Source organism: Zootoca vivipara, chromosome 6 (assembly GCF_963506605.1).
Source record: "Zootoca vivipara chromosome 6, rZooViv1.1, whole genome shotgun sequence".
NCBI classification, from domain to species: domain Eukaryota; kingdom Metazoa; phylum Chordata; class Lepidosauria; order Squamata; family Lacertidae; genus Zootoca; species Zootoca vivipara.
This window is the reverse complement of record NC_083281.1, coordinates 9,706,447-10,262,361: the sequence shown is the minus strand read 5'-3', so window position 1 is coordinate 10,262,361 and position 555,915 is coordinate 9,706,447. Positions and strand designations below refer to the sequence as shown.

The 555,915-nt window shown below is 47.8% G+C and overlaps 15 protein-coding genes, 2 long non-coding RNA genes and 2 other non-coding genes across 34 annotated transcripts; 9 read left to right on the top strand and 10 right to left on the bottom strand.

Annotated features, from left to right (window-relative positions):
- The first annotated feature begins 20,804 nt into the window (after positions 1 to 20,804).
- On the top strand, positions 20,805 to 47,953 carry NR2F6 (nuclear receptor subfamily 2 group F member 6). The gene is made up of 4 exons (XM_035120605.2): positions 20,805 to 21,886; positions 34,690 to 34,784; positions 39,890 to 40,414; positions 42,205 to 47,953. Exons 1-4 carry the CDS (start codon positions 21,612 to 21,614, stop codon positions 42,477 to 42,479), a joined length of 1,170 nt encoding a protein of 389 aa, XP_034976496.1. The 5' UTR covers positions 20,805 to 21,611; the 3' UTR covers positions 42,480 to 47,953.
- On the bottom strand, positions 46,880 to 71,106 carry LOC118087287 (occludin-like). Of its 3 annotated transcripts, none has more exons than XM_060275405.1 (8): positions 71,084 to 71,106; positions 63,208 to 63,962; positions 59,714 to 59,872; positions 54,845 to 54,996; positions 52,870 to 53,079; positions 50,495 to 50,666; positions 49,395 to 49,436; positions 46,880 to 48,717 (listed from the first exon to the last, which is right to left on the bottom strand). In XM_060275405.1, the coding sequence occupies exons 2-8, from the start codon at positions 63,886 to 63,888 to the stop codon at positions 48,616 to 48,618; spliced, it is 1,518 nt and encodes a 505-aa protein (XP_060131388.1). In that variant the 5' UTR covers positions 63,889 to 63,962; positions 71,084 to 71,106; the 3' UTR covers positions 46,880 to 48,615. The 3 variants fall into 3 exon arrangements, with proteins under 3 accessions (XP_060131388.1, XP_034975702.2, XP_034975701.2); XM_035119811.2 differs by lacking the exon at positions 71,084 to 71,106 and adding an exon at positions 65,680 to 66,978; XM_035119810.2 differs by lacking the exon at positions 71,084 to 71,106 and adding an exon at positions 70,884 to 71,010 and having other exon boundaries at positions 46,881 to 48,717.
- On the top strand, positions 56,368 to 56,441 carry TRNAS-GGA (transfer RNA serine (anticodon GGA)). The gene has a single exon. It is a non-coding gene; the product is annotated as a tRNA-Ser (tRNA).
- A 1,947-nt stretch (positions 71,107 to 73,053) lies between the features above and the next one.
- On the bottom strand, positions 73,054 to 83,505 carry OCEL1 (occludin/ELL domain containing 1). Its single transcript, XM_035119323.2, has 6 exons — positions 83,238 to 83,505; positions 80,969 to 82,209; positions 79,259 to 79,497; positions 78,135 to 78,306; positions 77,597 to 77,647; positions 73,054 to 76,019 (listed from the first exon to the last, which is right to left on the bottom strand). Exons 2-6 carry the CDS (start codon positions 82,076 to 82,078, stop codon positions 75,900 to 75,902), a joined length of 1,692 nt encoding a protein of 563 aa, XP_034975214.1. The 5' UTR covers positions 82,079 to 82,209; positions 83,238 to 83,505; the 3' UTR covers positions 73,054 to 75,899.
- Positions 83,506 to 89,483: 5,978 nt separating this feature from the next.
- Positions 89,484 to 158,237, bottom strand: KCNN1 (potassium calcium-activated channel subfamily N member 1). 2 transcript variants are annotated; one of them, XM_035120689.2, is made up of 9 exons: positions 158,045 to 158,237; positions 125,564 to 126,013; positions 124,727 to 124,822; positions 120,957 to 121,375; positions 107,317 to 107,458; positions 105,513 to 105,623; positions 104,449 to 104,576; positions 96,488 to 96,557; positions 89,484 to 94,431 (listed from the first exon to the last, which is right to left on the bottom strand). In XM_035120689.2, exons 2-9 carry the CDS (start codon positions 125,930 to 125,932, stop codon positions 94,159 to 94,161), a joined length of 1,608 nt encoding a protein of 535 aa, XP_034976580.1. In that variant the 5' UTR covers positions 125,933 to 126,013; positions 158,045 to 158,237; the 3' UTR covers positions 89,484 to 94,158. The 2 variants fall into 2 exon arrangements, 1 of the variants encoding a protein (XP_034976580.1); XR_004692861.2 differs by lacking the exon at positions 158,045 to 158,237 and having other exon boundaries at positions 94,413 to 94,431; positions 104,474 to 104,576; positions 125,564 to 126,366.
- An 11,406-nt stretch (positions 158,238 to 169,643) lies between these two features.
- On the bottom strand, positions 169,644 to 184,665 carry CCDC124 (coiled-coil domain containing 124). The gene is made up of 5 exons (XM_035120521.2): positions 184,589 to 184,665; positions 181,142 to 181,318; positions 173,634 to 173,817; positions 172,791 to 172,905; positions 169,644 to 170,967 (listed from the first exon to the last, which is right to left on the bottom strand). Exons 2-5 carry the CDS (start codon positions 181,298 to 181,300, stop codon positions 170,763 to 170,765), a joined length of 663 nt encoding a protein of 220 aa, XP_034976412.1. The 5' UTR covers positions 181,301 to 181,318; positions 184,589 to 184,665; the 3' UTR covers positions 169,644 to 170,762.
- A 29,071-nt stretch (positions 184,666 to 213,736) lies between these two features.
- LOC132592270 (uncharacterized) lies at positions 213,737 to 214,342 on the top strand. Its single transcript, XR_009557717.1, has 3 exons — positions 213,737 to 213,831; positions 213,949 to 214,075; positions 214,230 to 214,342. It is a non-coding gene; the product is annotated as an uncharacterized LOC132592270 (long non-coding RNA).
- Positions 214,343 to 221,487: 7,145 nt separating this feature from the next.
- Positions 221,488 to 225,887, bottom strand: NDUFA7 (NADH:ubiquinone oxidoreductase subunit A7). Its single transcript, XM_035121065.2, has 4 exons — positions 225,729 to 225,887; positions 224,236 to 224,285; positions 223,079 to 223,228; positions 221,488 to 221,720 (listed from the first exon to the last, which is right to left on the bottom strand). The coding sequence occupies exons 1-4, from the start codon at positions 225,777 to 225,779 to the stop codon at positions 221,624 to 221,626; spliced, it is 348 nt and encodes a 115-aa protein (XP_034976956.1). The 5' UTR covers positions 225,780 to 225,887; the 3' UTR covers positions 221,488 to 221,623.
- Positions 225,888 to 226,482: 595 nt separating this feature from the next.
- Positions 226,483 to 230,476, top strand: RPS28 (ribosomal protein S28). Its single transcript, XM_035119489.2, has 3 exons — positions 226,483 to 226,612; positions 227,828 to 227,961; positions 230,379 to 230,476. The coding sequence occupies exons 1-2, from the start codon at positions 226,526 to 226,528 to the stop codon at positions 227,948 to 227,950; spliced, it is 210 nt and encodes a 69-aa protein (XP_034975380.1). The 5' UTR covers positions 226,483 to 226,525; the 3' UTR covers positions 227,951 to 227,961; positions 230,379 to 230,476.
- A 1,901-nt stretch (positions 230,477 to 232,377) lies between these two features.
- On the bottom strand, positions 232,378 to 261,195 carry KANK3 (KN motif and ankyrin repeat domains 3). Of its 6 annotated transcripts, none has more exons than XM_060275393.1 (11): positions 261,078 to 261,195; positions 249,720 to 249,803; positions 245,800 to 247,617; positions 244,696 to 244,795; positions 241,947 to 242,216; positions 239,618 to 239,708; positions 238,142 to 238,361; positions 236,474 to 236,616; positions 235,810 to 236,010; positions 233,825 to 233,924; positions 232,378 to 233,645 (listed from the first exon to the last, which is right to left on the bottom strand). In XM_060275393.1, exons 2-11 carry the CDS (start codon positions 249,754 to 249,756, stop codon positions 233,641 to 233,643), a joined length of 2,985 nt encoding a protein of 994 aa, XP_060131376.1. In that variant the 5' UTR covers positions 249,757 to 249,803; positions 261,078 to 261,195; the 3' UTR covers positions 232,378 to 233,640. The 6 variants fall into 6 exon arrangements, with proteins under 6 accessions (XP_060131376.1, XP_060131371.1, XP_060131375.1 ...); XM_060275388.1 differs by having other exon boundaries at positions 232,378 to 233,616; XM_060275392.1 differs by having other exon boundaries at positions 232,378 to 233,616; positions 245,806 to 247,617.
- Positions 261,196 to 274,430: 13,235 nt separating this feature from the next.
- On the top strand, positions 274,431 to 304,111 carry NCLN (nicalin). 5 transcript variants are annotated; one of them, XM_035119607.2, is made up of 15 exons: positions 274,431 to 274,792; positions 281,399 to 281,589; positions 281,835 to 281,979; positions 283,149 to 283,243; positions 286,273 to 286,353; positions 287,511 to 287,614; positions 287,711 to 287,799; positions 288,126 to 288,265; positions 289,305 to 289,495; positions 291,552 to 291,639; positions 298,670 to 298,708; positions 298,835 to 298,995; positions 301,579 to 301,632; positions 302,483 to 302,561; positions 303,514 to 304,111. In XM_035119607.2, exons 1-15 carry the CDS (start codon positions 274,606 to 274,608, stop codon positions 303,571 to 303,573), a joined length of 1,704 nt encoding a protein of 567 aa, XP_034975498.1. In that variant the 5' UTR covers positions 274,431 to 274,605; the 3' UTR covers positions 303,574 to 304,111. The 5 variants fall into 5 exon arrangements, with proteins under 5 accessions (XP_034975498.1, XP_034975500.1, XP_034975497.1 ...); XM_035119609.2 differs by having other exon boundaries at positions 274,432 to 274,792; positions 289,305 to 289,483; XM_035119606.2 differs by having other exon boundaries at positions 274,435 to 274,792; positions 298,832 to 298,995.
- A 3,603-nt stretch (positions 304,112 to 307,714) lies between these two features.
- Positions 307,715 to 383,339, top strand: CELF5 (CUGBP Elav-like family member 5). Its single transcript, XM_035119376.2, has 11 exons — positions 307,715 to 307,859; positions 327,769 to 327,851; positions 355,107 to 355,155; positions 368,147 to 368,275; positions 370,166 to 370,245; positions 371,965 to 372,111; positions 375,096 to 375,221; positions 377,162 to 377,240; positions 379,185 to 379,274; positions 381,597 to 381,740; positions 383,212 to 383,339. The coding sequence occupies exons 1-11, from the start codon at positions 307,715 to 307,717 to the stop codon at positions 383,337 to 383,339; spliced, it is 1,200 nt and encodes a 399-aa protein (XP_034975267.1).
- LOC118087074 (uncharacterized) lies at positions 319,989 to 328,983 on the bottom strand. The gene is made up of 3 exons (XR_004692797.2): positions 328,719 to 328,983; positions 327,726 to 327,961; positions 319,989 to 322,580 (listed from the first exon to the last, which is right to left on the bottom strand). It is a non-coding gene; the product is annotated as an uncharacterized LOC118087074 (long non-coding RNA).
- A 15,809-nt stretch (positions 383,340 to 399,148) lies between the features above and the next one.
- On the top strand, positions 399,149 to 406,792 carry MICOS13 (mitochondrial contact site and cristae organizing system subunit 13). Its single transcript, XM_035120393.2, has 4 exons — positions 399,149 to 399,264; positions 400,789 to 400,945; positions 403,382 to 403,433; positions 406,640 to 406,792. Exons 1-4 carry the CDS (start codon positions 399,236 to 399,238, stop codon positions 406,735 to 406,737), a joined length of 336 nt encoding a protein of 111 aa, XP_034976284.1. The 5' UTR covers positions 399,149 to 399,235; the 3' UTR covers positions 406,738 to 406,792.
- LOC118086073 (disintegrin and metalloproteinase domain-containing protein 10-like) lies at positions 406,650 to 448,717 on the bottom strand. 2 transcript variants are annotated; one of them, XM_060275399.1, is made up of 16 exons: positions 445,151 to 448,717; positions 441,896 to 442,040; positions 440,806 to 440,927; positions 440,062 to 440,220; positions 438,264 to 438,355; positions 435,960 to 436,088; positions 435,010 to 435,102; positions 430,883 to 431,042; positions 426,178 to 426,338; positions 425,512 to 425,683; positions 423,429 to 423,573; positions 420,764 to 420,947; positions 420,529 to 420,628; positions 412,767 to 412,987; positions 411,150 to 411,246; positions 406,650 to 410,724 (listed from the first exon to the last, which is right to left on the bottom strand). In XM_060275399.1, the coding sequence occupies exons 1-16, from the start codon at positions 445,215 to 445,217 to the stop codon at positions 410,588 to 410,590; spliced, it is 2,184 nt and encodes a 727-aa protein (XP_060131382.1). In that variant the 5' UTR covers positions 445,218 to 448,717; the 3' UTR covers positions 406,650 to 410,587. The 2 variants fall into 2 exon arrangements, with proteins under 2 accessions (XP_060131382.1, XP_060131383.1); XM_060275400.1 differs by lacking the exon at positions 435,010 to 435,102.
- Positions 412,657 to 412,736, bottom strand: TRNAQ-CUG (transfer RNA glutamine (anticodon CUG)). The gene has a single exon. It is a non-coding gene; the product is annotated as a tRNA-Gln (tRNA).
- Positions 448,718 to 448,850: 133 nt separating the features above from the next.
- On the bottom strand, positions 448,851 to 479,992 carry LOC118086526 (scaffold attachment factor B1). Its single transcript, XM_035118242.2, has 21 exons — positions 479,549 to 479,992; positions 476,026 to 476,113; positions 474,170 to 474,234; positions 473,868 to 474,065; positions 473,412 to 473,474; positions 470,645 to 470,672; positions 469,218 to 469,734; positions 468,695 to 468,741; positions 465,728 to 465,828; positions 464,471 to 464,620; positions 464,285 to 464,364; positions 463,003 to 463,133; positions 462,784 to 462,875; positions 460,807 to 460,910; positions 454,742 to 455,029; positions 453,020 to 453,157; positions 452,067 to 452,109; positions 451,849 to 451,961; positions 451,140 to 451,240; positions 450,374 to 450,425; positions 448,851 to 449,328 (listed from the first exon to the last, which is right to left on the bottom strand). Exons 1-21 carry the CDS (start codon positions 479,804 to 479,806, stop codon positions 449,199 to 449,201), a joined length of 2,787 nt encoding a protein of 928 aa, XP_034974133.1. The 5' UTR covers positions 479,807 to 479,992; the 3' UTR covers positions 448,851 to 449,198.
- Positions 479,993 to 488,756: 8,764 nt separating this feature from the next.
- Positions 488,757 to 518,877, top strand: LOC118086459 (scaffold attachment factor B1). Of its 2 annotated transcripts, XM_035118077.2 has the most exons (21): positions 488,757 to 489,105; positions 492,251 to 492,338; positions 493,427 to 493,491; positions 493,580 to 493,852; positions 495,938 to 496,000; positions 496,500 to 496,527; positions 497,506 to 498,022; positions 498,503 to 498,549; positions 498,849 to 498,949; positions 500,558 to 500,707; positions 501,387 to 501,490; positions 502,634 to 502,782; positions 504,613 to 504,704; positions 505,373 to 505,509; positions 510,141 to 510,434; positions 511,856 to 511,993; positions 513,291 to 513,330; positions 514,825 to 514,937; positions 516,188 to 516,300; positions 517,945 to 518,011; positions 518,505 to 518,877. In XM_035118077.2, exons 1-21 carry the CDS (start codon positions 488,920 to 488,922, stop codon positions 518,629 to 518,631), a joined length of 2,892 nt encoding a protein of 963 aa, XP_034973968.2. In that variant the 5' UTR covers positions 488,757 to 488,919; the 3' UTR covers positions 518,632 to 518,877. The 2 variants fall into 2 exon arrangements, with proteins under 2 accessions (XP_034973968.2, XP_034973970.2); XM_035118079.2 differs by lacking the exon at positions 493,580 to 493,852.
- A 17,995-nt stretch (positions 518,878 to 536,872) lies between these two features.
- On the top strand, positions 536,873 to 553,401 carry TINCR (TINCR ubiquitin domain containing). Of its 2 annotated transcripts, XM_060275386.1 has the most exons (4): positions 536,873 to 537,213; positions 541,894 to 541,970; positions 549,298 to 549,428; positions 550,688 to 553,401. In XM_060275386.1, the coding sequence occupies exons 1-2, from the start codon at positions 536,903 to 536,905 to the stop codon at positions 541,916 to 541,918; spliced, it is 336 nt and encodes a 111-aa protein (XP_060131369.1). In that variant the 5' UTR covers positions 536,873 to 536,902; the 3' UTR covers positions 541,919 to 541,970; positions 549,298 to 549,428; positions 550,688 to 553,401. The 2 variants fall into 2 exon arrangements, with proteins under 2 accessions (XP_060131369.1, XP_060131370.1); XM_060275387.1 differs by lacking the exons at positions 549,298 to 549,428; positions 550,688 to 553,401 and adding an exon at positions 542,825 to 546,715.
- Positions 553,402 to 555,915: the final 2,514 nt, after the last annotated feature.

The window sequence follows — 555,915 nt, the reverse complement described above, 5'->3', positions numbered from 1 at the left end:
AGCCGCCCAGAGTGGCTGGGGAAACCCAGCCAGATGGGCGGGGTATAAATAAATTATTATTATTATTATTATTATTATTATTATTATTATTAACAATAACATATACTTCTTCTTTATTGCAATCTAATTTTAGGGTGTTCCAGTGGCCTACAGGGGTGTCCCTATTTTCTAGGGATAGTCCCGGATTTATAAAAGCCATTCCGGTTCCTGATTTGATCCCGGAATGTCCTGCTTTCCCTTAGGTAGGATGTCCCTAATTTCATCAGAGAAATGTTGGAGGGTCTGGAGCAGGCACCCCCAAACTCAGCCCTCCAGATGTTTTGGGACTACAACTCCCACCATGCCTAGCTAACAGTACCAGTGGTCAGGGATGATGGGAATTGTAGTCACAAAATATCTGGAGGGCCGAGTTTGGGGGTGCCTGGTCTGGAGTTATGCAATCCCCAAGCCAAGGAGATGAGTAACTAGACAACCTTTAGAAGACATCTGAAGACAGGCCTGTATAGAGACATTTTTTAATATTTAGTGTTTTATTTTATTTATATATGTTGGAAGCTGCCCAGAGTGGCTGGGGAAACCCAGTTAGATGGGTGGGGTATTACTATTACTATTATTATTATTATTATTATTATTATTATTATTATTATTATTATATGTTGATGACACAGCTCCCCTTGCCCTGCCTTTCCACCCTCCACATTTCCGCAATTGCAAAACTGTTTCTAGGATTCTGCTTTAATATTAATGCCACGTTTTAAAGGGTTGAAACCTTCCCCCCCCCCCCAGACCTCTGGGTGAAGGGCGGGTGATTATTTTAAATGACGATAAATAATCAATAATGATCAGCAATAATAAAAGTATTGATTATAAAATAAAATTAACCACTTCTTTAAGGAAATGTAAAATTCAACACTCTTTCCCCCGGCTGCTGACGTTAGGAAAAGCTTGATGAGAAATTCTTGGCTGTTGGGCATCACAAATGCTTCGTTTCTGTGCTGTTTTGTCTATGATTTTTTCCAAGGCGTCGCACAATGACATCGGCAAAACTCGTGTGTCTCTCTGGGACATTTCTGTAGGCCGTGAAATACCCTCTCCTCCTTTTTTTTGCATTTGCACATCCTCATTTATTAATCAAAACCAAACAAAGAAAACAAAAAATTAGTTGGCCTTTTCCGCATTCCCATGGCAGTTGCAAACTTTTGCATCGCCTGGGAAGGTAGAATGGTTAGGCAGCTTTTGGGAAAGGAATGCATGAGGAGGAGGAGGAGGAGGAGGAAGAGAAAGGGGGGGAGGGAATTATACATGGATGAACTCTGCATACAGGGAGGAATTGCACACAGACCATCATCCCTGCATGTCAGGATGGAATCTGGCTGCCGGTCATGTTTTCTTGATACTCCCTCTGCTTGGCTAGGGGGCTAGAGAAATCCATCTTCGAGGATAGAAGGGGGGACAGGACAAAAAAAGCTATTAATTTTCCTTCCTGCAAACATTCTTTGAAGCTTTTCATTGTCGCCAGCCAGGGTCCAAGTGTCAAAGGGCAGCTGATTCGAGGATCGCGTGGCTTTCAGATGGAAATGTGGGCAGGGAAGCGTGTGTGTGTGTGTGTGTGTGTGTGTGTGTGTGAGAGAGAGAGAGAGAGAGAGAGAGAGAGAGAGAGAGAGAGAGAGAGAGAGAGATGATTGTGTGGTGAAACACACACACACACACACACCCTATCTTGATGGTCTGCAGAGAGTAGGGCAGTGGGTTAAATTTCGTTTCTGAGGGAAGGTGCAAAAATGCCAGCGAGGCTTAACTTTGCCAGTGCGCGAGAGCGGCAAAGAGCACCGGTTCTCCCTCTTCTCTTGGCTCAGGAGAAGCTCAGCTGCAGGGCCTGTATTGGGAACAGCTGCCTGGATCATATCCTTGCAGGCTAAACTGGTTCCAGCGACTTGCAACTGTAACTTAAAGGTAAAGGGGCCCCTGACCATCAGGTCCAGTCGTGTCCGACTCTGGGGTTGCGGCGCTCATCTCGCTCTATAGGCCGAGGGAGCCGGCGTTTGTCCGCAGACAGCTTCCGGGTCATGTGGCCAGCATGACAAAGCTGCTTCTGGCGAACCAGAGTAGTGCACGGAAACGCCGTTTACCTTCCCGCCGGAGCGGTCCCTATTTATCTACTTGCACTTTGATGTGCTTTCGAACTGCTAGGGGGGGAGGAGCTGGGACCGAACAACGGTAGCTCACCCCGTTGCAGGGATTCGAACCGCCGACCTTCTGATCAGCAAGCCCTAGACTCTGTGGTTTAACCCACAGCGCCACCTGGGTCCCTGCAGCGGACTTGCAACTGTAACTTAAAAGCACTTAAACTTGTGTTCCAAGCAGTTATGTGCAGCGCTGCAATCCCGCAGCAACAAGGCACTGCAGGTCCATTATCACTGTTAGGAAATATTATGGGGGGGGGTCACCCAAACGAGGCTTCATTTGGGAATCAAGATTGGCACAAATGCCCTCAAGGGGACCCCGTCTGATCCTACAACACCACTCTAGTATCGCACCAACACAAACCCCTCAAGATCAAGCCCTGTGTAATAAAGGCTCCCTTTCCTACCCTTTCTCTGTTGCCTGAGACTCTCTGTAACCATATTTCTTTATGAATGAATACCGTGTATCTGTATTTCTAAATGAAACCCCCTTTTGCGACTCTGGCCAAGGACTGATCTCATTTTTTGACAGAATTGCAAGCCTGGTAGATGAAGGGAATGCTGTGGATGTAGCCTATCTTGATTTCAGCAAGGCCTTTGACAAGGTGTCCCATGATATTCTTGTAAAGAAGCTGGTAAAATGCGGGCTAGACAATGCTACCATTCAGTGGATTTTTAACTGGCTGACTGACCGAACCCAAAGGGTGCTCGTCAATGGCTCCTTCTCATCCTGGAGAGTAGTGACTAGTGGGGTGCCACAGGGTTCTGTCTTGGGCCCAACCTTATTCAACATCTTTATCAATGACTTGGATGATGAGCTTGAGGGCATCCTGAGCAAGTTTGCAGATGACACCAAATTGGGAGGGGTGGCTAATACCCCAGAGGACAGGATCACACTTCAAAATGACCTTAACAGATTAGACAACTGGGCCAAAGCAAACAAGATGAATTTTAACAAGGAGAAATGTAAAGTACTACACTTGGGCAAAAAAAAATGAAAGGCACGAATACAGGATGGGTGACACCTGGCTTGAGAGCAGTACATGTGAAAAGGATCTAGGAGTCTTGGTAGACCACAAACTTGACATGAGTCAGCAGTGTGATGCAGCAGCTAAAAAATTCAATGCAATTCTGGGCTGCATCAATAGGAGTATAGCATCTAGATCAAGGGAAGTACCGGTAATAGTACCACTGTATTCTGCTCTGGTCAGACCTCACCTGGAGTACTGTGTCCAGTTCTGGGCACCACAGTTCAAGAAGGATACTGACAAGCTGGAACGTGTCCAGAAGAGGGCAACCAAAATGGTCAAAGGCCTGGAAACGATGCCTTATGAGGAACGGCTTAGGAAGCTGGGGAGAAGAGAAGGTTAAGGGGTGATATGATAGCCATGTTCAAATACATAAAAGGATGTCATATAGAGGAGGGAGAAAGGTTGTTTTCTGCTGCTCCAGAGAAGTGGACACGGAGCAATGGATTCAAACTTCAAGAAAAAAGATTCCACCTAAACATTAGGAAGAACTTCCTGACAGTAAGAGCTGTTCGGCAGTGGAATTTGCTACCAAGGAGTGTGGTGGAATCTCCTTCTTTGGAGGTCTTTAAGCAGAGGCTTGACAGGCATATGTCAAGAATGCTTTGATGGTGTTTCCTGCTTGGCAGGGGGTTGGACTGGATGGCCCTTGTGGTCTCTTCCAACTCTATGATTCTATGATTTTATGATTCTATGACTCTCAGGGATGCAGGGAACAGCCATAATCCTTTAAGCAAGAGGTCACGTAGCCAGGATGGTGCTCCTCTGCATATCCATAATGCATTCAGGTACCATCTCCTGCCATTCCCGACCCTCCAAAGCCAGAGGCAATACACACACCTGGACCCATTGTTCCCCCCCCCCCCCGCCAGGTACTCAAGGATCCCCTCCCAGATACTTACTGGTACTTGCTTATCAATGTCCTGGGACATCGTGCATTGTTACCTTATGTTAATCCTGTTTACCTCCTGTTTACCTGTATGCTAATGCCCCTTGCACCTTCCCCTTTTCTGACGTTTTACCGTCACAAGTGATGTATGTATGATGCTTTCGATGTGCATTATGGGATGGTGGTGGGAACTTTTAAAAGTTCTTGCAGCCCTGTTCACGGTGTTGAGTCTAGTTACAGGTAAGTAGCCGTGTTTGTCTGAGTCGAAGCAAAATAAAAAAATTCCTTCAGTAGCACCTTAAAGACCAACTAAGTTTTTATTTTGGTATGAGCTTTCGTGTGCATGCACACTTCTTCAGAGGTGTTGAGTCTGGCATTGAACCTGCTGCAGAGTAATAAACCTTGCTGTTTGCTCCGGATCGTGGCTGGACTCCTTCCTTTTATACTCCGCAACGACCACAGGCCCTTGCCTGCTGAGCTGGGTGGCTGAGCATTCTCGCACCCAGAATTTTGCCCTAACAATCCCCGTACTGCAGGTCGGAAGACCGAGGCTGGGAGAGGGAACCTCAGAGCCTGGGGATTGGTGGTGGGACGACGATGAGTAGGCAGAGGGAGGAGACTGGGAAGAGGAGGTGGCAGAAGCTGTGGAGGTAACAGGGCTTAGTGAGTAGGGAGGGTCTGTGGCAGAGAGAAGTCCAGAATCGGAGGCAGAAGCTGAATCAAGAGAGGCCAGGAGGCAGAGAGGAAGTCCGTCTGGTGAAGAGTCATGGATTTCCTCCCCTCCTGCTGCAACCAACTCCCTTCCCGGCTGGTCTCCCAGAACCAGTAGAGACATAAAAAGGGCGGAGGAGAGGTTGGCTGCAGGTAGGCATAGTCTCTGATTGCTTGGGAGGAAACCCCTGGAAAGCAGGGGACTTAGATGGATGTGGGGAGGCGGAGAATTTCATCCTCGGCAACTGATCCATGGGGATGAGCTGCTCTGCGTCTGTGCAGATCGTACTTGCAAGGCGTGATTTACTTCTGGCTGGCTCCTGGCAGGGAGTTCCTGCCACACTGAACTTGAGCTCCTTGAAAACCCCGCCCCCAAACCCTAAATAAATACAAATATATTTTTTTGAGCTATTTTTATTGAAATTCGCCAAAATCAACACTTACGACATGGGTTGCCATACATCCGGATTTTCCGGGACATTTCAGCGATTTCTGCTGGGACACTGTTTCCGACGGTCGAATCCCGGCTATGTCTGGGGAATTCCGGGCATATGGCAACCCTCTTTAGCCCCCACAACAACCCTGTGAGGTAGGTTAGTCTGAAAGGCAGTGACTGGCCCAAGGTGAGATGGCCCATGTCCGAATGGGGGATTCGAACCCTCATCTCCAGGACCTAGCCTGAGGCTCTAACCATGACGCCTTAATCATGGCTCTCTTAGCTATGCTCACGATCCAGCATGGTGCTGTGACCAGAGAGTTGGATTGAGGGTCACTTGCCAGAAGTCATGGAACAGGAGAGGGCTCTTGTGTTCGAATCCTGCTTGCTGTTTTCCTGCAGATATCTCTTTGGGCACTGGGAGAAGAGTTTGCTGGCGATGTCTAGCCTGGGAAAGAGGAGACTGAGAGGAGATATGAGAGCCATCTTCAAATATCTCAAGGGCTGTCATGTAGAAGCGGGAACCAGCTTGTTTTCTCCTGCTCTGGAGGGTAGGACTCGAACCTGCGACAAGGAAGGAGATTCCGACTAAACATTCGGAAGAACTTTCTGGCGGCAAGGGCTGTTTGACAGTGGAACAGTCCTCCTCATAAAGTTGTGGACCCTCCTTCCTTGGAGGTTTTAAAGCAGATGTTGGATGGCCATCTGCCATGGATGCTTGAGCTGAGATTCCTGCATTGCAGGGGGTTGGACTGGATGACCCTCGGGGGTCCCTTCCAACTCTACCATTCTGTGACTAGGTGGGCCATTGGCCTGATCCAACAGCCATGCTTATCGTATGTCTTCCTCTATCTCTTTGGGGGTCTCCGGTCTCTGCCTCCTTCCTTCATGCATTCCCAGCCCCCTCCATTCCCCAGATATCTGCCCCTCCTCTTATTCGCACAGCACTCCTTTGTCTCCTTTCCTCCCCTAGACATCAGCCACATGGGCACACATCGATTGATCCCTGCCCCAAAGGCTATCTGTCTGTCTGTCCCAAACCCCAGTGATCCCTCATTCCACCCCCTCTGCAGAAGCCAGTCTCCCTGCGGACTCCCCAGCTCAGACACCACAGCCACCAATCCTTGAGAGATTGTTGCATCCTGACCCATCCCCATTCGCCACATCCTGGCTTTTGCGGGGGACGGAAGGAGGCGGGGGAGGTCAGTTCCCCATTGCCCTTCCTCCCCCCCAGTTCCCTTTGAGTTGCTTTCTTCCCCCCCTCCCCAAACAACACCCCCCTCTCCACAGTAGGTTTCCCAGGGGAACGTGGCCTGGCTCTCCCCCCCCTGCCCCATCCTGACAGCCGGGATGGAGGGTTTGACCCCCAGGTTGAAGGTCACTGCTCTCTGCTCCAGCTCCCTTTTCTGATTCAAATTGGGGGCAAGAGCTTTGTGTGGGGAGGTCAAGCTTGAGCAAGGAGGGGGGGCGCTGATGAAAAGGGGTTTGCGGTGGAAAAGGGGGAGGGGGACCAGTCCCCCCCCCAGCTTCTGCTCTTTCGTTCAGGCACTTCCCTCGCAAAGGTGGAGGAACCCACAAAATGGCCCCCAGTCCTTGTGTGGGGTGCCCTTTAATTGTGTCCCCCCCAAAAAAAATACAAGCAGCGATGGGTCACCTTGAAGTGCATGGATTTCTCTCTGGTAGGACTGGGAATGCCTCCAACATTTGTCCCAATGAAAATACAGTGGAACCTCGGTTTACGAATTTTCGGTTTATGAACGCCGCGGACCCATCTGGAACGGATTAATTCACTTTCCGTTACTTTCAATGGGAAAGTTCGCTTCAGTTTATGAACGCTTCAGTTTATGAACAGACTTCCGGAACCAATTGTGTTCATAAACCGAGGTACCACTGTAGTACTACTACTACTAATATTTTTATTTATTTATACCCTGCTCATCTGACTGGGTTGCTGCAGCCACTTTGGGCAGCTTCCAACAAATAAAAAAGAAAGAAAAGAAAACATGAAGCATGAAAAAACTTCCCTGTCCAGGGCTGCCTTCAGATGTCTTCTAAAGCAGTGTTTCTCAACTGGTGTTCCGGTTTTAAAAAATGAACAAACATGCAGACAGGCACTCCGATTAGTGGCACCTTCGGAGATTCTGAATCCAACTTTCAAGACATAAGATAAAGTCGGGGGAGAATGGATGTTCTGCTTTGAGCAATAGTCACAGCCGAGCAAAGGTTCTTGGGCCCAAGTTAAGAGCTCAGATCTGGGCAAGCAGATGGTGGCAAGGGAAAATTAGGGGAAAGTCTGCGTTAGAGCAATGAGCGGCAAGGTCTGGGTTGAGGCAAGTCAGCGGCTGAGGTGAAGCAAAGGTTTTCAGGTCCAGTGGTACCTTGGACAGCTCTGTAGAGCGGAGCAGAGCTCAGGTGTTGTTTCAGCACCAGCCAGTCTCAGGCTGAACCTTAAATAGGAGTTGTGGCTCCGCCTTCTGTGGGAGGGGTCTCTTCATTTTAAGAGTCCCACCCTTCTCCATGGACCCCCTCCACAGGAAGGTGGCAACACGAGAACAGGGTCTTTTCATTGGTGGCATCTCCCGCTTGCAGAATGCTCGCTCCAAGGAAGCTGGCCTGGTGCCATCGTTACATATCTTCGGGTGCCAGGCAAAAAGATTTATTTGCAGCCGGGAATATGGTTTTTAATCATCTGCGGCCTCCTTCAGTGGGCAGGATGTTTTCTTCCTGCTTTTAAAAAATAGGTGTGGAGGGCTCCCTGGTCCTGAATAGGGTAACTATGCCCCTGAATAATAATAATAATAATAATAATAATAATAATAATAATAATAATAATATTTACACCCCGCCGGGTCTCCCCCGCCACTCTGGGTGGCTTCCAACACACATGAAAATACATTAAAATATCACAGACTAAAAACTTCCCTAATCAGGACTGCCTTTAGGTATTTTCTAAATGTCAGGTACAGTGGTACCTCGGTTTAAATGCACAATTGGTTCTGGAAGTCTGTACTTAACCTGAAGCGAACTTTCCCATTGAAAGTAATGGAAAGTGGATTAATCCGTTCCAGACAGGTCCGTGGAGTACTTAAACTGAAAGTACTCAAACCGAGGCGTACTTAAACCGAGGTATGACTGTATCTCTCTGACCTCTGATGGGAGGACGTTCCACAGGGCGGGTGCCACTACCGAGAAGGCCCTCTGCCTGGTTCCCTGTAGCTTTGCTTCTCACAGTGATGGAACTGCCAGAAGGCCCTCGGCGCTGGATCTCAGTGTCCGGGCTGAACGATGGGGGTGGAGACTAGGCGTGCAGTCTGGGGGTCTCGCAGCTGTCCATGGAGGTGCAGGTCAGTTCTGCCTCCAGGGCAGATGTCTACCAGCTCCATCTGGTACACTGGCTGAGACCCTATCTGCCCACGGACTGTCTCGCCAGTGTGGCGCATGCTCTAGTTATCTCCCGCTTGGACTACTGCCATTGCGCTCTCCATGGGGCTACCTTTGAAGGTGCCTCAGAAACAACAACTAATCCAGAATGCGGCAGCTAGACTGGGGACTGCAAGAGGCTAAAGGATCTTCATTGGCTCCCAGTATGGTTCCGAGCACCATCCAAAGTGTTGGTGCTGACCTTTAAAGACCTAAACGGCCTCGGCCCTGAGGTCCAGCTCTGAGGGTCTTCTGCTGGTTCCCTCACTGCAAGAAGTGAGGCTACAGGGAACCAGGCAGAGGGCCTTCTCGGTGGTGGCACCTGCCCTGTGGAATGCCCTCCCGTCAGATGTCGAGGAGATGAACAACTATATGACTTTCAGAAGACATCTCAAGGCAGCCCTGTATAGGGAACTTTTTAATGGTTGATATCTTATTGTGTTTTTAATATTTCGTTGGGACCTGCCCCCAGTGGCTGGGGCAACCCAGTCAGATGGGCGGCATATAAATATTATAATCAGTGCTATTTTTCTAGAAAAATAGGTGCTGGAACTCACCATGAACACCTCCCTCATTCTCTTTTAATGGCAATGGCGCCCACCTGAGAGATGCAGGAACCAAGTTCTGGCTGAAAAAAGTTGTTGTTGTTGTTGTTGTTATGATTATCTCTTTTAATACGCATTATAAAATGAAACGGGAAATCTCACCACCCCACCTACACACTCCCTCTCATCCGTCACATTCAGGGGACCCCACAGCACACTCGTCCCCCCCCCCGCCCCCCAGGCAAGGGAAAAAATCATTTCTGTAGCAAAGCAGAGGATTCAGTCACTCGTGGCTTCCCAGGACGCAAGAATATTTCAGATGCTTGGAGGAGCTGGGAGGAGAGAAAGAAAGAGACTCTCATTCCAGCGGCAATTCCAAAGTTTGAAACACCCCCCCCCCACTCGCCTCTTTCTCCATCGCATGTGGCGACCTCTGCCCTCTTGCCTTGCAAGCAGAGTTAGCGTTTGACCTTCCTGGACTCTGGAACGCAGGCGAAGGAAGCGGGTGAGAGGCACCCAACAAAGGGAGGGGGCACCCACCCACCGGACTGGGCAGTTGTTGAGAAACATCTGTTTGGATATTGCCAAGCAGGGGGAAGTTGCTTGGGGGGGTGGGGGTGGACGGACACACCAGGCACTAGGACGAGGAATGGCAAGGAGCCGCCAGCAACCCTCTGCAGAACGAGGCCTGCCAATGCTCAGGTTTCGTTTTGCAAAATGGGCTCTTGGGGAGCAGAAAGAGAGAGTCAAAAGCCCTCTCTGCACGACCAGGCCGCTTTTGACAGCCGTGGCTTCCCCCAAGGAACCACAGGAATTGTAGGGTTCTTAGGAGACCGCTAGTGCCCTCCGACAGCTACAGTTCCCAGAGTGGTTTAATAACTGGATTTGAAGATTGAAAAAATACTGGTTTGCAGAAGATGGAATGGTTGGCTTTTCATACTATATTTAGTATAGTAAATATATAGGGAACCGGACAGGGAACCGGAAATATTTCTCTCTTTTTCTCCTTCTCTTTCACTTCTATGTTTCTTCCTTCTGCTCACATTCCTTTTTAGACTAAGTAGCTGTTTTATTTCAGTGTGATGTTATTATTAGAGACTCTCCTGGTGTCCCCATTTTCCAGGGGCAGTCCCAGATTCACTGAAGCCATCCTGATTTGATCCAGGAATGTCCCTCTTTCCTTTGTTGTTGTTTAGTCGTTTAGTCGTGTCCGACTCTTCGTGACCCCATGAACCAAAGCACGCCAGGCACTGCCTCCCGCACTTTGGTCAGACTCATGTTGGTGGCTTTGAGTACACTGTCCAGCCATCTCGTCCTCTGTCGTCCCCTTCTAATTGTGCCCTCCTTCCTTAGGATGTCCCTATTTTCATTGGGAAAATGTTGGCGGGGCTGGAGTTAGGCGACCCCCCCCCAAGCCAAGGAGATAAGTCACTATATGACCTTTAGAACAGTGTTTCTCAACCTTTTTTGGGCCACGGCACACTTGTTCTATGAAAAAAAAATCCCGCGGCACACCAACTCTGTGCCGCCCTATATTTAGTTTAGTTTGGAGGGGAGACGTAAAGCATGCCACTGAAGAACTGCTGCGCGGTAGCCAGGCGGACCCACCAGGCGCTCTCACCTGGGTTGGGGGGTGGCGAGGGGCCCTCTCCTCCCTATCTTTCCCTTTTTCCCTCACCTGGGGGGGGGGCCTCCCTCCTTTTCCCCTTCTCCTGGGGCGGCTGGGGTGGCGACGGCTGCGGCGACGAGGCAGGGCCGTCGCGTGGTGGGAGGTCCTGGGCTTCGGAGCTCTTCCCGGCCGCAGGCGGGCTTGCTGGGGGGCTTTAGCGGCTCCCCTCTTGATCCGCCAGGCGATTCCGACGCCCACGCGGCTGCCGCGGAGCCCAGGGGTCCGTCGATCCTCCAGCCGGGCGCTTTCGGTGTCGCTCCGGTGGGGTCGCGGGGGGGGGGCCCTCCAGCGGCTCCCCGGTCGATCCGCCGGGCTCACTTGGCGCCCGCGTACCGGCGGCGGTGGTTCCGGCGGTCCGGAGGCTAGGCTGGCGGCACGGGCACGCTGGTCGCTCTCAGGAGCTTCGCACTGCCGTGCCGCGCGCCATCTTGCCTCGCCGGAAGTCCGTCAGCAATGCAAAGCGCCCTTTTCCTCGCCGCACGTCGCAGCACACAAGCCGGTGTCTCGCGGCACAGTAGTTGAACTGGCAGACATGAGGTAGTTCAGAACAGCCAATTTCCCTTTCAGTGGTTTGAGGTGGGAGAAGATTTATCTGAGCCACAACAGGACATAAACAAACAAACTGGTAGCAGCTAAGCTTTCATTCTCTGTGAAGATCCCAGGAAGTGGGAGGCAGGAGGTGGCCCACTAGGGCCAGTTTTCCTTAGAGTTGGTGCTAGAAGTGGGATGAAATTTATTGGGGCAACACTGAGACATAAAAGATAACCTGGTTTTCTGTCTGCAATGAGCCTTGAATTCCCAGTGAGAGTCCCAGGAAGTGACAGGCACAAGGTGGTCTGACAAAACCGGATTCCTTTAAATTTGGTGTCAGAAGTGGGATTTACTGGGGCCACACTGAGTCTTAAAAACGACCTGGCTCCCCACCTCTTGCTTTTTGGGATTCCAAAGCAGAAAATAGGCAGGGGCCTGAAGGAGACCCATGAAATCATGTCCTTCCATGCATGAAATGACGAAAGACTGGAGATTGAAGGGACTGGGGTGGGGGTGGGGAGTGAGAGAATGCAGACCTGTTTGAAAGCCAAAATAACAACAAGGACGGAGAGTTGGGGGGGGGGAGGGAGAAGGCAGAGGCCTCTTTTGTATTTCTGAATCCAGCCAAGCAGGCCAGGGCAGAAGAGCCCCCAAATTCCTTCAGAGATCAAACGCCCTTCGCCAGCTGGATAAGAGATGTCAAAACAAATAGGGCGTCTGGCCAGAGAGGAGGAGAGTCTTGGGGTGGGGTGGGGTAACTGGGCTCACAGTGGACAGATCCGATATCCCTCCTTTGTGGCGCAGCTTCTGCGATGATGGGAAAGGAGTAGGAAGGAGAGGGAGAGAGTCATAAATCAGATGCTGGCAATGCTGCGAGGAGAACAGCCAGATGCTGGGGTGGGTGGGGCGGTGGGGTGGGGTGCCCCCAGCCCCCCTTTGCTATGCTCTTCCAGCAGAATTCTCCAGAAAGAAGTGGCCATGGCATTACTGCTGTTGAACCGAATCTCCCCGAGGCTCCTTCAGGAAATATCTGTGGTCACTGTCTTTGGGTGTCCCCCCCCCCCCAGTGTCTTTCTCCCTCTGTGCATTTTATAGAATTGTAGAATCATATGGGGACCCTGGGGATAATATTATAATAATTTATTATTTATACCCCGCCCATCTGGCCGGGTTCCCCCAGCCACTCTGGGCGGCTTCCAACAAAACATCAAAACACAGAAATCCATCAAACATTAAAAGCTTCCCTAAACAGGGCTGCCTTAAGATGTCTTCTAAAGGTCTGGTAATTGTTGTTCTCTTTGACATCTGGTGGGAGGGCGTTCCACAGGGCGGGCGCCACTACCGAGAAGGCCCTCTGCCTGGTTCCCTGTAACTTAGCTTCTCGTAGCGAGTGAACCGCCAGAAGGCCCTCGGCACTGGACCTCAGTGTCCAGGCAGAACGATAGGGGTGGAGACGCTCATAGAATCATAGAGTTGGAAGAGACCACAAGGGCCATCCAGTCCAACCCCCTGCCAAGCAGGATACACCATCAAAGCATTCTTGACATATGCCTGTCAAGCCTCTGCTTAAAGACCTCCAAAGGAGGAGACTCCACCATACTCCTTGGTAGCAAATTCCACTGCCGAACAGCTCTTACTGTCAGGAAGTTCTTCCTAATGTTTAGGTGGAATCTTCTTTCTTGAAGTTTGAATCCATTGCTCCGTGTCCGCTTCTCTGGAGCAGCAGAAAACAATCTTTCTCCCTCCTCTATATGACATCGTTTCATATATTTGAACATGGCTATCATATCACCCCTTAACCTTCTCTTCTCCAGGCTAAACATACCCAGCTCCCTAAGCCGTTCCTCATAAGGCATCGTTTCTAGGCCTTTGACCATTTTGGTTGCCCTCTTCTGGACACGTTCCAGCTTGTCAGTATTCTTCTTGAGCTCCTTCAGGTATACTGGACCGAGGCCGTTTAGGGCTTTAAATGTCAGCACCAACACTTTGGATTGTGCTCGGAAACGTACTAGGAGTCAATGTAGGTCTTTCAGGACCGGTGTTATGTGGTCTCGGCGGATCATCTAGTCCAACCCTCTGCCATGCAGGAATATGCCGCTGTCCCGTATGGGGATTGAACCTGCAACCTTGGCATTATCAGCACCATGCACTAACCGATGGAGCTGAAATTAATAATTATGAATTATTCTTAATTAAATTTGCTTATTCTCTGTGAAATTTGCTTATTAATTCAATTTGTACGTTGCCCAATACCCACAGGTATTAGAGCATAAAACCGCAATAGAAAAGAAACACAAATTCCATAATAAAAATATTACGCATGCAGATTATTATTTGCAAGCACAATGTTATCAGGGTGGTTAAACACCATCCTGCTTCCATTTCTGAGCTAGATGGGACTTGGTGGAAGACAGTCCCCTCCATCCCTTCCAACACAGATGCGCAGGATTTCTGCCCGCAGAGGATGGCTGCTGAAACACTCAACTCCCCCCTGAAGGCTGTGCACTGATGGAGACAGGATACGTTGGTCCACTGCAACAGAGCTATCTTAGAAGTATTTTGTAGCATGTTCTCTATATTGTAGAGAGTAATAGTCCTGCTCTGTTCTTCCTTGGTCTAACCCCACCTAGAGTCCTGTGTCCATTTCTAGGCGCCACAATCTAAGAAGGATGTTGACAAGGTGGAACATGTGCAGAGGGGAGCGACCGAGATGATCAACCAAGAAAGATGATAAAGAGTCTGGAAACCAGCCTTATGAGGAACGGTTGAGGGAGTTGGGTAGGTTTCGCCAGGAGGAGTGATGAGAGCCATCATCAAATATCTCAATGTCTGTCACATGGGTGATGGAGCAAGCTTGTTTTCTCCTGTTTTGGAAGGTGGGACTTGAACCCATGGCTTCAAGTTACAAGAAAGAAGATTTAATATACGGAAAACATTTCTGACAGTAAGAGCTGTTCAGCAGTGGAACGGTCTCCCTCAGAAGGTTGTGTGGACTGCCTTTCCTTTGAGGTTTTTAAGCAGTGGTTGGATGGCCATCTGTCATGGATGCTGTAGCTGAGATTCCTGCATTGCAGGGGGTTGGACTAGATGACCCCCGGGGGTCTCTTCCAACTCCAGGATTCTATGTTTCTATTATTCCTTTTAGCCTCTTAAGAGTGGGTCAAGCAACTGGCAGGGCCATCATGGGTAGGACCATAAAATCAATACAATGTTAACAGCAAGTGGTGGCGAGATTCCTCTCCAGCAATGCGCAAGAATTTGGGAGTTGGTGTGAAAGTCCACAAAAGTATGTGTCATTTTTCTGACTCATCTATACAGCACACACACAGAGAGGGGGGGAGGAGAGGAGTAGGAGTAGGAGGAATAATTTTGCAGACTTGTGTCCAAATTATTGTTTTAAAGGTGGCACACCAACTCCCAAACTCTGCCAGGTGGGAGCAAGATTCCAAGGGGTTCAAGATGCTTGTGTTTTCGTTGAGAATCAAGACACGGCAGAAACTGTAGTGACTTTAAGATATATGTTTTGTTCGTCAGACCAGGACCTGAGAGAGCCCATGGTTCAAATCCTCCTACTCAGCCATGAAGCTCACTTGGTGTGACTTTGGGCCGGCCAGCCACTCACTCTCAGCCTGGCCAACCTCACAGGGTTGTTAAGAAGATAGAATGGGAAGAGCGATGTATGTATGCCCCCTTTCCTTGGAGGAAAGACAGGATATGCAATCAGTCAAGGGTGAATATCTATGAATCATGAAGGCCTCATTGTGCAGGGCCCTAGAGAAACCACCAACCCACAGGCCTCACCTTTACCTACATTCATAGAATCATAGAATCGTGAGGGTCCCCATTGTCCTCTTTTCCAGGCTAAACATATTTCAGCTCCTTCAACCGTTCCTCATCAGGCTTCCTTTCCAGACCCTTGATCATCTTGGTCGCCCTCCTCTGCACACCTTCCAGCTTGTCAACATCCTTCTTAAATTGTGGTGCCCTGTACTGGACACGGGGCTCCAGGTGTGGTCTGACAGAGTGGGACTAGGACTTCCCTTGATCTGGTCACTCAATGCAGTCTAGAATAGCATTAGCCCCCCCCCCCCTTGTTTCCATCCCAGGTCATTAGGAACTTTTTACATGCAAAGTGTGAGCTCTGCAGCCAAGCTCCGGCTATCCCCCTAAAGGCAGAGTAAGATTCTGGTCTTCATGGATCTGCAATAAATAGTTGCTTTAAGTAAGACCTGGATTATGGAGAAAGCTAGAGAGTTCCAGAAAAACGTCTACTTCTGCTTCATTGACTATGCAAAAGCCTTTGACTGTGTCGACCACAGCAAACTATGGCAAGTTCTTAAAGAAATGGGAGTGCCTGATCACCTCATCTGTCTCCTGAGAAATCTCTATGTGGGACAAGAAGCTACAGTTAGAACTGGATATGGAACAACTGATTGGTTCAAAATTGGGAAAGGAGTACGACAAGGTTGTATATTGTCTCCCTGCTTATTTAACTTATATGCAGAATTCATCATGCGAAAGGCTGGACTAGATGAATCCCAAGCCGGAATTAAGATTGCCGGAAGAAATATCAACAACCTCAGATATGCAGATGACACAACCTTGATGGCAGAAAGTGAGGAGGAATTAAAGAACCTTTTAATGAGGGTGAAAGAGGAGAGCGCAAAATATGGTCTGAAGCTCAACATCAAAAAAACCAAGATCATGGCCACTGGTTCCATCACCTCCTGGCAAATAGAAGGGGAGGAAATGGAGGCAGTGAGAGATTTTACTTTCTTGGGCTCCTTGATCACTGCAGATGGTGACAGCAGTCACGAAATTAAAAGACGCCTGCTTCTTGGGAGAAAAGCAATCACAAACCTAGACAGCATCTTAAAAAGCAGAGACATCACCTTGCCGACAAAGGTCCGTATAGTTAAAGCTATGGTTTTCCCAGTAGTGATGTATGGAAGTGAGAGCTGGACCATAAAGAAGGCTGATCGCCAAAGAATTGATGCTTTTGAATTATGGTGCTGGAGGAGACTCTTGAGAGTCCCATGGACTGCAAGAAGATCAAACCTATCCATTCTTAAGGAAATCAGCCCTGAGTGCTCCCTGGAAGGACAGATCGTGAAGCTGAGGCTCCAATACTTTGGCCACCTCATGAGAAGAGAAGAATCCTTGGAAAAGACCCTGATGTTGGGAAAGATTGAGGGCACTAGGAGAAGGGGACGACAGAGGACAAGATGGTTGGACAGTGTTCTCGAAGCTACGAACGTGAGTTTGACCAAATTGCGGGAGGCAGTGCAAGACAGGAGTGCCTGGCGTGCTATGGTCCATGGGGTCACGAAGAGTCGGACACGACTAAACAACAACAAAGTAAGACCTCATCTGGAGTACTGTGTCCAGTTCTGGGCACCACAGTTCAAGAAGGATACTGACAAGCTGGAACGTGTCCAGAAGAGGGCAACCAAAATGGTCAAAGGCCTGGAAATGATGCTTTATGAGGAACGGCTTAGGGAGCTGGGTATGTTTAGCCTGGAGAAGAGAAGGTTAAGGGGTGACATGATAGCCATGTTCAAATATATGAAAGGATGTCATATAGAGGAGGGAGAAAGGTTGTTTTCTGCTGCTCCAGAGAAGCGGACACGGAGCAATGGATTCAAACTTCAAGAAAGAAGATTCCACCTAAACATTAGGAAGAACTTCCTGACAGTAAGAGCTGTTCGGCAGTGGAATTTGCTCCCAAGGAGTGTGGTGGAGTCTCCTTCTTTGGAGGTCTTTAAGCAGAGGCTTGACAGGCATATGTCAAGAATGCTTTGATGGCGTTTCCTGCTTGGCAGGGGGTTGGACTGGATGGCCCTTGTGGTCTCTTCCAACTCTATGATTCTAAGAATTCAGGGCACTCCTTTATTCAGAGACCGAACTTTGTTCAATCTAGCTATGCAATGTCTGTAAGAACGTGCCTATAGGAATTTTCTGCCCTCTTTAACTGGAAGCATCAAGGGGTGTCCCCAAGGGCAGGGGGGGGGTGTCAATGTCATTTTGCCATGATGCACACACCCTAGAAAAAGTCTGGCCTTTCCTCAAAGGCTACCTTTATATGACCACCTTAAAGTCTTAAGAGACTTCAGGGCTGCCCACATCTCCCTCCAGAATCTGAAGCCAGCACCAAGGTCACTCCCCCTCCTCCCTCTGCAGAAGCAGAGGCTTCTGGGTTGAGCTGACAGGGAATCTACAAAATTTATGTTCTGGAGGCGTTGGGTGCACGGTTGGCCCGGCCCTCCTTTTGTCTGGGCTGCCCACGCCTCCAGATTTATTTATTTTCCCCCTGACTCAGCAGGCTGTTGACCTCGTCTGTTTCCCAGCCGCGGATTTTTCCTCCGAGAGGCGGATGATCAAATACTTATATATGCCAGGGGGGAAGAAATATAGAGTCCAGGAAGTGGCTCAGATGTTTTTGTGGGAAATGGGTGAGCTCAGAAGGAAAAGTGCTTGGGAAAGCAAGGAACACATTCTTGAGTGCACCCAGAGCATGGGGCAAACTGGTTAGGTGCACTCCCCACCCTGAAAACCACCCCTTATTGTCTAGTATGGCTAATTCCATCTTCCTTATACACTTCATATGTGTCTCCAGATTTTGTTGGGGGTATATCGCAAGAGCGCCTCAACTGCGCAATAATATCGGGGAAGCATTGGGGAAGAAGGATGAATCAAGCAGAATTATATGCGGATGGTCCAGAATAAATCTGCCGCTAATGCACTATGGTTGGGTGGAATCATAGAATTGTAGTTGCAAGGGACCCCTGTGGGTCATCTAGTCCAACCCCCTGCAACGCAGGAATCTCAGCTAAAGCATCCGTGACAGATGGCCAACCAACCTCGGCTTAAAATCCTCCAAGGAAGGAGAGTCCTTCACCACCTGAGGAAAACCGTTCCACTGTCAAACAGCTCTTACCGTCGGGAAATCCTTCCTGATGTTGAGTCAGAATCTCCTTTTTTGTGTGACTTGAAGTCACTGATTCTCCATAGCAGGAGAAGACCAGCTTGTTCCTTCTTCCACATGACACCCCTTGAGATAGTTGAAGATGGCTCTCCTATCTCCTCTCAGACTCTTCTTTTCCAGGCTAAACATACTCAGCTCCTTCAACCGTTCTTCATAAGGCTTGGTCTCCAGACCCCTGATCATCTTGGTTGCCCTCCTCTGCACACCTTCCACCTTGTCAACATCCTTCCTAAATTATGGCACCCAGAACTGGACACAGATGTGGTCTGACCAAGGCAGAGTGGTACTATTACTTCCCTTGATGTGGACACTAGACTTCTGTTGATGCAGCCTAGAATAGCATTCGCTTTTTATGCTGCTGCATCACACGGTTGGCTCATGTTCAGCTTGTGGTCCACCAAGACCCCTAGATCCTTTTCATATGTACTGCTAGTAAGCCAGGTGTCCCCCCATCTTATATTTGTGCTGCTGAGTCACAGTTCTCATCGGATTATTAATCAATAAGGTGCAACTCTGTACGTTTGTGTATCGGGAAGAGCAGCAGAGTTCTACGGGGGCCTTGTCACCAGGTGGTGGGATGACAGGCCTCTTCCTGCAACCCCACCCTGAGTCCCCAGGTATGCATTTGGCTCGTCTGGCCTTGTCTGGCCTCCTGGAAGGGGGAGACACCTCCAGGCCAATCAATGCAGGCCCTGATTGATCGCCGCAAGAATGGCTGCCGGGAGACAGAGCAATTATACGCACACACTCACAGACGGGGAACCCTTTTTCATCCATGCCAAACGGTGGCCTGGGTGACCTTGTCCAACATCCGTTCTGGCTGCCGGATCTCGCCCCACCTGCCCAGGTGCTTTGTTCCACCTAAGAACATCCTTCCATACCCTCCAATGCCCTCCCGACAGATGTCAAGGAAGTAAATAACTATCTGGCTTTTAGAAGACCTATGCTGGACCGTTCTTAAGGACCCCTTCGGCAAATGAGACCTGAGGCAGGCCTCCCAAACGACGCTCTTAATCTCAGGGCCGTGGGTTTGAGCCCCACGTTGTGCAAAAGGTTTCCTGCACTGCAGGGGGTTGGATTAGATGACCCTCGGGGTCCCTTCCAACACTATGATTCTTTGATTCTAGGTAGGCACTAAAAATGTGCATGCTTGCTCTACGCTAGAAAACATTAAACCTGTGTTTGAAAACATCTGTGGTTGCGGTCCCATTTGTGCTTGCAGGCGTTTTAGAGGCATACAGGGTTGTCTGTGGACTGTCCGTAATGCGGTGTGTGCCAGGTAATGTGTGAAGAGGGGGACAGGCCGTGGCTCAGTGTCGGAGCGTCAACTGGATGCGTGCAGAAGATCCTTGGTTTAATCTCTGGCTTCCCCAGCAAAGACTTGCAGCCCGAAACTTCAGAGGGCCTTGATTTCTTGCTGAGGCTCAGCGGTACAGCCCCTGCTTTGTCTGGTGCTGGGTTCAAGTCTCCCCATCTCCAGGTGAGACTGGGGAGCTATTTTCTATTAAAGAAAGAAACAAACAAAAACATAGAAAGACAGCTTGCATTTTGGTTATACTTTCTTCCAGGCAATCACCAGCGACTATGGGATCATTATTTCCCGTTTCAGATGGGTGGGTGTTGTCTGTGTCCAAAGGTCTTTTTACCAGATTCTCCGGCCTCAGCACTTTCTGCTGAATCACCCAAGCAAGGAAGCAACCAGTTGACCCTTAAAAACCACACAGCTGTGTGAGGGGGAGTAAAGAGCAGAGCTAATTTTTCTGGCCCTCCATTTCAGGAGTGATTTTTCTTTGGGTTTAATTTTTTAGAATTATAGAAATGACACACTTTTCAGACTCTCCGCTTGAGCTTGACACCCTAGAGACCCCGCAGCCGGCTGCAGGCAGTCCTGAGCTCCAGCAACATTTTTAAAAAATGTTGTACATCGCCCTGGGATCTTTTGATAAATTGTAAATAAATTGTAATACAGTAATAATGATGATGATGATGATGATGATGATGATAATGATGCAGCGCAATAACTCCAATTCTGTCGAAGGCAGCTCCTCCAGGCTCTGCCCATCCGTCCTGGCAGGGTTGTTGTTGTTGTTGCGAGGCTGGGAACCGGGAGAGCTAAAAGCCCTCGGCGCGCCCTGTCCGCTGGGTGGCGACGCGGCCCTCTGCGCGCGCTCAGAGACTCTCTGGCGCGCCTCGGGGCTGGGCAGGAAGCGGCGGGCGAGAGGGAGGCGGCCTCGGCAGGCGGGCCGGCCGGCGGAAGGGGAGGGCCGGCGAGGGAGGAGCGAGCCAGCAGCCAGGCACGGAGCGAGCGAGCGCCGCCGCGCCAGCCGCTCCAAGTCCTTCCTCGCCGGGGCCTGAACTTTGCGCGCTGCCGCGATGCGCTAAGGCATTTTTGCGCACGGCGGGCGCCCCCCGGCTCTTCGCAGGAAACCAGCCCCCCACCTGGAGCTCCCGAGAAGCCCTCGCACCTCTTCGCGTCGCGCCCGCCCGCCATGGCCGACGGGGAGCCCCGGAGCGCCCCCAACCCTCTCCGGAGCGCGCCAGGCAGGGCCCCCCAACCCTCTCCGCACGGGCGACCCTCCTGAAATCCCGCCCCGGAAAAACTTGCCTGGCTTTTTATTCCCTTTCCCTTTCCTCCCTTCTCCCCTCCTGCGGGAGTTTCTTTCCAGGACCCCCTTTTTAACAAAACCTTTCCAAAACTTGGATACCCCCAACCCCTCTCCAACACTTTTCCCCCCTCGATCTGCAAAACAACTTTGGGGAGGGTGTATTTTTTCAGGGTCCCAGTTCTCCCTCTCCTAAGACTCTCCCCAAACGCCATCCCCTTCTTGCCCCCCCCCATTTTAAGGAATATTTTTTACCAGCCCGAAGTGACCTGGATTTAACTTTTTTATCTCTCCCCCCCCCGCTTTCCACCTTGAGCCCCCTAACCTGGGGGCCAGGCTGGTGACCGCTGACTCCCTCCTCGCACGAAATTGCCCTCCTGAAATTCCGCTCTGGGAGAAGCCAAGGCTTAATAAAAACAATAATCATAATGCTGTTGGTGATCTATTAAGGAGACATTTTTGTGCCTGACTTCAACGCCGCCGTCTGGAAGGAGAGAGCGCCCCCAACCCGCGGCTGGCGGCCGGAGCCGTGCTTGGCCCCCCCACCTCACCCCTCCGGCCCCCCACCACGGACACCCCCACCGCACCCCTCTCCCCCCCTGCGGGGCGCTATGGCCATGGTGACCGGGGAATGGGGCGACCCTAACGGAGGCGAGGCCAACGGCTTGGAGAAGGGCTACCCACGGCACTCCGAGGACGACTCGGCCTCCCCCCAGGGGGGCACCAGCGACCAGGAACCCCTCGACGACGACAAGCCGGGCATCCAAGTGGACTGCGTGGTGTGCGGGGACAAATCCAGCGGGAAGCACTACGGCGTCTTCACCTGCGAGGGCTGCAAGAGTTTCTTCAAGCGCAGCATCCGCAGAAACCTCAGCTATACTTGCAGGTGGGCCTGGATTATTACTATTTTTAAAATATCTTTTGGGGGTGGGGTGGCGGGGGGGGGGGGAAAGGGAGCACACCTGTGCATCACCTCCATTCATCCATTTATTTAACACCGCATTTCTCTCTGAATTGCCCCCAAACCACCCCTTTTTCTCTCCGGCCTGGCCTTCCCTGAGAATTCGAGAAGTAGGGGTGCTCTGCCATGCATCAGACTGGGAGAAGGGGGTGCCCTTTCTGTTTGTGAGAAGGGGGTGCTGTGCCAGTTTGTGAGAAGGGGTTGCTCTCTCTATGGGTGAGGAAGGGAGCTGTGTCTTCCTGTTTATGAGAAGGGCATCCTCTGTCCATTTGCGGGGAGAGGGCGCTGTGCTCTCTGAGAAGGGGTGCTGGCTGACCCCCCGGGCCTCCTCTGGGGAGTCTGGGCCTTCTCTGGCTTTCCAGCCTTGAAGCCGCCTCAAAATCCAGGCCGCCTTTGGGGTCTGTTCCTCTGCCTGCTCCTTCTTGGATTGGGGCTTCTTGCTTTGAGACGGAGTCAGGGACACCTTTCGATTCCCATTGTTGGCATCCCTGGAGAGGTGGGTGCCAGGAAATGTGCCCCCCCATCTCCTGTTCCCAGTGCAGCGCTAGAACCCCCCCCCACCGCCAACACACACTCCAAATTATTTCGGATTCCCTTTCCCAAGTCTGTATCCTATATCATTTCCTTTGTATGTATCCACTCCTTTTCCTTCAAGGAACTTGATTCCCTCCCTCCCTCTGCAGTCCTCACAACAACCTTACAAGGTTGGGAGATGGCGGGCGCATGGTGGAATTTGAACCTTGGTCTCCCAAGCCCTAGCCTAGCCCGACACTCAAGGCTCTGGTGAACCTGTGTAGTAGTCAGTCCCTGGTGAAAATTGGCCTTCCGCCTTGAGAGCGCAGCTTGGCTCGCTGACTCGAGCAACTTGCTGTCTGGTTTTGCAGTGCCCTGAGGTGTTTTGCTGGTCCAGGCGAGGTGGCCGGGGGGTGGCCCGCTCAAGTGCCACCCCTGCCTCCTTGACACCCCTAAATGCATCATTGCTTCTGGTGGATGTGGCCTTTGCTGGAGCATATAAACGCTTAAGCAGGCGCGTGGTTCAGAGTTGAGGGGGCTCTGTTATACTTTGGGTGTCCCCTTTTGAGAGGAGAGGTGACGAAAAGAACATTTTAACAATGCACGGCGCTTGTGTGTATGCAGGAGACCAAATACGGTTCCTTCTGATGTTATGTAGCAATCATAGAATCGTTGAGTTGGGACCCAAAGGTCATCTAGTCCAACCCCCTGCAGTCATTCCTGTGCTTTATGTTTCTGCAGGCGGATTGGGTTTTATGCAGCAGTCTTGCATTTTAAGGGTCATTGAATCGTAGAATTTTAGAGTTGGAAGGGTTATATAGTATCGTATCCTGGTCATTCTTATTTTTTAAAAATTGATTTTCCATGTGCTCTCACCCAGTGTTAGCAACTCAGATATATAAGCTAGGGGCCAAGTTGCTCCTTAAACCAAAAGTCTTATTTTCCAAAATGATGCACTGGCTGATGGAGGACAACCTTGGGCCTGGTTAAGAGCTTTGAGAATTTAAAAGAAGGAAAGTCATTTGATCCAAAGACAGTCCACACATCTATTGGCCTATTCCGACCCCTTTTTCTTAATGGTGACACGGACCATTCATAACGTAACCGTGAAAAGTGCAGTGGGGGAGAAGTGCAAAGACAAGCAACAACCAATCACTATAACGCTCTTCACTGCTCCTGCTCAGGCTGCACAGAAAAAGCGTTTTGGTTCCCGAAACTTAATTCCGATTGTGCAGATAAAATATAACAGATAGAATTCTACAGGATGGGGTATTAGTGTGCGAAAAGAGTTCAGATCCAAGGATCTCCAGATGGAGGCTTTGCTCTCAGGCATCTTCGCTTGGTCAAAAGTGGTCGAAAGCCAGGTGCAAAATGCGCCTGGCTAATTTCTAACACTGGCTGGGGTGTGTCGAATCCCTTGCTTTACCCAAAGAGAGGTTGTGTGTGCGCACGTTTGCGTGTGTAGAAATCAGCAACTTTTTTTGTGGCTTGAGTGCTGTCTCAACAAAGTGAGAGCCCCTTCTGTTGCCCCACTCACTTTTTGCCTCTGGCCCTGCCCACCACGATCCCCCCCCCTCCAGGAGGTCCCCCCACACCTTCCCTCGGCCCCGGGTGTCAGTGAAACCGGCCAGCCGCAGGTTCCCTCTGTCCTCCTTAAGAGATTAAGCTTTGAAATTAAGCCTGGGAATGAGAGCCAGCCGTGGGATAGTGGTTAGAGTGTTTGGACCAATACTTACATGGGAGACCAGGGTTCAAATCTTGCTGCCCACAGCCCATGAAGCTCACTGGGTGACCTCAGGACAGTCACTGCCAAGGACTCTCCTTCCTAGCAGCGGTTGAATGGCCGTCTGTTAGGGATTCTTTACCTGCCATTCCTGCATTGCAGGGGGTTGGACTAGATGACCCTCAGGGGTCTCTTCCAACTCTACAATGCTAGGATTCTGCAATAATGCTAATGGTCTGCCTTGCAGGGCTGTTGTTGCAAAGATTTCAGCAGTCCTTGGAGTGCTGAGGAAGTGTTCGGAATCATAAACAGCATTTATTCTTTTCTCAGCTCCGCTTTCCAGGAATCCTTGGAATGAGATTTATTGCAAGAACTCTGGGACTAATCCTGAACGGTGTGTGTGTGTGTGCCTCGTCATCCCCTTTGTGACATCCATGAGTGGTAGTCAAGTCGGGGCTTGCGTGAATCGCCCATGTTGGGGCCTGTGGCGCTGTTGCGATAACCTTGGATTTTGCTCCATTAAAAACAAACGCTCAAGTTACAAGCCCTCAAGGCGGTTCAGAGTTGGCCGCCGCCACCCGCACTCAGTACTCTGCCCTTCCCCGTGAGTGGGAAAAAGCAGCCGATTTCACTCATGCCGTAGCCAAATCCTTGCCAAATTTCGCTGCAGCCCTCAGGGAAGAGGGTTTGGGTGTGAAATATTGCCTGCCTCCTTTAACACCTGGCCAGCTTTCTGATTTGGGAGTTGGGTTTTTAATCCTGCGGTTTAGGGCTTTCGCGTGTATGTATAAATTCTCCTTTGGGTGTGGACTTCCTGTGATCCGGAGCAGGTGATTCGAATCCAGTACCAGAGATTGACAGGTGCTTTCCCTTAGTTTGTGGCAGCCCATGTGCCCTCAAAAATCTGAATTTGGACTAGATGTCCCTGGGGGTTCCTTCCAACTCTCTACTTCGATGATTCTGTGATTCGGATCTAACATTTCTCTAGCAGTTGCAAATATGCTGCCAGACAGTGTTAGAAACTCAGATATATAATAAGCATGGGGCCAAATGGCTCCTTAAACTAAGGTTGCTGTTGCCAAAACGGAAAGCCTAGTTGCCCTTTTTGGGCCCTAAAGTCTCATTTTCCAAATGATGGACTGAATGTGATGGATTCTCAGTTAAACATCAGGCTAGTTCAGAGGACAACCTTGAGCCAGGTTAAGAACTTTGAGAACTTAAAGAAGAAAAGTCCCTTCATCCAGGGACAGTCCACAAATATTGGCTTATTCCAGCCTCTTTTTTTATCAATGGACCATTTTTTTATCATGGACCATTCATAACGTAGGAATATTCTTCCCAACGCTGAGCAGGGCAGTGGGGGAACAGAAGGCAAGTGACAACAGTTCACTCTAATGCTGTTCCCTGCCGCTGCTCAGACTGCACTGAAAAACCGTTTTGGTTGCTGAAATTCATTCCGATTGTGCCGATAAAATATGGCAGGATGGGGCCTTGGTGTGTGAAAACAGTCCAGATCCAAGGATCCGATCCCCCAGACGGGGGAGACGTCAGGCATCATCCTGGCAGCCAGGCATCTTCACTTGGTTGCAGGTGGCCGATAGCCAGGTGCAAAATGTGCCTGGCACCTGGCAAATTGGAGTCATAAAGAGTCATAGAATTGTAGAGTTGGAAGGGGCCCTGAGGGTCCTCTAGTCCAACCCCCTGCAATGCAAGGTTCTTGCATTAATCCACAAAGCCCAAAGTAACTCTGGCTCACCTTACAATCATACCTCGGTTTACGTATGCTTCGGTTTGAGTATTTTCAGTTTAAGTACTCCGCGGACCCGTCTGGAACGGATTAATCCACTTTCCATTACTTTCAATGGGAAAGTTCGCTTCAGGTTAAGTACGCTTCAGGTTAGGTACAGACTTCCGGAACCAATTGTGAACTTAAACCGAGGTACCACTGTATTTCTTCTGGCCCCCTTTTACAGGCATCTGAGCCTTGTGCCCTGTGTAACTCGCTGCCACTGGAGGCGGGGAAGGAATTGTGCCTGCCTTTTTTTTTTTGTTTTTTTTTAATCTCCTAAAACGGGGTAGGCAACCTAAGGCCCGAGGGCCGGATGCGGCCCAATCACCGGCTCAATCCGGCCCACGGACGGTCTGGGAATCAGCGTGTTTTTACAGGAGTAGAATGTGTTGTTTTATTTAAAATGCATCTCTGGGTTATTTGTGGGGCATAGGAATTCGTTCACCCCCCCCAATATATATATATATATATATATATATATATATATATATATATATATATATATATATATATTCCAGGTGGCGCTGTGCGTTAAACCACAGAGCCTAGGGCTTGCTGATCAGAAGGTCGGCGGTTTGAATCCCTGCGACGGGGTGAGCTCCCATTGCTCAGTCCCAGCTCCTGCCAACCTAGCAGTTCGAAAGCACGTCAAAGTGCAAGTAGATAAATAGGGACCAGTACAGCGGGAAGGTAAACGGCGTTTCCATGTGCTGCTCTGGTTCGCCAGAAGCGGCTTTGTCATGCTGGCCACATGACCTGGAAGCTATACGCCGGCTCCCTCGGCCAATAACGGAAGATGAGCGCCGCAACCCCAGAGTCGGTCACAATTGGACCTAATGGTCAGGGGTCCCTTTACCTTTACCTTATAATCCAGCCCCCCACAAGGTCTGAGGGACGGTGGACCGGCCCCCTGCTGAAAAAGTTTGCTGACCCCTGTAAAAAGCTGTGTGAGTGAGATGGGCCTCCTCACTGTGGATTTTTTTTCTTGCTAACATTTATTTATTTATTTATTGGGGGGGTGGACTTATTTAAGCAAACATATACAGTCGGAATTCGAACAGCTTAGTCCTCGAATGTTTTCACTCCCGAACATCACAAACCCGTAAGTGAGTTCCGTGACTTCCAATTGGTTGCAGAAGCTTCCTGCAGCCAATCAGAAGCCACGCTTTGGTTTTCGAATGTTTCGTAAGTCGAACGGATTTCCGGAACAGATTCCGTTCGACTTCCAAGGTACGACTGCATACACTTGTAACAAAACCTCTTACGTATTGATTTTTTTTGGGGGGGGGAACTATAAGCAGAAAGAGTTAAAAGTTAGTATTTTTAAAAATCAAAAAAACAGTTGAAAAATGACAATATATATTAATAATGTTGCTGTTGTTGAAATTTGTATACCACCCTAAACTTGCATGTCTCAGGGCAGTTCACAGGATAAAAAAGCGATCTAAAAACACGGAAAAACAAATTATAAACAAAAAGAAACCAAATAACTCATGGAAAGGTTAAGATTAGCGACAAAAAAGCAGTTTCAAACAGGTACTTAAAAAAGCATTCAGGAGGAGGTATTTAAAAATCGACAGTGTATTTATTTAAAGAACAAAATATCAACATAAAGCAGTTAAAACCTGTATTTTTTTATTTGATCAGATGATAATTACAATTGACCGTGTCTTATTTAGCAAAATTCTAAGCCCTTCACTGATGTTTTTATTGATCTGATTGCGGTTTTATTTGCTGTGCGCTGCATATACCACGCCACAGCCAATCACCGCCACCATCTCATTTTTTGGTTTTTTTTAAGCGCCTAGTCTTTCCATTGTGATGGCCGTAACCCAGGCTTAAGGTTGCCATTTGGCAATTCGCTTATATGCCTGAGTTTCTAACACTGCCTTGGAGAATTCCATCAAGGTCTGACCTTCTGCACTCAAAGCAGATGACCTAACCCCGTGGTTTCCCTAGCTTTCTTTCGGGCCAAGCCACCACCACCTCACCTCCATAAATGTCCTCCCCTACAAAAAGCAATTGTTCCGCTCAGGAAGATAATAACAGTGCGAAGAAAGTGCCGAGCGGCAGCAATTAATTGCGCGCTTATTCCAAATCCAATTAAAACCCCTTCGTTCAATTAATGTAACAAGGCGTAGGGACTCGCACCCGGTCCCCGGCAGCAAGGGCCTTTGTGTGACATTAGGAGGACTCGCGACTGCCTCTCGGGCCTCTCTCTTTGTGGCCGGAGTAATTGAACCCGTAATTTATTTATTTCCCTTGTATAAAACGGGGTGTGTTTGTGTCCCTGCCGTCTCCACAAGGGAGCCTTTCATGCCTTTTTTTCTCCCAACAGTTGGACGGCGCCCAAAGCCGGCCTTATTTGCCTATTTAACGCACGCTCCACTTTGGTGGCAAATGATCTGGCCCCCTAATGACATCATTAGTGGGACCATCGGCCTTGACAAAGCTTGGCCCATCAGAGTTCGTTCACATGGATATTGGTATCCGTACTCAGAAGCTGATTTCTCTGATTTGCAGATTTCTCTGATTTGCTGAAGGTTGAGAGATTCAGGGCAGATTTTTTCTATAATAATAATAATAATAATAATAATAATAATAATAATAATAATAATAATAAACCTCCTCTTCATTCGGCACATGGTTAAACTGTGGAACTCCCTCCCACTGGACCACGATGGCTACCCAAGTCCTCAGTTCATTGGCTTCAAATGACAAGGAAGGAAAGTTCCATAGTGAAACGGACTTCCTTGGAAGGTGGCGGAGTCTCCTTCCTTGGAGTTTTTAAAGCAGAGTTCGGATGGCCATTCTTGTCAGGGAACCTTTAGCATTGCAGGGGGGGGGGTTGGATTAGATGAGCCTTAGGGGTCCCTTCCAGCTCCACATTTCTGTGAAAGAAAAGGGGAAAGTGCAGAAGGAAGGGTGGGAGAGGCCTTGCTTAAGGCGCATCTGCGTTGCCAAACTCGAATCTTCAGATTGTACAGCTCTTTTGCCTTTTGCAGGTTTGAGGAGCGCAGCCCATCTTGTATCCATTTTAATTTGTATTGAAGGAATAATGCCAGTTCTTTACTTAATAATAGCAAGGCTCACCTCCTCTACGAACACCCCAACTACTGCTATACTGCCAATTTTACTCCTAGTGCTATCCGCCTGAGAAGCTAGTACAGGCCTTGCCCTTTTAGTCTCCACCTCCCGAACTCATGGAACTGATCACATAAAAACCCTAAACTTACTAAAATGCTAAAAATTATCCGTGGGGCGGGGTGGTTTTGCACCTTCACCTTTGCTCTGCCCCTTCTGTTGCATAGACTTTGGACCCGGCTGTTTACATCCCCCCCCCGCCCCACTTTGTTCCAACGTGTGTAAAGGAGCCCTCTCCTGCCTCCCTGGTCTTTTTCTGCATATAAAATATATTTCTGTTTTTGCATATTTTTTAAAAAAATACCGTATATTTTTATTGAGAATTTTTTTATAAAGAAAAAGAAAAACAATAACATATCTTACCATGTTCAAACATTCAAGACATGCACACAAGAAAAAAGAAAACAAAAAATATTTACAAATCAAAATAATCTTTGATTCTAACTTAATTTCCCTCATGGACTTCCTCGTGCCCCCTATTTAGCGATTCATTGCATATCCTTTCGCGCAGGTTCTATTCATATTTTATATCCATAATTACCATTATCTCCTTTTCTTTAAACTTTAACATCCATTATATAATTCTATTCTATATTTTAAAAATATCTCCCTTAATTCTCAACCTGCAACATTCTCAACATGCACAATTGCTTATATTTCTCTTCATATATCAATTTTACAATATTTTTTATAATATACCGTATTCCAAATTTCTTCCATTCTTCTTCCGTCTTCTCCTCTCCCCGTTTCTGTCATTTATAGGCATCAAGGGTTCTTGTTTTTGCCCTTCTCTGCAAACCCGGAGTTTGCAGAAGTTTCTTGCTTGTAAGCAAATAAGTAAAAAATAAAGACATGGCATGTGAGGGAAAAGGGAGGGCAAAAGACACTGGAGGTGTTGCTGCTGACCTTGAAAGCCCTAAATGGCCTCGCCAAGGATACCCAAAGCAGCGTCTCCACCCCCATTGTTCAGCCCAGACACAGAGAGCCAGCGCCAAAGGCCTTCTGGCGGTTCCTTCATCGTGAGAAGTGAGGTTACAGGGAACCAGGCAGAGGGTCTTCTTGGTGGTGGCGCCCACCCTGTTGAACGCCCTCCCATCAGATGTCAAGGAAATAAACAACTATCTGGCTTTTAGAAGACACCTGAAGGCAGCCCTGTTTAGGGAGGTTTTTAATGTTTGATGTTTTATTGTGCTTTTAATTGGGAGCCACCCAGAGTAGCTGGGGAAACCCAACCAGATGGGTGGGGTATAAATAATCAATTATTACTACTACTACAGTGGTACCTTGGTTTGCATACATTTTGGGTTGCAAACACGTCAAACCCGGAAGTGTGTGTCCAGGTTTGCAACCTTTTTTGGGATTACAACCCATTTTTTATTTTTTTTATTACGGACAAATTTTTTTTTGGAGGCCCCATTGGCGAAAGCGCACCTTGGGTTACAACCTGTTTTGGTTTACAAACGGACCTCCGGAATTGATTATGCTTGTAAAACAAGGTACCTCTGTACTACTATGGAGGAACAGAATAACCCACATGTAAAATGTGGGTTATTTAAAGAAATTTACGTCCTCTGTCTTTAAAAGAAATTTAAAGAACCTTTTAATGAGGGTGAAAGAGGAGAGCGCAAAATATGGTCTGAAGCTCAACATCAAAAAAACAAAGTTTGTGGCCACTGGTCTCATCACCTCCTGGCAAATAGAAGGGGAAGAAAATGGAGGCAGTGAGAGATTTTACTTTCTTGGGCTCCTTGATCACTGCAGATGGTGACAGCAGTCACGAAATTAAAAGACGCCTGCTTCTTGGGAGAAAAGCAATGACAAACCTAGACAGCATCTTAAAAAGCAGAGACATCACCTTGCCGACAAAGGTCCGGATAGTTAAAGCTATGGTTTTCCCAGGAGTGATGTATGGAAGTGAGAGCTGGACCATAAAGAAGGCTGATCGCTGAAGAATTGATGCTTTTGAATTATGGTGCTGGAGGAGACACTTGAGAAGATCAAACCTATCCATTCTGAAGGAAATCAGCCCTGAGTGCTCACTGGAAGGACAGATCGTGAAGCTGAGGCTCCAATACTTTGGCCACCTCATGAGAAGAGAAGACTCCCTGGAAAAGACCCTGATGTTGGGAAAGATGGAGGGCACAAGGAGAAGGGGACGACAGAGGACAAGATGGTTGGACAGTGTTCTCGAAGCTACGAACATGAGTTTGACCGAACTGCGGGAGGCAGTGGAAGACAGGAGTGCCTGGCGTGCTCTGGTCCATGGGGTCACTAAGAGGCGGACACAACTAAACAACAACAACAGCAACAACAACATAGAATAGTAGAGTCGGAAGGGGCCCCTGAGGGTCATCCAGTCCAACCCCCTGCAATGCAGGAATCTCAGCTCAAGCATCCTTGACAGATGGTCCTCCAACCTCTGCTTAAAAGTCTCCAAGGAAGGAGAGTCCATAGCCTCCTGAGGGAGACTGTTCCCCAGCTCTCAATGTCAGGAAGTTGTTGGCCACCACCCTCCTCTGCACGTGTTCATGTGTACCAGTTTAAAATCATGAGGACTAGATCCCTGCTCCATTTCTAAATGAAAGGACCCTAGCTTAAGGGCTCAGTCCCCAATGGCATGTCCCCAATGCTGTGCCCAGGGTCCTGAAACCTTGGAGAGTCGCTGCCAGTCAGTGCAGGCAGTCTTAAGCTTCAGTGGACCAGCGTTGTGATGCGGTCTAAAGCGTCTTTCCGATGATAGGCCTCTTCCTCTGAGGCGAGGCAGTCTCGCCTGCCTTCCTGCTTTATCCCTCCTGCCCTGGCAACCCTCTCCCCAGAGCCCCTTGTCCGGGGCGGAGGGAATTTTTGGGATTCCTGACTCCTTTGCCTGCTCATGCGCATTGACCTGATGGGCCCCCGAAAGAGAGAAGTTGTCTGTGTGTGCATTTGGAGAAGAGAGAGGGTTGCGATTCTTTGCTAGTTATGGCCTACTTGAAATGAGGCTGCACTTTAAATTTTAATACTGTATTTTAATCTGTATTTTAATTAATTGTTTTTATGTTTTATTGTGGTTCTGTTGGTGTCAGCCGCCCTGAGCCCGGTTTTTGACTGGGGAGGGCCGGGTATAAATAAAAATTATATTATTATTATTATTATTATTATTATTATTATTATTATTATTATTATTATTATTATAGTACAGAAGGCAAGTGTCCAAATGGGATTGGGAGGGGGGCAGGAATTGGCAGGGGTTCATCACAACCAATGCGGAGTCCAGAATTCTCTTCTCCCCGTGGTTAGAAACTCGGATATATAGGCCAATCGCCAAGTGGCACCTTAAACCCAGGTTATAGTTGCCACAATAGAATGGCTAGGCACAATCCCCCCCCCCCCCCCGAAAAAAAGTGGGACGATGATGATGATGATTTCTATATCACTTTATATTTTAAAGAAAAAAAACATCTCAAAGTTGTTTACAACACATTAAAATATCCAATCAAACAATCCAGAATAAAACAAATTCAGGCTTCCAGGAAAATATTTCTGATTCTTCTCTAAGTGACATTTTGCTTCCAATTTATTTACTTATTTATTTACCTACCAGTGAGAGCTGGACCATAAAGAAGGCTGATCGCCGAAGAATGGATGCTTTTGAATCATGGTGCTGGAGGAGACTCTTGAGAGTCCCATGGACTGCAAGAAGATCAAACCTCTCCATTCTTCAGGAAATCAGCCCTGAGTGCTCACTGGAAGGACAGATCCTGAAGCTGAGGCTCCAAGACTTTGGCCACCTCATGAGAAGAGAAGACTCCCTGGAAAAGACCCTGATGTTGGGAAAGATTGAGGGCACAAGGAGAAGGGGACGACAGAGGACGAGATGGTTGGACAGTGTTCTCGAAGCTACGAACATGAGTCTGACCAAATGCAGGAGGCAGTGGAAGACAGGAGTGCCTGGCGTGCTCTGATCCATGGGGTCACGAAGAGTCCGACACGACTAAACGACTAAACAACAACAACAACCTACCTACTTAATATACAGGCATACCTCTATTACGTCTGCTTCAGCTTGCGTACTTTCAGGTTAAGTACGCAGCAGACCAGGAAGTGTTTACTTCCGGGTTCCGCCACGCGTGCTTGCGCAGAAGCATTATGCGCGCTTCGTGCACATGCGCTATCGCCACTCTGGATACATACTTTTCGGGGTGCTAATGGCACCCCGGAACGGATCAGGTACGTTTCCAGAGGTACCACTGTATACAGTAGAGCCTCCCCCTAGCAGAAGTGCTCTAGGAAGGCAGGGTGGTGTAGTGGTGAGAATGGCAGACTGGGACCCAGGAGACCAGGGTTCACATCCCCACTCAGTGATGGGGCTCACTGGGCGACCTTGGAGTCAGTCGCAGCCTCTTAGCCTACCTCTCAGGGTCGTGGTAGGGATTAACTGAGGGGGGGGGTGAACCATGTACTCCTTGGAGAAAAAGGTGGGAGATAAATGCAATAAATTAGCTCTTCTGCTTATCTGTTTAAGAAAGCTGGAGGGGCCAAGCAGGTGGAGATGTCAGTCGCCAGCCTGGCACCCATGTGGTTGCGATGGGACCCGCGCCAGTTGCAAAACGCGCCTGGCACCTGGCTAATTAATTTGACCATTTAGGTTGCCCTCTTCTGGACACGTTCCAGCTTGTCAGTATCCTTCTTGAACTGTGGTGTCCAGTTCTGGGCACCACAGTTCAAGAAGGATACTGACAAGCTGGAACGTGTCCAGAGGAGGGCAACCAAAATGGTCAAAGGCCTGGAAACGATGCCTTATGAGGAACGGCTTAGGGAGCTGGGTATGTTTAGCCTGGAGAAGAGAAGGTTAAGGGGTGATACGATAGCCATGTTCAAATATATGAAAGGATGTCATATGGAGGAGGGAGAAAGATTGTTTTCTGCTGCTCCAGAGAAGCGGACACGGAGCAATGGATTCAAACTTCAAGAAAGAAGATTCCACCTAAACATTAGGAAGAACTTCCTGACAGTAAGAGCTGTTCGACAGTGGAACTTGCTGCCAAGGAGTGTGGTGAAGTCTCCTTCTTTGGAGGTCTTTAAGCGGAGGCTTGACAGCCATCTGTCAGGAATGCTTTGATGGTGTTTCCTGCTCGGCAGGGGGTTGGACTGGATGGTCCTTGTGGTCTCTTCCAACTCTATGATTCTATGATTCTAATTTCTGATACTGTACCAAGGTAGTAATAGGAGATATTCCCCAAGTCCAAAACCCTGGAGATCCACTTCCACTCAGGGTTTATTTTTCTGTGGCTATTTGGCTAATGTTGTTTTATAGATTATAAATGCTGTATTGATGTGTCAATCATATAACACGACTTTTGCTTGAATGGTAGCACTTAGCTTGTGGTTTTTTTGTAAGCTGCTGCTTTGTTAACAGTTGCAAAATGCGCCTGGGGAATTTCTAGCACTGGGTGCCTTACAGGAGAGGTTTATCTTACTTTTATTTTTTATTTTTTAACAATATGTGCATTTCCTTAAAGGTACAGGACGGCTGTGTGTGTAAAGGCAGCTTATCTGATGATTTTTGTTTCAACCTAGGTCGAACCGCGACTGCCAGATCGACCAGCACCACCGCAATCAATGCCAGTATTGCCGCCTGAAAAAGTGTTTCCGCGTTGGGATGAGGAAAGAAGGTACTCTCCAGTTTTGGGGTGTGTGTGTGTGATATTTGGAGAGATACAAACTCCAAAGAGGAAGGCAGATATGTCTGTTAACCTTGTCGCTTGCAGGACCTTGAAAGCTGCTGAATTTATTTCGCGCTGCATCACACAACTCATGTCATCAGATGTATCACTTATTTTGGGGTTTATTTTCATCCTCATGTTTCTGCATCCCACCTTTCCTCCCAAGAGCTCTAAGTAGCACCCGTTGTTTTCCCCTTCTCCCCGTTTTTATCTTTACTACAACCCTGCGAGGTAGGTTAGGCTGAGAGGCAGCTGCTAGCCCCCAAGGAGAAAGCAAGAGAAAAGGAAAAGAAGGGGAAAAACTGAAGAAAGATAGAGTAGAGTAAAACGACTCCTGGCTCTCTGCAGCTCATACCTATGACAAACTTGTTGTTGTTGTTTAGTTGTTTAGTTGTGTCCGACTCTTCGTGACCCCATGGACCAGAGCACGCCAGGCACTCCTGTCTTCCACTGCCTCCCGCAGTTTGGTCAGACTCATGTTGGTGGCTTCGAGAACACTGTCCAACCATCTCGTCCTCTGTCGTCCCCTTCTCCTTGTGCCCTCTATCTTTCCCAACATCAGGGTCTTTTCCAGGGAGTCTTCTCTTCTCATGAGGTGGCCAAAGTATTGGAGCCTCAGCTTCACGATCTGTCCTTTCAGTGAGCACTCAGGGCTGATTTCCTTCAGATTGGACAGGTTTGATCTTCTTGCAGTCCATGGGACTCTCAAGAGTCTCCTCCAGCACCATAATTCAAAAGCATCCATTCTTCAGCCTTCTTTATGGTCAAGCTCTCACTTCCATACATCACCACTGGGAACAGAAACTTAGTTGGTCTCTAACTTAGTTGGTCTCTAACTTAGTTGGTCTCAAACTTAGTTGACCTCTAAGGTGCTACTAGAAGGATTTTTTTTTTATTTTTTGTTTCCACTACATCAGACCAACACGGCTACCTACCTGTAACATGCAGCTACATATGATATTCATTCTTTAAGTTCCAATCACTCTGTCTTCTGCAAACATGTATTTTGTCATAGAATCATAGAGTTGGAAGAGACCACAAGGGCCATCCAGTCCAACCCCCTGCCAAGCAGGAAACACCATCAAAGCATTCCTGACAGATGGCTGTCAAGCCTCTGCTTAAAGACCTCCAAAGAAGGAGACTCCACCACACTCCTTGGTAGCAAATTCCAGCAGAACAAAATTTAATTTAATTTTGTTCTGCTGAGCGCCTGGCGCAGCTCGCACCCAGTACCCTCTGGATGGCAGAAGGTGACTCCACTGGCAGGACTCTATAGCAGACGCTCTGACCTTTGGTGAAGTCAGCCAGCCACACCAAGACCCGACCTAAAAGAGAGTTGTGTCAGGGAATCGATGCTTAGGAGCTGCCTTACGCCAACAACGCAAAGAGGTCAAAAGCCTGGCACTGGCACGGATAACCCAGGGTCAAAGTGCCTGGCACCACAGGCCCCAGCTGGAACGCAGCAGAACCAGGGTTCAAAATTAGCCAGGAGCCACTTGCAACTGAGTGGAGATGCCCGGGAGCCAGGTTGCATAATCAGAATGAATTCCAGGAACCAAAATGCTTTTTTTCTGTGCAGCAGGAGCACCAAACAGCGTTACAGTGAGTTGTTGTCGCTTGCCTTCGCTTCCCCCACTGCCTTGCTCAGAGTTGTGAAGGATGTTCCTACCTTATGAATGGTCCGTGTCACCATTAAGAAAAAGAGGTCGGAGTAAGCCAATAGTTATGTCGATTGTCCCTGGACCAGGTGACTTTCCTTTTTTAAGCCCTCGAAGTTCTTAACCTGGCTCAAGGTTGTCCTCTGAACTAGGCAGATGCTTAACTGAGAATCCATCACAGTCAGTCCATCATTTGGAAAATGAGACTTGTCCCAAAACGCCAACTAGAAATTCCGTTTTGGCGACTGTAGCCTCAGTTTAAAGAGACATTGGCTTACGTATCCGAGTTTCTCTTTTTAAAAGACATGGTACATTTTACTTTTAATTTTATTTTTCAAATATATATTTCCACAAATTTCACACACACAGGTGAAACTCGGAAAATTAGAATATTGTTGAAAAGTGCATTTATTTCAGTAATGCAACTTATTATTTATTATTTTTATTTTTACAAATGCTTTCTTTTGGAAATTCCACAGTAATAAAACAAATAATTACAAAAATAAACATTGCTGTTATATTTCATTAATTCCATTCCATTTATAATTGACCCGCCTAACGACAAATAATTACAATTACAACAAATAAAGGCTTGACATATCTTGCTTTGCATGTCATGCATCTATCTCATATATTGGTTCCACCTTTTAAGTTGCATTACTAAAATAAATGCACTTTTCGACGATATTCTAATTTTCCGAGTTTCACCTGTATTGGCGACGGAAACCTTGGTTTTAGGAGCCATTTGGTGCCTAGCTCATATATAGTATCTTGTGTTTCTAAAACTGCTTGCGTCCTAGAAAGCCACATCAGTCTGTTTAGGTCAGAGCCAATGGGGGAGGTTGAGGACTAGCAGCGTGAGATGGCTGGGGAGGCAGGTAACCAGGTCCATACCAGTGGGACATGGTGTGGAGTCAAGAGGCCCTAGCTTTTACGGAGTGAGCTGCTTGCCTTCAAGGCTGCCGGAGGGCCCAGCGGGTCGCTGTCAAACCGGTAAAACAGGTGGTGTTTGTTTGGAGAGCGCAGGATTTACAGGCGGGTGAGGAAAGGAGCCTGCAGGCTGGCAGGTCATATGACTCAGTAGCAGTAAAGGTCACAGCTGGAGAGCCAAATACCATCTTGAGAGCGAGCGAGCAAGCACCAAATTATTCCTTTGTTTGGATTTTTGGCCCCGTTTCCACAGGTCTCATGATCGTGCCCCTCGCTCGCCACCCCCTCGGGTTTCTAAGGTCTCTGGGGGAGATCCTGCTTACGAGCTCCTCCCTTCATTGGGAACGGGACAGAGTCATAGAATTGCAGCTTTGGAGGGGCCCCCCCACGGGCCATCTAGTCCAACCCCCCTGCGATGCATTTGGAGAACCTTTAGCTGCCTTTGCTGGATCAGACCCCAGAAAGTTCCCTTTGGCCCAGAGGATCATGCTGAGCCAAAGATTCTGGCATTTGCAGGGGGGTGGGCAAGAAGCCCGTCAAGGTCCCTTCCAACTTTACAATGCTGTGATTCTGTGATTCCTGGGAAGGGAAGCTACTGCTTCAGCAGACAGCTTGTCAACATCCTCCTTCATTTGTGGCGCCCAGAATTGGACACAGTATTCCAGGTGTGGTCTGACCAGGGCAGAAAAGAGTGGGACTATTATTTCCCTTGATCCGGACACTAGACTTCTGCTGATGCAGCCTAGAATAGTGTTAGCTTTTTTTGCTGCTGCATCACCCTCTTGGCTCCTGTTCAGCTTGTGGCCCACCAAGACCCCTAGATCCTTTCCACAGGTACTGCTAGTAAGCCATGTGTCCCCCATCCTATATTTCTGCATCTGGTTCTGCCTGCCTAAGTGCAGAATCGGACATTTGTCCCTATTGAAATTCATTTTGTTAGCTTGCGCCCAGTTCTCCAACCCGCTAAGGTCATTTTGAATCTCATAGAATCATAGAATCATAGAGTTGGAAGAGACCACAAGGGCCATCCAGTCCAACCCCCTGCCAAGCAGGAAACACCATCAAAGCATTCTTGACATATGCCTGTCAAGCATCTGCTTAAAGACCTCCAAAGAAGGAGACTCCACCACACTCCTTGGTAGCAAATTCCACTGCCGAACAGCTCTTACTGTCAGGAAGTTCTTCCTAATGTTTAGGTGGAATCTTCTTTCTTGAAGTTTGAATCCATTGCTCCGTGTCCGCTTCTCTGGAGCAGCAGAAAACAATCTTTCTCCCTCCTCCATATGACATCCTTTCATATATTTGAACATGGCTATCATATCACCCCTTAACCTTCTCTTCTCCAGGCTAAACATACCCAGCTCCCTAAGCCGTTCCTCATAAGGCATCGTTTCCAGGCCTTTGACCATTTTGCTTGCCCTCTTCTGGACACGTTCCAGCTTGTCAGTATCCTTCTTGAACTGTGGTGCCCAGAACTGGACACAGTACTCCAGGTGAGGTCTGACCAGAGCAGAATACAGAGGTACTATTATTACTTCCCTAGATCTAGATGCTATACTCCTATTGATACAGCCCAGAATTGCATTGGCTTTTTTAGCTGCTGCATCACACTGCTGACTCATGTCAAGTTTGTGGTTTACCAAGACTCCTAGATCCTTTTCACATGTACTGCTCTCAAGCCAGGTGTCACCCATCCTGTATTTGTGCCTTTCATTTTTTTTGCCCAAGTGTAGTACCTTACATTTCTCCTTGTTAAAATTCATCTATTTGTGCATCTGGTTCTTCCTGCCTAAGTACAGAACTTGACATTTGTCCCTATTGAAATTCATTTCGTTAGCTTGCGCCCAGTTCTGCAACCCATTAAGGTCATTTTGAATCCCGATTCTGCCTTCTGCGGCATTAGCTACCCTCCCAGTTTGGTGTCATCTGCAAATGGGATGAGCATCACCTCAATTCCTTCATCCAAGTTGTTTATAAAGACGTTGAACAATAGCGGGCACAGGACAGAATCCTGCAGCACCCAACTGGTCACTTTCCCCCAGAATGGCAGGGAACCATTCATGAGTACTCTCTTTTCGGTCCGTCAACCAGCTACAAATCCACCTAACAGTTCCCTCGTTCAATCCACATTTCACCAGCTTCCTCACGAGAATATCACGGGGAACCTCATCAAAAGCCTTGCTGAAATCAAGATACGCTATGTCCGCAGCATTCCCTCGATCCACTAAGCTTGCAACCCCATCAAAAAAAGAAAGAAATGGGATTTGCCTGGCATGACTCTTTTTGATAAACCCATGCTGGGTCTTCGCAGCTTCCGTTCCTAAGTGCTCGCAGACCGACTGTTGAATTACCTGTCCTTTCCTTTTACCGGTCGGCAGGGGCACGTGGCATAGGGCCACCCTGTTGGCGAGCAAAGAACGCCCCCTCTGCCCGCCTTAACCAACTCTCCCTGCTTGCTTCCCGCAGCCGTCCAGAGGGGCCGGATCCCTCCCACCCACTCCAGCGCCAGCCCCAACGCCCTGCCCAGCGGCGAGTACTACAACGGCCAGCCCGTCTCGGAGCTGATTTCGCAGCTCCTCCGTGCCGAGCCCTACCCCACCGCACGCTTCAGCTCCCAGTATGCCCAGCAAGGTAGCGTGATGGGCATTGATAACATCTGTGAGCTGGCGGCGCGGCTCCTCTTCAGCACGGTGGAGTGGGCGCGAAACATCCCCTTCTTCCCTGACCTGCCCGTCTCGGACCAGGTGGCGCTGCTGCGGCTCAGCTGGAGCGAGCTCTTCGTCCTCAACGCCGCGCAGTCTGCCCTGCCGCTGCACATGGCGCCACTGCTGGCCGCCGCCGGCTTCCACGCGGCCCCCATGTCGGCCGACCGCGTGGTCTCCTTCATGGACCAGATCCGCATCTTCCAGGACCAGGTGGAGAAGCTCAACCGGCTGCAGGTGGACCTGGCGGAGTACAGCTGCCTCAAAGCCATCGCCCTCTTCACCCCAGGTGAGCACACCGGCCATTCCCGGCTGTATTGAGGCGGCTCGAGCGAGTGAGCCAAGCTGCATTTTTGGCTCTTGCCAAATTGCTGCTGTTTCTTCCTGGATTTGGAGGTTTTTCCTCTCTCTGAACGGAAATACTTTGTTGAAGTAAATCAAAATGCCATAAAATCACAGTAGTACTAAGAAGTAGAGCAGTAACAGCAACAACAATTTTATTGTATACCATTATTATTATATAATAATTATTATCATATACCATGTCTCATAGGATGGGCGTTGCGACTACTCTAGAGTAACGACTCTGCACGTTCTGGCCTTTTCATGCTTTTATTAAGTGCAGTCTATTTACAGTGATAGAGCTGTACAGGATACATCCTTCTGGTCCGAACCAGAACCCTGGAATAGCGCGCTCCGCGTCTTCTTCCAGCATAAGAGTCTGGGCACGCCAAATCGCCTTCCGCGTTTCCTCCTGCGTAATTCCGAAACCGGAGGGGAAAAGGGCCTCCTTTCCCTGTTTTCCTTCTCCCCCTTTTCCCCCTCCCTCTCTTCCTCTCCCACGTGGAGCAAGGGCTCTCCTATGCTGCCAGAGCCCCGTCCCCTCCCTTCTCTTTCCTCACTTGACTCTTCCCCCTCCCCGCTGGCACTACTGCTGGTGGGGGAGATGCTCCTCAGGATGGGAGGGGGCTCTCTGTACTCTTTGCCCCTTACACCATGTATAAGACAACCCCTATTTTTGGGTAATCCAATTTAAGAAAATGGGGGGAGATGGCCCATAGTTGTTGAGCTTTTTGGAGGGGGGGGGCAATGCTGAAAACCACTCGCCAGACTGACAAACTCTGCCAACCCCAGGCGTCACAAAAGCCAGAGCATCTGCCCGATTGCCACCAGCAGCCGGCAAGCGCATGCATGCACTATTGGCGCAGCAACAGCCAACCCCCAAAGCAGCCCTTGCCGCAGCCACAAATCACCCACCCAGTTGCCTCTGACAACCTCCTGCTTGTGGCAGAAACCAGTCGCGTCCCCCCCCCCGCACTATCCGTGTATAAGACGAGCCCCGATTTAGAACATTATTTTAGAGTAAAAAAAAACAAAAACCCTCGTCTCACACACAGAAAAGTACGGTAATTATTCTCATAATTGTGCAATTATAATTATTTGGTAATAATTATATAATATTATAGGGACGCGGGTGGCGCTGTGGGCTCCCTCTTCACCATTTCTCATCATGCATGGAGGCAGCGCCACCTTGTGGCGAGACAGAGTGCAAGCCTGCATGCCCAATGGCAGTCTATCTGGGTTCCTAAGGGTAATTGTACAGTGTGCAAAAAGGATGCTGGATTAGATGGGCCGCTCTCTTCGGCTTGATCCGGCAGCCAGCCTCTTCTGGTATCTTTGTGGAACCTCCATGTCCAGAGGCAGTCTATCTCGGTTCCTAGTTTCTCAGGGTTATTTAGCCACTGTGAGGACAGGATCGTGGAATTGTAGTGTTGGAAGCGGCTTGAGGGTCATCTAGCCCAGCCCCCGGCAATGCAGGAATCTTTTGCCCAACGTAGGGCTCAAACCCACCACCATGAGAGAGTCTCTACTGTCAGAGCCTATCAGGAGTAGAGGTGTATCTCTATCCCCCCCCCCTGCAACACACACTTTGGCTTGATCCAGCAGCCAGGCCTGTCTTTGTGGAACCTCCAGGTCTAGAGGCAGTCTATCTGCATTCTTAGGTTCTGAGGGTTATTTGGGAACAGGAGGGGGGCCGGCCCAGGCTCTCACGAACGCTAACCATCTCCTCTGTTTCAGACGCCTGCGGCCTCTCGGACCCTGCGCACGTGGAGAGCCTGCAGGAGAAAGCGCAGGTGGCGCTCACGGAGTACGTCCGCTCGCAGTACCCCTCGCAGCCGCAGCGCTTCGGCAGACTCTTGCTTCGCCTCCCCGCGCTGCGGGCCGTCCCCGCCTCGCTCATCTCGCAGCTCTTCTTCATGAGACTGGTGGGCAAGACGCCCATTGAGACGCTCATCAGGGACATGCTACTCTCGGGAAGCACCTTCAACTGGCCCTACGGGACGGGGCAGTGAGGAGACGACGAGTGCGCGGAGTTGTCGGGAACCTGCTTTCCCGCCCCGCCCCCCCATCTGCCCTGCTGGTTCTTGCGGCCGCCACACCGACAGCCTGGATGTCCTCTGGCACCACCCGATTCCCCCGGATCGAGGCAGCGAACTCTGTGCAATTTTTCCCCGTTTCAGGGGGTGGGCTGGGGGGACCACCCCATCGGCTGTGACTGCCTCTACCCCCAACCCCAGTGCCAAGAGAGGGCCAGGGCGGGTGTCCATTGGGAATTTCTCCATTTCCGTTCCATTGCGGGCGCAGGAAATGTAGCGCCCTTGGTTTTGTTTTCCTGGTTTCGTTTCGTTTATCCACTCCGGCTTCAAGGAGACAGATGGTTCCCCCGGAGGCTTTGCTGGGGGGCTTCTGCCCCCCAACTTCCTTGATTCTTGGGCCTCAGAGAGGGGGGAGCCTGACCCCTCTCCTCTCACCCCCATTTCTCTTGATTCGCCTTCTGCTGCCTGATGCCCCTCCCCAGATGTTGTGGGGCACCCCCCAAGCCAGTGTGTCCAAGGAGTCTGGGGTGATGGGGAGCCCCAAAGCAGCGGTGGACCGTGACTGAGGTGGATTGGGCCCCCAGGGCGAATTTGCAAGCTGTTTAGCCTGGAAGTAAGCCAGATTTTCGCAATCGAAACAGGGAGGTGTTTTGAGAGAAAACCTTTTGTTGCAATGGGGTGAGGTGGGGGGGGGCTGTTACTTTGGGATTCACCTAATGTGCAAATTTCCCAGATGTCTGGGTGCAACCCTGCGTGGAACCAAGGCAGATAGGAGAATTTCCTTTCCCACAAGCAGAGAGCGGCTCTAGGCGCGTGCAGAAGGCCCCAGATCCAGCCTCTGGCATGTTCAGCTTAAAGGACCTGGGGGGGGGGCAGAAGACCCAAGCAGTTGCTCCCCTAGGTTACGTGGACTCAGTATAACTTTCTGTGCTCCTGTTTAGATCTGCCTGCAATTCAGACGCATGAGGACTAGAGTCTTGATTCACTGCCAGTAACACTAGGACTAGAATCTTGCATTACTGTCGGGGTACTGCCAGCCTTCCAGGGTGAGGGCACAGCTCAGTGATGGGACACCCCCTCTGCACCCTGAATAATAACAATAATTTATTACTTATACCCCGCCCATCTGGCCGGGCCTCCCCAGCCACTCTGGGCGGCTTCTAACAGGATATTAAAAACACAATAAAACATCAAACATTTAAAAACTTCCCTAAACAGGGCTGCCTTCAGATGTCTTCTAAAAGTCAGGTAGTTGCTGTTGACATCTGGTGGGAGGGCGTTCCACAGGGAGGGTGCCAGTACTGAGAAGCCCCTTTGCCTGGTTCCCTGTAACTTCACTTCTTGCAGTGAGGGAACCGCCAGAAAGCGCCCAGAGCTGGACCTCAGTGTCCAGGCAGAATGATGGGAGTAGAGACTGTCCTTCAGGTATACTGGACCGAGGCCATTTAGGGCTTTCAAGGTCAGCACCAACACTTTGAATTGTGCTCGGAAATTTACTGGGAGCCAATCTAGGTCTTTCAGGACCGGTGTTATGTGGTCTTGGCGGCCGCTCCCAGTCACCAGTCTAGCTGCCGCATTCTGGATTAGTTGTAGTTTCCGGGTCACCTTCAAAAGGAGCCCCGCATAGAGCGCATTGCAGTGGTCCAAGTGTGAGATAACCAGAGCATGGAGCACTCTGGCGAGACAATGTGCAGGCAGGAAGGGTCTCATCCTCCGTACCAGATGGAGTTGGTAGACAGCTTCCCTGGACACAGAACTGACCTGCGCCTCCATGGACAGCTGTGAGTCCAAAATGACTCCCAGGCTGCGCACCTGGCCCTTCAGGGGCACAGGTATCCCATTCAGGACCAGGGAGTCCTCCACACCTGCCCGCCTCCTGTCCCCCCAAAACAGTACTTCTTGTCAGGATTCAACCTCAATCTGTTAGCCGCCATCCATCCTCCAACTGCCTCCAGGCACTCACACAGTGCTTGGCGTGCCTGAAGGGCCCCAATAGCTCCTCCAGGTCGTAAACGACCCCTTTGCCCCCGAACCCTGGAGAGAAGCTGCCAGCCAGTGTAAGGCAACATAGAGCTGGGTGTGGCTCGGACAAAGACACCTCCAATTGCTCCTGCTTTTATAAATCGGCTCTTGAATTAGACTCCATGAGGACTAGAATTTTACATTAGGGGCAAGGACCAAAACTCAGAAAGACCCAGGGGTCTCAAATGGGGTTATGCTGTGAGATGCCTCTTCCGGGGTCTCAGGGGCTCCTGGTCAGAGCGTAAAACACTGGGCTGGATAAACAAGCTACTTGGACAACAAGTGTCCTTGGTCGCTGGCAGGTTCCCGTCCGCCACAAAGACGAGCCACATTTTGACATGCTCAGCACCGTTGCCCCCTTACTTGTGATGGAAGCTGCCTGCCCCACTTCCTCCGTCCGCAGTGGGGGAAGTCCGCCTCGCCTGGGTGGCGCTCCCTCCATGTTTGTTGAAGATGCTATGCAAAATAGTTTTGAGCTGCATGCAATTTGAAATATACTGACGACTTTTAAAACACAGCGATCTTCCTCTTTTCGCAACGGGATTCCGGCTTCCTTTGCTGGTCGGATCAGTTTTGACTGAGACACTAAAAAACGAAAACAACCCCCCTGCTGCTGTTTTTCTCATGGATCATTCTCTTTCCTCCAGCCTGCAGACCTGCTCTAAGGATCTCCGCTTGGCCTGTGTGTCCTCTCAGTGACGCCAGTATGAATTGCCCTCAAACCCATTTTCCGGATGGGAAAAACTGAGACCAGAGGACTATTTCCCCCTGAATTATACATGTCCATGGGAGTGATGTGCCTCTAACTCAGGTCTCCCAGATCCAAAGTACCGGTTGTAATCTATGCAAGCTATCCCCACCCCGCCTACAAATTCTGCATCAAGGAAATTCAGATTCTGCGCTTAGAATAAAATTATGTTTTTGTTTTTTTAAAAAATGGTGAAAATCAGATGTGTTTTTTTTAAAATCCCAGTTGTATGATGTGAGGTTCCTGAAGAACATCCCGGGTCAGGAAGGGCACAGGTGAAGGGTAATAGAATTGTAGGGTTGGCAGGGGACCAAAGGGTCATCTAGTCCAACCCCCTGCAATGCAAGAATCACAGCTAACCCGAGCAGAGCCGGCCTGGCTGGGTGTGTTGAATCTGCCACCTGACCCACACTGGCCAATCCCATACCCCCGAGCATCAGAGGTAGACTGCGCTTCAAACTGGAGGCTCCATTGAACTACCATGGCTTAGAGCCGCTGCTACATTGCCCCTCTTATTCTTCAAGCCCCCCCCCCTGTAAGCAAAGTTCTTAAGAGGAAGTTTTCCCAGGGTCTCCATGCAGAAATGGCCTGGTCCGATCTCCGAAGAGGCTGGACAGAGAACCACTGCCTGCCTGTGTTCAGTTGTGAGCACCTTCCTATATTCATGTCTGTAGCAGCCCTTAGCTCAGAACCATGAGTATAGCAGGAGGTCGTCGTCCCCCGTTCCATTTAATCCCAGGTTTATTCTCTGTCCGAAACTCACGGGCAGTAATGACCTAAGTGGACCCAATTTAAAACTAAAAACTATGCACTTTGAGGTCTCTCTGATTTCCACGGGAGTTTGGGTACCGCTCTTAATTAAAAGCCATAGAGAGAGAAATGTCCCCCAAAAGTTTCGATTCAGTGGGGCCCTTGGATAAAAATCCTACTCATTAATTCCCCCCCCCCCCGGTTCGTGGAAACCGGATTTGGGTGTCCGGATGGAAGGAGAGGGTGACTTGTGCCAACCAAAATGTCGAAAAGAGGGGAAGGAACGGCTGTCGGGTTTGATTTCGTTGCGGATGCCTCCTTTTCTGATTTGATGCACAGCCAATGAAACAATAAATATTGTTTTTTCTTAGGAAAAAAAAGGCAGGCAGTGGTTGGTTTGTGTTTCTTGGAGGGGAAAGGGTTTGGAGGGGGTGGGGAGAAGTGGCGTCACTGTTTTAAGACGATTCAGCACAGGTAAACTTTGCAGCACAAAGTTAAACTGTGGAACTCCCTCCCACAGGAGGCAGGCCAGGTGGCTTTAAAAGAGGATTGGACAAATTCACGGAGGACAAAGCTATTTGGAGACAGTGATGCTTCTGAACAACCAGCACTCCCACTTGCTAATTTTAATCCAAAGAAAGCCAACATCTTTTGGGGATCCTCTAGCTGTAATTGCAGGGTGGGGGGTTGGTCTGGATGACCCCTGGGGGACCCTTCCAGCTCTGCAAGTTGATCTCAAACGGCTACAAAACACACCTGGATCTCCACAGCCAGCATTCCCCACTTTTATTAAAGGAACTATTAAAAACGCACACATACACACAACTGTTTACCCCCCTCCCCAACCCCTCCGAAACCCCCAGCTTCCCCACACTCAAATGGATAAATCCCCAAACATGCATAAATGGGGGTTGTATATTTACAATGCTGAATGAGTCAGTAGATGGATCACTGGACGGTTCGCTTTGAACCTGCATCAATGGGAGTGAATATTCGGGAGTCTGCCGTCTGATTGCTGGGGGTGTCTCTCTGTTTTGGAATGGGACGCCCCCCCTACCCCCTATTCACACTTTGACTTCGTATTTTTAGTCTTGTGTGTGTCAATCAATTCCCCCAGGTCTGAGAGTTTTTCTCGCCGTTCGCTGCCGTGCCTTGCCAAATTCCCCCACTGAGTTGAAGCTTGGCTAAGCAAAACCTTTCTCTGGATTTTCTGTGCATGTGAAATCGCAATGCCACCCTGCTTTTTCGGACATGTGTCAAGAATGTTCCGTCCCCCCCCCAAAAAAAGTTTTATCAGCAGGTGCATTGGTGTGCGGAGATATGATGAAACTCCCAAGATGCTGGGGAACATTTGGAATTTCCTAAGGAAGGCCGCTGATGGGTTTCTCAGTACACCAGCTTCACTTGGGAAGGGAGAACCAGCTCTTTGAAAACCCGGCAGAAATGCTGGCAAAAGATTTCAGAATTATTCTTGGGTGCTGTTTAACTCCTTGCCGCTCAGGGAAGTGCGAAACACACAATGGCATGAAATCCTATCGTTTGGGGTGGGTGAGAGCTGATTCAAGATTCGCCTAATCATAGGGTTGTTGAGGTGGAAGCCACCCCTAAGGTCATCGAGTCCAACCCCCAGCAATGCAAGGATCTTTTGCCCAACATAGGGCTCGAACCCACGCTCTTATCAATTGATAATCCAGGCATGGGAGATCGGTGAGCCTCCATCTTCATCCCTGGGCTGCGTTCTGCACAAGCAATTCCTCGATGGCTAATTTTGTACAGTGCTTTTTAAAGAGCACAAGTTCAGGGTTGCAACCAACTATGCCTCCTTCGCGAAAGGGATGGGAATGGCCGACGTAGGACCATTGACTTCAGTGGGTCTACTCTGAATACATGGGCGATGGGAAAGGGTTGCGGCTCAAAGTCGGAGCACATGCTTTTCATGCAAAAATGTTTCTCAGCAGGCCTGGAGTAAGACCCCTGGCTGAGATGCTGCAGCATCGCTGCTGCCAGTCGGTGTAGGCTACACTAAACTAGATGGGCTGTAGTGGCTTTGCTCATGTTAAGGTGGCTCCCCCGAGAGCTTAAGTTACAGAGCACCCATTTTGCATGCGGAGGGTCCGGGTTCAATTCCTGGCATCCCCAGGCACCTGCCTAAACCCCTGGAGAGCTGCTGCCAGTCAAAATAGGCAATACTAAACTACATGTACTTCCATGGCCTGTCTTGGGAGTGGGGGGAAGGCAGTGCCCGGTGTTCCTTGGGCTTAGCTGGGAACAACCCACGGTTTTTAAAAAATCTTTGGCACCCAAAATAAGAAAGTGCTCTATCTAAATGAGGATTTGTAAGTTCTTTCTCTTCTTCCTGGCTTCTTTTTGCTATGCATGTTCAGAGTTCCAGGATCCCAAGAAAATGGAGTTGCTTTTTTAAAAAATGGTTTTGCAAAATTGGCACGGGAATGGATCAAAGAGGTCATCTTGACATATGTACAGCTCGAAAGAAAGCATCCCTGCTTGTCTTGTTTTGGGGTTCAAATTCTGCAGAAAACGGGAGCGTTGACCGCGCCCCCTGCAGCCGCCTGCCTCGCTCCCCTCTCCAAGTTACGCCCGACTCTTGTCGTAGTCGCTGACCATCCGCTTGATGTGGAAGAGCTTGTTCCGCAGAGACTTGCTGTCCATTTTCTTGCTCTGGTAGTCGGGAGTCTGCAAGGCGTGAATTTGCAAGGAAAACGCGTTAGAAAACAGAACACAATTCACGGTATTCTCGCTCGGGCCGCAGATTCAAATATATTTCTCAACCCAGCTTTTCACAGGATGGTAGAGTTGGAAGAGACCTTCCAAGTGTCATAGAATTGTAGAGTTGGGAGGGACCCCTGAGGGTCATCTAGTCCAGCCCCCTGCAATGCAGGAATCTCAGCTAAAGCATCTGTAGAACCAAATTCCAGGAGGCCACCAACTTGGGTGGATTCAGTTTCTTAGGAGTATTTGGCCACTGTGGGCGCTGGCCTATTGTGGGTGCTGAATCCAGCAGCCAGCTTTTCTGACGTTCTAATGGAGCCTCCAGGTCCAGATGCAGTCTATCTGGATTCCTAGGTTCTGAGGGGTATTTGGCCACTGTGAGGACAAAAACAAAGGCTCTCTTCTCTCCCCCACATCCTCCTTTAGTGCACAAGGGGCCTGTGGGTGTTTAGGGGCAACACACAAATCTGGATTTGGCCCTAAGAAGCGTAGATCAGGAGTGGTGAACCCACTGTCCTCCTGGCATTGCTGGCCTCCACCTCCACCATTCGCTGACCATTGGGCATGCTGGCCGCTCCAACATCCAGAGAGCCACAGCTCTTTCCCTGGCCCCTTTCGGGAGACAGAAAAACGTCACTTACGCGCTTCAGGTCCTTCAGGCGGTTGTATTCTTCAGCCACCCCCTGCGGGAGAAAGATGTCAAAGTCAGGAGAGTCTTGTATATGGAACCTCCCTGTTCATGAGCAGTTTATCTCAGGGTATTCCTGAGAATGCACTCTCGGTCCCTCTCTGTTTTCACTGTCCTGAGTTCAGCTCTCCACATTTCCACACCAGTCTGCAATCATTATTATTCTTAAGCAGGCATAGGTAAACTCGGCCCTCCAGATGTTTTGAGACTACAATTCCCATCATCCCTGACCACTGGTCCTGTTAGCTAGGGATAATGGGAGTTGTAGTCCCAAAACATCTGGAGTTTGCCTATGCCTGTTCTAAAGGGAGCCCCGGTGGGAAGGTGTCCGGTCCCAGTATCCCTGGTAGAGCACAAGACGGTTCAAGCCCCACGTTGGGCATTACAATTCTTGCATTGCAGGGGGTTAGACTGGATGACCCTTGGGGTCACTTCCAGCTCTACGATTCCTCCCGCTCCACACATTTCCGCAAAGCAATTTCACCCAACAGACCCTGTTTCGCAGGGCATCCTCCCCCTGCATAATCCACCTTTGCCGTTTTCACAAATATACAGGTGAAACCTGGAACATTAGAATATCGTTGAAAAGTGCATTTATTTCAGTAAAGCAACTTATTATTATTTATTTTTCTTTTAATTTTTACAAAGGCTTTCTTTTGGAAATTCCACAGTAATAAAACAAATAGTGACAATAATACAAAAATAAACATCGCTATTAACATTTCATTAATTACATTGCATTTATAATTGACCCGCCTAACAACAAATAATTACAATTACAACAAATAAAGGCTTGACATATCTTACTTTTGCATGCCATGCATCTATCTCATATATTGGTTCCACCTTTTAAGTTGCATTACTGAAATAAATGCACTTTTCGACGATATTCTAATTTTCTGAGTTTCACCTGTACGAATTTAGTCATTGTCTGCATTTATATCCCTACCTTTTCTGTCTCCGCAGAGCTGAGTGCTGCCCATATTGCCTTCCTTCCTTATTTCTACCCACAATCCTTTGCTCCGGGTGCAGTGGGGGGGGGACACAACCCACCTGGTACTGCAGGCTGTCTTCCGGCAGATGGTCCAGCTGTTTGCTCAGCTGGTTGATCTGGTCATTGATGGCGTCCATCTCGGCACACAGCACCTTGTACCGCTTGAGGTCGGCGTCAAACTCTTGCTTGTAGTCCTGGCGGACGCTGTCTGACGTGATTGGGGGATACAGGCTATGGGGAACGGAAGAAAAACCCACACGGTGTGGGAATGGTAAGGAATGCCTTGCTTTTAAAATATACCCTTGGCCATATTGTGGTGTGACGACTAGGGTGACGACTTTTTTACAACCTCATTTCCCTGTATCATAATTTGATGAGCTTTCATTAAAGATTAGATAAAATCTTACTCTCAAAGAGATTTGATAAAAAAAAAACTCACGCACAAAATGATTTTAAAATTTTTTTATCAGTTTTTTGACCATTTTTGAAGTCACTGTAAGCAGATATAAAATTGAACCCAAGCTTTAGAGTCACATATATACAACATTATATAGGGTCATCAAACACACAAGGAAGCTTTTTTTAGCTGCAGTAACAGTATAGACGCCGCTAGAGGACGATGTTTTGCTACCTCTCCTGTAGGTTCTTTTCCCAGCATGCCCGGCAGGGTCTGCTGGCTGAGTTTTGAGGTCCCAAAAGGGGGCTTTTACCTTGCGCAGGTGTGACATTTCTATACCCTATGTTGCTAAGAACACTCCCCATTGCGGAATGTGGTGTTGTGTCCAAATTTGATACGAAATATATATAGAATTGTTAATACAATTTTATGAAATGGTAAAACAACATACAAAAATTTTAAAAATGGTTTGTGCGTGACCTTTTTAAATATTTCAATGGAATATACCTCATTTTAGGCATTAATAGGCAAAATTTCATCCATTTGTGCTACAGGAAATAATTTTTGAGGAAATAAAATGAAAAAGTCATCACCCTAGTGGCGACCCTTTTGAGGACAGCAAAGTGTTTGCCAGCACTGAGGAAAACTTTCAATTTAGTTCCTTCCTTCCCTTGAAGGGGACACACTACTACTAATTTTATTATTTGTAGCCCACCCACCTGACTGGGTTGCCCCAGCCACTCTGGGCACCTTCCAACACATATAAAAACATCAAGAATCCAGCTTTATAAGCTTCTCCAGAAGGCCTCAGGGGTAGGGCTGGGAGAGATGCCCCTGTCCATGAAATCCAGGGCAGCTGCTTCCAGTTAGCATAGACCAGGCATCTCCAAACTTCGGCCCTCCAGATGTTTTGGACTACAATTCCCATCTTCCCTGACCACTGGTCCTGTTAGTTAGGGATCATGGGAGTTGTAGGCCAAAACATCTGGAGGGCCGAAGTTTGGGGATGCCTGTGAGAGACAATATTGAGCTGGTTGGACCTGTGCTCCAACAGCTTCCTATGTACATACCCTCCAACTCCCGGTAAGAAAAAGACGGGATCAGCAGCGGCGCGGCACCGGAAGTCACTTCTACGCATGTCTGGAAGTGACTTCTACGCATGTCTGTTCCGGTGCCGCTCTGCCTGATTTCCGGTGCCCAGACATGGGTGGAGCGGCACCCGAAATCGGTTCTGCGCATGTTCTGAGCCTCCCTGGCAGATAGGAAATCTGGGGGATTTACGGGATTTTTCTCTATTCGGGATAACAGCGGGAAACGGGTTTAAATACGGGGGTTTCCCGCGAAAAAACGGGAGACTTGGCAGCTATGCCCATGTTCATCTGAAGAGCAGACGGAGCTCAGCACATCATGGCTAGTACCTGTAACATCACCAGCTCAACCTTCTCTCACCCACCTTGACCTCCAGAGCAATTTTGTCACTGGTGGAAAAGGGGGTTGAAGGTGTGCAATGAACGACTGTTCATATAACCAGTGATAATAATAATAATATTTATACCCCGCCCATCTCCAGGCGGCATACAGCATAATATAAAAACATAAGGAAAACAGCAAGCATAAAAAACCTCCTGATACAGGGCTGCCTTCAGAAGTCTTCTAAAGGTTGTGTAGTTACTCATCTCCTTGACATCTGACGGGAGGGTGTTCCACAGGGAGGGCGCCACCACCGAGAAGGCCCTCTGTCTGGTTCCCTGTAGCTTCACTTCTGCCAGTGAAGGAACCGCCAGAAGGCCCTCAGAGACGGACCCTGGTGTCCGGGGTGGAGACGCTCCTTCAGGTATACAGGGCCGAAGCTGTTTAGGGTTTTAAAAGTCAGCACCAACACTTCGAATTGTGCCTGAGAATGTACTGGGCGCCGGAAACATCACTGGAAGGAGCCTCAACGATGACTTGGAATGGAAGCCCAGTGGCAGGTTAATTTTGGCGTCGTGCTGGGTGCTGCTGAAATTCGAAACCCCCAAATAAGATATTGCGGCTCACCTCTTCCAGTCATCCTGGTCCCGCTCGTCTCCGGACTCCACGGCCGTGGTGTAGTCGGTCTCGTACTGCGATTCCTCGAGTTCGGGGTTCCTCCTCCGCCTACGCCCTTTGCGGCCGGAGGGCTTGCTGGCGCTCTCCCGCGCGTTCTCTTCCAGCGTGCTGGAGCTGAAAGTCCAGGCGGGGTTGGCTGTCTGCGCGTAGGAAGGCGGGCTGGAGAGGAGACCCCCCATGGTTACACGTGGGTAAAGCTGGAGTCAGCTGGGAAACGGCAGCTGCCCTTTGGGGACTCATAGGGCAGAAGGAAGGGAGCTTGACAGCAGGGGGCGCCAGCGCTTACGACAGGCTTGTTAGCAATTTAACTCCTCCGAGGCTGCATTTTGTGATGAGTGGAAATCACATGGTCTGTCTGAGAGGAAGCGTGAGAACTGGATATAGTCCTATCTGTATGTATTATGTGATGTACTTTCAATTTTGCCTGTTCTCTCTCAGAGCTGGATGAGAGAGAGCACCATGATTCTGTGTCTGTGTAATATAGTGTAAATAAATAGTTTAGAAACGGTGGCTGCCTTTGGGGACTCATAGGGCAGAAGGAAGGGAGCTCGACAGCAGGGGGCGCCAGAGCTTACAGAGGCAAAGCCAATTTAACTCTGCTTTCGTTCCCATCCCATACCCTCCAAGTGTCCTGATTTTCCAGGCACTGTAGCAGAATTACAGAAGCTGTTCTGGTATGCGATTTGATCCAGGAATGTCCCGGTTTTCCTTGCTCGTCCCCTCCACATCTCGGAAAGCAATTTAAAGTGGGGGAGAGATCAGATCGCCCCCTCCTGTCCTTTTTGGAAACATGAGTATTTGTGTGTGTGTGTGTGTGTGTGTGTGTGTGTGTGTGTGTTTGTGCAGGTGCAGAAACAGAGTCCTATTTATAATGATAATATAATAATAATATAATAATAATTTATTATTTATACCCCACCCATCTGGCTGGGTTTCCCCAGCCACTCTGGGCGGCTTCCAACCAAATATTAAAAACAGTACAGCATCAAACATTGAAAACTTCCCTAAACAGGGCCGCCTTCAGTTGTCTTCCAAAAGTAAAATAATTGAATATATTCAATTGAAAATAATGAAGTTCCTGCACCAAATGAAGGAAATCTTGAAGCTGGCATACGAAGTCCTTCCTATAATTTTGAAGGGACACTGTAACAAATCCACGACACATTTCATTGCAATGCTTCCGCAGCCAGCCAATTATTAGGAAACATGTGGAGTGTTGATCCCTTTATTGTAAATGGAGCCTCACACTGCCTACTCGGAAATAAGTCCCACTGTATTCAATGGAGCTTACTCCCAGGTAACTGGGTAAAGACTGTGCTGCACCCCAAAGCATTTTTACTCAGAACTAAGTCCCACTGAGTTCAAGAGGATTTACTCTCAGGTATGGACATGATCATTTTCACAGTTTCCGTTGTTCTTTGATATCGTAGAATCGTAGAGCCAGAAGGGACCATGAGGGTCATCTATCCCAACCCCCTGCAATGCAGGATTCTTTTGCCCAACGAGAGACTCAAACCCACGACCCTGAGATTAAGAGTCTCGTGCTCTACCCACTGAGCTACCCAGCTAATAATGATAACAAATCCTACAAGTGTTTTTTAAGCGCAGAGTTAAACTGCAAGCGGGACCTGAACCCAAGACCTGAACGCACTCCCTTCCTGTGCCTGCGATTCAGAAGCATCGCAGCTGTGACGGCACAGCCCTCGATAGCCCCCTCCTCCCCCATGACTTTGTCCGATCCTCTTTTACAGCCATCACGATCGGTGGCCGGTTGCTGCCTCCTGCGGCAGAGAGTTCCACAGTTTAACACTGCGTGTTTAAGCCCGTTACTCCGCCACAAATCAAGCATTATGCAAGAGGGAGAAAAACAAATCTCTAATCTTCACAATGCACCACTCAAAGCAACTCCATTTTCTCTGCTCACCTGCTCTGGCTTTCACCTGGGTAGTAGCCATTCCCGGAGACCTTGTAGTTGTAGGGGCTGGCTGGAGCATGTGTGGGGCTCATCGGCTTTTCGGAGTAGTTCAGGGTCGCTGTCTCATCATGGGTGCTGGTCCCGTCGGTGACATTCTTCACCTGCGAAAGGAACGAAAAGCGTTGTTTTGGTGCCAGCTGAAACCTTCCCCTGGACCGGGGACCTTCTGGGACGTGGTTTTGCCTCTTGGGTAAGCACGGGCGAATAATTCCAAATTTCCACATTTCTCTGCCACAACCTGGTTAGAGCGTTGGACTAAGGAGCTGGCAAACCAGGGTTTGAATCCCCACTCGGCCAGGTCTCCCTGGGTGACCTGGGTGGGAGCAGGCCCTGACTCTCATCCTAACCTACCTCACAGGGTTGTTGTGGGGATCAAATGAGGAAGGGGGAAACCATGATATAAAATAAAATTATACTTGCTGCTTCTGGTTTGTTTTTTTAATAAAAAGTTGTCATGAAAATTCACCGCAATTTTGGTGCAGATTCCTCTGTATCCAGACACTTGTTTTTGCAAAGCAAGTTCCCTAATACAATGCATTTTTTAAAAAATTGTTTAAAAATGCACTCTTAGACACACTTCCCCTTCTGTACAGGTTACTTGGCTGTGGAACCGCATGACAAAATCTGGAGAGGTGTGGATTTGCCCCTTGTAATTCTCAACAACCCTGCAAGGTGGGTTAAAGGTGACAGGGACTAGTCTGCATGGTCAAACTCTGTCAGGGATTCTTTAGCTGCAACGCCCGCACTGCAGGGGGTTGGACTGGATGACCCTTGAGGGTCCCCTCCAACTCCACAACCCTGCTTTTTCTTCCTGCTTTTTAGCTGCTTCTTCCGTGCCAGGGTCTGATTGCTCAGCAATGACTTCAACTGGGGGGGAAGAGGGTGCAGCTGCTTCTCCCCGTCCGTCCCCCCCGCCCCTTTTCCTCCTTTCCTTCCGGGCTTTTTTACAGAGCGACGACCCCCTGGGGCTCCAGAGGCTTCAAAGGATCTCCTGCCAGTCTAAGGAAGCCGTCTGTCAAAGCGGAATCATGTTGCAGAGAAGACCCAGTGGGACCAAGGGACATTATTCAGGCCCCATCTGCCCTATTGCATTTAAAGAAGCATTGTGCCACTTTAAACATGGCTCCCCCCCCCACCGCAAACAATCTTGGGAACTGTAGTTTCCTTAAAGGGTGCTAGAAGACTCCTCTTCTGCCTCCCAGAGCTACAGTTTTTAGAGCGGTTCAACCACTGCTTTTTTTCTTTAACAATATATTTAGGGGTTACTCTCATTTTGACTCAAGAAAACCACCATTTTATAGTTCAATTTGGGATAAATTCAGTAAATGGACAAAAGTACAAAGGTTCACCAAAAGTTTTGGGGTCTGCATACTCCTGTGTCCCCCTCCCCCCCCAAGAACAAAAGCCCTCGGTTCAACCGCCAACCCCTCTCCTTAGGGAGCTCTGGGAATTGTCACTCTGTCAGGTGAAGAGGCCCGATAGCTCAGTCGGTCAGAGTGTGGTGCTGGAAACGCCAAGGTTGCAGGTTCGATCCCCGTATGGGACAGCTGCATATTCCTGCCTTGCAGGGGGCTGGACTAGATGTCCCGCAGGGTCCCTTCCAGCTCCACCGTTCTGGGCGAAACCAAGCCAGAGGTACATTTTCAAAGGCCGCAGATCGCCAGATCTTCCAGCAAAGAGCGTGAAAACGAACGACATGTGAAGTCTGTTCTGCCTGCCTGCCCTTGAGTTCTGAAACATCTTTGACACATGCGACCCCTTTCCTTGCATCCCTGACTCCCTGCTTATCTCTGCCCCTGTTGTACAAGGAGTCACAGGATGTCTCGATGCATTCTTTATCTGTTCCTTGTCCCCGTGGGCATCCTTGAACTCCCTTTGCCAGGGAGGAAAGAGTTAACAGGCTCCTTGCCCACTGGACTCTGGGACTGAGGCCCTTCCCCAGAAAATGAGGTGGAATGATCTTAAGGAAGTCCAGGGGACCTGGAACGAAATATCTCAACAACAGTTGCTTTCAATTTCTTTCTTTTGACCCCCAAGTGCTCAGTAGAAGCTGTCAAAATCGGCAGTCATTTGAAAACTAGGAAATTAAATTTAAAAAATCAACATCAGGGAGTACCTTTCATGCGGTTAATGAGTCTATTTTGCAAAATTACAAAGAACGAACCTTTTGCATTTTTTTAAAAAAAATCTAAACTAAAGCAAGTTTTCTTGAAAACTTTTTCAGCACTTCCTTCTCAAATTCCTCCTTTGCCCCCCCCCCATGCACACTCAGTAAGGATAGCCCATCGAGGTCTTTACTCTCTGCAATGTACTGAATGACCGCTCTACGGTACAAGCAGTGCATGGCTGAGAAAGTATTCTGATTATTTCTACTGAGCCTGTGGTAAATTGCAGTCAAACATAGCTATACACAAGCACTAGTTAGTGCATGAAGGGGTTAAGACCACAGAGGTAGACTTCCTAGACTCAGCTTCCTATCCAATGAGGGACGAAGTGAAGCCTTCTCTTCCTGTTCCCCATCTCTCACCGAACTGACCAAGGCAGATGTGCCTAAGCGAGCTCCAAGCTTTGAGCATCCGTTTGAAGCTCTCCTTCTGTATCTTCTACCCAGGAGTATTCTGCCTGTGTTCTCCTTGCTGCTGCTTGGATGAACGCGCAAATCTGACGTTTTTGTAAGTAAAGTGTTTTAAATTTACTTAACTGTTGTGGTCTGTTCATTGCAAGAGGGGTAGAAAGAGAGGAGCGCTGTTTGCATGTATCCAAACATGATATGAAAAGGGTTTAGTATTCCCATGCTATACAGCTTTTGTGAGTTTAAACACTGCTCCTGCTGGTGAGTAAATTGAGCCCTGCGTTATGAATCCAGGCACCTAACTAATCCTTTTGTCATTTACCCCCCCCCCACTTGTTTCACAAGGATTCACTATTTTCTTCCCCTAGAGCCATTGCGGCCGCTAACCATCAATACCCCTCTCCTCCTCCGATCCTCTTAAAAGCCATCTAGCTTGGTGGCCATTTCAGCCTCCTGTGGCAGGGAGTTCCGCAGTTTAACTATGACCTGCGAGGTTTATTATTGTGCTGTGAACAGTGGGGACAAGGAGGCTTTCCCACCCCTCCATCATGAGGGCCACATTCACTTGAGGAAATCTTTCTGGGGGGGCCACTCAGCAACTCACTGCCTGGAATTATTTCCAAAGGAGATCCCTGGGGGAGAGCAAACTTGTGGCACTCTGCATGCGAGGCGGGGGCTGTACCATTCGAGAGCTATGGTACAGGCCTCTCTGCTTTGGTTTGGCTGATCTACACGCTCAAATCCTGACTCAGTACTCTTGAGGCTGCAGAAGTTTGAGGTCCACCTTGTCCAGCAATTTGCTGCAAGGATCTCAGCAACCCGGGGGGGGGGTGTGTCTTCCGTCTCCCCACCCCTCCTGAAATTGGGCAGAGGTTTCTCATACTTGCTCTTTGCTTTGGGGGGGGGGGTACCCCAAACTGCAGGGTGTTTGGCAGACTCGAATTCTCAGAGCATGAAATTGTGTGTCAAATGTGCATCGGGGGCCTGGTTAATCATTGACGCAACCGAAACCAGCGGGTATCGCAAGCAAATAGCGCACAGCGAGAGTCTCTTTCAAACACATACAGATTTCCCTCCCTGTTGAACGTCGCAGGCCAAAATCTCACCTGTTGATGCCTTTGCAAAACAATTTAACAAGAGGTGGTGATGTCCAGCGATTTGCATGGTTTTTTTAAAAAAAGGACTGGCTTTCAAAGAGGGCGTCTCTCCCAGCCCTGCTTGGGGGTTGAACATGGGACCTTGTGCATGATTGACTGTGGAGCTGTAACCCTACCTTAAAATAACATAAGCTTCTAGTCCTCATGTGAGATTTAATAGGAACACAAAAAGCTGCCTTCTGCCAACCCACCCACTGGATCTATCTGGCTCAGCCTCGCTGATGAAAGCTGTTGAATTAGCTTTCCAGCGGTCACATGCCACTGGTGGGTGGGGACAGAAGGGAAAGTGGGCGGAGCAACGAAGCTAAATACAGTAATACCTCGGGTTACGAACGCGATCCGTTCCGGATCGCAGTTCGTAACCCGAATAGTTCGCAAACCGAGCGCGATGGGCGCCGCCATTTTGCGCATGCGCAAAGCGCGCTTTTCGCGCTTTTCGCATGCGCAAATCGCGCGTGGGGCGAAAACACTTCCGGGTTTGCGCAGTTCGTAACCCGAACTGTTCGCAAACCGAGGTGGTCGTAACCCGAGGTACGACTGTATCGCCTTTGGTTTCTGCAAACACACAACTCTCTCTCTCTCTCCTCCATCCAGGCCAGCAAGCGGAAAGATCAAAGTTCAAGGATGCATTTCTAGCCTGGGAAAGAAAGTCAAGAGGGCTGGGGAGGGGTGTGGCCTGAGGAGAGGGGGTATGGCTGGAGGAGGTTTCTGAGGGCCAGATGGAGAGATCAGGAGGGCCACATTTTAAAGAGCAAAAGAGCCGCCCTCCTAACAATGCTGCTGTGGCGGAATGGGTCAGTGTGTCTTGCTGCTGACCAGAAGGTTGGTGGTTTGAGGCCACCCAGGAACGGCTGTGGGTAGGATTCCTGCATTGCAGAGGGTTGGACTAAATGACCCTTGTGGGTCCCTTCCTCCAAATATACAATTCTCTGGTTCTCTGGTTCCGTTCCAGCTTTTCAGTTCTATGATTCCTGGAGGCCCCCTCAGCAACAGGCCTTGAATTCTCCACTGTCCTTTGGAAGAGGAAGGAGAGAGAGAGAAGGGGGTTGTGGAAGAGCTCCTCGGCCCGGACAACAGCCCCACACTCACCCATTCCTCCACGTTGGGTCCTTCCTGGAACGCCAAGGGCTTGTCCCAGTAAATGTTGGGCTTCCCGTACTGCCAGATCTTCTGACGCGTCTTGTGGGCGAAGAAGCAGATGACGCAGAGGAGGATCACAAGGACAAACCCACAGACGATGGCGATCGCCTGGTTTTTTGCGTGGGGGGGGGGGAGAAGCCAGGGAAAAGAGTGTTTATAGCATCAAACACCAAGGTTTTCAGGCCTGGGAGATATAACAGCACACTGGTCTCTGAGCATGTGCAGAGCGCATTTCACTCCCCCCCCATATTTGGGATGCACATAAGTTTTTGGAGACGTGACTATTCTTCTACTTGCTAAAATGTATACCCCACTTGATTGTGAAAAAACAAAGCAAATCTCAAAGCAGCGCACAAAAAAGATGCAATTAAAACAATAATAATAATAATAATAATAATAATGACCTAAGACTTTCAGGGAGTTAAGATGACAATAAACTAAAAACAGATTAGAATTCACATCAGCTTCTCTGAATATATGGGCAGGCTTTTCTAAGCAAGAATGTTTTCAGGCACCGAAAGGAGCACAGCAAAGAAGCTTGCCTGAAATCAATCGGCAGGGAGTTTCAAAGTTAGGCTGCTGCCGTACTCAATGGCAGAGTACTGTACTTACAAAGGTATTTTATATGGTACCAGTAATAAGGTTGGTTCCGCACAATGAAGTGGCCAAGGGGGCAAATATGGGGCGAGGTGACCTCACAGGTAAACAAAACGAGGTGATGACTCATTGGAATGTGAGAAGCTCTGATTGGACCAGAGTGTAGCTGGTCCCCACTACGATTGGGAGGATGGAAGGCAAAGGAGCCCAACACTAGGCGGAGCCAGTCAATGAAAGGCAGAGCCAGAGCCTGCGGAGGGCGGAGCCAAATGACACTCATTTTCTCCCACTCTCTCCCAAGTCCTTCCAGGCCGAAGAGGAGGGAGCGGATTGGCTGAGAGCAGACTCGTGGGACACAGCCCCATTCGACCTAATGGTTCAGCTCCACCTGGACTGTGCGTAACGACTGGGCGACTCACGAGTCCCCCATGGCCATTCGCCCTGCATTGGGTGAGGATCGCACCCAGGCGCTCTTATCTTATCTGCCCCGCTGGGCAGTTTCTGGGTGTGCCCAATTTAATGGACCGATTGTTTTGCTGCCCGGCCCCGAAACCGACCTCTCCGATTTGTCCTTTTGCTTTGAAACAAAATAGGTTCCTGGTGTTTGCTTTTAAACCAGCCTGCCTCTTTTTCCTGGGGCAGCACCTCTGAGCAATACAGAAAAGCAACAGAGCAGAGGCAGCTGGGGCAGAAGTTACCACATACCCAACTCGCCCCCATCCTTTCTCCCTGGGAATCTTCCTCCAGGCAGAAAAGTGGGCTTCTGAAATCCTACAGGTGCCATCCAAGCGGTCATGAGGTCTAGCAACCTGCCTGAATCAAGACGAGCACCAAAAGACTGAGGAGAATGAATGGAGGGGGAACCAGCAGCCCCAGCCAGCTGTCCCCAGTGGTCAGGCATGATGGAAGAAGACCAGGCATATCTGGAGGGCATCAGGGTCAGGGAAGTTTGCTTAGAGCAGGGATAGAGGCTCTCCCAACGTCTCTGGACTACAACTCCCAGAAACCCCTGGGTCCAGCATGGCTTGTAATCCTGGATGAGTTAATCTTCCATGGGCCACATTGGATCCCCTCTCTGTCTTTTGCTCACACCAGCTAATAATAATAATAATAATAATAATAATAATAATAATAATAATATATTATTTATACCCCGCCCATCTGGCTGGGTTCCCCCAGCCACCCTGGGCGGCTTCCAACAAAACATTAAAATACAGTAATTTATTAAAGATTACAGGTAGGTAGCCGTGTTGGTCTGGATCGAAGTAAAATAAAAAAATTCCTTCAGTAGCACCTTAAAGACCAACTAAGTTTTTATTTTGGTATGAGCTTTCGTGTGCATGCACACTTCTTCAGATGCATCTGAAGAAGTGTGCATGCACACGAAAGCTCATACCAAAATAAAAACTTAGTTGGTCTTTAAGGTGCTACTGAAGGAATTTTTTTATTTTATTAAAGATTAAAAGCTTCCCTAAACAGGGCTGCCTTAAGATGCCTTCTAAAGGTCTGGTAATTGTTGTTCTCTTTGACCTCTGGTGGGAGGGCGTTCCACAGGGTGGGTGCCACTACCGAGAAGGCCCTCTGCCTGGTTCCCTGTAGCTTTGCTTCTCGCAGTGAGGGAACCGCCAGAAGGCCCTCGGAGCTGGACCTCAGTGTCTGGGCAGAACGATGGGGATGGAGACTCTCCTTCAGGTATACTGGACCGAGGCTGTTTAGGGCTTTAAAGGTCATTCTGCGAGGAACTATAATTACTATTATTAGCTAATTTTATTGGTTGCTGCTTCTGCTTCTTTTTTTGCCGTGGCGACTCACAGAACGACTTACAAAAAACAACACACACACACCTTAAAAGCGGGGTCGGGGGGGGGGGAATACATCAAAACAGCCCACCCACTCTAAAGGGCCATGTAGATAGCTAAAAGCCCAAGGCCTGTGTGAAATGGAAGGATTTTGTTAGGTCCTTGAAGATACAGTGGTACCTCGGTTTAAGTACACAATTGGTTCCGGAAGTCTGTACTTAACCTGAAGCGAACTTTCCCATTGAAAGTAATGGAAAGTGGATTAATCCGTTCCAGACGGGTCCGTGGAGTACTTAAACTGAAAGTACTCAAACCGAAGCGTACTTAAACCGAGGTATGACTGTATCTAGCATTGTGTCAGGGACTGGCTGGATCCAGAGGAGGGGTGGGGAACCACCAGCTGGGGAACCCCCAAGGGAACCCCCAGGGGAAGAAGGCTCAGAAGCCAGGGGATTTGTGGTGGGACAACGACAAGTGGTCGGAGGGAGAAGCCACAGGGAGAGGAGGTGTCAGAAGCTGAAAGGGGAACAGGGTTTCGTGAGCAGGGAGGTTTGGTAGCAGAGAGACGTCCAGAACCAGAAGCAGGTTGGAGAGGACAGGTGCCAAGTGTCAGAGATGAGACAAGCTGTCAAAGAAGTCTGGGGTCTCCCCCTCCTGCTGCAACCAGCTCCCCTCCCCTCTGCTCTCCCAGAACCAGAAGAGGTGTGAAAAGAGCGGAGGAGAGATAAACAAGGGGAAGAAGTCTCAAGATTGCTTCAGAAAGATCCAGGAGAGGAGGAGATGACTTAAGACAGTGGTGGGAAGAACCTTCAGTTCTTGCAACTGACCTCCAGGTGGTAGACCTGCTGTGATCACTAGGCCTGCACCGTTTTGGTTTCTTTGAATGAAAGAGTTCACTGAGAGTGGTGTTTTTTAAATTGCTGGCCTGACTCTGGCTGTTGACGGGATGGCGCCAGGCAAGCCACTCTGGGGAGAGTGTCCCACAAGTGGGGAACCTCCACAGGAAAGGCCCTGTTTCCATGTTGCCGCCCTCGGGACCTCCCTTACCTCCTGAGGGTCCACTATGCAGTAGTGGTAGAGGTATTGGTTGGTGTAGAGCCCCGTGGTGTAGACCGAGTTGCACATGGCCAGCATGGGGTTGACGTAGTAGTTGCTGGACATCTGAGCCCGCGGGTTGACCCCCACGACGTAGACGATAGAGGCAATCAGCATGACGAACGCCATGACAACACACAACACCAACACCACCAGGTAGAACCTCCGGGAGCGAGAGCCGCTGGACTTGGTGAGGCTGGTGATGGCGAGCGCCAGCAGGGCGATGAAGCAGAGGATCGACATGGCGAGCATGAAGCCGTTGGCCGAGCGCGGGTTGGCCATGCCTCCGTAGTACCCCATGCCCATCCCGCTGTAGGTGCCCCCGCCGTAGACTCCCATGCCTCCGCCGTAGTAGCCACCCATCGAGCCCCCGTAGAGATTGCCATAGCCGTAGCCGTACTCCCAGGCCAGGGTGGAGGCCACGCAGCCAAAGATGGTGACACAGAGGAGGGCCCCCACGCCCTCCAGGATCCTCACGATCCCGGGGGGAGAGTTCCACTTGTAGAAGTGCTGTGGGACGTCCTCGATGTAGTAGGAGCCCGGCGGAGGGGAGTGGATGTCGTAGCCGTAGTCCTCACCGGGGGGCCCATAACCGGTGGGCGGGCTGTTGTAGGGCTTCTTGGTGCTATACATGCTTCGGGGTGGGGTGGGGGCTGGCAGCCAGAGCGTCACGGACCCCTGGGAAGGACCTTCGAGGAGGAGGAGACCTGGAGAGGAACGCAAAGGGATATGCTGAGCATCTCTCAGAGCTTTTCATTTGGGCAAGTGAAGGCGATTACCAAGGCATATTTGAATACATAATAATAATAATAATAATAATAATAATAATAATAATAATGACAATTGATTACAAAAGTGTATTTGAATACACACCCTAAATAATAATAATAATAATAATAATAATAATAATAATAATAATAATAATATAATAGATTATTTTCCAGCAGGAACTCGCTGGAACTCAGGTGGGTGCCATTGCCCTTATAAGAGAAGGAGGCATTCATGGTGAGTTCCAGCACCTCTAGAAAATAATAACTAATAATTATAATTATAATAAATACTGTAATAAATAATAATAATAATAATAATAATAACAACAACAACAACAACAACAACAACAACAACCCATCTGACATGGTTGCCCCAGCCACTCTGGGAGGCTCCCAATGAAATATATATATATGTATGTATTAAAAGGTGGTGGATTGATTATTTATTATTTGTTCCCTGGTGCAGTGAGGTCAACAAGGTTGGTGGTTTGAGCCCACCCAGGGCAGGATTCCTGCATTGAAGCGGGTTGAGCGAGATGATCCTCTGGAAAAAAACCACGAACCGATGTGGAAACGTGGGCAGCTGAACTTTCATGAGGGAGAAACGCCCTTATGGAAATTCATCCGTGTTTTAGCATATGCAAACACGTTTTCTTTCTGCAAAGCAGTTCCCTGCTACTCTAATTCAGGCACGTCCAACAAGTAGATCGTGATCTACCGGTAGATCACTGGACGTCTGTGGTAGATCACTGGTAGATCACTGGCTCCCCCCAAAGAAGCTCAACAACTTTGGCTCCCCTAAAAATCTCAAAATTTTAGCCCTTCACCCCCAAAACAGGGCTTTCTTCCCGCCTCAGAAAAGCTCAACTCTGACCTGAACCCCTAAAAAATGGGCCTTCCTCCTTCCTAAAAAATCTCAACAACTTTGACCTGAACCCCTAAAAAACAGGGCTTTCCTCCTCCCTAAACAACTTTGACCTGAACACCCCAAAAGGGGGTAGATCACTGCCAGTTTTTAACTGTGAGTAGATCGCAGTCTCTTCGGAGTTGGCCATTCCTGCGTCAAATTCATCTTTCGGTTTCCACACAAATACGATGCATTTTTGTACACCTCACTTTGCTGCAAATTTGGAGAGGAGCAACTTCTCAACGACGGTGGTGTTGCTGTTCACGTATTGTTTCAAAAACGAGGTGAGCTGGTGGCCCTTTGAATGCAAACTGAATCAAGACCCTCCTCTCATCCCCCAATCCCTGCTTGGAGATGCCAGAGATCAAACTTGGGACCCTTTCCTCCCCCGAGGAGGCCATTGCCTCCCCCCACCCCACAGCATAGAAGCCAGGGTTCAAATCCTTCCGCTTGGCCATGAAGCTCACTGCCCCACAGCTGCAGTGCCTCTCACAGCCTAGCCTATCTCACAGGGTTGTTGTGGGGATTAAACGAGGAGAGGGAGAAAACCACGCCCAGGCCAGCCCAACTTCTTGCAGAGAGAGAAAAAGGTGGGAATACACATGCAACAAATAAACGAACGAAAATCCTGATCGCTGAGCCTGATTGTTGCAAGAAGGGGGTCAATTATCCCCCCTCCTCCTCCTTTCCCTGCAGCAGCTCAGAGCTCCCCAGCCTCACAAAAGAATTGTTTGCAGTTTCTCTTACCCCTGCCAGCCGTCCCGCTGGTGACCTCAGGCCCAGAGCACCAGTCGGGCCACCCCCTCGGGGTCCCTTTCCTTCCTCTCTCTCCAGCACCTGGATCTCAAAGCCGTTCCTTGCGAACACAAAGCGAGACACTGAAGCCCAGCTCTCGCCTTTCACCTGCTAAATAAATGATCCACTTGCTCTTGTTTGCGTGCCCTGCTGTCGTCCGCCCAGCGCATGGCAGGACAGGAGTAGTCTCTGAATGGGACAAGACTTCCTCCCTAGGGACTAGCAGCCGGCGACACCTCCCAGCATTCAGAAGTTCCTTCCTCTCTCTCTCTCTCTCTCTCTCCTCCAACCCTCCACCAATGGAAGGAGGCACAAAAGACTGAATCCTCGAATTCGGCCTCCGGGCAATTTGGTTTTTGTCAAGCGAAGCTGTGCAATTAAAGGCCGTTTGCAAAATTGTAGCCAAGGCCTTAAGGCTGGTTGTGGCAGCATCCTGTCCAACATTTAAGCAGAGGCTTGACAGCCATATGTCAAGAATGCTTTGATGGTGTTTCCTGCTTGGCAGGGGGTTGGACTGGATGGCCCTTGTGGTCTCTTCCAACTCTATGATTCTATGATTTCTCTGATGGAAATACAGTGGTACCTTGGTTCTCAAATGCCTTGGTACTCAAACAACTTGGAACCCAAACACTGCACTGCAAACCTGTAAGTAAATGTTCCGGTTTGCGAACTTTTTCCAGAAGCCGAACATGCTCTGTTTGGAGTGTTAACACTTCCGTTTTGAGTGTTACGCTTGAGGTCTGTCTGTTTTTGCTATTTATTTTGCATTTTTGTTTTTGAGGCTTTTTTTGTGAATGTGTGGAACCCAGTTTAGCTACTGATTGATGGATTGATTGATTGGAGTACATTGATTATTGCTTTCATTTTATGAATCAATGGTCTAGTTAGATAGTAAAATTCATGTTAAATTGCTGTTTTAGGGGTTGTTTTTAAAAGCCTGGAACGGATTAATCCATTTTGCATTACTTTCTATGGGAAAGCGCACCATGGTTTTAGAACGGACTTCTGGAATGGATTAAGTTTGAGAACCGAGGTACCACTGTAGGGATGTCCTATCTACACCAGGAAGCTCCTCCTGGGTTTGATGTCCTGGCGCACATGGATGTCATCTACACATCAGCCTCGGTCAAGTTGAGCCAATGGCAACCTCTCCACCTCACCTACCTCGCAGGGTTGTTGTAAAGAAAAAAATAACGTGCGAGGGAAGGGATCGTGTGCAACACCTCCCACAGATAAACAGAATTGAAATAAATTTTTAGCAGTAAGCTGGCTTGAGTCCCCATCAAGGAAAAAGGTGGGATATAATAATAATAATAATAATAATAATAATAATAATAATAATGGTGGAAATTATGGGGATGGTCAGGGAAAGAGAGCAGACATGAGGGGTGTGCGTGTCCCACTTTGCCTGCCCGAAATGTTAGAGGGTATGTGAATTTGTCTAAAGGTAAAGGGACCCCTGACCATTAGGTCCAGTCGTGACCGACTCTGGGGTTGTGGCGCTCATCTCGCGTTATTGGCCGAGGGAGCCGGCGTATAGCTTCCAGGTCATGTGGCCAGCATGACAAAGCTGCTTCTGGCAAACCAGAGCAGCACACGGAAACGCCGTTTACCTTCCCGCCGGAGTGGTACCTATTTATCTACTTGCGCTTTGACATGCTTTCAAACTGCTAGGTTGGCAGGAGCTGGGACCGGGCAACGGGAGCTCACCCCATCGTGGGGATTCGAATTGCCGACCTTCTGATCGGCAAGCCATAGGCTCAGTGGTTTCACCCACAGCGCCACCCACACCCGTGTGAATTTGTCTACTCCTCTTTTAATATCGCCCAGGTTGTTGGCCATCACTGCCTCCTGTGGGAGGGAGTTCCACAGTTTAACCGTGCTCTTCATGCACTTTCTTTTACCTAAATAAAAAAATTCCTTCAGTAGCACCTTAAAGACCAACTAAGTTTATATTTTGGTATGAGCTTTCGTGTGCATGCACACTTCTTCAGATACACTAGAAACAGAAGTGTCAGACCCTGCCTTTTACCTGCCTTCATTCTTCCAACATTGGATGCCCACCAGCTCTGGTCTCCTTACTATTCGCTTTCTCCAGGCCCCACACAATTTTGCATACTTCTATCATGTTCCCACTCACCTTTTGTCTAAAACTAAAACACTGCCAACTTTCTTCATAGGGGAGTCTCTCCATTGCTGCCTAAGAACAAGCCCCACTGAATTAAATATGATTTACTCCTGAGTAGACGTGGTTAGGGCTAAGGATGGATCTGTTGCTTTCGGTCCCGGTCCCCCCCGTTCCAAAGGCTACATTTCTCTCCCTGCCTTGAGGCTTCCAATTGACTGGCGTCTGGGATTTTTCAATTTGAGAGAGAGAGCACCGAACATATCCTCCACGAATGCAAACTGGCGATAAGGAATGTTTCTTTTCAGACCTTGCAAGCTGGGCTCTCCCCGACCGCCTGGCCGAGACCAGAGTTCCCAAAAGGCAACAATAATTTATCAGAGAAGGGAGCGATTTGCCAAACAATGGGTGCATTTCTGGGAGCTTGAGATACGCTCCCTGAGCTTGTTTGCAGGCTGCATTCCTTGCTGTTGCACGCTTTACCTTGCGTATGTGCATACATGGGTTTTCTAATTTAACTATTTTTAAAAGATGCCCCCCGTTCTGCTTTGCGGCCCTTGGATTTCTGAGCTGCTTGCAAGCTTTGTGGTTCAGCATCAAGTTTGGCAAAAGCAAACGAGAAAAGGATAAATCAAAACTCCCCACTTTAAAAAGTCGCTCAGAGCGAAGAAGGGGCAAAATCGGATTTTGGGCGGCTGCAACTCAAGAGCGTGGGTGCTCTGTTTAGGGATTGTATAAAGCACTTTCCCTGATTACTTTCAAGCTGGAGTCTCTCCCACTGATCTAGGGTCTTTCGCCCTAAAGAGAAATCAAGATTCTAGTCCTCACTGAGTTTAACTAGGGCTCTTTGCCCTCCTACACTGACTGGCAGCAGCTTTCCAGCATTTCAACTCAGTTTGTGATATATTTTTATAAGTCATTGTGAAAACTCAGTGGCATTTTTTTAAAGCACGAATTGTTCCTAATATACATATTTTGGATGCAATTTCTGCCCCATAGACACATTCCCTTAATTAAGGGAAATGAATTCCCTTAAATACTGTAAGGGAAAGGAATTCCCTTAAATAAGGGAAAGGAATTCCCTTAATACAGGCATCCCCAAACTGCGGCCCTCCAGATGTTTTGGCCTACAACTCCCATGATCCCTAGCTAAGAGGACCAGTGGTCAGGGATGATGGAAATTGTGGTCCAAAACATCTAGAGGGCCGAAGGTTGGGGATGCCTGCCTTAATAGAATGAATTCTAATGCTTTTTTTAAAAAATAAAAAAAATCTTTGGTACATTTTGCCCTCATCATATACACATTTTTACATGCATTAGTCAGCTGGAGAAGGAAAACTCTGGTCCTCAGCCTCTGATGCCTTGCAGGATCACTTCAGAAAAATAAAAGGCAAAGGAGTATACCACCACAAATCCAGAGTGGAGTCCCTAAAGTGTTTAGATGGTGCCAAGGTGGTGCCAAACATCTTGCTCTGCTTTCCTTTGGACCCCATCAGTGAAGCCAAGAGGGGGGTCTTCTCACTGGGGCAGCCCAGGACCTCCAGACACATGGCCCAGACTTGCACCCCAGGGACATCACTTGGGTGGTTTGAATTCACCCCCAGAGGTGCACTCCATTGTCTCTCAGATGCCAACAACAGCAACAATTCAGCTGGAGAAGTGCATTGCAAAATTTGGAGGTGTGAATTTTTCCCCCAAAGCAATTAACCCATATTAATTGCCTTCACATTCGCACAAAATTTTACTCATGTATAACATTCCCTTCATTACTTTCAATGGGTCACAGGAACGTGGGTCCTTGGGCCCATCAACCTCAGTATTGCCTGCCACTGACTGGCAGCAGCTCTCCAGGGTTTCAGACAGAAAGTCTCCCCCAGCCCTATCTGGGGATTTGAACTCCGGACCATGCGAAACAGGTGTTCTGCTTAGTTCCCTCGGATGCCCCCCCGAATTCAGATCAAATCAAATTTATTAAACGGTCACAGACCAGCTTCTGCCCCCCGAATTGTAGCATTATGAGAGGGGCAGGAAACACATCACTCTGACCACTAGGGATCGGTGAGGAATCTCAGTTTGTATTTAAACAGGAACCTACTGAAATTTCGCTTTTTTAAAAAAACGCCTGAACCGAATCACAGCTGCCCTTCAAAATTAAAAACCTATCCAAATTTTGCAATGCGGCTCTCCGGCCAAGGAATGCCCCCCCGCCCCCTGCCCCCCCCGCCCCAAAGTCACATAGGAGCTTATACATCTACATTCATATATTAGTGAAAGCAATATACCCAAATGCCATTGTCTATGGGTGCCATTTGAATTATGCCATTTGAATTATGGTGCTGGAGGAGACTCTTGAGAGTCCCATGGACTGCAAGAAGATCAAACCTCTCCATTCTTAAGGAAATCAGCCCTGAGTGCTCACTGGAAGGACAGATCCTGAAGCTGAGGCTCCAATACTTTGGCCACCTCATGAGAAGAGAAGAATCCTTGGAAAAGACCCTGATGTTGGGAAAGATGGAGGGCACTAGGAGAAGGGGACGACAGAGGACGAGATGGTTGGACAGTGTTCTCGAAGCTACGAACATGAGTTTGACCAAACTGCGGGAGGCAGTGCAAGACAGGAGTGCCTGGCGTGGCGTGTTCTGGTCCATGGGGTCACCAAGAGTCGGACACGACTAAACAACAACAACAACAACATGTTGGGTGCTCTACCACTGGGTCGATTTCCCTAAAAAATAAAGCAAGGTCCTAGTCCTCACTGTTCTAAGCAAAGGGCTGGTTTGAACAGGAACCTAGGAAGCCTCCTTTTGCTGAGACAGACCCATCTAACCCAGCATTGTCCACACTGACTAAGCTACACCCTTATTGGAAAGCGTCTACTCTTGAGTAGGGCTTAATGGCACGCCCCCTCCGTGCACCAGGACCCGCAAAGTTTTAGCTGCAAAAAGCAAACCCTCCCTTTCTGGATCCTTGCGTCAAGGGTGGGGAGGGCAGGAGGGGCACCCACGAAACAAGTTATTTCTCTTTCTCTTACCTGGATTTTCCTCCCTCCTGGATCCCTGGCCGGCGCCTATTCCCTTGCCTCCGGGAAGCTCATGATTGCAAAGGTTACCTTAATCACCACAACTTCCTGTTACCTTTGGAGCAGTGAGTCATGTGACCCTCTCCCCCCCCCCAGAAGGTGTTGGCTGCAGAGGTGCCCCCACCCTGCCCGCAGCTCCCCAAAGCACACACCTTTCTATTTATTTTCTAACCCCTTTCTTCGCTCCGGATTAATCATTGCCAGCTCCGTGCAGTTGTTAATCTGTTCCAGTGTGTGTACAACACCCCCCCCCACCCCTTCCCCCTCCCCAGAAACACTCCTTGCCTGCTTTCTCAAGCTCCGAGCCAACTTTTCAGACTCCCGAGTCGTGCTTGGTACAAGACGGGACGCAGGAAGGCCTGCTGCCAAAGGAGAAGGGATTTAAATCTCCACTCCCTCGCCAGACTGTTTTCCAGGGCCCGGTGCCAATTCCAGACCTCACTGGGTTCTGCTTCACCCGCTTAAGGTGACCCTGGCGACCCAATTCCACCTTTCTGTCTCTGCAAATCGGTCATGGCAAAGGTCTGCTATGTTGCCAAACCACTGCCCAGTTGTTATTCTTCCTCCCCCCCCCCAAAAAAATGTGTTGTCGAATAATGCGACTGGATTCCAGGCTTCTTAATCCCCTGAATGCTTGTTCCTTGCAAGGCGTCAGCACCACGACAGGCCGGTGGGGTCCCGGAAACCTGCGTCAACGGGAGCAATTTGTGCGCTTAACGTTTAAGTGCCCAAAATAATACAATAATTTATTACGGTCAAAGACCAGAAATGCCCCCAAAATGCACCCTAGGATTCGGGAGCCTCCCCGGGTGCAATAAGCACTCTCAGGATTGGATCGGATTTGTTTTCTTTTGTGGTACATTGTTTGTTTGCTTGCTTTTTTAAAAAGTGGTTTACCAAAAGGGATACAGTGGTACCTCGGTTTATGAACACAATTGGTTCTGGAAGTCTGTTCATAAACTGAAGCGTTCATAAACTGAAGCGAACTTTCCCATTGAAAGTAATAGAAAGTGGATTAATCTGTTCCAGACGGTCTGCGGAGTACTTAAACTGAAGCGTTCATAAACTGAAGCGAACTTTCCCATTGAAAGTAATGGAAAGTGGATTAATCCGTTCCACAGAGTACTCAACCTGAAGCGTACTCAACCCGAAGCATGGGTGTAATTGGTTCCGGAAGTCTGTTCATAAACTGAAGCGAACTTTCCCATTGAAAGTAATGGAAAGTGGACTCATGACCTCCGGCTGCCGCGGCCATCGTAAAGAAGCACGGGATAGCCTCTCGGGGGAAAAGTGAATTAATCCGTTCCAGATGGGTCCACGGCGTTCGTAAACCGAAAATTCGTAAACCGAGGTGTTCATAAACCGAGGTTCCACTGTAAAACTATAAAACTATCACAATAATTTAAAACGAACAATAAAATTTTCATGGCATTTGAAAAGTTACAAAAACCCTTTGCTTTGATCAGCGGAAACGGCACTTTAATGTTAATACACACAACTGCATCAGTAAGAACTCAATAGTTTGGTTTAGCAGCAATGTAGAGCATGAGATCTCGGGGTCATGGGTTCGAGCCCCACGGTGGGGAAAGATTCCTGCATTGCAGGGGTTGGACTAAATGACCCCCAGGGTCCCTTCCAACTCTGCAATTCTATAATTCTGTGACACCAGGCAAGCACCTTCCCTATATTACTTTCGGCGCCTGCTGAAGACGTTTTTATATAGACAAGCCTTCCCAGATGTTTAGAAAGTTTGTCAGAGTTTTAATTTGTTATCTTGTTGCGATTTTAAATTAAGATGGTAGATATATATTTTTTGGTAATTTTCTGTGAGCTGCTTTGAGGTTTCCCCACCCCACAAGCAAGTGGTATATAATTTTTATGAAATAAACAGGATCATAGAATTGTTGAGTTGGAAGGGACCTCAGAGGTCATCCAGTCCAACCCCCTGCAATGCATGAATACGTAAAACAAAATAGCAACAGACTAAAAACAATTTCAGACTCAAATCAACTTCCTAAGCTTCTGTACAGGCCTGTCTTAACAAACATGGCTTTTTTTAAAAAGCAGGCACCAAAAGGAGTACAGGGAATGTGTCTGCCTGATATCAACAGGCAGGGAGTTCCAAAGTGTTATTAATATTATGAAGAATTAAGTACAATCCGGTGTGAGTGTCTGTGACAGCAGATGCTCTGCAAGGAGTCCACACAGAAAGCAAACCGTGCCCATCACCTTTTGTATTTTTTTGTATTTGTTTTAATTTTTTTTTCAAATGTATTGATTAATTAAAATTTAATACAGTCTCTGCAAGAAAAACCACAATAATATACATAGCATTGAATTCATAGCATCATTTTAAGGTAAAGGTGAAGGGACCCCTGACCATTAAGTCCAGTCGTGGACAACTCTGGGGTTGCGGCGCTCATCTTGCTTTACTGGCCGAGAGAGCCGCTGTTTGTCCGCAGACAGTTTCCAGGTCATGTGGCCAGCAGGACTAAGCCGCTTCTGGCGCAACAAGACACCGTGACGGAAACCGGAGCACACAGAAACGCCGTTTACCTTCCCGCCGGAGCGATACCTATTTATCTACTTGCACTTTGACGTGCTTTCAAACTGCTAGGTTGGCAGGAGCTGGGACTGACTGAGCAACGGGAGCTCACCCCGTCGCGGGGATTCGAACCGCCAACCTTCTGATCAGCAAGTCCAAGGCTCAGTGGTTTAGACCACAGCGCCACCCGCGTCCCTTAGCATCCTTTTACACAATCTTAAAACGTAGGTTCTCTACAGACACGTTTGCGAAATCGGTTGGAGAAATTTGCCTTATACTTCCCTTAAATAAAAAAAGAAAAGGGGGGGGGGAACCAGGTTTCATGAAAGGTGTCTCTCTTTATAACACCTTTCGTGACCCTTCTAAGCCCAGTTAGTCACTCTGAAATAGCCACGTCCCAGATATTGTTGTGCTCAGCCTCAACGCCTTTTGCATGAGAACACGAGCTAAGCTTCGTCTGGGAACCTGGTTTCTACTGAGTCAGAGGCTCAGAGCTGCCCACACTGACTGGAAGCAGATCTCCAGGGTTCTGAGCTCAGGGGTCTCTCCTGGAGATGTTGGTGGGCAGAGGACTGGGGAGGGGGGCACGCAACATCTCGAGGAGCCAAGGAGCAGAGCTGAATGCCCCCCCAAAATGGAGGGAGCCCGGCCACCTCAAAATAGAATCATAGAACTGTAGAGTCGGAAGGGACCCCCAAGGGTCATCTATCCCAACCCCTGGCCATGTGGGAATCCCAGCTAAAAAACAAGAGATATAGAATCCTTCTGAATGGTGCAGGTTGGCAGCTTCCAATACATTAAAGCAGGGGTAGGCAAACTAAGGCCCCGGGGGCCGGATGCGGCCCAATTGCCTTCTCAATCCAGCCTGCAGATGGTCTGGGAATCAGTGTGTTTTTACATGAGTAGAATGTGTCCTTTTATTTAATAAGCATCTCTGGGTTATTTGTGGGGCATAGGAATTTGTTCACACACCCCCCCAAAATATAGTCCGGGCCCCCACAAGGTCTGGGTGGACCAGCCCACGGCTGAAAAAGGTTTCTGACCCCTGCATTAAAGTGTAATGAAATAATAATAATAACAACAACAACAACAACAATAATAATAATAAATTCAGAGGTCTGAAACTGCAGCGGATTCCCCCCTCCTAATAATGGCGGCTTCACAGCCAACATGGGAACAGGGCTCCACCGACTGAGGCCCCTTGCTCAGGAAGGAGGCCCCCCAGGCCCTTTGCCAAGATCATTCCCTCCCCCCCCCAAGCTCTGTGACTTCAAGGCTGGAATGTGCCTTCTCTGTGGGGCACCAGCTTTGAAGACGGAGAGAGAATTTTGGCAGGGGAGGAATGGCCCCTGCCAGGGCTCTCTGCCAAGGAAGGTGGCAGCATTCTGTTTTCCAAAGGCTGGAAAGGTAGCTTTCAGCTTTGAGCTTTTAGCCCTTCCCACGATTCCTGAGACAGCCTCTTTCCTGAACATAACAAATGCCAGCCAAACCTTCCCTTCAAAACTAAGCCCCTACAAATAAAGATGCTAGTCCTCTTACTTCTTAATCACATACTGCGCCCAGTTCTGAGCGCCATGATTTAAGAAGGATATTGGCAAGCTGGGAGGTGTGCAGAGGAGGCAACCATGCATGATGAGGAATAGTTGAAGTTGCTGGGGATGTTTAGCTTGGAAGAGAGGAGACTGCGAGGAGATATGAAAGCCACATGGAAGAGGGAGCAAGCTTGTTTTCTCCTGCTCCGGAGGGTAGGACTCGAACCCATGGCTTCAAATTACAAGAATTGAGATTCCCACTAAACATCAGGAAGAACTTTCTGACAGTAAGAGCTGTCTGACAATGGACCAGACTCCCTCAGGAATGGACTCTCTTGTGGAGTCTCCAGTAGCGGTTTAGTCCCGCTAGTTATATGACCCGGAAAGCTTTCTGTGGACAAACGCCGGCTCCCTTTGCCTGAAAAGCAAGATGAGCACCTCACCCCATAGTCACCTTTGACTGGACTTAACCATCCAGGGGTCCTGTACCTTTTACCTTACCTTCCTTGAAGGTTTTTAAGCAGAGCTACGATGGCCATCTGTCATGGATGCTTCGGCGGAGATCCTTGCATTGCAGCGGGTTGGACTGGATGACCCTTGGGGTACCTTCCAAATTCTATGATCCCCAGAAATCGTCATCCTATTTGGAAAACCTCAGAGCAGGTGTTCACTTTTTTATTTTTGAGCAAAAGCTTAGGAACGCTAACCAGTTCAGCCCCCATTCCTCCTTGTGGGATGTCCAGGGGTTTTGCAAGAGACCAAGGAGGAGACCTTGACCACCCCTGTAAACAAAAAACGAAACAATAAACCAGCACCCAAGGGATGCTATCATTTCCTTGCAGCAGAAACTCCAAGTCAAAGATGCAACTAGGAGGCATTTTCACACACTCTTTAGAAGTATACAGAGCCCTCGCTGGTCTTCTGGTCGTAGGCTTGTATCTGTGCCTTGAGGTGGGTGAGCTTCCTCTTGAGATATTTGCAGCGCTCCTGCTTCTCCAGGAAAGCCGGTTCCTCAAATTTGCAGGGTGGGCAGAGAGATGGGGAAAACAGAAATGCGTCAACATGCATTTGCAATGTGAATCAAATACCCACCCAATTTTCCAGGGACAGTGCCCGAGTTAAGAAAGCCATCCTGGCTCCAGGTTTGATCCCAGAATGTCCCTATTTCCCCCAGCAGTGCCAGGCTTGGGGAGGAGGATGAGACAGCTACGGCTGCGAGGGGGCACCCCCTTGCCTCTCCGTAGCCACTCCTGCCAGCTCTTACTCATGCTTTCCCCCAAAGAATCCTGGGAACTGTAAAGCTAAAGGTAAAGGGACCCCTGACCATTAGGTCCAGTCGTGACCAACTCTGGGGTTGCGCGCTCATCTCGCGTTATTGGCCGAGGGAGCCGGGGTACAACTTCCAGGTCATGTGGCCAGCATGACAAAGCCGCTTCTGGCAAACCAGAGCAGCGCACGGAAATGCCGTTTTCCTTCCCGCTGTAGCGGTACCTATTTATCTACTTGCACTTGGACGTGCTTTCGAACTGCTAGGTGGGCAGGAGCTGGGACCGGGCAATGTGAGCTCACCCCATCGCGGGGATTTGAACCTCCGACCTTCTGATCGGCAAGCCCTAGGCTCTGTGGTTTAACCCACAGCGCCACCCGCTTTCCCCCCAAAAGAACTGTGGTTAGGTCAGAGTCCTCTCGCAGAGCTACATTCCCAGCGTTGCCTGGGAAAGTGGGATTGACTGTTAAACCACTATGGGAATCGTAGCTCTGGGAGGAGAAATGAGGGGTCTCCAAGCAAATCTCAGCATCCTTAACAAACTACAGTTCCCACCAGGGCTGCTGGCAGGGAGGAACAGGGAGTACGCATGTACTGGGCCCCATTCCAGCAGGGCCCCCAAACTGATAGCCCCCTACCCCACATTTGGCAAAAGATTCCTGCATTGTAGGGGGTTGGACTTGATGACCCTTGGGGTCCCTTCCAGTTCTACAGTTCTATGATTATTTATCTTTCAATCAAATACCTGAAGGGCTGTCACATGGAAGATGGAACAAGCTTGCTTTCTCTTGCCCTGGAGGGGAGGACCTGAACCAGTGGGTTCAAGTTACAAGAAAGGAGGTTCTGAATAAAAATTTGGAAGAACTTTCTGGTGGTATGAGCTGTTCGGCAATGGAACCGTTTCCCTCAGAAGGTGGCAGACTCTCCCTTCCTTGGAGGTTTTTAAGCAAAGGTTGGATGGTCATCTGTCAGGGATGATTAAGATGAGATTCCTGCATTGCAGGGGGTTGGGCTAGATGACCCTTGGGGTCCCTTCCAACTCTACAATTTTATGGCTCTATTAATTAGACATTTCTAAAGAAAGTTATAAAACAAAAGGTGGAGAAAACACTAATGCTTTGGCACTTGGCGGGCAGCACCAATTGGCATACGGTGTGCCGGGCTCAGGAAATCCTGCTGCCACAATTGGTCATCAGGATTCTTTGAGGGAAGCCATTGCTGTTTAAAATGGTGTGAGACGGCTTTAAATAGGAGTTAGGAATCCATTTGCAGCCTTAGGGAAATCTTGAAACTACTACGCTCACTTCTGACTTTTATTTACCTCCTTCTTGCTTTGGTAATCTCTCCACACAGTGGAAACCCGGCTTTCCTCCTGCAGAGAGAAGAGAAGCATTAAAAACCCCTCACTGAAACAAGCCAGCAAATCTCAGAATCATTGCTCCAAGCTAAGGAGGGACGGGTCTCTCAATTTGGTTTTTCTTCCCCTCCACAAACTTAAATTCAGCTTTCCTCATTTGCAACAACAAGCTGCATTATATTTATTTTTTTAAAGACTTCATGAAGCTTCACCATCATGTCAGTGCGAATTTTGCATGCAATTTCACCTCCTATGCAATTTTCCACCAATACAACACATTTGCAGTATGCTATTTTCATTAATAAATTCATGCTTGTGGACACTTTGCTCCAGTAGATACACTTCTGTCCTCATTATTTGTCTGGAGAACTGCATTGCAAAATTCAAATGGGGGTTGCTGTTCAATGTATTTTGCTCTTTGCAGTTGCAAACTTAAGGCCTGGTTAAGGCTTGTTGTTTATATATATATATTAAAAATGCATCAATGTGTATTAAGAACTACCTCCTTGTTCTGATAGCGGCAAGGAAGCTTGGAGAGCATCGCCTCCAGTTCCTTGAATTTTCCCAGCGCTGTGCGGACTTCATCGTACAGCTCCTTGTATTCTGCATACTGGTCATTGAAGACGGCTTTGTATTTTTCACGCTCATCCCTGCTTCCGATGGCTGGGTACTTTCTACGCCATGCAGCGAAAAGTCAAGAAGGAGAAAAGAAATGGGGAGGAGAGTCAAAGCCAAACTCAGAGTAGACCCACTGAAATGAATGAACACAATTCTCTTTGGCTTGGTTGAAGAGTAACGTTTTTGCCTGGGACATAAAAATATATAATGAAGGCGCCACATGAACCTCCCTGGGGAGAGCATTCCACAAGCGAGGAGCCACTGCAGGAAAGGCCCTGTTACCGTGTTGCTGCCCTCTAGACCTTTTGTGGGACAGGCACACAAAGAAGGGTCTTGGAGGATCTCAGAGTCTGGGTACGTTCATATGGAGAGAGGCACGGGCAGACGAAGACTTTCCACGGTCCGGGGTGGCACCGTGGGCATGCACCCGGGGGGGGCGTCGACCCATGCAGCTCGCGTGCACAGGAAGCGCACGACGCATGCGCAGGAAGCATGCGCTGAATGCAGCGGCTCCACTGGGGATGTTTGCCGGTGGCTCCGCTCCGCTGCGTAGCGGGGCCTCTCTGCGATGGCAGTCGTGCCGCGGCAGCGGCGGCTGTCATCGGTGGAGGTGAGGAGGGGGCGCTGCCCCCCCAGAGTGGAGCTCGGGGCGCCCCACCTCTATCGCCCCTCCCTTGCTACGCCCCTGGAGAGAGGTGATGCTTGAGGAATTGCAGTCCTGAGCTGTTTAAGGCCTTATAGGTCAAAAGCAGCACTTTGAATTGGGCCTGGAAACTCATTGGGAGCCAGTGCAGTCAGACCAGGATCAAACCGTCTTGGCCAGGTGATCATCCTGGCCACCAAATTCTGCACCAACCGAAGCTTCTGAACCGACTTCAGAGACAGCCCTGTGTTGTAATCTAACCCAGAGGTTCCTAGAACATAGACAACAGAAGTTAAGATATCCCTGTCCAAATAGGGGTGCAGAAAAACCTTCTGTGGATTCCTGGACCATTGCTGCTTACTTACGACACATAGTCCGGGACGATGTGAGGTTTGGGGTGGTGGCCTGTCGGAATGGCGAAGTTGAACACCTCTGGGTCCTCGCCCTTCTCCGAGAACTCAACATGTCTTGCAACTTTCTCCGTGGGATTAACTTCATCCTGGTCTATAACTTGCTGAGGCACACCTCGTAAGAGGATGGGCTTTCGCTGAGACGAAGGGAAGGAGACAAGGCGAGAGGGAGACTCGTAGTTCATTTGCCCAACCTTCAAAGGGGAAAGAGAGTGTTGTGGACATCATTATCGTTGAGGGACTCAACATGTCATGAGCACAAGAAACTGCCTTTTATTAAATCCAGTGATTGGTCCAAGTATCCCAGCAGTCCCCAACCTGATGCCCTCTGGGTGTTGCAGGACTACAACTCCCACCAGCCCTAGCCAATGAATGAGAAAAATAATCTAGAAGAGGCTGGGTACATCCTTCCTTTTCTTTGATGGGGTTCCCACTTCATGCTAGCAGTTTGAACAGCAGCAAGGTGGTTTGCATTTCTAATTTTAAAACAAACAAACAAGCCCCAAAGTTTGCATTCCAGCTTGCCAAAGATATTTTGTGAAAGCTCAGCAGGCTGTAAGTCACACTCACAGTAGACCCATTGAAATCAATGGACTTAAGTCTACTTTGAGTTTGACATAGCCAGAGACAGCCCACTGGGTAGAGTTCAACATCACACTATGGCAAAACATTTCGCTTGCACGAGCATTTCAGCTGGTCAGGTGCAACGATTCCTCTCTCCTCCCCCAGGGTGCTGTATAGGGAGGTTCTCTTTTGTCCCATTAGCCAATTTTCAGTGGGGGGATGCATGGGGAGGAAGGGGAAAGTTCCACTGTGCAAATGTCCTTGCACAGATACTCTGTTGATAGGGCTTGTTCAGTGCATACCTGCCAAGTCTCCCTCTGAAAAATGCGGGATCAGCAGCGGTGCGGCACCGGAAGTTGCGTAGAAGCAACTTTCGGGGCCGCTCTGACCATGTGTGGGCACCGGAAATAGGGCAGAGCGGCACCGGAAGTCGCTTCTATGCATGCTGGGTGGCCATCTTGGTGACGGCCACATGGCGGCAGCCATCTTGGTGACGGCCGCCGCCGGGCATGCGTAGAAGCGACTTCCGGTGCCGCTCTGCCCTATTTCCGGTGCCCACACATGGGCAAAGCAGCACCCAAAATGGAGGCTCCCTGGCAGGTAGGATATCCAGGGGATTTCTGGGTTTTTCTCCATTCGGGAGAAAAGCGGGAAACGGTTTCCTGCGAAAAAACGGGGTACTTGGCAGCTAAGGTTCAGTGAGTCCTGCCCATTGTGTTTTGCAATACACATACATACATACTTACATACATACTGTACATACGCAGCTGGAGCATAGAACCATAGAATTGTAGAGTTGGAAGGCAACCCAAGGGATATCTAGTCCAACCCCTTGCAATTCAGGATCAACACAAGCATAGGAGCCAACTCCTAGGAGCCGAGTTCCCTTTGCCTCCCCCCCAAAAAATATTTGAGGGGGCAGGACCCCCCAAATTTGATGTGGGTGTGCCGTGTCATGTGATGCATTATGTGGGGTGGGACTTACCTGCCCCCCAATATTTTATTCAGCACAGCTGCCTTTTTTGACTCTCTCGTGGGCCATGACTATCATAAGGAGCCTCTGCACGCCAACGTTGCCTTCTCCCAATGGTGGGGTCTTACCAGAGCTCTTGCGTTCTTCCGGACAACTTGATGCTTCCACATCCTGAGACAGACGAGGGAGCCGACCAGATAGAGCAGCGTGGTGAGGAAGAGGAAGGCGACGGCAGCCACTTGCCCCCCTTCGACTCGGCACAAGGCAACAATGAGCGGGTTGTTGGCAAACACAGAGTAGCAGAGTCCGCCCCGGTTGACGTCATGGACGTAGGCGATTGCAGCAGCCATGTACAGGAGGGACATGACGAGGTTGAGGCCAAACTCTGCCAGAGGCCACCAGTGGGAATCAAGAAGGATCGTCCTGTAGTACATGGTGACCCCGAGGCCTAGCAAGATCACCGTCACCAGCCACACCAGGCTGACCACCACCAGCACAAATGGGGTCATCGGGCCATAGTAATTGTATCCATACCCTCCGCCCAAGACACCGTTGTAGGGTAGAGAGTTGCCACCATAAAGCGCCGACCACTGGTAGTCCTTCTGGATGTAAGCGGCTGTGCAGGCAAAGACCATCCCTCCCAAGATCAGCTCCAGGCCTGCCATCAGCCTCAGGAGGCCAGGCCACGACTTCATGTAGGAATATTTGTGGTCGTAGGCCTCCAACTTCTCCTTATAGCTGGGTGGACCACTCGACAAAGCACCCTGGCTCACAGCAGTCAGCGTCTTCCCAGGTGCCAAGGGGGTGGCAGAAACTGAGAGGGGTTCCTTACAATCGTTCCCATTGACAGTGGAGCTCCCCTCACCATCGAAGGTGGCTCTTTGAGGGTGCTCGGAAAACTGGGTGTGCTTGAAGTCTTCTGGAGTGCAGGTCAAGAGAGAAGTCTCAGCCCAGGGCTGTCTCTGCCAGCGGTGGAAGAAGTTCTTCCAAGATGGAGGAATGAAACGTCTAACGGGCTTCAAGGAAGATGGCTCTTGGTCCTGAGGTGAGCCAATGAAAGCCGGTTTGGCTGATGGAGATGAGCAGAAGCCATCTGAAGACCTAGAACCCGATGACTTCCCAGAATCCTCTGACCAGGTTCCCACTGGATGAAGCTGCCTGGAGGTGTTTAGAAGTTCCTCCCCTCCATCCATCTCAACAGGCCTCTTCTCTCTGGCTGGTGTCTCCTCAGAGCTCATGTCCTCCAATGGCCGGCAGAGAAAATCTTATCTGCAGCCTCTTATGGGCACCTCTAGTGTGGGTGGTTGAGGGGCGTCCCCCATTCTCCTCTGTGCCGTTTTGCCAAGTCTGGTGGTTGAAAGTTTGGGAACTGAAGGTGGAAGAGAATCAAGTGTTTCAGAATAAACGGGGTCCTTTTTTTTTTTAATAGAGAAAATCGACAGCAGTTTAGTTTTTACAGCAATGTAAGGCGGTGAGAGGAGAGGTCCACAGGACTTCAGGAAGGAACTATACCACGTCAATGAGATCTTTTATGCCCCTCCCACCTTAAGACTCTAACCCAACAGTGCAGAAACTAATCTGTACAAGAAGTGATGTCACCTTCAAGAAATGTTTTGAACAGGTTATTTCCTTCAATGTAACTTAAGAGCTTAACATGGCGGGTACCCCCCCCGAATGGTTTGAGGTGGTACAGTCCCTCCCTGAAATGACCACACTCCGTTTTTCCAGCTTCCCTTGATCCTGTCGATTGATGCATAGTTTTCAGACCCACCTCATTCCTGTAGTTCTGAGTTGTTTTAAACTGTCTTTTAACATTGTGTTTTGATTGTTGTAACCCACCCTGGGAATATGGGGTGAAGGGTGGATAACAACAACAACAACAACAACAACAACAACAACAACAACAGCTATTTTTCTAGATAAAAGAGGAGCTGGAACTCACCACGAACCCTTATAAATGGCAATGGTGCCCACCTGAAAGGAGCTGGAACAGAAATCCAGTGAATTCTGGCTGGAAAAAAGCTAGAAGAAGGAGGAGAAGGAGAAGGAGAAGGAGAAGGAGAAGGAGAAGGAGAAGGAGAAGGAGAAGGAGAAGGAGAAGAAGTCTCTCCAGTGGTGAGACTCCATTAGCCAACAAGGGTCATTCTTGTCCATCTCAGGCATTCTCAACTCCCAAATCCTGCTTCCGCAAGCAGTCATCTGGTGCCTGGAAAGGTCACCTACTGAATCCCCCAAACCCTTGCATTGTTTTTTTTGCCACCCCATCTTTTCATCTCCCTTGCGCTTGCTTCCCAACAAACCCCGCACACCCAAGGCGTTGGCCCTTGTCCACAATCTGGATGGAAGTTCTCGATCGTCACACATCTCCCCCCCCCCCACAGATGCTTTGCACTGTACCTTCAATGGCCACGAAGTCTGCAGCATAGGCTGCCTTCCAGAGAGGGGAATCTGGCTCGGCTGGGTTCAAAGCCTCCGTCAGAGGATGCAGGTCATTTCCTCCGGCTGGGCCCAGCGTGGCCTCCAAAAGATGTGGGGAATGGATCTCGGTCGGCCTCTGCTGGGAAGTTACAAATGACCACGGGTGGGTGGGGGAATTGCTCTGCGGCGTACAGAAAGCTCTAGGCTACGAACCCAGCACGATATCAGCCCCTGGCACGGTTAAATATTAACTGTGGAGCGGGCAGGAGGAGAGAAATCTCACACACAGATTGAGTTATTAGTAAGGCTAGATACCCAGCCGGCTGTCTGTCTTGCGACAGATGTCCAATGGCTCGAGCTACAGGGTCGCCTGGAATAATGGCCGCTGATATCTATCACGTGGAAAATGCAGGAATCTTTTGCCCAGCGTGGGGCTCGAACCCATGACCCTGAGATTAAGAGTCTCATGCTCTACTGACTGAGCTGTCCCAGCTGCAAGAGGCAGGCCAGGCAAATGAAGGGCCACCCTCTCCTGCACCACTTCTCTGCCAGAACCAGAAGGGGACTGAAAAGGGCGGAGCAGAGGGAGCTGCCATGGGGGCACAGTCCCCAGTGTGCAGCCCGTGGGAGGGGAGGTACATAAATTGGTGGAGGGAGAGTGGTCCCCAGTTGGTGCAACTGCTCCCCAGAACATGGACCTGGGAACAGCTGCCTAGACACTAGATTGGTGTGCTGTAGAAGTGACTGTATATGTTATTTTAGGTAAAAAAAATAAATCTTAACTATCTGCCGTGTGCATTCCGTTGGCTGGGAAGTTCCCTTGAATTCTAATGATGGGAGGGCTTTTTCAGAATATTTAAAGAAATATGGTCTGGTGAATTCCTGAGCAGGATCTGAACTATCAGCAACAGAAGGAATTAGAGGTTATTGTATGGTGGTTATGATATAAGAGACAGAAAACTGGGTGCAGCAAGGGAGAAAAATTAAAAACGCCACGGAGAACAGGAGGGGAAGTCGGAAAAAACAAAAGGAAAATTTATTATGTTTTGGTGTGTATGTGAGATTTTTTGGGGGGGGGATTTCATAAAATATAATAACGAAATGAATTCTGATGATGCCTTCTGCTTGTGAAGATGCAGGATTACAGGTGTGTTGAGTAGAAGCCAGTTCACTGTACAAAAGTGAAATTCACCTGTGGTGTCCCGCCCACTTTTTCCTCAGGCCCCACCCACCTCTGACATGTGCCCCCCCAGGCTTCCCATGTGACTCCCCTCTTACGCTTCCCCCACTGGTCAGAGTTAAAGGACACATCCTGGCAAGGCGGCTGCAAGAGGCCAGGCGAAAAGGCTCTGAGGGCCGCATTCTGACCCCCAACCCTTGCCTAAGGCTCGCCATCTCTCGGTCTAGAATGGTGTTTCCCAAAGTGGGTGATACCACCCTGTGGTACTGGTGTGTGTGTGTGTGTGCTGGAACCATCCAGGGGGCCGGTAGTCACCTCGGGTGCAATTCGCGGGCGTTGAATAGAAATAATGGGGTGGTGGAAGCATAAAAAAGAGAAGAGAATTTTGAAAAACCGTTCGTACATGTTTCATCTGTTGTGTAACGCTTACCGATGTAATGTAGAGTTAAAGTCGCAGTAATTCTTTTCCAAAATAAGTTGATGGCTGCACAGCAGGTTCATAATCCTTCTCTTTAGGATTATTTTTAAGGTTATTCATAATGTTCATTTTAAAATGATCCTTTGCTGTCCTAATTTTCGCATGTAATGTGAATGTTGTCAGGGTTGATTTTAATAAATAATTTGATAATTTCGAACTTCAAGGTCTTTCTTTACTGTGTTTTAGGACGTGGGTAGAAAAATAGATGCATAGAAGAACGCAAATTTGTCACTGCATCTTTCTGCTTGCTCTCATAAAGAAGGTAGATTTCGGGGGGCGGGCGCTGAGTACCAGTAATTCTTTTTTCCTGAAAAGGGGGCTTTGGGAACCTCTCGTCTACAGAAAAAGGCTGTTCTGATATGGTTAGACCACAAGATGGCAGAAAAGAGGCAGGGAAAAGCCTTTCCAACATACTGTACCAGCCTCAATGAAGATCCGGAGGATTAAATTCTACAGCATCCTTTCCCTGGTCTCCCCTCTCTGTGAGTTTGGAGGAATTCCCACTCTTACCACAATAGGCCACAAGGGTGGGGAGAATGTCTGGAGAGACCTCTAAGGTCCCATTCATCAAAATGGCCACCAATTTGGCTTAACCATGTCTGGAAGTAGAGCAAAGTGTTACACATTGCCATCTGTATAGCAGCCTGCATCAGGCTGGTGCCCTCCAGGTGTGGCTGGGCTTAGGAATGGCGGAGTCTTGGAATAACAGACTCATAGAAGTTGGAAGGACCCCAAGGATCATAGAATTTTACAGAGTCGGAAGGGAACACGAGGGTCACAAAACTGAGAAGATCTATAATTGAGAAGATCCATTGGGGGCTCACCAAATTTTGGGCTAGCACGGGGTGCCATATTTTGAAAGACTGGCAAAGTCCGCCCTTGCCCTGAGTTTTGCTGAAACTCGCCTAAACTAAAAGCGAGACCGGGGAACACTCTACGAGCAAATAAGAGAAATGAATGGAAAGTTTGCAGCCTAAATAAATGACCAACCCTACTTTTCCATTTATCTTTCAAACGTTTTATTTAATTGTCTGCCTAATACAAAAGTATTCATATCCCCACAGCCGAGCCCTTAAAAAGGGGTCCCCAAAATGGCTTACATGAAATATAAAAGACAGAAACAACCCCCCCCCCCAAGACACACACAATGACAATGACAACGAAAGTGCTCCATCACACATGTTCTCTTGTTCTAATCATTACAACGGTCCTGCAAGGTAGGCTGGTGCTATCATTCCCATATTATGCTCAGGGGAAACAGAGGCTGAGAGCGCGGCTTGCCGATGTGGCTCCTTTCCAGGTGTTGTAGATCATAGCTCGCATCATCCCCTGCCCAGGCGCCAGGGATGATGGGAATTGTAGTTCAAAGCCTCTGGAAGGGGTAGCAGATCAGACAGCCACCCTAAGCCCCGTTTACCTGGATGTTAGGTAAAGGTAAAGGGACCCCTGACCATTAGGTCCAGTCATGACCGACTCTGGGGTTGCGCGCTCATCTCGCATTATTGGCCGAGGGAGCTGGCGTACAGCTTCCAGGTCATGTGGTCAGCATGACAAAGCCGCTTCTGGCAAACCAGAGCAGCACATGGAAATGCCGTTTACCTTCCGGCTGTAGCGGTTCCTATTTATCTACTTGCATTTTGATGTGCTTTCGAACTGCTAGGTTGGCAGGAGCTGGGACTGAGCAACGGGAGCTCACCCCGTCACAGGGATTTGAACCGCCGACCTTCTGATCAGCAAGCCCTAGGCTCAGTGGTTTAGCCCACAGCGCCACCTGGGTCCTACCTGGATGTTAGCCCCACCAAATTCAGTAGGACGCGCTTCTGACTGAGTCGGCACGGCTAAGATTCAACCGTGAGGCTTTTCTGATCTCTGGCTCATCTAGGGACGCTCCCTTGACATTTGCCTCAGATTTTGGCGTCCCAGATGATCTGGCCCCGTTTCTAAAGTGGAACAGGCCTGGTACTTCCTTTCTTCGCTGTTTCCAGAGTTTCTGTGTGTGCCTTGCTTCCAACCACGTCCGGTAATTTCCTGTCCGGTTCATCCCTCCCTTCTCCATGCACACTGACCGTGAAACACTAACAATAAAGCAATCTTGATGCAATTGTGCGCTGCTCTTTTTTTGGGGGGGGGTTGATTCTCCTTTTACTGACACGCAGGTGCAGTCTGAGCACACTAGAAAACCGCTGCCCCGAAAACCGTCTCAGTGCAACGGCACTCGCGCCTCCTCTGCATTGCCTCGGTGGAAGGGGTGCAGATAAACTGGGGGTGAGCTCAAAGACGCACTGATCCCACTTTTGATTCGCTGCATTTCTGAATTGTGGAGGCGCTGAATGCATAGCAGGGCAAACTCTCAAGAACAGCAAAGGGACAAAACAGGCAACTGATTCCCCGCCCCCAATGCTACATCCAGTTTTCAAAATACAGCAACTATTTTGTGACACAGTTTGCAGGAAAGAATAAAAATGTGAAGGAAAATCTCCTTGACGTATCTAAGAATAGCCCTATGAACTAAACCACAGTGTTAAATGCTAAATTCTGTAAAACTCTGGATGGGGCGTCATTTCATAGAATTTTTTTTATTATGTATTTTGTGTTTTTATATTATGGATTTCTGTTGTAACCGGCCTGAGACCTGTAGGTATAGGACAGTATACAAGTATAATAATAATAATAATAATAATAATAATAATAATAATCAGTGCTTCTTTCTAAAAAAAAAGTTTAGGGGTACTCTCATTTTCCTACTCATATTGAAATACTGCCCTTCAATGAGGCCAAACCTAGATTCACAAAATGTTTAGGGGTATGCGCACCCCTGCGTATCCCCAGAAAAAAAGCACTGAGGAGAAGAGGAAGAGGAAGAGGAAGAGGAGGAAGAGGAAGAGGAAGAGGAAGAGGAAGAGGAAGAAGAAGAAGAAGAAGAAGAAGAAGAAGAAGAAGAAGAAGAAGAGGAGGAGGAGGAGGAGGAGGAGGAAGAAGAAGTTGGTAGCCCTTAATCGCCAAAACAGCTTTTCACGATGTCTCTCTCTCTCTCTCTCTCTCTCTCTCTCTCTCTCTCCCTCTCCCTCTCCCTCTCCCTCTCCCTCTCTCCCTCTCTCTCACACACGCAGCCAAGCAAGCATACAGGTCCAAACAGAATTCTTCCTCTAAGAATCATATCCAAATTCTTCCCAGTTCTTTTTAGAGGACCCTGGTCAGTTATGACTATTTTTTTTGGAACATCAGTTTATCTGCAGAGCTGGCAAACTCTGAGATGCCAAACGAGTGCAGGGATCGCCAATATGGCGTCTTCCCAAAATGGTTCGACTACAACTCCCATCAAATGGCTTTAAAAGAGGATTAGATGGCAAATCCACAGAGGAGGAGGAGGAGGAGAGGCCCAAAGAAGGCTCCTGGCCATGATGGCTGTGCTCTGCAATGCTTCTGAAGACCAGTCGCTCTCCACCGCGCGAGGGGAGAGTTGCTCCTGTGGTCGGATCCTGCTTGCGGGTTTCCTACAGGCATCTGTTTGGCCACTCTGAGAAGAGGATGCTCACCTAGTTCAAAGTGGTGGTTCCCTAGAAACCCGAGGCCTTTCTGTTAGGTATAATTGGACCACAGCTTCCGAAGGAATTGTTTCATTTGTTTATGTATTCCGTGGCGGCGGCAAGAATAGTCTGTGCAGAAAAATAGAAAGAACAGGAAGCCCAACGAAAGAAGAATGGCTTATGAAGATGACGGGATACGCTGAGATGGTTAGACGAAGTGTGAGAATTAAAGAACAGAGCGAAGAAAACAGTTCTTGAAGAACGGCAATGTTTTGTGGAATATTTGGGGAGGGAAATCACGGTTATGTTAAAGCGTATGCTTGATGGTTGGATGGGAAGTCAACGGAGATATGTATTCTGATGGTTGTGTAAAAGAATTTGTAAAATTTGAAAAGTTAATTAATTTTTTTTTTTTAATATAGACGGGCCCTTGGCCTGATCCAACAGGCTCTACTCATGTTCTTACGGACTGCACTGATGTGTCTACTCCGGACAAAATTTGTGCACCTTCAGCCTTGGCAAAAAGCTGTGGATCATTCAGGGCTTCTGTTCTCAATGGTGTTCTTGTGCTTTTGGAACCTCGGAAACTGGCTTATTCAGAGATGCCCTTGTTGCATCCACTTCAAGCACCGCCTGCCCTGTCTGAGTGGCCACAGTTTCGGACAAGAGCGTCTCCCAGCCCCAGTGGCGCTCAAGCTCCTTGCACGGAGGGCAACAGGCGGGCTTTGCTGTGCCTCTGCGGCAGTCGCTCCTAATGGAGGTCCACCTGCTGGTTGCCGCATTCTCCCTCTCAGCCCAGCGAGCGCTTCATTATTAGCCTGGCGCAGGGCCTTCTTGGTAGTGGCATCCTCCCTGTGGAATGCCCTCCCTTCAGATGCCAAGGAGATAAAAGAGCTACACAACTTTTAGAAGACACCTGAAGGCAGCCCTGTATCAGGAGGTTTCTAGTGCTTGATGTTTTTATTATGTTTTCAGATGCTGCAGGCCGCCCAGAGTGGCTGGAGAAACCCAGCCAGATGGGCGGGGTATAATAATAATAATAATAATAATAATAATAATAATAATAATAATAACAACCATCACCAGTTATATTAATGGTTGTTCATTGCACACCTTCACCCCCTTTTCCACCAGTGGCAAAATTGCTCTGGAGATCAATGGTGGGTGAGAGAAGGTGGGTTGGTGATGTTACAGGTACTAGACATGATGTGCTGAGCTCTGCCTGCTCTTCAAATGAACACAGGAAGCTGTTAGAGCACAGGTCCAACTAGCTCAATATTGTCTCTCCCACCCCTGTTTGTTTAGTCGTTTAGTCGTGTCCGACTCTTCGTGACCCCATGGACCATAGCACGCCAGGCACTCCTGTCTTGCACTGCCTCCCGCAGTTTGGTCAAACTCATGTTCGTAGCTTCGAGAACACTGTCCAACCATCTCGTCCTCTGTCGTCCCCTTCTCCTAGTGCCCTCCATCTTTCCCAACATCAGGGTCTTTTCCAGGGAGTCTTCTCTTCTCATGAGGTGGCCAAAGTATTGGAGCCTCAGCTTCAGGATCTGCCCTTCCAGTGAGCACTCAGGGCTGATTTCCTTCAGAATGGATAGGTTTGATCTTTTTGCAGTCCATGGGACTCTCAAGAGTCTCCTCCAGCACCATAATTCAAAAGCATCCATTCTTCGGCGATCAGCCTTCTTTATGGTCCAGCTCTCACTTCCATACATCACTATTGGGAAAACCATAGCTTTAACTATACAGACCTTTGTAGGCAAGGTGATGTCTCTGCTTTTTAAGATGCTGTCTAGGTTTGTCATTGCTTTTCTCCCAAGAAGCAGGCGTCTTTTAATTTCTCCCACCCCTACCACTGGGTATTTGAGCCTGAGACCTTCTGCATGCCAAGTGGATGATTTGCCACTGAGCTACGAACCTTTCCCTGATAGGAGAAGCCTATACTGTAAAGCTGGATCGTTCTTTTCTGGGACTCGCACTGGGGCAGAAAATGGTCCATGTGGTGGTGGGGGGTTTGTTTAGGTTGGCAAAAGCTCTTTTCAAGGATACTTAAAAACATGGAAATCTCCAGATCTCCAGTCTTCCTTTCCAAGTGGGTCACTGTGTTAGCCCATGACAAAGAATAACAGGGGCTGCTGCAACTATGATGTAGAATAAAAGGCGAGAGGTATGTATGTGTGTGTGGGGGAGCCCCCTGAACCTTGGTGTCACATGGGGCACAACTGAAATTTGAGACCCCAAGTCAGCCACTACTCCCTGTTTATAAGTAGTCTACCACTGAGGCTGGAATGAGTTGAGGACAACAGGAAGGATGGGCAACTGCCTTCATTTCCCCTGAGGCCACTTTGGAAGACAGGATTCTAGAAGCCAAGCCTGATGAGGAACGGTTGAAGGAGCTGGAAAAGAGAAGGCTGAGAGGAGACATGAGAGCCATCTTCAAATATCTTAAAAGGGCTGTCACATGGAAGAGGGAACAAGCTGGATTCTCCTGCTCCAGGGGGTAGGACTTGAACCCATGGCTTCAATAAACAAAGAAAAGAGATTCTGACTGGATGAACTTTCTGACAAGTAAGAGCTGTTTGACAGTGGATTGGACTCCCTTGGGAACATACTCCCTTGTGGACTCTGCTTAGTTGAAGGTTTTAAATCAGATGTTGGATGGCCATCTGTCATGGATGCTTTGGTTGAGAATCCTGCATTGCCAGGGGTTGGAATAGATGACCCTTGGGGTCTCTTCCAACTCTACCATTCTGTGATTCTATGATTCCGGAGCAAATGGCCCTTTGGTCTGATCCTGCAGGACTCGTCTTTCCAAAAAAAGGGAGTGGGCAATATCACAGAGCAGGAAAGGTCTTGCAGTGGTTGCCAGCTGTTCCAGCTGAGTGGAGCCTCTGCATCCAGAGAGAGTCTACCTTGAGATAAAAGGGGAGGTCTATCACCTTTGTGAGCCTCCCCAAACCCCACCGGGGGCCTTAAGAAGACTGATGTGGGTGTGCCTTGCCCCACGCCAGGAAGTCTTGCCGTATGTTCTCTAGGTAGCTCAGCAGCAGACTCTTAATCTCAGGGTTGTGGGTTCGAGCCCCATTTTGGGCCGGTTTCCTGAATTGCAGGGGGTTGGACTAGATGACCCTCGTGGTCCCTTCCAGCTCTGTGATTTCCCTATGATTCTATGTTCTTAAAGCTATCCTTAAAAACCGACCCCAATTTGAAATCAAGAGAACCTTTAATAGAAAAAAAACAAAACAAAACATCATCCTCCGCGCTTTTCTAATTCTTATAAAATAGGTTGGGTTGCAATCCTCCCCCCACCAAATTTCGGCCTCTCCCCACCCTCCCCGCAAAACACACATACACTCACTCGTGATCGATCGATCGATCGATTCAAGAGCTAGAGAAAAAGCACAGTGTTTTAAGAAATCGAAACGGAAGTCTTCGAAACGGAAGCAGGAGGAATGTGTTTGTGTGCGTATGAGAGAAGGGGAGGAAACAGGGCGGTTAAGATTACAAAAAGAGGAGGAGAACCCATGTTTGGAAGACCCCAGAAACATTTTGTGCGTCCACTGAGTCACAAAGGCAGAAGGACACCAGAGCCCCACACCCACCGCTTTCTGCCCAATGACCTTGTATTGGAGACAGGACACATGAGACTCCCCCAGTTCAGATCGGATGGGCTGATTTCCAATGTAACATCGCTTCAACTGCCCACGTGCAAAGTGCTTCTGTCATTCCCCCTTTATATTACATTTGGAATTGCATCAGCGAAAGCTCCCTTTGGTGTGTTGGTACCACAGATTTTATAGGACCTTATAGGAGACAGTGAGCTTGCTTGTGGTGAGTTAAGGAGAGGCCTGTAGCCTTGTTATTTCATTTTACAGCTTTTTCAAACCCAGAAGCTGTTCACTCTATTGCCGGGGGAAAGTGGAATGTTCTGTCTCTCTCCGACATTAGATTCCACCACCACCCCTCTCTTTTCACTGTCTGTCACCTTACTTTTTAAAGAAAGATTTAAGTAATATCAAAAGAACCCTTTAAAAGCTGTTAACAGATCTGCTATTGTGCGGTTGTGAGGATCCGGTTAGGAATTGTGTGCCACTATTGATGACACAGGCACTAGCCAATAGGTGCCTGGTAGGTCACCTCCGTGGTGCAGTGGCAGTTGCCGGTGCCCAGTGCCTGGGGCACATGCAACTGCAACCCCACCCCCGAGCAAACGGGGTCACACTGAGCCGCCTGCCCGCCCATGCAGCGGGGAGCCCAGCCAGCTGACGCAACCCTTGGTAGGCACAGAGGAGTCCCGGGCCAGGCCACACTGGGGTTGCCTGCGTGGGGGTGCCTTGTTTGTGCCCCCTCAAAAATTGTGCGCCTGGGGCAAATGCACCCCTGGCACCCCCACGCTACACCCCTGGGTTGGCTCCCACTAAGTTCTAGACCTCTTGAAACGAATGGGCTTGCTCCTTAATTTCAGTGCGTTTACTCTGAGCCGGATTAACATTAGATACAGCCCACAATATTTATTTCTTTATAACAGGGGTGGAGAATCTCTGGTCCAGGGGATGGATGTGGCCCTCCAGGCCTCTCCATTTGGCCCCTGGAACTCTCCCCTCATTGACCCTCGTTCTGCACCTTGCTTGGGTGTGTTTTTTCTGCCTAGGATGCATCCTGATGTCTTGGTGACAGGTGGAGTGTGCGTAGAAACCAGACAATTGCATAAAAGTAAACTTTGCACCAATTGCTCTATCCACTCCAACCCCCCCCCCCGGCCTCACCCAACAGTGGCATGTGGCCCCTGGAAGCCATCCCAGCAGCAAATGGGGCCCTCAGGATGAAGTCTCTGCTCCTACTTTAAAACAGGTCTTAGTCTTTCTTCCAGGAGACAGAATGGGGTTTGGAAGGAGAGCAGGGGGGGGGGAAGAGGAAGCACACATGTGCCACTCAGACCCCCTTGCACTTATGTATGGCTCCAAAACATGTTAAATCCATATATATAGTTTTATGAGAAATGGGCATTTGCCAGCATTTCTCTCCAGTTTGGGAAGAGAAAAGGCAAACGAGCAAGTGGAGTGGGAGACTGTCGCCTGTGAGGTCCCCATTTGGAATCAAAGGACGATAGAACCGTACAGTTGGAAGGGAACCAAAGGCCCATCTAGTCTCACCCCTTGCCAGGCTGAATGTTGAGACCGTGGCGCAAGATGGCTCCCGTGGAGGGCATGGTTAGGGACCAAACAGCTGACGTTGGAAGGGAGGGAAGGGATTCTATTTTTCTTTCTTTTTTAAGAGATTGTTGTGAATTTGCACAATTTCTACATGGGATTCCCCTCCCACCCAGTGCTATTTTTCAAGAAAAAGAGGTGCCGGAACTCACCATGAACGCCTCCCTTGTTCTTTTAGAATGGCAACGGCGTCCGCCTGAGAGGTGCCGGAACTGAGTTCCAGCAAATTCCGGCTGGGGGAGGGGAAAAAAAGCCCTGCTCCCACCCTCTCCTTATACAAACAAACAAAAGAAACATCCCCAGCTTTGCATAATGTTACACTGGAACCGGGTTCGGAATCCGTTTTCTGTACCCGACAAGTCTTCCGCGGCACGGGCCCATCTCAGCGGACTTGGGGAGGTCTGTGTACAGGGCTTTCCAGAAAAAAGCTCAGAGGGGAATCGGCCACACAATGGCCATATATGAGTCCATGGGTGCCCCCGGTGCGCGAGCCCGCCCCCCTGAATCACCCGCTGTCCGAGGATGTGTGAGGGGCAGTGGAGGGAGACTTCCGCCGGCGGGTAGGAGTCCAGCAGGAGCGTTCGGAGCTGTTGGAGGTGCCGCAGGTGCGGGGCAGAGCCCGCTGCTGCTGGCGTATGGCTTGGCTGACGAGGCTGGGGAGCGCGTGCAGAGTCAGGCCCAGCATGTCAATCTTCCCCTCCAGGGCACTGATGCGCTTCTCGAGGTCCTCGTTGCGCTCCTGCAGCTCTGACACCATGTCGTACATGACGTTCTGCGTCTGGCGGGAAGGGAGAGGAAAGGGGGAAAGGGTTGGCGGTCGCTGCACCGGAAGAGAGTGGGGCAGCTCCAAACTTCCTCCTTGCCACCACCACCCGGCCCCACTTATTTATAGTAACACAATAGAATAATTTATTATGATGATTATTTATACCCTGCCCATCTGACTGGGTTGCTCCAGCCACTTACAGTATTTCTCTGCACATTCTGGGAGACCAGGGGGAGGGGAGCTGGTCACAGCAGAAGGGGGAGACCACCAGGACTCTTCATCAGCCTGAATCATCTCTGCCTCTTGGCCTCCCTCCTCTCCAGCCTCTGCTTCTGCCTCTGATTCTGGACTTCTCTCTGCCACAGACTCTCCCCGCTCACCAAGCCCTGTTACCTCTTCTGCTTTTAACACCTCCTCTTCCTGCTCCTTCTCCATCTGACCACTCATTGTTGTCCTACCACCAGCCCCCTGGCTGGCTCTGAGCCTTCTTCCCCTGAGGGTTCCCTAGGGCGTTCGCCAGCTGGTGCCTCTCATCCAACCAGTCCACGACCCTCCCTCCCTCCCTCCCTCCCTCCCTCCCTCCCTCCCTCCCTCCCTTCCTTGTTCTGTCCACTTTGGGAACCAATGATCCAGCTCAATAATATTTCCACTGACAGCAGGTAACAGCTCTCCAGGGTTTCAAACAGGGGGACATTCCCAGACCCTTCCAATATCAGGGATTAAACCTGAGAGCTTTTCCCTGTAGAACAGACTCTGCAACTTCCCCTTATAAATAAAGCAAGAGCCTAGTAGTCATGATTCTGAATAAAGGGCTGGCTACCTTTGAAATGGATTGCATTGAGCAGGGGTCGGCAACCTATGGCCCATGGGCCACAAGCAGCGCACGGGGGTCGTTTAACCGGCCCACGAGCCACCCCCGAACTGAGCCACCCGCTTGGCAAGTATAATAATAGTAATAATTTATTATTTATACCCCGCCCATCTGGCTGAGTCTCCCCAGCCACTCTGGGCAGCTCCCAATTGAATATTAATACAGCATTAAATATTAAAAGCTTCCCTAAACAGGGCTGCCTTCAGATGTCTTTTAAAATTAAGATAGTGGCTTATTTCCTTGACATCTGATGGAAGGGTGTTCCACAGGGCGGGTGCTGCTACCGAGAAGGCCCTCTGTCTGGTTCCCTGTAACCTCACTTCTCACAATGAGGGAACCGTCAGAAGGCCCTCGGCGCTGCTCTAAACTGGACATTTCTGCAGCGCCAGAAATTGCGTCTGTGCATGTGCAGACGCCAAAAAACGTGTCTACAATGCGCTCTACGTGGGGCTACCTTTGAAGGTGACTCGGAAACTACAACTAATCCAGAATGCGGCAGCTAGACTGGTGACTGGGCGCGGCCGCCGAGACCACATAACACTGGTCTTGAAAGATCTACATTGGCTCCCAGTACGTTTCCGAGCACAATTCAAAGTGTTGGTGCTGACCTTTAAAACCCTAAATGGCCTCGGTCCAGTATACCTGAAGGAGCGTCTCCACCTCCATCATTCTGCCCGGACACTGAGGTCCAGCACCGAGGGCCTTCTGGCGGTTCCCTCGTTACGAGAAGCCAAGTTGCAGGGAACTAGGCAGAGGGCCTTCTCAGTGGTGGCGCCTGCCCTGTGGAACGCCCTCCCAACAGATGTCAAAAAGGAAAACAACTACCAGACTTTTAGAAGACATCTGAAGGCAGCCCTGTTCAGGGAGGCTTTTAATGTTTACTAGATTATTGTGTTTTATTCTTCTGATGGAAGCCGCCCAGAGTGGCTGGGGAGACCCGGCCAGATGGGCGGGGTATAAATATATTATTATTATTATTATTATTATTATTATTATTATTATTATTATTATTATTATTATTATGCAGACGCTGGACATCGCGGAAATCACAGAGTGAACTGGCCCAGGCGAGGTAAACCTTGCCGACCCCTGGCATTGAGCATCTACCGCAAACCTTGGGTTATAACACCCAAGGTTATTACTTCAAGCAGAGACCCAAACATTGCTTGATGTTTCCATCACCCAGACGTGGCTCACCTTTGACAAATCCACGAGGGTGTTTGCCTGGTCGTTGAGCTTCCTCTGTTCCATTTTCACGCTCCTCAACCTGGAAAGCAAAAACGATAACGGGAATTAAAGATGAGGGGAGGCGGGCACGACGTTGGGGTTGCACGAAGCAGCGGTCTGCAGGTGGAACAGACAGGAGATGAGAGAAAGAGATTCCACCACCACCGTAGACAGACATGCACACAATTCCAGATCCCGCCTTGCTGGATCCAAACACACGCACACCCACCACGCATGCAGGGAGCCAATGACACAAGACCATTGGCTTGGGTGGAGACAGCTTAGAGAAGAGCCCTCTTTCAGCATGGAGTGACCCTCCACCTCTAGGTTTTCGGGGGACTGGCCAAGACCTTCCTGTCTTAGCTGAGCCTTGGAGGTCAGCCACTCAGCTTCTGAGAAACCCTGTTGGGTTTTCATCCCACTAGAAAATTTAGAGACCCCCCTTACCACTTCCAGGGAATTGATGCTGCTTTTAAATATTAGTCTGATTCACCTTGAGAGCTGTCTTCTGGGCTCGCATATTGGTTTGGGGGCATGGATCAGGTCATTAAAATGCAAAGTGGATGGATGTCTCTTCTAAAGCATCTGGAAGGATTCAGGGCAGGGCAGGTTCTGCAACCACATCTCCTCCCCGCTTGTCTCCCAGAACCAGGAGAGGCATGAAAAGGGTGGAGAAGAGGTTGGCTGATGACAGGAGCAGTCTCTGATTGCTTGGGGGTGGAAGCCCTGGAGAGGAGGGGGTGGGAACTTTCAGTCTTGGCAGCTGAATTTTATGGAGGAGGACCACCGGAGATGAGCTGCTCTCCTCATCAGGCCTGGAACTCAGCCAGGTCTGTGGAGATGGTGTTTTTGCTAATTGAGGTGTTTGGGGATAACATCCATAAAGAATTGCAGAAACTACTAAAAATCTCTTTTAATAAAAAACCAGAAGCTTATCTTCTGGGGATTACAGGTCTGGATTTTACTCAAGAAACGAAGGATATCTTCTTATACAGGTGAAACTCGAAAAAATTAGAATATCGTCGAAAAGTGCATTTATTTCAATAATGCAACTTAAAAGGTGAAACCAATATATGAGATAGATGTATGACATGCAAAGCAAGATATGTCAAGCCTTGATTTGTTGTAACGGTAATTATTTGTCATTAGGCGGGTCAATTATAAATGGAATGTAATTAATGAAATGTAATAGCGGTGTTTATTTTTGTTTATCTTTGTATTATTGTAACTATTTGTTTTATTTCTGTGGAATTTCCAAAAGAAAGCATTTGTGAAAATTAAAAGAAAAATAAAAAATAGTAAGTTGCATTACTGAAATAAATGCACTTTTCGACGATATTCTAATTTTCCCGAGTTTCACCTGTAAATCCACCTTTGAACTGTGTGGTTACTGACCGGCACATTCCTGTGACAGTCTGAAGGATGGATTCAATGGACCTTTCCCAGCCTGGCTTATCAGGAAATTGGGAAGGCAAGGGTGGGGCGGGAGAGAGAATCATCTCACATTTTCCCTGAGTCATTTGAAGATGCTCACGCTAGTGTTTACAGTCCTTAAACGACTCAGGTCCCAAATATTTGAGAGACTGCGGACTCTCATGTGTTAAGAACATAGTAAGAGGCCATAGGGGACCATAGAGACCAACCAAATGCCCATTATGGGAGACTCTCAACCAGGACTCAAACACAGAACCAACTTTCCCTTCTCGTGGGTTTCCAGTATTACTGTCTAGTATTACTGTCTAGGCCAGTGGTTCCCAACAGGGGGTCCGTGAGCTATGCCAGAGGGGTCCGCCAGATGCTATTAGAATAAAAAATATATTAAATATATTTCGTATGATAACAGATTTTTTGTTTGGGCCGCTTCCTGCATGAGCAGAGTCTAGCGCAAAACTAGAATTAGATAGAGGCAGTAGTTCTGCTGTATGCCGTTAGGTGGCGCTTTACAAACACTACTGTTTTGCAAAGAGGCAGCGCACACATTCTACTAACGCTCACCTCCCCAAGATGCTTTGTGCACGTCGGCTTCATTTGTGCGCTACTGCGCAGGCACCCTGTCTTCTCCATTCCCCTCCCTCCTCCCTGGACTCTTATAAAAAGACTCTTAATTTGGCTCTCACTTTTTAATTTTAGGATTAGGAATTAATGGGGGTCCTTGTCACAATAGCGGCTCGATGAGGGGTCCTCGAGAAAATTTTGTTGGGAACCCCTGGTCTAGGCAGTGCATAGCCATTGATGCTAGTGGAAAACACAGCAGAGGTTGCCCTTTGGCCTGCAGAAGTTTTTTTTTTTGGAGGGGGTGGCAGTTTGGGGAGGAAGATTGCCTTCTCTGTGGCGGCCCCTACACTGCGTAGCTCCCTCCCCACAGAGATCTACAAGGCACCTTCATTGCCCAGCTTTTGTCACATGCGGAAAATGTGCTGCGTTATCCAGGCACCCCAGTTGCAGTTTTGATTGGGTTTTTTAATGTCGCGTTTACATGGTTGTGGCCTGCGGAAGGGAGGGCTACAATAATAATAATAATACTAATAGCAATAGCTAAAGGTAAAGGACCCCTGGGTGGTTAAGTCCAGTCAAATTCGACTATGGGGTTCGACGCTCATCTCCGCTTTCAGGCCGAGGGAACTGGCGTTTGCCCACAGATAGTTTTTCCAGGTCATGTGGCGAGCAGGATTAAACTGCTTCCGGCGCAACGGGACACTGTGTCAAGTGCCAGGGCGCACGGAAATGCTGTTTACCTTCAGAATAATAATAATAATTCAGATGGGATCTGCCAGGCTGTGATGGGCAGAGCAACGATGACATTGGATGGAGCAGTTTAATAATAATAACAATAATTTTATTATTTAGACCCTGCCAAGCTGGCTGGGTTCCCCCAGCCGCTCTGGGCTGCTTACAGCACTTATGGAAACATAGTAAAACGTCAAACATTAAAAACTTCCCGATACAGGCAGGAGGGTCCATGTGGGTGCTGTGAGATGGAGACATAATGACGCTCCCACTTATGGATGGGTCCAGAAAGCCCTCCCGTTGCTTGGACTCTAAATCAGAGCAACGTCGCGAGACACAGGCAAGATGGAAACAGCTTGTGCTGAGAGATGGGAGGGAAGAGAAACACAGCATTTGCAAGTTGGCAGAGGATTGGCATGCTACGAACCCCCAAATTTCTGACTCTCACTCTCTCTCTCTCTCTCTCCTCTCTCTCTCTCTGTCCACATTTCAAAACGGAGAGAAATTTGGGTTAGCCGAGGGCTGGCCGGAGTGAAGCGAGGTTGGGATGTGCACCTTTGCGTGCGTAACTTGGGCATGCGTGTGTGTCTGAATGGGGCCGACGTTGTGGCCTACCGGAGGAGTGGAGACAAAGACGGGCAAACCATGCATTCAAACAAAAGTTTTGGCGGAACAGTAACTTACTTCTGGGCTCTGCAAGGGCGGGGCGGGGTGGAGGAGGGGGGAGGGAACAGAGACAAAACAACAGCACAGGTTTAAATAAACATGAGAGAGAGGAAAGCGGGGGGGGGGGGTTTCACACCGCCAGACAGATACCGCCGTCTCTGCTCCCCAGAACCCACAGATACCCACCCCGGAGTGGTCAAATTGTGGGTCGAAGTTATGAAGATAGCCAAAAGCCCAGCACACACCTGGCATATACAAATGGGGGGGCATTGCCAGCGACTCCCTGTTATGCACAGGAACATAGGAATTCATCTTATACAGAGCCAGACCCGCTTCCCCAGTCCATCTAGTTCAATATTGCCTGCACTGACTGGCAGCAGCAGTGGCTCGCCAGAGATTTCCATCTCTTACATGAAGACAGCATGCAGACCCTCCAAGTGTCCCTGTTTTCCAAGGACAGTCCTGGGTTTACAGAAGCCGTCCCGGTTTCTGATTTGACCCTGGAACATAGCTGTCAAGTTTTCCCTTTACTCGCGAGGAAGCCTATTCAGCAGAAGGGAATTTCCCTTAAAAAGGGGGAGAACTTGACAGTTAGGCCCTGGAATGTCCCGCTTTTCCTTAGGACGCCCCTGTTTTCATCGGGGAAGTGTTGGAAGGCATGAGATTGAACTTGCATCCTACTGTATGGAAGACTGCTGAGCTGGGGGAACAAGTAAGATTCGGGTCCTTTGTTCACAAAGGAAGTTGCCTTCCACCGAGCCGTCTAGGTCAGTATCATCGGCACTGGGTGGCTGAGCTGGGGAAAGCGCCGAACTCTTGAGAGCGCCACCAATCCCACTTCTTTCAGTTTGGTGACACCTCTCTCTCTCTCCCTCACCCACCCACCCAATGTGGTCCGACATTACTGATAACACACTGCATGTAAAACACTGTAAAAGAAATTCAGGGACCCACAATTTTGTCGCCTCAAGTTAATTTTGACGGCACAACCCCCTGCAAGTTCACACACTCTGGTTGGCTGGCTGACAAACCATCTCGTCGTAGATCGCCTTCGACGCAAGGGGAGGCGAGGGAACCTCGACGTGCAAGGAGTATTTTGGTGCAATTGTGCGTGCCGTCACACCAGAACATCTCCCTCTCCTCCCCATGTTGCATCGATGCACACAAGCAGATGGTTAACACGGATATGGGAGGGGGATTTGAAAAACACAAATGATTTGAAACACATGGAAGTCTGTTTGGCCAAGGCGGCAGCTGTCCTGACCGAAAATCTGGCAAAGGTGCTGTCCAGGGTCTTGGAAGGTAAACAGAAGAAGATGCACTTCTAGACTTGGGTTGTTAGGAAATCTAGATATGGGGCATGTTTTTTTTTATCAGATCCACTGACCATGATGCAGAGGAAGCTTGCAATCCTTGTCTAATGTCACTCAACCACCAGCAATATTGCCTTACCCCAGATACAGCTATACTTTTCCAAACCAAGTCTGAAGTCTCCTATGTATATTTTGCTCTGAGAGGCTTTGTTTGGCCAGAATCGAGTACAGTATATACCTCCAAAGTTAACACTAAATACCAGACCCTCCAAGTCCCCCTGTTTTCCAGGGACAGTCCCAGATTTACAGAAGCCATCCCGGTTTCTGATTTGATCCCGGAATGCCCCGCTTTCCCTTAGGACGTCCCTATTTTCACGGGAGAAATGTTTGGAGCGTGTGAAATGCATAACTTCTGGTAAATGAGCCACCATAACCACTAGAGAGCCGTGAAAAATTGTGTCCCGGATTTTTTAGATTCGTCTTCTCGTGTACTATCTGTGGGATGTAAAACTAGGTGCAGTCAAGTCACAATATTTCCTAGAGTGACCACATGGAGGGACACCTGACCTTCCTGCCTGACTTCCTGCCACTGATCTGGGACGGACTTCCTCTGCATGTAATAGAGATGGGCGTTACCTGTCCAGGTAAAATATAAGGACAGGGCAGCGGCCATGTTCTCTCTCTTCTGACTACACACTCAAGCTGACCACATCTTAGTGAGAGATTCTCTCTTGGCTTCCAGCCAAGAGAGGATAAAATGGAGTCTCAATCCATATGATTGGACTCCACATGTATATATATTACTTTTCTAAGCAATCCTGCCTTTTGAGATTGTGCTGTTAACTCAGGATGTCTAATGAGTAAACTATTTCATACTTTTAAAGAGCACTGTGTTGTGTCTTTTCTTTTAAGAGGGATTCAAGGGAAAAGTACCAGGAATATATATATATTATTCTAGAGGCTTTAGCAAGCCTGAGCAACCGTTTCTGCTGTGTCTCAAAGGGGAATGTAACTCTGCTAAGTTTGAAGCTTGCTAACGCAAGCTAGGATAGGATATATTAAACAATATCTCCTCATCCACATCCCTGAAGATTCCCACACTATCTGAAACCAAAGGGACACATCGCTTACCCTGATGTGATTTTACTTTTTTAAAACTCTCCCACCCCACTATTAGTGGTTCATGCAAACCGCTCTTCTGCTTTTTGTATGGTAGAGGTAGGGGGCCCTGGGGGTGCATTTGTGGAAGCAAGTAGGTGAGCCCCCCCCCCCAAAAAAAGTTTGGGAACCGTTGCTCTACATTGTTATATTTGGATGAACCTAACATTTCCCAATTCCCATGACAGTTATGGTTTCTCGAGTCTTCTCCAAGGGAGCGATAGGAATACCTAGATGTGGACAAGGCCAGTATGTGGCTCCAAATCAAAGTGGCGCAGACTGTGGGGTGTAAAATCACAGAAAGCAGTCAAATACAACACTTCCTGTTTGCCCAGAGTGGACACACAGGGAGATGTTGCTCCAACCAGGAGGACTTCCTGTGACACCTGGTCTGGAGCCTCCCCCCCCGTGTGTGACCAGGTAGATGGGTGTGACCCTAAAAAGGTAAAGGACCCCGGACAGTTAAATCCAGTTGCAGATGACTCTGGGGTTGCACTCATCTTGCTTTACAAGCCAAGGGAGCCGGCATTTGTCCGCAGAGTTTTTTCCAGCAGGACTAAGCTGCTTCTGGCGCAATGGAACACTGAAACCAGAGCAGCGCACAGAAACGTTTACCTTCCCGCCGGAGCGGTACCTATTTATCTACTTGCACTTTTTGACGTACTTTCGAACTGCTAGGTTGGCAGGAACCGGGGACCAAGCAATGGGAGCTCACCCCGTCACAGGGATTCGAACCGCCGACCTTGTGATCGACAAGCCCAAGACGCTCAGTGGTTTAGACCACAGTGCCACCCGCATCCTAGGTCCTAGGTATGACCCTAGGAGACCCCATAAAAGGGCTGGTCACGCAGCCATCTTCCTTCTCTAGCTTCTCTTGCTGCTGTTCTCGTGATGTATTTTTGCTGTCTGCTGGCTCTCAGCCAGCAGCACGTGGGCTCAAACCCCATATGAGATAAACTCACACTCTCTTTTGTAACTACAAGCTAAAGCCTGCCTTCAGGATCATACTGTGAACTGAATGTAAGTAAACATCTTATCATTACAGTCATACCTCGGTTTAAGTACAGCTCGGTTTGAGTATTTTCAGTTTAAGTACTCCGTGGACCCGTCTAGAATGGATTAATCCACTTTCCATTACTTTCAATGGGAAAGCTCGCTTCAGGTTAAGTACGCTTCAGGTTAAGTACGGACTTCCGGAACCAATTACTGTACACTCATACCTCGGGTTAAGTACGCTTCAGGTTGAGTACTCCGCGGACCTGTCTGGAACGGATTAATCCTCTTTCCATTACTTTCAATGGGAAAGTTCGCTTCAGGTTAAGTATGCTTCAGTTTACGTACTCCACGGACCATCTGGAACGGATTAATCCACTTTCCATTACTTTCAATGGCAAAGTTTGCTTCAGGTTAAGTACGCTTCAGTTTACATACTCCACGGACCATCTGGAACAGATTAATCCACTTTCCATTACTTTCAATGGGAAAGTTCACTTCAGGTTAAGTACGCTTCAGGTTAAGTACAGACTTCCGGAACCAATTGTGTTTGTAAACCGAGGTACCACTGTACTTTTAAAAGAAGTCTGTTGTGTCCTTATTGTTTTAAGAGCGAATAAAGGGGAATTTACCAGGATCAAACCCAATCTGGACAAGCCAGATTGGACTGCTTAAGTAAAGAGATTCGAAGGAATCTACCAGCTAGTTTCCTGCCGTATACCGGGGAATGTACTCTGCTACTGACTCACTAGCGTGAGTGAGGAAGGGAATTATTTAATCAATATATCCTCTCCTACTATCCACAACATTCCCACACAGACCTCCGATATGGGTAGGTATCTTATAACAACCCAATGCCTCTCCCTTCTTGCCACCCCCAGCTAGCAGCAAATTTCTGCAACGATTGAACAGTGCATCGTATTTAGTGGGGCAGATTCTCCTCCTTTCGGGCAGGGACCCCCAAGTCAGGGAGAGACCTGGACAACGGAACAGGGGGATGGAGGGTGGGTGGGTGGGAGCAGGAAGCAGCAGGCACAGGGGGGGGATTGAAGCAGGTAAACATGTTTGACTTACTGATGGATGGCTTGGAGGAACTTACGCTGGTGTTTCCGTACTTTGGCATGGTCAATCTTCCTCACCAGCTTGGTGTGCTTGTAGATCAGCCACGTTTCCCTGAGTACGTTGGCGGCAGAATTCTTCACCTGGGGGGTTGAGGAGGGAAGGGGTTAAGGGGGAAAGAAGAGGAGATGGGCATCAGACAGGCGGGAGAAGCCTGAGGGGTGAGCGGCGCTCTTCCAAAGAATAGGCTCTTTGGAGTTCGTGACGTCACAGTCTCTTACCAATCCTACCTTGCTCCCATTGTGATAGCTCTCAATTATCACCAACCAATCCAAGTTTGACCCCATGGAGGTTTGTTTGTGATGATGCTAAGTTGCACCCCTGTCTTAAGAAAGCTTAACTATTCGGTCTTTTAGTGTGGCAGCATCTACACTTTGGAACTCCCTGCCTTTGGATATCCCTGTACCCATTTTGGAGCCTGCTAAAGAGATTTTTGCCATCCAGATATTTAGAAAGGTGGTGCAAGTTTTAATCTGTTTTTACTTTATTTATAACTTTTTGAAAGTCTTAAATCATTGCTATTGATTTTCCTTATCGGACGTGTGTGTGTGTGTGTGTGTGTGTGTGTGTGTGTGTGTGTGTGTAAAAACCACTGTGAAGTTTTTTTAAAAAAACAATTAAGCGGTGCATGCATATTATGAAATAAATAATATTACTGTTTTCACAGTAATTCTTGATTCTCTGAATGGCCGCTACAAGGAATTACCTTTGGAACAGCAATCCTGTGAGTTTTATAAAACGGCGGTAGTGGAGGTTGTTCCTTGCATTATCCTCTAAGTAAAGATCTTCCGTGTAGAGACCCATTGAAATTCATGGTCCTCAGGTTCTCATGCCCATTGAATTCAATGGGTCTACTCTGAGTATGACCAGCGTTGGAGATGACCCGCGGAAAATGGATTGGCCCAAGTTATTCCTGTCCATGTCCTTCGATGGGTTTACTCTTGAGCAGGACAAGGGTTGACTACCACCCACACTCCGCCTATGTTGAGGATCGGGGCTGAGGGTGCTGCACTTCTTACCCGCTTTGATAGCTGTGTATCCATCATGAAGTTGTGGACGTGCTTTTCCGCTTTGGTCAGTTCGAGCTTCCGGGCGACGACGGCAACCACGAGAGCTGTACAGCCCGCCCCCTGCAAGACGAGGAAGAGGGTGGGTTAGAATAGGGACAGCCAAACCGGTTGGATGCCTGCCTGTCAAAGGAGAAGGGAGAAGTGAGCCATATCCAAGGACACTGCAGTGTGCTCCATATTTTCATTTAAGTTAGTAACACGCCACTCAATTACCAAAATCTCTAAGGGGTGGACTTTTATTTCTAAGCAGTGGTTCATAGTCTGGGAACAATTCTGGCTTCTAGCAGAGGAGGAGGCCCAAGAGGCAGCAATGAGTTCGGCTGCTGAAGAATCCAGGGGGTCTCCCCCTCCTGCTGCAACTAGCTCTCCTTCCCCCGGTCTCCCAGGGCACTCCGTAAAATGAACGGAGCGCGTTAGAGCTCAGATGTACACCAGATCCAGGGCAGATCTACATACATGGTTTTTAATGTTAAGGAAGCGTTATGGAATGGTTTTGATACCTATATGGAGACATGACGTCCTACTTTTAACATTCATAGGGCGTTATTAAAATGTGACACTAGAGGGTGTTGGAGAGCAAACAGCAATGGCATTTGGGAAACAGCATTTTGACGGAAGGAAGGAAGGAAGGAAGGAAGGAAGGAAGGAAGGAAGGAAGGAAGGAAGGAAGGAAGGAAGGAAGGAAGGAAGGAAGGTTTTAAAAAAATAATCCAATTTACAAGTATGCCCTGTGATGTTATTTATGCATGCCACTACTGCTGCCCATGTTTTGTTAGCCCAAAAATGGAAAACGAGCGAGGTCCCAACCAAAGAATAAGAATGGCAACTTAAACTGATGGAATATGCGCAGCTTGCGGACCTAACGTATAGAAAAAGAGAACAAGAAGAACATTCATTTAAAGAAGATTGGAAAATGTTTATTGAATATATGGGGGAAAATTGTGTACACTTGAAGACGCTGGCAGCATTAAGAGAAATCCAGCAGTGTTTTGATGGAAGTAATAATGGAATACTGAATGGTTTAGTTTATATAACATATGCAGGGATTTATGCTATGCAAAATGAACCATGGAAAGAGAAGAAGGGAAGTCATTGGTATTTTAAGGTTGTTTAAATGAATATTCTAAATTGTAAAACAGAAAATTTAATAAAAATTATTTAAACAAAAACAATCCATTTTACAAGTATGCCCTGTGACGTTTTAGAACGGTATATCTAATGACACGTCAGTGTCAATCCAGCCTCAGTTTGCAACTGCTTGAGAAAAACCCTGGAGAGGGTTTAGATCAGGCATCCCCAAACTTCGGCCCTCCAGATGTTTTGGACTACAATTCCCATCATCCCTGACTACTGGTCCGGTTAGCTAGGGATCATGGGAGTTGTAGGCCAAAACATCTGGAGGGCCGCAGGTTGGGGTGCCTGGTTTAGATGGTTGTGGGAAGGTGGGGGCCTTCATTTCTTGCAACTGCCCCATTGGGGCAAGACCTACTGGGGAGAGCTGCTTGGATCATCAAGCCTGCACTTTTTTGAATAAAGAGTTAACTTCACAGACACCATGTTGTTGTTCTTTAAATCGCTGGCCTACACCTGAAATTAAAGCAAGGCAGTCTCTGAAAGGCAATCTGAAAGGCATGGCATGAAAGGAAAGAGGTATAGGGAGGGAAGAGGAAAAAAGAAGACTTACAAGCCGAAAGGCAGAACACACAGGGAAGGAAGAGCAGGGAAAGATACAGGTGGCAGAGTTGTACCTTACCATAATCCCAGTGAGCAGGCAGACTCCTTTCCCGCAGTAAGTGTGCGGGACCATGTCCCCGTAGCCGATGGAGAGGAAGGTGATGGAGATCAGCCACATGGCCCCCAGGAAATTGCTGGTCACGTCTTGCTTGTCATGGTATCTGGGCCGAAAAAGAGTAAAAGGAGAGGGGGGGGGGAAGTCTCCATCAAAACCTTCTTGGCTTCTTCCCTTCCGCCCTTGGCTTGCCCCACACATAACCGGAGTGGGTGAGCGTGGGGCTACAGTAGGATCCCCCCCCTTACACAAGTGCCCAATCTCTGCCCACTGCAGGCTGCCACAGAGGATGGAAGAGTTTTGCATTGGACTGGGTGTATTTCAGTTGTAATTGGATGGGAACTTGTTGATTTTGGTTTCTCATTTTAAATTGAGTTCTCCTCATCTGCCCAGCGATATATGTATATCCTCATGAAAGCTGGCCAGCATTTCTGTTGCAAACTTCTCCTAATAATATACAAATGTTTGCATGGGGTTGACTAACAGACACGTTTTCTTGCAAAGCAACGTTTTGTAATATGATCGGACCTCAGGTTATTTTCACCCAAAGCACACACTGCCCTAATTTTTCTGCACAGAATATTCAGTCGGACAACTGCATTGCAAAATCAGATAAGTGTGCAATTCCTGCCCCGTCCCCCTTTGACGGAGAGCTGTTATTTCACATTGCGTATTTGCTCCAGGACTGTGAATGAAGCGTTGGTCTTAGCCAACAGTGGTTTGGAAGTTCAGTTTTGCAGACCCGGGGAACCCCCCCTCCCCGCCTTCCCGCCCATATTTTGCATTGATTCTAAATATGGCTTCTCATTCCATCCCTGTGGCAGCCTCGGAGCATTAGCAGCAGAATTCAAAGTGTCCATTCCTGCATTCTCAAAGCTGTGGTTGCGAGATAGCTCTCTGGGTTTCCAAGCAGAGAACTCCATTGGATGAACACCCGCTAACTTCTTCTTTTTTTGCAGCTCAAAGACTGAAGGGTTTTGTTTGTTTCGTAAAAAAAAAATAAGTCAAGATTCCTCTTTGGGTACAACACTGCTTCCCCCCCCCAATCAGTATGTTTGATTCTTTTACTTCCACTCTCTTTGAAGCTGGATCCTAGGCAAGTTTACTCGAAAGAAAGTCCTACTGTTCCTTCTCCTCCTCCTCAAATTACTGTTTCAATCTGGGTCATCATACGCAAGGGAATATTCCATAAGAAACGTTTCAGCTAGGAATAATAATAATAATAGGTAAAGGTAAAGGGACCCCTGACCATTAGGTCCAGTCATGACCGACGCTGGGGTTGCGCGCTCATCTCGCATTATTGGCCAAGGGAGCCGGCGTATAGCTTCCAGGTCATGTGGCCAGCATGACAAAGCCGCTTCTGGCAAACCAGAGCAGCACACGGAAATGCTGTTTACCTTCCCGCTATAGCGGTTCCTATTTATCTACTTGCATTTTGATGTGCTTTTGAACTGCTAGGTTGGCAGGAGCTGGGACCAAGCAACGGGATCTCACCCCGTCACAGCGATTCGAACCGCTGACCTTCTGATCAGCAAGCCCTAGGCTCAGTGGTTTAGCCCACAGCGCCACCTGGGTCCAATAATAATAATAATAATAATAATAATAATAATAATAATAATAGCCTGTTGGATCAGGCCAGTGGCCCAACAGCATCTTGTTCTCACAGTGGCCAACCAGATGCCCCAATGAGAAGCCTGCAAGCAGGATCCGAGCACCAGATCTGTCTCCCCTCCTGCAGTTTCCAGCAATTGGCATTCAGAAGCATTGCTGCCTGCAGAGCGGTCCTGGCTAGTACAGCCCTCAATAGCCCCCCCTCCTCCATGAATCTGTCCAATATTCTTTTAAAGCCATCCAAGTTGATGGCCGTCACCGCCTCCTGTGGCAGGGAGTTCCACAGGTTAACTGCACTGCGTGAATAAGTTCTCCATCGTTCCTGTCCTGGATCTCCTGACATTCAGCTCCGTCGCATCCCCACAAGGTCAAGTGACCTTTACAGATGCCGTCTCATATATTGTCATCACAATCAAGCCAGGATTGCTGGTGGGGTTGTGAGCTTTGAGGAACATTCTCCCCATCTTTAGCGGAAATTCCCTCAAGTCTCATTATTCTGCCCCCCACAAAATACCAAGAAATCTCTAAAGCCATCAGACCACCTGCTCAGGCTTTCCCTCAACTGAACATGTCACAGAACAGCGGAATCATAGAGATGGAAGGAAGCGCGAGGGTCAACGGCCGGCAATGCAGGAATCTTTTTGCCCAATGTGGGGCTCGAACTCATGACCCGAGATAAAGGTGGCATGAACGCTTGTCACTTTGAAGAGGTTTTGACACTGCTGCAGCTAGGATTTTAGGAGCCCGGCAATGGAAAACCTCGAAAAATCGGCATTCGGCTGTGTGGTAAATAAGAACTTATGGGCTTTAGCTAGGGGGGGGGAGAGGAATACATGCAAACTGTGTGTTTCTTTTGGAAGATCCAGAATGTTTTTAGGTCAAGCTGGAAGGTGTGCAAAGGAGGGTAACCAAGGGTCTGGAAACCATACCTTATGAGGAACGGTTGAAGGAGCTGGGGATGTTTAGCCTGGAAAAGAGGAGACTGAGAGGAGATAGGAGAGCCATCTTCAAATATCTGAAGGGCTGTCACATGGATGATGGAGCAGGCTTGTTTTCTCCTGCTCCAGAGGGTAGGACTCGAACCCATGGCTTCAAGTTACAAGAAAGGAGATTCTGACTAAACATCAGGGAGAACTTTCCGGCAGTAAGAGCCATTTTACAGCGGAATGGTCTCCCTCGGGAGGTAATGGGGTCCCCTTCCTTGGAGGTTTTTAAGCAGAGTTTGGATGGCCATCTGTCAGGGATGATTAAGCTGAGATTCCTGCATTGCAGGGGGTTGGCCTAGATGACCCTCGGGGGTCCCTTCCAACATTACAATTTTAAGATTCTGTGATGTAACACTTCTGGGTTGTTAAGAAAGGCTGCTTTGTTTTGTTTCAACCAGCGGCTGTTGAGTGCCAATCCCGAGCAAACAGACCTACAAGCCAGAAAGGAAAATGGAGAGGGGAAAAAACCCCTGTGAATATTTGTAGGGTCCTGGGGGAGCAGGGAAATGTCAACAACGCTTTGCAAAAAAAAAGAAATAGAAAGAAAAGGGCCTTGCAATTTAACGCTCGACTCAAACGCACACAGCAAATTAGCGCTAATGTGAGATGAGTGGAGTGATACTCGCCAAGGGATTTATTCTGCCGAGCTGAGCGTCACTCCTCTCCGGAGACTGGAGAAAAGCAAAGGAGCGTTTAAAGCTGCGCAGAATAGTTTTGAAGCGCTATGGGGGGATGGGGGAAAGTGTGACTTAATTGCTCGTGGTGCTAATTAGGATTGCTATTGATTCGCTTGAAGGTGGCAACCCTATCAGGGCAGGAGCCCAGGGCTCCTCTCACCAGAGTGGGCAAAGAATGCACCGGCCTTGCAATGTTGCAGAAATGGGGTTGGCATCTGAAACCCTCCCGGCCTCCTCCGTGTCTTGCCAGAGTGTCCCATGCTCTGGTTGTCTCCTGCTTGGACTACTGCAATGCAATCTCTGTGGGGCTACCTTTGAAGGTGACTCGGAAACTACAACTAATCCAGAATGCGACAGCTAGACTGGTGACTGGGAGTGGCCGCCAGGACCATATAACACGGGTCCTAAAGGATCTTCACTGGCTCCCAGCACGTTTCTGAGCACAATTCAAAGTGTTGGTGCTGACCTTTAAAGCCCTGAACAGCCTTGGCCCTGTAAATCTGAAGGAGCATATCCACCCCCATCGTCCAGCCCAGACACGGAGGTCCAGTACCGAGGGTCGTCTGGTGGTTTCCTCACTGCAAGAAGTGATGCTACAGGGAACCAGGCAGAGGGCCTTCTCAGTAATGGCACCCGCCCTGTGGAACGCCCTCCCATCAGATGTCAAGGAAATAAACAACTATCTGACTTTTAGAAGTAGTTACAGGTAGGTAGCCGTGTTGGTCTGACGCAGTCAAAACAAAATAAAAAAAAACCTTCCAGTAGCACCTTAGAGACCAACTAAGTTTGTCATAGGTATGAGCTTTCGTGTGCATGCACACTTCTTCAGATACACTGAAACAGAAGTCACCAGACCCTTATGTATAGTCAGAGGGTGGGGAGGGGTATTACTCGGAAGGGCAGTGGGAATGGGTGATTGGCTGATAGGAGTGGTAAACCTGTTGATGACTGTTAACGACTGCATTTGGTCTTGCAGGAAAAAGCAAGGGCTGAGGTGCTAAAGAAAGCTTGATCATGTATAATGAGATAAGAATCCAGTGTCCTTATTCAGACCAGGTCTCTCCATGGTTTTAAGCTTGGTAATGAGTTGCAATTCAGCAACTTCTCTTTCCAGTCTGTTTCTGAAAATTTCCTGTAAAAAACAGCTACTTTGAGATCTTTTATAGAATGTCCTGGGAGATTGAAGTGTTCTCCTACTAGTTTCTCTGTCTTGTGGTTCCTGATGTCAGATTTATGTCCATTTATCCTTTGGTGTAGGGTTTGGCCTGTTTGTCCAATATAGAGAGCTGAAAGGCACCGTTGGCATTTGATGGCATACACAATGTTAGAAGATGAGCAATTAAATAGTCCTGAGATGGTATGTTTGATGTTGTTGGGGCCAGTGATGGTGTGGTCCGGATGTATGTGGAAGCAAAGTTGGCATCTGGGTTTATTGCAGGCTCTGGTACCAGTGTCCATGTTAAGTCTGGTGGTGGAAAGAGAAGTTGCTGAATTGCAACTCATTATCAGCCCTGAGTGCTCACTAGAAGGACAGATCCTGACACTGAGGCTCCAATACTTTGGCCACCTCATGAGAAGAGAAGACTCCCTGGAAAAGACCCTGATGTTGGGAAAGATTGAGGGCACAAGGAGAAGGGGACGACAGAGGACGAGATAGTTGGACAGTGTTCTCGAAGCTACGAACATGAGTTTGACCAAACTGTGGGAGGCAGTGGAAGACAGGAGTGCCTGGCGTGCTATGGTCCATGGGGTCACGAAGAGTCGGACACTACTAAACGACTAAACAAAAACAAAAAACCAAGCTTAAAACCATGGAGAGACCTGGTCTGAATAAGGACACTGGATTCTTATCTCATTATGTATAAAGCTTTATTTAGCACCTCAGCCCTTGCTTTTTCCTGCAAGACCAATTGCAGTCGTTAACGGTTGTTAACAGTCATCAACAGATTTACCACTCCTATCAGCCAATCACCCATTCCCACCACCCTTCTGAGTAATACCCCTCCCCACCCTCTGACTATACATAAGGGTCTGGTGACTTCTGTTTCAGTGTATCTGAAGAAGTGTGCATGCACATGAAAGCTCATACCTATGACAAACTTAGTTGGTCTCTAAGGTGCTGCTGGAAGGAATTTTTTATTTTGTTTTGACTTTTAGAAGACATCAGAAGGCAGCCCTCTATTGGGAAGTTTTAAATGTTTGAACTGCCTTGGCCCCATATGCCTGAAGGAGCGTCTCCACCCACATTTTTGATGACTATCCTATCTGCTCTCAGTCTCGTCTTTTCCAGGCTAAACATACCCAGCTCCTTCAACTGTTCCTCACAAGGCTTAATTTCTGCACTCCTGATCATCTTGGTTGCCCTCCTCTGTACACCTTCCTGCTCAAACACACACTGAATTTTTTGGGGTGTGTGGAAGCCATGAATGTTTAAAGTGGTGCTTTAAAAGGATTGTATGAATGTGGCCTAAATTAGAAAGGTTCATTCAGTTCAATGAGTGTGACGAGTCTTTAATACAAGGGATCCCTGCTGGATCCAACCACCTGGCAATCCAATATTGTAAATAACTTTTGTTACCCTTGAGGGGGGGACTGAGCTTGCATGCGAGACCTGCTTGTTCCAGCAATTACTATTTGGAGATAGACTGTTCCTGAACAAGGAGGTTCTATTTAGACACCATGGCTACTAGCAGTTGACTCCTCCTCTTCAAAAGTCTACCAATTTCCACTATAATAAGGCCCACAACTATGCTCTCTGAGTTTTGAATTGTTAAATTGTACGGATTTTCCGAAGAGATCGATTCAGCTTGGCAAAATTTTATCCGATCACTTGTGTCTGTAATCAATGCACAAATTGCAGTGTCCCCTGCAAATACCTATCTGCCTGCTGCCCGCCCCAGCACTTCTATAGCTGACTAAAACGGTGGCCACCGCCACACCTTGTGGCACTGAGTTCCGCAGGTGAACTGTGTGGCCTGAGTAAAGAAAGTTCACGGTTTTCAGCAAAACCCTTCAGTGCAAATCTCTGCAGGCAAAAAAGGAAGGGGGTGGGGAGAGAAGGAAAGGAAAAGAAAGAGAATAACCTCCTCCCCGACCTTGGAAAAGAGCTGGCATGGAGCATGGTGGATTTCAGAAGATGCACTGGAAGTTAGCGGATAAGAGAGTGCTCTGGAGTGGCATGCAGGGAGTAAAACTGGGATAGAGGAATGCGAAAATTTGCCCCCGGAAGGGAAAAAAAACTAAAGGAACAGAGAGACCCAGACAAGCCTGACTACGCCAAGCAATGTTAAGAGGAGGAATTTAGGATTGCTGCTTTTTCTTTCTTTCTTTCTTTCTATGCACCCTGCACAGCTCGAGCTAGTGGACCCCCAACCCTTCTCCCTCCCCAGCTCTGCCCCGTAGGTGTATCCAGCTCTCCTTGCCCAGGGAAGGGTAGCGGCGGTTGTGAACCCTTGAACATTTTGCTTGGAACATTGGGAAAGGATGCGAGGGGGTGGCGGGGGAATCTGTAGAGTTGGAAGGGGGACCCCCAGAGGCATCTAGTCCAACCCCCCAACTGCAATGCAGAATGTGCATTGTGGGAAAGCTGGCTGCTTCCCAGGAAAGGACTTTCAACGGCGCTATGTTGCTTTCACTAGATCGCTTTTGCTAGCTTGCAAAGATTCAGTTTAATATCGTTCTCAGTTCCATTATAGTTTAATTGCTTTTTTTCCCCCAACTGCTATCTTCGATAGATATTTAGCTCTCTGCATTTTCTCTGTGTTGGTTTTAATTTCCGTGCGCTAACTAGAGTCCCGGTCCCAGGGGAAAAGGTGGGCTATAAATAATGATGATGCTGCTTTAGTTGCGATTCCTGCATTGCAGGCGGTTGGACTAGATTACCATTGGGGGTCCCCCTTCCAATTCTATGATTTGATGATGATGATGATGATAAACAGGGGTGGCATGATTTAATTCCTGCATTTCCGGGGGTTGGACTAGATGACCCTTGGGGGTACCCCTTCCAATTCTATGATTTGATGATGATGATGATGATGATGATGATAAACAGGGGTGGCATGATTTAATTCCTGCATTGCCGGGGGTTGGACTAGATGACCCTTGGGGATCCCCCTTCCAATTCTATGATTCGATGATGATGATGATGATGATGATGATGATAAACAGGAGTGCCAAGATTTAGCCGCCTGGCAGTTCTGTCTCTCCCCCCAACCCCCGAAATCTGTGATTCCTGCATGGCAGGGGTTGGACTAGATGACTCTAAGGGTCCCTTCCGACCCTGCAGCTCTATGATTCTGTGAAAAGCGGGCATCACTGGGCCAGGAAGGGATCGAAGTCTCCTCTGGCTCTCCTCTGGCAGTGGGTGTGCATGTGTGCTTGAATCACGCAGCCTTCTCGGTTCCCTTCACGGGTGAGTGTGGCCTGACTCACTGCTTCCTCGTGCAGAGAAAACCAGCAGCCCCGAAAAAAATCCATGGCACGGCTGAGCTCCTGAAGCCCAGGGGCGCTTCTCCATCTTGGCATCTAAGGGGGTTCTTCCTCAGCCACCAGCCACCCATCCTGCTGCACCAAGAAGAGAACGAGGGTGCAGGAGACAGGCTCCCCCCCCCCTCGCTCCCCTCTCAAGGTTGAACGCCGGCCTGGCAGTGTGATAAATTTCCAGGAAATGACATCGACGCCTCGGGACAGCTTAAAGGCTGAGGATTTATGGGGGCACCAGCTTCTGTGGACGAAAGGCCACTTTGTCGGAGGTGGGATGGGTTTGGAGGAGGTGGGCAGGAAGGGGAAACTGGGTTTTAGCCAATGTTTGCCATGCTCAGAGTAGGCCCATTGAAATTGAGGGACGTGACTACTCTTCCCCTCCTGCAGTTTCCAGCATCTGGTATTCAGGGCTCAGACGCTGGGCATAGCATTGCCATCATGGCAAGGAGCCAGCAATTGCCATCTCCTGCTCTGTGATTCCCCCCCCCTAATCCTCTTTTCATAGACTCGTAGAGTTGGAAAGGATCCCAAGGGCCTTCTAGTCCAGGCATCCCCAAACTTCGGCCCTCCAGATGTTTTGGACTACAATTCCCATCATCCCTGACCGCCGAGACCACATAACACTGGTCCTGAAAGACCTACATTGGCTCCCAGTACGTTTCCGAGCACAATTCAAAGTGTTGGTGCTGACCTTTAAAGCCCTAAATGGCCTCGGTCCAGTATACCTGAAGGAGCGTCTCCACCCCCCATTGTTGTGCCTGGACACTGAGGTCCAGCACCGAGGGCCTTCTGGCGGTTCCCTCACTGCGAGAAGCAAAGCTACAGGGAACCAGGCAGAGGGCCTTCTCGGTAGTGGCGCCCGCCCTGTGGAATGCCCTCCCACCAGAGGTCAAAGAGAACAACAATTACCAGACCTTTAGAAGGCATCTCAAGGCAGCCTTGTTTGGGGAAGCTTTTAATCATAGAATCATATAATCATAGAGTTGGAAGAGACCACAAGGGCCATCCAGTCCAACCCCCTGCCGAGCAGGAAACAGCATCAAAGCATTCTTGACATATGCCTGTCAAGCCTCTGCTTAAAGACCTCCAAAGAAGGAGACTCCACCACACTCCTTGGTAGCAAATTCCACTGCCGAACAGCTCTTACTGTCAGGAAGTTCTTTCTAATGTTTAGGTGGAATGTTTAGGTGGAATGTTTGATGGATTTCTGTATTTTAATATTTTGTTGGAAGCCGCCCAAAGTGGCTGGGGGAACCCGGCCAGATGGGCGGGTTATAAATAATAAATTATTATTATTATTATTATTATTATTATTATTATTAGTCCTCTTAGCTAGGGATCATGGGAGTTGTAGGCCAAAACATCTGGAGGGCCGCAGTTTGGGGATGCCTGTTCTAGTCCAACCCCCTTGCAATGCTGGAATCTCAGCAAAAAGCATCCGCGACAGATGGCCGTCCCACCTCTGCCTATAAACCTTCAAAGGAGGAGAGCCGAACACCTCCCAATGGCAACCGTTCCACTGTTGTACAGCCCTTGCAGTCAGAAAGTTCTCCCTGATGTTTAGCTGGAATGTCTTTTCTTGTAACACGAATCCCTTGCTTTGGTCCTGCCCTCCAGAGCAGGGGAAAAGAAGCTTGCTCCCTCTTCCATGTAACAGCCCTGCAGATATTTGAAGATGGCCATTGTATCTCCTCCCAGCCTCCTCTTTATTGGGCTACCTTGGGTATCATTCCCTCAACCGTTCCTCATAAGGCTTGGTCTCCAGACCCTTGATCATCTTAGAATCATAGAATCATAGAGTTGGAAGAGACCACAAGGGCCATCCAGTCCAACCCCCTGCCAAGCAGGAAACACCATCAAAGCATTCCTGACATATGGCTGTCAAGCCTCTGCTTAAAGACCTCCAAAGGAGGAGACTCCACCACACTCCTTGGCAGCAAATTCCACTGCCGAACAGCTCTTACTGTCAGGAAGTTCTTCCTAAAGTTTAGGTGGAATCTTCTTTCTTGAAGTTTGAATCCATTGCTCCGTGTCCGCTTCTCTGGAGCAGCAGCCACCCTCCTCTGCACACCTACCAGTTTGCCAACATCCTTCTTAAATGGTGGCACCCAAAATTGCACCCAGGATTCTAGGTGTGGTCTGACCAAGGCAGAATAGAGCAGTACTGTTTCTTTCCTTGATCTGGAGACTTGACTTCTCGTTATACAGCCCAGAATAGCATTCACTTTTTTTGCTGCTGCATCACACTGTTCACTCATATTCAGCTTGTGGCCCACTAAGACCCCAGATCCTTTTCACAGGTACAGCCAGGAATCCCCCATCCTGTATTTGTGCACCTGGTTCTTCCAGATGGATAAGACCGAAGAAATATATCCTCTCTTAGCTTCTATACACATCCCTACAGCCAGCCAGGCAAGAACACCGGAGGGAGGGAGCGAAGCAGTGGTGAGTGATTAGAGCGGTCCGAGGAGAGGAGGATGTGGCCTGGAGGGAGTCCTGAGGGTCAGACAGAGAGGCACTTGTCCCCCAGGCCTAAGGTTCGCTGCCCTTGCAGTAAGGTTTCCTAAGCTGATGGAAATCTATCATTATCTAGTGTTCTGAAAGGTTTCATCATGATGCAGTTTTGAAGGGAGAGGGTCTGGGACAGATCCTTCAATGCACACTTGCACACATCACAAATGAGGGAGATGGGGCCGTGCAAAATTTAGACGCGAAGGCCAACAAGGGCAAGATCTTGCATGCATGCGTTGTTTCCTCTTGAGAAAGAAAGACAGGTCTTCTAGGAATGCAAACATCGTAAGATGGGAGGGGGTGGCCGGTGAGAATTTTGGAAGATATAAAGCTTTGGGGAGGAGTAGATTCTCTGGACGGGAAGGTTGAGGTGGTGAAATGAAGAGGAAGGAAGGAAGGAAGGAAGGAAGGAAGGAAGGAAGGAAGGAAGGAAGGAAGGAAGGACATATGGATGGATGGATGGATGAATGAATGAATGGATAGATCAGGCATCCCCAAACTGCGGCCTTCCAGATTTTTGGCCTACAACTCCCATGATCCCTAGCTAACAGGACCAGTGGTCAGGGAAGATGGGAATTGTAGTCCAAAACATCTGGAGGGCCAAAGTTTGGGGGTGCCTGGGATAGATGGACGAAGCGTCCTTCCGAAAGCTAGATTAGCTTTGGGATTCTGTTCAAAGTTCGCAACCACCAGCAGCACCCAGGGTTTCCTCTTCCCCTGACCCCCCCCCCCCACAGCCGACACCCCCAAACTGCCAATCCCGCAAGCTGCAGCTAATCTTAAATTCTGAGCAAGTCTAGGCCTCCGTGCAAGGGTTGCATCTACCCGGCTGCTAGCCAATCGGAACTCACAGTTTGTCCCTACGAGAAGCGCACAGCGGTTTCGAGAGGAGGGAAAACAACAACAACAACAATAGCACGTTATTGAGCAGTTTCCAGGCCGGAGGAAAAAACAGGGCAAAAGGTCCAGAAAGCAAACAACACACACGAATGGCACAGAGACGAACGCGGGGGGGGGGGGGCTGCTGGAAAGTGTGGGGTGCCCCCCTGGGTCCGACACAGCCGAGGGAAAAGCCCAGATCTGGCACAACGAGGGAGGGATGAATCTGTTTCTGTTTTCCCTCGATTTCTCCCAAGTCTTAAGCTCAGTTCTCCAAGCATTTGATGCCTGAGTTGCGTGCTTCCAGGACCTTATTCCTGTGACCATAATCAGATTCAACTGTTTTTAATCAGATGTCAAACAGATAAACAATAGATGACTTTTGGAAGACATCTGAAGACAGCCCTGCACAGGGAAGATTTTAATGTTTGAGCTTTTATTGTGTTTCTAATATTTTGTTGGGAGCTGCCCAGAGTGGCTGGAGAAACCCAGTCAGATGGGTGGCTAATAATAATAATAATAATAATAATAATAATAATAAATTTCTGAATATTGAATGGCTGGCACCTGCCCTGGAACCTGCTGGTGAAGGGCAGGAAAATAAATAAATACTACTAATATACTGCTAGTAGTAATAGTTTTTTTAAATCTTGTTTTTAATGCCCCCATGGCAATTTGCCAATACCCTAGGGCAAATTTCTCCTCATACACATTTTCTTAAATGAAATTTTTGCCTGATCCAGAAACGTTTTTGAGAGGACTTTCCTGCAATATTAATGCATCTTATTTATTATTTTCATTAACTTTTTCTTCCCCCCCCCTTTTGCAGGCATTACTTGGCTGGAGAGCTTTGCTGCAAAACTGCGATAAGTGCAAATTTTGAAGGATAGTTCTGTGCTCATGTTTGCTTACTGTTTCCAAAAGGGTGAATTAGATATAGGCTTGCATTAAAAGCCTAACAGCACCAAAATTCCCTCCCCTGACCCGCTCTGCAACATGGGCTGGCTGTTACTGTATTCAATTGAAAATAGGCTGAATATACTGTATTGAAATGTGCCAAAATCACCTCAGCTTCCATCTGACAGCTTTGCCTGCTATTTTTGAACAGCGTCAAAAAATTTAATCTATGGGACAAACTTTTTTTGAGAGGGGGGGGGGTCCTTTCCTGTAATTGCATTGCTTTAAACTGTTTTTTAATATTGCATTTTAATATTACTGTTGTGTGTTAATTGTTATAACCTGCCCTGGGACCTTCGGGAGAAGGGTGGTAATAAATTGATATATGATGAAATAATAATAAAAAGTTTGATTATACCAAAACAACAACAACTCTGAAGCTTTTTTTCCCCTAGGGATTATGGGGACAGAACTCCCCCCCCCAAAAAAAGAAGATTGTTGATTTTTTAATGTATGTAACTACAGCAGCTAGGATTCTTTCTGCATAGAAATGGAAAGAGGGAGAAGTTCCCACCGTAGAAAAATGGATAAAATAAGTGATCGACTGTGCTGAACCCAAAAAGCCAACAGCTAAAATAAGAGAACTTAATGGCGACTGCTTTATGGAATTATGGAAGCATTTTTTCCAGGATATTCAAAGAAATATTATAATTCAATGAATTCGCAAGCAGGATTTTAACTAGGAGCAACAGAAATAATTAGACATTATTGTATTGCGGTTATGATATAAAAGATGCAGCAATGAGATAGAATGAAAAACCCCTACAGAAAATGGAATGCAATGTTGATAAAACAAAAGAAGAAATTAATATGCATTGGAACTTTACGTGAAATTTGTGGACATTTAATTTTATTGCAGGCATCCCCAAACTGTGGCCCTCCAGATGTTTTGGCCTACAACTTCCATGATCCCTAGCTAACAGGACCAGTGGTCAGGGATGATGGGAATTGTAGTCCAAAACATCTGGAGGGCCAAAGTTTGGGGATGCCTGGATTAGATAGATAGATAGATAGATAGATAGATAGATAGATAGATAGATAGATATACTGCGTCTACTCCTACTACTAATGATAGTGGTATTATTATTATATTTTGCTTGTGAAAATGCAGGTCTTTGAGCGAATTAATGCCTTATTATCCCTTTGCAGCCACGCTGCATCTTTGTACTTCCAGGCTGTGATACTTTGTGGTTTGCATTTTTTACTCTTCATTATTCCACACGGCCTTTTTTCTTTTTCGTTATGCTTGCATTTGGATTTTGGGGTTAACAAATCAGTAAAAAGCAAAAGGAAGCGGTGGGGGGGGATGATGGGATTTCTCCATCCTGGAAAAAGCGGAGAGACTCGAACTCAGCACCAAGGAAACCCAACGAGCTCAATGGGTGCAGGAACCTGGTTTTTCCCTCGGCTGCGGCAGGGGGCACCAAAGACCCCCCTTGGCGAGTGCCATCCTTTCCCCTGCTCTGCCCTCCTCGGCGGGAGTAGAAGAACCGGGACTTACCTCTCGCACACACGGACGGTCCAAGCGGCGATGATCCAGGAGGAGATGCTGAAGACCAGGAGGACCGTCCCGGGGCAGATGGTCATGAGGGTCTTCATGACGAAGCGGGTGTTGAAGTTGATCTTGTTGAGGGCCCCGATGCTCCGCGAAGAGGCGTCGGTGAAGAGCTTGCTGTGGAGGAGCATGACCCGCCCGATCAGGTAGAGGCGGAGGAACATGGGGATGGAGAGGATGATGTCCACGTCGGTGTTGGCCTCCGAGGTGGCGTACGTGAACGCCAGGCGAGTCGTCCACGTGAAGAAGTATTGGCCCGGGATGGGGTGGATGGCGCAGACGAGGAGTTCCAACGTGATGAAGAAGATGCGCTCGTAGGTCATGGCGATGCGCCAGTCGTCCGCTCCGTTGTCCACCATGAACAGCTGCGAAAAGGGAGTGACGGCGTTCAGGCCAGGTTTGCGGGGTACACCCGTCATGGTCCAAAACAAGGAAGGTGGGCACTTGGCAAGAGCCCTTCCCAGCCAAAGAAATGCACATGGCAGGTAGCCAATTCTGGATCTTACTTAATGGTGGCTCTTGAGTCTTTTATACCTTTTATGTGTTTAATATAGATATTGATTAGCAAAGTTTTATGGATGATTGCTTCCCCCTCTTATGGTTCTATTGTCTAAAAAAAGAAAAAAGAAAAGGACCCCTGGACGGTTAAGTCCAAAGGCGACTATGGGGTTGCAGTGCTCATCTCGCTTTCAGGCCAAGGGAACCGGCGTTTGTCCACAGACAGCTTTCCGGGTCATGTGTACAGCAGGACTAAACAGCTTCTGGCGCAATGGGACACCGTGATGGAAACCAGAGCACACGGGAATGCTGTTTATCTTCCCACCGGAGCGGTACCTATTTATCTACTTGCACTGACGTGCTTTTGAACTGCTAGGTTGGCAGGAGCTGGGACCGGGCAACGGGAGCTCACCCCGTTGCGGGGATTCAAACTGCCAACCTTCCGATCAGCAAGCCCAAGAGGTTCAGTAGTTTAGACCACACCACCACCCACGTCTAAATTTTCTAAATTGTCTAAATTATGCCAATAAAGGCTGAATTAACAAACAACAACAACAACAACAACAACAACAGATGATTGATAGGTGTTAAATAGATATCCCCCCCACCAAGAGTGACACTTACAATTTTGTGATTCAGATTGAGGGGCATTGGCATTCCTCAACCTTTACCTGCTACTCCCCCCAAATAATAATAACTGCAAGACACCATGCTCTTCTTTCTATGTGTTTGAGACGCTCGCATTCATCACAATCCCATTGATTCATTTGCTAAGGGCAGAATCCTTCCACCACTCACCCGGGAGTGAGACCCATTGAATTCCGAGGGATGTACAACTAAACAGGTGTGGAAAGGATGGAGCCGTAAATCAGGGTGGGACCAGGAAGGGATGGATGATCAGCTCATTAAAAAAAAAACCTTTAACAGGTCTGGTCGTGCAAATTTTGGGCACACACAAGCATGAAACTCAAGGGATCTTAAGAACACAGAAACTGGGATGGAATAATATTGTTTAGTGTAATGTGGTTTTCAAGGTCTGCTTGGCACCTAAGAATGTTGAGTTTCGTCGAGTGCAGAGTTGTGCTCTCTCCATCTATCAGTGAAGGGCAGAGCAAGGTCAAAGACCCTCTCAGCCCTTGAGCCAGGATCTGTTCGTTTCAGGGCCCACCTGCTTCCCCTTGAAAATGTCCTCCTCTTCCGCCTCACCTCTGCGGGGCTGAGGGCCAGTTCCTCCGTCCTCTGACGCAGCCCATAAAAACATTTTAATGGGAAAACTCTCCCTGCTGTTCAACGGCGGGTGCTAGATGCCTGTGAGGTGTCGCGAGCGGGCGCCTCTCTGTTCGGCGACGGCACTGGCGCCAGCTGGGGCTGCTCGACTGAGTAATGGCTCCAGGCTCCAGCAGCCCCAAAGTCAGGCCTGCCCCATCTGTTCCTCGTTCAGAGGAAACAGCGGCGGCACCCAAAGCAAACCCTCCCAGATTGCTCCCACTACCTATAGATGAGCAAATCCGTCTATGCTACAACTTCTCAGTTTCTCCCATTCAAGACCCTCCCAGTGTCCCTATTTTCTAGGGACAGTCCTGGATTTTCAGAAGCCATCCCGGTTTCTGATTTGATCCCGGAAAGTCCCAGTGATGTCCCTATTTTTATTGGAGAAATGTGGGAGGGTATACTGTTTTGCTCGCTCCATTTTAGCATCCTTGAAAACCACCGCCACCTTTCTCCTAATACAGGCAGGTTCCTGTTGCCATTTTGCTTAGTATATTGTTTCATAGAACTATAGAGCTGGAAGGGTCCCCAGAGGGTCATCTAGCTCAACCCCCTGCAATGAAGGAAAGACAGAGATTGTTGTTGTTGTTGCAAATGACTGTCGCAGACAGCTTTCCTCCATCATGTTACTAGAGTTCTACGGTGTTGTCCAAGGAAGAGCTGGGTGTTGGACAATTCAGGGTAGGAGGAAGAAAATGCTTCTTCACACAGACACAGGGCATAGTTAAACTGTGGAACTCCTTCCTGCAGGAGGCAGTGATGGCTGCCAACCTGGATTGTTTTAAAAGAGGATTAGAGAAATTCACAGAGGAGAAGACTACCAATGGCAAGCCATGATGTTTGCTGTGTTGCTGTCTCCATTACGTTGGGCAAAAGATTTCTGCATTGCAGAGTGTTGGACTAGATGACCCCCGTGGTCCCTTCTAACTCTGCAATTTAAGAACCCTGGGTTATACATATTCAATGCCAACCATACTCATGGTAGACCCGTTGAAATGTCTAACAATTGGGTGAGGCCACCAGGCATCAACTCCAGCTAAGTTTTCCTGTGATTTCATGATTCTCCCAAGCGTGGCATACATAAAGGTAAAGGTAAAGGGATCCCCGACTATTAGGTCCAGTCGCAGACGACTCTGGGGTTGCGGCGCTCATCTCGCTTTATTGGCCGGGGGAGCCAGCATACACCTTCCGGGTCATGTGGCCAGCATGACTAAGCCGCTTCTGGCGAACCAGAGCAGCACATGGAAACGCCGTTTACCTTCCCGCTTGGAGTGGTACCTATTTATCTACTTGCACTTTGACGTGCTTTCGAACTGCTAGGTTGACAGGAGCAGGGACCGAGCAACAGGAGCTCACCCCGTCTCGGGGATTCGAACCGCCGACCTGATTTCATGATTCTCCCAAGCGAGGTATACATACAAAACCCTAAATGTCTCAGGCCCCTTCCTGGCAGATCAGCAGAGGAGGCCCTCTTGGAAGTTCCTCCGCCCTCAGAGGTTTGGGGGGTGGCAGCCCAAGAGAGGGCCTTCTTTGTGGCGGCCCTAAGGTGTGGGACTCCCCATCCCACCCCTGGTGTTTCTGGTGTCTACATTGCACAGCTTCCAAAGAATCCTGAAGACACACCTCTTTAACCCTGGCTTTTGACATTTGAGGCTCAATCAGCAGAGCATGGCACTCCTGATCTCAGGGTTGTGGGTTCGAGCCCCATGTTGGGCAAAGGATTCCTGCATTTCACGGGGTTGCACTAGATGACCCTTGTGGTCCTTTCCAACTCTACAGTTTGTGATTCTGTTTTTAGGACCCATCTTATTCCTGGGATAGCAAGTTGTTTCGATCCATTTTTAACATCGCGTTTCAATTGCTCTTGGACTACAGGGAGGAGGGCAAGTAAACAACAATAAGATATTTTCAGCCTTCGTACAAAACCTGCTCGGCGGTTGGATTCTCACCTGGATCTCTCTCGCATGATACATGATGATGAGCCCCAGGAGGATCATCGTGGACAGGCTGATGAGGCATTTGAGGGCGAATGAATATGAAGACTCCTAGAGGAGCGAACGGAGAAGAGACATGGTGCATTGTTAAACTGTGGAACTCACTGACACAGGATGTGGGGATAGCCACCAACTTGGATGGCTTTAGAAGATGATGCAGGGCGGCAGGGGAGGGGGAATCTACAAGGGAGAGGGCTATCAACAGCAGCTATGTTCCACCCCCTACATTGGAATAATACCAGTTTCTGGGAATCACATGTGAAGAGAGTTGTGCTAATTTTGTGGCTTCCCTCCTAGGCTAGGCCAGATGAGCCATTTTGAATTCTGATTCTGCCTTCTGCAGCATTAGCTACTCCTCCCGGACTGGTGTCATCTGCAAACTGGATAACCAACCCTCCTCATCAAATTTTAATTAAATCTTTTAATTATGTATATTAAATCATATTATAAATATATTGCAAACACTTTAATTCATGATGTGAAATTTTAATTCAGAGGCATGGACCAACGGGTTCTGTGTTGGAAGTTCACCTGCAGACCACTCGGTATGAAAAGTTGGACTACCCTGGACTAGAATTCCAGCTTGTCGATATCTACATTAAAGTGGGGTGCCCAGAACCGAAGATGTGTCTCTTTATCCTTTGACACCTGGTATGCATATCATTAGGATCTACCTGGTTTCTGTAAGTTGTTTTGAATTGCTTTATTGTTGCAGCCTGCCCTGGGACATTAGGCCAGGTTGCAAGTTGTAAGAATAATAATTCACAATAATAGGAATCTGGAGCCCCTTACCTTGGTGTAGACCCCCCACGATAGCTCCGTCTCTGTCACCATGACCACGATCCCAAACATCCCAAAGATCAGGGCGTAGTCGCTCAGCCGCTTCCTCTTCTCGAACAGCGCCCTCCGGTGGCCCAGCCGGTAGCCGATGTTCTGGTTCTTCTTGTGGCTGCGTGGCCTCTCCTCGGCCTCGGGGTCGTCGTCCAGGTGGGGGTCCGACCCCTTGCTGCGCTCGGACTTGGAGACCACCACCTCCAGGCCGGAGTCGTGGAAGGTCTGCAGGGGCTGGGTCTCGGCGTCTAGGTCGTGGAGGTTGTGGCGGGAGGAACTCAGGCTGCTGAGGGGCCGAATGACGCCGCCGTTGTATTTGCAGCTGTTCATGGCTATCTCGGCGAAAGGGCTGGGCTCGCTGACCGTGCTCCTGGACCCAGCATGGCTCAGAATTTGGGAATCAGCATTCACCTGGAGAGAGGAGGTGCCAGCAGTGAATCGCACTGTGCAAGTTGGAGTCAATCCTTTACTGGCAAAAACACAATCTGCAGAGGGGCGTCAGGCCTAATGAGCCCAGCAACCCGTCTCTGGTAGGTCTTAGCTCTATGAAGCAGTTGCTGAGAGTGAAGGTCCCTGTCTCCCCTCAGCTGCCTAAGCCCCCTCTTCTCCAGGGCTTTCCCCAAGCAATCGGGGACTGTGCCTGCATGCAGCCAACCTCTCCTCCGCTCTTTTCATGCCTCTCCTGGTTCTGGGAGACAATGGGTGAGGGGAGCTGGTTGCAGCAGGAGGGGGAGAAATCCATGACTTTTCCCCAGCCAGATCCATCTCTGCCTCTTGGCCTGCCTCCTCTCCTGCTTCAGGTTCCACCACCACTCCCTGGGCTCCGAGCCTTCTTTCCTTGGAGTTCCCCCAGTTGGTTCCCCCCCCCATTCCTCTGGCTCCAACCAGCCCGTGGCATTGGGGTTACTGGTTCCTATTAACCTTATGAAACCTGGAGACCTGATAATATATAGGAGAATTTCCCCCGAGCAATTGGAGCCTGTGCCTGTTTGCAGACCATAGCCATTGTGATCAGCAGCCATCGATAGTCCTCTCCTCCATCATGAATTTGTCCAATCCTCTTCTAAAGCCATCCAAGTTGGCGGATGTCACTGCCTCCTTTCCCCCCAATTCCATTTTATTAAGTTTCAACATTTTTAACACAGACATTCAAAACACAGTTTCGCCTCTTCTCTTATTTTTGTCCCCTTCCCTGTTTTCCACTGAGTTGTTGTTGTTTCTCCCCTTCTGCTGCTTATATCTATCAAATCAGACCCACAATATTATACTCGAATCACTTTGGCTGCTCATAGCTCAAATCCTGCTTGTGAGTTCATCATACTATCATACTACAAAATTTCTTTAAGTAGTCCAAGAGAGAGAGAGAGAGAGAATGAGAGAGAGAGGCACCAGTTCTTCCATAAAACACTCATCATTAGCTTCTCTTAATTTTGTTGTTGGTTTTGCCAGTTCTGCAGGTGGCTGCCGCTGCCTCCTGTGGCAGGGAGTTCCACATCTCAACTCTGTGCTCTGTGAAGAAGCTCTTCCTTTTATCTGCCCCAAATTTTCCAATGCTCACCTTCGTTGGATGTCCTTGAGTTCTAGAGTTATGACAGAGGAAGCAAAAACGGTCCTCTACAAATATTCTGCCTTCCATGTGTTATTTCCTCTATCCAGCGTGCGCGATGTAGCTGGTTCAGTCAATGCACTGGCCCAATGGACTGACTCAGTGTACTACCTTCTTGTGCTCGCTTGACAGGCCCCCAATTTACCCATCCGTGGACGCCCTTACCCAACCCCTTCCCCCAGTCGTGAGCATTTAGCGGCTATGGGAGGGTCCAGTGTGCCAATCAGACATCGCACCCGCTCTGCCAGGCTGCAATTGTACCTGCTGCGTCCTGCTTTTGTGATGGCCCCCCTCTCCCCTGAGATGGCGGCTTTGTTCCCCTGCCAAGAGGTTCCTTACAGCCTCGGCGCAATGTTCCCGGTGTGGCTAATTACACCCTGCGGGGCTCAAAAGCTTTGGCACCAATATTTTCCCGTCCTGACGCCCTCCGAGATGTTCCCAGGACTGGCAGGCTAATTGCAAGGCAAGGTGACTCAGTGGCTCCCAAGGAAGGGAAGAGAGGGAAGGAATAAGTGTGTGATCTGAGAGATGGAGCCGGCTTGTTTCCCTCCTGCTCTGGAGGGTAGGACTCGAACCAATGGCTTCAAGTTGCAAGAATGCAGATTCCAACTAAGGACCAGGGAGAACCTTCTGACAGTAAGAGCTGTTCAACAGTGGAACAGGACTCCCTCGGGAGGTGGTGGACTCTCCTTCCTTGGAGGTTTTTAAGCAGAGGTTGGATGGCCATCTGTCAAGACTGGGGCCTTACAAGAAATGACCAACTCATTCCTGAGTTATGACTAGAGGTGGAAGGATCAGAATGAAAGAACACCATTATTACTTATTCCTTTTTTATATATGCCCTTCTCCTCCAAGGAGTTCAAGGTGCTGTAGATGTTTCTCCCCTGCCTGCTTTGCAAAGCGTTGCTGCCGTGGTCGCCTCGCCTCAAAAAGGAGATGGTAGCATCGGAAAAGGTTCAAGAAAGGACAACCCAAATGATTGAGGGGATGGTGGAGTTTAGATAGTACATGATAGAGGATTACAAAATCATACGTCACATGGGGAAAGCAGATAGAGAGGTTCTCTTTCTCTCTCTCTCTCTCTCTCTCTCTCTCTTGTGTAACTTTAGAACTCATGGCCATACAATGAAGCTGAATGTTGGAGGATTTGGGGCAGATAAAAGAAATCACTTCTTCACGCAGTGCATAGTTAAACTATGGAACTCAGTCCTGCATCAGGCAATGATGAGCAGCAACTTTAATTATTATTATTATTATTATTATTATTATTATTATTATTATTATTATTCTACCCCACCCATTTGACTGGGTTGACCCAGCCACTCTAGGTGGCTTCCAACATATATACAAACATAATAAAACCTTTAAAAGTTTCCCTATACAAGGCTGCCTTTGTATGTCTTCTAAAGGTTATATAGCTCCTTGACATCTGATGGGAGGGCATTCCACAGGGAGGGTGCCACCACCGAGAAGGCCCTCTGCCTGGTTCCTTGTAACCTCACTCCTCGCAGTGAGGGAACCACTAGAAGACCCTCGGAGCTGGAACTCAGTGTCTGGGCTGGAAGATGAAGGTGGAGACGCTCCTTCGGGTATACAAGACAGAGGCTGTTTATAGTGCTTTAAAGGTCAGCACCAACACTTTGAATTGTGCTCAGAAATGTACTGGGAGCCAAAGTAGGTCTTTCAGGGCTGGTGTTATATGGTCCCGGTGGCTGCTCCCAGTCACCAGACTGGCAGCCACATTCTGGATTAGTTGCAGTTTCCGAATCACCTTCAAAGGTAGCCCCATGTAGAGAGCATGGCAGTAGTCCAAGTAGGAGATAACCAGGGCATGCACCACTCTGGTGAGACAGGGAGCAGGCAGGGAGAGTCACTACCACCGTTCCAGATGGAGCAGGATCCTCGTAGAGCAAGAAAATGGTAGGCACATTGACTACCATGCTTGCAAAGTTCTCCCCCCCCCCCTGATGCATCTTTCACAGGCTGGTTTGGAAGTTGCTTCATCTACTTCAGTATTGTCTACTGACTGGCAGACATTGAATGTGGCTTATTCTGCATGCAAGGCAAATGCTTTGCTGCTGAGTTATGACCCTTCCCTCAAAGAAAGATGCTAGTCCTCAATGTTTGGGGGTGGGGCAGACCTATATTTTGGGGGGCCCTGAAGCTCAAACTTCTCATCGGGGCCTCTCCTCAACCGGCAATGAAATCTGGGCAATCACTGAAACCGTCTTCTTCAAGGGGGTTGTTCCATAACAGATCACCACAGCTTTACAACATCTAGGCTACTGACGCCAAACTGTTGAAATATATGCAGCAAAAAAAAAAATCAATACATTTGACTCAAACCAACGCGGCTCTAGTTGGGTCTATGAGGCCCCCCAAATTAAGCGATGTAGGGTCCCTCTACCTTGTGGGGGGCGAGCCCCATGTTGGGACTCCTGCAGTGCAGGGGGTTGAGCTAGATGGCCTTTGTAGTCCCTTCCCAACTCTACAGTTCTATGATCCTACGGCCCTGAGCTCCCCAGAAATACTGCAGAACTTTCATCCTTCCTAGACTTAATTCCTTCCATCATTTCTAGACTAATTCCTTCCTTAATTCTCAGCTTGTAGGTGCCAAGCTAAATCCATCTGGCTCAGGGGTGTTTCTGAATCCTTCTGATTTATCAATAGATCTTCTTCTTCTTCTTCTTCTTCTTCTTCTTCTTCTTCTTCTTCTTCTTCTTCTTCTTCTTCTTCTTCATTGTTAAAACAGAAGATCACAGAATTGTGGAGTTGGAAGGGATCCCTGAGGGTCATCTAGTTCAACCCCCTGCAATGCAGGAATTTTCCCCCCAAGGTGGGGCTTGAAACCACGATCCTGAGATTAATAGTCTCACACTCCTGCCGACATAGCTGTCCTAAATGTTAGGCCCATTGAAATTAAAAGACAGAAGTCAAACCTGCTGGATCAGGCCAATAGCCCATGTGGCCCAACATCCTATTCTAACAGTGGTTAACCAGTTGCCCCCATGGGAAACCCAACAAGCAGGACCTGAACCCAAGACCTGCTCTTTCTCCCCTCCTGTGGCTTCTAGCAGCTGCTATTCAGAAGCATTACTCTCCTCTGGCCGTGGAGACAGAGCAGAACCATTGTGGCTGGTAGCTATCAAAAGCCTTCTCCTCTTCTACAAATTTCTCCAATGCTCTTTTAAAGCCATCCAGTTTGGCGGCCGTCCTTGGCCCCTGCAGGAGTGAGTTCCATAGTTTAACCTTGCCTAATTGATCACAAGACACAGCACATGCATGTGGTGTAGCCAGGATTTATGTTAGGGGGCAGGCCTTATTTTGGGGGGGCAGAACCTCAGTTAAGTATTTTTAATGATTTACTTGATTTAGGGGGGCAGTTGCCACCTTCCCTCCTTGACTACGCCCATGGGAACACGCACATCATTTGAATGGCAATGGCCATCAATTTGGAGGGCCCTGACCCCTCAAATATTTTATTGGAGGGGGCGTTGACCTTGGCCCCTAGGAGTTGGTTCCTACCAGAGGCAGAGAGCCTCCTGTCTCCTCTCCTCTCCTCACGTAGAGACTGGGGGCTGCAACAGAAGACTCTCCTGCTCCCCATCTCCCAGGGAGAACAAGAGGAGAGAAGGAACCTTTCCAAGAGAACTCTCTGCTCTGAAATCCTCTCCTTGGCCTCACCCCCTTCTTCCGTATCAATGAAATCATCTACGGATCCCTGGTAGGCAAAGTTCTGGTCTGAATGGGATGGATTACGTGCGCGCGCACAGAGTGCCTGGGGGTCGTTTTCCCCACCCCACAAATTGCGGGTTTCTCGCAGGTGTTGGGACTCGGTGGGTGGGTCATTGGCCTGGTTCCTTCTGAGCTTCTTAAATAACAGGACCCCTGTCGCAGCACTCCTTCCAAGGAACGGAGCCTTGCTATGCATACTTTTTAAAATAATACTAAAGCAATGGCACCCGACTATTAAGGCTGATAGGGTTTCTAGAGTGGAAAGGACTCTGCAGTTACTAAACAAAATGAGGTGGGTGGTGGTATGAAACCCAAATATGCCGCCCGCCCCCCCTCTCTCCGCACACGCACACACGGAGGCAGAACTTGGACATCAATGAGATTGCAGCGAAAGGAATCGCTGAGGTGAGATCCTCCTTTTCTCAACCCCCTCCTCAAATTCTGCAGCAGTCTCCACACAGGTGCCAGAGACACCGAGATGGTGTTGTATGTTGTGTTGCGTGTGTGTGTTTTTAAAAAACACAAATAGTACCCCCCCTTTAAAAACACAAATTGGCTGACCTTCCACCGATGGATGGATTATTATTATTTTTTGTGATGTTGGTGATGTTGGTGTTTGGGGGTTGGATGATGCCTTGGTTTATTTATTTCTCTCATGGCTATCGATCCACTTTCCTAGGATGCTACAACACCGCACGAGGACGGAGGGAGTCGGTCCCCTATCCCCACCCCACAGATATACAGTATGTAGGTGCCCAGAAAATGGATAAAGGCAATTTAAAAAGAAAAAACGCATCAGAGGAAGCAATGAAACCGAACGCGCCATCTGCAAAGGAACGATTCATTAAAATATGGACATGTTGGACTATATATATATATATATATATATATATATATATATATATATATATATGGGCAATTGCAAATTATTGCTTAGGAGCCGGTGAGGTCGGGTCTTGAAGTTGGGATTCTGACCAGCTACAAAGGGAGAATTCAATAGTGTCTGTACCTATGCATATATCGAAGGCGAGCATCAGATGAGGCAGAACGATTAAACAGAATAAATACGCATGGAGAGAGAGAGAGAGACAGAGAGAGACAGAGAGACAGAGAAAGATCATGCATATTAATTGGTTAGGAGCAAATGGGATTGGGTCTTGAAGTTGTGCACCAGGTTACAGAGAACACACAGGCTGCAAGGGGACAATTGAACAGCATAAACATGCATTCGGGGAGAGAGAGAATGAATGCATTTTAATGTCTAGGGGTAAATGAGTCTTGGAGCTTGGCTACGGTCTTATGCGGGGGGGGCGGGCGGGCGGGCAGGGGTGCTCAGCTACTTATAACGATGGGGACTCACTTACTGGGGGGGGGAGCTGCCCATCCCTCCTCACAGCCTGCAGCCGTGACTCTTGGATGCGTGGCTAAGAACGTAGATCCCCCCCCCCAAAAAAACTGCCACCTTCTTCCATACCACCAACACCAAAGGAGGGGTTTCTTTTTCGGGGGAGGGCTGGTTTTACCTTCTGCGAGCCGAGGGTTCCTGGCGGCTGCTTCCCGGAGCGGCTGTGGCCAAGGCTGCCTCCAGGAGCCAACTTTCCCTGCAGAGGCGAGCGCCCAGGCAGAGCCCGCTCCTCGCCCGTCGGCGGGCACCAGCGGCACCCGGGCGCGCTCCGGCGCTGCCCTGCGTTTCCCGGCGCTGCGGACGAGCACGGATGGCGGGGGGGAGGCGGCGGCGGCGGCAGTAGCCGGGGGGCTGCCCAGTGCCCGGGCCCCGATCCGGGCCCCGATCCGGGCCAAGCGCCGCCCTCCTCGTGGGGGCAGGGGGAGTGCCAGCCGGAGGACACGCGGCCGGGGTCCCGGGCCCTCTGGAGCAAGGGGTAGAGCGAGAGGAAGACCAGCTGGCTGGGCGAGGGCCGCCCGGGGGCCAGAAGACGCGGGTCCGGGGCCGCGCCGGGCCGTACAGCGCCAAGGGAGCTGTCCGGGTGCTGAAACGAGGGAGCAGCAGCCCGGACCGCAGAGCGGCCGCCGCCTCTGCCGCTAGCGCGCTGCTGCGGCGGCGGCGGGTGGTGCTGAAGGACAGCTCCGGGCGCCTGCCAAGGCATCTCCCGGGCGCCGAGTCAAGCCCCTCTCGCCCGCCTTCCGCGCCACCCGCGGCTCCCCTCGCCCGGCTCTCCGGCGGAATCCGGGAAAGGGACCCTCTCCTCCCATTGGTGGGCTCCCTCCCCCAGCCCCTCCCCACCCTTCGCGGCGCAGACCACCCGCCTCCCCTCCACTGCGCCGCCCCTTCGACTCCTCGCCCTCCCTCCCTCCCTCCCCCTCCTCTTTCTTTCTCTCTCTTTCTAGGTTCATACACGCCGGTAATCCGGGGTAATTACTCTTGGCGCAGGACGGCGGCTTTCTCCGCTCAGCACGGAGGGAGAAGGATTCGTCTGCCGTCGTCCCTTTCTAGACTTCCAATGGGGAGGTTTTAGGCCCCAAGGGGGCAGAGCGCCTTATCCCTCAGGGTCGTGAGGACTGGGTTTGTCCTCTGTTTTTAAGGGGAGGTTCCCCGACTCGCCGGTACAGGCAGTGGCGTGGCGTAGCAGAAGGTTCCAGGTTCAATAATAGGAATCCTAGAATTGTAGGGTTGGGAGGGACCTCGAGGGTCATCCAGTCCAACCCTCTGCAATGCAGGAATCTCAGCTCAAGCATCCATGACAGATAATGCCATCCAACCTCTTCTCAAAAGCCTCCAAGGAAGGAGAGTCCACTATCTTTTGAGAGAGTCCGTTCCACTGTTGAAAAGCTCTCACTGTCAGAATGCCTGATGTCTAGTCAGAGTCTCCTTTCTCGCAATTTGAAGCAATGAGTTTCCAGTCTTACCGTCCAGAGCAGGAGAAAATAAGCTTTCTCCATCTTCCATGTGGCAGCCCTTGAGATATTTGAAGGTGGTATCTTCTCTCAGTCTCAGGCTAAACATACCCAGCTTCGTCAACCGTTCCTCATAAGACTTGGTTTCCAGACCCTTGATCATCTTGATCTCCCTCTTCTGCACACCTTCCAGCTTATTCAACACCCTTCTTAAATTGTGGTGCCCAGAACTGGACGCAGTATTTGAGGTGCTAGATTTGAGGCAATCTCAAAGGTTACACTTGCTCAGTGTATGGAAAATGAAAGAGTCTGGGTTCACAAACACAAACGCACAAGCCTAGTTCTTTCTTCATGGAACCTGTGGCTGGGGGTTTGCCGTATTTTCCTGGATGTGACTGAGTACACCTCCAAACCACACACACACACACACACACACACACACCCCTTTAGAAATGTAGCATGTCAAGGAAAAAAAGTTTCCAGTTGGCTTTTTCTGGGTGAGGAATATATAGTTAAATACAGGAGCGTTCAAATTCTCTGCCCGCATGCAGACAGACCTAGCATGCCGGGGAAAAGAGGTCTTACCTATTCATCACCTCCCTGACATGCTAGCTTTCTATGTTGCAAGGGTTATACATGGACAAGCATGCAGACTCTCTGGCAGGTGTCAAGCAGGTGGGTTATAGTCTAGCTTTCCAAAGAATGTTGGAACGAAAAAAGAACTCTTGGTGAGGCATTTTGCTACTGCACGCCAAAGCCAACGTTTGTTTGTTTTTTGGTGGGTGGGGGCATCAATGTGTCAAAACAAAGCAAAGAGAGTGTTGTGTCAGAAGAAGGGAACATATTCCTGCTTCTCTGGGTAGATTTTTGTGGGGTTTGGTGGTGCTGATGGAAAACCAACGTGACATTCTGTATCCAACGCTTTCCATTAAACACCAGAACATCAGAAGAGCTTGGCTGCAGGATCAGGCCATTGGCCCATCTTGTCTAGCATCCTCACAGTGACCAGCCAGATTCCCAGTGGGAAACCTGCCAGCGGCACCAGAGCACAACAACAAACACAGGACACGCTGCCACCAAGACCGGGATCAGTTAATTAAACTAATGGGATACTGCTAATCTTCCTAGGCTTGTTTTGAGTTTTCAGGAAGCAAGCTCTCTGTAGGCTCTTCAACCTGCCAATTTGTTGGTAAATGCTTACCTCGAACACATTACATTCATAGGTGTAGCCAGGGTTAATTTTTACAGTGGGTGGGGCAGGCATTATGTGGGGGGAGGGTGCAGAATCAAGTTATCTGCAACGCAATTGGTCAGTTAGTTAAGTATTTCTAGTTACAGGTAGGTAGCCGTGTTGGTCTGAGTCGAAGCAAAATAAAAAAATTCCTTTAGTAGCACCTTAAAGACCAACTAAGTTTTTATTTTGGTATGAGCTTTCGTGTGCATGCACACGAAGTTCTGAAGAAGTGAGCATGCACACAAAAGCTCATACCAAAATAAAAACTTAGTTGGTCTTTAAGGTGCTACTGAAGGAATTTTTTCATTAAGTATTTCTATTTATTGATTTGATTTGGGGGGGGGCAGCTGCCCCTCCTGCCTCCCTGGCTACGCCTTCCATGGTTACATTGAGGGGGGGGAGGACCCCAAATACAAAAAATTCAGGTGGAATTTGAGGGGGGTGCATTTTTCTGGCTCTGGATTTCCTTTTGTGGGGGGAAAGGATGTTGCAAATGGCTTAAGATTAGAGAGCATGGTGTACTGTCAGGAAGGTGACAACATGGAGAAAAAGGATGTCAGCGACGGATAGCCACAAAGGATATCCACCAGAGGCAAGGAATGCAGCAAGAAGAAGAGGAATGAACAGTCACAGCTAAGCTGACATGCATTTGGGGGACCCCAGCCTCAACTGAAACCTAGTGGACAATATAGGAATCTATATACACACGTATATATATGTGGGGTTGTATGGGGTGTTAGGGGAGGTGCAGGACCACTGCTAAGGGACATGCCGATGCTCCTTCTGGGGTCGTTTGTCCACCTTGGGTCCCCCACCTGCCCTCAGCTCCCACCTGTGGCTCCTGGAAGCTGCCAGCAGGCTAACTTTCACTAACTAAGGAAAGTTAGTGGAATTTATGAATTTGGCTAAAATGACAGCAGCGATTAGGAATATCCCAAAGCAAAAATGTAAGGCAGAATGGAAATATGTAGAAGATTATTTAATTAAAGAAAATATAAATACAAATTTGGTGATATGCTTTGATTGAAACAAATACAGAAAATATTTATATTTAAATTTTTCTTTTTTTTTTCAAATTTTCAATGAACGGATTATGGATAAACAAGGTAGACAAAACTACCTATATTAGATACTCATGTTAGAAAGTTATGTTAAAGTAATCAAGATCAGATAAAGCAGGATAAGATAAAATCTAAAAAAGGAAAGCGATGTTTAAACAATAGGAAGTCAATTTTTAAAAATTTTCTTTTTGCGTTTTTTCCTTTCCTTTTTGTATTTTTGATATATTTGCACCTTATTCTTTCTTTGTATTTGATTTCCTTTGTAATTTTGTATTTTTAGTTTCCTTTGCATTCCTTTCTTAGTATTATTTCTGGACTTGTTTTGTAATTTTTAAAGTATGCAAATAAAGACTTACATTTAAAAGAAGAAGAAGAAGAAGAAGAAGAAGAAGAAGAAGAAGAAGAAGAAGAAGAAGAAGAAGAAGAAGAAGAAGAAGAAGAAGAAGAAGAAGAAGAAGAAGAAGCAGCTGTGGTGGAGTCTCCTTCTTTGGAGGTCTTTAAGCAGATGCTTGACAGGCATATGTCAAGAATGCTTTGATGGTGTTTCCTGCTTAGCAGGGGGTTGGACTGGATGGCCCTTGTGGTCTCTTCCAATTCTATGATTCTATTATTCCATGATTCTAAGCTGCCAGCAGGTGACAGCAGCCACAATCCTGGAAACGGTTTTGCCTCGCCAGTTAAAGCAGGTGAGGGGAGCCGAAGGGTCTGAACCCCTCGGTGAGTTAGGGGCTTCCCTGTGTTCGAAGACAGGCTGTGGCAGAAAAGAGCAGACAAGGCCAAGAGTGGCCCATTGGTCAAGAAGGTGGTTTCTGCCCTTGCTGTAGAGAGGAGTGAGGGGCAGGTGGGGCTCATCCACCTGGGAAGGGAGCCCACCTAGGCATAGCTGTCAACCCTCCCTTTTTTTTTGCAGGAAACTCCCTTATTCCAAGCCACAGCTGTCAACCTTCCCTTTTTTTTGCTGGAAATTCCCTTATTGCAGTGCCGTTTCCCACTGCTATCCTGGATTGTTTGATATACCATAGACTGTCCCCAGGACAGGTGAGGCTGCTGATCCCTTATTTTCAAATCCGAAAGTTGACAGCTATGCACCTAGGAGAAGGAAAACTCTGGCCCTAAACCTCCGCTGTCCTGTGGGATCTCTTCAGGGAAGCAAAGGCTCAGGAATAAACAAGTCCGGAGCGGAGTCCCTAAGGCGGTTGGACCGCGTCTTGTATGCATCCTTCTGGCAACTCCTGCAGACAAGCTGGTGCCAAACGTCTTGTTCTGCTTTCCTTTGGGCCAAGAGGGGGGGTCTTGTCATTTGGGCAACCCAGGACCTCCATGCACACTGCCCGGGCTTGCGCCCTGGGGAGGTCACTTCCATGCTGCTAATGCAGCCAGAGGCGCACTCCATCATCTCTCAAGGTAGACAGATGCCACCTGAATATTGCATGCTCATGACTGGCAGGCAAGCTGGGATGGCATTTGTGGACTTTGCAAATCTCCTTTCGGATCTGTCTAGCCACTGGTGTTCTGAAGACAACTCATGCTATAGGAGTATAGCATCTAGATCAAGGGAAGTAATAGTACCACTGTATTCTGCTCTGGTCAGACCTCACCTGGAGTACTGTGTCCAGTTCTGGGCACCGCAGTTCAAGAAGGATACTGACAAGCTGGAATGTGTCCAGAAGAGGGCAACGAAAATGGTCAAAGGCCTGGAGAAGATGCCTTATGAGGAACGGCTTAGGGAGCTGGGTATGTTTAGCCTGGAGAAGAGAAGGCTAAGGGGTGATATGATAGCCATGTTCAAATATATGAAAGGATGTCATATGGAGGAGGGAGAAAGGTTGTTTTCTGCTGCTCCAGAGAAGCGGACATGGAGCAATGGATGCAAACTACAAGAAAGAAGATTCCACCTAAACATTAGGAAGAACTTCCTGACAGTAAGAGCTGTTTGGCAGTGGAATTTGCTACCAAGGAGTGTGGTGGAGTCTCCTTCTTTGGAGGTCTTTAAGCAGAGGCTTGGCAGGCATATTCCAGGAATGCTTTGATGGTGTTTCCTGCTTGGCAGGGGGTTGGACTGGATGGCCCTTGTGGTCTCTTCCAACTCTAGGGTTCTATGATTCAGCCTTCTTGAGGATATAACAGAAGGCTGCTCATGACACAGTCTGCCCAATTCCAAATCTGGAAACTGAAGTGTGCCACCCTTAGGCCAGTGGCTGCCTCCCTTGCTCTGCCAATACGTGTGGGTTTCTTCTTCTTCTCCCATGCAAAAAGAAACAATGGACTTTTGGGGGGTGGGAGGGGGCATGGAAAGTCTGTGGCCTAGAGATAAGAAACCTTAAAGTCCGTCCAGCAAGTGCAAAGTCAGAACGCGTTATTAGGACCGAAGCACCTGGAAATGCAGGGTGGGTTTTTGACAAGGGGAGGGGGGAGTTCCTGGAAAAATTGTGCACACAACAAAACACCCTGCTTTGTGGGCAATAAAACAAGGAAGGAAGGAAACCGCCCATTCTCCCTTGTGGGTTTGATGATAATATCTGGCTGACCTTACTTCTATGGGTCACACCAGGTTCCTGGACTAGAAGGATGTTGACAAGCTGGAAGGTGTGCAGAGGAGGGAGACCAAGATGATCAAGGGTCTGGAAACCAAGCCCTATGAGGAACGGTTGAAGGAGCTGGGTATGTTTAGCCTGGAAAAGAGGAGACTGAGAGGAGATATGAGAGCCACCTTCAAATATCTCAAGGGCTGCCGCATGAAAGAGGAAGCAAGTTTGTTTTCTCCTGCTCTGGAGGGTAGGACTTGAACCCATGGCTCCGAGTTACCGGTACAAGAAATGAGATTCCGACTAAACATCAGGAAGAACTTTCCAGCAGTAAGAGCCATTTGACAGTCTCCCTTGGGAGGAGGTGGACTCTCCTTCCTGGGAGGTTTTTAAGCAGGGGGTTAGACGGTCACCTGTCATGGATGCTTCAGCTTAGATTCCTGCATTGCAGGGGGTTGGACTAGATGGGCCTTGAGGTCCCTTCCAGCTTTAAAATTCTATGATATAACTCTCTGCTACTGCTTCTGGGTTTCCTTTCGGGGCATCTGTGACAACAACGTCCATGAGCCCTCTACGGCCTGATCCTGTGGCCAAGCTCTGACAGTCTTGTATGGAGCCTTCAGCTGCAGAGGCAGTCTACCTCGATCCCTGCATTGTTGTTGTTTTGTTGCGCTTCAATCCTGTGAGAACAGGACCACTGGGCTGATCCAGCCAAGCTTTCCTTACTAAAAACAATCAACCAAATGCAAAGACAGCTGGTCAACAACAACAAAAGCATTCATGAGCAGCAGCAGCAGTTTCAAAAGCTGGTTTTTTTGTGTTGTTGTTTCAATAACGTGTTCGATTGCCAGCAGAATGCAAATAAAGAGGGAGCCGAACTCTTGCCGCAGTGAGTTCCACAGGCTGGGTGCCACCTCAGAGAAAGCCCTCTCTCGCTCATTGCCACCAACTGTACAGTTGACCAGAGCTCAGGCCAACAGCTAGGACCAACTTGGGGTGAGCTGTCCCTGAAGGTCTCCACAAAACACATATCCCTGTCTCCTCTCGGGGTCTGCCCCAATATCCAAAACCCATCCTTTGACATTCAGCAAGGTACGGTTTCAGTTTCGGGGCAGCTGGCATGGGACAGCATTGGGGAGCTGGAGCAGCGTGACAGACGGCAAATTTCTGGGCTCCGCCTTTCACCCCAAAATAAATTAGCAAATAGGCAGCAAACTGCCAGTGCAGAGAGAAAAAGTCCACCTCACTAGGCCAAAATCCTGGTTTTCTGCCTGCAGTCAACCCATTTCCCCCAGGAAGCCAACAAGCCCTTCTTAGCTCTTCCCCCTTGCCATTCCTTCCCTAGCACCTGCTGTTCTCTGACAGACTCCCATCGCAGTGGGAGAAAAACTCCAGAGTTCTTTAAACCTATGCACTGCGTGTGTGAGGAAATATTTCCCCTTCGCTGGGTGATCCCTGAAGAAGAAGAAGAAAACCACTTTCTCTGATCACTGCTTTGTCCTCCTAACTTGCCTTTTTTCTTTCCTTCTGCAAACAAAAAAAGCCCTCATCTCCTCACAGGGAGTTTGTTTCCAACGCCTTTGAGCATTTTCACCTGCCCTTTCCTGAACCGACTCTGTGGCTCTGCAATATCAGATCAGGACTGCAGAACATAGCATTATGAGCGCAGTGAGACCACAGATTTATAGAAATGCTTTGCAATATTGGCTGTTCGGTTGTTCGGCCTCTTTCCTAGCAAACCCTAACATGGAACTGGCTTCTCTCCCCCCCCCCATCCTTAAATTTGGAAATCTCCCCCCCCATTCCATTTTTATGATTTGCTAAATACCCATAAAAAGCATTAATAATGTTACATCAGGTTGAAAGCAGCATAAGGTTGAACATTAGCAGTAAAGGTACGGTTCCAAAAGCATTGCAAAACAAAACAAAACCCACTTCCCCAGAAACCTGTTAGGTTTATTTATGTGCATTATTGTGTAATAGGTTTACTGTACTTAATCATTGTTCCCATAGACCAGTGATGGGCAACCTTTTGAGCTTGGTGTGTCAAAATTCGCCAAAAAACTGAGCATAATTCGGGTGGTGTGTCACTTGGAGGAAAAAAACCATAATTTCACGATATTTATAGTTTAAATAACAAAGATGTATAATTGTAATACAGAACTGTATTTAATAAACCAAAAACTAATTACTTAACCAAACCAAACCAAAAAAAACCTTATTTATCACAAAGTGCCCAGAGTTGTTGAGCTATTGGGGGGAGCTGCTGACCAAAGTTTTGGAGGGTTTTTTTGGGGGATGCAAAAGTTGCTTTGCTTTTGGGGGGGGGGAAAGAGAACAGAAATAAATGACGAATAATACCTTCGCTGGAACTAACAAGCAGCACCGACATAGTCTGCCAAAGGGCCAAAAAACCCAGCACAGAACAGGTTAAAAAACGAACGCTGTTACACCCAATCGTCGTCTGCCAAAGCGCCAGAAAAAACAGCACAGAAAGGGTTAAAAAACCAATCTCTGGCTACCAGCAACAACAACAACAAAAGGATCCAGGTTTTAACAGCGGAGACAAGCTGTAGCGTGAGGAGGAGGGGGAGAACAAATGGGGGAAAACAACAACAACAACAACAACAACAACAACAACAACAACAACAACAGCGCAAATGGGCCGATGGGGCGCGTGCCAGCAGTGAGGGCTCTGCGTGTCACGTCTGACACACGTGTCATAGGTTCTCAATCACTGCCATAGACCATATCCCACCCCACCCCCAAACCCATTAGCATACAGATATACTCTGCACACATCCTCCCAATTGTTACTTATCTGGGATGGCTCAGTTCGTAAAGCATGAGAATTAATCCCAGGGTATTAATCTCAGGGTTGTGGGTCTGAGCTCCACGTTGGGCAGAAGATTCCTGCATTACAGGGGGTTGGACTAGATGAGCCTTGGAATCCCTTCCAAATCTGAATCTAACCAAGGCCTTTGGCTAACCAAGTAAGTTAAACAAAAGATCAACAAAGCCAGACTGATACCCAGAGAGAACTTGCTGCAAGACAGACCCAAAAGAGAAAATAACAGAACACCACTAGTAGTCACATACAGCTCCCAAGTTAAAACAGTTCAATGCATCATCAGAGATTACAACCTCTCCTAGACAACAACAGTTCTCTTTCTCAAGCTCTGGGAGGAAGACCTTTCATTGCCTACAGACAGCCGCCCAATCTTAAACAACTCCTCACCCACAATAATACCACCACCAGACTTAACATAAACACTGTTACCAGAGCCTGCAATAAACTCAGATGCCAACTTTGTTGCCATATACCCCCATACAACACCATCACTGGACCCAACAACATCAAACATAGCATCTCAGGCCTATTTAATTGCTCATCTTCTAACATTGTGTATGCCATCAAATGCCAACAGTGCCCTTCAGCTCTCTGTATTGGACAAACAGGACAAACTCTACGCCAAAAGGATAAATGGACATAAATCTGACATCAGGAATCACAAGACAGAGAAGCCAGTAGGAGAACACTTCAATCTCCCAGGATCTCAAAGCAGCTGTCTTATTACAAAAGAATATCAGAAATAGACTTGAAAGAGAAGTTGCTGAATTACAACTTATTGCTAAACTGAAAACTATGGAGAGACCTGGTCTGAATAGAGATATTGGATTATGCATACTATCCCATGCTTTTTCCTGTAGGACTAATTGAGTCAATCACCCATCTCCTAATACCCTTCTGAGAACCTGGAAGGAAAACAAGCGAGGGGGAGAGCGGATATTAGGGTTCCTCAAGGGTATGCGATATCCCAACACATCAGAAATAGTAGCCTAGAGAGATTTCCAAAGTATTTGTACCCCCGAGCAGTTGCAATGATTCTCAGCACTCTGAAAGAACTACACATCCCAGGATTCTTTGGGGGGAAGCCATCGCTAGGATACTTATTCAGATGCAGAGTGCAGACGAGGCCTCAGTTTTCCCCCTTGTAGAGCAGGAGTATGGGCACAAACCTACAATGGGTTGGCTCCTCCTGTCAATGGTTCTGGCACCCCTGCCATCTAAGAATGCCTTGGCTAGTAGCTCAGCTGGTTAGCGCGTGGTGCCGATAACACCAAAGCTGCAGGTTTGATCCAGCTGCATATTCCTGCATTGCAGGGGGTTGGACTAGAGGACCCTCAGGGACCCTTCCAGCTCTACCGTACATTTCTATGGTTCTTGCCCTGAAATGTCTGACAGGGCACAAGCCAACCTGGAGCAAAATTATAGGATTATAAGATTCTGCATCCACAAATGGAGAGAGCCAGGTGGTCATTTGTGCCCCCACCCCACCTTGCTTTCTCGTTTCCTCTCTGCTGTGATGCTTAATTACTTTTCCTTAATTTATTGTTACGGCGGCACAGGCTTGAATATTTCATGGGGTCGCTTCCCTGCTCTCCCGGCTGCTGCACCGCTGGATAAATTACTCTTATTAGCCTGATTAATCTGCTTGTCCCTGGGGAACGAAAAGGGTTAAGGCCGCTAAAGGAACTCTGGTTCCTTTCCATTCCACTCGTAGGAACAAAGGAGAGCCTGCTGGTTCAGGCCAATGGCCCGTCTAGTCCAGCATCCTATTCTCTCAGTGGCTAACGGAAACCCACAAGCAGGATTCGAACACAAGAGCAGCTCTCCCCTCCTGTGGTTTCCAGCAACTGGGATTCACTGACTGTGATGGCAGAGCAGAGCCATCTGGGCTGGTAGCCATCGATAGCCCTCTCCTCCCCCACAAATTAGCCCAACCCCCTTCCAAAGCCATCAAGATCGGTGGCCGTCGCTGCCTCCTGTGGCAGTGAGTTCCACAGTTTAACGATGCACTGCATGAAGAAGGACTTCTCTTTACCCGGTGGCAGACCTACATTTGGGGGGACCCCTTCGCAACAAGCAACAAGGTCTGGGTAACCACCGTTACTTTCTTAATGGGGTTGTTCCATGACAGACTGCCATGTACTACTAGTAGTAATATCCTGTTTCTCCTAAAATAAGACATACCCATAAAATAAGCCATAGCAGGATTTCTAAGCATTTGTGCAATATAAGCCATACCCAGAAAATAAGACATAGTGGTAGGCGCAGTTCTGGAGGGCCCCAAGGAAGAGGCGAGGCCGGACGCGTAATAAAAAATAAGACATTCTCTGAAAATAAGCCACTGTGGGGGTTTTTAAGGAAAAATAAATATAAGACTGTGTCTTATTTTCGGAGAAACACGGGTAGTAGTAATCTACAGTGGTGCCTCGGTTTAAGTACACAATTGGTTCCGGAAGTCTGTACTTAACTTGAAGTGTCCTTAACCTGAAGCGAACTTTCCCATTGAAAGTAATGGAAAGTGGATTAATCCGTTCCAGACAGGTCCGCAGAGTACTTAAAGTGAAAATACTCAAACCGAGGCAGACTTAAACCGAGGTATGACTGTACATCATTTCAGATTTTGATTTAAATTGCTGCACTGGGTTATCTCACATGTCAAGGTGTTAATGAAAAAATTCTTATGCCTTATATTTTTCAAGTTATTGGGGGGGTGGGGTGGATGAAAATCAGGGGAAATGCACTTTTTAAAGTAAAATTTTAAAGCCCTGAAGCTTAAATTACATTCTTTTCATAGCAGATCCACCCCTGATTTTACCTGTCCTGAATCTTCCAACATTCAGCTTGCCCACGAATTCTGGAGCTATGAGAGATGGGGGGGGGGGGACACTTTTCCCTGTCTGCTTTCTCCTTGCCGTGCGAGTTGGAAGTTGACCCAGCAGGCTTTCTCGCGTTCTTACGGCCTCTCAGCACTCTCAGCAAACTACAACTCCCAGGATCCTGGTGGGGTAGGGGAGCCATGCCTGCTTCAAGCAACGCCAAAGCACTTGAAATGGAAGTTGTGGATCTGGTCGAAGTTTCAGCCTCATAGGATTGCAGATGTTGCTCATTTTGCTGGGCAAAAGATTCCTACATGGCAGGGGGGGTTGGACTAGATGACCCTTGGGGGGTCTCTCCCAACTCTATGATTCTGTGGCTGTATAACCCAAGAGCATGGAAAAGGGGTCAGCAAGGCCTTTCTGGTGGGGCTGCTTTGGCCCATGGCCCCCACACACTCCAGAAACCAGGTCACCCCAACCTCGGCTGGTTCCCTCTCTGCTCTGTGACTAGGTAAATATTTCATTCACCAGCACTTAAGGAGTCGTTCCCCCTAATAGGTTATATTGATGCCAACACAAAAGGAGGTGCCTTAAATCTTTTGCTCTCTCTGGGAACGCCAATAAACATATCTGTCTCTCCGGGAGAATTTACGCCCGCCCCCTGGGCAATGGAGGGCGATTAAGGGGAGAAGGTATAGGTGCCAGGGAGACTCAGAGCCTGAGTTTCATCAGACGAAAACGGGGACCTCCTTGTAACACCCAACACCGTTGCTCGAGAATCCTGGACCAACATTCAGATTTGCTGGATGCCCAGCAGTTCTAGTGTTAGGGGACACCCAGGGTGTGGATGGCGCTGTGGTCTAAACCACTGAGCCTCTTGGGCTTGCCGATCAGAAGGTCGGCGGTTTGAATCCCGTTGATGGGGTGAACTCCCTTTGCTCTGTCCCAGCTCCTGCCAACCTAGCAGTTCGAAAGCACGCCAGTGCAAGTAGATAAATAGGTACCGCTGCGGCGGGAAGGTCAGTGGTGTTTCTGTGCATTCTGGCACTCGCCACAGTGTCCCGTTGCGCCAGAAGTGGTTTAGTCATGCTGGCTACGTGACCCGGAAAACTGCCTGTGGACAAACGCTGGCTCCCTCGGCCTGAAGCAAGATGAGCGCTGCACTCTATCAGGGCCGGCTCTAAGGCAAGGCTGGGTGGCGCAATGCGCCAGGGCGCCGGGCCGCCAGGGGGCGCTGCGCTGCTGTGCCCGCCAGACAGCCACGCTGGGAAACGGGGGGGCGCCGGAGGGATCTTCGCGCCACAGCGCCAGATATGCTTAAGACGGCCCTGCACCTCATAGTCACCTTTGACCGTCCAGGGGTCCTTTACCTTTACCTTTACCTAGTGTTAGAGGAGAGAGGGGAGAGGTCTGTGTCCTCTCTCTGTGTCCACAGACACACAGCTGCACAACCTTTGTGGCAGTCACAACTAGCACACACCCTCCAACATTTCTCCAATGAAAATAGGGAGGTCTTATTCAATATAATAATGATAATAGTAGTATCAACAACAAACAACAACAACAACAAGTTTTATTTATACCCAACCCCTCTGACTTGGTTTGCCCAGCCACTCCGGGTGGCTTCCAACATACAGTGGTGCCTCGCTTAACGAATGCCCTGCTTAACGAAATTTTCGCTTAACGAAAGGTTTTTTCTAGCAGAGGTTGCCTCGCTAGACGAATTCGTTTTCATAGGAATGCATTGAAATTCAATTAATACGTTCCTATGGGCAAAAAAAATTCAAAAAAATTTCAATGCATTCCTATGGGATTCGCTAGACGAATTTTTTCGTTATAAGAAAAGACCCATGGAACGAATTAAATTCGTCTAGCGAGGCACCACTGTATATAAAAACATAAACATGAAACAGGGCTGTCTTCAGATATCTTCTAAAAAGGTTGTCTAGTTACATATCTCCTTGGCTCAGAGGTCGGATAACTCCAGACCCTCCCACATTTCTCTGAGGAAAACAGGGACATCTTAAGGAAAAGCAGGACGTTCCAGGATCAAATCAGAAACTGGGACGGCCTCTGAGAATCTGGGACTGTCCCTGGAAAATAGGGACACTTGGAGAGTTTGCCAGGGGTTGCCAGGTCAGGAACATACCAGACGCTCAGATTACAGGACCTAAACAGGAGCATTTAAAATTCTGAATTTTTAAACGCTTGCAACCCTCCCTGGGACCCGCTCGCGAAGGGCATGTAAAAGATTTAACAAGGGGGGTGAGGATAAAATGCTAAAATATGTTTTTTAAAATGCAATTTGGAAATGCATGTGATATTGGGCAGAAAATGAGGGTGGGTAGGGAAGCAGTGGGGCAGGGAGTCGGCTTTTAAATTTGATGTCAATGTGGTAATTTTTTTTTTAAGTAATAAAAATATAATTGGCCAAACAACAACAACAACCAAGAAGAACAAGAAACAAAACAGTTTAATAATAATCGGACTTTCCCTGATGCCACCTGCCCCCAGGAGGAAATACTTGTTTTTCAAGAGACACACACATCGCAATCTGCCGTGTGCTGCAACACTTTGGGACAGCTTTCCCTCTGCAACCCTCCTTCCCAGGGTATGCACAGAAAGGTCAAATGTTCTTTAAATAGGAACTCAGAACAGGATGAGCTTCACCAGAGTATGGCTGACTAAGAAGGAATTAATTCCACATGGGGTCCTCGATCCTCCCCTCCGGGAATGGCCAGGCCAGACAGAGAAAAGACACCATGCAAGACGCAACGGCAAGCCAGAGTCTGCCTGGCCTGGCCTTGTGCTCAAAGGAGGTGGTAGAGTCCTGAACCAGGAAGGAGGACTCTACCACTTTTTTTAAAAAAAAATGTTTCATTTCTCATCTTGAGGCATTGCACTGTTTTGTTTTGTGATGTCGGCGGGCTCAAGGTCACACCTGGTGAGCTTGAGGGCAGAGTGGGGGGATTTGAACCCTGGTCTCTCCCAGGTTCTAGATTGACACACTAACCACTACACCACTACTGGAGAAGTCCAGAAATAAGCGGCAGAAGCTGAAGCATGAGAGGAGGGAGGCCAAGAGGCAGAGATGAGTCCACCTGGTGAAGAGCCACGGGTGTCTCCCCCTCCTGCTGCGACCAGCTCCCTTCCCATCTTGTCCCCCAGAACCAGGAGAGGCATGAAAAAGGCGGAGTAAAGGATGGCTGCATGCAGGCACAGTCTCTGGTGGATTGGGAAAGACGTGGGAGAAGTGGAGACAGGCAGTTGTCATGGACTGGCTGGATGCAGAAGATTGGTGGGAGGCAGCAGCTGGGGAACCCCCAAGGGAACCCCCAGGTGAAGAAGGCTCGGAGCCAGGGGACTGGTGGTGGGATGACAATGAGTAGTCAGAGGCATAGCTGCCAAGTTTTCCCTTTTCTTGCGAGGTAGCCTATTCAGCATAATGGAATTTCCCTTTAAAAAGGGGATAACTTGGCAGCTATGGTCAGAGGGAGAAGACTGGGAGGAGGAGGTGTTGAAAGCTGAAACGTAACAGAGTTTAGGGAGCAGGGAGAGTCTGTGGCAGAGATTCAGAGGTGGGGGGGGGGCAAGAAGCAGAGATGAGGCAGGCTGCTGCAGAAGCCGGGGGTCTCCCCCTCCTCCTGTTTCCTGCTCTCTCCCCCCCCCCCCCGGTCTCCCAGAACCAGAAGAGGTGTGAAGAGGTGTGAGGAGCAAAGGCAGATGCGACGGCAAAGTCTCAGATTGCTTGGAAAGGAGGAAAATTGAGGAGCTGTGGGAAGGCAGGGACGGACCTCCAGTCCTTGCAACTGCCCCATTGGGGCAAGATCTACCAAGAAGAGTTGCTGGGCCCACTAGGCCTGGCCTCCAGAACTGTTTTATTTCTGGGAATAAAGAGAGTTAACTGGCGCTGTGTGAGTTATTGCTGACATGCTCTGACACCGAACCTGACTGTTTCGTGGGGGAGCATACCTCGAAATAGGCAGGGGTAAGGGGGGAGGAATAGTGGGACAGGTGACGGGGTGGTCACTTTTCGGCCTTCCTGTTGTCACTTTTGTCACTCCTGATGTCACTTTTCGGCCTTCCTGTTGGAGCAGCTGATTGGCTGCGTCTCAAAACAGGATGCTGGGCTCAAGGGCTGGAGGAGCTGATCCCAGAGGGCTCTGCCAATGCCCTGGTAAAAATAGTTCGCCGAGGTACCACCATCCAAAGTCACCTGTTTGACAGCCTCAAGCTTCTCTCCTGTTGAGCCTGCCAGACGTATGACTCCGGGCTGCGTTTATCGAGTCATAGAGCTGGACGGGACCCCCCAGGGTCATCTAGTCCAGCCCCCTCAAATGCAGGAATCGAGGCCAAAGAATCCCTGACAGGTGGCCTTTAAAAAAAAACAAAGGTTGGAAGGGACCCCAAGGATCATCTCTAGCCCATTCATTAACTCCCACCAACACTGGCAAAGCATGTCTTTATAATGACCCTGGGACTGTTGGGAGTTGTAGCACAAAACCTCTAGCTGGCGCCCAGTTTGGAAGCCTCCTTTGGGAGTCTGGCCTTCCCGTTCATTTTAACCAGATTTACATGCTGCCTGATTGCGACTAAAGCTCAAAGCAGTTTGCAAGAAACACTCGAAATTAGTAACAAAAACCTGTAATTAAAACAATTAGAATCAGCTAAGGATAGCAAGACAGGTTGAGTTTGGGAGTTTGTGTTATGAGTTATCACGGATTGTGGCCAGCTACATTTTACGCAGAGTAAGCCCACTGAAATTAATGGATCTAAGCGAGTCAAGAATGTTAAAAAAAAAAAAACCAACAGGTTAAGAGCAGACAGAGACTGAAAGAAAATGAAACTGCACACAAGTTGGAAAGAAGAATGAAAGATTTAAATTACTATAACCTCACTTGCTGTCATTTGATATAATTTTGTTTCATCTATTTGCAGGAGTTCGTAAAGGGACAGCCGAAGGACGAGGAATTTGCTTTTAAAAACAAAAGACTGTCAATTGGAGATAAATCTGTAAAAGAAGCAGCACGTAGAGAGGGATAAATTGGAACACATCTGAGAGAGTGAGAAACCAGTTTTGAACGAATTGTACTAAATTAATTTTAATTTGGTTTCGACGTGTTATAAATTTGAAAATGAATAAAAAAATTATTGGCAGGGGAAAAGGGGCCTGAGTTCACTGCTTTCCTCTTCCCTCCCTGTCCATTTTTCTTGTGTGTTGCGTCAGTTTTAGATTGTACGCCTGTGGGGGCAGGGACTTCCTTGTTCTAATTGATTGCATGTGAGCTGTTCTGGGAGCCTTTCTTGATGAAAGAGGGTAAAAATGCTCCAAATATAAATAGTAATAGCCTGCGTGGGTGTAGCACAACCAGGTCTGGTCTGGCCCCACCAGATAAACCCACAGACAAAGGTCACCTTTCTCGGGGCGGGGGGGGGGGCAGGCGGAGATTGCTGCCCAACACTCCCACCCCAATGCCAGGAGTGGGTCCCGGCTGGGAGTTCCCGTCCCCGTCAGCTTTCCAGAGCCTCTGCCAAATCCTGCATGGCTCTGATCTAAACCATCTGCCAGCCATTCATTCCCAAAACAAAGGAGCGCGCTATTAATAAACCCCTCCGAGGAACGTATTGTAGGGCACAAACCCTAGGAAAACACACCCAGCCTGCATTAAGTTTTTTCTTTGCAAATGCATTTCTGTTGTTGTTGTGGTGGTGGTGGTGGTGGTGGTGTTTTTAAAAATCTTGTACGCTTTCAATATACAGTAGCAGGGCAGCAAGTACAGTAGCTGTTTCTCAACTCAACACCAGGTTTGAATCTCCTCCTTCAAGCATTCGCTGGGGTTTTTGTTTGTTTGCTTCTCAAGCTGGCCAGGGAACGGAAGCTCTGAGGCATGTACAAAGTGCTTTCCGTCTCTTATGACCATTGGCTGCTGCTCCATACTGAGTCACAACTGTTTTGACCATCAGGATAATCTACAGTTCATAGAATCACAGAATCCTAGAATTGGAAGGGACCCCCATGGTCATCCGGTCCAGCTCCCTGCAATGCAGTCCGTCCGTCCGTCCCCCCCATGTGGGGCTCAAACCCATGACCCTGAGATTACGAGTCGCATGCTCTACCGAGTTCACATCCAAAAAGGCCCTTGAAGCCAGCTTCCCAGGAACTTCCACCTTATAACTGAGTCAGACTAATGAGTCTATCGAGCCCAATATTGCCTACTCTGACTAGCAGCATCTCTCCAGGGTTTCAGGCAAGGGGTATTCACAGTTTTACCTGGAGAGAGTGCAGGGCATTGAACCTGAGGTTGCCCTACCACTGGGCTACAGCTCTTCCCTTAGAAAGTAACATTCTAGTCCTCATTGTTAAACAGGAAGCTGCCTCAGGGTGAGTCAGACTGTTGGTCTGCCCAGATCAGCACTCTTTACATCGACTGTGGTTGGAAGCCTAGCTGGACAGCTCAGTCCGTGGATCGTGAGGCTCTTAAACTCAGGGTTGTGGGTTCAAGCCCCACATTGGGTAAAAACATACCTGCATTGCAAGGGGCTGGACTAGATGGCCCTCGTGTTTCCTTCCAACTCTACGATTCTCTGCAGGTTTTTAGGCAAGGGAGTCCTTTCTCATCCCAGGCTGGAGATGCCACCCAACCGATGTGCAAAGCAGGTGCTCCGTCACTGAGATATTAAGCTTCCCCTAAAAAACTAGAGTAAGTTTCTAGTCCTCATTGTTGTGAACTATATATGGGAATGCAGGAAATGGGCCTACACCACAGCCAGACTTCCTGGCCTACCTAGCTGAGGAGCGTCCACACTTTCAGACTCAGAGGCCACTCCCAGCACAAGCTGGAGACACCGGGAACCAAACCCTGGGCTTTTTGCATGCTAAGTGCTCCGTCCCTGAGCTACAGCTCAGAAGCTTCCCTGTGAATTTGGACCTCGGCAACCTCACATTCCGGTGCTAAAAGACCCCAGCCGTGTCCCGAGCGAAAAGACCACAAAAGCAGGCGGCAACAAGCACCCCAGGGCCCACCCTCCAAATCTGCTGTTTGCAAGAGGCGCGTTGCCACCCACAAGCCTTGAATTCCTACTCCCCACCCCCCCACCCCCCGCAGAAGAATCCTGCTCCTCAACTTAGGACTATCACGTTTCTCGACTTGCTCAAATGCCTTATGCATTTGGATATAGGGTTCCCTTGCCCTTTGGTGAGGCCGGATGACAGAGTAGTTTCTCCAAAATAAATAAATGTCACCCGATTAGTATGTGTTCGTGTGAAATGAAATGGGGGAGGGGGGGAGGGGGAGGAAAGCCACAAGGCAAATCCCCCCCCCCCGATAGTCCCTCTTGCCAAACCTGCAAGCTCTGGCACGCTTGGGAGGTGCGGAGGTGGGAGTCTGGGTCCCCGCAGAAAGAAGAGCATTGTCAGGTGACGCTTCCTCTGTCCTTAGATGGAGAGAGAGAATTCATGCCAAAATGCCATCTTTTGGCAGGGTGGCCCAGGCATGGCAATGGCCCAGGCCTCTCCAGCCCAACACTGGCCTCCTATCTTCAGGGAAGAGGTGCAGTGCCGTCGCCAGGATCGGGGCCAGTGGGGGGGGGCAACAAGCCTCCCAGATAACACTGATTTGCCCCACGTAGGACCTCTGGCTTTCAAGCTTGCAGAAGGCCACAGAATTGCAGGTGTCAAGAAGGTTGCTAAAATTATCAAACTTAGCTGAGATGGCAAGGCTGGCGTTTTTAATCAGAGTAATAATAGTAATAATTTTATCATTTGCACCCCACCCATCTGCCCGGTTTGCCCCAGCCACTCTGGGCAGCTTCCAACATATATAAAAACACCATTACACATCACACCTTTAAAAGCTTCCCTATGCAGTAAAATCACTGTCAAATGTTTACTAAAGATTGGGAACTCCTTATAGACTTCTTGCGTGAAAAGGAAAAGGAATTTACAGTGCCTAGGCTTGCGGATTGAAGAAAATATTGGTTTATAGAAAGTGGAATTGTTGGAGTGGATGTTTTGAATACTTTTCTATACATAGCTGACAGACAAAGAATCAGAAGTTCATTATCTTTTTTTATTATCTCTTTCTTCTTCTTTCCCGCTCCCCTTTTCCTCTTTTGGTTTGATCAGTGTTTTAACTTGGATTTCTTAAGAAATGGATATTTGTTATATAAACCTTTGTATGTTTTCTTTCAAACTTTAGTAAAATTGGTTGGTGGGAGAATGTAGATGGACTCCCAAGTTGGAAGGGAGTTGGAAGGGACCCTGAGGGTCATTTAGTCCAACCCCCTGAAATTTAGGAATCTTTCACCCAACGTGGGATTTGAACCAATTACCTTGAGAATAGGAAAGGTGGAAAGAAGAAACAGCTCAAACAAAAAAGGATTGGCAATTAAAATTGATGGAATATGCAGGAATGGCGAAACTTACTGGAAGAATAAGAAATCAAAAAGAGAGTCTTTTTTATGACCGAGTGGAGAAAATATATTGACTATTTGAATATATAAAACGTTAGCAGGGTTGACACAAACTGGTGCAGCTAGAGATAAATAAAAAGAATAATAATGAGATATTAGTATTTGGATATAAATTTGATATGCAGTAGAGGAAAGATATAAAATATGTAATGGGGAAGGAAGCTGAAAGAAATGTAGATTGTTTTCGTATACATTTGCTTTTCTTTGTTAAAACGTACATAAAATGAGAGACTGAGAAAGAAAATTTTTAAAAAAGAGAGAGAGAATAAGATCTCATGCTCTACCAACCGAGCTATCCATTGTTTCCAAGAGAGCTGAGATGACCCTGGGTAGAAACTAATTGTTGGAGTATATAACATCTCCCTAATTTTCACCCTCTACACAATTTTCATCCCTACTCATACCCCGTGCTTGAACCGACAGCCCTGAGATTAAGAGTCTCGAGCTCTACCGACTGAGCTATGAGTATTATGCCCCTTGCCTGAAGCCCTAGAAATCCACAGCTACCTGTCAGGGTAAACAACAGTGAGCTAGATAGGCCCGTGGGACCCAGGTGGCGCTGTGGTTAAACCACTGAGCCTAGGGCTTGCTGATCAGAAGGTCGGCGGTTCGAATCCCTGTGACGGGGTGAGCTCCCGTTGCTCAGTCCCAGCTCCTGCCAACCTAGCAGTTCGAAAGCACATCAAAATGCAAGTAGATAAATAGGAACCGCTACAGCGGGAAGGTAAACGGCGTTTCCGTGTGCTGCTCTGGTTCGCCAGAAGTGGCTTTGTCATGCTGGCCACATGACCTGGAAGCTATACGCCGGCTCCCTCGGCCAATAATGCGAGATGAGCGCGCAACCCCAGAGTCGGTCACGACTGGACCTAATGGTCAGGGGCCCCTTTACCTTTTTAGATAGGCCCACAATCTGACTCGGGGTAGGGAAACGCTCCTGTTTAAACAAGCCCTGTTTGGGAATAATGAGGACTGGAACTTTATTTTCAGTGGGCTGTAACTCAACAACAGAGCTGCTGCAATCTACGAACTGCCCTACAGATGAAGGATGACATACAAATTTAACAAATAATAATGATTATATCAACAACCTCAGATATGCTGATGACACAACCTTGATGGCAGAAAGTGAGGAGGAATTAAAGAACCTTTTTAATGAGGGTGAAAGAGGAGAGCGCAAAATATGGTCTGAAGCTCAACATAAAAAAAAAAAAAAAACTAAGATCCTGGCCACTGGTCCCGTCACCTCCTGGCAAATAGAAGGGGAAGAAATGGAGGCAGTGAGAGATTTTACTTTCTTGGGCTCCATGATCACTGCAGATGGTGACAGCAGTCACAAAATTAAAAGACGCCTGCTTCTTGGGAGAAAAGCAATGACAAACCTAGACAGCATCTTAAAAAGCAGAGACATCACCTTGCCAACAAAGGTCCGTATAGTTAAAGCTATGGTTTTCCCAGTAGTGATGTATGGAAGTGAGAGCTGGACCATAAAGAAGGCTGATCGCCGAAGAATTGATGCTTTTGAATTATGGTGCTGGAGGAGACTCTTGAGAGTCCCATGGACTGCAAGAAGATCAAACCTCTCCATTCTGAAGGAAATCAGCCCTGAGTGCTCACTGGAAGGACAGATCGTGAAGCTGAGGCTTCAATACTTTGGCCACCTCATGAGAAGAGAAGACTCCCTGGAAAAGACCCTGATGTTGGGAAAGATGGAGGGCACAAGGAGAAGGGGACGACAGAGGACGAGATGGTTGGACAGTGTTCTCAAAGCTACCAACATGAGCCTGACCAAACTGCAGGAGGCAGTGCAAGACAAGGAGTGCCTGGCGTGCTCTGGTCCATGGGGTCACGAAGAGTCGGGTACGACTAAACGACTAAACAACAACAACAATGATTATGATGGTACATGCAGAACATCCCAGCTTCCATCTCCACGTAGGACTGGCTGGGTGGGCTTGTCCATGTATCAACAAATGGTCTGATTCAGCATAATAAAGCTATTCCTATTTTCCTACGTTTCACTGGGACTACAGAGAAACTTAGCCATCCCAGATGCGTTCAGGTGCCAGGCCATACCTTTAAATGGTGCATCAACAGAATACTTTAGCATTGCCAATGTGTGTGTGTGTGTGTGTATACACATAGTCAAAATAGATGGTCTTCTTATATATGATCTTGGCAGCTCACATAGTAATTGCAATTCAGGGGAAGACAGCCCCAAATCTTACACTGAGGTCTTGGGAATTTGCACTACTCTGAATTTTGCAACCCAGTTCTCCAGCCAAGTAGTGTGTTCAGAAATGATGCTTTTGTCTATACAGAGAAATTCACACTAAAAGGCTGGCGAATTTTCACAGGGAGTTTTTAAAATAATAATGGTAATGTGAAAATGAGGAGAACCAAGACTGGGGGAAATGAGAAACTGAGAGTTACTGATATCAACGTTCTCTTTAAAAACAATCATTTTGGAGTGGGCTCCCCCTCCCCAATATCCTATCAGTTTAGGGAGCTGTAAAACTCACACTGAGGGCTGACAGCTTTTTTGGAGAGAGCGATAAAATGCTTTTGATGGTTCTGAAGACGTCATGGAAGACGCTTTCCATTTGCCTTTGCAGGGTCTGTGTGTGACGTGGAAATAATGATTATTTATAATGATTTTATTGTTTATACCCTGCCCAAATGTGACCACCCAAACTCCTGCCACTAAGGTTGGCTGGTGCGACACCTATCTTGCACAATCCACTCTTGTGTTTTAGGGAAGCGTCTAGATAGAAATTTATAAAAAGCAAGAGCCGCTCGACCTTGGGCTCTCTGCAGAGAGCTTTTTCTGCCTGTGTGAGTCAGGGTGGGGCCACCCAGGAGGCCCAAGAATGGTTGCCTGCGACGCCATGGGGCAGCCTTGCACCCCAGGGTGCCAATGACATCAAGAAGCAGCCATGCCTCTCCGCAGAGCAGTTTTCCAACTTAAATATCTGTTGTTGCTTTCTTTTTTAAAAAAATAAATAAATAGGTGCTGTATTGACTGAATAAGAGAGGGCTTGGATAATCTTACACATGGTGCCGGGGAAAACAGACAGGAAAAAGAGACAGAGAACTCCTCAGATGTATTGGGGGGCAAGTAATTATTAGACAAAGAAATCAAGACTTGGTGCGTGCAGCAGCGGTTGGATGCCCCAACAGAGCTAAAATGGACCAATTTTCTGCATCTAAGCATCTAACCCTTTAACCTTACAGTGCAAGAAGGAAGATCTTGCAATAGTTAAGGCGTTTCTAATGTATGTGAACTGATCCTGGTAAAGGAAAACATGTTCAAGGACAGACGCCTGCTAACCGAACCAGGCCCACTGCAGAGTTGGAAGGGACCCTGAGGGTCATCTAGTCCAACCCCCTACAATGCAAGAATCTGCAGCTGTCCCATACAGGGATCGAACCTGCAACCTTGGCATTATGAGCACCACACTCTAACCAACTGAACTCTGTCCAGGGCAGAGCCAAAGCAGATTAAACAGCTGCGTAAAATTCAGCTTGGGGAGGTGGGAGAGAGGCAGTCAGGCAGACCGCAGGCAGCAGGGCCAGCTCCCCTGCCTTTAAAGGGATGCATGTGACCTGGCAGCCGTTCCTGAACCAAAGGAGGCCTGGGAAGTGGTCCATTGGCCAGAGGCGCAGGCATCCAGCCCCCTCCAATTCTAACTCTCCCACCAATTTTTCCTCCTTCGCACTGCATCCTGAACTCTCTCTCCCCACACTACTTCACAAGCCCCCAAAGCAGCTTCTCCCCTTCATATCAGGTGCAGAAACAGAGACGGCCTGGAGATCTGAGGTGCCTGCGTGGAATGAGAATACGGGTCTTGGCTAGGCAAGGAGATGGGGGATGGGCTTTGGGGCCGAGGTGACAATATTTTCCCAGGTATTTGCCCAAGCCTTCCAGGGAACCACGTGCCTGAGTGGCAGGACACCCGCTCTGCATGCAGAAGGTCATAGGTTTGCTCTCCACTGGAACCTCTCCAGGCAGGAAAGAGCTTTTCCCCCTGAAACCCTGGAGAGCTTCTGCCAGTCAGTGCCAGCAACATGGAGCTAGGCCAATGCGTCTGACTTGGGCCAAGCCTGCGTCTTACATTCCTTGGAATCGGGACCATCCGATTCCAAGGCCACTGAGCCACGGGCCCTTCCTCCAAAACCAATACGGCAGGAACACAGGAAGCTGCAAAAATATTGGGTCTGTCTGTTATTGTCGTCACCGGCTGGCCAGGTTTCAGATGCGGGTTTTCTCCCACTGGGAACTCAACCTGAGACCTTCTTCAAGCAAAGCAGGGGCTCTACCTGCTGAGCCACAGCCCCATTTCCTCCTTAAACTTACTGTTATATTCAGATCGATGAGGACTAGACCTTCTGATTTGTGATTTGGATACACACCACACCATATCTCCTGTGGCAGAGAACACACATTGCATGCACAAGTCCTGGGAATCTTCAAACAGCAACCCACCCACCCCCTCCTTAAATCAGCCTTGTATTCAAATTCATGAGGACTAGCTCCTTTTTTTCTGTGCTTGGGAAATGAAACTGCGGCTCAGTGGCAGAGCAAGTGCGATGCACACAGATGGTTCATAGAATCACAGAATGATGGAGTTGGAAGGGAACCCCAAGGGTCCTCTAGCCCAGCCCCCTGCAATGCAGGAATCTCGACTGAAGCCTCAGTGACAGATGGCCATCCAAAACCTCTGCTTAGAAACCTCCAAGGAAGGAGAGCAGGCAACATCCTGAGGGAGGGAGACCTTTGCGCTCCAGGGTTCAAGGAGATGGGTAACTATATAACCCCAGATGTCAAGGAGACAAGAAGATATCTGAAGTCAGCCCTGTATAAGAAAGCTTCTTAAGGTTGAAGAAGAAGAAGAAGAAGAAGAAGAAGAAGAAGAAGAAGAAGAAGAAGAAGAAGAAGAAGAAGAAGAAGAAGAAGAGATCTCCAAAAAGGGCGAGGTGCCCATCCCCTCCTTAAGCCAGCCTTATCTTCGGACCCCATAAGGACTACAACCTTAGGAAACGGACCCTCGAGCCATGCCACTTCTGCGCGCAGGAGACCCAGTCCTGGACATCTTCAAGCAAAGACGCAAACACACCACCTAAAACACGCCACCTGAGCTGGAGGGAGCCACGGCAGACCTCCCCGGTTTGCTAAGCCAGAACTACTGGACTTTTCGGAGACGTCCAGGCTGCCACACACCGAGGCTTCCCCATCCCTGCAGGGAGGGCGCAACTGCCACACCGGAGGGGGGAATAGAGGCGCGCACTTACCCGGAGGAGGAGAAGGGAAGGCGAGCTGCTCCATCTCTCTTCGTGTCCTTTTTGGAAGGAGAGACCGAGGCGCACCTGCCTCGGCGCCTGGTTCCTGAATAACTGCACCTCTCTCCTCCTCCTCCCTCTGGGTCCAAAAAGAGCCCTTCTATAAATACACAGACAATATAGCTGCTGGAAGGGTGGACTGGGGTGGGGGTGGGGGGGGTGTCCGCCTGACACCGCCCTGCCTGGCGCTCCCTTCGCCAGCGAAGGACAAAAGCTGCCAGCCCGCCTCTCTCTCTTAATTGGAGCAGCGCGGCTCCCTGGCAGAGAGGGGGATCCCTAGATGATGGAAGAGGAAGGGAATCCGCTCCTGGAAGACGGGGAGAGGCGCGGAGTGTGGGGGGGAGAGAACCAGGCGGAGCTGCTGGTGCGGCTGTCTCCCCCTCCCCCCCCCCAACACACTCCAGTCACCTTCCCAAACGGAGACACCCGAAGCTGGGTGGATTTTATGTTTTAATTTCGGGGAAGGAAAGACACCGCGGGCGCCTTCGCTCGCCAACCCCCCAAAAAACCAAAGCGATAGCAACTCTTTGCAACATGTTTGAGGTCTCTTTGTTTGCTGTCTGCCCCCAATAAAATATTTGAGGGGGGCAGACCCTGTGCAATGCCCTCCCGTGTCGGATGTCAAAGAGATGAGTAACTATACAACCTTTAGAAGACATCTGAAAGCAGCCCCGTCTAGGGACTCCTTTTTAATGTGTAATGTTTTGTTATGTTTTTATACATGTTGGAAGCAGCCCAGAGTGGCTGGGGCAACACTTTGGGAGGGGTACAAATTCTAAAATTACTACTACTACTACCATCAAATAGGCAGAGTTTATTAAAATTGTTGGTTTGTAAAATAAAAAAATGTATTGGGAGATGATTTGTGAGCACACACACACACACGCCGAGATTTCTGTTTCCCTCCCCCTGCTGCACCCAGTCTTCTATCTCTTAAACCTTAACAAAGCTGCTGTAATCTTTACTCCCTTTATGTTGCTCATGGTTCGAATCCTGCTTGCGGGTTCATGGTATAATAACACTTCTTTGAATTTTCCGGAAAGGGTTTCCATTCTTCCACAAAGCCTTGGTCATTAGGTTCTCTTATGTTAGCTGTTGTTAACTGTGTCAGTTCTGCAAAACCCATCACCTTGCTTATCCATTCTTCTTCAGTGGGCGTTTCTGCTTCTTTCCATATCGTTGCGCGTAGAGAATCCTAGCTGCAGATGTAACATACATAAACAACCATCTTTTGGGGGGACTTCTTTTTTGGAAGAACATTCTCTTCCTATCAGTGCTGGATTAAACCCTGTGGAGGCCCCTGGGCAGTCGAGGTCTGGGGAGGGGGGGACATCGCAAATTATCTCCTAATGCGTTTTTTTTATTTTACCAACCAATAATTTTAATAAGTACATTTGATGACACATTATTATTTTGATGCGTTTTCGCAGGGCCCCGAAAAGGCATGGGGCCAATAGGCCGGTACCTCCTGTGCCTATCTGGTAACCTGGCATTGTTCCTTATACTCTTAATTTTCTCCCTGTGGCCTGGCACGGTGGGTTGGTTCGAGGCCGACGGGCGGCTGTGCCAGGACGCGCTCACAAAGCCGATCACATTACAGCCACTTGCAAGCGCCTTGTGACAAAGGACGGTTTCTCAAATTTAAGCCCTGGTGAATGGCTTTTTGGGGGACGCCCTTTGATGCCCCCCTTCTCCCTCCCCTTGCAAGCCACTGACCGCTTTGGAGAGAAAAACAGGAGCCACCCTCACCACGGCGCGCTGTGCCAACGTGGCACCAGTCCTTTTCCGATGCCCCGCAGTGCCAAGGTCTCCAAAGGTCGGGAAACATATCACAGGGCGTTTGATGGCAAGGCGACGAGACATGTTTGTGTATGTGTGTGCGTGTCTGTTGAAAGAAGGAACATCCGTTCTGCTCGACGGGGATAAAATGTTCCAGATTCAAAAAAAGGGCAACCCTGTCAACAGACGGAAGTCCCTGGGAATAAAAGAATGACATCGCCACCCTCTAGTTTCTGGGAACTGGGGGGGGGGGGTGAGGGAGAGAAAAGGCAAATCTTAGGTGCTTGCAATCTAACCAGGGGTTTTTTGGGGGGCAGGCAGTTGAAGAACGTCGCAAGGGGATCTGCACAAATTCATGCCCAAGTCCAAAAACAATAAACATAAGAATATCCTTCCTTCCTTCTTTTTTGGTTGAGGAAACTGCATCACAAGATCCGGAGAAGCGTGAATTTCAAAGGACAGGTGCATGAATTATCGTCTCTTGCGTATTGGGGTAGAACCACGCTAAAACGCGACTGGAGCCGAAACAGGGCCGCCAACTTGAATAAAATATAGATGAGGGCAGGTAAGCCTCACCCTGCACAATCGATCACAGGATCACATGTACATCATTGGAATGGCAACGCTCATCAACTTTGGGGGCGCCCGGCACCCTCAAATATTTCATTGGGGGAGCTGAAGGGACCTCGGCGGCTAGTGAGTTGGCTCCTATGGAGCCGAAGACGCGTCCACAATCCTATGATGGGAATAAGTGTCACCAGAGATAGGAAAGGCAAGGAAAGAAACCTAGAAAAAAACGGTGGAGGGGGGGAGAAGAGCAAAGATGCAAAAATCACACCTAAAGTATCTATCTTGCGCTTTGCACGCTTCTCGTTCGCTGGAAATGTTGCATTCAGCAGAAGAGGCTGTCTGGAGAGCTGTTGGCAGGTCTGGCTGCGTGAGGCATGGATCAACGAGTGCCGCCCGCCCCCCAGCCTTCCTCAAAACCAAACCTTCCCTCTTTCCTTTCCTTCTGCAATTCGTTTTGGATGTTGAGAACAAAGCCAACCTTCGGCACTGCGGTTCTGTCCCTTCACACGCGCGCGCACACACCCCACCCCAACCCCCCCAAAATAATTGCCTCGCTTAGCATAGAAGCCATTGGAAAACACCTGAAGTGGAACGGAAACAGCTGCCGGGGGTTTGGGGGGGGGAATAGGAGGAGGAGAGAGAAAGGCAGATTTTTCAAGGCCAGCTCCCCCCCTCCCCCACGCTGGTGACCTCCAGATATCTGGGGCTATAACTCCCACAGCTCTTGCGGGTGTGTGTGTAGGGGGGGGGGGCGCCACCCAACAAAAGACCAGCTCATGGAGGAAAGGCCTAGCTGTGCAATTCTGCTTCATTTTGCTTTGACACATGAGATCATAGCACCGTGGAGTCTCAAGGGAACACAAGGATAATCAAGTCCAACCCCCTGCAATGCGGGAAATCTTTTGCCCTACGTGGGACTCGAACCCGTGACCCTGAGATTGAGAGTCTCATGCTCTAACCAACTGAGCTATCCCAGCTGTTGCTTTAAACCAGGCATTCCCAAACTGCGGCCCTCCAGATGTTTTGGCCTACAACTCCCATGACCCCTAGCTAACAGGACCAGTGGTCAGGGAAGATGGGAATTGTAGTCCAAAACATCTGGAGGGCCGAAGTTTGGGGATGCCTGCTTTAAACCCAGCTTGCTGGAAACCCCAGGAAGGGAAAGTGCTGCCACAAATATCAGTGGCTTCTTGTTGTTGTTGTTGCTGTTGCTGAAATAAACTTTATTTTCACATTTAAGTTTCCCCCATTTCCACTTTTGACCACCACTGCTATGCATTATTAAAACATCCCCTTCATATTAGAAATTAAAAGGGTGGGGGTTCTGGTCTTTAAAAACTGAACAGGCATTTTAAGACAACTCATGGGGGCGGCTATTGAAGATTATTATCCCAAAAAGGGATGTGGACATAGGTGTAGCCAGGATTTATGTTGGGGGGGGCACCTGTCATCAGATTCGGAATAAAATGTCTAAAAACAGTTGTTTTCAATTGCTTTTTTTTTTAAATCCCAAGTGCTCAGAAAAAACTGTCCAGATATTCAGTCATATGAAAACTAGAAAGTTAAATGGAAAATTAACATCAGGGAGTACCTTTCATGTGGTTAACGATTTGCAAAATCACAAAGAGCACTCCACATTTGTCAGCAGTTCCTTCTTAACCCCCCCCCCCCCAATGCAGCTTTCCTGTGCAAACACAGTAAGCAGAGCCCATTGAGGCAACCGGTCATGGATGCTTTAGCTGAGATTCCTTCATTGCAGGGGGTTGGACTAGATGACCCTTGGGTTCCCTTCCAACTCTGCGATTCTTTGATTTTATGAGATGCTTCCCTGCCATCGTCGACCTTTGCCAGGTCTTTACTCTATGCAAAGTACAGTACTGAATGACTAGTCCACGGTGCAAGTTAGACCCACGGCTGCAGCATCTTAAATTCTGATGTTCTGCACAGAATGCCTCGCACATTTCAATAAAGGATGAAATTATATGCTACATGCAGAAGCGTAAAAAAAAAAAGCAGGCACTGACTGATATGCTAGCCAGAGAGGAAGATTGTGTATCTCAGCGAGCATTCCCGTTTCAAATATTCAGATTATATCTACTTTTAGCTCTTTTATTTACTTGATTTGAGTGAGGGGCAGCTCCCCCTCCCCCTATGGCCCTAGGGATCCATCGCCCTTGAGCTCTAGGGGGTGCGGTCCTCTGCCTGCCGCGACTTTTCTCCACCCCACCCCCCAAAAGCCACCCTGTTCTAACAAACCCAGAACCCTTTTCCTGATAATTCTGCCCATCTGCTTAGCCTCCTGCCGAACATTTTTCAGGGGTGTCCCCGGGAACGCCGGCGTGAACACTCCCCCCCCCCGGGCGGGAGAAAAAAGAGGTGTTGAAAGATGGCCTCTCTCCTCCTCTTTTGTGCCTTCCTTCCTTCTTTTCCTTCTCCTCCCCACCCCTTCCTCAGTTTAGCACTTCCTCTCGCCTGCGTTTCAGGAACGCCTGAGCTCAGCCCAGCCAGCAAACGCCCCCGCAGCAAATGGTTCGGGGGAAGCCCGGCTAAGCGGAGGATTCCTCGTAGGCAGAGAGCCTCGTGACTCGAATCCCTAACACGGATTCCCCCCCCCTCTCTCCCTTTGCTCTTTTCTCTCTCTCTCTCTTTCTCTTCCCACCCCTCTCCTCCCGGCCCACGCTTCATCTCCTGCGCCCCCCTCGCTCCAGGGGCTCTGCAGAGAGATGCCCCGTCGCCATGGCAACGAGGCAGGCCTGGACCACGACGTCCCCCTCTCCCCTCCTTGGATGATTGCAAAAAAATAAAATAAAATATATATCTAAAAAGAGGCAGCATCAGCAACAAACAACAGCCCAGATGCAGCGAATCTATAATTCATTGGCAATGCCTCCTGCCTTTTCCTCCCCTCCCTTTGGTGCATAGGGAGGAGGAGGGAATCCCCTGCTCCAAAAATAACCTGCATTAGCTCGGGGGAGGGAGGGAAACCCCTCCCTCTGCACACATATACATGTATATATAGCCGCAGATGTACAGATAAAATGAGAGGGCATGGTTTTTGCATGCAAAGCGCGCCGTGCGCCCACCCCGGGAGAAGCGCACCCAGGCTGGGGGGGGGGGTGTCAAGAGGGTTTCCCCGCCCCCGCCAGCGCCTGCCCGCCCCCACACAGCTCCCTGCATGCTTGACTGCATCTGGGGGAGGGTGGGGAGGGAGGGAGCGCCGCAGGGCGTCTGGAGGAAGCGCAGGTGGAGAGGAGCTGCGCTATGAATAGCCTGGCGCACGTGCGGGGACTCCGTAATGGGGTCTCCCCCTAGCCAAAGGGCACCGAGGCGGCTCGGGAGGCAGGATCCAGCCGTGGAAGAGCCGCTGCGCTGGAGAAATGAAATGAAGGGGGAAGAAGGAGGCAGCCCAGGAAGAACCACTATGAAACAGATTAAGCGACTGCAGTCCACACTGCTTTAAAAATGGGTCTAGTTGAGTGTCACGCATGGGCATGGCGGGAGGCAGGGGGAGCTGCCCCCCCCCCCCCAAATCAAGTAAATAAGTAGAAATACAAAAAGTAGAAATAATCAGAATATTTGAAATTGATATGCTCGCTGAGATACCAGTCTCCGTCCCCAGCGAGCATTTCCCTAGAAAGTCAGTGCCTGCTTTTTTTGAGCTGATACATGTAGGAAATAATTTCATCCCTCATCGAAATGTGTGAGCCAGTCTCTGCAGAACACCAGAATTTAGGATCCTACAGCAGAGAGTCTAACTAGCCATCTCTCTTACTCAATCAGGCACCACTTAATAAATAATAATAATAATAATAATAATAATTTTATTCTTTGTACCCACCCATCTGACTTGGTCGCCCCAGCCCTTCTGGGCAGCTTCCAACAGATATAAAAACATAATAAAACACCAAGCATCAACACAGTTCTGCAGCCAGGTGAGGTGAGCAAAATGCATATAGTAGGGGGAGGCATGCGTATAAATGCAGACTTTTTTGGGTGGGGTTGCTCTGCAAATAAAAGTGAAATTGAAATACCCCAAAACAATGTGTACGTTAAGGAGAAATTTGCGCTAAGAGGCTGGCGAATTTCCTTGGCGACTTACAGAAATAAAAATCAGAGGCGGATGTGAACAGCAGAACTCAGGATGCAAAAAATAAGAAAAATAGACGGATCAGCCCCTCCCTGGTAGCCAAGCCCAACCCAAACAAAAGATATCCACCCATCCTTTTGTCCTTCTCAGCTCTCTTGCAAGGACTCCCAAATATAAATTCTCCTGTAGTCTTCCAATGCCAGCTTTTAACTATGTAGCCTCACATGGCGGCAAATGGTTTGCCGTGGGGCAGCGTGATATTCAAAATCGCCTAAATGTGTGACACCAAGGAAAGAAGGAGTGTGCGCTTGTGTTTATTCTGGGTGAGTCAGGATGGCGTTACTCATAATCTGGATTTTTAGCACTCTGGAGGGTTTTAGATGTAATAATCTGACATCTGATGATGATGATCAAGTCAGCTCTAATTAACCTGTCCAGAATTTAGCAACAGAGAAAATACAGATGGGAGCTAATGCTGATTTCAGCATGCATTTAAGTTTTAGGAGGTAAGGAGAGCCTGCTGGATCAGGCCCAAGGAGGTCCATCTCACCGGGCATCCTGTTTTTGCAGCAGCCAACTAGAAGCCTGTGGGATATTTGCAAATCAGCAATGCATGTTTGCTGCAAGTTTGCTGGAGAGAACTCTGAGGGACACGCCCCATGTGTCCTGACAGGGGTCGGCCTGACTCATCTCATCACCAAGCCAGAAATGTGTTCCATTGCTCAGAAACCACCCTAAGCTAGACTTAAGAGGGAATGGTCTCCCTGGGGAGGTTGTGGGCTCTCCTTCTTTGGGGGCTTTTAAGCAGAGTTTGGATGGCCATCTGTCATGGATGCTTGAGCTGTCGATTCCTGCATTGCAGGGGGTTGGACTAGACCCGCAGGCATCCCCAAACTTTGGCCCTCCAGATGTTTTGGACTACAATTCCTATCTTCCCTGACCACTGGTCCTGTTAGCTAGGGTTCATGGGAGTTGTAGGCCAAAACATCTGGAGGGTTGCAGTTTGGGGATGCCTGGACTAGAGGACCTGGGGGGGGGGGAGGTTCCCTTCCAACTCTACAATTCTATGATTCTGTGTCTTTGCAACCAAATTACTATTTTAAGCCTGCCTGAACAAAGCTGCTGTGATCTGTTATTCTGCAACAGAAAACTCTTATAGAGTGAGCAAATGCTATTTTCACCTTTTACAAGATTGTTTGTGTGTGATTATTATTTTAAAGGGGGGAGGCAAGGGGAGAAATATCAGGAAATATCAGGTCTGCCTTAAAGCACCCCAGATTACTTAAACTAAACTCACAAACTCCTTTCCCCCAATTCTATTTTATTAAGTTTCAATATTTTATTAAGTTCCAACAGTTTCATCTCTTCTCTTATTTTTGTCGACTTCCTACGCAGGATCGGTGGCCATCACTGCCTCCTGTGAGATGGAGTTCCTTAGTTTCCCAACAGCTGGCAAGCAAAAAAAATCGCAGGGGGTTGGGACTAGATGACTCTTGGGGTCCCATTCCAACACTACAGTCTATGAAAAGCATGGCTGCCTTGGCGACTGGTAGGCTGAGACAGCCCTCTACAAATTTGTCTAATCCTCTTTTGAAGCTATCTTGGGTTTTGTAGAAAGATTTTGTTTTCCAGAAATATTTTGTTTTGCTGTTCTAATGGGAGGCAGGTTGCTGTAATCTTTGCAGTGCTCAGGTCCTCAGAAGGCCATGCACTGGTTTTCAAACCTCCCTTTCTGATTTATTTTAAACCAGGAAATTAAAAGGAGAACGGAACCAGTGTCCTTCAGGCGACCTTGGAAGGGTTGGCGCTTCTGCGGCACGGCGGACCGTTATCGCTCATGCATCAGCCTCTGCTTTGGTTATCTCAGTCCCCGCAGAGGTGGGGAGCGATGCTAAGACACGCCGTATCTTCTGAGAGGATACAGGAGCATCGCGGCAGGAGGGGAGAGATAACAGAAGACGCTCTGGCTGGATGGTGGCCAGTAAAAGGAGATCAATGCCAGAGACAAAAGGGAAAAACAATGGAGGTCGTGATGGTCACCTGCTGGGGATTCTTTAGCTGCGATTCCTGCATTGCAGGGGGTCGGACTAGATGGCCATTGGGGGTCCCTTGCGATTCCTCAATTCTATGTGCTCAATGCCGCCCCCGCCCCAAACGAGGCAGCCTAGCCCTGTTCAGTCCCCTTGGCTCCCTCCTCTTGGCGGAATTAGGACACTGGGTTGTCTTCAGGGCTAGCCCTACTCAGAGTTGCTGTTGTTGTTGGCAACTGTCAGTCTCGAGAGGCAACGGAGTGTGCCTCTCGAGGTGAAGGCAAACGGCTGTGTTAGCAGCACCCAAGTGACCTCCCAGGGGTGCAAGCCTGGGCAGTGTGCATGGAGGTCCTGGGCTGCCCAGACGACAAGACCTGCCTCTTGGGCTCATTGATAGGGTCCAAAGGAAAGCAAAGCAAGATGCTTGGCACCAGCTCGGCTGCAGGAGTTGCTGGAAGGAGGCGTATAAGGCGCCACCCAACCGCCTTAGGGACTCCGCTCCATTTTTGCAGAGGGTCTACTCCTGAGCCTTTTCTTCTCTCAACAATATCCCGGCCGCAAGGTTTAGGGTCAGAGTTCTCCTTCTCCTAGACTGGCTCCCTTCCCAGGTGGACGAGCCCCGTTTTACCCCTCTACAACAAGGGCAGAAACTGCCTTCTTGACCGCTGGACCCACTCTTGGTCTCGTCCACTCAGTCGGTGGGAGCCTGTCTTTGCATGCAGGGGAAGCAGCAGGATTTAACCCGGCTCTCCGTTGCTTTCGTTGAAATCTAGGAATGGGTGAATATGGCTTTTTGAAGTGTTCTTGGCGCACCTGGGAGTTAGGGGGCTGCTTCCAGATAGGGAGATCCAGCTCCCCCAAACTACTAGGAATGTGATACATTTGGCTTCTAAAGGGTTAACCGTCCCCTTTCCAAGGCTTGCTGTTTTCCTGCTTTCTGTAAATGCTGCAGTTACGGCTCCAGACCCCACCTAATTAGGAGGCCTTGTTTCCCCCCCAGGAAAGGCTCAGCAGAGCTAATGATAATTTGAAAGAGGCATCTGGGGGAAGTCTCTAGATAGGATCCTCTGACTAAGCCTTTTGCTGCAGGGCTGAGGACCCCAGTTCATCTGTGGTGGGGGAGAGGGCGTTGGTCAAGGTGGGCTTTTGTGTGTGCAAGGGGCTTATTTTTATCACTAGGGTTGCCACATCCATTTACAGGATGTTCAAAAGAACACGGAGTCATTTTGGACTCATCGCTGTCCATGGAGGCACAGGTCAATTCTGCGTCCAGGGCTACTGTCTACCAGCTGCATTTAAGACCCTACCTGCCTACATGCTTTCTCCCACCTGGAATACTGCCATGCACTCTCCGTGGGGCTGCCTTTGAAGGTGACTCAGAAACTAATCCAGAATGCAGCAGCTAGACGGGTGACTGGGAGCGACCGCTGGGACCATATAATACTGGTCGTCAAAGACCTACGTTGGCTCCCAGTATGTTTCTGAGCAGAATCCAAAGTGTTGGTGCTGACCTTGAAAGCCCTAAACAGCCCCAGCCCAGTATACCTGAAGGAACATCTTCTCCCCCCCCCCAATTGTTCTGCCCGGACACTGAGAGCCAGCGCCGAGGGCATTTAGGCAGTTCCCTCACTGAGAGAAGTGAAGTTACAGGGAACCAGGCAGAGGGCCTTCTCGATGGTGGCACCCTCCCATTCGATGTCAAGGAGATAAACAACTTTTAGAAGACGTCAAAGAGATATACAATTACACCACCTTTTGAAGAAGAAGAAGAAGAAGCAACAGAGGAAAATCAGATGATGGCACAGTTCAAACATTTTATTCCTTTTGGGAAGTTGGGTTTACAAATTTGGGGCAAAATGTATTTTTTGTTTTGTTTTTGGTTTTTTAAATGCTGAAACTTCTCTCTGCAGAGAAAAGCAGCAACACTGGGGTATGTCTGGCAAATTGGGGGGGGGGGCTCATAATTGTCCTTGGGGGCCAGATGGGATCACATTGAGCAAAAAAGGTGCTAAAAACTTGGGAGAGGAAGATGATACCAAATTAGTAGCCCAGTTTGCGTACACACACACACACACACACAGAGAAAGAGAGAGAGAGAGAGAGAGAGAGGGAGAGAGAGAGATGGGTGTCCTCCACTGCTTTGAAACCCCATCTGAAACTCAGCAAGCATTCTTGGATTCGGCAGAGGAAAGTGGGGAAAGGAACACGCTGGTTTTCGAGCAGTCAGTTTGTGCCTTGGCAAGGCAGAGCTCTGCTGCCGCTGACCTGTGGCACAACGAGGGAGGCTGTTCCTCATCGTGCAAAGCCCTCCTCAACAACAGGAAGTTGCACCTTCTTCCAAATTCACCGGAGCAAGGAAAAAACCCATGCCAGAAGTGGGGCAGTGGTAAGGGGAGGTGAGATGAGAGGTGTGTGCACCCTGCAGATTTTTAAAGACCCCCCCCCCCAAAGAAACCCTCTGTTGTTAAGAGAGTCAAGCATGGGCGTACCCAGCGCGGGGCAGGGGGGGCAGCTGCCCCCCTCTAGAAGCAGGGCCGGCGCAGCCGTGGGCGAGAGCGGCGCTGCTGGCGGGGCTGGTGGGCAGAGGCGGAGGACAGCCCGGCGGAGCGTGAGTTTGGCGTTCCCGCCCGCTGCGCCGTGCCCTCCAGCTTCCCGAGAGGTGGCCGAGCTCCGGCCGGGTCCCCCGCCGCCGCCCAACCCAGCCCCTGGCTCGTGCTGCCCCAACAAGCCGGCAAGGCGCTCAGCGTCCGCTCCACCACGTCGCTCATGCCTGGGCCAACGCCATGGCTGCCCGGGGCCGCTGCCGCATCCCGGAAGAGGAGGCCCCAAGCCTGACGCCCCGGCAGAGGGAGAAGGGAGATCAGCCTGCCAGCCGCCTCTGCCTCTGCCGCCTCAGCGCTCACTTCCAGACCGCCTCTGAAGGAGGCCGGGCTGGGATCTAGAAGGAGAGCCAGGCGCTGCGAGGAGAAGTTATTTTTATTATTTTCATTTTTATTCTTACATCACCACCGTTCTCCGTAGCCCCGCCCACGTTCCCACATTGTGGCCCCTCCCCTCCCGTGCCTTGGCCCCGCCCCTTCCCCCCAGTTTTGATCCTGGGCATGCCCCTGGAGTCAAGAGATGGGCGCCGATCACACCGAAGAAGAAGCATATTGCTGACAATGAAGTGCTACCAGATGAATCGGAGATGGAGGGACATTTGCGGCCTTCCAGACACCACTGGACCCCCAGCAGCCAGCAGGGTCAATGGTCAGGGACGACAGTGGCAAGAGATGGAGTGCAGCAGTATCTGGAGGGATGCAGGCACTCAATAAACAAGCAGCAGAGCAAGAACTAAGTGGGGGCAGAGAGTCCTGGCAAGGGACAGCCTTGGCCTCCTCCTTACAGAAGGGGGCACCCTACTTTGGGTCGCGAGTAGAAGCTTGCAGGATTGCACCAAACCACCCTCCACAAACAGAGTAAAAGGCCAGTTTGGAAAACTGGAAGGCTAAGGAAGAACTCCTCTCCCAAAGGTGGCTACTTTAATTTTGCATGGCTTCCCTGCACCCAGAAAGCTAGCATGGCAAAGTGATCTGCCCTCGCTTTTTCTTGTTTCTGCAATGCTGGGGGGTGGCATTTCTTTGTTGTTTCACCTGGAAGGGCTTTCACACCTGCCCCACTGACCCACAACCCAATCTTGGAAGACTTAAGGACCTCTAAACTAAACTAGCTCCCGTCTTGAGACACGACCTGGCAGAGAAAAGTGTTGGTTAGGAAGGGAAGGGGGTGGCACAGATTTTTGCTACGCCTGAGTCTCTCCCCGCCTGCCCCCCATCCAAAGCACAAAGAGGCAGGTGAAGACGACACCGTCCCAAGAGAGAGAAAGAAGGTTAGGTACCCGGGGCAATCCCATCTGGCCCCGCAGGAAAAGTTTCGGAGCCAATTTGAACCTGCTTCCGCAGGAGATCAGGAAACCCAAATTTAAGGGGTGTGTCTGGGGAGGGGGGAGGTTTTCGAGTCCAACAGGGGAAGTCAACGGAAGCAAGGGGGGATATTAGTTGCACCTTTTTTTAAATCCGTAGAGCGGAGCTTGGAGGGAACCACCGTGGCCTTGGCTGTTCTTGAAAGGCTGTTCAGTGTTGGGGGGTGGGAAAAGGTGGTGGTTTCTCTCTCTCTTTCTCCCTGCACCGCTTCCCACACCCACACATGGGGGGCTTCACCAGTCTCATTTCTGGGTGTTGTAAGCCATGTGCCGCTGGTTCATGGGGTTCTCGGGCGACTTCATCCACTCTTTCTTGAGGAGCTGCTTCAGCTGCGAGAGGCGCATGTTGGGGTTTTCCTGCTTCAGCCGCGGCAGCTGGACTTCCTCGAAAGCCGTGAAGGCGGCCTTCATCCGGCGCTCAGGGTGGCGGTCCAGGTCATCGGCAACGCTGGAGGTGGGGGGAGAGAAAGGAGAATCATAGAAACGGCAGAACTGCAGAGCTAGAAGGGACCACCAAGGGTTGTCTCATTACAAGCTTGGTGGATCAGGGGAATGCTGCGGACATAGTATAACTTGATTTCAATAAGGCTTTTGACAAAGTCCCCTCTGATATTCTTGCGAGGAAGCTGGTGAAATGTGGATGGAACGAGGGGACTGTTAGGTGGGTTTGTAGCTGGTTGACGGACCGAACCTAGAGAGTACTCATCAATGGTTCCCCGTCATTCTGGGGGAAAGTGACCAGTTGGGTGCCGCAGGATTCTGTCCTGGGCCAATAGTTGTTGTTCAACATCTTTATAAACGACTTGGATGAAAGAACTGAGGTGATGCTCATCCAATTTGCAGGCGGCACCAAACTGGGAGAGGGAGCTAATGCCGCAGAAAACAGAATCGGGATTCAAAATGACCTTAACAGTTCTATGATTCTATGACTTTAATGCAAGAAAGGAGATTCTGACTAAAAATCAGGAAGAACTTTCTGAAAACAAGAGCTGTTTGACTGTGGAATGGATTCCCTTGGGCGGTTGTGGACTCTCCTTCATTGAAGGGATTTAAGCAGAGGTTGGGTGGTCATCTGTCAGGGATACTTTGGCTGTGGTTCCTGCATTCACAGAATAGTAGCGTTCGAAGGGATCCCAAGGGTCATCTAGTACAACCCCCTGCAATGCAGGAATCTTAGCCAAAGCATCCATGACAGTTGGCCACCCAACCTCTGCTTAAAAACCTCCAAGGAAGGGGAATCCACAACTATCCAAGGGAGTCCATTCCACAGTCAAACTCCCAATGTTTTGCCAGAAACTTCTTTTTTTGTCATTTGAATCCATCACTTCAGACCCTACCCTCTGGAGCAGCAGGTAACAATCTTGCTCAATCTTCCATGGGGCAGCCCTTTCAATATTAGAAGATGGCTGACATATCACCTCTCAGCCTTCTTTTTCTCTGAATAAATTTAGCGACTCTTTACCAGCCAGCCGGACTCATCTCTGCCTGCCTCCCTCCTCTCCTGCTTCAGTTTCCACCTCTGATTCTGGACTTCCCTTGGGGGGTTCCCCCAGCAGATTCCTCCCACCACTCTTCTGCATCCAGTCAGTCCATGAGAACTGCCTAGGTCTCCACCTCTTGTGGGCTTTCCCCCAAGCAATCAGAGACTGCACCTGCAAAAAACCAACCTCTTCTCCGCCCTTTTTATGCCTCTCCTGGTTCTGGGAGACTAGCAGGGAGGGGAGCTGGTTGCAACAGGAGGGGGAAGACATCCGTGGCTCTTTATCAGCTGGACTCATCTCTGCCTCTTGGCCCTATCCTGCTTCAGCTTCTGCCTCTGATTCTGGACTTCTCTCTGCCACAGATTCTCCCTGCTCACTAAGCCATGCTGCCTCTTCAGCTTCCACCACCACCTCCTCCTCCCAGTCTCGTCCATCTTCTCCCTGACCACTCATCAGCACCCTACCACCCCTCTCTGGACTCTGAGCCTTCTTAGCTTGGGGGTTCCCCAGCTGCTTCCTCTCACCATTCCTCTGTGTCCAACCCGTTTGTGACAGTGGGCTTCCCTTTGGGTAAACGTCAATCCTAAAAAAAGCTCAACAACTTTGGTCGGCCCTCACACATGTTCACTTCAGGAAATCTGGCCCTCTTTGAATAAAGTTTGGGCACCCCTGCTTTGCAGCATCCGACTGGCCCCTGTGAGTGCAGGATGCTGGACTAGATGGGCCCCGCTTTGTCCTCATCCAGCTACGGCAGGACTCCTCCTAGGCTCTTAGCTCTCACGTGGATTACCTGAGCACCGCAATGGCATCCTCAATGGTCCGTGCCTCTACAGCGCCTTCCTCCAGGACCCTGCGGTTGATGTTCTCTTCCAAGGGCATCTCAAGGTGACTCTTCAGTTTCTCTCCTGGCAGAGAAGGGGGCAAATGGGAGCACAGGTTAGCAGGAGGCCAAACTTTTTTTTAAAAAAAAAATTAAAATGCAGCAATACATTGCAGGGGACTGGACTGCACCATCCTCAGGGTCCCTTCCAACTCCATCATTCTAACGCGCTGCATTCTGTGAGTCACCCTCTGCTCTGGATGTGGCTGCGATCTAAACCACTGAGCCTCTTGGGCTTGCTCATCAGAAGGTCAGAGGTTCGAATCCCCACGACGGGGTGAGCTCCTGTTGCTCTGTCCCAGTTCCTGCCAACCTAGCAGTTCGAAAGCACACCAGCGCAAGTAGATAAATAGGTACCGCTGCGATGGGAAGGTAAGCAGCATTTCCGTGTGCTCTGGCTTCTGTTACGGTGTCCTGTTGTGCCAGAAGCGGTTTAGTCTTGCTGATCACATGACCTGGAAAGCTGTCTGTGGACAAATGCCGGCTCCCTCGGCCTGAAAGCGAGATGAGCGCCGCAACCCCAGAGTCGCCTCTGACTGCACTTAACCGTCCAGGGGTCCTTTTTTACCTGGACACCCAAAACTCACTAGCCCAGGCATAGACAAACTCTGGCCCTCCAGATGTTTGGAACTACAATTCCCATCATCCTTGGCTAACAGGACCAGTGGTCAGGGATGATGGGAATTGTAGTCCCAAACATCTGGAGGGCTGGAGTTTGCATATGCCTGCGCTAGCCAATCAGCTCCCGCTCACCGGGTTCCCCGTTCTCCTTCTGCTGCTCTTTCCGGAGTGCTTCGTCAATCTGCGCGCGGGTGACTTTGCCCGGGGGCAGAGGCTTGGGCGTCTTCCCCTTCAACTTGGCATCCTCTTCTTCCAGGAGGCGCTGCAGCTCCTTCTTGCGCTCCACCTGTTCCAGGCGCCGTTTCTCGCGCTCTTCCTAAAGCAGGAGGGAGAGAGAAAAAGAGTCTAGTCCTCATGATTCTGAATGAAGGATGGAGTTGAAAAGAAGCACCGTGTTCTGCCTCATACGGAGCCAGACACTTGAGCTCAGCATGGTCTACACTGGTTGGCAGCAATGGCTCTCTGGGGTTTCCGACTCAGGGGTCTCTCACACCCCCAATCTGTTGATGCCTTTGGGGGACTGTGCCTGGGACAATCAGAATGCAAAGTCCAGTGTTAGAAACTCTGATATATCGCTTAACCTTAAGCCTAGGTTACCTTCGCCGCCGCAATGGAATGTCTAGGACCTCTTTTTTTTTGGCAATGGATTTTATTTTATTATTACTCATTTCATTTCTATACTGCTTTCTATTTGAAAGAAGGGGGGGGGGAACCCAAAGCAGGTTTTCAACACATATAACCTTCCAATAAAACAATCCAGAATAAAACAAATTCAGGCTTCCAGGAAAGTATTTCAGATCCTTCAGCAGGTGACATTTTGCTTTTCCTGTATTTATTTACCTACTTAATTTATAGAGCTGCCCCATAGCAGAAGAGCTCTAGGAAGGCAGGGTGGTTGAGAGTGCTGGACCTGGGAGATCAGGGTTCAAGTCCCCACTCAGTCATGAAAATCACCGTGTGACCTTGGAGGCAGTCACAGACTCTTGGCCCACCTCACAGGGTCGTCGTAGGGATTAACGGAGGAATGGGGTGAACCATGTACTCTTTGGAGAAAAAGGTGGGAGATAAATAATAGAATCATAGAGTTGGAAGAGACCACAAGGGCCATCCAGTCCAACCCCCTGCCAAGCAGGAAACACCATCAAAGCATTCCTGACAGATGGCTGTCAAGCCTCTGGTTAAAGACCTCCAAAGAAGGAGACTCCACCACACTCCTTGGCAGCAAATTCCACTGTCGAACAGCTCTTACTGTCAGGAAGTTCTTCCTAATGTTTAGGTGGAATCTTCTTTCTTGTAGTTTGAATCCATTGCTCCGTGTCTGCTTCTCTGGAGCAGCAGAAAACAACCTTTCTCCCTCCTCTATATGACATCCCTTTGTATATATTGAACATGGCTATCATATCACCCCTTAACCTTCTCTTCTCCAGGCTAAACATACACAGCTCCTTAAGCCGTTCCTCATAAGGCATCATTTCCAGGCCTTTGACCATTTTGGTTGCCCTCTTCTGGACACGTTCCAGCTTGTCAGTATCCTTCTTGAACTGTGGTACCGAGAACTAGACACAGTATTCCAGGTGAGGTCTGACCAGAGAATACAGTGGTACTATTACTTCCCTTGATCTAGATCAGGCATCCCCAAACATCTGGCCCTCCAGATGTTTTGGACTACAATTCCCATCCTCCCCGACCACTGGTCCTCTTAGCTAGTGATCATGGGAGTTGTAGGCCAAAACATCTGGAGGGCCGCAGTTTGGGGATGCCTGATCTAGATGCTATACTCCTATTGATGCAGCCCAGAATTGCATTGGCTTTTTTAGCTGCTGCATCACACTGTTGACTCATGTCAAGTTTGTGGTCTACCAAGACTCCTAGATCCTTTTCACATGTACTGCTCTCAAGCCAGGTGTCTCCCATCCTGTATTTGTGCCTTTCATCTTTTTTGCCCAAGTGTAGTACTTTACATTTCTCCTTGTTAAAATTCATCTTGTTTGCCTTTGGCTCAGTGGTCTAATCTGTTAAGGTCATTTTGAAGTGTGATCCTGTCCTCTGGGGTATTAGCCACCCCTCCCAATTTGGTGTCACCTGCAAACTTGCTCAGGATGCCCACAAGTCCATCATCCAAGTCATTGATAAAGATGTTGAATAAGACTGGGCCCAAGACAGAACCCTGTGGCACCCCACTAGTCACTACTCTCCAGGATGAGGAGGAGCCATTGATGAGCACCCTTTGGGTTCGGTCAGCCAGCCAGTTACAAATCCACTGAATGGTAGCATTGTCTAGCCCGCATTTTACCAGCTTCTTTACAAGAATATCATGGGGCACCTTGTCAAAGGCCTTGCTGAAATCAAGATAGGCTACATCCACAGCGTTCCCTTCATCTACCAGGCTTGTAATTCTGTCAAAAAATGAGATCAGATTAGCCTGACATGACTTATTTTTCAGAAACCCATGCTGACTTTGCTAACAATGCTAACCTGCTTAAGAAAGCTGGAGGCGCCAGCCAGGTGGAGATGCCAGCCAGGTGGAGATGCCATGCCTGGGGATCTCCACGTGGCTGTAACTGGACCCGCGCCAGTCGCAAAACGCGTCTGGCACCTAAGGAATTTTGAGCACCACCACTGAGCTATGGCCCTTCCCCTGTGCATGGACTACAATTCCCATAACTCCCAGCCAGCCTGGCTGCATGATACCAGGGAGGATGGTATCTGTAGCCCAAAACATCTGAAGTTTGGGGAAAGTTCGCCTGCAATACAAGCCTTCCTAAATAATCAAAGACAGCAATCCATTCAACGATTCGTCAAGAAATGCAGCTAAGCCCAAGATCAACGGCGCAAAAAGCCCAACATGCCCATTAACACCTCCCAACTGGCCAAGGTGGTACAGAAAGCAATTTGTGCTTTGGATCTGGTCAATAGCAATCAACAAATCCAAAAGCCCAGGAGATGCAGTAAGACCAGGAGTCAATAAGACCAGAAACTCTTTCGAAATGGAAAAGCTTGTGTCTCAAAGCGCCCCGTGCACGTCGCCCAGATGAGCCATCAGATCATTTAATATTTGAAGATTCAGAGCAGATGAAAGGTCTTCCCCTCTGTGGCAGAGAGTTGAACTGCAGAACTCCCCACCACAGGAGGAAGTGATGCCCAGAAAACAATAGCTGTGTCATATTATTATTACTATTATTATTAAAATAATTCTAAACCTGCAGGTCTCAGGGAGGTTCACAATATAAAATCACATACAAAATCATATCTGTATCTATGCTATAATACAAACAATTTGATCGCTTTACATGGTTTTGTGTGCTTTTGTGGTATTTGTAGTTTTGTATTTTTATGCATTTTATGCATTGCGATTCGCCATTATTTTTTATTGATTATGGTTTAGCAATTCTTTATTGCAACTGTTAGGTGCAAATTGCTTAAGCATTATTTATTAATACGTATTTAATTTTACTGCTTACTATTATATTCTAATGGATGATGGAATAGTGCTTAATTTGATACACAGTAAGTTGTTTATTTTGAAGTTATGTTTTTATTATGACTTTCTTTTTGTATTAGATCTATGGTCTGCCTGAACCCCTGGAAAGCTGCTGGCAGTCAGTGTGGGCAATACTAGGCTAGACAGACCCACAACGGATCTGGCTCAAGGTAAGGCAGCTGGCCTTATAGGTTCGCAACCCATTAAAGATTTGAGTGTCTCAAAACGGCATTATGCTCAAACTTAATGGCAGAGGAGAAATTGGCCATTCCGGCCGAGGCTGAATCCTCACCAAAAAGAGGAAGGTGCTCTTGCAAGAGTCTAGGAAGCGCAGAGAGAGAGAGAGAGAGAGAGAGAGAGAGAGAGAGAGAGAGAGAGAGAGAGAGAGAGAGAGAGAGAGAGAGAGATCACGGAATCATAGAGCTGGGAGGGACCCCCAAAGCCATCTAGCCCAACCTCCTGCCACACAGGAGATAGAAGTGTTGGGGGCAGGGAGGGAGAGAGAGGATGGAAACAGACAACACCCTGCACTCCCTGGAGCCAGCAGGTTTGTGTCACCATGGAAGCATTATAAAATTAACCCAGGTGGTCTGATCCAAAGGATACGTCCCGCCCCAGGGGACAGGTCGATGTCACGGAGATGCAGGGCTGAAACCGGAACCTCACCGAAACGGGAGCAACGCTGCCCTTGGTCTGGCGCAGTTTCAAGGCTCCAGAATTACGGAGGTTGCCTTTAATTAAGCTCTCTGCTCCACCCCCTGGGGCCTTCTGCATGCAAAGCAAGCGTCCTTGCTGCGCCTTTCTCCCCTCGCCACCCCCACAAAAGAGAAATGAGACACTATAGGATTCATCCAAAGAGACAGAAGGAAGGAACAAACCTGTTCTGTGATTTCAAAAGCTCCCAAACCAGCTAGAGAGATCTATCCATTGCTGCCGCCTCCTGGGCAGAAGGGAGAAGTGCCCCTTCGCTGAACGGAACGTGAAAGTGTTGTTTGCCTGCTTCAGAAGACTCAGGGTCTACCCAAGTAATACAGACCGCTGGGTCACCTGGATCAGCTACTGGCTAGCATTGGTTGGCAGCAGCCGGGGTGGGGGTTCTGACGGGGGGGGGGGGAGTCTTCCCCAGCCCTTCCAGGAGACGCCAGTGCAGAATGAACCTAGGGGTTTCTGCCGGTTCTCTGCCCCTGAGCTCTGTCCTATCCCCAAAAGATAAAACGAGACTCTATCTAGTCATCATGGTTATAATAATAATAATTTATTATTTATACCCACCCATCTGGCTGGGTTTCCCCAGGCACTCTGGGCGGCTCCCAACAGATCACGATAAAATCACGATGAAACATCTAAAATTTCCCTATGCAGGGCTGCCTTCAGGTGACATCTAAAAGTCAGATAGCTGGACCCCAGTGTCCAGGCTGAACAATGGGGGTGGAGATGCTCCTTCAGGTATACGGGGCCGAGGCCGTTTAGGGCTTTAAAGGTCAGCACCAACACTTTGAATTGTGCTTGGAAATGTACTGGGAGCCAATGTCGGTCTTTCGGGACCGGTGTTATATGGTCCCGGCAGCTGCTCCCAGTCACCAATCTAGCTGCCGCATTTTGGATTAGTTGTAGTTTCCAGGTCACCTTCAAAGGTATAAACAAAGGGCCTGGATTAAATTGGGATCGTAGCAAGTTGCGGGACACCAGTGAGGCTATCAGTGCATCTAGGCATGTATTGGTTACACTGGCTGGCAGCGGCACTCCAGGGTTTTTTGCAGGGGCAACCCAGCCAGATGGGCTGGGTATAAGTATATTAGTAGTAGTAGCAGTAGTAGTGGTGTTATTATACCTGGGGATTATAGCAGGGACCTTTCACACACACAATCTACCTGTGAGCTCCTTCTGGGGTCGTTTGCCCACCTGCACTCAGCATACATCTGCAGCTCTGGGAAACTGTCAGCAGGCGACAGCGGCCACAATCCCAGAATGGCTTCGACTGTCCGGCTGAACCAGGTGAGGGGAGCCAATGGGCCTCAGACCCTCGGTGAGTTAGGGGCTTCCCCTGCATGTGAAGACAGGCTCCGGCGGACGGAATGGACGAGACCAAGAATGGGCCCAATGGTCAAGAAGGCAGTTTCTGCGCATGCTGTAGAGGGAACTGAGGCGCCGGTGGGGCTTGTCTCCTATCTAGGAGAAGGAAAACTGTGATCCCAAATCTCTGCTGCCTTTCGGGATAGATTTGGGATAAGAAAGGGTTCAGGAGTAAACCCTACACAGATCCAGAGTGGAGTCCCTAAGGCGGTTGGATGGCACCTTGCTTGCCTCCTTCTGGCAACTCCTGCAGCCAGCTGGTGCCCAACGTCTTGCTCTGTTTTCCTTTGGACACTGTCAGCGAGGCCGAGAGGGGGGTCTCAATGTCTGGGCAGCCCAGGACACACACACACACACACACCACCAGCCCAGGCTCTGTCGCCCCAGGAAGGCCACTTCAGTGCAGCTAGCCCGGCAAAAACAACACAGGAGGCAGCAGTCACAGGCTTCAGTTCAAGAAAGGGTGACACACCCCAGATCGGATCCTGCCCTTCCAGATTCCAGGGAGGTGATTAAGCCCTGAAAGGCTCAGAAGGAGGAAGTCAGCCCGGTCAGAGAGTCACAAAACCACATTATTTGTCTCAGGTTGGGCAATTCAAAGAGTGTCTGATCTGCTGAAGAATGCCAGAAGATGCCCACCGACTCCAAGGTTGCCCAGTGAGCTTCATGACGGAGTGGGGATTTGAACCCTGATCTCCCAGGTCCTACTCCAGCACTCTCACTACCCCACTTCTGCTATGGGGCAGCTTTAAAAATCTAGTCGGTTAGGGGAAGGCAAAATGCCACTTAAAGAAGGATCTAAAACAGGGGTCAGCAAACTTTTTCAGCAGGGGGCTGGTCCACTGTTCCTCAGACCTTGTAGGGGGCCGGACTATATTTTGAAGAAAAATATGAACGAATTCCTAAGCCCCACAAATAACCCAGAGATGCATTTTAAATAAAATGACACAATCTACTCATGTAAAAACACCAGGCAGGCCCCACAAATAACCCAGAGATGCATTTTAAATAAAAGGACACATTCTACTCATGTAAAAACACCAGGCAGGCCCCACAAATAACCCAGAGATGCATTTTAAATAAAAGGACACATTCTACTCAAGTAAAAACATGCTGATTTCTGGACCGTCTGCTGGCCAGATTCAGAAGGTGATTGGGCCGCATCCGGCCCCCGGGCCTTAGTTTGGGACCCCTGATCTAAAAGATTCTTTAAGTCTGAATTTGTTTTATTCTGGATTTGTTGTTTTATTGCGTTGTCAACTGCTTTGAGCCCCCCAATTTAAAACATAAAAGCAGTATAGAAATGAAACGAATAATAACCACAATCATTATAAAGTTCAATGTAAAAAAAGAAGAACTTGGGTTTGTTGTGGGCTCTTGAGTTGTTATTGGGTTCGTTTTTATGACGTATTTTGTGTTTTCATTTTGCAGTTTCCTGTTGCAGCCGCTTTGAGAACCGCAGGTAAAGGGCAGCATACAGATTTAATAAATAATAACAAAACAGTAATGAACATTTTCATCTCTATGCCGCTTTGAATGTTTAAGAAAAACAATAACCCCCGAAGCATCTGACAACACTTGAAACCATCAAATCAAACAATTTGGAACGAAATGAATTAAAGCTTCTGGGCAAGAATATTTCAGAGCCTTCTCTCAGTGGTGTTTTGCTTTGCCCGTATTTATTTCCCGACTTAATTTATATAGCTAATTTAGTAAATAAAATTAATAAACAAATTAACATTCTGCTTGGCGGCCGCAACCCCGGTTTAAAGTGCCATTGGGAGATTAGCGCACAGTGGTACCTCGCCTTCTGAAGGCGATCCGTTCCGCGGTGCTCTTCGGAAGTCGAAACCTTCAGAAGACAAAGTGCACATTCTGCACACACGGCGAAAATACTTCCGGGTTTGCGGACTTCGGAAGTCGAAACCTTCGGAAGTCGGGGCATTTGGAAGTCGAGGTACCACTGTATATGTTTGAGTTTCTAAGGCAGTGCGCTCTGCTCCTCTTCCCTTTGCAACCTGGCAGAGCATTTTGGGGGACCCCCGTTCCCCTCCCAGCCCCAGCCCCCCCCCCCCCCCCCGCTCACCTTCCTCTGCTCCTTCCTCATGACGTGTTTGTCCTCGTCTTTCCATAAGGCATCCTCCAGCTCTTTCTGCTTCTTGGCATCAGCTGCTGCCTTGGCCTCCGCCTTCCTTGCCCGGGCGGCTGCCGACTTGGTGTTCTCCCCTTGGAACTTTTTGGGCATCCCTCAGGGTCCTCTGGCCTGGCCGGGGGGTGGAGGGCAAGAAAGAGGGGTTCGCAAACGTGATTTTGTTTTATTTGCAATTTTGTACTCAGAGTGACCTGCGCCGTAAAAGTAAAGCCACGGAGACATTACAGGCAGACTAAGGAAGCCGTACCCCCAGAACTAAAAGGCTCATAGCTCAGTCAGTAGAGCATAAGACTCTTAGGCAATCATAGAATTGGAGAGCTGGAAGGGACCCTGAGGGTCATCCAGTCCAACCCCCTGCAAGGCAGGAACCTTTTTGCCCAACGTGGATCTCAAACCCACAACCCTGAGATTAAGAGGTCTACTAACTGAGCTACCCAGAGTTTTGGGTTCAAGCCACATGTTGGGCAAAAGATTCCTGCATTGCAGGGAGTTAGACTAGATGGTCCTTGGGGGTCCCTTCCAACTCTACAGATCTATGGTTCTACATGGAGGTTTCTGGGCGCCAGGTTGGAAGACACAGTTTAAAAACCTCTGCCTTAGTCCACACTGTGTGTGTTTCTTCTTCTTGCTTACTGGGACAATTGAATTGCTGTAAGAGAAAGCAACATAGTTGAGATCAGAGAATTATAGCGTGGGAAGGGACCCCAAGAGTCATCTAGCCCACCCACCCCTGGATTGTAGGTGCCGTTTGGCGCCTAGCTTATACACCTGAGTTTCTAAGACTGCTTCTAGCCCTACAATCCTATGATATAGATACAGGCTGCATACACACCCCATATTTGAAGCACTGGATCCTGCACTCCCCCCTCCCCAAATCATTTGAAAATAGCTGGTGGTCTTTGGGAAGTGGAACCACTTAATGGTTTTCTGTTATTTTTTAAATTTCTATCTTTTAAATCAGAACCAGTGAAGGCGGTGAAGGTCCGGCGTGAGTGCCTGGAGGCAGTTGGAGGATGGATGGCGGCTAACAGATTGAGGTTGAATCCTGACAAGTCAGAAGTACTGTTTTTGGGGGACAGGGGGCGGGTGGTTGTGGGGGACTCCCTGGTCCTGAATGGAGTAACTGTGCCCCTGAAGGACCAGGTGCGTAGCCTGGGAGTCATTTTGGACTCACAGCTGTCCATGGAGGCACAGGTTAATTCTGTGTCCAGGTACACAGGCTGAGACCCTACCTGCTTGCAGACTGTCTCACCAGAGTGGTGCATGCTCTGGTTATCTCCCACTTAGACTACTGCAATGCACTCTATGTGGGGCTACCTTTGAAGGTGATCCGGAAACTGCAATTAATCCAGAATGCGGCAGCTAGACTAGTGACTAGGAGTGGCCGCCGGGACCACGTAACACCGGTCCTGAGAGATCTACACTGGCTCCCAGTACGTTTCTGAGCACAATTCAAAGTGTTGGCACTGACCTTTAAAGCCCTAAAGATCCAGCACCAAGGGCCTTCTGGCGGTCCCCTCATTGTGAGAAGTGAGGTTACAGGGAACCAGACAGAGGGCCTTCGCAGTAGTGGCACCCGCCCCGTGGAATGCCCTCCCAGCAGATGTCAAGGCAATAAGCAATAATTTTACTTTTAGAAGACAACTGAAGGCGGCCCTGTTTAGGGAAGTTTTTAATGTTTGATGCTGTATTGTTTTTAATATTTAGTTGGAAGCCGCCCAGAGTGGCTGGGGAAACCCACCCAGATGGGCAGGGGATTATTATTATTATTAATCCTTGTGGCAGCCGTTGTAACCATCAAATCAGAGGGTTGGGTCCCCCGAGGGTCATCCAGTCCAACCCCCCCTGCAATGCAGGAATCTCAGCTCATGCCTCCATGACAGGTGTCTGTCCAACCTCTGCTTTAAAACCTCTGAGGAAGGTGATGTGCTGTGCGGTTTTAAATTTTATTTTTACAGACACGCCACCGGCGATCTCCAAACCACAATTTTGGGACCTTTGATTTAAAGTACACAACTTCGCTCCAAGGATCTCGGGAACCGTAATTTGCTGAGGATGCTGTGGGTTGTAGCTCCGTGAGGGGGCAAAGTACAGTTCCCAGGATTCTGAGGTGGGGGTGGTGGAATAATATGCTTGAAATTATTTATTATATATTATATTTATTAAATATATACCGTACTTCATCAAAAGATATCAGGGCAGTTCACAGTATAAAATGCAAGATAAAACACAAGTAAATAATTAAACCCAAACAATTTTATGGTGTGTCTGTGTGCAGCTACAGTTTGTGTGCAATAATGCTAAAAAATCTTGCAACACCACTATATATACAGTTCAGGGACTTGCAAACTATTGTCCCAGAGGACCTGCATGCAAACACGGTAAAGCAACTTATTTCTATAGACTAGACAACGGAAAGTGACCACCAGGCGATTGAAAATAAAACTTAAGAACTCTCTAAATCACAATTAGGGGATTAAAAACAAAATTAAGGTGAGGTGGGCAGACTGTCAGAATTAAAGAAAAATGAGAAAAAATTCTTGAAGAATGGAAATATTTTGTGGATTATTTGAAAAAGTACAGTGTTTCTCCGAAAATAAGACACCGTTTTATATTTATTTTTCCTCAAATAAACACCCTATGGCTTATTTTCGGGGTATGGCTTATATTCCTTGAAATCTTAAAAATCCTGCTACGGCTTATCTTATGGCTATGACTTATTTTCGGAGAAACAGGGTATATATATCATGGTCATGTTAAAACATATGCAGGATTGAAGCATAGCAACAGATGAGAAATGGTAGTTTAATAAATTTGAATTAATGTATATAATGGGTAAAATATAAGTAATACAGCAGCCTTATACAGTAAGGAAAGAACACCATGGAAAGGTGGCTGGGAAGTCAACGGAGAGGAGAGATTGTTCTGAGTGTTGCCTAAAAGAATTTGCAAAATCTGATAATTTAGTAACCTAATCTAATAATCAAAATTTAAGAGCTGTATTCAAAAGTATGCTAAAACGAAGAATGCAAAAGCCAAACGCACAAGAGCACTTTCACAATTAATAATAATAATAATAATGTGATTTGAGGACACAGAAGAAGCCGGCCCGAAGTAAACAAAGGGCTTGATTATTATTTTTTAAGGGTACATTTTATTCAATGGGAGATTAATAATAAGAGATAATTTTGCAAGGCTGGAGCTATTTCTTTCCTTCTCTCTCCTCCTTCCCCTTTCTCTCTCTTTCCACCCCACGGCTTTTTGGAGGTCTCCCCCACCCAACTTCCCCCCTCCCCCATGAAGGCAGCCCCTTGCCCCATAAGACGGGGGGGGGGGTCTCGCAATCCATTGCCATCCTGCCCCACCCAACCCTTCCCTTACCTGCCGCCTCCACCTCCGGCCGTCGCAGCCTTTGTCCGTCACGCCCCCGCCTCCCTTTTTGAAAGCCACCCCTCCATGGGGTGCGGAAAAGGGGAGATAGTCTCGTGGTCGCCGCCTCTTTTGACGCCACGTTTGTGGAGGGCGGTTTCCATGCTTGTTGAGGGCAAAGCCAACATTCTTTTTTTTCCGCCCCAAATTTTTGTTCCCCTGCCTTTTCTTCCCTTCCTCACGGCAGACCGGCGGGCCAGAGATGTGTGGAGAAGGAAAAGAAAGAAACGACCCCCTCCCCGATTTCCCCACTTCTTCAGCAGCATTTCGAATGTTGCCCAATACAAAGATGGCGTCGGCCACGACACGGAAGTGCCCGGCTGTGGGAGCAAAAGGGAGCAGCATGCCCACTACTAAGATGGCCGCCGGCTCCTTACGTGAAAGCGTGACCTGCTCTGAAATGGCGCGTGGGACTTCGCCCGATGCAAACATGGCGGCAACCGCCTTCACGCTGCCCTTTGCCTTAAAGGCCGACCCGTCGCCTTGGAAACGGCTGCACCAGCTGTCTTAGGGCCTAAGAAGCTTTGTGTAAGGGCAGCGACCGCCACAAAGATGGCGGATTCGGCTTCAAAAAGACATTGGTTTATTATTATTTTCAAAAGTTTCGTTTTTTGTTTGCTTTTTAATGGCAAACCCGAGACCATAGGAAAAAGAAAACAAAAAAGGTTTGGGGGCTCAGTAATGGAAAGCAGCCCCCAGCATTGGCAATACATACGGTACTAACACTCTGCAATCCTGCATGTTGCAGCTGGACCCAAATGGGTCTTCTTTCTGAGTAGACACACACAGGGATTGCATTGTAAGGCTGCAACCTTCAATGCACTTTTGGTTGCAATCTTAGGACAGCTAATGAAGTTTAGCTAATTGGTTCCCCCTTTTTTAAAAAAAGTATTTCCCCCACCCAAGCATCTAATTTATGAAGGCGGGGAAAGGTCTGAGAGACCAGTCTAATTTCAGGTGCTTTTTCCTCCGTCACATCCCCACAAATTTCAGCACGTTTGCGAGAATAATAAAACAATGAAGTTCAAATATCAAATTATCCTAATTTGCAAACCGAAACCACATACACATCTCCATTCACCACTCGCCTAGAACCCCAATTCCAAACTACGGATCTTCAGGTCGCAATCCTTAATAATAAAATGATGGTGGTGATGGTGATTGTCGTTGTTATTTTATTTGTACCCCTCCCATGTGACTGCGTTGCCCCAGGAACTTTGGGCGGCTTCTAACATATATAAAAGCATAATTAAAAAGCTTCCCTATACATATTTACTGAAACAGGCAGTTACCTGGGTTAGTGGATCTTGCTCCATTAAGGATCCACCAAATAAATAAGTGAGGTGGTAGGTTTCTGCCTCCCCACCAAATCCACCTCCTCATTCTGGCTAATAATAACAGTTTTAATAATAATTTTATTATTTCTATGCCGCTTGTCTGCCTGAGTTGCCCCAATGGAATGTTCTGTCTTGCTCATGTATTTGAATTGCTGACCAGTTAGCAGTTTCCCACAATTCCTTGCAACACTCCTGCCAGCAGCCATTTTCTGCCCTCCTGTTCCAGCCCAAGACATTTTGGCACCTGAGGCACGCCACAAAATATGTGTGGAAAGATCTACACCAGGAACAAGGCAGCAGGGGATAGAGATCTTCTGTTGCCCCTATGGATCCTGCCGCCCGAAGCAGTCGCCTTGCCTTGCCTCATGAGAGGGCCGGCACTGAGCCATGCAATAGGAACAAAGCCTGCTGCAATGTTTCATCCTTCTTCCTGCCTGGCTATTTCTTTTCAAGAGAGGAATTAGCCCAAGTGCCTGGAGCAGTGTGCCGATAACACCGAGGTTGTGAGTTCGATCCCCATATGGGACAGCTGCATTGCAAGAGGTTGGGCTGGATGACCCTTGAGGTCCCTTCCAATTCTACCATTCTAGGATTCTAGGACTGCCCTCCTATTGATGCACAATGGTGGGCTGGGTCTAAAAATATTGGTTGTCAGGAGTCAAAAGGGGCTCACCCACAACTATGAGGATCATTTAATTTTTATAAAAAATAAATATAAAATTTCAAAAACCATATAAGTGGGAAAAGGTACAATTTAAATTTGTGCAAAATGAATGTATTTTTTTAAAGCAATCAAAATGTATATATCTTCTTCCTCTTTCTTCTTTGGCGATCACTTGTAGCCGAGTAAGATTGTCTTCCATAAACATGGTTTTAACAATGGGTCCGTAAGTGACTATGGAGGCCAATTCTGGTTCCAGTGGGGACATTGTTTTCCACATGTCCACCACATATGATATAGGTCACCATTACTCCCCCCCCCCACCTCCAACATACATTTGATAAGTTTTTATATATACATATTTGACAGTCTAGAGGGAGTTAGGTACCATCGGTGTTGCATTTTCATCATGTTTTCTCTAATATTGTAGGTTGCGGTACATTTCATATTTATTTTCCATAGGTGTTCCCAGTCGGCCATCATGATGGGGCGTCCAATATCTTGCTCCCATCTTATCATATTAACTTTAACCTCTTCTTCCATCACCTCGAAGTTCAGAAGGAGCCAATACATTCTCGAAATTATTTTTGTTTTAATATTTACAAATTCAATTTCCAATTTTGAAGGTTCTTTCTCGAATCCTTTTTTTAAAATCTTCTTTAAATATATCGTGTATTTGATAATATTCCAACCAACTTGAAAAATAATTCCTCACTTCTTCATATTTTTTAATTTTTATTTGGCCATCGATTTCCGTCAATAAATTGTTATATGTTGTCCAACACCCTTTCATATTTATTTATTTTTTTACCGCGATTGCTTCTAGGGGGGTTATCCATCTCGGCGTCTTAGGTTCTAATAATAGTCTATATTTACCCCATACTTTAAACATACTTTAAACATGGTGTTACATATTATGTGGTTGGTAAAACCTTTATGAACCTTGCTTTCCCCATAGTTTAGGTATGCATGCCACCCGAATCGGGTGCCATGCCCCTCTAAATCAAGCAGCTCGGTGTTATTTAGGAGGAGCCATTCCCTCAGCCAGGATAGGCATGCAGCCTCATAATATATCTTTAGGTCAGAGAGACCAAACCCTCCTCTTATCTTTGATGTCGATTAACACCTTGTGTTTTATTCTTGGTCTTTTCCCTGCCCATATGAATTTAGAAATTTCTTTCTGCCAATTATCTATACGTTCTAACTTTCTTATAATTGGAATGGTTTGGAACAGGAAAAGTAATTCAGGTAAAAAAATTTACTGCTGATATTCGGCCTAAGAATGATAAGTGTAGCCTATGTTATGTATTATGTATTAAGTTTGACTGCAGTACTCATTCTGGCCACCGTGGCTGCAGTTCTCACTCAGGTCCACAACATACAAATGAAGGATTGAGACGGATTGGGTAACTAGGGGAAGTTTGTTACTGTTGCAAGTTACTCAGTACTGTACTATATAAGCCAGCCGGCTAAGCTATTGTGCACTCCAGGACTCAAAGCTGAAATAAAGAGCTGGTTGTTTTAAGAGCTGTGTCTTCATCCGTCTTTCCCACGAGTCAACAGCCTATTCCACATTTCCATGTCCCTTTTGATTTCTCCAAATACTTTCATATAATTATCTTCATAAAGATTTATGTTATTTGGAGTAAACCAGATTCCCAAATACTTTATTTTTGAGTATATTTTTAGTTTTTGGGTATACAAATCCAGGTTTCTACCTGTCCTAGGTGTGTGTATGGACAATGTAAGTGGATAGAGACACTCTCACATGCGATCCCTATGTTGTGGGCAAATTTGAGGACGATCGGGTAAGCGGTTGTGGGGAAAGGTTCGTTGGAACAAAATGTACCCTCCACATTTTTATTATTGATTTTATCAAAACAAAACAAAGGAAACAGAAAACAAAACACACAAAATATACATAACAATACAGCATATCAAACATTACAACAAAGAAATATCCACTCAATCTTATATCACTAATCTTTATCGACTTCCTCCAATCCCTCCTAGATGTGTTTCATTATATTCCTTCCTTAGTACTTTCCAAATCTTGATTCCAATCATTTTGATGATTATCTAAACCTATTAATACTCTTAATTACTTAACAATACTAAAAATCTCTTATACTTATCTCAAAGATACAATTCTATTCTAACTAAATCTTAAAATTTCACTGCAATAATGACACTTAACTAAATCTTAATACATAATAAACTTATTGAACAGAGTGCAGGGCTCTGGGAAGAGAAACCCTGCAGGATTTTGTAAATATAAAGGAGCAGGGACCCGATCAGCTCAGCAGAGCTTTGTGACGTCACAGTGACGTCACAAAGGAATAGAGGTTGTGAACTTTTGTTTCCTTTTGGCTGCCTTTGAAGTATATGCTGCACTTCTGAGCTGGAGGAAATGATTAATTTAAGGGGAATTGCAACATTATACCCTTCTTCAGGCAATAAAGCATAAATTACATTGTATAAAAGGCTGGAAATATACTGGATACAATACAGCAGCGTTTCTCAACCGCTGTTCCGCGGCACACTAGTGTGCCGCGAGACGCTGGCTGGTGTGCCGCGACGTGCCGCGACGAAAAGGGCGATTTTGCAGCTGCAAACTCCACCTCCCTGGGCGTCCTATTTCTTCGCCCCTTATAGTTTCCACAGACCAATCAGCTTTCATTATTTCCATTTTCCCCATGCCTCACGTGACAGGATCATCCCAGAATCCTTTAGCCAAGATGGCAGCCCCCAGCAGCTAATAGTGCCGCACGTGTGTCTCTTTTTTGGAAAATCGAGCGGACTTCAAGTAGCTACTTTTAAAATATTCAATCTCCATCATTCAAAAGGTAGTTTGTTGCTAATTCACGGAGGCATGAAGACCAAATCGTCCTCTCACAAGTCCGAGAACACGCACAGGGTAAGATACGGGACAGCGGGGTCAGGTGGGGTGGATCAGAAACCCGGATCTTTTAAGAACTCGGCAGCGCTGACCCGCCGGAAAGCAATATTTGGCAAGTGTTTCTTACAGTCATAATTATAACATAGGGCGGCACAGAGTTAATTTTTTAAACTTTTTTTAATGGTGGTGTGCCTCGTGATTTTTTTCACGGAACAAGTGTGCCGTGGCCCAAAAAAGGTTGAGAAACACTGCAATACAGGACTGTGTATTTCTCATTGGCTGTGGCTGTTCCTGGCTGGGAAAGGAATTGAGATAAGCCTGACCTTGAGGCTCCTGAGACTGAGAAAATTGTTGTTTATAACAACAGCATGTCAGGCACTGATACAGCAGCACCTGCCTCAACAAGAGCAAGGAGGAAAGGGTCAATATCACCATCATTTGAAGACCAAGTGTTGCAGGCGCTTGCTGGTCTCACAGAAGGGCAGGACCGGAATTCAGAAGAATTAAAGAGGACTATGGAGGAATTAAAACAGATTAAAGGTGAACTTGGCTCCTTGAACAAAGAAATTAAACAGGTGAAGACACAGGTGGCAGGAGTGGATGAAAGAGTCACTCAATTGGAGACAGGGAAAGTCCAAGACCTGGAAAAGCAGACATACCAGGAGCAAGTGGCGATCGCATTTCTGCAGATGACAGAGGGAGACAAATATAAGGATCCGTGCTTTTCCATTGGTTTAAAAGGATAATCTGAAGGCAACAATAATTCAAGAATTCAAGTCAACCTGGGATCTGACAGAAGAGGATTTGGAGGGCCAAATTGTTAAAGCATTTAGGTTTGGCACAAGAACAAAGAAGGAAACAAAATTTGTGAGTGATTGTATGGTGACATTCCAAACCAAGGAGTAAAGAGATAAAATCCTCGGATTGCATTATCAGAAAACTTTGAAGGTTCAAGACACCCAGATTGTGCTTTTTAAAGACATTCCGAAATTCTTTTTGGACTTAAGAAGTAATTACACAGATTTGACAATTGCCTTAAGGAGAAAATGAATCTTTTTCAGGTGGGACTTTCCTAAAGGAATTAATTTCCAATTCCAACAAGAGAGGATCAAGATTAGATCGGTGGAGGAAAAGAGGAATTTTTTACTGAAAAACGCGAAAGAATTCCAAGGAGTAGGTGGTGCTACCCCAGACCTGGGTTATCAGGCTTGGATTTGGATTTGGACTTGGGAGCAGGGGCTGAAGCAGCAAAATAATTACAAACATGTCACTGAGAATTTTATCTTGGAACATTAATGGTTTGAATTCCCGCCGTAAAAGAAACCAGGTTCACCACATGTTAGCAAAACAAAATTTGGATGTACTGTAGTTTGCCTCCAAGAGACTCATGTTACGAGATTGCATAGAAGAATTCTTCAAAATAAAAAGTTGGGAGAAGAATTTATATCATCTGACAAAGTCAAAAAACAAGGAGTGGTAATTTATGTGAAAGAAAAACTGAATCCAACTGTTGTTCAAGGATGAAGAAGGGAGATATGTTGCTGTATAAATAATGTCGCAAGGCCAAAAAAAATTAATTCTGGGAATTTATGCACCAAATGATAGAAAGGCTGACTTCTTTAAAAGACTCCATGAGATTTTATTGGAATATTTGGACTACAAAATATGTTTGATGGGCGATTTGAATGGGGTTGTTTCAACATTAATGGACAGGTCACAAAGACAGAAAATTACAAATGAGGGAAGACTTCCAAAGTCTTTTTTTTTTTTTAATATGATGAACAATTTCGACATAATTGATACCTGGAGGTTGAAAAACCCATTGGAAAAAGACCGAACTTTTTTTTCAGATGCTAATGATTCCTGGAGTCGTACCGATTATATCTGGATTAAATCTGGATTACGAGAGAGTTAGCACCGAGAATAAACAACGCGGAAATCTGCCCAAAGACTTGTTTGGATCATAATGCTGTATTATTGGACTTAAAGTTATCTTTTCAGGGTGCTTTCAGATGGAGGATGAATGATGCACTGTTAAGAAATTAGAAGATTGTAGAGAAGGCCCAGAAAACCTTGAAAGATTATTTTGAAATAAATATGAATTCAACAATTGAAAAAAGGACAATTTGGGATGCAAGCAAGGCGGTTATGAGAGGCTTCTTGATTCAACAAAATGCAATAAAGAAAAAAGCACAAAATGCAAGAAAAGAGACTATTTTAAATCAAATAAAAGAGAAAAGAAATTGAGACGCAATCCTAAGAATAAACAGATACAAAAGGAAATCAAAGCATTACAGATACAGTTCTCTCAACTGGTTAATCAGGAGATCAAATGGAAGATCAAATGGATGAAGCAAATAACGTTTGAATCAGCAAATAAATGTGATAAATTGCTTGCTTGGCAACTGAGAAAGAGACAGAAACAGAACACGATTACGAATCTAGTGCAAGAAGGAAAGAATGTGGAGCACCCAGCGGAGATTAGAAAATGCTTTCAGAAATATTATAAGCAGCTGTACAAAAAAGAAAAAGAAGATGAAGATAACATTTAGCAGTTTCTGGACAAGAATGGTCTGCATAAAGTCCCTAAAGATAAAAAAAACCCCTACTCGGTCAACAAATTTCAAGCACCAGGACCTGATGGACTGACAGCTAAATATTACAAAACGTTAAAAGACTGGCTGATTCAGCCTTTAACTGATTTATGCAACCAAATATTGGGAGGAGGGGAGGCACCGGAGACCTGGAGAGATGCTTACATTACTCTGATACCGAAACCTGACACAGACAGAGCTCAAGTGAAGAACTATCGTCCGATTTCCCTGTTGAATGTGGATTACAAAATTTATGCAAATATTTTGGCTTCAAGATTGAAAAAAGTTTTAAAGGATTATATACATCATGACCAAGCGGGTTTTTTTACCTGGAAGACATATGAAATACAACATCAGGAATATAGTGGACATTTTGGAGATGCTTGAACAAAAGAAAAACACAAAAGCTATATGTTTATAGACGCTGAGAAAGCTTTTTATAATGTTTCTTGGATATTTTTAAAGAAGAATCTAGAGAAGATGGAGATGAGATCGGCCAGAACTTTCTGAATGGTGTAAATGCGATTTATTCTGAGCAGAGAGCAAAGATAATTGTTAATAATGTGGTGTCAGAGAAAATAAGAATTGAAAAAGGAACAAGGCAAGGGTGCCCCCTCTCCCCTCTATTGTTTATATCTGTCCTGGAGGTTTTGCTCTCCATGATTAGGAAAGAAGATGAGATTAAAGGTATGAGAGTAGGGAGAAAGCAGTTTAAACTCAAAGCCTTTGCAGATGATTTGGTATTGACCTACAAGATCCTGAATCCAGTGCAATTAAAGCACTGAATTTGATATATGAATTTGGAAGTGTAGCAGGATTCAAATTGAATAAGAGTAAAACCAAAGTTTTAGATAAAAATTTAAATATTAATGAGAGAAAGGAGTTACAGGAAGCAACTGGTTTGTTATTTGTTTAAAAAGTGAAATACCTTGGTGTAAATATGACAGCAAAAAAAATTGAACTTATTTAAAGATAATTATGATAAATTATGGAATGAAATCAAGAGAGACCTAGAAATATGGTCAAATTTGAAATTGTATTTGTTGGGCCGTATTGCAGTTGTTAAGATGAATGTACTGCCAAAGACGTTATTTTTGTTTCAATCATTGCCAATAATTGATAAGATGGATTGTTTTAAAGAATGGCAAAAGGCGCTCTCGAAATTTATATGGCAGGTGAAAAAAACCAGAATTAAATATAATATTTTATCTGATAGTAAAGACAGAGGGGTTTTTTCCCTGCTGGACCTAAAGATATATTATGAAGCGGCTGCATTTTGCTGGATGAAATAATGGTTTATGTTGGAAAATACTGATGTTTTATATTTGGAAGGCTATGACGATGCATTTGGCTGGCATGCATATCTGTGGTATGATAAGATGAAGGTTCACAAAGGTTTTAAAGGTAAAGGTAAAGGTAAAGGAACCCCTGACCATTAGGTCCAGTCGTGACCGACTCTGGGGTTGCGCGCTCATCTCGCATTATTGGCCGAGGGAGCCGGCGTATAGCTTCCAGGTCATGTGGCCAGCATGACAAAGCCGCTTCTGGCAAACCAGAGCAGCACATGGAAACGCCGTTTACCTGCCCTTTGTAGCGGTTCCTATTTATCTACTTGCATTTTGACGTGCTTTCGAACTGCTAGGTTGGCAGGAGCTGGGACCAAGCAACGGGAGCTCACCCTGTCACAGGGATTTGAACCGCCGACCTTCTGATCAGCAAGCGTAGGCTCAGTGGTTTAACCACAGCGCCACCTGGGTCCCTGGGTCACCTGAGTCACAAACCACAGTGCCACCTGGGTCACAAAGGTTTTAAGAATCATATAATTAGAAAATAATTGTATAATTTTGGAATAGATATAAAGATCTGTTAGAAAGAAAAACACCTAAATGGATTTCACCTTTGGAGGCTAAAGCTCATAATAGATTGAATATGGAAACCAGATGGTTAAAATATAGGGATATTTTGACAGAAGAAGGAGACCAAATCAAGTTAAAAACATACGAACAGCTGAATAATAAGCTTGATGATTTGCTCCAATATTATCAGAACAATTAAGTATTTAAACTGGATAGGAAAATTGGTTTTCAAGTAGAGAAATCAAAGTTGGAAACAGAATTGTTAGAACCAAAAACAAAAATACTTTGCAGAATGTATAAGTTATTGCTTGAGTGGCATACGAAAGATGAACAAACAAAAAATGTTATGATACTTTGGGCAAAGGATGTGAGATATAATATCTTGATGGAAGATTGGAAAAGATTATGGAAACAGAATTTGAAATTTACTGTGTGTAATCTTTTAAGAGAAAATATAATGAAGATGATGTATAGATGGTATCTTACACCAGTAAAACTAGCTAAGATTTATCATAATCATGATAACAAATGTTGGAAATGTAAGAAAGAGGAAGGATCTTTTTATCATATGTGGTGGACTTGCCCACTAGTGAGGGATTTCTGGGAGAAGATTTATAATGAATTAAAGAGAGTGTTGAAAAACACACTTATTAAGAAACCAGAATCCTTTCTATTGGGTATAGTTGGAAAAGAGATTCCCAAGAAAGACGTAAACTTTTTTCTGTATGCTACAACGGCGGCGAGAGTACTATTAGCTAAGAACTGGAAGACTCAAGAATTACCAACAGTGGAAGATTGGCAAAATAAAATGATGGAGTACATGGAACTGGCTGAAATGACCGGGAGACTATGTGACCGGGGAGAAGAAGCGATAGAAGAAGAGTGGAAAGATTTTAAAATTTATTTTAAAAAATATGCTAAATTTGCATATTAGATTTGATTTAGAAGTTTATAGAAACTGCGGGTTCGAGAATTATGTTAAATAAATAGATGTATGAGAGATTTGAAATTGGAAGGAGTTTTAAATAATGAATTGGAAATTGCTAAAGATGAATGAGAAATGAACCGCAGACAGGGGGAACTCGAGGAAGTCCCTTCTTACAATGTTAATGGAAAAGGATTATGGTATTTTGATTTTTGTGTTTTTACTGTGATTTTTGTATTGTTATATTTTTCTTGTTATTTTTGTTTGTATTTGTTGTGTTTAAACTGTTGTGTTTATATGTAATACCAATAAAAATTATTTTTTTAAAAATACATAATAAACTTAACTAACACTCTTCTACAACCTCCTTATACTTCCAAATCTTTTGCTAAAACCTACTAATCTTACAATTCTTCTCTAAATAAACTTTAAATTTCTTCCAATCCTCTTCCACCGATTCTTCCCCCTGGTCCCGGAGTCTCCCAGTCAGCTCGGACAGTTCCATGAATTCTATCAGCTTCATCTGCCAAACATCCACTATGGGTATATCTTCAGTTTTCCAATTCCTTGCTGATACAATTCTAGCTGTTGTTGTGGCATACAAAAAAACGTAATATCTTTCTTGGGTAATTCCTCTCTAATTATCCCAAGTAAAAAAGCTTCTGGTTTCTTAACAAACGTGTTTTTCAACACTTTCTTCAATTCATTATAAATCTTATCCCAGAAACTCTTTACTTGAGGACATGTCCACCACATATGGTAATAGGTTCCTTCCACATTCTTACATTTCCAACATTTATTATCCTGTTTATGATAAATCTTAGTTAGCTTTACCGGTGTAAGATACCACCTTTGAAAACCAACTTTTTAATCCATCTGATACAATTCATTTATTTGATGATACTGCAACCAATCATTCAAATGAATCTTCAACTGATCAAATGTTTTTAACTTGAACTGGTCTTTCTCTTCCACCAATAATTCCTTATACGTCAGCCACCTGGTCTCCATATTTAACTTTTTATGTACTTAAGCCTCTAAAGGTGACATCCACCTGGGGTGGTTTTTCTTTCTAACAAATCTTTATATCTATCCCAAACATTAAACAATGATTTTTTTATAATATGACATTTAAAACCTTAGTGAACTTCCGGCGAAGCACTCTCACGAAGCAGGTCAGGGACGGATCGTCCGCTCTCAGCCGAGAGTCAAGGGGGGGGGTCGAAAAGGCGATTTGACCCCTCATAAAAGGTCTAAGAGGACAGTTTACACCTGAGGTGGCCAAGCAGCGCGAAAACGGGGGTCTCCGAGGCTTCCAGCACTGAAAAGTGGAGGAAGAAGGGAGAGATCCCCAGCGCACAGAAGAAAAGCGCCATCTTAGCTGAGAGACGCCGCAAGAACCTGGTGAGTGGTGCTAAATTCCCCGATACTAAAGCCGCTTCCCTGCCCCCTAAAATATATGGACCTTGCAAGTTTGAGCTAAAATAACAGAAGATTGGAAAGAACTATTAGAGAAGTAAGTAAGAAAAAGTGCAAGGATTAAGAACCAGATATAATATGAGCGCAACGAGAAGGGGGGGCAGGAGGAGGAGAATGATAAAAGAACTAACAGCGGCATATGCACAAATCATCTAGATACCGGGGCTCCGCGCAAGATCGATGTGTTGAGTGCAGTGAGAACTTCATACCTTGAGCAATTTTAGAGAGGAGAAACAAGAGAGCTAAGCCTATTATAAAAGGAACCGCTGGAGGATTTGCGAAGGGAGAGAGGAGGGGATGTAAACTCCCACCGCCACCCCCAGTCGAAAGCAAAAGAACTAATCTCAGGCGGGTGACGAGAAATTGCCTCGAAAAAGACTCTGAAAGGAGATTATCAGCTGTGAAAGACTGAGAAAGACTGAGAAAAGCAAGCCCAAAAACAGTATACGCAGAAAGTGGAGAGGGAGAGCGAGGAGAGGAGGAGGAGGAACACAGCGAGCAAAAGGCAGAGGGGGAAGCGGGAGAAGTGAAGAGAACAGGAGGAAGCAGGAAATCGAGGGAGAGCGCAACGTGGAAAAGACTACAGGGAATTTGAGGATTTTTTAAAAAAATCTGGCACTTTTAAAGCCTTAAAAGTGGATTTAAAAATGGCGACAGATAAAAGCTGAATCATCTTCCGTCTTCTTCACCGGGGAAATTTACAAAGTCGCGCGAGAAAACGCTAAGTAAAGGACAAGGGAGAGTGACACCTCCTGGTTAAAGCAGAAATAGAGTAAGGTTAAAGTGACAACGGGGCTGCAGACTCTTTGATTTCAACTGTAACCTTCACAGAGACAGGAATTGAAGGAAGCAGCGATATAGTGATACAGAGAAGACCACTTGTGCTGTTGGATTGGGAAAATCAGGTTGATTATAAACTTCTCAAGAGGACAGGATAATACATGAAATGGGAATAAAAGAGATGAATTAAGACAACCCCAATTTCCCCATGTGCTCCCAGGTTTAACGGGGGGAGATTGAGTTAAAAATAAAGCCTGATAAAAATAGGAATTTAGAAAGGGGGGCATCAGAGTGTATTGGGTACTATCTATTTCTTTTTGATATAATGAACTTCTCTTTGTATAATTGATTCTTTCCGCATAATTAATTTTGTATAATTGATTGTTCAGAAACAATTAAGAATTATTAACTAAGAAGAAGTGGTTATAGCAAATTATTAGATATTAAAATTGTAAAATTGATAAATTTGGGATTGTTGTTGTTTAGTCGTTTAGTCGTGTCCGACTCTTCGTGACCCCATGGACCATAGCACGCCAGGCACTCCTGTCTTGCACTGCCTCCCGCAGTTTGGTCAAACTCATGTTCGTAGCTTCGAGAACACTGTCCAACCATCTTGTCCTCTGTCGTCCCCTTCTCCTAGTGCCCTCAATCTTTCCCAACATCAGGGTCTTTTCCAAGGATTCTTCTCTTCTCATGAGGTGGCCAAAGTATTGGAGCCTCAGCTTCACAATCTGTCCTTCCAGGGAGCACTCAGGGCTGATTTCCTTAAGAATGGATAGGTTTGATCTTCTTGCAGTCCATGGGACTCTCAAGAGTCTCCTCCAGCACCATAATTCAAATTTGGGATAGTGATTCTAAATAAGGGGAATATTGGTTCTGAGGTATTCTAAAAGATAAATTGGGCGCTTTTCTTTTCCCTTCACTGTTAAATTTTGGGAATATTAGCAGGAAAGATTGATTATACACTGGGACAGCAATTTATTAATTTTCTATATTGCAAAAATAGAACAAGAAAAATGACATCTACAAAGAAAACATCATCTCAGACAACAATCACAGCGTCATTGACAGGAAGAAGACAGTCAACGGCTGAATTGGACCCCAATGCAGACCTTCGGGAGCTAATAGTAAATATGAACAAAACAATCAATGAAAAATTAGACAATATGGGTCTGAAGATAGAGCAGAATTCAAAGATGATCCAAGAGTTGTCGGGTCAAATGAAGGACTTAACAATAAAGAATATGGCAATAGAAAAGACAGTGACAGAACTCGACACTAGAGTGATCAAACAAGAAGATTCATTGAAAGAAATGACCAAAAAATTGCAGCAAGAGAACAGAGACTTTAAGAAAACCCAGGAAAGTTCAAGTGCACAGATGAGTGAAATAAAAAAGGCGCACGAGGAGATGCTAGACCAAATTGCTGTATTAGAAATGTATCAAAAAGAAATGGTTTTGAGGTTCCGCGGCGTTCCTGAAACGCCGGGAGAGAATATAACAGAAAAAATAGTTAAGGAATTAGCTGATGGTCTAGATGTAAAGGAGGAAGATCTGCTGCTAGATGTAGATAAGGTGTTCAGAGTAAGACCCGACCCAAAAAAGCAGTTTAAGGGTCCCGGAGATTGTCTGGTTTATTTTTATTCGAGACTTCTGAGAGATAAGAAAAGGAGAATGACAATGGAGGGACATAACGTGTTTGTGTATAAAGAAATACCCAAAAGAATTCTGAAAAAGAGGGAAAAGTACAAAGAACTAACTGATGCCCTAAAAATGAAAAACATTAGGTTTAAGTGGCTTTCCCCTGAAGGTCTGACTTTTACAATCAAAGATAGGAAAAAGTTTATCAGGATGGTAGACGAAATGGATAAATGCAGAAGGACTTATAGAAAGGAACTGGGAGGTGAGGGGAACCTGGATAGGGAAGAACAGGGGGAGGAGGAGGGTAGTATTGCTAGCTGAAGGGAAAGTAAAACTGATATTTTAATTCTATGAATTTTTGTAGATGATTTTGTAAGGATATCAATAAAATTTGTTGAATATTTCTGTTTTCAATTAGTAAAATGAATCTAAATATAATTTCATGGAATATTAACGGCCTCAACGATAAGAAAAAAAGAAATAAAATAGAGCATATCTTAAAGAAAAAAAGATGGGACGTGATTTGTCTGCAAGAGACGCACATTGCCCAAAAACACGAGCGTGTGCTAATAAACAAGAGATTAGGGAACGAATTCATTGCGTCTGACAAAGTAAAGAAGAGAGGAATAGTAATGTACATCAACCCCAAGTATGAGACGGAAGTTAAATTCAGGGATGCAGAGGGAAGAATATTGGGGGTGCAAATAGTCAAGAATAACAAAAAACTATTGTTGGTTGGCATTTATGCCCCAAACAATAACCAAGGATCCTTTTTTAAAAAATTACAAACGATATTATTAAATTATATAAACGATGATTTGGTGTTAATGGGAGATTGGAACGGAGTGGTATCGGTGGAAAAAGACAGATCAAAAGGAAAGAAAAGATTAAGATCGGGCAGACTACCAATTTTTTTTTTTGAGCTTATAGAGGAATTTGACTTAGTGGACGCGTGGAGGGATAAAAACGATAGGGAGGAACAATTCACGTTCTATTCGGATTCTAATAAATCCTTCAGTAGAATAGATGCTATATGGGTCTCGAGACAATTAATAACAAAAATAGCGGAAATAGAAATCATGACAAAATCAATAACCGACCACAACCCAGTGAGAATGGAAATTAAAGAGATTAAACAAAAAAACAAAGGCTGGCGAATGAATGAATGGCTGCTAAACGATGAGAAAATAATTAAAGAAGCACAAAAAGTAATGAAAGAATTCTTTGACTTAAATATGAGAGATGGGATAGATAATAGAACAGTCTGGGATGCGGGCAAAGCATACATAAGAGGCTTCTATATACAGCAGAATGCAACCCAGAGAAAATTAAGAGAAGCTAAATTAAAGAAAATACAAAGAGAAATAGAAGAAAATGAAAAATTGTTAATAAAATCACCAAAAGATAAGCTATTAAGCCAGAAAACCAAATTGCTTCAAGCACAATTATCCACATTATTAGCTGAAGAATTGGAAAACAAATTAAAATGGATGAAGCAAAAAGCATTTGAATGGGGAAATAAAACAGGGAGAATTTTGGCGTGGCAAATCAAAGAGAGACAGAAAGAGAGGTATGTCAATAAAATAAAACATCAAGGGAAAGTATTAGAGACAGAAGAGGATATAAAAGAAGAATTCCTTAGATATTTTAAGAACTTATATATAAAAGGATTGGAGACGGAAAAGGATGTTGAGAGTTATTTCAAGGGGAAAAACATCCCCAGGGTAAGTGAGAGCCACATTAAAATACTAAACGACCCAATCACAATGATGGAGGTGCATCAAGCAATTAATAAGATGAAGATTTGCAAAGCACCCGGGCCGGATGGCTTGGCAGCAATTCATTATAAAAAATTAGAGGAATCATTGGCTATACCATTAAAACGATTAATGAATGAAATAATGAAAGATGGCAAAATACCAGATTCCTGGCAAGAAGCAACAATTTCATTAATTCATAAACAAGATACGGATAGAGAGCTAGTACAAAATTATAGGCCCATCTCCCTTTTGAATAATGATTATAAAATTTATGCGGGCATTCTGGCCAATAGATTAAAAGGAGTGTTGAAGGATATTTTAAACGAAGACCAAGCGGGATTTTTGCCAGATAGATATATTAAAACAAATATGAGATTAATTATAGATTTGATTGAATATTTAGATTTCCAGCCGGGTAAAAAAGCAGGTTTTATGCTAGTGGACGCCGAAAAGGCTTTTGATAGTATTTCCAGATGTTTTTTAAACAAAGCTTTAGAGAAGGCCAGCATGGGGGCGGATTTCTGCAGAGCGATAAATGCCATATATGAGAGACAAAGGGCCAATATAGTAATCAACGGAGATAGGACAGACTGGTTTCAAGTTGAGAGGGGTACGAGGCAGGGTTGCCCGCTATCTCCGTTGTTGTTTATATTTATACTTGAGATATTACTGAATAAAATAAGAGAAGAGGAAGGAATCAAAGACATAAAGGTGGGAAAGGAAATCTTCAAAACGAGAGCCTTCGCAGATGGTATTATAATAACGATGGAAGACCCTGAGACAAGTATAAGCAAGGCATTGGAAATAATCAACGAATTTGGGGAAGTATCAGGGTTCAAATTAAACAAAGAAAAAACAAAGTTATTAGTGAAAAATATGCAAGAAAAAGAGCAAAAGGAATTAGAAACAAAAATTGGATTAAAAATTGTGAATAAAGCCAAATACTTAGGTATAAATATAACGATGAAAAATATAAATTTGTATAAAAATAATTATGAGAAAGTGTGGAGTGAAATTAGAAGGGATTTACAAAAGTGGGAGAAATTGCAATTATCAATATTAGGGAGGGTCTCAATAATTAAAATGAACATTCTGCCAAGGATGCTGTATTTATTCCAAACAATCCCCATTATTATAGAGGAAGAATGCTTCGAAGTCTGGCGAAAGGACATCACGAACTTCATATGGCAAGGAAAAAGACCACGGATAAAATATAAGTTATTAACAGAAAGAAGGGATAGGGGAGGGTTTTCATTGCCAAATTTGAAATTATATTATGAGGCAGAATGTCTAATTTGGATAAAAGATTGGATTAAATTGGGTGAAAATAGAATTTTAGATCTGGAAAGCTACAATTGCAGATTCGGCTGGCACGCGTATCTAAATTATGAAAAAGAGAAAGTAAATAAAGAGTTTTTAAATCACATATTAAGAGGGGCATTATATAAAGTGTGGAGGAGATATAAGAGATTTGTGGAACCGCTGACGCCTTGGTGGATCTCACCAATCGAGGCATATGCCATTAAAAGATTATACAATGAAAAGAATTGGCCTAGGTATAGAGACCTAATAAAAGAAGAACAAGGTAATTACAAACTGAAGGAATATGAAGAATTAAAAAAGTTAGGAATCAGCAATTGGCAATATATACAGTTAATTAGTGTTTTCCAAAAAGATAAAAAATTAGGATTTGCAAAAGAAAGTACTAAATTTGAATTAGAGGTTATCCAAAACAAAAAGAAAGTATTATCTAAAACATACAGCTTACTTTTAAATTGGGATCTTATGGAAGAGAGTACGAAAGAGGCAATGATAAAATGGTCAAAAGATCTTGGCCATACAATCACTATCAAACAATGGGACAAGCTGTGGGGTCAGGACATCAAATTTACAGCTGCTAACAATTTAAAAGAATTTTTTTTGAAAATTTACTATAGATGGTATTTAACACCTGTGAAACTAGTGAAGATTTATAAAATCAAATCCAATTTGTGCTGGAGATGCAGTAAAGAACCAGGAACTTTTATTCACATATGGTGGAAATGTGAGGAGATAGCAAAATTTTGGAATACTATACATGAAGAAATGAAAAAAATGATGAAACGATCAATATCAAAAAAACCAGAAATGTATCTATTAGGTTTGTTAAATGAGGAAATCCCCAAAGAAAATATAAATGTTTTCCTATATGCAAGTACAGCAGCAAGAATGCTAATAGCAGCAAATTGGAAATCTGCTAGGATACCATCAGTAGAAGAATGGATTAATAAATTGAGCGAGTATCTATTGATGGCAAGACTAACAGCAGCTGTAAGGAATCAGTCGAAGCAGAAATTAAGAAAAGAGTGGGAAAGTTATGATGAGTATATGAGGAAACATTGTTCGAAAGAAGATATGTTAATATGTGTAGACTAGGGGATATGAAGGGAATAAAAACAAAAATAATTAATTAGAAATCTTAATAGTAAAGTGGAATTATATTGAAGTAAATGCACGGGTGAACACAAGAGTGGAAAAGGAAGTCGAAAAAGCGCGGTGGGAAGTACAGAGGGGAGGGGGAGGGAAAGGGTGGGTAAAGGGGGATTGTATTTATGCATATGATTGATTTTACCTCATTTAAGTTTGTTACCTCTTTTGTTGTATATTTTGAAATTTGAAATAAAGTTTTTTTAACAACAAAAAAGAAAGAAAGAAAAATAAAAAATAAAATCTTAGTGAACCTTAGTCTTGTCATACTACAAATATGCATGCCAGCCAAATGCATTATCATAACCTTCTAAATCTAAAACATCAGTGTTATCAAGCACGAACCATTATTTTATCCAACAAAACGCTGCAGCTTCAAAATATAACTTTAAATCTGGCAGTGAGAAACCTCCTATTTCTTTCGCATCTGTTAACAATTTTTATTTGATTGTAGGCTTTCCCCCTGCCAGATAAATCCGGTTTATTTTAGGCCGGGAATTCAGCCCGTTAACGTTCCAACTCAATATTCTTAGAGCCATGATTATTTACAGCCCTGCACCTGCTCCTGGGTCTGGTAGTGCTGCTGCTGCTCCCAATAGTTCTTCACCTCTTGGTCCCAGTTCTGGTCCAAAATCTTTCTCGTACTTTTCTAGAAATTTTCTCTTCTCTTCTGGGTTTGTAATTTTAACTTTCTTGCTTTTATATTCGAAGAACAGGCCTTGTGGGAACTCCCAGTGAAATGAAATACCTTGTTTCGTCAATGCGTTGGCCAAATCTGTGTATCTGCTTCTGTACTCTAAGAACAGTTTTGGAATGTCTTCAAAAAGCACCACTTGTTTTATCACCAACTTGTTGTTGAAATGTAATCCTAGAATGCAATCTCTCTGTTGTCTATTCTGGAATTCCACCATGCAGTCTCCAACTGTTCTTGATCCTTACTTACCTCTTGGTCCAAATCTATACACTTGCTCAATGGTCTTCTCAAGTTCTTCCTTATCCAGGTTCCACTGTGCGACAAATTCTTCGATTATTACTTCTCTTAAATTGCTTTTTTCAACTTCTGGAAAATTTCTTAAACACAAATATGAATCACGCTGTTTCATCTGCAAAAAAGCAATCGCAATTTGTGTCGCTTCCTCTTGCTTCTCCAGTTGTTGTCTATGAGCTTCTAAATATGCGACCCTCTCCGTCACACCTTGGATCTGGACTTTGTTGGTCTGTACGTCTTGCCTCAAAGAGGTAAGCTCCTGATTTATATCTTGTATTCCAGCTGCATTAGAAATAACCACTGCATCTACCTTGTCCAAACGTTGTGTGATTGATGCTTTAAAGTCACTAAAAGCGGCCAGTATCTGTTCTGTATGTAATTATGTTGGTTGCTGAGGTGTTGATACTAAGGCTTTTCTTAATTGCTCTTGTGATGTTGGAGTTAATGCTGATGGTACAGAAGGTTTTTTGGACTGTTCCTGTAAAGCTGAAATAGTTTGTATATTTGGCACTGAGTTTCCTGTGACTTGACATAGTCAAAATATCCTGGCTGCAGCTGTGTTCAAGGTTACTTAATAATAAGTATCTCTATCCAGCAGGGGCGGCAGTGCACTTAAGCTATTCACAATAGCTATTCACAAATGGCTCAGTCTTTGCAATTTTCCAGCAGTAATTTATGCTTGAAATCCTCAAAGATCAATAGGAGACAAATAGTTTTAATTTAGATCAAACAAAATATCTTTTCCCAGCAGCTCAGACTGCTGCAGGAAACTTCAAAAAGACAAATAGGAAACAAGAGTTCAATAATTCAGCAGTTCAGCAAATCCCCATTGTGATGTCACAATGCCTGTCTGACCCCCGGGGCTCCATTCTCAGGGCATTTAACAAAGAAAAGTCCTTCTTCCCTTTGCCCTGCCTCGGGAGGATTTTTAAAGTTCAGATTTGGAAGTTATATTTTGTTTAGACTTGCTTCCAGCTGTAGCCGCTTACAGAACTTCCGCTGTTAGTGCAGCGGAAAGGACGGACTTCCTATTTATTTTAAATCCTCTCTGCGGTCCAAATACTTCAGCCAAATTTAATTTCAAGATGTTACTCACGAAGATCCAATTGTTGCAATCTTGGATAGGAAGAATCCACCGCTCTGTTTACAGCCGGCTCGGAGCTGCACACGGGAAAGGTAGCAGTCAGTTCATGAGCCCACGTCTTCCACTTCGCCCACTCTCGTCACCTCAGAAAGGGGCTTGCTGGGGGGCAAACGAGACGTGTCTGGGCTCCGCTGAATCCACACCCCCAGAACGCTCTATCTGGGGCTTCTGGCAGGGGTTCGTGGCGCTCTCACCCCCCTCCTTTTCCGTGAAGGGATTATTGGAGCTCGAGAAATCCCCGCCGTCCCGAAATGGCGGTAGACCGGAAGTCCTGAATTGTTTACTTTTCACACAGGTCTGCGGGGAAAAGAACCCCCCCGAAGACCCCCACTTGCCTCAGGCTCCGTACCGTTGTCTCCTGGGTCCGCAATGTCTTCAAAAAAACGCCACCAAGAAACAGCACCTGCAGCGGGGTGCAGGTGGAGAGGAAGCCGCTCGGCATGTGGCTCAGGCGGTGGATTCGCCAGCACCGCAGCTGTGTTCACCCTGAACCAAGGTGAGGAGTTGGGAGGCTTGCACCGATCCACCAGGGGGGGGGATTTGATTGATTAATGATCATGGCAGTTTCCCAGAATCTGGAGGTGAATTGTTTACTTTTCTCAAAGATCTGCGGGGAAAAGAGGCCCCCAACTTGCCTCAGGCTACGTACCATTGTCTCCTGGGTCCACAATGTCTTAAAAAAAAAACACCACCAAGAACAAGCACCTGCAGCGGGGTGCAGGCAGAGAGGAAGCCACTCGGCATGTGGCTCAGGCGGTAGATTCGCCAGCACCGCAGCTGTGATTAATGATCATGGCAGTTTCCCAGAATCTGGAGGTGAATTGTTTACTTTTCTCACAGGTCTGCGGGGGGAAAGAGGCCCCCGAGGACCCCCACTTGCCTCAGGCTCCGTTTCATTGTCACCTGGGTCCGCAATGTCTTCAAAAAAACACCACCACCACTTCCGGCAAGATGCACTCATAGAACGGGTCGTGGAAAGTGCTCCTGAAGTAATGGGAGACACTTTTCGTCGCTGTTAGAGGGGAGAGAGGTGGTAAAGGCGAAGAAACCCCCTCCCAGAAAAAGCTGAGAAATAGGTTCTCAGTGAAAAGCCCGAGCAGCGCAAAAAGGGGTTTTTTGTTGCCCTTAACAGAACCTGAGCAGCATGTGGACTCTATAACGAAAGAGGAAAGCAGCAAAACCCAGGGCTAAGAGGCTGTGCCCTCAACAGCGAGATGCCTCAGGACCCAGTAAGAGCTGCACCAAGTTCTTCAATAATTAAACTGTTGTTAAAGCAGCCACTCCAGAGACTTGGATAACAAAACAAAGTAACTCAAGAAAAGGAAAATACACCCATTTGCAGCTTGTTATCTAGTAGCCATAAATCTCAGTGACAGCTTTACTGCCAGCCATTAACTGCTTGGCTGCGCAGACATCAAAGGCTCAAGAAAGAGTGTGGAGTGGCGATTTTATTTAAAACCTTACAGTTGTATCAACATAAACAGAAAGAGGCTCAACGCATGGTGATTTAAGAAAGTTGCGAAGGGAAACCTTGTGAGCTTGTGGAGATGAGCAAAGGGGGCACAGAAATTGAAAATTCTGTACTGCCTGTACGATATTGCCTGCATAGCCCTTTGTTTTTCCTGCCCTTTTCTCTTCCCTGCTCCTGTTTGTGAAGAGCGGTGATCGTTAGAAGAGATAGCCGAGGAAGGAAGGGAGAGAACATGAAGGGCAGAAGAGGACTGGGAAAAGGAGGGAGGTAAGGACGACGGGACTGCAAGAAGATCAAACCTATCCATTCTGCAAGTGGGGGTCCTCGGGGGCCTCTTTCCCCCCGCAGACCTGTGAGAAAAGTAAACATGGACTGCAAGAAGATCAAACCTATCCATTCTTAAGGAAATCAGCCCTGAGTGCTCACTGGAAGGACAGATCGTGAAGCTGAGGCTCCAATACTTTGGCCACCTCATGAGAAGAGAAGAATCCTTGGAAAATACCTTGATGTTGGGAAAGATGGAGGGCACTAGGAGAAGAGGATGACAGAGGACGAGATGGTTGGACAGTGTTCTCGAAGCTACGAACATGAGTTTGACCAAACTGCGGGAGGCAGTGCAAGACAGGAGTGCCTGGCGTGCTATGGTCCATGGGGTCACGAAGAGTCGGACACGACTAAACGACTAAACAACAACAAGGATGATGGGGGAGAAGCAGGAATACGTGGGATCGCATAAAGAATCCAGGTGACAGAAAAGAAGGGAAACAGCTCTGAAAGGAACAAGCCGAAGGTAGGAAAGAGGAGAAAATGGTGGCAAACTGCTGATTCAGAGGGACAATAACAGACCGGAAAAGAAAGGCAAGGAGAGGAGAGCTAGGAGGAGCAAGAGAAGAGCTCCTCTAGCATATACAGAGGACAGAGTGACACCTAGAGGTTGGAGGGAATAGTGCAATTTACTTTTATGAGCTATACCCTCTGGAAAAATAGATACCTTCCTTGCCATTGAACTACGATCCGACTAAGAAATAATAGAAGAACATCTTATGACTTATATGGTGTAAAAACTTGAATGTGAAAGGGAAATCCAACAAGGGGGATCCCACCATTGAGGAATAAAAGAGGAATAAAAATAAAGAGCTTGTATAATAAAGTCTGAGTGGGAATAAAAGTGAGGGAGTGTCACAAACTTAGTCCTAATATAAGGAACAAAATGACCTCAGATTTGAATAATGGAACAAAGATGGCGACAAGAAGTAAACAACCAACCATTACAGCCATGGGCGTAGACAGGGGGGCAGGAGGGGGCAGCTGCCCCCCCTAGAAGCAGGGCCTGCAAAGCAGTCGTCAGAGGCGTCACGTTCTGGAGGGCGCCAAAGAAGAGGCGGAGGCTGGAGGCGGCGCTCTCGTCCACCTCCGCCATGCCGCGCCAGGGCTGGAGCCTCTTCCCTGCCGGAGCACCGCCCTCCAGAGCCTCGCCAGCAGCACCGCCTCCACCATGCCGCCCTGCGCTGCGGCCAGAGTCTCCGTTCTGCTGGAGCCACCCCCCAGTTGCTCCCTGTGGCAATTCGCCCTGAGTCAGGACCCAGAGTGTAAGGGGTTAAGCTGTGGACAGTTAGAACCCTCAGGGGCGGGCTTAGCCAAGGGATAAAACCCCTCCCGAGTGGCAGTTGCAGTTGGAGTTGAGTGAGTTAGTGAAGTCAGAGTTGGTTGGGGAGTGAGAGTCAGAGAGCTAGGTGGAGTATTGGGGGGAAGGAACAGACAGACAGGATAGCAGATTGATATAAAACTAGTTCTATTGTATAACTTAGAAGGTATAGGCCGGTATAGGCAACAGTTTTAAGTTCATGTACAATATTATCAATCCAGTAACCGCACACATATGTACCAATAAATAAACTAAACTTGTTGTTTTTAAATCATATCCTGGTCTGTGTCATCTGAAAAGGGAAATAGCAAGTATCCAGCTGGCAGTCTGAGGGGAGCTGCAGTCTGGGATACAAAGTGTCATTGGTGCAGCATCAATTGATCTTGAAAACATCCAGTGGTGCTGTACAGGTCCAGGCAGGACCGTGACATAAAAGTGGTGGCAGCGTCGGGATAAAGAATTATTAAAGCAGAGATAAACGGAAAGTGAGGCAAGCTTACAATCCTGTCAGGGAGAGGAACACAAACACCTGGAAGGGGAAAGGGTGAATTCTGTGGAGAGTTACCCAGCCCTAGGGTGTGAAGTGTTGCTCCTGTCGTGAGAGATTGTGAGAGGAAGCTGGACTTACGTTTTATTTTAAACTATTTTGGGCAAGAGGGTTTACGTTTAGAGGTCAGTAGAAAGTACGCTGGATAAAGTTCTGAGGTAACTTTAGGCGTGACTTTGGGACCTGAGTGTGAAAACCCAGCCTAACAAAATAGTTGAAACACCCACCAATAAATAAATAAACAAACAAAAAAAATGCCACCTAAAAAAGCTAAAACCACTCTGAGAGAGGCTCACGTTGAAAGCTCTGAGGAGGAAAATGGGGTGTCACAGGTAGAGGAGACCTGTGCTGAAGAGATTATTACAGATCCTTCTGTAGGAAGGAGTGTTAACATCTCAGAAGATTTTGAGAGATGGAAACTAGAAAAAGAATATAGTTTAAAATTGGAATTAGCATGATTAGAAGCTGAGAGAGAGAAAGAAAAACTACAATTTGCGATGAAAGAGAGAGAAATGAAATTACAACTTGAGAGGGAGCGAGAAAGAGAAGAAAAAGAATACAATTTGGAGATGAAAAGGCTGGAAATAACAGCTTTCAATAATCAGAATAATAGTAATAATAGTGCCACCCAGAGCATTAACAAGGTAGATCTAAAACAATTCCCAGAATACAGGGAACATGACAACCCTGAATCATTTATAATATCATTTGAAATGGCTTGTCAGGTATAAGGTATGTCAGGATTTTAACAGATGCAAATAGTAAGGGCACGTATCAGTGGGACTCTGACTGAAATTTACTCTCAAATGCCCTGTGGCGATTTGCCACCTAGACAAGACCCAGCATGTGAGGGGTTAAGCTTGGAGCAGATAGAACCCTCGGGGGCGGGCTCAGCCCAGGGATAAAAACCCCTCCTGAGTGGCAGTTAGTCAGTTGAGGTGGAGGTTGAGTTGAGGTTGAGCTAGGAGTGGTTGGTTATATGCAAAGAGAGCTGGTTTAATATATTGAGGAAGGAGAATAGGTGGTGATTTAGTCAGACGGGATACAAAGTTGTGAGATTATTAATAAATATTTACTTAGTTGACTTTAGCGGTAATAGGCCGGTAATTTATAATTAGAGGTAATATGCCGGTATAGGAACCATCTGAAATTTAGAACAACCTAAGATTTGTACTGCAACCATTAAGCATATGAACACACAATAAAGCAACTTCGTTTTATTTTATCTGTATCCTGGTCTGTGGTGTTTTGGTGGAGGTGTTTATTTTGTAGTTGGCACATCACCAATCGACCGTAAAACGTCCAGTGGTGATGTGCAGGTCAGAGTGACCGCTACATGCCCTTAGATCAATCCCGAGATTTTCAAACATTCAAAAAGATGGTATTCGTTAGATTCGGGATAACGAGTGAGCAACTGAGGCATAAGTTTCGGACTGTATGTAAAGTTCGTGAGGAAACATTTGCTCAGTTGGGAACTAAAACCAGCAACTATTTAAATAAATGGTTAGAGCAAGAAGGGGCTGATTCAGTAGAGAAGATTAAAGAAGTATTTGCAGTAGAGCAGTTTTATGAGACAATAAAAAGCCATCTCAAATATTTAATAAAAGAAAAACATCCAACTACATTACAGGAGGCTGCAAATTTGGCTGATGAAATTAATGAGATCAGAGAACATGTGTTTGATGCACCTAAACAGAGGGACAAACATTGGGAACAAAATAAAGCAAAACAAAGTTATTCACCCACAAAATTTACCACAGAAGTGGGGAAAAAGAAATTTACCTCAAGTGCGCCAGTACACCATAAAGAGATCAATACCCCCAGGACCCCTGAGGGAAAAATAAATAAATTTGGAGGGCAAAATAGGCCCGAGTTGACCTGTTGGCAATGTGGATTAAGGGGACATCGACAGGCGCAGTGTACCTTTAGTCTAAAGACCCCAAGACAAAAAACTAATATACCACAAAAGCAGACATTTTGTGCGCAGAAGGTGGAGAATCTACCAACTGCCACAGTTGCTATGGTAACAACAGAAAGGCCGAGTATGCCACAGCCTGTCTTAACAGAAGAGCAACATGGGAACCAGGAACCCTTACCAGTGGCACGGGTTGTTCAATGTTATTTAATTAGACAAAATGATATATTATTAGCTAAAACTGGAGAGGAAATTTGGGTAAATGATAAATCGTATATCGCTCTAAAGGACACCGGTTCTCAAATAAGTATCGTTCATTCTGATATTGTAACTGAGACCAATATTCTTTAAGGAAAAAATGTCACCCTGAAGGGAATTTCAAAGAATCCGTAGTTTTACCTTTAGTGACAGTTCATTTAAGATATAGATTGGACTGGAGATTGGGAAGTGGTGGTGTCATCAGAAATTCCAACCGCTATGTTGATAGGGTGGGACATTCTGGACCATGTGCAGAGTGCTTTAGTACTGACTAGGTCACAAAAGCAGAGTCAGGCAGATAAAGACGGAGACAATGTTACAAGTGCTGCACAGCCTGAAGAAGCAAGACTTGTGCCAGTTACAGATAGGCAAGCAGTATGTTTCTCTAACAAGCAGAAAAACGATACAGAGTTGCAAGTCTATTTTCAAGCTGCAGATCCTAGTAAAATATTAACCGCAGAATGCCCAGAAAGATTTGTAGTTGTAAATGATTTACTATACAGAGAAATACTTTTAAAACCCACTAGAGGGGACGGGGGACAAATTCATAGACAACTCATGGTACCTCAGGAATATAGACACAAAATTATGCAACATGCCCATGGAAGTATATTTGGGGGTCATTTAGGGATAACACGCACCAAGCAAAGAATCTCACAAAATTTCTTTTGGCCCAGGATGGGTAAACAAATAAAAATGTTCTGTCAGACCTGTCATATTTGTCAGTTACAGGGTCATGGGCAAGATAAGACAAAAGCCACATTATGCCCTTTACCTATAATAGCTACTCCTTTCCAAAGGCTAGGAATTGACATAGTGGGGCCACTGCCAAAAGCCAGTCGCAGGGGTCAAATATTTATTGACCATAATGGACTATATCAATCTGCTATCCTGTGTTTTGTTTATTTTGTATTGTCATTTTGGGATATTTTGCTATGTTTTGTAAAAACAAAAATGTAATAAAGAGTTGACTTTTTTTTAAAAAAAACATCACACAGAAAAAGCACCTGCTGCGGGGTGCAGGCGGAGAGGAAGCCGCTCGGCACATGGCTCAGGCGGTGGATTCGCCAGCACCGCAACTGTGTCCACCACCCTGAACCAAGGTGAGGAGGAGTTGGGAGGCTGAATGATCAGCCGGGGGGGGGGGGGCGGCGGTATGATTGATGAATGATCATGGCAGTTTCCCAGAATATGGAGGTGAATTGTTTACGTTTCTCACAGGTCTGCAGGGAAAAGAGGCCCCCAAAGACCCCCACTTGCCTCAGGCTCCGTACCATTGTCTCCTGGGTCTGCAATGTCTTCCAAGCACCTGCAGCGGGGTGCTGGCGGAGAGGAAGCCGCTCAGCACTTGGCTCAGGCGGTGGATTCGCCAGCACCGCAGCTGTGTCCACACTGAATGAAGGTGAGGAGGAGTTGGGAGGCTTGCACCGATCCGCCGCGGGGGGGGGGGTTTGATTGACTAATGATCATGGCAGTTCCCCAGAATCTGGAGGTGAACTGTTTACTTTTGTCACAGGTCTGCGGGGAAAACAGGCCCCCAAAGACCCCCACTTGCCTCAGGCTCCGTACCATTGTCCCCTGGGTCCACAATGTCTTCGAAAAAACACCATCAAGAAAAAGCACCTGCAGCGGGGTGCAGGCAGAGAGGAAGCCGCCTGGCACGTGGCTCAGGTGGTGCATTCACCAGCACCGCAACTGTGTCCACCCTGAACCAAGGTGAGGAGGAGTTGGGAGGCTGAATGAAGGTGAGGAGGAGTTGGGAGGCTTGCACCGATCTGCTAGGGTTGGGGGATATTTGATTGATTAATGATCATGGCAGTTTCCCAGAATCTGGAGGTGAACTGTTTACTTTTGTCACAGGTCTTCGGGGAAAACAGGCCCCCGAAGACCCCCACTTGCCTCAGGCTCCGTACCATTGTCCCCTGGGTCCACAATGTCTTAGAAAAAACACCGTCAAGAACAAGCACCTGCAGCGGGGTGCAGGTGGAGAGGAAGCCACTCAGCACGTGGCTCAGGCGGTGGATTCGCCAGCACCGCAACTGTGTCCACCCTGAACCAAGGTGAGGAGGAGTTGGGAGGCTGAATGAAGGTGAGGAGGAGTTGTGAGGCTTGCACTGATCCACTGGGGGTGGGGGTGGGGTGGAATTTGATTGATTAATGAGCATGGCAGTTTCTCAGAATCTGGAGGTGAGTTGTTCACTTTTGTCACAGGTCTGCGGGGAAAATAACCCCCAGAAGACCCCCACTTGCCTCAGGCTCCGTACCGTTGTCTCCTGGGTCCGCAATGTCTTCGAAAAAACACCATCAAAAACAAGCACCAGCAACGGGGTACAGGCAGAGAGGAAGCCGCTTGGCACGTGGCTCAGGTGGTGCATTCGCCAGCACTGCAACTGTGTCCACCCTGAACCAAGGTGAGGAGGAGTTGGGAGGCTGAATGAAGGTGAGGAGGAGTTGAGAGGCTTGCACCAATCCGCCGGGGTGGGGGGATATTTGATTGATTAATGATCATTGCAGTTTCTCATAATCTGGAGGTGAATTGTTTATTTTTCTCACAGGTCTAAGGGGAAAAGAGGCCCCCGAGGACCCCCCACTTGCCTCAGGCTCCGTACCATTGTCTCCTGGGTCTGCAATGTCTTCAAAAATACACCACCAAGAACAAGCACCTGCTGCGGGGTGCAGGCGGAGAGGAGGCCGCTCGGCACGTGGCTCAGGCCTGAGAGCTTCAGATGAAGGACGGCATACGGAATTAACTTATTAATCAACGATTGATTGATTGATGATCATGGCAGTTTCCTAGAATCTGGAGGTGAATTGTTTCCTTTTCTCACAGGTCAGTGTGAAAAAGAATCCCCACAAGACCCCCTTGTGCCTTGGCCTCCGTTCCATCATGGTTTTATTTGCACAAGTAAAACCTGACCTGACCCTGCTTTTCCCTCTTCCTCCGCAGTTGCTCGAAAGCGATATCGGGGACAATCAGGTCCCTTTCTTGAGGACCCAAAGCGGCAGGAACCCCCTTGACCCTCAGAGATGCCGGCTTTGACTCCTGGGGGGACTCCGGAGACCTAACAGCTGTGGTACGTAGCAGACAGAGGAGGAGGGAAGCCCAGGCAGGGAAGCCAGAGTGGCCAAAGAGATCCTTGTAGAGTCAGGCCAGGTTGCAGAGGATTCTGGGAAGTCTGTCCCCTCTTCCCAGCATTGCTGACAGGGCTTCTCCCTCTTCCTCTGCAGTTCCCCAAAATGGATATCGGCTCATGAAGCAGAAAAGAGCGACACCTTCTGGGACTCTGTAGACCTCAAGGAGGTACGTGGTAGACAGGGGAGGCAACCTGTAAAGAGACGGGAACATTTATACATGCGTGGTGGCACTGTGGGGAAATAAATAATTTTTGGAATCAAGTATTTGAAGAAATCAAAAAAATACTCAAATATAATATAAAGAAAAACCCTGAATCTTTCCTATTGGGGATAACTTATATATATATATAAATGTAAAAATCGTGAAAGTGTGTGTTCCACTTTTCTCCGTAACCGCTTGACCGATCGTCCTGAAATTTTGACACAACGATCCAGGCCACTCCCCGAGAGTTGTTAGAAAAAAAAACCCCTCAAATTTCACACCTGGGCAGGTATAAACCTGCTTTTCCACAAAGTAAAACAGTGCCCTCAAGTGGAATTCCTCCCTTCCTGTGAAATCTACACTACACCCACAAACCAAATAATGACATCATCAACCAAGCAACTGAAACCACCAAGGCGGCCATTATCAGACCCCTAGGCCCCTGCGAGGCTGCTAGGCTCGCAGGTCGCAGCACGGCCTTTGTTTTATGTAGCCCCCTGCCAGGCCCCCCACTAGGCCCAGGGGGGAGAGGGGGAGTGCCCAGATCGCAGGCTGCAGCACGGCCTTTGTTTTATGTAGCCCCCTGCCAGTCTGCCAGGCCCCCACTAGGCCCGGGGGGGAAGGGTGACCGCCCGGGTCGCAGGCCGCAGCACGGCCTTTGTTTTATGTAGGCCCCTGCCAGGCCGCCAGGCCCCCACTAGGCCCGGGGTGGGGAGAGGACAAGCACATTGTTTTATGTAGGCCCCTGCCATGCCCCCACTAGGCCCGAGGGGGGGAACCCACAGCAACGCACTTGGGGGCACGGCAAGGGGTTTTTACTTTAAAATTTAGCACCACTACCCCCCACCAAATAACCACAACACAAAAATAAATACCATCCTTCAAAACGTCATGAGATACGCCGGTCACGGAGGGGGGGGGGACAAACAGAATAGATCATGGATCGGGACACGTGGGGGCAGTCACAACAATGTGCCACACCCACAAACCCTGCCTCTGCCATGAGATCCTGAAAAACAGGGGGAATCTGAGGCTCAGGGGGATCTGAAGGGGGCCTATTACCCTCCATTTGACAGACTAACGCACAGCAACGCGTGCAGGGCCAGCTAGTAGGATATATACCGTGTTTCTCATATTATAAGACATGTCTTATATTTATTTTTTCCTCAAAAAAACAACACTATGGCTTATTTTCAAGGGATGTCTTATTTTTTTTTCCTCCTCCTCCTGCCGCGGCCAGCATTGCTGCTGTGCCTATCACTATGTCTTATTTTCGGGGTATGGCTTATATTCCTTGAATGCTTAAAAATCCTGCTATGGCTTATTTTATGGGTATGTCTTAAAATATGAGAAACAGGGTATATATATATATATATATATATATATATATATATATATATATATATAGGATTGAGGGGAAGCAGTACCAGATTACAGTAATTAAAGAACCTGAGAGGGAGATAAGTGGCAGTCTAACAAGGGGGGGGACCCAGGTGGCGCTGTGGGTTAAAACACTGAGCCTAGGGCTTGCTGATCAGAAGGTCGGCAGTTCGAATCCCTGTGCTGTGATGGGGTGAGCTCCCGTTGCTTGGTCCCAGCTCCTGCCAACCTAGCAGTTCGAAAGCACGTCAAAATGCAAGTAGATAAATAGGAACCGCTACAGCGGGAAGGTAAACGGCGTTTCCATGTGCTGCTCTGGTTTGCCAGAAGCGGCTTTGTCATGCTGGCCACATGACCTGGAAGCTATATGCCGGCTCCCTCAGCCAATAATGCGAGATGAGCGCGCAATCCCAGAGTCGGTCACGACTGGACCTTATGGTCAGGGGTCCCTTTACCTTTTAACAGGGGGGGGGGGAGGAGGAGATATAGGGGAATAAATAAAGGTGTAAGGCAAATAGAAAATTAAGAATATAGTTGAAATGTATTTTGATTATTTTGCTTTTGGATATGAATGAATATCTGAATGTATGATTTTTGGGTTTTTTGTTTGTTTGTGATTTCTTTATTATTATTATTATTATTTATATTTGAAGTTGTATGATATTATTTTTTATGTTTTATTATCATTATTATTTATATATGATTTTGTATGTTATTATTTCTGTCTTATTGTTTCTTTAGTGTGTTTGTTAATTTGAATCCCAATAAAGTTTATTTTAATTTTTAAAAAAGTTGAAGAAGTTTGAAGATATCAGAGATTTACTAACAGATTGGTTTTCGTATTATCAATTAAATGATGTTTTGAAACTTGATTAAAAATATGGCTTTAGTACAGAGATATCAAAATTCAAAAAAGATATGTTGGAAAATAATGTGAAATTACTATCTAAAATGTATAAATTGATTTTAGAATGGTATACTAAAGATGAAGAAGTTAAATCTGTAATGATACACTGGGCAAGAGATTTTGGTTATAATATATACAGTTTTCACAATGGGAAAAGTTATGGAAGGAAATTTTAAAATTTACAGCTTGCTGTATGTTGAAGGAAAATTACATGAAAAATTTGTATCATTGGGACCTGACACCCGGCAAACTAGCAAAAATGTACAGAACAGGTTGAAACATGTATTGGAAATGTAAGAAGGAGGAAGGTACATTTTATTACATGTGGTGGATATGTGGGGTGGTAAAGAAATTATGGGAAATGATATATAACGAAATGAAAAAAAAGTTTAAGAAGAAGTTTGTTAAAATACCAGAAGATTTTTTTATTAGGAATGACAAGTGCTGAACTACCAAGAGATAACAAGAGACTGTTTATGCATGGAACATGGATGCTCCTAGCCCAGAGGTGGAAAGAAGACAAAGGACCGACCAGAGAAGAAGTGCAGACCAAGTTGATGGAGCATGCGGAAATGGCTAAGCTGGCGGGACGGATCAGCAATCAGAAAGACCATATTTCTACAAGAGACTGGAATGATTTTGTAACCTATTTGGGAGACCACAGTAAGCAGCTGAAAACAGTAGCAGAAATATAACCAACATTTGCAAAGTAATGTGAACTTTGGAAATTATGGATATACACTAGATAGATTACAGTGAAAGATGCAGGAATGACTCAACAGCAGAGGTATTAACAGTTAAGAAAGTAAATATGGAGAAGAGGCGGGCCACGTATGAGGAAATCTTGACGAAAACGGAAAAAGGATGGAGTTTAAAACCTTTTGATGACATTAAAGGAGTATTAACAGGACGGATAGAATACCATCAAATAAATGATGTGCTTAAAGAAGATAGAAAAATAGGTTTTGAGGATAAAAGATCCAAATTTCAAATAGAAGTGCTAGAAGGCAAAACAAAGCTTTTGGCAAAGATGTATGATTTGTTGTTGGAGTGGTATACAAAAGATGAGTTGACAAAAGAAGTGATGATTAAATGGGCAAAAGATTTGGGGCATAATATTGAATATGATGCGTGGTTGAAACTATGGAATCAAACTTTAAGATTTACAGCATGTACTGCCTTGAAAGAAAATGTATATAAGATGATGTATAGATGGTATTTAACTCCAGTTAAATTAGCTAAAATGTATAGAATGAGTGACAAAAGTTGCTGGAAATGTAAAGAGAAAGATGGTGAATTTTATCATATGTGGTGGACATGCGAAAAAGTTAAAAGATTTTGGGAAAGTTTATATAACGAATTGAAAAAGATGTTTAGATATACTTTTCCAAAAAAACCAGAAGCATTTTTGTTAGGAATAATGGGAGGAGAGATTAGAAAAGAAGATCAAACACTGTTTATGTATGCAACAACCGCGGCTAGGACTTTGTTAGCCCAAAAATGGAAATTACAGGAATTACCTACAATTGTGGAGTGGCAGACAAAAATGATGGACTATGCTGAACTTGCTAGATTGACATGCAAGATTCGTGACCAGGGGGAGACAAGGTTTCAAAAGGACTGGAGTAAATATGTGGACTATATGGAGAAAAACTGTAGATCGTTAACAACTCTCGCAGGATTAAAATAAACCTTGCGAATTGACCAATATGACAAAAAAAGGAACTGCAAAAAAAGGAATTAATAAGAAACCCACATGAAGGGAGGGGGGGAAGTCATAGCTCGGCGGAGCAAGGTAAAAGATGTGAATATAAGATTTTGTATAAAAGATTGGTTTTGTTAATTTGTTGAATTTGGAAAATGGAATAAAATGTATTTTAAAAAAGAAAGAAAGATGCAGGAATGAAATATAGGAATTTTTTAAAAAAAGAATCCAGGGAGGGAGGGAGGGAGGTCTGAAGGTTTGTTTTATCTTGTTTTCAATTGAACTGAATAATTGTTATGTATACATATTGTGTAAAATATTGTTTTTTAAAAATGTACCACCCACAGAAGGCCCCCCCTCTCCCAGGCTTACCTAGGGGCCCTGTCCCTGCCAGCCTCTCTGGCCTCTGAGAGCGTGCAAAGTGCAGCTGGACGGGCTGCACACGGCTGGTGTCCCTGGCGGAGGGCAGAGGTCCACGTGGCTGGGCCTTGAGATGCCCTCGAAGGGGAAGGAGCCACCTTCAAAAGGCGCTGTAACTCCCGCCAGCCTCTGCCGGGACATTCAAGGCTGGTGAGCAGTGGCAGTCTAGTTCCCAGCATGCACTGCTAGCTCTGTCAGGCCAACGGTCGATTCCCAGCATGCCCCACTGAGGGGTTTCGGATTAAATTGAAATTTAACATTTTTTCCCAGTGTATAACCAAATAAAGAAATCCCAAGTTGTCTTTTGTTAGGTTTCACTTATTAGCTTTATTGATAAATTATCCTTCATTAGGTTGGATTTCAATTCCCTCATGTCCTTCTACCCAGCATGCTATGATGTCCCTTTTTATCACAAACAAGGATCCAGTTTCCTGTAAGTGAAATTTACCCATCTTCCAGTGTATAACTGAATAAATAAATCTGAAGGTGTCTTTTGTTAGGTTTCACTTATTAGCTTTATTAATAAATTATCCTCTATTAGTTTAATTTCATTTCCCTCACATCCTTCTTCCCAGCATGCTTTGCAGCCCATTCTTTTCACAAACAAGGATCCTGTTTCCTATAATTGAAATATACCTGTTTTCCAATGTATAACTAAATGAATAAAGCCAAGGTTTCTTTGGTTAGGTTTAACATATTAGCTTTATTGATAAATTATCCTTTATTGGGTTTGATTTCACTTCCCTCACGTCCTTCTTCCCAGCATGCTTTGCTGTCCATTTTTCTCACAAAAAAGGATCCAGTTTCCTATAATTTGAAATTTACTCGGTTTTCCACTGTACTGTATCACTAAACAAACAAACAAACAAACAAACAAACAAACAAACCCCAAGGTGTCTTCTGTTAGGTTTCACTTATTAGCTTTCTTGATAAATTATCCTTCATTAGGTTGGATTTCATTTCCCTCATGTCCTTCTTCCCAGCATGCTATGCTATCCCTTTTTCTCACGAACAAGGATCCAGTTTTCTATAATTGAAATTTACCCGTTTTCCAATGTATAAATGAATAAATAAATCTAAAGGTGTCTTTTGTCAGGTTTCACTTATTTGCTTTATTAATAAATTATCCTTTATTAGTTTCATTTCCCTCACATCCTTCTTCCCAGCATGCTTTGCAGCCAATTCTTTTCACAAACAAGGATCCCGTTTCCTATAATTGAAATTTACCCGTTTTCCAATGTATAACTAAATAAATAAAGCCAATGTGTCTTTTGTTAGGTTTAACCTATTAGCTTTATTGATAAATTATCCTTTATTGGGTTGGATTTCATTTCCCTCACATCCTTCTTCCCAGCATGCTTTGCTGTCCCTTTTTCTCACAAAAAAAGATCCAGTTTCCTATAATTTGAAATTTACTCGTTTTTCCAGTGTACTGTATCACTAAACCAACCAACCAACCAACCCCAAGGTGTCTTCTGTTAGGTTTCACTTATTAGCTTTCTTGATAAATTATCCTTCATTAGGTTGGATTTCATTTCCCTCATGTCCTTCTTCCCAGCATGCTGTCCCTTTTTCTCACAAACAAGGATCCAGTTTCCTATAATTGAAATTTAACCGTTTTCCCAATATATAACCAAATAAATAAATCCCAAATTGTCTTTTGTTAGATTTCACTTATTAGCTTTCTGGATAAATTATCCATTATTAGTTTCATTTCATTTCCCTCACATCCTTCTTCCCAGCATGCATTGCTGTTTCCTATCATTTTATTTTTCTCTAGGCGTATTTGGATTCTTCCATTTAGACTTGATGGAGGGGCAAAATCTGTGAATCCCTGCAAATGATTACAACAAGAGATTCAGATTATGTTTATTGTATGTCAAATCATTCATAGGGGTGGCACGTCCCAGTGAAACATGGCTTCATTTGTTGGTATTAACAACCTTTGTTTTGTATTCTCTTTATTTCAGGTCAGTTCTGTTGGAGCATATTCTAATTCATCGTGTAGTCTCTTGAGAATCTATTTTATGTGATGAATCCCTTAAACTAGACTTTGACTTTAGACTTGGTGCATTTTTTTCTTTTTGGTCATTTTATATTTTTTACTGGAATGTTATTTTAGCTTTACAACGATGTTTTAAATTTATATATCTATATATATATAAATGTAAACTGGGCATGTGGGTGGGTGTCCTTTTCTCCGAAACCGCTTGACCGATTACGTTCAAATTTTGACACAATGTCCCAAGCGAATATGAGAGTGACCTCATACCGCTTGCATAGACAGATGTCACACCTGGGCCACGTAACCCCCCCAAAAAACCCGTGTTCCAGAACTCAGAAATCACCCTCAAGTGCATGCTGGGAGCACAGGAGAGGTTGCAAAACAGCACCCTCTAGCGACGGCTACACTGGTACTGCAGCTAGGAAAGCTTCCCTCTCCACAGCATCTCCGCTAGCCTTCGCAGACTGGGCCGAGTGGAGGTGGGGGCTCGCCTGGGTGGGGGATGGACAGGGTGGGCCCAATCACAGGGATGAGACGGGGGTGGGGGGAGGGGGGACGGAATAGCTCATGGGTGGGGGCAGTCACAGGGATGAGCCAGAGGGGAAGGAGGGGGCAGAATACATAATGGGACGGAACAGGATGTGGGCAGTCATAGGGATGAGCCACAGCAACGCGTGGCAGGGCCAGCTAGTGTGTGTGTGTGTGTGTGTAACCAATAGCAAGAGATTCAGATGACGTTTGGGATTGAGTTTAATCAATCAGGTACCCATCAGAACAATGTGAATGGTAAGAAATAATGTCCACACACGAAAATACTTCCACAGAGTTTTGCACCATTGCCCATTCTCCTCCCCATCTGCCTGGCAGCTCACAAATAGGGCTCGTCTTTCGACAGTTCCCATTTCCGTGGTGCAGTGCCAGGTCTCACTGGCTTTCTCTCCATTGGTGCAATAGAAGATTCTGAGCTGGAGGGGAAGAGAAACAGGAGATGGTTACATTTCCAAATCCTCAAAGGGTACAAGAATGTAGGGGGGACCCCTGAAAAACAACAGAAAAATAAAACTGATTTTTTTTTTAATGATTTCATATTAGTTTTGAAAACAGAATGTTAAGTTTAATCAATAAGGCTGCCAGCTTTGGTGGAAAGATTAGCAGAGCAAATATTAGCACTGCTCGATCAAAGGAATGCTGAGGCTTTTAAGCCAAGCCCACTCAGAGAGCAGATACTGTATGGTGTAAAAATCCCTATGAAGATTTGAAGGAAAAGGTTAAAGGTTAGAGCTCTATCCATTTGGAGAGAGCAGGAAAACAAAGGGATGAGGATCACTAGAGATTCACAAAATTATACATAAAGTGGAAAAATACACATTTCTCTCTCTGTAATACTACAGGGTCAGGGTGTTAGTATTAATTTAAAAGCCTCTGGATAATTTGGGTCCAAGATCCCTCAAGGAGCAGATCCCTTATACCCCCTGCCTGGTCACAGGTTTCAGGGGGTCCCTGTTAGTGGTCCCCCATGCCTCAGATCCACCAGGAGCTGTATGTTTAGTATTGTGGGTACAGTTTTATGGGAAATCCTTCCAGTTGACAGGCCTTCCTAAATGTCTGGTGCCTGCTACAGACCTTTTCTTTATTCCCGCAGGCATTTTAGTTGATGTTTTATTTTATAGTTTTAACTGGGGAATCTATTAGAACCATACAGTAGAATCACAGAATTGTAAAGCTGGAAGGAAGCCCAAAGGTCATCCAATCCAACCCCTTGCAATGCAGGAATCGCACCTCAACAACCCATGACTGATGGCCAGCCAAGCTCTGCTTAAAAACCTCCAAGGAAGGAGAGTCCCATCAAATTCCGAGGGAGTCCGTTCCCCTGTCAAACCGCTCTTACTATCAGGAAGTTCCTCTTAAATGTTTCACTAAGAAGACTGACTGAGATTAAGGGACGCCAAATTAGCAATGCCCATTAATTTAAATAATTCTACTCTGTTATTAAATGTGGTAAATTTAAAATGTGGTCAAAAACCAACAATTCACGCCTTGCTAGACAGGCACATGATAGCAGCTGAAGTTCACAGAGTTTTCCACCAAAATACTTCATTAAATCTGAAACATCCCAAGCTGGCCAGAGAGTTTTAATCCTTTGACAGCTCAAAATGAAACTAAAGGAGGCATTGAGATGAAACTGTGCCAGCTGTCTGTCTACAGTTTTACCTTGGCTGCGCCAGTCAAGTAGGCGTTTTCTGCAGGTTCTTAAATAAGAACCAGGCTTGGCCTCATTTAGCTTCCAAGATTGCTAGACTGAAGTGGCAAACGCAAAACCTACCTGGCATCATGCTGCCCTGGAGCCAACCTTTTCCGAGCTGATACAATGACAATGGGAGGGAAATGCTCCCTGCGTCCGTCACGGGTACAGTAGTAATTGTCTGCCAGTTTATGGCTGGGACCGACAGGGAGGCGTGGAGGTGGCTGAGTCCTAAAGAACAAGACGTTTTAAAAGGTTAAACAATAGAAAGGGGAAATCTAACAGGTTTAGTTCAGTTAACTGACAAGTCATTAGCAAAGAACAGGAATGATCTCCCAAAAATTGAAAGTATCTAAAGGGATGAGCTCAAATGACATTTCCCCCCATAATATGGCAAGATTATATTTCTTACACAGATATTGAGGCACATGACCACCCAAGCACCATCGGCATATGCAAATGTCTGGCTTGTTTTAAGATGATATAGATAGAGCCTTTATTCACAGTAATAATGGAACTCTCAGGTGGAGGGTGCGAATCCTCCCACCCAGCCTGGAAGCTCACTGGGTGCTTCTCGGGATGGTTACTCACTCTCAGCCTGGCCTACTTCACAGGGTTGCTGTGAGGATAGAATGAGGAGGAAAACTACCTTACATGACCTCATGACCTTGAGCTCCTTGGAGGAAAGGTGAGATATAATGTACTAAATAAATATTTTTTCTCAATAAATTTACTCAATACTCTAAATTTCTTCTCCATTATTTGATTTATAATCCCACCCTTCCACATGAACGAGCCCCGGACAGCAGTAATAAAACATGCTAGGTGTTTTTCTTTTTTTAAAGCCAAACAGACCATTATCTCAGGGTTATTGGGAACAGTGTCTTTCAGCCTCAAATGCCTGGGCAAAGAGAAACATTTTAGGATTTCACAGAATTGTAGGGTTGGAGGGGACCTCAAAGGTCATCTCGCCGTCCAACCCTCTTCAATGGAAGAATCTGTTTGCCCGACGTAGGGCTCGAACCCATGAATTTGAGATGGAAAGTCTCGCGCTCTGCTGAGCGAGCTGTCCTAGCTACGACTTTCTCCTGAAAGTCCATCATGTGTGCAGTTCAAAACTTGTTTCACTGGGATAGAGAGGCCTGCGGCTGAGATCTGAACCCAGGGCTTTGGTTCCCTTCAAGGGAAAGGCAGCGAAGGAACCCCTCCCACACTTGACATCCCCCCTCCTCAATTACCTCTTGGCAATCTCTGTGTAACGAAGCTGAAGTTTCGCTTGGAGATCTCGCTGTTTAAAAAAAAGAGAAAGACAAAAGTGGGGCAAGGCTCAGGTCAAGTGTGCCATCTGGAGGGCAGGAAGCCGGTGTTTTCTTAAAAGCTAAACTGCAACAAGAACTGGCAAGAAGAATGAATACCTGTTGGTTCGTATCAATCTGAAACCAAGTTAATGGATTCAAACTACAAGAAAGAAGATTCCACCTAAACATTAGGAAGAACTTCCTGACAGTAAGAGCTGTTCGGCAGTGGAACTTGCTACCAAGGAGTGTGGTGGAGTCTCCTTCTTTGGAGGTCTTTAAGCAGAGGCTTGACAGGCATATGTCAAGAATGTTTTGATGGTGTTTCCTGCTTGGCAGGAGGTTGGACTGGATGGCCCTTGTGGTCTCTTCCAACTCTATGATTCTATGATTCTATGATAATACAGTGGTACCTCAGTTTTTGAATGTAATCCATTCCGGAAGACCGTTTGACTTCCGAAAAGCGTTCAAAAATGCAAGAAATTACTTCTAGGTATTTGGTGTTCGAAAACCAAAACATTCGGTTTCTGAGATGCTTAAAAACCGAGGTACAGTACCACTTTAATAGCATTTCAATGAGCAGAAATCATGTTACTTGCCCAAAAAATGGAAAGAAGCAGAAATCCCAGCAAAGGAAGAATGGATACAAAAATTAACAGAATATGCAGAAATGGCGAAACTTACCGAAAGTATAAGAAATCAAGATAACTTTTTTTTTAAATTAAAGGAATGGAAGTGGTTTATTGAATATTTACAGATAAATTATAAATAGATAAAACCATTGTCAGGATTGTAATTACCTGCAGTCTTAGAAGAGTATATATTTAAAGAAGATGAATAAATAAGCAAATTAAGTTACTTTGGATATGTAGGAGATATTAAAAACGAATTTAAGGAACCGCAGAAAGAGGGGGAAGGAAGTCAAGTTTTGAAATGTCAAAATGATTGTAAAATTAGTGGAATGTATAAAATTAGTGAAATGTATAAACTTGAAATGAATGAATTATCCCCATTTTAATCCAGGAGCAGGAATACAACCCCCATAATCCCTTGCGCAGAAAAGGGGCGGGGCTAGGCTTTGTTGTTGTTGTTTAGTCGTGTCCGACTCTTCGTGACCCCATTACGCCAGGCACTCCTGTCTTCCACTGCCTCCCGCAGTTTGGTCATTGGCTAGGCTATCGGATGGAAATACGTGCGGGGGGACGGGACCTAAATCCACCCGGCATAATTTCCTGCCACTGTTGCCACGAGGATCCGTTACAGCAGGCACAAGCAAACTCGACCCTCCAGATGTGTTGGGACTACAACTCCCATGATCCCTAGCTAACAGGACCAGTGGTCAGGGATGATGGGAATTGTAGTCCCAAAACATCTGGAGTTTGCCTATGCCTGCGTTAGGGTCTGCCCGCCGCTCCCCAGCCCGGATCGGTTCCTACCCCGGCCGCAAAGTTGCGGATCTTCTGGATGAGGCGGGTGGCCGACGCCATTTTGGCCTGCGTTGTCAAGGGCACAGGAGCCGCGGGGCACCTCGGGAAAACGGGGAAAGGACGATTCGGAAAGTCTCCTCGGGGCTTCCGTAGTTATGTGCGTTTCATTAGTGTCGCGTGGCACGCAGGGAGGAAGGGAGTCCCGTGCGGCAGGAAGCAGGTCGCGCAGTGCACCCTGGGAGTGGTGAGGGAAACGCTGTGAGGAAAGGCCTGCTGTCTCTCTCTTTTCCCCCCTCTCTCTCCATTAAGTCTAAATGGAAGAATCCAAACACGTCTAGAGAAAAATAAAATTATAGGAAACAGAATACTTCTTTGTGAGAAAGCGTAGCAAAGCATGCTGGGAAGAAGGACTTGAGGGACCGGGTGTGCGTTTGTGAAAATAAATGAAACCTAATAGATAATTTATTAATAAAGTTAAGAAGTGAAACCTAACCAAAGACAACCTATGATTTATTTATTTAAACGAGTAAATTTCAAATTAATCCGAAACCCCTCAACGCGGGGCATGCCGGGAATCGACTCTTGACCTGAATGAGCTCGCTGTGCATGCTGGGAAGCAGCCCCCCCCCCTTTGGACTACAACTCCAGCCATCCCCGAGCGCTGATTGCGTCGGCGGAGGCTGACGGGAGTTGAAGTCTTTTCGTCACACACCCCTTCCGGAGCGGGTAGGCGTGGCCCTCCGAGGGTATATAAAGGCCCGGCCCGGGCCACGTGACCCTTTCTGCCTCCTGCCTTCGCCTCCGCCATGGACACGAGCCGCGTGCAGCCCATCAAGCTGGCTAGAGTCACCAAAGTGCTGGGCCGGACAGGCTCGCAGGGGCAGTGCACCCAGGTAAGCCCGGGAGAGAGGTGCCGGGTGTGGGTGTGGGTGGACAAGGACTCCCCCGATCCTGCTCCTCCACTTCCGGGGGGGATTGCACTCTGCACGCCCTCAGAGGCTAGCCACCCCCTTTCGCCTCGTCTCGGTGCCTGAGTCTGGGCCTCTTCAAGGCGAAGGAGGGGCCTCGACGACGCCACCAGACACACACTACCTCGCCATCAAATTTCTTGAGTCAGGGCATCTGGCTGTTAACCAGAAGCGGTTGGTGGTTCGAGCTCGCTCGGGATTGGACTAGATGACCCTCGGGGCTCCCTTCCCACTCTACAACTCTTGGGGTAAAAATATTTCGTAAAAAGTTTACAGGCACGAAACCCTTGGAAACTGCCTTACTCGTTTCGCAAAGTTTATACAGGGTTGCGCACGGGGAGCGCAGACCTCAAAGCGCTCCCCTGTAAACTGCAATCGAGAAAAAAGTTTGCAGCTGCACTCAAAATGCTAATAATAATAATTTATTATTTCTACCCCGCCGTTTGGCTGGGTTTTCCCAGACACTCTGGACGGCTCCCAACAGCGTATTAAAAACATGATAAGACATCAAACATTAAAAGCTTCCCTAAACTGATTAATGCCACCTTGACTTTCCTAGAAGCATCTGGGTAGGTTTGTAAACCTCCCTGTGACTGACTGTTATTATTAATTAAATGTGTGTATACTGCCCATCTATAGATCTCAGGGCAGTTCACAACATAAAAATAAATAATGATAAAATAATAACAAAAATAAAAATGAACAAAAGCAAACCAATAACACCCCCCTTCAAATGTGAGTTGTTGTTATGAAAATAGGTTGCCCTCACTTGCAGAATGGTTAGTGTAGTGCCCACACATTCTAAACAGCTCCTAACACCTTGATCCTTGGATGAAGTGCAGTGTATAAATTAAAATAAATAGTGATGACTAAGCGGTATAAAAATCCAATAAACTTAGCAACACTAGTATCTTTTGCAGGTGACATTTGCAGCAGCGTTGGGTAGCTCTCTAATGAGGACGATGTAGTCCCACAGTAGAAAGGAAAATCTATTCTGTGCATGCTCAGGGGAGCCCTGCCATAAATATTTGAAGCCTTGCTTTCAGAACAGGTTCAGTTTTTGGTTGTCTGTTGTTGCAACCCAGCTCCTCTGCCTTGGTTCCATTTCATCCTGCTAATGCCTCACTGTCTCCTTTGTAGGTCCGTGTGGAATTCATGGATGACACCAGCCGTTCGATTATCCGCAACGTGAAAGGCCCAGTTCGGGAAGGGGATGTGCTCACACTGTTGGAGTCTGAACGTGAGGCCCGGCGGTTGCGCTGAGCTGTAGCCAAGTGAGTGTTCTTCTAATTACCCATCCCTGTCGAGCAGTGTGCAGTTCAGCCTTGCTCAACCCTGACATCTTCCTCACGTGTTTGAAAAAAGCAGTGCATGAAATACAATAAAAATCAGCTGAAGGCAATACTGGTGGGAGCGAAAGCAGCAGATACATGTAAAATCCATGGGGAAGACAGGAGGAGAATGTTCCGTTGTGCAAGGAGAAATATATAATCTAATAATAATTTATTATTTCTTCCCCAGCCACTCTCAGCGGCTCTTAACAGAACATTAAAACAGAATAAAACTTCAAACATTAAAACTTCCCTAAACAGGGCTGCCTTCAGATCTCTTTTAAAGTCAGATAGTTGTTTTTTCCCTTGATATCTGATGGGAGGGCGTTCCACAGGGCGGGTGCCTCCACCAAGAAGGCCCTCTGCCTGGTTTCCTTTAACCTCACTTCTCGCAATGAGGGAACCACCAGAAGACCCTTGGTGCTGGACATCAGTGTTTGTGTTGATGCTTCTTTGACTATAACCCAGTGGTTGCATCCATCTGAGTTGCACTGGGATTAGACCCACTGAAATTAAGGAGTCTCTGAATAGGAGTAAAATTGGATAAAATCTACTACAACGCTCATGGCAGAAACCGATTCACCTGGGAAAAGCCCCTAGGAACAGAAATGTCTCCAGTTGGTTCTCCAGAGAGTGGACACCTGCCATATCTTAACAGGAATGCTATTTCACAGAACAGGCTGCCAAATTAAAAGCCGTGCTCCGAGTTAACGTGGAATGGGCCTCAGATCTTTGGAACTTGCAGGAGAAGGATGTTTTTTAAATCCCAACTCCCATACTTCGGTCCATTGAACCCATCACCAATTTTACAGGTGCTACCATTCTAGTTTCAGTCTGCTTTCCTGGCCAGGATTTTGGCAGGTCTTCCCTTTCTATCCACCTAGCCTTAAACAAAGCCTTTTTAAAGAATCTTCCTGGGACATCCTCATGCCTGCAGTTGTCTGATCAATATTTGGTGGTCCATAGGCATGCTGAAAGATTGAAACTGGGATGGTGGTTCTCTTCACTAGCAACTGGCTTCGAATTATTGCAGTTCAGAAAATATTCCCTGGGCGTAAGGAAAAACCTTTGCATTCAAACATGCTCAGAACCTCAGTTGCCCCCCAAATGGAAAACCTTGCAGGATGTGCAACTTTTGCTTTGGAGTAAAAATAACAACTTGTAAATTGTGTCTTGTCAAAGGCATGGAGGACCCAGTGCTGTTTGGTGGGATTTTATCTTATCTGCAACCAATACAGACACACAGGACTCTCTCTCCACAATGTTGTTGTTGTTTAGTCGTTTAGTCGTGTCCGACTCTTCGTGACCCCATGGACCATAGCACGCCAGGCACTCCTGTCTTGCACTGCCTCCCGCAGTTTGGTCAAACTCATGTTCGTAGCTTCGAGAACACTGTCCAACCATCTCGTCCTCTGTCGTCCCCTTCTCCTAGTGCCCTCCATCTTTCCCAACATCAGGGTCTTTTCCAAGGATTCTTCTCTTCTCATGAGGTGGCCAAAGTATTGGAGCCTCAGCTTCACGATCTGTCCTTCCAGGGAGCACTCAGGGCTGATTTCCTTAAGAATGGATAGGTTTGATCTTCTAGCAGTCCATGGGACTCTCAAGAGTCTCCTCCAGCACCATAATTCAAAAGCATCAATTCTTCGACGATCAGCCTTCTTTATGGTCCAGCTCTCACTTCCATACATCACTACTGGGAAAACCATAGCTTTAACTATACGGACCTTTGTCGGCAAAGTGATGTCTCTGCTTTTTAAGATGCTGTCTAGGTTTGTCATTGCTTTTCTCCCAAGAAGCAGGCGTCTTTTAATTTCGTGACTGCTGTCACCATCTGCAGTGATCAAGGAGCCCAAGAAAGTAAAATCTCTCACTGCCTCCATTTCTTCCCCTTCTATTTGCCAGGAGGTGATGGGACCAGTGGCCATGATCTTGGTTTTTTTGATGTTGAGCTTCAGACCATATTTTGCGCTCTCCTCTTTCACCCTCATTAAAAGGTTCTTTAATTCCTCCTCGCTTTCTGCCATCAAGGTTGTGTCATCTGCATATCTGAGGTTGTTGATATTTCTTCCGGCAATCTTAATTCCGGCTTTTCACTCTCCACAATACAGAGTGAAAATTTGTTTTCCTAATGGTTTTGAAGGAATTGGTTTTGAATTGAAATTAAATATGCTCAGAATTCCAATTCCTGTTCACCCCAGACACCAGTTGGGGGAGTCCTGCCCCACTTGCAGGTCCAGATTGTACAGTGCTGATCATTCTCCTAAACTTTCTGGCTGAAATTCAGCTGCCCGTTTATAAAAACCTGTTGTTATCGATAGAGTTGAGCATGCAACTAAATCCCAGTTTGTTTTGTTTTCTAGGTTGGGTCAAAACTCTCCCGTGTGATGTGTTTGTACAAGCCTGGTCGAAGAGTGATGAGCTACCCTCAGTCCTTCCAATAAACTTCCTTTGCCCTCCACCACTTAAACTTGTGTGCAGTGCTTTCAAATTACCAATATTTCGTAATAATTCAAAATAGTTGTATGGTGTTACGGTACGTACGCAGCCCTTTCTCCACGCCTGTCCCATTTACGCCCAATCCCTATTGCAACTATATCTGAGGGGCAGGTGGGGCTTGTCCACTGGGAAGGTAGCCCATCTAGGAGAAGGAAAACACTGATCCTAAACCTGCTGCCTTGTGGGATAATTTCTGGGAGAAGAAAAGGCAGTGCACCCTACACTGGAGGGGAGCGAGTCCCTCAGATGGTTGGATGGCGCCTTGTACAGCTCCTTCCGGCAACTCCTGCATCGAAGCCAGCGCCAAACGTCTTGCTCTGCTTTCCTCTGGACTGTATCCGCAAGGCCACGAGGGCGGTCTTGTTGTCTCGGGACCTCCAGCCACGCTGCCCGGGCTTGTGCCCTGGGGAGGTCACATCTGTGCTGCTCGTACAGTGGTTTGACCTCACCCCCGGAGGCACGCTCCATTATCTCACGGTGGCATTGGAGCCTGCAAGCTTTCTTCAGCCCTCCCCATTTTCTTTGCACACACACCCCGCCCCCCAGCCCTTAGGTCACCTCCACGCCATACATTTAAAGCATGCGGCTTCCCACAAATAACCCTGAGAACTAGCTCTTTGCAGAGCTACAATTCCCAGCACCCTTTAACACACCACAGTCCCTAAAGTTTCTTGTGGGATGGGACACTAGGAGTATGCTGTCGGTGTGCCTGTAGCCTCTGCTTTATCCATGCATCTTTCTCTTCTCTGCTGGTTCCTGCAGCAGCTTGAATCCTCTTCCTTGGCTCCTTGTGTATTATTCGAAGGTCCCAGTTTCAGTGCCTGAAGCCCTGCCCAGCTATTCCCAGTTGGTGCATACACATGGAGGCATGGATGCAGCTCTCCAGGCCCCTCTTATCTTTCCAAGGTCATGCTCCATTCCTAACTACTTTTGCCTGTCTAGAATGTGCCATTGGAAACCTCTGCCCACCAAGGAACATGTGGCCTCTGGAAAGTTGCCCATGAGGAAATGCGGATAAAAAAGTTTCTCTGCCTCATGTAGATGACATGGATATAGACTGGACAGTGGCCTGACTCTGCAGACGTCACATCTGAAGCCCGTGTCTTTCCCCCCACCCAATAATAATAATAATATTGGGAACTGCAGTTTGTCCCTATATTTCCCAGCATTCTTACACTACAGTTCACAGGAGTCTTTGCTAGAAGTCCTCTGCATTAAATAGATGGGGTGTGCGCACAGATTCTCTGTATGGCAGTTTTTTAAAATGTGTTCTTCGACTGATGTCAAGGCACCTGGGCCTGGGAAGATTTTCCCAAGCTGCTCTGTTATTCAGATGCTGTAAAGTTCTGTTACTGATTCATTTTACTTCCCCAACAGGGGAGGGGGTGCATCTCGGCTGCTTAGCTAGGAACTTCGTAGAGAGGCTGGTGCATTTTTCGTATATAAGGTCAGGCTGAATATTTGAAACCGGCATTGTGGTATGTAAGGTGGGCAATGGTGTTTCTTGGTTGAATGGCTGTAGCTCAGAGGTAAGAGCATCTGTTTTGCATGCAGAAGGCTTCAGGGTCAATTCCTGGCATCTCAGAGAGTTGGAAGGGGCCCCTGCGGGTCATCCAGTCCAACCCCCTGCAATGACGGAATCTCAACTAGATCATACAGTACACATGACTCCAACCTAAACACACCCAGTTCCCTCAACTGTTCCTCATACGGCTCGTTGATGGGGAAACAACTGGGGAGGCTGGTTGGTGCAATTCCCAGGGTTTATAAGACTTTATTAACAGTAAAAGAGGTTAACTATTCCTGCACTATGCCATCAAAATTCTACAACTCCCCCCCCCCCTTTTAACCCTGCCTGCTGGAATTTCAAAAGACAAATGCTGTGGGTTAGTGGCTCTTTATTCTGGTGAATAACATTTGAAGGCATAAAAAATAATAATGGAGCTTTGCATATGAAACGATGTGCTGGATCTTTGGAGTGGCTCTTTAAAAAGAAAAACCAGCAGTCTGGAGCATCACAAGATTAGATCCATCACTTCTGATTCAGAGAACCTCCATCCTTCACAGAGGAAACCGTCTGTTGCAAAAAGCAGGAAGGTATGCTGGATAAAAAATGTGCTTTCGGGCATCTGATGTTTCGACCACTTAAAAATCTGTTGCTTTTGAGAAACAGGCATGATGGGAAGAAGGGTTCTTAAGCTAGCTTGCCCTTCGGAAACTGGGTGCTCTTCCAATGTTTTGCACTCTACAACTCCCATCATCCCTAATCATGGGCCAGGCTGATGGTGGCAAACAACAGCCAGAGGACACCAGGTTGGGGAATTGAAGTTGAGTCACCTACATATTTTGGAAAGTTGGTTGTCTGTCAGTCCTCTTCAGGGTCCCTGCCTCTTGAGATACTGTCACCAGCCTTGGCATGACAGATCCTGAGGTTTGAGCAGCGGCCGTCGACAAATATTTGAATGCCGGGTGCCATTTTGATTCAAGGGGGTGGACCGACTTCGGCGTCACTTCAACTGGGTTTTTTTTTTTTTTTTGCATAGTTTCGGCCTCCTCGCGAGCTGGGGAGAGCAGCCTTTGTCGGCATTTAGACGCCATTTTAAACCAAGGTGGCGGACCAAAACGTGGCTTTGGCGTAGCAGGTTCAACTCACAAATTACACTAAAAAAACCACAATATTTTGGGGTTTCTTCACATTCCCGGGCAATGCCAGGTCCCGTACGGTATATATCGATTATTTTGCAGGAAGCAACATAAAAATCCCCTTCCTCACAGAAAACAGGCAACAAGAAGAAGAAGTAGGGATCGAACTGCTCCCACCACGCAGTCTATAAAGTACAGTAATGCTTAAACAGGTTGACCACCTCACTGAGGACTAGGGCCCCACCCAGGAGAAGGGAGTGGCAGATTCCTCCTGGCAGCCATAGCTGTGGATTCTTAACTCCTGCGACCTCCTCCATGTGGAAAACAAAGGCTGGGCAGCCCCCAAGCAAGGCTGTTTTAAAAAAGTGACGGGAAGGGCAGTGTTCGTTTGGTTTTTTTTTGGTCAGTGAATTACGCCAGAGGTAGCATGTCACTGCTGGGAATCTTCTTGTTCCTGTCCTGTAGAAACAGAATCAAATCAAATCAATCTGTATGCAGAAAAAAAAAGAAAAAGGGGAAAAACACAGCAGTTACGGAAACATTAATTATGACTTACTTACATGCCGCCCATCTGACTGGGTTGCAGTCAAAATCGCAAACTTTAAATTGTCAAACAGAAAATTTAATAAAATTATGAAGTGTGGGGGGAGGGGCAGGGCTGACTCACCAGGTGAGCAGGCCGCTGACTGGGCGAGATGGGTAGATATCGACGCCGCTATGTCACTATGACCAGCCTCTAGAGCGATGGAAACAGCGTCGTTTCCTTCCTACAGATGGGAGGGGAGGCAAAACACAACATAAAACAAGTGCTGGAAGATGCCCTGTTTAGCTACACAGAAACAGAGAAGGCAAAATGTGGCAGGTCCACTCTCCCCGCAACTAACTGCCACTAGAGATGGCCGCCTCAGAGATAGGAAGCAGCACAACCTCATTCCTTCAGGTTTTGGGGTTGCCCGGCTCCACCAGGAATCCCCAGCTCCTGAACTGGGCCAGCTGGTCATGATGGGAACAACTCTTTAAGAAATTGGTGCCTGAGTTTTCCTCTTCCCTCCTTGTCCCTTTCCCCTTGCGTGCTGTGTGTGGGTTTTTTTCTGAGGTGCTGCGTCATTTTTTATTTGTTGCACATAAGCCTCTTTGGGCAGCCTTTTTGGAGGCACAAATGCTCTAATCCCCGGCTGAATGGCGGTATAGAAATTCAGTAAATAATTTTAAAAACGAATGAAGCCTCCCAGAGCAAAATACAGTGGCACCTCGGTTCAAGAACAGTCCAGTTTAAGAACGATTTGGTTTACAAACTCTGCAAAACCGGAAATAGTGTCTTGGTTTGCAAACTTTACCTCAGTCTAAGAACAGAATCCGAATGGTGGAAGGGCACCGGCGGCAGGAGGCCACATTAGGGAAAGCATGCCTTGGTTTAAGAACAGTTTCGGTTTAAGAACGGACTTCCAGAACGGATTAAGTTCGTAAACTGAGGTACCACTGTACACATCAAGTGGCTTAGTTTGGTTCGAATCAAGTACAGTCATACATTGTAAGTCAAACGGAATCCATTCTGGAAGTCCGTTCGACTTCCAAAACGTTCGGAAACCGAGGCGCGGCTTCCGACTGGCTGCAGGAAGCTCCTGCAGGCAGTCGGAAGCCCCGCTGGAGGTTCGGCTTCCAAAAACAGTTCGCAAACCGGAACAGTTGCTTCTGGGTTTGCGGCATTCGGGAGCCAAAACGTTCGAGAACTAAGCTGTTCAAAAACCAAGGTACGGCTGTATACACTTTCAGAGTTAACGCTAAATACACTACTTCTGGTCACTGAGCCCACCCTAGCCGCTGGAGGGCCGTGGAAATTTGTGAGCCGGGCTTTTAAAACTTGCGACTAAGACGACTAACTAACAACCCATGTACTGCTGTCTGAAACCAAATGGGTGCATTGGGTTTCCAGATATATTGGTGTTACAGTGGTACCTCGGTTTACAAACACAATTGGTTCCGGAAGTCTGTACTTAACCTGAAGCGAACTTTCCCATTGAAAGTAATGGAAAGTGGATTAATCCGTTCCAGACAGGTCCGCGGAGTACTTAAACTGAAAATACTCAAACCGAGGCGTACATAAACCGAGGTATGACTGTATTTCCAGTTCTCCAGCTCGCTAGAAGGGTGGTGGCTGTGTTAAGATCAAAAGGGACAATGAGAAAAGGAAGGGATCTTCTACCACAAGTGGTGGACTTGTAAAAAGGTAAAGGCTTCCTGGGAAATGGTATATAATGTGTTAAAGAAAATAGGACTGGCGTAAACCTATACGATATTTGAAAGATCATTATAAGCAATTAACATCCCTTAGCAGGGTTGTCTGAAGACTTGTAATGAGGAATTTTCTTCCCTTTCTATATTTATTTAAATCTTGAAGTATCTTGCAATGAGTGTAATCAGAATTGGAAAAAGTATAAAATGCAACGATATAAAGGTTATGGTAATTTTGAAAGCCAAGAGGCGGGAGGGAAGGAAGGAAGGTGACAGGCTCTAAAAAGAGGTAAAGTGAATACCAATGATGTGATTGTATATTATTAAATGGAAAACTAATAAAAATTATTTTTAAAAAATATTTATCAAAAGGGACAATGAGGACTAGGAGCTTGAAGCAGGGGGAACCCAACTGCTTACGTTATCCACGATGGAAGCGTCGCAATCCGGCTGAGTCAGCAGCAGCCTCACGGTGCCTGCCCGCCCGTGTTCGCAGGCGCACATGAGTGCCGTGGACCCCTCCTCATCTTGAAGGTTGATGTCCGCCCCGCAAGACAGCAGGGCCTCCACCATCTCCTGCCTCCCGTGGCTGACGGCAAGCATCAGGGCCGTCTGGCCGGCCTAGAGCGATACAGACAAAGAATGTTGAAAAGCACTTTCTTATCGTTCTCAAACCTTCCGTTTCATTAGCTCAAATGCAGGATTTCCCCGATGTCTAGTGAGATTCCTCCTATCTTGTTTAATTTTATTCTCAACCCCCAAAGCACTAGTAATATTTATTTACAGTATAAATAGTGTACGGTATAAATATTGCCTAGCTGGCAGGACCAGTGGTCAGGGATGATGGGAGTTGTAGTCCCAAAACATCTGGAGGGCCAAGTTTGCCCATGTCTGATTTTAGGTTTTTTTAAAAAGGAGATAAAATGGAATAGGAAAATGTAATGATGATCATGTGCAATATTCCAGTGTGCCTCTGAGCATGCGCCAACTGCCTAGGCTTCTCAGTTCCCTGCTGCCCAATAGCAGGGGGGCTGGTTGCTGCTCCCCGCTCCCCTCTCCCCTCCCTGAAAAACCCCATACATACCTGGCTAGCTTTGGCATTGACATTCCCCATGCCGAAAAGTCTCCGGACAACAGCCATTTCCTCTTCCTGCTCTACAGTTGCTAGTGCAGTTAACATCAGAGCTGTGTAGCCAGCCTTGTTCTGGTAGTTAACATTACAGATCCCTGGGGAGACAAAGAGAAAAAATGCAAGAAACTGGCGCAAGTACTCTACTCAAGGCTGTCTAAGTTATGGGTAGGCAAACTAAGCCCAGGGGCCAGATGCGGCCCAATTGCCTTCTCAATCCGCCCCGTGGACAGTCCGGGAATCAACAAAGGTCCGTATAGTTAAAGCTATGCAATATATCTTCCACAATGTCCAAATCAAAGGATGTTGAGAGGCAAAACATTGTGGCAGCTGCAAATAGAGTTTGCTTCCCCATGTTCTATGATTTAAATATCTTAGATAATAGGGTCAACTATGTTACAAAGCTAATAATCCCAGACCAACGTAGGGCCTTTATGCTGGCCCGACTGAATGTCTTTCCCTCTGCATTTGTCAGGGGTAGATATCGGAACACTCCCAGACACAAGAGATACTGTAGTAGATGTTCTCTGAATGTGCCAGAACATATTAGGTGTGCTGTCCCCCCCTTCTGGGTGCTCTGACACTGCAGCATGTTGGAAATGTTGGATTCTGCCTGTCTGACACTGACCAAAAGGTGACTGTGGGAGTAGCTGAGTTCTTGGCAGCAGTGTCTCAAGGAGCAGTTTAACAGCAAGAAATCTCAGGAATATATATATATATATATATATATATATATATATATATATATATGCAGTTTACTGTTGCCTCTTTGTATGCATTTTAAATACTTTTGTATGTGACTCTTTTTCTCGCGGTTCTATTTGTAAAATGCCTAATAAAGGTTTGATAGTCGAGTCGAGTTAAAGCTATGGTTTTCCCAGTAGTGATGTATGGAAGTGAGAGCTGGACCATCAAGAAGGCTGATCCCGGAAGAATGGATGCTTTTGAATTATGGTGCTGGAGGAGACTCTTGAGAGTCCCATGGACTGCAAGAAGATCAAACCTCTCCATTCTGAAGGAAATCAGCCCTAAGTGCCCACTGGAAGGACAGATCCTGAAGCTGAGGCTCCAATACTTTGGCCACCTCATGAGAAGAGAAGACTCCCTGGAAAAGACCCTGATGTTGGGAAAGATTGAGGGCACTAGGAGAAGGGGACGACAGAGGACAAGATGGTTGGACAGTGTTCTCAAAGCCACCAACATGAGTCTGACCAAACTGTGGGCAGGGCCGGCTCTAGGTAGAGTCCCGGTGGTGCGGGGCGCCAGGGCTCCGGGCCGGCAGGTGGGGTGCTGCGCAGCAAAGCCGTGTGAAAGCCACGCTACATGCTGCGAGGGCGGGGGCACCGGAGCAATCTCCGCGCCTCAGTGCCAGGGCGCCCGTCCTGCTCAAGACTGCCCTGACTGCAGGAGGCAGTGGAAGACAGGAGTGCCTGGCATGCTCTGGTCCATGGGGTCACAAAGAGTCGGACATGACTAAACGACTAAACAACTATACAAAATAGAGGTACCAATTAGACAAATTCTCCTTTAAATGCAAACAGAACAGGATTTCTCCTCCATTCCTGGCCGCTGGAGGTGCTAACAGAGACTATGCTGGCGACCCCTGACCTTAGGGCCACTCACCTGTGTCCAGCAAAAGCTGGACAATGTCAAAGTTGGAATGAGAGACGCTGTAGTGAAGAGCGGTGTTGCCATTGCCGTCGGAGAGGTTGATGACGTGCGACAGCAGCGCAGGCGAGATTTCGGCAAACGCCATCAGGTGCTCGGCCACCTCTCCAGCCAGAGAGGCCTTTTGGCTGGACAGGCGAAACCATTCCTGGAGGATGAGGCTGGTGCTGGAAAGCTGGAAGCCAAAGCAGAGGAGCGATTTCGATCCCTTTCCCCCCAAAAAATCCTCGCTGCAAACCTGTGAGGTAGACTAGGCCCAGCAAGACTTGCAGTCGAGAAGGGATCTGGACCCCCATCTTGGCTGGACACTTGTGTGGGTTTCTGGGAGTGCGCACTGCTCTTAAGTGGCCCCGATCCTTTGAAAAATACAAGTGGAAAAAGCCCTCCCTTCCAATAATAGTATTATTATTATTATTATTATTATTATTATTATTACCCTGCCCATCTGGCTGGGTTTCCCCAGCCACATAACCCTTTGGAGCAGGTTTTAAAGGGTGCAATTTTTGGGGAAGGGGGGCACTTTGATGCAGAGGAGAGAGAGATCCTGTCCTCATTCTACAGTCAGCTGACAGGCACTAATGGATATAACCCAGGATTTAATTGTTGTTGTATAAAACTGATTAAAACGACAATAAACAAATCATTCCACCTTTCCTCTAAGGGGCGAAAGGTGGCATACGGTACTGTGAGGGACAGGGGATATCTCGAAGTCCCTCCCCTCCTGAGTTCAAGCCCATCCCCGAGCACAGGGGAAAGCAGAGAGAGTTCCGATTCCAGTGGGGAAGCAGGAAGTCGTGTCCGAGGCTCAGGCAAGGTAGAGGAGCCAGGGTCCCAGGTGGGACAGGAAGGGGCGAATAAGGGGGGGAGACCCATCCCCCCAACTCCGGAATTGCGCAGAAAGAGGAGGGGAAAGAGGATGGGTCTGCCAAAGCTTTTGTGTTGGAGAAAGACGCGCCAAAAGCCATTCGGAGGTTCTGAACCCGACTGAACACAAAGCTCCGTGTAAATAGCAATGACTTCAGCACTGTAAATACGCAGCACCAATAAAAGAATAAAATGCAGAGCTGTGTAGAGTCGTTACTCTGAAGTAGCCCGCTCCGGCCACTGTGACAGGTACCTAGCTCGTCCGCTCTCCATTTTATCCTCACAACGACCCTGTGAGGTAGGTGGAAAGATGCAGCAAATGGCACCCAAGGGGTTACCCAGTGAGCTTAATGGCTGAGGGAGGATTCGAACTCGGCTCCTAGCCCCCGCACTCTGACCACCACACCACACTAGCTTATAGAAGCCTTATGAAGCTCCGTACACCACCTTCAGAGGGTGATTGTGTTATTTAATGCAAATAATAATAATAATAATAATAATAATAATAATAATAATAATAAGTTAGTGTCAATGCTTCCTCCGAGTGATCAATCTGCCCCAACTCACCACCTCTTTGCTCTTCGCAGCGGTGCCATCTCTGGTCAGGTGGCTCCTCACCAGGAGACAAGCGTCCCTCAGCCGGGGACTCAGCTCAAACCTGTCAAAGGAAAGAGCTTTTGAGCTTTCAATGAGTTGGAAGAGACCCCCAAGGGTCATCTAGCCCAACCCCCTGCAATGCAGGATTCTCAGCTGAAGCATCCATGACAGATGGCCATCCATCATCTGCTTGAAAACCTCCAAGGAAGGAGAGTCCGCCACCTCCCAAGGGTGACAGTAAGAGCTGTTCGGCAGTGGAATTTGCTACCAAGGAGTGTGGTGGAGTCTCCTTCTTTGGAGGTCTTTAAGCAGAGGCTTGACAGGCATATGTCAAGAATGCTTTGATGGTGTTTCCTGCTCGGCAGGGGGTTGGACTGGATGGCCCTTGTGGTCTCTTCCAACTCTACGATTCTATGATTTGATTCTATGATTCTATGAGTCTTCTCGCAACGGTCATGTTTTATAATCCCCTATGCGATCGAATCCTATAGGAATTTTCGGAGCATAGGGCATCCCTGGATTAAGGGAGAAGAAAGCATGGACGAGAGCATTCGTTGAAGGATCAGTGCCACACAGGGCGCAAAAATGGGAAGACCCATCATTGAGAAGATACACAACCCAAGTCCGCCCCTGGTAGTATGAATGAGAGGGGATTAAAAGAGGCGCGAGGGAAAGACAAAAAAGTAGAATATTCTTATATGCTACAAAGGCAGCAAGAATATGAATAGCTAGAAATTGGAAAAGCGAAATAGTACCAACAATAAAAGGAACGGCAGGATAAATTATTCGAATATCTCGAATTGGCAAAAATGACGGATGCGATTAGGAAACGGCCTAACCAAAAATTCCAAAAGGAACGGGAAATTACAGAGATTATCTTAAAAAACAACGACAACAACCAGTGTCCCCAAGTCAAAAGCTGGATTTGCTTTGATTAATTTTCGCAAACCACAACATGGATTACAAGTATAGCATGTGGAAAACAGCAGAAATGAAGAAAGGATTAGTCTAACAAATAGACAAAATAGACCCGTGTTGAGGAGCACAGAAGTCTGTTAGAGAAGAAAAGGAATTGGAATTAAGGAATAGGGTGACGTACGTAAGAATTTATGGATTTATGGTTGTATGCATGCTTTTTGTATATATATTTTTCCCTTTTGGTTGTTGTTGTCATTTTATTATTTTGGTTATTTTATTGTGTGTGTTTCTTCATCAAGAAAGAAAACTAATAAAAAGCACCCAAAAAAACCCCAGAGGTGTGAGGGGTTTGCAATTTACATTAAGAAAACTCATGCCTCCCCCAGCCTCTTTCTCAGTTGTGTGTCAGGAGTTATGATGATGATTATATATTTATTTGTGCCCTGGATTTTTCCCTGACAGGAACTCCAAGGCAGCTTATGGCTGAAAACAAGAACAGCTAAAACCATAGAAAAACATTGACAGAATTAAAACTCGCACACTTGCTCGCTCGCTCAGTCTATCTATTAACATGTGGCTCATCGGAAGTGGAAACAAATTTGCATGTATTGCTGCACTGCAGATTCTACGAGGATCTACGCTTGACCTTTATCACCCCAGCCTTACAAAAGCTTAAAAATGAACCAGAATCCCAACGTCTGAGAGCCTTGGTAGAAGACAAGGTCCCTGAAATTATGATCAATGTTGCCAAATTCTGTGTCTCTGCTATCAGATGCAGGAAACAAGAGCTTTCCAATGTCAATACGCTGGCGAATGCGAATACCTAATTTTATCTATGTCCTTTAATTTTAAAGTGTTGTTATGGCCTAATTTGTATTGAAATTGTCCTCTGTTTATTTCTGTGTTATCCTTTGTTGAATAGCTGTATGAGTTGATTTGGTCTGTGACCGTTTAATAAATTTTGATTTGATTTGAGTCTATATATTAAAAACATACAGATCAATTACAATAAAAACAGCATGGCACCAACCCTTTCCTTAAAAGCAGCCAGCTCCCAAAAGCCTGTTGGAGAAGAAGGTGCTTCACCTGCCGGTAAAAGGACAGCAAGGAGGGAGCCGGTCTGGCTTTTCAAGGCAGGAAGTTCCAAAGTTGCCTGGGAGGAGCCACCACCGAGAAGGCCCTCTCTCATGTCCCCACCAAGAGGGCCTGTGGGGGTGGAGGGGCCGAGAGCAGAGCCTCCCCAGGAGATCTCAGAGCCCGGGGCAGGTTCGCCTGAAGGAATAGGGTATTTCTGACAGCCTTGTAGGGTGTAACCAGCACTTTTAATGGAGTCCCCGAAACAGGCAAGTGGAGCTGTTGTGTCCTGGATTCTAGGACTTACTTCTCCTTCACTTCCAGGGGAGCTTCTCCCGAGCTGTTTGCATCTTCGGCTTCCTCCAGATCGCGGCTCAGTGTTGCTTCCTCCTGGGTTGCCCCCGAAATGGGAGTCTCTGAATCGCTGCCGCTGCTGTCCACATGGGGAGGCAAGTCGTCGTCGTCGTCGGTGGTGCTGGGAGTGTCACTGCCGAAGCCAAGTGGCGAGCCCTTCCTGGGGGACCTCTCCTCCTCCTCTTCTTCCTCCTCCTCCTCCTCACTCGAGGTGCTCTCGTACCTGCCAGGACAGATTGTGGGGGATCAAAACGGGGATCTCGAGGGATCCAACTTGTAGGCAAGCACACAGCCAGGCACTCCTGGTGTTTGGCAGTTGGCTTTCCTGCCTCAGAAGGCAGAAAATCTGTTCAAAAGGTATCTAGGAACGAAAATAAGCGCAGCCCTGCAGGTTCAGGCTGAGGGTCCGTTTCTATCTATCCCCCAGCCCACTCGCTTCAGCAAGGTGTTCCTGGGAAGACCGCAAGGCAGGAGTCAAAGGTCGCAGCCTTCCCTTGCAATTGCAGCTGCTTATCAGAGGTAGACTGCTCTTGAACACTGGAATCCCCATTCCGCTCTCTTGCTTCATAGCGCTTGACAGATTCACACCCACACCCCCCACAGACTTTATCTAACTGGTTGTCAGAGGAGGGTGCCAGGGTCATGTACGTGATAACTCACAAGGGTTCAGCAAAGCTAACTATCTATTCACAGAAATGAAACAGCTTGGGCCCAGTGAGCACAGCAACTCTTCCCAGTAGGTCTTGCCCCCAATGGGGCAGTTGCAAGGATTAAAGGTCCCCGGCGTCCCAATGCTAAGTCTCCTCCTGCCCCAGGTCCTTCCCAAGCAACTTGAGACTTCTCCGGCTTGTCTGCCTCTGCTCTCTTCATACCTCTGTGGGTTCTGGGAGACCAGGGAGAGGGGAGCTGGTTGCAGCGGGGGGGGGGGGGGAGACCCCCTGGCTTCTTCAACAGCCTGCCTCATCTCTGTCTCCTGGTTCCCCCTACTCTTCTGCCTCTGATTCCGGACTGCTCTCTGCCACAGACTCTTCCTGCTCACTAAACCCTGTTGGCCCTTCAGCCCTTTCCTGGGGTTCCTCTGGGGGGTTCCCCAGCTGGTGCTTGCCACCACTCCTCTTTGGTCCCTGACCATTGACCATGCCAACTAGGGGGCTGATGGGAATCCAAGAACAAACGGACTTTGCAAGATCCTAAGGACAGGTTTTTGGGTCTGGGGCAGGTGATCTTGTGCCCCTGGCAGAACCATCCAGATTGCACTCCCTATTGGACAAATTAGTTCTTCTTTCTGCCTCTCCTTCAACACCCCCCCCTTCCACCCACTCAATGCACCCCCTATTAAAAACCTTTTCTTATAAGGCAGTAATTTATATTTTTATTTATAGACATATTTATGGACATATTTTAAAGCCGATTTTGCCCCCTCCCCCGCCTGCACCCCTGGCGGGGGCCCACCTCACCACCTCCTAGCTACGGCCTGGGGGCACATTTGAAAATATGTCACAAGCACCACCAAAAACACACACCATTTCACAGAATGAAAGATGGTGAAGCTCAGAAATACCCATGGCACAAAAAAGAGGCAAAAAAATTCCCACACCCTTTAATACAAAGCACTGATTAAAGAAAGCAGGTGACATTTGCAAAGCAAGCTTCCTCAATTTTTGTTTTTGAATGGTAAAAGCAAATGCTAAATGCCAAGGTGGGCATTTTAGGGCAATGTGGTGTCTGAGTCTTAAGGAGAAATCATCATAGAAGGATCACATCGGTCCTGAGTGTCTCTTGCTGTGGTTTTGCACTATGACAGTGTTCAGTCTACATCAGGGGTGGCCAACTCCCAAGAGACTCTGATCTACTCACAGAGTTAAAAACTGGGAGTGATCTACCCCCTTTTGAGGGGTTCAGGTCAAAGCTGTTGAGTTTTTTTTAAGGAAGGGAAGCCCTGTTTTTTGGGGGTTTAGGTCAAACTTGTTGAGCTTCTTTTAGGAGGGAGGGAGGCCCATTTTTGTTTAGGGCTTCAGGTCATAGTTCAGCTTTTTTTTTAGGGAGGAGGAAAATTTTGGGTGAGGTTTTTTTAGGGGTGCCAGTGATCTAGCAGTGATCTACCACAGACATCCAGTGATCCTACTGGTAGATCACAATTTACCTGTTGGACGAGCCTGGTCTACATTATGTAGTAGTTTGTGGCTTTTAATTCAGATATGTTTTCTGAAGCATTTTTTTTTTTATGACAGAGACTTAGAGTTTTGACTTGTAGGGTATTGCTGGGAGGTTTTTAAGGTTTGATGTTTTATCGTGTTTTAAATATTCTGTTGGGAGCTGCCCACAGTGGCTGGGGAAGCCCAGTCAAATGGGTGGGGCATAAATAATAAAATTATTATTATTATTATTATTATTATTATTATTATTATTATTATTATTATGGAACAGGCTGAGGATTCACTCAGTCTCTTTGTGAACCACTTTGAGGCTTTTTTAAAGCCACCACCACCACCATAAAGCAGTGTTAAAACTTTATGAACTCACTAAATAAATAACATCTGTAGAGCTTATAGATTCCCCACCTCTGCTATAATCCCACAGCCACCTCTCCGGGCTCCAAATAGTTGAAACTTCAGCATCGAAGACACCTGGGTCTCCTCTGCCATCCTGACTCCCCCACGCACCCCTCACCCCCAAAGAAAGGAATAAAAAAAGACTCGTACTCGCCATTCAGAAAGCCCACAAACTGGAGGCTCTTCTTCCCACTACCTGCCTCCGTCTTGGCAGGGCTGCCTCGCTTCTTCATGATGGATTTGAGGGCTCCTAGGCGGGAGGAAGCAGAAGTAGGAACGTTCTTTACGTTTTGAGCAGCTGGCCGGGGGGCGGGGCAGTACCTATCCAGACCCAATGGTGGTTTTTAAGCTGCAGGGTGAGATCTAGCCATGGGACCAGTGGGAGAACCTTGAGGGTACTTCCTCGGGGCAGCTGCAGTTATTGTTTGGCTCAAGTCTTGCTGGTAAAAGATCTGCACATGAGGCTATACTTAAGGCTCCCTCAACAACCACACCCCTCTTCCCTCTAGCTCAGGGGTCAGCAAACTTTTTCGGCATGGGGCCGGTCCACTGTCCCTGAGACCTTGTGGGGGGCAGGACTATATTTGGTTTTTTTGGGGGGGGGAAATGAACAAATTCCTATGCCCCACAAATAACCCAGAGATGCATTTTAAATAAAAGCACACATTCTACTCATGTAAAAACATGCTGATTCCCAGACTGTCCGCGAGCCAGATTTAGAAGGCGATTGGGCCAGATCTGGACCCCGGGCCTGAGTTTGCCTACCCATGTTCTAGCTCAGGCACCCCCAAACTTCGGCCCTCCAGATGTTCTGGACTACAATTCCCATCTTCCCTGACCACTGGTCCTTCTAGCTAGGGATCATGGGAGTTACAGCCCAAAACATTTGGAGGGCCACAGTTTGGGGATGCCTGCTCTAGCTGTTCTTCGCAGGCAGGGACGAAATGCACTAGAATTAACTGAACCACGCTGAAGCACATTGAAGTGCATGAGTGGTGTGGAATGGATGCTTTACTGAAAAACACAGGGAAGCGCCCCCCCCCAAAATCTCCAGATCTCCAGCTGCGGTCTCCCAGTGTGGATGGAAGCACACTTTGCACCTACTCAGAGGTCCGAAATAAATAAATAAATAAAACCCAGCCCAAGCTCCAGGTATGCCTGGATGCAAAAGCAGTGGAAATGGGAACATTTAGATTTCGGGCAGGTTGCAAATAGACTTGGGCTTTGAGCCATGTTTAACTGAAGGAGGCTCACCAGCACCTGTGGAATTTTCCCCGGACTCCCTTTGCGCACACACATCCTCCTGGTCCCTCGTCACGGAATGAGGGAGCAAGTCCAGATCAATAGCCAAACTCTCTGTTTGCAGGGACGCTTCAGAAACTCTGCATTCCTCATGGCCCGGCAGCTTTCCGGGTTTTGCATCTTCCGGCACAGACGCGTCTGCAGCGGTGCCTCGGTCCGGCTCTGCCGGAGCAGATCTGCCGTCCTCCCTCGGGGCTTTGCTTACTGCCTCAGGAATAATCTGGGCAGCTTTACCCCCACATTGCACAGGGGCAAGATCTGGAGATTGCGGGCTGCAGCCAACTCCGACACTGGTCACTTGCGGGCAGCAGTGGACGGACTTGTCTGCCATTTCTATGTGGCTGCCCACGGCTTGGCACTGCGTGGCTGGAGCAGCTTCCACGCTCGCCTCCACTGTCAGCGGCCGGGCCATCGTCTCCTTGCTGGTCAAACCCTTTGGCAACCTTGAACACACTTCCACCCTCAGCTCCTCGAGCTCATCACTGGCCTCCTGCAGGTGTCCCTCCAACATGGAGATGACCTCTCGTTGATGCTGGACAGTCTCCTGAAGCAGCTGGATTTCCTTCTCAGCCTCCGACGAAACCCCGAGTAAGGACTCCATGACCCACACCTCTGCGTCCTTGGTGTCAGGTTCTCGGCCAACAGCCACCTCTCGGCTCGGCTTATGGCACCGGTAGTAGAAGACCGCCTCGTTCATGTCCACCTCCTCTCCGACGCCAACAGATTGGCACGTGGGCTCTCCGGTTTTGGAAGGGTGAACTGCTCCTCTGCTCGTCTTCCTGGCTCTCTCCGAACCGGACAGTTTCTCCGTCAGTCTCTTCAACTCGGTGATTTTACTTGTCCTTGCTTTCGAAGGTTCGCCGTCGTTTTCGACCTCAGCACTGACCCGAGAGCCTTCCTTGCCCACGTCGGGAGCCCCTGCATTCGGAGACTTGGGGGGGAAGTTGAAGACACAAGTCTCGCCTCCGTCCATCTCCAGCTTCTCCCACAGCCCGGCCAGAAGCTGCTCCTTTTCCTCCTTCAACCTGCAAACCTCCTTTTCTAGAACGGGGATGATCTTCACTTGCTCCTCCAGCTCCTTCAGCTGCTTGAGGGCTGTTGCCATCTGCTCACGGACATGTTGGAGGTGCGCAGGACCGACGGCCGTGGCTGGAGTGCTCCTTCCTGAATTGGAGGGGCTTAACTTTACGGAGCCTGGAAGGCTTTCCCCCGTCAGAGAGTGATCTTGAGGAGACACAACCCTAGCAGGGCTACCTGGCACCCCGATGGTGGCAGAGAGCCCCCTTGCCAGCAGACCCAGCTGTTCTTCTTCCAACCGCTTGCTCGTCTCCTGCAAGGTTTCTTCCACGCGCGTGTTCCTCGTCAGCGATTTGGGAGGAGGAGGAGGCAGGAGATGGATGATGGGAGATGGAGACGCGGGGAGTGAGGCCTGTTTGCTCACGGGCTCCTTGATGTCGGAGGAACTAGCCCACAGCCTGTGGCGTGGGGAGAAGGCTGATTTCCGATCTGCGCTGGTGGTCGACGAAAGAGACTCTGTGGAGATCCAGCCGCTGGTTTGGCTCCGGGAAGAGTTTGGGGCCTGCTTGGCCCCCTTAGACTTGCGCTGCGGCAGAAGCTTCCGGAAGCTTTGGCCTTTCTCGATATCGTCGACGTACTTGAGGAAGTCGAGATCCAGCAGGAAGCCATAGGGGGTCTCCAGCGAGTAGGACGCCTTGTCTCCATCCTCCTCCTCCTCCTCCTGGTCGCGGTACAAGAAAGGTCCCCCAAGATCTGAAAGCAAGCATGGAAACAAACATGTATCAAAAGAAGAGCCTCAGGGCAGTATGAACTCTTCAGTGCAGCCTAGGACAAGAGTTCCCCAACCTTTCCGCATCCGTGTGCCCATTTGGAATTTCCTAAACATATTGGGGGAACCAGCACAAGAGGGCTGCCATGGAGGGGGGGAGGGGCTTGGCCAGTTGCAAATCAATTTGTTGCTCGTTCACTTTGAGTGTATGTTGCTCCGTGTTGGAAGGAACTAGATCAGGTTAATGAAGTTTGCAGAATTTGTGGGGGGGGGGGTTTTAAAACTCTGAACGTCACCAGAAAGTAATTCCCGTAATTGCCGGGTGAACTGAACGTGAGCTAAGTTCATTTTGGCAGTCAAATGTGGAATGGTTCCTAGTTAATATGCAAGCTCATTCAATTATAAGTGTTTTTGAATCTTCAGACTCAGATTTCTATTGCGGACCGCCTCTTTCTGTGATGCTTTTGGGTGGCCTTTCGATAAGAGGCTGGGCAATTTTGAAAGTCTTTAAAAATTATTGCACGTCTTCGTTCTGGGACCTCACCCCCTACCAAAGGGTGGGGGGGGGTAGGCGGAGATGACTGTTGCAACAGAAAAATAAAGATCTGCCTTGCTTGGACTGGTTCCTGCCTCCATCCATTCTTTTCTGGACCGATCACGGACTTAGGGCAAGGGTCGGCAACCTACGGCCCATGGGCCACAAGCGGCCCACGAGGGTCGTTTAACCGGCCCACGAGCCCAGCCCCGAACCGAGCCACCCGCTCGGCGAGTCCCCACGTCCTACGCTAAACCGGCACAGCGTGGCGCAGGGACTCGCTTCCGCGGCACTGGAAATTGCGTCTGTGCAGACGCAGATGCCGGAAATCGCAGGTGCGGGCGCTCACGCACATGCACAATCCAGCCCACGGAGGGATCTCTGCTGGAGTGAACCGGCCCAGGTGAAGTAAACCTTGCCGACCCCTGACTTAGGGGGACACTTAGGAGTCCCTCGGATGGAGAATTGGGCTGTAAATGCCAAACCCAGTTTTTTTCTATAACAATTTGCCATAGAGGGGAAATTGTAGGTTTCTGTAGTTTCATGTACAGGCTTCCTTCCTCTGGCCAGGGGTGGAGTCGTACACACAAACACACACACAGAGAGAGAAGGGATAAAGTCTTCCACCCCATTGCGTCCCAGAGAGGCTTCCTCCTCTTGGCTGCAGGGACAGATATACAGTATAGGATCCTGGAATCACAGAATCGTCCTTTCCAAAGTGAGAATGTGGTGCTGGCAATGCCAAGGTTGCAGGTTCGATCGATGCAGCTGCATATTCCTGCGTTTCATTGGGTTGGGCTAGATGATCCTCAGGGTCCCTTCCAACTCCGTGATTTTATGAGACTGAGATTCTAATCATGCTTTACGTGCAAAAGACCCCAGGGTCCATCATCAGGAAACCCAGGCAGGGATAGAGAAAGGTCTGTTCCAAGCCCCCACAGAGATGCCGTCACTCTAGAATCTAGACGATATACTGAGCTAGATGGATTAATGGTATGATTTGGCAGAAGGCAGCTAGCACCCTATGGGATAAAAAGGTAAAAGGACCCCTGACCATTAGGTCCAGTCGTGACCGACTCTGGGGTTGCGGCGCTCATCTCGCGTTATTGGCCGAGGGAGCCGGCGTACAGCTTCCAGGTCATGTGGCTCCTTCTGGCGAACCAGAGCAGCACATGGAAACGCCATTTACCTTCCCGCTGTAGTGGTACCTATTTATCTACTTGCATTTTGACGTGCTTTTGAACTGCTAGGTTGGCAGGAGCTGGGACCGAGCAACAGGAGCTCACCCCGTCACAGGGATTCGAACCGCCGACCTTCTGATCAGCAAGCCCTAGGCTCAGTGGTTTAACCCACAGCGCCACCTGGGTCCCGCCTACCCTATGGGATACATCCCACTAAATTCTGCTCAAGAGTAGACCCATTGTAGTTAAAGGCCAGGATGAACTTAGAACCATTTCTTTCAGAGGATCTGCTCTGGGAACGCCTAGCATGGCATGCGACCCAAGGTCCTTACCGCAAGCAGGGTGAAATAAACTGCAAATTTCTCATTACCTGGGAGATTTTGATTCAGGTGTGCGGGCTGGGCCATTTTCTTCTGCTGGACCCTCCCGAAGTTTCTGACAAGGCAATGCGAACCTAGAAGAGATGGGGAGGAGTAACACTTGAGAGTTAAGATTCATATATTATTTTTCTGTGCAGCAGCCGCTGCAAGATGCGCTACTAAACACTGTGGGAGTTACTGGAGTACGCAAGCATTGGGCTCCCCTGCATGGCTGGCAATGTCGTGCACCCTTACCTGCAAGTAAGCCCCATTGAATTGGTGGGGTTTACTTCTGAATAAACATTCTGAGGCTTGCCCCACCACAATATGTCTTAAAACAGGTCATGAGCCCTTGGCAGCCCCCGTCGGCTTCTGAGATCCCAAGCCATATCTCTGCAACAAGGGGGACTAGGAACTTAATTTTTTTTAAGTGACAGCTGAAATTGTCAAGAAACTGAATCCAGAGCCCAATAAAACATTCTCATGCCCCCCCACGACCCACCCAACACACACACACACATTGTGCAGAATCACAGAAGGTGCACCACCTAATTTATAAACCCATCTCCACCACCCAAACCCCTTGTTTTGCTCTCAACAAATCAGCAAAGTCACAGGGGGAGGGCTCTCCCCATTGCAGCTATCCCCAAGCGACAACAAGCCTCTGAGCACGTGCAGACTACCTCCACCCCGGGAGAGAAGCGACAAGCGCGAGCCACCTGGGATTTAGAAGCATGCGTCTTCCAGGCCTCCAGGCTGATAAATTGAAAAATCCCTCCTTGTTAGGACTTGCCTGCCTGGGATCAGCACACATTCTTCTTTCCCTCCTCTGGCAGCAGCAGCATCTCTGCATTGGCTCGTGTCCTAGACGCCTGCCTTTCGGAGCACAGCTTCATTCCTGCCCCAAGGACCATGCGAGTTTCCTCAACAGCAAACCCCACCCCACCCCACCGTAACACCCACAAGTCCAGCTCTGCAGCTTCTGCCTTGGCTGAATTGCTTGCTCATCCCAAATGGCTGCAGATGTTCGGCTTGTTGTTGCTTTCTTCCACAAGCGTCGGAGACGCAAATCAAGAGTCCAGCAGCTATTTTAATGTGGCCAAAGGGTGGAGTGTTTTTAGTTTAGTGCAGAGAACACAGACGTGAATTAATACGTGTGTGTGTGTGTGTTTAAAGTACGCCTTGCATGCTTGCATGAGTCAGGACAGCGGACGTGTTTGGGACACCAGCACAAACCGGGGATGGCATGCTCCAAAACAGTCTCTGGGACCATTTCCTGCCACTTTGGAGCGCTTTCAGAGGCTGCTGCTTCTCGGCTGGGCAGCATCAATCAATCACACGTTCTAAAATTAGCTCCCCTTGCGGAGATGAAGGGCCCTTAGAAAACAGCACTCCCTGCCTCTTCCCCTCGAAATGCCAGGAATGAGGCCTTTTCAAAAATCCCCAGACCAGGGGAAACAGCGAAAGGAAAATAATAAGAGGGACAGGACAGGACAGAGAACCATCTCTCAGCTGGGGAACTTCCTTGGGGCAGAGACCATTCTGCCTAAATTGATATTCTCCAAGTGTCCCGATTTTCCAGGGACAGTCCGGAAATTACAAGAGCCATCCCAGATTCCGATTTGATCCCTGAATGTACATTTTCCTCCACGTCTCGGAGAACAATTAAAAGTGGCGCTTGTCTGTGTAGGGGCAAAAACGGAGCCCTGTTTATCCTGAAAATAAAATCCCTGCACCAAATGAAGGGGACGATGAAGCTGGCATATGAAGCCATTCCTATAATTTTGAAGGGGAAAAAAATCACCCATCCACCTTAAATTATTTCATTGCAATGTTTCTGTTTCTTAGGAAATGCATGGAATGCTGATTCCTTTATTGCAAATGGAGCTTGGCATTGTCTACTCAGAAATAAGTCCCACTGTATTCAATGGAGCTGACTCCCAGGTGATTGGGCCAAGCCTGGGCAGCCTCACACCGCAATCCTACGCATTTTTACTCAGAACTAAGTCCTACTGAGTTCAATAGGATTTACTCTCTGGTATGTCCCTGATCATTCTCAGAGTTTCCATAATATTAATATTAACGTCCCACCTTTTTTTCCATGACATGGCAGCTTGCTGCCTGTTAGTGTTTTATTTAATTCCATTCCATTTATCTGTGGAAGGTGTTGCCCATGGCGGAAAGGTTGCAATTTGCTCAAGGTGACCGATGTTGATGTGTTGATGGCCTCTGTGCATGGGAGAAGCTTTCTGATGTGGAAAAGGATGTCCCTATTTTCACCGGAGAAATGTCGGAGGGTGTGCAAGTTCCATTGCAAGGCAAACAGGAATGGCACTGTCCAGAGAGGAAAAGTCACACGGCCCCCTCCCCGTTTATGTGACGAAAGCCACTGGCAGGTATTTTGACGCACCCATTTTTATCTGTATACCTTGTGCCCTGTTGAGACATCGTGCCTTCCCGCTGACCTTATTTACAGGGAAATTGAGTATTATCTGTTTTCCGGTACCCCTAGCCTCTGGTCAGACCTCACCTGGAGTACTGTGTCCAGTTCTGGGCACCACAGTTCAAGAAGGATACTGACAAGCTGGAACATGTCCAGAAGAGGGCAACCAAAATGGTCAAAGGCCTGGAAATGATGCCTTATGAGGAACGGCTTAGGGAGCTGGGTATGTTTAGCCTGGAGAAGAGAAGGTTAAGGGGTGATATGATAGCCATGTTCAAATATATGAAAGGATGTCATATAGAAGAGGGTGAAAGGTTGTTTTCTGCTGCTCCAGAGAAGCGGACACGGAGCAATGGATTCAAACTACAAGAAAGAAGATTCCACCTAAACATTAGGAAGAACTTCCTGACAGTAAGAGCTGTTCGGCAGTGGAATTTACTACCAAGGACCTCCTTCTTTGCAGGTCTTTAAGCAGAGGCTTGACAGGCATATGTCAAGAATGCTTTGATGGTGTTTCCTGCTTGGCAGGGGGTTGGACTGGATGGCCCTTGTGGTCTCTTCCAACTCTATGATTCTATGGGTTCGGAGGCATTTTGAGGGCCAGATGCTTTAATTAATTAACCTGTCAATTAAATTCCTATGCAGGTGGAACGGGAGCCAGTGACAGCCACCAGCCTAGATGGCTTTAAAAGAGGATTAGACAAATTCATGGGGGCTGTCGAGGGCCACCAGCCACAACTATGCCCTGCCTCCATGGTGGAACAAGACTGTTTTCTGGTGTTCCAGAGGGCAGGACCTTAACAGGTGGGTCCAAGTTACAAGACAGGAGTTTCCAACTCAACATTAGCAAGAGCTTTCTGATGGTAAGAGCTGTTCACCAGTGGAACGGCCTCCCTCGGAAGGTGGTGGGCTCTCCTTGCTTGGGGGCTTTTAAGCAGAGGTTGGGTGGTCATCTGTCAGGGATGCTTTCGCTGAGATTCCAGCATTGCAGGGGGTTGGACTGGATGGAACCCCTTCCAACAATTCTAAACTCCTGCCCCCCCAATTTTCGGCATCATTAGCCTCCAACATGCCAGCAAATTGGGCAAGACGTCTCACTTGGCATTGTACCGGATTTGGAATTCTCCCCGTTGTAAAACAACAACAACGTTGAGTCGGGTTGTCAGTGCAGAATTCAAAATGGTTTTAGAAACACGGAGACCCTGGGAAACACTCAAAGTAGCAGAGCTCTCTGGGAATGACAGGAAGTTGCAGGGAGCAGGATTCTGGGACTGGATCTGGGCCAGGAAGTGATCTCATTGTCTGACGGAGCTGCAAGCATTGAGGCCAGATGCAGCAGGACCTCCCCCCCCCCCAAAAAAAACCAAAAAGCGGTGTGGGTAGGAAAATAATTGTCCCCGGTGCTGTGAGCCAAAAGAAACGGGTAGTGAGAAGCCAGCCGAGAGCTAGTCCCACCTTATCAGGTCAAAAGCAGGTTACTTTCTAGATAACTCCTGGGCCAATGAAAACACAAGCCGGGTCCACATCCCATGTCGCCCAGAGAGCCCCACACAAAGCAGAAGATTTCACTGAGCATCACGGGATACAAATCACAGGTTTGGAAGTGACCCATAACGATATAATGGGCTGTTTCCACCTTTAGTCGGAATCAGCTGAATTGATCGGTGGGGGAGCACGCTTTGCTCCAGCAAAAGAATTGGGAGTTCCCCAAGTCAAACTGATACTGGTACCTGACCCATACCTGACCCATCACCTACAATGGCAGATAGGACCAGGGCAGGCATCCCCAAACTCGGCCCTCCAGCTGTTTTGGGACTACAACTCCCATCATCCCTAGCTAACAGGACCAGTGGTCAGGGATGATGGGAATTGTAGTCCCAAAACATCTGGAGGGGACCGAGTTTGGGGGTGCCTGGCCTAGGAGGTGAGTGGGGGGGGAAGCAGCCCTTTGAGTTGAAGCTCCGGGGCATATTGTGTCCATTGGTTGGGGACAGGGGCTGCAGACTTTCAGAGTTCTGTCTGGAATGGAAACTATCTTGGTTTGAAGATTGGTCGGACGCAGAGGAGTGGTGGGAGGCACCAGCCGGCAGGCCCGGTGCGTACATTTAGGTGGACTAGGCCATTGCCTAGGGCGCGAAAATGGAGGGGGTGCTGCTGAGCCTGCCCCGCAAAACCCCCACTGCCCTTCTAAGGCGCACGCTCGCGCTCCTCCCGCCTATGGAGGGGACGCCGAGAGCTCCCCAGCGGCGGCGGCGGCCGCAGCGAGTGAGCGAGCAGCGGCGGTAGTGGTGGCAAGCGGCCGCAGCTGAAGCCTTCAGCTATGGGCGCTGCCACCGCCGCCGCCCGCTCGCTCACCGAGGAGCCCCCCAGCGTCCCCTCCATAGGCGGGAGGACTGTGAGCCAAAAGGAGAGCTCAGCGCCCTCCCGCCCACGGAGGGGACGCTGTGAGCTCTCCAGCAGCTGTAGCGAGCAAGCGGCGGCAGCGCCCGCAGCTGAAGCCTTCAACTATGGGTGCTGCTGCCGCCGCTGCCACTCGCTAGCTTCCGCCGCCGCCGCCGCGGAGCTCAAAGCGTCCCCTCCACAGGCGGGAGGGCACTGAGCTCCCCCCTTGGCCCACGCTCCTCCCGCCAATGGAGGGGACGCAGGGGCATCAGCGGCACGCATGCGTCATGACGCATGCGCCCGTGGGAGGAACCAGAAAGTGTTTTGCTTAGGGCGCAAAAAGCCCTAGCACCGTGCCTGCCAGCCGGGGTGCCAAGGGAAGAAGATTCAGAGCCTGGGGGTTGGTGGTGGGACAATGAGTGGGCAGAGGGAGCAGACTGGGAAGAGGAGATGTTGGCAGCTGAAGGGGTAACAGGGTTTAGTGAGCAGGGGGAGTCTGTGGCAGAGAGCAGTCCAGAGGCATAAGCAGGAGAGGAGGGCGGCAAAGAGGCTGAGATGAGTCAGGCTGGTGAAGAGTCACAGGTGCCCACCATTGTCTCCCAGAACCAGGAGAGGGATTAAAAGGGTGCAAGAGAGGTTGGCTTCACACAGGCGCAGTCTCAGATTGCTTGGGGAAAACATTGGAGAGGAGGAGACTTAGGCAGCTGTGGGGAGGCATGGCCTCAGCAACTGCTTCATGGCGGCAAGACCTGCCGGAGATGAGTTGCTCTGCTCATTTAGGTCTGGCCCTCCTGTGCAGATCCTTTTTTTTTTTTTTTTTGCTAATAAAGCATTAACTCCAACTTGCACAGTGTGATTTGCTGCTGGCTCAATTAATCCCAGGTCAGTAATGGAAATCACGAAAACAAACGGCTGGCCACCTGTCAGGGATTCTTTAGCTGTGTTTCCTGCATTGCAAGGGGGCTGAACTAGATGGGGTGCCTCCCAACTCTGCAATCATGTGAGTCTATCCCTTATCCTTTCTTCACTAGGTCCTCAAATATTAAGCAAATAATTATATATTTTCCCGCATGGCTTCTGATGGTTCCCTTCCATCGAAATGTTAGTTTCGGCCATGGCAAATAGCAACTGCAGCAGAAAAGAAACAGTGCAGATTGCGGTCAACACAGAACCACATCTGGATTCATTAGAGCAGTGGTTGTTACCATTTTTTTAGCCTGAGGGCCACATTGCCGCTGCTCCAGGCAGGGGCCACATTCTGGCAGTGTGCATGTGTGGGGGGGGGATGAAGATTGCCAGATTGGGTGGCCACCCCAGGAGATCATGGGGCTCCAACTTCAGGATCTTAAGCAGACAGATATATTCACCCATCACCCTTTTGCAACCCAGTTCATGTTTCCGCCACGAGTAGGCCGTTTCCTATGGAAGCTTATATCTCCAGGGACCAGCTCATCTCTTGCACCAGTTTTGAAACTGCATTGCTTCTCCGAACCAAAGTGGCATAGTGGTTAGAGTGACACAATTCCAAGCACAATTCAAAGTATTGGTGCTGACCTTTAAAGCGCTAAATGGCCCTGTAGACCTGAAGGAGCGTCTCCACTCCACTGAGGTCCAGCTCCAAGGGCCTTCTGGTGGTTCCCTCACTGTGAGAAGAGAGGTTATAGGGGGACCAGGCGGAGGACCTTCTCAGTGGTGGTGCCATAGCTGCCAAGTTATCCCTTTTTTTAAGGGATTTTCCCTTATGCTGAATAGGCTTCCTCGCGAGAAAAGGGAAAACTTGGCAGCTATGGGTGGTGCCCGCTCTGTGGAGCAGCCTCCCATCAGATGTCAAGGAGATAAATAACTATCTGACTTTTAGAAGACATCTGAAAGCAGCCCTGTTTAGGGAAGTTTTTAATGCTTGATGTTTTATCGTGTTTTTAATATTTTGTGGGGAGCTGCCCGGAGTGGCTGGGGAAACGCAGCCAGATGGTATAAATAAAGATGTTGTTGCTGTTGTTGTTGTTGTTGTTGTTGTTGTTGTTACTGGGACAGACCAGGTGTAATAATTAATAATAATTTATTATTTATACCCCGCCCATCTGGCCGGGTTCCCCCAGCCACTCTGGGCGGCTTCCAACAAAACAGAAATTCTAAAATACAGAAGGTGTATTAGGGGCCAGTCACTGCCTCTCTGCCTAAACCTACCTCGCAGGGTTTTCTGTGGGGATTAAACAAGGAGGTGGAAGAACCATGCCTTGGGCTCCCTGGAGAAAAGTGGTGGGGTCTAATATGTCAGGAATAAAAACAAACGGGGGGAAAATAAGGAGCACGGCTCCCGTGAAACCCTCCAGGCAGGATGGGCTCCCCAGAAGAGGGAGGGAGGAGTGGGGGAGATGGAAAATAAATCCCATGAAAGGAAGTGGGACAGGGGTGGGAAGAATCCTAGCTTCCGCAAGAGAAGGGAAATTACAGAGGGCCTCCATCCGTTGTGGGAAGAAAACCATTGTCTTGCTCGGCATGACTGCCAAGAACAGCGGCCGGGCGACATCACAGGCTTCCTGGAGAGCAAACAGACAGCAGACTAACCACCGGCTGGGCCATGTTCATAATCGGTAGCAGCACACCCTTACTGAAAAGCACGGATGTGAGCAGAAAGCTGCCACATATATTTGCTTTCCCCCCATTTTGCAGGTCCACATCTTCCCATCTTTAAGGGTGTAGCACAGGTGTAAGGGGGGAGAGCCTTAGACCCTCCAGTTTCTGGCTGAACTACAACTTCCAACAGCCCCAGCCAGCATGGCCAATGGCCAGGGGCAGGGAGGATTGAAATTGTGAGTTTTAGCGTGGCAGCAGCTACACTTCGGAACTCCCTGCCGATTGAGATGGGCCATGGATTCCTCATTTGAGATTCCTGCATTGCAGGGGGTTGGACTAGATGACTCTCAGAGGTCCCTTCCAACTCTGCAATTCTACAGTTCTCTGACATTAGAGTACACAAGCCGTTGTTGGACACTTTCCGGGGTCTGCTTAAAACATTTTTGTTTGTTTAGGCAAATCTACCCTGATCACAGGGACTTGGGTGGTGCTGTGGTCTAAACCCACTGAGCCTAGGGCTTGCCGATCAGAAGGTCGGCCGTTCGAATCCCCGTGATGGGGTGAGCTCCCGTTGTTCGGTCCCAGCTCCTGCCAACCTAGCAGTTCGAAAGTACATCAACAATAAATAGGTACCGCTCCGGCGGGAAGGTAAACGGTGTTTCCGTGTTCTTGCTGGCCACAAGACCCGGAAAAACTGTCTGCAGACAAACGCCGGCTCCCTCGGCCTCCTATAGATAGAGATGAGCACGCAACCCCAGAGTCGTCTGCGACTGGACCTAACGGTCAGGGGTACCTTTACCTTTACCGTTACCCTGACGCACAGAAGTTACAAACTTCTAGCTTATTGTTGGTTTTAATTAGTTTTGAATGTTTTAAAGACACTTGTTTTTAACTGTCTTTTATTGATAATTTTAATGGGGTATTGTTTTTGGTAAAGAGCTTTAAATAAGATAAATGTAGCAGATCATTTATTTATTTATACTAAAATTGTTAAGTGTTATCTTACAACAAATTGGAAGCTTTTGCAAAGCATTGTGCTCATTAGAAGCTGCAAAGGAAACTCATTCCAGAGATGTCCATCACCTCAGCTTTTCATAGAATTGTAGAGTTGAAAGGGACCCTAAGGGTCTTCTAGTCCAACCCCCTGCAATGCATTTTATCCAAGGTAGGGCTCAGACCCCAACCCCCCCCCTCTCCTTGCAGTCTCCTCTTTCCCAGGCTAAACATACCCAGCTCCTTCAACCATTCCTCATAAGGCTTGGTTTCCAGAGCCCAGATCATCTTGGTCACCCTCCTTTGCACAACTTCCAACTTGTCAATATCCTTCTTAAATTGTGGCACCCAGAACTGGACACAGGACTCTCGGTGTGGTCTGACCACACCTTGATCTGTGCACTCATTACCTAGAATAGCCTTAGCCTTTTTTGCTGCTGCATCACACAGCTATTCAGGAATGATAAAATGTTAGTAAAATCTTCCTGCTGAGAGGAGGAGCTCTTTGAAAATGGAACAGGCTCCCTTGGAAGGTAGTGAGCTCTCCTTTGCTGGATGATTCTAAACAGATGTTGGACAGCTGTCTGTCGGGGATTTTTTGTAGCTGTGATTCCTGCATTGTTGGACTAGATGACACTTGGGGTCCCTTCCAACGCTACCATCCCACAATTACAGTCATTCCTAAATGTTAAACTGCTTCATCTCTGCACAATTGTCATCGGAAGGTCTGACACCAATGCGTTCTAGCGTGGGAAGCATCACAAAGAATGTGGGAAAGTTATACGTTGAAAGAAAATGTCATGAAAATGATGTACTGGTGGTATTTAACTCCTCGTTCTGCCCGGACACTGAGGTCCAGTACCGAGGGCCTTCTGGCGGTTCCCTCGCTGCGAGAAGTCAAGTTGCAGGGAACCAGGCAGAGGGCCTTCTCGGTGGTGGCGCCCGCCCTGTGGAACGCCCTCCCATCAGATGTCAAAGGAAAAAACAGCTACCAGATTTTTAGAAGACATCTGAAGGCAGCCCTGTTTAGGGAGGCTTTCAATGTTTAATAAATTATTTTATTTCATTTATCTGTTGTAAGCTGCCCAGAGTGGCAGAGTTATTATTATTATTATTATTATTGGAAATTAGCAAAAATGTATAAAACATGCTCAAATGTATGCTATAAATGTAAGGAAAAAGAAGGCACCTTTTCTCATATGTGGTAGAATTGTAAGGTAGTAAAAGGATTTTGGGAAATGATATATAATAAGTTGAAAAAAAATGTTTAAAACAACCTTTGTTAAAAAGCCTGAAGCCTTCCTTTTAGGAATTCTAGGTGCCGAAATCTCAAGGGAGCAGAAAAGACTATTTATCTATGTGACCACGGCTGTGCAGATGTTATTGGCCCAGAGGTGGAAAGAAGATAAAGTCTTGACCAGAGAAGAATGACAGATGAAATTGATGGACTATGCTGAAATGGCTAAAACGACTGGAAGAATCAGAAATCAGGAAGACCAAAATTTTAATAAGGAATGGGGAAAATTTATAACTTACCTTAGAGACCATTGTAAACAGTTAAAATCGTTAGTAGGATTGGAATAGCACTTGTCGTTTAAGAGTGAATTCTCATTCTCGACACAGTGGAGATGCAAAAGATTTGCAGCATCATAAAAGATGCAGGAAAAGGAAATGATTAACAATAGGACCCATAAAGCGGGAAGGATGGAGATTCCTTGGAATCTTGTTTTTTTATTATTTATGTTGGGTATATCTCTGTAAAAATTTAATTTGAAAAACCAAATAAATAAATTTCTTTTAAAAAGAGAGAATGTGAGAAATTGACACCCCACCCCTGAGATCACATTTCAGCTTTTCTCTTTGGACAAGTTCTCCTGCCTCCCTGCAAACACTTTCCCCTGCGTGGTAAAACTCTTGATTTATCAGCCTTTGGGACCGGGGCTGAGTCCAAGGGGACAGGAAACCTGCTTCCTCTTCTAGTGAGCGGTCAGGAACCAGAGTGGAAAGCTGCCAAGGCAATTAAACCATCTGGTGCCAGAGAGAAAGAAGGAAAAACGGAATAATTTAAAGCTCTCTCACACACTCCCGTGTGACCCACAGCTTGATTCCCTTACCCGAGTTCACGGCTGGCTGGATCATGGAACTGTGGAGTTGGAAGGGACCCCCAAGGGCCATCTAGTCCGACCCCCTGAAATGTCGGACTAACTCTAACCTTCAGGTGCTCTTCCAAGACTCCAGCCACTCAACACAGCTATCCTGGTTTGGTCCTATTCCCAGAATCACTTGAGGAGTCCAGAATCCTCCTCTCTTCAACTCAGAAGTGAAAAGGTGGTTTAAGTGCTGCTTCTAAAACGCCACTGGCAAAAATACCAGGGTGATTATTGGTGGTAGCATCAAAGTCCCACATCAGAGTCCTACAGGGGATTTAAGAAGGCAGTCCAATCATAGACGCTCAGAACCAAGTCTCAGGGTGTGAGATTCCTGCATTGCAAGGAATCCCTTGGGCCCCTTCCAACGCTACAGATGAGCTTACTCCCAAAGTAAGTGCGCACAGAATTTTGTCTACTACACAGCCCGGCTCGGTTCTATATAGAATTACCCAGAATCAAAACCCTCGACGTTCAACGCGCTCAGAAAAGTTTCAAGTTCCACCGAGCTCAGCCTTGCTCAGAGGAGACCCGCTGGAACTGACAGGTCGGGAAGGAAGCCGTGTCTGTCGTTGAACCAGCTTTGCGCAGGGCAAACTCAACGGCTTTGCTCCCAAGTCAACACACAGAGCGCAACAGCTTTAAGGCTGGAAAACCACGCTTTGTCCGGCGGGAGCAAGCCCCACTGGAGACAGTGGGGGTGGGCTTCCGAGTAGAACAACACTGGCTGACCCGGCGCCAGGATCCCAGGACCAGATACACCCAGAAGACCCATCCACACCGGAGTTGCGCACGTGCGCCTTTTCCCCTTCCGCATTCCGCCTTACCTGCTGCCTCGGGCTCAGCGCATCGCAGCGTCGCGCAGCTGCTCTGGGAGCCACCCGGGACGAAAGACGCGCAGAAGGCAGCGGCTGGGCTGCGAGAACATCTGGCCAATTAACAATGGAGGGCGGAGACTGCCTGGCCCGAAGGGGACTTTTTGGAGAAAGGTGGAGGGTTTCAGCCTAAGGCACTGGCTCTCTTTTCCCCCTCCCTCTGGGCCACACTTCAGAATAAAAATTGGCTCTCGCCACACCGACTTTTTTTTTTTAAATGGACACATTGCCAAAACAAACTCTTACTCTTGAGAGTCCCATGGACTGCAAGAAGATCAAACCTATCCATTCTGAAGGAAATCAGCCCTGAGTGCTCACTGGAAGGACAGAGCTGAGGCTCCAAGACTTTGGCCACCTCATGAGAAGAGAGGACTCCCTGGAAAAGACCCTAATGTTGGGAAAGATGGAGGGCACAAGGAGAAGGGGAGGACAGAAGACGATAGAGGACGAGATGTGTTCTCGAAGCTACAAACATGAGTCTGAGGCAGGGGCAGGGCTGGCTCTAGGTAGACCCCCGGTGGTGCAGGGCACCACGGCGCCGGCCCGCCAGAAGGGCGCCGCGAGCTGCGCCTGCCCGCTGGCTGGTCTGCCGGTTTGACACGCTGTGCCTGCCTGCCCGCCCACCCACCGCGCTGGGAAACGGGGCGGGGGGGGGGGGCGCCGGAGGGATCCGTCGCTCCACGGCACCAGGGGCGCTTAAGACCTTGTGGGGGGGCGGACTATATTTTGGAAAAAAAAATGAACAAATTCCTATGCCCCACAAATAACCCAGAGATGCATTTTAAATAAAAGGACACATTCTAGTCATGTAAAAACACCAGGCAGGCCCCACAAATAACCCAGAGATGCATTTTAAATAAAAGGATACAATCTACTCGTGTAAAAACATGCTGATTCCCGGACTGTCCGCTGGCCGGATTTAGAAGGTGATTGGGCCGCATCTGGCCCCCAGGCCTTTGTCTGGGGAACTGTTATGTACTGAGCTGAATCCTAGAACAATAGGATTCAGAATCAGCGGGAGCTACCCAATCCAACTCCAGGTGGAAGTGAATCCGCAACCTGATTGGCCTGCTGGAGCAGCCAATCAGGCGGCTGGCAGAAGTGAATCTGCTACCTGATTGGCCTGTAGGAGCAGCCAATCAGGCTGCAGGCAGAAGTCAATCCATAATATAATTGGCCCACAGGTGTAGCCCTGAAGTAGCCAATCACGCAAGGCCCATTGTGTAAATAATGTATATAAGCAGATGGTTTGGGGAAAAGAGCCATTCGTCTTCTCTTCTCCTCCTTGATGACTATGAGCTGAATAAAGAGCATGAAATTCACTCTTGACTCCGAGTATATTTCACTGGCGACGAAGGTGGGATCCTGCTGAGCTGACCGCCACCACGCACTGCACCGCAGCACCGCCACCTGCTGCACCGCTGCATCGCACCGTGCATCCAGGCTTCAGCTCCAGGACCCAAGGAACCCAGAATGGCAACCGACAGCAGCTTCTCGCCATTCAAACCAGCATCAGGAGACTGGGAAGGGTACGCCGCCCGTTTCAACTTCCTCCTGCAAGCGAAAGAAGTCACCAACGATGCCATGAAGAGGGCGACATTCTTCAGCGTCTGTGGAGAGGAGACGTTTGAAATCGCCCGGGCTCTCCTTGCACCTAGAGATGTCGCTACCGTCTCTTACAAAACAATAATGGAACGGCTGAAGGAGCACTTCTCACCACAGCCCTCGGTGGTAGCTTGCCGAAATGCCTTCTACGCAAAGCGGCAAGCCCCGGGGGAAACCATAACTGGGTTTGTGACCTCCCTCCGCCAAGCCGCCCGGTTATGCAACTTCTCAGAATTGGAGAACATGCTTCGTGACCGCCTCGTCGGTGGCCTGAGGGACGAGATGCTGCAACGACGCCTCTACGCCAAAAAAGACCTCACGTTCCAGATTGCTCTGGAGGAAGCCCTGGCAACCGAAGCCGCCGAGAGGTCAACGCAAGAGGCACGACCGGCCCCGCCATCCCAACCGAGGGTCTACCACGAAGACCTCACCGACGAATCCGAATCTGACAGGGAGGAAGTACACCGAGTACAGCGGCGCACTCAAGCAGCACACACACCACAGCAGCCTCGACGAGAAGGAGGGAACTGTGCAAGCTGCGGGGAGAACCACGAGAGGAGGACCTGTCGTTTCCGCAACGCAGAGTGCAGGCAGTGCAGAAAATTGGGACACATCGCCCGGGTGTGTCGGGCTCGACTCACGCGTCGACAAGCATCAGATGACCGACCCAGGAGCCCCAGGTCACACGGCACCATGCACCAAGGCAACTCGACGGAGATCACGGACTACCAGGTATTCCAGTTGCCCCATCCCAGCACAGAGAAAATTTATATAGAGGTACAGATAGAGGGAGCCCCATGCCGCATGGAGCTGGACACGGGTTCAACTCTATCCATAATCTCGGCCCGAACATTAAGGGAACTGTGCCCTAATGGGGGTCCCAAACTAAGGCCGGCCCCATTCACCCTCCGGGACTTCCAGAAACGTAAGGTCCCTACTATGGGGGTGGGGACCTTCAGGGTGCAATATCGAGGGCGAAAGCAACAATTGGACTTGCTGGTAGTTAAGGGCCCCTACGTTAGCTTACTGGGACTGGCATGGTTTGGACCTCTGGGGCTAGCCGTTACCGGGGTGAACCGCACTAGCTTACAAGTGGACGTGGACGCCATATGCAAAGAGTTTCCAGGGGTTTTCGATGGGGCATTGGGACGATATACAGGACCCCCCATTGCCCTACAGCTGGACCCCGCTGTACGACCCATCAGGCACAAGGCCCGCCGGGTCCCGTTCGCCCTGAAACCCCGCATAGACGAGGAATTGGACCGGCTCGTGGAGCAAGGAGTGCTGGAGCCGGTGCCCAACGCCCCCTGGGAAACTCCAATTGTCACACCCGTCAAGCCTAACGGTTCGGTCCGCATCTGTGCAGACTACAAATGCACCATAAACAAGGCTCTCACGGCCCATGCATACCCAGTGCCAGTGGTCAGCCATGTCCTCGCCACCCTGGCTGGGTCAAAAATCTTTGGCAAACTGGACTTGGCCCAAGCGTATCAACAGTTGCCTGTGGACGAAGCCACAGCAGAGGCTCAGACGATTGTGACGCACAGAGGGGCATTCAGAGTTAAGCGGCTGCAATTTGGCGTTAGCGTGGCACCAGGCATATTCCAGAATCTAATGGACTCTCTCCTTAAAGGGATTCCTGGCGTCACCCCCTTCTTCGATGATGTACTGATCGCCGGGCCCACACCAGAGGAATTTGAGGACCGCCTCCGCTCCGTCCTGCACCGTTTCCAGACGGCGGGCCTCAAGGTGAAGCGGGAAAAGTGTTTACTGGGAGTGCCGCAGGTGGACTTTCTGGGATTTAAGGTGGACGCAGAAGGGGTCCATCCAACCGGTGACAAGGTACGGGCCATTTGTGAGGCCCCAGCGCCCAAGAGCAAGCCCGAACTTCAGTCATTCTTGGGACTATTGAACTTTTACCATGCCTTCCTTCCCCATAAGGCAGCGGTAGCGGAGCCCCTACACAGACTCCTAGATAAAAGGGCCCCTTGGGTGTGGGGCCAGCGACAAAGGGCCGCATTCCAGGCAGTCAAGGACTTGCTCGTCTCGAACTCGGTCTTAGCACACTTCGACGAGAGGCTGCCAGTGGTGCTGGCATGCGACGCCTCTCCCTATGGCATCGGCGCTGTCCTGGGACACCAACTCCCGGATGGAAGAGAGGTGCCGGTGGCATACTTCTCCCAGACGCTTGCTGCAGCCGAACGAAACTACTCACAGATTGACAAGGAGGGTCTGGCAATCGTGAAGGGCGTAAAAAAATTCCATGATTTCTTGTACGGGCGGCCCTTTACCATAGTGACTGACCACAAGCCGTTGCTTGGCCTGTTTGCCCCCGAGAAGCAGACCCCCCAAGTGTTGTCTCCACGTGTCCTCAGGTGGTCAATTTTCCTTGCCGGCTACCAGTATGCACTAATCCACCGCCCTGGGAAGGCGATGGGCCACGCAGACGCCCTCAGCAGGCTACCACTACCAGAAACAGGCCCCGACCCAGCGCCTGCGCAAGAGGTTATGACCCTGGAGCTGCTTCCCGACCGACCCATTCAGGCACAAGAAGTTGCGCACCATTCCACAAAAGATAGGGTCATCTCCCGGGTCCTGGACTGGGTGTGGCGAGGATGGCCCAGCAGCAGCCCCGGGCCAGAATTCGCTGGCTACACAAACCGCAAACATGAACTGTCGGCCCACAAGGGGTGCCTGTTATGGGGAAGCAGGGTCGTTGTTCCCCAGCCCCTCCGCAAAAGGGTCCTCACAGCCCTACACGAGACACACCCAGGGGTAGTGAGGATGAAGGCCCTTGCCAGGAGTTATGTGTGGTGGCCGGGGATTGACAGAGAGATAGAGGCCTGGGTCCAACACTGCCAGACCTGCCAAGAATCCCGCCCGGATCCCCCAAGGGCCCCAGTCCAGCCCTGGGAGTCCGCCCGACATCCATGGTCACGCTTGCACGTGGACTTCGCTGGCCCCTTCCAGGGAAAAACATTCTTCATAGTGGTGGATTCCTACACCAAATGGCTGGAGGTCGCACTGGTACCATCCACTTCTACGGCGGCAGCCATCCGGGTACTACGTAAGCTGTTTGCGACCCACGGGCTCCCTGACACCCTCGTCTCGGACAATGGAACCGCATTCACGTCAGAGGAGTTCCAGACCTTCACAGCGCAGAACGCCATCCGCCACATCCGCTCAGCACCATTCCACCCTGCCACCAATGGCCAAGCGGAGCGCATGGTGCGGACCACCAAGGACAGCCTCCGCCGCATGACACAAGGGGACTGGGAATACCGCCTTGCCGCATTTCTTCTAGCACAGCACAGCACCCCAAGCACAACGACGGGCCGGAGCCCAGCTGAATTACTAATGGGCCGGCGCCTTGCAACTAGACTGGACCGACTTCACCCCGACAGAGCTCAGGATGAGGTAGTGGTGGGGAAAGGCAGGAACCCCCGGACATTTGTGGCCCAGGACCCAGTGTATGCAAAGAATTTTGGGGCAGGCCCAGCATGGGTACCCGCCACAGTCACCAAGGTGACCGGTCCCGTGTCGTACGAGGTACTAACGGAAGGGGGGCAATGTTGGCGCCGCCACTGCGACCAGCTACGGCGACGATTCCCAGGAGGAACCCGGGAGGAGAGCGGGACAGAGGGGACCCAAGGGGACAGCAGGGCAGTGAGGCCTGTAGAGCGAGAGGGGTGGGCAGAGGAAGCAGAAGCAGTAGGCACAGAGGGGCGCCCCGAGGCTGGAAGGACACCGGAACCAGAGCTACAACCTAGTGGTTCAGTGGCGCCAGACCAGACAGCCCTGGCACAGCCAGCAGCCTCGGAACACGAGCCAGAACCAGAACCCCTGACCAAGGAACACCCCAGGCCACAACGCACACGGAGGCGGCCAGCAGACCTTGGGGACTACGAATGCAACTTCCCGGGCAGGACTGGAACTTAGAGGGGAGGGGTGTTATGTACTGAGCTGAATCCTAGAACAATAGGATTCAGAATCAGCGGGAGCTACCCAATCCAACTCCAGGTGGAAGTGAATCCGCAACCTGATTGGCCTGCTGGAGCAGCCAATCAGGCGGCTGGCAGAAGTGAATCTGCTACCTGATTGGCCTGTAGGAGCAGCCAATCAGGCTGCAGGCAGAAGTCAATCCATAATATAATTGGCCCACAGGTGTAGCCCTGAAGTAGCCAATCACGCAAGGCCCATTGTGTAAATAATGTATATAAGCAGATGGTTTGGGGAAAAGAGCCATTCGTCTTCTCTTCTCCTCCTTGATGACTATGAGCTGAATAAAGAGCATGAAATTCACTCTTGACTCCGAGTATATTTCAGGAACCCTGGCTGAGCAAACTGCAGGAGGCAGTGGAAGGCGGCGTGCTCTGGTCTATGGGGTCACGAAGAGTCAGACACGACAATAGCTGTCAAGTTTTCCCTTTTCTCGCGAGGAAGCCTATTCAGCATAAGGGAATTCCCCTAAAAAAAGGGAGAACTTGACAGCTATGCACACGACTAAATGACCAAACAGCACCGAGTTGTGTGTGTTTTTTTATGGACACATTGGAAAACAAACAGAAATAACTCCTTGCACTGCTTGATTTAAAACATGGAACACTACTTCTTTATAATGTGATCATGGGACACCCAGAAGGCCTAAAACAATGCAGCTGCGTAAGAACAGTAATCATTCCCAAAATATAATTTTTCTCATATATGTACCTTAAGTATGTATGCAAACTCAACGAGAGGTGTCTGCATGGTTTTGCCGAGTAATCTCATTTAGACTGAATCTGATTTGAGACAAGCAAACTCTCATCTCCACACCAAGACAATGGAGCCTTTATCTTTTCTGATCTTGATAGTATGCTATGCTACACCATACTGAAATGTTTAAATCAGGCATCCCCAACCTGCGGCCCTCCAGGTGTTTTGGCCTGCAACTCCCATCATCCCTGACCACTGGTCCTGTTAGCTAACAGGACCAGTGGTCAGGGTTGATGGGAATTGTAGTCCAAAACATCTGGAGGGCCAAAGGTTGGGGGTGCCTGGTTGAAATCATAGGAAGGGACCACAAGGGTCATCTAGTCCAGGCTCCTGCAAGAATCTTTTGCCCAGCGTGGGGCTCAAACTCACAACCCAGAGATTAAGAGCGAACTTGAACAAAATATTGCCAGGGGGCAGGTCAGTCCCGCATAATCGATCACATGACACAGGGTATGCACACCATTTGAGTGACAATGCTCATCAACTTTGGGGGGAGGGGGCTGGGTCCCTCGAATATTGTATTGGTGGGGCAAAGACCCACGGGCCCCTAAGAGTCGGCTCCTATGGTACTGACCAAGCGATCCCAGCTTTTATTATTATTTTGATTGAGTTATTACAGAAACAAAAAGAACAAACAAAAAAATACAAAATACACCCTTTACACCCGTACCATACAGAAAGTTAATACAATCATTACAAAACCGAATACGAAACACAAATGACTTCCTGTCTACTCCTTAATTCAGATATAGAAAATTGGTTGCTGATACAAACTATTATCATGATTAAACTGCTTCTTCATTAATCTTGAGTCTCACATTGTTCTTGAAGCTACTACTGAAATTAGTCAAATGCTGCAACAGAATTTAAACTGCTATATTTATTTTTAAAATACATTTTAAAGACTTCCCATTTTGATACGAATACCTGTTTTGGTTTATTCTTTATTTTTTCAGAGAATCTAATTCCACATATTCAATCAATTTTTGAATCCATTCCTGCATGGATGGGAGTTTGTTAGATTTCCAGTTTGCAGCAATTAACATTCTTGCTGCAGCTGTGAAACTCAGGTGAAACTCAGAAAATTAGAATATTGTCGAAAATTGCATTTACTTCAGTAATGCAACTTAATTTTTATTTTAATTTAAATTTTTACAAATGCTTTCTTTTGGAAATTCCACAGTAATAAAACAAATAGTTATAATAAAAAAATCACTATTACATTTTATTAATTACATTCCATTTATAATTGACCCACCTAACGACAAATAACGACAAATAATTACAATTACAACAAATAAAGGCTTGACATATCTTGCTTTGCATGTCATCACATATGTTGGTTTCACCTTTTAAATTGCGTTACTGAAATAAATGCACTTTTCTACGATATTCTAATTTTCCGAGTTTCACCTGTATAAGATATCCTTCGTTTCTAGATTAAAATCCAGACCTGTAATCCCCAGAAGATAAGCTTCTGTTTTTTTATTAAAAGAGATTTTTAGTAGTTTCTGCAATTCTTTATGGATGTTATCTCCAAACACCTCAATTTTCTTACACTGCCACCACATGTGGTAGAAAGTGCCTGGTTTTTCTGCACATCTCCAGCAATCGCCTGGGACATTTTTATACATTCTAGAAAGCTTCCAAGGAGTACCATCTATGTTGCATTTTTTTTTAAAAAAAAAAATCTCTTAGGGTATAACAAGTTGTAAACTTCCAATTATTTTTCTATAATTTTTCCCATTGGGACATATTTATTGTATACCCAAAGTCTTGTGACCACTTAATCATATCTGCAGGGAGCTCCTCTTCCTTGACCTCCCAGTCAAGGAGGAGTCGGTACACTTTGGAAAGGGTTTTACTTTTGGGGTTTAACCAGGGGATGCTGCACATGCGTGCTACGTAGAGGGGGATCGCGCGCCCCCCGCGACTTCTAAACGGTCCAGTCTCAGGAGCCGACTGCGGGGCGGGGGCGCGGCCCCGAGTGCCACCCCCTCCTCCAGCAGGCACCCACGTGGCAATTTCGGCAGGCACGCCTGCAGCTTCCCCCCCCCCCAGGCTGCCATGCAGAGGCGAGGGGCGGGGGCACGGCCCCAAGTGACCCAGGGTGGACCGCCCCCCGCTTGCTCCGCCCCTGGAGTTTACTAACTCCAATTCAAATCTGGAAGTTTCTGTTGCAAAGCCCTTTTGCTTATCAAATTTAAAATTTTCAAATAATTGATGATACTGGAACCAATCGGATACATGCTCTCTTAGCTCCTCAAAGCTTTTTAGCTTTAATTGGTTGTCTTCCTCTTTAAGGAGTACTTTATATGTGAGCCAGATTTTCTGAGTATTCTTCCTTTTAACTGCCAAGTCCTTATATTTTTCCCAAACTGCAAAAAGTGATCTCCTGGTTATGTGATTCGTAAAATTTCTGTGTGCGATCCCAGCTTTTAAATGTTTCTTCGATTGTCCTTGAATCTTCCCACAACACTTGCCACTCTTTCTTCCACGACAGTACGGCGCACCATGCCCTTTGAGAACCACTGGGTCAGGAGATGGCTGTTCCCTCATTTAGAGGGAGCGTCAATCCCAATTCCTCTTACGCAGCGGATGATTTAACTTCAGCAATGAAGGGTTTCTGCAAAGGGAAGAAGACGCTCTGGGGGTTCGTAAAAACTTGGGAGCAGGATGGAGAAAGTGAAGAGGAGAAAACGAGCTGCGTCCTCTCAAGATGAGGGAGCTTGGAATATTCAGTGGCATTGGAAAGTGGTGAATTCCATGGTGGAATGTCTGCTTTGCATTCAGGTGGTCCCAGATTCAAGCCACAATGGTGGCTCCAGGTAGAACTTGGACAGAAATCTCCCTAGAAGCCTGGAGAACAACTGCTGCTAGTTGGTGTAGACCAGTGTTTCCCAAACTTGGGTCTCCAGCTGTTTTCGGACTACAACTCCCACAATCCCTGGCTAGGAAAACCAGTGGTCAGGGATGATGGGAATTGTAGTCTAAAAAATAGCTGGAGACCCAAGTTTGAGAAAATTTGTGTAGATAGGAAAGGAAAGGGACCCATTTCTACAGTTTCCGAGACAGATAATCTAATCAGCCAGTCACATGTCTCCCTCTGCAGACAATAATTGAGGCCTAGGCAAGGGTTCCGGGAGGGGCTGGGAAGGGAGCTAGCTCTCTTATCTCCCTCCCAGATCTCTTGCAATCAGCTGCTGAGCGGGTTCCTTTCAGCTCATTCCCTCTTATTAGCCTTTAGCTTTCTTTCTTTCTTTCTTTAAAAAAAGCACAATCTGCCTTTAGCCCCCGGGCAATTGGGCTCCAGGGACTACGCATTCGCTCCATAAGACGCACAGACACTTCCTCTTTCAGAACGGAAATACGGTACTTTCTGAGAATCCTCAGAAAAAACAATCTCTCAAAAGACCTGCTGAGGGCATTTTACCACTGTAGTGTAGAAAGTGTATTAACCTATGGTCTGTGTGTGTTGTTTGGGAGTTGCACGGTTGGGGAAAGAACAGCGCTGTCCAAGGTCGTAAGGATAATTGGGTGCACTCTTCCCACTTTGAATCAAATCTATGCCTCCAGGTGCACCTCCAGAAGGCTGCAGATATTGTGCAGGACAGTGTGCACCCTGGAAATAATCTTTTTCAGCTTCTGCCTTCTGAAAGGAGGCAAAGGGTCATAAAGACCAGGACTAGCCACCTGAGAATAAAGATTATTGTATTGTATCAGGTACAGTTGCTTTTTTATGGATGTTCTCAGCAGGTACCTGTTGGTATTATTGTTGCTATGGCTCTGTGTGGGGGAACTCTGCTGTGCTCCCCTAAATCCAATGCTTTAAAGATCTGGATGTGGATCTCACCTCTCCAGATCTGGTTCTCCAAGGTTTCAGAAAGGGGTCTTCCCCAGGCCCACCTAGAGATTCCTGGTGGTGAACCTGGAACTGGTGCTATGGACTTTCCCCATCTCTTCTACGTTCCTTTTGCGTCTTCATCCAGGCTCTGAAAGCTTTTGCGCTTCATGTGCAACACACACACACTCATGGCTGCTGGGAAGGCACTGCCTTTGGGGTGCAGAAAACACGATGATCTCACCAGCCCTGCCACAACGCCCCTTTGACATTTCAGATGGAGAGGGAAATAGCCAAGTTGGTTCGCCGCAAAGAACAGCCCTTGTCTTTCAGAACCAGGAAGTCCTGCCAGGGGAACCGAGGAACGGCAGGAGGAAGCATCCGTTTTTAGAACCATCTGAAAGCAGGACACCACTCATTATCAAAGGGGCCTTTCATGCACATATGTATTGAAAGGGCTGCGATTTTGGGAAAACAATCCTCCTATTCATTCCAATCTCCCCAACCCCCTGCTTCCCATGTTATGATCAACGGCCTTCAACTTTCCATTTCGTTCCCCTTTTGACCATCTACTGACCAGGGGAGCCAGCTATAGGAGCGGAAGGGGCTTCAGACCCCTCAAAATTTCTAGGCAGGGTCTGAGCCCCCCCCATATCCCACTCTCTCTGACCAGCACCAGCCCATCACAGCGGGAGGAAGGCATGGCGATTTTCACCCTCCACTCTCCCCACCGAGATCTGGGAAGGTGCTCTGGCAATCCTCAGACACCCGCACGTCCCTGCAAGCCTGGCTGGATTTGGGGGTGGGGAGTCACATGTGACAGCCCCTTCCCCCCATGCTGGGCCCAGCTCTGTACACCTGCTACTGACCACCCACCACCAGTGTAATCTTTTAACATGTTATTATGAGTCTGTGGGTGCTTTTGTTGTTTAGTCGTTTAGTCGTGTCCGACTCTTCGTGACCCCATGGACCAGAGCACGCCAGGCACTCCTGTCTTGCACTGCCTCCCGCACTTTGGTCAAACTCATGTTGGTAGCTTCGAGAACACTGTCCAACCATCTCGTCCTCTGTCGTCCCCTTCTCCTAGTGCCCTCAATCTTTCCCAACATCAGGGTCTTTTCCAAGGATTCTTCTCTTCTCATGAGGTGGCCAAAGTATTGGAGCCTCAGCTTCACGATCTGTCCTTCCAGGGAGCACTCAGGGCTGATTTCCTTAAGAATGGATAGGTTTGATCTTCTTGCAGTCCATGGGACTCTCAAGAGTCTCCTGTTAGACACCCTAAATTCCTGGGTCTAATAGGTGTGAGACTTTAACCATTGCTTGGAGTGTTAAAACCTGGAAATAGCCAGACACTGTGTATTAGGCTCAGAAACCAGGGGCTACCTGGAGGACTCCCAAAGAGGAGGCCGAGGGAGCACTCCACAAGGGACGGTGTTCAAAAAGGGGTGAGGGGTTACTGGCTCTGTAGTCCATGGCTGACATAACTGGGCTCCTGAGCCCCACAAAGTATGTAGTTGGTCAAGAGAGCCGTGGATTCAAAAGATTGAAAACCTTTGCTTTATGGGGCCAGTTTATTTTGTGGCTGAAACTCTGGACTCCCACCAGGTTTCCTTCTCCCACCCCCATCTCCTTTAAAATACTTTTGAGTCACCAGTTGTTCTCTTCTTTGTAGTTTAAATCGGTCAAAGTGGCCAATTTTACTTTGTTTTGCAGCAGAAAGCCCTTACTTCCACCAGGTTTCCTTCTTTTTCACGTTAGAACAGTTAAAGAGGTCAGTTTTCCTCCTCTTTGCAGCTTAAACCACTTAAATGGCCAGTTCAGATTCATTTTGTGGTTGAAACTCTGGAATTCTGCCAGGTTTCCTTAAAAAACAACTCCACCCTTTAAAACAGCTCTGGCCATCCGTTTTCCTTCTCCTTGAGGCTTTTAACCAGGCATCCCCAAACTTCGGCCCTCCAGATTTTTTGGACTACAATTCCCATCTTCCCCGACCACTGGTCTTGTTAGCTAAGGATCATGGGAGTTGTAGGCCAAAACATCTGGAGGGCCGCAGTTTGGGAGTGCCTGCTTTTAACCATTAAATAGATCAGAATCAGGACTTTCAATAGTTAACTGCTGACTTGTATCTTAGCAAACATGTCCATGAGGTGTAGAAACACATTCTCAGTGTGAATTTCAGGGGTCCTGCATTTTGCCTTAACAACAAAAATAAAGCTATTCTATAAGTAAATATTTATACATTTTATATGCTGTATGAATTAATCGACAATAAATTAAATGCAACATTTATAAAACAGAGAGGCAACATTTATAAAACAGAGAGGGGGCCTAAGCTGTTTTTTAAATATAAATTACTTCGATGCCACCAAGATGCAACATGCCCTGCACACGTGCGCTCTGAAGTAAGTCTCCATTGCCCCACGTGCCTTCAGCTCCGCGCATGCGCTCTAATGAGTTCCATAAATCACCGTGATAAGAGCGAAACTGCGCTCTCATTTCCCAGCGTGCCTTGCTGTGCCCTCCCCTGTCGGTCGTTGCTGGGGCTGGGTACTTCAAGCCCCAGCATGCCATGCGCTAGAGAACCCCCCCCGCTGAGGAAGTTCGCATAGGCAACTCTACTTCCCGGCGTGCCTTGCGCGCCACCCCCCTCTCCGTTATTTATGACCGACAAAGCTGAGGAAGGAGGCCTCTGACTTGTCGTCTGAGAGAAAAGCACCATGGAAACGCACAGATAAACAACACAGATCGGGAGATCACTGAGGGACGATCACGGTGGCCATTTCCCGGCGTGCCTTGCGTGTTGCCTTTTCAAGGGGAAAAGTGCTAGTAACCCTCTACAGAGAGGATTTGATTCCATTTCCCAGAGTGCCTTGCGCGCGAGGTTGGTTGAGATAACCCCACCATTTCCCAGCGTGCCTTGCGGTTCCGGCCTAGAACAGCCTCGTTTACTGAGGAGGCGGCGGCGGCCTCCATTTCCCAGCGTGCCTCGCGAGCCTAGCCTATTAAAAGCCGAGTTGGCTATCAGGGAAGGAGGCAGCCCCTCGCTTCTTTGAACTCATTTCCCAGCGATCACTGCGGTCCCGACCTGAGGAGCCCAGTGAACCTTGAGGGAATGTTAACTCCTATTTCCCGGCGCTCCTTGCGGCGGCGGACTGCATTTCCCAGCGTGCCTCGCGCGCGCGCTGTTTCTGAGGCGATGTACTGAGGCGAAGAAGCGCCTCCTTCTTCTCCTTCTTCCTTCTCGCCTCACGGTCGCTCTCGCCACCGCCGCTCGCCGTCATGCTGGAGGAGGCCGGCGAGGAGGTGCTGGGCTCGGTGCTGCTAAAGGCCTCCTGCCTGCCGCTCAGCTTCCTGCTGGTGGTGCCGGCCGTCCTGCTTCTGCTGCTGGGCCCGCCTCCGGCCTCGGCCGCCCACGAGTTCACCGTCTACCGCATGCAGCAGTACGAGCTCGGAGGGCAGCCCTACGGTCAGTGAGCCAAAGGGCCGGCGGGGTTCGGGTGGCGGCGCTGACAGGGAAGGCCCAGGAGACGACGACGCTCCCCCCCCCCCCGGCTCTGATGAGGCGCTTAACTAACACCCGACCCCCCCCCCCCATATCCACGCTACACAGGTACAGAGTATCCAGGGAACTGTAGTTTTCTCCTTACACTCACAGTTCCCAGGATCCTTTGGGGGGGGAATCCACGTCCTGACAGCCCCCTTAACGTCATTGATTCCTCATTAGCTAAGATTCCCCTCCCCCACCCCTGTTTTTCATGAAGCCAAGCCATGGGCCCCCACTACTTTTGAACATTTTTATGTTTCTGTGGTAGTTTTTCCTATGTGAAAAAGTGCCACGGGCCCCCTTGGGTGGGTTATTGCAGGACACCCCCCCCCAGTGAGATAGCCAACATATTACTACTACTATTATTATTTATTGGGAACCACTGCCCAACTTATTAGTGGGAACCACTGCCCAACATATTATTATTATTTATTATTATTTTATTTATCCCCCATCTTTTCTGCTGACAGGGATTCGAAAGGTAGAAACAAGAGCTACTCAAAAACATGGGGTGGGGTAGAGCAATAATTAAAATACAAATTTTCCGTTGCGAGCTGCCCTGGGATCTTCGAGGAAAGGGTGGGAGACATATTTAATAAAGGATTATAATAAATTTAAACTTTTTAAAACTTTATGCATACATAGTGTTAGATTAAGTACGTTAATGTAAAAATAGAATTGAGGTGGTATTTAGTGCCTGCACTGATTCCGTGGAGGCGGATGAAATGTATACATTGCTCGATGGTGTAAAAAAAAACCTCAAAGCAGTTTGCAAAAAGATAAAACAATAAAGTCGAGGGAGGAATCACAGTTGTGCTTCAAAACATACAAAAGTTAAAATGCTAAAACAGATTAAAATTACCTCAACTGTCTAAGCATGTGGGTAGGCTTGTCTAAGCAGGAATGTTTTTTAGCAGGCGCTGCAATGAGTACAGTGAAGGCACCTGCTTGTTTTCAATAGGCAGAGAGTTCCAAAGTGTAGGTGCTGCCGCAGTAAACAATCTCATTCTTACAAGGGTAAGACAATCTTGTAGGTAAACTGGTCCTTAGCTGTTAAGGGCTTTATATGTTAATCGTAACACCTTGAACTCGGCCTGGTAACAAATTGGCAATGAGTGCAGATCTCTGAGCGCAAGTGTTACATGCTAGCAAGGCCTCGCTCCTGTCAGCAACCGTGCTGCAGCATTCTGCACCCATTGCTGCTTCTGTGGCTCACAGCCTGTGGTTTGTCAGGTATCCGACAAAAGCTCTGTTCAGATGATACGCTAAGCTGAAACTAAACCATGGCTTAGCAGTAGAATGACCAGGGAGGGGCAATGCAGGTGGTCTGACTTACTGGTAGTATAAGACAGCTTCCTACATTTGCGTATTGTATTTAAATAATATAGGTGGATCAGTTTTAACAATATGTGTGTAGCAATATACAATGCTGAAACCGTACAGTGTGTTCCGATTTCCTGATAAGGGAGTGCTCCTGCTTAAAAGTTTCTAGCCAGCCAGCTATACTGTCCTGCAGCAGAACTGTGGCACCAGCCCTCATTTTCCTCTTCCAACTGACAAGTCAACATTTATTTTTGTTTTGTAAAATTCATGCTCCGCTTGATTGTAAAAAACCATCCAACCCTCAAAGCAGTTTACAAAAAGGGGAAAATAATTAAATTAAGAAGAAATTGCAATCATACTTTCAAAGCATGCAAAAAGTTATAATACCAAAAGATTAAAATTACCTAAACTTAGAATTGTAGAGTTGGACTTGTCCAACCCCCTGTAATGCAGGCGTCTTTGCCCAACATTGGGCTTGAACACACAACCCTGAGATTAAGAGTCATACCTTACCAGTTGATCTATCCCTGGGTGCCTCCCTTAGTTTTCCTTCTTCTAAAGACCTTTTGTGTTTCGGCAAAACTTGTTCTCCACAGCATGCAAACATCTCCCTCTTGTTTTTCTGTGGCTGCATTTTGGTTGCAGTCCTCTCAAGTCACCACCCAAATTCTCTGTGCTGTGTAGCGAGTTGAAAGATGTACAGTAATTAATATTTATAAGAATCTGTAATGCTGCAATTTATTAGGAACATGAATTGGCCTTATACAAGAGCTGTCCAGCGTTGCCGGCCAGAGTCATTCCCAGCCCTGTCTGGAGATGCAAGGTGGTATAAGGACAGAGAAGTGCTTCATATGAGCGTTTATTTTTGCAAGCATTTAAGAAAACTTGGTTTTAAAAAAGCTGCATCCCAATTTTGTGCATGTCTATTAAGAAGTAAACCCCGCTCTGTTGAATGTAACTGGCACAGAGATAAGCCAGAACAGGATTTCAGCCTTAGATGATTAGTCACCTGAGTTCAAAATGGTTAATTGACTAAGGCTGCAATCCAAAACCACTCTTACGAAAGAGTAAGGCCTCATTGAACTAAGTGGGCTTGCTTCTGTGCAATCAAGCTTAGGGTTGTGTTGAAAATTTGGGTGTGAAGAAATCCTTGTGAAGGAAGGGCAAGTATTTTTCCTTGCTCTTGGGTGACACATGCATATGTTGTGCCATCTTTGAATAGGCATTATGTCCTGTGTGTGAGAGGCAGACAAGACGACATGCCTTTTCTAAGCATGCCTGCTTTTTTTTTTTGTAAGCATGAAAACAAGAAATACCTTTAAATATAGGAAAGCAGCAGTCTGCTCAGCTAATTGGGCGGTGCAGGGAACATGCAAGTGTGGCCTTTAGATGTTGTTGAGCTGCTACTCACATCATCCCAGATTCATTGTTCAAGCTGGTTGGGGCTGATGGGACTTGTGCTGAGATTTTATGGAAACATTTCTGCTGCACTTCCACTTCATAGGGCTGTGTACAGGTAGGTGAGCACACTATGTGTGTGAGAGCTGTAATATAATAATAATAATAATAATAATAATAATAATAATAATAATAATAATAATAATAATATATTCCTTGGTATGGGAGCAGAGTAAGATCAGCTGTTCTGTTAACTTGTCCCGCACCTCCAAATTTCCATCCTGTGGCTTTATAGACATCTTTGGGCACAGTAGGGCAGCAGTTAAGCGGTCTCCCCACTGTGCTTCCATTCATAAGTTCAGCTCCTGCCCGACTGGCCAGGAGAAACTAGAGCCTCCCTTTGAACTCCTCACTATTAAAGACACACTTGTCCTGCAAGAGGCAGCAACTGGTATTTTTATGTCCACTTTTACAGGCTAAGCAGCTGCTCTAGTTAAAACGTATTTCCACGCAGCAGGTGTAGCCTCCAGGCTCATGTGTTATTTCCCCTCTCCAGTGCTTCCAGTCACTCACTTCTCACAGTGCATGACCGACTCCTTACTGGGGCTGCTGTAAATCAAGACAGGTTCCTAGCCATCTTGGTTGCTTTATTTAGCTAAGACCAGTTTTGGAAGCAAGTGCCTGGTTTCATGCAGCTGCTCTGTGAGGATCTGCAAGGGAGGGAGAGCCTTTGGAGAGGGACAATGGCAGTCAGGGTTTTAACATCATGGGTGTACGAAGCTGCTTCATATTGAGTCGTGCTACCAGTCCATCTAGCTCAGTGGTATCGGCCCTGTAGCTTAGAACAGGGCTCTGGACAGAGGTGTTTCCCATTTAATGGGAGGTGTCAGGATTCAACCTGGGACCTTATGCATGAAAAAGCACATGTTTTATCACTGGCTGACGCCTCCTTCCTGTTTCTAGGGGAGGATTGTCAAGGAGACAGCTGGAGATTTTTGGGTTGGTTTTTTTTACAATTATATTGTCAAACTACTGTGCAAATAAGTTACAATAGGATTAATAGGGTTCACTGTGATGACACTAGGGAAATCTGTACATTTCCCTAACCACTCAAAACAGGTATGCTGGATGGCAATGAGCAGACACCAAAAATGTGAGCTATAATCTGGGGAAAATTTTGGAGCGAAGATTTCAGCGACAGCTGCAAAGCCCTCAGTGGTACCTAGATATTTTGCCTTGTTTCTCATTCTTGAAAACATGTCTCACAAAGTTAGTATCCTACACATATTTTTGTACTGCACAGCCTGGATTAAGTAATAGGTGAGCTGTAAGGGAATTGTCCATTCCTCTTCCAATCTAAAGAGAGTATTCCTGCTCCCTGCAGGTGAAAGGTGGACACCTATTTCCCCACCCCACCCCCAAACAAAACAAGTCCTACTGAATCAGACCAGAGACCCATCTAGTCAAGCATTCTCCTCCCGTTTGTCAGTCAAATGTCAGTCAAGCGCTTAATTGCTTGTGAAACCTAGCAACTAGCTTTCAAAGGCATATGTTGCCTCTTAATTCTGAAAGTAATATACTGTATAGCCATCAAGTAACTATGGATAGATTTATCCTGCATGAATTTTATGATCCCCTTTTTAAAGCCATCTAAGTTGGTAGCCATTGTGGTTGTGAATTCCTTAGTTGTATCTTCTTCTTCTTTGGCAATCCTTCATAGCCGATAAGATTGTCTTTCATGAGCACGGTCTTAACAGTGAATCCGTAAATGACTGTAGAGGCCAATTCTGGATCCACACGTCCTTCCACAGTGGGGACATAGGTTTCCGGGTGGGAGTTGATCACGGTGTGGATTTCCCAAGCATGCCTTCCTCTTAGCACCTTTCTCCCTTGTGTCCTGAGTTCGAGTGTCTTCAAAGCCCATGACACCTTTGGCAAAGGCTGTTCTCCAACTGGAGCACTCACAGGCCAGTGTTTCCCAGTTGTCGGTTTTTAAAGATTTGCCTTGAGAGAGTCTTCAAACCTCTTTTGTTGACCACCAGCATTATGCTTTCCATTTTTAAGTTCGGAATAGAGTAGTTGCTTTGGAAGACATTAATCAGGCATCTAAACAACATGACCAGTTCAACAAAGTTGATGTTGAAGAATCATTGCTTCCACACTGGTGATCTTTGCTTCTTCCAGGACACTGGCATTAGTTCGTCTGTCTTCCCAAGTGATATGTAAAATTGAATGGAATTTTACCATTGATGAAATGTTTCAAGGATTTGGAGATGGCGTTTATAAGTGGTCCTTGTTTCACAAGCGTACAGTAAGGTTGGTTGACTACCAACCTTACTGTACGCTTGTGAAACAAGGACCACTTATAAAGTTTATGCCCTGTGTGACAAAGGTTTTCTTTTTGTTTGTCCTGAACCTTCCATGCTTCAGCTTCATTGCATGTCCCCAAGTTATCGTATTCAGAATCTACTTCCTCTATTCAATCCATAATCTCTTATGTTCTCCACCCATTTACCTGCCTTTTTTCTAAGCTAATGAGTCCCAGATGTTCTACCCTTTCCTCATGGCAGAGTTGCTCCAGTACCTTGATCATTTTGGTTCCCCTTTTCTGGATCTCTTCCAGCTCTGTAGTAACCTTTCCAAGGTTAGGCAACCAGAACTGTACAGCAGTATTGCAAGTGTGGTCTCAGTGTAGATTTGTATAATGGCATTATCATAGTAGTCGTTTTATTTCCAGTCCCTTTCCTAATGATCCCTAACATGGAATTCACCTTTTTCACAGCTGCCGCACACTGGGTCGACATTTTCATCGAGCTATCCACCATGGCCCCAAGATGTCTTTCCTGGTCAGTCACTACCAGGTCAGACCCTGTTAGCGTATATGTGAAGTTAGGAATTTTTGCCCCAATGTGCGTCATTTTACACTTGCTTACATTGAATTGCATTTGCCATTTTACCGCCTTTCTGCATGGTTTGGAGAGAAATTTTTGGAGTTGCTGCTGCTGCTAAAACATTTTGTTTTACCACCCTGTGTGATTTCGTGTAACAGACCCAAAAGCGAAACATTAAAATAAGCAAGTATGCAGATTGAAATAAAGAAAGGCAGTGCAGTTATTAAAGTAGTTTAAAATAAAATCGTACAGATAAAATTGATTTGACATTAAAATGCACCCCAGTCACTGTGGGTGAAGAAGTTGTGCATTAAATTGTAGCTCTACACTAGAGTTGTGGCTCACATGCTGTCACAGCTCACTTCCTTTCAAAATCATGTCACATAGTGAGTTTGGGAGTTGTTGACAGTTCATGGCATGGGCCCCAACAACAAAGGCATGTGGCATTCCCACTGCGTGGTTTCTACTAGGCTTTTTCATCTCTGCTCTCTTGGCAAGATCTACACCTGCCAAGGTTGGCAAAGCATCTTCAGAACTGATCATTGAACGTCCATGATGGTACCAGCTCTTCATAGTCAAGTACTACACAACCTGAGAATTGACCTTAAAGGGTTGGGGAGGTGTTGTTATTGACTTATTTAAAGACCGTTTTTTATTTTAAAAATCCCACTCTCCAACCAGTGAAGACTCCCAGAGCAGCTTAGTAATCACTCCACTCCCCTAAAAAGCCACAGTCTCTGTCCACAAACTTAAAATTCCAAAAAAGACATGAGAGAAAAGGAACAGATTAGGAGGGAGGAGGAAATAGTCAATTAAGCATTCACATTCTCTTTTTAGAACATGGGGAGGCCCCATATCTGTGGATCTAGAGTACCAGCATGGCTACGTACTAGGCCCCTTTCTCTGCTTTTGACAGGCACTCGGAATGCCGTGCTAAATACAGAGGCTCGCACAGTGGAGGCGGATGTTTTGAGCCGCCGCTGCGTGATGATGCGGCTGATGGACTTCTCCTACGAACAGTATCAGAAGGCGCTTCGCCAGTCGGCCGGTGCCGTGGTGATCATCCTGCCACAGAACATGTATTCCGTGCCTCAGGATGTCATCCGGGTAAGCATCCCTTTGAGGCCCCTGCCTTACATTCATAATTGTGCTTTAGCGTGCCGAAACTGCCTCCCCTGCTTAATTCCAGAAATCCTTATGCCACCTGTAATCAAGCCGATATTATGGCTTCTACCTGGACCCCAAGATCATCCTCTGAGGACCTTCTTTGTGTGCCTCCTCCACGTGAGGTCCGGAGGGTGAGCGGTATCCTACTTTGCAAGTCACTGAGTCTTTTATCTGCTCCTCTTCAGCAATTCATGGAGATTGAGCCAGAAATGCTGGCAATGGAAACCATTGTGCCGGTCTACTTTGCTGAGGAAGATGACGATCTCCTCTCAATCTACGAGCAAACGCAGGCGGCTTCTGCGTCGCAAGGCTCAGCTTCAGCTGCTGAAGGTAGGCCTCTTTCCTTTTTTGAAAAAATACTGGGATTAGTTTCAGGGGTTGCCTCCCTTTAAGACCATCTTCCAAGGGCCTTTTCAGAGGTGGCACCTCATATTTGCAACAGCAACTCCAGATAGATCCAACAGGCTTTGCTACTGGTATAAGAGAGGGATAATAAATAAAAAAAAAGCTTGGCAGGTGTTGGGAAAGATCCAGCTCTAGAATACTATACCCTCTTATCTGGGATTAAATCCCATGGGACTCAGTGGGATTTGTTTTTTAGTAGACAGGCATAGAATTACATGGTTACATCATGAAGAAGCCTGAGGCAAAGGGTTGTTTCCAGCTAAGTTTTACTCAGAACAGACTCATTGAAATTCATAATAATAATAATAATAATAATAATAATAATAATAATAATAATTTTATTATTTATACCCCACCCATCTGACTGGGTTTCCCCAGACACTCTGGGCGGCTCCTAGCAGAATATAAAAAAACACGATAAAACATCAAACATTAAAAACTTCCCCTTCAGGGCTGGCTTCAAATGTCTTCTAAAAGTCAGATAGTTGTTTATTTCCTTAACATCTGATGGGAGGGCGTTCCACAGGGCGGGCACCACTACTGAGAAGGCCCTCTGCCTGGTTCCCTGTAACCTTACTTCTCACAGTGAGGGAACTGCTAGAAGGCCATCAGAGCTGAACAATGGGGGTGGAGATGCTCCTTCAGGTCTACAGGGCAGGGTCCATTTAGGGCAGGCATCCCCAAACTGCGGCCCTCCAGATGTTTTGGCCTACAACTCCCATGATCCCAACTAGCAGGACCAGTGGTTGGGGAAGATGGGAATTGTAGTCCAAAACATCTGGACGGCCAAAGTTTGGGGATGCCTGGTTTAGGGCTTTAAAGGTCAGCACCAACACTTTGAATTGTGCTCAGAAATGTACACATGAACCCAATTCCTGTTATATTTTGAATATTTTTATTTATGTTAAATATAAAGAGGCAAACCTTGACCGTGGATAGAAAAGACTGTCCAGAATATATAAAGCGTGCTGGCTCAAATCCATCTGTGTCTTCTATCTACACGGGGAGCAATTTGCAAGGTTTCTGATTCTGTTGTGAACGAAGGCAAAGTGTAGCTGTGTACTCTTATCTTTATGCACCTGTTTTCTTCCTAGTACTTTTACATACAGCAACTGCCAACGGCTTCCAGATGGTGACCAGTGGGGCTCAGAGCAAAGCAGTCAGTGACTGGCTCATCACCAGTGTGGAGGTGAGTTTGGGAGCACTTCCTAGCATACTGGCTTCAAGGTTGGATTACCGTAATGCACTGTGCGGGGCTTCTTTTGCGTTTGATTCACAAACTGTAGTTAGGGAAGAGTGCTGCAGCGCAGTTGCTGACAGGAGTCAGAGACCCTATCAGCTTGTAACACCTCTGCTCAGAGGGCTGAACCACCCTGTGATCTTTCGTTGAAGGTCAGTGTACAAATTTAATAAACCAGCAAGCAAGCAAACCAAAACCAAATCTGCACTGGTTGCCATATTCCTGCCAGACCAACTTCAGGATGTAATTGATCTAAAGTGTAGAGATCTTGTCTATTCTAATTGATTCAAGAGGGTTCTAGAAGCTTCTCTGTGTGATACAAACTGGTGCAAGCTAGAAGTTTCTAGCTAACAAGCAAGCTTCTGTTCTGCCATGAAACAAGCAGAAGGTTCCTGATGTTCGGTTTATACCTTCAGAGAAGCTGAACAGCTGGTTTAAACTGGTTCTGTTATCTCTTTCACTCAAGGTCATGCTGACTATAATAATAGGCCAGAAGGAGCCTGAGTTTCACATTCTGTCTTTCTTTCCTTCTGGTGTGGTGTTCTGTATATAGTATGCTTAAGTGCCAAGTTTTAGTCTTATTGTAAGTTTAGGTTAAGTCTGCTGCAACTGGATTTCTTATGGACAGTGCCAATCCTGAATGTGTTGGATTTGTGACCATTATGCTCCCTTGCCTTCAGCAGCTGTAAAGCTCTGCTGGATTAAATGTTAATTGCCTCTGGTCTATTTTGTTTGGGAATCCTGCAACTTACAAAGTTTATTTTACTCCGCTCACTATACGTTGGAATCTGCTCTGGGTCAATATTGGTACACAGGAACTGCCTGGGCCCAGTTTACTTGCAAGTTCGCCTTGCCCCGTATGTGCCCACTCAACTGTGTTGACCTGCAGACCTGGCACTGTTACAGGTGCCACAGTAAATGCTCATTCTGCCCTTGTAAGAAATCATTCATTTAGTACTGCACTTTGGAACTCCCTGCCCATTGACCTCAGGTGGGCACCTTCGCTGTACACTTTTATGTGTCTGCTTTAAACATTCTTCTTTTGTAGGCAAGTCTGTCCAGATGCACGAATGTTGACGTGCTTTAATCTTTTTACTGTTGATTTTAAATTTTTTTTAAAAAACTTTTTAAAATGGATAATCTTTAATATTTATTGTAAGCTGCTTTATAAAAAAAAACCCACAGTGAAAATGGTGCGTGCTTTTTGTTAAGTAAAATAAAATGGGCACAAATGTAACTTTGCAAACTCAGGAAGAGCTGGGGAATATTTGCTAGGGACAAGGAGGCACTTGTTTTGGGCTACCAAGCCCAAGAGTACAGGTTCCCATAGTCTAGTCTTACCTACTTATCACAAGTCTGACTCTTAACCCTGCTTTTAAAAAATTCATTTTACTAAAATTATTGTTCAATCAGTGTGCATCATGCTTCTGCTGATGAGAAGCGTTCAAAGTGTTGGTGTTGACCTTTAAAGCCCTAAACGGCCTCGGTCCGGTATACCTGAAGGAGCGTCTCCACCCCCATCGTTCTGCCCGGACACTGAGGTCCAGCTCCGAGGGCCTTCTGGCGGTTCCCTCACTACGAGAAGCCAAGTTACAGGGAACCAGGCAGAGGGCCTTCTCGGTAGTGGCACCCACCCTGTGGAATGCCCTCCCACTAGAGGTCAAAGAGAACAACAATTACCAGACCTTTAGAAGGCATCTCAAGGCAGCCCTGTTTAGGGAAGCTTTTAATGTTTGATGGATTTCTGTATTTTAATGTTTGATGGATCTCTGTATTTTAGAATTTCTGTTTTGTTGGAAGCCGCCCAGAGTGGCTGGGGGAACCCGGCCAGATGGGCGGGGTATAAATAATAAATTATTATTATTATTATTATTATAGAAGCAGATAGGTCTCTTTCTGGAGGAAAAGTCTCTTGCCAGAGGAGTTTACAATCTAAAGTTTGACATAGGAGTGACAAGGAAATGCGAGGAAAGTGGATGCAGTAAATAAGGCAGGGAAAGAATATCCAGTCCTTGCATGTTATTACTGGTGTTTTTTTCCCCCCGCCAAGCATTCTTAGAGAATTAATAAGATTCATTGTTTGCCTTTTGTCTTATGTATTTTATTGTGCACTGCTATGATAATTATTATGGGGCTTCCCCCCTGAAAAACTCTTACAGATTATTAATAAAATCAATACAATTGCATGGGCTTGGTTACAGGCTGGCAGGTTGCAACAGGGCACAAGGCAGTACGGGCAGCAGTGCCAAAGCCTTTGCAAAATAGGTGTGAGGTGAGATTTGAAAGGAGGAGGGAGGCAGTTCGGAGTTTAAGAGGTGACACGTGAGTCTTTGGGTGGACCAGGAGACCTTTGGACGGTCAAAGCTTGTGGAGCTCCAGGAGTAAACGTCATGAGCAACAGGCAAAAGTAATAAGGGCTGGGAAGGAACAAAAAAATCAAAAACCAGACTAAGTACAGTAGCCTATCATAGAATAGAATCATAGAGTTGGAAGAGACCACAAGGGCCATCCAGTCCAACCCCCTGCCAAGCAGGAAACACCATCAAAGCATTCCTGACAGATGGCTGTCAAGCCTCTGCTTAAAGACCTATGATGGATAAGGGGGCAGATAAGAAGTTGGTGTAGGGATTTTGAAAGTGTTCAGAGGTGATTTACAGCAGTGATTCTGAAGGTGTTTAGAAAGTGATTTACAATAGCAGGAATACTGTAAGAGCTGTTCAACAATGGAATAGACTCCCTTGGAAGTTGATGGACTTCATTGGAGGTTTTTAAGCAGAGGTTGGATGGGCACCTATCAAGGATGCTTTAGCTGAGATTCCTACATTGCAGGGGGTTGGACCAGATGACCTTCGGGATACCTTCCAACTCTACAGTTCCCTAGATTCATGAGGAGGCAGAGGTGATGTGTGGTGTCTTGCATTGACACAGCGACAGAAATGGCCTTGATGTAATGATTCCTCTCCTGCTCCCCTTGCTAGGGTCGGCTGACTGGTCTGGGAGGAGAGGACTTGCCTACTATTGTAGTAGTCGCTCACTACGACTCTTTTGGAGTGGCACCGGTAAGTTTCTGTCAGCTGTTGCCCCCTATTTTTTGGACTTTCTGTATAATGCAGCATGGCTCACTTATGCAAGCCACCTACGTTGTTATACACTAACAGTTCCTTTAAATTTGGGCAGCCTTGCACATTTTGTGTCAGGGGCGTGCATAGTTTCCAGAAGCCTTTAATCTGGTTCATTGGGGGGGGGGGTTGTTCTTAAATGAGCTGCCTGAGTTGACAGCCTTTAGTCTTTTTCTTACTTTTTCTTCTGTCTCGAGGAGCCAAAAAACCCAACACAAAAGAGGAAATGTGATGGTCTTACTGGTGCAACTGTTTTAGGCCAAGACCCTGTCCAATTGTACTTCCCTATCCGTTGAAGACCTGTGGCGTCCTTAAGCCATCTTTAGAATTCCTTCCATCTCGGTGATCATTCAGTATGGATGAGAAACTCTATTGGAAACCGCCCTAGTAGAAAAATTAACCAACAAAATTAAACTAGTATGGGGACAAGCAAAGGGGGAGGCTTTCACACCAGCTTATCTGGCCCAAAAACTCCACACACATAACAAACAAATCATACTGCAACCAACCGAATGCAACCAACCAAGCCCTGGACCCCCCCAATCTGTCGCCATGATAGATAAATATATAAATGAAAGACCTGCCCACCGTGACACTGACGCAAAAACCCTGCACAGACACTGCAATAGAACGAAATAGCATTATCCTCCCCTCATTCCCCGCCCCTCTCTTTTCCCCCAACCGCACAATGTCTATGACAATAGTGTCTCATGCTGAATGTAAAGGAACTGTGAAAAAGGCTCTGAACCAAAAGTGGAGGTGCTATGTGTACTTTTCCTTGTTTCTTTTATAACACAAGAAAACCTTGAATAAAAAAACTATTCTAAAAAAGAAAGAAAGAGAAAAGCTGGGGAGGGGCTGGGAGACATGGCCCCCCAGCCCTCAGACTCTCCACATCCCTAGCTACACCCTATGAGGGTGTTGTTGTTTTTTGCCAGTTTGGAATGTGTCCTTCAACTCTGTTGATTCTTCATGTGTGGCAATGACTTGGCTTATTCTGCAAGGATCTGGCTTACTCCCCCCCCCCCTTTGCTGGTGTGTCCCCAAACCCAGAGTTGCCCTTAATATTGGACATTCTTTCCTACCCGCTCCCCCAGTGGCTCTCCCATGGCGCAGACTCCAATGGCAGTGGGGTTGCCATGCTCCTGGAACTGGCCAGGCTGTTCTCTCGCCTCTACACGTACAAACGGACACACGCCGGGTAAGTTGAATTTCTCTTCTGGGAGGCCTTTTGCCCAAAGTGGGTGTGCAATGGCCAGAATGTAAGCCTGACCCTTTTCTCTGTCCTCCCCCCCAGGTATAATCTACTGTTCTTTGCATCCGGAGGTGGCAAGTTTAACTATCAAGGGACCAAGCGGTGGCTGGAAGACAACCTGGATCACACAGGTGCTGCAGGTTTATTGTGATATTCCCCATAAACCTGGAGGTTCTACGGCCAGGTGCAGGACCTGGTTTATGAGTTGGCCAGGAGTGGAGAGGAGGCATCAGGAGGCTGACTGGGAAGCCACAGGCTTAACCTCCTCACTTTTAGAAGTGGGAGCCTGTAGCTCTCAGTAAATAGCTTGTGACCATCCCTGGTCTTAGATGACAATCAATGGTTTTTCATGTTGCATTAAGAGCATGCAAAGGGTGTCTCTTCCACCTCCTTCCCCGCCCCATAACTCTTTGTAGGAGGATGGCCATTTCACATCCCTGACTGCCCCTTATTTCAGATTCCAGTTTGCTGCAGGACAACGTGGCCTTCGTACTCTGTCTGGACACTCTGGGGAGAGGGAACAGTCTCCACCTACACGTCTCGAAGCCTCCAAAAGAGGGGACCCTTCAGCATGCTTTTTTGAAGGAGCTGGAGCTGGTAAACAAAGGGGGCCAGGCTGGCTTGTGTTGGGCAAGATGGGTGGGCAGCAGCAGTTGAACACTCAGTGTGCCTCCCTGGCAGAGCATCCCACTGTGCTCTGGCTAATGTGGATGCCTCTTCCCCCTTTTCTGGAGAAAATAAGGCAGCTGTCCTTACTACAGAATTACTGTTTCTGGGGGACACAGGTGTGGAGGACTCTCCAAGTCCTGTAGGGGTAACTGCGCACCTCAAGGACCAGGTGCACAGCCTGGGAGTCATGGAGGCACAGGTCAGTTCTGTGTCCAGGGCAGCTGTCTACCAGCTGCATTGGGTACACCGGCTGAGACCCTACCTCCCTGCGCCCTGTCTCGCAGAGTGGTCCATGTTCTGGTTATCTCCCACTTGGACTACTGCAGCGCACGCTATGTGGAGCTACCTTTGAATGTGACTTGGAAACTACAGGGTTTCAGGCAGGGGACAGTTGCCATCCCTACCTGAAGATGCTGAGGACTGAACCTGAAACCTGAATATGAAGTGGGTGCTCTGCTGCTGAGGCACGGTCCTTTCCTTTAAAAATTGAAGTAAGATTCTAGTCCTCATGACCGTTTTAAATCAGTCCATTGGTCCATCTAGCTCAGCATCGTCTATGCTGACTGGCAGTGTCTCTCCAGGGTGTCAGGCAGGGAGTATCTCCCGGTCCTATCTGGAGATGAGAAGCAGACCCTCTCTCACTGAGCTCTCTTTAGGGAAGTTTTTAATGACTGATGTTTTAATGTATTTTTAACCTTCGTTGGAAGCCGCCCAGAGTGGCTGGGGAAACCCAGCCAGGTGGGCGGGGTATAAATAATAAATTGTTATTGTTATTATTGTTGTTGTTATTACTACTACTACTACTTCAACCCTTCCCCTTTCTTGAAGGATTGGGGTTGCGCAGCATGGCAAAGGCACAGACCCTGTTTTAAGAAAAGCAGGGTTGCGAGAGAGTTGCTAACTCTGCCCCGGAGGCAAGTTGCTTGGCACTGCCTCACCCCTCTCTTTCTGGTGACTTGTCTCCCAGGTGGTTGCCAGCCAGTTCCCAGAGGTGAGGTTCTCCATGGTGCACAAGAAAATCAACCTCGCAGAAGACATGCTGGCCTGGGAGCATGAGCGCTTTGCCATCCGACGCCTCCCAGCCTTCACCGTCTCCCACCTCGAGAGCCACCGAGACGGCCTGCGCAAGAGCATCATGGACGTGAGGTCAGCCGCTGGGTGAGGAGGCTGCAATAAGGGCTGGTGGGGGGTGGCGGTAGCTTTCAGCTGCTGGTCTGCTTGCACGTATGAGCTGAGGATCGTTATCAGAAAACGAACACTGAACTCATTAGGAAACATGAAGCTGCCTCGCGCTGAGTCAAACCATTTGGGCCCATTAGCTCACCATTGCCCACTGGCTGGCAGTAGCTTTCCTGGGGTTCAGACTGGAGTCCTTTCCCAGCAAGGACGTGGGTGGCGCTGTGATCTTAACCGCTGAGCCTCTTGGGCTTGCCAATCAGAAGGCCGGCGGTTCTAATCCCTGTGACGGAGTGAGCTCCCATTGCTCAGTCCCAGATCCTGCCAACCTAGCAGTTTAAAAGCATGCCAGTGTAAGTAGCCAAATAAGGTAATGCTGCAGCGGGAAGGTAAATGGCGTTTCTGTGCGCTCTGGTTTTCGTCACAGTGTTCTGTTGCACCAGAAGTGGATTAATCCTGCTGGCCACATGACCTGGAAAGCTGTCTGTGGACAAACGCCGGCTCCCTCTGCCTGAAAGCGAGATGAGCGCCGCAACCCCATAGTCGCATTTGACTGGACGTAACCATCCAGGGGTCCTTTACCTTTTTACCTTTACCCCCAGTCCTACCTGGAGATTCAGGGTTTGAACCTGGAGCCTTCTGCTGGCACAGCAGGTGCTCTGTCATTTAGCTTGCAGCCATTCCGTAGGGCATAAACTTGGAGGGTTGCCACTTGGCTCAGGAGTTGAACATGTGAGATTGCATTTAGCAGCGGAGCCTTAATATTACCTGTTGGCAGACAAAAGTCATGCAGGGGGAAGTGTAGCCATTTTCCCTTTCTTAAACCACGTAAGCTGTTGCTACGTCTTGTAAACACGAATTCCACGAGTTCTGGCTGGGAGGCAAAGAGCCTGCATGTCTGAATGATCTGTGATCTGGCAGGGCAGCCTTAGGCTTTTCTATCATTTCTCTTTCGTAGCAGTGGGTGGGTGTAGAGGCATTTGGTACGTAAAGGTTTGTATGTTTCTCTGGAACCAGAATTCTTTGCGCAAGTCCAGTGGCATGCCCTCCGTTGTGTGTGTGAAAAGTGTGCCAGTGGTGACTTCCAGTTTGGCCCTCAGTCTTGGCATGAAGTAGGGGTGGGAAGCCGTCTGGATGTTGCTGGGACTCAACCCACTGTCAGCACTAGCACCCAACAGGGATGATGGGATGTTGTAGCCTGGCAACACCTGCAGGGCGTTAAGATCCTTTCACCCTGTTACACGCTGCATGTAATTATCAATTCTTACTGGTGTCCTACCTTTCTACGGTGCATAGTTAACACATAGCACATAGTTAAACTGTGGAACTCCCTCCCGCAGGAGGCAGGGAGGGCCACCAACTTGGATGGCTCCAACCATGGTTGGAGGCAATAATGCTTCTGAATAACAGTTGTTAGAAACGGCAGGAGGCAAGAATGCTCTTGTGTTTGGGTCCTGCTTGCAGATTTCCCTGCGAAAACAGGCTGCTGGATTAAATGAGCCATTTACCAGATCCAGCAAGGCTATACTTGCATTCTTAATGCGGAGGAGCATTTTTTAAAAAATGCAGCATGTGCACCCTTCCCAGCCACCTGCTTATGTGAAATGGTTCCTTGCCAAAAGGGTAAAGGGTTGGAAAGGGAGGAGGAAAACAAGCACAGCCAGCCATCAGTTCTTGAAAGTTACCACTGGATTTGGGAGTATCTCCCCCAGAATTCTACCCCAAGGCTTCATCATCTCCAGATTGGCTTGCTGTTAAGGTGGGGTGGGGTGGGATAGCCAGCCGTATGAACTGTGTCGTATGGGCCTTGCTTTTTTTGAGGGAAGACATTGGTTTGCATGCTCCCTTCCACATTTATGAGGACCATGGACTGGTTGTTCCTTTTTAAAGACCTCAGGCCCAAGTGGGACTGCTGACAGAAGACTGCATGACACGGGGCCCAAATGAGAAACTTGGTAGGCAGTCATTCAAATGCCTGCTCTCCCTCCCTCCCAAGATAAGATGTCTTTGACACCGCTGTTGCCTTTCCCCTTTGCAGGGCACGGGTCGACCCCAAAATTCTAACCCGCAACACCCGCATTGTTGTGGAGGCTTTGACGCGGGTTATCTACAACCTAACAGAAAAGGTGAGGGTTTTTCTCTACATCTGCTCTTCCCCAGGCAGTTTTCACTAGCCACAGCAGAGGAAGAGGTTCAGCATGGCCCACATCACATTTCCTCATTTGACTCTCTCCCTCCCAGAACTCTTAGCAGCCATTCCACCGATTGCAGCCAAGGGGCTGATAGGGCAGCAGGGCCCACTCCATTGACTGTTAGCTGCCACTTGATCTGGCTGCAAAGGGTGGAAAGAAGGGGCAGTGGGGCCATTCTGTTTGCTCAGCTGAACGGCCAGCTCCATTTGGCTCCTTTCCTCCCCTAAACCAGGCATAGGCAAACTCGGCCCTCCAGATATTTTGGGACTACAACTCCCATCATCCCTGACCACTGGTCCTGTTAGCTGGGGATCATGGGGGTTGTGGTCCCAAAACATCTGGAGGGCAGAGTTTGCCCATGCCTGCCCTAAACCATCCCTTTTCTTGGTGGTGATTATCAGATACACAAACTTCGCACTCAGGTGCTGAGTTACAAGGAGCATGTTGCCAAAACAAGGTCCGTGAGAAACAAGGAGGGAATATTAGCATGCTGCATGGGGAGCAAAATGAATTTTTTGCATGGGGGGAGCCCTAATGAGGGACCAGAAAAACGCAACCCAAGACAGCACAATGTGGATTAAGTGTGCTCAGCAGCCACTGAACTGACTGTTGAGGACTGTGGGGTTGTTCAGAAAAGCTATTCTGGAAGAAGCCATGCCTGCCTGGCTTGAAACCTAGGGTCAGGAGTGCCCCACACTCTTGCACTTATAGTATGAGCAGTGGTGTGTGCTTTCCCAGAAAATTTTGAATTGGGTGATGTGAGGGACAAGGGATACAGGGAAGTCCCTCCCATCTTAAGTTCCAGCCCATCACCAAGCGCTGGAGAGAGTAAGGAGAGCTCTGCCTCCAGCGGAGAGTCAGGAAGTGGTGTCCGAGGCTCAGGCAGGGTTGTGGAGCCCATGCCTCAGGTGGGACAGGAAGTTGGACGCACGGGGGGGAGGCCAATCCCCCCAACTCCCGAATTGCGACGCAAACGTAGGGGGAAGAGGTTGGGTCTGCCAAAGTTGTGGTGCTGGAAGAAAACGCGCCAATCGCCATTCGGGAGTTCTGACACCTCACCTTAAGGATGCATTTTTACTGCTCTGAACACTGTAAATAATCAGCACTTAATAAAAGCCTTAAAAGACCATGCTGGAGTCGTTACTCTAGAGTAGCCATACCAGGCCCTCTGACAGCAACTCCCGAATCTTTTTTGGCTACTTTGGAGTGCAGCGATGAGCGCTCAAGAGGCTGAGCATTGGAGGCTGGAGGCTGAAGCAGCGAAGCAGGAGCTACAGACCCTCACAGCGCACGCACAGCAGCAATTGCATGCCGCTCAGGAGGAAGCGCGAGGGGCGCAGGAGGAGCTGAACAAGCTGGTGGACCAGGTGAGGACAAAAGAGGAGACTGAGAAACAGCTAAGGGTGATGGTATTAGACCTGCAGAAAAAGTTGGAAGAGGAGAAAGCCGCTAGAGGTGGGGGGGCACCCCAGCCGCAGCTAGTCCAAGTGAGAAGGGGACAGAGCCTAGTCACCAAGTTCAGCGGAGACCCGAGGGAGTACCTCGGATTCGAGACTGAGATAAATTATGCGCTGGAATTGCATGCAGCAGAATTCCCAGATGACGCGCACAGAGTCTACTTTATCATAGAGCATTTGACGGGGGCCGCCCGGGAATGGGTAAGACCGCTCATCGCGCAAAAAAATCCTTGCATGAAGAACGCAACTTTATTTCTAGAAGCTTTAAAATTAATGTACGCTAGCGACAGTGAAATGGAGGCCACTAAACAGGAGCTTCATGACCTAACACAAGGAAAATCGACAGTTAGAGACTACTGGGCGAAATTCACCATGCTGGTGCACAAACTGGGGTGGGATCTGAACAGTGAGCCAGTGAAATCAGCCTTCTACCTAGGTTTGCATGCAGACGTTAAGGATGAGCTGGCAAGAGGTCCTAGACCGCAGACTATGGATCAGCTCAGCAAAGCGGCGCTAGCGGTGGGGGTGAGGCAGGAATCCAGATGGTATGACAAACAAGCGACGCGCGCAGCAAAACCTTGGTTCCCACGCTCTCAGGACAGACCACATCACCAAAACCCACCCCAGGGACCGCCCCCAGACCCGCCCAGACCAAGCCCAGAGCCGGAACCGATGGAGATCGGGGGAGCGCGCGCGCGGGCTTTTCAAACCCCGGCGGCGCCAAAACGCAAGGAGGGAAGAGGAGGGAATTGCTTTCTCTGCAACTCCCCCCGGCATCGCGTCAGAGACTGCCCTCATCGCAGGGAGTGGCAAGGAAAGGCGGGAACGGTTGTACCTTCCCCCACTGACGTAGCACCACAGCAGGGAAACGAGACAGCCTGGCTGCAGGAGACAAGGGGCAGCAGCCAGGCACAGTCAGCAGTGAACAGCCCCAGCCCGCCCACCCGCACAGAGAGGAGCAGAGCCAGCCCACCCCTCCCAGAGCAGGAGTGGTTCTAGAAGTCACGCTGACGCTCCCAAATGGCTACCCCCTGTCAGTCCTCGCCTTAATTGACAGTGGGGCATCTGCCAACTTCTTCTCGAGAAACTTTGCAGAAGAGCACCAAATCCAACTTCTGCAGCTGGATTTTCCCCTGCATGTGGCCACCATTGATGGCAGAGAGTTGCTGGGAGGGGCCATCACTCATCAAACCCCCCCCATGAGAATGACGGTGGGAAGGCACTCAGAGACACTGGCTTTCAACGTCACGACCATCTCAGACCCCCCCATCGTTTTGGGAATGAGCTGGCTGGCGCGCCACGACCCTTCCATAAGTTGGCACCAGAGATGCATCACGTTTGGGTCGGACTTTTGTCTGGAACATTGCATGCAGCACCAACCAGGGGAGGGGCCTCCGATAGCCACGGTGGCCACCATGCACGTCAAAGGGGGTGAGGCGATACCCAAGCCGTACTGGGACCTGCAGGAGGTCTTCAGCGAAGCGGAGTCCGACCACCTACCCCCACACAGGCCTTTTGACTGCCAGATCAACCTGGTGCCAGGGGCAACTATACCCCCAGCCAAGCTGTACGCCATGTCAGACCAGGAACTGGAGGATCTGCGCGCTTTCATCGACAAGAACCTCAAGCGGGGGTTCATCAGAGAAAGCAAGGCAGCAGGGGGCAGCCCGGTCTTCTGGGTGGACAAGAAAGACACGCAACAGCGCCGCCTGGTGGTGGATTTTAGACGGCTGAATTCGGTGACAGAGCCAGTGGCTTTCCCCATGCCCAGAGTGGATGATCTCCTGACAGCGGCACGCAGGGGCAAGATTTTCACCAAGCTAGACCTGAGGGGGGCGTACAACTTGATCAGGATCCGGGAAGGCGATGAATGGAAGACCACGATGTTCACGCCTCTGGGCTCTTTTGAATATCTGGTGATGCCCTTCGGGTTGCAAGGGGGCTCAGCCTGCTTCCAGGCCTTCATGCACCACGTCCTGGGGTCCCTCCTCTTCAAGAACTGCCTGGTCTTTCTGGATGACATCCTTATCTATTCCAATGACCCAGTGCAGCATGTGAAGGATGTCAGGGAGGTGTTGCAGCGCCTGAAGGACAACCACCTGTATGTGAAGCTGGAGAAGTGCAAGTTTCACACCAAGGAGGTGGACTTCTTGGGCTACAAGCTGTCAGACAAGGGACTGGCAATGGACAAGGACAAGGTGCAGACCATCCTGGACTGGCACAGCCCCAGGACGCGCAAAGATGCCCAACGACTACTAGGCTTCGCTAACTTCTACAGGAAGTTCATCCAGAACTTCTCTCGGGTCACGGCTCCCATCACCGACTGCCTGAGAGGCAAGCAGAAGTTCAGGTGGACACCAGAGGCACAAGCAGCGTTCGAAAGCCTCAAGAGGGTGTTCGCGTCAGACCAGCACCTGTTCCACGTGGTGCAGGATGCGCCCCTACGCCTGGAGACAGATGCTTCTGATAAAGCTGTGGGAGCGATTCTGTTGCAACTGGACGCCAACAGAGAGTGGAGACCCTGTGCCTTCTTCTCCAGGAAGCTGACCCAGCCTGAACGCAACTACACAGTGTTTGATAGGGAACTTCTCGCGATCCACGCGGCGTTCCAGCACTGGCGACACTTCCTGGTGGGCGCCAAGCACCCCATCCAGGTGTGCACAGACCACAAGAACCTGGAGTTCTGGAGAACGGCCAGGGTGCTCAACCAGCGGCAGATACGGTGGGCAGAGTTCTTCTCGAACTTCAACTTCTCCATCCACTACATCCCGGGGGAGCAGAACGTCAGGGCGGATGCCCTCTCCCGCAAGCCAGAGTACATGGAGGAGGAGTTGCCACCAGCACCCAGGCACGTTTTCCCCCCATCTGCATGGTCATGCGGTGCAGCAGTGGTGAGCGAGGCAGAACTCACAGCACTGACGGCAGCGGATGAATTTGCCACCCGCATCTTCAGAGACCTGAGAGGGGGGAGGGAGCAGGCCAAAGACTTTGAGGAGAAGAGGGGTTTGCTTTTTTACAGGGGAGCCCTGTACCTCCCGACCAAACAGCTGAGAGGTAAGGTTCTCAAGCAGATGCACGACAACCCAACGGCGGGTCATTTCGGAAGGGACAAAACCACTCACCTAGTCATGAGACACTTCTGGTGGCCAGGGGTGCGGGAGGATGTTCGGGATTATGTCAGGGGATGTGACACCTGCCAGCGAGCAAAGGTGGTCAGAGCGCCACCAGCAGGTTTGCTGGAGCCATTAGCCACACCGCACAGGCCGTGGGAAGTAGTGTCCATGGACTTCATCACAGACCTGCCGTCGTCCAGGGGCAAGACCGCAGTGTTGGTGGTGGTGGACCTCATGTCCAAAATGTGCCACTTTATACCGTGTGCCAGGGCGGTCTCGGCAGAAGAGACGGCCAAACTGTTTGTGGACCACGTATTCCGACTGCATGGATTGCCTTTAAGAGTTATTTCGGATCGTGGCCGCCAATTTGTTTCCAGGTTCTGGCGACGGCTCATGAACCTCCTGCAGGTGGAGGTCAGCTTGTCGACGGCTCGGCACCCGCAGACCAATGGACAGGCGGAGCGGGTCAACGCCATTCTGCAGCAGTACCTGAGATGTTACGTCAGCCAGAGGCAAACGGACTGGGTGGATCGCCTGCCACTGGCAGAATTTGCCTACAACAATGCGGTGCACGTCTCCACAGGGGTGTCGCCCTTTAAGGCCAACTATGGGCGCGACCTCAGATCTTTCCCGGAGAGGGAGGGGGAGGAGGAGGAAGAGGGCCCACAGGCCGAGGAGTGGGCAGAGGACCTGGAGACGGTGCACCAACAGCTCAGAGAACACTTGGAGAGGGCCAAGGAAGCGTATAAGAAGGGGGCAGATCGCCACAGGCGGCCGGGAGAGGTCATAAGGGTGGGGGACAAGGTTTGGTTATCCTCGGAAGGTCTTCCCACCAGGGGGCGATGCAGAAAGTTAGCACACAGGAGGCTGGGCCCCTTCACGGTCACGCAACAGGTCAACCCGGTAGCCTTCAGGCTAGCACTGCCGGAGGACATGAGAGTGCACCCAGTGTTTCATAGATCACTGCTGTCGCCGTACAGGGAAAGTACCAGGTTCAGGGACAGCGATCAGCCTCCAGAGGGAGGGGGGGAGACGGGAAACGCCCGACAGCTCAATGAGGCAACTGAGATTTTAGACTCAAGGAGAGGGGTGAGAGGACTGGAGTACCTGATAGCATGGGAGGACACTCCGCCATCCCACAATGAGTGGATACCGGCCACGGAAGTACCTGAGGAATTTTTAGTGGAAGAATTCCACGCCCTGTTCCCCCACAGGCCCAAGCCCTGGCACATGGAAAGGGAGGGAGAGGGGGAGGAGCAGGAGGAAGGGATAGCAGGCAGCAGCTCCCCATGGAGATGGGAAGCGGAATTTGAGGACACGGAAGAAGAGGTGTGGGTTTCACCGAGGTCAACGACGTCAGAGGCAGGAGAGGACTGGCAGAACATTTTTACTCCCACCAGCTCTGATGCCACTGACTTCTTGGGATTTCCGTCTTCTCAGGGGGAAGGAGAGAGATCGCAGGATTGGGGGGAAATTTTCACACCCACAGGCTCGGATGCCACAGACTTCTTGGGATTTCACTCGTCCCCAGCAAGCAGAGAGCCACTGGGGAGGAGGAGAGAGGAGCCTGGGAGGGGGGTGGATGTGAGGGACAAGGGATACAGGGAAGTCCCTCCCATCTTAAGTTCCAGCCCATCACCAAGCGCTGGAGAGAGTAAGGAGAGCTCTGCCTCCAGCGGAGAGTCAGGAAGTGGTGTCCGAGGCTCAGGCAGGGTTGTGGAGCCCATGCCTCAGGTGGGACAGGAAGTTGGACGCACGGGGGGGAGGCCAATCCCCCCAACTCCCGAATTGCGACGCAAACGTAGGGGGAAGAGGTTGGGTCTGCCAAAGTTGTGGTGCTGGAAGAAAACGCGCCAATCGCCATTCGGGAGTTCTGACACCTCACCTTAAGGATGCATTTTTACTGCTCTGAACACTGTAAATAATCAGCACTTAATAAAAGCCTTAAAAGACCATGCTGGAGTCGTTACTCTAGAGTAGCCATACCAGGCCCTCTGACAGGGTGATTTGCACTGGAATTTTTTGTTCTGTTTTCCCAGGGAGTGGTCTAATTTAGCACGCTTGTTTCACTTGCATTTAGCGATCAAGGCCAAAAACCTTGAAGCTGCCAAGTTTGCCTAACGCTGTATTTGCAGTTGGTATTCATTCATTGCCGCTAACAAAATTAGGAAACGACAAGCATCCTGCTCCCACTTCACATAACTTTAAGAATTGTTGCCTGAGCGTGCTTGTTTTTCTCTTCCCTCCCCATCCTTTCCCCCTTTCGGGTTGTCTCTCTTGCATTGAAAGCATGTGAGCAGGGGCTGCCTTAAAAAAAACAAAAAGATAGTACGATGCCTAAAATTCCCAAGGTGCTTTATAGATGAAAATTTCCCACTGTATCTGTTCCTCTAGGGAGTACCTGTTGACCTCCAGATCTTCACAGAACAGATGGTAAGCATGCCTAGATAGTAGGGTCTCTTCCCCACAGGGCAAGGGGAAGCCTGAGGGTGGTGTGGGTTTAAACTGCAGAACAGACCGACTGCCTGTCCCTTCCCCACCCCCTTGCTTCTGCAGCAGATCCAGCAGGAACAGATGGAGTCCGTGATGGACTGGCTCACCAGCCAGCCAAGGGCCGCTCAGCTGGTCGACAAAGACAGCACTTTCATCAACACTCTGGAGTATTACATGAGCCGCTACCTGAAAGATGTCAAGCAGCATCACGTGAAGGCAGACAAGCGGTAAGAGCAGGGCTGCCCTGTGCTCTTTGCCTGTTCTGCTCTGGTGCTCTTTTCTGCTGTTAACTGCCCTCAATATCCCCCCCCCCAACCCTTTTTGACATGGTTAGAGACAGGGTGGCATAGAGAGGTGACCTAGTAAAAAGCATCTCCAGGAAAGACTCTGGGTGGTCCTGGTTCAGGGCCCAACTGGTTACTTATTTATTGATGGCATTTATACGCTGCTTTTTAGCCAGAAAAGCTTGAGATTGGCTTACAAAAATCAGTATTCAGACACTCCTTTAGAAAAGCATGGGCATGGACACGTAACAGTGTAAAAGAGTATTTGGAAATGATTTATAATGAATTGAAATAAATGTTTAAAAATTACCAAGGGCATCTAGTCCAACCCCCAGCAATGCAGGAGTCACAGCTAATGAGTTCCTGGCAGATGGCCATCCAGCCTGTGCTTAAAATCCTCCCATGAAGGAGAGGCCACCACCATCTTCTGAGCTTTTCTGTTCCACTGTCCAACAGCTCTTAACGCTCAGGATGTTATTCCTAATATTGAGTTGGAATCTCCTTTCGTTGTGTTTGAATCTACTGGTTCAGGTCCTCCCCTCTGGAGTAGCAGGAAACAAAGCTTGCTCTCTTACAGGGTGTGTGTCTGGACCCACATCTGTGCGTCTAGCACTCAACAGGTATTCCTGCACAAACCACCAAGAGGTGTAGGAGGTTTTGGGTAAAAGTGTATTGGGAAATGATCCATGATAAATCGAAAAAAAAATGTTTTGAAGTACTTTCCCCCCAAAAAACCAGAGTCCTTTCTGTTGGGGATAACTCAGACTGAAATTTCCAGGTGTCAAAGAAGGTTACTGTATTTTTCTGTGTATAAGACGATGCTTTTTGCTATGAAAAAAAAAGAAAAAAGAAGAAAAAAGGCAATAGTTGGGTTGCACCGATAGTGAAAGCAGGGGTGTGTGTGTGTGAGATTAATGGCAGCAGCAAGCAGAAGATTGGCAGCGGCGATTGAGCGGGTAATTGGTGGCTGCGGCAAAGCCTGCTGATGATTGGCTGTGGCTGCAGCAATTGGGCAAGCAATTGGCGGCTGTGGCAAGGCGGGCAGGTGATTGGCAGCTGTGGCAAGTGGGTGGGTGGGCTATTAGTAGCAGCGAGCGGGCAGACAATTGGCGACTTCGGCGAGGCGTGCAATTGGCAGTGGCGGGCAGGCGGGTGAGCGATTGGTGGAAGTGACCTCCCCCACCCCACCCTCCCAAAAAGCTAAACAACTTAATTTTTTAATTTTGGGTTAAAAAAAATAGGGGTCGTCTTATACACAGAGAAATATGGTATTTATGTATGCTGCTACTGCGGCCCGTGTTTTGTTAGCCCCAAATGGAAAACGAGCAAGGTCCCAACCAAACATTTAAGTGGACAGACTATGTACAACTTGCAGACTTAATATATAGAATAAGAGAACAAGAAGAACATATGTTTAAAGAAGATTGGAAAACATTTATTGAATATATAGAAAAAGATTGTACAACTGAAAACGCTGGCAGCATTAAGATAGGTTCAACAGTATGAAGAATAAGTTTTGATGGATGTAATAATGGAAAACCGACTGGTATAGTTTTTGTAAAATATGCAGGAATTTATGATATGCAAAATGAACCATGGAAAGAGAAGAAGGGAAGTCATTGATATCTTAAGCATGTAAAATCTTTATCTGAAATTGTAAAACAGAAAATTTAATAAAAAGCATATGAAAAAGGCATGGCACACAAGGATAAAGGAATAGAAGGGAGGAGGAAAGAACAGTCTGAAGCCCGAGTTATTAAAGTTCCACTTCTACCACAGTTAAGAGCAGCAGCTCCCCACCGATGTCCATGGCAGTTCTGGGTCTCCTGCCCCTGATAAAGAGCTCTCCCCCCCCCACACCCCTGGAAGCATTTGTCCTCCACAGACGAGACCCAGGGGATAAGCAGGTGACCGTTCCCAGTCTGGGACGCCACAGCAGATTCTGTCGCACTGCCTAAGTCTTGAGGGCAGTTGGAATCCTTGCAGGAGGAGGGTGGGAGCTTGGTGGGGCTTGTTGCCTGGTCCTCCCTTGGAACGCTTTCCCTCTCGGGTCAGATCCAGGAGAGCTGGAAATGGGGGGCAAGGCAGCTCCAGCCACACAGCTCTTCTCTCAGGCAGCTTAGTTACTTATTAGTATTTAGGTTGAGCTACCGTGTTTCTCCAAAAATAAGACACCGTCTCATATTTATTTTTCCTCAAAACACACACACACTATGGCTTATTTTCAGGGGATGTCTTATTTTTCCCCTCCTCCTCCTGCCACGGCCGGCATTGCTGCTGTGCCTATCACTATGTCTTATTTTAGGGGTATGGCTTATATTCCTTGAATGCCTAAAAATCCTGCTACGGCTTATTTTATGGCTATGTCTTATTTTCGGAGAAACAGGGTAGATCAGACTGTACATAAGGCACCCCCGTGTGTTTCTACAGCTTACTGTGTTGTGTTGTGACTTTCGAAGGCACAACTGTTTTAAAAACATTAACAAGTTAATTTGGCGCCCCCCTCTTTTTCTAAACCGCATGCAGGGACCCCGAGTTTGTTTTCTACGACCAGTTGAAGCAAGTAATGAATGCATATAGGTAAGTGCAAGCAACCTTGTCTTGTATTTCTTTGCTCTGAGATCAGAGGCCCCTCAAGGGCCTGTGCTCTAGGGCTTGGCCTGTGGGGGTTGGGGAAAGAACTCTTAATACCAACCTGTTACCCCACAGAAAGAATTGGGAAATGTTCTGTGCAAATTCCTCTGCGGTCAGCTTTTCCTCCCACCTTGCGGTGCTGGCATTGCCCTGCTTTGAATACACAGCCTCTTAGGATCTGCCAGCCAAGGAAGAAGTGTCAAGAGATTCCTCCTTCCTGCCCAGCCATTATGCTCCTCTCTCTTACACACTCTCACTCTGTGTTTCCAACCTATCAAGGCGCAGCCTTCTCCAACTTGGGACTTGCCGGATGTTTTGGCCTGTGACTGGCGTCATCGCAAGCCAGCGGGTTGCAGAAGGCTGCAAAAGGGGTTAAATCCAGCAGGCGGGGCTGGGTGTCCCCTCCCATGCACCATCTATTTCCCACCCAACAGAGAGGGGTCACAAGCAAGCCTTCTCAGACTGGTGGTGTACCTGACCCTGAGCACATTTCGTAGGAGAACGTGGGGGGAGGGGCAGGTGCTGCATATTGGACACACTTCTTTCCAGAGGGAGAAGGGGGGAGGGCACCCTGGGAGAGGAGCTGGAACGGAGTTTTCTGAGTAGCACCCACCTGAACATGAGCAGCTCTGGCGGGTGTGTGTGTGTAAAAAACATTCCCCTCTTCATAGGGTGACTTTGTTCTCATTCACTTTGTAATCCACCAATTTCAGTGGAAGTATTGCAGGAGGACGCGAAGTGTACGCTTTAAGGGACTCCGTAATGTGCACACGTCTAAATTTGGCTTGTTTTCCAGGGTCAAACCTGCCATCTTTGATCTCCTCCTGGCTCTCTGCATTGCTGCCTATCTCGGGGTAGCCTATGTTGCTGTCCAGGTGAGTGTGCAACAGACTGTGGTGGCCTCTCTCAAGCAAATTTCAGGAGGAAATCAAGGCAGCTGCTTTCTCTTTTCCCCAGGGCTTGTTTGAGTTGGTGCAAAGTCTATTCAGAAGCTTCTTTTGCCACATTTTTGAGTTTTACCTCCACCTCTTAATAGGTGCTGGCTTCCATGCCTTTTCATGATGGAGGCTATCTGTTAGCAGTTCATTAAGCCAGATTAATGTGCACAGAGTCCTTTTTAACTTTTCCAATCCTCACGTTTGCAAGAAAACTTGAATACTTACAGACAGAAAGGAATACTAATCAGGGGCTACATTTTTTGTCCATCCTGTTATTTTCCATTTCATTTCATGCTCGGAAATCAGAACAAATTTTGAGTTGTGTGCATGGTGTAAATAAGATTGAGACTTAACCAAGGAGAATTTTAAACTCTGAACAGATTATTTTCCCCTGACTCTTCTATATCAAATTGCTTTTTAAAACTCTCCTCCATATTTTATTTGCCAGGCATTATTTTGCTTTGGGGTGGTTAGAGAAAGAAAAAACAAGTGTAGATTCCCATTGGCCTGATGGAACCAGTTTCACAGTGCTCCAGATCCTGGCTTAAAAATCAGGTTTTTGAGACAATGGGTGTGATCCACTCGAAGCCGCCTCCCTAACTGGATGTGGGTGGGTGGGCTGGCCAAGGGTGGGGATTTGAGCTATAGCAAAGAGAGCCTTGCTCCTCACATAGGGCATTTCATGGTGGCGCAAACCTCTGCGTCCACAACAGACATGCTCCTCTTTTAAGGTACTGCTGTTGCAGATGTGGCTGTAGCCTGTCAGATTCGAAAACACTTCTCCTACCCCCTCTGCCTCTGCTCTTCAAGATAGAGTCACCCACTCACTGTCTGTTTCTCTCTCTCTCTCTCTCTGCTTGTGTGCCTCCCTTCCCTGCCCCACTCCCAGCACTTCAGTCTGCTTTACAGGTTGGTGCAGAGACTGTCCCTGAAATCCAAGCAACAATGAAAGGGGGCCAGAGGCACCACCATTGGAAAGGAGCCCGTCAGGACCAGCGCTGCGTTGGATGCTACTGCTGCTCGTTTCCTCGTTCCATTGCACGACACTGGAGCAGGAGGCAGAAGCCGAGACGGAAAACGCCCTTCAACTCCCTTGCGTTTTGCGGGCCTGCGTTGCTCTCCCCTCCCGCTCCCCCACCCCCTTCCTCAGGACAGAGCCCCAGGCGTTCACACACACCACTGCTTCCAGACTGAACCTTGGGTGTCTTTTTTTTTGTCTTCTCTTTCCTTCCTCCCACCTCCCCTTGGAAATCTTCCTCTGAGCAAAAAGACATTTCCATAAGTGCAGAGCTGCTGTACGAGAAGCAGGCAACACACGTGCCATAGGTTATAAGCTTTGGGGGTGGAAGCCTTGGGCTGGTCGGTTGGGCGGGGGCCTGCCTGTCAAATGGAGAACTTGAAGGGGGTGCTTTGGGGGTCAGTTTGTGTTTTGTTTCGTTTTTTTAAAAAAGATGTGCACATGTAAATTAAAAGAGAACTACTGCGAAGTTTCCTCCTGGGCATTATTGGCTCTGATATCACAAGCTTTCTGACATCTAGGGTGCTGTTTGTTAAGTGGGGTTTGCCACATGGGTGTGGCAGCTGGGTGAGTGGGGAGTAAGGGTGGTTAATACCTAGTTTTGGTGGGGAGGGTTATGAGAATGTGGATGCTGAGAAGGGGAAGCTCTTTGATAGAGCAGCCAGAGCTGTGTGCTCAATATTTAGTCAGCTCTGCCTATTCTTCCTTCTCTGGGCACCTCCAGGAAGAGTTATTCAGTGAGTTTTCATGAGTTTGTGGCTAATCCCTACCGCAAGGCTTGGCCTATGCAGCTCTCATCAGCTGCGGCTTCTGGGGAAGGCTGTCCTAGCCCACTGGCTGTCCTAGCCCACCTGGTCCAGACTCGAGACCCACCTCTGACTCAAAACCTGCAACATCGAATCATAGAGTTGGAAGGGACCCTGAGGATCATCCAGTACAACCCCCTGTGATACAGGAATATGCAGCTGTCCCATACGGGGATCGAACCTGCAACCTTGGCATTATCAGCACCACACTCAAACCAACTGAGCTATCCAGTCTGAGGCCCACTTTTCCACATGCTCACCTTTGACTTCTACTTAATAGCTGCTGCTGCTTCTTTAGCAGTCACTCACAGCCAAATGGCGTTTATTGACCTGACCAAGGCCTTTGATACTGTAAATCGTACTGCCCTGTGGACTGTCCTCCTGAAAATCGGATAAATTTGTAAACATCCTTCGGCTCCTCCACAATAATATGACGGGCAACAATCCCAGGTAACAAGGGCTTTCAAAGTGAACCATTCACGGTGGGATCAGGCGTTAAACAGGGATGCGTTATCGCCCCGACTTAACAGCACCAATAAGGCACTTTACTAATCTTAGGGTGGCAATGCGCAGTGTTGCCTTAGCTTTACTACTAAAGGGAAAACAGCGAGGAAGCTTCCCCCTGACTCAACCTTGTTTTGAGTTTGGAGCGAGGATGGTGTCCCTGCTCCACATTCTCATTTCCTGCAGCCAGACTTTTGCCGTTGCCACCAGGGCCCCCAGAGGCTGCCAAGATGGCAACCACTGGGCCACCCAGGTTCAGAGTTCTGCATTTTAGTCCCCAGCATGTTTCCATTCTGAGAGAAGTCTAGAAAGCCATAGAAGTAGACTAGAAAGTGAACCAGCATTTTCCTCACCTTAATTTTCATGGGAGCCCCAAGCCATTCACAATGTAAAAAAACAAACATATTATTCATAGCACAGAATACAAAATAAGCTATAGATAGTGGGAAAGCTCAGTTCTGCTGGGGGCTTTGTTCAAAGGCGCGTTCCTGTCATTTCTGTGAAAACTCCGTTGAAAGAGAGCTTATTTCTAAGTTGGGAGACAGTTCAGAAGGCTTGGCGCTCTTTTTGCATCAGATCTATAAAATTGTATTTCCCCCCCCTCCACAAGCACACATAGAAATTTGCCTTCCATATCTCCTGTGTTCACACAACATTCATAAATGGCTAGCCACATTTAATACTTAGAAAAGCTTGCCACAACATTCCTGTAATAAAGAGAACAAGTCTTTAGAAGGTTGCCATTCCATTGTAAATCCCCTTCCCATTAGCAAATTGGATGTAGAACAGCAGAGTACATAAACTTCTGCTCTTTAAATAATGGGTTTATTTTGCATCAAATTTTGTTAATGGATAGGAAAGTATTTTAAATGGTGGGCTGGGTGTGTGGTTGTTTTTTTTGAGTCACTAAAACAAGCAGGACAGCGAAGCTTTCCTGGTGGCCAGAATTGCCCTTGTGTGTAGTGTGTAGTGAAAGGGGAATAATTCATAAATTGTATATGCCACTCGACTGCAAAAACAACCACCACCACTTCACGCTGTGTACTATTTTCACAGTCGCTATTTTCACAGTTGCCTCTCCCCCCCCCGCAATATTTTATATTTTATTAAAGTAGGCAGGCACCCCTGGATTCAAGCTTTGGCACGATGGCGTTTCCCTTTTCCAGGAGAAAGTTCTGGTAGATCTTTGACAAGGGTGGTGATAAGCTTATACCCAGAACAAACTTAGTTGGTCTCTAAGGTGCTACTGGACAATTTTTTAAAATTTTTTTATTATTTCGACCAACACGGCTACCTACCTGAAGATTCTATCTAGAAGGCTAGTGATGCGACAGTGAAACCTGGGAGGAGAGGTATAAAATTCTGTGGCCACGAGGTGACGCCAGGGCACACGGTTTGGCTCACCCTGCAACTGCTAACATCCAAGGCCTCACAATGTTTCTAGTCCACAATCTTTCTTTCTTTCTTTCTTTCTTTCTTTCTTTCTTTCTTTCTTTCTTTCTTTCTTTCTTTCTTTCTTTCTTTGCAACCTGACTACAGCAGTTCAAAACTTTGAGAAAAGGAGCAAAAGGTTATCTTACACAGCTGCCAGAGGGAAATTCTTAGTTTCACTCTTGGTGAGTCGTCTCTCCTGCAAACAATCAAACAACTTCCGCCCCTCTCCTACCCAGGGATTTCCCTGTCTACTGAACAGTGGTTCAACTTGAAGGCAGTCATTCTGCAAATCGACGCAGCTTTGCTGTGGTAGTGTGGGTGTGAAAGAGGGATGACACAAAACGTGGTTGTGGTTAGCTAATAAATATAACTGTCTGAGATTGTGTGTGCATGTGCTTGTGGTTCTTTGGAAACAAATCCCAGAAAATAATCACCCTGGGAGGATTTAACAAATGCAAAGAGGCGTTTTGCTAAAAAATAAATGTGACTAGTAACCAACAATGGCTGTTATTGACTTCACAATCCCCACTTCACAGAACTGGTGGCCCATCGAGATTTTGCTAGACTCCAGCTCCCGTCAGCCCCTGTCAGCCTGGCTGGTGGTCAGGGATGATGGAACGGTAGTCTTAACAACATTTGGAAGGCAAGACAGCGCCTTACCCCTTTATGTGTGTCTAAAAGTATTTATAACAGAACCTCCGAGGGTAAAGGCAGTCTATCTTGGCAACTGATGGGGGAGCAAAAAAGCGTGGTGGGGTGCTTTTGTGGGCTGTGTGTCTGTGTCTGGATATGTCTACTTTAAGGAACAGGTTCCTGGCTGAATTGCACCCTTTGTTTAATTCAACAAAGCGGTTCTCACCAAACACCTTGTTGCATGCTTTTTGCCCTCCCCTTCCCGGTTCGTTGGGTTAATATTTGCCTTTGCATCCCTGCCTACCTTGGGACATAACCCCCCCCCTGCTCCTTCTCCCCGCGCCACACTTCCAATCTCCCAATCCCGCTCCCAGCAGCACCCCGCTTTCACGCTCCCCGAAACCCCCCATGCACTTCCCCGGAACGGCCAGGCGGTGTCGCTGTCCAGCAGCCGCTTTTTGTGGTCCTGATGCTGCGCTCGGCAGCATCCTTTCCCCTCCAGTGGCATCTTGCGCGCCGCCGCCTCCTTCCTCCTCGCAGCATCCTCCACTGCGCAGCCCGCGCTGGGGGCTCGGGGGATGGCCAGACTGCCGGCGAGCGAGCCCAGGCGGAAGGCGCAATCCCAGCAACCGCCCCGCGCCTCCCCCATGAGCAGCGGCAGCGGCAGTGGCAGCGGCAGCTCTGAGCCCGAGGGCATGAAGGACCTAGATGCTATCAAGCTCTTTGTGGGGCAGATCCCCCGGAACCTCGAGGAGAAGGACCTCAAGCCCCTCTTCGAGCAGTTCGGGCAGATCTACGAGCTGACGGTGCTGAAGGACCGATACACTGGCATGCACAAAGGTGCGCCCTTGTGTTTTTAATCCACCCTTTTCTCTCTCTCCTTCTGCTTCCTTCTATTCTCCGCTCGCCTTTCCTCTTCGCTCCTCTCCCTCGCGCATCCTGCTCCCCCCTCCACGCCTAATCCATCCTCCTCAACCTTTTCTTCCCTTTCTACCAATCTATCCACCCCCCCACTCCATTCTCCACCCTGTCGTTTTAATCCACCCGATCACTTTCTCCCACCCTGCATGCAATATTTCCCTCCATCCATTCTTTTTACACCTCCCTCCCTTAAAATAATAATCTTCATTCTATTTGGGCGGCGGGTGAAGCGGGGGCGGGAAGCTTTTTGCTCGTCGTTTCACCCTTAGCTCTTCACATCGAGCCTATTTCTCTCCCCCTCCCTCCCCATTTTTATTTATTTTTTATTTGCTGCTGCTGCTCTCTAAACCCCTTCTATACTCGTGTTTTATTCCATCTGCTCTTTAACGCCGCCACCCCCCCACCCCCTTGCAGGCTCTCTCTTTCTCATTCTATTCTGCTCCATTAACCCGCTCCGTCCCTTTCACCATCGCCCGCCCCCCACCCCCAATTCCCCTCCCCTTAACCCATCACCAGATCAGCCTCCAAGAGCATCTTGCTCTGTTCCCAGACCCAGCACTAGCCCAAGCTTCAAGGCTGGTGTTGCCATCCTCTCACCTTGCCTTGCCTGGACACCCAAGAAGCACCTGTGTGCCCCACCTCCTTGCAGGTTAAACTGGGGTGGGGGTGGGGGGTGGGGAGGCACTCATTCAGGGGCCTTGGAGCCTATATGGCTTCCCTCCCCCCTACATCCTCCTTCATGCATTTCCTCTTCATTTCCTTCTGTTCTCTCCAGACCCCATTCCCAGACACCTCACCATTTCTCTTCCCACACCCTCCATCAAAACCTCATCCACCACCACCCCGTCCTAAAAAAAAAGCCCATTTTCATATCATTTGTGGTGTATTTCTACCCTTCAGATACCTTCCCCCACCTCACCCCCACCTCTTTCCTCTACTCCCTTTTCATTTTCTGGAAAAAGGCTTTTGACAGGAACACTGGGGTGGGGGGCATATATATATATATATATATATATATATATATATATATATATGCATGTTATGCTAACCAAAATGGCTCTTGACCACTATCTCTGAGGCTAGACCCTAAAAGCTGCCTGCAATTGCTCCTCAGCATTTAAACTTCCAGACGAAAGGGACGTTGGCAGATGTAAACCCATATTTTGTGTATGTGTGTGTGAGAGAGGGAGGACTCTCTCTCTCTCTCTCTCTGTGTGTGTGTGTGTGTGTGTGTGTGTGTGTGTGTTATATGTGCTTAAAAACACACACACACACCCAAAAAAGGCATTGGGGTGGGATTGGGCTACATGTGGACATCACAACAGTGGTGAATCCTGGCCTGTTGCTGCCTTGCGATGTCTGGAAATGGCAATGTTTTGTTGCAGATAGTTGAAGGCCTGTGGGCCTGCGCTGGCCCTTATCTCAGGTGGACCCTCCAAGCATGGTTGGAATCATCCTTGACCCTTGACTGTCCCGTGGGGGTGGGTGGGGTGGCGGCTGGTGGGAATCGGAAACCAACGGCAGCTTCAGCAAAGCGGCAGGTTCCCCGCCCCAAACGTTCCAGGGGTGAGACTGAACCGCCTTGTTGGTTTGCGTGTTACTTTCAGGCCTTGCACCCGCACCTCCCTGTGGCACAAGGCTGTGCGTCCGGTTTTTTGCGTGACGCGCTTTGCGGCGGGCTGAATTGGACTGGAAGGGGGTTGGAGGAGAGCTACGATCTGCTTCCACAATTGGAGACAGCGAGGCTTTCGAATGCCAGTTGCCAGAAACCACAGGGAAGGTGTGGGCTCTTGTGGTCAAATCTTGTGGGTTTTGCACAGGCTGGCCATTGTGAGAACAGGATGCTGGTCTAGGTGGGGCCATTGGCCTGATCCAGCAGGCCCTTCTTCTGTTCTTATGCGGGCCCATCCATCTTAGTACAATGACTGACAGCAGCTCTCCAGGGTGCCTGGGAAGGAGTCTTATTCCAGCCCTACCTGGAAGATGCTTGGGGTCAAAGCTGGGACCTTTTACCTGCAAAAAAAAACAACCTGGTGGTTCTTCCCCTATTAATAATGTAAGGTCCCAGTCCTCATGATGCAGCAGAAACCCTCAAAACATTGGGAGCTGCCTTGTACTGAGTCAGGCCATTGGTCCATCTAGGTTTCAAAGGGAGTCCTGTCTGGTGATGTTGAGAGTTGGACCAGCAAAGCAAACAGGCGTCTTGCCACTGAACTGAACCCCCTTCTCCATCCCTCCTGGGAGTAAACATGGAATTGTTTAGCTGGCATTGTATGTGGAGGCACGATTGGAACATGCCGTTTGGTGGAAGGAGGACGTCTCCTGTTGTTCTCTGTTGCCCATGAGAATGTCTAATGGGCTCAAGAGTCAGGAGGGTAGATTTTCGTTGCACGTTTGGAAGGAATGACTCAGTGGTAGCTTTGGCTGGCCACGGGAAGGAACGACTTTGGCAGGAGGAGTTTGATGATGGAGTTGGTGGCCCAGTGGGGTGGGTGGTCTCTCGCTTCAGGTGGGAGGCTAGACAGCCAGTGGTTGGGGGTTCTCAACATTATTACAGTGGTACCTTGGTTCTCAAACTTAATCCATTCCGGAAGTCTGTTCCAAAACCAAAGTGTTCCAAAGCCAAGGCGCGCTTTCCCATAGAAAGTAATGCAAAATGGATTAATCCGTTCCAGACTTTTAAAAACAACCCCTAAAACAGCAATTTAACATGAATTTTACTATCTAACGAGACCATTGGTCCATTAAATGAAAGCAATAATCAATGCATTGTACTACAAAATAAATAAGGCAGTATTGTAGATGATAAAAATTAAAATTAATTTTTTCCCCTTACCTGCACTGATGATAGTCATTGTTTGGATGGGGGACTTTTATCCATTTCCGCAGTCACACAATCAATCAATCAGTGGTTGTACTGGGTTCCGCACAATCACAAAAACAAATTAACCGAAAAAGCCTCAAAAACAAAAATGCAGAATAAATAGCAAAAACAAAAGCGCCAAACTTAATCCATTCCGGAAGTCTGTTTGACTTCCGAAATGTTTGAAAACCAAGGCGCAGCTTCTGATTGGTGCAGGTGCCCCGGAAACAATAGCCGACAGCCGCATCGGATGTTCGGCTTCCGAAAAACACTCAAAAACTGGAACATTTACTTCTGGGTTTTCGATGTTTGAGAACCAAGGCACCACTGTATTATTATTATTTATTTATTTATTTATTTATTTATTTATTTATTTATTTATTTAGTCTCAAGTTGCATGGGGAACGCAATTGTTTGATTCTGTGACCTCACTGGGAGCCCTGAGAGGATCCTATTGAAGAAGAAACATAGAGTCTTCTTCATTCAGGGGCAAATCTTCTATGTAATGAAGCTTAAACTTCAGGGCTCCTAATCCCAGAGGGGCCAGGCCCCCGAAGTGACTTTGGTCCATACTGCTTTTAAAAAACTGCTTTAAAAATTGCACCATGCACATGTATGACATTTCCCTAAATTACACCCCCATAGAAACATGGAAGGGACCATGAGGGTCATTCTAGTCCGAATTTCAGCCATGCAGGGATATTTTGCTCAAACCCATGACCCCGATATTAAGAGTTCTCCTGCTCTACCAACTGAGCAAACCTCGAAAACTTACAAGGCAGAGGGGATTTTTATTGACTCCAGTGATTCTGGCATGTGAGATAATCCAGTGCAACAATTTAAATCAAAATCTGAGGTGTGGTAGCTAATTTATTTTATTTTTTAAATAAAAAAAGTGGGAATGTGTTGTGGAGCAAACCCACCAAAGAGGATAATAGCAGTCACCCAGACCTTGTTGCTGGTTGCACTGGACCGTTCAAGCTTCAGGGTACCCCTAAAATGTAGGTCTGCCACTATCTCCATCCCCTTTGTCTGGGATGGGGAACCTTTGACTCCCCCCCCCGAAGTTGATGGACTACAACTCTCCATCTTACTGGACATTGGCCAAGCTGGCTGCTGGGAGTTGGAGCCCCAAAACATCCGGAGGTCTGCAGGAACCCCCATCTCTTTGCTTTCTCAGGATCCGATGAATTTGTGGAAGAATTTGTGAATTTGTGGCTCCACAGTTGGAGGCAGCGATGCTTTGGAAGACCAGTTGCTGGACACAGCAAGAGGGGAGAGTTAATGTTGTGCTCAGGTCCTTCTTGTGGGGGCACCTGGCTGGCCACTGTGAGAACGAGATGGGCCATTAGTCTGGTCCAAAAGGCCCTTTTTATGGGCTTAGGCTCTGCACTCTATAGAGTCGATTGCATTCTGCGTAAACAGGTAATTGCATTAAAACACACACTTCTCCTTCGGCGATCCCTCGTAGTCGAGTAAGATTGTCTTCCATGAACATGGTATTAACAGTGAGTCCATAAGTGACTGTGGAGGCCTTCCATGAACTCCCACAGTGAGGACATCTGTTTCTGGGCAGATGATGATCATGGTGAGGGCTTGGCAAGCGTGCCTTCCTCTTAGTGCGTTTCTCCCTTTCGTCCTGAGTTCGAGTGTCTTCAAAGTCCATGACACCTTTGGTAAAGGCTGTTCTCCAACTGGAGCGCTCACAAGCCAGTGTTTCCCAGTTGTCAGTGCGTATACTACATTTTTAAAGATTTGCCTTGAGAGAGTCTTCAAACCTCTTTTGTTGACCACCAGCATCACACTTTCCATTTTACAGTCCGGAATAGAGTAGTTGCTTTGGAAGACGATCATCAGACATCCGCACAACATGACCAGTCCAACAAAGTTGATGTTGAAGAATCATTGCTTCAACACCAGTGCTCTCTGCTTCTTCTAGTACACTGGTATTAGTTCTCCTGTCGTCCCAAGTGATATGATAATAATAATAAAAAAACACTCCCTACAGGAGTATACAATGTCTTCACTAACCTTAGCCACCTGCATTTCTAAACAAGCATTGCTTGAAACGGCAGAGACAAATAATCCAGGTTTTAAAATTGCAAATGAGGGCTGAAAAGGCGATTGACCCTTGTTCAGAGGCACTCTTGACAACATCTTCCAGGTGTTTGCTGCTCTCCAGTTTCCAAGAGACACAAGCAGCTGGCCAGGGATGATGGGAACTGCATGTGGCAACATCTGGAGAGTCCGCAGGCTCCCCATCTCTTGCAAAGCAACCTTGTGGAGTGTGTGTCTTGTGGTTTCTGAGAAATGGCATGCGTCTCTCTCTCTGTGTGTGTGTGTGTGAGAGAGAGATAAAGAGGAGTTATCCCTGCACACAGCAGCTTCAGAGGATCTCTCCTTATAGGCATTTAATCCACATAATCCATCCATAACTATATGCATTTTAAAAAGACAACATTCATAGGGTGTTTTTGCAAAGTGACCTAAGCAAAGAGCGTGAGCCTCTCCCCAAAAGAGCTTTCAGTTTGTGCTGTGCCAGGGGGTTGGCTTCAGGGTCAGGTGCAGAGACGACGATGGCCATAGGATCACAGAAGCGTAGAGCTGGATGGGACCCCATGGGGTCATCTAGCCCAACCCCCTGCAACGAGGATATAATTTTTATTTCCTGCCTCCACCCTAAGGTCCCAGCAATTAAAACGCAAAATTGAAAACAGCCTAAAACAATTTACAATCTGAGCTTAGTATCCAAGGACACTGAAAACAGAGCAAGCTTCTTTTTTTTCTCCTGCTCCAGAAGGCAGGACTCAAACCGAACGACAAGAAGAGAGATACCAACTAAACATTAGGAAGAACTTTCTGACAGTAAGAGCTGTTTGGCAGTGGTACAGACTCCCACGGGAGGCGGTGGACTCTCCTTCCTTGGAGGTTTTTAAGCAGAGGTTGGCTGGCCAACTGCCAGGGATTCTTTAGCTGTGATTCCTGAATTGCAAGGGGCTGGACTAGATGAGCCTTGGGGTTCCCTTCCAACTCTATGATCCTATGTACCTCTAGGGAGAAGATATAAGAGGGTTTATGTGTGGGGTTACTCTGCCTTGTTGCACTATGTTTACTATTTAGCGTTGATGCTTGGTCTTGTTGTCCTTATTACACCTGTCCTGCAAGGTAGGCCAAGATGACGATTGTGGTTCTTTATATCGGTTGGAGGTGTGGCAATGGAAAGAGGCAAGATTTAAGCACTACATGAGCTGGGTTCAACTAAATAGTTGCTCTGGTTGGAGCCAGCGATAGAAATGTTGTTGTTTAGTCGTTTAGTCGTGTCTGACTCTTCGTGACCCCATGGACCACAGCATGCCAGGCACTCCTGTCTTGCACTGCCTCCCGCAGTTTGGTCAAACTCATGTTGGTAGCTTCGAGAACACTGTCCAACCTTCTCATCCTCTGTCGTCCCCTTCTCCTTGTGCCCTCCATCTTTCCCAACATCAGGGTCTTTTCCAGGGAGTCTTCTCTTCTCATGAGGTGGCCAAAGTATTGGAGCCTCAGCTTCAGGATCTGCCCTTCCAGTGAGCACTCAGGGCTGATTTCCTTCAGAATGGATAGGTTTGATCTTCTAGCAGTCCATGGGACTCTCAAGAGTCTCCTCCAGCACCACAATTCAAAAGCATCAATTCTTTGGCGATCAGCCTTCTTTATGGTCCAGCTCTCACTTCCATACATCACGACTGGGAAAACCATAGCTTTAACTATACGGACCTTTGTCGGCAAGGTGATGTCTCTGATTTTTAAGATGCTGTCTAGGTTTGTCATTGCTTTTCTCCCAAGAAGCAGGCGTCTTTTAATTTCGTGACTGCTGTCACCATCTGCAGTGATTTCTATTGCTGCACCATCTGCAGCGATAGAAATAGTGGGGGGAAGGAAGCTTTGCCAATAAATTCAGATAGACTGCTTCTGAATGTGGAGGTTTCAATAGCCATGGAGGTGCTTATTTTCCTTGGGGAGAGGGGGTGTCGCCCCTTCTCACTCATCCTCCCCAAGGAGCTTAGAGTGGTGTGCCAAAGTTGTCACAGACTCAAAGATGGTAGCGACATCTCCGGTTCCCAGAAGCTGGAGGTCCCTCTGGGTGGGCAGGCCTAGTTCCTAGGATTTAGGTGGGCAATCTGTCCCGGGAAGGGCTGATCTCCTGCTGAAGGAACAGGGTCATCGTCTGGGACTATTCCTGGGGGCTAGGAATGCTTATGCCAGCTACTCCCACTTCTGAACCACGGTAGCCTGGTCTCGGTTGCCAGTGCTCTAAGGGCTTTCTGCTTAGACTACTGCAATGCTCTGCGTGGGGCTGCCCTTGAAGACCAGTCTCCGGAAACCACAGGAGGGGAGAGTGGCTCTTGTGCTCGGATCCTGCTTGCAGGTTTCCCCTAATGGGCACTCAGTTGGCCGCTGTGGCAGCAGGATGCTGGGCTGATGCAGAAGCCAGGCGCTTATTAGTCTCCGATGGAACCTCCCAGTCCAGAGGCAGTCTATCACATTCACCCAGTGCTATACCAGCTGCACTGGCTCCCGGTGGAGTACAGGATCAAGTTTAAGGTGCTGGTTTTAACCTTTAAAGCCCTATATGGCCTAGGACTCTCGTACCGCCTCTCCTGGTATGTCCCACGGAGGACCTTACGGTCTTCAAATAAAAACATCTCGGAGATCCCGGGCCACAGGGAGGTGAGGCTGGCCTCGGCCAGAGCCAGGGCTTTTTCGGCCGTGGCCCCGATCTGGTGGAACGCTCTGTCAGGGCCGGCTCTACGGCCAGGTTGGGTGGCGCAGGGCGCTACGGCGCCGGCCCGCCAGGGGGGGGGCGCCACGCAGCCACAGCTGCCCGCCCGCCGGCCGCTCTGCCGCGCAGCAAGCCCGCCCGTCGCGCAGCAGTGTCCTCGGTGACCGCGCTGAGCCCGCCTGCCCGTCGCGCTGGAAAACGGGGCAGTGGGGGGCGGTGGAGGGATCCGTCGCACCAGGGCGCCAAAGGTGCTTAAGACGGCCCTGCGCTCTGTCACAAGAGACTGGGGCCCTGCATTACTTGACATCTTTCCACAGGGCCTGCAAGACGGAGCTGTTCCGCCAGGCCTTTGGCCAAGGCACAGTCTGACCCCCTCTCTCCTTCTGTAGTCCTCATAGAATTCTAACCCAATGGTTGCCATTAATTTGATTCTGAATTGATTTTAGAGTGTATTTTAATTAATTGACACTGTGATTTTATGTACACTGTGCAATTTTTACTTGTTGTTAGCCGCTCTGAGCCCGGCTTTGGCCGGGGAGGGCGTGATACAAATGAAATAAATTATTTATTATTATTATTATTATTATTAGTAGTAGTAGTAGTATTCCTAGGTTCTTAGGGGTATTTGGCCGCTGTGAGAACAGGATGCTGGGCCTTTGCAGAACATGGTTGGTGAGAAGGGCAGCCTGGGGGGAGACCATGCCTTGTGTTATCTGCCAGTTCAATAATAATAATAATAATAATAATAATAATAATAATAATAATAATAATAATGTATTATTTATACCCCGCCCATCTGGCTGGGTTCCCCCAGCCACTCTGGGTGGCTTCCAACAAAATATTAAAATACAGAAATCCATCAAACATTAAAAGCTTCTCTAAACAGGGCTGCCTTGAAATGCCTTCTAAAGGTCTGGTAATTGTTGTTCTCTTTGACCTCTAGTGGGAGGGCATTCCACAGGGTGGGTGCCACTACCGAGAAGGCCCTCTGCCTGGTTCCCTGTAACTTGGCTTCTTGCAACGAGGGAACCGCCAGAGGGCCCTCGGCGCTGGACCTCAGTGTCCTGGCAGAACGATGGGGGTGGAGACGCTCCTTCAGGTATACAGTTCAAGGCATTTGTACCAGTGTATGAAGTTTTAAATGGCTTGGGACACAAATATTTTCCCTGTATCAACAGTCTCAGGCCCCATGATAGGCAAGGATGATGGGGTCCAATTGGCTGCTGCCCAGTTGGCATTGACCTATGGCAGGGTTTTTTTTGGTGGGTTTTTCTCATTTGGGGAATGCCCTCCCTCGTGAGGTGTGCCACCCTCCCTCGCTATTGGCTTTCAGGAGGAATTTAAGACCATTCCTTTTTTATCCAGGAGAGAGAAAAGGTGTGTTCCTGGCCTAATGCTGCCACTATCCCTAACTAGGGATGGAAGAATCTGTTAGTTTTGACTCTCTCCATTTCTTCTCTTCATTTTGCAGCAACTTGAGATTTAAAAGATTTTATTGTTGTTTTTCCCCCCATTTTTAAGAATCCTCATGAAAATTCATCAGCACCCTAGAGCGGATTTCTCCTAACAAACACATTTTTAATATGCCGTTTTAACCAGTGCATCCATTTTTGGCAAGTGGTTTCTCCTTAACAGAACACATTTTTTTCCTCTTTTTTTTCATTAATTTGTTAACAATCAGAACGACAAACGTCGCTTTTCCAAAATAGGAGCTATAGAACACTAAAATCAGAATTTCCTTAACATCAGCATGCAGAGTAACTGATTTGAGTGTTAAGCCAACATAACGTACAAAATCCCACATGCAAATAATATATACTAAATCACAACACACATTTTTAAAAAAATGATTTTGGATTGTTATCTTCACTGACATCTCCATGTTCAGGCGCGTTCCCCCCTAACAGATGCATTATTTTTATTTTAAACGCTGCATGACTGGAAAACTGCGTTGCCAAATTTCGGAGAAATGCAGCTTTCGAAGGAAGGGTTTGCAGACTGTTTTGGATAGTGTGAACCGGATCGATTCAAGCGCTTACTGAATTTATTTGTTTGTTGCGTTTCCAAACCTCCTTTTCCTCCAAGGAGCTCAAGGGGGTGCCCACGGTACTCCCCCCTCCCTCAAAGCAACCCTGCGAGGTTGGTTAAGGCTGAGAGGCAGTTGTTCAGGGAGCTTTGTGGCTGAGCGAGGATTCGAACCCAGGCCTTCATCATGTACTCTTAACTGTTCCACCGCACTGGCTCATTTTCACCCCTCTTCCTGACCCAGCTGGGCTCCTGGCAGCACATGCTACAGACCTCCCAATCTGTCCTGTGGAGCTGCTTGCCAAGGGACCAGTATCTCTGCCGTGGGCTGCCTGCCTGGGCCTGGAGTTGGTTTTTTGCTGAGGGCAGGGCGCCACGCTACGTGGTGGGTTGAACGTGGCTCAGTTCTGCTGGCATGGGGGGGGGGAGAGGCGGCAGGGAGTTGGGGCAAGGAGAAGCATGAGTAATTTTCCCTCTAGTGAAATCCTCTGTGCGGTTCGTCGCTTTTCCCTCGTCGCTGCTTCACTTTCTCTCCCTCCCTTTCTCTCTACTTTGGAGCATTTAAAAATGTCAGCACCGCTTCCAGGCAGGACTAAGTGCAGAACAGGTTAGGGCAGAGGCCCAGGGGCTCCAGCTCGAAACGGAGGCTTTTTATTTATTTTGTTTTTTCAGCATCGGAAACAACCTCCGAGGTGCATCAATAGGAGTATAGCATCTAGATCAAGGGAAGTAATAGTACCACTGTATTCTGCTCTGGTCAGACCTCACCTGGAGTACTGTGTCCAGTTCTGGGCACCACAGTTCAAGAAGGATACTGACAAGCTGGTACGTGTCCAGAAGAGGGCAACCAAAATGGTCAAAGGCCTGGAAACAATGCCTTATGAGGAACGGCTTAGGGAGCTGGGTATGTTTAGCCTGGAGAAGAGAAGGTTAAGGGGTGATATGATAGCCATGTTGAAATATATGAAAGGATGTCATATGGAGGAGGGAGAAGTATTGTTTTCTGCTGCTCCAGAGAAGCGGACGCGGAGCAATGGATTCAAACTTCAAGAAAGAAGATTCCAGCTAAACATTAGGAAGAACTTCCTGACAGTAAGAGCTGTTCGGCAGTGGAATTTGCTGCCAAGGAGTGTGGTGGAGTCTCCTTCTTTGGAGGTCTTTAAGCAGAGGCTTGACAGGCATATGTCAAGAATGCTTTGATGGTGTTTCCTGCTTGGCAGGGGGTTGGACTGGATGGCCCTTGTGGTCTCTTCCAACTCTATGATTCTATGTGGTCCGGTCCACTTCTCTGCTGCATCTGGGAAATGCGACTGTGTCCCTGAACAGAGGGCCAGTCACCCTCCTCCAGCAAAGGAGAGGTTCCAGCCTGCCCAAACAAACTTAGCCTAACGCTCTCAGCTGCTAAACTGGGGGACTTATGTGGCCCTTTAGACGTTGTTCCATCACCCCTGGCCATTGGCTGATGGGGATTGGAGGCCAGCAACTTCTGGGAGGCCAGGATTCCCCACGCTATTGGAGGAAGGCCCGTTCAGCCAAGCAATTCTCTTTGAACACAACAACCGCCCTTGCGAGGTAGGCTTGTGGATGATCCCCATCACTGCCATGTGCTGTTTGACCTCAGCGAAGGTCCGTTCAATCTCACAACCACCCTCTGAGGCTGAGATAGAAAGAACTGTCCCGAGCCAACTTCTGGACTTGTCTCGCCAGAGTGGTGCATGCTCTAGTTATCTCCCGCTTGGACTACTGCAATGCGCTCTACGTGGGGCTTCCTTTGAAAGCAACCCAGAAACTACAATTAATCCAGAAAGCGGCTGCTAGACTGGTGACTGGGAGCGGCCGCCGGGACCTCATAACACCGGTCTTGAAAGACCTACATTGGCTCCCAGTACGTTTCCGAGCACAATTCAAAGTGTTGGTGCTGACCTTTAAAGCCCTAAACGGCCTCGGTCCAGTATACCTGAAGGAGCGTCTCCACCTCCATCGTTCTGCCCGGACACTGAGGTCCAGTGCTGAGGGCCTTCTGGCGGTTCCCTCGCTGCGAGAAGCAAAGCTACGGGGAACCAGGCAGAGGGCCTTCTCGGTAGTGGCGCCCGCAGGCTCTCCTGGGCTCCCGAGCTGTGATTTAGCTGGCGACTCCTGCTTCGCAGGGTTGTTGTAGTAGATGTCCCTTGATTGAAGCCGAAATGAGGGACGTAGAGTACTCTGGATTCCTGCCCCTCTCTCGTTCTTTTTCTCTTGGGGGTTGCTTGAAGCCTCTCCGCCTGCCTTGCCTGTTCCAGCTGGTGAGTGGGCCGTAGGGACCCAGATGGAGGCAAGCACAGGGAACCGGGAGGGGGGGGAAACCTGTTTCATTCCTCGTGTCTGCAAACTGTCGTTCAGGAAATGGTGAGGGCGCAGGGAGGGAGGGAGGGAGGAATGAGAAGTGTGGATGGAACGGGTGAGGTGGAGATCCTTCCCCCTGTTTTTATTTTATCCCTGAGTCGGAGGAATCGGAAATGGACAGGGCGGCAGTGCCTGCTTTCCCCCCAAAAAAACTTCTTATGAGATGCGTTGCAAACCTCTTTTGCAGGAGGTTTGTGCAGAATACGGTTCTCAGCGGCCACTAGGCATGCTGGCTGTGGCCTCTTAGGTATAGTTGGTATAATTGACGCACAAATGTGTATTGGTGAAAAGGTTTTAACATGGGGTTTTTCCATGAGACCATGTTAAAAGGAAAAGCCCTGGGAAAATCCACTAACAGCAAGAAGAGCTGTCCCTGAACTTTTAACTGGTTGTTGTTCTCTAGCAAGTGAGCGAGTGATGTTGAATTAGGGCAGTGGTTCCCAACAGGTGGTCCGGGGACCCCCAGGGGTCCGCGAGCTATGCCAGAGGGGTCTGCAAGATGCTATTAGAATAAAATATATATTAAATATATTTCGTATGATAACAGATTTTTTGTTTTGGCCGCTTCCTGCATGAGCAGAGTCTAGCGCAAAACTAGAATTAGATAGAGGCAGTAGTTCTGCTGTATGCCGTTAGGTGGCACTTTACAAACACTACTGTTTTGCAAAGAGGCAGCGCACGCATTCTAACGCTCACCTCCCCAAGATGGTTTGCGCGCGTCGGCTTCATTTGTGCGCTACTGCGCAGGTACGCTGCCTTCTCCATTCCCCTCCCTCCTCCCTGGTGCGCGCTGCCTCTTTGCAAACAGTAGTGTTTGTAAACAAAGCAAGCATTTTCTTCCATGTGTTTCATTAAAAACAAATATAGGAATCGGCTCGACATGCGGTCGGATTTCAGAGTGAAAGTTTCAAGTTTGGAACCTAATATTTCAGAAATAATGGACTCAAAGGACAGATTTAACTCATCTCATTAAGAACTTAAAATTAAAACTAACTGTATACTGATGGAGTACTCTGTTGTAACTGTAAAAAACGTATAAATATAAAATATAAAAAGACTCTTAATTTGGCTCTCACTTTTTAATTTTAGGATTAGGAATTAATGGGGGTCCTTGTCACAATAGCGGCTCGATGAGGGGTCCTCGAGAAAATTTTGTTGGGAACCCCTGAATTAGGGGATTAAGGTTCTCAATTGCATATTGCCATTTTGAAAGGGAGACGTGTCCTTGGTAAATGAAGCTCTCCAAGTAAACAGCCTAAGGATGGGTGCAGGTTGTGGGGAGAGAGACAGACCTCTGCTTATAAGTCTGTTTGGATTTTTAAAAATATATTCGAAGATACTGAGCCCGTGCCCGACAGCTTAAGATACTGCATGAATATTTTTGGATGCATCATCGTTTGATGTTTCTGGTTTGTTTCGGAGAAAGCTCTGCAAGTAAAATGTTGAATAATATGTTTTTATGGGCCTGGACAATGTTTTCTTCCAAAGGGAGTCCTTTCTTACGCTTCCAGCCATTTCCAACGGTGCAATATGGATGTCTGCCACCATGCTCTGCCAAAGGGAGCATGCCTCTGACCACCCGTGGGGAGAGCTGATGTCATGCTCTGTTCCTGCTTGTGGGTTTTTGGGGCATGTGGTTGGCCACTGTGAGAGCAGAAGGGGTTCCCTTTGGCCTGACCTGGCAGCCAGGTTCTTCTGACGCTCTTAGGCTCGTGGACAGATCAGTGGCTACGGATCGCATTGGGCCTCTTCTCCCTCCATGGTTGGAGGCAGTGGTTGTTGCCATCTGTTGTTCTCAAAAGAGTGTCCCTCTGGCGGTGAAGTCAAAGCACTGGAGAATCGCAGCGGCTGCCGTGGCTGCAGAGACCGATAACATGCAACGGTTGCCTCCCGTGTTGTTTTTGCTGTGTTAGAAGCACCAAAGTGACCACCACGTGGTCCAAGCCTGGGCAGTTTGTTTGGAGGTCCCTGGCTGTCCAGATGACAAGACCCCCCCCCTCTCAGCCTCGCTCCAAAAGAAAGCAGAACAAGACCAGCTTGGCTGCAGGAGTTGCCGGAAGGAGGCACACAAGACGCCGTCCAACCGCCTTAGGGACTCCGGTCCAGATTTTTGTTGGGTTTATTCTTGAGCTGTTTCTTCTCCCAAAGATATCCTGCAAAGCAGCAGAGGTTTGGGATCAGAGTTTTCCCTCTCCTTCCCAGATGAACGAGCCCCAACTGCCCCTCAAGACAGTAATGGGTCTGAGTTGCCATTTGCTGGAAACCACAGTAAGGGGAAGAGTTTTGCTGCACTCACGTCCTGCTTTTGCAGCTTTCCAATGGGGCATCTGAGGGGCCACTTTGAGAACAGGCTGCTGGGCAGGATGAGCCCCCATTGGCCTGATCCAGAGGAAGGGCTCTTCTCGCATTGTTATGCACGTTGAGCAAGCTCAGCGGAACAAAACAAGGTGTGTTCACCTAGGATTCCTTTTGCCCGTCTTGGCTCCACTCCACATTCAGGATCTGTCCCTCTCTGCCTTGTCCTTTTGTGTCTCTTGGGGGAAGGAGTGGCTGGATTCTGTAGATTCCCGATCTCCGCACATATTTTTCCTCCTTTCCTCTCCGCTGAAGGCTAAAAATAATCACAAGAGCGAGATGATGTGTACGGATTTCACACACACACACACACACACACACACACACACACACACTGGCCTGCTCCTCTCCCTGTGTGGCTGCAGATGCAAACAAATAGTACTTACGATAAAAAAAACACCACCCGATCAACCAGCTTGTTTGACGCGCCGTTGCTCTGGGGCCCTATTAATTAGAATTAAAAATTTAAACCACTGTGCCTTGGGCGTCTCCGTGGTACAAAGGTTAAATGGAGGGGCCGTGTGCAATGAGTGCAGGCGAGCACAAGCGCTGCTGCTGCTGTTGTTGGCGAGTTCCAGGCCTCGCTCGTGATGTTAGCTGGGGGCAGCTAAGCACAGAGCCTCCCAGTGCAGAAGCAGTCTACCCCTGGTTGCCAGTTGGAGGAGGCAAATGGCAAGGAACGCTTTTCAAAAAGCGCCGGGGGAGACGGAATTCACATTTTACTGCTGTTTTTTCCCTGTTTCTTCTGGTTGATTCCCTTGGCTTTTGCAGAAGAGGTTGGGCATCAATGTTCCAGTGTTATGAGACAGGAAGAAAACCATTTGTCTGCTCTCTCCATGCCCAGGTCACCTCTTGCTTGCCTTTTCTCTAAACTAAGAAGTCACAGACCTCACCTGGAATACTGTGTCCAGTTCTGGGCACCACAGTTCAAGAAGGATACTGACAAGCTGGAATGTGTCCAGAGGAGGGCAACCAAAATGGTCAAAGGCCTGGAAACGATGCCTTATGAGGAACGGCTTAGGGAGCTGGGTATGTTTAGCCTGGAGAAGAGAAGGTTAAGGGGTGATATGATAGCCATGTTCAAATCTATAAAAGGATGTCATATAGAGAAGGGAGAAAGGTTGTTTTCTGCTGCTCCAGAGAAGCGGACACGGAGCAATGGATTCAAACTACAAGAGAGAAGATTCCACCTAAACATTAGGAAGAACTTCCTGACCGTAAGAGCTGTTCGGCAGTGGAATTTGCTGCCAAGGAGTGTGGTGGAGTCTCCTTCTTTGGAGGTCTTTAAGCGGAGGCTTGACAGGCATATGTCAAGAATGCTTTGATGGTGTTTCCTGCTTGGCAGGGGGTTGGACTGGATGGCCCTTGTGGTCTCTTCCAACTCTATGATTCTATGATTCAAACATAGCAACCTTTCTTCACAAGTCAGCTGCTCCACCGCCTTGATAATTTTGGTTGTCCGTTTCTGACTCCACATTATCCTTTTCGAGGGGATGCGACCAGAACTCTACACAGCATTCCAAACATGGTCGCACTACAGATCTGTATTGTGATATTGGCAATTTTATTTTGAACCTCTTTTCTTTTTTATTTATTTAACTTTGTTTGACAGTCAGCATTAAATCACACATCATCCCACATCACACCATAATATACTACAGAATACAACAACACACTATACACAACTATACAGTATATACATCACCAATCATTACTTTTATCTATTACTACTTTACAGAACAGAAAAAAGAGGAAAGAAAAGAAAGAAAATAAAAAGAAAATAAAGTTAACTTCCGATTAAACCCATCATACTATCACTTATTTTGATTGTTTTACACACAGCGGGTGGCGCTGTGGGTTAAACCACAGAGCCTAGGACTTGCTGATCAGAAGGTTGGCAGTTCGAATCCCCGAGACGGGGTGAGCTCCCGTTGCTCGGTCCCAGCTCCTGCCAACCTAGCAGTTCGAAAGCACGTCAAAGTGCAAGTAGATAAATAGGTACTGCTACAGCGGGAAGGAAAACGGCGTTTCCGTGTGCTGCTCTGGTTCGCCAGAAGCGGCTTTGTCATGCTGGCCACATGACCCGGAAGCTGTACGCCTGCTCCCTCGGCCAATAGAGCGAGATGAACGCCAGAGTTGGTCACGACTGGACCTTTACTTTTACTTTACTATCACTTATTTTGATTGTTTTACACACAGCATCATACTATTATTTTGTTATCCTAATTCTTATCCAAAGTACATGATTATTTATCACATTCGTCTTACAAGAATTAGTCAAAGGTCTGCCGGGAGATTTTTGTTGTTACAGTAATTTCTCAACCTACAGGCCACCAATCAAAACAAGATCAACAACATTGTCAATCTTTCACAGCAAACACTCAGCCCAGCTGAGGAATCCGTCCTTTCACGGGGACTATCATTCTGCCCTGCCAAATCCCAACACATGATTCAGTTCTGCGGGGACCTGGAAGCATTTTTCCGCCGTTTACGCCTGAAGGAGTATTTTCATCACACACAAGAACAAGACAAAGTAGAACAAACTACATCCCCACAACACAACACCTCTCAACTTACTGGGGAACAACCATCACCCTCCAAACGCATCAATGAACAGAACATTGACCACCAACTACCACCGAAAAGAAGTTACACAAAAAGGGACTCCACATGGACCCCTCCTGATGGACGCAATACCACACTAGATCTGTACATCGAATGCTTCCGCCACAGAATCCAAACGGATGTGACCAGAAAACACCATCGCTTACAACAAAATCTAAACCATGCTGAAAGGAGAGCCATAGAAAATCTCAGGAACAACCCAGACATTATAATTAAAGAGGCAGACAAGGGTGGAGCTGTCGTCATCATGAACAAAACTGATTACATCCAAGAGGCCCACAGACAACTTTCCAATACTGCCTTTTACATGAAATTGGACTCAGACCCCACACAAGCATACAAAAAAGAACTGAACAAGATTGTCAAGGAGCTACCCCTACACATCCAAGAACAGATCCTCACAAACACACCAGCGGAACCTCGGCCAGGAACTTTCTATCTTCTACCCAAAATACACAAACCAGGAAACCCAGGACGCCCCATCATCTCAGGTATTGGCACCATTACAGTGGGTGTTTCCGGCTATATGGACTCTGTTCTGAAACCATATGCTATCAGTGCTCCCAGCTACGTACGTGACACCACAGATTTTCTGAGGAAAATACAATATTTGAACAATCTTCCTAACAATACTATACTAGCCACTATGGATGTGGAATCTCTATATACCAACATCCCACACAATGATGGTTTACAAGCCATAAGGAACACCATTTCAGATAAAACCACAGCGGACTTTGCTACCAAACTCTGCCACTTTGTCCTTACCCACAACCACTTCAAATTTGGTGATGACCTGTTCCTCCAGATCAGCGGCACAGCCATGGGCACCCGCATGGCCCCACAGTATGCCAACATCTTCATGGCAGATTTAGAACAACGTTTCCTTAACTCCTACCCACTCAAACCTCTCCTGTACCTGCGATACATTGACGATATTTTTATTATCTGGACACATGGACAACAGACCCTGGAAACCTTCCACCAGACATTCAATGACTTTCACCCCACCATCAACCTAACAATGAACCAATCTATGCAAGAAATACATTTTTTGGACACTACTATAAAAATACAGGATGGACGTATAGACACCACCTTATACAGAAAACCAACTGACCGACAAACATATCTACATGCTTCTAGCTACCATCCCAAACATACCAAACAATCCATCGTATACAGCCAGGCCTTACGTTACAACCGCATCTGTTCCAACTCTACAGACAGAGAATCTCACCTAAGAGATCTACAGCAAACCTTTTTAGAACTAAAATATCCACCTGATGAAGTTAAACAACAGATCAACAGAGCCAGACAGATACCTGGAGAGAACCTGCTGCAAGACAGACCCAAAAAAGAAAATAACAGAACACCACTAGTCATCACATACAGCTCCCAAGCTAAAACAGTACAACGCATCATCAGAGATCTACAGCCTCTCCTGGACAATGACCGCTCCCTTTCTCAAGCTCTGGGAGGAAGACCTTTCATTGCCTACAGACAGCCACCCAATCTTAAACAACTCCTCACCCACAATAATACAACCACCAGACTTAACATGGACACTGGTACCAGAGCCTGCAATAAACCCAGATGCCAACTTTGCTGCCACATACACCCAGACAACACCATTACTGGCCCCAACAACATCCAACATACCATCTCAGGACTATTTAATTGCTCATCCTCTAACATTGTGTATGCCATCAAATGCCAACAGTGCCCTTCAGCTCTCTATATTGGACAAACAGGCCAAACCCTACGCCAAAGGATAAATGGACATAAATCTGACATCAGGAACCAGAAGACAGAAAAACCAGTAGGAGAACACTTCAATCTCCCAGGACATTCTATACAAGATCTCAAAGTAGCTGTCTTACTACAAAAGAATTTCAGAAATAGACTGAAAAGAGAAGTTGCTGAATTGCAACTTATCACCAAGCTCAAAACCATGGAGGGACCTGGTTTGAACAGAGATATCGGGTTCTTATCTCATTATACATGATAAGCGATCTTCAGCCATCCCAACCCTTGCTTTTTCATGCAAAACCATTTGCAGTCGTTTCCGGTCATCAACAGCTATCAGTCAGTCAATCACCCATTTCCACCACCCTTCTGAGTGATCCCCCCTCCCCATCCCCACCCCTCCCCACCCCTTCTCTACATAAGTGCCTGGAAACTTCTATTTCACTGTATCTGAAGAAGTGTGCATGCACACGAAAGCTCATACCAAAATAAAAACTTAGTTGGTCTTTAAGGTGCTACTGAAGGAATTTTAGTAATTTCTCAAGTAATCCTTAAATATTTCCCATTCTTTATGTACCTTCTGCGTCGGATATCCTCCGATTCTCCCTGTCATCATGGTCAACTGTAAATATTCTATCATTTGGACCTGCCATTCGATTATTGTAGGAGTCTTTTCGCTTTTCCAGTTCCTTGCTACCATATTTTAAAACCCTTTCCTAATGATTGCTAGCATGGAACTTGCCTTTTTTTTTTAACAGCTGCCTTGCCTTCCCACAGCTCACCTTGTGTTCTTAAACCCCTTAATCTCCCCACTTGATCCTGTACTTCTCCCTCCCACAGGAAATGCGACGAGGTGACAGGATTGCTGTGTGTGCTCTTGGTAAAAAATGTGCATGAAATTGGTGTGTGTGTGTTTGTGTGTGTTTATTTGGGTGGGGCAGAGAAGGGAGTTTGAGAGCCCTTAATGTGACAGCGGATGAAGTACATTTGGTGCATTCATGCGTATAAGCGTGCATTCTGCACATACATGTTCACGTGTTTGATACCACTGCACGCCCTCTCCATTTCAGGTTGCGCCTTCCTTACATACTGTGCCCGAGATTCGGCCATCAAAGCTCAGACAGCGCTACATGAACAGAAGACGCTCCCTGGGGTAAGTCTTGGCTGTTTGGAGTCGCTGCGGGTCCGCTCCAGAGGCTCCTTTATATGTGTCTCCTCAACAGAGGTGTATTTTGCTCAGAGAAGCGCAGTTTCACACCTTGCCTTGAAGTGAGAAATCAAATGTTAGTCTGTGCCTTCCAATAAGTGTGTGAATGCTTAAAGGGCCCGGGGGTGGGGGGGAATGTAGGAATGGATTTAGGCACTGGGAGAGGATATATTATTCAATTATCATCCTTCCTTGCACATGTGAGTGAAATCAGCAGAATACCATCCTTTGCAGCTTAAACTTGTTGGAAGCTAAGACAAGGTTAATTTAACCTTCTAGCAACAATAATCCAGGATTTCCCCTGGTATTTTCCCCTTTCTCCCCATTAAAAAGAACAACCCCCCCCCTCTTTCTCTCTCACACACACATACAGTGGTACTTCGGTTTATGAACACAATTGGTTCCGGAAGTCTGTTCATAAACTGAAGCGAACTTTCCCATTGAAAGTAATGGAAAGTGGATTAATCCGTTCCAGACGGTCCGCGGAGTACTTAAACTGAAGCGTTCATAAACTGAAGCGAACTTTCCCATTGAAAGTAATGGAAAGTGGATTAATCCGTTCCAGACGGGTCCGCAGAGTACTCAACCCGAAGCATGGGTGTAATTGGTTCCAGAAGTCTGTTCATAAACTGAAGCATTCATAAACTGAAGCGAACTTTCCCATTGAAAGTAATGGAAAGTGAATTAATCCGTTCCAGATAGGTCCGCAGCGTTCATAAACCAAAAATTCGTAAACCGAGGTGTTCATAAACCGAGGTTCCACTGTATACATATGCAGTGTTCTGTGAAGAAGGAAAATTAGTATTTACTTACATAATCAAGGCCTTGAAGCAGCAGTCATAGGAGCAAAATGAAGGCAGGTTTATAACTATCTAAGGTTGTTGTTGTTGTTGTTTAGTCGTTGTCCGACTCTTCATGACCCCATGGACCACAGCACGCCAGGCACTCCTGTCTTCCACTGCCTCCCGCAGTTTGGTCAGACTCATGTTCGTAGCTTCGAGTAACTATCTAATTATCTAAGTTACTATCTGGTTACTAATGTGCAAATCAAAGTTCAATATGGTGTCTGAGCTGCAAAGCTCAGGCATGCATGTGTGCTCAGCTTGGAGCATGATGAAGAAAGAGAGAGATACCCAAGCTGGAAGGAATTATGTGGTGTTATAGCTTCTGGCCAAGGCAGACAAAGGAAGAGTTTTCTGAAGCAAATTTTTACAGGAAAGCTCTGTAAAGCATGAATTGTTGGTTTGACTGCAATAATGTCCCACAGACCTGTGCCCGCACCCCGATGCTGTTGGACTCCAACTAGGAATCTGCCAGGGTTGAGCTGAAAGCTTCCAGTTTCTTGCTTAATTTCCAACCAGTGGCATATTTGTTCGAACACATATGAGGAAGAAAATCCGGTTTAGTTCACATCAGAACACACACCTCCATAGTTTGCAAACCGCTGTGCTTCCAAATTCACAGTTCTCTGAATTCTGTGACGCAGCGCTCCAAGTGAAATACATAATTGCATCTAAACTGCTTTAAGGGGAAAGAGGGTATTTTAAAAATGCATACGTTGTTGAAAACAACCTACAAAAATGCACAACATTAGAAGAAATTGCGTGCAAAAATAATGTGTGCATTAGGAGAAACACTTGACAAGTTTCCGTGAGGATTTGTTTTTTAAAATGTACAGTCATACCTTGGATCCCGAATGCCTCGGTACTCAGACGTTTTGGCTCCCAAACGCTGCAAATATGGAAGTGAGTGTTCCGTTTTGCGAACGTTGTTTGGAACCCGAAAGTCCGGCGTGGCTTCCGAATGGCTGCAGGAGCTTCCGGAAGCCAACCGGAAGCCGCGCTTTGGTTTCTGGATGTTTTGGAAGTTGAACGGATTCCATTTGACTTCCAAGGTATGACTGTATATCCATCACAAATGAATGCAGAAATGTGGCAAACTGAGGCCACATACTGAGGCTCTCTTACTTTGCTGTGCACACCAGAGAGATAGCGAGGAGGTCTTCACCCAATGCCCATGACTCCTTTGGTTTCCCAGCGCCAAACTCTGATTCGCAGAAGCTGTCCTCTGCGCATGTTCGATGGCTGCCTGAAATGGACACACCTCAACTTAACTGCAGCTTACATTTTCAAATCGGACGGAAGCCGCTTTGGGGGAAAGCATACCAGCCGAGAGTGTTTTCTCAAGAAGCCTATGGGCTGTGGCTAATGTCAAAACGCTGGATGCAGGGCAAGTGGAGAAGTGTATGCAGACCAAATTTAGGACTGGGGAGAAATGGAAATGGAAGGAAACAAAAAACAGGTTTGCCCTAAGCAGAGACATCACCTTGCCGACAAAGGTCCGTATAGTTAAAGCTATGGTTTTCCCAGTAGTGATGGATGGAAGTGAGAGATGGACCATAAAGAAGGCTGATCGCCAAAGAATGGATGCTTTTGAATTATGGTGCTGGAGGAGACTCTTGAGAGTCCCATGGACTGCAAGAAGATCAAACCTCTCCATTCTGAAGGAAATCATCCCTGAGTGCTCACTGGAAGGACAGATCGTGAAGCTGAGGCTCCAATACTTTGGCCACCTCATGAGAAGAGAAGACTCCCTGGAAAAGACCCTGATGTTGGGAAAGATGGAGGGCACAAGGAGAAGGGGACTACAGAGGACGAGATGGTTGGACAGTGTACTCGAAGCTACGAACATGAGTCTGACCAAACTGTGGGAGGCAGTGGAAGACAGGAGTGCCTGGCGTGCTCTGGTCCATGGGGTCACGAAGAGACGGACATGACTAAACAACAACAACAACAACAACAACAACAACAGTCAGGGATGACAAGAGTTGGGAGTCCAGCAACATCTGGCGGGAAATATATGAAGTCATACTATCCCCCTTCCTTCCTTCCTTCCTTCCTTCCTTTATTTCTATGTTGCTTTTCCACAAAATGAATCACGCTCAAAACATCTCACAGAAAGGGAAAGCAGGAATGCATCTCGAAACCCAAACAGTGCAAAAACAATTTCACAATAAAGCAGCAACACAATCTCAAATGCAAAACAACAAGATTCTAGGCAGAAGGTTCCAGGCAGTCACCTAGAGTCCTGGTTCCTTTGGAGATTTGAAGATGCAATGGAGGCTGTTGTAGCTTCTGAAGATCCTGAAGCTGAGGCTCCAATACTTTGGCCACCTCATGAGAAGAGAAGACTCCCTGGAAAAGACCCTGATGTTGGGAAAGATGGAGGGCACTAGGAGAAGGGGACGACAGAGGACAAGATGGTTGGACAGTGTTCTCGAAGCTACGAACATGAGTTTGACCAAACTGCGGGAGGCAGTGGAAGACAGGAGTGCCTGGCGTGCTCTGGTCCATGGGGTCACGAAGAGTCGGACACGACTAAACGACTAGACAACAACATAGGGCTTGTTCCCTGCAGCAGTAGAGTCCAAGGCATCTCTCTCAGCCAGCCCACCCAAAATGGATCCGATCCCAGTCTTTCTTCCCTTCTTCTTCCCAGCACACCTTGCTAAAAGCTCTCTTTTCCTCTGACTTCACACCCAGTTGACCTGTCAACTTTCTGTCTGCCCAGGACAAAAGATTCCTCTTAGATGGGCCATCAACACCTTTTGTCATGTTAACACCTGTATCCCAGGTGAGGCTCTGGCTTCAAAAAGGAAGCTTAGCCTGTATTTTTCCCCACTGGCCTGCATTCTTCCCTTCAATACTCCAAATAATCAAGATCCTACCATTTATTAGGTTTAGGGGGAGTACCCCCACAATCTATAACATACATAGACATTGAATCCAACCTGATAATAAGGCAGCTTTTCTGTATCTGTGATAGGTTTAAACAGCTTTATCCAATTGGAAATCAGAATGGCTGTTCCTTCAAAGAGAAAAGCTAGAGAGGTATCTAAATGTGGGCCTTTGCCCTGCGATTAGGGTTGCCAGACTCAATAGAGGACAGGACTTCTGTGCCTTTAATTGCTGTTATGTACTGAGCTGAATCCTAGAACAATAGGATTCAGAATCAGCGGGAGCTACCCAATCCAACTCCAGGTGGAAGTGAATCCTCAACCTGATTGGCCTGCTGGAGCAGCCAATCAGGCGGCTGGCAGAAGTGAATCTGCTACCTGATTGGCCTGTAGGAGCAGCCAATCAGGCTGCAGGCAGAAGTCAATCCACAATATAATTGGCCCACAGGTGTAGCCCTGAAGTAGCCAATCACGCAAGGCCCATTGTGTAAATAATGTATATAAGCAGACGGTTTGGGGAAAAGAGCCATTCGTCTTCTCTTCTCCTCCTTGATGACTATGAGCTGAATAAAGAGCATGAAATTCACTCTTGACTCCGAGTATATTTCACTGGCGACGAAGGTGGGATCCTGCTGAGCTGACCGCCACCACGCACTGCACCGCAGCACCGCCACCTGCTGCACCGCTGCATCGCACCGTGCATCCAGGCTTCAGCTCCAGGACCCAAGGAACCCAGAATGGCAATCGACAGCAGCTTCTCGCCATTCAAACCAGCATCAGGAGACTGGGAAGGGTACGCCGCCCGTTTCAACTTCCTCCTGCAAGCGAAAGAAGTCACCAACGATGCCATGAAGAGGGCAACATTCTTCAGCGTCTGTGGAGAGGAGACGTTTGAAATCGCCCGGGCTCTCCTTGCACCTAGGGATGTCGCTACCGTCTCTTACAAAACAATAATGGAACGGCTGAAGGAGCACTTCTCACCACAGCCCTCGGTGGTAGCTTGCCGAAATGCCTTCTACGCAAAGCGGCAAGCCCCGGGGGAAACCATAACTGGGTTTGTGACCTCCCTCCGCCAAGCCGCCCGGTTATGCAACTTCTCAGAATTGGAGAACATGCTTCGTGACCGCCTCGTCGGTGGCCTGAGGGACGAGATGTTGCAACGACGCCTCTACGCCAAAAAAGACCTCACGTTCCAGATTGCTCTGGAGGAAGCCCTGGCAACCGAAGCCGCCGAGAGGTCAACGCAAGAGGCACGACCGTCCCCGCCATCCCAACCGAGGGTCTACCACGAAGACCTCACCGACGAATCCGAATCTGACAGGGAGGAAGTACACCGAGTACAGCGGCGCACTCAAGCAGCACACACACCACAGCAGCCTCGACGAGAAGGAGGGAACTGTGCAAGCTGCGGGGAGAACCACGAGAGGAGGACCTGTCGTTTCCGCAACGCAGAGTGCAGGCAGTGCAGAAAATTGGGACACATCGCCCGGGTGTGTTGGGCTCGACTCACCCGTCGACAAGCATCAGATGACCGACCCAGGAGCCCCAGGTCACACGGCACCATGCACCAAGGCAATTCGACGGAGATCACGGACTACCAGGTATTCCAGTTGCCCCATCCCAGCACAGAGAAAATTTATATAGAGGTACAGATAGAGGGAGCCCCATGCCGCATGGAGCTGGACACGGGTTCAACTCTATCCATAATCTCGGCCCGAACATTAAGGGAACTGTGCCCTAATGGGGGTCCCAAACTAAGGCCGGCCCCATTCACCCTCCGGGACTTCCAGAAACGTAAGGTCCCTACTATGGGGGTGGGGACCTTCAGGGTGCAATATCGAGGGCGAAAGCAACAATTGGACTTGCTGGTAGTTAAGGGCCCCTACGTTAGCTTACTGGGACTGGCATGGTTTGGACCTCTGGGGCTAGCCGTTACCGGGGTGAACCGCACTAGCTTACAAGTGGACGTGGACGCCATATGCAAAGAGTTTCCAGGGGTTTTCGATGGGGCATTGGGACGATATACAGGACCCCCCATTGCCCTACAGCTAGACCCCGCTGTACGACCCATCAGGCACAAGGCCCGCCGGGTCCCGTTCGCCCTGAAACCCCGCATAGACGAGGAATTGGACCGGCTCGTGGAGCAAGGAGTGCTGGAGCCGGTGCCCAACGCCCCCTGGGAAACTCCAATTGTCACACCCGTCAAGCCTAACGGTTCGGTCCGCATCTGTGCAGACTACAAATGCACCATAAACAAGGCTCTCACGGCCCATGCATACCCAGTGCCAGTGGTCAGCCATGTCCTCGCCACCCTGGCTGGGTCAAAAATCTTTGGCAAACTGGACTTGGCCCAAGCGTATCAACAGTTGCCAGTGGACGAAGCCACAGCAGAGGCTCAGACGATTGTGACGCACAGAGGGGCATTCAGAGTTAAGCGGCTGCAATTTGGCGTTAGCGTGGCACCAGGCATATTCCAGAATCTAATGGACTCTCTCCTTAAAGGGATTCCTGGCGTCACCCCCTTCTTCGATGATGTACTGATCGCCGGGCCCACACCAGAGGAATTTGAGGACCACCTCCGCTCCGTCCTGCACCGTTTCCAGACGGCGGGCCTCAAGGTGAAGCGGGAAAAGTGTTTACTGGGAGTGCCGCAGGTGGACTTTCTGGGATTTAAGGTGGACGCAGAAGGGGTCCATCCAACCGGTGACAAGGTACGGGCCATTTGTGAGGCCCCAGCGCCCAAGAGCAAGCCCGAACTTCAATCATTCTTGGGACTATTGAACTTTTACCATGCCTTCCTTCCCCATAAGGCAGCGGTAGCGGAGCCCCTACACAGACTCCTAGATAAAAGGGCCCCTTGGGTGTGGGGCCAGCGACAAAGGGCCGCATTCCAGGCAGTCAAGGACTTGCTCGTCTCGAACTCGGTCTTAGCACACTTCGACGAGAGGCTGCCAGTGGTGCTGGCATGCGACGCCTCTCCCTATGGCATCGGCGCTGTCCTGGGACACCAACTCCCGGATGGAAGAGAGGTGCCGGTGGCATACTTCTCCCAGACGCTTGCTGCAGCCGAACGAAACTACTCACAGATTGACAAGGAGGGTCTGGCAATCGTGAAGGGCGTAAAAAAATTCCATGATTTCTTGTACGGGCGGCCCTTTACCATAGTGACTGACCACAAGCCGTTGCTTGGCCTGTTTGCTCCTGAGAAGCAGACCCCCCAAGTGTTGTCTCCACGTGTCCTCAGGTGGTCAATTTTCCTTGCCGGCTACCAGTATGCACTAATCCACCGCCCTGGGAAGGCGATGGGCCACGCAGACGCCCTCAGCAGGCTACCACTACCAGAAACAGGCCCCGACCCAGCACCTGCGCAAGAGGTTATGACCCTGGAGCTGCTTCCCGACCGACCCATTCAGGCACAAGAAGTTGCGCACCATTCCACAAAAGATAGGGTCATCTCCCGGGTCCTGGACTGGGTGTGGCGAGGATGGCCCAGCAGCAGCCCCGGGCCAGAATTCGCTGGCTACACAAACCGCAAACATGAACTGTCGGCCCACAAGGGGTGCCTGTTATGGGGAAGCAGGGTTGTTGTTCCCCAGCCCCTCCGCAAAAGGGTCCTCACAGCCCTACACGAGACACACCCAGGGGTAGGGAGGATGAAGGCCCTTGCCAGGAGTTATGTGTGGTGGCCGGGGATTGACAGAGAGATAGAGGCCTGGGTCCAACACTGCCAGACCTGCCAAGAATCCCGCCCGGATCCCCCAAGGGCCCCAGTCCAGCCCTGGGAGTCCGCCCGACATCCATGGTCACGCTTGCACGTAGACTTCGCTGGCCCCTTCCAGGGAAAAACATTCTTCATAGTGGTTGATTCCTACACCAAATGGCTGGAGGTCGCACTGGTACCATCCACTTCTACGGCGGCGGCCATCCGGGTACTACGTAAGCTGTTTGCGACCCACGGGCTCCCTGACACCCTCGTCTCGGACAATGGAACCGCATTCACGTCAGAGGAGTTCCAGACCTTCACAGCGCAGAACGCCATCCGCCACATCCGCTCAGCACCATTCCACCCTGCCACCAATGGCCAAGCGGAGCGCATGGTGCGGACCACCAAGGACAGCCTCCGCCGCATGACACAAGGGGACTGGGAATACCGCCTTGCCGCATTTCTTCTAGCACAGCACAGCACCCCAAGCACAACGACGGGCCGGAGCCCAGCTGAATTACTAATGGGCCGGCGCCTTGCAACTAGACTGGACCGACTTCACCCCGACAGAGCTCAGGATGAGGTAGTGGTGGGGAAAGGCAGGAACCCCCGGACATTTGTGGCCCAGGACCCAGTGTATGCAAAGAATTTTGGGGCAGGCCCAGCATGGGTACCCGCCACAGTCACCAAGGTGACCGGTCCCGTGTCGTACGAGGTACTAACGGAAGGGGGGCAATGTTGGCGCCGCCACTGCGACCAGCTACGGCGACGATTCCCAGGAGGAACCCGGGAGGAGAGCGGGACAGAGGGGTCCCAAGGGGACAGCAGGGCAGTGAGGCCTGTAGAGCGAGAGGGGTGGGCAGGGGAAGCAGAAGCAGTAGGCACAGAGGGGCGCCCCGAGGCTGGAAGGACACCGGAACCAGAGCTACAACCTAGGGGTTCAGTGGCGCCAGACCAGACAGCCCTGGCACAGCCAGCAGCCTCGGAACATGAGCCAGAACCAGAACCCCTGACCAAGGAACACCCCAGGCCACAACGCACACGGAGGCGGCCAGCAGACCTTGGGGACTACGAATGCAACTTCCCGGGCAGGACTGGAACTTAGAGGGGAGGGGTGTTATGTACTGAGCTGAATCCTAGAACAATAGGATTCAGAATCAGCGGGAGCTACCCAATCCAACTCCAGGTGGAAGTGAATCCTCAACCTGATTGGCCTGCTGGAGCAGCCAATCAGGCGGCTGGCAGAAGTGAATCTGCTACCTGATTGGCCTGTAGGAGCAGCCAATCAGGCTGCAGGCAGAAGTCAATCCACAATATAATTGGCCCACAGGTGTAGCCCTGAAGTAGCCAATCACGCAAGGCCCATTGTGTAAATAATGTATATAAGCAGACGGTTTGGGGAAAAGAGCCATTCGTCTTCTCTTCTCCTCCTTGATGACTATGAGCTGAATAAAGAGCATGAAATTCACTCTTGACTCCGAGTATATTTCAATTGCCCTGCTCTCTTTTGAGTCTGGAAACCTTAAAGAGAAACCCTTTGTTTAATTTCCAAGCAAAGGGTCCGCTGGTTTCTCAAAAGAGAGCAGGGCAATTAAAGGCACAGAAGTCCTGTACTCTATTGAGTCTGGCAACCCCTACCTGCGATGTTCTAAAGAGGGAAAGCGTAGATTTGCAGAAATTAATGATTATACCGTTTTCTTCCTGCCCACTCGCAGAAGAGCTAAGGGGCAGAATGTAGGACACCCACACACTTTGTTTTCACAACAACCCTGTGAGGTGTAATTAAGAGAGAGAGAGAGAGAGAGAGAGAGAGAGAGAGAGAGAGAGAGAGAGAGAGAGAGACTGGCCACACACACACACAAAACCCGCCTTGAGCCCCAGCTTGGGAGAAAGGTGGGACATTATACATTGTGAATGTGGGGTGGGGGGGTGGGGGAGCGGCGGATCGCACTCTGAAATATCAAAAAGCTGCCTGCTTCCCAAAACAAACCCACCTCCCCCCCCAACACCTCGAATCTCACACTTAGCGAGACATTTTAACTTCGCCTCTGTATGATTATGGCAGGCTGTTAATAACCCTCCTCAGCAATTGCTTTTCCAAGGCAGCAGCTGCCATCTCCAGCGCTCAGCTAAAGATAAATTCTGTAAGAGGAGAACGCCGACTGAGTTATATGAAGAGTTGGAGAGAATCTGGGCGATACCCTTGGCCTCCGGTATATACTGGCTATTTTGCCTTTTAGTTTGTTTTTCAAATGCCAGGGCTATGCCTTGCTTTGAGCTGACGAAGCTGTAGCTCAGCTGACCTTTCGCTTCCACCCCAAAAGTTGCGCCGCTCCTTAATATCCCGCGGCTGGCTGGTTTTCCTCCTCAGCAGTTGAAAGGTTAACTTTGACAAATGGCACCTTAACCCTAGGTTACGGTTGCCACAATGAAATGTCTAGGTACCTTTTTTTTTCCCAATGAAAGGGAAAAAAATCTCAAAGCAATTTTCAATACATTAAAACACCCGATTGAACAATCCAGAATAAAACAAAACTCAAGCTTCAAGGAAGGTATTTCAGAACCTTCTCTAAGTGACATTTGGCTTCCCCCTATTTGTTTGTTTGTTTGTTTGTTTGTTTGTTTACCTACTTAATTTATAGAGCTGCCCTATAGCAGAATGACTCTAGGAAGGCAGGGTGATGTAGTGGTTAGAGTGTCGGATGAGGACCTGGGAGATCAGGGTTCGAATTCCCGCTCCGTCATAAAGCTCACTGTGTGACCTTGGAGTCGCGGCCTCTTCACCTACCTTGCAGGGTCGTTGTAGAGATTAGCTGAGGAGGGGTGTGAACCATGTACTCCTTGGAGGGGAAAGGTGGGATATAAGCGCAACAAATAAACTCTTCTGCTTCCCGGTGTAAGAAAGCTGGAGGAGGGGCCAGCCAGGTGGATATGTCCGTTGCCAACCTGGCAACCAGAGATCTCCATGTGGTTGCTGTTGGGCCCCTGCCAGTTGCAAAACACACCTGGCTAATTTCAAACACTGCTTTGACATTGCAGAGCTCGGGGATGGCTGGTTCTGAAATGCAAGGGGGGCTTAGAGGGGGGTCACCTCCTCTCTCTCTCTCTCTCTCTCTCTCTCTCTCTCTCTCTCTCTCTCTCTCGTCTGCGTGTGTGTCTTTGTCTGTGCTGAAGTTCCCTGGAGCAAAACAGCCAGCCGTCCCACGCGTTTGACCTTTGACGCAGGCTTCCATTGCCACAGTTTCATCCTTGCAACAGCCCTGTGAGGCTGAGCGGGGGTGTGGCTGATCCAAAGGGCACCTAGTGAGCTTCATGGCGGAGTGGGAGGAGAGAAGAGCCGCAGCTTTGCATGCAGAAGGTCCCAGGTTCAATCCCTGGCGTTCCCACGTCTTCCGCCTGAAATCCCGGAAAGCTGCTGCCAGTCAGTGCGGGCGATACTGAGCTAGATAGTCTGACTCAATATAAGGCAGCTTCCAGGGTTTCATGGTTCCGAACCAGGCTCTGATTCAGAGCCATGAGGACTAGAATTTTGTTTAAAAATATTTAAAAAATTTATTTGTACTTTTCAAGTTTATACATTTCACTAATTTTACAATCATGTTAACATTTCAAAATTAGACTTCCTTCCCCCTCTTTCTACAGTTCCTTAAATTTGTTTTAAATATCTTCCGCATATCCAAATTAACTTTATTTGCTCTTTTATTCATCTTCTTTAAATAAACACTCTTATAAAACTGCAGGTTATTACAATAATCCTGCCAATGTTTTTATCTGTTTATAATTTATCTGTAAATATTCAATAAACCATTTCCATTCATATATATATATATATATATATATATATATATATATATATATATAATATTGATTTCTTATTTTTCTGGTAAGTTTCGCCATTTCTGCATAGTCCATAAACTTTTGTATCCATTCCTCCTTTGCTTCTTTCCACTTTTGGGCAAGTAACATGCTTGCTGCTGTAGAAGCGTATATCAATAAGTTTCTACAGTGGAACCTCGGTTTATGAACACCTCGGTTTACAAATTTTCGGTTTACGAACGCCGCGGACCCATCTGGAACGGATTAATTCACTTTCCATTACTTTCAATGGGAAAGTTTGCTTCAGTTTATGAACGCTTCAGTTTATGAACAGACTTCCGGAACCAATTACACCCATGCTTCGGGTTAAGTACGCTTCAGGTTTAGTACTCCATGGACCCTTCTGGAACGGATTAATCCACTTTCCATTACTTTCAATGGGAAAGTTCGCTTCAGTTTATGAACACTTCAGTTTATGAACAGACATCCGGAACCAATTGTGTTCATAAACCGAGGTATACAGTTTCGGTAGTTCTGTCCCTATAATTCCCAAAGGGAAAGCTTCTGTGATTGTTGTTTTTTACAAAGATTATTTTAAACATCCTTTTCATTTCATTATATATCATTTCCCAATAAGCTTTAACCTTACTACAAGACCAGTAGTAACATGAGGACTAGACTCTTGCTTTGGGTATGGGCTGTAGCTCAGCAGTAAAGCACTTCCTTTGCAGGCAGACAGGACTTGGGAAGGTCTGCCTGAAACCCTAGACTGCCTCTGACAGTCAGTGTTGACAGTACTGAGCTACGGTAGATGGGTCAATGGCCTGACTCAGGCAGACTCCTATGTACCCAGTCTAGAGTTGTAACACTTAGCTGTGATTCCTGCGTGGTAGAGGGTTGGTCTAGATGACCGTTGGGGGCCGCTTCCAACTCAACAATTCCCCAACAGAGGGATTCCCTTCCAGCTCATTCATGTGTGTGTGTGTGTGTGTGTGTGTGTGTGTGTTTAATTCTATTAGTGTTTACAGCGGTACCTCTGTTTTCGAGCGTCTCGGAAGCCGAACGTTTCGGTTTTCGAATGCTGAAAACCCAGAAGTAAATGCTTCCATTTTCTAACGCTTTTCGGAAGTCAAACGGCTTCCGCTGCATTTTTTCAGTTTTCTCAATTGAAATTGCCTACCGCCCTTTGCGCCTCGGTTGTTGAACGTTTCGGAAGTCGAACGGTCTTCTGGAATGGATTACGTACAGTGGAAACCGAGGTACCACTGTAATTGGTTTTTAACAATTGTGTTTTGGTCTATGTCTTTAGCTGTTCTTATTTTATCTGTAAGCTGCCTCGGGTCCCGCCATTTTGGATATTACTTTTGGATATTATTTTCTGCACATTTTATTTATGTGTAGATCGATCAATCGATAGATAGATTAGACAGACAGATTGCATGCTGCTTGCATGTTTCAGGCCCAGCAAGAGCTGGTTGCAAATCACCGCACTGGCACCCTCGGATGCCTGCCACCATCCCATTTCCCAATTAACCCCCATCTCCAGGGCCTTCCCCTGTGACATCACTGGGGGACGCCCCATGATGTCACGAGGGGCTGCCTTCAGGTCTCAGATTTGGTGCCCTGAAATCTCAGTGTCCTGACCTGGCAACCCTAAGAGGCATTTGTATGCATGCTTTATCCTAGAACGTGCCATTTCGTACCCATTGCCTGGCCAAAGAATGGACTGCAAAAATTTCAATGGTTGGCGGTCTTTCCTGCTGTATCGGGCCAATGGCCCATCTAGGCAGGGGCGTACCCAGGATCAAAACGAGGGGGGGAGCCATGGTTGTTCAGGGGCGGGGCCAAGGCATGGGAGGGGAGGAGCCACAAAGTGGGAATGTGGGCGGGGCTACAGGGCCAGCGGGCCCAACGACTTGGTGGCGGCGGCTGCAGCCACGAAATGAACCCCCTAAACTCTCTCATACGAAATTCCCCTGCTCTGAAGCAGGGCCGTCTCTAGGCCCAGGTCCGGTGGCGCAGGGCGCCAGGCCACCAGGGGCGCCACTACGCCCACTGAGAGGCGCAGCGGAGGCCGACCCAGGCACACCTCTCAGCTGTTCAGCGGCTTCAGGCCGCTTTCCGGAGGCTTCCCTAGTCGGGCCTGTGGTTTGGCCTTCTAGGGGGGGCAGCTGCCCCCCCTTGCCCCATGCTGGGTACGCCCATGCATCTAGGTCCTGCATCCTGTTTTCTCACAGTGACCAACCAGGTGCATGTGGGAGCAGGATTTGAGCACAACAGTTTTCTACCCTCCTGCGTTTTCCAGCAATGGGTACTTGGAAGCCCTGCTCCGTCCCTTGGTATACACGTCACATATGATTTTAGTCATTGTGAACTGGGTGGGTTTGCTGTTCAGCGTGAACAGAACCGGTTTTCTTCTCTCTCCCTCCCCCCCCCGCCATGTACTGGCGCATGCAGTCCCTCGCACCACCCATTAGGAGATGTGTGGGGCGGAGGGGTCCGCAGACCCCCACCACCACCACGTGGGAAGGGTCCACCCGTTGTGCTCATGGATGAAACAGGCACCACCCGGAAGTGCGAGGCCAGGGTCCCTGCCTAGGGCTGCCTTGCGTCCATATTTCCCCGGACATTGCCAGGATCTTAGCCAAGTCAATCGAAAACCTGTGTTCATTTGGCATCCTGAAGGAGCGTCTCCACCCCCATCGTTCTGCCCGGACACTGAGGTCCAGCACCGAGGGCCTTCTGACGGTTCCCTCGTTGCGAGAAGCCAAGTTGCAGGGAACCAGGCAGAGGGCCTTCTCGGTGGTGGCGCCTGCCCTGTGGAACGCCCTCCCAACAGATGTCAAAAAGGAAAACAACTACCAGACTTTTAGAAGACATCTGAAGGCAGCCCTGTTCAGGGAGGCTTTTAATGTTTAATTGTTTTATTTCATTTTTTCTGTTGTAAGCAGCCCAGAGTGGCTGGGGAAACCTAGCCAGATGGGCGGGGTATAAATAATAAATTATTATTATTATTATTATTATTATTATTATTATTATTATTATGTTTTTTTAAAAAAAACCACAATACAACCTTTTGGGTTGAGATTTTTCTTGCAAATAAATTGGAAGCTTTTGAGCTATTTCTGAGGGAAATTGACAAAAACGACGCAGCCGCCATGGGCCGCCGCACGCCCAGACATTTCGCCGATTGCAAAACACTGCGTCGATTTCCGCCCTGACACTGCTCGCGGCTGCAGCATTCCGGATATATCTGGGAAATTCTGGGTGTATGGCAACCCTAGGTTTTCCTAAAAATGAAAGCTCAACTTTTGGGGTGTCTTGGTTTTGACTGTTGGAAATACGGCGACCCTGTCTGCCGAGAGAGAGCTGACGGAGGAGAACCGCCCCCGTGGCTCTTAATTACAGACGAAGCGGGTCTCCACTAATTGAATGTTCTTTTGTTGTCCCAAGGAACGGGCGGCTGCTGCTTTGCGCTGTAATGAGAGGGCCTTTCTGCACCCAGGCTTCACCGGCTCCGTGTAGGCCTTAATTAACTCCACGGTTCCCATGGCAACGTCTCCCGATGCTGCTGGATTCCTCTCCAGCCGGAGCTGGTGGAGCATCTCTTTCGGAGCCCCACAAACCTACAGGGTGCTATGGGGCTGGAGGGGCAGGAGGAGAGAAACTCGCTCGGCACGTGGGCTTGCAATGGTCTGTTTGGACCACAGAGGATGATTCGACATCCCGTTTGAGCTGCTCTCGGTCCTTGCCTTGCCCAAAGTCAGCACCGCGGGGCAGGGCACCGACTTGTTTTCTTCTGCATGCTGGCATAGCGCTGCCATCTTCACTAAGGCTGTGTTGGGGGCGGGTTGCGTTCTGCCGTTGTAGGGCACCCCCGCGGTGTGGTTTTGCACGTCCAGCCCAAACATGGGGAAGGCTGCATTTTTCGTTGTAGCTGCCATAGGGTCGGCGTTGTGCACTAAGCCGGAACGCCAGGCAACGGCTGTGTTTTGCGGTTGCGGCCCACACGCATTTCCCGTCCTAGCGGGTTTGTGCACAAAGACAGAGGCCCGAGCTTTGTATGTGCGATGCACATCCTTTTGCTGTCACAGTGCTTTCTCGTGGGAAGTTGGCAGCATTTAGTGCTTGCCAAGCATATGCTTGAGTTCATGTGCTGCCGTAGTGCCGGTTTGTGCTTTAACACTGCACACAGGCAGTGAATCATAGAATCATAGAGTTGGAAGAGACCACAAGGGCCATCCAGTCCAACCTCCCTGCCAAGCAGGAACACCATCAAAGCTTTCTTGACATATGCCTGTCAAGCCTCTGCTTAAAGACCTCCAAAGAAGGAGACTCCACCACACTCCTTGGCAGCAAATTCCACTGCCAAACAGCTCTTACTGTCAGGAAGTTCTTCCTAATATTTAGGTGGAATCTTCTTTCTTGTAGTTTGAATCCATTGTTCCGTGTCCGCTTCTCTGGAGCAGCAGAAAACAACCCAGCACATTGCTGTGCGCGCCAAAAATGTGGGGCTCTCTTCCATCTCTTATGCGGCTTTTCACCATCCTACCCTCGTCCCCCTCGTCTCTTGGATAGAACAGCATTTGAGGGGCCACTAGGAAGGAAAGTTTTAGGGTGAGGCAGAGCACGTCAGATTCATAGAGTCAAAGAATTGTGGAGTTGGAAGGGAACCCCATGGGTCATCTAGTCCAGCCTCCTGCAACAAGATAGGTGACAAAAAGGATCCCTTCACAAAAAGAAAGCTATTCTGCATATGTCCAGGGGCAACTTTGGCAGTGGAATTTGCTGCCAAGGAGTGTGGTGGAGTCTCCTTCTTTGGAGGTCTTTAAGCAGAGGCTTGACAGGCATATGTCAAGAATGCTTTGATGGTGTTTCCTGCTTGGCAGGGGGTTGGACTGGGTGGCCCTTGTGGTCTCTTCCAACTCTATGATTCTATGACTTACTTCGATTCGTACGCTAGACTTCTGCAGCCTAGAATAGCATTAGCTTTTGGTTGTTGCTGTATCACCCTGTTGACTCATGTTCAGCTTGTGGTCTGCCAAGACCCCGAGATCCTTTTCACATGCACTGCTAGTAAGCCAGGTGCCCCCCCCCAGTCTTATATTTGTGCAGCTGGTTCTGACAGTAAGAACTGTTCAGCAGTGGAATTTGCTACCAAGGAGTGTGGTGGACTGGGTGGCCCTTGTGGTCTCTTCCAATTCTATGAGTCTTTGATTCTAAGATCATATATATATATATATATATATATATATATATATATATATATATATATGAGGTGGAGGGGAGAGACTGATTCATGGCAAAAGACTCTGCACATGCTCAGGGGAAGCCCACAATGCCAAGGATTGAGAGCGGCATTCCTGACAAAGCAATGGGAAATAATGCAATGCATCCGGCTTGAAGATAAACAGGGGCAATCACTTTGTCCCTGAACCAGAGACGGCACCCAGCTCCATTGGCTCAACCTTTGAATACCTCATTTAGTTATTTATTAGTGCATGATTTGCAGGCCTGCCTTCTCCTAAGAGCCCTGAGACGTTTGCAAGTGAGGAATCTGCCCTCCCCGTGCTTTATTCCTCCCGCAGGAACAACCTGTGCTGTTTACTTCAACTGCTGAGTTGAGAGTCAACTTGATAGTCTTCTAGAGACTGTGCTCTGAAATGGGCCCCACCGCTATCTGCACCAAATCCGCCCCCCCCCCGGTGGCAGCTGAGCTTCAGAGGGAACTGGGGGGGGGGGGTGTCCTCTTCTAGTGAGTCCACCCCTTCCCTTCCACCACTCAATGCAGGAATCTCGCAATTCCTGAAAAACGTGGGCAGAGGAAGGCGGACACAGGACTGGCGCTTCCCATTTTGCCACTTGAGCCAAATTGGAAATGTGTCGTCGTCGTCGTCGTCCCCCCGGCTGCTGCCCCCTCACTGCTGCCCTGCTGCCGTCTCTGTGCCTCTCTTACCTCTGTGAAGCACCACCAGCAGTTTCTGGTGAAATCCACCCCTACCCCCCCAATTCTCACAAGTGCAATCCTCATGCACTTGTGAGATCTCGTGAGATTTTGGCGAGATTTCACCCAAAACCGCTGTGGTTAGAAATAGTGGGCTGGGCGACCAAGATGATGGAGCTTCAGACAGTGCTTTTTTTTCTGGGGGTACTCACACCGCTAAACATTTTGTGAATCTTTGTACTTTTGTCCATTTACTGTATTTATTTTCCCCGATTTGAACTATAAAATGGTGATCTTCTTGAGTCAAAATGAGAGTACCCCTAAACGCTTTTTTAAAGAAAAAAAAAGCACTGGAGTCAGGAAACCAAGCCTGATGAGGAACGGTTGAAGGTGTTGCGTTTGTTTAGCCTGGAGAAGAGGAGATATGAGTGCCATCTTCAAGGGCCGTCCCGTGGAAGAGGGAGCAAGCTTGTTTTTGGCTGCTCTGAAAGGTAGAAGAAGAAGAGTTTGGATTTGATATCCCACTTTATCACTACCTGAAGGAGTCTCAAAGCGGCTAACATTCTCCTTTCCCTTCCTCCCCCACAACAAACACTCTGTGATGTGAGTGAGGCTGAGAGACTTCAGAGAAGTGTGACTAGCCCAAGGTCACCCAGCAGCTGCATATGGAGGAGCGGAGACGCGAACCCGGCTCCCCAGATTACGAGTCTACCACTCTTAACGACTACACCACACTGGCTCTCGAACCAATGGATTCAAACCAAGGTAGGGCTTGAACCAATGGATTCAAATGATAAAGAAGGAGATTCTGACCGAACATTAGGAAGAACTTTCTGACAGGAAGAGCTGTTCAACAGCGGAACGGACTCCCTTGGAAAGTGATGGACTCTCCTTCCTTAACCAGACGTTCGATGGCCCTCTGCCCGGGCTTCTTTAGCCGCAATTCCTGCCTTGTCCAGCTTGACAAAACCCTTCTTGAACTGTGGTGCCCGGAACTGGACATATAGAAGACAGTGGTGGCGTCAATTTGGCCCAACCAGCCTCTCGACTCAAGCAGCCCCTGAGGGTGGAAATCAAATAGTAAATAAAGACGAGGAGGACGGATATCTCTTAAGCGGGGAGAGGCCATGGCACACCCACCCCGAGGAGCTTCCTCTGCAGCTCATGTGTGTCCACCAAAGCTTTGCTGTTGCACAGAGAACCCGTAATTGCTCTGATGGGCCGAGCCTCCCCCCTGCTGCCCACTTCTTCTCACTTCCTGCGGCTGGGTGATGCTAATGTGGCATAATGGCCCTTGTCATCCGTTAAGGGCTCCTCTGCAGAGAGATGAGCTCTGGCAGCGAGGACGCGGCCGCTTGGTAGTGCTGCAGTGTCCGATAGGCGGAGGAGATCCTTCTGGCCCGCTTGTCAGCGGCGAGGCAAAGCGCCGTGGTGTACCGAGGGCCAGTGATGCGGCTGAAGCTGGCAATTGTCACCCATCCCTCTCTGTGACTCTGGCAACGATGACTCCCTTCGGTCAGCATGGTTGTTGCTTGGCATTGATCTCCCGATAGGAGGGCAGCCCACATGTGAGAACGTAAGGAGAGCTTGGCTGCTGCATCCGACCATCTAATCCAGTGTCCTGTTCTCACAGTGGCCAGTCAGTTGCCCCAGTTGGAAATCCGTACACAGATGTGCAAACAGTGGAAACTCCACCAGCCTTATTTCGTATGCAGAGTGTGTGTCATCCGTGTGGATTGCCCCTTATTTCCAAGACTGTCATTGCCCCATAAGGGGGCTTATGGCTGAGCCCTCCCTTTCACAGCCTGATGCTCCCTCACTGTCACCATTTGCCCTCTCTGAAGCATCCCTCTGCCTTGTCTTCTCCCTCTAGCCGAGGTTAAGAATTGGAGCCAGGACCTCTGAACTTCATGCCGATCTTACTAGAAACTGCTCTCTGCCACTCTTTTGAGCTAAATGCGTGTTCATTCATTTTAAAAATGTCGGTTTAAAGTGTTGCTATATCTTCCTATATACATTGAAATGTGATGCTGTCGTCACGCTGCAGTGCATGTGGCTGCTGATAGCTTATGTCAGGTGTAAAGGCAGGAGGGGGCAGTCAGGTGAGAGAGGAAGGTGGGGTTGCAAAAGGTGGGTGGAGTAAGTGAGGTTGGGGAGTGCCGTGAACAGGTGTGGCAGTTCAGAACAGGTATGGACCCTGAGATCATCTTCTGAGGCCCTCCTTCATGTGCCTCCTCCTCGAGAGGTCCAGAGGGTGGCAATATGAGAACGGGGCCTTCTCTGCAGTGGCTCCCCATCTGTGGAATGCTCTTCCCGGGGAAGTTTGCCTGGCGCCTGCATTGCACACCTTTAGGAACCTGTCAAAAATGTTCCTTTTTAACCAGGCCTTTGGTTGATCTCTCTGACATCCTATAACCTTTTAAAATGTGTGTTTTTTTGTGGGCAGCGGGCTATTGGGTTGTTTTTATTTTTTATTATGTATTTGTTGGTTTTATATCTTGATTTTATTCTGTGAACCACCCTGAGACCCCTGGGTATAGGGTGGTATATAAATTCTATTAATAAGAATAAGGGTGAGGGTGAGGATAATGCACTTTGAAAGGCAGCATATGCATTCAACAATAATATATATATTCTAAAAACAAAGAAACACATTTTCTAGACCTGTTCTACCCTACTGAGCCGGACTGTAATGTTTCCCAGCATAGGATTATCTTCAACTGAGCTCTACAAAGAGTAAAAAGGTAAAGGGACCCCTGACCATTAGGTCCAGTTGTGACCGACTCTGGGGTTGCGGCGCTCATCTCGCTCTATTGGCCGAGGGAACCGGCGTACAGCTTCCAGGTCATGTGGCCAGCATGACAAAGCTGCTTCTGGCGACCCAGAGCAGCGCACGGAAACGCCGTTTGCCTTCCCGCCGGAACTGTACCTATTTATCTACTTGCACTTTGACGTGCTTTCGAACTTCTAGGTTGGCAGGAGCTGGGACCGAGCAACGGGAGCTCACCCCATTGTGTGGATTCGAACTGCCGACCTTCTGATCGGAAAGCCCTAGGTTCTGTGGTTTAGACCACAACGCCACCCAAGTTAGTCACGACCACTTGTTTCAATGGATCTACTCTTGGTTCAACTAATGATGGCTACGGGGGGGGGGGGGATAATAAGCCAGTTCAAAATAATATAGAAACGGCTTCAACTCACAAGAAAGGAAATTCTGACAAAACACCTGGGAGAGCTTTCTGACAGCAAGAATTGTCTGACAGTGGAATGGACTCCTTCGGGAGGTGGTGGACTCTCCTAAATTGGAGGTTTATAAGCAGTGGTTTTGTCCTGGATGCTTGAGTTGAGATTCCTGAGTTGCAGGGAGACCCTCGTGGGTCCCTTCCAACTCTACAGTTCTATGAAAACACATTTAGAGCCAGCAATTAAAATACAGTCTGCCCTGAGAAAGGGCCCAGTGGTCAGCAATGCCTGCCCCTCAGTTTCCAAATGCTTGTCTGAACAGGAAGGTCTTGCAAGGCAATGGAGTGATAGCAAGGAGGGAGCCAGTCTGACCTCTCTTGGGAAGGAATCCCACAATAGGGGAGCAGCCACAGAAAAGGCTCTGTCTCTCTCTCTCGTGCGTCACCACTAGTGAAGTCGATGGGACCGAGAGAAGGTGCTTACTGAAGGATCTTAGCACCTGGGCAGGCTTGGGTAGGGAGATACGATCTTCCATGTGGCCTGGCCCGTATGGGGCTTTACAGATCATAGCCGAAACTTGAATCCCCTGGAAACAGACCAGTAGCCAGTGAAGGCAGGGGAGTAACTTGTAACTGGCTTCAGTCGGCAGTCTGGCTGCAGCATTCTGGACCAGCTGAAACAGCGTTTTCCAAAAGCAGAGCCATGTAGATCACACCACGGTTGTCCAACCTTGAATAGCAACTGCTGTTTCTTGTTGAGGTGTTCCTTTTCTGGAGGCAGCGGTGGGTGGACTGGGGTCTGCTAGCAGCTACCGTTTCTTTGGCCGACGAATGGAGGGGCTGGTTGGGCCCCACCCTGGTGTGATGTTCTTCCCGAGAGGCAAGGAGTTCAACATTCCAGAGGCCACCTAGCCAAAGGCAAAAGCTCTCTTTCCCGACTCTGCAGTCCCGAGCCGCGTTGGGGCAGGCTGCAATTGTGTGTTCGTAGGATTGTGTCGTGCGATGGCCTCCCGACAGTGAACGGAGCAGTGAATCTTTCATGCTCATTTAAATCATTTACGGCTGGAGCTGGCTTAAACCACGAGCGCTGCATAAATCATTGTGGGGAAAGGGGCGAGGGTTGCTGGGTTCGGGGGCGCACGAGGGTGTGACACCACGCGGAAGACGCATTTATATGCTCCCTCCCCTGGCTTTGGCCAGCTTTCTCTCAACTTGTGTGAACTCGGTGGTCTGGTTCACCCCGCTGTTCCAAAGTGGAAGTGGATCCCCAACGGGATCACTTGGGCCACATCTGCACCATGCATTCACAGCGCATGGCTTCCCCCAAAGGATCTTGGGACCTGCATAGGAATCCGAGAATCATAGAGTTGGATGAGAACCCGAGGGTCATCTAGACCAACCCCCTGCAATGCAGGAATCTCAACTAAGGCATCCATGACAGATGGCCGTCCAATCTCTGCTTAAAAACCTCCAAGGATATAGAGTCCACCGCTTCTCGTGGGAGTCCGTTCCACTGCCAAACAGCTCTTACTGTCAGAAAGTTCTTCCTAATGTTTAGTTGGAATCTCCTTTCTTGAAGCTTGAAGCCATGGGTTCGGGTCCTACCCTCCAGAGCGGGTGAAAACAAGCTTGCTCCAACTTCCATGTGGCAGCGCTTTAGATATCTGAAGATGGCTCTCATATCTCCTCTCAGTCTCCTCTTTTCCAGGCTTAACATACCCAACTTTCTGAACTGTTCCTCATAAGGATTGGTTTCCAGAACCCTGATCATGTTGGTCGCCCTCCTCTGCTTATGTCCCAACTTGTCAATATCCTTCTTAAACTGCGGTTCCAGGTGTGGTCTGACCAAGGCAGAATAGAGTGCTCCTATGACTTCCTTCGATTCGGACACTAGACTTCTGCAGCCTAGAATAGCATTAGCTTTTGATTGTTGCTGTATCACCCTGTTGACTCATGTTCAGCTTGTGGTCCGCCAAGACCCCGAGATCCTTTTCACATGTACTGCTAGTAAGCCAGGTGTCCCCCCATCTTATATTTGTGCAGCTGGTTCTTCCTGCCTAAGTGCAGAACCCGACATTTGTCCCTAAATGTTGTTTATTAAGGGGGCTGGAGTTGCAGCTCTGTGCAGAATCAATCAGCAACAGTCCCTGAGATTCTTTTTTTTGGGGGGGAGCCATGTGCTTTTAATGTATGCTACGTTAAGTCCAGTTGCGGACGACTCTAGGGTTGCGCGTTCATCTCGCTTTCAGGCCAAGGGAGCTGGCGTTTGTCCGCAGACAGCTTCCGGGTCATGTGGCCAGGATGACTAAGCCGCTTCTGGCGAATGCAGAGCAGCCATTTAGAAGTTCCCCATCACACTTTGAAGGTGGACCATTCAGACTGATCCCCCAGGGTGGAGCCGTTACGCCAGAACTGGGGCAAGGAACTATTGGGAGCAGGTGATTTCAGCCATGATTTAGCTTCACCACAACAGTCCAGGCATTGACAACTTCTAGTCTCCATTGCAATGTGGGGCTTCCCTCCAGCTTGGTTCCAGAAGATGCAGTTAGTGAAGGGTGCTGTGGTCTGATTAATGACAAGGTCCTCTCATCTTACGACACCTCTGCTCATAACATCCGTTCCGCCCTTGTGCGTAATCCATCTCTCGGAGTGACAGCACCTACAGATTAAGAACGTCTGGGACGCCCTTAGAAAATTATATGAAAATGATATATCGATGGTATCTTAACACCGAGTAAATTGGCAAAAAAAATGTATAAAACTAAATCAAATAAGTGTTGGAAATGTAAAGAGAAAGAAGGATCTTTTTAACATATGTGGTGGTCTTGTAGTAAGGTTAAAGCTTACTGGAAAATGATATATAATGAATTGAAAAGGATGTTTAAAATAACTTTTGTAAAAAACAACAACCCAAAAGCTTTCCTTTGGGGAATTATAGGGACAGAACTACCTAAACTGTATAGAAACTTATTCGTATATGCTACTACAACAGTAAGAATTAAAACACAGCCACATATATGAATGAGCTGGAATGGAATCCCTTTGTTGGGGAATTGTTGAGTTGGAAGCGGTCCCCAACGGTCATCTAGACCAACCCTCTACAACGCAGGAATCACAGCTAAGTGTTACAACTCTAGACTGGGTACATAGGAGTCTGCCTGAGTCAGGCCATTGACCCATCTAGCTCAGTACTGTCGACACTGACTGTCAGAGGCGGTCTGGCGTCTCAGGCAGACCTTCCCAAGTCCTGTCTGCCTGCAAAGGAAGTGCTTTACTGCTGAGCTACAGCCCATACCCTAAGCAAGATTCTAGTCCTCATGTTACCCTGTTTCTCATATTTTAAGACATACCCATAAAATAAGCCATAGCAGGATTTTTAAGCATTCAAGGAATATAAGCCATACCCCGAAAATAAGACATAGTGATAGGCGCAGCAGCAATGCCGGACGCGGCAGGAGGAGGAGGAGGAAAAAAATAAGACATCCCTTGAAAATAAGCCATAGTGTGTTTTTTTGAGGAATAAATAAATATAAGACATGTCTTATAATATGAGAAACACGGTACTACTGGTCTTGTAGTAGGGTTAAAGCTTACTGGTAAATGAAATATAATGAAATGAAAAGGATGTTTAAAATAACCTTTGCAAAACACACACACACACAAACCAGAAGCTTTCCTTTTGGGAATTATAGGGACAGAACTACCAAAACTGTATAGAAACTTATTCATGTATGCTACTATAGTGGCAAGGGACGCAGGTGGCGCTGTGGGTTAAACCACAGAGCCTAGGGCTTGCTGATCAGAAGGTCAGCGGTTCGAATCCCTGCGACAGGGTGAGCTCCCGTTGCTCGGTCCCAGCTCCTGCCAACCTAGCAGTTTGAAAGCACATCAAAGTGCAAGTAGATAAATAGGAACCGCTACAGTGGGAAGGTAAACGGTGTTTCCGTGCGCTGCTCTGGTTCGCCAGAAGCGGCTTAGTCTTGCTGGCCACATGACCTGGCGGCTTCCTCGGCCAATAATGCGAGATGAGCGCGCAACCCCAGAGTCGGTCACGATTGGACCTAATGGTCAGGGGTCCCTTTACCTTTACTATAGCGGCAAGAATGTTACTTGCCCCAAAATGTAAAGAAGCAGAAGTCCCAGCAAAGGAAGAATGGATACAAAAGGTTATGGAATATGCAGAAATGGTGAAACTTACCGGATAAGAATAAGAAATCAAGGCAACAGTTTATAAAAGAATGGAAATGGTTTATTGAATATTTACAGATAAATTGTAAACATTGGCAGGATTATTGTAACAACCTGCAGTTTTATAAGAGTATAGATTCAAAGTAGATGAATAAAAGAACAAATTAAGTGAATTTGGATATGCAGAAAATATTAAAAAAAAATAAAAAAATAAAAATAAAAATATTAAAAATAAATTTAAGCGACCGCAGAAAGAGGGGAAAGGAAGTCATGTTTTGAAATGTTAACATGATTGTAAAATTCGTGAAATGTATATATCTGAAAAGCAACAACATCATCATCATCATCATCATCATATAGGAAGCCCTGCTGGGTCAGGGCAATGGCCCACCCACTCCAGAATCCTGTTCTCACAGTGGCCAGCCAGATGCCAAGTGCAAGAGCCCTCCTCTCCTTTGGAACTCCCTGCTTATTGATATTAGGAAGCTGCCTTCCCGGTTCCGTTCCAAAGGTCTGTTAAAAGCTCTGCCTGGACCACGTCTTACCTACTTGTTTATAGCCGATTTTGATAAATATTTGACACGGTTTGCATGCCTTGCCACTTAGAGAAACACTATTCTCATTTTTTGATTTAGTGCTCTATGCATTTCGTTCAATAAACGCTGCCCTTTCCCCGCTGCCCTGACATTTCAACTGCAACAAGCCCTTAGGAAGAACTGGCTCAAGCTAGTATTTCAGAACCTGCACTGAGCGGCGTTGCTGGGTTTGGGGGGGGGGGCGGGGGCGGGAGAGGCAGGACCAGGGCGTGGCCTATCAATCATGTGACATATTCAGGGCGGAGCAAAGATTAAGGCCTTCCAGATGTTGCTGAATTAAAGCCCCTGACCCGCTGGGATGCTGGAGTGCAGAAACATCTGGAGGGCCAACGGTACCCCACCCCTAAGCAAAAATTCCAAAGCACGATTCTCGTGATCTCCCTGGAAGCAAAATGCTGGTTGATTCCCCTCCCCTCCCCTCTCCACCCGCTTTCCCTACTGGTTCTCCGTTCTCCCTTTCCATCCCTTCAGCGCCACACGTAGGCAAATCTTAAATAGCTGCGCGCGTGCGTACACACACACACGCGCGCACGCTGGATTCCCACTGCTGTCTCCAAAATAGAGGGAAGGCAGCGCCCCCCCCAAACCCGGAGAAGAGCCTGTTGCTACGGCAACCACAAATGTCAGGTTCCATGTGGCGCACGGTCGTTGCCATGGCAATGAACATTCTTTTCTTTTTTTCCTTAAAAATAAAAAAAATAAAAATCCAAGCAGAGTGACAGGGCTACCGAGATGGAGAGGACTGGGGGGGACGGGGACGGGGACGGACGGACCAGCGGACGACGGGTACCAGTCTGCAATGGTGTTGCTGGAGATGGGCTCGGTCCGGTCCAGGATGGAGGAGGCAGTGAGGGGCAGCAGAAAGGCCTTGCAATGCCAAAAACACAATGACTCTCCTTGGTTGTTTTGCCTTCTGGGGAGATGCCAGAGATTTCTTCCCTGAAACGAGGTGCTGACACAACCCACCAAACTCCCAAGTCCTGCCTTTAGTCCCAACCGAATTCCAGTCCTTGGAAGCAGGTGGCGGCGGCAGGGGAAAGCAGATTAAATTTTGACCCAGGCATGCGCACGCCACGCATGCACAGCGAAGCAAGGCCACCGGTGCGCAGCTCCCTGTCCTGCCCTTTGCACTGGCCTGCAGGGCTGGTTATCCCGCCGTAACTGCCACCAGATCCGACGTGAGAATAAAAGGCTGCAAAGTGGTTTGGTTTTGCTTCGGAGCCAGGTGCACAGATGTGAGGTAGCAATGCTTCTGAATACCAGGGAAGTGCAGGAGGGGAAGTGTTGCTCTTGTGCTCGGATCCTGCTTGCAGGTTTCCCAAAAGAAGCATCTGGTTGGCCCTTGCGGAAAGAGGATCGAATCCCCGTGATGGGGTGAGCTCCCGTTGCTCTGTCCCAGCTCCTGCCAACATAGCAGTTCAAAAGCACACCAGTGCAAGTAGATAAATAGGTACCGCTGCGGCGGGAAAGTAAACGGCATTTCCATGCCCTCTGCTTTCCATCACGGTGTCCCATTGTGCCAGAAGCAGTTTAGTCCTGCGGGCCACATGACCCGGAAAGCTGTCTGTGGGCAAACGCCGGCTCCCTCGGCCTGAAAGCGAGATGAGTGCCACAACCTCATAGTCACCTTTGACTGGACTTAACCATCCAGGGGTCCTTTACATTTACCTTTTTGTCATTCATGCAACATCTGGAGGGCGAAAGGTTCCCTTGAAGGTGTAGCTGGGTCAGGACCTCCACGGGAGCATTCTACGCTGCAACGATTTGGCCAGGCATAGGCAAACCTGGCCCTCCAGATGTTTTGGAGCTACAACTCCCAACATCCCTAGCTAACAGGACCAGTGGTCAGGGATGATGGTAGTTGTAGTCCCAAAACATCTGGATGGCCGCGTTTGCCTATGCCTGGATTTGGCTATATTATGTTGCTTGTTGCAATCACTCTCTTAGCATCCCCCTCCCTCCGTAGCACGACAGAGTGCTCAGAGCTTGGTTTGCTAACATTTGGCAACTCTCTTTCTCTCTTTCTCTCTCTCCAGATGGCGCGGCCAATCCAGGTAAAGCCGGCGGACAGCGAGAGCCGTGGAGGTAGTTGTCATCTCTCCTTGTTTGTTTTTGTCCCCTGCACCCACTCAACCCCTTGTCCTACCACCCTACTCAGGGAGGCCATTAAAAGTGAGCCCCCTTGTTGCTGTGGATAAAATCAAATATTAGCTCACAGTTCCTAGTGTTGTCCTCCCCTTAAAATCTCAAAAGCCACCTACCTCTGTAATCAAGAATGTTGGTGGTGGTGGGGAGACATATTAGGAAAACATATAAATGCAAGTTGTTGTTTTTTTACAATACGAAGGTGTATCAATAGATAGAACCACAGCATCATGAAATCATAAAGTTGCAAAGGAACCCAAGTGTTATCTAGTCCAGCCCTCTGCAATACAGGAATCACAGCTACAGATGACCGTCCAACCTCTATTTAAAAATACCCTCCAATGAACAAGAGCCCACCAATGTCTGAGGAAGTCTGCTCCATTGTTTGGCAGCTCTTGCCGTCAGAACGTTCTTCCTGATGTTTAGTCGATATCTCCTTTCTTGTCTCTTGAATCCGTTGGTTTGAGTCCTGCCCTCCAGAGCAGCAGAAAACAAGCTTGTTCCTTCTTCCATGGGGCAGCCCTTGAGATATTAGGAGGTGGCTATCATATCTCCTCTCAGTCTCCTCTTCTCCAGGCTAAACACACCCAGCTCCCTCAACCATTGCTCATAAGGCTTGGTTTCCAGACCCTTGATAATTTCAGTAACCCTCCTCTGCCCACCTTCCAGCTTGTCAACATCCTTCTTAAATTGTGGTGCCCAGAACTGGACACAGTATTCCAGGTGTGGTCTAACCAAGGCAGAACAGAGTGGGACTATGACTTCCCTTGATCTGGACACTAGACTTCTGTGGATGCAGCCTAGAATAGCATTAGCTCTTTTTGCTGCTGCATCACACAGTGGACTCTGGTTGAGCTTGTGGTCCACTAAATTAAAATCTTAGCAATAAGGATCTGTGCAAGACTGGAAAGTTAGGTGTAGAGCAGGGTTGTGGAAACCTCCCAGTGCAGCCCTCCAAGGGTGTGCATCTGGCCCTCATAACTCTTACCCAGGCCACAGCCCTCATGAGCCTTAGTTTTGCCTAATCGGAAAGTAGCCTTGAACTCTGGATCCTGTAAAGTACTACACTTGGGCAAAAAAAATAATGAAAGGCACAAATACAGGATGGGAGACACCTGGCTTGAGAGCAGTACATGTGAAAAGGACCTAGGAGTCTTGGTAGACAACAAACTTGACATGAGTCAGCAGTGTGATGCAGCAGCTAAAAAAGTCAATGCAATTCTGGGCTGCATCAAAAGGAGTATAGCGTCTAGATCAAGGGAAGTAATAGTACCACTGTATTCTGCTCTGGTCAGACCTCACCTGGAGTACTGTGTCCAGTTCTGGGCACCACAGTTCAAGAAGGATACTGACAAGCTGGAACGTGTCCAGAGGAGGGCAACCCAAATGGTCAAAGGCCTGGAAACGATGCCTTATGAGGAACGGCTTAGGGAGCTGGGTATGTTTAGCCTGGAGAAGAGAAGGTTAAGGGGTGATATGATAGCCATGTTCAAATCTATAAAAGGATGTCATATAGAGGAGGGAGAAAGGTTGTTTTCTGCTGCTCCAGAGAAGCGGACACGGAGTAATGGATTCAAAGAAAGACGATTCCACCTAAACATTAGGAAGAACTTCCTGACAGTAAGAGCTGTTCGACAGTGGAATTTGCTGCCAAGGAGTGTGGTGGAGTCTCCTTCTTTGGAGGTCTTTAAGCAGAGGCTTGACAGGCATATGTCAGGAATGCTTTGTTGGTGTTTCCTGCTTGGCAGGGGGTTGGACTGGATGGCCCTTGTGGTCTCTTCCAACCCTATGATTCTATGATTCTTGCTCGCCTGGGTGGAGGCTGGAGATCAGTGTCCGTCTGTGTGTAGAAACTAGCCTATTGTAGAAGGGTGAGATATGCTTTTGGAAGGCTGTCCAGAAACCTCTTGCTTTCTGATATAATCATCCCCTCTTTCTCTACCTGCTGCTTGTAATCTTATAAAACCTCCCACCACGTCCTATGCAAAATGCAGGGTCTGTTGCAAAGCATTTGCACACACAGGTTTTTTTTTCCGGTTAGGGGACTTTGCTAATAAAATAAATATATTTCTTCTCTTAGTATTCATCACACAAGCTTCAGCACAATCCTGTGATACGCATACCGCCTGGGATGATCATGCCTATATGTCTGATCTATATGCAAAAAACCCCAACAACAACCCTTGCATAGAGAAGGTTAGCATGTCAGGGCCCAGAGTCCTAGTTTAGCCCTCCCCCTGAAGAGCTAGTTGTCTAAGTGTAGGGCAGTGTCTGGTTTGCTTTATTTTTTTTTAAGAGAGAGGGAGTGGGAGCATTTAAACCTCTGGTACTTGACTTCATTCTGAATGCCTCCCTTAAATCACCCCCAACCCGAGCTCCAAGGATGGAAAGTTACAGAATTTCAGTAGATAATAAGATTTTGTTCCACTCTCCCAGCCGAATAGCACCCTCCAGCTTTGTTTCCCAAAGCTGGGGCTGAGCTTTACTGCCCCTGCAGCTGGAGGCTCTGCCCTTAAGCCAGGACCTTCAACAGCCTCAGATAGGTTCTGACCATCCCCCTCTACAGTTGGGGGGGGGGGCGGAGAAAGTGAACTCTCCTCTATCTCGCTCTCTCATTGTTGGAGTAGTGTTTCCATGGAAACCCATCATTTCCCAGAGGCTGCTGTAACTCAGGGCCAGATGGGCTTTTCGGATGTAAGAGGAAGGAGGAGGGGAAAGATGTGGGGAGTAACTCAGGATAAGACGATAAAGAGCATTTTAAAAGGGGGGGGGGGAGGCAGGGAGAAATGGCTGTGTTTGTTGTTAAATAAATTAGGTCATGCAGATAATCGGCCGCAAAACGCACCTTGGTTGGCTTATCCTCTTATGTGCGTAGCTGCACAAGTTGTAGCCAAGCTCAAGTTTGGAGCAGTGTGTGTGCTCACATCCGATCAGAGCTACTCGTTTGACTCTCTCCTCCCCTACGTAAGAACATCCCTGCTTCTGGATCAGGCCCAGGTGGATCAGGCCCATCTGTCTCGAGAGACAAGGGAGTGTGCCACCAGCAGCAAAATGACTTCATCAACTACGAACCACAAAAGCAGGGATCCCCTCCAAACCTGTGCCGAACTCATAGAATCGAAGCGTTGGAAGGGGCCACGAGGGGCATCTAAGTCCAACCCCCCCCCCCCGCGATGCAAGAATCTTTTGCCCAACGTGGGTCTCGAACCCACCACCCTGAGATTTAGAGCCGTATGCTCCGCCAGCTGAGCTATCCCATATTCCCTGCCGCAAGCAGCACCTGTGGATAAAAGGAAGTGCACATTGCTCGCCTTCATCACTTTGGCAGATTTTGAGCATGTCGAATGAGGTGCTCTTTCGATCACCAGGTTTGCTGACCAGGCAGGTGAATGTGGAGGCAAAAAGTTCTGTTGCACCAGAGAACATGGGTAGGCAAACTAAGGCCCCGGGGCCGGATCTGGCCCAATCGCCTTCTCAGTCTGGCCCGCGGGTGGTCTGGGAATCAGTGTGTTTTTACATGAGTAGAATGTATGCTTCTCTTTAAAATGTATATCTGGGTTATTTGTGGGGCATAGGAATTTGTTCACACACACACCCCAAAATATAGTCCGGCCCCCCCACAAGTTCTGAGGGACAGTGGACTGGCCCCCTGCTGAAAAAGTTTGCTGACCCCTGCACCAGAAGATTGTCAGAAATCTGGAGCTGATCCAAGTTGCTTTCTAAGGTCCTGGGGCGACCCCCCGTTTCCCATGAGATCTCAAGCGTTTTCATTCCAGGTGTCTGGCATTGCAGGATCACAAAATATCTCTCTGAAATCCTGGAGGATTCTTGATAGAGGACCTGTGGTGTTGGCCCTCGCTCATTTTGCAGCGTTTTGCGGCATGCAGAACTATTGTGAACGTCATAGGATCGGAGAATGTTGCGTCTTGGGATGATACCTGTGACACCCAGTTTCAGTTTCAATTACTCAGTTTTGGGGGGCGCTGTAAAACGTGGGGTTTTCGCTGCAAAATGCAACAAAGCTATTGCCAAACTTTGGCAGCAGTTCGAAGCAATTCAGACAATGTTTGGGTATGAACCCTGGCTTAATGTATCAATTACTCGGTTGGGGGGGGGCGCTGCAAAAGGTGGGATTTTTCGCTGCAAAATGCTGGAGAACGGTTGCAAAACTTTGGCACGGGTTGGAGCAGGACCCCAAATTTCATAGTAAACAAAGCTGGCCAAGTATATGGAGATCTTGGACTGCCTGGATGACAAGCCCCCCCCCCCCATTCTCCAAAGGGAACATACAAATATAAGAGGATCCTGCTGGTCCTGGATGAGGCCCATGGCCCACAGGGCCGTCTCAAGCACGTCAGGTGCCCGGGCGCTGTGGTGTGGAGATCTCTCTGGCGTCCCCGCCCCGCTCCGTTTCTTGCCGCAGCTGGTGGGCGGACGCAGGCGCGGTGCCCCCCTACCGAGCTGGCACCCTGGCACCCCGCACCACCCAGACTACCCCTAGAGCCGGCCCTGATGGCCCATCTACGCCAGCATCCTATTCTCACCATCAGATGCCTTTGCTGGAAAGCCCACAAGTGGGACATGATTCCCAGCAAGTGGTTTTCAGAGGCTCTTCCAGCTCCACCCTAAGTCTGTCTTCCCCGTGGCCAATTTTAGAGACAACTATTATGGGGCGCAGCGGGTGGCGCTGCGGGTTAAACCACAGAGCCTAGGGCTTGCTGATCAGAAGATCGGCAGTTTGAATCCCTGAGACGGGGTGAGCTCCCGTTGCTCGGTCCCAGCTCCTGCCAACCTAGCGCCGCAACCCCAGAATCGGTCACGACTGGACCTAATGGTCAGGGGTCCCTTTACCTTTACCTATTATGGGATGGGTACCATGAAAAAACCCTCACACCGAGCATTCCCTTCCCAGTCTTAAATTCAGTTCTTCACATTGCTGCAACAATTTGCAATTGTGTGTGTGTGTGTGTGTGTGTGTGTGTGTGTGTGTGTGTGTGTGTGTTTAAAATCCACATTTTCCCACCCAGGAGTTGAGCAAGCAGTTTCCCCGAACACAATGCTATGTCCTGTATGTTATCTTCAGTAATATACTATTCATTCTTACGCACCCCCATAAAATGCTTTTTTTGTGTAAACATTGCTTGGCTGGGGGGAACTGCATTGCAAAATGCAGATAAGCATGAATTTTGAAGGATCATAGAACCACGGAATTGTAGAGCGGGAAGGGCGCCCAGTTGTCATCTAGTCCAACCCCCTGCAGTGCAGGAACCACAGCTAAATAATCCCTGGCTGAGGACCACCCAACCTCTGTTGAAAAATCTCCAGTGAAGGAGAGTCCAAGGGAGCTCTTACTATCAGAAGGTTCTCGCTAACAATGGCATCTCCTTTCTTGCCATTTCCGCTGCATTTCCATCTGCATATTCTTGCGGAAAGTGCCAATTTGATAGTTCTGTTTCTGAATTGAATTTCTCACCCGTCCCTGTGATGCAGCTATTCTTCCTTTGGCCCCACCCAATGGCATAGCTGCCAAGTTTTCCCTTTTCTCACGAGGAAGCCTATTCAGCATAAGGGAAAATCCCTTTAAAAAAGGGATAACTTGGCAGCTATGCCCAATGGGGCTTGGGAGGAGACTCTGAATCATAGAATTGCAGAGTCGGAAGGGACCATGAGGAGCATCTAGTCCAACCCCCTGCAATGCAGGAATCATAGAATCATAGAGTTGGAAGAGACCACAAGGGCCATCCAGTCCAACCCCCTGCCAAGCAGGAAACACCATCAAAGCATTCCTGACATATGCCTGTCAAGCCTCCGCTTAAAGACCTCCAAAGAAGGAGACTCCACCACACTCCTTGGTAGCAAATTCCACTGCCGAACAGCTCTTACTGTCAGGAAGTTCTTCCTAACGTTTAGGTGGAATCTTCTGTATTCCTTCTTTCTTGAATCTTTCCCCTCCCCCCCCCCACGTAGGGCTCAAACCCGCGACCCTGAGATTAAGAGCAGCACTGGGAGCAATCAACCCATGAAGGCAGCACCTCCGCTTTCCCCCAGACACCATTCATTCACATGGGGGAGAGGTTTCATCTCTGCCCCACACTCCTGTCACTGTGGGGGGGGGGTATGTTTCTGACCTGTGCATCTCGGTAAACCATGCAGATGAAGCAACTGCAAACTCCTCGCCGCTTCCCAGCATCTTTGCTTCGTGCAAATATTACATATCGGCACCCACACACATTGCCAATCATAATTACAGGCGCTTTGCTAGAGATGAGTACAGGTACAGTAAATAAAGGAGCAGGCTGGGTGTGTGTGTGTGTGTGTGGAGGGGGGTGAGGTTAGGAGGGGACAGCAGCAGACCCTACACACATGCATTTCCCCCTTCTCTCCTTCCTACTCCGCAGCCGTGCTCATGTGGGCATGTGGCTTGCCACGACGGCTCTTGTCGCAAGCAGTGTGGCTGCCCAGCCTGGCGACACTAATTGGTTCAGGCAGGGCTTCCGCTCGGGGCTGCCTACGTCAGATGCAGAAAGCGAGATCCCAGAGCAAGGGAGCGCCGAGGCTGTTTGTGTGCTTCTGGTGGCTTAGTCATCGGGGAGGGCCCCCCCCTCTCCTGCTCCCACTGGCCATGGACCGGCGAAAGGGAGATGTGGAGCAGGTTATCCCCATTTGCTGCTATTATATTTATATCCAACCTCCCCCCCCCCCCGGAAAAGACTCAAGCAGGAGTGCCAGGTTGGCCCTGCGACTGTGGGTGCCCGGCGTTCTGAGTGCCATGCAGCGTGCATGGCGCTAGCACCAAAATCTGTGGGTGCCTGGCCCCTTTGTGGGGAAATTTGTGGGTGCTGGCACCTATGGACTCAAGGCAGCTTACAGATATTTTTTTTTAAAAAAAAGAACAGTTAAAAACATGGATACGGATGGGGGGCGGGGACGGACCCACAATCATTTTTAAAAATTAAACATTGCTAGAGTTAAAACCATACAGGTGAAACTCGGAAAATTAGAATATCGTCGTGCATTTATTTCACTAACACAACTTAAAAGGTGAAACCAATATATGAGATAGATGCAGGACGTGCAAAGCAAGATTTGTCGAACCTTATTTGTTGTAATTGTAATTAATTGTCCTTAGGTGGGTCAATTATAAATGGAATGGAATTAATGAAATGTAATAGCGATGTTTATTTTTGTTACAGGTAGGTAGCCGTGTTGGTCTGACATAGTCAAAACAAAATTTAAAAAATCCTTCCAGTAGCACCTTAGAGACCAACTTAGTTTGTCATAGGTATGAGCTTTCATGGGCATGCACACTTTCTTCAGAAATCTGAAGTATCTGTGTATCTGAAGAAGTGTGCATGCACACGAAAGCTCATACCTATGACAAACTTAGTTGGTCTCTAAGGTGCTACTGGAAGGATTTTTTAAAGTTTATTTTTGTATTATTGTAACCATTTGTTTTATTACTGTGGAAGTTCCAAAAGAAAGCATTTGTAAAAATTAAAATTAAAATTAAAAAATAAGTTGCATTACTGAAATAAATGCACTTTTTGACGATATTCTAATTCTCTGAGTTTCACCTGCAACCAATTTACATACATCCAACTGATGTGCGCTTGTGCGCATTGCTGCAACCCAGATGTGGCCGGAAAAGGGGGTGTGGCGGGGGTTTAGCAGGCTTATGCATGATCTGCTGTTGGGGTCCATTAATCGGGCCTGAGCTGCCTTGGTCACTGAAAAGCCAATAAATGCCATAGACAGAGGAGATTCCCATAATTCCCATCAATGCATGGTGGGGGTCAGGAATGAATGAACCCCCCCCAATGGAAAACAGTTATTGCCTGTACACAAAAATCTGTTTAAAAGATGCAAACGATTACAATCAAAACAGCACCGCTCCAGCCCTTTTGTGGAAAGCAGTCAGTTCCACAAAGCCTGTTAGAACAAGATTCTTCTTCCTTGCCGGCAGGAGAACAAAGAGGGTGGCCGTCTAACTTCTCTAGGGAGGGAGTTGCCTGGGAGCAGCCCTCTCCCGAGTCCCTACCTGTTGATCCATTGCATTTGTAAAAAAATCTCAAAAATGGGACTGTGTTCTCAGTGGCAGGCCTTCACTTCTCAAAAACCCCAAGCTCCAGTGAGGCTGGAATAGTGCAAAAGGCTACATACCAAAAATAGAAACTGAGATAATTAAATGCTGAAAATGTGAGTCTAGTTGTATTTCGCTAAGGCCTGCACACACGCACAACATTTTGTTCCGGAATGCGTGGAGATCGAGTGCTTTGTACATAGTCTGTGCAGAATCTAGATCTGTTGCATTTTTGTGTTTTTTGGCCCCTGAAAAGCAGGTATTCATTTCCTAAAATTTATACACTGCTTGACTGCAGCTTTCAAAAAATATAAAAGGAATAAAATTACCAATAAAAAAGAAATAACAACAACAATTTATTTGTCTGCCCCCCCCCCCAAGTTAAAATAGCAATGTTCTTAGTCGGGTGAATGGTCCGCCTAGCTCATTGTCTACACCGACTGGCAGCAGCAGCTGTCCAGCCTTTCAGATGGGGCGGGCTTTCCAACCCTACCTGGAGAAAGATGGGACCTTCTTCACGCAGGGCAGGTACCCAGCCTGCGACGGACCTCGCAGCATGCAGCTTAGGGACGGGAAACCCCGTGCCTCACAGCCCATCTCCAAAAATCAAAACAGAAGCAATCTCTTTCCAGGTCACTGCGTCCTCCAGCAGATCCTGCCCCCTTTGCGATTCCTCCTGACACACGTCGCCTCCAATCGGCTCCCCTTCCAAGGCAGACCCTCTGATCCTGTCGCTTGCAATAAGGCACCCCTTGCATAGTTCCTCAACACGTTCCTTTCCTTTGTCAACGCCCCCCGTGGGCATCTGTGCGGCACCCCACTGGGGGAATGTCACATTTTTTATCCTTTTGCCGAGATGACTCCTCTTATGGGTTTAAAAAAAGAGAGAGAGGATGCAATATACCCTGTGGAGCTGTCATCTCCAGAAATATGCCCCCAAAACACTTTACCTAAATCTGCCCTGGTGATAACTGGTTGCTGCGTCTTCTGAAGCCCAGGAATAGCAGCCCAGAAGGAATGCAAAGACACTCTCCCTCTTCATTAGTAGAGTGAAGAAAAAGCCCTGCCAGGAGCTGTGGTTTCATCGGGCAGCTCAGATCTTGCAAAGCTTTCGAGTGCAGCCATTGGCATATTCAGTGCAACCCACTTTCTCTGATAAGAAAAGCTGTGGGTTCCTTGACCTATAATGACTTATGGAAGACGTACCCATGTATAGGACTTACCCATATATAGGCCTTCTCGGTGGTGGCGCCCGCCCTGTGGAACGCCCTCCCATCAGATGTCAAAGAGAAAAACAGCTACCAGATTTTTAGAAGACATCTGAAGGCAGCCCTGTTTAGGGAGGCTTTTAATGTTTAATAGATTATTTTATTTCATTTTTCTGTTGGAAGCCGCCCAGAGTGGATGGGGAAGCCCAGCCAGATGGGCGGGGAATAAATAATTTATTATTATTATTATTATTATTATTATTATTTTGCATAATTTCTCAATCTGGACTTCTCCGCAACCCTTTCCCTCTGCAGGGAGGTGGGACCGATTCGGATGGTCCGCCCCCGCTACTTAATGGATCCAATTGGCTTCCAAAGAGTGGTAGGGGATGTTTTATCCCATGTCGATGGCCTTTCAGCTGATTCCCTGGTGGCCCGCTGGAATGCGGAGTTAACCAGCGCTATTGACTGTCTGGCTCCGAAGCGCCCTCTCAGATTGCATGGAGCCCGGACAGCCCCGTGGTTTTCCCCGGCGCTGAGGGCAATGAAACAGTCGTTGAGACGGCTAGAGCGCCGGTGGCGGAAAACTCATTTTGAATCAGACCGGACACGGGCTAGAGCTCAACTTCGAGCCTACCAAGTGGCAATGGCGACGGCGAAGAGGACCTTCTTCACCGTCTCCATCGCATCTGCAGAAAACAGCAGCAGGAGACTCTTCCAGGTGGTTCGCAATTTAGCGGAACCACCTGCTCCATCCGGGCCCAGTACGGGCCACATGATCTCCTGCAATGATTTTGCAAAGTTTTTTGCAGATAAAGTCGCTCAGATTCGGGAAGAGGTAGACTCCACCGTGGGAGCAGGGCCGGGGCGGGGGAGTGCTAGAGTCCTGTCTAGTCAAGTTTTGTGGGATCAATTTCAATCTGTTACCTCCGAGGATGTGGACAGGCTGCTTAGACGAATGAAACCAACCACCTGTCTCCTTGATCCTTGCCCATCCTGGCTTATAAAAGCTAGCCAGGAAGGGCTGGGCGATGGGCTTCGCGGGTTGGTAAATGCTTCTCTCCATGAGGGAGCCTTCCCAGACCCGCTGAAAGAGGCGGTTATTAAACCGCTTCTTAAAAAACCATCTTTAGATCCGGCCAATATGGCCAACTATCGCCCAGTCTCAAATCTTCCATTCTTGGGCAAGGTGATTGAGCGAGTGGTTGCGGAACAACTCCAGGCACGCCTGGAAGAAGCGGACCATTTGGATCCCTTCCAGTCAGGATTCAGGCCTCATCATGGGACTGAAACTGCCTTGGTCGCACTGGTCGATGATCTCCGGCGGGCTAGGGACAAAGGTAAGAGCTGTTTCCTTGTTCTGCTGGATCTCTCAGCGGCTTTTGACACCATCGACCATAACATCCTTCTGGACCGTCTAGAGGGCTTGGGAGCTGGGGGCACTGTCATGCAGTGGTTCCGCTCCTTCCTCCTGGGCCGTGTTCAGAAAGTGGTGGTGGGGGATGAGTGTTCAGACCCCTGGGCGCTCACTTGTGGGGTGCCTCAGGGTTCTGTCCTCTCCCCCATGCTTTTTAACATCTATATGCAGCCACTGGGAGAGATCATCAGGGGGTTTGGGCTGGGTGTCCATCAGTATGCTGATGATACCCAGCTCTACCTCTCTTTTAAATCAGAACCAGTGAAGGCGGTGAAGGTCCTGTGTGAGTGCTTGGAGGCGGTTGGAGGATGGATGGCGGCTAACAGATTGAGATTGAATCCTGACAAGACAGAAGTACTGTTTGTGGGGGACAGGAGGCGGGCGGGTGTGGAGGACTCTCTGGTCCTGAATGGGGTAACTGTGCCCCTGAAAGACCAGGTGCGCAGCCTGGGAGTCATTTTAGACTCACAGCTGTCCATGGAGGCACAGGTCAACTCCGTGTCCAGGGCAGCTGTTTATCAGCTCCATCTGGTACGCAGGCTGAGTCCCTACCTGCCCACTGACTGTCTCTCCAGAGTGGTGCATGCTCTAGTTATCTCTCGCTTGGACTACTGCAATGCGCTCTACGTGGGGCTACCTTTGAAGGTGACCCGGAAACTACAACTAATCCAGAATGCAGCAGCTAGACTGGTGACTGGGAGCGGCCGCCGAGATCACATAACACCGGTCCTAAAAGACCTACATTGGCTCCCAGTACGTTTCCGAGCACAATTCAAAGTGTTGGTGTTGACCTTTAAAGCCCTAAACGGCCTCGGTCCGGTATACCTGAAGGAGCGTCTCCACCCCCATCGTTCTGCCCGGACACTGAGGTCCAGCTCCGAGGGCCTTCTGGCGGTTCCCTCATTACGAGAAGCCAAGTTACAGGGAACCAGGCAGAGGGCCTTCTCGGTAGTGGCACCCACCCTGTGGAATGCCCTCCCACTAGAGGTCAAAGAGAACAATTACCAGACCTTTAGAAGGCATCTCAAGGCAGCCCTGTTTAGGGAAGCTTTTAATGTTTGATGGATTTCTGTATTTTAGAATTTCTGTGTTTTTTTTTGGAAGCCGCCCAGAGTGGCTGGGGGAACCCGGCCAGATGGGCGGGGTATAAATAATAAATTATTATTATTATTATTATAATCAACATTTACTATGCTGCATGCTGCATTCTCCTTCTGGTGGGATGCAGGTGGTGCTGTGATCTAAACCACTGAGCCTCTTGGGTTTGCTGATCGGAAGGTCGGCAGTTCGAATCCCCACAACAGGGTGAGCTCCCATTGCTCTGTCCCAGCTCCTGCCAGCCTAGCAGTTCGAAAGCACACCAGTGTGAGTAGATAAATAGGTACCACTGTGGCGGGAAGATAAACGACGTTTCCGTGGACTCTGGCTTCCGTCACGGTGTCCCGTTGCGCCAGAAGCGTTTTAGCCATGCTGGCCACATGACCCCAAAAGCTGTCTGTGGACAAACACCGGCTCCCTCGGCCTGAAAGCGAGAATAGTCGTGTTTGACTGGACTTAACAGTCCAGAGGTCCTTTACCTTTTTTCACCTCTCTTTCTGGTAATTCTAGGAAGGGTAGGATTGCCATATTTCAAAAAGTGAAAATTCAGACACAAATGTTGTTCAGGACATTTGCCAACACGTCTGGATTTTCCCAGACATTGCAACAATTTCCACCCGGGCAGTTTCAGACTGCTGTATTCTAGCTTTGAACGAACGTATGGCAACTCTAAGGTTTCTGAGATATCACAAGCTTTCCTGCCATGCCCTTTGAAACATACCTTCGATAAGGGCCAGAAATACCCTCAATTTTAAAAACAGGCACACATTCACACGTGAGCTGGCAGCCAAAGCACATTCTGTGGCTTCGTAGTTGTTGCAAAATCTCAGCCTTCATGCTGCTAAATGAACTTCAGCCCCAAATGATTCTTTTCCCCCTACCTTTCCACCTTGGAAACTGTCATTCTATACAGGGGACAAGGGATCTCTAGCAAATCCCTACCCCCCCTTCAGAATATAGAGAGCTTGAACCCACGGCCCTGAGATAAAGAGAATGATGTCACCTTTGCAAAACTAGTATGTTTGGGGTTCCTTGGGGTAGTAGATTGCCTCCTCTTCCCTCCTTCCATCCTGAGAGACCCACAGAAAGTTGATGGTTCTGTGGTTTTCTTTTCTTTCCCCCCTCTAGGGGACAGGAAGCTCTTTGTGGGAATGTTGAACAAGCAGCAATCTGAAGAAGACATCCTGCGCCTCTTTGAACCTTTCGGGGTAATTGACGAATGCACGGTGCTCAGAGGGCCCGACGGCAACAGCAAAGGTCAGTCTCTCTAGTCCTCCATCCATTTAGGATGGGGAACAACTTAGAACCATAGAACCGTAGAGATGGAAGGGTCATCCAGTCCACCCCCCGCAATGCAGGAATCTTTTGCCCAACGTGGATTTCGAACCCACCACCTTGAGTCTCGTGCTCTACGAGCTGAGCTGTCCTTTCAAGAACAGACTTGACCTCTTCTTGAAGGGAACAGTTGTTTGCAAATCCAATCTGTTTTTTTAAAACTGGTTTCACTCCCAAAGTATCCCTCGGAGAACTCTGGCAATTGGCTGTCCTCATTCTTTGCACTCGAGTGCCTCACAGCATCTCTCACAGGGGGGAATAACAATAGCATAAAGGCATTCACCATGAGGACTAGACTCTTGCTTTTGCATTTATGCATTGCCAGGTTTGATTGGCGAGTTTTGGAGAGCCATTGTAATAAATAATTGGTGGCGGTGCTCTTATACCTTCAGCAAGGCTATTAGCTAATGTAAAAGAGGGGGAAAACACCCTCTTGATGTGCTGTGCAGGGTTGCATGTTACTGTGGTGTGTGAAAAGAGTTGGGAACCTCAGGCTCAAGAACCCAATGTGGCCCCCAGTGCTCTCTGCCTAGCCCTCAAGACCACACCTTCCCGAGTATTTGAACTGTGATAACGACTCTTCCTTGACTCTCTCTCTCTCTCTGTGTGTGTAAAAACTTACAAGCTTTGTGTGGCTGGAAGGTTGCCTATGCCTCAAAAGTCATGCCGTATACAGGGTGAGTCCTTTAAAAGAGGCCCCTTGGATACAGAGTACACATGTTCCACAGGGCCTCTTTGAAAAGACTCACCCTGTACTTGCTTGAAACAAAAAATTAAAAAATTCCTTCCAGTAGCACCTTAGAGACCAACTAAGTTTGTCATAGGTATGAGCTTTCGTGTGCATGCACACTTCTTCAGATACACTGAAACAGAAGTCACCAGACCCTTATGAATAGTCAGAGGGTGGGGAGGGGTATTACTCAGAAGGGTGGTGGGAATGGGTGATTGGCTGATAGGAGTGGTAAACCTGTTGACGACTGTTAATGACTGTTTGAGGGCACTAGGAGAAGGGGACGACAGAGGACGAGATGGTTGGACAGTGTTCTCGAAGCTACGAACGTGAGTTTGACCAAACTGCGGGAGGCAGTGCAAGACAGGAGTGCCTGGCGTGCTCTGGTCCATGGGGTCACGAAGAGTCGGACACGACTAAACGACTAAACAACAACAACAACAACAACAACTGCAATTGGTCTTGCAGGAAAAAGCAAGGGCTGAAGAAAGCTTTATCATGTATAATGAGATAAGAATCCAATTCAGACCAGGTCTCTCCATGACAGTCGTCAACAGGTTTACCACTCCTATCAGCCAATCACCTATTCCCACCACCCTTCTGAGTAATACCCCTCCCCACCCTCCCACTATATATAAGGGTCTGGTGACTTCTGTTTCAGTGTATCTGAAGAAGTGTGCATGCACACGAAAGCTCATACCTATGACAAACTTAGTTGGTCTCCAAGGTGCTACTGGAAGGATTTTTGTTTGCTTGTTTCGACAATGTCAGACCAACACGGCTACCTACCTGTAACCTGTACTTGCTTGTAATGTGGAGTTGCTCCTGGGATGAATGGAGGCCATGGGAAATTAAGTAGGGTGGGAGGGCATGGGAATTTTGCACAAAGAGGGACCCATGGGAAATTAAGTAGGGGGGGGGCATGGGAATTTTGCACAAAGAGGGACCCATGAGATTCTTCCCTCCCATTTGAACAGGGCAATGTTCTATAAACTATACTTTCCTCCAGCTCTGTTCTCACTTCCAGCTTTCCTTTCTGTCCTCCTCTTCTGTGTCTCTCTGTCTCCTCTGACGCCCTCCAGGCTGTGCCTTTGTTAAATTCTCCTCTCACACGGAGGCCCAGGCAGCGATCCACGCCCTTCATGGCAGCCAAACTATGCCTGTGAGTAAGGTACTGTCAGAATTCGGGGTGGGTGGGTGGTCGGGTTCCTTTGGGGTGTGGGCCAGCGTCGCAACCGGACATTTGCCCAAGGTGAGTCGAAATCCTCCAGACAGGGAATGGCTGGTGGGAAAACGAGTTACAATATGGTGGATCTGTGTGGGAAGTTTGTGGGGGTACCAGTGCCGCCCCATCCAAGGGCTCAGCTATACAACTGCAAATAAAGCGTTTTAAGTGCATTTTAAGTGCAGTGTACAAATGTTACACTAGATGGCGACAGGGAGCTATGCAAAATTCAATGTATTTTTCAAAACTTTTTTTTTATAAAAGCGTTTTTGCAGGACCACAACTCCCCTCATCCCTGACCACTGGTCCTGATGGGAGTTGTACTGCAACAACTCCTGGGGACCCAATCTTGAGAAAGGCTGGGTTAGAGCGTTGGACAAGGACCTGGGAAAGACCAGGGTTCAAATCCTCACTCAGTGACCCTTGGGGGTAAGTAACGGCCTCTCAGCCTAACCTACCTCGCAGGGTCATCGTGGGGATGAAATGAGGAAGGGGGCGGGAACCATTTCCTTGAAGCCCTTACAGGAAACGGTGGGATGTACATGCAATAATAAAAATAAAAATAATTAATCTGTGCATTGCAACTAGCTCCATCTTAGAGCTCCTCTCTTGCCCAGGGTGGGTGGTGGTTCGGTAATGCCTTTTGAAAGATGATGGCTGCCACCTACAGTTATTGTGCTTAAAAATAAACTTTTTTCAAGCTGCCTAATTAACTGACAGCATTTTTTTTATATAAAAAAAGTTATTTAATCGAACCAATTCATCCACTAAATTCTGCCTTCCGAACTGTTACGGATTTTGGATTATGTGGCCAATTTTGTGGTTGTACTAAGACCTGGGAGAGTCGAATTAGAATCCCCACGCAGCTCCTAGGGATGACCAGTTGCAGTCTCTCGCGAGACGAACCTACCTCTCAGGGTTGTTGTGAAGATAAAATGAGGCAGGGGAGAACTGTGTTCCTTGGAGGGAAGGTGGGATTAAGTAAATGTGCCCTTCAGATTCATTTCGGCCTGGCGAGGCTCTCAGATGCTGCTCTGATTAGATTTTTATTCTCTCTCTTTCTTCTTTGGCTACCCTAATTTTCTTGATCTCTCTCTCTCTCTCTCTCTCTCTCTCTCTCTCTCTCTCTCTCTCCAGGCAGGTTTTAGCAGGGAGGGTTGGGTGTGGGGTTTTTTTTGGGGGGGGGAACTGTTAATGACTATCAGTGGGGCTTTGTAGGGTTCCGGGCAGCTCTCACCAGATTGGCCACCGAGCTGCGCTCGCTGAAAACAAGACTCCAGTCCACATGATTTGGAATAAAGGGCTGATTTAAATCAGAACTGCCCTGTGCAATGTTCAATTGCTGGCCCTCCTTGGCTGCTCTCGCCTACACTGACTTGCAGCAGCTCTGGAGGGAGTCCTCCTTGGCTGCCGCTGTGCTAGAGAGGAGTGGCAGGCAGGAGGAGGCTCCCCACAGCGGGTCTCATGCCAGTGGTGGAATCATAGAACTGCAGAGTTGGAGGGCACCCCTAGGGTCATCTAGTCCAACCCCCTGTAATGCCAGAGTCGTGGCTAAAGAGTCTGACTCCTGTGCCTCTCGACCCATTTTCCCCCTTGCCTTTCCCTCACATGCCCATCTCGCTCCGGTTGACCTTTCCTCCTCCTCCTGCGAACTAGGGCGCTTCCTCCAGCCTTGTGGTGAAATTTGCCGACACGGACAAAGAGAGGACCCTCCGGCGCATGCAGCAGATGGTGGGGCAGCTGGGGATCCTCACGCCTTCCTTTGCGCTGCCCTTCACCCCGTACAGCGCATATGCTCAGGCTGTGAGTATCCGCCCGTACGCGAGGCATCAGAGGGAGGGCTGTGTGTGTGTGTGTGTGTGTGTGTGTGTGTGTGTGTGTGTGTGTGAATTCAGGGTGTGTGTTTGTGTGTGCCTGCATTCAGTAGGGCATTTCCTTGAAGCCCTACTTCAAGGAGAGCTGCATGGGAAGGATTGTGGAATTTGGATATAAAATTTACAGCATGTTATGGCCTAAGACATGGGTAGGCAAACCAAGGCCCAGGGCCCAGATTTGGCCCAATCGCCTTCTCAATCCGGCCCGTGTGTTTTTACATGAGTAGAATGTGTCCTTTTATTTAAAACTCATCTCTGGGTTATTTGTGGGGCCTGCCTGGTGTCTTTATATGAGTAGAATGTGTCCTTTTATTTAAAACGCATCTCTGGGTTATTTGTGGGGCCTGCTTTACATGAGTAAAACGTGCCATTTTAATCAAAACACACCTCTGGGTTATTTGTGGGGCCTGCCTGGTGTTTTTACATGAGTAGAATGTATCCTTTATTTAAAACGCATCTCTGGGTTATTTGTGGGGGCTGCCTGGTGTCTTTACATGAGTAGAATGTGTCCTTTTATTTGAAACGCATCTCTGGGTTATTTGTGGGGCATAGGAATTCATTCATCCCCCCCGCAATAGAGTCTGGCCCCCCACAAGGTCTGAGGAACAGTGGACCGGGCCACTGTTGAAAAAGTTTTGTGACCCCTGGTCTAAGAGCCAGCGTGGTGTAGTGGTTAAGAGCGGTAGACTCGTAATCCGGTGAACCGGGTTCGCATCCCCACTCCTCCACATGCAGCTGCTGGGTTGACCTTGGGCTAGACAAACTTCTCTGAGGTCTCTCAGCCTCACTCACCTCACAGAGTGTTTGTTGTGGGGGAGGAAGGGAAAAGGAGATTGCTAGCCGCTTTGAGACTCCTTAAGGGGAGTGAAAGGCAGGATATCAAGTCCAAACTCTTGTTCTAAGTGGAAATGATATGAAAATGATATATCATTGGTATCTACCGGTAGCACCGAGTAAACTGGCAAAAATGTATAAATCTAAATCAAACAAATTTTGGAAATGTAAAGAGAAGGAAGGTTCTTTTTAAACGGCCTCGGTCCAGTATACCTGAAGGAGCGTCTCCACCTCCATCATTCTGCCCGGACACTGAGGTCCAGAGCCGAGGGCCTTCTGGCAGTTCCCTCCCTGCAAGAAGCCAAGTTACAGGGAACCAGGCAGAGGGCCTTCTCGGTAGTGGCCCCCGCCTTGTGGAACGCCCTCCCACCAGATGTCAAAGAGAAAAACAACTACCAGACTTTTAGAAGACATCTGAAGTCAGACCTGTTTAGGGAAGCTTTTAATGTTTAATCGTTTATTGCATTTTAATGTTCTGTTGGAAGCCGCCCAGAGTGGCTGGGGAAACTCAGCCAGATGGGCGGGGTATAAATAAATTATTATTATTATTATTATTATTATTATTATTATTATTATTATTATCATCATTCTTTTTAGTGGTGGTCCTGTAGCAAGGTTAAAGATACTGGGAAATGAGAATGAATTGAAAAAGATGTTCAAAATAACTTTTATTAAAAGGGGAAAAAACCAGAAGCTTTTCTTTTGGGAATTATAGGGACAAAATTGTATAGAAATTTATCTATGTACACTACTACAGTGGCAAGATTGTTACTTGCCCCAAAGTGGAAAGAAGCAGAAGTCCCAGCAAAGGGAGAATGGATGCAAAAGCTTATGGAATAGGCAAAAACTTACTGGAAGAATAAGAAATCAAGATAACAAATTCTTTATAAAAGAATGGAAATGGTTTATTGAATATTTACAGATAAATTGTAAACAGATTAAAACATTGGCAGGATTATCGTAATAGCCTGCAGTTTTATATAAGAGTATAGATTTAAAGTGGATGAATAAATGAGGAAATTAAGTCAATTTGGATCTGCAGAATATATGAACAAATAAATTTAAGGAACCACAGAAAGAGGGGGAAGGAAGTCAAATGTTGAAATGTTGAATGGATTGTAAAATTAATGAAATGTATAAATTTGAAAAGTATAAAACAACAACAACAAACGTTAGAAGAGGAGCTTGCTGGATCAGGCCAGTTGCCCGTCTAGGCCAGCATCTGTTCCTCACTGTGGACGCCCAGATGACGGGGAAACCAGCAAGCAGGATCTGAGCACAAGAGCAGCCCTCCCCTCCTGCGGCTTCCAGCAGCTAGGATTCAGAAGCATTGCGGCCTCCAACCATAGAAGCTGAACCGAGCCGCCAATATATATCCCTGTGTGGTGTCATTGCTGCGGATTGTTACTTGCACACGCTCAAGGCATGCCGCCGACCAGGCAGTGGCACGTAAAGGAGCAAAAACAGCACCCCGGAAGCGTGAAAATGATGCAAAAACAGCGTTGTGCAATCCCAGGAGCATTTTGCACCGGCCTATGGAAAGTTTGGACAAGGAGGTGACAGTAAGAGCTGTTCGGCAGTGGAATTTGCTACCAAGGAGTGTGGCGGAGTCTCCTTCTTTGGAGGTCTTTAAGCAGAGGCTTGACAGGCATATGTCAAGAATGCTTTGATGGTGTTTCCTGCTCGGCAGGGGGTTGGACTGGATGGCCCTTGTGGTCTCTTCCAACTCTATGATTCTATGAGGTTTGGGGGGAGCGATTGTGGTGGAGGTTTGGTTTTCTAAAGGGTTCCTAGAGGTTGGAGCAAGCATCCCCAAACTTCGGCCCTCCAGATGTTTTGGACTACAATTCCCATCTTCCCCGACCACTGTTCCTGTTAGCTAGGGATCATGGGAGTTGTAGGCCGAAACATCTGGAGGGCCGCAGTTTGGGGATGCCTGTTTTAGAGGGTGTTTGCAGGCTTTTTCTATGGTGTTTCCCAATAGACACGATTTCACTTACACACACACACACTGCCTCGGAAAGTAACCTCTGCATCACTTAGAGACTTGCCTGCACTTTTTTTCGTTTCTTTTCTCAGCTGATGCAGCAGCAGACCGTCCTCTCGGCATCTCATGGAAGCTTCGTCAGCCCAAGCCTCACCTTCTCCCCCTGCCACATCCAGCAAATCGGCACCGTCAGCCTAAATGGCTTGCCAGCCACTCCAGTTGCACAAACCTCAGGTGTGTGTCGTTGGTTTCAGGGGTGGGGAAGTTTTCCCAGCCTTCTGGGCAAGCTTCTAAGGGCCGCATGCAAGAGGGAAAAGGGGACAGAGCAGCCAACGTGATTTTTGCCATTGTACGCTGCTCCCCTCTCTCAGGACCTGCTGCCTAATGATAGACGCAAGCTAAATCCAGTAGGTTTGTACTTCTCCACTATATGACCAGCTCAGATTTCGATCCAACAAACTTTAATATTTTCCACAATCCAGATGGAGGAGGATTGCCGGTTAATTTTATATTTTCTGCCATGCATGGTAGAGAATGCAGGACTTCTGACCTGGTACAAGGCAGCTCCTCTCCTTTATTCTCTCTCCCTGAAGAGGTAGTTCAGTGGGAAGAGTATCTTTTTTTGCATGGATAGTTCCCAGGTTCGGTTCCTGATGGCCCCGGTTGAAAAGCGTGTGCGAAAGATGCCCCTCAGCGTAAATAGTAGACCAGGCTTCCTCAACCTCGGCCCTCCAGGTGTTTTTGGCCTGGAACTCCCATGATCCCTAGCTAGCAGGACCAGTGGTCAGGGATGTTTAGGGAGCTGGGTATGTTTAGCCTGGAGAAGAGAAGGTTAAGGGGTGATATGATAGCCATGTTCAAATATATAAAAGGATGTCATATAGAGGAGGGAGAAAGGTTGCTCCAGAGAAGCGGACACGAAGCAATGGATTCAAACTATAAGAAAGAAGATTTCACCTAAACATTAGGAAGAACTTCCTGACAGTGAGAGCTGTTCGGCAGTGGAATTTGCTACCAAGGAGTCTCCTTCTTTGGAGGTCTTTAAGCAGAGGCTTGACAGGCATATGTCAAGAATGCTTTGATGGACTGGATGGCCCTTGTGGTCTCTTCCAACTCTATGATTCTATGATTCTATGATGGGAACTGTAGTCTCAAAGCACCTGGAGGCCCGAGGTTGAGGAAGCCTGCAGTAGACGAACAAGCACCTGCTGTAAGGTTGCTTCTGAGGGCGAAAGGCACGTCTGGATGCAAGGAGGGGCACGCTCCAATGCTGTCCCCAGAGCTGTTAAAAGGAAAGTTACATCCACCTGCTTTTCTGCCTCTAATCTGCAGGGTTACACTCGCCTCCTCTCTTGGGCACAACTGCCATCCCGGGACTGGTGGCACCCATCACCAACAGCTTCGCGGGAGTGGTCCCCATTCCCAGCAGCCATCCCACCTTGGAGGCAGTTTATACGAACGGGCTTCTTCCCTGCACAGGTAGGACAGGGGAAAGGTGGTGGGGTGTGGGAAACACGAACAGAGAGGAGGATATAGATGGGCAGCCTATGGTCCTCCCAGACGATGCTGGACTCCAACTGTCATCTCTCCCAGAGGCGTAGGAAGCCCAGGTGGTACCCGGTGCTGTGTGTTTGTTTTTTTTTGTTAACCCCCCCCCCCCACGCGGCTCTGGCTCTGGCTCTGGTGAAAAGTGAAAAACAAGAATTGCAAAAAAAACAACAACCTAGAGCTTACAGAACAAAACTGACTTCAGATATGAAATCAGCATTGAAAGAACATATAAGAACAGTTGAAAAATCTCGTGCAACAGAAAATTTAAAAAATGTTCCCCAGTGAGGGGTGCCGAGGGTCACCCCCTCTCCAGGGTGGCACTCAGGGTGACCCGCCCCCATCGCCCCCCCCCCCTTGCTACGCCACTGAATTCTCTCCCAACCACCATCTTCAGTAAACCTGCTCATTCTAGTCCTCAAGATTCTGAGTCAGCTTTTGGTCGCTGGCTGTTCGGTTCTGATGTCTGTTTGGAGCAATGGTTCAAAATGCTGTTGCGACTCCCAATTCCCACTCCCAACTCCGATTCTTTTTCTTTTTTGCTCGTTCGCATTTTAGGACTTCCTCCCTTCTTCTCAACAGGTCCGTTCCTTTAGAAAAATAAAATAAGATCTCTCCTCTTTTAGCTCAGAACCCATCGGTAGCAGAGACTATGCACCCAGCCTTCACGGGAGTCCAGCAGTATGCAGGTACTGTGTGCGTGAAATAGCCCTCTTCCTCGGGGAAAGCTGCCGACATCAGTCGCGCTATAGGCAAACTCAGGGGGCGGTGTGCCGACAGGATCGGAGCCAAGAACAGCCCGCTGCAAAGCAAGAGGCGGGGGGTTATGGGAGCATTTGCCGAGGTTTACAGAAAGGCCGTGGCTCTTTTTTGTAGCAGGAGCAGAATTACCTCGGGGTGAGAGACACAACTTTTCCAAGCTGCAATTCCAAGCGATTGGTTTTCAGAGGCATATACTAGTAGCTAGAAGCCTCTGAGAGCTTCTCTCCAGCCCATTTCCAAGGAATACGTGGTTCTCCACCCTTTGCCCCCATTTTATCCTTACAAACAGCCCTGCGAGGTCGGTTAGACTGAAAGGCGGCAACTGGCCGTTCATAGAATTGTAGAACTGTGGAGCTTGGAAGGGACCCCTGAGGGTCATCTAGCCCAACCCTGTCTGCTCCTCAAGGTCCTCAACCAGTGAGGGGTCTGGCTCAGTGTGGCCACGCGTGGCCACGTAGAATTGTATGTGCAGTTGGGAGGGACCCCCCAAGAGTCATCAAGTCCAACCCCCTGCAATGCAGGCTGCCACAAGGTACTGCACTGCAACAAGCAGAACTCGCCGGGAACTGCTCCCTGGGCCTTTGGGATTTACCACTTTGGAGTTTGTGATGGGATTACACCAGGCACCCCCAAACTGCGGCCCTCCAGATGTTTTGGCCTACAACTCCCATGATTCCTAGCTAGCAGGACCAGTGGTCAGGGAAGATGGGAATTGTAGGCCAAAACATGTGGAGGGCTGAAGTTTGGGGATGCCTGGATTACACCTTTTAAGCTGACCAGTACCCGATGTATTTTTTACTCTGTGCTATTCCTTTGTTGAGCAGTTTGAAAGCGCATCAAAGTGCAAGTAGATAAATAGGTACTGCTCCAGCAGGAAGGTAAACGGCGTTTCCATGTGCTGCTCTGGTTCGCCAGAAGCAGCTTAGTCATGTTGGCCACATGACCTGGAAGCTGTCTGCGGATAAACACCAGCTCCCTCGGTCTATAGAGCGAGATGAAAGCCGCAACCCCAGAGTCGTCCGCAACTGGACCTACCGCAGTTTCAAAATATGTAGAATGACTAACCTTAAGCTCACTGCTTTTGAAAACTTATAGAATTACAGTGGTGCCTTGGTTTGCATATGTCTTGGTTTGCATACGTTTTGGATTACAAACATGTCAAACCTGGAAGTGTGTGTCCCGGTTTGCAACCTTTTTTTGGATTACAACCCATTTTTTGTGTGGATTACAAACAAATAAATTTTGGAGGCCCCATTGGCGAAAGCGCACCTTGCGTTACAACCTGTTTTGGTTTACAGAACGACCTCCAGAACGGATTATGGTTGTAAACCAAGGTACCACTGTACTTAGAATAGAATTGTACAGCTGGAAGGGATCACGAATATCATCTCGTCCAACCCCCTGCGATCTTTTGCTCAAACCTGCAACCCTGAGATTAAGAGTTTCATGCTTTAAAACAAATATACAGCAGAGTTTGACTCCGTTCTTTAACTAGGAGCCCACCTGAATGCACACATAGGCAAGTGTATTTGAAGTATGCAAGATTGCAGAATTATATGGGCTTTCCATGAGCAAAATGGACACGGATAGATATTTGCATTGCGGTGACTGGAAATTCTAACTTGAATCTGTATGTTAGTAGCCTTATTTGTTGCTTTTTTCCTTTCCTTAATTTGATTATATATATATATTTAAAATGCAAGCTGTATATAGTATTAGGCTGAATTTATTGACATTGTTTTGCTCTGATTTGAAGCATTTCGCATTTTGATTTTCGGCCAACGAAATTTAAAGAAAGAAAAATATGTTTTAAAAAACCAAAATACATGAAAAATAATCAAATGAATGCTCTGTCTCCCTTCTCTTTCCCCGCCCAGCTGTCTACCCAGCCACCACCATCACCCCGGTAGCTCAGCCCATCCCTCAGCCCCTTCCAATAATTCAGCAGCAGCAAAGGGAAGGTAAGTCGTCTTCCGGGTCCAAAGGCAATCTTCCCTTGTTCCATTTAGAGCACTTGTGCCTCCCTGCCCCACCCCTCAGCCATGCCGTCAGTTTTAAACAGGCCAGCCCCTGCCCATGGAAAAGAAAAAGACACAAAAGGAAAAGGAAGTGGGGAGGGAAGAGGGGGGAAAGTAAACTCAGACACCAATCATGTTCTTGAAATGGTAGCTCTTGCTACAATCAGCTGGGATGAAAATAGTTCTGGAGAAGGAACCTGGGTTTTTTTTTGGGGGGGGATGAGCTTTCAATGGAGTCGATGGAATGAGTTAGAATCACAGCAATCACATACCTGCCAAGTTGCTGTCAGAGAAATAAGGGACCGGGCTGGAAATAGCAGACCGGAAGTAGCGCTGCCGCCATTTTGGAACTGGGCGGAGCATGCTCAGAAGTGACTTTTGATGCTGCTTTGCCCAGTTCCAAAATGGCCGTCGCGCCAGAAGTCGCATTTTGGAACTGGGCAGAGCAGCATCAAAAGTCGCTTCTGAGCATGCTCCGCCCAGTTCCAAAATGGCCGCCGCGCCAGAATAAACCGGGGGGAAACAAAAAAATCCATTTTTTTCAGCTAGGAACAGCTGGAAAAACGGGGATTTCCCGGGGGAAACGGGAGACTTGGCAGCTATGCAATCATAGAAGGGGTCCTGAGACTTAGTGTGACTTAGCTCAGCGGTGAGGAACCTTCTGGGCTCCGCAGGCCACAGCCTTCTCAGAATCGGTCAGGATGTGAAGGGTGGGTGGGACCTCCCACCTGTCACTCACTGGGGACCACAATGACTGTGCTGAGCTTAGGACTTCAAAGCACTTGCAGCAACGCTATACAGTGGCACCCGGGGGCAGGGCATCGCTACGTAGCACGCATGTGTGGCATCGCTACGTACCATGCATGCGTAGTACGTAGCGACGCCACACATGCACATGCACGCTACATAGCTCCGCCGCCGGAGGCGCTGGTCTAGCGCCGTACAGGGATGATGCAGGGATCCTCCTGCACCCGTGAGCAAAGGATGTGCAGCATCGCTACGTACTACGCATGCAGCCGCGAGCAGAGGATCCCTGCACCATCCCCGCTGGAGCGGTGCCGCTTGGCTTGGGAGTCACGGGGGACGCACCGAGTGTCACCCCCCTATAAGGTGGCATCCGGGGCGGACCGTCCCCATCGCACCCCCTTGCTACGCCAGAGACGCTATATTCAGGGCGGTGTGGGTGGTTCCTCTGCACAGGGTGCTGAGCTGAGGGGGCAAAAAAAAAGATTGAGAAGATCCATTGGGGAGCACAAGATTTTGGCCTCACACAAGGTGCCGTATTATGAAAGATTACCAAAGTCCGTCCCTGCCTTGCTGATAAAAACTAAAAAAATTGCCCCCCCCCCAGTTTTGGCCAGGTACTTCATGCAAACCCCTTCCTGGATTAGCATCAGAATTCCCTGCAGAAATGGAAATGATAATTATTATTATTATTATTATTATTATTATTATTATTATTATTATTATTTATATACCACCCTTAATCAAAAGATCTCAGGACAACATTAGGGTGCGTTCAGTCGCATTAGCATCCATGCTCCCCAAAAATGCTCACCCATCACCACAACCACACTGCTCACATGGAATGAAATTTTAACACACACACACACACACCCCAAATAGATATAGGGTTAGAAACCAGAGACCATCTCCCTGGTAAGCAGGAACCTTTGTGCCATATTTAGGTAGCATTTGATCAGAGTGTTTATAAAGTACTTGATCTTTTCACGTGCATGCTAGAACTCCCTGCCCTCAGTACACAACTGCTGAGACCTGCCAAACACCAATCCCCGTATAGACCCGCCCGCCCAAACGTTTAGAAAGCCAGTCTCTTTTTAGTCCATTGACATTTTAACTTTGCAAATGTCTTAAATGACCCCTGTTCGTTTTTCCAAGTGGCGAACTGTGGGGAGATCTTTGTTGAAGCAGAAAATTCCAATGCAGACCACGCCCCCCCCTTCCAGGAAACAGGCATGCCATGCACAGTCAGTGCAGGATTTAACCCTGCCCGTTGGACAATTTTTCAAGTGGCATCTGCTGGTGGGAGGGGATAGTTTGGTGGAAACTGCTTGCTGGAGGACCACTCAAATTCCTTCATAGTGGCCAGAGGCCACTTAGTGGGATGCAAGCCAAAGAATGCAACAGGCTCGTGGTCACTCAAGGGTGTTTCGTTGCTAAACGGGGGGGGGATTTGAACCCAATGCCTCCCTGCTCCTCGATTGATGCTCTAACCAGTATGCCATGCTGCCTCTTTCACTTCAGGCCCCGAAGGATGCAACCTTTTTATCTACCACCTCCCTCAGGAGTTTGGCGACAACGAGCTCATGCAGATGTTCCTTCCCTTTGGCAACATCATCTCCTCCAAAGTTTTCATGGACCGGGCAACGAACCAGAGCAAATGCTTCGGTGAGCGATTGAGGGAGGGTGGGAAGAGGGGCGGCTGCAGGGCGGGCAATGGAAGCACCCGGTTTGGAGAGGTCCTTTGCAATCTCCTTTTGTTTTAACAACCCTGAGCGTCTTAGTATCGTCAGCAAACCTGACCCGCTCTCTGCTCATATGCCTAACTTGAGGCTGCGACGAATGTCCCCCCTCTCTATTACTAAAATGTGACACAGGAAACCAGAGGTGAAGCCACCCCCACTCTTCTCCCGCCGCCTCCAAATAAACAGCTTTATTCTTGTGGGTTTATAAGTAAAGAGACTCTCCTTCCAGCTCACGTGACCTGGTATCAAAAAATACACCTGTTTGATAGAATAACCTCCTGCCACCAGTAAAGGGTCTCTCTCTCTCTCGGCTTGATTCCCCCTACTATAAAAGTAAAAGTTGGCAACTTGTTGACACCCCAGGTTATCTTTCTAAGCCTCCTCAGTGTTACTCTACGACACAAACTTTTGCCTCTTTTCCTGAGGTAGGTTTTGCCCTCTAATGAGTTACCACTTCCGTGAGTCCCGATACCTTGCTGGAAAAATAATGACGATACTTCTTGGCACAAAAGAGAATAATTTTATTAACCTTAGAACCTAGTTGTTTCTTTAACGTTACATGTGTTTATAAGCTACGTTTCGGTTGTAGATCATCTCCGCCAAACATTTAACATCGAGCTTTCCTGAACCTCATCTCGATCCCCACGATCCTGTCCTCTCAACTTTCTTCTTCGCGCCTACCCACTCCCTCTCCCTCTCCTCAACTGACAAACCTGGCTGCTCCCTCCTTTTAAACTGGGGACAGTCCCGCCCCCACCAGAATGTTATGTCAGTCAGGCTGGAGGTGGATTAACTCTTTCCCAGCCAGGTAGGAATAAATATTTCAAAACCGTGTCAATCCGTTACAGAGGCCATTTATGAATGGTGGCTTTAAAAGAGAATTGGGCAAATTCGCGGAGGATAATTCGCTCCTGCCTGTGGGCTTCCCTTTGGGGGCATCTGGTTAGCCACCGTGAGAACAGGATACTGGATGAAGAGGGCCCATTGGCCTGATCCTGAAGGGAGACAAGGGTCATCTAGTCCAACCCCCTGCCCAACACGGGGCTCGAACCCACAGCCCTGAGATGAAGCTTCTCCTGCTCTACCGACTGAGCTATCAGGCAGAGCTCGGGGGCTTGACGTGCTTCAGGAATAGGGGAGCTTGTCATCATCATTATTTATTTCAGAGTTATACAATCATAGAATTGTAGAGTTGGAATGGACCCCAAGGGTCATCTATTCCAACCCCCCTGCAGTGCTGGGAATTCCCCCCCCCCAACACGGGACTCAGACCTACAACCCAGAGATCCTGATCTACCGACGGAGCTATGCTTACATTCTTATGACAAATTCGCTTGTGTTTTATTCCCTTCCTTTCTTCTCTTTCTCAATCTTTGCCTCCCCCTTTTATTCAGGCTTTGTGAGTTTCGACAACCCATCCAGTGCCCAGACAGCCATCCAGGCTATGAATGGGTTCCAGATCGGCATGAAAAGATTGAAGGTGCAATTGAAGCGGCCTAAGGACGCCAGCCACCCCTACTGAACTGTGGGTCCCTGCGATGGAAACTGCAGTCCCGCAGTACGTAAATGCAAGGATGTCGCGGAGTCCAAAAAGCTCCAGAAAAGGGCTACCTAAGCGATAGAACTCCCCTTGGAGGAAAAATTGCAGCGTTTGGGCAAGGCTCCCTCTGAGTGTAGTGGGGAGCCTGTCTTACTGTCTTCCTGACAGTAAGAGCTGTTCGGCAGTGGAATTTGCTCCCAAGGAGTGTGGTGGAGTCTCCTTCTTTGGAGGTCTTTAAGCAGAGGCTTGACAGGCATATGTCAAGAAAGCTTTGATGGTGTTTCCTGCTTGGCAGGGGGTTGGACTGGATGGCCCTTGTGGTCTCTTCCAACTCTATGATTCTATGATTCTATGATTCTCTCTCTCTCACCCACCAGCCGTGGGGCACCTCTAGGGTTTTGGACCCCTTGGAGCTGAACTAGGGATGGATGAACTATTAAGCAGAATAAATACATGCTTAGGGCATCAAGGGAAGTGGGCACCTAAAAAAAAAATCCATTGCCGAATTTTTAACATCAATGCTCACCAATTGCTCAATTGAGTGTTCATTTTCTCTGTTGGGAACTATTAAAAATCCCAATACGACAACCATGCAACAAGGCAGGCTGGGGGCCTGATCTCCACTAGGTATTTTGTCGTTGTTTAGTCGTTTAGTCGTGTCCGACTCTTCGTGACCCCATGGACCAGAGCACGCCAGGCACTCCTGTCTTGCACTGCCTCCCGCAGTTTGGTCAAACTCATGTTTGTAGCTTCAAGAACACTGTCCAACCATCTCGTCCTCTGTCGTCCCCTTCTCCTTGTGCCCTCAATCTTTCCCAGCATCAGGGTCTTTTCCAGGGAGTCTTCTGTTCTCATGAGGTGGCCAAAGTATTGGAGCCTCAGCTTCAGGATCTGTCCTTCCAGTGAGCCCACTAGGTATAGATGCCAAATTAGTTTTGAGGATCCGATCAAAGACTTTTTGAAAAAGGAGGAGGGGTAAAATTCAAATAAAGTGGAGGTATACAAAAATAAGCATCACCTTCCATCTTACCGTACGTTTCGTTTCATTTCGAAAAAATAAAATTTCAGTTCACGGTTTATTATTGTTTTATATTTTGAATTAGATATGTATGGGGCACCAAAATATTTCAAGTGCTTGAGGCCTCTAAAGGTTTCTATCCCTGTTCTGATCTGATCTGAACCCCACCCCCTTGGGCACGATGTGAGCATGCTGTATTTCAGGCACATCCAACAGGTAGATCGTGATCTACCGGTAGATCACTGGACATCTGTGGTAGATCACTGGCTCCCCCAAAGAAGCTCAACAACTTTGGCTCCCCTAAAAAAAGCTCAATTTTTTGCCCTGCACCCCCCAAAACAGGGCTTTCCTTCTCCCTAAAAAAGCTCAACAAGAACTTTGACCTGAATGACTAACAAAAGGGGGTAGATCACTGGCACTTTTTAATTCTGTAGGTAGATCACAGTCTCTTGGGAGTTGGCCACCCCTGCTGTATTTTATCATAGGGTGGGGTGGGGTGGGGAGAGGTGTGTGACTTTGACAACCTTGCATTCCAACCTCTCTCTCTCTCTCTCTCTCTCTCTCTCTCTCTCTCTCTCTCTTTCTTCTTCTTCTTCTTCTTCTTCTTCTTCTTCTTCTTCTTCTTCTTCTTCTTCTTCTTCTTCTTCTCCTCCTCCTCCTCCTCCTCCTCCTCCTCCTCCTCCTCCTCCTCCTCCTCCTCCTCCTCCTCCTCCAGGTGAAGTTAAGGATCCCCTCTTCCAGTTGATTTCGTTCTTTCGTTTTAAAGAAGAGATCCCCAGAACAATTCCCCACCTTCCTTGGGCGGAGTGGAGGGGGGAGCCAACGATAACAAACAACCCAGCCAACATCCAGCAACAACAACAACACCTTTCACAACGTCCTCCTGAAAAGATTCACAGGGTGTATGGGGGGGAATTCAGCACCATGGACAACTGCCCCCAGTTAGCCAATGGACCAACCTGAAGACTTGGTTGCATCCTTTTAACAGGTCGCCTTGAACGCCGGCTTTCTAATTTAAATCGTGTTGTGTATATAAATAGAAGAGAGAAAGAGAGAGAGAGAGAGAGAGAGAAAGATATATATATATAAGGATATATAAATATATATTACAGCAACTCTATTTTTTTTAAAACGTTCAAAAGAAGAAGAGAAAAAGAAAAACCACAGGACCAAACTTTTCTTCCTTTCTACGGCGGGTGAGTCGATGCGAGACGACAGATAGTGCCTGATTCTCGAATGGCGTCGGAAAAGGGCCTGGGTCTTTCCCCCCAAGAGCTCTACCGGGTGCAAAAGAAGACGCTTTTTCTGCCTTGGCGTCCGGGACGGGGTGCGGCGAAGGGCCAAGCCCCGCTCTCCAAACTGGGAAGGGCGACCCGTTCGGATGCTGCGGCGCGTCTTTGAAGAAGGCTCCGCGGATGAGGGCAGGTACATGAAGTGCCTTCGCGGCGGCATTTTCGTGGCTGCGCCGAAACGGAAAGAGAAAAGAACGCAGCGGGGGGGGGAGGTTCTCCTCCTCACCCCCTTCCTCAACAGCCAAATATTGCTGATCAAATGGAGGGCTAACTGTTTTTTAAAAAAAAAAGCAAGGAAAAGGAAAGGAACCTATTGATGAGGGTTACAACACTGCCTCCAGCAACAGACTTGAATTTTGTTTTATTTTTTACTGTTCTGCAGATATCCGATGTTTCCAGCGTGTATGAATGTGTGTGTGTGTGTGTGTGTGTGTGTGTGTGTGTGTGTGTGCAAGTGTGAACTTGCTAACCCAAGAAGATGCAAGCAAAATATTATTGCAGAAGAGTTCTCTCTTCAGGGGAACAAATCAAATAGTATGCAACTGAGACATGTGTCTGTGTGTGTGTGTGTGTGTGTGTGTGTGTGTGTGTGTGTATGGATGGATTGCAGGGGGTTATTCCTACATTGGACTATTCAGCTCTATGATTCTATATACACAACGCAGCTTAGAGACTTTGCACAGCCCAAAGGTATGGCTGATTCTTGGAAACAGAGATCTGAAACGCCAGGGCCCCCCCCCCCCACCTCCCCACCAAATAGCACACTGCCTTTCCTGTATAAGAATCCAACCCCTCTTCCCATTTTCCATTCTATCTGCATCCAACCATTCCATCGGGCACCCCAACCCCCCCAAAAAAATCTGCTGTGCATTGATCGATCAGACCAAAACCTCATCTACCCAGTGGACTCTTTCTGACAGTGTCCAGCCTAAGAGCACTCACAAGTAGCAGGGCACGAAAAGACTTCCTTACACACACCACACACACACACACACACACACACACACACACACACACAACTCCCCTCAGCTGCTCAGAGGTAGACTGCCCCTGTCTTTGGAAGTTCTGTTTGACTGCCATGTCCAAAAAAGCTGCTTATTGATCCTCCCGTGAATTCGTTTTCATTCTTTGAGGGGACAGTGGCCCGACAAACTGCCCCTTCCCCATGATTCTTTTATTTCTATTCTTTAAAAGCCAGCTGATCTAGCAGTCTCAACTGCCCTTCAAATTGTCTAATTGCAGGGGTGGGGCATTCAGAATTGGTTTTCTTGCGTCAGACTGAGAGTCCTGTCGGCCGGTCCATTCTTAGTTGCCAACCGGTTGCATCTAAGTGCTCTCTGTTGCAGGGGGCACTGGAGGGCCTGGCAGGGCCTTGTTGCAATCAGCCCCCCTCCTCAGTTGGAGGTAGATATTCTTCTGAAAACTAGTTGCTGGAAACCACAGGAGGGGAGAGTTGCTCTTGTGCTCGAATCCTGCTTGCAGACTTCCCACAAGCATCTGGTTGGCCACTGTGAGAACAGGATGCAGAAATTATTATTATTATTATTATTATTATTATTATTATTATTATTAAATACCTGCATTGCATGGGTTGGTCTAGATGACCCATGAGATCCCTTCCACCTCTACAATTCTCTATATTTGTATCCTCCCCCCCCCCAAAAAAATTGGGATTTCAAGGCAGCTTGCAACATGTTAATAACATCATTATAGCATGCAAATGAATTGAAAGCAAAGCTGGTTTAAAGAGAAAGGAATGCATGCCGAACCAGCATTGAAATTCAGGTTGCCCTTGAGAGCAGCCTGCTGTTCTGCATCGACTAGATGGGCCACTGGCCTGATCCAGCCAGGCCCAAGGGTTTCTCTCAACCACCCCTTTCCCCAGCCTCAGGAGGCGTCCTTTAACCCTGCCCCGCCCCTGTCTCTGTTTCCACCCCCATTACCCCATTGCTGTGGGGACAGATGGATGTCTGGGGCCTTTCAGAAATGGCTGAACCCCCAAATCACACCAGCCCCAGCCTCCTTTGTGGAGTTTGTCATCCAGAAACATGGTATCTCCCTAGGCTCCCCATTCTACCCCTTCCTTACCCAGATGCCCAAGCTCTGTTTCCCTGGCTCTTATTTATTATCGTTGTTTATTTATTTCATTTATATGCCACGGTTATCTTCCAAGGATCTCTAGGTGTCACACAGGGTCCCCCCCCCCATTTCATCCTCGTGACAACCCTGCGAGGTAGGTCAGGCTAAGAGATGGCGACTGACTCCAAGGTCACCCGGTGAGCTTCATGACTGAGTGGGCCGGGGTTCGAATTCTGCTCTTCCAGGTCCAACACTCTAACCATTATGCCGCACTTCATCCCTAGATTCATCCCACCCATTACCTCTGCTCTCAGCCACCCTTGCACCCCCCACCCCCTACCCTTGATCCCAGGCGTATATCAGATTTAAAAGCACATTTTTAAAACACTCACATCCCAAACAAACCCCAGCTTAGCTTTGGTGTCAGGAGAGCCAAACATGCCAAGGGTAGCAATTTGACCAAAAAAATGTATCTTTTTAAACATAGAGATATATCTATATATATATGTATATGTATTGCTACACAAGATCTCCTGCAGCAGGCTAGACTGAAATATGCCAGAATTTTACTATATACTTAAACATTCCTGATAGTGTGTGTGTGTGTGTGTGTGAGAGAGAGAGAGAGAGAGAGAGAGAGAGAGAGAGAGAGAGAGAGAGAGAGAGAGGGAGAGAGAGGGAGGGAGAGGGAGAGAGAGGAATCTATGGGTCTCCAAAAGTTGCTGAACTACAATTCCCATCATTGTAGTTGACTACTGCCCCTTCTGGCTGCTGGGAGTTGAAGTCCAGCACCACCTGGAAGGGCCCACCCCGGCCTAAAGCAGCATTGCGAGTGGCAGCAACCTGGTGTCAGAAGTGGGCATGTTCCCAAAGCGGTGACTTTGGCAATATCCCAAGGCAAGCCAGCCTGTCCTCAGCCGCTGGGTATCTAACAAGCAATTCAGGGCTTCTTCTATCCATGTAGAGGTGTTTTTTTTTTTTTTTAAAGCCATCCCAGCCACATATTTTCCATCCCAAGTATTATTAATTATTATCACTCTCTTTACTTGCAAAGCGGACTAACAACGCAGTACATGAACATTAAATTCCAAGCCACGAAACCTAAAAAGGAGCGTATCTCTTCCACTAAAAGGCAGAACCTGCCCCATGAAAATAGGCCGCAAATACTCAAAATCCTTCCGCTTCAGGGGCCTGGGTGACAAAGGAAAGCTAACAGAGGGAAATGGTGCAAGCAGGGAGCCACCGTTGAATTGGAGTCAGACTCTTGCCACCCCCAGCCAGCCTTGCAAAGGGAAAAAGCATGATGGGAGGTGTAGTCCAAAAAAATATCTCGAGGGCTCCCTGTTGCCAAGCCCAGGAGTTTAATGGAGCCATCCTGGCTTGAGGCTGGGGCCTAAGGCATCTAATAGGGGCCAAACTGAACATAATAATGATGATGATTTTTATTATTTCTATGGATGCCCCAGCCAGTCTGAACTGTGGGAAGGAACCCACTGGATAAAAGCTCACCAGCAATGGTCCGTCCCACAACAAGCAGTCACCATTTAAACGCCCCCCTCCACCTCGCAGGATTAGCAAATGTGGTGCCCCTTCAGATGTGGACTGCAGCTCCCAGCATCCACAGCCAACAGGGGCCGATGGGAGCTGGAGTAGAACCACCATTGAGCCCACAGTGTCATGCAGCAGCAAAGAAAGCTAATGCAATTCTGAAGTCTAGGGTCCCGATCGAGGGGAGTGATAGTACTGCTCTGTTTTCTTCCCTTGGTCGGACCCCCACCTGGAGTCTTGTGTCCAGTTCTGGGCACCTCAGTTTAAGAAGGGTGTCGACAAGCTGGAAGGTGTGCAGAGGAGAGGGCGACCAAGACGATCAGGGGGTCTAGAAGCCAAGCCTGATGAGGAATGGTTGAAGGAGCTGAGTGTGTTTAGCCTGGAAAAGAGGAGACTGAGAGGAGATATGAGAGCCATCTTCAAATACCTGAAGGAAGATGGAGCCAGCTTGTTTTCTGCTGCTCCGGAGGGCAGGACCCGGAACAGTTGATTAAAATGAGAAGAAAGGTGATTCCCACTAACCGTTAGGAATAACTTTCTGACCGTAGGAGCTGGTGGGCATGGGGACAGGTCAGCTTGCAAGGTGGTGGACTCGCCTCCATTGGAGGAGTTTAAAGAGAGCTTGGGTGGCCACCTGTCAGGAATTCTTTAGCTGTGATACCTGCATTAAAGGTCCAATGACTAGGTGACCCTTGGGTGGGGGGGTCCCATTAATCCTCCCCCAATGTAACATCCCTAGAAGGCACTGTGGGGTGTGGAAATTTAATTGGAGCGGGAACATTGCTGCTTTGCACAAACCCCAAAGTGCACTGCAAGCGGTGTGATGGCATCCGTAGCATTGTGGGAAGCTACCGTATATAGACAATCGTACCTTGGATCCCGAACACCTTGGTACTCGGACGTTTTGGCTCCCAAACGCTGCAAACCCGGAAGCGGGTGTTCCGGTTTGCGAACCTTCTTTGGAACCCGAACATCCGACGGGGCTTCCGATTGGCTGCAGGAGCTTCCTGCAGCCAATCGGAAGCAGCATCTTAGTTTCCGAACGTTTTGGAAGTTGAACGGACTTCCGGAACGGATTCTGTTTGACTTCCAAGGTACGACTGTCAAAGCGTCATTCTCTCCACCTTCCCACAACTGGTTGGCATGACTTAAGCATCCCAAAAATGCCTCGAGGTCTGTTCGGTTTTGGGTTGTTGTTGTTGTTGTTGTTGTTGTTGTTTTATTATTTAAAAAGATCAATTAAATAAATAACATGCACTGGATGGGGAAATGAAAAGAAATGAAAAGAGCAACAGCTCCCAGAACTGGGCAAAAGGGATTGCGTAAAAAAGAGAGAGACGAGCATTCTAGAAAGTGCATCCGGGCCCCGTGTTCGAAACAGATACTCTGCCTGTTAACAACAGCCTTCTCCCCACCTCCAGATGCATTTGAACTACATGAGAGAGCCCTCGTCTGAAAGCACCATGTTCATTGAAGAGGCGTAGCTGGGCTGTTTAGAACAAGGCAACTCTTTCTCCCTGGCGCCCCACCCCCCACTCCACTTGCCGTGCCCCAATTGAGGGCATCTCCCCAGGAGCACATGCCATTGAATTGGACAATAAGCGGGTGTGTGTAGGATTGCAGCCCAGGCGTGGCACTTGTGGCGTAACAGAGGGATGGAGAAACTTTGGCTCGCCAGATGTTGCCACCCTTCGCCCCGACCATTGGGCATGCTGGCTGAAGCTGATGGCAGCTGGAATTGAACCTCTGCACGGTTACAGTCTCCCCACCCCTGTGTATTTATAAACTCTGGGCAAGAGTAATTTGGTCCACACACCTTGCCAGCCCCCTCTGAAATTCCAGCAAATTCGTTTTTTAAAAAATCACCCCCACCCAAACAAAGCATTTTAAGCACACACCCTTGTCAATGAACAGGTGGTTCGTGGGAGAGGTGTGTATAACTGGGAAGATGGACGCTTCCCTTCTTTTCTGCCATCAGAGCCTTATTTAAAAAATTGCAGCTGCATTTAAAAGCTTTTTTAACTTAATTTTATTTTTTTAAGTTGGCTTTTTCAAATAGAAGCAGGCCTCAGGCTAGTGCACGATTCTGTGGTGGCTGCAGAGGGTAGGCTGAGCCTCAGGATTAAGCTTCTTGAGAATCTTACTTTCTTTTTTTTAAAAAACACACAAACAAACAGAGCAAGCTTCTAGCCCCTATCGTTTCCAAGGTGTTCTTGGGATCCCATGGGCAAGGCCTGGCAAAGCCTCAGGAGCCAATTCCAGCATAGTTTGGCGGTGTGGGAGAGACAGCACTTTGCAGAGTGAACCTAGGCGTGTGCATTTCCTCAGAAGTAAAACCCCCCCCCCCCCGCTTTGGCTGCGAGTTTCCTCCTAGGAAAAGTGCCCATTCATTCAGGATTTTCGCTTTGCCTCCTCGCCCCCTCAGAGCAAAATATGCAAAAACAGCTTTAAACATTGCAAAAATTACCTATGCAACCAGCAGCAACTAAGGGAGGGGCGGCGCGATGCCTCAGGCAGCTTGCGAAGTCTCTGCACCCCACACAGAACCCAGCTTCTCATGGGGTCAAAATTGCAGGTGCAGGTGCAGTCACGAGCCTGAGGAACTGTGAAGTCCCCTTGCTCAGTGGACGAGATCTCTGCTCTCCCAGCCTCAGTTTTTCCATCTGCAAAATTGGGATAATATACTCCTGGGGCAAGAGGCTTTGCCAGTGGAATTGCCTCTCTCTCTGCCAAGGAGCCAAGCTGCCCTCTTTTGCTTTTCAGGAAACACCCATTCCAAAGGAACTTGCCTCTGCCCCCTTTTTGGGCAGAGGAGCGCAGGAAGCAGCGTTGCAGTGAATCAGATCTCCGTTCCATCCAGTGGCTCCCCAGGGTTTCAGGCTCCAGTCTTTACACCACTTACCTGGAGATCAGATACTACCAACCTTCTCATAGAAATAAAAGTACGACTCTCGTCCTCATCGTTCTGAGGCCAACTTAAATAGGACACTGCCTTAAAATGAGTCAGGACATCGGTATTGTTTACACTGGCCTGCAGCACCCCTCTAGGGTTTCAGGAAGGGCTCTCTCCCAGTGGAGATGCCAGGACTTGAACTCGGAACGTTCTGCATGCAAAGCAGGTGCTCAGCCACTAAATTACAGGGTCCTGTGTCTAGCATGCACCCAAAGCTAGTCGCCGGTTTAGTATCTGGTACAGCAGAGCACCCGAGAGAGAGAGAGAGAAGCTGCAATCCTAACACTCGACTCGCTGGATTCAATGGGACTTACTCCCGGGGAGGTCTGCCCTGTTAGGCGTTGCCTGGGATTTTCACCACTGCCCACAAATTTGCACATGGCTGGATGCAAATCAAGAAGTAATGACTCTAGTTCGAACAGAAATGCGTCCCGTTCTAGGGCTGGATCTACACTGATTTAAAAAGAAAAAAACCCGCTATAGAAAAATAAAAGCTATGAAAGCTCTCAGTGCAAAATCCCATTGGTGACAGATGCTGCTCTACAGCGGCATCTTTATAACATATGTTTATAACATACAGTGGTACCTCTACTTACAAATTTAATGCATTCTGAACGCACATTCGTAAGTCGAATCCCATAGGAATGCATTGGGAGAAAAAATTCGTAAGTAGAAAAAATCCTATCTAAACCACATCCAAGATGGCGGATGGAGCTCCATTCGTAAGTAGAAACATTATAAGTAGAGTTATTCGTAAGTAGAGGTACCACTGTATTTATAATAATATAATTGTCGAGTGTAGCCAAGTCCCAGGTGTGTAGCAGCTCCTTCTGCAGTCCAGGTCCTGCCAGCGGTTGATGAGCAACTTGTCCTTTTGTCCCTTTTTAGGATTCTTCATCTTCAAACTAAACTTTGGCCAACACAGTCCTCTAGCAGAGAACTGTCCTCTCTAAGTACGAAGCCCTGCAATTTCCAAGTTCTGCCACGGGCTCCATTATAATTGCCTACCACTTTTCGAGGGCTTTCGGCGGTGTGTGTGTGTGTGTGTGTGGCACCTCTCAGAACAGAGGAAGTGTATGGAGGGTGCTTGGAACAGTGTGAATGATTTGTGAGTTGTTGTTTTTCTAAAGTCCACGTTTACAGCTGTAAATACAGGTTTTTTTAATACTTAAGAACCATCTATTCCGTATGTGATTTGTACAATGTCGTTCTATTTCTGCTATGGAGTGGTTTCATGATGGCTGAACCTTAATTTTGAACTTGAAAAAGAAATATATATATATTTAAATATATATATATATACATAAATATAAATATATACCTATAACTCCCACCTGCCAGCCACATTCCCTCTCTCCACCTTAAAAGGACATTTTGAAGTACTGTGTAAAAATAAGAGGGGAGGAGGGAGTGTCCTAGTCTTTCTCCTCCCCGTTCACCCCCACCCACCAACTTTTCCATTGACAATTACTGCTGCAAGAATTTCCGGTGTTTGCAGGTGAAATCATACCAATAGACTTGGGTGTCCAGCAACTTGCTGTGGTCTTAAGAATCTTATGACTTTTATTGAATAATAAAAAAACAAAAACCAAGCAAATGGAATTTATTTGAATAAACTGGAGTCTCAATTGCTTCAGGTGAAAGACTTCCCTCCCCCTTTTTAGAGAGAGTTTTGCTGTGTTTTGATTTCCCCTTAGAAGAGTTCAGAGAAAAGGTGGTGGAGGGGGGGAGGGGGGGATTAAATTCAGTTTGCAGTTTCTGAAACCCTGCAAGAACCAAAATGCAGCCATCCTTTGAAAATTTGCACATTATCCGAGTAATTCAATGCTAAAATTCTCCAACCAAGTAATGAGCACAGAATTGCACAAAGTAGAGGGGAAAGTTAAAACGTTAAAAATGCATATTTCAGTGAAGACAGCATACAAAAAGGCTGTTAAGGAAATTGAGAATTACAATAAATGTAATTCTGTTCCATTTAAACCGGCATTGCATTTTCAGCAGTGACCGGGTACCTCCAGGAAGGCCACAAACAGGGCACGAGAGGCCTCCGTCATTGCTGCTCCTGGCATCCTATGATACCTGGAGGCTCTACATGCCAGTGCCTGGAGGCGGTTGGAGGATAGATGGCGGCTAACAGATTGAGGTTGAAGCCTGACAAGACAGAAGTACTGTTTTTGGGGGACGGGGGCGGGCAGGTGTGGGGGACTCCCTGGTCCTGAATGGGGTCACTGTGCCCCTGAAGGACCAGGTGCGCAGCCTTGGGGTCATTTTGGACTCACAGCTGTCCATGGAGGCACAGGTTAATTCTGTGTCCAGGGCGGCTGTCTATCAGCTCCATCTGGTACGCAGGCCGAGACCCTACCTGCCCGCGGACTGTCTCACCAGAGTGGTCCATGCTCTGGTTATCTCCCGCTTGGACTACTGCAATGCGCTCTACGTGGGGCTACCTTTGAAGGTGACCCGGAAACTGCAATTAATCCAGAATGCGGCAGCTAGACTGGTGAGTGGGAGTGGCCGCCGGGACCACATAACACCGGTCCTAAAAGACCTACATTGGCTCCCAGTACGTTTCCGAGCACAATTCAAAGTGTTGGTGCTGACCTTTAAAGCCCTAAACAGCCTCGGTCCTATATACCTGAAGGAGCGTCTCCACCCCTATCGTTCAGCCCGGACACTGAGATCCAGTGCCAAGGGCCTTCTGGCGGTTCCCTCACTGCGAGAAGCAAAGCTACAGGGAACCAGGCAGAGGGCCTTTTCGGTAGTGGCGCCTGCTCTGTGGAACGCCCTCCCATCGGAGGACAAGGAGATAAACAACTACCTGACATTTAGAAAACACCTAAAGGCAGTCGTGTTAAGGGAAGTTTTTAATCTGTGATATTTTAATGTATTTTGGAAGCCGCCCAGAGTGGTGGGGGAAACCCAGCCAGATGGGCGGGGTATAAATAAATAAATAAATAAATAAATAAATAAATAAATAAATAATAATTTACAGACTTCAAAGGCTTGCAGGATCCAGCATGTATTTTGTGTGTTTACTAGAACCCGAGTCCGCTGATCAGAGTTGCCCTGGGGCAGGGATTAACTCAGGGTGGATGGTGTGTGTGTGGGGGGGGGGTGTAAATGTAAAATTAAGGACCGCAGTGCCTCTGTGCACTTTCTCAGCTCGGGAAGAAGTCGCACCCTGATGGATTTTCATGAGGATTTGTGGTCTGGTGTGCAGATTTAAATACCCAAAGCAGACGGAGCCTGCGTAGAGGTGAAACACAACCATTCACCCACAAGGGATGTTTTGAGCATGTACAACCGTCCTACATGAGGGACCCAGGTGGCGCTGTAGGTTAAACCACTGAGCCTAGGGCGTGCTAATCAGAAGGTCGGCAGTTCGAATCCCCGCGATGGGGTGAGCTCCCGTTGCTCGGTCCCTGCTCCTGCCAACCTAGCAGTTCGAAAGCACGTCAAAGTGCAAGTAGATAAATAGGAACCGCTACAGCGGGAAGGTAAACGGCGTTTCCATGCGCTGCTCTGGTTCGCCAGAAGCGGCTTTGTCATGCTGGCCACATGACCTGGAAGCTGTACGCCGGCTCCCTCGGCCAATAATGCAAGATGAGCGCACAACCCCAGAGTCGGTCACGACTGGACCTAATGGTCAGGGGTCCCTTTACCTTTAACCGTCCTACCCTGGGTGCCCTACTAGGGGTCTTAGAAGACCGCAAGCTTAATGCGAGTCAAGAGTGTGGTGCAGCAGTAAAAGAAGCTAATGCAATTCATGGCTGCATCGACAGAAAGCTAGTGTCCAGATCTATTCTGACTTGGTCAGACCACACCTGGGGTTCTGTGTTCACTTCTGGGCACCTTAGTTTGAGAAGAATGTTGTCAAGCTGGAAGGTGTGGAGAGAAAGGCGCCCAAGGGTCTGGAAACCAAGCCTCAGGAGGAATGGATGAGGCAGATGGGCCTGTTTTAGCCTGTAGAGGAGGAGATGGAAAGGTTACATGAGAGCCATCTTCAAATATCTGAAGGACTGTTTCGTGGAAGATGGAGCAAGCTTGTTTCCTGCTGCTGCAGAGAGCAAGGCCTGGAGCAATGGATTCCAAGGACAAGAAAGGAGATTCTGACTAAACATTAGGGAGGGCAGCCTTCCAGAGGTGTTGAAATATATCCAACCCCAGTCAGTCATTATAAGAACTCTGTCACTTTAAGCCATGGGTAGGCAAACTAAGGCCCAGGGGCCGGATCTGGCCCAATCCCCTTCTAAATCCGGCCCGCGGATGGTCCGGGAATCAGCGTGTTTTTACATGAGTAGAATGTGTCCTTTTATTTAAAATGCATCTCTGGGTTATTTTTGGGGCATAGGAATTTGCTTACCCACCCACCCCCCAAGTTCTGAGGGACAGTGGAGCGGCCCCCTGCTGAAAAAGTTTGCTGACCCCTGCAAAGTTTAAGCACTTGTGCCTTGTGTTCGAATTTTCCTCCTCCCTCCTCCTCTCATTTTCCTTGTCTGTTGTGTCTTTAAAAAAAAGACCGCAGGCCTTTTAGACTGCAGGAGCTGCCTTGCCACTGACCTTTGCAAACCACTCTGGGAGTCTCTCCCCCCCCCCCATTTCTAGAAAACCAGGGCAAAATTATTAGAAGACAACTAATACAATGAGCACACTTACCCACTGTGCCCAATGGGATTGCGCTCTCCGTTGGAATTTGATTCATAGGTGCCATTGAATTGCAATTTGCATATCCCAACATACCAATTCTTCCCAATATGCCAGGAAATGGCTATGTTCCCTAATAAAACGAGGGCCACCAAGGCATCTAAAAATATTTGCAGCCGATCCTATAAAATGGCTAGTTACAGGTACTTCTGAAGAAGTGTGCATGCACACGAAAGCTCATACCAATGACAAACTTAGTTGGTCTCTAAGGTGCTACTGGAAGGAATTATTATTATTATTATTGTTAGACTATAAAATGGCTGTTTAAGTGCAGAGGGAAGGACCGAGAAGGAACCTGCCTTCCTTTCAAATGTGCGAATTTCAAATAATAATAATAAACTCGTGGGCCGCAAACCAAGAGTTAAGAATGCGAATGTCAGGTGTGTGAAATGTATGTACTGTACAGTATTTTTAAAAACCCTAGTTTTAAAGATATGGCTCTACTGTAGCTGCTATTCCTGACTGCCACAAGGTGGCAGCAGCCATGCGCTATCCCGGCCTCCCAGTGGAAACTTCTAGAAGAGCGTTGGAGGAGCTCCTTCCACTGATATTTTTGTCTCTGTGCTGTGTTGCCTGTGAATCGGGCCAGATTCTGGCACCACAAGATGGTGGTGGCAGAAGCGACCTTACACAGCTTTTGGAAAAAAAGGGGGACTCATTAAAATTGTGGGATGGGGGCTCCAAGCCTCTCCATCCATCTCTCAGGCTCAGCCTTTGAATTGGCCCCCCGCTTGCCTCTTTGGCCTCCTGGGACCAACCACCCCAGAGACCCAACACCTGACCATTTGGGGTGGGGTGGGTTAGACTGATGCAACGTCACCTTGCACCAGGCACCCCCAACCTGCGGCCTGCAACTCCCATGATCCCTAGCTAACAGGACCAGTGGTCAGGGATGATGGGAATTGTAGTCCAAAACATCTGGAGGGCCAAAGGTTGGGGGTGCCTGCCTTGGACCTTCCCCGAAACACAGGCCTGTTCAGATTATTCTTATTTTGTAAGCGGATTTTTCTTTTATATACTGTATATAGGTAAAGGTAAAGGTACCCCTGACTGTTAAGTCCAGTCGCGGACAACTCTGGGGTTGCGGCACTCATCTCGCTTTACTGGCCAAGGGAGCTGGCGTTTGTCCACAGACAGCTTCCAAGTTATGTGGCCAGCATGACAAAGCCGCTTCTGGCGAACCAGAGCAGCACACGGAAACGCCGTTTATCTTCCCGCTGTAGCGATACCTATTTATTTACTTGACGTGCTTTCGAACTGCTAGGTTGGCAGGAGCTGGGGCCGAACAACGGGAGCTCACCCCGTTGCAGGGATTCGAACTGCTGACCTTCCGATCAGCAAGCCCTAGGCTCTGTGGTTTAGACCACAGCGCCACCCGTGTCCCTTATATATAATTTGTTTGTTTTTTTCAAATTAAAATTTTACAGTCATACATTGAACATACAACATAAAAACAAGATTCCGAAGAATCTCCAGGATGTTCCTCTTCCCCTTCGTGGGTCCTATCGTTAATCATTTCCTCCTTCATCTTTTATGATGATCCAAAATCTTCTACCTCTCCGTCGTGTCTAAATTCCCCATTAAACCACAAGTGATATTCCAATCCTGCTAATGATTTTTAACTGTTTGCAATGGTTTTTAAGACAAATCCCCCCCATTCCTTATTAAAATTTTGGTCTTCCCGATTTCTGATTCTTCCGGTCATTTGGGCCATTTCGGCATAGATAGACCATCAAATTGATCTTCCATTCTTCTCTGGTAGGGACTTTTCCAATGAGTGGGAACTGCAACAAAATGTTGCAGCATGATCCTCACCACCAGCTGCAAGGGGTCCTCCTGCTCAGGAGGAGAAAAAACCTGGAGAGTTGCTCCAGGACAGGTATTCTAAGCCGATAAAACAAGCAACCCCCAACCCCAACCCCCACTAAATCTGCAAAAAACAACAACGGGCAAATGCTTATGTTTGGGACTTACTCCCGAATAAATGTTCTTTTTTTAATTAAAAAAAGCAAAAAACATAAAGCACAGAGGCTGTCAAGCGCCTTCCTCTCCCTTTCGCCGAAAGTTGCCTTTAAGCAAGAAGAAAACCTTGAGTTGGAGGTGCAACCAACGAGTCGCCAAGGGTAGAGCGGAATTTCAGTGGAAGGGCATGTGACTCGCCCGCCTTCGGACTACAATTCCCGAAAAGTCCCGCGAGAGGCGCGGCTCGCTGGCTGGTTCTGTGGAAACGGCGCGGCCGGGCGCCGAGCTGCCCTTGCGCCGCGCGCGGAGACGTCGCTCAGTCATGGCTCCCCGCATCTTCCCCATTGTCAAGTGAGTCGGGCGGGCCGTCTTGATTTCTTTCTGTATTTCTTTTTCTCCCTTCGTTAAATGGGGAGCAAGAATGACCAGGTGGAAAATGCCTCCTGGTTATTTCGGAGCCTTTGCAAATCCCAGCAGCAAAAATAGGAAAAGGAACACCCTTCTGTTCCACCCCCATTTTACTTTTGCACAATGTTCTGAGCTGAAATGGGCATTTTAAAATTTAAAAAATATATCCATATTCGATATGCTGGTGCCCAGAAATATTAAAAACAGCTTTTATTCCTTCTTTGGTTGTTATGGCTAGTGGCTGAGGCAAATAAAGATTATTCTGCAAATCCTGATAACAAAACGGATCACATTTTGCAAAATATATCTCTGTGAGCTCTTTCCACCGCAATCTGTTGGATCCAAACAGTCCCTTCCACCTCCCATTTCATTGGCAAATACTAATATTAATTCAACTTCCACCTGTTCTGAGTGTTGTACAAAAGCTTGATAATTTGGGGCAGGGGCGTAGCCAGGACTTTTGTTGGGGGGACAGAACCTCAGCTTGCTATGTATTTTTATTGATTTCTGCTTTGGCTGCGCCCATGATTTGGGGGTTAATTTTGCACCTGTCCCCTCTTTTTCCAGGGCTGCCCTCTGCCTATTAACACAGCCCCCCTATATATATATATATATATATATATATATATAATCAGCCCCTCTCATTGTGTCTATGGGCTGCAGAAGAGGAGGAAGCTTTACCTGTTGGAATTCTGCCTGTCCCGTGACCAACACAAGTTGCTTTGACATTTTGCTGCCCTTTGTTAACAAATTCCTTGGTGCCTCTGAGCACATGCAGAGTTCATCCCCTTCCGCTGAGGAAGGAAGTTTATTATTTCTATTATTATCTATTAAATTTCTATACTGCCCAGTGCCCTTCATCCGAAGATCACAGGGCGGGTTGTGGCATAAAAACACAAAAGGAGACCACAAAATACATGACAAAAAAGAAAAACCCAAACCAATAACTCATTATTAACTTTACCCGAGAATCCTCTTGCACTGCTTCTGATCTTAACTGGTTCTTCCATGCAAAGTGTTATATTTCTCATATTTTATGTCCACTGGAGGTGTGAGACTTTCGCATACTTTGTCTTCACAAGCACCCTGGAGAGGTAGACTACGGCTATAGACGAGAGAAAGCGAGAGACTGGCTCCCTCAAATTGTGCCTTCTGTGGGGCTTCTGGTGGCAACTGCGAAATCCTTTATATGCCTTTTGCCAGTCTCTTCCCTTTCCTGAGATGGCTCAGTAGGTAGAGCATGAGACTCTTCATCTCACGGTTGTTGGTTCGAGCCCCGCATTGGGCATTGCAAGGGGTTGGGATGGATGACCCTCGGGGTCCCTTTCAACTCTACAGCTAATTAATTGATCTCTGTTTTTATGCATATTGTGTTGTTTTTATGATGTTAGCCGCTCTGCGCCCGGCCTCAGCCGGGGAGGGCGGGATACATTTTTTAAAATTATTATTATGATTTTTTCTGCTCAGGTTCCTGGTCAAAGGTGGCTTGGCAGGGGGGGCCATCTACGTGGTTTACAGCCAAGGTTTGCTGAGCGGGGGCGAAGAGGGGGCCCGAGCTCTCCGAAAAGCCCAAGAAGCGCTCCCCCCAGCTGTGGAAGAATGGGCAAAATATTTTGGCTGGAAGGTAAGAGTTCATCAGAGTGTTTGGCTGCACTGTGGTTCCCCAGACCTCTTGAGTATTATTATTATTATTATTATTATTGTTTAATTTTTAGTATCTGCTCTCTCTCTCTCTTTTTGCCATGGCAACTCAAACCGGCTCCCACATATTTTAAGCAAAAAGACGGCGCTTGCACGCCTTAAAACTAGCATTGTAAAAATAAATAAATAAAATAAATAAACCCCAAAGGCCATTCTTTCTCTTTTTTAAAAAACTAGATCAAAGCTTCCCACCCACGCATAAGGCAGGGAGTCGCCACTGAAAAGGCCTGTCTGTTTTTACAAGTGCTGGCTGGTTTTGTTCTGAAAAGCGTTCGAGTCAAACTTGTTTTTATATATGTTGTTGTCGTTTAGTCGTGTCCGACTCTTCGTGACCCCATGGACCATAGTACGCCAGGCACTCCTGTCTTGCACTGCCTCCCGCAGTTTGGTCAAACTCATGTTTGTAGCTTCGAGAACTCTGTCCAACCATCTCGTCCTCTGTCGTCCCCTTCTCCTTGTGCCCTCAATCTTTCCCAACATCAGGGTCTTTTCCAGGGAGTCTTCTCTTCTCATGAGGTGGCCAAAGTATTGGAGCCTCAGCTTCACGATCTGTCCTTCCAGTGAGCACTCAGGGCTGATTTCCTTCAGAATGGATAGGTTTGATCTTCTTGCAGTCCATGGGACTCTCAAGAGTCTCCTCCAGCACCATAATTCAAAAGCATCAATTCTTCGGCGAATTTTTATTAAACTTTCTGTTTTACAATTAAAAATACTCATTTAGATGTCCTTAAAATATCAATGACTTCCCCTCTTCTCTTTCCATAGTTCATTTTGCATAGCATAAAGCCCTGCCTATTTTACACAAACTAAACCATTCGGTATTCCATAATTGCATCCATCAAAATCAGCTGTACACAGTTATTTCCCATATATTCGATAAACGCTTTCCAATCTTCTCTAAACATACTGGTATGTTCTTCTTGTTCTCTTATTCTGTATGTTAAATCTGCTTAAGTTGCCACTCTTCTTTAGTTGGGACCTCACTCGTTTTCCATTTTGTGGCTAACAGAAAACAGTTGCATACATAAATAACCTTTTTTGACACCTGGGAATTTCAGTCTGAATTATCCCCAACGAAAAGGACTCTGGGGAGAAATTACTTTTAAACATTTTTTCAATTCGTTATAGATCATTTCCCAATACTCTTTTACCCTTTTACAAGTCCACCACATATGAAAGAAGGTTCTCTCCACCTCATTGCATCTCCAGCACTTATCTGATTCAGTCTTTATACATCTTAGCAAGCCTAAAGATAAAGGGACCCCTTGCTCTAGGAGGCTAATCTCAGTGAGGCCAAGAACTGCTGATACAGCCAGACACATTATTATTATTATTATTATTTTCACTTCTATTCCACTTTATATTTTTAAGAAGAAAAATCTCAGAGCAGTTTGCAACACGCTAAAACATTAAATGAACCAATCCAGAATCGAAACATTACTGAAGAAAATCAAACATAAAATACGCATTCAAAGTGATCAACAGAAAACTAAAATCTTTAGAATACTAAAGATTTCAAAAGGAAGCATGACAAGAGGAGGCCAACTGCAGAATGTGCATTTAACCCAGCAAAGATAATATATATATATTTTTAAAAAGATCTTAAACGTTTCAAAAGAAAACCTTACTGAAGGAAGTCAGGTATAAAATGCAGGTTTAAAACAGCATAATTAGAAGGCGGTATCACAAGCGTGTTGTCTTTGTCCATGGAGTTTTCTTGGCAGGGATACTGGAGTGGCTTGCCAGTTCCTTCTCCAGGTGGATCACGTTTAGTCAAAACTCTCCACTATCACCTGTCCATCTTGGGTGGCCCTGCATGGCATAGCTCATAGCTTCTCTGAGTTATTCAAGCCCCTTCGCCACGACAAGGCATTGATCCATGAAGAAGAATCCTTGGAAAAGATCCTGATGTTGGGAAAGATTGAGGGCACTAGAAGGGGATGACAGAGGACGAGATGGTTGGACAGTGTTCTCGAAGCTACGAACATGAGTTTGACCAAACTGCGGGAGGCAGTGGAAGACAGGAGTGCCTGGCGTGCTATGGTCCATGGGGTCATGAAGAGTTCGACACGACCAAATTACAACAACAACAACAATCACAAGCATATTGTATTTATTTTATTCATTAAATTTATAATTGACCTTCATCTGAAAAGCTCCAGGCGGCCTCCTGACCATTGCACGAATGCTCTTTGGGGCTGGTTGGAATCCAGTGGCTTCTGACAGCTGACAGGTTCCCCACACCTGCTCTAAACAGATTTCTAGGTCTTGAACCCAGAACCTTTTGCAATGCAAGCTGCTTTCCAAGGCGCCACCAGCCTTTTTTTATATGCCTTGCTTGTGTTCTTCATTCCCCCAGCTTCCGGCTGTCCCAAAGACTGAATTCTCTCTCTGCAGCTTCTGGAACTCAGGTAAGGCTTTTTAATTCAACCCCTGCCACATGCCAGTTCCTATTATGTCCTTCTCCCTGGGATTTCTTGACCATCGAGCACAAGAAGAGCTTTTCTGGGATCAGGCCCATAGAGTCGTATTCAGAGGCAGGAGGAGACTGGCTTGCGGTTTGGTCTGCTGTTAGATCTTTCAAAATGAAAATACGTGGTTCCCCCCCCCCCCCCGACTGTAGCAGATGAAAAGAAGCCTTGTTGGCCCTCTGCAATGGTAAACATAACCCCTTAGAATCTGCCCTAAATCAGGGGTCAGCAAACTTTTTCAGCAGGGCGCCGGTCCACTGTCCCTCAGACCTTGTGGGGGGCCGGACTATATTTTGAAGGGGAAAAAATGAATGAAGCCCTATGTCCCACAATTTAAGTTCTGCAACCAGAAGGGTCCGCAGAGTATCCACTTTTGTTTCCCACCTGTTATTATTTATTATATACCGTATATTCCGGTGTATAAGACGACCCCCCCCCCAACTTTTCCAATTAAAATATAGAGTTTGGTATATATTCGCCGTGTAAGACTACCCCTCTTCCACCGCACACCAAATAAAAATTAAAGAAACATCAGATTTGATTTCAATATGGTAATTTTAATTCGACAGTTTCCCTTTAAAAGCCTTCAAAATCCTCCTGTTCATCATCTTATGTCATAAGTATATCAATGACATATTGTGGTCTACAAGGCAACTTCCTATGCTCCTGTGGGGAGAACTGGGTTCCATTGAAACTCGATGGCCTTTTCTCCACATCCTTTCCTGGGAGAGCTGCCCTTTCGCCACCGCTTCTTGCCCCCCACCCTGTTTTGGGGCTCCTTCCACCCACCCAGAAGGCAGCACTTGCAGAGCAGAAAGACAACAGCCTTCTCCTTCCAGGAAAGCCTTCCCGGGTGGCTGGGCACCCAGCTCAGCCCCCTCTCCCTCTCTAAAGCAAGAGCACCTTCCACCTACCCAGAAGGTAGCACTTGCAGAGGAGAGAGACAACAGCCTTCTCCTTGCAGGAAAGCCTTCCCTTTTGTTCCTGTACCCTGCACGCGGCTTCGGGTGGCTGGGCTGAGCGGGCTATCCTCTCTAGGACTCCTGCTCAGTTCCTTTTAACCCCTAGCACGCCGAGCACACCCAGCTCAGCCCCCTCTCCCTCTCTAAAGCAGGAGCCAACAGTGCAAGAAAGCTTTCCCTTTTGTTCCCTTTTGTTTGTCGGGCGGCTGGGCTGAGCGGGCTATCCTCTCTATCCTGCTATCCTGCCATCTCACTTCAGGCACCCCCATGTGCCGATGAAGAGGCGCCCCTGCAGAGAGCAGCCCTCTCCCGAGCACACGCTTCTTCAGGGACTCCTTTAGGGAAACTGTGCCATGCCGTTTTTGAGCTCCCCCCACCATATGCGGCGACTGCTGATTCTAGTACCCGGCGTATAAGACGGCCCCCCAACTTTTGAGACGATTTTCATGGGTCAGGAGTCGTCTTATACGCCAGAATATACGGTATTTACTTATACCCCAACTTTTATTCTCGACAGGGACTCAAGGTGGCTTATGGATAAATATTAGGACAGCTGAAAACGTAAGGGGGGGGGATAAGCAATCCTTTTTTAAAAAAACACAATCTTTGCCTTGGCTCAGGCACCCCCAAACTTTGGCCCTCCAGATGTTTTGGACTACAGTTCCCATCATCCCTGACCACTGGTCCTCTTAGCTAGGGATCATGAGAGTTGTAGGCCAAAACATCTGGAGGGCTGCAGTTTGGGGGTGCCTGCCTTGGCTGCCCATTTTATGCTGTTTATTGTGTTGATTTCTCTCTCCTGGGAGCTCAGTGTGGAAATACATGGTTCTCCACACCAACTCAGGTTAGGCTCCAAGAGGTGCTGACTAGCCCCACCGTCACACTCAGTGAGCTTCATGGCCGAGTGGGGATTCGAATCTTGGTCTTCCAGGTCCTAGTCCAACACTCTTAACCACTGCACCACACTGGCTGTGTTTTGCTCTACACTCAACCCCGGGAGCCGGCTTCCCTCTGGTGCAAAGGGTGCCGAACGGCCAGGATAGCCTTCCGCCATGTGTTGTGTAGCACACTCAAGTCCGAAAGGAATCGCTTTCCCTTGCTTTCCAGAACAGTCACTGCCTTGGGGCAGCAAAGCAGGTGGGGCTTATGCAGACCTGCACAGGACTGGGAAAGATAGTTTGAGTTAGCTATCCTTTCTTGATTACTGCGTTTGCAATTGTCCAAGATAAAATCTATTTTGGAAAGAAGAAATGAGCACTGAGCCACCGATATTTCACAAGTGGGCTCTTTATTTACTGTGTTTGCTATTGTTTAAGACAGGGGTCAGCAAGCTAAGGCCCGTGGGCCACAAGCGGCCCACAGGGGTCATTTAACCGGCCCACGAGCCACCCCCGAACCGAGCTGCCTGTTCGGCGAGTCCCCACGCACTGCGCTAAACTGGCGTGGGGACTCGCTTCCGCGGCACCGGAAATCACATCTGCACATGCACAGACGCCAGAAATTGAGGGCGCACGCACTTATGCATGCGCGCGATCCAGCCCACGGAGGGATCTCCGCTGGAGTGAACCGGCCCAGGCGAGGTAAACCTTGCCGACCCCTGGTTTAAGATGAAACCTATTTGGGAAAGAAACTACTTTTGCCATTTTTATGGACCTTTATTATTAGTTTGCAGACAGTTGCCTTGGTGATACTTTCTTGTGTCGGTTGCATATGCTTTCAATCATAGCAGGGTGTTTTAATATGTTCTGAAGCTTTGGCATTGGGGCTGACTGCTCCCAGTGTGGGACCAGGACCTGACAGAGCAGGGTTCAAATCCTCCGCTCAGCCATGAAGCTCACTGGGCGACCTTGGGCCAGTCGCTGCCTCTCTCAGCCTAACCTACCTCTCAGGGTTGTTGTGGGGAAATAAAATGGGGAGAAGAACCGTGTACACGCCACCTCGACCCTCTTGGAGAAAACGTGGGATAATTGCAACAAACAAGCAAATGGAAAGATGCCCACCTGCCCTGCAAAAAAAAAAGATGCACAGACCATTTGATGGGGACTGAGCATGCTCAGTGACTGCCAACTTGACTGACCGTGGGGGGAATGGAATTCTGAGCAGGAATATCAGTCCATGCTGCAACTTTCCGTTGCAGTTTCTCGCTTCTTATTTTGTTGTTGCTCTTCTTGTTGTTTTCTGCAGGGGTTCGGACGACAATTGGCGCTCTCTCCGTAGCCCCCACCAGGGCCTGTGAATATACCCAGCATGGATGGAAGTACATGAAGGACCTTGTCAAATGAAGCCCCTCCAATAAGGCCCCCTCTTGCCACCTTTAATGGGGAGGTCTTCAGCACCAGAGTCTGGCCCCTGTTTCTCAAGGGCTGCAATAAAAGACTTTATAATGAGAATAAGAATAATTTATTATTTATACCCCGCCCATCTGGCTGGGTTTCCCCAGCCACCCTGGGCGGCTCCCAACAGAATATGAAAGACACAATAAAACATCCAACATTAAAAACTTCCCTAAACATGGCTGTCTTCAGATGTCTTCTAAATGTCAGATAGTTGTTTGTTTCCTTGACATCTGGTGGGAGGGTGTTCCACAGGGCGGGCGCCACCACCGAGAAGGCCCTCTGCCTGGTTCCCTGTAACCTCACTCCTCGCAGGGAGGGAACTGCCAGAAAACCCTCAGAGCTGGACCTCAGTGTCCAGGCTGGATGATGGGGGTGGAGACACTCCTTCAGGACTACAGGGCAAAGTCTGTTTAGGGCTTTAAAGGTCAGCACCAAGACTTTGAATTGTGCTCGAAAACATACCAGGAGCCAATGTAGGCCTTTTAGGACCAGTGTTCCATGGTCGCGGCGGAGTTTGAGGTGAACGGGGGCTGTTGCAAACCCTCTCAGGTGGCCTTAAAAATAGGTTTTTTTGCGCAGCGCCGTGTTAAAAACTCCGGAACTCCCTCCCGCAGGAGGCAGCGATGGCCCCCAACTTTGATGGCTTTAAAAGAGGATTAGACAAATTCAAGGAGGATGGGGCTGCGTGCTGCTGGACTGATCCGATGTCTGTATGAGAGGCTGCTCCCTCCATATCAGACGGGATTTCTTGTTTGCTAGGAATAATCCCTTTATGGAAAGGATCAAAGGAGGAGTTGGGCACTGGAAGCCCCCTGCAGTGTTTGGATTGTGGGAGTTTCCTTGCCAGTGCTCCCGCCACTTGGTTTATTAGCAAAAGAACAGCAACAACAGTAGTAATTTTATTATTCGTACCCCACCCATCTGACTGGGTTGCCAACTCTCTTCCAGTACAGAATTCCTTGCCCCAACTTGTCTTGTACATTCTGAATTAGTTGTAGTTTCCAGGTCACCTTCAAAGGTAGCCCCACGTAGAGCGCATTGCAGTAGTCCGTGGTTCCCAACAGGTGGTCCGCGGACCCCCAGGGGTCCGCAAGCTATGCCAGAGGGGTCCGCAAGATGCTATTAGAATAAAAAATATATTAAATATATTTCGTATGATAACAGATTTTTTGTTTTGGCCGCTTCCTGCATGAGCAGAGTCTAGCGCAAAACTAGAATTAGATAGAGGCAGTAGTTCTGCTGTATGCCGTTAGGTGGTGCTTTACAAACACTACTGTTTTGCAAAGAGGCAAACTAACGCTCACCTCCCCAAGATGCTTTGCGTGCGTCGGCTTCATTTGTGCGCTACTGCGCAGGTACCCTGTCTTCTCCATTCCCCTCCCTCCTCCCTGGCACGCGCTGCCTCTTTGCAAAACAGTAGTGTTTGTAAACAAAGCGTTGTTTTTCGCGGAAGCTACAGTTCGCGTAGTTAAAAATGGACCGTTGGTTAAAAAGTGGGTCATCTCATTAAGAACTGAAAATTAAAACTAACTGTATACTGATGGAGTACTCTGTTGTAACTGTAAAAAACGTATAAATATAAAATATAAAAAGACTCTTAATTTGGCTCTCACTTTTTAATTTTAGGATTAGGAATTAATGGGGGTCCTTGTCACAATAGCGGCTCGATGAGGGGTCCTCGAGAAAATTTTGTTGGGAACCCCTGGTCCAAGCACTTTCAACTGCACCCGGGAGGGGTCCATCGCTGGTAGCTAACCAGAGTTCTGCGGCAATGTTCAAGTGAACCAGATCCCTCTCCTGGGTGCCTCCTAGACTTCCTTGCTTTCTTCAATGGCTCTTCCTGCTTCCCATTGCTTCCCTCTCCCTGAGCATTGACACTCTCCCCCCCCACGCTTCATAAACAACTTCATTCATTCTCCCCCACAGTCCTTGAAGGGCCACATTCACACCCAACTTTTAAAACCCACTTTGAAACAGTCCTGGCTCTCCCCCCCCCCCAATAATTTTTGGAAACTAGTTTGCTAAGTGTCCTGAGAGTCCTTGGGAGACCCCCCCCCCCCCCACGATTCCTCACAGAGCTACAATTCCCAGAGCGCTTTAACTCTCTTTGCAGGGAACTGTGGGAATTGTAGCAGCGTAAGGGCAATGGGACAGCAGTTGGGTGGGCGGTACCCATTGAGCACCGCAGAACAGGAACAATGGAAGTACCATAATTTTGGGGCTGTTTGCCTGTGCAGGAAAAAGGGAAAGGGTTACACCAGGCATGTACAAAATCCATTTCTGGGGCCTAATCCGGCCCGCCGGTTGATTTAATCCAACCTTCGTGGCAGGTATAAGTCCTGGGGTAAAATCCTAAGGAAAGCTCATCAACTTCAATCCTAAAAAAAGTTCAACAACTTTGGGTTAAATCCTAAAGAAAGTTCAACAACTTTGGGTTAAATCCTAAAGAAAGTTCAACAACTTTGGGGTAAAACTGTAAAAAAAAAAAAAGCTCAACGCAAATTAATCAAATCTGGCCTTCTTTGAAAAAAAGTTTAGGCACCCCTCGACTCTACACTGATTTGGTGGTGACCCCACAAAACCCCCATCCACTAAGCATCAAGCCTGCTGCTCCCTGGCCCACTTTGCCCCTTGATTTGCATAGCCACGCCTCCACAGCCTGTTTTCTTGGTCACACAAGAGTGTGACGGAACGATGGAGCGCTTCCTGGTAGCTGGTAGCATTTCTTTGCAGGAGTCTTATCAACAAGGATGGAGAAGATCGAATCAGGATTCAGTGTGACCATAACAGATGAGAGAGCTGGACCCCAATGAGCAAAAAGAATTTCAATGGGGATAAATGCAATGTTCTACACCAGGCACCCCCGAACTGCGGCCCTCCAGATGTTTTGGCCTACAACTCCCATGATCCCTAGCTAACAGGACCAGTGGTCAGGGATGATGGGAATTGTAGTCCAGAACATCTGGAGGGCCGAAGTTTGGGTATGCCTGCTCTACACTAAGGAAGAACAAATCTAAGCTTGGTGCACAAATATAAGATGGGAGACACCTGACATACTAGCAGTGCATCTGAAAAAGGATCTAGGGGTTTTAGTCGATCACAGACGTAACATGAGTCAACGGGGTGATGCAGCAGCAAAAAAAGCTAACACTATTCCAGGCTGCATCAACAGAAGTCTAGTGTCCATATCAAGGGAAGTAATAGTACCACTCTGTTCTGCCTTGGTCAGACCACACTTGGAATACTGTCTCCAGTTCTGGGCGCCACAATTTAAGAAGGATGTTGACAAGCTGGAAGGTGTGCAGAGGAAGGCGACCAAGATGATTAAAGGTCTGGAAACAGCCTTGTGAGGAATGGTCGAAGGAGCTGGGTATGCTTAGCCTGGAGAAAAGGAGTCTGAGAGGAGATACGAGAGCCATCTTCAAATATTTAAAGGGCTGTCACGGATGATGGAGCAGGCTTGTTTTCTCCTGCTCTGGAGGGCAGGACTCGAACCCATGGCTTCTAGCTACAAGAAAGGAGATTTCGACTAAACATCAGGAAAAACTGGCAGTATGAGCCATCCAACAATGGAATGGACCCCGACGAGAGGTGGTGGGCTCTCCTTCCTTGGAAGTTTTTAAGCAGATGTTGGATGGCCATCTGCCATGGATGCTTTAGCTGAGGTTCCTGCATTGCAGGGGGTTGGACTAGATGACCCTCGGGGGTCCTTTCCAACTCTAGGATTCTATGAAAAGCTGCAGGCTCAGGATATTCAAACATAGTCCCGCAGACTGCCTTTTGAAGGAGTGGGGCTCTATATAATGGTTTCATACTCCTGCCGCAGGGATTCGATATAGATCTCCTCATGTTCCCAGTAGAAGAAAGCATGCTGGTTCTCTGGGTGCTGGTTGAGAGAAATCTTCTTATCGGAAACCCTCGTCGCTCTCTCATCTACAGGAAATGGGGAGAAAAACACTCAGCTTCTCTCTCTTAAGAGGTGGGGGATAGAGAGGGGTGCGCTGCCTGAATTTTTTTGGAAAAGTTGCTCGTCCAAATGAAGCCATGTTTTGCACGTACTGTGTAGAGTAGCCCCACTGAAATTAATGGATATGACTAGCTTAGGTCTGTTAATTTAAATGGGTTCTACTTTGAGTAGAGCTTAGCTGGATACAGCAGCATGATTTTTATTTTTATTTTGATTATCATTTGAAATAGCCAAACTGAAATACGCTCTTTGTTTCAAATGCTGAAAACCTCTCACTTCACCTTACCTTCCCCACGGTCAGTAAAGATCTTGAAAAGGGTTCTTACACTGCAAGACAGGCCACCGGGGAGGGGGTTAAAAGCGGCTGAAATGCACCTTTCCCCCAAAGTACCTGTTTCAGTGTCGACCGTCCTCCCAAAGAGGAAGATGGTTGCTGCCATCATAGCGGCCAATGTCAAAATCATCAGAAGGATGGCCCACCAGCGTGTCTGCGGAGAGAGGGGGGCCACTGATAATAATAATAATAATTTATTATTTATACCCCGCCCATCTGGCTGGGTTTCCCCAGCCACTCTGGGTGGCTCCCAACAGAAAAATAAAACACAGTAATCTTTTAAACATTAAAAGCCTCCCTGAACAGGGCTGCCTTCAGATGTCTTCTAAAAGTCTGGTAGTTGTTTTCCTCTTTGACATCTGTTGGGAGGGCGTTCCACAGGGCAGGCCCCACCACCGAGAAGGCCCTCTGCCTAGTTCCCTGCAACTTGGCTTCTCACAACCAGGGAACCGCCAGAAGGCCCTCGGTGCTGGACCTCAGTGTCCGGGCAGAATGATGGAGGTGGAGATGCTCCTTCAGGTATACTGGACCGAGGCCATTTAGGGCTTTAAAGGTCAGCACCAACACTTTGAATTGTGCTCAGAAACGTACTGGGAGCCAATGTAGATCTTTCAAGACCGGTGTTATGTGGTCTTGGTGGTCGCTCCCAGTCACCAGTCTAGCTGCCGCATTCTGGGTTAGTTGTAGTTTCCGGGTCACCTTCAAAGGTAGCCCCACGTAGAGCACATTGCAGTAGTCCAAGCGGGAGATAACTAGAGCATGCACCACTCTGGCGAGACAGTCTGCAGGCAGGTAGGGTCTCAGCCTGCGTACCAGATGGAGCTGATAGACAGCTGCCCTGGACACAGAATAAGCCAGCAGGTCATGGTTTCCAAAACCAGACGGTCGTGTTCTCCCACCCAGGGTCAAAATCTGAAAGTTGGGCGTCAGAGGTGGGTTCCTCACTCCTCCAAACTAGAGATAGATTGAATCCTCAAGCAAAAGGATTCAACCACAACCAGGAGGGGCCTCTGATTTTCATAAGCCCTCTTTCTTGCTATGGGTCTCGGGCATGGGTCTTTGCCACCACCTCCCTCCTGTGCTGCAGGGGGGTTGGGCTAGATGACCCTTAGGGGTCCCTTCCAACTCTATATGGAGTTGGAAGATACCAGATACAGTGGTACCTCGGTTTACAAACACAATCGGTTCCGGAAGTCTGTACTTAACCTGAAGCGAACTTTCCCATTGAAAGTAATGGAAAGTGGATTAATCTCTTCCAGACTGGTCCGCAGAACACTCAACCTGAAGCGTACTGAACCCGAGGTGTGAGTGTAATTGGTTCTGGAAGTCCGTACTTAACCTGAAGCGTACTTAACCTGAAGCGAACTTTCCCATTGAAAGTAATGGAAAGTGGATTAATCCGTTCCAGACAGGTCCGTGGAGTACTTAAACTGAAAATACTCAAACCGAGGCGTACTTAAACCGAGGTATGACTGTACTGAACCTGGGACTCTTCCTGCATAGAAATGTAGAGTTGCGAGGGACCCTGAGGGACATCTGGTCCAACCCCCTGCCATGCATCTTTTGCCCAACGTGGGGCTCGAACCCACGACCCCGAGATGCAGAATCCCACGCTCTACCGACTGAGCTATCTTCTCACCGAGCCACGGAGAGTCTCTGAAACCTGCGCCTCACCTTCATCCAGGTGGCGACGTCTTCCATCTCGATGAAGTCCAGGATGAAGTTTTTCACCCGAGCAACAGGCCCGTCTTCATCGACAAATCGGCAGATATGGAATTTGTCACAGTAGCCAGCCTTGCCCCCACACGGCGAACCTGGAATCAGCGGGATTTCGGAGCCGTTGAAGAAACGGCCCCAGGCGGCAGAGGCAGTGCTGGCGCAAGTGTCGGCTCTCCCTGGCAGAAGTCATTTAGGAAAAGAGAGTTAGCCAAGACCTGGCGCCAAAACCAACAAGGCTCAGGGGCAGGCCAATTTCAATTTTCTTTTTCTCGCCTGCCTGGCAGGTCTTGCCCACATGGATCAGCTGCCGAGACCAAAGGCTCCCACCTTCCCACAGCTCCCTCCTCTCCAGGGCTTTTCCCAAGCCAGGGGTTTCCAACAAAATTTTCTCGAAGACCCCTCATCGAGCCGCTATTGTGACAAGGACCCCCATTAATTCCTAATCCTAAAATTAAAAAGTGAGAGCCAAATTAAGAGTCTTTTTATAAGAGTCCAGGGAGGAGGGAGGGGAATGGAGAAGACAGGGTACCTGCGCAGTAGTGCACAAATGAAGCCGACGCGTGCAAAACATCTTGGGGAGGTGAGCGTTAGTAGAATGCGCGCGCTGCCTCTTTGCAAAACAGTAGTGTTTGTAAAGCGCCACCTAACGGCATACAGCAGAACTACTGCCTCATCTAATTCTAGTTTTGCGCTAGACTCTGCTCATGCAGGAAGCAGCCAAAACAAAAATCTGTTATCATACGAAATATATTTGTGAGGGACAGGGGATATCGCGAAGTCCCTCCCCTCCTGAGTTCAAGCCAATCCCCGAGCACAGGGGGAAGCAGAGAGAGTTCCGATTCCAGTGGGGAAGCAGGAAGTCGTGTCCGAGGCTCAGGCAAGGTAGAGGAGCCAGGGTCCCAGGTGGGACAGGAAGGGGCGAATAAGGGCGGGAGACCCATCCCCCCAACTCCGGAATTACGCAGAAAGAGGAGGGGAAAGAGGATGGGTCTGCCAAAGCTTTTGTGTTGGAGAAAGACGCGCCAAAAGCCATTAGGAGGTTCTGAAACCGACTGACCACATCACTCCGTGTAAATAGCAATGACTTAAGCACTGTAAATACGCAGCACCAATAAAAGAATAAAATGCAGAGCTGCGTAGCGTCGTTACTCTGAAGTAGTCCACTCCGGCCACTGTGACAGCAACCTCCTAATCCTTTTTGGGCTACTTTGGAGTTGCCGGGATGAGCGTGTCAGAGGCGGAGAGATGGCGGCAGATCGCGGAGCAAGCCCAGCAAGAACTGCAGCAGCTGTCGCTGCAGGCGCAGGGGGAATTGAAGGCAGCTAAAGAAGAGACTAAGAAGGTCCAGGACGACCGACTACAACTTGCGGAACAGGTGAGAGCGCTACAGGAAAGAGAGCAGGAATTAAGGGCGGTGGCGGTAGACCTCCAAAACAAGCTGGATGCAGAGAAAAACAAGGCGGGAGGGGCACCCCAAGTCCAAGTGCTGCCAGGAAGGAGAGCCGGGACGCTAGTAAGCAAGTTTAATGGAGACCCGAAGGAATATCAGGGCTTTGAGACTGAGATTGTGTATGCTCTTGAGCTGCACCACGATGAGTTCCCTGATGATGAGCACAGGGTAGCGTTTATTGTGGAGCACCTTACCGGGGCAGCCAGGGAGTGGCTAAGACCGTTAATTGCAACAAAGAATCCTTGCATGAAGAATGTCAAACTATTTCTAGAAGGTTTGAAAACGATGTATTCGTCCGATAGTCATATGGACCAGACTAAGGAGGAACTTCACAATTTACGCCAAGGAAATATGACAGTTCGCGCGTATTGGGCGAAATTCACCATGCTGGTGCACAGATTGGGGTGGGAACTAGAGTCACCCCCAATGCAAGCGGCGTTCTACTTGGGGTTGCATGAGGAGGTGAAGGATGAGCTCTCGAGAGGTCCAAAGCCCAGTAATATGGATCAGCTGAGCAAAGCGGCTCTGGCGGTGGGGGTGAGACAGGAATCCCGGTGGAGCGACAAGCAAGCAACGCGCGCAAAGCGGGCTTGGTTCCCACGGTCGCAGGAGAAGCCACTCCCCCAACAACCCTTTCAAGCCACGCCTGGGGCCAGTCAGGACCAGGAACCCATGCAGATTGATAGCGCGCGCGCGCGGGGGCTTTTCAAACCCCAGCGGCGCCAAGACGCAAGGAGGGAAGGGGTGGGAATTGCTTTCTCTGCAACTCCCCCCAGCATCTCGTCAGAGACTGCCCACATCGCAGGGAGTGGCAAGGAAAGGCGGGAACGGTTGTGCCCTCCCCCACTGACGCAGCACCACAGCAGGGAAACGGGAAAGCCTGGCTGCAGGAGACAAGGGGCAGCAGCCAGGCACAGTCAGCAGACAACAGCCCCAGCCCACCCACCCGCACAGAGAGGAGCAGAGCCAGCCCACCCCTCCCAGAGCAGGAGTGGTTCTAGAAGTGACGCTCACGCTCCCAAATGGCTATCCCCTGACAGTCCTCGCCTTAATTGACAGTGGGGCGTCAGCGAACTTCTTCTCGAGGAACTTTGCAGAAGAGCACCAGATCCAGCTTCTGCAGCTGGATTTTCCTCTGCACGTGGCGACCATTGACGGCAGAGAGCTGCTGGGAGGGGCCATCACTCATCAAACCCCCCCCCCATGAAAATGACGGTGGGAAGGCACTCAGAGACACTGGCATTCAACGTCACCACCATCTCAGACCCCCCCATCGTCTTGGGCATGAGCTGGCTGGCGCGCCACGACCCCTCCATCAGTTGGCACCAGAGATGCATCACTTTTGGATCGGACTTTTGCCTGGAACATTGCATGCAGCACCAACCAGGGGAGGGGCCTCCGATAGCCACGGTGGCCACCATGCACGTCAAAGGGGGTGAGGCGATACCCAAGCCGTACTGGGACCTGCAGGAGGTCTTCAGCGAAGCGGAGTCCGACCACCTACCCCCACACAGGCCTTTTGACTGCCAGATCAACCTGGTGCCAGGGGCAACTATACCCCCAGCCAAGCTGTACGCCATGTCAGACCAGGAACTGGAGGATCTGCGCGCTTTCATCGACAAGAACCTCAAGCGGGGGTTCATCAGAGAAAGCAAGGCAGCAGGGGGCAGCCCGGTCTTCTGGGTGGACAAGAAAGACACGCAACAGCGCCGTCTGGTGGTGGATTTTAGACGACTGAATTCAGTGACAGAGCCAGTGGCTTTCCCCATGCCCAGAGTGGATGATCTCCTGACAGCGGCACGCAGGGGCAAGATTTTCACCAAGCTAGACCTGAGGGGGGCGTACAACTTGATCAGGATCCGGGAAGGCGATGAATGGAAAACCACGATGTTCACGCCTCTGGGCTCTTTTGAATATCTGGTGATGCCCTTCGGGTTGCAAGGGGGCTCAGCATGCTTCCAGGCCTTCATGCACCACGTCCTGGGGTCCCTCCTCTTCAGGAAATGCTTGGTCTTCCTGGATGACATCCTTATTTACTCCAATGACCCAGTGCAGCATGTGAAAGATGTCAGGGAGGTGTTGCAGCGCCTGAAGGAGAACCACCTGTATGTGAAGCTGGAGAAGTGCAAGTTTCACACCAAGGAGGTGGACTTCCTGGGCTACAAGCTGTCAGACAAGGGGCTGGCGATGGACAAGGACAAGGTGCAGGCCATCCTGGACTGGCACAGCCCCAGGACGCGCAAAGATGCCCAACGCCTACTAGGCTTCGCCAACTTCTACAGGAAGTTCATCAAGAACTTCTCTCGCGTTACGGCTCCCATCACTGACTGCCTGAGAGGCAAGCAGAAGTTCAGGTGGACACCAGAGGCGCAAGCAGCGTTCGAAAGCCTCAAGAGGGTGTTCGCCTCAGACCAGAACCTGTTCCACGTGGTTCAGGACGCGCCCCTACGCGTGGAGACAGATGCTTCTGATAAAGCTGTGGGCGCCATTTTGTTGCAACTGGACGCCAACAGAGAGTGGAGACCCTGTGCCTTCTTCTCCAGGAAGTTGACCCAGCCAGAGCGAAACTACACGGTGTTTGATCGGGAACTTCTTGCGATCCACGCTGCGTTCCAGCACTGGAGACACTTCCTGGTGGGCGCCAAGCACCCCATCCAGGTGTGCACGGACCACAAAAACCTGGAGTTCTGGAGAACTGCCAGGGTGCTCAACCAGCGGCAGATACGGTGGGCAGAGTTCTTCTCGAACTTCAACTTCTCCATACACTACATCCCGGGAGAGCAGAATGTCAGGGCGGATGCCCTCTCCCGCAAGCCAGAGTACATGGAGGAGGAGGCGCCACCGGCACCCAGGCACATTTTCCCCCCGTCAGCATGGTCCTGCGGAGCAGCAGTGGTGAGCGAGGCAGAACTCACAGCACTGACGGCAGCGGATGAATTTGCCAACCGCATCTTCAGAGAACTGAGAGGGGGGGGGAGCAGGCAAAAGACTTTGCAGAACGCAGGGGGCTGCTTTTCTACAAGGGTGCACTGTACCTGCCCACCACCCAGCTTAGACGTACGGTCCTCAAGCAGATGCACGACAACCCAACGGCGGGTCATTTTGGGAGGGACAAAACCACTCACCTAGTCATGAGACACTTCTGGTGGCCAGGGGTGAGGGAAGATGTTCGAGACTATGTAAGGGGCTGTGACACCTGCCAGCGGGCAAAGGTGGTCAGAGCAGCGCCACCGGGATTGCTGGAGCCCTTAGCCACGCCACACAGGCCGTGGGAAGTGGTGTCCATGGACTTCATCACAGATCTGCCTTCTTCCAGGGGCAAGACCGCAGTGTTGGTGGTGGTGGACCTCATGTCCAAAATGTGCCATTTTATACCGTGTGCCAGGGCGGTCTCTGCAGAAGAGACAGCCAAACTGTTTGTGGATCACGTATTCAGACTGCATGGATTACCCTTAAGGGTTATTTCGGATCGTGGCCGCCAATTTGTTTCCAGGTTCTGGCGGCGGCTCATGAACCTCTTGCAGGTGGAGGTCAGCTTGTCGACGGCTAGACACCCGCAGACCAATGGACAGGCGGAGAGGGTCAACGCCATTCTGCAGCAGTACCTGAGATGTTACGTCAGCCAGAGGCAAACGGACTGGGTGGATCGCCTGCCACTGGCAGAATTTGCCTACAACAATGCGGTGCACGTCTCCACAGGGGTGTCGCCCTTTAAGGCCAATTACGGGCGTGACCTCAGATCTTTCCCAGAGAGGGAGGGGGAGGAGGAGGAGGAGGGCCCACAGGCTGAGGATTGGGCAGAGGAACTGGAGACGGTGCACCAGCAGCTCAGAGAACACTTGGAGAGAGCCAAGGAAGCGTACAAGAGGGGGGCAGATCGCCACAGGCGACCGGGGGAGGTCATTAGGGTGGGGGACAAAGTTTGGTTGTCCTCGGAGGGCCTTCCCATCAGAGGGCGATGCAAAAAGCTGGCGCCCAGAAGGTTGGGCCCCTTCACGGTCACGCAACAGGTCAACCCGGTGGCATACAGGCTGGCACTGCCAGAGGACATGAGGGTGCACCCAGTGTTTCATAGATCGCTGCTGTCGCCGTACAGGGAAAGCAGCAGGCTCCGAGACAGCGAACAAACCCCTGAGGGAGGGGGGGAGAGGGAAGGCAGGGAGCAACTCAATGAGGCCACAGCCATCCTGGATTCAAGGTGGGGGGTGGGGGGACTGGAGTACCTCATGGCATGGGAGGATGCTCCACCGTCCCAGAATGAATGGGTCCCAGCCACTCAGATACAGGAGGAATTCCTGGTAGAAGAATTTCACGCCCTCTTTCCCCATAGACCCAAGCCCTGGCACATGGAAAGGGAGGGGGAGGGGGAGGAAGCACGGGAGAGCAGTTCACCATGGCGCTGGGAAGCGGAGTTTGAGGAACCAGAGGATGAGGTATGGGTGTCACCGAGATCCACCCAGTCAGAGGAAGGAGCAGATTGGCAGAACATTTTTACCCCCACCAGCTCTGACGCCACAGACTTTTTGGGATTCCCGTCCTCCCAGGCGGAAGGGGGGGGCTTGCAGGACTGGGGGGAGGTGTTCACACCAACGGGCTCGGAAAGCACTGAGTTCTTAGGCTTCCAGTCGTCACCGACACCTGGGGGGGACCTGGGGAGGGGTGAAGGAGAGCTTGGGAGGGGGGTGGATGTGAGGGACAGGGGATATCGCGAAGTCCCTCCCCTCCTGAGTTCAAGCCAATCCCCGAGCACAGGGGGAAGCAGAGAGAGTTCCGATTCCAGTGGGGAAGCAGGAAGTCGTGTCCGAGGCTCAGGCAAGGTAGAGGAGCCAGGGTCCCAGGTGGGACAGGAAGGGGCGAATAAGGGCGGGAGACCCATCCCCCCAACTCCGGAATTACGCAGAAAGAGGAGGGGAAAGAGGATGGGTCTGCCAAAGCTTTTGTGTTGGAGAAAGACGCGCCAAAAGCCATTAGGAGGTTCTGAAACCGACTGACCACATCACTCCGTGTAAATAGCAATGACTTAAGCACTGTAAATACGCAGCACCAATAAAAGAATAAAATGCAGAGCTGCGTAGCATCGTTACTCTGAAGTAGTCCACTCCGGCCACTGTGACAATATTTAATATATTTTTTATTCTAATAGCATCTTGCGGACCCCTCTGGCATAGCTCGCGGACCCCTGGGGGTCCCCGGACCACCTGTTGGGAACCACTGTCCCAAGCAATAGGAGACTACGCCTGCATGAAGCTAACTTCTCTCCCACTCTTTTCATGCCTCTCCTGATTCTGTGAGGCCAGGGGGAAGAAGAGCTGGTTGCATCAGAGAAGAGAAGACACCTGTGACTACAGCTCGGTCCAGTATACCTGAAGGAGCGTCTCCACCCCCATCGTTCTGCCCGGACACTGAGGTCCAGCACCGAGGGCCTTCTGGCGGTTCCCTCGTTGCGAGAAGCCAAGTTGCAGGGAACTAGGCAGAGGGCCTTCTCGGTGGTGGCGCCTGCCCTGTGGAACGCCCTCCCATCAGATGTCAAAGAGAAAAACAGTGACCAGATTTTTAGAAGACATCTGAAGGCAGCCCTGTTTAGGGAGGCTTTTAATGTTTAATAGATTATTTTATTTCATTTTTCTGTTGGAAGCCACCCAGTGTGGCTGGGGAAACCCAGCCAGATGGGCAGGGTATAAATAATAAATTTATTATTATTATTATTATTATTATTATTATTATTATTATTATTATTATTATTACTACTACAGCTGGACTCTTCTCTGCCTCTTGGCCTCCCACCTCTTCTGCTTCAGCCTCTGCTTTCGGACTTCTCTCTGCCACAGACTCTTCCTGCTCACTAAACCCGGTTGCCTCTTCAGATTCCGACACCTCCTCCTCCCAGTCTTCTTCTTCTGACCATTCTGCGTCATCCCACCATCCCTCCCTGGGCTCTGAGCAGCCTTCCCTTGGGGGTTCCCCAGCATGGTGGGCGTGGCCAGAAGAAGAGGTGGGATAGGTTGGACTCCCTGTCACTTTGGTCTTTCTGGCAACCCCTTTTCTCTCCCCCTCCCACCTCTTTCTCTCTGCCACCCCCTTCTCTCTCTGTCTCTCTCTCTCTCTCTCTCTCTGCCACACCTTTTCCTCTAGTCCCCACCCCCCTTGCACTTCCTTGCCACCTGTGCAAAATTAAGACCAGAGCTTTCCAGAGACCATTCCCACACAAACCCCCAGAAAAGTCAAGGCATAAAGGGCCAGTTAGAGATTTAAAAAATGAATTAGCACCTGGAAGCTGGCAGCAGACTTGGCACCTCTCTCTCAGGGAAGTGGAGACACAATCACACTGCTCCAATTCGTGCCGCACGCAGAGGGAGCCCACGCAGAGCTTGAAAGAGACAGGGAGAGGAAGGAAGGCTCTCAACACCCAGTATATGGAGGAAGAGTGCACCAAGGCTTGGAGGTACCCGCTCCTGGACGTCACGGCCGATGGCCAATGGCCTCCAACTTTCTGAAAACTCACCCCGTTCAGACACACCCGGGACTGCATGCCGCAGAGGGTGAAGTTTGCTTTCGGAAGGGGTGCTGGGCACGTTGCTTCTGCCCCAGAGCAGGTGCTTTCTGAAGCGCAGTCAGTCTCTGCCTGGCATCGCTCCCCTCGGGGTTTGGGGGCACATTTGTGGCTGCAGCAGAGTCCCTGGCTAGGGCTGAAAAACAACACCACACATACATGAAAGAACTGTCCAACGTGCTCTGCAAAATCCTCAACTGGACCACTCTGCAGACTTATAACTTCCACTGTAATGACATTCTTATTCTGGCTGTTCAAATGGGGTTCATAGAATCATAGAGTTGGAAGAGACCACAAGGGCCATCCAGTCCAACCCCCTGCCAAGCAGGAAACACCATCAAAGCATTCTTGACATATGCCTGTCAAGCCTCTGCTTAAAGACCTCCAAAGAAGGAGACTCCACCACACTCCTTGGCAGCAAATTCCACTGCCGAACAGCTCTTACTGTCAGGAAGTTCTTCCTAATGTTTAGGTGGAATCTTCTTTCTTGAAGTTTGAAGCCCATTTCAAGCACTTTCTTCTCCGGAGAATGGAAGTTGGGGAGAGGGGAGGAGGAAGCAGAAAGCAGAGCCAGTACCTTTAGCTATGGATGTTCTGCCGCAAAACTACAAATCTAAGGGGGGTGGGGGAAACCGATGATCTATTAGGCCAGTGATGGTGAACCTATGACACGTGTGTCAGACGTGACACGCAGAGCCCTCACTGCTGGCAGGCGCCCCATTGGCCCATTCACGATGTTGTTGTTGTTTCCCCCCCATTTGTTCTCCCCCTCCTCCTCACGCTACAGCTTGTCTCAGCTGTTAAAACCTGGAACCTTTTGTTGTTGTTGCCGGTAGCCAGAGATTGCTTTTTTAACCCTTCCTGTGCTGTTTCTTCTGGCGCTTTGGCAGATGATGATTGGGTGTAACAGCGTTCATTTTTTAACCTGTTCTATGCTGGGTTTTTTGGCGCTTTGGCAGACTATGTCGGTGCTGCGTGTTAGTTCCAGCGAAGGCATTATTCGTCATTTATTTCTGTTCTCTTCCCCCTCCCCAAGCGCAGCAGCTTTGGGGCATCCCCCCCCAAAAGCAAAGTACCCCCCAAAAAACCTCCAAAACTTTGGTCAGCAGCTCCCCTCAAAAAGGTCAACAACTCTGGGCACTTTGTGATAAATAAGGGGTTTGGGGTTTGGTTTGGTTAAATAATTAGTTTTTGGTTTATTAAATACAGTTATATATTACAATTATAAATTTTTGTTATTTAAACTATAAGGAAATTATGGGTTTTTTTCTCGAAGAGACACACCACCCGAGTTATGCTCAGTTTTTTGGTGAATTTTGACACACCAAGCTCACTATATTAGGCTCATTCTTTAGCTACTTAGAGGGCAATTAACCCCAGAAATTTGCAGCGGCGAGGCATGAACTGATGCAAAACATAATTTATAGGGAGCTGGATTTGTAGGATGCTGACATAGATAATCTGCTGCAACCTGCCTCCCCAAAATTAATGGGTCTACACACACACACACACCCCATTGTGACCCTGGGCAACGACACCGCTGCGTGGATGTTTGTGTGTCATACCTGAATCGGTCTCCTTTGCAAAACCCAAAACAATGTAGAGATAAAGCACCCGAGGAAAGGAATTTTGCTAAACTTCTCTCTCCTGCCATTCTCGTTTTTTTCAGGATGGGATGAGTTCTTGACAAGCCGAAGGATTAAAAAAAACCCTCAACCCCTTTGTTATCCACACATGTATCGGACAGCCCAGAATTTCTACCAAACCATAGAGGAAAATGCACCTACAATCCAATGTGTGCGCACACCAGGGATTATCCCTGACTGTTTTCAAATTGATCTACCTATTGAACCTTAAGGACTGAAACATTCCCTTTTAAGAACAAAATAAAGAGAGCTGAGATTCTCAGAGTGCTGTATTCAGCACCCAGAGCCTACGAGGAAGAGGCAAAACAGGACAAAGGAACAAGATGAGCTTGTGGAGTACGGAGAGAGGATGGAGGAGAGGTTTAACGGTAATAATAATATAATAATAATAATTTATTATTTATACCCCACCCATCTGGCCGGGTTCCCCCAGCCACTCTGGGCAGCTTCCAACAAAACAATACAGAAATCAAACATTAAAAGCTTCCCTAAACGGGGCTGCCTTGAGATGCCTTCTAAAGGTCTGGTAATTGTTGTTCTCTTTGACCTCTGGTGGGAGGGCATTCCACAGGGTGGGTGCCACTACCGAGAAGGCCCTCTCTGCCTGGTTCCCTGTAACTTGGCTTCTCATAGCGAGGGAACCGCCAGAAGACCCTCGGCGCTGGATCTCAGTGTCCGGGCAGAACGATGGGGGTGGAGACGCTCCTTCAGGTATACTGGACCGAAGCCATTTAGGGCTTTAAAGGTCAATACCAACACTTTGAATTGTGCTCGGAAACGTACTGGGAGCCAATGTAGGTCTTTCAGGACCGGTGTTATGTGGTCTTGGCGGCCGCTCCCAGTCACCAGCATAGCTGCCGCATTCTGGGTTAGTTGTAGTTTCCGGGTCACCTTCAAAGGTAGCCCCACGGACTAGAAGCACAAATCTGTAAAAGCAGAGGGCAAAGCAAGCAACGTGTTCCCACCGTTACCTGCACAGGGCTCCCGGTTTCAGCCGGCACCGGATCCCGCTAGGCTCTGCCGCACCATAGCAGCAGGGGTCTGTGGCATCATTGCCAACATCACATTCCTCTCCCGGGTCCATAATCCGGTTCCCGCAGATGGGACGGTCTGTTTCTGGAAGGAAAATGCCGAAGAAGAGGTTGTGGAGAAAAGATGCAGTTCTGGGATATATCCAGCCTCATGTAACCAATGTGCTTAACCCTAATTAATGCATGAAGGGGTTAAGACCATAGAGTAAGCTGTCCTGTTAGGCTTAGCTGGGTCACACACCCTCACCTTGGGAGGAAGGGTTACCAAACTCTTTATTCTCCCACTTCCACCATGTGAACCCTACCAGTAAGGGGTCTAAGCTGGGGGCTCTAAGCTGAAACCGCCTGGCTTTAACAAGCCATCTTTGTGTTTTTATACATACGATTTAGAAACATTTTACCATTTTGGAACCTAAGTTAAATTGCCTGCGGTTTTTTTTTGCTGCTGCTATATGGAAAAGCACATGAATCTGACCTTTGAAGAGTTTGTAAGTAAACCATTTGTAACTTACCAAACATGTGGTTTCTTTCTATGGTAAGGGAAGGGGGAGAACTTTGAGAAGGGGATACAGTATTTATTTTAAAGGTCTAACAACCTATATTTCCACAATTTACTTTGCTGCATATTTTAAATCTCTGCTGGAGCTCTTTCACCAAAGAAGACTTGCCCCGAACCTGGATATCCAGAGAATTCTCCTTTTATTTTACCATAATCTATAGTATTTTTACTTTTAAACCAAATCTAACTAACATATTGGCTCTCACATTGCCTGCTTTCTTAGGATTCATCCACACTTTTGTTTGACCCATATTCTGGTTGGATTGTGTCCTGATTAATTCCCATGGGTCTGAGAGCTTTTTGTTTGTTTGTTTCACAGCTGTGCCTTGCGAAAATCGGATTGTACCTAGATCTTATAGGATGTGCCGGAAATCCAAAGAGATATAGAATCATAGAGTTGGAAGATACCCCCAAGGGGCATCTAGTCCAACCTCCTGCGATGCAGGAAAAGATATTGCTTACTGAGCTTCTCAGTCAGTCCTACTCAGAGTAGACCCATTGAAGTCAATGGGTGTGGCTAACTGAGGTTTGGTCATTTCGATGGGCCTACTCTGAGTAGGGCTTTAGTTCAATACAATGCTGTGTGTTTTATGGAAAGCACATCCGGAAAACTGCAATGATTTCAACGCAATAAATAAATAAATTATGTTTTATGTTAAATTTATGTTCAATGCAAAAAAATTATGTGTTTAAGAATTTATGTGTTTAGCATCTAGATCTAGGGAAGTAATAGTACCACTGTATTCTGCTCTGGTCAGACCTCACCTGGGGTACTGTGTCCAGTTCTGGGCACCACAGTTCAAGAAGGATACTGACAAGCTGGAACGTGTCCAGTGGAGGGATGGCAACCAAAATGGTCAAAGGCCTGGAAACGATGCCTTATGAGGAACGGCTTAGGGAGCTGGGTATGTTTAGCCTGGAGAAGAGAAGGTTAAGGGGCGATATGATAGCCATGTTCAAATATATAAAAGGATGTCCTATAGAGGAGGGAGAAAGGTTGTTTTCTGCTGCTCCAGAGAAGCGGACACGGAGCAATGGATTCAAACTTCAAGAAAGAAGATTCCACCTAAACATTAGGAAGAACTTCCTGACAGTAAGAGCTGTTCGGCAGTGGAATTTGCTACCAAGGAGTGTGGTGGAGTCTCCTTCTTTGGAGGTCTTTAAGCAGAGGCTTGACAGGCATATGTCAAGAATGCTTTGATGGCGTTTCCTGCTTGGCAGGGGGTTGGACTGGATGGCCCTCGTGGTCTCTTCCAACTCTATGATTCTATGATTCTAAGAAATTAATAAATCTGCAGACAGTGAAAAGTGGACTGAAGGTTCTGTTGGACCCCATGGAAGGAAAATAGCCTGAGCCACCCCTTCCTACCTTTGACAGCCCTAAATAACTCATTCTCCTAACAATTCAACCAATATAAGGCAGCGGGTTTAAACAAGCACCCAAGGACAGTCAGGGTCTCTCACCAACGAAACAAGTGTCCTTCTTGAGCCGCAGGAGATTTGCAATGTAGGCGCGGCTACACGGGGAGAATTTGTCATTGTTGAATTCTCCCCCATCCGTGGCGTAGCTGAACATCAGGTACTTCCCCTTGGTTGTGTCGATGTGAAAACTGGAACACTCTTTGCTCTCATCGTGCTGAAAAACAAACACCCTCTTAAATTGTGTTCTTGCAGTGTGCCAGAACCAGGAGAGGCATGAAAAGGGTGGAGGAGAGGCTGGCGAGCGCAGTCTCCGATTGCTTGGGGAAAGCCCTGGAGAGCAGGGGGATTTGGCTGTGGGGAGGTGGGGACTTCCATGGGGCAAAACCTACTAGGGATGAGCTGCTGTGTTCAGTAGACTCTGCCAAGTCTGTGCAAATCGTGTCCTTGCTAATAAAGAGTTAACTCTGACTTTGAACTGTGTGATTTACTGCCGGCTCTTGGCACAATGCATTTATTGCAGGGTTACCATGGCCTGGAGCCTGAATCAGCACTTAAAAGGTCAGCTTGCTCTTTGCTTTTCAGATGACTCAGCATTGCCCATCCTATCTGAGCTCAGCACCCAGGACGGTGGACTCACCACGAAAGGAAACGGTGTGGGAAGCTGGCTTTGTTTCTTTGTTTTCCACGCAGGAAAAGCAACAAACTCACGTAGGCGCCCAGGCTGTGTCCGAGCTCGTGGGCAAGGGTGACGTGGATCAGCCTTGGAGGAAGGAGCTGCCCATATTTCTGCAACGTGATCAGCCCCGTGTTCATCGAGACCTCCTTGTCTTGGAAGGTGCGCTGCTTCGAGCAAATCCCTCCAGAATCACCTGGGAGGGGGAAAAACCCAAACTCGAGAGATCAGGAACATTGGAGGTCAGACCATCAGGCCACAGAGCTCAATATTGTCGACACAGATTGGCAGCAGCTCTCCAGGATTCCAGGGCCTTATTCCAGTCCTGCCTGGAGATGCCAGGGAACAAACCAAGAACCTTTTGGATTCACAGCAGGTGCTTGAGAGCTGACCTAAGGGCATAGCTCCCAAGTTTTCCCTTTTCTTGCGAGGAAGCCTATTCAGCATAAGGGAAAATCCCTTAAAAAAAGGGATAACTTGGCAGCTATGCCTAAGGGTCTTCCTTTAAAGATAAAGTAAGGTTCGAGTCTTCATGAGGCAGAAGAAATCAAAGAAACATGGAAAGTGGCCTCATACGTCAAAAGCAGGGTCTTGGGGTGTGTGTGTGTGTGTGTGTGTGTGTGTGTGTCTGTAAAGACTTGTCATGTCCCCCTGTTCTCTGAGCACCTGTCGAAAAACCCCAACCTGTTTTGTGGTTCTAAATGTGGGGGGGGGGTTAAAACCATGGGCATACCCGGGGGCGGGGGGGCAGCTGCCCCACCCGAAGCTAATAAGGAAGGGGAAAAAAGATATAAATTACAGCTCGCGCCGCAAGCTGTAACATCACACTGTGTTTTTTCAGTGCAAAAAGTGGCCAGCGGGGAAAAGTAGTTGCGGAGAACCGCGTGACTGCCCCCTCACCTCTGGGGGCGTGGATGTCATAGCCAGCCAGCCAATAGGGTGGCTGGGGGGGGGGGCGAGTGGCCGGGCCCCGTGGCTTGCCTGTCCCCCCCTAGTTTTGATCCTGGGTACGCCCATGTTTAAAACCCTGTCCTCTTATTTATTGTTAACTTATTCTTGTTTGCATCGCCAGTGTTTTGGACGTGTTGTTGGTTTGTATTATTTATCCCAGTACGTTTCCGAGCATAGTTCAAAGTATTGGTGCTGACCTTTAAAGCCCTAAATGGCCTCGGTCCGTTTTGCCCAAACACTGAGGTCCAGCTCTGAGGGCCTTCTGGCGGTTCCCTCGTTGCGAGAAGCCAAGTTGCAGGGAACTAGGCAGAGGGCCTTCTCGGTAGTGGTGCCCGCCCTGTAGAACGCCCTCCCATCAAATGTCAAAGAGAAAAACAACTACCAGACTTTTAGAATACATCTGAAGGCAGCCCTGTTTAGGGAGGCTTTTAATGTTTAAAAGATTACTGTGTTTTATTTTTATTTTTTTATAATGTATTTATTAAAGTTTTTTAAAAAAAGAGAAAATAACATTTGTATATAAAAAGAAGAAACAAAAATGACATACAGCAAAAAGAAAAAAGAATACAAAAACATACAAAAAGAAGAAAATTTTACAAAAACAAAAATTCATATTTGATATCCTTATTACTAATCTAATCTGTTGACTTCCTCTCCCTCCTCCCGCTACGCTTCTTTACATATCTAGCTTAGTAAATTCTTAATCTTACATACTTCTAAATTTGCTTAAATATTATCATAATACCATATCTAGTGATTCTTAACAATTAAACTCTTAATCTATTACAATTAAACTCTTAATCTATTACTTTCGTCTTTATATTAATATCTCTATCTTCTAAGATTGGTTATTCTAAAACCCTTTTGTAATCTGCAACCGTTTTATTTTTCTGTTGGAAGTCGCCCAGAGTGGTTGGGGAAACCCAGACAGATGGGCGGGGTATGAAAAATGTGTTGTTGTTGTTGTTATCTAAGATTTATCTGGAGACGGGTGGCAAGTAATTAACAGAGCACTAAAAAATTCTCCAAATAGGTCTGTCTGTGGCTGTATGGTAAAGACTGGGGCTGTTGAACAGCCTCTCTGCTGCCCTGGACCCACAGAGAGAACACCCAACCGACCCTAGATCTGTCCCCAAATCCATTGGGGGGGGCAGCGTTTCTAATGTTTCATCCAGCTCTTCTGAATTACTTCTATAAAATCCTGGGGAATCTTGGAAGTATCACAGAATTGTGGATGACCCACAAGGGTCACCCGGAAAAACTCCCTGCAGTGCAGGAGTCTTTTGCGCAACACGGGACTCGAACTCACGACCCTAAGATTAAGAGTCTCGCGCTGTACCGACTGAGCTTGGCGTTGTGAAAACTGAGGGGTCATGGCTCTCTGAAGTTGAAGGGAGGGAGTCTCTGCCAACCCTAGCTGGAGGCACCGGGGTTTGAACCCGGGATCTTCTGCACGCTGTGCGGACGCTACACAAACTGAGCGATGGCCCTTCTTTTAAAAATGCAGGCAGCTCCGCACGTAATGCGCGTTTGAGGCACACACGATTGTGCATCGCCACGAACACAGAACTGGCCCAAAAGGGGCAGGAACGGCCCTAAAAGACTGTGAAAACAGCAAAAGTGGCGCAGGAAAGAGTGTCTAGCAATACCATGAGCCTTTGCACCAAACTACCGTAAGGAGGCTTGGAGGGAGAAACTGGGTGGATTTTTTGTTTTGTTTTTTAAAAGGGGGCTTTTCAAGGGTTTCCAGAGGTTTAGAGGGTGTTTGCAAGCTTTTTTGATGGCTTTCCCAATATACGCGATTTCATTTAACGTGCGGTGCCTCAGAACGTGACCCCTGCGTAAATGGAGAGCCGCCTATAAAGTAAGGATCTAGTCCTCATGGTTCTGAATCAGAGGCTGATTTAAATAGGCATTTGCCTTATGGAGAGCCCGGTGTTTATTGCTTGGTTTGCAACTGGTTTCAGTGTTGATACTGCGTTTGTAAGTCGTGTCGTGTCGCTTTTGTGAGGAAAGCAACATATCAACAAGACATGAACACCTCTTCATTCAAAACGATGAGGACTGCAATCTCACTTTTTGGGAGGGGGAATTATCATACCTTAGTTACAAAGTGCTCCTCTTTTGCATGCAAAAGGCTCCAAATCTGATCCCTGGTATCATACGCCATAAAAGATCAGGAATAAAGGGGTGGGGGTGGGGTGGGGGAAACCTCTCTTCTCTACCTGAGGCCCTGGGGAGACGCTGCCACTCAGAGCAGGCAATACAAGGCTCGATGAAGAAAAACCCTGACCTGATACAAGACTGCTCCTTAAAGGTAAAGGTAAAGGGACCCCTGACCATTAGGTCCAGTCGTGACCGACTCTGGGGTTGCGCGCTCATCTCGCATTATTGGCCGAGGGAGCCGGCGTATAGCTTCCAGGTCATGTGGCCAGCATGACAAAGCCGCTTCTGGCAAACCAGAGCAGCACATGGAAACGCCGTTTACCTTCCCGCTGTAGCGGTTCCTATTTATCTACAGTGGAACCTCGGTTTATGAACACCTCGGTTTATGAATTTTCGGTTTATGAACGCTGCAGACCCATCTGGAACGGATTAATTCATTTTCCATTACTTTCAATGGGAAAGTTTGCTTCAGTTTATGAACGCTTCAGTTTATGAACAGACTTCCGGAACCAATTACACCCATGCTTCAGTTTATGAACGCTTCAGTTTAAGTACTCCGCGAACCCGTCTGGAACGGATTAATCCACTTTCCATTATTTTCAATGGGAAAGTTTGCTTCAGTTTATGAACGCTTACTCTGCGGACCGTCTGGAACGGATTAATTCACTTTCCATTACTTTCAATGGGAAAGTTCGCTTCAGTTTATGAACGCTTCAGTTTATGAACAAACTTCCGGAACCAATTGTGTTCATAAACCGAGGTACCACTGTACTTGCATTTTGACGTGCTTTCGAACTGCTAGGTTGGCAGGAGCTGGGACCAAGCAACGGGAGCTCACCCCGTCACAGGGATTCGAACCGCCGACCTTCTGATCAGCAAGCCCTAGGCTCAGTGGTTTAACCACAGCGCCACCTGGGTCCCAATTACCTGGGCCTCCTTAGGACTCTAATAAATAATAATAATAATAATAATATATTTATTTATTTATGGTTGCCTGGTTCCCTGTAGCTTCACTTCTTGCAGGGAGGGAACCACCAGAAGGCCCTCAGAGTTGGGCCTCAGTGTCCGGGCAGAACGATGGGGGTGGAGACGTTCCTTCAGCTCTACTGGGCCGAGGCCGTTGAGGGCTTTCAAGGTCAGCACCAACACTTTGAATTGTGCTTGGAAATGTACTGGGAGCCAATGTAGGTCTTTCAGGACCGGTGTTATATGGTCACGCCAGCCGCTCCCAGTCACCAGTCCAGCTGCTGCATTCTGGATTAGTTGTAGTTTTCAGGTTAGCTTCAAAGTAGCCCCACGTAGAGCGCATTGCAGTAGTCCAAGTGGGAGATAACCAGATCATGTCCCACTCTGGCAAGACAGGGGTCAGGCAGGGAGGGTCTCAGCCTGCGTACCAGATGGAGCTGGTAGACAGCTGCCTTGGACACTCCATGGACAGCTGTGAGTCCAAAATGACTCCCAGGCTGCACACCTGGTCCTTCGGGGGCACAGTTGCACCATTCGGGACCAGGGAATCCCCCACACCCGCTCACCCCGTCCCCCCAAAACAGTACTTCTTCTGTCTTGTCAGGATTCAACCTCAGTCTGTTAGCCGCCATCCACCCCCCCCCTAAAATCACTCACCAGGTTGTCCATTGAAAGCGATGCCCAGAACTCCACTGTAATCCCTGTTGGTGAGCAGAAAAGCTAAGCAGTAACTGTTCCAGTTGGTTTTGGAGTGCAACATCAGGAGCATCTCTGGACTGATGAAGGGCGACTCCGAGTGGTCCTCCTCCTCAACGATCTGCGAAAGAAGGAAAAGACACACCTGGGCACGTGAGGCTGCTTTAGTATTGTGCATTGATTTACAAACCCCAGAAACAACTTCGATCCAGGGCACCCCAGGGACTGCCTGAAACCCTTCACAGAAACACTGAGCCAGCGTGGTGTAGTGGTTAAGAGCGGTGGACTCATAATCTGGTGAACTGGGTTCGCTTCCCCGCTCCTCCACATGCAGCTTGTCACGGTCCGGTCGGCGGGCGGTTGAAGCCCTGGCTGAGGACGTCAGGACCAGAGGCAAGATGGTGATGTAGAAGCAGGAACAGGTGCAGGGCTGAGGGTCCAGCAGCAGGCAGTCGCAGGGTCAAGGAGGAAGGCAGAGGCGAAGGTCTGAGAGTCAAGGAGCAAGGCGTTGGCAAGGCAAAGGTCCAAGGGTTGAGGATCAAGGCGTCGGCAAGGCAGAGGTCCAAGGGTCGAGGAGCAAGGCGTCGGCAAGGCAAGGGTCCAAGGAGCAAGGCGTTGGCAAGGCAAGGGTCCAAGGAGCAAGAGGCCAGATGCAACCAGGCAGGGATAGCGTTGCTGTGGCAAAGAGCTGGAGGGAAATGCTGAGCTTTTATCCCTCCCAGCTCCTGCCACCAGGTGCAGTGAGGTATCAAGTGGCCTCACCTGAGTGGCCACTCCTTGCTTCTCCAGCACAAGCTGAGGCAGGCCCCAGTCCTGCAAAGCACTACAGGCCCCAGAGCCTGACTCCTGCCCATACTCCTGACACAGCTGCTGGGTGACCTTGGGCTAGTCACACTTCTCTGAAGTCTCTCAGCCTCACTCACCTCACAGAGTGTTTGTTGTGGGGGAGGAAGGGAAAGGAGATTGTTAGCTGCTTTGAGACTCCTCGGGGTAGTGATAAAGCGGGATATCAAATCCAAACTCTTCTTCTTCTATCTGTAGGAGAGCATGCCCTCTAACATCCAGGGTATCCAAATTGGGACACTCCCGTTTTTGCTCCTGAGCTCTCACGGCAGCCAGCTGATTCGTGCCGGAGTGTGAGACTAAACAACGGCCATTTTATTACCCTGGTACCTCTGGTTAAGAACTTAATTCGTTCCGGAGGTCCATTCTTAACCTGAAACTGTTCTTAACCTGAGGTACCACTTTAGCTAATGGGGCTTCCTGCCACCGCCGCACGATTTCTGTTCACATCCTGAAGTAAAGTTCTTAACTCGAGGTACTACATCCGGGTTAGTGGAGTCGGTAACCTGAAGCGTTTGTAACCCGCGGTACCACTGTATTTGTATGAAGCTGTATCTGACTGGCATGCCCCAGCCACTCTGGGCAGCTCCCAATAGAATAGTCAAAACATCGAACATTTAAAAACTTCCCTAAACAAGGGCCCATTTGGTCTGGTGCTCTGGCACTAGCCTGCTGACGTACGCCAGAGTGCCGGACCAAAAAGCGGGACATTCTGAGATCCAGTCAGAAGCTCTGGTATGGCTTCTGTAATTCTGGGATGTCCTGGCTAAATCGGGACGGTTGAGTGATATGGGAGTGTTGTTGAGCTTTCCCCAAGTTGCTGAGGCGTCTTAGACAAGAGCAAGAAAGCAGCGAGGGTTGACAGCATCCTCAACTCAGTCCTGTGGAATGTTCTGCCACTGGAGATTCATCAGCCACCTTCTGTGCCAACTTTTAAACGCTTTTCTGTCCTGCCAGGCTTAGGCGGGCAATTAAGGATGCATCTTTCCACAACAGTTGCCCAATTTCAACTTTTAAAATATGGTTTTCATTTAATGGTTTTATGTATAAGTGTTAACCTGCTCTGTTGGTTTATTTCTTGGCTCCAAGCACAATTAAAAGTGTTGGTGCTGACCTTTAAAGCCCTAAACGGCCTCGGCCCAGTATACCTGAAGGAGCGTCTCCACCCCCATCATTCTGCCCGGAACATTGAGGTCCAGCTCTGAGGGCCTTCTGGCGGTTCCCTCCCTGCGAGAAGCCAAGTTACAGGGAACAAGGCAGAGGGCCTTCTCGGTGGTGGCACCTGCCCTGTGGAACGCCCTCCCATCAGATGTCAAGGAAATAAACAACAATTTTAGAAGACATCTGAAGGCAGCCCTGTTTAGGGGACTTTTTAATGTGTGATGTTTTATTGCATTTTTAATACAGTTGTATCTTGGTTCCTGAACGCCTAATTTGTAGAACAAATCAGCTTCCGAAGGCTGCAAACCCAGAAGTAAGTGTTCCAATTTGCAAACGTTTTTCGGAAGCCGAACGTCCGAAGCAGCTTCCATGGTTTCTGATCGAGTGCAGGAACCTCCTGCAGCCAATCGGAAGCCGCGCCTTGTTTTTTGAACGGTTTCAGGAGTCGGACGGACTCCCGGAACGGATTAAGTTCGAGAACCAAGGTACCTCTGCGTTCTATTGGGAGCCGCCCAGAGCGGCTGGAGAAACCCAGCCAGATGGGTGGGGTATAAATAATAAATTATTAGTGTATTCTTCTTCTTCTTCTTCTTCTTCTTCTTCTTATTATTATTATTATTATTATTATTAGAATTAGAATTAGCGGCCTATGCATATTCCAATAAATCAATAAATATAAAAACAAGAAAAGGAGCTATTCTGGAGGAAACAAAACAAGCCAAGAAGTGTCTCCCAGGCAGGCAGGCAGGAAAGGAGGAAAAATCAGAATGCAAGTCACAGAGAAAGAAAGTGAGACTAACATAGAGATGCCCCGTGGGCCAGATTGGAAGCCCCTGAGGGCCACATTCTGGTCCCCAGGCCAAAGCTTTCTACACCCCGACACTAATGGCTTCACCGCTAGCTGAACCCCCCCCCCCACATGCAGCCAGGGGGTAAGAGACAAACTCCACCATTTGGGGATCAGCAGGAAAGAGATGGAACAATTATACAAATTGCTGGCGAGACCAAGCTTGGAATACTGTGTATAGTTCTGTCTGCCTTGTCTCAAAAAGGGGATGCTGTGGAGCTAGGCAAGATTTTTTTTAAAAAAGGCAGCCTGTATAATTGAGGGGGTGGAGTAACTCCCTATGGGGAAAGGTTGTGGCGTTTGGGATTTTTTTACTTGAGAGAAAAGGCAAGGAAGAGGTGATATTTTGCGGTGCAGAAAAATTAACGCCTGGTGTGAAGAAAGCAGATGGATGGACACAATCCTTCTGCAGATGCTGCCTGTCAGTGTAGACAAGACTAAGCTGGATGGACTCAGGAAGAGGCAGCTTCCAATCTTCCTGTAAATAAATCCTCATGCAAAGGATAATATTATCTGTTCCTTACAAGGAAGGTGTTTTATTTTTATTTTTTAGGAAGCCTTAGAGAATCATAGAATCATAGAGTTGGAAGAGACCACAAGGGCCATCCAGTCCAACCCACTGCCAAGCAGGAAACACCATCAAAGCATTATTGGCACATGCCTGTCAAGCCTCTGCTTAAAGACCTCCAAAGAAGGAGACTCCACCACACTCCTTGGCAGCAAATTCCACTGCCGAACAGCTCCTACTGTCAGGAAGTTCTTCCTAATGTTTAGGTGGAATCTTCTTTCTTGTAGTTTGAATCCATTGCTACGTGTCCGCTTCTCTGGAGCAGCAGAAAACAACCTTTCTCCCTCCTCTATAATATGACATCCTTTTATATATTTGAACATGGCTATCATATCACCCCTTAACCTTCTCTTCTCCAGGCTAAACATACCCAGCTCCCTAAGCCGTTCCTCATAAGGCATCGTTTCCAGGCCTTTGACCATTTTGGCTGCCCTCCTCTGGACACGTTCCAGCTTGTCAGTATCCTTCTTGAACTGTGGTGCCCAGAACTGGACACAGTACTCCAGGTGAGGTCTGACCAGAGCAGAATACAGTGGTACTATTACTTCCCTTGATCTAGATGCTATACTCCTTTTGATGCAGCCCAGAATTGCATTGGCTTTTTTAGCTGCTGCATTCATCCCGGGATCCCCCCCCCTGTAAACTCTACTAAGAAGAGAGCTGGCTTACATTGATGGTCTTAACTTTGAACTCAATGTTCCTGATTCCATCAAATTCTGCCCCTTCGTAAATGGCATTTACAGCTTTTACGTAGCTGGCAATCTGGTGGGAGAGAAAGACACACAGAGAGATGGCATCTCCAGGAAGGGCTAGGAAAGACTCTCAATAGCCCATACCAGCCATAGAATCACAGAACAGTAGCGCTGGAAGGGATCCCAAGGATCATCTAATCCAACCGAATGCAATGCAGGGATCTTTTGCCCGACGTGGGGCTCGAACCCACCACCCTGAGACGAAGAGCCGCATGGTCTGGATGACCTGTATTGTCTCGCTCAGTATCAGCTACCTCCCTATATATTCCTGATTAAATCAGCCCTTCCTTTAGAATCATGAGGACCAGATCCTTTGGCCATGCAAACATTACTGGCTTAAAAGGCAGCTAGGTCTCAGCTTGGATGGAGGAGAAAGTTGGTTCAGCTGCATCTATCCAATTTGCACTTCCCAAAGCAATATGGAGCAAACTTGCTCCATCTTCCGTGCGACAACCCTTAGATATTTCTTCAAATATCTCTCATATCACCTCTCACTCTCCTCTTTTCCAGGCTAAGCATGCTGAGCTCCCTCTGCTGTCCCCCAAAGGCTTGGATTCCAGGCGTTTGATTCCCCTCCTCTCCATACCTTCCAGCTTGTCAATATCCTCCTTAAACTGTGGTGCCCAGAACTCTAGGTGGGGTCTGACCAAGGCAGAATGGAGCAGGACTCTGACTTCCCTTGATCTGCACACTTGTAAACATTGGCTGGAGAACAAACTGCTTTGCAAAATCCTGATAAGCTTGGTTGTCGCATTGTTTTTGGAAAATTGCAAATTGGATAAATCCAGCTTTAAATGAGAACAGAATCAAATTTCTCTATCCGCCCCCCCCCCCTGGCTAAGAGGCTTTCTTTGTAGATTCTGGTACCTGGGCGATCACGGCTTCGATGGAGCCAAACCTTCGGTAGAAAAGGTGGTCAGCCTGAATGTGCAGCAAGCAAGAGGTCTTTGAATAATCCAGGAAGCTTCTTTTCCGTCGCAGCAAGTGCTCAGGATCCTGTTGTGGAGAAAGGGTGAGGAATAAATAAATAAATAAATAAATAAATAAATAAATAAATAATATCTTTATTACGGTCATAGACCAGCAAAAAAAGAAAAGGAAAACCAATAATACATAAAATACATAAAATAATACATAAAATAGATAGTATTATCATCTTTGATTTCCCAGTAGTGATGTATGGAAGTGAGAGTTGGACCATAAAGAAGGCTGATCGCCGAAGAATTGATGCTTTTGAATTATGGTGCTGGAGGAGACTCTTGAGAGTCCCATGGACTGCAAGAAGATCAAACCTATCCATTCTTAAGGAAATCAGCCCTGAGCGCTCCCTGGAAGGACAGATTGTGAAGCTGAGGCTCCAATACTTTGGCCACCTCATGAGAAGAGAAGACTCCCTGGGAAAGACCCTGATGTTGGGAAAGATTGAGGGCACTAGGAGAAGGGGACGACAGAGGACGAGATGGTTGGACAGTGTTCTCGAAGCTACGAACATGAGTTTGACCAAACTGCGGGAGGCAGTGCAAGACAGGAGTGCCTGGCGTGCTATGGTCCATGGGGTCACGAAGAGTCGGACACAACTAAACGACTAAACACACACACATCATCTTTGAATAATACTGTTTCATAATCCTATTTTAAGTTAAAATTAGGTTAAAATTTAATGAGGGGTAGTTCCCTTTAACTATTGTCCGCTGGGAATTAATAGGCGGCTTTATCATTGTTATTGATTGATGTCACGGCGTGTCTTAGTCTTGACGCGTAGTAACAGAATTTAGCTACATTCTTAGTGCACTCTGGGTTAAAATCTGCTAGTAGGTATCTAGTAAGCGTTTCTGTTGAGCGGCCTGGTAAGTTTTTTAACAAGGGATCAATTATCTCCTTCCTCATGTCTCAATACAATGTGCAATGGAGGAGGACATGACTTACTGATTCGATCTCCTTGTTATCACAAGGACATAGTCTCTGTTCTACCGGAATCTGGAGATATCTACCAGTTAACAACGCCGAGGGTAGAGCATTGAAACGAGCCCTGGTGAAGGCCCACCGATATCTCAGATTTTCTAACGTTTTTAAATAATTGGCTATATTATTTAATCGATGCTCGTACAGTTGTCTATGTATTAAGGAAAGTCGGGTTAGGTTGTTTTGTCGATCAATATCCGAGATTCTTTCCTTGATTAGCTTTTTTGCCCTTTCCCATCCCATGGACAGAGTGGGCCCCACCGGCAGTCCATAAGAGACTAATTTCTTTTGGATGGTCTGCTCCCATGTAGATCGGAATCTATCCGTGAAGATTAGGGGGAGAAGGCCATTTGGGGTCTTATTCACTTTTAGCCAGTACAGTAGAGCTGATTGCCATACTTTAGATTCTACTTCCTGTAATGTACGACCTTAACATATCAATGAACTTCCCTTCACCTCTTTCCATGGTTCATTTTGCATAACATAAATCCCTGCATATTTTACATAGACTAAACCATTCAGTATTCCATTATTACATTCATCAAACCGGTGAATTTATCTTAATGCTGCCCACGTTTTCAAGTGTACGCAATTCCCCCCCCCATATACAGTGGTACCTCTACTTACAAATAACTCTACTTACAAATTTTTCTACTTACAAATGGAGCTCCGTCCGCCATCTTGGATGCGGTTTAGATAGGATTTTTTCTACTTACGAATTTTTAGATAGGGTTGCTTCGACTTATGAATTTTTTCTCCCAATGCATTCCTATGGGATTCGACTTACAATTTTTTTCGACTTACAAATGTGTGTTCGGAACGCATTAAATTTGTAAGTAGAGGTACCACTGTATTCAATAAACACCTTCCAATCTTCTCTGAATGTATGTTCTTCTTGTTCTCTTATTCTATATGTTAGATCCACAAGTTGTGCATATTCCATCAGTTTAAGTTGCCATTCTTCTTTGGTTGGGACCTCGCTCGTTTTCCACTTTTGGGCTAACAAAACACGGGCCGCAGTAGTGGCATACATAAATAACCCTTTTTGACACCTGCGAATTTCCATCTGAGCTATCCCCAACAAAAAGGACTCTGGGGTTTTGTTTTGTTTTTAAAAGTTTTTCAACTTTTATAAACTTCCACCCTGCCACCTCTTTCTCACATTTCCTCTAAACTAAAAAGCCCCCTTTCTCAGCTTTTACCCCTCACCTTTGCTGTGAGCTTTTTCTGGAAATCCTGCAGGTGCTTGTGTGTCCGCCGAGTTAAAGCCACAGATTCAGAATCTCCCCACAGTTGATAGTCTAGCAGCGGGGAAGAAAAGAAATCCGTAACAGAGAGTCTTAAGTCGACAGGGAATCTTTTCATGCAGCATAACTCCCAAAGGGATGTTTTGTTTTTGAAGTCCAACAAGCACTTGGGTTTTGTTTCCCACACACATCGTCAACACACAGTTGAGATTTAAAGCAGACTTTCCGGCCCCTGAAAAGTGCTTTGTGGGGAACTGGCTTCGTTCCAAGAATTAAAGCCAGCTGCAGACGGATTCTGCATTTCCCCACCTGAGGAGTGTTATGTCACCACACCTGCCCAACGATGTGGTGTGTGGGTCTGTACCAAGATCCACCACGTGGTCCTTCGTTCACCTGGGCATGTGCAGAGAGGAAAAGGCCCCCACCAAGGGGAGGATTTTCAATCCATCAGCCTCATGGCAGGATCTAGAATCGATCCAGACCAGGGGGGACCCAAACCTTTTCAACTCACCCGTCACTCCCAGTGCCCCCCTACCCCATTAAAAGCATAATTCAGTAGAGCAGTTTACATGACCCCCCCCACTAAGGAATATGATAACACAATCTGATCCTCCGAGTCCCTTCCTGCTCCATGATTCTAAAATCCGAAGCAGCAACAATGAATTGCCTATTTAGTCCAAAACCACTTCAAACTGTTTCTGATTAAGCTAAATTAATTTAGCCCCACCCAGTAATGCCAGATTTTCAAAACGGGATCACAGAAGGGTAGAGTTGGAAGGGACCCCCAAAGGTCATCCAGTCCAACCCCCTGCAATGCAGGGATCTCAACTAAAGCTTTCCAAGACAGATGGCCATCCAGCCTCTGCTTAAAACCTTTGATACGTCATTTGCTGAACACACCCCACCCCTTAACAAACCCCTGGTCTCTGAGCTGCCCCCCCGCCCCCGCCCCAAAGAGAGGCGCCTCCTCACACTGCCCCACAGGGGCCTGGGACTTGCCTGTCCATTTCCAACATGGTATCTGAAGAAGTGTGCAAGCACACGAAAGCTTATATCAAGAACAAACTTAGTTAGGTGCTAGTGGACATCTTTTTAAATTTTTTATATACAGCGGTGCCTCGAAATTACGAATTTAATCTGTTCCGAAGGCACCTTCGTAGGTCGAAAAATCCGTAAGTCGAAAAGCGCCGTTGGAAACGCGATTTCCCATAGGAATGCATTGGAAACGGAAAAATTCGTAAGTCGAAGCAACCCCATCTAAAAATTCACAAGTCGAAAAAACCGCTGCGGTTTCCGTTTGGATGTCGAAAACATTGTAAGCTAAGCGCGCGGCCATTTGCCCCATTCGTAAGTTGAAAAATTCAGTTGTCCAGTCGTTCGTAAGTCGAGGTACCACTGTATATTTAGACTGCATCAGACCAACACAGCTACCTACCTGAATCCATTTCCAACAGCAAGGACTTGCAGATTGGCTGGTTGGGCTCCCTCCGTCCCTCCCTCCCTTGCTTGCATGCTTGCTTGCTTCTGGCCCCCAGCAGCCCCTGACCAGCCCCAGAGGCACAATTCACCTGCAGAGCTTGTAGCCAGGGCTGCTGCAACAAACAGCCATGCAAGCCTTGGGGAGGCAGAGACATGGCAGGGCATCAGAGGAGGGAAGGAAGGAAAGAGGGAGGGAGGGAGGCCAGTGTTGCCTGAAACACCCCTGATCACCATTCCAGGCGCCCCAGGGTGCCACGGCACACGGCTTGAAAGCCACTGACCTAAGTCACTCTCATGATGGATGAATGAATGAGTTGGAGAGGTCTGGCTGGAGAAAGGCGCCCCGGCAGATTCGACGTAATAGGTGCCGTTCTGTGTCCGGATGAAGCCCTCAAAGAGGCTGTTGATGACGGACCCGTGGCACGAGGAACCTGGTTCTCCTGCGGGAAGGTCAGCAGGGTCATTCATGCAGGCTGGGCTAAAATACACCCATCCAAACATTATGCGACAACGGGAGAGCAACTCTGCAAGCTGCAGGCGTCAGGTGGGGGGTCCTTGGACTCCAACTCCCATCGGCCCCAGCCAGCTGGGCAACACTCAGGGATGATGGGAGTCGTAGTCCATCTGAGAGGGCCAAGGGCACCCAGTCCCTGAAGTTGGGCAAGATGTGTAAATCTGCATCCATTTTGCACAATTTATTCATCTTGATTCATTCAAAGCGCTGCGCACACCCTGGCCTCTGGGATTTCCCCAGCCGTTGCCCCAGGACCTTTCAAAGCACAGTTTCACCGCCTTAAGGACTAGAAGCTTGTTCTCCCCCTCCTTTTAAAATGAAAGCTCGAGTTCATTGATTTCAGAGCATCTGCTCTGAATAGGAGTTACGCAGCAGGCAAACTTCTGTCTGGAATTCTGTTCCGGTAGAGAGAAAGAAAGGCAGGTGGGAGACACAGAGAATACATTCTTTTTCTATCCCCTTTGTGAGATGCTGACATCTTTCCAGACCTATTTTTTTAAATTTTTGTCACCTTCTAGGATGCCAGAGTAAATGAAAGAGAGGTTCGTGAGCCCGGCATCACCGTTTCTCCTGGTGATCTCAATGCCTCTTGCAAAAACACTCCTGTCCCTCCATAGTCTCAGTCTGAAGACCCTGAAACACAGTTTCGACACATGCATTTTAGCTTGCGGAACTCATTGGTAAAAGATGTGGACATCAGAGTGAATAACTTTCGTTGCATTTTTTATTTTTACTTTTAAAAGGATTGGGGAAAATTGCGGGAGGATAAGCCTCTCCCTCAAAGGTCATTCACCTTGACAGCTGCAATCAAACTTCCATCTAAAAATGCAGTGTACCTCTGAAAATCATCTGGTCCAACCCCCTGTGATTCAGGAATCTCTGTTACTACAACTAATCCAGAATATGGCAGCTAGACTGGTGACTGGGAATGGCCGCTGAGACCATATATCACCAGACCTAAAAGACCTACATTAGCTCCCAGTACATTTCCGAGCACAATTCAAAGTGGTGGTGGTGGCCTTGAAAGCCTAAACGGCCTCGGTCCTGTATACCTGAAGGAGCGTCTCCACCCCCATCATTAGGCACTGAGGTCCAGTTCCGAGGGCCTCCTGGTGGTTCCCTCACTGAGAGATGGGAAGCTACAGGGAACCAGGCAGAGGGCCTTCTCGGTGGTGGTGCCCGCCCTGTGGAATACCCTCCTATCAGGTGTCAAGGAGATAAAGAACTACACAGCTTTTAGAAGACATCTGAAGGCAGCCCTGTTTAGGGAAGTTTTTAATGTCTAATGTTTTATTGTGCTTTTAATTCTGTTGGGAGCTGCCCAGAGTGACTGGGGAAACCCAGCCATATGGGCGGGGTATAAATAAAAAATTGTTGTTGTTATTATTGTTACTATTACAGAATTGTAGAGTTGGAAGGGACCACTAGGGTCGTCTGGTCCAACTCCCTGCAATGCATGAATCTTTTGCTCGAAATGGGGCTCGAACTCATGACCCTGAGATCAAGCCTCATGCCGTACTGACTGAGGATCACCCACAGACACCTGCCCCCCTTCCCACTCATGCAAAAGTTAGGCTGTTGAATGGATGGTGTTATTGTACCTCCGGTAGGCTTGGAACTCGAGCAAGATCGATCTCCCGTCTCCCTCCTCCTTTGCCTCTTGATGCATCTTCTCCAAAGCTCCTCTGTCGTAAGAGAGCCTCTCGTGGCGCTTTATGTAGGCTCTTGGGTGTGCAACCTCGCTTGCTTAAACGGAGAGGGAGAGACTCAAAGGGGGCTTTGTTAGGATGGCAGGAACTGAGGGTTTGAATTCAGTCAGCTGATTGCCACACCTCCATCAATATCCCTGGCTGCTGGTAGCACCAAAGCTCTCTCTCCAGGTCAGGGGTGGGAAACCCTTTTCAGACTGAGGGCCACATTCTATCTCGTCCGTCTGTCAAGCCAGAGTGGTGCATGCTCTGGTTGTCTCCCGCTTGGACTACTGCAATGCGTTCCATGTGGGGCTACCTTTGAAGGTGACTCGGAAATGACAACTCATCCAGAATGTGGCTGCCAGACTGGTGACTGGGAGTGGCCGCCGAGACCATATAACACCAGTCCTAAAAGAACTACATTAGCTCCCAGTACGTTTCTGGGCACCATTCAAAGTGTTGGTGCTGTTCTTGAAAGCCCTAAACGGCCTCAACCCAGTATACCTGAAGGAGCGTCTCCACCCCCATCGTTCAGCCTGGACACTGAGGTCCAGCACCGAAGGGCCTTCTGGTGGTTCCCTCCCTGCAAGAAGTGAAGCTACAGGGAACCAGGCAGAGGGCCTTCTCGGTGGTGGCGCCCGCCCTGTGGAACACCCTCCCATCACATGTCAAGGAAAGAAACAACTATCTGACTTTTAGAAGACATCTGAAGGCAGCCCTGTTTAGGGAAGGAAATAAAGAACTACACAACTTTTAGAAGACATCCCTGTATGGGGATGTTTTTAATGGTTGGTGTTTCGTTGTATTATTCTGTTGGAAGCCACCCAGAGGGGTTGGGGCAACCCAGTCAGATGGGCGGGGTACAATAAATTGTTTATTTTTATTTCTTCCCAGGCAACCTTCCAAGGGAGGGTGCGGAGCAGGCCCAGGGAGGGGGTAGCTGGGGAGAGGGTTGTGTCTTGGGGAGGGTCCCAAGGTCCAGAGAATAAGGTGTGGTGGGCCACATTTGGCCCCCAAGGCTGGCATCCCCAAGAGCCAGGGCCAACCCAAGGCATTTGGGCTGCTGGGTTGAATCACAAGATGGTGCCCTTCCTCTGTGGAAGAAAGAGCAAGTGAAGGTTTGCATCAGGAACAAGGGTTGGATCTTCTACCTCTACGGATCCTGCCACCTGAGGCAACCACCTCACCTTGCCTCAAAAGTGGTTCATCTTGTAGTCCAACTGCCTGCAATGCAGGAATCTTTTGCCCAATGTGGGGCTCGAACCCACGACTCTGAGATGAAGAGTCTCCCGCTCTACCGACTGACCTATCCCAGGTCCTGGTTGGCCTTGCCAAGAGTCAGATGGGACTGAGGTTGCACACCCTGGCTCTGCGCCCCTTGCATCTCAGCACAGTTCCCCAGTTAACCTCAGGCCCCTCCTTCCCTTCACAGAAGGCGCACTGTGAGGAACCTATGGCTGACACCTTTACCCAGAGAGGTTAAAACGTTTGCAAACATTCTCTGATGTAACGGCAGCTTAGCCAATTGGGTAGGAGAGATTCAGAGGGGCTTGATTGCTTTTAGTGCGCCCCCCCCCACTTCCCTTTTTCACACACCTTTCAGGATGCAGTGGTTTACAAAGGTTGAAAATTTAGCTACTCACAATAGCATCCATAACTGAACATTGTTAAAAGTTTGGTTGGGATCCAGCGTTACCAGGTAAGGAGCCTCTGAGATCCTGAAATTTCGGGACCTAAACCTGAGTCTTAAGGGTGGTCCATTGGTGATGTCACAGGGGCAGGACCTGGAGATGGAGGTTAATTGGGAGAAAAGAGCACAGGAGGGGAGAATCCCACCCTTCCCAAGTGTATATGCTATACCAGTGTTTCCAAACCTTGTGCCTCCAGATGTTTTGGGACTACAACTCCCATCATCCCTAGCTAGCAAGACCAGTGGTCAGGAATGATGGGAGTTGTAGTCCCAAAACATCTGGAGGCACAAGGTTGGGAAACACTGTGCTATACAGTGGTACCTTGATTCTCAAACTTAATCCGTTCCGGAAGTCCATTCCAAAACCAAAGCGTTCTGAAATCAAGGCATGCATTCCCATAGAAAGTAATGCAAAACGGACTAGTCCAGGCACCCCCAAACTTCGGCCCTCCAGATGTTTTGGACTACAATTCCCATCTTCCCCAACCACTGGTCCTGTTAGCTAGGGATCATGGGAGTTGTAGGCCAAAACATCTGGAGGGCTGCAGTTTGGGGATGCCTGGATTAGTCCATTCCAGACTTTTTAAAATAGCCCCTAAAACAGCAATTTAACATGAATTTTACTATCTCACAAGACAATTGATCCATAAAATGAAAGCAATAAATAATGTACTGCAGTCAATCAACCAATCAATCAATCAGTAGCTGAACTGGGACACACACAGTCACAAAAAACCCCAAAAACAAAAATGCAAAATAAATAGCAAAAACAGACAGACCTCAGCGTTGCACTCAAAACAGAAGTGTGGCACCCAAAACAGATTATGTTCGGCTTGCGAAAAAAGTTTGCAAACTGGAACACTTACTTCCAGGTTTGCAGTGTTTGGGTTCCAAGTGGTTTGAGCACCAAGGCATTTGAGAACCAAGGTACCACTGTAGTTTGCTGCCAGCTCCTGCTAGGGTGAAACTTGCAAGCTGCATGCACAGTGTTCCATTTAAAAACAAGGACACTCTTGACTACCTGAGGATACAAGCCCTCTCCCTGCCATCTGGAGTGGGGCAGGTAAGCCTGGAGTCTTTGGGTGAGATCTGGAGGTCTGGCAACCCTATTGAGAACAAAATCTGACATTTGCAAACATGTTAAACTCTGGGTGGAGTTAAGCCCTTATTCCACCTTATGCTACCCTATTCTAATCTACATGACTCCTGCAACAACTTCCGGTTGTCTCAAATATCTTTAAAAACAAAGAAAACAAAAAATAATAATGGCTATTGGAAGTTGTTTTCTGCCTGAACTTTGATAGTGGTTGCTATGTAAACATATGGAGGGGTGGTTTTGGCAGGGGTACACAGACTATGGAAGTAATGTGCAATATCTTTGATTCATCGAGAGCATAATACAAAACGGAGGTTTGTAGGACATCATCAAAGGGAAGAGAGCAAGTGGGAAAAGAAAAACGATATTAGAATCCTACCTGAGCCAGGCGTTTGGGAAAGAATCGCTCTCCAAAAAGGGAAACTGAAATACCAGAAAGCCAGCATGGCGCGAAAGAGAAGACTCTTTTCCTTCTTCCGATTAGGGCGTGCCAGGATTCAGAGAAGGTTCGTCATTTGGGGCAATGGCATCACAACACAGGAAGGGTCCTGCACAGGCTTGTTTAATTGGAAGGGTGCAGTTTGGGCTGGTGATACCGTAGTTGTGCCAAATAGGGTTTCTTCCAGCTCCCTGCTGCCAATACTGGGCAACTGTGGCATAGCATTATGTATGGGGTTTTTAGGGGAGGGGATAGTACCTCTGGTGGGGGGACACCTCTGGGGCAGTCTGTCCACCTTTGGTCCCCACCCTGCACTCAGCTCTCACCTGTGGCTCCTAGAAGCTGTCAGCAGGTGACAGCGGCCACAGTCCCAAGAAATGGCTTTGACTGGCCAGCAAAACCAGGTGAGGACCGCCAATGGGTCTCAAACCCTCACTTCCTACTTAGGAGGTTTAGATTCTAGTATAAGAGGCATCTTAACGAAGTTCCTTTGTAAGAGCATGGCCTGAGCTGGCCAGTTAAGTCCCGCCATTTCTCTTCAAAAGTTGTGTTGTTTTCTCCTAGCAAGAATGTTTTATGAGCTGCATACTGTTTTTGAATTTCACTGGCTATCTCATTTTTCGACTGCAGTCCTGAACTGCAAAAGCTTTGCCTAACCTTTGGGGGCAGAGCTTAGAGACGAGAAGACTGGGCACATCGCAAGCCACCATTGATTGGCATGTTTCCATTGGCAGCCCTAAAGATCTTAGCCGTCATCAGGAAATTAGGAATGGGTGAACGACCCAAGACAATAACATCTTTTTTATTTTATTTACTTATTTAATCACATCGTTGAAGTTTAGAGCGCAGGTTTCAAATGGCTCTTATGAGAATATTGCAGCATTAAACTTGAGCGACAATGGTTTTTTATCCAGAAACTGCATGAAAAATACTGTTAATAATCAACAGTATTTTTCATGCAGTTTCTGGAGCCTGGATAGCGCCAGAACATCAAGGTTGCAGGTTCTAGCCCCATATAGGACAGCTGCATATCCCTGCATTGCAGGGGGTTCGACTAAATGACCCTCAGGGTCCCTTCCAACACTACAATTCTGTTTCTGTTTCCTAGTCCAACCCCCTGCATTGCAGGAATCTCAACTAAAGCATCCATGACCAATTGGCCTTCCAGCATCTGATGCCATGCTGTTACCAGAGTAGGCCTTTTCCCACTTCACCTGGTTGGATGCTGTGTCAATGGAGCTCAGTAAGCCGGTCTCTCTCTGTGTGTGTGTGCGCTTTGGCTGATGGAGACACAGGCTTGCCTTGCTCTGTTCTGGACCCAAAGCTATGTGGCTTGGGTTTTTTCTGGAAACCTCCCAATGGGGAAAATCTACTGGCGTGTTAATGCTGTGAACCCTTTGACCTTATGCTCAGGCAGTATATACAAGACGACACACAACTTGTATGTGATTTACTTACATGGTTACAGCTTTGCCCAGGTGGTGTGAAAATAAATAATGGAAAGGGAATGAACAGTTGGAAGGGGTATTCCAGAGTTCTCGTGAGATTTCGTGTGACCTGTCTGGAACCCGGTAAGAAAGGCTTTAAAAAGCTCTCCCTGTGCTGTTTTCCTGATAAGGAAAGTTTTCGAGCTCTCCGCCTTGCTTACTGGGCCTTGGGAAGATTGTGTGAGGCCTTTGGAAAGCTCCCACAGCTTCCCAGAGGCCTCGTGTGACCTCCCCAGAGCCTATTAATTTAGGGGCAGTTCCAGGGGGTGTTATTGACTTTGTGTCAGCCTCCATTGACCTTCATTCCAAGGAAACCGAACCTGGGAAAGTGCAGGCACTGCTTGGGAGGGAAACACCAATAGAAGGAGTTGTTGTTTGGATTAGATATCCCGCTTTATCACTACCCTAAGTAGCCTCAAAGCGGCTAACAATCTCCTTTCCCTCCCCCCCCCCACAACAGACACCCTGTGAGATGGGTGGGGCTGAGACTTCAGAGAAGTGTGACTAGCCCAAGGTCACCCAGCAGCTGCATGTGGAAGAGCGGAGACGCGAACCCGGTCCCCCAGATTACGAATCTACCACTCTTAACCACTACACCACACTGGCACTATTGCGTGTGCAAAGCACTGCACTGTTCAGCTTTGCCTTGTCTTTCACCCATATGGTGAAATGTGGCCCTCACAATCCGGCCTTCAGGATTCCCGCCAGACCACAACCTTCAGTGGCATTGCCACATCCCCTCCTGCCACATTGGACCTGGCTGCAATGTGTGCTTAAATCAGAGGTCAGCAAACTTTTTCAGCAGGGGGGAAAAAATTGAACGAATTCCTATGCCCCACAAATTGGGTTATTTGTGGGGCATAGGAATCCGTTCCATTTTATTTAAGAGCTGCAACTTACAAAAAGGGACACATTCTGCTCATGTGAAAACACGCTGATTCCCGGACCGTCTGCAGACCAGATTGAGAAGGCGATTGGGCCACATCCGGCCCCCTGGCCTTAGTTTGCCTACCCATGGCTTAAACAGCGACAACACCCCCGGCAGTGGGGAGGTGGGCACCAGCGCAACAGCACGAGTGTCGGATTGGTGCCACTGCTTAGCCTACAGAGTACAGATTTCTCCACGGCCTGGCTGCTCCAGCTCCCTTTGCAGCAGTCACCTCCACATTGGGAAGCCAGGTGAGCAACGCTACCTCCCCCAGCTGCACCTCATTGACTGCTACACACTCTCTCTGCCCCTGTAGAAACCTCTGACCAGTGCCTGGAATGTTGCCCACGAGGGACTGTGGTCCTGGAGACGGAGCAGATTTGCCACCCCTACTGTACGTGCTTCTCTGGGGTGTTTTATGTATTGTTATAGGATTGGGGTTTGGCTTGGTGTCCGAGGTTCACTCCCCCCGCCACCTGTCCCCAAATCTACCCAACCTGGCCTTTTCCTTACATGGCAAGCAGGAGAAACATGCCAGTTTTTGCAGACACGCTGGGTCGTATCCAATGTGAGCCGTACTCAAGAGAAGCATTAAAATTGATACACTTGACTTAGGTCTACCAATTTTAATGGGTACTCAGAATAGAACCACTGAAATGAATGGATTTGAGCTAGTTGTGCTGATCAATTTCCATGGGTCTATTCTAGGCAGGAGTGGCACTGGACACAAGTCTTCGACTTGCTGTAGAGGTCTGCGCTTCGGAAAGATCCTGCTTTAGACAAGTTCCACATGTCCCAAAGCAGCCCACTTGAATCTGAAGCACACCGCTACCGTGTATGTGTTTCAAAATTATTGCCTGCTGAACATGTTACCAGATAAGCAATATATGAGACTTGTTATTCAACCGAAGATCTATTCCAGGCATCCCCAAACTGCGGCCCTCCAGATGTTTTGGCCTACAACTCCCATGATCCCTAGCTAACAGGACCAGTGGTCGGGGATGATGGGAATTGTAGTCCAAAACATCTGGAGGGCCGAAGTTTGGGGATGCCTGATCTATTCCCTGTTCCAACAGAAGCAAAAATCTGTTTACAAATTTAAGATAGCTCCATTCACCCACCTATTCTCTAACTTTGATTGCAATTCCAACACCCCTCCTCAAAATAAGTGATTTGGGGGGGAGACCAAGATCATGAAAATACTTCCAAAAAAGCAGCTGTCACATAATTGTAAACTGGGTTTATTTATTTATTTATAGAAAATGGAATGCCTCGTAAAAGAAACATTTTCTTTTAATGAGGGGGGAGAGAGAAAGTTTGCATGTGTGTGGGGGGCGGGGGTCACATACAGAAATACACGTTACCAAAAAACCCGAATGGCTTTTGTTTCTTTCACATATTGAGCTATGAAGTAAAACAATGAAGGTTAACTTAAAAGTCACAGTCAGTGGTACACTTGGGGGGGAGAGTAGCAGTAGTGTGTGTGTGTGTGTGTGTGTGTGTGTGTGTGTGTGTGTGTGTGTTCCCCCCATCTGTTGCCATTTGTACAGTTAAAAAAACAACGCTGAAACATTCAATAGCGGCGGCTGAAGCGAGGGTCCCCAGGCCTGCTTCCTCTGTCTTGTCCCGAAAAGCCTTCTTCTTGTGACTCCCCGCTGTGTGATGCCTGGCCTGGCGGGCCACTTGGCAAGAATCCTCCCCGCCTAAGGAAGGGATCACAAACCAAAATAAAACAAACAAAAGGTTTTGCATATTGCCTTGCATCTCAGTTTGCCGGGACTCAAATCTGCAGCGGGGTCCTGACGCTTTGGGGGTTGTGTGGCAGGGGTCCATTTGAGCACCAGGTGCAGGGAAAGTGGCAAGGAAACTCTTGCCCTCGTGAGCAAGACTGGGTCAAACACTTAGCAGCGTTCAAGATGAGCCTTCTGGATCAAGCCAATGGCCCATCTAGTCCAGCCTCCTGTTCTCAGAGGCTGACCAGATGCCCGTGGGAAACCCACAAACAGGAACCAAGCCCTCTTTTCCCTACTGCAGTTTCCCGCACCTGGAAATCAGGTTTTTGACCTGCACTTGTGCACAATATTTTTCTTTTTTTTAAAAAGGTGTTATAAGCCAAGGTGAACGTGAAATAGTTAAAACTGAACTTTTTTTTATTTTAAAGAAAGCAACACTGGAACTCGGAAGGAGCAACAGCAGCAATCGGGTTGTGGGTTTGTTTGGCCTTGCTGGAGGAGGTTATGCAACAAGAATTGTCAACAAGATAATGCTCAGCCAGAACAGGAAATTAAATGGCAGTGGCATCTCTAGTGCCACCAGACCTCACAGGATGTGTGTGTGAGGCAGCAATTAGGTAATGCAATGCCAAAAAACAGCCACTCTATTAGTGGAGCCGGGAGGTAGATTTGGAAAGCGTTCTTCTGAGATCGGGGCAGGGAGGGAGGGAGAGCAGTTGGATGCAACAGAGAACAAGAAAAAAGACAAATGCAGTTGCTTTATTACTTATTTTAATTTAATGTTTTAAATTGTTTTTTAAAACTTGTTTTAACCAATCATTTTATTGATTTTTTTTAAAAAAAACTGGCTTGAGGGTTTTTGTTTTACAATCAAGCTGTGTGTAAGTCTCTGGAGTCCCGGTCACAGGAAAAGGCAGGGTATATATAAATATATAACAGTAATAACACTACTAACATCAATATTAATTTTATGAAGCAAGTAATTCTGAAGGCAAGGCTGAAAGAGGCTTCTTACCCAGACATTCCACCTCGATGAAAGATGTGGCCACGCCTCCCTCTGCCCCCACCTGGGAAAAAGCCAAGAGGAATTATAAGGGCAGGGTGCACTAAATACATCCGAGATGCTCTTAGCCTAGTTTATCATGTTTTTCTCCCTATAACTACAGGGGGGGAAAGAAAAAGAAAGGAAAAAAAAGCTTTGGAAGCAGAGTGATTGTGAGCCTGCAAGGCTATAGAGTCTTGGTGGTACCCCTATCGAGTAGGGCAGTAAATGTTTCGATTTTACAGAGCAGGAACTGAGGCAGAGACAGCAGCTTGGCAAATTTCACAGGATTCCAATTAACAACAAACATGCCATGCTGCTCAGTGTCTCCCAACCTTTTGAAGCCCATGTGCCCCTTTAGCCAACATAAAAATCCCACATACCCATTAAAATTTAGCTCCTCTTAAGTACAGTATTTTATTTCAGTTTTCAAATGGATTGAAATTTTGTGACTTTTTCTTTTGTACTTCTGCAGTACAGTACATGCTTTTTGGAAACACTCTCCCCAATCTTCAGATATCCTCCCTGGTGGAGAAACACTGCTCTAATGGATTTCTCTCTAACACCCTTCCCTTGTCTATCTAACAGGCTCTTCGGACAAGTACCCACCACTGGGCCTACCGAAGGACACAACCAACTTGGGTCCACTGATTTCTATGTGACTACTTTTGAGTAGAGCTTAGCATCAGCATCCAGGGGAGAGAACGAGAACCCAGCAGCTGAACAGGAAGAGACTTACCTCGCCACCGGTCATGATCCCGCCCCATCGCACCCCCATTGTTGCTCTGCCAGGAGCGATCTTCAAATTTTCTACCATGATCCCCCCAGTCACGCCCATCTCTGGAAAAAAAGAAGTGCGAGGTTTATTTTATTTTAAAGACACTGTTTTTTATCTACCTGCAGAAGAAAATGCTTAAATCCCTTCAAAACACACAAAATCCCCCAGAATTTTGGGGACAGGCAGTGGAAGACAGCACTGCTGTTGTGCTATGCTTGGGATGTTTTTTTGGGAGTACTACAGGTGAAACCTGGAATATCAGAATATCGCAAAAAAGTGCATTTATTTCAGTAATGCAACTTAAAAGGTGAAGCTAATCTATGAGATAGATGCATGACATGCAAAGCAAGGTGTATCAAGCCTTTATTTGTTGTCATTGTCATTATTTGTCGTTAGGCGGGTCAATTATAAATGGAATGGAATTAATGAAATGTAATAGTGATGTTTATTTTTGTATGATTGTAATCATTTGCTTTATTACTGTGGAATTTACAAAAGAAAGCATTTGTAAAAATTGAAAGAAAACAAAAGCACACTCCTTTCTTCAACTGTGAGCTTCTTGGGAGACAGAACTATTAAGAAAAACAATTAAGCTGCTCCATATATGCAAGGACATCAAGACTTAAGCACTGGTGTGGCGGCTGCTCCACCACCACCTGAGTACACTCACCGGGAATGCGGGGTTATTCCCCGTCCCTCACTCAAGCGCCTGTCAGACCCATAGCTGCTCCAGCCATCCCGCGAGTGGCGATCTGGTCCCCCATGGCGGTCGTCTGTGTGATGCTGCAGGAGCAGAGACAGGAAATGGTGTCATGCACTCGAAGAAAGCAAGCGGCATTTAGTCTTAAGTGGTTTTGCACTACCAGGCCCACAATCAATGCAGCTCACCTGTCCGTCTCGGTCTCCCATTATTCCTCGTGACCCTTCTCTCCTGGAAAGAACAATATAATTGGCATCAGGCTCTTGAGCCAAACTGTTACCTGCTATGCACAAAGGTTAAAGGAGCACCGGCAACCTGTTTCTCTTGGATAGAGGAATAAATTCATGCTACGCTCACTCAACTTCAACATTTGCTTAAGGATGGAATCCATATTTATCCTAGGGTGCAGCCCCCCCCCCGCCATGGGGAACCAGGTTGCCACTCGGGGGATGGCTGGAGCAGCTATGGGTCTGACAGGCGCTTGAGCGAGGGATGGGGAATAACCCCACATTCCCGGTGAGTGTACTCAGGTGGTGGTGGAGTACCCCCCCCCACAAGCTGACTTGAACTCCTTTCAGCCCCAAAAGTCAAGGTCAGGGATTATAAGAATTGTAGCATAGCAACACCTGAAGAGTCCTTTTCCCAGATTTATATACTGCTTTTTAAATCCAAGGCTGATTCCCAAAGCAGCTTACTGTTACAATACGCAGAAAGCTGCAAGGAGGTGTGTAGATTCTCCAGCAGGTGGTGAAAAGGCTCTTTCCTCCAGAGGAGTTACAGGTGGACTCGAGGGCTGACTGATATGGCACCTCAGTGTAGGCTTCTTAGAGCCACCCAGTCTGCAAAGTAGCAGGGGCCTCCCTTCCCCAAAGAAGGCATTTTGCTAGTGAACAATGGCTCATTTTGGAGGTGCCCAAATAAATCCCACACCTTTTAACTAGGATGCCCTAGGTAGGAATGACACTGTATTCTTCACATCTCCCCCACCCCAGACAATCCTTCCCAGAAATTTCTGCCTAGGTAAGACACAACTGAGCTGTGTAACCTGCTTAGGGAATTTTTGTTGCTTGAAGGCACATAAATTATTGTAAATAAGCATCTCCCCCAGCAGGAGGCAAAGCTCATCACTCTGCTGACTCACCTGTCCAGGGAATGGTCTTGGTACCGCCCACGATCCCTATGATCAAAGTCATGAAACCGGTCCTGGCGACTGAAATCAGAGCGATGGCGGTCATCCAAGGCCATCCGCTTTGCCTCTGGCCAATATGGTTCATCTCTCCTGCAGGGGGGGGGGGCAGGAAGGAGGTAGAGGAAGAGGTCAAGAAAGGAGATTTCTAGCCACTCTGTGTTCTTGATATATCAACATGACAAAACAAGATGGAAGGAAATAAAGACTTCCCATGGACAATAAAACGGCTTTGATAAAGAAGAGATTATCATACTCTGCCCCTCAATCACTAAAGTACAGCTTAATTCACTTAACTGAATGTATTAATTCAGGCGCAGCTAATATGGCCCCCTTAAGATGTTGTCTCAACTTCCATCAACCCCAGCCAGCATGGCTGACAGGCAGGAATGATGGGAGGTGTAGTCCAACAGCACCTGGAGGGCACTGCACTGGCTACTCCCTGCTTTAATCTAAATTAAGCCCCCAAGTGTTTGCTTCCTCCCAATTCTTTGTTATTTGTTTAATCAGGCTATGCAACGGTTGTTATAATTTGATGATAAAAGCCCCTGCTGTGGCAAAGAAAAGGGAAAAGGGCGGTTTCCCTCAACATCAGACCTTTGTTGGCATGAGCAAAGATGAACGAATAGCCTGATCAGTTATAAGACCGTTTTCTAGGTTTCCCACTGGAGCAGTGCAAACTGCGTGGAATGTCCTGACTCTCTAGGACAGATGAAGAGACCAATACAGCTCTTCAAATGCCTGCAAACCCCTAGTATATGCTTTGATAAGAAAGCCTACTTGTGAAGGAAGGTGAAGGAACTCTAAAAAGAGCATGAAAGGATATTGTTAGGAAAATCTGCTGACTCAAGACTGTATTAGTAACGTGCCAAGAATGTTCAGGCAGGAAAAACTTGTCCTGGAGCTGGTCTGATAGAGAGGAAGCATCCTGTTCCTTCTCACAGGTATGCTTTCCCTCTAAGAATGGGACTCAATTTCTAGGAATGTGTAAAGTTTTTTTAACAATATTGTAAAGAATCTCTTGGATTTCCCTCTTCCCCTTTGTGGGTCCTATTGTTAATCATTTCCTCCTGCACCTTTTATGATAATCCAAATCTTTTAACCTCTCCATCATGTCCAAAATTCACCATTAAACTACGAAGTGTTATTCCAATCCTACCAAATTGATGGATTATGTTGAAATGGCTAAAACAGGCACCCCCAAACTTCGGCCCTCCAGATGTTTTGGACTACAATTCCCATCTTCCCCGACCACAGGTCCTGTTAGCTAGGGATCATGGGAGTTGTAGGCCAAAACATCTGGAGGGCCGCAGTTTGGGAATGCCTGGGCTAAAATGACCGGAAGAATCGGAAATCAGGAAGACCAAAATTTTTAATAAGGAATTGGGAATTTATCTTAAAAACCATTGTAAGCAGTTAAAATTGTTGGGTAAATCTGTCTCAAACATCACAATGGTGTGGTCATCGAAGAAACCCACTCCCCCCCCCTTTCCCTGCTCCTTCCGGCTTCCAAAAGCACATATATGCAGTTTGCAGGCTGGTAGGAGGGTGGTGCTTGCCTAGCTAAAGGCACCACACTGAATCCAGCTCTAGATGGACTATGACAAGTTCCCCACCCCTCCCGCTACAACCATAGGGATTTCCTGAAGTCTGCTCATGGGGGGAGACGAGCTTTACCTCCCGTCCATATCATACGGCCTCCTCAGGGCCACCCGCCTCTCCTGCTCGTAGCGCAGCTGCTCATGCTGCCGCCGCAGCTCCTCCCTCTCACGCTGGATGCGCTCCTGCTCCCTCCTCCTCTCATGCTCGATGTGTATCCGCTCTCTTTCCAGGCGTTCCCTCTCCATCCGCTCTCTCTCCAGGCGCGACCGCTCAAACTCCAGCTTCTCCCGGGTGATCTCCAGCTTCTCGCGCTCCTCTTGCTCCCAGATGGAGTGCAAGCGCTGCTTCTGCCTGTCACGGTTCCTGGTTTAAAAGGAGGCGGGTGAAATGTTATGAAGGCCCACCCCTCACAGATGGAAGTCTTAGCACCCATGTAAAGGTTTAAGGCTGAGAGGGAAAGTCTGTCAGAAGTGGGGTAGCTTCCGAGGGTGTGTCTTGTTTCCTCTCCTCTCTCTACAGGTAAAAACCTCTTGGCTCACCAGCCCTTTGGCTCTTACCCTGTGGTTCGCAGCCTTCAAGCAGAGACCATCAGCCTGCAGCAAACTAATACACTGGGGGTTCTAGCAATGGTGGAAGCAGTGGAATGCTGACATTGGCAGGGTGAGGAGTTGGAAACCCAGGGGCCTAAGGCTGCTCTTTATTTTGCATCATTCTCAGTGCTACTCTCGCTCCCGTTGGCACCGAGCAGCCAGTTGACTGGGACTATCTAGAGCAGCGTCTAGTGTCCCTCTAACAGGTCCAATCATTCGTTGCTTCACCAGCCTTACATTACACTCATGGGGAGGGGGCAGAAACTTAAGAGCACAGGTTTGAAAAGATATTCAGTCCACAGGTAGCACGGGATCACCTCCGTGCAACACAAGCATCATGGGAACAAAGGTAATGTTGGGGACATCAAGGCCAGAAGGCAAGGCTGTTGTTGTTATTTATTGAATTATGTTTGACAAAAAGGTGGCTTTGATTTGTTTTACATCTGAATATAGGTTAAGTTTGGTTAACAAAGCATTATTCTGCTATTTTGATTATTCTGCTATTTTGTGTTGATTGAGGTGCTTTCTTTCTGCTGTTAGATCCTTTGGGCTTCCTTTGGGAACAAAACAGCTGTACCTTTAAATGGATGCTTATTCAACTGCTCCATCTGTTTGTTTTTTTGTACTGCTGTGGTTTCAGCTGAACAGCTACATTATTTTGCTGGAAGGAGAACAACCCACTTCGATTTATTTTTAACCACACACATATATATAGAAAGGCGGCCGGGGGGGGGGGGAGCGCCCATGTGTCTTTTAACAAAGTGTTCCAAAACAGTAATACCAAACACCTTTCATTCTCTCTAGCCCTCACTGAAGATAATATGTTCAATACTCCAAACACTGGTCAGTCATACAAGTTAGAATGCAACCGGCACCTTTTTAACCACTAGCTCTTGCAGTTGCCACACAAAAAACAAGATTTTGCCTCATTAAGAGATTTGAGTCTTTACGGTCCAAGAGGAAGGCATATTTTCTTAAACCAGAACTAAACTGTACACACCCACTGAAAAAAACAGGCATTGGACAAACAGCAGAAGTGATTTGAGCCACTTTCCATCTTCAGGCAGAAGCAGCAACAAAATATTTGCAAAAGCCAAGCTTGTACAAAGTTCTTAAAATTTTTCTTGATGCACAGATTATGTGATTAAATAGGCAGAGCACATAAAGGATCTATTTTCAAACCTGCCGGGATTGTGGCTTCCCAAGTTTCAGAAAATGAGAGGCTTTGACTATAATAAAGAGTCTAATCATTGACAGTCCAAGGAGAAGAGCTGTCTCTTCAATAGCTGTAACAAAACTGCTCCACACTCACATGAACGCCTGCATAAGTCTCACAGCACAGCCTTCTGTGATGGCTGGCAGTGGTGGTAGTTGTAGGTCTGCTTGCTCTCCTGTTTGTTCAGAAGAGAACCTCATGCCATACACCTCCATTCACATTCGCTCAGCAGAAGAGGCAGAAAAGGGATGTACAAGAAAAGCGTCTACATCACAGGGTGGAATTAAAGAGAACCTGTTAGGAGAAACCTGCTGAAGAAGGGCAGGAGGGAGATACTGTAATATGATGCCTGAAACAAGGAGGGTGGAATTAAAGAGAACCTGTTAGGAGGACCCTTCCTGCTGAAGAAGGGCAAGAGGGAGATACTGTAATATGATGCCTGAAACAAGGAGGGAGGCGGCCAAGGCAGCAGTCCTATGGAAAGTCCTTCTGGCAGCACACCCAAATGGTCAAATTCAGAGGTCAGCAAACTTTTTCAGCAGGGGGCCGGTCCACAGTCCCTCAGACCTTGTGGGGGGCCGGACTATATTTTGAAGGGGGGGGGGAATGAACGAATTCCTATGCCCCACAAATACTGGTACTCTTTAAGATATGGTAGGACTGCGTCTGCAAACAGAACTGTCATCACGAAATCAGCACAAACCCTTGTCAAACTAAAGATGGGCAGTGGGCATAGGAGCCAACTCCTATGGGACAAGGTCCCTCCACCCCCTCAATAAAATATTTGAGGCCGAAGTTCATGGGCATTGCCATTCAATGGTGTGTGTGTGTGTGCCGCATCTTGTGATCAATTATGCAGGGCGGGGATTAAACCCCCCCCTATTTTATTCAAGTTGGCACCTGGTGGGGGCCGGAAATAGAAAATAATGTTTCAAGCCGCTTCTTCGAAGCATCGTTTATTATGTAATTTCTATGCCGCTTGATATATTTAAAACGTGGCGTACAAAGAACTGAAGCAACAGACCACTTAAAACATTACAAAAATACAATTACATATAAAAATGTCACATTAATACAAAGTTACTAATATAGTTAAGAATCTGAAGAACCACCAGGTTTTTCAAGCTCCAGAAGGAAGTCTTTGTCTTCATGTCGAACTGCATGAAAGGTTGTTTGTGTCAGTGAGCGACCGAGTTACCTTTTCTTTCTTCCTGTTGGCTGATGTGAGATGCTTTCCCCACATCCTTGTGCATGAGGTGCACCAAAACCACCACTTGCTGGGTAAGTTCTCAAAGGCTGCAATCCTAGCCTCACTTACCTGGGATCAATTTCAACAGTACTTTTGAGTAGACATGGTTAGAATTGCGCTGGAACAGGTCAGGGGTGACGTTCCAAGGGTTTTCGGGCTGGGGTGGGGGAATTCTTTAATCTACAATTGTGTTTCAGCTGGGGAATATGTGGACAGCAGAAACATATAAAAAGGAGACCCCCTTCCCAAAAAATGATTTATTATGTGTGTGGAAGTCCTCCTTGCTTCCTCAGGGCACTCTGGAATGGAACCGAATTGTGAACCCTGGTGCGTGAGGTTTGTAGACTTGACACAGCTGAGGGGCATTTTGAGACAGAAAGAGCCCTTTCGACACTGTTCTAGACATTGGGGTCTGTCGGTGGAGAAGAGCTGTTGAAAACCATGGACCTGAGACGCTGTAGACATGGGAGTATAACCCTGGTGGTGCCTCTGGCTGAATATGATCTGATGAGAACCTGGAAGCTGATTTATACAAGGCCAGTCTATTTGCCCATCTGGTCCATTATCTGACAGTGGCTCTGCAGGGTCCCATCACCAAGCCTTTAATGAATTCTGCACTGTTCATTCTTCTTATCCCCAGGATCCAGAGATTAACATGCAGCTGTTGGAGCATCAGGAAAGAGGACATACCTTGACTTTGTGGAGGAGCAAACGGGCAAGGCAGGTCTGCTGTTGCAGCACCTAGGATGCCTCTAACGGAGCATCTTGCTCTGAGCTGAGCCCTTTTGGACTCTGCCTCCAGTCCACTCCCTTTCAGAGTACTCAAAACGGCCAATTCTTTGGCCCGAAAGATGGGCACTTCTCCTGCATTCCATTGCTCCTTGTCCTACCAGACTTGCAATATTATCATGGGAGGCACTGCTTCTCCATCCTAGGGAAGGCACCTGGTGAGGGATCTTGGCTCTGCTTCTTCAGGTCTTGCTCCATCAGTGGGCCTGGCAGCTTCAGGTTTAGTAATGCCCAGGCTATGAGCCAGAAACCTGGCCTGGCTCTTTTGCTAGTACAGGTGTCTCTCCAGTTACAGGTGTTCGACTTGCGTGCAACTGCGTGCACATGCAGCACTGGAAAATAATTACATTGCGAAAAGGTGCAAAAACGGCCCAAAAAGAGTGAGCAACGGCTACCAATCTCATGAGCTTTTATGCTGACCTTTGAGACCTGTGGATAGCTGGGAGTTTGAGAAAGGAGGTTTGGAAGGAAAAATTGTGGTGAAGTTTGGGGTTTTTTGTTTTTGGATTTCGAAAGGTTTGTAGGGTGCTTACAGGATATTCAGACAGTGTTCTCCATTACACGAGATTTCACATACACACGACACCCAGGAAGGTAATCTGCAGTACTGTAGTTTCCAACTCCGTATCCTTGTTACTGCTGAATTCTGGAGTCATTTGCACCTTACAACTGGAGGGAATGGTGCTGGAACTGTGCATTTAGAATTCCAGCTCCCCCGAGCCAACATGGATCAATTCCCTTTTCCTGGATTCTTGAGTGATATTTTAGAATCAAGGCATCTGGTTATCTTCTCAGAAATACTCTGGGGGAATCTCTAGGACTGGATGACCAGCTTAATGTTCCAAGAGTCAGAGGGCCTCAGACATCTTGAGGAGAGGTGGAGCCTTGCATCTAAGATGCTGGTTGTTCCTGGTTCTTAGTTCCAGAAAACTCTCTCCCTGAGCAATCTGTCACAGGGCTGCCAAGGTGACACACTGCTGTCCTTTCTCCAGGCCTGTGGCCAAAAAAGATCCAGATTTGGCAGGAAAGTGTCAGAATTCCCAAGACTTATTCCTTTCCTCTGCTGTGAAGAGAGCTAGATGATCGTAAGCAGAACAGCAGAGATCATACCTGGACTGCAAAATCTGGGATCGGCAGCTGCGTGACACCGGAAGCTGTGTAGACACAACTTCCGGTGTCGCTTTGCCCATCTATGGGCGCCAAAAATGGCCGGCGCCGGCAACAGAAGTCGCGACTTCGCATGTCCGGAAGTGCGTAGACGCAACTTCCGGCACCGGCCATTTTCGGTGCCCATAGATGGGCAAAGCAGCAAAAAAAAAAAAAAAGGCCGCCGGCAGGAGCGGAATATGGGAGAATAACTGGAGAGGAACTGATACGGGGGGCCGCCGGGAAACGGTAAGAAAAAACGGGGGCTTCCCAGGGAAAACGGGGTACTTGGCAGCTATGGCAGAGATCACCAGGCTGTTACTAGGTAGGAATGGCTCTGTTGTCAGTGCCAACCAAGAGGCTCTGCCAGCATCAAGAGAAGTCTTTCTTTACCTATGCCAGAGTGAGACAGGAAACACACGCATAGGCTAGGGCTCAAGGGCAGAACCACCTTGTTCTACATTTGAAGGCAGAGTGGACACGATTTCAAGTATGTGAAGTTAACCCTTTTATTCCTCACTCTGCAGGTGGTAAGGAAACATCTACCATAGCTGCCAAGTTCTCCCTTTTTTTAAGTGAAATTCCCTTATGCTGAATAGGCTTCCTCGTGAGAAAAGGGAAAACTTGGCAGCTATGACATCTACTGCTACGGATGCTGCCTCTGGCTTTCTAGGCTCCTGCCACAGGCACCACCAGAGCCAAGGTTTAAAAACAAGATGCAGGCTACTTCAGACCTGGAGTAGGAAAAGTTAGATGTTAGCAGATGAGCCATTAGGGTGAGGCTCAAGCAAGCACAGGGCCTCTAGGAACAAATCTGTCTCCACGAGTAGCGCTGCTTGCCTGCCTGCCCCGACTGCCAATCCAGCAGGCTAAAGAAAGCAATTGATTGTGGCTGTGTGGTTCTGCAGGCAGGGTACTTTGGGGTCTTGACCCCCAGGTCCGTCCAAAGTAGTTTTCCAGCAAAACTTGCTGCTGAACTGGGGTGTGCGCACACCCTGTTTGTTCACCGTTAGCCTGTGAGGTGCTGACCCAAGTATAGAAATATTTATCACATGCTTACCATTTACGAAAAGTGAAGGATGAAGAGAAGGATGGTAGTGGAAAAAATTGTTTGAGAAGCAAATTTTGTTTTGCCAAAACAGGATCTTACCGGTGTGGCTCTTCGCTCAGCCGTTTCTGATCTCTGCCTTTGCTGAAGGGCCTCTCTCTGCTTTTTTCTCTACTCTCCGATTTGCGATCCTGGCTCTTGACACTCTAAATGAAAACACCCAGAATTGTAAAACGTTAACAGAAAAGTATGATTTTAGGGGAATTTCACTCTGGAAAAAAACCCCCAATATGTTCCCTCAATTTGCAAACTGCCCAACCGAATCAGCCATTTGATGCTTTTACAGGTGCAAGAGATGCTCTTCTCCGATCTGAATTCCTGATATCCATTTTTGAGAAGACCAGTAGCTGTGGCCCAAATTTGTTCTTGCTGAATTTCAGAATGCCAGTGAGATAATCAATTTCCTAAATGTCTAATTTACGCAAACATTTCCCAGCATTATAAGCACCAAAGTTGTCTTCAGCGTGAGGTAGTGGGTATTGAACAATGCACAAAAAGATTTAGAATTACTGCACAACCTTCACAAATGTGCCCTGTGCCGTCCTTTCTATTTGTGGGCTTAATGCAGTGTTTCTCAACCTTTTTTGGGCCACGGCACACTTGTTCTGTGAAAAAAATCACGAGGCACACCACCATTAAAAAAGTTTAAAAATTTAACTGTGCCACCCTATATTATAATTATGACTGTAAGAAACACTTGCCAAATATTGCTTTCCGGCGGGCCGCCAGGCACGTGACAATGCAAATCGCCCTTCTCGTCACCGCACGTCGCGGCACACCAGCCAGCGTCTCGCAGCACACTAGTGTGCCGCGGAACAGCAGTTGAGAAACGCTGGCTTAATGAATGCAGGCCCAGTTGCTATGAGAAAATGATATACTCTTAACAGTCTGAATCGGCTTCCAACAAGGGATCTTAGAGCACAAGGCAACTCAAATTGACCAAATCTGGTTCCAATTTACTTAAAGGGGCTTAATTTTAAAAAAATAAATGATTATTTCATGTTTCTATACAGAACACATTTCCAAAATCCTGGCCAAATATGACTTGCTATCTCTTCAACTATAAACAAAATATCCGTAAATTAAATAAATAATTAAAAAATTCCTTTAAAACACAATAATACAGCTTCCTGTCCTGCAGCTGAGCAGTTTAAGGAAGTCCTCACGCCTTCTGGCTAAGGTGTTGAGGAAGAAGCAACTGACATCCATTGCAGACATTGTGATATATCAGCATACCACAAAATTTAGCTGCCGATATATCATGTTGTTGAAAAGCAGATATTGCCCAGATATTGCCCAGCCCTAGGTTGGGTTAGATGCATACCATTCTATTTTCTATCCAATGGGAGGGACAGCACTCTCCTGCAAAGAGCCATCTACATCTTTATAGTACCTGGAAACGATATCTGGTGAATATCTCACTGCAGCCCTGCAAGCTCAGCTAAGGGAGCATTAGTAGAAAAGGCCGCAGAGGTAGAGGCAGCCCTGGTAGAACATGCCGTGATTAGGCAGCGCTGGTTTTTTATATTGTAATTTTATGTTGTGAACTACCCTGAGATCTATGGGTATAGGGCGTCATACAAATTTAATAAATAATAATATACACGTTAGTCATAGAGCAGAAATTAACAGACACAACTAGCTTAAGTCCATTAATCCAATGAGTCTATTCTGAGTAGAACTTAAGATACTATCGTAATTCTATGAACCTGTGTCGTAAGGTTCTGCAAGGTAGTTGTGGGAGACAACTGATAACTGGACGCCTCTTTCTCCCACTGGACAAAGAATTTAAAGAACTGAAGCAAGGGAGTCATAAATGAAGGTAATTTCTGACAAGATTTGGGTGGCTTTTAATAAAGGAAGGATAAAACCCAATCTAAACTTCTGCCCTTTCTATTGTCTAAGATTTACTAGGATCTACGTACTTCTAATCAGCTGAAGCTTAAAACTTTTTGAGCCAAGTTGAATGTTTCATTAAACCTTTACACATATCGAGGGAAATGCCCTGGTTCCACTTACCCTCTCTTTTGACCTAGTTGTTGTCTTCACGCTGATAACTGGTTCGCCTTTGGATTTATCCATTATCACAGTCCTTTCTGTACCCTTGCTTCCTACATAAAAACAGGGGTGGGAATTAAGATACTCAACACGAAATCTGGTTTTGATGTTCTAACCCTGACAGTGGCCAGCCATTTACACTCTTTCCCCTCCCCCAATGCGGCAGAATAGTAGATTTACCTGATTTTGGTGACTTGGACTGATCCACCGATCCAGATCTTGACTCCTCTTTCCCCTTCTCATCTTTTTCTTCTGCTTTTGTAGCATCTTCTTTCAGGTCAGCCTTCTCGCCCTTCTTCACACTGGCAGACCTGCAAAACCAGCAAGTTCAAAACGCAGGAAGGAAAAACAGGGCAACAATGCAATCCCTCGCCTGGATGTGGCAATGTCTATGGCATACCCTTGAACATTTTTAATGGTCAATCTTGAAGTCAGAAAAACCACACCAAATCCCTAGGGTGACTGCTGTTTGGGGGGGGGGTAGGGGCAGTAGGGGACGATGATCAAGGGAGGTTTGCAAGAAAGAAGACTAAGAGGTAAGGAAACCCAAAAGGTCACTGAGGCTCAATCTGACACATGGGTCTGAGTCAGACTCCTCTCTGGCTGCAGGTCTCTGGCCTGTGGGCCCAATTATGTTCCCCATTTGGCCAAGCCATGCCCACCTGCTGTCAGGTGTGCAATAGGCAAAGATGGAGCTGGGGCAAAAAGGGGTGTGTGCTTGTACGGCACTTTGAAGTCCCATGTCTCCAGCAAACTCCAGCTTTTCACCAGAGCCTGCACAGAGCTGTAAACTGTGCTTTGAAGCCTTGACTGATTGTTGGGGCTTTGATATGTCATGCATTACATGGAGTGAAAATGGGTCTCTTGAATTAGTTGATTGACAAGCGGCTAGTCTTGCCTGCCTGCTACACTTGGGCCATGGGTGTGTATGTGTGAAATATATACATAGAGGTTGCACTCCTGTTTTTTGCTGCTGCTATCCAGAGTCTCCTAAAGAAACCTCAGGCTAAGTCTACAGATTCTTGAAATGGCAATGTAGATTACATCAATAAAACACACCCATGTATGAAGTTTCTTCTGGAAAGGCAAAAATTCAGAATATAAGAATATTGTATGTATGAAAGGTCTTTCTTGATCGACAGAGATCGTGCTAAGCTGTCTTTTGTCTTCCCAACGTGGTAAATTTTTGGAGGAAAGGAGTCTGATGTGCATTCCGAATGGCACAAGTCATGGGAGGACTGTAAATGCAGTCTTTTTACACCAGGTATGTAGCTCCAGCACCTGCACTTTCGGGCAGGTTTTCCAGTACTGCATCCTCACTCAGGAAGTTGTGTGTGTTTTTCCCAAATTAAGAATGCAGCTATTCCCTCAAACAGAAAAAGTACTTAGGGAAATAACAATTTACACTGTTAAAAAAAATAACTGAAAATATGTTTTTAAAACGAAAGAGAAAGCGTATTACCTATCACTAGCTGAAGCTTCATTCTTCACCTCACTATCCTTTTTCTCCAAAAGCTTCTTTGTAGCAGGTTCATTTTTTGCCTGAAATTATGTTTATTTGTTAGAAAAAGAAGTAACATTTGGGAAAACATCCCCCTTAGGTTATTTGTGTTTTAAGCATGCAGGGAGAGAGAGAACCACCACTTACTCTTTCAACAGATATTATTTTCCCATGTAATTCTGTTTTGTGGCAATTGGCAATGCATTTTGTCACTTCTTCAGCTGTGGACATTGTCACAAAACCGTAACACCGCGCTCCTGGACTCCGAGCATTAGTCACCACTTTTGCACCAACCACCTTGAAGAAAGGAAGGACATATATTTAAAATAAACTTAGCCACAGCTTGGTGTCAAAGTGACTAGTTCGCTTTGGAGAAAGAAAAGCCAGTTGGGCTACTTGATACATATACCAAGGGGAAAGTGTGGGGTTGCCAAAGACTCAACAGCAAGCAGCCTGTAATAGCAGGACAGTGTGACTTATTTCGTTCTGTCGTATGCAGTAGTAGCATAACTCACAGGCATAACTCGGTTCACTTCCAAGTAGCAATTTTCTACAGCCTTCATTGTAATAGTGAATGCAAGTGGGGAGTGCTGACCAGAATGGAGCCAAGTGGGGCTCGGAAAAACAGAGATATCAGCATGATCTAGAGCAGTGTTTCCCAACCTTGTGCCTCCAGCTGTTTTCGGACTACAATTCCCATCATTCCTGACCACTGGTCTTGCTAGCTAGGGATGATGGGAGTTGTAGTCCCAAAACATCTGGAGGCACAAGGTTGGGAAACACTGATCTAGAGAGTTGCCTGAAGCACACATATTTTAAAAAGAAAAGCCAAAGAGGGACCTCCCCTTCCCTCAAAAACCAACCCAATGAGGACTTTGTGCTTAGTAGCCAGAATCCCCTATGGTACTGAACGAAGAGCTAGCTCAAAAACCTAAAACCTCTTGGAAAGGGATCTGGACTAGACAAATTTCGGGACACATGGCACACCTTTGTAAAGTTTGCTTCTGATGAAGAAAACAATTACAGGCCGCTGACCACCTGTGGCTAACCACCTTCGGACAAAAATTGTATTGTCAGAATCATTAATAAAATTTATATTCACTGCTGGGCCTGTTCGTATTGCTATGCTTCATGAAATGTCCTCTATATTACTGTCGTTTCCTTTACACTTTTATAACAAATTCAATTAAAAAATCTTTTAAAAGTAGCCAGAAACTGCAAATGTCAGAAAACAAAAACTGGAAAATGGAAGAGGAATGTATTATCCTGAGGAAAGGACATAGCTGGCAGGAACCCTGAAGAAGGTCACTCTCGTTAAGAGTTAAGGATACTCTGCACCATCTTATTACAGGCCCTACTTCTCTCTCCATCACAAGGCTTCAACAATAATCAATGCAGCCTTACTTTCCCATATTTGCTAAAGAGGTTCTTCAAGTCTGTTGCTCGGGTGGTGGAAGCAAGGCCGCTCACCCAGAAGTTCCGACCAGTTGTAGTAGCACTGTGGCCTACGTGGAAACAGGAAGTGTTTATAGCATATTTAGCGTGACAAGGCAGCCCATCCCACCTCTGGAAGGGGAAATGCAGCCCTAGGAAATCTAACCTGGAGAAAATGCACATCAAGACCCCAACATCCAAAAATTTGGTAGTAATCCCAAAAGAACCGCCTTCACCAGTGTACATCCCCGCTTGTCAGATACTCACTGCAAACCCTTGACAGTCTTGCTTATACTTGCTAGTGAGGACTGACCATGGGTTTCTGGACATTTACAAAATGTGCCTGGGAATGCCAACACTCAAGCTGTGTATGTCAACATTCGTTCAAGGCAACGTGAAAACTCTTTGTTGGTCTAGTGGTACTTCCCACCAAACAAAGAGTTTGCACATGTCCAGTTTCTCACTTTGCTATTGCTGGGGTTCACTGTTTTTGCAGGATTCCAAGCCACCCCACAGGCGCCTCTAGATTCTTTTTGGATGGCTATAGCAGTGGGGGAAATTGCTGGTGGGGGAGAGTAGAGCTGCTAAGAGCAATTCTGGAGGAAGCCTAGAGCAGAATTTCAAAAGCTTGGAGTCTCTGGATCTCTTTCTCTCTCTCACGCACACACAGCATCCAAATCAGGCTCTTCCCCATGAGAGGAAGGCATAGCTACATTGTCATCTCCACTTCCATGAGGAAGAAGTAGCTTGACTGATGTGGCCAAAAGTCATTTTGTACTTCACCCCTAGAATGAATTCTCAGGCTTGATGAGTCCCATTTCTTTCTTTCTAAGTTTTCATTAAAGGATTTTCCTGTGTTTCAATTGTACATGCGTTGTCTCCATTTCAGGTTATAGTTTTTTCTCTACAGGTCATTTACATTTAATGCGAGATGTTAATGTTGTATATAGTACAGTATATGGTCGGGGTAGAAGAAAGGTGGGACGTGTGGTGGTAAACTTGCATTCTTTTACTGAGTGTATGTGTGAGGTTTTTGTGTCAGCATCACTTGGGTAGGTTCTCTTTCTATTCATTAGTTTCATTGGCAGTGAGAGAGATTGGGAGGGGGAGGCTGGGGTTGCCTTCAGTTGACTGCAACTGAAAGGGAAGGGGTTGTTAGGTCAAGTTATCCATATCGATTTGTATGCTTTCGGTTGTTGTGCTGTGTACGTAATAAAGGGGACCCACACTGGGTCGAAGGCATCCTCTTATCTGTCCCTGTGTCAGTTTCAGTCTGTTGGTTAGTTTTCATAATAAGACTGTTTCCCATACGATTTGGTACCAGTGGTTCATGTTCACTCCTGACAGGTCTCTCCAGTATCTGGCTATGATGCTCCTGGCTGCTGACAGTAGGTGGGTTATAAGCTCTTTTATAATGTGTGACCGTTACTGTCTTGGAAATTGGAAATAGGGCCAATTCTGAGGTAGCTTCTTCTTAGGGCAATCTATCATCATCATCATCATCTTTTATGTACAATGGGTTAAAAAGAAGAGTTAATAGTTTCCCCAGGTTAATGAGAAATCCTGTAACATAAGGCACAGCTGTGCACAGCACAACTACTCTCAAGAGAAAACATCTAGAGAGCCAAGAGAAAACAAATGACAGGATCTGAAAATTCTCCAGGGGATCCCACGCTTCCAGCTGATGCCTTTTTGGGGGCCGGGGGCCAGTTTCTCAACAGATGATACACTAGTTCTCTTAAACCCCCATGTACCCCAGCCACACTGGGTGAACACAGCTCCTTTTTAGCAAGGCCTGGCATAGGAAGTTGGTCCAACTAGCTCAGTGTTGCCTACATTTACTGGCAACAGCCCTCCAGGGCTCCAGACCAGCCCCAACTGGAGATGTCACAGATTGAGTTGGGGCTTTCTGCATTCAAAGCAGGTGCTCTGTCCCTGATCTTTGGCCCATAACCTTCCTCTTTTAAGACAGGGAAAACAGCACCTAAACTCTGTGTGTTATGGCCAGGGGCTCTGGGAATGACTCCTCCTAGTCATGTTAGTATTGCGGGAAGGCAGCCAGGTGAATTTGATATTTCAGAGTGCAACAGTAGCTATGACACGATGCATCTGGTCCCAAGGTTGCATATCAAGTTTCACGATGGCCTTTGATGGCTGAAAATAATTAATTATCATCTGGTACTGGGCAACTGGAAGAAGCTTATGTCATTGCCATTGCTGTTGTAGTCATACTCAAGAGTGGAATCACAGAATTTTTGTAGCATTGGAAGGGACACAAAGGGCAATCCAAGTCCAATGCAGGAATCACAGCTAAAGAATCCCTGTCAGATGGCCATCCAATCTCTGCTTGAAAACATCCAATAAAGGGGAGTTTTGTTCCACTGTCATGCAGCTATTAATGTTAGAAAGGTCTTCCCAATGTTTCGTCACAATCTTTTTCTTTCATATGAATCCATTGGTCCCAGTCCTATCCTCTGGAGCAGAAAACAAGCTTGCTTCATCTTCCGAGCGACAGCCCTTCAGATATCTGAAGATGGCTATTCTATCAACTCTCTATTTTTTTCCAGGCTAAACATATCCAGCTCCTTCAACTGTTCTTCATAAGGCTTGGTTTCCAGAACTTTGATCATTCTTGTAATCCTCCTCTGCAAACACTCCTGTTTGCCAATATTCTATGTAAGGGGTTCCCAGAACTGAACACAGGACTCCAGGTGGGAGTCTAGGCAAGGCAGAATAGAGCAGTACTATGACACAAGATTTCTGTTGATGCAGCCCAGAATTGCATTAACTTTTTTTTTTTTTGCTATTGCATAACTCACATTAAGCATGTCAAGAAAGATGAAGTCATGTCCGTTATTCTAAACAAATCAATCAAATAGCATCAAAGGAAGGCTGAGTTCTGTCTATGCACAGGCACAAATATTTAAAAACATATACCTTTCTCCTCTTTGGAAACTGGCTTTTCATCTTTGATCTCCTCAGAACTAAAGGATAAAGAAGGAGAAAAAGAAAAGAAAAACTAATCAGGAAGGAAAATAAGGCAAATTAATAATAATAATAATAATAAAGTACACTAGAACTCAATACCTACCAGAATTAGTTGTAAAAAAGAAAGTAAAAATAAGAAAAACCAACAATGAAAAACATCTTGCTAAGATAGGTACGGGAAGTAAACCTTAAAGACAGAACATCTTACAGACAATTAAAGGCAAAGATTTAAGAAAACAACCTCTGAAGGTTATAAAAAAGAAATCAAACCTTTCTGATTTTTTTAAAGTGTACATGGGGAAGGGGGGAAACAAAACCTAAAATATGGCTTTTATAATAAGGTTAACAGAATTTCAGTACGCTTGCAGGCCAATATGAAGAAAAACAGTCACCCTGATCTCTTACAGACCAACGAGATTTTTTTAAAAAAAGAAAAAGAGAGCATCTGGTCTAAAACGGAGAAAAAACAAACCTCGTGTTCTGATCACCACCCTCTTGGGCAGAGGACTCTTCCTCACAATTAGCCTTGGCTTCCATCTTCTCGGCATCTTGGCTAACCTCCTGGAAACCTGCGTCCTTCTCCGCAGTTTCCTCACTACTGGCTTCCAGAGTTTGGGCTGCTTTGCTACTCTCACCACTTCCTTCTCCTTCTCCTCCTCCTCCACACCTGCTCTCTACTGCTAAAGAGTCAGAGTCCAGGTTAGCTTCCTCTACTGTCTCTTCGCTCGGCTCCCCTTTCGCTACCACTAAGTGCTTCGCTTCATCCTCCTCGCTCTTGGCCGCAGCCTGGCCTGACTGGCTGTCCGTATCTAAAAGCTCTTCGTCCGACTGAGCGACGGCAGTGGCAAGTGCGTCTTCCTCTTCCTGGGCTTCCTGTTTGACCGGCAACGAGATATTCTCTTCCTGTGCCTGCTCTGCTTCAGAAGCTTCTTCTTTAAGGGGCTCAGATTTACAAGTGTCACCCAAAATGTCGAGCATTTTCTCATTTTCTATGGATTTAACAGGAATAGAATGGCACAAGGTTTAATCACCAGGGAAACACAGCAAAGACAAATGCGGAACGGGCATGGCTGCCAGACTTAACACTGAGAGAACGGCTAAGGCTACACAAAGATTGGAAAACCCCTTGGGTATACCACATTCAAATGCCTAACGCTAACTAGACATGGTTTATTATAGCAAGATCATAAGTTATGGAGAAGAAAATGACCCTATTAGTTTAATGAAAACCTTCTGGCTCGTTCTTGACAAGTCTTCAAGAGGTTTGTTCTTCCCAAATTCCAAGAGGCTTAAATAGAAATGAATCAAAGAACACAAAATTCCATTTCAAATTCTGAATTGCTTTCTCTCTTTTTGTTTAAGGCAGGGCCGTCCAACATGTCAACTGGAACATCTTCTGATGGTGTGAACATGTGAAAGTCCAAGAAAGGAAACAGTATTATGGAATTTCCATGTAGAACCTCTTGTCTTCCTTCTTCTGTTACGCCGTAACTCATTTAAAAACACTGTATTTCCCCTATGATAACTTTTAAACTGCCTTCACTATTCTCCCCGATCACACAATCATATATTACAATCTGTGCTATAGGTAGAAATCTTTTGCTTTCATACGCGATGCTAACATTTCTTCTAGCGCATTTGTGAAGCTAAATAGAGATTATTATTTTTTTCTTTAAAAAAAAGCAACATTTCAGGTCTAGAGGAAGCAACTGCAAAATGACAGGCGTTACTTCTCAGAGCTAGCAATAAGGGTTACCGTAGGTTTAAAATCTTTATGAACTTTGGAATGATGTGGATTGTTCACTACTCAGCAATGTAAGAAGTCTAGTTAGTTAAAGTCCTGGACCTTTTCTCCACCTCAAGTTAAGAATGAGCTAGAAGAAATTAATCGAAAGGTACCTGGCTCTGAATGTTGCTCTCCCAAGTCCTGAAAGAAGAAAAGGGGGTGTATTAAATGGTGCAAAAAAGGCCTGTAGTAGTTCATACAGTAAGCCCACAACCTATGCACATTTAACTTGTGCACACTCAGTATTATGCACTTGGCAAAAAAATTATCAAATCAAATTATCAAAAAATTATCAAAATAAAGAGGATTGGGGGGGGGAGTCTTCAGCAATTGCACCTAATGTGTTTTTACTATAATATATTTTGCTTCAGGGCCAATCCCCAGAATGTAACTTCCTGCAGCCAATCAGAAACTGTGCTTTGGTTTCTGAACGTTTTTTGAGTCGAACGTACGACTGTACCAACAGCCCCAGGCAGCAGAGGAATGATGGCTGTAAAGGACAAATCTTGGGGTCTGCTACTTAAAAGTGTCCCCCAACTTCGCTACAGTCTAGTACCGTGTATCTTCGATCGGTCACAAAACAAGAGACTTCAGCCAAGCAAATCAGCAAATCAGCAGCCAGTAGGCCTGATTTGTTGCAACAAAGGAAGAAGCCCAAGTTTACACGAGTCTTTAAAAATTTCCCCAGTTTTCTGCATTACATTTTTCAGTGTCATAAAAACAGCCACAAAGTTAGACACCTTACTTTACAGAATATAAACAGGACTGGCCCCAGGCCCAAGACGCTTCCAACCTAAATTTTAGCTCTAGAAAAATAACAGAGGGAGAGGCAAATAAGAGTAGAATGTGTAATTCAGGCATCCCCAAACTGCGGCCCTCCAGATGTTTTGGCCTACAACTCCCATGATCCCTAGCTAACAGGACCAGTGGTTGGGGAAGATGGGAATTGTAGTCCAAAACATCTGGAGAGCCAAAGTTTGGGGATGCCTGGTGTAATTATTTCAGGCTTAGTCACACTAGGAGATGGAAACTAGAATGTGTCAAAGATTGTGGATAGGATTTAGGCCCATAACTATTGTCCCAATACAGGAAGCAAATTCAATACAGTAATTTATTTCAGCTGTGAAATAAATTTGTAATTTCCAAAGAGCCTAAGATTTCTGCAAAGCTGGTTATAATTGCTCAGAATCATAGAATTACAGTATAGAGTTGGAATGGACCCGAGGGTCATTTAGTCCAACCCCCTGCAACACAGGAATCCCAACTAAAGGATCCATGGCAGACGGCCATCCAACCTTTGCTTAAAAACCTCCAATGAAGGAGAAACCCCCACCTCTTTTGGGAGTCTGTTCCACTGTCTAACAGCTCATACTGTCACAAAGTTCTTCCTGATATTTAGTTGGAATCTTCTTTTTCGTAACTTCGTTTGGGTCCCACCCATCTTCCACATGACAGCCCTTTAGATATTTGAAAATGGCTATCATATCAGTCTCCTCTTAAGGCTAAATATACCCAACTCCATGAACTGTTCTGTTCATCATCTTGGTCACCCTCCTCTGCACATGTTCTAGCTTGTGGATATCCTTAAATTGTGGTGCCCAGAACTGGACACAGGATTTCAGGTGTGGGCTGACCAAGGTAGAATGAAGCGGGACTATTACTTAAAAGCTGTGTGGATGTTTCTAGGCCTTATGGATATGAATATACTATAACTTACATGAATTGTGTGGGGAAACTTCCGTTAAAAATCTCTGATTTCCAGTAGTTAAGCAGTAATGGCTCTGAGGTCCTACTACTTTTTTTGTTCCTCTCGACAATTATCATAGACAGGAAAAAATAAAAGTATGTGATCTTTGCTGTGGCAAGTAAAATTATCCTTCTTGGCCATCAGCTTCCATCTTTAATCAGGATAGAAAATAAAAACTCAATAAGAAATATAGAGGGCTCAATCCAACTAGGTACTACTCAGCATAGATTCAAGTTAGTCACATCCATTAATTTTATTTGGCCAACTCCAAGCATGGCTTACACCAGATAACATGTTTTTCTTGAATAATAATTTGGTTAATAGTAAATAATGTTGAATATAGGCAACGACTGATTTATGAATGTCTGATTGATGCACAATTGTGCAGTGGCAAAATGCTTTATGTGGGCCTCGCCAACGTGTGGGGGGTCCAAAATGTAACCCCCACGTAAAATGAGGATGACCTGTATATTTTAGCTCTGCAGATAATCTCTAACCTGAATCGGTACCTCTGCCAGATTAATGGGGATAAGATACTTTTCTATATCAAGGAAAAGCCAATCTGATAGCTTTTAAAATATCAATATTTACAATTTTACCTGTTAGGCAGAAGCAATTTTCACCTTGTGAAAATAGTCTGCTCTAGTTTATCTAGTCACTATCAGATCTTGCTTCAAACTATCAGTCACAAACATTTCATTATTGGCTGCTGGGTCAAGATAGGGAAGCAGAAACGAACAACAATGAAAAAAGAAGCAAAGACCAACTTGCCAAGTTTGAAAATTCCTATACTATCATAGCTATTGTCACAAATGGTCATGGCTGTTAGTCATGTGCCTTAATTTCAACAGTCATGTGCCTTAATTTCTATTCTGAATTGACAAATGTTGGATACAACACATTGCCTTGATTTAAATCAGTCCCAGCTGTTTATGCACTGAGGTTAGCATTCACACTAGGAAATGAGGAGCTCAGAAACCTTTTGATTTGGCTTGCATGGAAGCTAAATATTAGGCAAAGTCAACATCAAAACACAGCCTCTATTACAACAACTACAGCAAAGCATGTTGCTAGCTCAGGGCTCCAGAATACGATCAGGCCCACAGGTACTGATCAAGAGACAGGTACATTACCTTCACTGCAGTTAAACCAGGTGAAGTAGCGTCAAGCAGATCATCAAGTTCTTCACCATTCTCCTAAAAGAAAAAAAGGTATTCCTTACAGACTAAAAATGCTTAGAACCATCAGCCCTTGAAACAATGATATTAAATTGTCACAAAAAGAGTTAACTGTTACCAGCAAGCCTTCCCTACTGTACCACACCACAAAATGTTTGCAAACATTCCAATTTCTGAAGTGAAGGTGTGGGCAACACAATGTTGACACATAAGGACACAAAGTGAGGAAGAGAGACTACCTGTGACGGTTAAGAGGGCTGTGTGTGCTGTTTGAACAACAACAACAACAAAAACTTCCAAGGGAAGAATGTGATTAGACTGGGGTGTGCAGGGCTGAATTTTCCACACACTTCACCAGCATAAATCTTGGGTTTGCACCACAAGAGGAGATGCCACCAACCAATTACTGACCTCGCTTTCCATTAGCTGTTCAGGAAGTTCTTTCATTTCTGCATCAATGTTATCTTTGTCAGAGTCGAGAAGGTTCTCAGAGCTATAGTCATCTCCACCATCAACAGCACTGGTGTTATCTATTTCAGCTTCGTCTAAAATGCTAATATCCATCACATCCATATCCTGGATGTTATCTGAACTTGCTTCAATATCCTCCTAAAGGGGATGGAGGGGGGGTTAAATAAAAAAGGAAACTGCAATGCCTGTAGCTTGAAAACAGCTTGTAAGGAACACTAAGTCACTTTTCTCCTTCCCCTTACCTGTTCATCTCTCAAGTTTTCCTCCAATCCATTATCTTCTCCACCTTCTTCCTCTGGCTTACGCCCTAAAAACCAGAGAACAGATTGGAAGCACATCAGGTGGCATGCTTTGCAACCAACTCTTGTTAGGCCCCACTTGAAAAACAACAACAACTGTACATGAAAGCAAAGTTGGAAGGTTTAAAAGTAGGGATGGGCCCTTTAGAGATAGGATATGAAATGCAATGCAGCTCAATTTTGCCCTCATGGTCCTATCAAATTTCAAACTGCAATGAGGTGAGAAGCTTGCCTACAGTTTCAGTTCCAGGAGGGGGGAAGTCTGCAAGTGGTACCAAAAAGAAAAAGAAAAAAAGATTTCACCCAAGGTATGTTTTCTTTGTTTCATATGTCAGGTATCTATCGTACGTAATTTTTATTTATTATATAACTATTTATAGCACAGTTCGAGCAGACTTTACAAAACAAGTTACATGAAATTGGTACCAACTCTGTCACTTGCTCGTAAGGAGAATCAGTTTGTGTGATGAAATGGATTTCTGGTTCCCAGGACATTGCCTAGAGAACGGAGTAACCCCCAAGAATATAGGTTTGGGAGGAGCACCCATGGTTTAAATCACAGAACAAGGGCTTTGGAATTCTCAGGCAAAATGAATATGTAAAAGAAAACATGCTGGCCCATAAGAAAAATTCCAAAACCCACATTAGGGCAAAACCTTTGTTAGACCAAACGAAATAGCATTTTTTTCCTTAAACTTGTCAGTCATTGTATCTTACCCAGGGCAACCCAAAGCGTCTTACAACCAAAGTAATGACATTAAAAGCAATAGGAAAGAGAAATACATTAAAAACATCACATCCACTTCTAAAAGGCCACAGATATGTAAAGGCAAAAGGCCTGCTTATAAAGTAAAATTTTTGCCTGGTGCCTAAATATATAATGAATATACATAACAATGGTGCCAGGGTTTTCTAGCTCCAACTCCCTGGGCTCTGCCTGTTCCTCCTCAGGAGCCAACCATCCCCTCCATGACACACGACACCCATCTTCCCTGGCCATTGACCATGCAGACTTAATGGGGCTGCTGGGAGTTGGGGGGCCAGTAACATCTGGAGGACCACAGGTCATGCCTCCCTGCTTTAGCTCCAGATCAAAAGCCTCCCCCCTCCCCCAAAGTAGTATCACTTCTTTTAAAAGCCAATGAAGGCAACAAGTGCTGTCAGGACTAGAAAGAAAATGGAGCTGCTAAAAAACAAGGGGAAGGAATCAGCATGATCAGGTTAACTGCAAGAAATGAAAAACAGGGGTTTTTTTGTTTTGTTTTTAAAGAACAAAAAGGAAATGAGAAAACCCCCATCCTAGCCCACTGAGTTTTCTGCATGCTCAATAGCCACTGTCATTTGGAGAGGAAAACTATAGAGTGGGGTGCAGGGAATGCACTGCTTGAGCTCCATCATATTTTGGAAGCCATAGATTACACTGTGAGCAGAATTCCCGTTGGAGTGAAGACACATGCTCTGCTTATCATTACAAATTGTCTAGTGTTTTCCAGGCACTGTGCAAAGTTATATACATACACACACAGCCCTGCCCTCAAGTCTTACCGCATAAATGGAGAGCGATATCAGGTGGGGGAAGTGGAAGACATTAAATCTAGGTGCCCAAACTTATACATGCTACCCATTTTACAAGTAACTAATTAAAATATTTGTATAGCTGACCCAGAAAATCCAAACTAGCACAGAATCTGCACACACTAACGAGCTGGTCTAGAAAGAGAACAGCTGTTCACAAGATAAAAAAGCAAACTCAATCTGCAAATGGCCAAGAGTGCAAGCACATACATGGCATTCCATACCTTTCACAGTTCTTTTGGGAGTTCTCTTGCCAGTGCTCTCTGCCACCACAGGAATTTCATCAGGATTTCCCCCTTCTTCCTCAATGGCCTGTTAGGAAGAAAAGATTGTGTGCATTTCAGAAACAGCAAATGTCTTCTTGCACATTTTGTAGGATTCTCTGCAAGGAAGCTCAGCAACGCCAAGTCTGCCCTGCATTCAAGAAAGGTAGTATTCAGTCTGTCTTCATGATGTACACCTTTCACTGCATCCCTAAATTTCATCACTCTTACTCAGGACAATTAACCACTTCCTACCCCCACAGCACCTTCTGTATTTTCCATTTTAACATGCCATTTTTCTTCCTCCACCCATCATCTGACCTTCCTTCCTCACAGCCCATTCCTACTTGCCACCCCACTTCTCTCACTCGCTATTTCTCTCTTCTCGCCCCTCCCACAAACACATCCCCCCTGTCCATCACTGTCTTCTTCCCTTTGAAACCACTCCCTACCCCCCCCCAATTATTTTTTCTTCCTCCCTCTCCCTCCTGGAGGAACCACAATCCCCCTTTCATTTCAGTATCATCTAATCCCAACTTCAGGCACCTTTTCCCCATAGCAAATCCCCTCTTTGTTACTTTCTCCTTCCTTGTGATTCCACCCACTCTATGATCTCATTCTCTCATCATCTACCCCACAACACCCCTCATCTCATTTACCTCTGGGTCATCTAATCTGTCTTTTAAAAGGAGCCTTCTCCACCCCAGCCAGTCCCATCACTAGCACCTTGCTCCCTTTAATTCTACCCAATTCCATCCCAATTCCTTATCATCTCATTGACTTCACCATCACCCAACTTACTCCCCCTCCCGAACCCCATTTTCCCTTTCTATCTTGTCATTCGACCCTCAATTCCCTCCCCAGTTCTCTCCCATCCTTCTCATGACTGGGGGCATTGTTTTCGTTTGTTACAGTGGTGAGAACTTTTGTGTTTTTATATTGTAAACCACCTTGTGATCCTCGGATGACAAACAGCATAGGATCAGCATCATCTGATCCCATCTGTAGGAGCCCCTGCCCCACAATTGACAAACCCCAACACCACCTCCTTCTCCCTCCTTTTAATTCCACCCCTCAATCCCATCTTCTCCCCCTGCAGAAATCAAAATCCTTTCTTATTCAATTTATTTCACTGTTAAAGGTAAAGGTAAAGGGACCCCTGACCATTAGGTCCAGTCGTGACCGACTCTGGGGTTGCGCGCTCATCTCGCATTATTGGCCGAGGGAGCCAGCGTATAGCTTCCAGGTCATGTGGCCAGCATGACAAAGCCGCTTCTGGCAAACCAGAGCAGCACATGGAAACGCCGTTTACCTTCCCGCTGTAGCGGTTCCTATTCATCTACTTGCATTCTGACGTGCTTTCGAACTGCTAGGTTGGCAGGAGCTGGGACCGAGCAACGGGAGCTCACCCCGTCGCAGGGATTCGAACCGCCGACCTTCTGATCAGCAAGCCCTAGGCTCAGTGGTTTAACCACAGCGCCACCTGGGTCCCTATTTCACTGTTACTCAATCCTTATCCACGCCTCCTTTCCTTTGATTCCACTCAATCCCTGCTGCCCTGAAAGAACCCCAGTCGTATTTACTTCTGAATCATCTACTTCCCGCTCCAGGAAACCAAAGCCCAAACACCATAACTTTCCTCCCCAAACAAAACCCATAACTCTCCTACTTTTTAATTCCACCTCTTGTTCCCATCATCCCACCCAAAACCCCAATACTCCCTCATCTCATTTGCCATAATTCAATCCCACATTTAGGGCCCCCCTCAAAAGTCACCATCACCATCATTCTACTTTAAGATTCCACTCCTGAATCCCATCCTGCCCCCTTCAACAACCCCAAACCTGCCTCATTTACTTTAGGGTCATCTGGTTTTCTATAAAAAGGAAACTCCCTTATGCGCCCCCCAAATCCCATCATCATCTTCTCCTTCCTCACCAAAATCCAAAACCTGTCATCATTATTATCATTGCCCCCTTCCCAGCAAACTCCATCTCATTTACATTACCATCATTTAATGCTGCACCAGGTTTAGAAGCCTCCTTCTCCCCACATCGCCAGCAAATCCCATCATTATAATCTCCCCCACTTAATTCCACCCTCAGCCCCCCTCTCAATGACCCCCAATCCACCATCTTATTTACTTCAAGGGTCACTATGGATGTGAAGGTCTGGAATAACAACACAGTATGAATATCATTTAATTTTTACTCCTCCCCAAGAAGCCCAGGGTGGCATGCAAGATACATGATTAAAAAACAAAAGCAAATAGGTGGGGGAGGGGGTAAACAGTTCCCCCCACCATATCATTTGCTTAAAAGGCACTGGGGAATGTGAGCACCTGGGAAAACAATAATATTAAGTGTTTACAATTAATATTCACACACACACACGCCCAGGGCGGCACACAAGGTAGTAACTGAAAAATAAAACAAAGCAAAAATCGGAGAGTGGGACACCCACAACCTCTCATTTGCTTAAGGGGAACTAGGGATGTGGGCACCTGGAAAAACCAGTAATACAGTGTTAGCTTTTATATTTAACATGTACAGGGAGGTTTTTAAATGTCTGAGGGTTTTTCTGTGTTTTGATATTTTGTTGGAAGTGGCCTGGAATGGCTGGGGCAACCCATATCAGATGGACGGCATATAAATAATAAAATTACTATTATTGGAGCCTGAGACCTCAAAAGATATATATGTTGTTGTTTTTTAAAAAAATTTTTTTTAAGGAATTAAGCCCCATCCCACCCCCCAAAAAACCGTGTCTACACATCTCCACGGAGCCCGAAGCAATGATGATGATGATGTGTGGGTGTAAAAACAAAAAAATGGGGGTGTCTCCCCCTCCCCCCATTTACTTCAGGATCAAGGAAAACAAGTTCACATCTGTAGCCTTTTCCCTAAGGCGGAAAAAACAAAAACAGCTGCGCCATTAGAAAAACAAGAAGAATCAGGGCGGGGAAAGAAAAAGGGAAAAATAAAAGGAAAAACTCTTCCCCACACACACACCACACCATTTTCCCCAGAAGCAAATGCGGGGTGGGGGTGGGGAGACACAGTAAAATGGGGGAGCAAGAAAATGGACCCCCCACCGCTCTTCCATGTTTCCGTTTACTGTATATTTTATTCATTCATTGAATTTATATGCGGGTGGTGGTGGGGAGACACACAGGAAAGTGGGGGGGAGGGGAGCAGCAAGAAACTGGATTCCCCTCCCCCTTCCATGTTTCCGTTTATATTTTATTTATTAATTGAATTTATATACCGCCCTATATACCCGGAGGTCTCAGTATTATCGTCTGGGGCTTCCTCCCTCCCTCCCCGTATTTCAGAAGCAAATGGGGGGGGAGACACGCCGGGAAACCGCGGGGGTGGTGGTTTGTGTCCCCCCCCTTCCCCTCCATGTTTTCGTAAACGGCCTTCACACCACCCTTTATAGGGAGAAAAAGCCTCGCCTCCCCTCCCCCCGCCTCACAACTCACGCTGCGGAGGCGCTCGAGGAGGACGCTCTTGTTGCCGCCGGTGTCCAAATTGCGGCGCTTCAGTTCGGCCCGCAGGTCGATCACCCGCAGGTCGCTCAGACGACGGGTCGACCCGGCCGATGCCGCCGGCGATGGGGCCGCCGCCGCTTTGGCCTCGCTGAGGGGGGACGAAGGAGGGAGGAGCGGCGCTGCCGCCGCCGCCGCGTCGTCCCCTCCGGCGGCCGAGGTGTCGCTCCCCTCAGCGGCAGCAGCTGCCATGGTGCCTTGAAGCGAAGCGCGACGGAAGGGGCAGGAGGAGGAGCGGCGTCGCTGTTGTTGCCGCCGCCAACGCCGCTTTTCCCCTCAGGAAAAAAGCGGGCGCCGAGGGATGCGAGATGCTGTCTCCGCGTCCCGTCAGACAAAATGGCGGGAAGGCCCGACGACGACACCGTAACAGGGAAGGGCGAGTGCGCACGCGCGAAGAACGCGCACGGACGTCGGTGGGGGGAGGAGGAGGAGGAGACGTATACGCTCGCTATAGAGCAGCGGGGGTAAGGAGGTGGGCGGGGAAACACACCATAGACTCCCGTGGAAGGGAATCTTCTAGAGCAGCTGCTTCCGGTTTGTATGCCGGCGCAAGCCTTTCCATCTGGTAGCCTCGGGGAGGTTCTGGACTGCAACGCCCATGAGCCCCTGCGGCGATTGGCTTTGGGGCTGATGGGAGTTGTAGTCCAGGAAAAAAAACTAAGGCGGCGAGGGCATTAACGTGTGGCTTGTACAACTTGATTAATGGATTCCGTTTATACCCCACTTTTTTTCTTCCAAGGAGGTCAAGGTGGAGCACCTGGTCCCACTTTCCCATGCTCAACAAGGTGCACGGCTCTGAGCTAGTCTTTCAATGGGTTTCTTAGTTGCATTCTTGGCACCCATCTTTTCTTCAGAGACAATGGAAGAGTGTGCTTTTGGGGGGGAGGTGAAGTCAAACCGTTGGAGAGTTACAGCGCCTGCTGTGGCGGTGTAGAGACCGATGGGGGAGAGACATGTTTTGTTGCAGCTGGGGCAGACGTGCTGCTGCAGATGCACCGTGGCTTTACTTCTTTCTGTGCTCCTCCCAGCGGTCATTCCTCCTCTGGTCACTGCTCTGGATACAGGACCTGACTTAGAATTTTGAAGTGTCAGGCATAGCTCTAGTGGCTTTAGCCCAAACGTAGCAGAGTTTTCCTGCACAGCGCAGAAGCTAGTTGAGGTGGAAATGACTAGTTGGCTAGACGCAGAATAACTATTTACAGGATTTATTAAAAAAAAATAAAACCAGCAGAGTTTCTGCATACAAAGCAAAGCAAAATAAATCCTCTCTGTCTCTCTCTCTCCAACCATACGCAGCACTCCTACTCCTAACACCCAACGAGAAACAACTGTGCTAGCATTCCTAGATAACAGAGTTCAGTGCTGGTCATTAACCAATCAGAGAGCTGTTGCCAGGCCAGGCAGACCTTGGCTTTCTGCCAAGAGTAAATTGACACTACCTTGAGTTAATTGTGTGAAGCAAGAATCTGTAAGCTTCCCATGAGAACCAATTATCAGAAACCGAACACTCTGATTGTTTGCAAGGGATTCCCACATGGCAGAGTTGATGTTGCCAGCCTTATCACGTTTGCAAACATATTTGTAATGCAGAGTTCGTCTGGCAATGGGCCTGGTACCTGAAGCCACCTTCCATTCTGTGGACAGGACCATGCCATCATAAATGTCGCTGAGACAAGTGTGAATGTGCTGGGAATGTGGGCTTGGAAGAGCACACACAGAATTATGAAATTCTGTCCTGCCATGTGATACCCCAAGTCTTGCTGATGCTGGACATGTGGAAAGCGTTGAAGCGTCGCTTCTGTGGGTTCCGGTTTCCGCCGGCAGGAATGGCGGACCTGTTTTCCATCCCTCTGACCTTCGTAAGGAATTTGGCGGTTGCTAGGGGAGTAAATGGCAACCCCCTACCCTCTCCGGGGGTTACGGAGAGGGGCCGCTGGCCCGCGATGCCCCCAGACCCACTCCGACTGTTTATGGAGTGGGGGGAGCTTGGGCTGAAAAGCACTTACGAGGGCCAGGACTCCCGGACGCTAATCTGCATGGCGGGGATTTCCATGGTTAAAGAAGATAATTAGGCTTAAATCTATGGACATACTTCAGAAGGAGGGGAAGAAGCGCTGTTTACTGCTGAGAAATCTATGCTGCTGAGGGAGAGGAGTTAAAGGCTGTATATCATCTGGAAGAAGGATTGATGGGGACGGAGCGATAAGGGAATGGAGTTTTATTTTTCTTCATATGAGTTACTTCGTACCTTCCCAGACGCGATGTCCTGGCTTGTTTGGAGTGAAAGAGAAGCAAAAGACTGTGTGAGTTGAACTTTATAAACTGTTGTTACTGAGCATATTTTTTAAAGATGTGGAGTTGCCGATGAGAAAAGCCCCCCCCCCTAGTCGGACGGAAGGAGTCCTGGACGCGTTCGGAGGATTTATGAGCTGTGACGCACTTTGAATTGGAGCAGCGACCTGAAGCTAAGTTCAGCTATAGGGCAAGGAGATCCATTAATTTACCAAGAGTTTATGGTTTGATGTTTGGGTCTTCTGCCTGGAAAAGCTGTAAATTTTATAAAGATCGTTAATCTTCATGGCTATGAGAGAAAACGAAAGTGATTTGAGCTTTTTAAGATGGCGCTGCTTCGACGCAACAGGGAGCTCCAGACTAAGAAGATTTATGGGGAGGCTGGACTGATTAACCCACACAGGAGAAAGAACATTTGTGAAACCTCGTTTGATATTTATCTCAGCAGCTGGGAAACAATCGGTTGAAAGTGGAAAACATCTATGTGACTGTAAGGGGAAGATCTGGATTATTATGAACTTGGAGGACGATTTGAACTTTAGAAAAAAGACGGCAGTGGACGGTTGCGAGGAATCCCCAATTTCTTGAAGCATGGGAACCCAAATAAAAAATTCTTTAGACGATTTGGCATAACATTCGGTTTGATTGATATATATATGTGTATAATTTGAAATAATGAATGTGATATAATTGGTTTTAATTGGAAAATTAATAAAATATATTTTTTTTAAAAAAAGAAGCGTCGCTTCTGTGGGGTGTAAGCTGTCCTCGTTTCACTTCCATAAAACAGTGCCTAGTAGACCATCTTGGTATAGTATTGGTCATTAGGATCACATTTTCCCAAACTCTCTTCTAGTGAGTTCAAGATGGAAAAAAAAGTCCTGCATAAGAGGGCAACAGGGAGAGTATGTTATTTTGTAGTTATGGTTTTTTTTCATGTCGTAAGCCACCTTGAGCATGGTTTGAACTGTGGAAAGGCAGCATACAAAGATATTATGTATGTATTTATGTATTTATGTATGTATGTATGTATGTAGGGCTGAGAGGAAGTGACTGGCCCCTAAGGTCACATGGTGGTTCTCAACTTTCCTTATACTTGAGTGGGCTGATTTTGTTGTTTTTGTTAAATAGATAAAAATACATGTAGGTTTAAAGATGTATTGGTCTTTTATTGCTAATTATTTGCAAAGGGTTCTAACCACTTTGAGCATTTCTTGTATATGGCTTATACACAATTAATTTTGTAACAAAAAATTGCTCTCTTAACTAAAAATTGCTTGCTAGGATGAACCACTGTGTCAATAGAACTTTCCACAGTATATTTATTATACATTTAATGGGATTGCAACCAAGCAAAGCCTCAGAAATGAATGGACAGGACTAACATATGTAGGTCCTTTAACATAGGTCCTTTAAATTCAGTGCTCTGAGTGCAGTTGGAGACAACTCTGTAAATTCATAATCAAATGAATGGATAAGGTTACCTTAGATCCATCACATTCATTGGGTCTACCCATAATAACACTTAAGGTAAAGGGACCCCTGACCGTTAGGTCCAGTCACGAACGACTGGGGTTGAGCCACCCATCTCGCTTTATTGACCGAGGGAGACGGCATACATTTTCCAGGTCATGTGGCCCCATGACTAAGCTGCTTCTGGCAAACCAGAGCAGCACACGGAAACACCGTTTACCTTCCCACTGGAGTGGTACCTATTTATCTACTTGCACTTTTATGTGCTTTCTTTTTTTTTTTAATATATTTTATTAATTTTCCAATTAAAGCCAATTATATCACATTCATTATTTCAAATTATACACATATATATATCAATCAAACCGAATGTTGTGCCAAATCGTCTAAAGAATTTTTTATTTGGGTTCCCATGCTTCAAGAAATTGGGGATTCCTCGCAACCGTCCACTGCCGTCTTTTTTCTAAAGTTCAAATCGTCCTCCAAGTTCATAATAATCCAGATCTTCCCCTTACAGTCACATAGATGTTTTCCACTTTCAACCGATTGTTTCCCAGCTGCTGAGATAAATATCAAACAAGGTTTCACAAATGTTCTTTCTCCTGTGTGGGTTAATCAGTCCAGCCTCCCCATAAATCTTCTTAGTCTGGAGCTCCCTGTTGCGTCGAAGCAGCGCCATCTTAAAAAGCTCAAATCACTTTCGTTTTCTCTCATAGCCATGAAGATTAACGATCTTTATAAAATTTACAGCTTTTCCAGGCAGAAGACCCAAACATCAAACCATAAACTCTTGGTAAATTAATGGATCTCCTTGCCCTATAGCTGAACTTAGCTTCAGGTCGCTGCTCCAATTCAAAGTGCGTCACAGCTCATAAATCCTCCGAACGCGTCCAGGACTCCTTCCGTCCGACTAGGGGGGGGGGGCTTTTCTCATCGGCAACTCCACATCTTTAAAAAATATGCTCAGTAACAACAGTTTATAAAGTTCAACTCACACAGTCTTTTGCTTCTCTTTCACTCCAAACAAGCCAGGACATCGCGTCTGGGAAGGTACGAAGTAACTCATATGAAGAAAAATAAAACTCCATTCCCTTATCGCTCCGTCCCCATCAATCCTTCTTCCAGATGATATACAGCCTTTAACTCCTCTCCCTCAGCAGCATAGATTTCTCAGCAGTAAACAGCGCTTCTTCCCCTCCTTCTGAAGTATGTCCATAGATTTAAGCCTAATTATCTTCTTTAACCATGGAAATCCCCGCCATGCAGATTAGCGTCCGGGAGTCCTGGCCCTCGTAAGTGCTTTTCAGCCCAAGCTCCCCCCACTCCATAAACAGTCGGAGTGGGTCTGGGGGCATCGCGGGCCAGCGGCCCCTCTCCGTAACCCCCGGAGAGGGTAGGGGGTTGCCATTTACTCCCCTAGCAACCGCCAAATTCCTTACGAAGGTCAGAGGGATGGAAAACAGGTCCGCCATTCCTGCCGGCGGAAACCGGAACCCGCACTTTTATGTGCTTTCAAACTGCTAGGTTGGCAGGAGCTGGACTGAGCAACGGGAGCTCACTCCATCGCGGGGATTCAAACTGCCGACCTTCTGATCGGCAAGCCCTAGGCTCAGTGGTTTAGACCACAGCGCCACCCGCGTCCCATAATAACACTTAGTTGGATACAATCTTTATATATATATATATATATATATATATATATATATATATATATATATATAATTTCTGGTTTCAGTAGAATGTTACATAGTATTATATAACACAACAACAAAATTGCTCTGGTCCATGGGGTCACGAAGAGTCGGACACGACTAAATGACTAAACAACAACAATTTTTTAAATTTTGGGTTGCATGTGACTAATCAAGTTCATAACAGACATTCTGATTCCATTGGCTAACTTCACACTCCTAACAATGTCTACTCAGAAGTCAGTCCTTTTGAACTCAGTGGGACTTACTCCTGCGCTAAACGCAGTGAATGGGGGGGGGGGAGGCAACCTTGTATGTTATATGAGATATTACTACCGTATGAAGGCATCTTAGACATCACCTTGCCGACAAAGGTCCGTATAGTTAAAGCTATGGTTTTCCCAGTAGTGATGTATGGAAGTGAGAGCTGGACCATAAAGAAGGCTGATCGCCGAAGAATTGATGCTTTTGAATTATGGTGCTGGAGGAGACTCTTGAGAGTCCCATGGACTGCAAGAAGATCAAACCTATCCATTCTTAAGGAAATCAGCCCTGAGTGCTCCCTGGAAGGACAGATCGTGAAGCTGAGGCTCCAATTCTTTGGCCACCTCATGAGAAGAGAGGAATCTTTGGAAAAGACCCTGATGTTGGGAAAGATTGAGGGCACTAGGAGAAGGGGACGACAGAGGACAAGATGGTTGGACAGTGTTCTCGAAGCTACGAACATGAGTTTGACCAAACTGCGGGAGGCAGTGGAAGACAGGAGTGCCTGGTGTGCTCTGGTCCATGGGGTCACGAAGAGTCGGACACGACTAAACGACTAAACAACAACAACCGTATGAAGGAATCCTGTACATCATGAACTGTACTTTATTCCTGAAAACAAATAGCCACCTGATACACTACACTGACATTCCTCACACATTCAGTGAAAGAAATGAGACCAGTCAGGGTAATTGACACTAGATTCACAATGTATTCATTAGAGGCAAACATTGAGACTATGAGGAAATATGTGCATGTGGCAAGGGGCCACAAACATATCCATAGATGTCCTGAGTCAAGTAGCTGTTACATTCTTTTAGCAAAGCTGTTCCTGTTTGGGGGAAAGAGCTGACACATTAGCCCGCAATTATGCATACCGTATGCCCAACTCCAGAAGACCCCCATGGAACTGTCTGTATTTAATAATATGTTGAGCTCCAGTTAATGAATGTTATCGAACAGCGCCATCTAGAGTATGTAGCTCTGGTACTGCAGCCATATGAAATGTTTCGCTTTCAATTGACAGCTGTCATTTATTTCTGGTGACAATGTACTATGTGTCTAACCTAGAAATAATTGTATCCTGTCTAAGTCACTGTATAAAATTGCACTGTGCAGAGCCTTAGGAATCCACTACAAACAGCTGCTCCTACCATCTCCATAAGCTCTGTTTAGCACAAGGAAAAGGAGACTCTAGACAGCCATTTACCGAAAAGCGTAGAGTCACGTAGGCAGGAAACACCTCACCCCAGAGGTGACACTTAACTTAAGTGGGAGACAGGTAGCCATCAAGATCACAAATAAAGGCAGCCCAGGAATGGATTCTGACTCAGGAATGGCTCAGGAAGTGTAAATAGTTTTATTGTCTTGTATTACTGGGTGATGAGCAAAAGGTGGGAAGGATGGCTACCTGACACCCAGGTACTGCCCATGTACCTCCCCTCTGATGATGTAGAGATGATGTAGTGATGATGAAAGGTGGGAGAGGGGACTGGAAAGTCGGGGAACTAATAAAAGTTGGGTGCGCCTTCTGGGAGGGGTCCGGCTCATCTCTTTGCAAGAGGAGTGCAGACCCTGCTATAGCAGTTTTGCTTATACAAATAAAGGTCAGGCTTATTAGCCACTTTGCTTTAAAGTTTTGCCTTGGTCTCTAGCCTGATTTCTTTCAAACCTCCAACCGCATGGAATCCTTTTACCTAGTGGGCTCACAGAATCCCCCCAAGGACTAGAGACCAGCCTGTGAGCATTCTGGTTCTTTTCACTCCTTAGTAGATGGGGCTAGGATTACAGCCTTACTTCTGTGTAGACATAGGGTTGGTCTGGGACACAATCCTTCTCCCTCCCAGTCGCCTTTTCATCGTGTGCATTGTCTAGGGTGGGCTCAATACACTTTGGCGCCTGAAGTGAGCCACAAAACAGTGCCATCTCCCGGCCACTGCACCAGGGAAGAATGGGTGAGTGAAGGCTGTAGAAAAAAGCTGCCTCCAAGGAGCACGACTGGTGCTGCCGCCATTGCAGCAGTAGCGCACAATGCATTCTTCAAAGGCCAGAATCGGCTGCCCTTCTACATCCTGCTGCCTAAGGCAGGCACCTCACCTTGCCCCATGGGTGGGCCAGCCTTAGTCATGTCTTCTGTACACCTCTCGGAGCAGGAATTATATTGCGAACGATCACTGTAAACTACTTTCAGTGTCTCTTTTGGCAGGAGTAAAACACCTCCAAACAAATAGCTGATTACATTTATTATATTACTTGTTGCATTATTACATCTGGTTATGACGTTAATACCTCACTTTTCCTACCAAGGAGGTCAGGGAGGTCCTCTCCCTCCTCTAATTTATCATCACAACAGTAATGTAAGGGTAGGTTTGGTTGGGGGACTGTGCATTCATGGAGCTTCATGGCAGATCCTAAACTAACCCAGGGATGGGGAGCCATTTTCAGCATGAGGACCGCATTCCCTCCTCCTGAGGCCACATGCCCATGGTGGGCGGGGCTGGAGGTGACAGTTGGTGGAGCAACAGGTGTTAATTTAACTTTCCTACAATAGGTAGTTTCCACACCCTCCCTCTATATCAGGGGTAGGCAATCTAAGGTCCGTGGGCCTTCTCAATCCGGCCCATGGATGGTCTGGGAATCAGCATGTTTTTACATGAGTAGAATGTGTGCTTTTATTTCAAATGCATCTCTGGGTTATTTGTGGGGTCTGCCTGGTGTTTTTACATGAATAGAATGTGTGCTTTTAGTTAAAATGCACCTCTGGGTTATTTGTGGGGCAAATATTTTTTTTACAAAATATAGTCCGGCCTACCACATGGTCTGAGGCCCACGGCTGAAAAAGGTTGCTGACCCCTGCTCTATATCCTCCAACCAGGTAAGCAAGAAGGATTTTCGGAGTTTTAAGAGCTTTTTAAAATTTTACTGCGAAGCAACCTGAAATCTTTTGAAGAGTGGTATGTACATTTAATAAATAAGGATAATAATTGGAGCTAAGCCAAAAACAAAAACCCAACACTGAAGAAAAGGCACTTCATTTATTTTGCGTTTTCATTTTGTAATTTTATGTTGTGAACCCCATTTGATGCAGGGTGCTATACAAATTTAGTAAATAAGTCAACAAGGGCCAGTGAGGGATTTGGCCTGGGGAAGAGCCTCGAGGGCCACATAGACCCTAAGGGTCTCATTTAATTCCACATTTTTTGCGATAGCCAAGCCATATTACAAATGTAGTTTTCCGGGACAAAATGCTACAGTGGAGAATTTTGTCCCTTAATTCACCCCCCCACCACTTTCCTTAATACGCATGCGCGCAAAGCAGCAAGTTTCCTTCCTGCCTGGGCTCGCTCAACCAAAGGCGCATGCGCCAGAGCGGATCGTGCACTCTGAGCATGCGTCGCAGCGAGCCCTGCCTGCTCTGCGTCTGCGCGTAGAGCTGCGGCCGCCATTTTGTGTGTAGCGAGAGGAGGCGCGCGCCGCGCAAACTGCCACTTTAAAATTTTTATTTTATTCTGCATTTTAAATATATATATATTTAAAGAAAAGCAGCTTTTGTAGAAAAAGGGCCGAGCAGGCAAGTTCCTTCCGATGGCGGCGGAGAACCTGGCCGGCGAAGCAGCGGTTCCCCTCAGCGGCGGCGGCGAGTCGGATGGCTCCTTCGGGGTGACGCGGCGGCTGAGCGACCTGCGGGTGATCGACCTGCGGGCCGAGCTGAAGCGGCGCAGCTTGGACAGCAGCGGCATCAAGAGCGTCCTCCTCGAGCGGCTTAGTAAGGTGAAGAAGCGTGGGCGGGGAAATTAAAAACGCGCCGGCGTGCAAGAGGTTAAAGGCTTACTGCGCGTGCGCCTCCAGTGGCCTTTGCCCCCCTTCCCCACCCTCCTGTGGATTTGTAGACTCAGAGCAATTAGACGCCCTTTGGGAGCGCGGTATTCCGAGTCCGCTTTGGTATCGATCGCTTGTTGTCTGTAAAAAGTCGAGTGTTGTCACTAGGTCCCCCTGCCCCGAAGAGGCTGCAATCTCCTGGTATCCGAAGCGCTGTCACGTGGAAGATGACGACGACAACAACAATTATAGTAATTTTATTATTTGTACCCCGGCCATTTGGCTGGGTTTCCCCAGCCACTCTGGGCGGCTTACAACACATAAAAAGTTGTAAAACATTAGCAAGCTTTATAATTGTTATGATGATTACTATCCCGCTGCTAATGCTGCTGCTGCTGCTGCTGTTGTTCCTCCTCCAAAGTGGAAGGACCCGGATGGATGGGTTCAAACGAAAAGAAAGGAGGTTCTCTTACTAATTTAATAAAATCTCACACGCTGCTTGGTGCAGACAAACAAAACAACAGCTTCAAGGCTGCTTGCAAAGAGGTAGAAGCATAAAGAACCGAAAAAAATTCATACCCATGCTTACACTAGTGTACAAAAAGTGAAAAAACTGAATTGGATCAAATTGCCTAAACTATATGTTTAGGAGGAACTTGCTGTACTGTTTTTAATATTCAGTTGGAAGCTGCCCGGAGTGGCTGGGGAAACCCAGCCAGATGGGTGGAGTATAAATAATTTATTATTATTATTATTATTATTATTATTATTATTATTATTATTATTATAGAGCATGCACTACTCTGGCGAGACAGTCCGCAGGTAGGTACCGGTGGGGTGTCCGCCTGCGTACCAGATGGAGCTGGTAGACAGCTGCCCTGGACACAGAACTTAGCTGTGCCTCCATGGACAGCTGCCAGTCCAAAATGACTCCCAGGCTGTGCAAGACTTGGGGCATCACACGGTAGGACAGAATTTCAAAATTCTGTGTGTGTGCTCTTCCAAGCCCACATTCCCAGCACATTCACACTTGTCTCAGCGACATTTATGAACCCTCATCCCCTAACACCACTTTCTGAACACGGCCCAGGAAGAAGGAGTGGAACCACTGTATAACAGTGCTCCCAGCCCCTCTAGATGGTCCAGAAGGATGTCATGGTCGATGGTACCAAAGGCCACTGAGAGATCCAGCAGAACTAGAGAACAGCTTTCACCTTTGTCCTTAGCCTGCTGGAGATCATCAACCATCAATCATCAGCCTTAACTCTTCTGATAAGTACTTGTGGTGGGGTTAGACCTGTGGTGGTGAACCTTTTAGAGACCGAGTGCCCAAACCGCAACCCCAAACCCACTTACTTATTGCAAAGTGCCAACACGGCAATTTAACCTGTATATCTCATTTTTTCTGGGTGTTTCATGTTTCTTCTTTATGAATGCTGTTGTAATAAAGAATTCTTCATAAAAGTTACTGCATTATATTCTTCATTAAATTATCTTTCCAACGATACATAATTTTATGGCATTAGGGCTTTTTTCCCCTTAAAAAAAAGGTTTATGGGTACTCTCATTTTGACTCAAGAAAATCTCCACCCAGGGGGGGGGGAAATAAATACAGTTTAAATCGGGGAAAATAAATACAGTTTTCGAACAGTTTAGTTCTCGAACTACTTGGAATCTGGACACTTCAAACCCGGGAATGAGTGCTCTGGTTTTGGAATTTTTTTCGGAAGCGGAACGTGCTCTATTCTGAGTATAACTTCCGTTTTTATTGTCACACTTCCGTTTTCCTAGTGAGGGAAGGTGGGCCAGGCGGCAAGCGAGCAGGGACCTGCTGCCCTCCAGCGGTGGGTCCCTCCACCGCCGCCACAACAGCAACCTCCTTCTCCAGCACTGGTGGCCCCAGTGCTGAGTGAGGGAAGGCTGGGCTGGAGCGGCAAGTGATCAGGCAAGGGATGTTGCCCCCCTCCTCCTGCTTGCAGGCAAGTAGGAGTAGGGTCGGGCTGCTCCGCTGGGCAGCGTTGCTGCTTGCACGGGAACAGGAGCTGGATTGGGGCTGCTCAGTTGGGGAGGTGCAGGCTCCATCACACTTTCTGTTGAGGGGTTTGCAGCCACACTCCCCTCAAGGGAGAAGTTTAAAGGAGCCCCCACCTCCACATCGGATCCCCTGCAACCCTGTGAAGGCAACCAGACTGAATTTAAATTAAGGGGAGAACTATGTGTGGCACTTTGAGCTGATTGGAGGAAAGATGGAATATAAATGCAATAAATAAATTAAAATCAATGTGAACCTAGTTTGTCAACTAAGAATAATGCATCTGATGTCACTCATGGACTAGTCAACAAAAGCTATGGTTAAAGTTAAGGTGCTGCCAAGGGTTGTTTGTTGGTGTGTTTTGGTTTCTATCCCTGGGATAGAAGACCCCTAGATCCTTTTCACATGTACTATTGGCAAGCCAAGTGTCCCCCACCTTATATTTGTGCACTTGGTTTTTCCTGCCTAAGTGTGTTTGTCCCTATTGAAATTCATTTTGTTAGTTTGGGCCCAGTACTCCAATCTATTAAGGTAATATTGAATCTCTATCTTCAGTGCCATTAGCTACCCCTCCCAGTTTGGTGTCTTCTGTAGATTTGGTAAGCATTCCATCACTTCCTCCAAGGAAGCAGAGACCATGGTCCATGAACCTGCGCAGTCAGTGGCTTACTTCCAGTATATTTCTCTCTCTTCCAAGGGCCATGACCTTTAACAGGAAGCAGTGATGAAAAACACTTCTCTGTAAGGGAAGCTGAATATGCCATTGTTCTGCAGCAATTAAGAAATCTTGAACTGGGAGAGGTGCAGTCACAAAGCCACCTTCAAAGAATCATCAAGGCTGGTAGGCTTCATAGAAGATCGTGTCCTGGAACCCTGATGCTGGAAAGGAAACTGGATCTCCTGGTGCTGGGAGGGGAGCTGTGACATTCTGAGCGGACCTGCTGCCATCCGATCATTCCTGCTTCAAAATCTTGCAGCGTAGTTATTTTGTCCTGAGAAGGGCCATGGGATTGTCCTGAAGAACGAGTTGTAAAGTAAATGCTTAACCTTATGTTCTTTTAACAGGCTATTGAGGAGGAGGGGGGAGACCCTGAAGAGATTCCAGTGGTGACAGAAATAACCACAAAGAAGGTGCCCAAGAGGAGCAGCAAAGGTATGCCGGGGAATAGGGGAGGAGTTCTGCTTGCATTTGTATGGTTAACTTGCCTATAGCTGTGCCTCCCCCAAAATGCTGAGAAAGAGCATTTGCTTAAGACAGAGTGCCTGGACAAATCACAGAGTTATGCTCAAGAATTCCTATATCAAGCACTCAGTCACCCTCCCCTTCCCCTTTAGTTTGAAGCAGTATTGAAATATGTTTACTGCTTCATTTGCTGTATGTATTCAGTTTATGACCTGCCTATTCTATACCTTCTAGGCAACTTACACCAAAAAAATTAAAAATGCCAAATGGCATATTTTATTTACAAAGCGGAAACTAAAAACCAAAAATCCAGATTTTTGCAGATGCATTGATTTTTCTGGTGGGTTTTTCCCTTTCCTATTGGTGCAATGTATTTATTTAATTATTACTCATTTATGCCATTTAGATATCTCCCTTTAGCCTAAAAGGCTGCTGATTTGGAGCAGACTGTTCATCATTGACCAGTGGGTCAGGACCCGCTGCTGTGTTGCGGCCTGATCTAGGTTGGGTGGCAGCCCTAGCACACTTTGCCATACATACGGCAAAGCATTAAGCAACGGATCTCCAAATGGATGTTTGGGTCGTAGTGATAAATGGCAAAGGGTACTGGGGTAGACATTGCATTGACCCATCTTGACAACATTGCGGGCCTTATTTATTTGTGAAATTTATACCCCACCTTTCCTCCAAGGAGCTCGAGGTGGCATACATACTTTCCTCCTTTTTTATCATCAAAACAAACCTGGCTGAGAGTGAGTAATTGGCTGAAGGCCACCCTGTTTGCTTTGTTGGTGATTGGGAATTTGACCCCTGGTCTCCAAGGTCCCTAGTCCAGCATTTACCTTTATCTTTACCCAGTCCAGCAGTCTTTAATCATTACACTGCCCTGGCTTTCTGCTTAGATCCAGAGTTCTTAGTGAGGACTAGGTCTTAGTTTGGCCTGATTCTATTTATATTTTTCATTTGCGTTGCAAAATGGGCCCTGAATAAAGATTATATGTATGTATGTATGTTTGTATGTCTGTATGTATGTGTTTTAATAACCCTTATCTTATTAGGGCGTAGACCAGAGGAAGAAGGAGTTGAAGACAACGGGCTTGAGGATGACTCTGGAGATGGGCAGGTACAACTAGCCTTGCAGTTGCACAGTAACAGTTCTGCCTTGGAGTCCTGACGGCAATTATATATACGGCCTTTTTCTCTTTTCACAGGAGGATATTGAAGGAAGTTTGGATAACTTGCAGGATATTGACATGATGGATATTAATTTGTTAGATGAAGCTGAAATAGATAACGGCAGTGGTGTAGATGACTGTGCTGATAGTAGACTTGGCTCCTCCTCTGAGTCTGATAGTAAAGAAAATGCTGCTGCAGAAAGGAGAGAACTTCCAGAGCAGCTTTCAGGATGTCCTGTAGGTACCATGGAGGCACTTCCACACATGTCAGACATTAAAGAAGAATCGAGAGAAATACCAGTAGCCATGGTATGCATCTCTTTTAAAAAATACATGCCATCTGAATAATCGCCACAATTTCCATTTATTTTATTAAAGTGGAAATAATTTGTTTTTTTGTTTTTTAAAAATCCCATTTGATTCTTTTTACTAAAACCTATAAGCTTTAAATGCATGCATCATAAACGTTGCGGTAGAAAGATTTCAGAAATAGTTTTTATTTTTTTTTAAAAAATTGGTTAATTCCCCCCTTTCTTTTCACATGCATTTCCATTTGCTCATCTTCCTGTGTGTCTGTAGGCCTTTGCCGAATGCAGCTCAGCTCAAGTTTTGCTTGAAGCAAAATGGTTCTGAGCAAGCCGTTTGTTGTCCTTAGAATCAGGACACTTAAATCTATCAAGAATTGATAGCCAGCTTAGCGCCTCTATACTTGTAGTTAACAAAAGAAATCAGGGGTTGTATCCCATGTTTGTTCTACTCCAGAGTAGATCCGGTGAAATGAATGCACATTGCCAGCTTAAATCTTGTTCATTTTAGTGGGTCTCCTCTTTGTTGAACTTAATTGGATGCAACCCCAGAAGCCCAACCTGTCATTCTGTGCAGGTTTAAGCTAGCTTGGGATCTAACCATTGTTAGAAACTGAGATATGAAAGCTAGGAGCTAAATGGCACATGGGCGCAACAACGGAATGTCTAGGCACACTTTTTAATAACAAGAATACAAGGCTGAAAATGAATGAACAGCTAAAATATTACCTTCGTTTTTCACATGGTCTAGCCCTTCCTCTGCCCACCGCCTAATATTCTTAAGAGGGTCTCTTCTCCAGTCTTCAGAGAGTAGCTGGAAGTGGGGAGGCAGAAAAGGGTCCTCCTATCCTTCAGTTTTAATCTGAAATATTAGGCTGCGCCCAGAGCTCAGAAACTACTCACGGTAATGAAATTCCCTGTGGAAAAGCGCGCCTAGAACAAGGAGAGTTTCAAGCACAACACTGGATCTAACGTTAGGCCAGCCAACTTCAAAAGGAATTTGTGAGCTGATTCCAAAGCAAGGTGTTTAGAATTGGGGTGCCAGGGATGATTTCATTTGTAAAGCATCTTAACTTCTCTGAGTTCTTGGGGAAGGACAGGAGCTAGCTTAGTTCAGGGAGTGCTTGGATTTGGGAGACGTGGGCTTGAATGCTACCTCTGCAAGTGCTTACCTGTGCAGAGTAAACATGCTAGAGAATCATTACTTTAGGGTATATGTGTGTGCATGAAATGTTAAGGCCAGGCCTTAGTATATGTGACCCACGGTTCAATTTTGGAAAAATGTGTGCACCTGCCCACACTCTGGAGCACTGGTTTTAAAACTAAAAGGCTTATTAGGGCTTATTCTTGTACTTCAGAGTCCAGCATGACCGTCTGGAGGCCAAGCTGAGCTTCTCTTCCCTCACCAGCCTCACCCTGGGTAGAATACCACTGTTTCGTGTCCCTTGCAGTTTGGGTTAGCACTGCTAGTGGTTTAGACAAAACCTACCTGGGGTACATTTAGGTCCTGCTTCTTTAATGCAACACCGTTTAGTTTAGTTTTTTGTGGGTGGAGAGACCAATGGTTTGCTTTCGTGCTAAGCAACATCCTCTTACTGTGTACTGTATATACAGTAACAGGTGACTTAGAGAGGAGGTGAGAGGGAGGAATCTGAAGACATGGTGTGCCCTGGAATATGGGAACCAAGTAAGCTGCCTCATACTGAGTCAGTCCTTTGACCCATCTAGCTCAGTATTGCCTGCACTAACTGGCAGCTGCTCCCTAGAGCTTCCTTGCTCGACTTGGGAGATGCCTGGGTTTGAACCTGGAACGCTCTACTGCTCAGCTATGGCCCTTCCCCATTAACCCCATTAAAACCATTAACCATTGCAGCAACATCACTCTCAAAGAATTTGCTGTCATTTTTCATCGTCGTCCCCCCATTCCCCCAGTTTCATTTACCACTGTTCTTAAAGCTGGTTTGGGGGGATGAGGTGGCAGCTAAAGGGCAGTTGGAGGGGGGTCTCCCTATTTCCGATTCATTCTTGGTTTTCAGTGAAGAAACTGTGGTGTTTCAGGAAGTTTGACGCTGTTCCTCACTACTTATAGGTGGAAGGCGAAGAGGCCAGAAACACCTCCGATCTGGTGTCCTCTGATTTTACAGATGTGAAGGTAACTTTTTTCTTTTCTCTCTCTGTGTGTCTAGATAGATAGATAGATGTAGAATAGACTTGAATAGATATATAGAAAGTAAGAGCCATACTTTCTGGTGGCAGCAAATAGGTAGGGTGGGATTCATTCAGCTAAAGAACCATTGTTCATTGGGTTAAAAACAATTGCTGTAGCTCTTTGCCGTTGCTCCTCAGCCATCATTGTGGCGTTGAGATTATGGGCTGTACTTGAAGCTTGCCTGACTCAGAGTATGCTCCTTGAAGCTGATGGGCAGGACTAACTTGGGTTACATTAATTTAAATGAATCTACATAGTTTCAGACAACCCAGAGAGGGGACAAAGCATACAAATGTTTCACGCTAGCCGCTGAGTCACCACTGGGGAAGGTGTTATGCTGTTGCGGCAGATTTTGCGTCGCGTTGACTTTTCATCTTGCCGTACAATGGAGTTTTGTAACTTTTGCTTGTTTCCACCCTTCCCCTGTTTATTATTTTAATAGGAGCTTGAAGAATTTCCCTTGGAATCAGGTACTGATCCTTAAAAACAAAACAAAACGCCTTGCTCTCCCTGGCCTTTAACCTTCCACATAGGTTTTGCACACAAATCCCTTTAGTTACTCTCTTTAGGTTTTATTCCACTAGTATCTGTGGTTCACTTATTCGTAACTGGTGCACAGTCCAGATCATATACGCACACAACAAAAAAAGGGGAGAAAAAGCCACAGAGATTGGAAATCTGGTCATATCACCAGATCTGCAACAGCATCCTTTTATTAATATGGCCCAAGACCAGTTTTTTGAGAGAGCAGTTTGCTTTTAAATCCCTTAATTGGGGAGCACCCCAAGCCTAATGAGCAATTCCTGTGTGCAGAGCAGATCTTGTGATATTACCCAGTGCCTTGGTTCTGTAACTTTTACTAGAGAAGTATACAGTAAAGGCAGGGACCCAAATCGCAAAGTGGATACTTGGAAAGACGGAAGATGGGTCGGTCATGAAAATTCCCATCACTCTTGCTTTTCTGGACTATGAATGTCTTCTCATTCCCACCTGAAGTTGTTCTTGGTGTTCACGTGTGGACTGGTCTCCTTGAAAGAATTTCAGTAGAATAAATAAATAAAATACGGAAGTTGAACTGTCTGAAAAAGAATCTGTGCAGTCTGTATAAGCATCATGGACTTTCGAAGCTCATTTCCAGGGAGAAAAAAAATGTGGAAAAAGGGAAAGCAGCACAACCGCGTGAAGACAAATGAGGAGCAAGCTGGGAACGCCGCACCTAAAGGTTTTTCTTCCTTCTCTCTTTTCAGGCGTTGCTCTGATAGCCATGTAAGACTGAAGTTAGTGTTAGGTATTTGAATGTGGTATACCCAAGGGGTTTTCCAATCTCTGTGTAGCCTTAGCCGTTCTCTCAGTGTTAAGTCTGGCAGCCATGCCCGTTCCGCATTTGTCTTTGCTGTGTTTCCCTGGTGATTAAACCTTGTGCCATTCTATTCCTGTTAAATCCATAGAAAATGAGAAAATGCTCGACATTTTGGGTGACACTTGTAAATCTGAGCCCCTTAAAGAAGAAGCTTCTGAAGCAGAGCAGGCACAGGAAGAGAATATCTCGTTGCCGGTCAAACAGGAAGCCCAGGAAGAGGAAGACGCACTTGCCACTGCCGTCGCTCAGTCGGACGAAGAGCTTTTAGATACGGACAGCCAGTCAGGCCAGGCTGCGGCCAGGAGCGAGGAGGATGAAGCGAAGCACTTAGTGGTAGCGAAAGGGGAGCCGAGCGAAGAGACAGTAGAGGAAGCTAACCTGGACTCTGACTCTTTAGCAGTAGAGAGCAGGTGTGGAGGAGGAGGAGAAGGAGAAGGAAGTGGTGAGAGTAGCAAAGCAGCCCAAACTCTGGAAGCCAGTAGTGAGGAAACTGCGGAGAAGGACGCAGGTTTCCAGGTGGTTAGCCAAGATGCCGAGAAGATGGAAGCCAAGGCTAATTGTGAGGAAGAGTCCTCTGCCCAAGAGGGTGGTGATCAGAACACGAGGTTTGTTTTTTCTCCGTTTTAGACCAGATGCTCTCTTTTTTTCTTCCCCGTTGGTCGTTTATGAATGCAAATGCGCTGTGAATTCCTCCAAAGGGACCCTGTTGTAAGGGCCTTAACCAGATGATAGCTTGTTCCAAATAAAAATCTTTCCTTTTTTTTAGTTGTCCTTGCGCACCTTTTTTGTAGAACGTGGTTCGCTATGTCCCTCCCTCCCCAGCCCATTTCTCATTAAGCATTTATTTTATTTCTCAGTTTTGCAAGTTGTGCTCTTGACCTTTGTCCACCATAAGCTGTAGCTCTGTTTCATCGCCTCTGACCCTCCTTGTTGAGTTCTTAAAGATACCCCTTAAAAAGGGTTAATTCCTTTCACATTATTTTTCTGGTAGGTATCTGATCATAGCAGACACAGCCTTGTGTGCTCTTTTTCTCATGGCCTCATTCTTGTTGAGTAAAGTTCTTCATTTCCCCCCCTGTCTTTAGCTCTAATAAGGATGCAGAGGCTAAAAGTGTTTCAAAGGATGAGAAAGGTAAGCTGTAACCATGATTATTTGCAGTCGTCGTTCATAGTTATCCTCAAATCCTACTTGCAGGTAGTGACCAGAATCCAGACTAAGCTCTGAACAGACCCGTTGAAATTAACGGATCTAAATTTCAGCAGGTCCACTTCCAAGTGTGACCAAGTGGGATATCAAGTTTCTCTGAAAGAATATTTGGTTAATATTAAACTTGGAAAACTTCCAAGTCTGTCTGCTTTCGTGGTGCTGTCTTCCTTTCTTTTTGGATGTAGACATTTACCATTTCTCTAATTTCCCCCCTTTCAACTTAGGTCGGGCTGGTGGTAGTTCTGGCAGAAATCTGTGGGTTAGTGGTCTTTCGTCTTCCACCAGAGCTACAGATCTGAAGAACCTATTTACCAAATATGGAAAGGTAAGCATTTTTCAGAAACAAGGCTGAAAGTATTAAGCTTGTCAGTCTTTTATTCAAGTTGTCCTTTTATACATGCCAGGGTGAGCATCTTTCGTCCTCCCCCCCTTTCCACTGCCCCTACCCTTCTTGGATTTAACCCATATCACTAAAAACCAACCCAAATAAATAGCTCTGGAACATGAACAGGCTGGGCTTCCTTCAGGCTGGAAGCTGCAACTAGTTTTGAAGAAACCATTCTAAGCTGAAAACACTTTGTAATGGGTTTTCATTCACCTTGCCTCTGCAAATGATCTATCTGTCAAGTGTACTTCAGCAGTAAATAAATACTGACGTCAGTGAAGTTAACCCCTTATTCCAAGAAACCAAAACAGCGCAGGCCTAACAGTGTATTATTCATGCATCAATTATATTGATGATCACATTGGCTACATTACATTGACTTCCTGCAAAGGGGTGGGGCGAGACTTGCATTACACCCCTCCAGCACACCTGCACTCGTTCATTCAAGTGTAAATGTGAAGAAAACTGTAATTTGTCTCTTACTGATGTCTGACTTAATCATGAAACTTTTTGCCAGAAATATTTGATGCTGAATGGCACCCCGAACTATTTCTGCAATACCTTGTCTTCAGTGTTTAATACAGTAATAATACAGTGGAACCTGGGTTCTCGAATGTCTCCGTTGACAGACAATTTAGAACCCGAACGCCGAAAACCCGGAAGTAATTGCTTCCGTTTTTGAACGCGCCTTGGAAATTGAACCGCTTCCGAGGCGCGTTTCTCCATTTTTTCAATGGATTTTGATCTTCGGTTTTTGAACGTTTCGGAAGTCGAATGGTCTTCTGGAACGGATTACGTTCAAAAACAGAGGTTCCACTGTATGAGACATTTAGGAACCAGCCCCCAAAACAGGGAGCACTGTTGACAGGGGGGGGGGAAGTGGGGGGCGGGAATTGGGAAACTCCAGGTGCTTGAAATTATGGTTTATTCCAGGCCCCAGCCCTATGGTAAGTTTAGGAGGCATTAATCCAGTTGCTGGCAGCTGGCAGAAACTTGCTTCTACTATTGCAGTATAGTGGTACCTTGGGTTACAAACACTTCGGGTTACAAACTCCGCTAACCCGGAAGTAGTACCTCGGGTTAATAACTTTATCTCAGGATGAGAACAGAAATTGTGTGCCGGCGGCAGCAGGAGGCCCCATTAACTAAAGTGGTACCTCAGGTTAAGAACGATTTCAGATTAAGAACAGACCTCCTGAATGAATTAAGTTCGTAAGCAGAGGTACCACTGTACAGTGGTACCTTGGTACTCGGAACGGCTTGGCTTCCGAACAAATCAGCTCCTGAACACCGCAAACCTGGAAGTGAGTGTTCCGGGTTTGTGAACGTTTTTTGGAAGCCCAACGTACGTCCGACCCAGCTTCCGCGGCTTCTGATCAAGTGCAGGAAGCTCCTGCAGCCAATCGGAAGCCGCACCTTGGTTTTTGAACAGTTTCGGGAGTAGAATGGACTCCTTTTTTTTTTTTGCCCTTTCTTGGTAATTTCGCTTCCTCTGACATTGCTGTGCCAGAGTTGCCCAGGTTCCTTTGCTCCTTGTCTCCCTGGCAGGTGGTGGGTGCAAAAGTGGTGACCAATGCCCGCAGTCCCGGTGCTCGCTGTTATGGCTTTGTCACCATGTCTTCATCCGAGGAAGCGACTAAATGTATTAACCATCTGCATCGAACAGAACTGCATGGGAAAATGATTTCCGTTGAAAAAGTGAGTTTTATTTGCTACCCATGTGAAATGTGACTGAAACAGCCCACTCCTTTGTGGTAAACTTTACCCTCAAATGTACGTGCAGGTCCCATGGTGAGAATGCTTGTTATTCACAAATTCAGCTATCTGAACATAAAGAATTATGCCCAAGCCTCACAACCTGGGCCAGTTCAGATATCCGAACAGCCGGGGTTTGCCCACTTCCTTACTTGTTTGTATTTTGTTGGTCACTGGCATCTATTTTGTGGCAGAAATCATGTAGGGGGAGAAGGAGATTGGACAAATCAGGGAGCGAGAGAGATCAGGCAAATCATTTTTCCTTTGTTTCTCTCTTGCTGGTTTGCTGCAGCCATTTCAGGAAGGAACCATGGAGGGAGGGGGAAAAAAATTGAGCAAATCACAGATTAGAAATGTTCCCATAGAGAATAATGGAAACCATCAGCTCATTATGCGAATGCTTGCCTAGTGAATGATCTTCTGGGAATGCATTGTGTCCGGAAAGCGGGAACCACGTGCACCACCTTGGGCTTCAGGTGTGGGTGGAGACAAGCATTTGAAAATGTCTTCCTCCCCTATTTTGCAAGTGGTTCATCCCAGGAACAGCATCTTATTGTGTGATCCTACTGACTCGTGTACACGCATGCCCCGGCCCTAAGCAATTTCCTCAATATCATTCCAGGCCAAAAATGAACCTGCCGGGAAAAGAGCATCATCAGAGAAGAGAGAAACAGAAGCCAAGAAAGAGAAGGACAGGCGTCACTCAACAGACTCCAAATCGGAAAAGTAAAGCTGGAGTTTTAATAATTCCCTGTCTGTCGGGCTTTGAAGTGGTTTCATGACAAAGCATGAATGAGCAGAGCAAATCCAGAAACGTCTCTGAATGCCAGTTGCTGGAAACCACAGGAGGGGAGAGTGTTCTTTTGTTTGGATCTGGCTAGCAGACTTTCCACAGGCATTTTGTTTGGCCACTGAGAGAATACGATACTGGACTAGATGGGCCAGTGGCTGATCCGGCAGCCTGTCCTTATGTTCTCACATTGTTCTGCATTATGTTATTTCCTACCTCCTTACAAAGGGCTGCTGCTGGCTCAGCCCTTCCACTGGGGACAGCAATTTGGCATTCTGCGGTCTGCTTGGGACACTGGGACTTCAGTCATGTTCAGAGTAGAACCCCATGAAATTGATGGCCATGGAGGCGTGACAGCTGCTTCCAAGGGTGCTTCTGCCATAAGGCTTCATTAGGTGATGAGCAGCGATCAAATCCTGCTGCCTAGGCTGCACGATCCTGTTCCCTACTGAGACTAGGGCAAGCAGCCAATGAAGAATTAAACGGGGTCTTCCTGCTCATCTGGTGATGTCACTGGGTGGGTGGGTAGAGGTGGCTTTGGGGAAATTGCAATGATTCGTTTGCGGTCCAGAGGTTCTTCACCTCTGGACCACAAACTTGCTTGAACAAGCCAAGATCTAGCTGCTACTGCTGGAAGCATTGGGCCAAGCTCAGCTCTAGCATCAAGAGAATGAAGGTTACTGCCACTCTAAGCCAGAAATGTGGACAGCCTGTGTGTGTGTGTGCGCTCTCTCTGCTGCCCTCCAGTTTTGGGGGCAGTGGAGCTGTTCTGGGAGGAGTTGAAGGAAAAGAGGTTAGGGCTCAAGGTCGATGCAGCTGTGTTTTGTGCACACAGAGAAGCACATTGCCCCCTTTTCCAGCCCAGGGTTCTGGATGTGTGCAGTCATTCAAGAATGGGAATATCATTGCGCTAGAATCCTCAAACTGGCTTCTGTAGCTTTGACTTATGAAGGAAATTCTCCGCTGCCCTTCAGAATCAGTTTCTGCTTATAAATCAGAATCTGCTTATAAATAAATTGAAAAAGTAAAGGAAACAGAAAATTTTAAGTTTGTGTGTGTGTACTATAATCTACTTGTAGGTCTTCTAGCCTTAAGAAAGAAGAAAAACTGGAGAAAAAGGATGACCCCAAAAAGTCAGAAGAGAAAGAGGTGGGAGACGGGAAAGAGGGGAGCAAAACGGAGGAGCAAAAAAAGGGGTCCTCTGACCGTTCGCGATCGATTAAATCAGGTAACAAAAGCTTTGTGGGGTGGGGTGGCTTTTTTGTGTGATTTATGGCCCTGCTTGAGAGCTTGATTCATACATGTGAGGGACGTCTGAGTGGGCTGGACATTTGTATCCAATATAGAAGGCCTCTGAATAATATCACGCTACCCTTAGGAAAGGCGTGGGTGGGATTGTGTTGGCAGAGAGGCTCTCACTAACCAGTTTGAACCTTTTCATCAAGGGGAAGCTGTTGTAGGAGGCTCAATCCTGGCAACTGAACAAATACTCTCGGAAAAGGCTTGCTTAAAACCAGTCATTCCCAAATTGCTGTGTGCAGTGAGAGCTGCTGCTGTGCTGTGGGGAATAAATTACAAGAATTGAAAAGCTCCCTCGAGCCCCAAACAACCCCAAACAAGGCTGCTGGCTGCTTCTCTGCATGCTCTGCAACTCTGGTCTTGCCTGCTTCCATTTGGCCTAAGTTGGGGTAGTGGGTGCTGATAACTCATGTGACTGCATTGGGTGTGATGGGATCATTCAGTTGCTCCAGGTGCAGCAGAACGAACTGTCAACGGAGGAGGCTGCCTTCCATTTCTCCACATGATGAGTTACTCTGGACAGAGCAGTGTCTCAGATAAATTATACAGAACATAGGCTCATTTGATGAAGGCACACTTTTCAAGAACAGCATTGAAACATGCCTTCAGTTTGCATTCAGGGGGGAAATGCACCTTTGCTTTGGAAAATGCTAGGCTTGTGTTCATTTGTGTGTCTCGGAGGGGTATCTTGGAAGTACATTTTGACCTATTCAGAGCAATTGCTTTTGTCTCCAGCCTCTCTGATGTATCCTGTTTCATATGGATATGTCGTTCCCTTTGTTCAATTTGCTTTTGTGATGGCTTCCTCACTAGACACAAATAAGCCTGTCTGATCTATCAAGGATAAGAACAAGAAGGCATCTCTTAGCCTCTAATTTTACCTTGTTTGAGTTCTCTCTCCATCCCTCCAGCCCCATTCTTCAGCAAACAGTAGCATCGGTGGACTTCTGTCTTGTTAAGTGTCAAATAGTAAAAGCAAGGGATGGGGACCACTGGCCCTCTATGTCAGGGTTCAGCAAACATTTTCAGCACTGTCCACTGTCCCTCAGACCTTGCGGGGGGCCGGACTATATTTTGGTAAAAAAATGAATGAACAAATTCCTTTGCCCCACAAATAACCCAGAGATCCATTTTAAATAAAAGGGCACATTCTACTCATGTAAATACATGCTGATTCCCAGACCACGGGCTGGATTTAGAAGGCGATTGGGCCGGATCCGGTCCCCGGGCCTTAGTTTGCTTACCTATTGTATGTGCTAGGGGAAGGGCTACAGCTGAGTGGCAGAGCATCTGCTTTGCATGAAGAACTTCTCAGCTTCAGTTCCCTGATTCTCCAAGTAAGGGTTTGAAAGACACCCCCCCCCACCCCAGAGAGCTGCTGAAAGTTAGTGTAGTCAGTATTGAACTAGATGGCTCAATAGTCTGACTCAGTATAAGGCAGCTTCCTGTGTTCCTTCCTATATTGCTGAACGCCAGCTCCTATCAGCCCCAGCCAGTGTGTACTCAGCCCCAGCCAGTCAGTACTCCGCATTTCTGCATGATTGCTACATGTGCGACTCTTGACATGCTCTGTTTTCAGCACCAGAAGGGGGGGTGGAATGGGGCAGGGCTGGCGTACGCATGTCCTGACGTCCACGCTGCCTTAGAACACAACCCCTTTGTAAATGGGGAGTTGCCTGCCTATAAAGAGCGATGACTAGTATGATTTTGGCACTTGTTCCAGAGATCTGAAGTGCCTAATCCCATGGTTGCCTTGCAGAAAGCCGAGGAGCAGAGCGGACGGTTGTCATGGACAAGTCCAAAGGAGAGCCGGTTATTAGTGTGAAAACCGCAACCACATCAAAAGAGAGAGTAAGCCCTTGGTTTTAGCTTTGGTGCCTTGAAACTAGACGGTGCAAAGAAAGGAAGGCCAGGGGAGGGGGCCACACGCTTCTCTTTTGTAGTTCTAATAAATGGTCACGCCCAGCAGTCCCTGGATGTGCAGAGAAGTCCTGTCACCCTTTGTGTAATGGAATAATGTCACAGGAGTTGGAACGGTTTCAACTGAGCCTGTGTGGGCAGCGAGAGGAGGACCCAGAGATTTAAAAGTTTCAGGAGGCATCATTCTGCTTCTAAAGCAGGGGTGTGTGCAGCCTGTGGCCCTCGGCCTAATTTCACACGGGTGTCAGAAAGAGGAAAAGGAGGTGCCAGAAATAAAAGAGTCTGTCTTCCCACTTTTGGCTGTGCTGCTACCCTCCTGCCGGTGGTCCTGGCCTGTGTTCTAAAGATCCTCGACTTACTTGAGCACCCCTGTTTTTCACAGGGCTAGATGGACTTCTATGGTGAGCTATCCAATAGGGCTGGGCTTTTGTTCTCAAATGTGATCTGTCCAGAAGTGCCCCTTGAGCCAGGGATGTGGGCCCTTCCTAACAAGATTATGCCAGCCCAGCGCTCTCGGGAGGAAAATGGACATCTCCCCGTTCTTTTGTGTCAATGTTTCTAATCTATGCCTTTCACCCCACCCCACTTCCCAACTCCAGAGCACAAAAAGCCACGACCGCAAGTCGGAGAGCAAAGAGAAGCAGGACATTCTGTCTTTTGACAAAATCAAAGAGCAGCGCGAACGAGAGCGGCAGAGGCAACGTGAGAGAGAAATCCGAGAGAGCGAGCGGCGGAGGTAGGTTGGGATCCCCCTTGCCTCACCTGCGGAATTCTGCTCTCCGCAGAATGACAGGCGATTGGCATCGAGACAATTTCTGACCCATGGACCTAAGGCGACCCTCCCTCCTCTCTTCGGTTCACTCCCCTTCTCTTTTCATTGGCTGCACCCTGCGCCACCCCTGAGTGCTTTTACCTGACTGAAATGTGTCCTCAAATTGTGATTCCTCTTCCTTGCCGGGATGGAGAAGTGCTGAGGTGCTGGTGGTGCGGCAACCTCTGGGTTTTGTGGGTGAGTGGAATGTATCTTACTGCACAGAGTCCTAGCTGTTGCCACACCCACTTCTGGCGCGCAGTTCACGCCCACAACACCACCCTGTGGCCTCCCAGAAGCTTGCCCAAGAGGAAATGTAGCTTTCGGCCTGAAAAGGGTTTCCCTGCTTCTGATATAAACACCAGCAGGCATTTCCAGCCATCTTTGGCCTTAAAACAGGGACCTCTCGTCGTCATCTGTTTTAAGCGCAAGTGTGCTTGCATCTCCAGACCTTTTATTTATATGCTGTCCACCAGCAAAGTCTTCTGAGTGGTGAGCCTTGGAACAGTGACACACCTTTCATAGGGTGAAATAATAATGACAAAAATGAATGAATGAATGAATGAATATTGAATTTATATACCACCCTATACCCGCAGGTCTCAGGGTGGTTCACAGAAAATATGACAATACAGTGGTACCTCTACTTACGAATTTAATGCTTTCCGAACACAAGTTGAATCCCATAGGAATGCATTGGGAGAAAAAAATCGTAAGTAGAAGCAACCCTATCTAAAAATTTGTAAGTAGAAAAAATCCTATCTAAACCACATCCAAGATGGCGGACGGAGCTCCATTCGTAAGTAGAAACATTCGTAAGTAGAGTTATTCATAGGTAGAGGTACCACTGTATATAAAACCAAAATAAAAGACAATAGACCAATAACACCCCCCCCCACCAAAAGAGCCACATTTTAAAAGGGCATAGGATGTCGCTCAGATCAACCAAAGGCCTGGTTAAAAAGGAACGTTTTTGCTTGGCGCCTAAAGGTGTATAATGAACAAGCGAACTTCCCTGAGGAGAGCATTCCACAGACAGGGAGCCACTGCAGAGAAGGCCCCGTTCTCATGTTGCCACCTTCTGGACCTCTCAAGGAGGAGGCAAACGAAAGAGAGCCTCAGAAAATGAGCTCAGGGTCTGGGTAGGTTCATATGGAAAGAGGCAGTCCTTGAAGTGTTGTGCCCCTGAGCCATTTAAGGTTCAGCACTTCGAACTGGGCCCAGAAACTATTTGGTAGCCAGTGCAGTCGGACCAGGATTGGTGTAATATGCTCAAACTGCCTTGCTCCGGTGAGCAACCTGGCCGGTGAATTCTGCACTAGCCGAAGTTTCCGAACCGTCTTCAGAGGCAGCCCTGCATATAACGCATTGAAGTAATCTATTCTGTTAACCCTGCTTAGAGCAGACCCAGGATATGTAATGAACGTAGCTAATGTAAGTTCATTCATTTCCCTGGGTTGAACTTGTTCGGTTGCATTCCTGAGAGCAGTTCACAGGGGCCATCCTAGCTGTCAGGGCTTTGAGGTTAGGCAGTGGCAAAGAGAGGGAGAGGGAGGGAGCGAGAGAGAGAATGTTTATGTGTGGGCTTACTCTGCCACTTAAAACTCTCCCTCTCCTATTAGGAGTAAAACTGTGGGGCAAGCATTTACCACACGGTGACTTTCAGCAGAACCACTGGAGGGAGCCCCAAAACTGCTTCTGGATCTCCTGTGCGGCTTAAGGGCTGCCCACTTGGTTGCCGGTGCTGAGAAGGTTCTGCTGCCCCCCTTTTTTTAAAAAAAAGGCGGTGATGAAGGCAGCTATCGCTTGATAGCTGTGTGCTGATGCTTGATTCAAGTCTGTGGCTGGAGGAAGAAAAGAACTGAGAGGCTTTCTACGCTAATGGAGTGGAACTCCAATGCGGGCTAACTCTCATTTGTTTCACCCTTGTTTCCATGCATGGCACGAGCACCCCAGAGGGTTCGTTTTCTCTCTTTCTCCCTCTCTCTCTCCCTCCCCCCCCCCGGCTTTGAAATATTTCTGCCTTGGCGCAGCAGCCAGAGATCATTACCCAGTGATGACTTTGTGCTCCGTTGACATTATCTATTATGCAGTTGTCACTTGCCTCGGCATCTGTGCTATCTGCTTCAGTTTAATGGGGATTGTTCAGCTTCCAAGTGAAGCCTCCTGCATATTTCCCCCCTGCCGCTCCCATTGTTCCAAGTGGATATTTTAAAGGGCTCTTTATTATGTAAGAACCTGACACATTTTTCCTCTTAGACGGGTGCTCATAGGCTGGCTGGTGAAACTCTTTCTTCCTTTCCCGTTCCACTGATTGAACGTTGCCCGAGTACCTTTTTGTCTTTTCTGACACGTAATTATTACATTTCTCCTCTCTAGGAGCCACTTTCTCTCGCCCCCCACCCCCACCCCAACACTCATATATTCACTTCTCTAGAGGTCTCTGTCCCTTCCCTTCCCTGCTCCCTCCATTTTATTTTTTCCCAATCAGTTTTGCAAGTTCTCTCCCAGAGTTTCTAGAGGTGTGGAGGATCCTGGGTTTCCCCTTTTGCTTCTTCAGGGGCAAGGACTTTTCCTGCTTTCCACATTTGAGGAATCCTCACTGCGGCAGCTCATATGCTGAAGGGTCTGCCCCAAATCTCCAATGTACCAGTAGCCTTTTTTGGTGGGCAGCCAGTACAGGGAAGGGGGGGGCAGCCAAACCTTTTGAGGCTTCCCACTCAGCCGTTGGACCCCATTTGTGCCTTAAAACAGGAATGGGGCTGTTTCAGAACCTACTTAATGCTTTTGCGACAACCCCAAGCCAGGAACAGAAGAGTAGCTCTCTGTGAGTGTTTGTGTAGCCAGTTGCAAAATGATGGCTTTAAAGAGAGGTGTCTGTATTGCTAACTGCACCCCATGACCTATGTGCTCGGATGGAGTGGAAAGCATAACTCTCCACAGACTGAACATTTTAACCCAAAGCTTTCATCACTAGCCGACAGAACTGTTCAAAGATCTGTCCAGGGGCAGCCAATCAGTACTCATGCTTTGCACATCCAAGGAATTTTCTATTGCTTAAACCAGGCTTCCTCAAACTCAGCCCTCCAGATGTTTTGAGACTACAATTCCCATCATCCCTGACCACTGGCCCTGCTCGCTACGGATCATGGGAGTTGTAGGCCAAAAACATTTGGAGGGCCGAGTTTGAGGAAGCCTGGCTTAAACTATAGGGAGTCAAAAACCCTTCCTAATCTACTGCAAACAACCTAGCAATTTATGCAGCCTCCCTGACCTAGGACACAGACAACACATTTAGGTGACTTCTGGGGCTGGGGATGCAGAGTTCAGTAGCAGCCTGGCACACTGCCCTTACTGATCCTCTTGCTGAGGAAACTGGTCTGCCTCTGGAAGGACCCCTGGGGGTAACCCTGTACAGGCACTTTTTATCCTTAATAAAGCTGGGGGGCGGCGGCTGGGGGCCTACACAGTATTGTTGAGAGGACACCATACATTGTATGCTGTTCTATAAACTGTAGGAAACACTTAGGCATAAATATTTAGAGAAATCCATAGTAATGGTTGCTACCGTAAGAATATGGATAAGATTAAATACCTTGTCTAGTACAGGCAGTTCTGCAACCTATAATGCAGCTAAGGTCTAGAGCAGGCACCCCCAAACTTCAGCCCTCCAGATGTTTTTGACTACAATTCCCATCTTCCCTGACCATTGGTCCTGCTAGCTAGGGATCATGAGAGTTGTAGGCCAAAACATCTGGAGGGCCGCAGTTTGGGGATGCCTGGTCTAAAGGGTGCCAACACAAGAACTGGCCTCCTCTGCAGTGGCTCCCTGTCTGTGGAATGCTCTCCCCAGAGAAGTTCGCTTGGTGCCTTCATTATACACTTTAGGCGCCAGGCAAAAACGTTCCTTTTTAACCTGGCCTTTGGTTGAGCTGATTTACATCCTATGCCCTTTTAAAAAGTGGTTTTTTGTGGGGGGAGGCTATTGGGTTATTGTTTTTATTTTTATTATGTATACTGTGGTTTTATATCTTGATTTTATTCTGTGAACCACCCTGAGACCCCTGGGTATAGGGTGTTATATGAATTCAATTAATAATAATGATAACAACAACAACAACAACAACAACAACAACAACAACAACAACAACAAATTAATTAATTCTCAGTGGAGACTGCTGCACAACTTGCCTAAAGCCATGCGGCCTCCCTCGAGATTGAAGATTCTGGTTTTTTTAAGTTTGATTTATTCACTGCAGAGGTCCAGGTCTTTAACTTTGCATATGATTCTTGGGTGTACAGTGGTACCCCCGGTTGTGAACGGAATCCGTTCTGGAGGTCTGGCCGCATCCCGAGGAATTTGCAACCGGAGGACTGCTTCTGTGCATGAGCGCGGCACAATTTAGTGCTTCTGCGCATGCACGCGGAGCAAAACCCAGGAAAATACATCCGGGTTTGCTGCGTTTGCATCCCGAAGTTTACGTATACAGAGAGAGATACATAAGCGGAGGTACGGTTTCTGCTTGAGCGCAACCTGTATTTTGAAAATCAAACAGGGATCGGGAGCGCCGGGAGCGGGAGCAGCACATCCAGGCCGCCCGGGAGCGGGACGAGAGGCAGAAGCTGCAGTGGGAGCGGGAGCGGCTCCAGTTCCAGCGGCAGCGCCTCGAGCGGGAGCGGATGGAGCGGGAGAGGCTGGAGCGGGAACGGATGCACATCGAGCACGAGAGGAGGCGGGAGCAGGAGCGCATCCAGCGCGAGAGGGAGGAGCTGCGCCGGCAGCATGAGCAGCTGCGCTATGAGCAGGAGCGCCGCTCGGCTTTGAGGCGGCCGTACGACCCGGACGGGAGGTGAGGCGGCCGAGCTGCGCCTCGGGGAACTGTAGAGTTTGTGCTCCTTTCAAGCTTGAAAGGCCGCTTCCCTGCAGCAAATCGTGAATACCCCGCTTTTTACCCAAATGCAGCAAAACGTGTCAATCATTTGAGTCATCCCCTTAAATTGAAGGTTGGGGTCCCCTCCTGGTCATATGGGGGACAGGGGGGGCTGCTTGTGGTTGTGAAGCCCCGCAAGTACGGAGTCAGAATAGAAATCAGTGACCCAATAAATAAAGACGTAAGGCTGAACTCCAATGAATCAGGAGATGCAATGAGGCCAAGGGTACGTTCTTTCATTTGTTCAAAGAAGACTGGAAAAAGTTTATTGAATATATGGGGAAAACGTGGGCAGCATTAAGATAAATTCAACAGTGTAAATACGTTTTGATGGAAGTAACAATGGAATCCTGAATGGTTTAGTTTATATAAAATATGCAGGGATGAGAAGAAGGGAAGTCATTGATTTTTTAAGGAGGTCCAAATGAATATCTAAATTGTAAAACAGAAAATTTAATAAAAATTATATATAAAATAAAATAAAAATAAAGACGTAAGACTGAAGCCAGGCCGCACGGCTGGTGCTAGTCTTGTTGTTTTCCAAGGGAGTCAGCCTGACTTTAGTACAGCTCAGAGAACTCTCTGCCAGGCTGACTTTTTATCACACCTGACCCCTCCCACTTTCCTCCTGGGGAGATTGGCAGCAGAAAGAAATGTGCTGTGAAAGCCATTGCTAGTATAAATCCATTATTGGTTTGTGCTGGAGATGTGCCCAGTTGCTTACAGACACCTATGCACCCATCCTCTGTTTTAGGAGGAGAATATTAAAAAGCGCTCCAGGTATTCGATTTTAGTGGATTTTTACTTTTTTAAAAAATAAAATCTTAATTTTCGTTAGCAGAGGTATATTGTAAACCCCTTTGTGATGGATTATGTCTTGAAAAGCGGGGTATCAATATCTAAGTAAAGTTTCTTTTTTTTATCCCGTTTTGGAATGATAAGGTACAGGATTCAATTCATCCCACATGTTGTATTAGAAACAGTGTGATGATAATATTTTTTATTCACTTTTATTGTTTTCTGCCTCTTCGTGTCTCTTAATACGGCTATTTTTCATATGGATAAAAAAATCTAAATATTCTTAAATTCTACGCCACCCTTTAATTTCAGGTTTGCAGGATTGCTGAGTTTAAAAAAGGTTAACTAAAAAAAAAAACCAGTAAAAAATTGAGTGCCGGTAAAAGCAGCCTAAAAAAACAACCCAGAGCTGCCATTTCAAGCACTAGGGGAGAAGCAGAAGGTCTTTTCCTGGTGCTAGAAGGGTAACGACCACCGGCAGGCCAGATTCTCTGGATGGGGGTGATGGAGCCAAAGAGTTGCTGAATCTGTTTCCCTTGTAGGCGGGACGACTCGTATTGGCCTGAAGCAAAGCGGGTGGCCCTGGATGATGGGTACCACTCTGACTTCAGTCGACCAGATCGCTTCCATGGCTTTGACCACAGAGACCGCAGCCGGTACCAGGACCATTCGGCAGACAGGTAGCGAAGTCTTCCCTCCTATGTCTTGCATTGTCAGAAACCCAAGGCCACGCCGCTGAAGGGCCTGCCAGGTCAGGCTGGTGGCTCATCCGGACCATCTCCCAGTGGCCAGCCAGATGCCTATGTCATTATTATTATTATTATTATTATTATTATTATTATTATTATTATTAATACCCCGCCCATCTGGCTGGGCGGCTCCCAACAGAATATTGAAAACACAATAAAACATTAAACATTAAAAACTTCCCTAAACAGGACTGCCTTCAGATGTCTTCTAAAAGCCAGTGGTTTGTTTCCTTGACATCTGGTGGGAGGGCGTTCCACAGGGCAGGCGCCACTACCAAGAAGGCCCTCTGCCTGGTTCCCTGTAACCTTGCGTCTCGCAGGGAGGGAAGCCTGTGGGAGCCTGCAAGCAAGGCCCGGGCACAAGAGCGCCCTCGCCTCCTGTGGCTTCCAGCATATTCAGAAGCATTCACTGCTTCTGACCATGGGAATAATTGCACAGCTCAGTGTGGTTCAAATGGGGAATGGAAACTTTTCGTGCTCTTCTTCCTCACTCATAGGCAGCTCTTTAAGGAAGTGAGCATTGTTTAGTTGACAGAGCAGGAACCCCCCGGTTCCAGCCCTGGCACCTGCATGTAGGAGTGGGAGAGAGACCCTCGTCTGAAATCCTGGAGAGCCAGTGCCAGTCAGGGAAGACAGTGCTGAACTAGATGGGCCACAGATCTGTCTCTGTTTAAGGCCCTTTACGGTCTTCCTATTTAAGCCAACCCTTCCTTCAGAACTAGAATGTTTTTAGAGTCCCGGGTGATGGGAAAGTCCATGCTCGAAATCCTGGAGAGCTGCTGCCAGCCAGAGCAAGCAGTACTGAGCCAGGCGGATGAAGTGTCTGACTTAGATAAAGGCTGCTTCCTCTGCTCCTAGGCCACTTTGGGTTTTGGCTGTTTCACAGTTTTAGCTGTTCACCTAAAAAACGTAAGGTGCGAAGGTGACGTTTTGCCATTCGAAGACAAGCGTACTGTACTGGTATACTGACCTCAGGATCCAAAACGGTCTGTGCAACTCAATACTGTCTGCACTGACTGGCAGCAGCTCTCCAGAGCTTCCCAGCCCACCTTGGGAATCGAACCAGGGCAACTGCATGCAAACCAGTGGCTCTACTGCTGGACTGCAGCCTGTCCCCTGCTTGTTTCCAAAGCTTACCCACCTATGTGCATTAACATGGATTTTCTCTCTCTCTCTCTCTCTCTCTCTCTCTCTCTCTCTTTTCTCCCCCCCCCCTCCGGGCGACCAGGCGAGAAAGTTCAAGAACTGTGCCAGATCGGGATGGACAGGTATGCCCATGCAAAGCATGTATTGTTGTCAAAAATGCTTTGACGTCCAAAAAACTCGCACAGTGGTTTATGGTCTTATGGTATGGGTTGGGAATTCCCAGGCTGTGAGTAGGAGGCTGAGGCAGTGCCACAAGCAATTTAATTCAGGCAAAGGCTGCAGCGAGTGGGAGACACATAGCCACAGAAAGAGCTAACTGCCGCCTCTCTGTGTGATTCCTGCTCTGGCCCTGCCTCACTCCATGCAACAGGGGTGTGTGGTAATTCTCACACATTTGAGCATCGTTGGGGTCATTTTAGTCAATTTGTTTCTGGAGTGGGATCCTTGGAAAACAGATAATCCTTACAGAGTCTGGGAATAAATCCCATCAGTAACTCCAGCCTCCACATTCTTGTTGACAGCCTCGGCTGTCAGAGATTTGGGGATCCTGGTCAAGAAAGGCGATTTAGATTCTTGGAAAGAAAAACATATTACAAGTAAAACGAAGGGACTACCTGCTGCTACGCGAGAGCTTTTGTGTGTCTTGCTGCGTAGGGACAGTTTAAGAAGAACTGTTCTTGAGTCATTTTGTCCAGCCACAATCGCTTCCTGTTGGCTGCACCACATCCAAAATACGTGGAAAATCAGACTCAAAACACCAGCCTGATATCCATAAGAGGCAGGCACTAACATTTTACTTGTGTCTCTTCAGCAATTCCCAGTGCTGAAGAGGCAAGCCTTTTTAAACAAGAACCAAAAACAGCCCACACCTGAATAATGGTCTGTTCTCTTGGCAGTGGAGTGAACTGTTCGTAGCAGAGAGAGAGAGAGTGCGAACCTCTGGCTTCATGTGTTCTTGAACAACATTTACTTTAAATACCTTTTACCTCTGTTTTTCCAGCTAAAAAAATTGCTCTGGCCGGTTTGCAGCCACAATATGGAAAAGCAGCAATAATTAAAAGCATTAAGAACATGACATTATAAATGTGCCAGAAGTGCAGCAGGCCAAACAAGAGTGGCAGATAATTTGTCTCAATTTGCACATGAGACGCATAGCCAGGTTGACTATTGCTCACACCTTGGGTGAGCCAGGGTCTAAGATCCCTTTGTGCGGATCCCAGCCACAAAATTCTCATTGGCTGCTTCGGCACCACAGGCTCTCTTCCATGTCCTTCTTCACTGCTTGATTACTGAAGCGTCATCTCAGGTTTGCGGAAGAGCCATCGCGGGCAAGGCAGAGAAAGGAGGATTGAAGCTGAAAAGCCTATAGGGAAAGCTGGATGCTGTAGGAAGATCCACTTCCCAATACATACAAGAAAACCCTGCTGGTGCATCTCTGTCCTTGTAGTCAGGTGGTGCGCTCTCTGAGCCATTGTGGTAACCAGGCTAGGTCGAGGATGGTTCACTCGTGGCCTATAGGCTGGAGCTGCCCCCCAAAAAACCCCCACATTTTTTGCAGACGCTAATGCCTTGTGCTGAGAAGCTTTGCTCCAACTGTGTGGGCTTGCTTTTTTCAGCACTACTCTGACCAGCGGCATGGAGGGCCTGAACGCCACTCGCGGGACAGCTGGGGAAGTTACGGGTCGGAGAGGAGGCTCAGCAAAGGGCGAGGATTGCCTCCGCCGTCCCGGTGAGTGTCCGTAAAGCAGAGCTGTCGCATGCCAGTGCCGTGTTAGAAACTCAGATATAGAAGCCGGGCGCCAGGTGGCGCCTTAAACCTAGGTCTATTCACCAGGGGGTTGGACTGCATGACCCTGGGGGTCCCTTCCAGTGCTACGATTCTGTGATTCTATTGCCTCAACTGCATTGTTTGCTCTTACAACAATTCACTGGTCCCAGAAAGAGGAACACACACAATGGAAATGCTATTAACTGTGGACTAAACAGTGCTTTGTGAGTTCTGTGGAAAGGCTGCAGCACAGTCAAATATATCTGTACTTGCCCTTCACTTAATTTTCCTTGATGCGATGATGGAGGTCTGTGCGAGTCGGCCAGGCTTGATGGAGCTGTCAGTCGACAACCTGGTGCCCAGAAATCGCCACGTAGATGGGGCTGCAGTTGGACACCCACACTAGTAGTAAAAATGTACTTGGCACCTGGGGAATTTTGAACACGCTGCTAGTGTGCTGTGTGCATTCTCGTGTGCTTGGGCAGCACAGAACATGCAACCTTGGTTTTCTAACCCCCTCAGTAAGCCAGAAAATCCAAGCAGTGTCTAGATTAGGCACCCCCAAACTTCGGCCCTCCAGATGTTTTGGACTACAATTCCCATCTTCCCCGACCACTGGTCCTGTTAGCTAGGGATCATGGGAGTTGAGGGCCGCAGTTTGGGGATGCCTGGTATAGATGGTAGAGAACTGGGGTCTAAGGGCACAGGAGTGGTATTGCTAGCCAGCAGCCGATGTTTCTGGGAAGTCGACAAGTCATTGGAGGAAGGCACAATGGCTCCCCTTTTGTTTTATCCCCAGCGCCTGCTACTTGGAGGTAGACTGCCTCTGAATGTGGAGGCCATATTTTGCCACCTTGGCAAACTGCCACCTGTTTAAAATTGGATTTCACTAAACCAGGCATCCCCAAACTTTGGCCCTCCAGATGTTTTGGACTACAATTCCCATCTTCCCCAACCACTGGTCCTGTTAGCTAGGGATCATGGGAGTTGTAGGCCAAAACATCTGGAGGGCCGCAGTTTGGGGATGCCTGCACTAAACCGTTTTAAATCTCAAGGCTGGCCTCTGCCCACACCCTAAGATCACCAGTGGAGGTCGTCTTATGTTCTGTCATAAGGGAGCTGGACTTCCTCTGTGAGGTCGGTCACTAGCTTCCTTCCATGCTTGCTAATGTCACTCTTCTCTCTTTTGGGTGGGCGGCTCCCTCATCCAGAGATGGGCGCGACTGGGGAGATCACAGCCGCAAACTTGAAGGGCACCAAGACCGTTCCTGGCAGGGCAGCGTGGAAGAAGGGGTCATCGGCCGGGAGCATGAAAGGTGGCAAGGTAAAAAAAATTAAACAAACTTTGCAGGGCGCTCCCCTCTCTACCTTTAAAATGTTTTGTTTCCAATAAGCACAGTTCAGTGGTGCATTTCAGAACCAAGGGCATGGATGGCACAGTCAGGGGAGTGAAGTGTTCCCTGGTGGGTTTCTCACTTACTGAAGTTCAGCATGCCTGATTCAGGCCTGTAATTGAAAAAAAAGTTAATTGTAACAAGCCCCATTTGTAGGCGCGCCGCTAATGGCTCCCAAGAGCCTAGGGCTGGAGTTGGGTGGTGACATGTGTGGAGCAAAAACTTAAACACACTGCAGAGTTCCCCCAAAATAGACCAGAGGCAGTTGTACTTCATCGAGCAGAGTTTTACTACTACTGAAGGCAAATGAGCATAGTGGTCACAAATCCAATACATTCAGGATTGGCACAGTCCATAAGAAACTCAGTTGCAGCAGACTTATCTTAAACTTAACTAACTTGCAGCTTATAATAAGACTAAACCTTAACACAATACGTGTATACAGAGCAGAACACCGCACCAGAACAAAGAGCTAGAAAGAGGAAATGAGAAACCCAGGCTCCTCCCCTGACTATTATAGTCAGCATGACCTTGACAGAAAGGATAACAGAACCAGTTTAAACCAGCTGTACTCGGCTTCCCAGAAGGAATAACCCAGACAAGAACTTCCTGCCTGTTTCTTTCACGTAGAAAGAAACCATCTAGAACACTCTTGAATTTAGCAGAATAGGAAAGATCGCTACACATCAGATCAATACTTTCTGTACTAAGAAATGCAAACTGACAGGTGGATGACCCCCTTTCTAAAGGCACAAAAGAAGCCCCAGGTTTAAAGGTCAGACAGCTGGTGATGAAAGACTCTCTGAGAGGGACCCTGGCCATCTGCTGGCCATCAGAGTCAGGCTAAATGGACAAATTAATTGACATAGGGCAGCTTCCTACATTCCTCTGGAGACGAGAGGAGACTGACCACGGGTGCCATAAGGGGGCTTTATGAGCCAAGCCAGGCACCTTGAACTGTGTGCAGAAGTCAGCTGGAAAGCCAGTGTGCAGAGCTTGAATGCCAGAGCATCATCCTGGTTAGACTAGGGAAGATTAGGGTTTGAATCCTTCCTCAGCCATAAAGCACATTGAGTGATCTTGGGCCTGTCACAGTTTCATAGCATAACCTCAGCACGAGAGCCATGAATGCCGCCTTGAGCTCCTTGGGGGTATAAAAGGTAAAGGGACCCCTGACTGTTAGGTCCAGTCACGGACGACTCTGAGGTTGCAGCGCTCATCTCGCTTTACTGGCCGATGGAGCCAGCGTACAGCTTCCGGGTCATGTGGCCAGAATGACCAAGCCGCTTCTGGCGAACCAGAGCAGCGCACAGAAATGCCGTTTACTTTCCCACCGGAGTGGTACCTATTTATCTACTTGCACTTTGATGTGCTTTCGAACTGCTAGAAAAGCACAAATAAATGAAACATAGCAACGCAATCCTAACCATGCCTACCCAGAAGTGAGTCCTACTGAATTCAGGGTAAGGGTGGTTGGGACTGCAAGCATTTGTTTTTTAAAAATTAAACAATACAATGATTCCTTAGTGACTTGTTCCCTCCCACCTCCCTGCCCCGTTCTTTTCATTTTTTAGCTGGTGAGAGGAGTGCCCCTGCTCAGTCAGGGCCCGGCCATGTGATAAACAGTGGAGGAATGACGGGGTAAGAGCTACTTAAAAGGGTTTTGCTGCTCCCCACCCTGCAAAACCCCCACATTACTTCTGCTGAGAAAGTTTGAAGGGGCTTTAGATTGTGGTTGAAATATTTTAAGTGACAGTTGTTCTCTTTGTTAGGTAATAGATAGGTTTGTGTGCACATGCAAAGGACTTTGGAAGGGGTGATGATGACCCAGTGGCCTCTTAGCATGCACACTTGGTCAGGAGAAATGTATGGATTAAGAAATTTGGAGGCCATGGTTTTAAAGACTGCCCTTTAAGCAGTGGAATTGGGGGGGGGGTTCTTGGGTTTTATTTTTATTATGTAGTATGTGTTGTTGTTTTTTCATATTGGAATTTTATGTTGTGAACTGACCTGAGATCTGCGGGTATTGGGCGGTATACAAACTTAATAAAGAAATAGAATTAATTAAGGAGGGTGCAGGGTGTTGCACTCAGCCCCCCGAGCAGGATGTCAACTTTCTGCTTCTTGTCCTCAGGCATGCAGGGTTCGTGCAGGGTGGCGCCCCAGCTCCAGTGGCACAGGGAGCCAGTCTGCCAACCAGTTTCGCCAGCCCGGATAGAACAAGCCGCCCCAGCGACCCTCGATTCGCTCGGCACTATTGAGGACTTTTTGCTTCTTTGCCACGACGCGGCAACTGCATTGAATTTTGTTTCCTGGTCATCGCCTTGAACTTTTGCCAACTGAAACGAAACCACAGCACCCTATTCATAAAGCTTGCGTATGACGTGAACTCAAGTGTGTGTTGTTGCCTCCCACCCACCCCCAACGTGTTCTTAGCGGGACACCACTCAGTTGTTTCGGAGGAAACATTCCATTTTCCATGAACAATAAATCTGCATTGCACTTGTGGTGGTGAAGTCTCTAACTCTTGATTGGCTGAGCTGCCGCGGTAGCTCAGAAAGTTCGGAAAGCTTTGGGAGTTTCTTCCCAGTCCAGCTTCTTTGAGGGCAGGGAAAGTAGTCAGTATGGTTGGGATTAAAACCTTGCATGGCACGGCTGTGAGGACTAGGGAGAAGTCTGGGAAGAGTGAAGGAGAGCTCAAAGGCAGAAGGAAGCTTGAGAATTAGAGGAGTGTTGAGAAACGCAGGACCCTGAAGAAACTTTACAGCCATTAAGATCAGGAGAAGTTACAGCCCTTGTGCGGATTGGAGGAAACACAGGGTGGTGGAATGTCAATTGCAGAATGTCAAGTCTTGGTTGGTGTGGTATGATGCCTATGTGAGGAAGAGAGGACGGGGAAAACGAACTTGTGAGAATAGTCTTGGTTTTAACACCACCTCTTCCCTTTCGGATACCAGCTGTAACGTCCTATCTGTGAAAGCTCTAGGCCTCTGAAGCCTTTTCTGTGAGGTGGTGCTAATTTTATTTATATGCTTGTGGAACTGGGGTGGGGGAAACACCAAGCCAGCCCAGACCACTGTTTGGGTTTGTTTTGCAAGCCTGTGTCCTGCTTGCCCCACCTGTTTTGGAAGCTGCTTGCAATAAGCAAAATCTAAAATTCTCTGGGGAGGGGGGAAAAATGAAGCCAGCAACAACAGAAATCTTAATCTTCAGGGAATGTGGAAGAGGTTTAAGCAGTGCTCTAAACAAAAAGTTGAAAGTCTCTTTTTAAAGAAAGCTTAGCATTAGGCAGGTGGTGCTTTTCTGGAAAAGGAATGAAAGATGCATCCCAAATATTCTGTTCTTTGCAAAAGGGTTTGCCTAGTGCTGCACAAGACAGAACTGTGGTTTGACTAATTTAGGGTGTATTTGCTGGTAGTTTGCTGGTAATTTTGGTTGCTTAAGTGCCTCTTTGGGTGCTCTGCTTGCAAGTAAAGCCTGTGTGAGTGGGGAAGAATGCACAGCTCCCCACCACGCCCCCCTTTACTGCCACCCTGGTTGCCTGGTCAGAGGGTGAAAGTCTGATGTGTGGAACTACCCGGTAGAGCCTCAATGCGTTATTCGGAACCCTGGATTATTTGGGTTCTAAATTGCACGGTGTGCTACCCTGTTTGCTCCCTGCTTCCGACCACCATTTTGCAGGAGGTTGAGGAGCAGTGCTTTGTGGATTTGTCCCACTCCTTGTTTGAGTGTACAGAATGGCTTTCTGGCTTCCCTTCTGTTGAGTCTGATCTAGCCTGGTCAGGGGAACCAATCCCCAGCTTAATGAAGCCATCACAAGGGCACATCCCCTGGGCAGCTAGCAACCCATACCCTCTGGGCCCTTTCCACTCTGGTATCTTGGCTTGTCCTCTCCCCACACCCCACACCCCATTTGCAAACCTGCCAGTAGGGATTCACCTGCTTTAAAAATTCTCGGTAAGACTCCTCGTCTCCACTAAGCGCTTAATAATACACATATAAAAGTAGAATTGTCTGTGCTGTCGGATTACTACTTAACTTGGTTACGACTTAACCTGTACGAGATTAAAAACAAACCCCCAAATCCTAAACCTCTTTATGCTCCAATTCTCCACGTTAAGCAGAAGCAAAAGGCAGAGCCGCTTGGAAGAAACAGGCGGTCAAAATGCACAATGGCCACTCTTGCAAAACAAAAAAACGCCTTGTGTCCTCTCGAAGGAAGAGTGTGAAATGTGCAAAAGAAGGACTTGGGTGTGGGTGGGTTTGAGTGTTACAATTTGTTCGGTTCCATTTTTGACGGGTGAAAGCGCCGCAAGGACAAGCTTCTCATTTGCAGGGTTCTAACCCCCCGCTGCCCGCTTCTGATGCTGCGTGTGTGTGTGTGTCCGTGCCGATTCATGCGCATGGATGCTAGGGCCTGCTGGCTGTGCGCAGCTTGCTACTTGGGATGCAGCTAGTGAAGTTTATTTCTGAACTGCTGAGGGCAGCTTGTGGGTGGAGAACCTGTGGGGCTCATTCCTCAAGTGGAGATGCAGCAGCGGAGGGGGTGGGAGTGAGGCGGAGGGGTGGCACAAAGAGAGAGGTGGCACCGGGGTGGGGGGTGGGGTGAGACAGGTGGTTGCAGACCACCCACCATCAGCTGGGACTCCTGATAAACTCACACTTTGTGGGCCAACTGCCATTCATAGGGTGACGTTTCCTTAGCCTTGCAGCTAAGGGCAGCTTAATTGGAAAGACTGTCGATCACAGAAGGCCCATTTCTGGGTTCTTCTTTAGCTGACCTGGTGTCATGGATTGGCTGCATCGAGGAGGAGGGGTGGGAAGCAGCAGCCAGGGAACCCCCCAACGGAAGCCCCAGAGGAAGAAGGCTCAGAGCCCAGGGGGTACGGGGTGGGGCACTGATGGGGGAGGGGAGCAGATCACAGGTAGCAGTTCAGACTTGGAGGCTGAAGCAGAGGCTGCTGAAGAATCCAGGGAGTCTCTCTCCCCCCCCCCCGGTCTGTTTCCTTGAATAAAGAGTTAGCTTCACCGACAACCGGCTCTGCTTCTTCGGGCTGACCCGTGTCTGACTTCACTGGTGGGATTTACAGTCCTCAACATCATGGAGAGAGTGCCAGGTTCGGGAAGGCAGTAGAGGTGCGTTGGGAATAGCATACTGTGAATAGTCATTCCAAAAGCCCCCTTTGTTACTAGAACGAGTTGATGAAGCAAGAGGAAGCGGAGAAGGGCAAACCATTGGGATGGGCAGGGATCCTTGGTGGGAGACTTTGGTCAGCGGTGGTGGGGAGGGCAGTAAGCTGCAACCATTAAGAGCCTAGCAAGAGCCCACCTAGTATCCTATTTTCCCTGTGGGAAGCGTCCCAAGCAGGAGCTCAGCAGGGCAGCTACCTCCCAACTACTCCCAACTGCTGGTCTTCATACGTATTCTGTTTATGGATGGGACCTCTCAGGTTACCTGGGCCCAAGCACAAATGCAAAAGAATTGCCCTGCCACTGAGTTGTGGATGCTCATCTAGACCAGGGGTCAGCAAACTTTTTCAGCAGGGGGCTGGTCCACTGTCCCTCAGACCTTGTGGGGGGCCGGACTATATTTTGAAGGGGGGGAAAAACGAATGAATTCCTATGCCCCACAAATAACCCAGAGATGGATTTTAAATAAAAGCACACATTCTACTCATGTAAAAACATGCTGATTCCCGGACCGTCCACGGGCCGGATTTAGAAGGCAATTGGGCTGCGTCCGGCCCCCGGGCCTTAGTTTGGGGACCCCTGATCTAGACAGAGGAAGCTGCCTAATGCAGAAAAGGAAAGGGAAAGTTAAGTCCAGTCCAAGGCGACTTTGGGGTTGTGGCGCTCATCTTGCTTTCAGACTGAGGAATAATAATAATAATAATAATAATAATAATAATAATAATAATAACAACAACAACAACAACAATAATAATATAATAATTATTTATTATTTATACCCCGCCCATCTGGCCGGGCTCCCCCAGCCACTCTGGGCGGCTTCCAACAGAACAGAAATTCTAAAATACAGAAATCCATCAAACATTAAAATACAGAAACCGTCATTTGGGTTTTCTGGGTCATGTGGCCAGCCGGACTAAACCACTTCTGGCACAACGGGACACTGTGATGGAAACCAGAGCGCACGGAAACACCACCTTCCCGTCGCAGCGGTACCTATTTATCTACTTGCACTGGTGTGCTTTCGAACTGCTAGGTTGGCAGGAGCTGGGACAGAGAAATGGGAGCTCACTCCGTCGTGGGGATTCGAACTGTTGACCTTCTGATTGACAAACCCAAGAGGCTCAGTGGTTTAGACCATAGCGCCACCTGCATCCCCCTAATGCAGAGCCTCACCATTGCAGTCCATAAGGGTCCCCTCCCACAGAATGATCTGGACTAGGCTTTGAGGGTTCCTTTCATCTTGCATTTGCTCTGCCCCTAACTTACGTCCCTCCCTGCTGCATCCATTGCAACAGCCTCCCTGTTTCCATTTGCAAAATATTTAGTGGGGTGAGGGAAGCTTGAGATCGGGTGATCTCATCGTCTCCTGAGATTCCCCCCACCCCCTCTGGCTATTTCCAGACCCACCGCCAGATGTCGGTGTGGATTAACAAATCTGCTTCTTGACTTGTGTATATATCTTATCTTTTATTGCAAGGAGTATTGCAATCTAATTCTCCCTATCCCTCCCCCACCCACCCCTTGCACAAATGAATTAAGCAGCTAAGCTGCTCCATCTAACTGCAAGAATAGCAGTCATTCAAGGAAGCTCCCCAAAGCGGTCAGAACGAGCGATGTAAGAGGCGTAAGCTTCTTAATTCATTCTCTGTTGCAGTCAAGGTAAAATACGCTGTCCTAATCTCCGTTCTACTTACTCCCCTCCCATTTCTTTTTTTATTCTATAGCACTTCACTTAAAATACTTTGATCATATTAGCTTGGCCATGTTACGCTGTGGAGTCAGACCAATGTACTGTCCTCACGTTTAAGACTCTGCGCTATGGTTTGGTTAGGAAAGAAAATTGAAGTGCAGAGTGTTTGAGGATGGGTACATTTGCAGGGAAACCTAAATGCTTGTTTACAAAGCTATTGTACTACCAACCTTACTGTATGCTTGTGAAACATGGACCACTTATAAACGCCATCTCCAACTCCTCGAAAGATTCCATCAACAGATTCTCCGGAAAATGTTACACATCACTTGGGAAGGCAGGCGAACTAGAATCATAGAATCGTAGAGATGGAAGAGACCACAAGGGCCATCCAGTCCAACCCCCTGCCAAGCAGGAAACACCATCAAAGCATTCTTGATATATGCCTGTCAAGCCTCTGCTTAAAGACCTCCAAAGAAGAAGGAGACTCCACCACACTCCTTGGTAGCAAATTCCACTGCCGAACAGCTCTTACTGTCAGGAAGTTCTTCCTAATGTTTAGGTGGAATCTTCTTTCTTGTAGTTTGCATCCATTGCTCCGTGTCCGCTTCTCTGGAGCAGTGTACTGGAAGAAGCAAAGATCACCAGTGTCGAAGCAATGATTCTTCAGCATCAACTTTATTGGACTGGCCATGTTGTGCGGATGCCTGATTGTCCGCCAAAGCAACCACTCTATTCCGAACTTAAAAATGGAAAGCATAATGCTGGCAGTCAACAAAAGAGGTTTAAAGACTCTCCCAAGGCAATTCTACACAAATGTAGTATAAATACTGATAACAGGGAAACACTGGCCGGCGAGCGCTCCACTTGGAGAACAGCCTTTGCCAAAGGCGTCATGTGCTTTGAAGTCGCTCGAACTCAGACGAAGGGAAGAAACATGCTAAGAGGAAGGCATGATCGGCAAACCCTCACCAGGATCCACTCCCGCCTGGAAACCTATGTCCCCACTGTGGAATGATGTGTGGATCCAGAATTGGCCTCCGCAGTCATGGACTCACGGTTAAGACTGTGTTCATGGAAGACAATCTTACTCGGCTGCAAGTGATTGCCAAAGAAGAAGAAGTTAGGATAGTGTTAAAACACAGAATGTAGCAGAGCAGAGGAATGTTGCTTCCTGATCATCTTGGGGCCTGTCCATATCTTACATAGCAGGACAGAGTCTCAAAGAAAGATGTGCAGTCCGAAGTCCACCCCCCCCCCGCCTGTTTGCACTCCTGTCTCAGTGACGTCTACACAGGCTTCTTCCTGTCCACCGAACGGAAGAGGGCAGGATCCCCAAAGGAAGTGCCCTCCTTGGAGGTGGTTTCAGGCAGACCAATGTCTGCAAATGTGACATGAAGCCTGGCAACGTTAATTCTGCCGTGTGCGAATCCCTTGCAGACGGCCGCAGTGCCTGGACTCAGACGGTCAGGTCGTGCATCCACAGCAGTGACCAGAGGAGGAATGACCGCTGGGAGGAGCACAGAGAGGAGAAACGCCACGGTGCATCTGCAGCAGTACCACCAGACGTCTTCCTCTGCCCCAGCTGCAACAAAACATGTCTCTCCCATATCGGTCTCTCCCTGCACAGCAGGCACTGCAACCTTAGAATCATAGAATTGTGGAGTTGGAAGGGACCCCATGGATCATCTAGTCCAGGCATCCCCAAACTTCGGCCCTCCAGATGTTTTGGACTACAATCCCCATCATCCCCGACCACTGGTCCGGTTAGCTAGGGATCATGGGAGTTGTAGGCCAAAACATCTGGAGGGCCGCAGTTTGGGGATGCCTGATCTAGTCCAAACCCCTACAATGCAGGAATCTCAGCTAAAGCATCCCTGACAGGTGGCCATCCAACATCTGCTTAAAAACCTCCATGGAAGGAGAGTCCACAATCTCCCAAGGGAGACTGTTCCATGGTCAAACAGCTCTTGCTGTCAGAAAGTTTTTCTGTATGTTGGGTCGTAATCTCCTTGTAACTTGATGCCATTGGTTCGGGTCCTACCCTCTAGATAGAGCAAGAGAAAGCAAGCTTGACAGACCTCCAGATATTTGAAGCTGGCTCTCATATCTCCTCTCAGTCTCCTCTTTTCCAGGCTAAACACACCCAGCTCCTTCAACCATTCCTCATCAGGCTTGGCTTCTAGACCCCTGATCGTCTTGGTCGCCCTCCTCTGCACACCTTACAGCTTGTCAACATCCTTCTTAGATTGTGGGGCCCAGAATTGAACACAGGATTCCAGGTGGGGTCTGACCAAGGCAGAATAGAGTGGTACTTTTGGCTCCCTTGATTTCGGCACTAGACTTCTAGGGCATCCGGTCCACCTTCCAACACCTTCATTCTCAAAAGCGCATTCCTCCATTGTCTCCCAAGTCAGACAGTCCATACCTTGTCATGCTATGTTTTCCTTCAACAATTGAGGTCCCACACTTAGCCATAGCTGCCAAGTCTCCCGTATTCCCCGGGAAATCCCCGTTTTTCCAGCTGTTCGTAGCTGAAAAAGCGGATTTTTTTGTTTTCCCCCGGTTTATTTTGGTGCGGCGGCCATTTTGGAACTGGGCGGAGCATGCTCAGAAGCGACTTTTGATGCTGCTCTGCCCAGTTCCAAAATGGCTGCAGTGCGACTTCTGGCGCGGCGGCCATTTTGGAACTGGGCAAAGCAGCATCAAAAGTCCCTTCTGAGCATGCTCTGCCCAGCTCCAAAATGGCGGCAGCGCTACTTCCGGCCTGCTACTTCCGCCTGGTCCCTTATTTCTCCGACAGCAACTTGGCAGGTATGCACTTAGCCCCTCCCTAAATCTGGAAATTCCCTATGCTTCGAAATTAAAGGAAGCACCACGGGGTTCACAATCTGCATTAAGACGAGATATGGATGAGCCCTGGGCTTTCTTTTCCTTCCTTTTGCCTCGGTTTCCCTTCCGACATCTGCCTTCCCTCCCCTTCTTCTGTAAAATACCGCTTTCTGAAGGAGCTGCTGCCAGCCTGTGTTGACAGTCCTGATCCCGGAGGAGGAGGCCCTGCTATTTTTGGTGGCTCCACTTTTTAGTGATATATCTATTTGATACCATGGCGCTTTTTATCGTCAGCTAGCTTGGAGGGCCTTCTGGGGCTAAGAAATGTGGGAGGCAGATCTAGGAAAAAATTTAATAAATAAAAAAAGGCCCCAACAACACTGTCGGTGTTGACAGTTGTTGACTATTTTTAAACAGCAGCTTTAAACTCAGTTTTGCACTTGCTGACAACTGTTTTAATTGGATTTTGGGGGCTTGATTATCATCATTTTTACATTTGCCTCGTGAACCTGTTTGGAAAGGTTGTTGATAGATGCGGTAAACGAATTTAAACGAAAGCAGGCTTTGCTTGACGAGGTGCCATCCTAAGGGTGCGGGAGATTGCCGGGTTTATTCCTGCCTGGGTTTTAGGGCCTCCTGACTTAAGGGGGTGGGGGCTGGGAGGCAAAGGGTGGAGCCTCACACCTGCCAATCACTGCCAGTCACCTGCCAGTTGCTTTTGCCGGTGCAGTTTGAAATCAACCCACATGGGCAAAAGGCACAGAGCCTTGCAAGCTCCTTGCAAACCTGGCTTTTGGTGTGTGTGTGTGTGTGTCGCTTGGGGGTGGAAATGGCCTCCACATCCAAATCAGGCCCACTGCTTGATCCTAATCAGACCCACAGGGCAGAGGTGTCCCTTACTGCGAGGTGGGGATCAGTTTCCGTCAAAGACGATTTGACCGGGGAGGGTTCCCCCCTTAAGGCAGAAACCTTTTTTGGGGGGGGGGGGGAAACGGTGCTCTAATTCCCAGGTTGGCAACCTGCGGCCCAGGGGCCACATCTGCTGTGATGCAGCAGCTAAAAAAGCCAATGCAATTCTGGGATGCATCAATAGGAGTATAGCGTCTATATCAAGGGAAGTAATAGTACCACTGTATTCTGCTCTGGTCAGACCTCACCTGGAGTACTGTGTCCAGTTCTGGGCACCACAGTTCAAGAAGGATACTGACAAGCTGGAACGTGTCCAGAAGAGGGCAACGAAAATGGTCAAAGGCCTGGAAACGGTGTCTTATGAGGAACGGCTTAAGGAGCTGGGCATGTTTAGCCTGGAGAAGAGAAGGTTAAGGGGTGATATGATAGCCATGTTCAAATATATAAAAGGATGTCATATAGAGGAGGGAGAAAGGTTGTTTTCTGCTGCTCCAGAGAAGCGGACATGGAGCAATGGATTCAAACTACAAGAAAGAAGATTCTACCTAAACATTAGGAAGAACTTCCTGACAGTAAGAGCTGTTCGGCAGTGGAATTTGCTACCAAGGAGTGTGGTGGTATCTCCTTCTTTGGAGGTCTTTAAGCAGAGGCTTGACAGGCATATGTCAAGAATGCTTTGATGGTGTTTCCTGCTCGGCAGGGGGTTGGACTGGATGGTCCTTGTGGTCTCTTCCAACTCTACGATTCTATGATCCCTTTTGCTGCAAACCCCTTTCCATGACCCCCCCCCCCATCCCTCAGAAACCACCCACTCCTGCAGCAGGAGGTCTGAAACGGAGACACGCCGAGAACGACTGTCCCTGGCTTCTCTCCTCTCTGGCCCACTGACTTACTCTCATTTTCCACATTCCAGGGCTAAAGCTTCAGCATTGCAAAAACAGCAGGTTCCTCTCTCCAAGCCCTGATCAGGTCCAGAGTTCACTATCAGACATATGTTGTTTATTATGTAAGCTGTGCTCAATGATTAAGACTTTTCTTCATTTTCTCTCTCTCCTTTTTTCTTTCTCTCCCCACTTCCTCCCCCCACCCAACCCCCATTGTCACAGATTTTTTTTAAAAAAGCAATCTGGCGTGCAACCCCATCTCTTTCCTTGCTTCCCCCCCCCAAACACCACACAATCCTTGGCTCCTTTGCAAACCCCGCAGCTGCTACCAAGTGTGACAGCCGGGCCGTCTTTGCGCATTCCCGGACCTCTGGCGACTGTTTCGTTTTTGAGAAACCTCAGGGAGCGGTGGAGCCACAGCAGCAAGAGAACAACAACCCATAGAATCATGGAATCATAGAGTTGGAAAGGGACCCCATGGGGTCATCTAGTCCAGCCCCTGCAATGCAGGAATCTCCACTCAAGCGTCCAAGACAGATGACCATCCAACCTCTGCTTAAAAACCTCCAAGGAAGGAGAGTCCACCACCTCCCAAGGGAGACCGTTCCGCTGTGAGCAGCTCTTACCGTCAGGAAATTATCCCTGATGTTTAGCCAGAACCTTCTTTCTTGTAACATGAAGGCATGGGATCGAGTCCTACTGGCAGAGCCAGTGTGGTGTAGTGGTTAAGAGCTGTAGACTCGTAATTTGGGGAACCGGGTTTGAGTCTCCGCTCATCCACATGCGGCTGCTGGGTGACCTTGGGCTAGTCACACTTCTCTGAAGTCTCTCAGCCTCATTCACCCCGCAGAGTGTTTGTTGTGGGGGAGGAAGGGAAAGGAGAATGTTAGCCGCTTTGAGACTCCTTAGGGTAGGGTTTGGATATCAAATCCAAACTCCTCCTCCTCCTCCTCCTCCTCCTCCTCCTCCTCCTCCTCCTCTTCCTCTCCTCCTCCTCCTCCTCCCCCCTCCTCCTCTTCCTCTCCTCCTCCTCCTCTTCCTCTCCTCCTCCTCCTCCTCCTCCTCCTCCTCCTCCTCCTCCTCCTCCTCCTCCTCCTCCTCCTCCTCCTCCTCCTCCTCCTCCTCCTTCTTTCTCCATCTCCCTTGTGTCAGCCCTTTAAATATTTGAAGATGGCTATTGTATCTCCCTCCATTCTTCTCTTCTCCAGGCTAAACACACACAACTCCCTCCTAAGGCTTGGTTTCCAGCATTGGCAGAGGAAGAGGAGTGTGTGTGTGTGGGGAGCGCACTGCCCCCGGCAGCGCAATCCCAGTGGGGTTCCATCGTGGCTGCCCCCCCCCGCCTGCGCTGGACGCCACACCCCCAGGATGCACGACAGCCCCGCCCCCGCCTGCTCTCTGCCCCCATGCCAGAGCATGAAGCTCCGCCACCGGTTTCCAGACCCTTGATCATCTTTAAATTTTACGATTTGCGATACTGTTGTTGCTGTTTTTGCACCCATTGTTGTGGTTCATCTCAGCACTTGAGCATCACAGGAAACTGCCTTTATGCTGGGTTAGCCTATCTAGCTCAGTGTTGTCTACTCTGACCGGCAGCAGCTCTCCAGCATTTTAGACGGCGCTCTCTCTCCCAGTCCTACCTTGGGATGTCAGGGATCGAACTGGTGGCTTCGTGGGTGCAAAGCAGATGCTCTAACCCTGAGAGTAATGGGCTGATTTAAATAGGAATGCAAGAAAAAACATATTCACATAGCTTAGTATCCTGCCTACTGTTATAAGAAAAACTGCTCCCTTTCCCTTATGGGGTATTCCGGAGCCCGTAAGTGGGTTCCCTATGGGTAGCAGAAAACAAAGTGGCTAGTAAGCCTGATCTTTATTAAACTGTTGCAACAGGGTCCTCACTCCCCACACGCAGGAGGGAGGAGAACCCTGAACAATGGTGTGCAAGCCCTTATATAGACTTTTGAAATTGCCCACCCTGTAGCCCAAGACCACCCCCAACGCATCATACACATCACAGAAGGAGGTAGAAATCCTGTTTGCCAGGATACCTGATAATGGTCACTGATTGCATTACCTGGGCAGCCTGGCCATTCTTTTGTGATGGTTAATACTTTAGTTCCTGAATCCAGGTCACAGGCTCACCCTATTCATACACAAATATGCCCTTAAAACTGGAATTTTTAATGGGAAGGCTTTCCTCATTTGCCTCCCTTACTGCAGAGGAATATCTGAGGTCATTGGGAGAGTCAGAATGGCTTCCGGATTGCTCTCCCATACTATTTCAGACACATGGTTCATATATTTAGACATGTGTGCCTTTATGAATATTCATTCTATATTTGAGACCTTAAAATTCTTACAACACTACTCTGACTGTCAGCCGCTCTCCATGGAAGCCGGAGCAAGCTTGTTTTCTGCTGCTCCAAAGGGGAGGACCCGAGTCAACGGATCCAAATGACAGGAAACGAGATTCCCACTCAACCTTGGGAAGAACTTCCTGACGGTAAGAGCCATTTGACAAGCGGAACGGGCGACTTCGGAAGGTGGTGGTCCTCTCCTTCGCCGGAGTCCGGCTGGTCAGGGATTCTTGAGCTCTGTGATCCCTCCAATTGCCGAGGGTTGGGCTAGTTGACCCCTTGGGGTCCCTTCCAACTCCACAAGTCTAGGATTCCACTTTAGCGTTGCCTCCACCCTGCTGGCCGATGTGTGGTTCAGGGACGGCTCCCCCCCCGCTCCCCCCCTCCTCACCCTTTCCTGGACTTGGAGATGAAAAACGAGAAAAAATGTTGGGGTATCGAGACGGCACCTTTATGAATATTGATGCGGTGTCCGTTCCCCCCCCCCCCGGAGATATCGGTGTGTTATCTCTTGCCGGCTGCCTCCTTTTGTAAATTGCTTCCCTTGTTTTCCTAATGTATGCTCCCCCTGTGATGCTCTTGTTTGTCTTCCTGATGGGGAAAAAGCATTAAGTCAATAAGATTGGATTGGATCTGTAAATAATGCCCAGGTGCAGTGTGTGTGTGAGAGAGAGAGAGAAGGAAAGAAAGGGACAGTCTAGGGACAGTCTATCTCAGAGTGCCACATGCAGTGGCAGAGAACTGGCCTGTATACCTGGCCATTGGTCCTTCTGGCTGGGGCTGGTGGCAGTCGCAGATCAACAACCTATGAAAGGATGCTGGGGAAAACTTTGGAAAAGCGATTTAAAATTTACAGCCTGTCAATTCTTTGAAGGGGAACTACTTGAAAATGATTTACAGGTGGTCTTTAACTCCGAGCAGGCTCGCTAAGATGTATAAGACTGAATCAGATAAGTGCTGGAGATGCAAGGAGGCAGAGGGAACGTTCTTTCAACGTGTGGTGGACTTGCAAAAGGGTAAAAGAGTATTGGGAAATGATATATAATGAATTGGGGGAAAAATGTTTAAAAGTACTTTTCCAAAAAACAAACCAACCAGAGTCCTTTTTGTTGGGGATAATTCAGACTGACATTCCCAGGTGTCAAAAAAAGGTTATTTATGGATGGCACTACTGCGGCTCATGTTTTGTTAGCCCCCAAATGGAAAACGAGCAAAGTTCCAACCAAAGAGGAATGGCAACTTAAGTTGACGGAATATGCATTGCTTGTTTTCCATTTTTGGCCAACAAAACATGGGCCGCAGTAGTGGCATACATAAATAACTTTTTTTTGACACCTGGGAATGTCAGTCTGAATTATCCCCAACAGAAAGGACTCTGGTTTATTGCGGAAAGTAATTATGAACAGCTTTTTCAATTCATTATCAATCATTTCCCAATACTCTTTTACCCTTTTACACATCCACCAAATATGAAAGAAAACGACTATTTATGGCGTCCAGTTCATGTTAATATCCACCTTCTTCCCTTTCTGTTAAACCGTATTTCTTTGTAGTATTGCTGTTTTCCTCCCATGAAAAGTCCAAAAGGGAATCCCATTTTTTAAATTATTATTAATGAGTACCGTTACCTCCATTAATTCACATCGCCACCGCTCGGCTTCATTGAATGCCCACAAGTTATGAGAGAGGGAGAAATAAAATTCCGTTATCGGTTTTTGCTGTCCCCATATTTAAGATCTCGCTGTTGGGGCTCCAACAGAAAACGACCTTGTAGGAAGGAGCCCTCTCCCTTTGCGCCCCCAGCCTCCCCCCCCCATTTTCCCATTGAGAAATAGCTGTTGGCAACCCTGCCCCCGCCAGTGAGTAATCGAGGGATTCCTGGGGATTCCCCCAAACACAGTTTTTAAAGATCCAGCTGTATGTCAAGCTCCTCCGCTGCCCCCCCCCCCGCATGTCCTCCCAGTTAACCTGCAAAGAGGCATCAGAACTTCCTGACATAATTGCTTGGGACAGATAATAAAAAGTCCTTAGGCAAAACGAAGGCAGTTAATATATCGACTGAGTTGAAACCCACCCACCCCCTTCCTTCGGCTACCCTCTTGCTTTTTAATAATGGTTTAATGAAAAATTCAAAATTAATTGGAACTGGCGTTCGGAGATCGCACGGGGCTTGGGAGCCTTAATATTTCAAGGCTGCACTTGGCTATGGTGAATCACAGGATCGCAGAATCGGAAGGGAAAACTGAGGGTCATCTAGTCCAACCCTCTGCCATGCAGGAAATCTCAACCCGCGGTCGCCCGTCCAATTTGAAACAGCACCGGACCCTGCTTAGCTTTGCAAACGCTCCAGCGGTTTTATTGCTGAACCGCTGGGAAGAAAGACAAGTAAGCTTTAGGAATTCGAAGGCCCTGTTAAGCTTTCTGAGTGCATTGAAACAGCTTCGTGGCAGAAATCCAACAGGTGCTGTTTCATAGAATCATAGAGTTGGAAGAGACCACAAGGGCCATCCAGTCCAACCCCCTGCCAAGCAGGAAACGCCATCAAAGCATTCTTGACATATGCCTGTCAAGCCTCAGCTTAAAGACCTCCAAAGAAGGAGACTCCACCACACTCCTTGGTAGCAAATTCCACTGCTGAACAGCTCTTACTGTCAGGAAGTTCTTCCTAATGGTTAGGTGGAATCTTCTTTCTTGTAGTTTGAATCCATTGCTCCGTGTCCGCTTCTCTGGAGCAGCAGAAAACAATCTTTCTCCCTCTTCCATATGACATCCTTTTATATATTTGAACATGGCTATCATATCACCCCTTAACCTTCTCTTCTCCAGGCTAAACATACCCAGCTCCCTAAGCCGTTCCTCATAAGGCATCGTTTCCAGGCCTTTGACCATTTTGGTTGCCCTCTTCTGGACACGTTCCAGCTTGTCAGTATCCTTCTTGAACTGTGGTGCCCAGAACTGGACACAGTACTCCAGGTGAGGTCTGACCAGAGCAGAATACAGTGGTACTATTACTTCCCTAGATCTAGATGCTATGCTCCTATTGATGCAGCCCAGAATTGCATTGGCAGTGTTCTCATTTGCCATGTTTTAGTTATTCGTTTATTGCATTAATGCCTCCCTCCTTTCCTCTGAGGAGCTCAAGCGGTAAGTGGTTCGCCTTCTCCTCATTCATTCCCCAGAACAATGCTGAGAAGTAGTTTAAGCTGAGAGTGAGTGACTGGCCCCTTGTGAGCTTCATGCCTGAGTGGAGGATTTGAACCCAGTTCTCCAGGTCCTAGTCCGACCCTCTGACCGCCACTGGCTTTATCTCTTGTTTTTCTTCTGAGGCGCTGCCTGAAGCGGTCGTCTCAATTTGCCTCAGGGGCCGGCCCATCCCTAGCCGTTGGCCTGATCCAGCAGGCTAGTCTTATGTTCTTAGTCTCCAGCGGGCCTATAAAGAGCTATCTGAAGACACTTTGCCCAGAACACCCACAAACCTGCAGCCAGCTTCGCATTTTGCCTCCCTCCTTCTGTTTCTCTGCTGTCTGTCTTACTTTGTAAGCTCCTTGGGTGCAGAGCCCCGCCTACATTTCCCATCTATGTTGGCAGCACTGTGTAAAGCAAATCAATGGCAAAAATATGCGCCTCTGTGGAGAGGCCCTTTGGAGATCCTTTTGGAAACCCGGGTTTCTTACCTGAAGGGAAAACGGCAACATATTTTCACAGTTCCTCTGTGTTTGTGGCTTTTTTCGGAAGCGCAGCGAAACCAGAACAAGCCTTTGCAGCGTAAAACAAGGGTGCCCTTTCTTTCACAGCCTCGCCGCTGAAGAACAGCTGAGAATCTATCTTTGTTGTATTGTAGTTTTTGCAGGGAGTCTGTTTATCCCAAAGGTTTCACCCTTGATGAAGAGAACAGATTATTTCGCCTACTGTGTTTGGTGTTTGTGAAACATTACGGGGATTGTGTTTGCTTCCCAATTTTTTGCCACTCGCAACTACAGCTCCTCTGCGTTGTTATCCAGCTAAGTTTTCCTCAGAGTAAAACCCACAGAGTAAGTTAGTCCAATTCATTTCAGTCGGGTCAGCTCTAAATACAGTGTGATGCAGTGGTTAGTGTGATGCAGTGGGAGAAATCCCCATTTGGTCTATAAGCTTGGAGTCATTCATTGACTCTCAGCTTAGCCCACCTCACAGGGTTGTTGTGAGAATAACGGGAGAACCATGGGACTCAGGATGGGGGGGGGAACCCTGTGGCTCTCCAGATCTTGCTGGACTCATCAGCCTGAGCCAACAGTTGGGGATGATGGGAGTCGGAGTCCTGCAGCATCCCAAACCCATTAGATTGAAAATAGAGGAAAGGAGAATCTGATTCAACATCAGGAAGAACTTTCTGAGGGCAAGAGCTGTTTGACAGTGGAACGGACTCCATTGGAAGGTGGCGAACCCTCCTTCACTGGTTGGACAGCCATCTGTCAGCGATATTTTAACTGTGACTCTTGAGTTGCAGGGGGTTGGACTAGATGACCCCTGGGACCCTTCCAGCTCTACTGTTCTATGATTGTATGAAATAAATGATTATGGTGACAGGCTCTGCATTTCTGATGTACCTCAAGCCCCTGAGCTCTGCCTGGTAGCTCAGTCAGCAGAGCAGAGATTTACAAACTCTGCGTCGCGACACCTTAGTGTGTCGGCTGCCCTGTGCAGGTGTGTCACGCGAAATTCTTACGAGGGGTTAGTTTAACCTCCGGTGTGCTAGTAAAACTGAGTTACTGTGTTGCAAAATGATGCATGTCTGAAAAAAGTGCATCACCAACGCAATAAATTGGGGAAGCTCTGCAGTAGAGGAGAGACTCTAAATCTCAGGGTCGTGGATTCAAGTCCCGAGTTGGGTGAAATATCATTGCTTTTGGTGGACTTGTAAAAGGGTAAAAGAGGATTGGGAAATAAGTCATAATGAATTGGAAAAAATGTTGAAAAGTACTTTTCAACCCCCCCCCCCCAAAAAAAACCCCCAGAGTCCTTTCTGTTGGGGGTAATTCAGACTGAAATTCCCAGGTGTCAGAAATGGTTATTTATGTGTTTTGCAAGCCCCACAAAATGAAAATCAGTGAGGTCCCAACCATAGAATCATAGAGTTGGAAGAGACCACAAGGACCATCCAGTCCAACCCCCTGCCAAGCAGGAAACACCATCAAAGCATTCTTGACATATGCCTGTCAAGCCTCTGCTTAAAGACCTCCAAAGGAGGAGACTCCACCACACTCCTTGGCAGCAAGTTCCACTGCCGAAACCCCTACTGTCAGGAAGTTCTTCCTAATGTTTAGGTGGAATCTTCTTTCTTGTAGTTTGAATCCATTGCTCCGTGTCCGCTTCTCTGGAGCAGCAGAAAACAACCTTTCACCCTCCTCTATATGGCATCCTTTAATATGTTTGAACATGGCTATCATATCACCCCTTAATCTTCTCTTCTCCAGGCTAAACATGCCCAGCTCCTTAAGCCGTTCCTCATAAGACACCGTTTCCAGGCCTTTGACCATTTTCGTTGCCCTCTTCTGGACACGTTCCAGCTTGTCAGTATCCTTCTTGAACTGTGGTGCCCAGAACTGGACACAGTACTCCAGGTGAGGTCTGACCAGAGCGGAATACAGCGGTAGTATTTCTTCCCTTGATCTAGATGCTATACTCCTATTGATGCAGCCCAGCATTGCATTGGCTTTTTTAGCTGCTGCATCACACTGTTGACTCATGTCAAGTTTGTGGTCTACCAAGACTCCTAGATCCTTTTCACATGCACTGCTCTCAAGCCAGGTGTCACCCATTCTGTATTTGTGCCTTTCAACCCCCCACCCCCACCCCCAAGTGTAGTACTTTACATTTCTCCCTGTTAAAATTCATCTTGTTTGCTTTGGCCCAGTTGTCTAATCTGTTAACAAAAGAAGAATGGCAACTATAGTTGATGGAATATATGCAGCTTGCAGACTCAACATATAGAATAAGAGAACAAGAAGAGCATACGTTTAGAGAAGATTGAAAAACGTTTATCGAATATATGGGAAATAACTGTGTACAGCTGAAAACGCTGGCAGCATTAAGGTAAATTCAACAGTGTAAATAAGTTACGATGGATGCAATGATGGAATACTGAATGGTATAGTTTTTGTAAAATATGCAGGGCTTTAGGTTGTGTGGAATGAACCATGGAAAGAGAAGGAGGGAAGTCATTGATATTTTAAGGTTGTTTAAATGAATATTCTGAAATGTAAAACAGAAAATTTAATAAAAATTATATAAAATAAAAAAGCGCGCCACCAGCATTAGAAGTTTGGAAAGCTCTGCGGTAGAGCATAGACTCTTAATCTCAGGGTCGTGGGTTCAAGCCCCGAGTTGGGTGAAAAATCTTTGCTTTTCAGGGGGGTGGACTGGATAGCCCTTGTGGTCCCTTCCCGTTCTGCAATGCTTCGATTCTATGAAATAAGTGGCGATGATAGGCCTTCCCATATCGTGAGGCACGCCAAGCCCCTGAGCTCTGCGCTCCTTGGGAAGGAAGACAGGGCGAGATCTTCCCTGGAATGCGAAGCATGCCACTCGACGGCTCGGGCCGGGACCGGTTTGTCCAGCCTGGCAGGCTGGCGTTCCCTTTCCGAAACCCTCCCAGGGAGTTCCTGGCCTCCCTACTCTCGGCTTCATGCTTTTGCCGGCCTCTCTCTCGTCCGCCTCTCTCGCCGAGCCGGAGGGGATGGAGACCCTGCGGAGGAGCCTCTCCCGGTGGAAGAAGTATCACATCAAGGTCCACCTAGCCGACGAGGACCTCCTGCTGCCTCTGACGGTGAAGCCCACCGACACCATGATGGACCTGAGGGCGCACCTGGTGCGGGAAGGGGTGACCTCCTGGAAGAAGACCTTCTTTTACAACGCCCGGGTGATCGAGGAGCACGAGACGGTGAAGGAGGCCAAGATCCAGAACGGCTCCGTCCTCCTGCTCATCAACGACAAGAGGTGGGTGCCCTGAGCATCGGGTGAGCTTAGCCAGATGCTTAGGAGGTTTGCACAAGTTTTGATTTGTCTGGGGAGCTGTAGAGTTGGAAGGGACCCCCGAGGGTCATCTAGGCTGACCCCTTGTCAATGCAAGGAAATCACAGCTGCTGTCTCTTGGGCGGCGAGAGCAGCTGAGCTGGAGTTCAGTGGGAGAGCATCTGCTTTTTAGGGAGATGGAGGTTCCCAGTTTCAACCCCCCAAGTAAGACTGAGAGGGATCCCTGCCCATGGCAAACCGAGCTGATGGACTATGCCAAGATGTCAAAGCCGACTGGAAAACTCAGAAACCAAGAGGACAAAAACCTTATAAAAGAATGGGAATAATATATAAGCTATTTAGGAAGCCACTGTAAGCAGATGGAAACAAAAGCAGGGTTTTGATTTCATTTGTAGGGTAAAAATTACCATGGATAATTATGGTTTGATATAAAAATTGGAGAATGGATGAATATGCAGTAGTAGACCCCATGGAGGGATGGGGGGAAGTCCCGAGATTCAGAGAATCTCTTTATATAGTTAAAAATAAATTTTAAAAATTCTCTGTGTATTTGTACTTACCGTAGTACAGTCATACCTCAGTTTAAGTACGCTTCGGTTTGAGTATTTTCAGTTTAAGTACTCCGTGGACCTGTCTGGAACGGATTAATCCACTTTCCATTACTTTCAATGGGAAAGTTCGCTTCAGGTTAAGTACAGACTTCCGGAACCAATTGTGTTCTTAAACCGAGGTACCACTGTATTTGTAAAACCAATAAAAATTATTTCATTTTAAAAAGGGGATCCCTGCCCAAAATGCTGGAGAGCAAACCTTTGTACCAGGCAGTTTCCTATGCGCTCGTTTCAATCGGCCCTTTGTTTCGAATCAATGAGGACTAGAATCTTGCTTTGCATGGAGAGGAAGGACCCCAGTTCAGCCATGGAGCGCCTCATTTGCATGCAGGAAATCCCAGCTTCAAGCCTCTGCCAGTCAGTGTAGGCATTGCTGAACCCTGCGTAAGGCAGACTGCTATGTTCTTACAACTCTGGGCTTAATTCAGGGAAAACTGCAGAAATGTTGATCAAACCCGTTTAAAAACACAGCAAAAAGCCTGCTCTTTAGCTGGCTGTTTTTGTATGCCGCCTGATAGTCTGGTTTTGGGGGAGAGCAAAGAGCATTATTTGCAGAGCAAAGACTTACCGTAGAATCCAGGGGCCCCCAAGGGTCCTCTAGCCCAACCCCCTGCAAGGCTGGGTTCGCAGGGAAAGAACCCCCAACCGCTGCTTCAAAACCTCCAGTGGAGGAGAGTCCACTTTGTATATGCCTTTATGTAGAGCCATCCCCTTGGTGTTGTCTCCTCTGCGGCTAAATAAATAAGGGCCAGAAGTCCTCTTTGCTCAAGTGAGTGCAAAGCCACCTTTGAGGGTCAAAGCAAGATGGGGGCAGGGGGCAAAAGCAGAGCAGGATTTGACCCAGGGAATGGAGGGTTATTGGAGGTTGTGGAATTCAAAATTCAAGCCGTGCTAGTTTTGCATTTGCCTGTCATTGTTCTGGATACGCAAAGAATGTCAAGAAAACAACAACAACAACAACAACAACAACAACAACAACAACAACAACAACAACAACAAATATTCATACCCCGCCCATCTGGCTGGGTTTCCCCAGCCACTCTGGGCAGCTCCCAATAGAGGATTGAAAACAGAATAAAACTTCAAACATGAAAAACTTCCCTAAACAGGGCTGTCTTCAGATGTCTTCTAAAAGTCAGATAGTTGTTTATTTCCTTGACATCTGATGGGAGGGCATTCCAGAGGGCGGGCGCCACTACCCCAGTGATACTGCACATCACTCAGTCAGTAGAGCATGAGACTCTTACAGTCGTGGGTTTGAGTCCCACGTAGGGTTGCCAGACTCAATAGAGGACAGGACTTCTGTGCCTTTAATTGCCCTGCTCTCTTTCGAGTCTGGAAAGCTTAAAGAGAAACCAGCAGACCCTTTGTTTAATTTCCAAGCAAAGGGTCTGCTGGTTTCTCTTTAAGGTTTCCAGACTCAAAAGAGAGCAGGGCAATTAAAGGCACAGAAGCCCTTTCCTCTATTGAGTCTGGCAACCCTAGTCCCACGTTGGGCAAAATATTCCGGCCTTGCAGGGGGTTGGGCTAGATGATCCTTGGGGTCCCTTCCAACTCTTAGGGGTTCTATGATCACAGGGCTGCAGGACAACTGTGACTTTCCACATTTTGGAGGACTACAGCTCCCATCAACCCCAGCTGTCGGGGATGATGGGAATTGGAGTTCAGCAAGAATCTGGAGGCCCATAGGTTCTCCATCCCTGCTGTGAACACTGGCTGTGTGTTGCATTCATATGTGGGGGAATATTGTACGACTTTCCCTATCCGTCTTGTTTTCTAATGTTCATTTCACGCTGCAGTTCCTGCGGAATTTTGGCCGATATATCCTTTGGTTCTGCTTAAATGGGGCTGCAACAGACTTTTCCCAGAAGCTAGGAGCATGCTAAACTTCCATTATATTTTGCGAGATTTCCAGAAGTGGCTCAACTATAACAGGGAAACGAATAACTGTGTGTGTGTGTGTGTGCTAAGCATGCGTGATGACCCATTAGTTTTCCAGGAGCTGCCTCTTACATTGTGTGGAAGCTTGGATCCAATGCGACAATCAGCCGTTAGGGAAACGTAGGAGGAAAAGGAATATTCTGCCTTGTGGATGCAGCCACAGTTGCAAGTCTTGGGCACATAGAGCCTTGTCTCGCACCCTGTCCTTGAGGATGCGAAATTGCTGTGACCTCAACCAGGAGCAGGATCCGTTTGTTGTCTTCGTAATGCGCATATAGCTCCCAATAATGCAATCACACCACATGCGAGGATGATGATAGCTTCTCTAGTTAATAAATGAAGGGTACCTTTGGGACGCGGGTGGCACTGTGGGTTAAACCACTGAGCCTAGGGCTTGCTGATCAGAAGGTCGGCGGTTCGAATTCCTGCAGCGGGGTGAGCTCCCGTTGCTCGGTCCCAGCTCCTGCCAATCTAGCAGTTCGAAAGCACGTCAAAGTGCAAGTAGATAAATAGGGACCGCTACAGCGGGAAGGTAAACGGCGTTTCCGTGTGCTGCTCTGGTTCGCCAGAAGAGGCTTTGTCATGCTGGCCACATGACCTGGAAGCTGTACGCCAGCTTCCTCAGCCAATAATGCGAGATGAGTGCGCAACCCCAGAGTCGGTCACGACTGGACCTAATGGTCACGGGTCCCTTTACCTTTGAATGTGCCAGTACCAATAAACCTGGGTCCTAGAGGTATCCTAGGAAACCAGAACGGATCACTATGCTTAGATCTGGTCAAAAATTTCTAGCTCTCTGCTTAAAACCTTAGAATAGCCACACCACAGTGTCACTGGCTTTGTTGCTAACAGACAGCCCTGCTTGGAGTAGACCCATTGGAATGACTGGGCACTGTTGGTTTAGATCCATTCCTTTCAACGGGTAGACCCTGCCTGGGTAGAAACTGGTTGGATAAATCCACATTTACCTGCGTGGTCCTAGCCATGTCTTCTCAGAAATAGGTCCTGTTGAGTTCAATGAACCTTGCTCCCAGGTAAATGGGATTTTGGGCTGCCTTTCCATGGCTGTTCATTCCATTTCCCCGGGATTTTCCTATCTGTTGATTTCTGCTTTACAGCGAAGCTTTCGTACGATGTGGAAGTCACTTCTGGGGAAACGAATGGAATATAGCCCATGATTCGCGCTCATTTCCGTGTTACTTGATCCCAGAAGAAAAAAAACAACCACCACAAGTCCTTGCAGCACCTTTAACGTGGGAAATTGCAGGGGCAAAGCAGTGAAATGTGGAACGATATATTGGACTATGGTTCTTTCCCGCTGTTTCTGTGGGAGAATCGTGGGGCAAAGGAACCACACATGGGCCAAGAGGGTGGGAGAATGGAGGCACGGCCCGATGGCATTCCTGTTGTGTCATGCTGCGTAGATGGAATTTAGTTCGGCATGCTGGCATATCGGCCCCCAAACCCACAACTGCACAACACGAAGCGCAAGCATTATAATCAGGAAAACTGCAATTTTTATGACGTCAACCGCCCTGAGATCTATGGGTATAGGGGTGGAATACAAATTTAATAAACAATAATGGTAATAAAAAGGATGCGTACCCACATTGTAAACCTAGCCCTCCTTACCTTTGGAGTCAGCTCCATCGAAAATTGTCACCAGGTCTTACTTCTGAGTAGATTGCGGTTAGGAATCCAGGCACCCCCAAACTTCGGCCCTCCAGATGTTTTGGACTACAATTCCCATCTTCCCCGACCACTGGTCCTGTTAGCTAGGGATCATGGGAGTTGGAGGCCAAAACATCTGGAGGGCCGAAGTTTGGGGATGCCTAGTGTAACCTGTGTCTTGGGAGGGGGGATTCTGCCATGTGCTGGGTATGGCCGCGGCTGGCCATGTTGGCTGAGCCTGATAGGATTTGGAGGCCGACAGCATCTGGAGGGCAACTAGTGCCCCATTCTTGGGGCAGGCGGTACTACAGAGATAGCCGGACCACGGTTTGCTGTGCTAAACGGCAACTTCCTGTGTTTCTGTTTAAATCAGCCCCTGATCCAGAACCTAGAGGACTAGAATCTCTCTTTATATTTTTAGGGGAAAGGCCGTAGATGAGTGGTAGAACATCTGCCTTGTACTCAGAAGGTCCCAGGTTCAACCCCTGACATCTCCAGGTAAGCCAGTTGGTTAGAATGTGCTGCCAATTAACGCCAAGGTTGCAAGTTCGATACCCGCTGGGGACAGCTGCATATTCCTGCATTGCAGGGCGTTTGGGCTCTCAGGCATGGCCAAACTTGGCTCTCCAGCTGTTTTGGGACTACAACTCCCACCATCCCTAGCTAACAGGACCAGTGGTCAGGGATGATGGGAATTGTAGTCCCAAAACAGCTGGAGGGCCAAGTTTGGCCATGCCTGGGCTAGATGATTCTTCCAACTCTGCAATTCTAAGATTCATTCTGTGATTCCTGGGCGAGAGGGACCAGTGGTCTGGCTAGGGGTATAAGGCAGCTTCTTATATTCCTACCTCACTGCCCCGCCCATTTACGGACCCCCAGTCTTACCCTTGTTGTCCTTCAGAGTTTAGTTCCTTCCAGGTCTCGAGAAGTTGCATGTCTACCTGGTGGGTGGATTCTGCCTCTCGTGTGCATGGCGGTTAATAGGTGTGCACGAGTGGCACACAGAAGGAAAACTGCCGAGCGCATTTGCAAAGCTAAGGAGGGCCCAGCATGGATCGAAATGGGGGTGGGGTGGGGGAGGGCCGCCTGTTGAGATTCCTGCATTGCAGGGGGGTTGGACTAGATGACCCATGGGGTCCCTTTCCAACTCAACAATTCTACGATTCTATGGAATACCCATTGCTGGAAACCACAGGAAGGGGGGAGTCCTGCTTGCATTTGGCCACTATGGGAGGAGGACTGGGATCAAAGAATTCTAGAGTTGGAAGGGACCCCATGGGTCATCTAGTCAAACCCCCTGCAATGATGAGCCCCTTTTGGGCTCTTCATATGCTCACTCTTCCCTTAAAAAGAGCCATTTAAGAAGGAGCTCCGTTGGATCAGATCAAAGGCCGTTCGAATCCGCAACCTCGTTTCTACAGCAGCCAACCAGATCCATCGGTAAACACACCAGCAAAGTTATGTGCATAGTTTTAATCCTATCAATGTTTCATGGTATTGCAAGGGTTGGTTTTCCTATGTTTTCATAGAATCATAGAATTGTACTGTCAGAAGGAACCTTTTGCCCAATGTGGGTCTCGAACCCACGGCCCTGAGATTAAGAGTCTTGTGCTCTACCTATCTGGAAGCTGCATTGGGTCCCATCAGGGAAAAAGACAGGGAATAAATAGTCATTTACTACTACTACTACAAACAATATATTAATATAATACATAATATATCATAATAATAATCTTTGCTCAGTCCCCTCCATGGATCTTAGAGTGTGATCACTGGGCAGGCGTCTGGATAAACAATAATTATGGTCGCCGGTCGTATGCTGCGCCTCTCCTGAGTCAGGACTCAGACACGTTGTGTAGAGACGCAAAGCCTGTTTTTCCAGGGCGGCCTGTTTCCCTTTTGTGCCTTCAGTGGATCTTGTCACTGCTAATCTTCCTTTTTTGAGAAAGAGCCAAGACCAAGAGCAAGACCAACAGACTGGCGGCTGTGCTTTGGCGACAGCTTGTTTGCTTTTGCTGCAAATATATCCATGACCCCTTTTCCTCCAAGTGGCTCAAAGTGCCCTGCCCTGTTCTCTGTTGTACAGTACTACCAACCTTACTGTATGCTTGTGAAACGTGGACCACTTATAAACGCCATCTCCAACTCCTTGGAAGATTCCATCAACGGTGTCTCCGGAAAATTTTACACATCATTTGGGAAGACAGGTGAACGAATGCCAGTGTCCTGGAAGAAGCAAAGATCAAGCGTGCGGAAGCAATGATTCTTCAGCATCAACTTCGTTGGACTGGTCATGTTGTGTGATGATCGTCTTCCAAAGCAACTACTCTATTCCGAACATAAAAATGGGAAGCGTAATGCTGGTGGTCAACAAAAGAGGTTTAAAGGCAAATCCAGGCAAATCTTTAAAAATGTAGTATAAACACCGACAACGGGGAAACACTGGCCTGTGAGTGCTCCAATGGAAGAACAGCCTTTACCAAAGGTGTCATGGGCCTTGGAGACACTCGAACTTGGGACGAAAGGGAGAAACGTGCTAAGAGGAAGGCACGCTTGGCAAATCCACACCGTGATCAACTCCCGCCCGGAAACCAATGTCCCCACTGTGGAAGGACGTGTGGATCCAGAATTGGCCTCCACAGTCACTTACGGACCCATTGTTAAAATCTGTGTTTATGGAGGACAATCTTACTCGGCTACGAGGGATCGCCAAAGAAGAAGAAAAAGAAGAAGCACTGTTCTCCCTCTCCTCATTTCACAGAATCATATAATTGTTGAGTTGGAAGGGACCCCGGGGTGGGTTCAAACCGCCAACCTTCTGATCCTAACCACTGCCTCCATCCAAGTTGACTGGATGCAGCCCAGAGAAGCACTGAAGGTGTTGGGGAAAGAAGGAGGCCAGAGAGGAGCAGGCAGTGGCAAGCGTCCCTTGTCTCCTGCGCTTAGTGCTCCTCTCCTTGGGGTCCCATATCTGCCACTCCTCCTGGCTGCCCCCAGCCTGCCGCCCGAGGCAACTGCCACACTGTGCTCCATGAGTGGGCCGGCCCTGTCCACTACCACCACCACCAGTGGCCCCCAGCGAGCAGTTGGTCGAGGTGCTGGATTTGGCACCAGCGGCAGCTCCTGGTTCGGCCTCGGGGGCAGTCCTGCATGCCCCACATTTGAGGAACTGAGAAAGATCCCCTGCACACGGCAAAGAGGTGTGTTAATTCCAGATGCTGTGACGCTTTCCTTTGCAGAGTTGGTGACCTGTATGTCACAGCCATGAATATTGATGGTAACATCCAGGGCATGGGACTCTGTCCTGGTGGTTTTCCACCCGACGCAAGAGAAAACAGCGTAAAGACCCTGTTTTTCTTCCTGCCCCCCCTTTTCTAATGCGCCGTCAGATAATTGGCAGTGTTCGGGAGAAGGAGTCAGCCTCTTCTCCATGTTGGTATCCTGGGGGTTGATAATGTTGGCCATAAAAATTCACTTAAGACTCGGCCTCGCAGATTTGGGGGCGGTAGGGATGCTTATTGCCCTGGCTAATATGCAAAATGTATTTATCTATGTGGTTTCTGAACAAACTGCTTGGTGTGTGTGTGTGCGTGTGTGTGTGTGTGTGTTTGCTGGCAGAAAGAGGTCACCCTGTTGCAATTCCAGAAGGGGCAGCGGAGCAAACTCTGCTTTTTAATCAGGAGGGTTGACTCCTCCCCCCTGCAAGAACATGCAGGATTATAACTAGCGTTTGCACAAGACCTTTGCCGGAGAGGTTGTCGGTTGTGATCCTTGCGAGGACCCTGCGAGGTGGGTCGGTTGCTATTGATTATCTGCTTGCATGACCCGTTGGGGGGGGGGTCACTGCAACCCCCGAAGCTCCCTGACCTCCCCCCCCCGGGAAACAAATTTAGGGGTTTGCAACACAAGACACAATGTGCGTTTAAAACGTACAACTGTCTGCAAACTTTCACAATTACCCAAGCAATTGAATGGTAGCTCCAAATGATGAGCTTGCCTGTACATCTTTCCACGGCTCCCGTGACCCCTGACAACATTTTGCATAGCAGATGTTTCGCTGAGGTGTCGTGTGGTCAATGCTACCTTGGTCCAGGGCTACCTTAGGGGGCACTTTGTATCCCAGCTTGATCACTGAGATCACCCGTAGGAGTGTTGCTGGTTGTCCCCCCGAGTTGGCGAAATTGAGAGAGAGAAACCTTTCTCTAGCTTTTTTTTTTTAATACAACCAGATAAAAAATGAGAAGATAATTGGTGAAAGTAAGGGTACATCAACAAATACAAAACACATCCAGGCTCCTTTGGCATTAGCCTACTGTTATGTACTGAGCTGAATCCTAGAACAATAGGATTCAGAATCAGCGGGAGCTACCCAATCCAACTCCAGGTGGAAGTGAATCCGCAACCTGATTGGCCTGCTGGAGCAGCCAATCAGGCGGCTGGCAGAAGTGAATCTGCTACCTGATTGGCCTGTAGGAGCAGCCAATCAGGCTGCAGGCAGAAGTCAATCCACAATATAATTGGCCCACAGGTGTAGCCCTGAAGTAGCCAATCACGCAAGGCCCATTGTGTAAATAATGTATATAAGCAGATGGTTTTGGGAAAAGAGCCATTCGTCTTCTCTTCTTCTCCTTGATGAATATGAGCTGAATAAAGAGCATGAAATTCACTCTCGACTCCGAGTATATTTCACCTACTATGGTGCCCATGGTGCAGTGGGCCTTCCCTTGCGTTGCACTGCATCATGGGTCCCACAGAACACGGGACTGGTTTTGAAGCTGCTGGAGAGGGGGCTGACTTTCGACGTTCTGCCGAAGTGCAACTGCCAAAGGCCATCCTCTCTGCCCGGGATCGGACTCTTTGATAATGGCAAAGTTAAGAAGCGCATATTTCAGGGTGGAATGTTGTGTATTGCCAAAACAAAACAAAACAAAACAATTCTGGACTGCATCAATAGGAGTATAGCATCTAGATCAAGGGAAGTAATACTACCACTGTATTCTGCTCTGGTCAGACCTCACCTGGAGTACTGTGTCCAGTTCTGGGCACCACAGTTCAAGAAGGATACTGACAAGCTGGAACGTGTCCAGAGGAGGGCAACCAAAATGGTCAAAGGCCTGGAAACGATGCCTTATGAGGAACGGCTTAGGGAGCTGGGTATGTTTAGCCTGGAGAAGAGAAGGTTAAGGGGTGATATGATAGCCATGTTCAAATATATAAAAGGATGTCATATGGAAGAGGGTGAAAGGTTGTTTTCTGCTGCTCCAGAGAAGCGGACACGGAGCAATGGATTCAAACTACAAGAAAGAAGATTCCAACTAAACATTAGGAAGAACTTCCTGACAGTAAGAGCTGTTCGGCAGTGGAATTTGCTACCAAGGAGTGTGGTGGAGTCTCCTTCTTTGGAGGTCTTTAAGCAGAGGCATGACAGGCATATGTCAAGAATGCTTTGGTGGTGTTTCCTGCTCGGCAGGGGGTTGGACTGGATGGCCCTTGTGGTCTCTTCCAACTCTACGATTCTATGATTCTAAAACAAAACAAAAGGATGGAGGGCGGCACATGACTTGCATGAAATGTACAAACGGTGATTTGATACTTTCAGCTGCAACTTCGGAAACACACATGCTAATTCAAATGGAAATGCAAGACATCTTTCCCTAGTTGGGAAGATGGTGAAGGGGTGCCTAGGTGTTCCCTGTCCTCAGGCAACCTCTTGGCCTCTCCTGGGCTATCCCTCCTTGTGATTCTTTATCTTCAAACGGGAACCAGATCAGGCGGCCTTTCAAAGCGAAGATGACTGTCGGTTGCAAATGCGCACCACTTTGGAAGGGCAATGCATGTCTGTCTTGCGCAGCTAGCAATCCTTCGTAAGCCTCACCCCCATGACTGAAGGGTTGAGCAACCAGCTTGGCCAACCAGCAGGGTGGAATGGCCAGCTCAGCAAGGACTACTGCCTGCCCTGATCGATGGAGAATGAGTGGCTAGACCAGGCATAGGCAAACTCGGTCCTCCAGATGTTTTGGGATGACATCTCCCATCATCCCTGACCACTGGTCCTGTTAGCTAGGGATGATGGGCCCAGATGGGGAGGCCTTTGTTCTGATCCAGCAGGACAGCTCCTCTTACATCAGGCATCCCCAAACTGCAGCCCTCCAGACGTTTTGGCCTACATCTCCCATGATCCTTAGCTAACAGGACCAGTGGTCGGGGAAGATGGGAATTGTAGTCCAAAACACCTGGAGGGCCGAGTTTGCCTATGCCTGGGCTAGACCTCCAGGTCTGCCCTGAAGCCTCCAGGTTTTCTTGTCCCCCTCCAGGTTGCAGGTGGAGGGCCTGAGTTATCAGGTGAGTGAAGGAGCCTCTTGTAGTAATAGTACAAATAAAAATAAGCAACAGCAATGACTGTTGATGCAGCTTGCAAGCTTCAGCCTGGCAGAAGCGGCCTGCAAATTCTCACGTAGGCACTCATAGAATCATAGAGTTGGAAGAGACCACAAGGGCCACCCAGTCCAACCCCCTGCCAAGCAGGAAACACCATCGAAGCATTCCTGACGGATGGCTGTCAAGCCTCCGCTTAAAGACCTCCAAAGAAGGAGACTCCACCACACTCCTTGGCAGCAAGTTCCATAGGCCATGAGCTTGCATGCCCTCCAACATTTCTCTGATGAAAACTGGGAACACCCTTTCCCACCCTCTCCAACATTTCGCTGATGAAAACGGGGACATCCTGTTCCATCCCCTCTGACATTTCTCCAATGAAAATAGGGATGTCCTATTGAGGAAAAGCAGGGCAGTCCGGGATCAAATGAGAAACCTTGATGGCTTCTGTTATTCCCGGACTGCCCCTGCAAAATAGGGACATTTGGAGAGTCTCAGCTTGCCCCTGGTGATCTGACCGTGGCAGCCCTTGGAGACGGAGGTTAATTGGGTAGTGGCAAAGGGCAGGACTAGCCTCAACCGCTCCCCCCGGGTTTCTCATATATATGTAGGCTCTCTTGTCTATCTGGAGATTCAACAGCCCGCCATCTGCAGGTATTCAGGCAAATCTAGAGAATTCAGTTCAGATCTGGAGGCCCGATAACCCAAGTAGAGTTTACAGTTTTGCAAGCCACCCTGCGAATGCTGTTTGGTCGTGGAAGGGCCTGGCACTCTGTTTTTTTGGAAGAACTATAGCTAAATAATATGCCCACCCACGAGGCAAGGTGAGGTGACCGCCTTGGGCGGCGGAATCCACAGGGCCAGCAGATCTGGCCTCTGAGGATTTGCCACCTCCTTGGCAACGCCCCCTGCCCTGCTCCCTCTAGGCCAATAGGAGGTCTCCCCCCCAACCTTCTTCCCGATGTAGATTTTCGCTCACCCCCTTCTTCGATGGTGGCGGGTGGCATCATTTTTTGGTTCGGCTCAGGTGCCAAAATGTCTTGGGCTGGCCCTGATAACGTGGTGTAGAAACTCACACAACTCTTGCCATGCCCACATTCTGCACCTTGCCCTCCCTGTAGTTGGAATGTTCGTGAACATTCTGTGACATCACAGCATGTCAGTCAATAGCTGGGGTGGAGAGGGATTCACCTATAGGGCAGCTGCTACTGGTATTTATTTATTTTTAATCTTTCAGCCAAAGCAATAGTATGGAGGTTCTTCACAGCTGGGGAATCATACCCGTGCCGATTTACTTAAATTTTAAAATTCCGTTATTCTGGTTATTTTCTTCACTGGGGAGATAAATATGAGGCGGTGGCAATTTCTATGGGGACGGGTCTGATCCGATCCCCCTGCCCTCTTGGCTGTCGTTTATTTGATTGACAGATGATCTCTCCCTTTCTTTTAGAAAACAACGCAGGTGATGCTTGCTTTGGGAGCCTGAGGAACGGCCTGGCATGGCGCCATCATTCAGAAGGACGGCGTTGTTTATTTTATCTCTCACGTGAGCAAATAACAGCAGCTCGCAGATATCCAAAGGTAAGCTGTGGGAGGAGAGCGCAAACAGGTACACCTTCCCAAACCCAGACAGAAAGCTTTCCTGAGCTCCTGATAGGCCACGAGGTGGCATTTCCCCTCCCCCCGCTGGCATTCCTGATGTTTGCCCAATTCATCCCTGCAATTTTGCTAATCGCCAGCATCCCGTGAGCAACACTTCCTCTGGAGCTGTTGGAATCTTCAACAGATGTTTCACCCAGAGCTATTTGAGTGTTCGTAAACATTCTGTGACACCACAGTTGGCAACATAGCTGGGGATGCGGATGCTGACCCGAGACAGGATATTATTGTTATTTTAACTTCTTGAGCTCTTCTTTCTAAATGATGGCCATCTCCACACCTGCTTGGCCACTCCTGGGAAGTCAGGATGCCGGGCCTTAGCTGCAAAGTATCCCGTTTTTCGCGGGAAACCCCCGGATTTTAATCCGTTTCCCGCTGTTCTCCCGAATGGAGAAAAATCCCGGAAATCCCCCAGATTTCCTACCTGCCAGGGAGCCTCCACTTTGGGTGGCCGCCGGGCATGCATAGAAGCGACTTCCGGTGCTGCTCTGCCCGATTTCCGGTGGCCACACATGGGCAGAGCGACCCCGGAAGTTGCTTCTACGCAACTTTCAGTGCCGCACCACTGCTGATCTCGCATTTTTCAGCGGGAGACTTGGCAGGTATGTGCCGGGCTAGTTGCCTCTCACGTTTTTAACCCTGTATGGCTAACTAGCTCGAATCAGATGTGCTGGATCAAACCAATGGCCCAGCTAGTTCAGCATCCTGTTCTCACAGTGCACAGATAGAGCTTAGGCCAGAGGTCGTCAACCTCCGGCCCATGGGCTGGATCCGGCCCACGGAAGCTGTTTATCTGGCCCACGAGCCGCCCAGTCACCGAGCTGCCCGCTCGGCAAGTCCCCCGCACACTGCGCTAAACCGGCACAGTGTGGCGTAGGGACTCGCCGAGTAGTTCCGGAAATGGCATCTGCGCAGCCACGATTTTCAGCTTCTGGGCATACGTACAAGTGAGTTCTGGCTTCTGGGCATGCGCAGAAGCGATTTTCGGTGCCCCAGACATGTGCAGCGCGGCGCTGAAAATCGCTTCTGTGCATGTCCGGCCCACGGACAATTGTCCGTGGGAATGATCCGGCCCACGGCCGAAAAACGTTGCCGGCGCCTGGCTTAGGTGCTGCTTTGAAGAAGCCCTGTCTTTTATCAGTCCTAAATCTTCCCCTCTGTGTTCCCTTTCTAAATTGCAGGTCTCCAAGCGAGGAGGAGGGGAAGAAAGACAGATCCGGAGAGGAACGACATCGGAGGCGTTGGCAGAACCAGAAAGCGGTGCTTCGGATCCATGCTTCTCGAGCATTTCGAGTTGGTGACCTGAAAAAGAGAGAGAGAGACAGTTTCTGCCTTCAGTCACTCCCTCTGAGCTTCCACATGGTGCCTCCGCGCTGGGCGATACTTCAGGCAGGTTGAGGCACGGCAGCCTAGCCCAGCTGTCTGCTAGAAAAGCGGGATTATAAGGCGAGAGGGGCGGGGTGGAAGCAGTGGAGGCGGCAGAGGGTTTCAGTCACCCACGCCGGGAGAGCAGAGGTCAACTTCCTTGAGGGGAGGAGGCTGTGTGGCTCAGTGGTTAGAGCGCACACAGAATCTAGATTCCTGCATTGCAGGGGGGTTGGACCAAGGTGACCCTCAGGGTCCCTTCCGATTCTATGATTCGATACCCGGCACTTCCAGGCAGCGCCGGCAAAACCTTTCTGCCTGCTGCCAGTCAGTGCTGGAGCCCAGTGGTGGGCGGGGGCAGAGGGAAAAAGGGGGCGGAGCAACGCTTGCATTGCATAGTTTTGACGCCCAAACTCTGCCCTCTCCAACCAGGTGGGTGAGAGGCACGGTCAGATTTCAGGGACGCACCCTGCCTGGCCAGGCAAAAACACGCGAGGAGGGTGTGGAGCAAGGAGTATGGCCTGGGGAATGTTCTGAGGGCCAGGCGGGGAGGTCCAGAGGGCCACATGTATCATTATCATTTATTAAATTTCCATACCACCCAGGGATACAGAACAAGGAGCTCTCTTGACTCTGGCCATCCTCCCACAGTTAGGGCTGGTGAAGGCTGAGGAGATGTCCAAGGGCCGCCTGGAGGAGTCCGGAGGGCCACATTTTCTCTGTCCTTTGTCGCTGCAATAGGCAATACTGAGCGAAGTTGGCCAATGGTCTGGCAGGGAATTAGGCAACTTCTTACAAGGTCCGTGCCGATGAATGAACTCTCTGGCAACTTGATCCTTAGAGGGGGCATTTTTAGCAGAGGTCTTCAGCCACCGACACCTTGGATTCCATCTTAGGGCTGACCAGACAAAAGGAGCTCTCCATGCTTGTCTGGACTTGGCCGCGTTCCTCTGATGAGAGGCTAGTTTTATCAGTTTCCAAAAGCGCTTCACCGCGGCAGGGTAATGGCATGAGCCATTTCGTATAATAATAATAATAATAATAATAATAATAATAATAATAATAATAATAAAGACACATATTTGTGGCCAGCCACAGGCTTGTGACTTTACTCCTGCCGCACTGCAGGGCTGGTTTCTGTTTTGTAGCAACGCTGAGATGGCATTGGGCACCTTGCTATGTGGGTGGCCATTTTAGGATCAAAACAACAAGCGCTGCTAGCGCTAAACCAGTCAGTCTCTGGGCCAGTTGGTGTAATCAGATGACAGCGCCCTCACTCTGCATAAAGCATCTTCCTATGTTCCTGTATCTTGAAGGGGGAAGCGTTCGCTCAGAGATAGAGGAGGCCCCAGGTTCAATCCCTGGCTTCTCTACTTTAAAAGGGTAACCCAAGCAGGGTGAGGGACGCGGGTGGCGCTGTGGGTTAAACCACAGAGCCTAGGGCTTGCTGTTCAGAAGGTTGGCGGTTCGAATCCCTGAGACGGGGTGAGCTCCCGTTGCTCGGTCCCAGCTCCTGCCAACCTAGCAGTTCAAAAGCACGTCAAAGTGCAAGTAGATAAAATAGGTACCGCTCTGGTGGGAAGGTAAACAGCGTTTCCGTGTACTGCTCTGGTTCGCCAGAAGCGGCTTTGTCATGCTGGCCACATGACCTGGAAGCTGTACGCCGGCTCCCTCGGCCAGTAAAGCGAGATGAGCGCGCAACCCCAGAGTCGGTCACGACTGGACCTAATGGTCAGGGGTCCCTTTGGTCAGGTGCAAAAAGAAGTTTACTGTATAAGCTCTCTGCCTTGCTTTGGGCAGGCTGAGTCATCTCTGGGAGGGTGGGGTGTGTGTGTGTGTGTCTCCCTCCCACCCACGCCTGGCATGGGGAGTGGGGCGGCATTGGGCACGCACAATTTCCGTACGAGATGCAACCGTGTTGTGCTACTTGGGGCAAGGGGAAAGCAGGCAGAGAAGGGGAAGGGAACAAAGTGGGTGCAAATCCAGAACCTGGTAGCGCTTCACACGCTGCAACATTTCATTGCAGATCCCATTTGTGCAATCATAATGTTTATAAGCTTTTGTATGGTGTTTATTATTATTATTCATATGGACTGTTTTAAGCCCCTCATGTCTATCATCTCAGGAATATCCAGAGCAGTATTAAAATTGTTCCCAAACTGAAATTTTGGGAACAGGGTGGGGTAATAAGATGTGTTTGGGGTGAAGCTGGCTGATCCCAATTGTTTTGAAGCCCACTTTTAAACGTATTAATGTATTTATTGTATTTATTTATGCTTTATGTTTCCTGGGCCCTTTTTTAGCCCAATGGCCTTCATACACACCCACACACACCCTGTGTGTGTGTGTGTGTGTATTAAACACAAACACACAAATACAGAATGCAAGTGTCCAAGTTGAGAACAATCTGGCTTTCCTGTTTTGATGTCGGCCTGTCACTGTGTATATATGAGAGATGGTATCTATCCTTCCTTCTAGCGATGAATGTTAACGGTTTGTTAAATTAAATGGGGTGTTTTTTTGGTTGCTTATTTTTGTGTTACATTTCTTTTGATATCTCAATAATGAATTGAGCCCTGGAAATATATCAGAGGTATTTATTTGAATGCAATTGGATTTATTTTATTGTGTGATATCATCCTGCGCCTGTCTCTGCAAAGAAGTAAATCTCACCGCATTCAGTGCCTATCAGAGGAGGATCACCTTTGACCCTCTAGATCAGGCACCCCAAACTTCGGCCCTCCAGATGTTTTGGACTACAATTCCCATCTTCCCCGACCACTGGTCCTGTTAGCTAGGGATCATGGGAGTTGTAGGCCAAAACATCTGGAGGGCCGCAGTTTGGGGATGCCTGCTCTAGATATTATTGGACTACAGCTCCCATGATTCCTGACCCAATGAGCATGGCTGAGGGGGAAGACGATTTCATTTGAGCTGAGTGTTCATCAGTATGCGGATGAAACCCAGCTCTACCTCTCTTTCAAATCAGAACCAGTGAAGGCGGTGAAGGTCCTGTGTGAGTGCCTGGAGGCGGTTGGAGGATGGATGGCGGCTAACAGATTGAGGTTGAATCCTGACAAGACAGAAGTACTGTTTTGGGGGGACAGGAGGCGGGCAGGTGTGGAGGACTCCCTGGCCCTCAATGGGGTAACTGTGCCCCTGAAGGACCAGGTGCGCAGACTGGGAGTCATTTTGGACTCACAGCTGTCCATGGAGGCGCAGGTCAATTCTGTGTCCAGGGCAGCTGTTTACCAGCTCCATCTGAGACCCTGCCTGCTTGCTCCGTGTCTCGCCAGAATGTGACATGACCACAGCCCAGCAAGATAATGACAAAAAATTACCGCCAGCATACAAATCAGTATGGCTAACCTGACCCAAAAATACCCACCCACCCCACTCACACATGAAAACAAAGACCATCATAGCCAATCACAAATGGACAACCACACCCTTGGCCAACCCAAATCTCTCTCACCATCAAAAGAACACAAGCGAATAAAGGAGTACCAACACAACCAAAGCTGACATCAAGCCCTACATATATTAAGCAAAACAGAAACATCGTCACCTATTCTCACCCCCATCCACCCTCCCACCCCCTATCTACCTCGTTTTCCCTCTTTCTTCTTAGTGTCTTCACAAATGAAACTGATTTGCAAAAATGATACATGTTAAAATATGAGAGACACTGTACACACCTTTGCAAAGAAATCTTTAATAATTTTTTTTTATAAAAAAAGAATGTACACGATCTGGTTATCTCCCACTTGCACTCTATGTGGGGCTACCTTTGAAGGTGACCTGGAAACTACAATTAATCCAGAATGCGGCAGCTAGACTGGTGACTGGGAGTGGCTGCCGAGACCATATAACACCAGTCCTAAAAGTCCTACATTGGCTCCCAGTACGTTTCCGAGCACAATTCAAAGTGTTGGTGTTGACCTTGAAAGCCCTAAACGGCCTCAGTCCAGTATACCTGAATGAGCGTCTCCACCCCCATCGCTCAACCTGGACACGGAGGTCTAGCGCCGAGGGCCTTCTGGTGGTTCCCTCCCTGCAAGAAGCAAAGTAACAGGGAATCAGGCAGAGGGCCTTCTCGGTAGCGGCCCCTGCCCTGTGGAACAGGCGCCCTCCCATCAGATGTCAAGGAAATAAACAACTACATATCTGATTTTTAGAAGACACCTGAAGGCAGCCCTGCTTAGGGAAGTTTTTAATGTTTGATGTTTTATTCTGTTATTAATGTTCTGTTGGGAGCTGCCCAGAGTGGCTGGGGAAACCCAGCCAGATGGGCGGGGTATAAATAATAAATTATTATTATTATTATTATTATTATTATTATTATTATTATTAGCCTTCCTTCCTCTAAATGGCTCAAAGCAGCATATGCAATCCACCTTCATGCTCTCCTCACCAGAACCCTGTAAGGTAGGTTAGGCTGAGAGACTGTGATTGGCCCCCAAAGACCCCCAGTGAGCTTCATGGCTGTTTGAATGGCTGAGCCCCTCACAGAGCTACAATTCCCAGCCCTCTTAATAAACTACAACCCCCAGGGTCATAGAATCGTAGCGTCGGAAGGGGACCCCAACAAGGGTCATCTCATAGGGCATGTTGAATTTTTCAACTTTCACTTCCCAAAACGAGGGGTGAGCTAAAAAGTTTTAACATGACTTGGGAATTCAACATAGATTTTGGTTAAATTGATATACTTCCGTTTCGCTTGCTAAGTAAAATGTGTGTAAAATTGCACGTAAACCATTGAAAATGGTTGTCGAGTATTCTCAGTTATATATTAATATTGCTATTATTGTTTATGTGCTTTTTAATCAAATGCAGATCTACCAACCTAAATATTGCCTGATCACAAAATAAATAGCAGCTTTGAATTCCTCGCACCTGAAAACATATTTTTAAAGTCTCCCTCACTGCAGAAATTTGCCACAAAATAAAGTTTCACCCCCTAAAATGAAACACCCTAGTCATCTAGTCCAATCCCATGCAATGCAAGAATGGCCTCAAACACTCCTTTAAACTTAAACTCCCC

Coding starts and splice junctions, on each gene's coding strand:
- NR2F6 (XM_035120605.2), top strand. CDS start 21,612: ATGGCCATGGTGACCGGGGAATGGGGCGACCCTAACGGAGGCGAGGCC. Junction 21,887..34,689: donor AACCTCAGCTATACTTGCAG/GTGGGCCTGGAT, acceptor GTTTCAACCTAG/GTCGAACCGCGACTGCCAGA. Junction 40,415..42,204: donor CATCGCCCTCTTCACCCCAG/GTGAGCACACCG, acceptor CCTCTGTTTCAG/ACGCCTGCGGCCTCTCGGAC.
- LOC118087287 (XM_060275405.1), bottom strand. CDS start 63,888: ATGTATAGCACCAAGAAGCCCTACAACAGCCCGCCCACCGGTTATGGG. Junction 53,080..54,844: donor CCAGGTGAAAGCCAGAGCAG/GTGAGCAGAGAA, acceptor TCTCCTCTCCAG/CCCGCCTTCCTACGCGCAGA. Junction 48,718..49,394: donor GCCTGAAGGACCTGAAGCGC/GTAAGTGACGTT, acceptor CACGCCTTGCAG/ACTCCCGACTACCAGAGCAA.
- OCEL1 (XM_035119323.2), bottom strand. CDS start 82,078: ATGAGCTCTGAGGAGACACCAGCCAGAGAGAAGAGGCCTGTTGAGATG. Junction 77,648..78,134: donor GCCGCTATCAGAACAAGGAG/GTAGTTCTTAAT, acceptor TTCTCTCTGCAG/GAGGAAAGCCGGGTTTCCAC. Junction 76,020..77,596: donor ATTACCAAAGCAAGAAGGAG/GTAAATAAAAGT, acceptor TGCAAATTTGAG/GAACCGGCTTTCCTGGAGAA.
- KCNN1 (XM_035120689.2), bottom strand. CDS start 125,932: ATGAACAGCTGCAAATACAACGGCGGCGTCATTCGGCCCCTCAGCAGC. Junction 124,823..125,563: donor CGTGGGGGGTCTACACCAAG/GTAAGGGGCTCC, acceptor TCGCTCCTCTAG/GAGTCTTCATATTCATTCGC. Junction 104,577..105,512: donor ATACACAGCTATCAAAGCGG/GTAAGAAGTGCA, acceptor TCAACCCCCCAG/GTGAAGAATTCTGCCGCCAA.
- CCDC124 (XM_035120521.2), bottom strand. CDS start 181,300: ATGCCCAAAAAGTTCCAAGGGGAGAACACCAAGTCGGCAGCCGCCCGG. Junction 172,906..173,633: donor GAAGGAGAACGGGGAACCCG/GTGAGCGGGAGC, acceptor CTTCTCTGCCAG/GAGAGAAACTGAAGAGTCAC. Junction 170,968..172,790: donor GATGCCATTGCGGTGCTCAG/GTAATCCACGTG, acceptor CCCCACCTCCAG/CGTTGCCGATGACCTGGACC.
- NDUFA7 (XM_035121065.2), bottom strand. CDS start 225,779: ATGGCGTCGGCCACCCGCCTCATCCAGAAGATCCGCAACTTTGCGGCC. Junction 224,286..225,728: donor TCCGCAACTTTGCGGCCGGG/GTAGGAACCGAT, acceptor TTTTTTAAACAG/CGAGATCTCCAAGCGAAACT. Junction 221,721..223,078: donor CCAGGGCAGCATGATGCCAG/GTAGGTTTTGCG, acceptor CTTCCCCTCCAG/CTCAGAATCTTCTATTGCAC.
- RPS28 (XM_035119489.2), top strand. CDS start 226,526: ATGGACACGAGCCGCGTGCAGCCCATCAAGCTGGCTAGAGTCACCAAA. Junction 226,613..227,827: donor CGCAGGGGCAGTGCACCCAG/GTAAGCCCGGGA, acceptor TCTCCTTTGTAG/GTCCGTGTGGAATTCATGGA.
- KANK3 (XM_060275388.1), bottom strand. CDS start 249,756: ATGGCCCAGCCCGCACACCTGAATCAAAATCTCCCAG. Junction 239,709..241,946: donor CCCCTGGAAGTGAAGGAGAA/GTAAGTCCTAGA, acceptor TTCCTTTGACAG/GTTTGAGCTGAGTCCCCGGC. Junction 236,617..238,141: donor CCAGCTTTTGCTGGACACAG/GTGAGTGGCCCT, acceptor TTGTCTCCCCAG/GGATCTGTAATGTTAACTAC.
- NCLN (XM_035119606.2), top strand. CDS start 274,606: ATGCTGGAGGAGGCCGGCGAGGAGGTGCTGGGCTCGGTGCTGCTAAAG. Junction 281,980..283,148: donor CTCAGCTTCAGCTGCTGAAG/GTAGGCCTCTTT, acceptor TTTTCTTCCTAG/TACTTTTACATACAGCAACT. Junction 283,244..286,272: donor GGCTCATCACCAGTGTGGAG/GTGAGTTTGGGA, acceptor TCCCCTTGCTAG/GGTCGGCTGACTGGTCTGGG.
- CELF5 (XM_035119376.2), top strand. CDS start 307,715: ATGAAGGACCTAGATGCTATCAAGCTCTTTGTGGGGCAGATCCCCCGG. Junction 307,860..327,768: donor ATACACTGGCATGCACAAAG/GTGCGCCCTTGT, acceptor TCTCCATTTCAG/GTTGCGCCTTCCTTACATAC. Junction 355,156..368,146: donor GGACAGCGAGAGCCGTGGAG/GTAGTTGTCATC, acceptor TCCCCCCTCTAG/GGGACAGGAAGCTCTTTGTG.
- MICOS13 (XM_035120393.2), top strand. CDS start 399,236: ATGGCTCCCCGCATCTTCCCCATTGTCAA. Junction 399,265..400,788: donor CGCATCTTCCCCATTGTCAA/GTGAGTCGGGCG, acceptor TTTTCTGCTCAG/GTTCCTGGTCAAAGGTGGCT. Junction 400,946..403,381: donor CAAAATATTTTGGCTGGAAG/GTAAGAGTTCAT, acceptor TCATTCCCCCAG/CTTCCGGCTGTCCCAAAGAC.
- LOC118086073 (XM_060275399.1), bottom strand. CDS start 445,217: ATGCTGGCTTTCTGGTATTTCAGTTTCCCTTTTTGGAGAGCGATTCTT. Junction 420,948..423,428: donor AAACCGGGAGCCCTGTGCAG/GTAACGGTGGGA, acceptor GTTGTTTTTCAG/CCCTAGCCAGGGACTCTGCT. Junction 411,247..412,766: donor ACGTCGCCACCTGGATGAAG/GTGAGGCGCAGG, acceptor CTCTCTCCGCAG/ACACGCTGGTGGGCCATCCT.
- LOC118086526 (XM_035118242.2), bottom strand. CDS start 479,806: ATGGCAGCTGCTGCCGCTGAGGGGAGCGACACCTCGGCCGCCGGAGGG. Junction 470,673..473,411: donor CTGGTTTAACTGCAGTGAAG/GTAATGTACCTG, acceptor TTCTTCTTTCAG/GACTTGGGAGAGCAACATTC. Junction 462,876..463,002: donor GTCCAAGTCACCAAAATCAG/GTAAATCTACTA, acceptor GTTTTTATGTAG/GAAGCAAGGGTACAGAAAGG.
- LOC118086459 (XM_035118077.2), top strand. CDS start 488,920: ATGGCGGCGGAGAACCTGGCCGGCGAAGCAGCGGTTCCCCTCAGCGGC. Junction 492,339..493,426: donor GCCCAAGAGGAGCAGCAAAG/GTATGCCGGGGA, acceptor TTATCTTATTAG/GGCGTAGACCAGAGGAAGAA. Junction 516,301..517,944: donor GGAGCATGAAAGGTGGCAAG/GTAAAAAAAATT, acceptor TTCATTTTTTAG/CTGGTGAGAGGAGTGCCCCT.
- TINCR (XM_060275386.1), top strand. CDS start 536,903: ATGCTTTTGCCGGCCTCTCTCTCGTCCGCCTCTCTCGCCGAGCCGGAG. Junction 537,214..541,893: donor CTGCTCATCAACGACAAGAG/GTGGGTGCCCTG, acceptor TTATATTTTTAG/GGGAAAGGCCGTAGATGAGT.